Source organism: Pieris napi, chromosome 17, assembly GCF_905475465.1.
Source record: "Pieris napi chromosome 17, ilPieNapi1.2, whole genome shotgun sequence".
Taxonomy (NCBI): Eukaryota; Metazoa; Arthropoda; class Insecta; order Lepidoptera; family Pieridae; genus Pieris; species Pieris napi.
The window spans coordinates 5,877,381-6,454,096 of record NC_062250.1 but is presented as its reverse complement, the minus strand read 5'-3'; the positions used below and the strand labels follow the sequence as shown (position 1 = coordinate 6,454,096).

At 32.5% G+C, this 576,716-nt stretch overlaps 8 protein-coding genes, 2 long non-coding RNA genes, 1 other non-coding gene and 2 pseudogenes across 21 annotated transcripts; 4 read left to right on the top strand and 9 right to left on the bottom strand.

Moving 5' to 3' along the window:
* Window positions 1-10,843: 10,843 nt before the first annotated feature.
* On the bottom strand, window positions 10,844-24,811 carry LOC125057997. Its single transcript, XM_047661988.1, has 15 exons — window positions 24,622-24,811; window positions 24,489-24,543; window positions 23,990-24,131; window positions 23,549-23,789; window positions 23,022-23,186; window positions 22,384-22,526; window positions 21,173-21,387; window positions 20,197-20,276; window positions 19,390-19,613; window positions 16,332-16,551; window positions 14,670-14,793; window positions 13,579-13,723; window positions 11,644-11,780; window positions 11,106-11,271; window positions 10,844-10,992 (listed from the first exon to the last, which is right to left on the bottom strand). Exons 1-14 carry the CDS (start codon window positions 24,748-24,750, stop codon window positions 11,162-11,164), a joined length of 2,130 nt encoding a protein of 709 aa, XP_047517944.1. The 5' UTR covers window positions 24,751-24,811; the 3' UTR covers window positions 10,844-10,992; window positions 11,106-11,161.
* A 4,243-nt stretch (window positions 24,812-29,054) lies between these two features.
* Window positions 29,055-57,336, top strand: LOC125057996 (neuropeptide F-like). Its single transcript, XM_047661986.1, has 5 exons — window positions 29,055-29,264; window positions 42,155-42,308; window positions 52,530-52,649; window positions 53,863-53,911; window positions 57,087-57,336. Exons 2-5 carry the CDS (start codon window positions 42,160-42,162, stop codon window positions 57,129-57,131), a joined length of 363 nt encoding a protein of 120 aa, XP_047517942.1. The 5' UTR covers window positions 29,055-29,264; window positions 42,155-42,159; the 3' UTR covers window positions 57,132-57,336.
* A 2,184-nt stretch (window positions 57,337-59,520) lies between these two features.
* Window positions 59,521-254,486, bottom strand: LOC125057651 (C3 and PZP-like alpha-2-macroglobulin domain-containing protein 8). Its single transcript, XM_047661428.1, has 26 exons — window positions 254,341-254,486; window positions 172,087-172,188; window positions 151,645-151,823; window positions 138,037-138,222; window positions 136,005-136,130; window positions 126,120-126,343; window positions 120,386-120,541; window positions 103,655-103,783; window positions 102,145-102,296; window positions 93,223-93,340; window positions 86,363-86,502; window positions 82,863-83,051; window positions 79,122-79,350; window positions 75,277-75,427; window positions 72,720-72,878; window positions 71,858-72,055; window positions 69,723-69,945; window positions 68,388-68,673; window positions 66,957-67,337; window positions 66,119-66,228; window positions 65,309-65,454; window positions 63,635-63,827; window positions 62,767-62,923; window positions 61,708-61,859; window positions 61,358-61,517; window positions 59,521-61,012 (listed from the first exon to the last, which is right to left on the bottom strand). The coding sequence occupies exons 1-26, from the start codon at window positions 254,349-254,351 to the stop codon at window positions 59,606-59,608; spliced, it is 5,664 nt and encodes a 1,887-aa protein (XP_047517384.1). The 5' UTR covers window positions 254,352-254,486; the 3' UTR covers window positions 59,521-59,605.
* Trnad-guc lies at window positions 76,419-76,490 on the bottom strand. Its single transcript has one exon. It is a non-coding gene; the product is annotated as a tRNA-Asp (tRNA).
* Window positions 149,279-149,397, top strand: LOC125058137 (annotated as a pseudogene).
* Window positions 254,487-261,539: 7,053 nt separating the features above from the next.
* On the bottom strand, window positions 261,540-265,355 carry LOC125058025. The gene is made up of 3 exons (XR_007118305.1): window positions 265,198-265,355; window positions 264,069-264,209; window positions 261,540-261,913 (listed from the first exon to the last, which is right to left on the bottom strand). It is a non-coding gene; the product is annotated as an uncharacterized LOC125058025 (long non-coding RNA).
* A 12,668-nt stretch (window positions 265,356-278,023) lies between these two features.
* LOC125057786 (glutathione S-transferase-like) lies at window positions 278,024-279,881 on the bottom strand. Its single transcript, XM_047661681.1, has 4 exons — window positions 279,706-279,881; window positions 279,278-279,445; window positions 278,427-278,566; window positions 278,024-278,217 (listed from the first exon to the last, which is right to left on the bottom strand). The coding sequence occupies exons 1-4, from the start codon at window positions 279,839-279,841 to the stop codon at window positions 278,050-278,052; spliced, it is 612 nt and encodes a 203-aa protein (XP_047517637.1). The 5' UTR covers window positions 279,842-279,881; the 3' UTR covers window positions 278,024-278,049.
* Window positions 279,882-314,585: 34,704 nt separating this feature from the next.
* LOC125057694 lies at window positions 314,586-346,991 on the top strand. 2 transcript variants are annotated; one of them, XM_047661503.1, is made up of 5 exons: window positions 314,586-314,720; window positions 338,463-338,642; window positions 341,122-341,342; window positions 341,653-345,553; window positions 345,632-346,991. In XM_047661503.1, exons 2-5 carry the CDS (start codon window positions 338,507-338,509, stop codon window positions 346,528-346,530), a joined length of 5,157 nt encoding a protein of 1,718 aa, XP_047517459.1. In that variant the 5' UTR covers window positions 314,586-314,720; window positions 338,463-338,506; the 3' UTR covers window positions 346,531-346,991. The 2 variants fall into 2 exon arrangements, with proteins under 2 accessions (XP_047517459.1, XP_047517458.1); XM_047661502.1 differs by lacking the exon at window positions 314,586-314,720 and adding an exon at window positions 337,751-337,880.
* On the bottom strand, window positions 323,158-324,185 carry LOC125057695. 2 transcript variants are annotated; one of them, XR_007118248.1, is made up of 2 exons: window positions 323,954-324,185; window positions 323,158-323,826 (listed from the first exon to the last, which is right to left on the bottom strand). It is a non-coding gene; the product is annotated as an uncharacterized LOC125057695 (long non-coding RNA). The 2 variants fall into 2 exon arrangements; XR_007118247.1 differs by having other exon boundaries at window positions 323,158-323,766.
* A 1,888-nt stretch (window positions 346,992-348,879) lies between the features above and the next one.
* LOC125058045 (vacuolar protein sorting-associated protein 72 homolog) lies at window positions 348,880-355,809 on the bottom strand. The gene is made up of 9 exons (XM_047662052.1): window positions 355,528-355,809; window positions 355,305-355,428; window positions 354,496-354,619; window positions 353,886-354,062; window positions 353,266-353,341; window positions 352,714-352,811; window positions 350,467-350,593; window positions 349,608-349,760; window positions 348,880-349,083 (listed from the first exon to the last, which is right to left on the bottom strand). The coding sequence occupies exons 1-9, from the start codon at window positions 355,656-355,658 to the stop codon at window positions 348,891-348,893; spliced, it is 1,203 nt and encodes a 400-aa protein (XP_047518008.1). The 5' UTR covers window positions 355,659-355,809; the 3' UTR covers window positions 348,880-348,890.
* A 1,371-nt stretch (window positions 355,810-357,180) lies between these two features.
* On the top strand, window positions 357,181-367,802 carry LOC125057961. Of its 4 annotated transcripts, XM_047661931.1 has the most exons (9): window positions 357,181-357,326; window positions 357,535-357,747; window positions 358,323-358,368; window positions 358,623-358,700; window positions 359,080-359,151; window positions 359,630-359,728; window positions 361,186-361,269; window positions 362,952-363,331; window positions 367,350-367,802. In XM_047661931.1, the coding sequence occupies exons 1-9, from the start codon at window positions 357,315-357,317 to the stop codon at window positions 367,527-367,529; spliced, it is 1,164 nt and encodes a 387-aa protein (XP_047517887.1). In that variant the 5' UTR covers window positions 357,181-357,314; the 3' UTR covers window positions 367,530-367,802. The 4 variants fall into 4 exon arrangements, with proteins under 4 accessions (XP_047517887.1, XP_047517888.1, XP_047517889.1 ...); XM_047661932.1 differs by lacking the exon at window positions 361,186-361,269; XM_047661933.1 differs by lacking the exon at window positions 357,181-357,326 and having other exon boundaries at window positions 357,620-357,747; window positions 358,270-358,368.
* Window positions 367,803-372,330: 4,528 nt separating this feature from the next.
* On the bottom strand, window positions 372,331-574,179 carry LOC125057956 (peripheral plasma membrane protein CASK). Of its 6 annotated transcripts, XM_047661920.1 has the most exons (24): window positions 573,652-574,179; window positions 573,123-573,235; window positions 571,732-571,837; window positions 571,091-571,168; window positions 570,103-570,284; window positions 569,665-569,733; window positions 567,834-568,009; window positions 567,268-567,390; window positions 566,324-566,498; window positions 565,545-565,666; window positions 564,735-564,929; window positions 387,880-388,068; window positions 384,633-384,797; window positions 384,061-384,129; window positions 383,826-383,855; window positions 383,423-383,521; window positions 381,874-382,012; window positions 379,763-379,765; window positions 378,293-378,337; window positions 377,811-377,930; window positions 377,289-377,399; window positions 375,697-375,804; window positions 374,103-374,278; window positions 372,331-372,922 (listed from the first exon to the last, which is right to left on the bottom strand). In XM_047661920.1, the coding sequence occupies exons 1-24, from the start codon at window positions 573,708-573,710 to the stop codon at window positions 372,743-372,745; spliced, it is 2,832 nt and encodes a 943-aa protein (XP_047517876.1). In that variant the 5' UTR covers window positions 573,711-574,179; the 3' UTR covers window positions 372,331-372,742. The 6 variants fall into 6 exon arrangements, with proteins under 6 accessions (XP_047517876.1, XP_047517878.1, XP_047517877.1 ...); XM_047661922.1 differs by lacking the exon at window positions 378,293-378,337; XM_047661921.1 differs by lacking the exon at window positions 383,826-383,855.
* LOC125058136 lies at window positions 394,726-394,845 on the bottom strand (annotated as a pseudogene).
* Window positions 574,180-576,716: the final 2,537 nt, after the last annotated feature.

Here is a 576,716-nt window from a genome sequence, read left to right as displayed (position 1 = left end):
CATACACGAATTCATGTACGACCAGAAGTAGCACCCGTTCACGAGTATGACGTATGGCCAGCAATCGGCCCCTTCGCCATATTTTAGGGAGAGATACAACCCGACGCATGGACGCCGCCACAAGCAATGACACTTAAGCGAGCATGCTGCATGACGATCCTTGGCATGTGAACTAGGCTACATAAGAAGTATACTAATAATACATTACTATAACGTTGTATTTACCCGTTGTCTGTGCCTTCGACTGCAGATCAAGAGTTGTCAGGTTCAAATCCTTTTTTCTAACAAATAGTAATGATTACCTTACTAGGAAGTAGTTTCACATTATCAGAAGCACGCAAAGCTGGCCTGGTCTTGCAGTACATTGGGCCAATTACTTTGATATTGGAAGTTAATATTATTTACTCAAGACCTAAAATTCGACTTCCGAAATACAGGTAAACTTAATAATAAAATCTAAAAACACCCGATTTTATGATTCATAACATTATCAAGAACCATCTTATAAAAACAGCCGTTATGATTGAGTAACAAGAAACTAATTATTGCACGTGGCCCCGTCTGTAAGCAGAAGTTGTAAACACTGACGGTCGGCAGAAAAACTTTCATTATATAACTCCGAAAGGATTTTGCAATAAAGAAATTTACAGGTGAGTTTCTATTTTTCTTTCAATATTTTTCTTCGTATTATATTATTTCCAATTTCCACATGAATGCAGGTAATTTATTAAAGAAAAGAAATTTTCGCCACAATTTCCGAGTGAGTTAAAATGTCTAGAAATTGAATAATATTATTCTTAATAGATTGCTGTTAGAATACAGCCCATAGTGGTGGGTAATATACGAGTATTTATTACAGTTAAATAGATTATTATTAATTAAATAATCGATTTATTTCCAACACACAAATATATAGTGTTTACATTATTCTTAAACTTCATAGTAATAAAAATATTAAAAATTGATAGAGAAAATTAAAACACATTTAAAAGTTAGGTCCCTGTGGCAGTACCTTTAATGCTGGATGCATTTCCTTGCTGTATTGCGATACTTATTCGCGACGAAAGCACCAGCTCAGTATTTATTATTATAATTAAATATAACATTTTTGCAGACCGTATTTCTCGAGTTAAGAATATGAGATATTGTTTATAATAATGTATAATCGGGGAAATTGGATAAGGAGGACGTGGATGTGGGTTAAATCCATTAATCATTCTAATTTTACATTTAATATGAGTGCAAATTTCCACATATGTAGCTTGGTACGTACGTACATGACTTGCAACATATAGTTTTTGGATATACTACTTCTTAGGGGTGAGATTCAGAAACATGACTTTACTGACGAACTATCTATCACTGCCGAATGACAAAATCCAACATATTTGTACGGAAGTTAAAGCGCTAGTCGTTTCTGAATCTCACTTTGAAGATGTCAGTGGATCATGGATCTGACCGTAAAGCACTTGAGTTATGTTAATATCATAATACACCGAACGCAGCCGCAGAGTCAAATCCTAAGAGCAGTGTTGGTCTAGTGGCTTGCGTGCGTGCGGTCGTAGGTTGTGCATCAACTCAAAAAGCCGACGGTGTGTCAGGCACAGGAGGCTGATCGCCTACTTGCCTATTTAATTATGTTTGTTTTACACAGTAAATTCTAGAGATTTTTAACGTTACTCCTGGTTCAATAAATGGAATTAAACAAGCCATAATGGAGTGCAATTATTGTTTAAGATAAAGAACCACGCCAAAATAATTATTGTAGGCGTAATGCTTTGTCTAAGTTATATATTTTGAGCTACTTTACATAATTTCGAATCAGAGTCGATTGAAATTTAAAAAAAATTGAAAGAGTATATAGGTCAAAACAATCTGTATATACCATTCTTATTTTAAAGTCGGTCAGAAATTCACTGAAATGACATTTAATTTTTTAAAAGGCCAGTGAAATTCGGAACAATGAAGTGTTATTAAAATTTCAAAACAGCAAAGGACCAGCTGTGAAAAAAGTAATCTCGCAAAATTCGCTGCAGTGGACAACTATACATCCTTTGAAATTGCAAGACAATCTTAAAAGCGAAATAGAATTGTTATTTTAATATGTTTGACCAACTTTTGATGTAAATAACATATTCCAGTTGCTATATAAAACGGTACATGAATATTTTGTTACGATCCAAACTGGGTAAAGGACATTTAAGTGTGTTCATTAATATTTTTATGGCTAGTAACCGATAAACCTCATGTGCTTACCCTGAAACATCCCAGTATTTCTTTTGTAGCCCAGAATTTTTTCTAAGTGGTGGATGTGGTTAAAGAGGTATTCAAATAAATGAAACATTTATTCGAAGCGAAGTGTCAACTGTTTTGTTTAAAACAAAAGCTTATAACTAACATAAAATTACAGGTTGCGACGCTTTACTTACAAAAAAATTTAATCTTGAGATAGTTATGGGTTTTTAAAACTAAGTTCATTTACTACTTACTCTTAAAGCTGACGTTTTAAAATTTATTGGCTACAAGTGTAATATGATTGGTAAATTTGGTATACGTTCAATTAACTAAAATACATATGTAACTTAACTAACGTTAGGCGAATGCTACACGCTCGATATTTATCGTGATATTTGGATCGTGATCCAGAATCACGATGTGTAGTACAGGCGTATCACGATACGTGATACGGATCGCTGGATTTCTAGAAATCTAAAAATCCACGATCCGTATCAATTATCGTCGATAAATATCGAGCGTCTAGTCTCTGGTCGATATTTATCGCGTCACAATTAATTCTGCCAGCGATGGAAGAGGACGCGCATATTGAGTCGGCGCCCGCCACACTTCAAACAAACGACCAAAAACACTTGAAAGAATTTATACTTGTATTAGAAACACTACCTGAGATATGGGACAGCTCAAATGCAAACATAATTAATAAAGTGAAAAGGGTGAATGCGTATGAGCAGCTGCTTCAAACTTTTAAGAAAATTAAACCAGGCGCGACAGCTAAAGACGTGATTGCCAAGATCAATTCATTAAAATCGAACTATAGAAAAGAATTAAAAAAAATAACAGATTCGAAGCGATCGGGTGCTGCAGCTGAAAATGTATACAATCCAAAGTCTTGGGATTAAAGAAGTATTATGATTGCTTGACTCACAGATTCAGATGACATTATTCCTGCAAATCTCATATTTTTAAAATATCTCCCTGTTGATAGATAATGTAAAGTAAGAGCTAGCTTTTCCCTCACAGTAATAGCCTTTCTCATTAGTGTATTTTTTTTAATCAAATATGGTGTAATCAATTCCAGCAGATGTTCAAAGCGAGCATCGGGCATGCGAAAATAATTTTCATAGTCGTCCATTTCTTGGTATTCCCGAATTTAATTTTATAAATTCAGATGTGTATATTTTTCTCTATCTTGAAACCAATGTTTCGCCTATTTCTTTCGCTTTATACGTTTTTTCAATGCTATCGCTAATATAATAGCAACGCAAGCTTTCTTAATATTGTTACTCATTATTATAATACGAAACGTACTAGACCACAAGCCCATGAACAAAAAGTACCTGTGAAATGACCCAACCTGAATTACGCTTAGAAGGCTGTTACTATATCTGAAAATAGCTCTGAGCACTATGCCGTCATTTCTGAGCGGTACATGTGAGTACGTGAGTGAATGGACTTTCTCATGTACAATGGGGGAATTTCGACTAATTATTAATGTACGGCTTTGTTATAAGTGTATAGATGATTAAAAATAAATGTCGAAAAACCTAGTGCCGTACAAAAGTGATGGTGCCGGAAGTCGGTGCAAATTTTTAATTCGACGACAGTTGCAGAAGCAATATAGGTCATTTATTACTGTACGGCATTTGTCTCATTCCTTTTGGACACATATACAGATACTTTACCCGTAAACGCCGTACATATTCCCAGCGGAGCGGTCGAAAGCCAAGGGTCGGAACTCTACCCCTACACCCATATACCCTAAGGTCATTGTAAAATGTACGGCAATATGTTCAAAATATTATTTAACACGGTCAATAATGTTTTATAATTATGCCGTCCAAATATTATAGTTAATATTTGTGTAATTAAATATTTATCGAAATTTCAGGATTTACCAAGTTCTTACTGCTGTAAGATCAGAGAATAATGTACGGCAACTTTGTTTTTTTACATAATGTTACTAAATATTACCGTTGTACATTATAGCCGTTCATTATAAATGGTAACAAATAAAAATATTATGATAAAAAATATATGAAATTTCCGAAATTTAGATGACTTTTCAAATGCTCCTAGAGTAATATGGGGAGTAATATTTTCAAAGATTATTGTTATTTTATATGTAACAAATATAAATAAACAAAAAAAAACCAGATGCCGTACATTTTACTCCAGATTATTCTTTACAGCTGATAAAAACTTCGACGACGTTTGAGGTGTCCCTTAAGGTCATTAATAACTGTACATATCTGAGTATACTACCATAAGGCTGTAAAGTATATTTACAGCCTTATCGTACCAGCAGAGAGAGGTAAAGGAAAAATATTTTTAACAAAAATATATATAATACAGGGCGTCCCAAAGTTATGAGACATGAAGGGAAAGTACCTTAAATATCGCAGATAGGGTATTTTACTAAAAGAAGACTTTATGTTATTTATAAAAGTTAGAAATTCTGCATTCAAAGATTTTTTAAAAACTACTTGCCTCGTCTGGAAATCGAACCGGCTTAAATTAAAAAAAAACACCCCTACTTTTATGATGCCAATCGAAAGAATGGCCAAAACCTAATAACTTTTCTAAAGTAACAGACTCGTAGGGGATTTTTTTAGGCCGAATACGATAGATAATGTTTTTAATTTGATTAAAAAGATATATTCACGCTGTTCCTTTCTTTTAAAATACTATGTTACTTAAGAAGAGTTATTAGTTTTTGGCCATTCTTTCGATTGGCATCATAAAAGTAGGGGTGTTTTTTTTTACATTTAAGTCAGTTCGATTCCCAGACGAGGCAAGTAATTTTAAAAAAATCTTTGAATGCAGAATTAATAACTTTTAAAAATAACATAAAGTCTTCTTTAAGTAAAATACCCTATCTACGATATTTAAGGTACTTTCCCTTCATTTCCCATAACTTTGGGACGCTCTGTATTGGTAGGCGGTGGTAGCGGACTATCGAAAGTGTACGGCATTTTTCTTTTATTGAAGATTGTCTAAAGTATTAATAACCTGTGTTATTGACGTACAGATAAAAGTCACCGGAAAATGACTCTTTTCTGAGAAAAGTAATTTACCCCATACACCTATGTGTTCCACAAAAAATGTACGGCATGCTGGAAAATGTTATCTATTTGTGAAGTACTCTCAAGATCATTTAATTTTATGTTGATTCATATCATCATCACCTATATGCTAATCAGACATATGTTGCGACCCTTGGCTTTCGACCGCTCCACTGGGAATATGTACGGCGTTTACGGGTAAAGCATCTGTATATGTGTCCAAAAGGAATCACACAAATGCCGTACAGTAATAAATGACCTATATTGCTTCTGCAACTGTCGTCGAATTAAAAATTTGCACCGACTTCCGGCACCATCACTTTTGTACGGCACTAGGTTTTTCGACATTTATTTTTAATCATCTATACACTTATAACAAAGCCGTACATTAATAATTAGTCGAAATTCCCCCATTGTACATGAGAAAGTCCATTCACTCACGTACTCACATGTACCGCTCAGAAATGACGGCATAGTGCTCAGAGCTATTTTCAGATATAGTAACAGCCTTCTAAGCGTAATTCACGTTGGGTCATTTCACAGGTATTTTTTGTTCATGGGCTTGTGGTCTATACGAGTGTACTCAATGAAATTTACCGTCGTACTGACGCGATTCGTATCGAGTGTGTAGTATACTAAAAAAATACAAGATAAATATCACGATAAATATCGAGCGTGTAGCATTCGCCTTAGGCATGTATCAAATCTTAAAAAATCTATTAAAGAGTAACTTCAATATCTACTTGATATACTTCATTGTATATATTGACTAACCTAATTGGATTTACAAAGTAAATGCAATGTGAAACCGTTAAAACAACAAACATCAAGGTTCTCTTTGATGTACGCAGTTCGATAAACTATTGAATCTCTTTGAACTGGCATCGCTGGTTTAGAATTTAGACAGCACACTTTTTGTTTCAATATTCGCTTGAATATTTTCCCAATAATCTTGCCCGTAGGCCTCGCTCCAATAGGGTGCCTTATCCGAATATCTAACACTAAACATTTATTATTTAACTGGCTACCTGCACTATACAACGTATTTTTTTCCACACTAGACATATTCAATTCGCAACTCTTTCAAAAAGATATTCTTTAATCATTATCAAACATTTATTGTCACTAAATCAAGCTGATTTTAACGCAGGCTGTGTTTAACACAGGCTAACAGGATGTGTGCTGTGTAACTGATTACACACCACACACTCCCAAACCCTACACGCATTCTCTTTGTATATATTATTGTTTAGACTTTAGTATGTAAACCTTTTAGTGGGAGATTCGATTTAAAAATTATTTTGTATTACAGTTAAGTAAGGTTATTCCAAATAAATAAATACTAGCGGTAATTTCTACGGATCATAGATTTGTTTGTAACGCTTAGTTTGTAGAAGTTGCTTAGAATTGAATTCAGTATAATATAACACGTATTGAAAACTTCCTCATGCGAGCACTAGATCCGCTCTTGATTGTTAATGCTTCATCTGGCCAATTTAAAGGTTTCCTGCACTGACAGTAGTCACCTAACTAGTTCACGTATAGGTACAATTAGCACGAATATTTGCGGAATATGAACACAATGTTAGAGGTTCTCTAACATTCAGTATGAATGGGATAAAACCTCACATTGCCGGCCCCTATATCCCTATACAAAAGAGGTATACTATAACAGATAATTTTACTTTGTCTTTGATAATAAATAGGTATAAGTAATTTCTGCATTATGATTAATTGTGGATCTTTCTTTGTGAATTTATTGTTCCTGAAGGAAAATGTAAAGGAACCCAGTATTTCTAAGGGTAAGATTCAGAGTCGATACGTACTAAGTATCGACTCTGAATCTTACCAGAAGCATGAATTAATGAATAACGTATGAATGCCGTATGTCAAACCGTATGTTTTGAAATACGAAAGCTGCTCGAAATCTTACGCTTAGACCCAAACGGCACACCGGCGACGCGTTTCGGCTGCAAAAGACTCATCATCACCTGCTTATAACGAAGAAATTAAACGTGCGGAAATCCGAGCCACCAGCCAGCTGCAAGAACCCATAGATTGTAACGCTGTTGTGTATATGGTATAATCGAGTCTTTCAAATATAGCTTTCTTATCAATTTGGTTCAGCAGGTAGTTTTTTTATGCTAAATTTATAATTCAATGTTGTTGCTATTTTAATATTGTAGTCGGCGCTAACTTCTGAATCTGACCCTTCATCTGTCAACAAGACGTGAACAAGTTCAAGGTCGAAACACTCCAGTTAACTCTGCAGCGCAATACAATACAATAGAACCACAATAATTATTGTTGATTCAACATTACCTTGTTGATGGATATCAATATTTTTGTATTTTCTGGCAAATTCATATTTTGAAGAATAAAGCAGCGGAGAGCAATATGTATATTTACGCTATAAGGCAAATCCAAAGGAATTAAAACCTAAGAAACTACTACTAATACTCAAAAGTAATTTAAGCGAACGACCAACCAGGCTCAAGAAGATAAACCACTCCTTATATGGAAATTGTATTCGTTTTTACAACAAACTCCCAAGCGAAATTAGAGAATTATCACTAAATAAATTCAAATCTCTCATTAAACGTAAATTAATCAATAAAGCTTTTTATAAATTTCACGGATATTTAAATGATCCTAATCCTTGGGATTTTTTGTATGACTCAAAACTTAGTGATTAAAAGAGGGGCGGAGAGTTTAAAGAAAAACGCTTTTTACCGGATTAAAGTTATGTATTATTATTATAAATTTACAACTATTTGACATAATTTTAAATTTATCCGACGTTTCGCGTGCTTTACAGCGTGCGTGGTCACGGTGACTGAAGACAAAAGATGTTGAATGTCAAAAGGTATCACAGCTGCAGAGAAAGTTGCCTTATCTGTATTTGTTTCCCCGGAGTTGGTATCGACTAAAAGATGGAGGGTTTTGGCAAAAATGGCTCACGGTGTCCTCTATTTTCACGGATTGTTTTTCTTTTTGAGATTTTAATTTGGATATTATTGGATCCCAGGTGTTTGACAATTTTAGGCCGTCTTCTCTATTGAAATTGGGGTGTTTTTTGATTTCAATGGCTTCGCGTACCAATCTTGGGAAGAATCTTTTCTCTTTCGCAAGTACTTTCGGTTGGTCAAAGCGTATGTAGTGATTACGCCTATCTAGTATGTGTTCACAGACTGCTGATTTTGTGTGTCGTCTATGTCTTATGTCTGCAATGTGTTCTTTGAGTCTGCTGGACATATTGCGTTTAGTTTGCCCTATGTAAGACAGGCCACAGTCGCAATCCAGTTTGTATATACCTGCATCTTGCAATGGGGTGTTACTTTTGATTGGTCTTAGGAATTGCTGAATCTTCTTGTGCGGCTTGAAAATTGTATGAATAGAAGCTCGTTTTAGGATCCGGCTAATTCTATCTGTAACTCCCTTTACATATGGCAAGTAGGCTGGCTGGCGGGGAACTGTTTGTGTCTTGTTTTTGTTTTTGTGACGGAGAGTTTCTTGCCAGTTCTTCTCGCCTTTGACTGGTGAACTGGTAGTAAATGTAAATTTAGAATTAATGTAACTTATTTTCTGACGTTTATAAGTGTACTTGTTTACCTTAATGAATAAAGTTATTTTGACTTTGACTTTAAACTAACTAAAGATTTGAGAGGTAGACGACACTCATATTCTACAAAGTAAGTATGTAAAAGCCTATCAAGTTGGTAAAACTGAAATTAGCCCGAAACTCTTGGTATCAATCAGTCGCTCGTATATTATGCTTTTATAGGCAATGTGTTCTTTTCAGCGATATTAGTTAAATTCCCCGCATTCCCGTGATCGACGTGAACGTAAATATTTGCATATTACGACATTAATTTATAGTCTTAGCCACTTGACTCTAATCATGGAATGAAAATTAGATTGTGTATTTACGCTTTAAAGTTTCCGAACCTTCATTATTTATTTAATATGATATTTACATATTTTATATCAATATAGTTTGTAGTATATTATTATAATCAATATAGTTTTCCTTATCTTCTTCCAATGTTAAACATACTACTTTTTAACTTTAATATGCAGACGATATAGTGGCACTAATTTAGCATTTTGTAAGAAACTATCATAGATAGCGAAATACTGAAGGAATATGTAGTCGAAGATTATTGATAAATAAATTGAAATTTATCGAAATAAAATTACAAAAATCCAAATAAAGCAAATTCTAAATCTGATATTTTGTGCTGATAATAAAAAAAACAGTGTATCGAATTGTCTGGTGCATACCCAGGATAGAAAATGCTACAGTTATTGTAGCAACAAAGATTATTTCATAAATCAATAATGTGTTTAGAGTATTTATAATCAAAACTACGTATTCATGCAGAATTATGAAGATCATTTCATTGATCATCTGTACTATTTTGTATATGTTAGATGAATAAATTCCAATTACTGACGGAATAATTACGCATACATAAATACTCACAAGATTTGATTATGGTTACTCCGCGGAAATGATGTCTTGATAGATAGATGTAGCTAGATAAATTTGCTGGTGAGCTGTAAATTTATCTAGCGACATCTAGCATCAAATACAAGAATATAATAAGAAATGTCAACAACAGTACGTATATATTATATAATAAAAGATAGTGTTAAATCATATTTAAATGGTCGCAACTTTTATATTTATAATTTAATTAAAAGGAAATTTTATCAATTTATTCTATAAGGAACAAATTTTCTAGTTGTATAAGGAATACTTTCCTTGAGGTTGAAAAATGGTATTCGGTTTAAGCGTGTAAGCGACATCTATCGGCCAATGTAGAAATTATATGAGAGTAAAAGTAAATTTAAATTAATAGTTGTAAGGTGGCGGTAATATAAATATTATTTATCTAAAATTTTACTTTATTTAATCATTATCTACTATATAAAAATAAGTCGGGTTTTCCTTCCTGACGCTATAACTCCAGAACGCACGAACCGATTTCCACGGTTTTGCATTCGTTGGAAAGGTCTCGGGCTCCGTGAGGTTTATAGCAAATTCGGGAAAAATTTCAACAGAAAAGCGGGATCACCAAACGAAATGTTATATAAAACGAAGCCATCTGGTGGCGAAACGGAGTTCGCCGAGTTTGCTAGTATCTTATAAAAAAGAGCATACTCCTCCCTCAAAGGCCGACAATGCATCCATCAAAATGGGTGTCCATGGGCTGCGATGACACCCATTTTTAGGCTACCCGAAAATAGGGGGCGTATAAAATAAAATAATAAATAAATTATGTTCGCTTCGTGATTGATCTCAAGATTCTTCTAAAAGAAATATGTGGAACTTGGAGGGAAGCCCATCTTTTAAATATACGTATAGAAAATATATGAATTTTTAAAAATTATATTATCTGTGGGTGATGGTTGTATGAACTGAATATTTGTAAATCGGTGAGGGATTTCGAATGAGTTAGTCTGGAATTTATCTAGGAATATAAAATAATTCAGGTTTTTAATAACATTTATGTTTTAAATATGTACATAATTTTAGGTAAATTTTAACTTATAACTCCTTAACATAGCTTTTTGTACATTGCATTTAACAAAACTTTACATTAGTTGATACAATACTTTATAAAAAATATGTTAATAATGGTTTTGAAACGGCATCCAGCGTAGTAAATATTTTTAGATCAAATTTTAAGGCCGGCAACGCACTCGCGAGCCCTCTGGCATTGAGAGTGTCCATGGGCGGTGGTATCACTTAACATCAGGTGAGCCTCCTGCTCGTTTGCCCCCCGTTCTATAAAAAAAAATGTAGTTTGATAAATACTTATTTTTATACAAACTTATAACAACTAATTTACAAATCACAAAACAATATTTCTATTAACTGTGTTTGATAAAAATGTGTATTTAGTACAATGATATTTTATTTCTCCTAGAGTGGTTGCTTCAACGACCTCTTCACATGGAGGATCTGAAAAAAAATAAAAACATTTTTTTATTGCATCTATATTTTTAATTGTAGGGATTAAAAGTTATTGGAATTTATGAATTATTAGTATCAATCACGAATGTGATCGACGAATGTGATTGTATGAAATTTTACTGGCTGTGAAAAAATCCGCGCCCAGGCTAAATAGATAGATAGAGGAAAGTTTTATAAGTAAAACGCCCGAAAAGAATGTGAGTCAAAGTTCGCTTATTTATTCCTAAACTATTTTGAACGCCAGTTTTTGAATCGCTTTACTATGAATTTTAAAACCTCTTAAAAATTGTTTTTAAGCAAACAACCTATTATTTATGCGCTAATTTGAATATGAATGTATTCTATGTTTCTTTAACTTACCAATATTGTTCCATACCGTTGGAGGGAAGACGGGCAATTGTGAAAACACGTAGACATATCTGCAATCCCTTTTGAGTCCTTGTTTAATAGCGCGTTCGGTTTTGCTCAGCTCTAAACGATACCAGCTCGCAGATTTTCTGAAAGTATTTTATTGAGGTCTTTATCTCTAATATCTTAACATATATAAGTTTCCCTTGAATTTTTTTTTTTTTTGACAATTCACACCAATTGACCTAGTCCCATGCTAAGCTGGTGAAGCTTGAGTTATGGGTACTAGGCAACGGATATACATACATATTATAGATAGACATATAAATACATATTTAAACACCCAAGACCCAAGCACAACACCAAATGCTCATCACATCGATGTTCGTCTCAGCCGGGGATCGAACCCGGGACCCATGGATTCGCAGTCAGGGGTAGTAACCACTAGACCAATGAGTCGTCAAATGAATAGTTTACTAATATTTAATATAACAAAAACTTAGCCACAACAACCCTTGGCCGAGTCTGCTAGTATATATTATATAATATAGTTAGTTATAGAATTGTTCTTTCTTATAGTAGGAAAAACAAACTAAACACTTGTAAAGCTTAGGTAGGTAGGCCGCTTTTCTAGGAAGCGTTGCCATCTAACGGCCGAAATGTAACGTTGGGTGACGTCACCCATACGATGTATATAAATAACATCGGAGTAGGTTTTCTAATTATTTTTTTGCATTATGTTAATAAGTAAAGACGGCCGTTAGTTAACGGCACCGCTTTTCTAGGAAACCTAAGCTTTAGTGCATTCGCAGGAATTTATGAAAAACCTGTGACGTGTGAGAAATTATCTGTCCCTTTTCCTACTAGTGCGTTAGAAAGAGACTATCAGCTTAGAATAAAGCTATATAAAGCTGATTCGTTCGTTATGTATGCATTCAACAGAGACACAAATAGATTCGAACTCTTTCGAAGGGTGTACGGTAGGGTATTCAAAGTTAAGACTTAGCGTTAAGTATGACTTCTGTATGACGTAATATCCAATACGTTTTTAGATCCTACGAGTCAGGTTTCTGAATCTTAGGGTTGGTCTCGCCCTAAAGCCGCGTTTCGATGCAAGTACTTGCATGCATGTATGACGTCACACTTGTGTGCATGCAAGTGATTTGAATAGGAAACACGATTTTGTTCATCTTGCAGCTTGAATATAAATATTATTGTTTTCTCTGTATCCCACTTAGCACTCATTACAAGGTAATCCTGCACACTTCACTCTATAGACGAGCGCATGCGCTTGCGCTTCCAATTTGCGTGCAAATGACCTGACTTGAGTGTTGTGCGTACAAGTTTGAACTTAATTGCATGCAAGTTTGGGTTAAGAATAACTTTATTTCTATCTATTTTCTAATATTTAAAACAAAGATTAAAAATTAGAAATTAGAGCGCACAGATGTAGGTACATATATAAAATAACAAAACAAAACAGCACCAAAAATGTGGGTAGACATAATAAACTTGATTAGTCAACCGAGCAAAACACAGATGTTCGAATTAGATTTTTTACTAGATGTGGTATTGATGGCATTCTCTGATATAGCAAGTTTATATTGATTATTTTATTATTTTTCATAACACTATTTGATTTTTAGTTTATTGTTCAATTTATATATTTTGGGTATATACATGGTTTATAAAACATTTTAAGTATTATTTTTTATTTGTTTTTGTTTAATTTAATTACTAATGTATAACTTAAATTTAAAGGTGTATACTTAATTTTATGTAGATGTACTTAACAAGGGTGTGTTATGTTATTTTTGTCAATATATATATATATAAATACTTATTTTTTATGTAATTATTGTGTGAGTTTTTACAACTTGTTTACATATGGCTGTATTCAAAAATGGTGTATTAAAAAATGAACTTGAATTAATGAACAGTACTTACTTCAAATGGTCTTGCACGATGTTATTAGCTATGGGCACGTTTATTTTAACCACTGGATCATTCATAAGCTGGCCGGCAGATTTCACCGGAGATTTATCTGACACATACAACTCCAATAACCGGGATGCCATGGCCTTTAATTGTGCTAAAATATATATAAGAGTAGTAAGTATAAGAAAGTTTCTTGCCTCCAATGCCTCCTAACCAAATTTTGTCCCATAAAATAATTTTTGATGTTATACTTCTATAGGCGCGTTATGAAAAATTGATGAGAGTGAAATTTTACGATTGCGCGCGCACCGTGACACAAAGTTGTCAGTGTGATTATAGCGTGCGCGAGCGAGATGGGAATAAGACAATCTACAAGTAAAAAGAAATAGAATATGCGTGAAGTTAGCCAATAATTTTGAATTACCATAATGACATTTACCTTTTAAACAAATAAAGGAGTTTTAATTATTTTTTCAAAGAAATTTAGCAATGCTTTTTCACAAAGACCTATTGTTACTTAGTTAAAAGGTTATGAAACATACCAAGTTATTAAATTGAATTAATAATGTAACAAAATAATAAATAATAATAATAATTTTTATTAATATTAATTAATAATTGAATAATATACTAAACATTAAATATTATTAAATTGTTTACGTTAAATATTAATTAATACATACAAAATAATATGGACAAAAAAAACGTCCAATCATTTCGTCATGATCGTATGATCGTAGAATAGCCGGATTTAAAAAAAAAACAAAATCCACTTATCACATTTGGATACTACATTGACTAAATATTACGGCTACATTAAAAAAATTCATGTGTTTTAAATTTCAACTTAATCAGTCGGTAAAGTGACGGATTTGATAGAAACATTTTTCTAGAAAACTGTAATTTAATGTTATTATTTTTATTCAAAACAAACTTTTGTTTACTTGTATGCCAATTTTCATAATATGAATTAAAATAGGTCAAAAACTAACATGATTATATTTTTTTAAAATGGCTGCCCTGCAAAGTTTTTCTATTTGTCAGATCCGTCACTATTCTACGACTATGACGATTTATTGTGAAACAAGAAAACTTCTTACCAAAGTCAGCTCTCAAACAGGATTCAGCTCTAAATAAATGCTCCAAACAAACATGTACTTGAGAGTATCTCATTAAAAGATTTTTCCAGGGACTAATGTCGATTTCATCTGGGATTAAGGGTATCTGAAATTATATACATGCAGGGTAAGATTCATTCTCCAGCCTTGGCACTAAGTATGGCTCTTATACAACGGTGGCATGACTGCTATACAAAAGCGGATTTAAAATTCGAATCACACATTCATAGATAATTTTGAAGTGAAAACTTCTTATGGGAAAAAAATGTTAATCTCGCGTGAGGACAAATTCGTAAGACGGATGTTATTTAAAGGATTATGAACCTTCGTGCTATACAGTTACGGTTTTAATTCATTTGTGTCTTTCCTCAGATACATTGATGCATGTGGAATTGGACCTTAGGTCAATACATCAAGGTTTAATTTTGCGAAACATCTAAAGCTTTATTATCAACGATTTGGTCAGACTGACGCGAATAAAAAATAGTGAATTTTCCTAATTGAATTATTTTGTGTAGGTTTCGTAAGACGGATGGAGAGTAGACAGCTGGCGCAGCGTATTTAATGTAATATAAATTGTCATGTTTGTGTACGATAGCGCAATAAATAAATATTGTATTTTACCACATAAATTATAGTACTTTTATACTGATAATTAAAGCAATTCGTGCAAAATTATTCCCTAACCATTCCAAAATATCAAAAATGCACAACGTTAATATTCAAGTTTTCACTTCTTCCGGAGTGCAAGCCGTCGTTTTTTTTTTTCAATAAGACTGTTTAGTATGTACTAGTGTTGGCCAGTTATGGTTGGCTAGTTAGTGGCTTCAGTGTGAGACTGTCATCCCAAAGGTCGTAGATCCAAAACTCGGCTGTGTACCAATTGACTTTCTGTCTATGTGCGTAACACTCGCTGGTACGATGAAAGAAAACATCTTCAAGAAACTGGCATGTTGACTGAAGATTTGCCGGCGTGTGTTACGCACAAAAGCTGATATCCTACTAGCAATTGTAAAAACAAATGATGACGAAACGGATACAGAACTCTCAGATCAGAACCAAAAGTTTGTAGTGCAACTGGTATTTCTACTATGTATTATTAAAAAATTCTGATACGGGATAACTCTAGAGAGATGAGTCCATCATGAACCTCAAGAATCCTCGCTTCCGTATGTCAAAAACGTATCGGAAGGTAAAGTTTCGACTTTAAATCTTCCTGCGTAATGTGAAATCTATTTGTGTCTCTGTTTAATGCGTACATAACGAAAGAGACAACTTTGTATGCTTCATGCTGCAAAATCCATGCAGGTCGAAGCTGGTGGTCTCTTTTTAATACGTAGAAAGTAAAAGAGACAGAAAATTTTTTAAAGGGATAAATTCGCAATCATTGCTGTGTTTGCTATAGCTAAAGATACATGTGTATATTATGTGCAAAATTATGGTAAATCTAAATTGATTTTTTATTTTTATTTTATTATAAATATACCCTTACTCGATATAATGTAGTTTTTTATAGGTGACACGTGTTTGTAAGGCTCAGTAGTTTCAGGCTGATGATTTAAAAAAAAATCTTTCCTATAACAATTACCTCATGGCCAATGCACAAAAATTGCCCGAGCCAATAAACAAAAGAAGAACAATTACCTCATTAGCATCTTTCTTCTCACTCACAAGACCATGTTTCTTCAACGACGCGAAGTCATCAACCGTTAAATCGTTATTATCTTCAACACAGAAGGATTCTGAATCGAGTCGTATGGAGTTTTCGGTTGTGCCATAATTTTCAAAAGGGTTCATCGTGAAGTCACCTCCCATAGTCATATCTTGTATCGTTTGATTGATCTGTTCTATTGTTTCTTTAGACCTGAAAAAAAATACTATAAAAATATGTGTAAAGTATACACAAAAATTGGAATTCTATCCATATTATTTGGAAAATAGCGAAAACCCACTAAGGGCCGGTTTTTTGATCCGTAGTTAACTCAACTATTCGTTAAAAATCCTTACTATTCGTTAAATATCAGCAAAATGCGTTTTTTGATCCGTGGTAAGAGCATCCAATGGTAAAATATCTAATCATTAGTCAAAAAAGTTAACTACTCAGTATCGGAGGGTTAAAAAGATGGCCGCTGGTAATTTATATAGTAACAGCTGTTTGTCACAGAAATCAAACTATGATAAATACGTTTATTACTATCTAATGATGAATTTAAACATATTGAGATACTTTAATTAATGAGACGATGAAGAAGACGATAATATTATATGAGAATGTGTTAATGAGTGACCAAAAATATTTAGGCAATGTCATCCGCCATTAGAAACCTGGGATGATGTAGATTTTTGTCACTGTTACCCCCTATCGAAGGGAACAGTGCTCTGGATTGTTACTGAAATTGGGAATGATCTTAAACTGCCAATGAACAAGAGTATATAATATAGACAGCAGCTCATACCAACCTATTTTGCTTCATTACTAGCTACAGAACCGCAGCAGTATATAATTAAGTATAATAAGCAGCAGTGTATAATTAAGTTAATATTATAGGCAATAAAACACATAATGAATTAGAGTTAATATTATTTATATATTACTAATAATATTAACTTATAATTATTATAAGTACACACAAGTATGTACTTATACTAAAAACTACAGCTACACATTAGTTAGGGACCTATGATATTCTTTAGGGCTTTTATTACATTTGTGAGTTAGCATCTACCTACTTTATTACAAGAATTTATAAATAAAACATTTGACTTGATTAATAAACTGTTTAATTATAACTTAAATACAAACCATTTTTATTAAAAAAACATTACAAAATTTACATGAAACCCTAAAGTAGCAATTAAATATTTTCTAATTGTTTCTTCTTGCATTTCACCTCAATTTGATGCAACTCTTTTTGCTGCTACATATATTTATTGTGCCTTTCTTCCATCTGCTGCATCACTTTTCGGTGCACCTCCTCTTTATGCAGTATGGATTTTTGGTGGGCCTCTCATTGGTGCAGCAAATGTTTTTGATGCTCTTCCTTAGCGTAATTGAACAAATCATCCTGTCTTATTTGTCTTTGTTTCAAAAACTCAATTTTTTTTATCCGTGTGGATCATAATCCGCTTCCTTGTTTCCAAAGGGTCAAAAGATTTTTTCCTTTTGTTGTAGGACACAGCTATACAAGAATAAATATAAAAATGTGCCTACACCTTCATTAAATTTAACACTTCGGTGTCTAGACCCATCTGAGTTGAAAACGTCACAGAGATTTCCAAGCTATATCTTTTTGTAGATTGCTGCAGTGATCAGTTGTTTGCAGGTTACGACTGTGTAATCCTTGAGAAGCATCACCAGTTTGGCAGTTTCTTTTTTGGCGAAGTTAGCAGTATGGTCCCTTTAACAGAACATAAATGTATTACTTTCTATTACGAAACACAAGATAAACCGGAATAAATAACACGAAAATATGTTTGTACTTACTTATTTGACCGTTGGCTGTTTGCGGACATCGTTATTTATATATTTAAGTATCGTAAAAGGTGTAAACCGTATTAAAACACAGAAAAACAACTTTATTTATATCGTGTTATTTAGATTAATTTGACACTTCAAACTCTTCAAAGCGCAAATAACGAATGAAGATGGCAAAAATGGATTTCATTCACTCAATATGTCTAGTGTTGTCATACAAAATAAATGTTCCCCACAAAAAAGAACCACATTTTTTGGGATGTCATTGCTCATTGCACTGGCAACAAATTGACAAATTGTTAAGTTTAACTATAGTTAAAAAAGGCATTGAAAAACGCATTTACGATTTTACCAATGGTTATTCATTTAACTACAGTTAATGTAACAAATGGTAAAACCATTTTTTACTACGGATCAAAAAACTGGCCCTAAGGGTAACGCGCCAATAAATGTATTTATAAGAATACGCATAAGATATAACATAATTTTGATAAATTGTATATATAGTTATAATAAAGGAATGAAACGTCATTTATCGATTGTCTATAATCTGTACGTAACGAGATCCGGCGTACAAAAATGATATACTTTTATTTTTTAATAATAAGTATCAGGATGATTACTATCCAACTATAATGACGAAGTATTGTCATGTTTCATTTAGATATTTAAAGTAAATTTTATTATTAGATGATCCGGCGAATACCGTGTCACCTACTATATATTTGTGTCAAAACTTAATACAATTTTATAACAGACTAAAGAGTTTAATGTCCGATACATTATACTACATTATACATTATATAGCTATGAATCACAAATTTCTGAAGGGATCTTATATATGACAATTTTCTTAAAAGACGTAAGACATAAAATATTTCCCAGCTAGGAACAGTCTTTATTGGAAAGTTCGATTGTAATTTTTAGTATTTTTCTTAACCTATAATTCACGATTTCCACCGTTTAAACTTTCCCAGAATTTTCACAAATATTTCAAGATCATAATTAGCCAAATTGGTCCAACCATTGTCGAGTTTTAGCGAGACAATCGAACAGCAATTCATTTTTATATATATTGTCTAATAATAATAATAATAATAATTATTATGTTCTAAAAAATCAAAACGTAACATCAAAAGCAATTCAAATACCGCGACAGATGTTAGAAGAACACGGAATTTGTATTTTATAGTCGAATGACGTCATAATTATTGAAATCTTTTTTACCTGGCATCAGTATTCCAGACCCCAGCCAAGAAGAAAGAATGTTCTAGAAGCGACATAATCCTGGTATATTCCCATGTCGTCTTCTCAAAGCCTACTTGGGCCACCAAAGATAACGCTTGAGGGGGACTTGAGCGGAGATTTTTAAGTACTTTTGACGTTTGAGAGTGACCTCTTGATAATTTTAAGACAAGTTTTGATAGTATTGAGGTGTTGTTTACGTCAATCTGAAAGTAATGGTTAAAAAGGTAAAATATATACAATAAAAAATGAGGTATAAAAAGTTGACTCCTTTTTTTATAGAATAGGGAGCTAACGGGCAGAAGGCTCATCTGATGTTAAGTGACACAGCCGCCCATGGGCACTCAACGCCAGAGATCTTATACAGTAAACTCTTTTGCGTAGTAGTAAAAAGTAAAGTAGAAAAATTTAACCAACTCCAAATTACGAATAATTATTTATCTAGTTACATGTACTAGTAATGAGTGGATTGCCATCTCAAAAAACTATTAAAGCGATTTTGATGGAACTTGGACTGTTTCCTAAGTTGGAATTTCTGGTTGGATTGTCAGACTCAGATTCCCAGAAATTTTTGGACATACTTACGAAAATTTGCATACTTGGTTAAAAATCGTCAAAGAAACATAAATACATGTAGTATTATATTGGGTCTTGACTCATAGTGGGTTATAGCTCTATTATATTATTATTACTATTGTAATAAGAGGTACATAAATCATCACTAAAAAGATAGATTAAATAGAAATTTTATTAAAAAAAATATTTTCTGAAAAAAAAAAAAACACTTACAAATGGACGTATTTTTCCCGTTGAAACAAAGGAAAGTGCTTTTAGGAGTAGAGTTATCAGTTCTTCAGCTGTCTCACATTCTGAAAAGAGGAGTTTTAAAAATTACAAATATCTTTTTCCCATTACCACATTAAATTTAAAATAAATACAAAACTTATGTATATAAAGTTGGAAATATGTTTAGATTAAAAACGCGCTAAATTTGTATGTGTTAAGCATGATTATCGTAGATATTACATTAAATTCATAAGATATTGTAAAATACAATATATACAACTTCCCTGCAAAACCTTCAAGGCACACTAGATACTTATATGATATGATATTTCATTTATATTCTAATTTTTGGTTGGGGAATTTAGTTATTGTTGCTCGAACATGGGTTCGAACCCTAGCTGTGTGCCTATGGATTATTTTCGATTTGAGCAAAAACTTTTTCTACACACGTTACAAGTGTGCGTGCCATTACTTACATATTCAAACTCCAACAAAAGCACAAAGTCAATGTTTATTACTCACTACATTAAACCAAAATTTTACCACTTATTTAAATTATTGTATTTTATTAATGCTCTCAAACATGTAATGTTCAGAATGAGGACAATCAAACACTTAATAAAATATGTTATTATATATTAGAATATAAATAAAATGACATGAGAACTTAAGAAAGCGCAATGCTATCCAGATCCATGCCACTTCCTCACAGTCAAGTAGCTATCAATGTCTCAGCATACAACTTTCGAGGGGACTTTTTCTTTTGAAGAAGTCGTAACTTAATAATTAAATTACAATAAAGCTATCAAACGGATATAACCCCGAATTTAAGACATTATTAACATAACTCGCTGTTAAATAGGTATTTAGTTTGTGGTCATATATCCATAGTTATATCCATACAATGTTTTATAATGATAAATTAGTATAGAGATAATGTATTATCATTTATAGTATTGAGCATAAAGCAATAACAAACCTCTTAAAACATCCCACAGTTTATAAGTGAAGTCATTACTAGAACCCTTTTTATTCAAATCGTTCATACATTGTTTGAGGGTAGTTGTATCTTCTGTGACACAAAGACAGCCACCTGCAGGACATTCCGCGGTATATGTATATATTTCTGTTTCTTTCAGTAGATCTGTGAGACGTTTTTCGTTGTTATAGCGTCTCATACCGGGGACGAGGTTTCTGTAAACATTCCAATATTAATATTCGTTACTTAATATTATATTTAAACTTAGCTTACCTTTTTAGTAGCTATGTACTTATTAATGGAACATTTTGCTATGCTACCCCATAGACTGTTCGCTTTTCCGGCATATAAACTGGTTTTAAGTTTTTCTCTTCATAAAAACCTTCCCCAGACTTCTAGGAATAAATAAAAAAACTACTCTAATTGGTCCAGCAGTTTTCAAGTTTTGCGCTTAGCAAAATTTTTGAAGTTATACTTCTTTAGGCGTGTTATGAAAAATTGATGAGAGTGAAATTTTACGACGCGCGCACTGTGACACAAAATTAACAGAATGAAGTTGCCCACGGATAATAATAGAATTACTTAAACCTATTTATGTTACACTTAATGTAAGAGAATAATAATAAATATTTATTTATTTAATTTTTCAAATGTAAACTAAACTTTATTGACTATAATGACTCCTTTTTCAGTCTTTGATTATTTAATTGTAATTAATTATTTGCATGCAATCAAAAACTATTTTAAATAATGCCAAAGAAGTATAACTTCTTACGCGCGTACATAAGTACACGCACCCATTTTTTTTGTATAGATTGTCATATGTTTACGATCTTAGGTTTGGTACATATTGTGGTGTTGAGGCGTCACAGAATTTAAAAAATCAGTTCAGTAAATTTATGCATTACAAGCAAATGAAGTATTTCAAAGTTTATAGTATTGATGATATTCTGCTCTAAATGTTTCTTAAAAAATTAAGGGCTTTTGTTTTGTTTTATGCAAACTGTTTAACAAATGTGTTAAATGTAAAATAATTTAGTGTTTATTTTGCGAAAGCCTTTTCTAACAAATTAAAAAAAGAAAACCTTTTATTGATTTTAATTCAATAACTAAAATTATGTAGTTACTGTATTAAAGTCAGTCTTTGCTACTAACAAATCTCAAAAATAGCATAATTTTTTTCATTCTATGTTCGTAGCAAGGTACTTAACCTTATAACAGCTTTTTCAAGATCGATATTGCCTCCTGATGCTGTCATTTCTACAAGAAGGTCATTTATATGGTATAATGCACAGACAGACTTCCACACTCCATTGCAAGGACTTGCCAAGTGACCAACGGTTATTTCTTGTTCCTGAAAATATTAATAAAATTAAAATATTATGGCAGCCTAAAACAAAAACATAATATACCAAATATTTATCCATAAGATTAGTATATATCTTTATATATAATTTTTCTGTGAGTGTGTATGTCACTGAACTTCTCAAACGACTGGACCGATTTTGATGAAATTTTTTGTGTGTGTTCAAGGGGATCTGGGAATGGTTTAGATTCACAAATTAGCCCGCCAGATGGCGCTGCAGTCGGTACTTTCATACTTTGCTTTACTAATTGCTTGAAATATCCAGCAGGACAACGTCTGTCGGGTCCACTAGTATTAAGTATAAAATTATAAAGTAAGAACTTCTAGAAATTGAAATAATAAGCTTTAGTTTCATTTAAGCCATAAGTGAACCAGACACAGTAATTTTAGAACTGATTCCATGTTGATCATTAAGCAAATTTTACCCACAATTAGCAAAACACTGTATGTACCACATATTGAAAAAATATACAGAATACTTACTAGATTAATTTTACAGCTAATAAATGGTGTAAGTAATGTCTTAGCATTCCATTCACAATGCAATTCTGTTTGACCTCCGTGTGGTGTGTTGAGTTGTTCATCTATATTAAGACCATTATAGGACGTACCAGCCACTGCATACTTGCAGTCCACAAGTACATTCACCTGAAATTGTTACATTTCAGCATGAAATAACCTCTGCTAAGATTTTGTGGTATACAGGTTTTAAAAATTTGCAGTTTTAATATGTATGTATCAGAATATGTGTTTATAATTGAATTTTATCCAAGCCAAAGAACATAAATTATTTGAAGACAATTAAAATTCACAGCAAAGAAAAAAACAAAAATATAAATATTAGTCGAGAGTTTAAAACTCAAAAGATTCTTGCTGGGGCAAAGAACTATGGTCTGAAAAGCTCTCAAGGATTTCTGAAGATCTTATAGTTCCAAAACTGGAAGTATTATAAGGGGTTGAACAAAAATTGAGACAAGGGTACCTTAATGCAGAATATAGAAATAACTTACTAAATCTTCATCAATATGTTCCTGATCAGCAAAACCCTTTATAAGATTATCCACATCTACTTCTTCCAGTGCATAACAGCCTTCATAATTGACTATACCTCTAGCAAATTCATCTTTGTTTGACTGTATAGTTAGTAATAAGGGTTTGCCATCAGAATTTGGATTGCACAGAATCCACTGAGGTACTGATTCTTCTTTGGATAAGGTTGCTTGAGTTTGTGTATAAGAGTTTGCTAAATCTCTGCAAAATTTGAAATTCAAAAATTTATTTTGATAGTTTTTTTTATGCAAATTGATAACACAAGAAGGATTGTAAGATGATTCTTATTGTAATATTTTATCTTTCCTTAGTAGAGTAGTAATTTAAAATATTATGTATTTATTTGTTATATCTATAAAAATAATTTTCAATTTGGATAAAATTTGATTCCTAAAATATACCTTGCACTTTCTAAATCAATTGGTGCATGAAGTAACTCTTCTTTTCTCCACAGTTGTGATTCTTCAGAAAACATTGTGTCATCTAATGTTGTGTGTAAACTCAAATCTAGTTTTAATGGAGAGCCAGTTAGATCCAACTCATCTGAAATAATTTGAGCCCTTATTTTCATGTATGTTTATTTATTTCAGAATTAATTAGGAAGTACTTATAATGACTCAGTATTTTTCAAATTATCCTGATTATCAGGCTTAAATGCTAACAATAGTAGAGAATAGTGACCTTGCTCACAAATAACAAAAATATTACTATATGAAATTATATTTATTTCTATAATATAATTCAAATCAACAATGTATTATATGTGATACCACGGCCTACACATTACTTGTCTCACCATTAATGAAGTGTGTAATTTCTAAGACTTCAGAGAAAATATAAAGTAAAATACGGTTAGCTTAAAGTAATGGCTAAGATATGGTGACGAGTATTTTTACTCACCTTCTTTGTTTTTGTAACTATTTTTGTTAATATCTGAGGACACGTTTTGTTTAGCCTAAAAAAATAAGTTTTGCTTATTATCGGAATCTGAAATATATTCTTAGCTTCAAGAATTAAATAAACAAAACCTTACATTAGCGTATACCATTACAACATCATTGCTACTTTTTGTGTAAATTGATACATAACTAGGGCTTATCTGTGTTTGAATACACATTTTAGAACATTCTTCCGGCTGTTTAGAAATAGAAAAACAATCCATTATGTTAACGAAAGAATTCTGTTTTTAAACTATTAGTTAATACAAATAAATTCTTAATTCAAACTGAATTTTACTGGACAAATTTGAATGTTTAAAATTAAACGATGTAAACATCATCATAATGCTAATGTCATTGTGCCATCTGTCAAAAAATTAGGAGAACTGACTTATTCATTAATAATAAATTCTTCAAAATATTAATAATAATAACGATTACATTATTAATTGTATCTTACATAATATTTATTTTAAGTTCTGCTAATTAAACCGTTAATTTTTTGCAAAGATGAAAGCTGCCATTACACGGCTTCCCATGTGGTGCTAGATGGCGTTTAACACAACACGTATTTTCCGAAATTGGTAAAAGATAAGTTATCCTTTTTTTTACAAAAAAGTGTAATTTTGTATTAACAGATTATTCAATTGTTTTATCATAATGTATAAATGTTACATTTATAAGTATGTAAATGTGCATGGACATTAATATTCTACCCAACAAAATAAATTTAGTCTTCTCCATCTTAATAGGGTGAGTTAAGGTACACAAAATGGAATTATCACGTATAGAAGGGAATTAAATTAATTAAAAAGATCTATGTAATATACCTAATCGGTTCGTATTAAGGTACATAAGTAAGTACCTACAAAATCTCCTAACCAAACTTACTTATCTTTGTAAAATTGCATGGGATTTTAAATTAATTAGCTTGGATTCTGTAACTGTATCGATACATTTGATGATTAAACATTTGCATATTTTAACCTTGCCTTCGTTATCGAGAAACGCTAACATCAGATTCGGTTGAGCATAAAAACCTTAACTGAAGTGATATAGGATTTATTTATTAGTCGTTTTACAGGTATCGCAGACAGTTACCGCAAAAGCAGGGTTGGCATGATGAAAAGTAGATTTATTTAATTATACTAAAATATTTTTATAAAGCAAAAATATGGTCTTATATTTTTCAACAACGTAGCAGGCATGCATTATTTTGCTTAAAGTTTGATAATTTAACAAGTAAAGAATAACTCATAATATCGGGTTAAGTGTTACATTATTGTTAGACTATTTGAATGCAAAGCTTTACCGAAAATAGAAGAAAAAGCTATAAAATTTAAAATTAACTTTAGCCACAGATTAGCACTGGCCTGGATTACAGCGTTTCCCGCCAACGCTACTTTGACAAGGATCGGTAGCTCCCTGATATGATTGTAATAATTATGATATTGATTATCTGCTAATAATAGCATTATTGTAATATTGAATTAATTAATTAATTGTGATTTTTAAATAATATTAAGGATATGAGGATTTATTTAATAATACTTATCTAATGTTTTAGTTCCGGTTTTCACATATTTTATAATCAAAGTTTTGTAACCTATTAAGTACTAAATTTTCAGTACAAACTTTTAATTCTCATTTGAATATGTAAATACATCCCTGTTAGGTATATAATCAGATTAATTAAAACGATTCTTGATCAAGTGGGTGGGATGAGTATCAGAGCGTTACTATCGTCGTTCAAAATAGGATTTCCTAGATAAATATGTGATAACATTAATTCCTTTTAATCTGTGAGTATCCTATGACGTGTGCCAATTCTCAGTATGACGTAACATGTCGACTTATGAAATAACATGACGTAATCATTTTAACGAATGAAGACTACCTAAAATCATTTTGACAAGTTTTGGTCCTAATTTTGTATAATATTATCTAGACTAGAAATAAGTTTATAATTTCCATTAGCGAATATTAATTAAAAACGATTATTTACACATAGGCTATTTATTTTCTCATGAATAATTAAATTTAAACGTATTGTAACGAAATGTGCGTGTGTCAGTACGAAGCGCGACTGTGAGTCTCCTTTCTAAAATTTACCTATCTAAAGCCCAATTAACACTAAGGTATATTATGTTGGGAATGTATCACAATACAACTTGCATCTGCAAGAACGTATGTGAAGAGAAAATCTTATCCATAGGAGTATAAGCGCTGTCTCGTTTCTGAATCTTACATTTAGAGTCTAAATTTTAGACCAACAACAAAGAAACAAATGCGGCACGCCTGCCTATATTATGACATACCATCATATTATGTGTACTCAATTTAGGAAACTTAAATTTAGAGATATAACTTAGCCTGTTACAAATATTATAAAAGCAATATTTGTTTATCAAAACAATTTTGTTTCATACGGAATATTGAAACATCATTTACAAGCGAATGAAATCGCGAGCGTCGAGTATATTGTCAAAATAGCCAATGAGTAATGGGATTTGTCCGTTCGGAAACTCATAATGAGTTTTGTAAAATGCCACATCGAATTTGAAAGTACATGTCACTATTTGCATTTTATGGAAATAACGGATGACAAGTAATTTTTATGACAATTGGAACACAAAGTTTTGAAGTTCGTTGACCCTGCTCATGATGGCTGATTTGACATCCATCAGACAGCACACTTTTGTACTTATTAATGACATATACACAAAGAAGTTGATCTCGTCTGGTTTATGTAATATCACGAAGGGTGGGTCAAATCCAAAATATTTCGTATTTGTGACTTATAATTAGCTGTTTTAATGGAGTGTGATTTCTGGGTAAACTTTATTTTTCTTATTTTATTTCAGATTCTATATGTATTAAAATTTATCATGTATCTATTATTTAGGTTAAATAATAAACAAAATAAATCTTTGGTTATGGGTCTAATGTAAGCCCGGTTTCCTCACGATGTTTTTCTTCACCGTTCGAGCGAATGTTTAATGCGCATATAGAAAGTAAGTTCATAGCTGCAAAGCCGGGGATCAAAGCTACGACCTCAGGGATGAACGTCGCACGCTGAAGCCACTAGGCCAACACTACTCTATACTGCTACTACTCAACATAACATTATTTAGGTTATAAATTATAATACAATCAATTAGCAAATGAGCTAGTATACAGCCAATTGTGCTGCATTAGTGACCAGCCACGATTAATTTAATTAAAAATGAGTTGCATTCCAGTAAGTTATGTTCATCAAAATTATAAGTCAGAAAATAAAATAGCTTATAAAAAAATATAGCGTTTGTTTTAAGTTTAAATTTTACAATAATATTTAGTAAATTATAAAACTAGCCCAACGGTTGATTCAATATTTCAAAAGTGCACTTCAAACTTTAAATTAAAAAAAAATCTTAGTTTTATTTACATAAACATTTAATTGTAAAAACCAGTCAAAATCAAAATATTTTAAGACAAAAAGTAAAAGGTTTATCCAACTTTTATAATTAAGTTTAATACATTTTTCAAAGCTTTATAACCTCCACTAAGAGGTCGCTTTTTAATAATACAGTTAGGGAGACTTACGGGCTACGTCTTTGGGTAACTTTTCCAGAAATTATTTGGCTAATGGGTGAAGGTTAACGATATTTTGACGACTCATTGGTCTAGTGGTTAGTACCCCTGACTGCGAATCCATGGGTCCCGGGTTCGATCCCCGGCTGAGGCGAACATCGATGTGATGAGCATTTGGTGTTGTTCTTAGGTCTTGGGTGTTTAAATATGTATTTATATGTATATCTATCTATAATATGTATGTATATCCGTTGCCTAGTACCCATAACACAAGCTTCACCAGCTTAGCATGGGACTAGGTCAATTGGTGTGAATTGTCTTAAAAAAAAAAAAAAAAAAATAGATATTGTTATTTAGGGGAATTCGGGGAAAAAATATAGATTGTGGTTTCTTAGTAGAACCAATGTCTTCGAACCAGTATTATGAAAAAAAAATATTATTGTTTAATCATGATATTGATGTATGGTCGAGGTGGCTACGCTTCTTTCCTTATTTATCTATTGGGTTATGTGGACTATATAAGAAAGAGGATTAAATACAAAATATACTTGAGGGATGATTTTGCTTGACCAGAATTTGGTCATGTGGTGATGAAATTTGACTTTGAAATTTGTCGAAAAAAGTGTCTCTGTCAACTTTAATATAGATATTTGTGTTATTTAAAAAAAACAGTCCCAATTTGACAATTGATAAACAGGAACATATTGATTGTGATACGCTCTCAGGCGTACGTTGAAGTGAAAATCGTATGAAAATCCGATCTTTGATTATCGACGTAAACACCAGAAGAGGCAGTCTTTGTTTAACATAAATTACACAAAGGGAAGTTACATAATAAGAATAAATAATTCTTATTTCTATTTCCGTTTCCATAATATTATTAAAATTTGAAAGCTGATTGAAACAATGTTTACATTAAATTTTAATCACTTTTGTGTCCATAAAACTTTTGAACGAAAATGACGTGTACCGTGAAACCTCTTTATGGTAACCTTTGTAAAAGTTTTTTTTTAATTTCCGCGTAGGGGGCGCTTGCGCGGCTCCGCCTTTCGCCCGCCCTAATGCTGGATATAAGGGCCGGATACAGCACTTTTACCGCTAGAACTTGTTGCACTTTCGAGCTTTGCCACTTTGCTCTTACGTCGCGTCGGTCGAAAAACTCGAGGTAAGTGGAAGCTTTAGATAATATATCTTAATGTCTCAGTTAATTTATTTTCTACTCGTCAACTTCTTAACTTAAATTTTAAACTACTTGAAATCTATCTAAAAAATTACCTTTCTTTATAAATAATACAAGACCGTTTATATAAATAATAATATATCTTAAAAAATCGGTATGACTTAATGAAAATATATTTTATGAACTTTAAGCTCGGATATTGTTTAGTTAACAAATTCAAATATTTTAGACAATTATAGACAACAACGTAAATTTGTACACAATATTTATGGAATATTACGTAACCGATAAACCGTCTCGTTTGATACAATATTCAACCAGCTTATTCAATCATTCAATCGAATATAAATCCAATTTACGAAATGTTCAGACTCAGGAATCATAAATGGGGAAATATATATCAGATACACATCGTATTATTAACTATTCGAATTAATATACACATATTGTTTAAAAAGTCGAAAAAACTTAGCCTGCCCTTTAAGAAAACGATTTGTAGTTTAAAAATATTGCCACGATTAAAACCTTATTTTACGTCCTAAAATAGTACCGGTAGTACGCTTGGGGCAAAATTTACAAATGTTTGAACACATTTAATTAGACTTCGAAATAATTTGATTTTTCAATCTTATGAGTTTATCTTTCCGTCATGACATATATTTTCAATTCAATTATATTTGTATAATGAGTGTATTGCTTTGTAATATTGTATGTGAAATAATGTATGATGATTTTATTTGAACTACACATAAGTATAAATAATTAGAAAAAAAATCCATTAGTATCTCCATACATAATTAACAAAACAGTGAATACAGAGTAAGAAACTCAGTTTTTTTATAAAGCTGAAACCTACGATAACAGTATAATAATATTAGCTTTTCCTAAAAAAAAATTTTTTTTAGAAGTCGTAATTTTTATGTGCAAAATTGTCGTATTTTCATAATTTCATATCTTTAAAACGATAGGTAAAGAAACAAAATAATAAAGATTTGAATTCTTTAAACCAAAAATCGTTTTCTAAAAGGGCAGGGTAAGTTTTTCAATTTTTTTAACAATATGTGTATAATTCGAAATTCTTTAATGATATGATCTGTCATATCTGTAAATTTATATTTTCTGTTAGTATTTTTTATTATATCCTAAAAACTGTCCACCTGATTTCTAGACTCATTCAATAAAAGCCAAGCCAAATCATTTGAAGTCGTATACAGAAAACATATTCCTCTGCCTTTGGGGCTTTTCAACGACAGTATTTACCTATAATGTATTTCTACCAAACGCGCTTTTAACCTAATATTCATTGTTCGGAGATTTATCATCATGATATCTGCAATGCCGGCCCAACCTGCATTTTAGTTAAACAATACATGCAGCGAGGATTAAGTGGAAAACTGAATATTTTTCATTAATATTTAACCAAATACACGCGGATATGAAGGATCAGCAAAGCACGACAAAGTAAATTGAAGCACGAATTTCTATTATTTTTATGAAAATGAAAACGCGTCGATGTCAAGATAGATTAGTTTTCGAAATGGGAATATTAAATATCAATAGTTGTTTTATCGTTAGTATTCATGATTTTTTTGAGCAGTGGCCTAGTAGCTTCAGCGTGCGACTCTCATACCTGAGGTCGTAGGTTCGACTATGCACCAATGGACTTTCTTTCTATGTATGCATTAACTCTCAGTAATAGGGTGAAGGAAAAATTCGTGAAGAAATCGGCTTGCCTTAGACCCAAAAAGTCGGCGACATGCGACAGACATAGGATTTCTTACTTGCCTATTAGATTGACAAATGATCATTAAACAGTAAAAGTAAGACATTTTTCAAAAATGTCTTCGTTTCTACTTCTCTGTTTTTGTAAGTAAAAAACATACAATTGCTTTTCTTGAAAAATGCTCTTGAATAATTTTGAAAATGTTGTATAAATTTTTAAAAGGAAATCTACACTCGACCATCTACACAGGAAACGGAAATGAACAATTTGATTTCTCGCTTTACTTGTGATACTTCCTTTCACAACGCAATCCTAGATTTCAGGCAATAATGACATTATAAAATACGAAAATGGCTGCAAAGTCACCTCACTGATTTTAGATTTAATTTCGTCTACGACAGGTATAGTTTAAATTATACTTTATAAAATGTTAACTTAGACATTTTTACAACTAGTTTGATTTCTTGAAATTACAGCTTTGTGTCAAGGTGAATATCGCTTGCCCCGGATAACAAAGTCGTAAGAGCAAAAGCTATTTAGAAAAATAAAGCCAGGTAATGCTATTATTACTGGGATACTAAGTGCATTACATATAATTAAATATAACAAATGAAAACTTATTTTTTTTCCTATTCGGAGATTTAAATATTGTTGTTATGTATTTAGTGCGATAGTTAAAAAAATAGATAAATGTATATTACAGTAATTAATCTAATTAGACTAAAGTGCAAAGCATTTTCGATTGTTTCACTGTTTAAACATAATTACGGACGACACAGTAACCGCATATTACGACGGCACATTTTGACGAATGTTTAGAACGTAATAATCTATTACCACTGTTTTCGCGGAAATATTAAGACTTCGGTGAAACAGGGATTTATTATTACCACTCTTTATTCGCTTTTAAACTGTCGCATCAACTTTTATTATTTTTTGGTAGAATTAAAATCTAAAATACAACTATCTTTGTAGGGGAGGTAAAATTGGCTAAACAAACATTGTGCACATAATAATTTTCGTAGAATAAAGACATCCGCGTGTTTTTATAGTAAAATGTTTTGCAAAAGTTCGGAAATTACAGTTAAGCTAAGGAAGTCAAAAATTAGAATTAGATCAGTCGTAATAGTGCTTTTCGACTTTGTTCCCCAGGACAAGCGTTATTATAGTAATCCATAAATATTATTACAATGCTGCACCCGTTGTAATATATGATTACCCCAATCGTTCGACATTTAAAAAACCTTCAATATTTAAATTGACTTTAGACCAGTGCCGATAATTTTTGAAACCTAAAAAAATTACAGTAGGATGAAATCCATTAGAAAAGCAGGGGAATATGATCAAAATGAAAGGAAAAATAAATTACGGTCGATCTGAGGTCGGGAAGGGAAGGGGGGGGAGGTTTAAGGGTAAAAAACGGTTTATCTCGATTTCCGGCAAAACTAAAAGTCCTATCGAAGAAAGTTAAATGGCAAAGTTGTAGGTAATAAAAAGATCTGAAACTTTTGTATTCACACATTTTTCACATAACCTCAAAATTTATGTGAAAAATTCAAAATCCAAGTTTTTGGTTTTTAATTTTTATCTTTTACAAAAATATTTTTTTTTTAACGAAATTTGGTGAAAACTTACCTTTCTATGTCCCATATACGCTGTAATTTATTTGATTAAAAATATTTATTTGTTCACCTTATTTTGAATTAATATCGAAAAAACACCCTAATTTTCAATTGAAAATTCTGACGTCAAAATTTCAGATTTTTTCATAAAGTTGGTGTGCTTTCAGTTTGTTGAAATCTCTACTTTCCTATGGTAAAAAAATATATATATATTACCATAGTAAATCTTCTCAGAAAATGCAAAAAATCGTATGCAGTAACGCCCAGACCCGTCATCCCTTTCCCTACTTCTCCATGAATCTTCTTTAAATTATAATCAGATGCCTATTTATTACTATTTTAAGATAACTTATATATACCTGAGTGAGCTAAAAAAAAAAATTTAGCGTTTAGATGGGCTAAAATTTTCGTATTTCATAGAGAAGTAAGGAAGGGGATGACAGGTCTGGGCGTTACTGCATACGATTTTTTGCGTTTTCTGAGAAGATTTACTATGGCAATATATATATATTTTTTTACCATAGGAAAGTAGAGACTTCAACGAACTGAAAGCACACCAACTTTTTGAAAAAAACTGAAATTTTGACGTCAGAATTTTCGATTGAAAATTAGGGTGTTTTTTCGATATTAATTCAAAATAAGGTGAACAAATAAATATTTTTAATCAAATAAATTACAGTGTATTTGGGACATAGGAAGGTAAGTTTTCACCAAATTTCGTTAAAAAAAAAATATTTTTGTAAAAGATAAAAATTAAAAACCAAAAACTTGGTTTTTTGAATTTTTCACATAAATTTTGAGGTTATGTGAAAAATGTGTGAATACAAAAGTTTTAGATCTTTTTATTACCTCCAACTTTGCGATTTAACTTACTTCGATAGGACTTGTAGTTTTGCCGGAAATCGAGATAAACCGTTTTTTACCCTTAAACCTCCCCCCCCTACCCCTTCCCGACCTCAGATCGACCGTAATTTATTTTTCCTTTCATTTTGATCATATTCCCCTGCTTTTCTAATGGGTTTCATCCTACTGTAATTTTTTTCACTTTTTATTTATTTTAAAGGCTATCTGCACTGGTCTATTCGATATTCAAATAAATTGTAATACCATATTCAAAACTATAAACAATAGGCTTGATATTTTATTCGACGATTTACTTTTAAGCGAAGTTCCTATAGGCAATTTGTCAAAAAGTATTGAACGAAACCGGGACCGAGGTATTAATTCATTCATTTCGTTAACCTAACTAAAATACATTGATTTTAGGCTTATAGTTTAAATAAAACACCTGCGCTTCATAACATTCCACTGCCAAAGTGGTTTTCAAACAAAAATCCGTTGCAGTACTAAATTTTTTTTTCTGTTATTTTGGAGGTTTTATAGGTTTTTAGGTTTATAGGTATTGTACGTCTCTTAATTAAGGTAATTTTGTAAAACATACAAATCCACAGATAAAAGTTTAAGCTCAAAGCTAACAAAGTGATCGCGATAGAGTGCGATAAAAGTTTATCACTGCTATAATTACTAATAGGATTTTAGATAATGTAATACAATAATTAAACTGGTATTAGTCACGTATAAGCAATTAGTTGAAAGTTAACTTTTAGTAACAATACTTACAAAAATTGCTCCATCAATTTTAACTAAAAATAAACGATGGTTTATATAGATTCTATGAAAAACAAATTCGTGTTTTACTCAAGCTCTTCGTATTAACTTGTTTTAGGCATAAATTGTTAAAAGAGTGCAAGTATAGCTTTTTTTAAACCGTGATTGTCAACGTATATTTGGGAAGGAATTTCCTCAACATATGATCTTACTTATGTCGACACCAGAGCCTCACTTTTCATGTATCTAACCTTTTAAATAAATAAGTGTGAAATAATAATTTATGAACATACATGTTGTATGAGATGTATTGACTTATAATGAATAAATACTTAAAGGCACTCAATTCCATTACTGCAAGAATTTAAAAATAAAGTTAAATACTACAATACAACACAATTGGTGTCTTTCTCTTAATTTGTTGCATACACTGAAAAGAGACGGATCATTTATTTTCTAATAACCATGTAATAAGAGATATTATTACAAGAAATAGTTTTTGCTTCATTAGTAATGAATTCTATTCTCATACCAAAAAGGATTGATCAATGCCTCATGGGTAATAAGCGAATTTATATAACCGTCCTGACCCAGTAGCAAATACTTTAAATTCATTTACTTGTATGTAATGGTTCAGGGTTTCAGATTTTCTGCAAAATAGTTTCGGGAAGGTACATAGAGCATGTTATTGGATTCCTATAAGGAAAAGTTATAAATAAAGCACATATAGAAAAGAGATTTTTCCATACATCATTATGGATTTCACTAGTGAAAAGTTAAGGCATATTACATTAGAGAGATATTTTAATTGAACACTTAGTATCAAGCTAAAAATTAACATATCCTGTACATTGATACCTAGATATATATTTGAAATACTAGGCGTAAATGCTCCATATGTAAACGTTTGTCTTATTCTAGATATTTTATACGTAAGATTGTTTATTGAGATATTAATTTTATATGTCAATCGATATTGAGACATTTATTCGCAGCTGGCGTTGTAGGCCCACGTATTTAGGTTTGAGTTCAATACGTCTACAAATCGTTGTTGTTATTAACTTCGAATTATATATATATTGCCCTGAGATTATTGTTTGAAGTCTCTTAACATGGGTGTGAACTAAGTCATTGCAAAACCTTGAAGCAAAATAAGTAGCCAATGCAAAAACCTGCTATCGACGACCAATCTTACTATCTCAAATACTATAATACTATATTTTAGTTACTTGAAGAATAATGAATAGAGTGAATCATTTGTTTACTAATACTAATTCTAATCGCGTGTACTAGTTTAAGATATAAATTCGTATTTGATAAAATAGAACGTTTTGGTAATTACCAAGCTATCTTTTGTTTGATGATGTTACCTTTCTTTTGTTGCGATGAATATATAGCCCGGTCATTTTAGACAATTGAAATAAAGAAAATTCCGACAAAGCCAAATCTTCGTAGAGACCTTAGGTTTACCACAAGGAATAAAGTGTCAAATGTCCCCATCAGTCCCATGTGAGCTTAGGGACCTATTCGGGGTCCAAGGTCAAAATTTTAGGTTTTTTGGATTTTTCTCGAAAACGGTAAGTTTAATCGAAAAGTACCTCAGAGCAAAGAAGCAAAAAAGCAAAGTAGGGTTGAAGTGTTTTCCAGCGTGTACCAATTGCCAAGGTGTCTCTTGCTCAAATGTTCAATTAATTACAAGAGAGGAAGATTCATGTGATTTTGATGAAGAGACAACTGATTCATCTTCATTTGAACAATTTCTAAGCGCTTATCAACAGGAAAGAGAAGAACAAGAACAAGAAGAAATTGAAGAATATCATGATTGTTGAAGTTGAATATGAAGAGTATGAGTCAGATTAAAGTAATAAAAAAAAGTTTGAACGACAGTTAAACTCAGTAACCCATATCAATAATCTTCATACTATTAAATAATTATTGTTCCTGAAAATAACGTCAGAAAGGTTCGTGAAATAGGCCTACCGGGGATACCACGTTAAAAAAAACGCGCCGAGTACACTACCTCACATAGTCTAGTCGACAAGTTGAAAATGGAACAAAATAGAGATACTACTCTTAAAATTATGTGCGATAGCTCATTGGATCCGGAATGACGTCTAGAAAAATGTGCTAAAAGCGTGTATTAGCACATAAAAAATTGCAAAAGTTATAGACAATTAAAGATGAAAAAAAAATGGCATTTAGTTTTTTGCCAATATTTAATAAACTATTAATATTTAAGAAATTTCAAATAAAGATTCTGAAAGAGGAGGAAATTTCCAATAAAAAACTCCTGACTCCCGGAACTCTATCTCCATTATTTATAATGTTAATTTAACGCTGAAAATAGGTCTGCGGGTGACATTTTTAGGATTCGCGCGTGGCGTCAAAAGCGACTACGGCACATTAATTAATTTATTTAAGGTATTGAATATTTTTTTTTTAATTTGAAAAAATTATGGTGTGTTCTGAACACTATAATTAATTTATTCCCGTTGAAAATTTTACTTAAAGTTAATTTTTCAACAAGTTAAATAATTGTTAACTAACGAAATTTTCTCGAACGACCGTCTTAATTGTAAGTGAAAAAAAATGTTTTAATAATGGTCGTAAAAATATTTCGCTTCGTAGAGCCTTTCTTACATACATACTTAACAAGATCGTGCCATAAAAGTTAAAAAAATATTTATACTTTGTTTATAACAATTTTTTTACTTAAACAAAAACTTAAAAATCCATGTAATGTTGTTAAAAAAAATTTTTTTTTTCTAAATCATCATATAATCGTTTTTTTATTAATACAAGATATTTATTGATTTGCAAAAAAAAAAAATCCCGTCATTTGTTGATAATTTTTTTTAAAACAGATTGATTAAATCAATGTTTTTTAAAAAAAAATTAACACAACTTTATTACATTAAAAAATTTATGATTTAAAAAAAAAAAAAAATTCCTTAATAACAATTTTCAATTGTTTATAATCGTTTTTTTTAATTTTCTATTGTTTAAATAATTAGTTAAGAAATTTTTTTTTTCTAAAAATCATAATTGATAGTCCTCTATAAAGTAACAGAAAAAAAAAATTTTTTTAATCAACAATTCTATTGTTTATTAACTTACCAAGTTGTTATAAACAAATATTCAACTTTCTTTTATTTTTTTTCTAAAACTTCTAAAATTAACAAAAACAACCATATAACAACCAATGTATAGAAAAAAATTTTTTGAAATTTTTTTGATTATCATGAATATTACTTTTATTTAAATTTTTTTTTTTTTTTCTATACTTTGTTATATATGGTTGTTTTTGTTAATTTTAGAAGTTTTAGAAAAAAAATAAAAGAAAGTTGAATATTTGTTTATAACAACTTGGTAAGTTAATAAACAATAGAATTGTTGATTAAAAAATTTTTTTTTTTCTGTTACTTTATAGAGGACTATCAATTATGATTTTTAGAAAAAAAAAATTTCTTAACTAATTATTTAAACAATAGAAAATTAAAAAAAACGATTATAAACAATTGAAAATTGTTATTAAGGAATTTTTTTTTTTTAAAAATCATAAATTTTTTAATGTAATAAAGTTGTGTTAATTTTTTTTTAAAAAACATTGATTTAATCAATCTGTTTTAAAAAAAATTATCAACAAATGACGGGATTTTTTTTTTTTGCAAATCAATAAATATCTTGTATTAATAAAAAAACGATTATATGATGATTTAGAAAAAAAAAATTTTTTTTAACAACATTACATGGATTTTTAAGTTTTTGTTTAAGTAAAAAAATTGTTATAAACAAAGTATAAATATTTTTTTAACTTTTATGGCACGATCTTGTTAAGTATGTATGTAAGAAAGGCTCTACGAAGCGAAATATTTTTACGACCATTATTAAAACATTTTTTTTCACTTACAATTAAGACGGTCGTTCGAGAAAATTTCGTTAGTTAACAATTATTTAACTTGTTGAAAAATTAACTTTAAGTAAAATTTTCAACGGGAATAAATTAATTATAGTGTTCAGAACACACCATAATTTTTTCAAATTAAAAAAAAAATATTCAATACCTTAAATAAATTAATTAATGTGCCGTAGTCGCTTTTGACGCCACGCGCGAATCCTAAAAATGTCACCCGCAGACCTATTTTCAGCGTTAAATTAACATTATAAATAATGGAGATAGAGTTCCGGGAGTCAGGAGTTTTTTATTGGAAATTTCCTCCTCTTTCAGAATCTTTATTTGAAATTTCTTAAATATTAATAGTTTATTAAATATTGGCAAAAAACTAAATGCCATTTTTTTTTCATCTTTAATTGTCTATAACTTTTGCAATTTTTTATGTGCTAATACACGCTTTTAGCACATTTTTCTAGACGTCATTCCGGATCCAATGAGCTATCGCACATAATTTTAAGAGTAGTATCTCTATTTTGTTCCATTTTCAACTTGTCGACTAGACTAACAGGTGGTGAGGAAATGTGTGCATATTATGTAGAACATGATTCTTACAAGCGCAATATCTGGGAAATAGTGAGTCTTAGAGAAAAAATCATAGTGACCATTTTATTAGAGAATTTTAAGATCTACAACTGTGCTCGGGGTACTTTTCGATAAAACTTACCGTTTTCGAGAAAAATCCAAAAAACCTACAATTTTGAACTTGGACCCCGAATAAGTCGCTAAGCTCACATGGGACTGATGGGGACTTTTGACTATTCCTTGTGGTAAACCTAAGGTCTCTACGAAAATTTGGCTTTGTCGAAATTTTCTTTATTTGATCACTATTTTTATGTCTAAAATGACCGGGCTAATATATTCTTGCCGCGCCTTATGGTGAGTGATGAGCAACAGCAAGTCGTCCTTAAGATTCTGGGGAACTTTAATTTAATCAGTTTACAATATAATTAAAGTCTTAAAAAATACATTAATGAAGATTAAAAATCGTCTATTGAGAGATCTTGATCAAAATTGCATGACATGATTTGAACAAGAAATTGAACTTTCTGTATACCCTCCATCCAATTATTACTACTTGATCGTTTCATCATTTCGTCTAAAAAAACAAAGGGTATTCAATATCATATATCCGCATCGAGAGTTTGTAGGTTCGTACATATAACATTTTACGTTTTCCATCAGCGAAAATATGGAATATATTTGATTGATAAACTCTCGGGACGTCTCGATTTATTGTTTTTTATTACCCCAAATCCAAAGGGACACGAAGGTATTGACAGTGACCATTTTAAATTTCTCTTATGCTCTCAGTAACATTGGCATTTTTTATTAATTCATACAGGCCTAATCATAAAATTATCATGATATAACTTATCATTATTTCTTGCCTAAAGTAGAGATTTTATTAAATTTACCTTAAATAAGAGTTTAGTCTTGCTGAAATATTTTTACCGAGTTGTTAAAGTTAATATGAGTTTCTTTATAAAACCAAAATTATTAACAATTAAATTTACGGGATTGAAATGCAATTGTTTATTTTGAATTTATATAAACTGTACGTTTCATTGCAAGCTTAATATAAAAAAAAACATTATTTGTTTATTAATACGTTTTAATTACGTTTGCTCGAAACGTATATCGTTTAGTAATCTAATTCTAAATACTAGGCAATTAAAGTCAAATTTATAACGTTTTCCCCTGTTCCGACTATTGCTTACGAATTTGCTACTCTCATTTGACCGTGCTAAGGTCATAACAATAAAACTCTTACGTACCTACTGGATTTGTTTAAATGTTTTCACGTTCATTAACAAGTTAATTTTACGTTAAGTTTATTTAAACATATTTAAAATATGTTGAATTGAAATAAAAAATCTTGGTCCTAATTGAATTATGACAAACTTTTCCTTACTTACATATCAAAATAGGTAAACAAAACAATTCTCAGCACAAAAGAAGTCTGTAGGTTGTGTTATATTTTAATATTATCATCAACAAAATTCAGAGTTCACCATAAATACTTAAATATTATATTGGAAATCTTAATAGTCATGAACCCTTATTAACTGGTTCGGTGATTTTCAATTAAATCCGTCGATAGTCGAAAGAAATGTCTCAATATTACACCCACATCTTTTAAGAGGAAAAAATATTTGAAATTGATATTACTAGTACCTATTGTTTCGACTAGTAAAACCTACGAGAGACGTAACTTAAATGTTATGGAATCTATAAATTAATATTTTCACAACCATAAAAATGTGTTCTGTTTTATATATAGACAATGTTTTATGTCTAATGTCCCGCCCTCCCACATGTCATCGTATTATTTGAAGAGCATATCTAATTTATCTATAGTCACAGATACTGACCAATCACAATGAAACGAAACGCACTATCGTTTTGACTTCTGTTAATATTTCTTGTAATAACATAACAAATCCTTATTGTCTTAAATTAAGTATTATTTATGTAATGTACTTGCATTTTTCTTTTCTTAATTATGACTGATATGAAGCCTATATTTAAAAAAACATTATAATATATTTTAACCATGTAACGTGATGGTCGGTCAGTTAATGAGTGTCTAAAGTAGGCGATCTAATGTCTAAGATTTTTCAAAAATGAACACATTGCGTTGACGAAATAGTTGCACTTATTTTGTATTCCACAAAAGTAGAAAAAAGGTATTCAATTGTGAGGTAAAATAAGTAATAACTTAACTACCGTTGTTAAGTATAATTAATTTTGTTTAGGCTTAAAAGCTTAAAGAAATCTAGTCTTTAACTTACATAATTTATAACTAAGTTTTAAGTTAATGAGAACTTAAAAGAATACTCGAAGCTACAAAAGATTAAAAATTAATAGAAACTTAAGACGAAGAATTTCAGCGTCTATGCGACTATGTTGATTTTTAAGCTTCGTAACTATTCATTCTTGAAAATGTTTAGATTAGACTTTGACACTGATTGACTGACCAGTCCTAACGTTGCTAAAATATATTTAAAAGATCGTATGGGCATCACATCATTAACAAAAGAAGAATGCATGTACAATACAAAAATATTACTTAAATAACGCATTAAGGAATACGTTATATTATATGTATTTTCCAATAAATGGAATGTCAAGGATAAAATATCTTATTAAAAAACAAAACAAATGAAACTGAAGCGTTGTTTTATTGTTTCATAACTTTAGTTATTCTGTAACGAATGGAATGTTTTAATTAAAATCTTCTAATTGGCAAACTTTAAGATTTTAAAAAAGGTTTCATTACTTCAAAAGTTAAAAGGACTCGAAGATTTTATCTATTTTTAAAATGAAGAGTGAAGCTTACAGATTAATTAGCTGCATTTTTTAAATATAGAAGCCCATAGTATAAAGGGTTGTAATTGGATAAGGAAATGTTTTTTTGGAAATATATTACGAATTCATTTAACATAATAAAACCATACTGGAAAACCAATGGTCTTCAAGTAAGACCTTTTGAAACATGTGTGTATGACATGTTTTCACTTTGTTAACAATTAAGTTTGTAACAATTACTTAAACTTTCAAGAAGAAAATGTAACGTTTACAAACAATTTTTGAATATGATTAAATAATACGAGTATTAAGATCGTTTAAAGCCGTTGTTATAATTGTTTTGTCTTTTGTGTATGAATTTCTTTTTATTTTAGTTGTGTTTAATCTTAGCGGTAAAACAATTCAAGGACGCTCCTATAATTATAAGTTGTTTTTGTGATGTTTCTGTCATGTTTCCTTATTGTTAAAAAATATCATAAAGATGTTTACAAGATAAATTGTCGACCCACTCAAGGTTCTGCGATACGATTTTAATCCAGCAAGGAAATCCAACAAAAGATATGATAGCCAAATGAATACTTTAAAAAACGTACCAATAACCCATTAGCTAATAGCACTATGTAATTAATATCATATACACATACATAATTTATTTCAGACACAATGTTGAGCAAGAGGTTCCTATTTGCGTTGGGAGTTTTGGTGGTAGCTGCCTGCATCGAGGCCAGGGAGGAGGGCCCTCATGATATGGCGGATGCACTTCGTATGCTGCAAGAGCTTGACCGGTACTATACACAGGCTTCTAGACCGAGGTGAGATATTAAATATATTAAAATTTCGATATTATTTTTGGAGAATATAGTAAAGCAAGTATTTGTTTGTTTGTTATTTACAAGGCATGGAGGCGGTATTAGAAAATGTTTGACCTGGCCGACTATTACTTTTAAACACAATTGGCCAAATAAACAGGACTATTTAGGAATATATAACTGAGTAGTGAAAGAACCCAACTTCACCCCTGGCCATTTCAACATAATGACTTATGGACTTTTAAGTTATTAAATTATCGCCTATAATGGTATTATAAAAATTATAATTGTTATTGTAAATCATAGGTAAAATCTTGAACATGCGTTGTACGTTGAAGGTATTGGGATATAAATAAATGCCAAGTTCTACAGTTTGTCTACGGATAGTTTAATTACTACGGGTATTTTAATGATAATTTAGGATTAATTGTAGGTGAACATTTGATTGATACCAATTAGACAACAATTACAAGATGACAAATTATCTTTGTTTACGTTCTTATGATAAATATAATTCCATCATCTAATAAATACTCAATATTCAAGAAAAAAACATTAAACCTTCTAAGATTGGAAAAATAAACGTAATTTAAAATAACGGTTGCCCTTCGAAATAATTTATTCAAAGAACACACTGAAACGAAACTGAACTAAAAAAGTATCGAACTTTTTATTTTTTCTTGAATACTAATGAAAACCTTATTTAGAATATCCTATTTTAGCCTCAAAAAAAAATGCGAGATGTTTTTAGTAAAATATTATATAAATATATAAAAAATCCTGTATGATTTGCACCATCACCATCTTATATTCAATACATTTTAAATTACCTAAAATGAGTGAATTTAATACTAAAATATAAATTAAATCGCATATAAAATAAAGAAACAGTGATTCCGTCTTAATAATTCATTCAATTATTTGAGAATTCAAAACAGTTGGCGGTATAAAGACATGGTATAATAACTCGTTTATGGTATGTAACTTGAAAAATTTGCAGAAGGTATGTATTATTTAGATTTCAAATAAAATATAACTATTTTTTTCGCTTTTACTTAAAAAGCTAACCATTTTTTCGATTAGACGACCGTGTGAAATCAAAAGCGGTATATTAAATAGAATTTGACATGATTCCATATAGGTGAAATTAAATCCCTTCAAAACATGTCATCCTCGTTTCTGTTTTTAATATAAACGATATTTTTCCGTTATTTAGACCTACTTTAAAGAATTAAACTGAAATGTTTCAGCATACCATAAATTAATATACAAGAAAAGGGCAAGTTTTATGAAAGATTTTAACACTTGAATATACTTTCTATACAGTCACAGAATTACGACATTACGTTTTTATTAAGCCTCATAAAAATGAATTAATTTCTGCGTTGCTTATTTGAGCAATGAATTATTGTTTACAGAAATTGTAATCCCATTTTTTAGATCTAATCTCATTTATAGAGTTTAGAATTTGGCCAACATTGATGACGTGTTTAAATTAAAACAAAATAAGCGATAATTGTCAAATATTCATAATTGAACTAATAAATTTTCTTCTTTGAACTGAAATTCCAATTGACTGTAATAAATTATAAACTTTTTTATCGGGGTTGGAAAAAAATTTAGTGTAACATTTTTTCGTTACGCGTCACATTTTTCCGTTACGCGCCATCTTTTGAAGTGAAACTTCTTTATCGACGTATGGGAGAAATTTTGTAGCAGGTTACGCGCCATGTTGCTTTTTGAAGTCAAACTTCTTTATCGGCGTTGGAAAAAAAATTACACACATTTGTCACAGTTTTCGGTTACGCGCCATATTTTTTATATCGCTTTACCCTTATAACATATATCTTTATGCTTATAACAGATTATGTTCCATATGAATTTGTAACTAAATATTGTAATTCTATCTTTAAACAATTTTTAATTGTATTTTCATATTAAGATAATTTTAATGAATAAAAGTCAAACAAAGGATCTACACCATACTTAGCAAAAATAAGTAGGTAAAACCTTATAATTTTAAATAAGAGAGAGTGTAATTATTCACTTTCTACCCACACATACAGCTAGGACTATAATGAGAGGCCACAAATGGCTTGACATCTCCCGTTTGCCATTTGATGCGTTCCCGTGGGAGTGAACACAGAATACATAGTAAAATAGCGTTTATTCGAAACGCGCTGTAATTTGGACACGGGCTTTTCTTGTCCATTCGGTCCGGTCACTGAAATGATGACGTAATCACCGCTTTGTCAAGCCTCCACCTGTTGTAGCTTTTAGTTGAAATTACGTTTTGTACAGACAACTCTTGTTCATATACGTAACATAATACGGTATGCTATTAGAGAAAGGTTTTTAAACAAGTAACATGTTAAAGTTTAATATGTATTTAGTCTCGTTTAGATCTTTGTAGCAGACAGAATAAATTTTAAATTGTATTTCATTAATTTAATTATTTCAAAACTGGAATTGCATGTACTACTACTTGCACACATAGAAAAAAAAACGCAATCATCACCTAATCTTAATATATATAAATTACATGTCACGTTGTTTCTCCGCTATAGAGTCCTAAACTACTTTACCGATTTCATTCAAATTTGCAAACCGTGTGCAGTTTGAACTAACTTAAAAGATGCGATAGCTTACATCTTCATTTATACCCGTAATATTATTTTATTGCAAATTATTTGTTTATTATTTGACAGTCACAATTCTAACAGAGCGCTATCTTTATGTTGAAAGTACCAACGTTTCACATAAGCTACAATTTAATGGCATAATCACCAAAAAAGCATGGTCCCCCTGACTGGTGTTCTCCTACCGTTTCCTTTGAATAGTTTACTACTATGTAATATAAAAAAACTTTAGCCACAACAAAGCTTGGCCGAGTCTGCTAGTTTAATTATATTTTTAAACATCAAAAGATGAAGTAGTCTTGAACCAATAAAATAGGAAGTCGAATTAAAACTTTGTTTGGAATTGAAGTTCATTAAAAATACTTGTGAACTCCTGTGAACTCTACTTTAAGGTAATAAAAGGATTCTCGAAGAAATTAGTTAAGACATTTTTAAACACAATCGATAATAAAAAAGCTAAAACTTGCGTTAACAATAACCTTAAGGAGCTTTTTACGTCGTTCCATTTTTAAAATCTTTCCAATAATAGGAATCCATATCAATGGATGTTCTTTTTGTACATTATATTATTTCCGATCTAATTAAAGATTGTACCATATTTTTATTTATTAATATTTATCTTATTAAGAAATATAAAGCTACGTTACAGTTAATGTATGATGTATTTAAAAATGCTGCATTAGTAGAAGTTCATTTGTAAAATAAATTAGATAACTAAAAGCCATTTAAAAATATTAGCAACCTCTTGGTTTCATATCTACGTGTATAGTCTATGCTACCTAAATAAAATTCATACAATATTGAACTTTATGTATTATATGAATCAAATTTTATTATACACTATATATAGTACAGTTTATAAATTCAGTTTACAGTACATATATTTCGCTAGCAGCCGTTTGTAAGAACCATTTAAAGTAACTTTCGTTTCGCGTTACGCGGAACGGTTCTGCGAAAAAAATATTAAATATCTGAAGGATGCAACAAAAATGAAAGAACGGGTCTCGCAAGCAATTGCGCACTGGCTCGCCCATGAATATTGTAAATAATAATAATAATACCGATGTAGCCGTATCTCGCGAGACGCGTAACACGAATAAGTAAATCATTTATGTATCTTTGTAGTAAAAATGTAAGAGATAGAAAAATGTCCCTGGACACAATGGCAGGGGGAGTAGAGAGTCTTATTATTAAAAAGAGTAACGTTTAAAAAGGAGATGATTACTCTTTTATTAAATAAAAAAACGGTACTCTGAATAATATTAATACATATAAAATCGTGCTCCAGACAGGAAAATCTACTAGAAGTTCTAAGAAAAAAGTTTCATAACAATAAAAAAAACGTTTAACATCTCTAAGCTCATGTTAAGTTGTTCGTAGCAAATAAGACCCATAAAAGTTCCACACTATGTGTACAAACTTGTAACGGTTTTTAGTTAAAAGTTTTGTAATAACAAGAAGAAATGTTCCGGACGTGATCCTAACGTAGTTTTAAATCAATATTAAAAAAAAAACTGCTAATGCTTTGAATATTTGAATGATAAAGTAAGAAGTCTCTCGTAGCAAATACAGGTTGTTAGAAATGAATGCGGTTTAGTTTAAAAGGGAGTTTTTAGTAAAATTTAAATTATATCCAGTATTTACGATGCCTCCATTATTTTTTATACTAGGAAACTTAATTTTACAAATTTTTTCTACATTAGTATGTTTTTTATAAATTGTAATACACCCAAGATTTAAATAAATTCCGTTCAGAGAAATGATCTATTTATAGTCCACATTTATATATAAGTCAGTCTGAATGAATAAAATCACGTGAGATTTATTCTACCGTAACCGGAAGTGCCGTAAAAGCTATTGTGTGTGACTGCAACATACTGCGTCATGGATTAAGTTTATAAAGCTCATTTTCAGCACAGCATTTTGAAATTACAATTTTATTGAATGAAATATCCTTGAACAGAAATCGAATTTTGTATTCCTTTTCCTTTTAACTACGTTTGCAGTTCTACGATTAGTAGTTTTTATTGTACCTTGATTTAGACGTCCATACTAAAATGCCTTAAAAATACTAAATGGCTTTCTAGAAAGAATAAAGTGATATTCATATCAATAAATTGTTATTAAGCATATGTTAAAGAAACAGAAACCTAAAATACTAACGTAAACGAAATTACGATATAACTGTTTTACCGTACATATGTACGAAATCTATTTTGTGATAAAATAGTTCCTGTGTAGGTATCTGATTAGCTCCATACAACCCCTTTGATCCTCAAAACAAATTTAATCTTACGTCCAGAATTTAAAATAGTTTAACTGTCCCCACTCAACTATTCTCAACAAGGATTCCTGGTAGCAAGTTGTACAGTCACTTAGTTCTATATTGTGGTTTTCGTAGCTTTCTTCCTAAACAACATTATACGATTATAATCTAAAGAATAAAAGGAAATCTATTAAGATTTAACAGAAGAAATATTAGAATAATGCTTTGTTTCTGTATTGCCATGATAGATTTCTGGTTAAATGATTTTCTAATTCATTACAAACAAGAAATCATTTTGTATTATAGATTACTTGGAACGTATTAATCTGAAATGTATTTAATCATCGAGCAATCATTTTATAATTTTTAAATAAAAATACTATAAATTACCTCATATTATATAAACCATATAAAAATTGTTTACATTATTGTTTCCCAACCCTCTCCATAACGCATTCCCGTTCTATTTCCATTTTGCTCCCGGCCATACAATAAGGTTTCGGGATTAAAGGCACAAAGGCTACGTATAAATGTATGCAAGTAGATACTATTTATAATAATTGTTCTCAGAAATCATTTGTTGTTCTAAATCATAGTAAAGTAACGATAAATCTTTTAAACTGTAGGTGATATTATCAAAAATGTTGTCGCTGTTTCAAAACTTAATATACGAAAGCACTTAGTAATTACGGACATTTGAACAGAATACCGTAATGAAAATTTATTTCGTTTGGTCATTGTCACTGTGAAATTGCTTTTATGAGAAACTCAGTGGCACATTGCAAAAATATTTTCAAGATGTCCTTCTAAAAAATGTTTTATCTTGGAAAAGTGGAAATAAATATTTTCTTCTAAATCATAGTCTTAAACAAATTTGTACTAACTAAATGTTTATTTACTAAATGATTTGAAAATTTTGAGAAAAATCTTTTTTTGCAAAAAAACAATAAACTTAAAAAAAATTGGTGTAACGGGTGGCCTCGTTGCTACTACGATACATCTAGGCAACGCTAATTAATTCAGACCGAATTAATGCGGGAAATACCGTACTAACTCCATATACTCCTCTATTGACTCCATTAGTAATATGGTGAAAGTTATTTTTTTACTCGTAGGAAGGGCTATGTTAATTCAATACAAAATTAGGAAAGTCTGCTTTACCGCAGTCGTATCTATTGTCATATATATCTCTCTGCGAAATCCGGGAACCATTTGATTGATTGGGTAGATGTTTCCTACACTATTGATCTTTGAATCGTACCTTCACAATGACCTGACATACCTGAATTCTAAAACCGCATTCCAAAATACCAGAAGTAATTATAAAGAATATTTTTGTTGTTAATTTATATCAAGTATGTTGTAATAATCTTTTCTACTCTTTGAACGTACATTAAATAATTTCGTTGAATTTTAAAACTCGGCAAAATTATTATTAAATCGTTGTACAGGGAACTTTCTCCACATTACACCTCTTTGTGACTCGTATGTCTAAAGCTTTGAAACTTTGAATGGGTTAAAAAGTTGACGCCTCTCCGCGAAAGTCACTCCGCAATAAAATAGAATTTTCAATTTTCTCGTCACAAAGGCACTTTGTGTTAACGTGTGAATGCCATGCCTGGGTTTGTGTTATTTTAATGGAATAACATTATAAAGGTAATATTTTAATCCATTTTTAATAGTCTTATGTGTGTCTATTGTTGAAGTTAGTTTAGATATTTAATAACTTTTATTTAAAATAAAACCCATTAAGCATTAAGCATTTGTGATTATAGCTGCATGTTTATATATATAAAAAAAATCAGTGGTGCTACAACCTCTTTAGGTTTGGGCCTAATATTTCTGAATCTGTTTCAAGATCATTTTTAAATCGAATAGGCAAGTATCAGTAGTGATCAGCCTCCAGTGCCTGAAATACACCGTTTCATCACGATGCTCTCCTTCATCGTTCGAGCGAATGGTAAGGATGAGGGTCGCACGCTGAAGCCACTAGGCCAACACTGCTCTGTTTATATATTTACCTATTGAAAAAACGAACAATTCGAAAAGATAACGTATATTACTGAAATCCAATATTAATAGAGTAAATGTTAATTAATACATTCGGGTATTAAATAAAAGCATTTTCTATGAAGATACTAAAAAAAACTATTTATATCGGGAAATCTAAGGTCTCTTTTAGGAAACAACTATTTTCGGGATGAATGAGAATTACCCTAATGGACGTTAAAGCCTTATTGGAGGATTACGGTTTTTCGATATTTTTATAAATAACATATGTTTCAGACATTTTGTGAATTTTTTATCAAAGTGAGGGATTATGTTATCATTTCCGATTATAATATATAATCGTATTAGAGTCGACCTTTAGATATAAAAGGAATTGTTAAATCTATTTGATAATGTATGTGCGTAGGCCTCAAGAAAAGGGGACTTTTATTTCTGTGGTTTTAATAGACGCCGCGCAAAAGAAATTAATAAGAAGTTAAACTTGTTTGATAATGAATTAGATAAATATAATATAATACATTAATAGTGTACATTAGCCGGGTTGAAAAGTAAAGTATAGAAATAGGATATACCTTAGGTATCCTATTTCTATACTTTACTTTGCCTAAGCTAACAAGCTAAGCTTTATGCTTAAACGCATAGACAATATTAATTTATTATAGAATCAGATTTTATTTATTTTATATAATCTGTCAATATTCAATCAATACTATATTCGATAGTTAATTTTAGTCGATTGTCATAACAGTTCATAGTTCTGTTTTCGTGCAATCTATTTTAACGGAAATAATCATATTCTTGATAAGTAAAAGGTTTTTAAATTTTAATTGTTATACAAATACAATATAATGGTGAATTTTATAAAATATAACATCATTGTATATTACTGTAAAGAAAAATAAATTAGTTGTATATTTTTTTAATATATTTGTTGTGGAGTTTTCGACAAAAAGTTATAAATGGTACACATACAACTTTTTTAAAGGATATTAACTTTAAATCAACTATGAAACGTCAAGTTATGTAATAACGTACTGTTCATATCCCTATAATGTAATAAAAATATTTTAATATTCTACTTTATCGTTAACGGTATATTTTGATTACTCTATTTCAATAGAAGAAATTGTTAGGTCAAGCGTTGCAAACCTTACAAATAGTAAATACCACTACGTCAATGTCGGGGATCAGTTTGTTAAAGCAAATATTATTGTTTCGTTCTTTGTTTAATATTGTCTTATATCAGGTAGGTTTTTTATATTTCCAGTTCATCATTTTCATATAAATAACCTTGCTTGTATGTAGGTATGTAAATAAAGTATTTTTTAGTGCATGTTTATATTGTAAAGTCCGTATAATTATCAAACAACAAAAGCGGTGTGAAATTGCCGTAACTCACTTGCCAGTGAGTGACTTTTTCAAAGTTAAGTGATGCAGAGCATGTGATATTGTAAACGGAAATATTTCGCATCTAAATTTTTACCGGCTATAAACCAAATTAAATAATATTTCATGAATCACTCGTTTAGTAATGTATCTGTTATATTTAGTTACCCAACTCTAACATCAAAATATTGTTGCCTAAACATTATCATATATACTTAATCTTTGGAATAGTAATGAGAAGTAAACTCAAACAATAAGGTCAAATAAAGGTCAAATAAGATACACTCAGCTATTTTAAATAAATATTATAAGAAGCCCCAAATTACGAATGTTAAAAGTTTCGAATTTTACTCAAAGTTCCTTACTCGAATTGGAAAAATTAAATTTTCGTCCAACTTTTCTGTGGAATATAAACTAAAATATACAAATTCATCAGAATGAAAGGTATATTTTTACTTTTCTTGTTGTACGCTTCTTGAATTTCTTATGTATGCTATTTCTTATGAAGTGTAAGCTGCTACATAAAGTAAGAAAATTAATTTGGTTAAAACAATACACCAATTTATGAACAAAAAGCTCATACATTTTTTGTATTGGCATCAAAATTATATTAAATTTGCTTAAAATTTTACACTTTATTTGTTTCACATATATAGAGAAACAGATCACATTGAGATTAGTGTCTATCATCTCTGATATATAAAATTGAGAGGTGTGTAGATTACTGTCAATATATCAAGTACATGTGATGGCTGTGAGTCAAATTACATTTATTTACGTCTTACAAGGCTATATGAACCTGATCATTTCACGGATTATAGGTTAAATAAGACCAAAGATTTGTATAAATCGTCAGCTTTGGTGTCAAATTATGTATATGTTTATTGAATATAATTTCAATAAATAAAACGTCGTATTAATTTATTTGGTGATAAGTTAATTTAAGTACTAAGCAGTACCTTCCTTATAGTAACCATCCACCTCATAACACTTTTCATAACACCTTATAACAAAGTACTGCCAAATTAAATCAACCGTTATTTTTGAAACTAAGGGAGTTGTTTTCTATGAAGTTTTGATTTGATTTTCGATTCGATTTCTGTTCTTGATTTGAAAGTACTTCCTTTAAAAATCCTGGTCTTTGACCAATCGAATCGTAAACAAATTTTCTATTTAATTAATAAATGTTTCGTATTTCGATTTGAGTTCACTTTTAAACTACGTCATAATCGTAGTATGATAATTTTATTGTTATTGTATTGATATGTGCAATCGTTCCTGTTGATACTTTGATTGTAACTTACAAAGTGGATAGAAATAATTTTCATATAACAAAATAACGATACGCCTAGGTATATTCAGTATCATATTAGGCCCTACTCTAAAAATTTGTAAATAAAAATATATGACAATAAAATCGCCCTATATCTTACGGCCAGTCAGTGTCCTAATGTCCGCCAACACTCACAGAACGAAATTTAACTATTCCAGTATCGTATCGTAACTTGCTTTAATTGAAAGTACATTTTACTGAAAATATAACGTTGCAAATACTTAAGAAATAAATTAAAATGTCTCCTTCCAAATATTATAATAATGCTTAACCACGCACTAGCCAGTCATTCACATAGTACGGACGAATGAATACTTAGACAGTATTTATAAATAACAAAGAAAAGTGTTTAGAACTGTCTGCAAAAAAATTGTGTATGAGCTTTGTATTGAAAGTTTTCCAGTTTCGTTTTCGAGCACTATAAATTACAGAAATTTAAAACATTTTGTATGGACTCCTTACATTATTTGAAACCTAAGTTCCCTGTATGTTCGGTATTTGAATTCTTGCGCTAACTATCCGATTTTTGTTGTGAATTCCCATCGGGTCGTATCTTGGTCGCGGTGTTGTAATCGGTGTCGTCTTGGCAGGATTGACCGCCGCGACGTAGCGGAAATGGATCGGGTCGACCCAGACTTGTTAGATCGTGCTGTGCGGCTCCTACAGCTGCAGAAACTAGACCGCATTTACTCCTACCACACTCGACCAAGGTACGATATCGATGTCGATGTTTCCCATCCCTATTTCTAGTAGTGCGTTCTTTTGTCATCCGCATGTTATTTGTTATACGTATTTTGACTTTCATTTATGTGTGAACAGCTTTCTCTTTCTCGACGTGGAATTTATAAATACTATGGTAAAGAAATTAAAAAAACCTAAATCAAATAAATTATTTTGTCATAATATAAATATACTGTTTCTGGTTTTTATTATTATTGTCAAGTTTGTGTTTGCATTAAGTAATTGCTGCAAATATTAACTATTATTTTACCAATGCACAGTCGTAGTGAAATATTATGATAAATATTTGTGTTAATATATTCACAGCTTCATCTTATTAAGTAAATCAAACATGCTCAATAAGCATACAATTTGTTTTACGCTAATCTAACTTTAACCCGTTTACTTGCATCACTAAATAATTAGCGAAACGTTTGCTAATTAAAATACAGTCTGACGTTCTGAAACCAATATGTTTCGAGGAACGTGTCTCATCTTATATTCCGTGTAAAACAACACCTGAGAGAAGTGTGGAGGCGGCCTTGTGACATTAGAAAATAGTGAGACCCTACTTAATCTATTTACTCTTAATTCACTATACACTAACGCATAAGCACTGAATCAGTCTAAATGAACTCTTTCGTCCCTTTCTGTCAAATTTTGTTTACGTTGTGATAAATAGAGACAAATAACCTACGTTGAAATTATTAGATTTTGTTTTTATTTATAATGGGATTAGTTCCCTGAATAATTATATATTAAATTAATCCGTAGAGAGAAAAACAAACACGTCTAAAAGTTAATCGTTAAAAATGTTGTGTTTTAGATTCTATTACGATATATTATGTTTTTTGTACATGTTTTGTAGTTATTGTATGAACTTGTTTGGTAATATTTAGTAGTTGCTTTAAGTTAACCATATCTTATATTATTCCCAATCAATCCCTTTTACGTTTAGACATAATACAATTTTACTCGTATCTGATTATAACTTGGATAATTTATAAAATATATTACCGTGCACTGTATTTAGTTTTTAATTAATAAATGTTTTCGAGTGCCTATAATTTTGTCTAGAAATGTGACAAAAAGTTATTTAGCAACAAAACTTTTCCATTATGATAACTTCAGTCTAACCAATATTTTAAAGCTAAATACTTTTTAGTAATTTAATTATTCTAAACGTGTTAACATTGTCAACAGGTTTGGAAAACGATCGGAGGCTTATTCGAACTGGGGAAAGGATCTTGAAGTAAGTTACTAAACGTTCATTTATAATTCAGAACCTAGTATATATCTAAGCCAGAGATTCTTGTGCTGAAACCTGCGTGTACAAAATGATTTTTCCCTCAACGAGCAAGTGTTAATTACGCACATTTTTGCATTGGTGCACATAGAAACCAGCATGTCTTAGGGCAATATATAACGCCAAACATTATTAATATTACTCCTGCAGGTCGAAATCCAGTAAAAAAATCAGTCAAAGTTCGCTTAGTCTCGCATTAAAAACTCTGAAGTGATGCCTTAGACACATTGATGACAAGGCTGGTTTCTTGCCTATAAAAGTTATCAATAACGTTTTAATACATTAGAGTTATAATATTTTCTTTTACTTATAATTGAATTCACTTGTAAGATCGAAGTAAGGGCTCCTGAAAAATGTACCCGAAACTGATTTCCACGTTCAATTATAATGGAGTTCTCAATTGTTATTAATTTCAATCCAATCCTGACTAGAATATTCATTAAAGATTATTTTTATTATTATTTTCCGCATATTTCGTCATTAGTTGATGTCGTTTCTTTTGTTTATTATTCCCGTAGAAGAGGTGGAAGAGGCATTTCGGCGGCTATATAATTTTCTATAATCACGAGAATTTATTTGTTTATTTAAATTTCGATGGGCATTACAATAAAAGCTTACATTAAGGAACACCCAAAAATAAGTGATTGTTAATTTTATGTTAGGTTAAATTAACATTAATTAATTCAAGTATATATTTGATGTAACTTCAAAGGAAACTGAGTATAGCTCACGTTTAGTTTGCCGGTACTAATCAAATTTACTTATTTGGTTTTGAACTCCTAAATCTATTACCCTAACTCTGAATTCAATTCATTCAGATACATTTGGTAATATAATAATATTTAGAATAGAATTTCAATGGGTTTTTGTGTGATGAAATGAATCACGACTTTTTCGAATCAGCCCTGCGATTCTGTAACTCACTTTTCGAACTCACACAGCGGTTTTCGGTGAAAAGGTGGGAGCTTGTAGTTTATTGTTTATCAGAATGCCAAATCATAAAATGACTGCTTCACGACTGATTTGAGAGCGACCGCCGATGCGAAAACCGCTGTGTGAGTTCGAAAAGTGAGTTACCAGAACTCGCTCTATGAAAATCTATTTGTAGAAATGATTGGTATTTTTCATATACAACCCAGGCTACTTAAATTACAAAAGCGGCTAATAATACCACGTCATTATTATTTGCGATTTGATCATAGAGTTCTCAGAGCGTTTGTTATTGTTATTCTTGTACCAAGGATCAATCTAAAATTCAATTAAGTCTGAAATTGTTAGATTGCGGTAAAACCAGCTTCGTCTAAGCGTTTGTTTATGTGATCTGATAATATAAACTGTATCACAATGAATTTTTGTGGTACATAATTATTTTCACACATTTATTTTTATTTAGGTACCGGTTGGTACCGTTATAATACATACCGGACATAACATATTAATTTATGTATTATATAATATAAACCAAAAGAAAACTCCTAAGGTATCATAGAGTCAATAATCAAAACGTCGTATCGTATCGCCTACATTATATTATGATAATATATTCTGCATTTTATGGTTTGACGTTAAATGCAATATTGAATCAACTCAATATTAAATTTATGTCAAGTCGATCTTATAGCCAGGGATTTACATGCTATTGACATTAAAGATATTGAATAGATTTTATGTTTTACCTCCTCCGCTCCAAGTATATGTAAGCAATATATATCGAAAGCCACGCTTTTCTAGTTCTTTTGTTTCTGGTATTTACGCAATTGGATTTGCGGTCTTATAAAGCCGCTATACGCATCAATTAGAGTATTTTGATAAATGTATTTGTAAACAGGGTACAGTACACATATACATCTGTTGCACAGTCACTCTAGGGTATATAAACATTATTTATCTAATTAAAAATTAGGATCTGGTCTACTACTAAAATAAGATTGAAAGGAGGAATTTCTTTCTATGTGCGCATTTAACATTCGCTCGAACGGCGAAGGAAAACATCGCGAGGAAACCGGCTCGCCCAAAAAGTCGGCGTGTATCAAGCACAGGGGGCTGATCACTTGCCTATTAGATTGACAAATGGTCATGAAACAGATACAGAAATCTGAGACCTAAACCTAAAAAGGTTGTGGCGCCACGGATTTTTTTTATTAGATACGTAGATTTAATAATGATGAAAGCGTTGCAGCAAAGCATTTTTTGCAAACCCAAGTAGCAAAAAGCTAAAACTTAAAAGTAAAGACGTGTGTAAAGACTGATTACCAAGAAACATCATCTATTTGTTATTATAGATAGTGTGTTTTTAAGCCTGTAACACTAAAATAAATGTAAATAAAAACTTATCGAGACGATAAATCACGATGTTATGAGACTAATTTGAGATGTCTTAAATTCTATAACTAATCGAATTCCGAGTAGTGGTCAAAATTGCATGAACGAAATTCTGCTAAATAGATTACTTGTTAATCACTTTGTAGCCTCAAAGACGTTATTGTCGTAGGGGTATTATTAAACTTGCTAATTTCATTAACAACCGCCTTTGTCCTGAGGCGATAATGCAAAATTGTATCACTGAAATGAATATATTTCCTGAGAATGCCACATTTTCTAATTATTTTATTGAGTCATTAGATATGCTTGGCGTTGAAAATATGTTTTATCAAATTAAGAAGCGTTTTTCAGTTTGATAAATCTACCGTTTGATACCCAAATAAAATAAAATATTAGTATATATTTGATAAATTTCTTTCGGAGCTTCAATAAAATTTGGTGCAAAAATAAAGAGAGTTTTGAGAAAGTAGGAATATTATTATTTTACGCAGATGAGTCACCAAATAATGGCACAAAATTATCCTGATAGTTTGAAAATTGAAATCGCGTGGTCGCAGCCGGCGAAATGAAATTGGTGTTCTATCAGATTAGCTTTGATTCGAATAGCGATTTCGCAATGATTTTCAATATGATGATAATATTCTTAGTTCATATTATTAGTATTTGATTTTAGTGTTAAAACTGACTGACTTATTTAATTAATTTTGACTGTTAAACAAAATGATATTTGTTTTGTTACTTAAAAACTTTAGTTTATGTATGTGTAGCGTGTATTGATTAATGTTTGTTTCCCGTACAGAAGCAAGACATACCAGCCTGGTTGGCATATGCTAGAAGGAGATGAGAGATGCAATCGGTCAACTCAGCTTAATACCATCACGGAACTTTACTACAATGCTGCTCTGCTGATCTTTATTTCCTTAGATCTTTTATTAAAGAATTGATGTTCCTATTTTTGTTCCATTAAGTAGTCTATGTACTATGTATATTGTTATTGATGTACTACATTCAACATAAAGTTATGAAATATAAGCAATTCGAATATTAAATTGTTGTTTCATTTAACATGAATGGACAAGATAAGATCATATTTTTGAACTGAAATGTACGTCATTATTCATCTACAATATAACCCAAAATGCAGTAGCATAAAATAAATATTGAATTTTAAATATTGTTTAAAATTTAAGAAAATTAAATTGATATATTTGATTATACAAGAATTTATACTTAACCCATGAATAAGTAGGTAGGTAGATTAAACAATATAGATTAGCGTGTTATTTAATACTAATAATGCCTTTAATCCACTCACAATTAAATCCAAAATACCGTAGCATTAAATAAATGTTGAATTTTAAATATTGTTTATAACTTAAGAAAATTTAAATGGCGTGTATAAGAATTTATAGTTTACAAATGAACAGTAGGTAGGTTATAAGTAAAACAATATAGATTAGGGTATTATTTAATACTAATAATCTCTTCTCAGTACATCGAGTAATTACAATTAATGTCTAGCTTAATTATAAGCATAAAATTATTTTAAAACTATATTCAGTTGCGATCAAAAGGTAATTTACATTTGAAATTGACGAACTCCGCACAAGCACCTATGACGATACAACCGTACATTTACATTACAAAACAATCCTTACATTACGCTTAAACTTCTAAGAATTACAGTTATTTTGACAAAAGACCGAATGAGATTTAACAAAAATTTTCACTGTTTTTGGTTTAGTAAAAAATTCTGTACGTTCATACTTTCGTTCTTTAACACGTAGATTTAAAGTTAATTAAAATTAACACATTTTTCGATGATTGCCAAATTCAGTTGAAATGAGCAAGGTCATAGAGATGTTAAATTATACTAAAGATACTACTATTAATTCTAGCATTCGAAATATCTAGTACTAATAAATGAACTAAGACGATGAATGATAACCTAGTGAAGATACTATTAGGGTAATGATGAATCTAAATGAAGAAAATAATCATCTAGGAAATCTACGGTAAGACGGCAAAGACAAAGGCGTGTTACAAAGCAAAACAGCTAACAGGGTATATGCAGATAGTGATAAGAATTTTAAGAACAAAAAATAATTTATAAAGCTCTGGATAATGCATGGTACAATCCAAATTTCGTAAAGACAACGAAATTGGGGACTAAATATGAAGCAACAACTGTCATGTTTCAGTTTTGTTTGATTTATAAACAGATTTTGATGCCGTTTTTATCTATTCCAGAAATAATGGTTATATTAATGCCAAACCTTGTCAACACGCCTTTGTATACAAAGCCGGTAACTACGATTTAAGTACAATAGATAGAAGAATAGTATAGACGGATGGAAATTCTGGGGCACTCGCATTACACACTAGAACGCTACGATTCTAAAGGACTACGAAGGGTTACACAATCTAAAGAAAGGGGTTTGGCATCTTTTTGGATGATATTTACAACTTAGGACTAACTTTACAACCATTGGACTATTGTGTCCGAGCCTAAAAGCGAAATAATAAATCCTAAAAAACTTTAAAAGTACTTTAAAAAAAGATTTCTGGTGAAAAATTGACGCAGAGCGTGTTAGTATGATCGTATTGAACCGAGATATTTCACATTATAAGACACACAAATGGGCATAAGATACCAAATTTAATTAACTTTAATTTTATATTTGTATATCTAGCTTTTCTAACTTGAACTACGCCTGAAGCTTGAAGCTTACCTTTTCTACTGCATCGCCACTATTTTTGCCGAATTGGTTAAATAAATTGTAGACTATATGTTTACAAACTCCACTGAACGAGGTAACTTTGAGTGATCAGTCGTAAAAAAAAATTCAATCTTAAAGATTAGTTTAATTACACATCTATCGTACGTCACAGCACATTTATTTAAGTCAATCTTAATGTATATTTACAATATGAGTGCATAGGATCCTAACAAACAAATGTGCTAAGGAATCTTTGAAGTTGTTTTTCAGAAATACTTTGTTTGAATTCTACCGGAGCAAGGTTTTTAGGTCGCCAGTTTTATAGGTTTTTACATGATTGAGTACTTCGCATCATAAAACTCGTATGTAACAATGATTTTGGTTAAATTAAATTATGATTTCCGGACCAGGCTGCCAATGTGAGCTTACGAAACTAATCTAGCTTAGTCTAGCTTTAGTATGAAGTAAAAGTATATTAAATCAAATTTTCAGTTTAGAAGTACCAAAAATGTTATACAAAACTTGTCCTGTATTTTAATTTATCCTCAAACAAGAGTCAAATTAGATTACAAAAATAAGAATTCTTAAATTCTTATGTTTATAATGACCGATTTTCGTTTAAATTTGACACCTTCACGATATTTTTATCGATTTTCATATCATCTGGGTCTTCCTTGAGCAACTCCCAAAGATGATTTTTGTCAAGTATTTCGAAGCCATCTTTATTTTCTGGGACAACTTCTGATTTAAGACTACTCAAAACTTTTGAAGTCTCAGAAATCGGCGTTGACGGTATTTTGTGTATCTCTTTGTTAATTGACTTTAATGGTTTAATTTTATCTACTTTTGTTTTGTTTTCGTCCGTTTTTGTTTTGAGCGTTTGGTTGTTTGTCACGTTTGGCTTTTGTATTTGTGTACGGGCTTTTGGTTTTTTTGTTTTGTAATGTATTGTTTTTATATTGCTTTTTGTGATTGCTGTTATAGTGTGAGCTATTGTAGATGTTTCTAGGCGTGACGTTGGTGAACTGACTGTAGGAGGGGCTGTTACGTTATTTTTTTCAGCGGTTGTTTCAATGTGAATATTTTGAGTGTTATTAATTTGTGTAATATTTGTTAAAAAAGTGGTTGTGATAGGATTATCGGTTGTTTTCACTTTGGAAAAGTATTTGTCTTGTTTATCTCCGTAAGTGGCTTTTAGAGTACCTTTCCTTCTTGGTAAAGGTTTCTTTTTTATATCCAATTTTTTCGGGTAGAGTTTTGATTTGGAAATCTTGTTCACGAGGTCTTTACTAAGTAAATGCGGTTCGAGATTATTGTTTATTTGTTTTTCAGTAGAATTCTTTAATATTGAGATTTTAATATGGTGATCATTTTTCAAAGTAGTAGATTCTTGTTTTCCTGTTACATTAGCATCAGTATTTACATTAACTAAACCAGTGGTAGTTTCAGGATTTTCTAAAGTTAAATTAGTAAAAATATTGTGTGAAGTATCATTATTTGTAGTTTGAGTCGTAGTTACATCATTATTAGCGGTAAAATTAACATTTTCGATTTCCGTTGTTACACTTTCCGTTGTTATACTGTCCGTTGCTGCACTTTCCGTAGTTACACCTTCCGTAGTTACACGTTTTGTTGTAACGCTTTCCGTTGTTGCACTTTCCGTAGTAAATGTTTCAGGTGTCTGAACATTTACTTCAGTTGTAGCATCCGTAATATTGTCGCTTTTAGGTTTCCTAAACTCATAGTCCCTACTACAAATTCGTCCACATTCGCAAATATTATCAATATTAGTACTTGTTTTACCATTTTTGTCAAACCAAGTTATAAAATCATCATCAGTGATGCCTCTAAGGAGTGGACTTCCGGGGTTTGCGTGGAAGAAAGTTTCCACAGCGAGGTCTGGCCTAGATGAGGGATAAATCTTCGCAAATGCAGGTCGAAGGCTTGTTATGATGAATTTTGATCGCGCCTCGTATGTCACACAGATGGGGCATGTTGAGCTGATCTGGAAGTTATTGATTGGAAATTTTAAAAAAATAATCATTATTTATTAAATTGTGTAGTAATTTGTGTGTGTATCAAATAATGTTTTTTTATTTAAATTTATATAATGTAGTTCAAGATTATTTTTAATTGGTGAAAAAATTGGCTTTTTGCCATATCTTACAATATCTTATTATACAAAAGGATAGAATTAAAAAAAAAACTTATCCTTGGTTGTAGCCTAGATTTAATAAAAATTACTTATGCACATAAAAAGAAAAATTCTTTTGTACACAATCGGAAATTGAAGCTACATCACGGTTGACACGTCTGGAATAACTTAAAGAATATTAATAATTCAACTCACATTATTGAAGACAAACCAAACTGCTTCTCCGCGTGAGCCGTAGTGAAGTTCTGCGAAGGTAGCTCCGGCCAGTACTACCGGGTTCACAGATGTTAGTGTGAATCCCGAGAAAAGGGATACTTCTACGCGTAATATTCCAGACGGCTCTTTGGCCTTCCACCTTGAAAATGAATATATTTATATTAGTTGCTATTATATTTAAAAGCAAACGAAACATTTTTATACGATTTCTTAAATAAATTTACCAAAAGTCATTTTAAAACCGTCGTCAATCGGGATTTTTTTTAATGATTTGACATCTGTATGTATGTCTGTATGTGTTATATAAAGTAAATAAGATATATACATACTTGAAACAAGTCTTAATAATCAAAGTTGGCAGATTTCCTTGTAGATCTTCGATGCTGCTCCTCTCTGGGCGAATCTCTTCAATGATCGCCGTTTGAATATTGAGCAAAGCATTTTCTGGTTTCGGTGCGTAAGTCGAATATGAAATTGTGCCCTAGGTGAAAAGAATTCTTCTAAATCAAACTTTTATACACATTTCATAAATAATAAAAAGAAAATTAAAACAAATTTAAAAGTTTGGTCCCTGTGGCAATGTACCTTTAAGGCTGGCAGCATTTCCTTGCTGTATTGCGATACTTATTCGTTGAACGAGGAAACCACCAGCTCTGGGGTCACCGGTACTATCTACTAGGAGTCAACTTAAATTTTTCTTTTATTAGCGCCTGTGCACTTGAACCCTACGGCCCAAGAGTCTTTACTCCTAATGTTTATAAATTATGAATTTAATGTCTAATGTTTTCTAATTCTACATAAAATAGCACTCGTAATCAATCATTTTTACGCAGACCCAACATTAATTTATTAGAGAAGACTCTAATCCCTAAGGTCGTAAGTTCGAGCCCCGGCTTTGCACTATTTTGGACTTTCGCATATAGACAGCGCATTTAACAATCATTCATACGGTGAAGGAAAACATCGTAAGGAATGTCATGCCTTAGACCCAAAAAGTCGACGGCGTGTGTCAGGAACAGAAGACTGTTTAACTACTTTCCTATTAGATAACACAAATTATAACGAATCAGATTCAGAACCTTAAGAGGTTGTAGCGCCATTGTTTTTTTTGCCATTATGAATCGAACCCTAAATGGAATACTACTGGAATACGGTAGAACTCGTACAAGGGGTTCCCCTGAAAAGGGGGGTTCCCATTTCGTAAAAAAACAATCTAAATGCACATTTTCGTGTAAAGCAGTCATCTGTCCCTTTTCATCATAGCATAAACACAATAGGACAGAAAGGGATGAAAGATAGATTGAGTAGAATCCAAATGTTAAAGCTAAGCAAAATATAGCAGTATTAATTTTTCGAAAACCTACTCATGTTTTCTAAATAGAATATACCTGTACAGTAGCACATCCAGCTCCAGTGGCGTAAACAAACACTTTGGTGGGAAGACCTGGAAGTTGAAGAGGTCTTGGTGGAGTCTTAGCTCGCAGTTCCAAGGTGTCAGTCAGTTCCATTCCCGCCGTAGCCAACGAAACGGTTAGAGCCCGATGTCTGTAAAAGTTTTTTTAAATTTACGCTCTCAAATATTACATTTTTAAAATATGACAATCATATGAATATGAAAAGGACATAAGAACTTCAGAAGGAGTATCGCTAACCATGCAACTTCCTCACAATCGAGTTGCCCGCAGGGGGCACACTCTTTGTATTGAAGAAGTCGCATGGGTCCGCCAAGAATCCGCGAATGTACAATAAAAATAATTATGTAGGAATAAAGAAAATAATAACAACCAATAATTCACTAATTAATGACAATGCGAAAGGTCTCTATGGAGTTGCTGAACATGTCACCATCCAAGCGCCTTGATCCCGCGGCATTGTTTAGAGATTTTGGGTCTCTCTGCATCTTCTACCGCATTTACCACGGAGAGTGTTCAGAGAAGTTATTTGGATTAAAATCTGCAGCCGAGCTTCATCATCGGTCGTCGAGACAGAATACGAAATTCCACCCGTATCACCTTGACGTCCGTCGTTCCACAACAGCTCACCACTACTATATGGAACCATCTGCCCACTGAAGTATTTCTGAACCAATTCGACTTAGGAAAAAAAACATACCAATTCTTGAAAGGCCGGCAACGCATTTGCGAGCCCTCTGGCAATGTGAGTGTCTATGGGCGGTATCACTTGAGCCTGCTGCCCGTTTGCCCCCTGTTATATTAAAAAAACTATAAAGAAATGCAAGTTTATTTAAAAAATTACCTGTCATGCGCAAGCGCAGCATATTGCGCAGCGGCCTTAGTGGCGATGTAGGCGAGGCTGGGATGTCGTTGGAGGGTAGAAGCTCTGTAGTAGAGGAACCGGGCAGCCGCTTCTCCTTCAGCTAGTGCGCCGCGTGCGCACGCAGTTAACAACACTCTCACACCAGCTACATATTGCTCCATTGATACAGCTTCTAAAAACATTTTATACTACTTTATAAATTACTAGCTGATCCGGCAAACGCCGTTTTGCCATGTCATTATATCATTTATGGTAATTGTGCCTCACTCAACATAGATAGGTATAGTGTGTCGCGGACTTACTTAGAACATTTTATGGTTCTATCTTTAATAGTTTAGGCAGGGTACGCAAAATAAGTAACTTTTTTGGTTGATTTTTTACACCTTGTGTCCGAAAAACCCTAATATCTTACGGAACCCTATTTTTGTTCAAAATTAAATATAGCCTATATTACTCGTGGATAATGTAGCTTTCGAATGGTGAAAGAATTTTTAAAATCGGTCCAGTAGTTTATGAGCCTATTCATTACAATCAAACAAACAAAGTTTTCCTCTTTATAATATTAGATTATCAAAAAATATTTCAAATTTATTTACTGGCTGATAACCCCTTTGTAGGTACTCTTTACTTCCCAATAGCGATTTCCAGTGGCGTAATAATAGGGTGGCAGGGCTGGCAAAATGCCACGGGCCCCCGACCCAAGAGGGCCCCTGTCCAAGATATATTATGTTCTATGGATAAATGTGAAGTCTCCAATACGCATAGGCTAGGGTGGGGACTACAGACCATTCCCTCTCGCCTAAGAGAGGAGTCCTATGGCTATTAGTGGGACATATACAACGTTTAATTGAGTACGCTGAAAGTCTCGAAGCTTATTAAAATTAAACTGAGTACAACGTGACGATTTTTACTGAATCCCCATCAAAATAATTTGCCACGGGCCCCAGATGCTATAGTTACGCCACTGGCAATTTCAATGCCAATATTGAGTATTTGTACCGCGCGATCAAAATTGATAGACAAACCCCGAGATGTTGCTATTGGAGCTTATAGAGTACCGGTGCTGAACTTAATAACGGACCAAAAACAATATCCAAACTAAGGTTTTACGATGTGTTAAGTTAGCTAATGCTCAACACAGATGGCGCAATTTCTCATTTACACCATAAAGTCTGACGTCATCTCAGTTTATAACGTAAATACAAATGACTTGGGTTCCCCAGTTCTTTTGTATATGGTAATAAATACGTGTATTATGCGAATGGTAGACTATGTGTACGTTTGTGGATGTGTGTATGAATGTGTATTGTAATATAATAAAAACTTAATGTATTGTTTATAAAGGAGTATATTAATAAAGAAATTAGTTTTTTATTACTTGGTTAATTGTTTTTAAGTGACTGGTACCCATTCTTATTTAATAAATAGTTAATTATAGAAAATCAAAATTGCCTACGTCAACTAGCGTAATGAGAAAATGTTGCAAACGTAGAAATTAAAAAAACATTATTTTAAATTTCCTTTCAAAGTTTCAGTTTTATATGAAACGCTGATTATAAAAAATATATCATCTATAAAAATTTCAACGGACAAAATGTAAATTAAAATTTGTAACTTTAAAAGCAGTTAATTGAGAAATCATTAAATATTCACCATATGAAGTAGTCTTGATGTTTCTGGAGGTTTCTTCGAGGAGCCAATCAGCGGCGTCCTTCCGTGGCGGTGGCCATCCGAACTCACCCTCCGCGGTCGTCGAGGCGTTTCTTAGAATTATTAGAGCTTCTGGTACTATCGGGCTCCTGTAAATTAGTACTCGATTATATATTATTTCGAAATTTCTTTTAAATAAAAATGATATTTATTTTTAATTAATAAACGGTAATTAATTAAAACATCCAAATGGTGGATAAATTTCTTCTTTGAATTTATACAAGAATTAAATAATATCATAATAAAAAAAACATCGCCATAGTGCGGAAAATCGTTAGAACTAATTGCGTCATGGCAATAATTTTTTAAGATGTCAGAAAAAACAGTTAAAAAGTTATTTACTATAGTAAAAGTACATCATATTGTATTCATCAAGTAAATCATATTTAATTTATATTTAAATTATTATAATGAGTTCTTTTACTTCAGTACATGGTACCGGGAAGTCACAGACTCCTGAAATACAGTTCTCACTGGCCTAACCTGTTTATGGCAATAAATAATTATTATTATTGTATTTTTTAGCCGGAAAGAGTCTGTTTATTATTACGGATCAACACGACATGAGTGCGTTGCCGGCCTTTAACGAATACTCAATACTGGACGGCTCGTACCAGACTTTTAATAATATATGACAAAGGGCTCGCGAGTGCGATGCCGTTTAAGAATAAAACATCTGTATGACTATACTTAGTGTTGCCATAATCAGGCTTTGGTTAATTATGAACATTTACATTATATAAAATAAGTTACCTGGCCAGAACTAAAGCTAGTACTGTTGCGGCAAGCGCGGCTGGTGACGTCAGTTTGTGCAGATTCTTCTCCAAGTATCGCTGAGCTTTTTGTGCTACATCTGCATCCAACTGAAATTTGTTATTAAAAAAAATTTAATATTAATATCGAATTGTGTCAATAAATTAATTACTCATAATTGGGTTATCGACCTACCGATTGATGTTAATACAACGTAAGTAAAAAATACTAGATTTCAGCAACATTTTAAGAAGACTGTAAGTAAGTAGTAAGTTGAATAAGAAAAGGTTTAAATTTATTATTATTATTGTTACGAAAACGGGTTCAATGAAAAAATTCTCGATTTTTCCACAGATTAGAGACGTTTTCAGCAGCCTGTGGTTTACGACAATTTCAAGAGAGGCTCTATTACATACCAGAAATAATTTACATAAAGTTACCCCAGTTTTTAGGACTGGATATACCTTTTTGATAAAGGCAACCTTCTCCAAGACAGGCTGAACATTCTAGAACGATTTTATGATATTTCATTTAACATATAGCCACTTCATATGTCCATTGGTGATCGTTAAATATGGTCAACCATATCACGAATTAACCAATTCTACGATGTGTCATAATAGCATATACTATAGACACAAAATTCATTCCAATCGAGTGTCAATCAATTCGATGACGTCATATCGTAAGTATATATTAAACTTCTGGACCTTAACCAATCGACCCTTTAAGCCATTAAAAGCTTAGACGGGTTGAGGAACCTTCCTTTAGGTCGGAGAAAAAGCAGCTCCACAAACTATTTTATGGAGGTAAAAAAAAGAATATGTGCACATATTACCTGATTTTCAACACCAATCTCAAGCAACGCCACCAAAGTCTCAGCGGTCACTTCAACTGTTCTCTCAGCATTAATTTCTTCTTCTGTCATATTTCCATCTTTATCGTAATAATATTCGTTCACATCTGTTTCGTTGAATTTGAATTCAACAGGATAATAATCTACTTCTTTGTCAGCTGCTAAAGGAGTGAAGGAGCCATCTGGCCTTTGGCGCTTTTGTACCCAAGTTTTGATAGAAAGTAGCAAATTAGGATCTATCGGGTAGTAGGATTGTATTTTGTTGAGAATTTCTAGGATTTTCACTGTGGATACGTGACTGCTAACTGATGGATGGTCGCTGAAGGAATTGTCGCTTTTGCGGAATGATAGCAAGATTTGGACCTGTAATAAGACCGTCAAATTTGTTATAAAAATTTTGTTCTTGGTCTTGAACGTTCACCTCTCAATCATGAGCGTTCAAATCACGGACTAACTATGTGCGAGTTTAACATTGGTTAATAAGGTGAAGGAAAACATAGTTAGAAAATCTAGTTACATAATTTATTATAATTAGGGCTATTAAAAAGGAACTTATGAAAGTCAAAATTGAAAGTTTAAAAATTAAAAAAAAACCCCCTGCCCCTTCCAAAAGGTAATTTCATGTAGAGAAGAATGGGCAAGAAACTTCATAGTTACTCTTTAAAAAAAAGGCTATGTTGTGGCATAGAAGGCTGATCACTTATTTGTCCATTAAAAAAAATTACCAATCTGACGCCAAGACGTAATAAAGGCCAACTAGTTTTTTTATAAATTTTTACATCGGTGAACACTGAACAGTTTCTACGTGAGGAAGCTTCATGGTGTAATATACATTTAAAATAGATGTTTTAAATCAGTATTATAATACAATTCATAACCTAAATTTATAGATTTCTATTGATAAGGACTATATTATATGGATTTTGGACTATATTATAGAGCTTTGGCAAATTGTGCAGTAAGGTTTTAAATTATCTTTTTCGTTAAAGGTTTCATTCAGCGTTGATATGAATTTAAAAAAAACATCGCCATATTGCGGTAAACTATAGGAATTATTTCTTTATGGCAACAAATAATTTAAGATATCACTAAAGTTTGTTGTTGTCGGCGTCTGTCAAGGTTTGTCGATTAGATTGTGCCTGGAAGTCATGGAGTGAGTTAAATTGCCGTCAATTATAAAAGAGAAAGTACGAAGTATTTGTCGAAAAGTTTGAAGGAATAGACTCTATGAATAAAGTGTCAGATGTCATGCCAATTTTCATGTGTATACTTAGTGTTGCCATAATCAATTAATTTAGCCTCCAGAGCAGGTTTTTCATTTTATTAGTTGGTCTTTATGTGTGCTACACACACGTGTGTGAATAATATTATCACAAATATTTTTAGACTTTTGCGTAACAAAATTCAACTAACCTGTTCAGGTAATTTTTGCAAAATCCTCTCTTTCTCCGCATCTTCTACCAAATGTGGAATATGCTCTAAAGCCAATAATGGCGCTAAACTTGCTGAAGCAGCTGACAATTGAGAATCCTTCCACACCACTGCCCATTGGTCTGAAGAGTCTGTTTGGCTGTATAGAGGAAGATGTAGACCTCCAGAAACAAGAAGAGTGCCAGATGCTGAACCTGGGACTACGCCGTGAGGGAGACCTAGCTCCAATACTTGGGAGAAGCCGGCTTCTTCATTGAAGTTCCATATTCTGAAAATATTACGTTCTAAGTTAAAATTACTGTATTTCCTTATTTTTATTCAAACAATATGGTTGTTAAAACACTTTACACGATTTGGGATTTTAAAATTCGATATTTTATACGTTTTTGGAACTAAATTATGACATCATATTTTTTTAAATAAAGATAATTTATTAAAAAATATTGGTTGTTTGTAAAGTAGGTTTACGATCGAGATGTTTACGTGATAACGTCTTATTGGTGATATAAGTTTTTGGGAAGTAAGGAATTAATGAAGATAACAATTTTTTCAAATTTTAAATTACATCTATCGTTTTATTCACACTTTTGATGATAAATTTCGGGTGTAAAATGACAAGTTTACTTATTCGACTATGATATACATTTTTCTTCATACATTCACGGAATGACTGGCAGCGCTCGAGATGAGACGGGAGATCGGTCCGTCTCTCTCTCGTTATACCTGCGATCGCGGCTCGTGAGGTTTTGGTGTGACACAAGTTTCTGAACATGTCACCCGACTAAAACGATTTTAAAGGCGTTATCACGTCAAAAATCGTAATATAGAATAGATACTATACAGTACTTATAATATTTGACTTTGTTTCTATGTATCTGTCAGCCTTTAATGCTTTACTGAAATAATTATCCATTTTCTGGTAATAGAATCTTGGACAGAACATTTTTCGGATATTTATGGAGTGTTTAGACGATATCTAATATATAAAATTCTCGTGTCACAATGTTCGTCCAATACTCCTCCGAAACGGCCCGACCGATTCTTATGAAATTTTTTATGCATATTCAGTAAGTCTGAGAATCGGCTACTATCTATCTTTCAAACCCTTAAGTGATGAAGAATTTTTAGACAATTTTTTTATATTTTTTTATGATACAGCATACAACCCCTAATTTTCACCCCTCTACGATCAAACCCTATTTTTATTATTGATAGTTATTTTTTTTAACTAAAAAAATGTTTCCTAGAAATAATATACATGGCAAAACAACGTTTGCCGGGTCAGCTAGTAACTTATAAATATATGATTTTCCTCACCTGAAATCAGCCTTATCACCCCACAAAGCGCTGAACCCGACATATTTAATCCGCATATCATTAGGCAAAGGCCACACGAGTAATGGCCTTTCATTTGGCGACGCTCCTTTCCCAACAGAGAGTCTGCCCCCTTCCCACCAAACCCAGAACGCGCACCAAGATGTTCCAGAACATTCGTCGTCTGTTTCTGTCTCTTCAGCTCTTGCTAGATGGACATCGTAACCTGGAAAATTATGGTTTTTCTATAGAACTATGACGGCTAAGTGGACTGTACGAAGGTGGTACTAATTAAATTTATAGAGTACTAGTAGACTCGGCCAAGTGTTGCTGTGGCTAAGTTTTTTATTATATTACATAGTAGTAAACTATTCAAGAGAAACGGCAGGAGAACACCAATCCACCATGCTTTTTTAGTGGTTATGCCATTAAATTGTAGCTTATGTGAAACGTTGGTATTTATTTAGATAAGGATCAATACCTAGGTACGATAAAGAGCCTTTTCTAGCGGTGGTATTTTAATAAAAAATAATAATAAAAGGACGCTTATTGTGACGTAACTATAAAAGATAGAGACATGCTGTCGCGACATTTTTTATAGATAGTGATATGTCCTGAAAAATTGTGATACATCATTTTGTTCTATCATTAATAGTTTTCGCAGCGCACACGATTGAAGGAAGTTTTTTGTTTATTTTTTTATACTTTGGGTTAGATTATTCAAGTTTTAGTAAGAATCCCTACTTTTTTTTTTAAATTAATGCCTATATAACTTGGGAATAGTGTAGCTTGCCAACGGTGAAATAATTTTTGAAATCGGTCCAGTAGTTTCGGAGCCTATTCATTTCAAACAAACAAAAAATCAAACCTTTCCTCTTTATAATATTAGTATAGATGTTTAGCATCCTATTTGTCCTTTCAGAAGAATGCGTTTTGGCCAAAACTCCGATAAACGAGCTAGGTCTGGATATTCATAGTGAAATCGATTTCCCTTAATTTTTATAATTTAATTTTTGGTTAAATTTTTAATGTGTTCGTGTATGTTATGTTAGCCTATAAGTGCTTTTCACATTAAAGAATGAATTTTATTTTTTATTGTTTTATCTTATACCAATGTATGAATGTGCCAAGCTTTTATAAATAAATAAATATGCTGAAACTAGATGAATAAAACTGTATACAAAATTAAACGTTCATAATTCAAATTAGAAACTCGAAAATTATTTATTCATGTAAACAATGTAAAATTACACTTTAACTAGCGACGTAAATTTTAGTATCTAAACCCCAATGCAGTTCTATTGTTGACTACAAAACATACTAACTACAAGTTCGCAAACAATTACTAGTATTGAATGAACAAATATTCACATAAAACCGTTATTTCCTACTCTGTGTTACAACTGTGTGTTAACTTTTATAGACTTTGTATTAACCAAGGCTATGTTTGATTTCATTCCTTTTGAAGTACTTGAAAGAGGCCAGACTTAATTCTTAATTTATCCTGCGCATTTTTCATGATTTAAATCCTGTATTTGCTAGCATTTCAATATAGCTAGTTCTTGCCTGGGAATAAACCTCGCCTTAGCTATCAGGAATTTAAATAAAATACTGCATTTGCGTCATACGTAAATTTAACTTACTTTACAATGTGTGTATGCTAATAAATAAAATGAGGAACAGTTATATTGAGTTTGCTTATTTACCTGAGACGCTTTTTTACTAGAGATAGCTACTTATAAACGTTAAAAATAAATATAGTTAAAAAAACTATAAAACACCCTTTTAAAGCACATCAAACTCAATTATTAAATCATTTTTCACTTTTTTTAAAGCGTGTTTTATAGTTTTTTTTAAACTATATTTATTTTCCACTTTTTAGTCCTAGCAGCAATACGTGTTGTCTCAATATAATCGTATTGCTTTGTGGAATTAAAAAATTTCATTGTTTTTTCGAGATAAACCTATGAAATTATTATATTGACGCTGATTCTTTATAAGTGCACAAAGTTTGAATTAAATCTGTCCGTTTAAAGTGGGTCAAAATCGAGTCCGAAGGAGTCGGTTACATACATACATACATACAGGTGAAGCTAATATAAAGCGTGTAAAAATACGTGAATTTCAAATCATCTTACCATGTTTTCCTTTAGCTATCCAGACTCGACTCCTCTCAAATACGACTCGATACATATCGTCAGATGCTTCCTGTATAGTAGACAATGCCACATGAGCGGAGCCTTGAGCTCTGAGTTCGAGGACTAAGCCCGCCCGATTCCGCGGTGCAGCCACCCATTGCCACTCCCATGAACCGCGAGATGATACCGCCAGATGTTCTAAAGGAATAGAAGATAAAGCGATAAATATTGAAGATAGTTGAAAAATGTGGTGCGAGTGTTTTATTTATTTATTATCAATTATTATTATCTATATTTCAGATTGAAATTATATCGATTAAAGTCAAAAATTAAATTGATATTAAAACAATGAGTTTAATATTATATTTAACGGGATTTTGAAGGCTTAAAACTGTTAATAATATATGAGATAGTATAAATCGGTGTTAGCTTATGTGACTTAAAGCCGTTTTTTGCAAAGTTCAAATTATTAAAATAAAATTTTAATAAATTACTTGCAAATATGTTTTTTTAATTACTGGAAATTAACATATAAATTAACTGACATTAAACTTAGCTGTCACATTAATTTAAGTTTCTGAAATGTAGAAACTAATTTTCGCTTATATTTTATACCATTCAATAAATCGTGAAGTTCATTAATTCGACTTAACTTTTCCATCTCAACCTTCAAGTTTGTTAACTAGCATGTGGATTTTTTTTAAGTAGTTTAAAAAAGTGTGGTGTAAACATAAACTAGACAATTTTTCAAACACAGTCAAGTATACACTTATTTATATAATAAAAGAAATAAATAAATACATTTCATACTTTATTAGTAAAAATTAATGTTTAACATATTCTTAAACTTAATTCCACTTACCATTAGCACAGAAGTATGCACTCTGCGTATCGCTTCTATGCAGACCTTCTGGCAAGACCAGAACACTAGCTGATCGTATGACAGAACCCACAAGTGTTTCATTGTTGAAGGAGGTATAGGAGACTGAACAGTTGTCAGCACTATATCCGGTTACTTCAACTGAAATGGCAATATTGGGTTTTTTATAGAACAGGGGCAGGAGGCCGCCCATGAACAGTCTCAATGCCAGAGGGCTCGCGAGTGCGTTGCCGGCCTTTTAATACGGATTTAAGGAATTCATTATTTCTCGAAACTTCACAAAAAAAAATTAAGAGCTACACTATATTTGTTTACGATGTTTTCCTTCATTGTAAAATCCAATATTAATTGCTTATATAGAATAAAAATCCATTTGAGCGCCGTATTCAAACACACAGCCTCCGAGGTGAAATATCGCGGGATGTACGAACGTAGTGACTACTAGGTTGACACTGCTAACATATTAAAGAAAGCACTAATATACTATATACTATACTATAGTATGATTTGTAAATCAATGTAATATAAAGTAACTAGAAAGAAGTAAATTAATAAAATCTTATTTACAATTATGCCTTTTTTGTATCGGCATAGTAAAAAACTATTCTATTTATATACTCTATTCAATATTTTCCTCAGAATTAATATGAAAGGGAAGGCAACTGTCATTTTATATTTAATCTCCGTCAACCCAAATGGCTACCCTATTAACCGATTGAGTGACCATGAAAAGTCTAATATCATTCGTTTCACGATCTCTTTTATAGTCCACGTGCATTGTCCCATTAAACACTGACACACAATTACCGGGGAAAAACGACGCGTCGATCACGCGAACCATAAATCAGGCTTATTATTCTGGATGGCATAAAAATAGTTATCTACTCCTGTGTTATATTAGTAGCTGAGTTACGACACAGGCTGGCGTTTGTTTATAGAGCTATACAACCTAATGAGGTTAGTAACGGGTACTTTTGGAATTAGGTCTCGTGTTTGTTACGTTGAGAGGTTTGAAGATCAAAGAGGATCCCCCTTAAATTGATGTTCTTGTGGAATGTTCGTGAATAGCTAAATTTTATTTATGGTAACAGTAGAAGGTTTACCTTTCGAAAATAGAAAAAACAGCGTGAAACATTTTAAAGTCAAAATATATTGAACATGGTCAGTAGCGGAGATATAGTGATATTCTGAATAATGAATTTCGTCATTAAACTTGATTGTATCGAGGCGTTCAATTTAAATGTTAATTACTATTCATTGCTGCGGTGAGATTAATGCTTAACTTGCATTCATGATATTATAAGCACAATGGAGGTTTTAGCTAGCATTCGATATCCAATTTATCAGCTGCAGATTTCGTAGATTTTACATTCAATTTTCAATAGTGTTTCCTAACGTAAAGCCGTAAAATTTACTTTAACCCTTACCATGTTAATAGTGGGTGAATATCTAATATATAAAGTTCTCGTGTAACAATGTTCGTTCCCATACTCCTCCGAAACGGCTCGACCGATTCTCATGAAATTTTTTATGAATATTCACTATGAGAGAGTGTTAGAAGCGGCTACTATCTATGTTTCAAACCCCTAAGTAATAAGGGGTGTGCACTATGCACCCCAAAAAATTATTTTTAGACCATTTTTTGTTTTTATTTTTTTATGACATATAACATACAAAAATACATACAACCCCTAATTTTCACCCTTCTACGATCAACACCTATTTTTTATTAATGTAGATAGGTATTTTTATTGAACAAAAAAAATGTTTCCTAGAAATAATATACATATAAAGTTTTACTTCTTTACCTTATAAAAATTTCGTAACATTCATACGAATATACATTATTTAATAGGCTACCTATATATTGTTCTTTCACTATTATAATTGTGGTTTAATTTCTTTAATCGTTTCTAAATATTTCATAATATGCATAAAAGCATTTCTATTGCAAATATTAGTCTAGCATTTGCGAACTTCAAATGCGTCTAAGCTTTTTAAGAAATTGAAACATTTGGATGAATACATCTCTTAAATGATTAAATTCTATCTTCACTGCATACTCAAATATCTGAAAATGCGGCGTCTAAGCTACTCAAGTAAAACAAGCAATTCGAATAAATAGAAATTGTATTTTCTTAAGAAATATTACCCTTACTTAAGGGCCTCGTATGGTTCGATTCCCGGTCGGAGTGCGTATATTGTGTGTTTATTACTTTAAATTTGCTATCTGGTAGGGTCTACAGTACCGGGAGAGTGCCCACCGTACATAGCGGGCACGGTCGAATTTCTTAGACATGCAGAGGGCATCAAAGATTAGAAAGGAGAGTGTGAGTTTTAGAATATATACAGTATTAATACGTCCTAGGCCGAGGATAGCAGTTGCAAGTGTGTGACATTCCTTCATGCCCTTACGAATATAAGCAATAATTGCCATGACATTATTTTAAAGAAGATTTATAGAAGACAAAGAAAAATAATTTCTAAGACGTAGGTCTTAGATAAAGAATTATTATTAATATAATTAAATTACACTCACCTGTAATATTCTTTCTTCCAGGTGTATTAACAGCGACTCTTACGACAAGTTGGGTGCCGCCGCGTGGTCCCAACCGAAGTCTTTCGGTAACGTAAAGAGCCCCAGTACTGGCAAACGCAGCTCCAGCACTTAGTGCTAAAAGCGCGGTAACCTGGAAATAATAATATTATAATTAACAAAGTGTTAAGCCTGCACAAGCCTTGTAAAGGCTAGGCGTTCCTGTAGACGTGCCTAGCGGCCAGGGAGGTACCTATTTCCTAAGAATCCCAGGCATTAAACCGATTCGGTAATTCGGACTGCTCACGATATATTTTTTGATCACGAGCAATTTGCCGGGCAGAGTCTATGTAATAAGAGAACACGATGTCATTTGTTTTATTAGAATGGCAACACCACGTAATATCATAGACATCTTACAGGTTGTAAATTGTCAATGTGTTAATGTCAATTTCTCAGTAGTGCATTGAGTTGCTCTCTGATCGGCGGATCTTGTTTTTAATTTAATTAAATGTCGGACAACGATAATGATGACAACTTGGCAAATAATCGCTTCGAATCTGCGACATACAAATGTTATTAAAATAAAATTAGTTCTGAAACAAAACATTGCTGCTCCTTGCCTTTCAATGAGTCATTTTTCACCCCTAATTCTAAATACATAAACTTGAAGAAGTTTATGTAGCTAGAAAATACAGTTTCACTAAATAGGTCTGAACAAATGCAATCTAATTTAAATCAACAAAAACAAGGTGAAAACGAAACAACGCTAGTTGAAACTCAGATCTCCGGGGATACATTAAAACAAGGACAATAGCATTCGGAAGTTCAGTTGATTACATCTCCTTGCATAATAAAAACTTTCTCTGCATTTTGTAAAGCTTTACAATAAATTTTGAACAATTAGAAGCTTGTACCTGTTATTTGTATTTACAGCTGGTATAACAATACAACTCTATAGAAAATGTTTCTGAATAAATATTCGTTTCACGTTCGTACAATTATTAAGATTTTGTACAATTATATGTAAACATTAGTCTATAAGCAACATTGTAAATTGTGAAAAAAATGTTAATAAGAAGGTATTTAAAATGTAACCTATCATTTGTTTCGGAAAGTGGATAATTAAAAGTAAAAAAAAAGTTCTCTCCGGCGGGGAATCGAACCCCGGTCTCCCGCGTGACAGGCGGGGATACTGACCACTATACTACCGAAGACTTGAGAAAGCTTTCAAATTTATAGACTATGTGGTTAAATAGATAGGTCTGATTGTAGAAACGAGTCTGCTACCCTTCATATCATTGCAGGTTAAAAGGACAAATTCCTATTAATAAATCATTATACAGACTTAATCGGTCCCAACTTCTTTACTAATTGCTAAGTGAGTAGAATAATAAAATTACACAGATGCCTGATGACAGTTAAACTACTAAAAACCTACAGAAAAGGGTTAATTTGAATGAATCCCTTCTAAATATTATATTTCCTCACATAGGCTTACACTAATGCACGTATTTTATTATCAAATATTCTAGCTATCAAACACATAAGCCGTGATAAATCTCCTAATCGTTGTTCGCTAGAGGCCACTAGAGCTGCACGATCCCTAATCGGTATTCGATGAGCGATGTCGATAACAAACAAATCACTCGCTGACGTAACTCCGTTCCAGATTACGTATTTATATAAAAATATCGCATTATGACTTTGAGTAACACTCTAGAAAAGTTAAGATAAACTTTCTATATTTCTAGTATAGAATTGTTTTGGCCTCTTTACTCGAAAATTGAATTCGATAGTTGATTAGTTTACGGAGAGTGTGAGTAGTGAACTTAAAAGGGTATGAAACACTTTTCTTGATCTTACAACATTGTCAACAATTACATTTAAAATATTAGTGCGTAACGCTTTTGAATAAGTTGTTTTCACTTTGCATTCAAGATTAAGTTTTTATCTCGCTTTAAAGTGAAAGCCACGATAAAAGGGTAGTTAAGGAATAAACTAAAAGTTTTAAACAAAGTTATCAGAGTTAGGTGCAAGATGCCTAACTACCGCTTCGAGATGGATCCGGCTAAGTTTGTGCAAGTTTTATCTTCGCATACTCAAAGAGGAACTTTAAATATTTTGTAAATTTATTTACAAAGATTTCTAAAAATGCAAAATTCTTTAGTATTTTAATAATACTTGGTAGTCTGTTGTTGCTTATTATTATTGCCTACCACTTCACGCACATATTGCATAAACCAAGAGACATTGGGTTCAGTTTAATTTTTTGTATAATTGAAACAGATTAAGAAACCTTAAGTAATTATGCACTGCAGCCCTTATGGGTTGTTTAAACTTCGTTTCGCCTTAATATGATGTTTTTACTTAGGCCGCCCTTTAAGTAGCTACATACCAATATATGGAACATTCTTCATTCATTTCCCAAAGGAAACTGTTCGCTTTTCCAGAATGAAAACCTAAGTAATAAATAAAACTAAATTTTAATTAATATTTTTTAAACTTTCTCTCCATAAAAACCTTCCGAAGAGTTTAATTTCATTTTGATTCACATTTATTTATATAGATTTTCAGGATATTAACTAATATATAAAGATTTGAAAATATCCACAGCGATTTACTTTATTATACATTTTAGTGCACTTTTAATTCAGTAATATTTTAAAATATTAAAATGTTACAACAAAAGTGACCTATTTATCTAGCCTTAAGGGTTAAAATATGTGGGTTGCAATAACTCGTATAGATAGCCATAATGTAAATAAGCAGAATATACATGTTTACGCGTGTCCTAAATAAACAGAATTTATTTTGTTACGATGTTTACTTCGTTCTTGTAAATTACGTGTTTGTGTTTTTGCAGTCTGTTTTGTCCATTTCCTACAACATTATAAAAAGTAATGTAAACATACAAATAATAAGGGTGCTGGAGCAATGTAGTCACTAATGTGGTGTTAGTATTGAGTGAGTAAAATAACTATGTTATTATGATTAGACTGAAGGAATCGTTCAAAATTTATAGTTCTCCAGTCTTTCGTGTCTCATAAGAAGTTAGGTCAGTCGTTGAAGTTCGGCCATGTTAAAATTTCAAATTCATTGTTATAATATAAATACTATAAATCCATTACATAAACCTCCATATAGTAGATATAAATCATCTACTTGAATCAACTTGTATATTGATTAAAGCGGTAAAATACCGTAATTCGTAATCGTAATTTTTCAAAAGCTAAATCTCATATCGATTATATCTAGTCACTATTGTATTTAATATATATTAATAATTTTGATACAAATCAGAAATTTTTCCTGTAAAAATTAGCTTTATATAATAGGTATATTTTATTCTTTCACGATCATAATATTATATAGAATGTTCACTGTATTGTATTATCTAGACCTTCCGGGCATCTGTATAATTGGACCGCGTCATATCATGTTCGAATTATAATTTAACTAATGTTCAATACAATTAGTTAGATGTATTAAATTTGTTTACTTAGTCACTATTAGAATAACAATATGATGCAAATGTAAGGTCTGTATGTATATTAGTCTCTAGTATCTATATAATATACAATTTAGACTTTGTCTTGCCATGAAGTTTTTTATGGTGAATAATGTATTCAACCGATACCTGCCTAAAATTATTTTCTGGTACAATTTCGCTTATTTTCACCTATATAAGTGACATAAGTATTTCCACAATGTTCTAAATCATTTCACAATATAAGGCGCTAAGGGCAAGAATGACTAATATATATACTAATATATCCCATATACCAACAACGTATTAGATTTTAATTCTAAATCTAAAAAACACAATTATAAAAAAATATACTCACATCCATACAATTGTTAATATTGTTCGTTATCTTCACATCCACTTCGACAGTTTCTCCGACTTTTAGGGCCGGTGGGAGGGCGAAGTCTAGTTGTATAGGCCTGAAGACGTTGATGGTCTTCGGAGCAGAAAATCGAAGACCTCGGCTCGAAAGAGAAAGTGCCCAGAGTGACCAGCGACCGGCTTCCGATGGAGCCGCGATTGTTACGCCATCAGTCGATAGCTGAGTTCTGAAAAGAATGGTTTAAATAACACATAGAATAAGTATACAGGATATGAAAAAAGTATCTCATGATCAGTTTGGCATTTAATATTATAGTATTTCAAAGCACCTTAAGGCTAGTGTGCCACGTTATTAGGTATACCTAGCTATACCTTATATTTGATCATACATAAAAAAACGTGTAAGTTTTTTTTGTTAAATCGGTAAACACCTGAAAGAGCCGTCGAAGAGCCTGAAATTTATGCGTTCATTACGTAGTTTTAAGGATTATTTAAGTTGTTCTAAAGTGCGTAAGATATGGTAAAGGAAAACATAGGAACAAAAGTGGCATGCAAAAATCTATAGTGTATGTTCAAAGGTTGATATTATGAAAATAAATTCTCGAGATATAAAAACTTGAAAACATAACCAAGAGCTATAGCGCCACTGTTTTAATCCAAAGTAGCTGATGTTATGTCATACGTAAATTGGTTAATAACATATATAATTACTAATATACACAAATTATTTTATTAGATTTTGATACACTGTAATTACTGTAGTATTCTGAAATTGCAATACAAGCAATTAATTTGGAAATAAAGCACGATCATTGTGAGATAATTAAATGTCACAATTGAATCGTTTATCGATATTGCAGGAATAAATGTAATACCATTTTATTAAAATACCTGCTCAATGGACGTATATATAGTATTTTAGTTGTTACGAGAATAATACAAATTTATTTGAAATTCCTATTAAAACAATGGAACCTGCTCCAATATGCACAAATACACTCTATAACGCAAAAAATACACGTTGAATTACATCTCTTCCGTTTTTTTGGAAAGAGCTTGTAATGTTTAATATTAAAGAGAATATTAACATCATCCAGTTATTTAATATTATAATTATTATAAATAAAGTTTATTATTAATATATCTCGGTTTTCCATTGTACACAGTGAGTGGCTCTGATACAAGACCGACGCGAAAAGGCCATTTCTAAACTAAACTATATTTTTGAAGTTATACTTCTTTAGGCGCTTTATGAAAAATTGATGAGAGTGAAATTTTACGATGCGCGCGCACCGTGACACAAAATTAACAGAATAAAGTTGCCCACGGAAGATGCTAGGCATTGGACATAATAATTTAAATACAACATTCGAATAATAATAGAATTTATGTTACACTTAATGTAAGAGAATAATAATAAATATCTATAATCTATATATTTAATTTTTCAAATGTAAACTGAACTTTATTGACTATAATGACTCCTTTTCCAGTCTTTGATTATTCAATTGTAATTAATGATTTGCATGTAATCAAAAAGTATTTTTAATAATGCCAAAGAAGTATAACTTCTTACGCGCGTACATAAGTACACGCACCCTTTTTATTTTTTAAAGGTTGGTGACTAACAAGAAATGTGCATACAAATTTGTTTCACTTATGATTTTTCCTAAACAAATTATCGTATATTGTGTTTGAATACTCGTTTTAAATCGTTTACATTTGTGAAAAATTTTAAACATTAACACGTAAAATTTCACATTTGTGTTTTTGATAGGTTATAAAATAAATGACTGACGTGAAATTTGAAATCGATTTGTGGTCTGTGGCTTTAAAATTACTATTGCGCAGCATACATTTTAAATTTTGTCTACAAATATACTTTGGCTAGACAAACTTGACTAAGGCATCCTTGCTAATTAAAATATTAACTCTCAGACAAACTTTACCAATTAGTGGATCAAGCTGCTCATCATGAAATTATTTACCCTTTACCCATATTACCCATGGCATCCCATACAATAAAAAAGATACAATATATTAAATTTTTGCTAGTTTTATCCTCCCCCAGTCTATGTATAAAAACCTATTTAAGGACAATAACTTAACACTTTATTTAAACATAATGGATGTAGAAAAGAAACATTTTGATTTTTTTAAAGTTTCAATTTAACAATTAGAAACAATATGTACAAATATTTATATTATTTATAGGACAAATCTAATATATAAAATTCTCGTGTCACAGTTTTCGTTGCCATACTCCTTCGAAACGGCTTGACCGATATTGATGAAATTTTTTTGTGCTTATCCGGTATCTATGAGAATCAGCCAACATCTATTTTTCATCCCCCTAAATGTTAGGGGTAGTCCACCCTTAAATTTTTTATTTTTATTTTATAGACAAAATTTTTAATTTCAATTTTTTTATGATACAACATACAATCCTCAATTTTCACCCCTCTACGATCAACCCCTATTTTTTATTGATCATGATATACATGGCAAAACGACGTTTGCCGGATCAGCTAGTATATATATATATTTATAGGACAGAGGGCAAACGGGCAGGAGGCCGCCCATGGACACTCGATGCAAGAGGGCTCGCGAGTGCGCTGCCGGCCTTTTTTTATTACGCTCTTTTCTTGAAGGAAGGAGATGTCCTTATTAATATACAATATTTTAGATACAAAACTCTGGAGGCAAGGCCCAGGTTTTTATCGCCAAATTTCTCTTTAATTTATTAAAATTTTTATCGTATTCAAATAGCAAATGTCCTGTAAAGCGTAAACACAACCAGTACATCCCATTTCCAATATAAAATATAAATTCTATATAAAACCAGTCAGTTCCTGCAGAATCGTATTAAATTTCATTCAATGAAAATATCCAGTTTATCACTCACGCTTCACTTGACAGAACATGTATTTACGCACTTACATCGGATAAAATTAAATATAATCAGGACCATAATTGCAATTGTTTTAAATAATTGCGGAGTACGGAAGCGCAATTAAGTTTTGTTGTTTAAAGGGATTATTTTAATGAAATTCTGTATGTAGGTAATTAATTAGGATTGTTAATTAATGTCCCAATTTGAGTATTTCATCATGAAGCGAATTGTAAAACGTTAGTCACGGCCGACTTTTACAAACCAAGAGAAGAGTTTTTTACGCCATTGTGCATTTTTATGAAATCATATTCCTATATGTATAGCGAAATTTCAGATAGGGATATGTTATTTATGTATTTTATACGTCATCTTTGATATTAACTAAGGACTAAAGCATATTTTTATAGATTACTAGAAGATATTTAAAACAAGTATTGCGACTTGGTTAATTTGAAAAATAATGATTATTTGATATTTTAAATGAGTACCGAGAGTTTTTTCTCTCTACCTTCACCCTCTGTCTTCTTTGCCGATGAGTAGGGATGTCTACCGATACAAATTTAATGACGTGGAATAAGTAGAATATTATATTCCATAATAAACATATTTTATTTTAACAGCAATCCCAGTGCCGGCTGATTTTGAGTGCTATATTTTCCAAATTGTTTAAGCAAGTCGAAATATTTTGAATATTTATTGCGCTAAAATAAGGAGGAATATATATTATTGTAACTATCTATCACCATGAACATCTTTTGTGCCTACAATTAGCGTCTAGGTATCACTCCTTAAAACTTACGATCGTAAATTTTATGTGTGAGATAGTAAGAAATAATGGAAACTCACGTGTAATTAAAGCACTTCCACATCCAGAGTCTATCATGCGTGGCTGGTGGTACTAGATGTGCTGGAGACCGAACTTGGGGTGTTCTCTGTCGGTATAAGACGCCACCACCGCAGGCGCCACCACCCACGAAAAGTGACACGCCAGCTGATACGAACTCCGGTCCTGGTAGATCTTCGTGTTCTGATGAACTGGAATTTATGCTTGTGTTGAGTAGGAGCTTGGTCTCAAGTGAATAAAGGTAACAGCCTTATAAAATAATAAATAAAATAAAAAGCCTTTTTATTTCTTGCAAAAGAACAGAGTAAACTTAACAGCCTTATATGGTAACATATTTCTACACTAGCGACAGCGCGGAACCTAGATTTCCTCTTGAACTAATGTGCATACATAATTGTGTCCCTACATTATTTTTCATTATATTCAGTAACATGTTAAATAAAAATACAAGAAACCTTTATCAAAGTGGATAGCGTATAATTCCTAGGAGCAAGTGTAAATTTAGCACATAAAATGAAAATAATGATATGCATTGATGCACAGCGAACGAACTACCGACCTTACGGTTGAAGAAGCACTGATAAGCCTAAAACCACTCAAAATAAATGCTTGCTACTTACTGCTACTTAATGATTAGCTTAAATTAATAGAGTACTTCAGATTCAGCCAAGTTCAGTTTTTATAACATTTTATAATTTCGTATAATTATAACGTTAAAATTATCTTTATAGCTCCTAATCCCTTGAAATAAATGTTAAATTAAATTTATTAAATTTGTAAATTAACTTAAAAAATTATTTAACAAATAGAGTTGTATAGTACAGCCAACTAATATTTAGTTAAGTACTATTATCACTGTCGTAGTTCAAAGCTCTACGCTGACGTTGATGTAGCACGCGTCAGTGTAGCACTTGTAGCACGTAGCATTTAATATTGCTACAATAATGGCTACAATCTATTTTTACCTCACTTGTAGTCTGAAAGGACAGTTTGTAATGGTAAAAATTGAATATTGGACTTGGAAATTACTTTGGCATATTTTTTATATTAAAGTTTTAATTAAATGATAATGAAATTGAAGTCGAGCTCGATTTTAAGGAATATTTTTTCTGTCTTAATAAGGGTATTTTTATAAGCGTCCGATTTATGCTTGTCAAGCAATCTAATAGGTATTAATTAGGTAATAATTATATTTATAATTGATCACCTACTTGATTTCAAGTAGGTGATACAAATATATTTTCTATACTAATATTATAAAGAGGAGAGGTTTGATTTTTTGTTTGTTTGAAATGAATAGGCTCCGAAACTACTGGACCAATTTCAAAAATTCTTTCACCGTTGGCAAGCTACACTATTCCCGAGTGACATAGGCTACGTTTTAATTTCAAAGGGATGCTTACTAAAACTTGAATAATCTAACCCAAGGTGTAAAACAATAAACAAAAAACTTCCTTCAATCGTGTGCGCTGAGAAAACTATTAATGATAGAACAAAATGATGTATTACAATTTTTCAGGACACATCACTATCTATAAAATACGTCGCAACAGCATGTCTCTATCTTTTATAGTTACGTCACAATAAGCGTCCTTTTATTAATTTTTGATTAATAAAATACCACAGCTAGAAAAGGCTCTTTATTCGTACCTAGGTATTGATCCTTATCAAAATAATTACCAACGTTTCACATAAGCTACAATTTAATGGCATAACCACTAAAAAAGCATGGTGGATTGGTGTTCTCCTGCCGTTTCTCTTGAATAGTTTACTACTATGTAATATAACAAAAATCTTAGCCACGGCAACGCTTGGCCGAGTCTACTAGTAACTAATAAAATAAAAATGTCAATTACGTGAATTTTACCACGAGAGCATTTTGTGTTGCAGGTAGTACCACTAAAACAACAGACTGTTAATACCGATTGATTATGACATGCCTATTGAGGCCTGAGCTGTAGTCCTAAACAGTTTAAGGTAGTATTATGCACGAACTAATCAGATTTGTTCCCGATCCTCTTCCTGATGATAACTGATGTAAATTGGGTGTTTGAAGCGAGTTTAACTGTCTCTATTTCCATATTTGTATGGGTGAAATGTAATTTGATTGAAACGCTAATTGTAGGATAGTATTTGCATAGGATTCTTAACCTCGTTGTTTGATATTGTAGAATATATTGAATGAAACAAATAGTTCTTAGTGATTATATACATACCACAGTATAATAAAATATGAAATAGCTATTGATCGAAGTAAATCAAATTTGTCGTCCCTTACTCATTCCCTAGGTTTAAAATCAACAATATCTTCCAAATTCCTTCTGCCAAAACCAACCTAGGAGTTCAGGCATCTCTCGTTCGAATTCTTCGCGATTTCAACAAATTGAACACAGCGTATCCAGAGCTGGATATATTCGGTAGTGGGCTGATCGGTTTTAGAGAAAGCATTGTGGGGTGCCTTTCTCAAACCTAATTTCGCTGTTTTGATGATGATTTTTCTTTTTTTCTGCTCTAAGTGCCAACAAATTTCTGTAATTTTATTTTATTTTATTGTGTGCTTTTACTATCGTATATGTTTTAATTGTAATTTTTATTTCTATTTAATTTTTTTTTTGTGAAACTTATGCTTACATTAATTGTCACACATTTTAGATGTGAGATTTTTTGTAAAATAATTAGTAATTTTAGTACTGTGTGTGATGTTATAAGCTTAATAACTAAATAAATAAATAAGTACTCGTATGTAATAATTAGACTTAATCTATTACCTTAATGTAACAATATAAATAAAATAGAGCCTGAAGGTCTACACCACACTACGAATTCCTTTAAATTTCTTGCAAACTATACAGTTAAGATAAAAAAATACGTATAATAAATACATGGGTAACTCAATACAGAGAGAGTGTGAAGGATTGTGTAACGCAATTAAAAATAAACACACATTTTTCTCAATTATGATTTTCTCCTTTTTCGTTTCTAATATATTAAAGTCTGGGAGAGATCGCTAGCTAACCTAACGTCGTCCGCTTATAATGCCGCCCATTGCCCTAATTAGTTTAGTTTCCTGATTGTACTGTAATCTAAACTAAAATTATAAATCTATATTAATATTATAAAGAGGAGAGATTTGTATGTAAATATGTTTGTAACGAATTGACTCAAAAAGTACTGGACCGATTTTAAAAATTCTTTCACCATTTGAATGCTACATTATCACGTATTACTATGGGTTTTTATTAATTGCAAGAAAAAAATAAGGAACCCTACTAAAACTACAATAATGTTGATACAAGGTATAAAAAATGCCTATAAATTATCTTTCATCGCATGCGCTGCGAAAACTATTGATGATAGAACAAAAAATGTACCACTATATTAAAGAAAATATCAATATGTACGAAAAATTAAAAAAAAATATATATCCACCCGTGCGAAGCCGGAACGGGCCGCTAGTATGTAATAAAGTATTAAAATGTATGAAAATCATATAGATACTTACGAAGAATGTCCATCGAATCGGGAATCAGTTGGCGTGCGAGCTCCAATCAAGCACATCATGGAGTCGGGGGGTGCCAAGACTCTTAGCTGGAGACTTGCCCGTGGATACCACCATCGTCTTTCCTCAATTGCCACTGCCACCTGTAGGCCATAATATGTGCTATAATTAAATTTTGCTCCAAAAGTCGAAAAGATAATATAATGACACCAAAATCTCCACAAGGATTTAATAATGAATTATTTACCATTGTACATTAGTATTCGAATTTAAAAGATTTTTTTTTAATTACCTATTGTTTTTTTTTTTGAATTGTGTAAATAGTAATGAAAATTAATGAATTAATATATATAACTTGGGGTCGGTTTATGCTTTGCTACTTTATTATTTCTTGAAATTCATCCGAGAAAAATGTTTAAATTATTTTTGCTATCGACACCGGTTTTGTAAGGTTTCATTAAAATTTAATTATAAAATTTTCATTGCATTAATTATTATAGAGCACATAAAAACAGCATTCGATAGTAACCGAGGTGAGTTGCTAATTAAATTTAAAGGAATACATTCTACTCACATTTGTGACACACAATTTAAATGCAAGTGGACTGGCATTGAATGGGTTTTCCGATACATTGACTAAAACCTTAATTGTGGCCTCTAACCGACAACAAATTGACTCTCATTAGGTCTTTCGTTGATTAAATCTACTATGTGGGGTATACATTGTATTCAATTTGTTACAATTGTACAAAATGGGGTATATATATCTTGAATGATTTTTTATTTTGACCAGGCAATTTTATTACTTTTGTGAATGATAACCGAAAGAGTCTTATGGAATGTAATAAAATAATACAAACCTAGAGTGCAAATGCATTTGTATATAAAACTAACTTGAGTGAGTATATAATATAATATACGAGTAGGTACTAGCTGCCCCCGCGAACTTCGTTTCTCCTTAATGTGATTTTACTTAGCCTACCTTTTTGGTACATACCAACATTGGGAACTTTTTGCTACACTACCCCGGAGACTGTTCGGTTTTCCGGAATGAAAACTTTTTAGGTTTTTCTGTGAATTTTTATCTATATAAAGCTCTGAGTTCAAGTGACAAATTATAAATTAAAAAATTAAAAATAAGGGTTGGTCGTGAGGGACAATTAGGGGTGGTATATTATTTGTATGTGGTAAAAAAATAAAAATACAAATTTTGGAGTGGACACCCCTTATCACTAAGGGGTTTGAAATATAGATAGTAGCCGATTCTCAGACTTACTGAATATGCATAAAACATTTCATAAGAATCGGACGAGCCGTTTCGGAGGAGTATGGGAACGAACATTGTGACACGAGAATTTTATATATATAGAGATATATATTTGTGTATACAAACAGTATTACACTTACTCTTAATAATAAATTCATATTGTCATAATCTTCTTAGCAATAGAATGGTATTTATTATATTGAGTTTCATTTAAATATCGAAAAGTCTTATCATGAATCATGCATGTAAATTTAACTAGGTACACAATAGAAAGAGACGGGCTTTTATTTTTATATTTAAATATTACTACAAAAATACAGCTTAGTTTAGTTTATTTTGGTGCATATTCTCACATTAAAATAGAATTCGCAAAACTACAAAAATACGAATGTACTCTGTTCATTATAAAATGCAAATTAACGCGCATTTTTATGCATAACCTTATTTACGTATGAAACACCAAAATTCTACTAACTCTTACCTCTTGTAAAGTTTACAACTATAGGTACCTAAAATATTTTTTTGTGGGGATTGATAAAAGCAGATGGAGGCGTCCATTAATTAGGGGATGATCTGATATATTCTGATGTATAAATCATAACATTACATACTATTGGGAATAAGTGGCCCCATTGCCTCTTAACGCCAGTCGGAATATGCTAACACTTGACAAAGCGTAAGCAATAGCGGTTTACGCTTGTCGCAAATACTTAAGACTACTTTGAATGTAGGTACATGTATAATGCGCAGTCTGAGTGATTGTAATATAATCTGATGCTTACTTAATATCACTGTTATAAAGTATTTTGATAAAGGTACACTTTACATTGAAATGAGTATTTGTGTGAAGACTATATGGTATGTATTGTTTTATTTAGAGTCAATATAATATTCGTATATCTATTGTATGAGTTTTGCAAACCCTGCCCTTCACTTCCAATCAAGTATGGTCCCTGTGTATCTAAAAGTACATGATATTAGATAGATATTACCACTCGGTCGACTACTAGGAATAAGCTGTGTCATAAACATTGAGAGGATGCGGAATTTTAATTTTTATAATATTTTATTACAGATTGAGCGTAGAATATTAGAAAATTGAATTTGTGAATTGTACATAAACATCAACTTCAATGTTATTTATGTTTTTTTCAGACATTGAAATAAAAAAAAATCAGTGGCGTTACATTTAGGTCTGGGTCTAAGATCTATGTTTTGTCTAAAAGCAATTAGGTTATCAGCCTTCCGTGCCTAACATATACCATTGTTTTTTTTGGCCTAAGGCATTCCGGTTTCCTCACGATGTTTTCTTTCTCAGTACAACTGTTGAATGCAGACAACCAGGAAGTCCGATGGAGCAGAAAGGAGGTACGCTAGCTGAAGGTCAAAACTGCCATTTCTTTATTATAAATTAATAGTTAATAGTCTTAGTTGTTTCATCCGTCATAGTTCTTTTAATCAATAGTACCTACTTGAAGTACTATGCGACAAATATTACGAATTTACAACTAATATCGTTTCTAAAAAAATATTACTTCAAATTAATTGTCTAATTAATGTTTCTGGGATGAATTGGTTTGAGGAGCTAAATGTTCAAAAGTATAATTAGTTTATTATATAATACTAATATGAAAATCAATGTGTATGTATTGCTATTACAATTATTATATTTATATAATAAAATATGGCTTGTTGACTATCTGACTAGTATATAGGACTGTAAACCAAATATCAACATACGGTGGAACTATTAAAACCAAAATAGTATACACGAAATTCACAAAAATAAATCCTATTACCACAGTCATTTAAACGAACCACGAAACGGGGAAAATGCAGTTATCGTACAATCATAGCATGAAATCGGGATTGCGTCAAATCTTTATCCTGCCTAGTAAGATAAATTGCTGTCATACGCATCGCTAGCTTATGGCCGAGTACTATGTTCAAAATTTGAACCGAGAATTAATTTTTTTTATGAAAATTAGTGAAATACGCGTTCTACTGAAAATTACTCCCTGATGGGAACCTGGATGGTAGAGAGTGCAGTCGACAATCAGTTCGATTATTCTAGGTTATGTTAGTATTTTCTTGATTGATATTGATGTACATAAATATGTCAGGGAATGCTGGGAATATCTGGAAATGTTGAAGGTTGGATCTTCGGCTGTGCACCAATGTTCTTGCGGTCTATGTGTGCATTTAACACATGCTCATACGGCGAAGGAAAACATCGTGAGGAAACCGACATGCTTTAGACCCAAAAAGACAATGGCGTGTGTCAGTTACAGAAGGCTGATCACCTACTTGTCTATTACAAAAAATCACGAAACGAGTACAGTAATTTGAGGACGAGACCTAGAAGGTATTATTTATATCAATAATTAATAAAAGTTATGGAAAATAAATTTCAATGCAACACACTTGTTATTTGTCTTACCATAATTCTATAAATATGCTCTTGTTGCAGCAATGTTTTAATTACGTATGTAATAAAATTTCATAAAATAAAATAGATTCCAAATTTAAAAATGGTATTATTCTTGTATGCCTTTGTTCAGAACAATACCGCGCAACTGCAAAGGTTTTAAGGCCACATAAGGAACAAACAATTTTCTTACAAATGTAACAATGCAGTTACATCGCACACAAAAGAACAGACATTTCCGATTTTAATAGTCAATAATTAGCTTCATTAATAAATTGTTGGTTATATGGAATAATCATAAAAACGTATGAAAACGTCAAAAATTGAGACAATGCCAATCCTCAAAGTCAACAGTACACTAATTAAGGCTGGTAAACGTTCAATTTCACGCCGGGTGCCTCCCGACGTTATAATTGGTATAAATATTAAAGGGGCCTGTGTAGCTTGTGGTAGCTTGGTGTCATTATTGTTATTCGCTAAGGGAATGTTGTTTTAGAGGTAGTGTTTCACATATTGTTTACTTTGGTCCCTTTTGATGAACTAAATATATACTGAGTTGTTATTGTGTAATGAAGTCATATTACCAGATTAAATTGGACCATAGAATTGGAAAACCTCCTTTTTCGGACCCAAAAAAGACTATTATATGTATATATACGTTTTATCATCATAATAAATGGTTATAAATGACTATAACTTTAGTGTAATTAAAGAAAAAAACATTGGTTTTAACTCTATAATTCGCGTTCCTGTTATTAAGGTCATTTAGCAACATTAACAAGTTAAATTGCAGTTCCCATAATAAAAATTAATGTTCTTAAATCGCAGGTTCATCTGTTAACACCTTTATAAAGCGAACTGCGGAAAAACTTTTATAGTTTTCCATCAGGATAGTGTAAATGGCTTTATTTAAAAGTTCCGTAGCTTTGTCTAGGGATAGTTTTGCCACTTTAATCAAAGGCGGTAAAGGAGTAAAAGTTTATATTTAGTTATTGCAGTTGGTAAAGCTCCGTATTTCACGTATTTGGTTTATTTATATTGGTCTTCGGTCAAGAGGAACAAAATAATCGAATTTAACCAGGCGCTACCTGATTAGGTCTGGGCTCTGCAGCTGTTTCGTGCTCATTTGTTTTTTTCTAATAGAGAAGAAGGATCAGCATTCTGCGCCTGTCACGCGCCATCGAATTTTTGGGTTTAAGGCACGCCGGTTTTCTCATGATGTCCGTCACGGTACGAACGAGAGTTAAACTCGCACAGTGAAATCGAAAGTGCACAGCCAGGGTCGTACGTACGTACGATAAGGGTAGCAGTCTAAAACCACTAGGCCAAAACTGCTCATTATTTTAACACTAATAATACATAAGTTCTTATAAATCATTAACGTTAAGGACCAAAATAAAGAAATCCGAAACTATAGTGCTATGTTGTCCAAACTGTGTAGACTTGCGACATGGTTTCATGTTATTATGACTGGTCGTACTTGAATTCGTGTATGCGGTGATGTTGGTTATTTCGACTATGTGTTTGCGTGTTGTTCCAACGAGAATGTGGGTGCGTGCTCCTATTTCACCATGCCTTCTGCTGATAGAGGACAAATCTTTGTTTTTAATTTATGTTATTATTATTAATTACTTAAAATGTCACATGGGACATGGTGTAATAGTTGCAGCTCCTTACAAACATTTTGTAAAACAAAAAAATGGCGATTAAAAAGAGTGGCGAAGAGTTTATTGCTAGTTCTTCTCTCCCGTTCTACGCCCTTGATTTGAGAAGTGGCAGTAAATGTAAAATTAGAAGCATTAATATGTATTTCTTTACTGACAAGTCATAAGTGTACATTATGTTACCTATGTGATTAAATGATTTTTTTGTATGTCCATTTGATCAATCACAATAAAATGCAACGTTTCGTCTTGCCACTTGCCTCTTTCACTGTAGGTACTCGTACTTGGTAATTTATTCCGAACTTAAACATAAAACAGTAGGCTACATAATACATATTATAATTATCTATCCTTGTAATGTAAGATGATGTAATATTGTGATGAAACTTTTTTTAAATTAATATTTCAACTGGGGTACACTGACGAAGCAATTTTTTCTAAAATATAACATCGCCATCCCATTAATCTCAATATTTCCGATCAATTTCCTCTGATGACATTAAAAGCTTTTCAACTCAAAACGAGCAAAAATAATAAGTCGATAATCCCTCGAAAAAACCATATTTTTCTTGAAAGGTCCAATAATTCTTAGACCTATGTTTTAAATATTTATCTGTGATAAATGATTAACTAACAACCTATTTCCACGTTTAGATACTAGATTCCACGTTTAACTCTCATTAAACACAGGCTACGTTCACAAAGCTTCTACTGGTTTTATTCTCAGAAAATATATGTTTTTGAAGGGAAACTTCTTTTGGCGCATGAGGGTAAAATTTTTAAAAAACGTCACATAGATGTGCAGCGTTTTTGTCGAATAAAAGGGATAGAGCGATTGAGACCGATTGAGAGAGAATGAGAAGGGTGAATTACCTTAAAGAAATTTTATTTTTAAAATTAAAATTTCGTAAGATAATTTATGAAATAAAGTATTTTATATTTGATGCAAAATAGTTTATTGAATTCTCAAATGACGAATTGTAAATTGCCACTTATTTTTACTATCGAAGAAATAAATTAAATTTATAATTTGTATTAATAATAAAATTCCTAACATATCTTCCTTTTTCCCTCCCTCTAAGTCTCGGAAATCTAATTTTAGATTTGTATAAATATGAACGTGACTTAAAAATTAGTTTGCCAAAGAATTCTGACATGTGTACTTTGTACGCACGCACTTTTTTTAATAGTTCGTGAACTAATTGAACGCAAAATTTTGTTATATTCGGAAATAGAAGTAAATTGAAATTCATTACTTCATTTGAGTGAAACTAGTCGAGGAGGGAGAGTTTATGGTATGAATGGTAACATGCCAAGGATGTTTAAAACTGCATTGTAAATTAACTCAAGATGTTAGTACCACCAGGCTTGCATCGTATTTTTAACTAGCTATTCTATTAACAATATGTAATTTTTTTCTCTATTTCAATAAATAATTGTGTCTAATGCTCTTTCACTATTATATTGACAGCTTGAATTTGTGTATAATATAAAAAATCATCACCTCTTTATGAAGAAGCTTCACATGAAAGCTCACCACATCACTGACTGGTTCGCCGTTTTCTGTGACGTAGTAGACGAGTAGAGAGCTAACTGGCGCCATGTCAGCTGTCACAGGGAACCTAAAAAAACAATTGCCAACGTTAATTTTCAACACATGTTTAGTTAAAAAAACACGATTAATATACTATGAAATTGTTGATAACGAGTATTAAAACTAATAAACAGTGTCAGTAAGTTATGTAATTAATTAAAACACAAAATGATCCTGAGCTTCCGATGGATTGTAAAACCTCAACTGAATTTTCGATTTTCAATTTCCCCGAATTCAAAGGTACTGCGTAATTAAATCGAGCAGACTCATCCAGGGCCTATTAATGACCGCTCGTTATGTTTTTAATAACTTCCACGAATAATAAAACCTTTTTCGTAGCTCAATAAAATATTTTGTATAGTCTAACATTTTAAACATTTGAATTTAGAATAATATAAAGTGTTGCTGCCAATTATTTTGCATACAAAAAAGTATTTGAATTGAACAGACCGTTATGTTTTTCCGAAATACAAAATAAATATTTTGCAATACAAAATAAATGTTGTTTTGTCGCAAGTATTTATATCTTCTTAGAAGCAAAATATAAACTGTATAGTGTATACAGGTTCAAATTAAATTATGAAAATTAGGACAGCGAGGTAGTACGTCTAAAAAGATTTTGTTTGAAGTATTTTAATAAAAGTAAGCGTGGGTATGGAGGTTATGAAAGAACAATGTATCTCTATCCAAAATGTAGGGCGCAAGATATGAATAAAACAAGGTTTTGTTAGCTCCACTGTTTTCATAAACGGAAGATGAAATTTTTGGGTTAAACCTTTATATTTCCTTTTTTGTGTATTTTAAAAGTATTTGGAAAGAAAAACAAAGTGTATTTTTATAGTATAATAGATATTGGAATTGGGTTTTATAGAAAATAATTGGATAAAAGTCTAGTGATATCTTATTGAGTATTCAAACCATTAAATTACACAAAATAGAATTCGTCGATATAGGCACTCAATTACACATAAAATATTTCAGCTAACGTTTACAAATGAGAAGTGATTAAATTGTAGCAATATTTAAATAAGGACAAAAAAGAAATGTGTAAGCGAAATATCAAGACTCTCTGATGGCAACTTTCTGTACACATTAAAAATTATTTTTCAATAAAATATATTATCTAAAATTAATCTTTTGGTGTATTTATTCTGTGTAATTACAATAAAGAGTGTGTGTTGATATGCTGATTAATAATAAAATGCTATAAATATTTTAAATCATTTGATAGATATCAGTCATCCATTGAGGTTAGTCCAACTTTGCCCATTACAACGCCAAAATGTTTCCTTAACTTATATTACTTTTAAAGCAATAGTTAAATTGCTTTGTAATTGGACGAAAACTGGTCGATGCATTAAATCCAGGAGAGGATTAAATTAAACTTTAATTTATACAAAATATTTAATTCTATTCATCCAAATTAAGACGATAAATTTATACATCTTAATAGTATAAGATCCCGCTATACAACGACCTTCACCGAGATGCTTATTTAATGAAACGTGTTTTATATTTAATTTAATATGTCAATAAATATAATCCATATGGGTTGTCTAGCAAATTTCAGTCCAGAGTATGTTTAATTAATAATTTAAAAAAAATATTTTTTTAAATATTTCACCGGTATGATTATTAGATAAATTCTATACCAATCGAAAGTATGAAGCCCATAGAATATGCAAACTTTATGCTGCCCATTATTTTCCGGTCACAACTATAGGGTTGGCAGGTATAAACAGGTAAATCTGTACTAGCATTTTGCAACGGTCTGTTTATTGAATGAAATTTAAATGAAATTAAAGATTATTTTATTCTGAACACGGTGGTATAGGGTTGGCTGAGAAAAATCAGTCCAGAATTGCGGTTGTCGAATTTTAAAAAGTAAATTATTGCTCCGAGTGAATGTGTGCGACTGAGAGGTCCCAACCGACCATCCCATGCGATAGAAGAGGACACAGCATAGCAGCTGTTTAAAGTCCGCCCACTTAAAGAAAGAGAGTGCGCATGCTATTTGGGCTTGGAAAAGAAAAGGATAGCGATAGACTCGTATATACTATGTAGTGATGGGTAGGACAAACGAAATTGAAGTGTTTGTATGACCTACCTCATTCTATAAAATGAGTTAATACACTGTACCACTTCATTTGAGGATTCTGTTCTGTACTATTGGAGTAGTTTATTATTTAAATAGAGAAATAGTTATTTAATTATTTTTTTTAATCAATAAATTATTTGTGTATATTTTTTATGTGACACTAAAGTATATATACATCTTTAGTAAAAAAGAAGGTTATAGTGATACATATATATGTAATACTACCCTGATTAAAAATATTGATTGAAAAAAATTAAAAAAATTACTACATGCAAATTATTAATCTATAAATGTAAACAGAGAAATTGAAATCAACTGAAACTATTGGAAAAAATTCAAAACCCATAAAAGTGAAACAAACACTTTTTGCCATTTTTTCCAACAATAAATAGTAGCACGTTTTTTCAATTGTATTTATAGCGACACTACTCCAAAATTATGAGAAACTGATTAAATCGATATTATTGAATGAGTGACAGTGACTGTTCACTGTGACATATATTATTGTAATTGGTTTTTGTTTGCATAAATAATATATTTTTTATTGAAGTTATACTTCTTTAGGCGCGTTATGAAAAATTGATGAGAGTGAAATTTTACGACGCTCGCGCACCGTGACACAAAATTAACAGAATGAAGTTGTCCACGGAAGATGCTACGTAATGTAAGAGAATAATAATAAATATTTATTTATTTAATTTTTCAAATGTAAACTGAACTTTATTGACTATAATGACTCCTTTTCCAGTCTTTGATTATTTAATTGTAATTAATTATTTACATGCAATCAAAAACTATTTTTAATAATGCCAAAGAAGTATAACTTCTTACGCGCGTACATAATTACACGCTCCCTTTTTTTTATGGTCGAAAGACCTGCGCCATGGGGACAATGGGTTCGTACATAAAGGGACTAACAGTACAGAACAGAATCCTCAAATGAAGTGGTACAGTGTATTAACTCATTTTATAGAATGAGGTAGGTCATACAAACACTTCAATTTCGTTTGTCCTACCCATCACTACATAGTATATACGAGTCTATCGCTATCCTTTTCTTTTCCAAGCCCAAATAGCATGCGCACTCTCTTTCTTTAAGTGGGCGGACTTTAAACAGCTGCTATGCTGTGTCCTCTTCTATCGCATGGGATGGTCGGTTGGGACCTCTCAGTCGCACACATTCACTCGGAGCAATATTTTACTTTTTAAAATTCGACAACCGCAATTCTGGACAGATTTTTCTCAGCCAACCCTATACCACCGTGTTCAGAATAAAATAATCTTTAATTTCATTTAAATTTCATTCAATAAACAGACCGTTGCAAAATGCTAGTACAGATTTACCTGTTTATACCTGCCAACCCTATAGTTGTGACCGGAAAATAATGGGCAGCATAAAGTTTGCATATTCTATGGGCTTCATACTTTCGATTGGTATAGAATTTATCTAATAATCATACCGGTGAAATATTTAAAAAAATATTTTTTTTAAATTATTAATTAAACATACTCTGGACTGAAATTTGCTAGACAACCCATATGGATTATATTTATTGACATATTAAATTAAATATAAAACACGTTTCATTAAATAAGCATCTCGGTGAAGGTCGTTGTATAGCGGGATCTTAGACCATAACATGAGACATTAAAAAACAAGTAAAACAATCATCAAAAAGATGGAACACTTTTTTTGGTCAATTGTATGCAAAAGCATCGAACCGCGACCGACACAGTGTATTTGCACCAGGTCTTAGTTTGATCAGAGAAATATATAACTTAAAGAAATACAGAGAAAACTGGTCGGGTCCCAAGAAGTCAAAAAACGTATAGCGTCATTATGTGTTGCGGTATACATATCTCTAGAATGTTGTTATTAAAACTGAACAGTGTGTTACAATTTTAACAAAAACAGAGAACTAACGTGCGTACATTTATTTATTGTTTACGAAACTGATCAAAAACAGAATGCAATCGTAATTACGATAGTTTATTTGATTTATTACCATTACGTTTCGTTTATTACGAGTAACAGGAATGCAAATTAGTATTTAACATAATCATTTTAACATTCAATAAAATTTAATATAAATACACTTGTTTTTGATAATTGACAACTCTCTAAATATAATTGAAAAAGGAATTGTGTCTAAATATAATAAATGTATACAACGCACTACTTATATTACTTAAATTAAAATTGTCACACGATTCGCACGTCTTTTTATTCAAATCAAGATCCTCAACCAATTCTCAAGTATAATTCCTTAACATATGGTCCTTCGAGCCGGATATGAACCAGCAACATATGCATAAAGTCCACAGCTTTTAATCCTTTCTCTTGTCAAGTAGGTGATTGGTGTTTTGTATCACACAACTCAATGATATGATATGATATGTTGGTATCTTCGCGATTTATATCTTCATCGTGCATGTATGAATCATTATTGAAAAAAGTCTATTGATTCGACCTCACGAGTTCAATATTGATAATCGCATGCATAAATGGCTAAACATTTTCATTGATATACATTTTAAATAACCGCGTATTAATATTTTAATATTTGATCGTGTAAAAACTAAATACGAGTTAAATATTTCTCATAAACGCTACGCTATAATCCTTCATTCATTAAACTATGAATAAAAACATGAAACCAATATGGCGGTCGGTACTGAACAATATTATGGCAGGTTTGATGAATAGCCCCCGAGGGTCATAGCTTACTTGATTGCACGAGTCTGTTCATGTTACAAAAATTTATTTCTGCAATATTACGCGCTATAATATAAAACGTTTTTGCATATATGCGTAATGTTTATTTGAGTGTCAAATACGAAAAAATCTACAAAGAAGCTTTGTTTTTGAGAAAATCTTAACTCTTGTCCTTGGTAAGGATAAAATAAGTAAGAAAGTTTTGAAACTTTACTTTTGCTATAATGTCTTTTATGCTCGTTATTATTAATATTTAGTTCTGATAGATAAAGCGACACGTTGCCTATTAACATTATAGATCTTCTTATACCTTTCTTGATCTCATATATCTTTTTATTTAAACTTAAAGTTATAATTATAAACCCCAAGTTTTAAGGTAACCCTAATTCATAAAAAACAATCAATTTAACTCTTTTAAGTAAACGAATTTAACTGCTCTTTCGTCTCTTTCCATTAAATTTTGTACACGTTGCGATGAAAAGAGATTGATTAGTGCTTCAGTTAGACTGATTATATATAATTACACTGATTTATCTTTGAAAGAATTATACTATTTATTTTTTAGGGAAATAGAGATTAAAGTACTTATATATATATCCCTTGTTTTCAATATTAACTGAACATCGTAACATTTATAATGTTATAAATTAAATGTTATCAGTAAAAGATTCGGTAGAGAGTTTGATATCTTTTGATTATATGTTACATTTCGACGTTCTTGTTAAATTGTGCTCTTTACAATAATACAAGTATCCTTATAACAATCGAAACCTTTAAAAATATTTGAACTAATATTTCTGAAAATTGGTTTGAGCACATATTATATAAATAATAATATAAAGCCATTTACTTATTTAATCAAGTTTACCACATCATACATACGAGTAATACTATACATATATCTACGGTATATGTCACAAGCTCTTAACAGCGGATTAGATATGAGAGAGGCACTTAACAATGCTTTCTTTAAAATAGCTATGAATACAACGCAGTCTTAAAAAAACGTTTACATAAACACATAAACGCATTCAGTTCCACAACGGGATAAACAAAGTGCATACAAAAACACTATGCAAAATAGGTTTATTTTCTCTGCAAACGAAAAGAGATGCACAAATAAAACTTTTCAGCAAAGCAATTAATGAAGCAAACTGCAGAAAGCTGAATAATTAGTTTCGTATTTCATACTTTTAAATTTTAGCTAAGGCCAAAATAAAATATCGTTGGTGTTATGAACATTTTTAACATTAAATTTATTTCTAAGCGTAGTTTTTCTTTATAGTATTATCATATTTCTAATGATTTTTATTACCAAAGAGATACTATTTTTTGTTTTCTTCTAAATGAGGTTCAAATTACGGAATTTTGTATTTATTGTAAATAGTTGTATTTGTTTTTCAATTCTGTAAGGTACGTGATACATATATAGTTTAAAGCGTAACTTGTAATACAATTATGAAAGATTATACGTATATATTTTACTAGCGAACCCTACAGACGTTGTCCTGAACACACGTCTTAAAACCAAAAAAAAACACCTTATGGTAAATTTCAATCTCGAATCGACTTGACCACACAAAACTCATCAAAATCAGTCCAGCTGTTGATGAGGAGTTTAATACCAAACAGAAGATTTATATAAATTATATATAAAGATTATATAGTAATCGAATCATTACAGAATCGGATGTCTACCAAGAGTACGCAATAACTAGGTTTGAGACCTGGTAGTAAATGTTAATTTAGACCTTCCATTTTTTTAAATACTGACTTTCATAAGTATACATAGTCACCAATATGAATAATACTATATAAGAATAGTTACATTAAAATTTGTATATGTACCTAAGGATTACCTCACTACTTTGCAAAACAATTGGCGGTTACTATGATCTCTTTTCAATGACAACAATAATAAATATATTTTATTTAAATATCCATACAACTTATGATGTAATATTGAAATCGAAATTCTGATTAAATTTATTTTTAATGTGGTAAGTTTATGACGACTCAACTTCGACGACGAAAATATAATCACTTTATAAATAATTAATATTTTTTTATTATATTTTGACACTTGCATGCTAACTTGGCTGATTGAGAAGATTTTGTAATTCATATATCTTATCTACCTTAAAATGAAGGTTCTATAAATATTTCTTAACACAGATCTTACACGGGTGCTTTTAAGACACTCCGCACATTAACTATCTTTTATTTTGTTCTTTACTATTGTTTGGGCGATGTTTACTGCGTCTATGAAATACTATGATATAAATGTTCGTTTCCGTATGAGTATCTTATTGTATCTTATCATAAAACAGTTATAAAATAGAAAATGTCAATATTTTGAATACATTCTTATGAAACTGTATAACGACGTAGAAAAATATAAGGAAATTGTCTTCAAATAAAATAAGCGAAAAGTTATTTCAAACTTGCTTTTTACTTTGTTTATATAGCCACAAAGGATACGACATTCAGACAAAGAAAGATGCGTCGGAAAATTGGAAAGATTCCAGAGTCCAAGACGTAATTTTTCAAGCAAAATGAACTACGGAGTTTAAACTTCTAATGTCATTCAAAGATAACTGAGACTTGCGAGAAACTCGAAACAAATATAAAACTAAATGGAAAGTACGAAGTATGCCAAGATGTTTTAAACTAGTGAAGACTTTTTTTCAAGATAATGATTATTGTATTTTTAAATGCAAATGAGAAAAGTCTCGATTGAGATAATCACCGTTCTACTTTTTACAGTCTTAATTACAATTTAAAATGTATCTAGTTATTAACCAGTCGTTCTGGTAGAGTAATAATGTGTAATACCTATACAATAATTATTATTTACGAAATAGATATGTAAAAACAATATATTTGTTACCAGTTAACGTCTCCAACTTGTCCTCATGAAATCTTAGAGTAAGACTTAAAAACGACACTTAGCAAGAACTATGATTACTGTGTTATTCCAAATAGCATTGGAGGAACCACACTTAGAGCTAAGTTCCGGTTCTGTGAGTCACCCTTAGTGCAAGTATCCAATCAAACAAGTATTGGGATTGATTTGAATTTTGAGGCGTCGTAAATAATTTTTTAATAAAAAATTAGATCACAAACGTAGAGCTTGGCTAAAGGCGGGTAAAAACATGACAATTCAATATAAAAACATTTATGACAGTTGTTAGAACATATTAACAAAAAGAAATATAAGGTATGGTCGATGGGTGAACATTTTTACTACGAATATACTCGTCAATATGAACAAAATTTCCAAATAACCATTACCATAGAAACGAGAACCTCAATTTTTCACGAAGCGCTTAATTACTCGTTATTTATAGCCGCTTTTTATATCGTATAAAGCTAATTATCGAACGCTATAAAATAAAGCGCTTTATGTCCTTCGTTTTCCGTCCTTTTCCTTGCTTTTAGGGTAATTTATAGTGTAATCAACGTTTGAAATACATTAAAATTCGTGATTACGTTACTGCGTTCTTTTTAAATAAAATGGAGGTATTTTTGTCGTTTTTTTTATTTTAATGAAGTTATATTAAACGCGGTCGTTTTTATTTTAACATAATAATGGGTAAATTAATAATAATAATTTATATTAATTAATTTTTACTCTATGAAATGTCGACGTTTTTTGTTAATCTGGAGATTCATTCGTAATTGGTAACAAGATATGTAAATTTTGCATAATATTGTAATAGTTTATATTCTTCACTTTGATTTTGATTGGGTTATTGCTAATTGATTAGTTGTCATACTTAAGTTTGGTTTATTTTTTTGTGTACGGAGGAGATCGTACATAGCGCATAAGCCATTTCCGTCACATATTATTATTAAAACTTCGTCAATATGTGCGAAAAAGTGTAAATTAAGTATGTATGTGTCACACTTCAAGATGAATAAAGATATCGAGAAGATATTTTCTTGCTCAGACAACAGACCGATACAGTACCTATTAAGTTAAAGCAAATCCCTTTTAATCTCAACTATTACTTACGTATAGTTAAATCGGCAAAGATCGCTATGGTTCCGTGTAGGTGCTGGTACTGCCGCCCAGTGTACAGCGCGACCTCCGCTTGTAACCGCCGCAAGCAGGCGTTGCCGACAACCACAAGACGACCAGACGCTGGCGCTTGCTGCTCCTCCAGCCTATTCATTTTAACAATATTTTTGGTTATTTTACAAGACAATACAAAGTATGACATCAAGGGTAAACTTTTAAAAAAGTGAGCTAAATTAAAAATGAACGTTTTTCTACGTAAACACAAAATGAAAGATAGAGACATAAGTAATTTAGTTAAAACTATGAAATGAAATACGTATATCTGTAAATAATAATTTTTAAACAATATATTCCCGTACATATTATATTGATATATGAATAATTAAATATAAGATTTATAATAAATATAATATATAATAATTTAATATAAGAGACGTTTTACCATACAATTTACGGTCAGTAATGTGTTACAATTTTGTTTTTTTTTTAAAGAAATCGATTTGCGAATAACTATGGGAAAGTCTTAACTTTTACTTATTTTTACGAAAAAACAGCCTAAAATAGTAACAACTACGCCATGATTGCTGCGTAAAACTATTTCGTGTTGATAAAGTCACGATGTATATATTTTAAACAAATTAAATTTATTAATTAGCTTCATCCAGTCTATTGCGTAATACTCAAAGCATTCATCAGCATAATAATTTAGATAGAACATGTTAAATTTAACCAAATGTATCTATGTATGTTCATTACTTAAAATTGCAAATGTTTACATTTGACATTAACACCATACAAAACAAAATTTAGGCAAATGAAACTTAAGAACTAAATAGATATGAGACATTCCTACTATAAATTAAATCTTCAATCTAAGAACTATTACTTAAGTATTGAATTGCATTGGCACTTACGCTCCATTGAAATGTGAATTCGTAACAATTATAATAATATTTTACTAGAACGAAAACTCTTTCTGTTCTATTCATTACAAAACTTATATATATATATCATAATTAGAAGTATTATCCAATACAAAAATTTCAACCAGCTGCACAGAAATAATTATAATAAATACCGATATTCCCGCCTTTTTTCTTTTTGACTCATTGTCAGTTGACATATGACGTAAACGTCAAGTATGTTTAGTTGTAATTTTTACGAGATTACATAAATATGTTTTTGATATAAATAAATATCTTATACAATAAAATAATTATTGAAACATTTTTGTTAAAAGAGTATTTTATATAATTATAGATTATTCCAAAAAGGACGTAGTTTACTAAGCGTACAATAGATGGCGCTAAAATAAAATTTAAAAAATACCCAATATGGGTATTTTTTAAAAGGGCTGAAAATAAATGTCACCAGTGTCCCACCGGTGTTCATGTGAGATCATAAAAGTATCGTATATCTTTCATATGCGTCATACAAAATTCCAAACGGAAATTGTTTAAAAAAAGTTTTAGTAGGCGGCGTAGTTGTCAAACTAATAACTTACTTGTAATGGAGTTGGTAAGTTTTCCACAAGCAGATAACACTTAGACGTTGAATTCCAACGACGAATCCGTTCTCGCGCTAGAACGTAGTGAGATTCTATTTCCTTTCCTTCCACCGCTACTAACTCGGCCTGTCAACAAATACACAATTATTTTTAATACGAACATAGTTTACCGAATCACAACGTATTTTATTATTGTTAAATATAAAACCTATTATTTAAAAAATCTCTTTACAATTCGATTCGTGACTAAGTAATGAACTATGCTATTACAAATAGCCCATGAATACTTCTGTATCTTATTTCTAACGCCGAGGTTCTATTGTGGCAATAACAGACTAAGTTGACGTTAAACTTATTGACGTTATGTTTTACGTTACGTTATATTGACTGGTAATCCAGCAATCTGACAGTGGTTTTAGGATTTATGACAATGAAAATATGAATGTAGCAACAAGAATAAAGTTCTCGAAACGACACATCTATTAAATAACTATTTTAATGTCGACGAAAACCATTTACAGATAGATTTAATAAAAATAACATGTTTATTGAGATATTCGGCGTTTATTCGTACACCCTTTCAGCTTATACCTCATAAATATCGGAGCCCTGAGCCGCCTGCTTCTGACTGATATGTAGTTTTATTACATTCGATTTTATTTTTATCGAATTTTCGTTTTCCGAATTCATTTCAATTTTCCTTTGAGTATCCTTTGAGTACTTTAGTGGTAAGCTTATTAATTGAATTTTTTATGAGTTTATTTATATTTTATTTAGAAGCGGTTAATGGAATATTAAAATATAGAACAGTATTCTGCGATATTATATTGCTGTTGATAGTTATAAATCGAAAATAAATTCCTAATAATTGTGCACAGCTGGTGTGCAGTTGTTGTTCACAGGTAACTACAAATTAGCAAAGATTTAATTAATTTTCATGTAGATCTTTTCGGGAAATTAAAAATGGGTTCATGTTATCTCCTTAGTTTTGTTATCTGTTATTTAAACAAATATACAGTATGTACAATTTTCTCAACCTACATAGCAATAATAATAATATATAAAAATGGTTTGGTCCTGGCTGGCAGCATTTCCTCGCTGTATTGCGATACTTATTCGTTGAGCGAGGTAAGCACCAGCTTTGGAGTCACCAGTACTATCTACCAGGCGCCAACTTAAATATATAATTAGCGCCTGTGCACTTGAAACCCACGGCCCAAGGAAACAAAATCGAAGTTGAACGAAGGACTATATTTGAGCCGTTTATTATCTGTTATTAGGTTTTTTTTTTTCACATTTCACACCAATTGACCTAGTCCCATGCTAAGCTGGTGAAGCTTGTGTTATGGGTACTAGGCAACGAATATACATACATATTATAGATAGATAAACAAATAAATACATATTTAAACACCCAAGACCTAAGGACAACCAAATGCTCATCACATTGATGTTTGTCTCAGCCGGGGATCGAACCCGGAATCCATGGAGTCGCAGTCAGGGGTACTAACCACTAGACCAATGAGCCGTCACGATGTCGTAGCTAAGTTGTACTTATAGAAATAAGAGAATAAAATATATATCGCTATTCCGTGCTCGTAACGTTCTTTGACATAACATATAAATCTCGTTATAAAATACTAGACATTAATGAAACTATATTGAAATATGGCGCACCCATATCTTTAAATACTTCCATTTATATGCGATTTTACCGGCTAAAACTGTGCTACATTTCCTATTATAGTTAAAATTCGTCGTAGAATGTAATTTGTGACATGCAAAAACTTAGCTCGTTAGTGCAGCATACGTTAATTTTTCGTTAGGTATTCGGTATCTAAATTAAATGTTCTATTAAAATACGCTATTTTAACAGAATTATACTAATTTGTGTATGAATTGTTATTATTGGTTGCTAGTATCTGGTAATTATTCGAAAAAACATTTTTTTCATTTTGAAAATAGCACGTCATAGATTTTCGGGCTGTTTCGAGATATAAAGCAATGTGGACTATTAGCCAAAGTCAAGCATTACGATTCCAGTAGATCACTTAGATCATATTCAATCAGTATTGCCTAACTAAGAATAAACTGCTAGTGTTGCTTGTTTAAAATATGTGTTTTGAAAAGACTTTTGACGGATGTCGATAAGGCCTCTGCTTCACCGGGACGCCATGGCCACGTCGCCGGCTACGTATCCAAACAAAAAGTATTCACATGTATGGCACCTCACTCATTTGGCGACCGACTGACAGAGTCGTCCGCTCCTGATGCGGCGACTGGCGACGCTGGCTACCTGGCGACGTTGCCAGTTGTTTGCACGTGTTTTTATGCTCCGTCACTCACTCAGTCGCCAACCAGTTGCCGAATTAGCATACCTTGGCACTTTTTTTGCTTTTTCATAGTCTCTTAACTATGTTTTTTACTTAGTTATCCTGAAAGAAATTGTTAGTAAGGCTCCTGCTCTCTTAATTATTAATATTTTACTCAAAAAATGATTTTAAAATTTGATTTAAAATGATTAAATAAAATAATTATTGTTATTTTATTGATAATTTTATTATTATTTATTTTTGAGTAGAGACAGAACTGAATGCATTGGCGACGCGATTTGGCGACTCAGTCTGGCGACGCAGAGACGCCAAACGTAGCCATGGTAACGTCGCTGGCGACGTGGCCATGGCGCCCCGGTGAGGCAGAGGCCTAAGATTCATGAAACTTTCAACTGACGACTTTGTTATGATCTATTGATCATAACAAAGTCGTTTTGTATTCAACAACAGAATACAACATTTGCCAACAACTATCTTTTAATACTATCGAGATCAAAATGCGGCTTAAACTGGTTTATTATATTGAAGATACAAAGCTCTTCAATGTAGAGCAAGAATTTCTCAATACATTCGAAACATCAAAGTGACGATATCCTTTGTCTTAATCCAGATACGATCGGGATCGTGTCAAATTCACCGGAAGTAACATCAAAAGGAATCTTTGTATAGAAAATTGCTCAGTGGTCAGTCAGAGGATTGTTTTGTTTTGAAATGTTTTTATTCATGTGTGCGATTGGAAAATATTTATACGAATATTTTTGACGTTATACTTCTTTTGACGCGTAAGGGAAAAATGATGAGAGTACATTTTTACGACGCGTGCGCACACCGTCATTAAAAACCGACACAATGAACAAATGTTCAAATGTCGGTAAAACAGTCTGGGCCGCTAGTTGGATCTTGCTCTGTTGTATCGACCAGTTGCATTGCCTGTCATGGCGTAGTGTTTTTCAGAGTCGTGTTTATTTTAACCCAAATAATGATTTTTATACGAGACCCGTTCCAATGTGATAAAAAACATAGTGTATATTGTAAACTATTATGATCAGTACATAGTATATCGTTTCTCTAAGCTGCTCGAAGAAAATTATTACGCCAAAGAAGTATAACTTCTAACGCGTGTACACACACGTTTTTTTTTATAAAAACCCATATAAACGTTAATTATTAAAATATTGACATTTATTTAGCTTTAAAGTTTAGCTACTGATTATACTTAGTATATAAAAACTGTATTTTGTACCGCTTCCGTGACGGTATCGATAACATAGTTTAACCGAGTGCTCCTATTCGATCTTGAAAATAATACTTGCCGCTTAAACCGTATAAGCTGATAATCCAAAGTAATAATCCAGGTGTGTCAGACTCGTGTCGATTTGGGTTTAAGACATGCCGGTTTCCGACGACGTGTACCTTCACCGTAGGAGCAAGCGCATTTAACCCTACAAAGAAATATGCAACGCAATTCGAACCCAAAACCTCAGATTTAAGGGTCTTATGCTTAAACTACTATACCAACACTACTCAAGGCTGATAATCTACTAGTCAATAAAGAAATCAAGTTAGGTACATCAAACCACATAACTTGTATTATATTAATTGAAAGATCGTAATGATAAATCAATTAGGTTGAAGATACAATATTAAGTACATTTAACTTCCAAGCCATTTTCTTCGCACATTAGTGAAACTTTAGCAAAGTTCGGCCCCGAAGCCATTACGAAAATACTTACAGCTCATTGATTTGCCATTGTTTTTCTGCTTTCTTCTATAAAACGCTTATCGTAACGCCTGGTCGTATATATAACGTCTCCATTTGGCAGAGCCAACGAGGGCATAAAATAATAAGAACAACACTTTTCGTAGACAATGTTGCGTAAATATTATGCAAGATACAGAGAAACGATATTTATGATAAGATAGCTAACAGAAAAATATATTATAGTAAGTTTATTTTCTGTGTTCAAGAATAGTCCCTTAGTTTGTAGGCCGATATGGAAATCTGAGTGTTAAATAATTCTTCTAAAACTTCCCAGTAAATTAGTTTGGAACGAACAAAAAAAAGTTCCTACAATTTAATTTATTATACATAAAGAATTGAAAGGTTTTAAATGTTCAGAAATGAAACTCAATGCAATCAATATAGTTTAAAAAAAGCGAGTTTTATAGAAAAGAGCGGGGCTATCAATGAACCTCGCCAAAACCAAGTATATGGTGATTAGCAGAAGAGAAGACTTAAACCCAACAATCTCGGTGGCAGGTACTACTTTAGAGAGAGTTAATAAATACAAGTACCTAGGTACATGGCTGACTGAAGCATGGGAGTCTGAAAATGAAGTGAAGACCCGAATAGAAGTTGCTCGTGCTTTCTTCAACAAAATGAGAAAGGTACTTTGCAACAAGGACATCAGTCTGCACCTCCGAAGTAGGATGCTTCAATGTTACATCTGGCCAGTTGTAATGTATGGTTGCGAGGCTTGGACCTTGAAGGAAGCAACCATTAAGAAACTTGACGCCTTTGAAATGTGGTGTTACCGAAGAATGCTGAGGATAAGCTGGGTCCATAGAGTCACGAACGAAGAAGTTCTACGGCGCGTCAAACGATCCCGAGAACTCACGTTAAGCATTAAAAAGAAGAAGATAAGTTACTTGGGACATGTGTTTCGACACGAACGGTACCGACTTCTTCAAGTAATCATGATGGGCAAGGTCGAGGGGAAAAGACGCACTGGCAGAAGGAGGAAGTCGTGGCTCCGCAATATTAGAGAATGGACGGGAGTGGCCAGCGTAGAACAGCTGATGCGCTTGGCGAAAAATAAAAAGGAGTTTGACGAGCTGACCGCCAACCTCCAGTAGTGGAGAGGCACTTCAAGAAGAAGAAGAAGAAGAAGAGTTTTATAGTTTTTTTAAACTATATTTATTTTTCACTTTTTAGTCCTAGCAGCACTACGTGTTGTCTCAATTTAATCGTATTGCTTTGTGGACTTAAAATTTTTTTCCAATTAAATTATTATATTGTCGCTGATTCTTTATAAGTGTACAAAATTTGAATTAAATCTGTCCGTTTAAAGTGGGTCAAAATCGAGTCCAAAGGAGTCGGTTACATACATACATACATACAGGTGAAGCTAATATAACGCGTGTAAAAATGCATAATTTTTAGGGCATTTTGGAGTCGGGTGTATTATTTAAAAGGAATGACTTAAACTGTCAAAGCATTATAGTTGTATTTGACCTCCGTACTAGTTCTCGAAACTTTAAAAACACCAGAACTAAAGCCATACAAAATTCTACCTAAATTAATAACGAGTTCTAAGTTTTGCCACACGTTCGCTTCATTAGTCAAAGTTTATAAAACTGAGCACTGCTTCCGTGAGCCAACTAAAATTGTTGCGAAGTTTTCATTCAGCTAACAATTCTTGTGGTCTCTATTATGCATAACTGCTGCTGCTAATTTATAATTAACTTCGCAACTGTTGTTTGTTCACGTCTATAACATTTTAACAGGCCAATGTTAAGTAACTGTATTTGTAACAAACAAATCTGTTTCCCATAATAGAAATAAAGCCGGCCCAAACCGGTTTAAGAGAATTCACGTTTGAGTATATAATTACAGATATATAATACACGTTGAGTTATAAAAATCAAAAATCCTAGTTTATATCGAAAATGAAGTGTTATTTAAAAATGTGACCAAGCAAAAACAAGAGACGCGTTTTACGAGAATTACACATTACTGTTACAAACCCGAATTTATTTCATTGTTTACATAAGTTAATGTTTCGAATGGTTTTCAGCAATCGTGGTTGGCGAAAGTATTTCAGAGTACTTTTAAAGACTTTAGAGAGAAAACATAAGCTATGAAAAGAATACTTTAAATAATTAATATGTCAACATAATAAATAATAATGATGTCTTTTATTACCGGAGATGTTATTGCATTTTATAAGTAGCACCGCAGTACTCGCATGATGCTGGCCTTCCATGATCAACAAAATAACTTTGTCAAAAAAACATAAAAAAATCTACTTAGGAACATCCTAATACTACGAAATATACTTAACCTATTTTCAAAATAAAACTACAAAATTCATAAAAATCGTCGAACCGTTTCTTAGGAGTGCAACAAGAAACACACACACGAGATTTATGCATAATATAATAATATATTAAATACTATTAGGTGGCTTTTTATTTCACTTAAATTTATATATAAAGCAGTGTTATTCATCCCGTCCGCCAAAAGCAATTCGAACTATCGTTTGAACTCTAGCGTACGTAAAAGTTGAAAACTTTATATGTGGGCTCGTAATAAAACAAAGTTATTGTAGTTTTACGAGTGAAATCTGCGTTTTATTCTATATCGACGCTCCCGGATGTTTTATTATATTATACTTTTCAATTGCGATGAAAGTCCACACTTCTGGCGACGGAGGTTTGTGTAAATTTATTAAGTTATGATGTTGTTTACTTGTTTATTCAAACTTAAGGCTAATCTATATGTTTTATTTAAAATAGTATCGATAATTAATTGTTGGATATTAAGGTTTTATATAATATATATTTGGTTTGAAATTTTACATGGATATCCGAGATTTGCTTTGCAGGGAAACAAATAAACGATTTTACGGGGAAATAAAGGAATTAACAGTTTTCTTTTTATTCGAAAATGGATCGGGAATAGGTACAAATATCACACATGTTCTAAATACTTGAGACACAAATAAAATTGATACAAACACAATGGATTTATTTTCTATTTAAAAGAAAAAGGTGTACTTTTTTTACAAAATGATGTCAACTAAACACAATGATATTTTAAAACAAATAGAAATTTCTTTTCAACAGAGTATTTCGAACAAGATTGTCTCTATAATGGCGATCGTAATCAAGCAAAGTTTATATAAGGCGAGAAAAGGTAAAAAGTTATTTCAAGATTGCAGCCATTCGGCTGGTTCTGAGCCAAGAAAGGTGGTACTGCGGAACCTGAATTCATTTTCTTTATTAAATTTGTTAACATAACAAAGAAAAAACTCTTTGAAGGATTTTATAGGTTTCAAATTATACTTTAGTTAGAAGAAGAAACATTGTTGGTGTAGATTTTGATTTTCAAATGGTGACGAATATAATAATATGATAACGATAACAGCAGTGTTGGCCTAGTGGATTCAGCGTGCGACTCTCATACCTGAGGTCGTAGGTTTGATCCTCGGCTGTGCACCAATGGACTTTCTTTCTATGTGCGCATTTAACATTCGCTCGAACGGAGAAGGAAAACATCGCGAGGAAACTGGCTTGCCTTTGACCCAAAAAGTCGAGGGCGTGCGTCAGGCAAAGAAGGCTGATCACCTACTTGCCTATTAGATTAACAAATGATCATGAAACAGATACAGAAATCTGAGGCCCAGACCTAAAAAGGTTGTAGCGCCATTGATTTTTTTTGATAACATTCCAATTGATACGCTTTCAACAGGAGAAATGTATTATTTATTTATTAACACATAAACATACATATAAAAACAGTTTTTTAATAATGCATTCAAAATATTGCTCTGAAACAACCTACAGTACCTACCCTTTAAAACTAAACCAATAAATATATATTTATTCTAGCATGAAACCAGTCAGACAGAACCTTTTAGGTTTATTCACAACCAAAAAGCTAGAACAGCATTGCAAATACTTGCATTTAATACATAGTTTTAGCGAAATCCAATTTTGAGGTGAACGTAAATCCAACGATGAGTGAATGGCTTTGTTTCTGATCATTATTCACAGTTTAAAACTTCATATAAACGCAAGTTTGTTTATGGATTCAGTATTTTAGGTCACTCGTTGGTAGGCAAAATGAAAAATTCTTTATTTGATTGCCTTTAGGGTTTACATTGAAATAAAACTTGTTTTAGTTGTCTAAATCCAAACTTATAATTTGTACATTCGGTGTCGAGACCCTTGGTCCGTGGGGTCCTATAAGGTTTTTTAAGGAAATAGCAAAAAGGTTAGTCGACATCACAGGAGACCGAAGAGCTGGCAGCTACCCCAAACAAAAAAATTGTCTAGCTATTCAAACAATATCAAATTTAAATTAAAAAATTACTTTATAAGTCAAACAATAACAAATTATGCATAACTAAAAGTAGGATGTCGTCATTTAGTTCATGTTCGAATATGTAAATTCGAATACACATCCTGTATTCGAATGAGAATTTCTCGTCAAGAACAGGTTTCTTGCATCGGCTGTGGAGCGTCATTGTTTCAATTGGTTGGTTAATTTTATGGTTTATTGGTGGGGGTTTTATATTGTATAGTGTGTCACTGGCCTGAGTGTGTAATAGATTAATTATTTTAATTATTTAAATATTTTCGACGACCTGGTGGACGGAAAAACTGTGTCCAGTTTGTGTTTCCACCACGCCAACTTTTTTCTATTTAGGATGATGTATAGAATAAATAAATAAATAAATAAAAATAAAAGGGGGAACGCTGAGAGTATCTTCGGAACCTTGCCTAAAGGGACTCCTTTTAATAATACATTTTAGTTATTATATTTTAAGGTTATTTATTGTTCTTTTTTAGTTTTAATTATTATAATATTTTAGTTTTATATCACACTAGCTGACCCGGCTATCTTCGTTCCGCCTAACAGTCTGGTAATATCGTGTTAACTGTAGTTAAACTTAATTTAGGATTTCATTTGTACATAATTTGATGTTTCGTAATGAAGAAAGTCGCGTTCTTAAAATAATAAAAATATATAATCTAGATGGGCTACAACCCTATATCGATCTTGGTCTTGGCATGCATCCTTTTTCTTGATAATTTCTATGGTCTACGCCCTTGATTTGAGAACTGGCAGTATATGAAAAATTAGAAGCATTTAAAATGTATTTCTTTATTGACATTCATAAAGAAATACATATTAAATTGTATTTCTTTATGAACGTGTACATTGTGCTACCTAAATGAATAAATGATTTTGAATTTGAATTTATTTATATAGGTAATTGAATTTATTGTCTGATACAAGTCGATATTTTGTTTTGGACATACCAGGTTCCTCACGATGTTTACTTTTACCACAGTGATGATTGTGCAGAAAATACCATTGGTGCAACGCCGTGATTCGAACGCAAGACCTGAGAGTCGCATGCTTAAGTCACTATGCTAACACTGATTTTTCAAGTATAGGTTTGTCTATATAACTATAACTAAAAAGCAATCAGTTGTTAACACATTCAACCAACAACTCTTCAGCTTTAATAAACATATCTTGTCTAATCTCAAATAAGCCTTATTTCCGTATCCTTAAGATAAAAGGTATACATAAATTAGTGAACCTAATCCGTAACATACAGATCAGATAACGTTAAAGTTTAGCTAAGTCAGCTCGGCAGACTAATTTCATTAATCCACTGATTGGATTTACAGAGCCGTGCCAAATCAGACTTTTCACTGCGCTTCACAGACAGACTTGATTACATAAGTGTAGATTAATTAACGTATGGACTTAGTTTAATATATCCAGCGCCATTTTGCATTTAAAGTTTATTGCATGCGAACATCAGTCGAGGTGATTAATATTTGCGCAATAAGCGGCCTTGTGTGCGCCTCTCAATTAGAAGAGCGGTCGAACGTTGGCTGTAAACCAATGTATTGTTCTTTCTATGTGTGTAATGAATTCGAAATGAAGATCTCTTAATCATTCTTTTACGGATCTCTGTAGAAGAATTAATGGCACTGACATAGCAACAAGGGTGTATAAGCTTAGCATTGCCCGAAGATCAGATGGGGCAAAAAAGTCCTAGAATGGATGCCAAGGACCAGTCAGACGGCCTCCTCAAACTCAAAATAATTTTATTCATATAGGAAACCAAGTACATTTATGAACGTCAACAGAAAAGATTTTAAATCGATTCTAGATTTATATTTACTACCAGGTCGCAAGTTAAGGCCCTAGAGCGGGGTAGAATTGGGACAAATGAACTGGTGAGGGTGGAGGGAAGGCGTTGTATACACGGTACCGTACGTACTGGAAATTTAAGAAGAGGCCTATGTCCGTCCGGACGTTAAAAGGCTGAATTGACAATGTGTGTAATGAACACTTACTCTTACTGAAGTGAGTAGGGACCCAAAAATGACTCATGTATGTCAATGATAAACGTAGAAATATGTCTGTCCCCTTGTTGAGAGCGCTTTGTTTTACAAAAAGCATGTACATTTGTTGACAAGGAATTTATATAATATTATACAATGCGAACACCTGCCTGAAAAGTGTTCACAATCGGTTTTAATATTAGGATAATAGCTTTTACCTTATTCCATGTTAACTATTAGTAGCTGGTATAACGTTCTATGTTATTAATACGACCTTTACTATAAATAGGATTCGAATGAGCGATATTAGCAAACCGAGGCTTTGAAACTTATGTTAGGATTGTAACAAGTTTGTAACGTCTTAGGAGTATAAATTATCGGTTCCCTGCGTAGGCGCTCTATCGATTTACTAATATAATATTAGTAAAAGCAAAGTATTTATTGTTTAAATACATAACCCAATTATTTCATAAGACTTAAATTGTTTCTTAAGTTTTTTTCAAAGTTATACTTCTTTAGGCGCGTTATGAAAAATGGATGGGAGTGAAATTTTACAATGCGCGCGCACCGTGACACAAAATTTACAGAATGAAGTTGCCCACGGAAGATGCTACGGCATTGGACATAATTTAAAAACAACATTCGAATAATAATAGAATTTATGTTACACTTAATGTAAGAGAATAATAATAAATATTTATTTATTTAATTTTTCAAATGTAAACTGAACTTTATTGACTATAATGACTCCTTTTCCAGTCTTTGATTATTTAATTGTAATTAATTATTTGCATGCAATCAAAATTTATTTTCAATAATGCCAAAGAAGTATAACTTCTTACGCGCGTACATAAGTACACGCACCCTTTTTTTGATATTTCCATTTCCTTCACCGTAGCAATTATTTGTGCATCGTTCACGTTTTTTTACCAGATAAGTCGCTTATAACATTGAGATTCCATTTTGATTCAAGATATAAATCTTGACTACTCAAACTGAAGGAATTATGAATCTATTATATGAGAACAATTACTATACTATCAAAGTTGGTAATCTGTTTAAATCTAACGTAAAGCTTGTTGAAGATAGTTAGTCCAAATTAGTTGGATAACGATAGAGAGGGCCAATTCAAAATTGAAATAATAGAAATTAAGCATCTATTAAACTATTATTTCTACTCCTACGAGTTTGACAAGATAGTAAACATCATCAGTGTCGCTACAACCTTCTTATATTGCAAGATGATCAACATTCTGTGCCTGACACAAGCCGTCGACTTTTTGAGTCTAAACCATACAGATTTACTCACGATGTTTAATGCGTACATAGACAGAAAGTCCATTGTTACACAGCCGGCGATCGATCCTACGACCTCCGGGATGAGATTCGTACGCTCAAACTACTAGACCAATATAAAACTGCGACAAAATATTTGTATGAAACATGTAACAGTTGAAACACCCTACTAACGCGCAAACCCAAAAGCGCTTTACTCTTGACTCAAGCTATATTTCTTCTGAATATTAACAGCACCCAACAAAATATTGAAACTAATAATACGTGTTGGAATACGAACCCAAAGTGACGACTTTTACTTTTGGCTGGTACCAAAGTTTTGTAGTCAAATAATAACTATATAACTTGGAAAATCTCTAAAATAAATAGCTCCCGCAAAAGCTATCAACGCTGAAAAGCTTTTTAAAAGTTCTCAAGATGAATAATTTAGAGCTTTTATTTTGTTTCGTAACAAAATCTAGAGTAGTCATTGATTAAAGGTATAAAAGAACTAAGAATTGAATTCTTGCTAATGGAGTTTATAAATGTTAACCCACTATAATCAAGCTAGTTACGTAATAATAACTAGCTATGTTTCTTAGGTGTATAGTATCAGATGAACGAGGTATATATGTTAAAAGCTTATAATTAATAAGTTAAGCTTGTTATTCAAAAACCTGTAAATGATTACTTATGAAAATATTTTCTATATTGTTATTTTTACACATTAGCTTGAGGCTATAATTAAGATAACCTCAAATATTGTTTTAACAAAAAATGTTCAGGCTTTTAATGATGCTGAAAAAATTATATTAATTACACAAAGGGTATCATCAAGTTTCCTAATTTTCATTTTATTTTATCGCTTCTTTGTTTACTCTCTATAGCTAAGCAGCGCATTTTATTAAGTAGAAAAATATTAAAATGTGCTTATGTTTGTTAGACTTTAACGCTTAAACCAACTCCCCTGTCTAACAAAAGCAAGACATACAATTTAAAAGAAAGAAAGAATACTCATGTGTCGTGAAAACACTTCGATATAGTTTTATTAATAATGTAATCATTATGGATACATAAATTTTACACGATTTTGTTATGTAATATTGCAAGCTTTAATAATTACTTCACAAAGCTTTCGACACAAAGATTACCTATCTAAACACGCTATTCAACTGCTAATGAACTGTGGGATTATTGGAGTCTATCCCAACGTAATTTATCTAGTCAAGTGAAGCCTTCAAATGCGAAAAAATGACTGATAAAAATACAAAAGTTTTCCCCTGAAAAACCTTCTAAAGGTCGGATGAAAAATGAGAATGACTAACAATACCAAAGTGATGAAAAGTATAATGAAGATCATTTATTATTCGGTATACTGTATAGTCTATATACATATTTTGTATGAATGTGAGTGTAAGATTGTACGTTGACAATTGACAGGTCAAAACTCACGGTGAGCGATGAAGAAATTGAAGTATTAAGTATGTTTTTTTATAAAATCTGCCTTTTTTATCTAACAGGGGGCAAACAGGTAGGAAGAAGCCTGATATGATGTTATGTAATACCGCCTCCCCATAGCCAAAATGCTCGCAAGTACGTTGCCGGCCTTTTAAGAACTGGTGGAATTGGTTCGGAAATACTTCAGTGGGCAGCTGGTTCCACATAGTAGAAAACGCGGCAAAAACGCTCAGATGTGGAATGACGGACGTCTTTGACAAATAAAACTTTATATAACTTTTTCCATACAATTTTTTTTATTTATTATTTAAATCTCAATTGTATTACAGAATCAGAAATCTGTTAACACTTAAATCATAAGAAGAGCAACGGGTTGTCTCGTCGCTTTCAAACGATCTCTTGGCAACCACTATAAGGAACGACAAAATAAAATAAGATAAATTGTTGCCATGCATGTAAGGTTTACGTGAGTAGTATACATTAAACGTGGTGTTACCTGATTATACTATTAAAATATAATTATTGTATTACGATCACTTTATTATAATGAATGAGGATTTAAATGATAATTCAAGTTATGTTCCCCTACAAAAGCACACGAAATATCGTCACATTTCTTTCTCTTTCTAGCTGGTGAAACTTTTATCTACAGACATCGTCCAGTTATTACAAGTACTAAGAAAATTCGAAAAGCCATTTTCCCTGTGGCGTGGTTATGACATAGTCATGCAAATACGCAATTGAGTGAGATTGGCAATCTGGTTCAAGTGCTCTTAGAGTCTAATAACTATCTTATGAATTATTACGAGGTAGGTGCGTGGGGCGTGACGAATGCCACTTTGAGTGTTAATTGGTGAGGTTGATGGCTTAAGTTTGATGGCTATGAGATTAGTCTCTTGAGTTCAGCTAGCGTAGTTATTGGTAGATAGAGCTTTGAAGTAGCAGTAAAAACATTTATATTATTCAAAAGAAAGCGACTTAGAATTTGTTTTAGAGGCTCACTTGTTTTCTTTCTATAGTATTATAACATAGTGATTTAAGACAACTTTAATTTACCGACTCTTTGCTATATTTTGCTTTTTTTCGTTCGTTTTCGTTTTAGTTCACTGTTAACATATGTTTTAATTGCTTTATTTTGTTCCATTCGTTTTGTCTATATGTCTTCTTCTTGCACTTCTAGCACTTGCCTTATCAATTTTTTTTCTCATTGGCTGCCCGGAACAGAGCGCTCGAAAGCCGCCCGTTGCCTTTATTTTCATTTAATTATGTCAACTGTATTATATATCTGCATGCAACGAAGTGGTAATAAATAAATATATTGTGATATATAACAGATATCATGAAATTTTTTAAAAAGTCTGTATATAATATATTTGTATACAGGTAATGTGGAATTATATGGACTATGGTTTAGTATGCGGTTCTCAACACCAAGTACGTGCCTTCGAACTCTCTCACTCTGGGCTGTGCACTAATAGGGTTTTCCTTTTGAAAAACTTCAAGAGGAAACAGCATATCTCACGGCAAATGATGTGTGTCAATAAAACAGCAGCATAGCCAATACTAAATTATAATTACTACATGAATTTAATATTAAGACGTAAATGATCTTCAAGAATATTTTCAATAACTCACAAAGCGTATTCATAACGACTACTCAAGTCCCAAAGCTTTAACTTCGGGACAAATGTCTCTTTCGTTGAAATTAGACTTTAAGCTTCTTAGCGGTGAAATTTTACGAATAACAAACAAAACAATTGTTATTTGTCAACTTTATGAAGGTGACATTTTAATAACCTTTTGAGTGTTTATATATAAAGAAATAATATAAGGTGATATAATAATATATACTTTAAGGTGAATTATTTAATAGCAATATCTCACTCGTTTAAATAATCAAACATTTGAGACCTTTAGAAGAGTAAATACCTTGAGAATTACCAAATTAAGGAAAAGGGGATTAGTCTTGTTGGCAGAGCATAATGGTATATTTATAATTACTCGTTAAAAATTAAGTGAAAGTTAAGTAATTAGAATTTAAATTTAAAATTGTTAGTTGACGTTTATTAATGCACAAAAGTTACCAACATGAATTAATGATATTTAATTTTGAAGAACAGCAGCAAACGCTCCACCTGATGTTAAGTGCCGCCCATGGACACTGTCAATGCCAGAGGGCTCATGAGTTTGCGCCGGCCTTTAAAAATAATGTAAAGGAAGATATCGTGTATAAAAAAGCTCATTGGCTCCTCAATACCAACATTTTTGATAAATCAATTTAAATATTGCAAAGATTAAAACGAAGCACCGACACTTTTAAGGCTGTGTATTATTTAATTTGATTATTGTTATTCGTGTTAATAATAATCACAGAATAACCCTTATATTATTAATGTAAAGGAACATATTTATCTTGTTAATTAAAGTCAGTATTTACTCAGAGACAATTTCCCAACGGAAAACCTCACTAAAACGTTTGCGTATCAACCGATTCGCCCATCAACACCATTGGGGGTTGCAACTAAGACAAAATATAACAATTTATATTCAGGACCTGAGCTACCATTTACGTTCAGGCCATTTTCGGCCTAAACTTTCTCGATCGTAGGCCCAATTAATGCGACGATTAAACTGGATGAGGTTAGAGGCGCGAACAGCCAATTTAGATGAGATGTGATCGGAATTCGGCTTCGACATATTGATTGCAGACATTCAATCATTCTGAATGCCTTTGTAGCTTGATTTGTTTATTTAATGATCGGAGTTTAATTGAAATAGAAACTCTTATTAAAAACGATCACGTTATATTATGATTCTTTATTAATATAAAGAATGATTGAATCATCAGAGTCTCAGTTTTATAGTGCGAAATGCGTATAAATAGGTCTTTGTTATATCGTACCAATTAATAATTAGTGTCTTTTAAACCACGTGGGCATAGATTTTCTCAGTAAAGAAGTGTATCCTGAATGTGATACCTAATTAAGTCGAAAATTAATAGTACATATGATGAGTGTAAACAAAATAGGTTTTGATTTATTAGTGAAAGTTAGATTAACCTAAAACAGCTAATAATTTCAGAAATCGCGAGTAAGTTACAGGCCTTTTAAGAATAGTTTTTTTTACCTCACTCATTTGGAAATACTATAACAGCTGTACTGTTTGATTATCACCAATTATTTGATTATTATAAATATAAAAAAATGAGAGCCATTTCTGCCAAAACCCTCCATCTTTTAGTCGATACCAACTCCGGGGAAATAAATACAGATCATACAACTTTTTCTACAGCAGTAATACTTATTGACATTCAACACCTTTTGTCTTCAGTCACCGTGAGTGACGCACACGCGAAACGTCGGTTAAATTTAAAATTATGTAAAATAATTGTAAATTTATAATAAAACATAACTTCAAATCCGGTAAAAAAAGTGTTTTTCTGTGTCTAAAAGTTATGTCAATAAAAGACAATACTATTATAAATAATCTATTCAATCTTCATTGAGATAACTAGCTTTTGTTGGAATATGTTTCTGACAGCAAAAACTTTCATATATGAAATACGTACCTGTAAATTAACAAACGGTGCATCGGCCATGACAGTGGGCACAATAAATCCACCCTCGCCCGTTGACATGTCGATATCCTGGCTGTATATATCAGTTTCGTCATCGTATAACTTCACTCTGACTCGAACTCGTTTCTCTGTGCTCACTGCTTCTACCTGTTAACAAATTATTTTTAAATTTAATACTAATTCAAATAATTTATTCAAATAATATATTTGACGACTCATTGGTCTCGTGGTTAGTACCCCTGACTCCGAATGGGTCCCGGGTTCGAGCCCCGGCTGAGGCGAACATCGATGTGATGAGCATTTGGTGTTGTTCTTAGGTCTTGGGTGTTTAAATATGTATTTATATGTATATCTATCTATAATATGTATGTATATCCGTTGCCAAGTACCCATAACACAAGCTTCACCAGCTTAGCATGGGACTAGGTCAATTGGTGTAAATTGTCTTAAAAAAAAAAAAAATTATTTAATCATAAGTTTTATTTGGAGAAGTAATAGCTTAGTGACTTTGAAATCTCAGCGTACAAAACACGGCTGTTGAATTTGATTTTTCTATCAAAATAAAAAACCATTTGAAATATTTCCAATCTTAATTTCAATTGGAGTGCAACGAAAATCTTTGAAAACAATATGTTGTGAACAAAGTACAAGCGTGTTAAATACGCTTTCATCTTAATATATAAAATAAAGTCGGGTTTGTTAGAACACTGATAACTCAAAAGCGGCTGGACCAACTTTCATGATTTTTAATTAAATACATTGGAAATTTTACGAAAAAAAGATTAATTGGTTTTGTAATGGCGCGTCTAAACGGGCCATGTTTTGCTGCAATTGATGGCTGCAACACTGTGGCCGGCAACATTGCAAACAATAGCAGCCACACTATGCAATATTGCAGTAATATCCCGGCCATATAGCCAAACATGTTTTGTATAGCCACATATGGCCGATATTGCCCCGATGGGTGGCCGGACGATCGCTAGGCTATCGAATTCAACTGCAATGTTGCACAGCCACTTCTATTGTTGTTTCAGTCACTCTCTTTGTTATGGCACAGTGTATCCTTTTCTACGCGACATGACGTTTGCTATGAGTGAAGTGTGCCTGTTGCTATATTCTGTGTTTTGCGATCAGCTGTATTTGACGTTAGATTACTACGTAAAAATTAGTGCTTTTGACATTCTAGTTCTTGAATAATTTATTATCAAGACTTATTTCTAGACTCAAATTGTCTACAGTTTCACGCCTATTTAAGTAAGGTCGAATTCACAATCTCTTCTTTTTCTGTTTCTTTTTTAAAACAATATAAGCTGCTGGGACAAGTGTGATTTCGTCAGCCATTGTTGCCGGTTTGTGTAGCCCGTTTAGGAGTCTGCATCATGGGCCATACTATTGCAGACATATTGCAACACATTGCCCAGCCATAGATTGTTCGGCCATCAGCTGCATTAAAATATTTTTCTAATGGCCGAACAATTAGTTGCCAACAGTGCAGCCATCAATTGCAGCAAAACATGGCCCGTTTAGACGCGCCATAACTGTCAAGCATATTATGTTCACCCGTGGATACGGTGAAATCTCTCAAATTAAATAATTTATTTTAAATAAAGGTTTCGAATCGCAAAGATATATCCACAATTTTAGGTTAATTGCGTATTGTAGATTAAATAATATAGAAAATTGTCAGCAATGAATAAAGTAGTGAACATTAAATATTAATTATTTTGTATCCATCCTATAACTTTCATAAAATTAAAAATTAGGTTGAGCAAATCTGTAACAAGACATTATGACATTAACTGTTAGGCGGTACGAAGTTCGCCGGGTCATCTAGTAAGACGTAATAGCCATATTTACGGTATAAAAGAGAATTCTATATTTATTATCTCTTCTAATATTCAGACTAATACAATTTGCCGGCAAAGGTAATATGAATTATGAATTGAATTTCTAGCTATAATAAAATCATGTTGAAGTGTACATTAATTTTGTCATTATGTAGGGGAGAACGGACATTGAATATTTTTGGTATCTATTTTGCTTTTCAAACTCAATATAAAATTATAGATTCAAATTTATCACCCACGGTTCTTTTTTTCGTATTAAATTTAATAACTAAATAAATGAAATGAAGTTCCCTACATATTATACAAGATCTAAATAGAAATGGCATATGACACTGAAAGCTTAGATAAGCGCCGTCAACCGTCTTAAAGCCAGTCTAAAATGAAAACGATATTGCGGGTTCATCTTTAATTAACCCATTAAGTGCGGCCCGACCTGGCTTAGTGCCAAAACCTTTAGCGACAGTAGTCTTTACAGGAACAACGCTTACCTTCCCCTATTTTAGGGTTAAAGGTCGTTTAAATTTAGACGGCGAGCGTATAATGAGTTTTGTTATATTTATTTACAATGTCTTTATCAAATTCGTAATATTGATTCATATAGGACCGTTGATATTTATTTCCGAATAAGTATTAATATAACACATTTTTGCACCCACACACTTACTCATTCGCTATCATGCACCCCCACAGTCATGCACTCAGTCGTATTGATAACAATTGAAAAAAAACAAATGTAATGTAATTAAGATATATATTTTTTATGGAATTTACTTTACGTATTATTTTACCTAAAATGGTTCCCAAATCTTACACCTTATAATGAATTGTTGTCAAACACATTTTTATTTTATTTATTATTTTTTTAAGTGAGAGTTGGCGCAACTAATGTTAGTAATGCTTTCATCAGTGGAGAAAAAATGCTATTTAATTTTTGCTGCTTTTAATTTGTTTAAAAATTCGTTATTAATTTCTATAAAATCATCAAAAATTGTATTTTTAAGTAACAAATAAATTGTTCTTCCTAAACATAATTATTAATTCAATAAAATATCTTCTTAAACTAATGAACATTATTGTTATTTTATATTAAGTCAACTTACAGTTAAGTATTTACTGAAGTAGTTAAGATGACGTTAACTTATTGTTATTGTTACCCCTTAACACTAAAGAGGGATGATATAAGTTTGAAGTATCTATGTTTCAGGCATAGCTCCTTGAAGAATAGATTATAGAGCGGTTTTTTGTTAGAAAGCTGACGTGATTGAGGTCCTTCTTAGCTACAATTTATGACTCGTTTGAGATAAGCCGCTGTTTTTGTTAGCTGCCGGAGAAAACTTACACACATAATAAGTATGTACTTCTAATATTTGGAACACTCATAGTACCACTGAGCTATTCTGATGATGTAGTTTGCAAGATATCGTGGTAACTTACAATTTTTAATTTTATATTATTGTTATTGTATAATAGCAATAAAATTTTATTCATGCCAGAAACATCATCATAATACAGTAAAAAAATTAAAAGGACAATTATTTAAATATGCAGTATTACCATTGAAAGCAGTTGCTTTCTTGCAAGCTTAAATAATCTAAAAATAACACTTAATCTAAAATAGTTAGTACAACCTTCTTAGTTGTATTGTTTAGAGTTAGTAAAAGTGCTATGTTTATACATATATTTCATAAGCATTATATCACATATAATGGAGGTAATCAATCATTTCCGTATATTTAGCAATAACTCAAGTTGTATGAAAGAATCATATCACAAAACCTTTATTTTCGCTGTAATTTATTATCCGAAAAGACACAGTGAATACAAATTGGTAAGATGGATGGAGATATTCTGTTAATCATCTTATTCAAACAGTAATTTACAATTTTCTTAATATAAATAACCGTTTCAGCTTGAATAAATAAATTATTATATAAGCTAAAAATAATACGATGGAACTGATTTTTTTGAAGACGGAAAAAAGACCTATAAGTATATTTATTTTGGAATTATTATATTAATTTTCATTTGAAAATTAATTTATTAGTTTTGTACGAGGTATACTCAAAAACCTGAGGCTTTCTTTGTTATATATTTTATATAATACAATAAAATGAGGCATATCAAAAAAGCGTATTATGGACTGCTGGTCTCGATAAATTGAAATGGAAATGGTTCGACGATGTGGTGCGTCTCAAGAACGGTGGGTGAGTTGAACAAAGGAAATGAAATACCTTTTGGCTAAAAAAAAACCAGAGAGGAATACGCATGATGGGACGATTAAAACCAATAGATGGTAACGGCTGGTTTCGGGAAACTAAATCAAGGCAACACTGGTCTTTATTGGGGGACCTTAACCTCAAAAGGTGGTTCTCAAACTAATATAAATGAATATAAAATTATACAAACAAACTTATTGTAATTATTTTGAAGAGAAATACAAGGCTTCTTATAGGTATAACAGTCCTAAAATATTGTATCTATTTATGAAAAAAATATACACAATTTAGTTATGTTCATACAAAAACGACGCAAAGTTAAAGGTACCTGTACTACTTCCTACTTCAACTTTTCTTTAGAGTATCTAGTTAAGATCACTTTGCTTAAAAATGCTTTCAAAGTTCTGAGCAGATTGCAATCGTTCCTACACTGAAACTAAATGCTTAAGTATTTTTATTTCCTCGCTTACTGTACGAGGCTCTTTATTATTATTTTAACTTGATTTTGCTATCCAAAATCAAGTTAAAATTTCAATCGTTTGAATACATAAAAATCTGTATTTTAAATGCAAATGAGGTTAGTAATATCCAAATACGTTAGAGCAGTGTTGGCCTAGTGGCTTCAGCGTGCGACTCTCATCACTGAGGTTATAGGTTCGATCCCCGGCTGTGAACCCATAAACTTTCTTTCTATGTTATCATTCGCTCGAACGGTGAAGAAAAACGTCGTTAGGAAACCGACATTTCTTAGACCCAAAAAGTCGACGGTGTCTGTGTGGCACAGGAGGCTGATCACCTACTTGCCTATTAGATTGAAAAATGATCATGAAACACATTCAGAAATCTGAGGCCCAGACCTAAAAGTGGTTGTAGCACCACAGATTTTTTTTAATAATATCCCAATATACAATAGTAAGTACTTATAAAAAGCCCGAGGTTAATTGTCGTTTATTAGTTGCGAAGAGAAGAATGTAACGTTTTACTTTACGAACCTTTACAGTTACGGATGGAACCGATTCGTAGCTTGGTGGTTTGCCTCTTAAAGTTTTTATTGAAGTGAAAACTTCTTTAGAGGCGTTGTACACTTTTTTGGAATGGGTAAAAAATGTTAAACTCGCGTCAGGACACGTGACCTGATCGAAAATTCGTAAGACGGATGGAGAGTAGACAGCTGGCGCGGCGTATTTAATGTAATATAAATTGTCATGTTTGTGTACGATAGCGCAATAAATAAATATTGTATTCTAACACATAAATGATAGTACTTTTATACTGATCATTAAAGCAATTCGTGCAAAACCATTCCAAAATATCAAAAATGCAAACTAATATTCAAGTTTTCACTTCTGCCGGCACTCCCGGAGTGCAACCCGTCATTTTTTTTATTGTTATATTTATATGTTCTTAGATGTAAACTTTTTTGTTATGCCCGTTGGCAAACGTTTTTAAATAAATAAATTAACACGCATGGTTGATATCTGCCGGTCTTCCCCGCGAAAGTTATTAGTTCGAATTGTTATAGAGAATTAACGTAAAACTTCAATGTGCACGGGACTTTTAAATTATAAAATATTATTACTATATTTTAAACAGGAATTGTTTCGATGTTACGTTAGTAAGATAAGTTATAATTTCTATTTTGCCGTTTAATATTACGCTTACCCTTCCAACAAATGGTAATCCAGGTTTGTATCTCCTGCGCATACTGTCAGCAAACTTAAGTTCTACAGAGTGTTGTTCTGCTGCAGGTGTCGCTGGTGTCGAGGCACCTGGTCCAGACCCAACGGATAGTTCCACATGCGCCGAACCACCACCGCAGATTGCTTCAATTGTCCAAGTACCTGCTTGGGCACCGGCCGCAATGATGGCTGTCAGTTTCCGAACACCTGTGAAATAAATTTAGATAGAAGTTCCGTTTGTGATATTTAATCTCATCAATTCAAATTCAAATTCAAAAATCATTTATTCACGTAGGTAACACAATGTACACTTGTGATTCGTCATTAAAGAAATACATATTAATGCTTCTAATTTTACATTTACTGCCAGTTCTCAAATCATGGGCGTAGAACGGAAGAGAAGAACTGGCAATAAACTCTCCGCCACTCGTTTTAATCGCCATGTTTTTTTTTTACACAACCTTTGTAAGGAGCTGCAACCATTACACCATGTTCCACATGACATCTTAAGTAATTTTTTTTTTCTCATGAAATTTTGTGTGCATATTGGGTATGTCTGAGAATCGGACAACATCTATTTTTCATCCCCCTAAATGTTAAGGGTAGTCCACCCCTAAATATTTTTTTATATTTTTAGATATTTTTTTATGATACAACATTAAAAAATACATACAACCCCTAACTTTCACCCCTCTACGATCAACCCCTATTGTTTTATTATAAATGATATACATGGCAAAACGACGTTTGCCCGGTCAGCTAGTATCAATATAAATGGCTTGTTTATGTTCAAATACATGTTCGTGTACGTAACTATAAGGTAATTGTTTGTGTAACACTCATATTCGAAACACATGTATGACATATAACGTATTAGATTTCACAAACGGTAGTTAGCGCTAAGTGTCATTGAATCTAACTGAATTACAGCTTAATCAATCGCAAAATTGTTTACTGAGTGTGATTAAAAAATCCTATTGTGCCCAGAAACTCATCAAAGTTTAAAAACGAATGTCTCCGAGAAAAAGGTTTAAAAGAACAAGCATGAGAGAAAGAAAATAGTCAAGCGAAGTCTGAACGCCATATTGAAGCGTAACAAAAGCCACATTTTTCTAAGAAGCCGACTTTCATACGATCGAAGATTGCACTACAAAGGCTTTGTAGCAACACCTTTGCCCTTGCTTGTTTTGTAAAAATAATGGTACTTATTAAATAACAACGTCGATGAAGATTTTTGAAGTTATACTTCTTTAGGCGCGTTATGAAAAATTTATGAGAGTGAAATTTTACGATGCGCGCACAAAATTAACACAATGAAGTTGCCCACGGAAGATGCTACGGCCTTGGACATAATTTAAAAACAACATTCGAATAATAATAGAATTTATGTTACACTTAATGTAAGAGAACAATAATAAATATTTATTTATTTAATTTTTCAAATGTAAACTGAACTTTATTGACTATAATGACTCCTTCTCCAGTCTTTGATGATTTAATTGTAATTAATTATTTGCATGCAATCAAAAACTAATTTTAATAATGTCAAAGAAGTATAACTTCTTACGCTTGTACATAAGTAAACGCACCCTTTTTTATTAATTAACTCTAATTATAGCTGAACAGTTTGTTTGGTTTACTTAACGGGAATTATTGATTCAAAATATTGTATTGTGTTGATCCAGCCTCACCACTGAATGGCTTGAAGGCCCCAGTGACTGATGTCTAGAAGTTGTATATATCCTTAGCGATCGGAATAACTTTATTAGCGTATCACACTGATTATAACCGTACATTGTAGTTGTCACTATACAGTTGATTTATAAAATAGCCCTTCCAAAAGTATAGTTCTAAAAGGCCGGTAACGCACTCGCGAACCCTTTGAAAGTGTCTATGGGCGACAGTATCACTTAACATCACGTGCCTCAGCCTGCCCGTTGACTGTTCTATAAAAAATTTATATCCAGATTTTTTTACCACTTTCTACTGTAATAACCTAGAAGTATTAAATTAAACTGGAATAGTTTTAAAAACATCAAGCCTATATGAATTAACAAGTTATTGAATGCCTTTGTCAGTTTTACAATTAAAGTCCCCTCATAAACAGTGGATCCATAATTAAAAATATATATCAAAGGTCCAGCAAACATCAAGTCAAAACCAGCTGTTAACGCCCCGCAAAGTTTTTGCTATGACATGTGACTTTAAGAGGGTCGGCTATTTATCAAAGGACCCGCCGACAGCGAGTGACGTCACGCTGTGATTCTCATTAATTTGTTAAAATGTAAGAGAAAACATTTTGTTTTAATTTTCATGAACAAATGTCGCTGAAGGGTATTTTTTTCAACTTAATTACGTAAACAAGAAATCATTAGCAGTTTAGATTTAGATGAATTAGGTATTATTTTTACTTTGTTATTTGTTACGTAAAAATGTATTGCTTTAGTAGTATATTTGGGTTTTTGTTTTTTTAAATTAATATATATATTTTACACTGTTTTTATTTTAGTTACGTTACTAAGTGTGTTTGCTTAAATTGCCGCACATTCTGGATGTTAGCTATATACTTAATTCAGTGAAAATATATATATTTTTAATAACAAGTTATACGTAAGGCCCTTATAATGTGGTCCATATAAAGGATTTTTGAACAATAGGTACTTATGTTTGGAAATGTACTGCGCGGTTCTCACTTAAAAATATATTTTTTGAGTGTCACAAAATAAGTTCTGTCAAGTTCTTTAATGTTTTTTCGAAATTATTCTTGTATGAGTATAAAGTTAGTAAACCGATGATTACAATATATTTCAGACCTCTGTGAGCACTATATGCTAATTACGTTTTTTGTACTGTTGAATTATATATAAAAATTAAGTTAATATTAAATATTCGTGTCAATATTTTCACTTAAAACAATAGAAATTCTAAAGGCGTATTGTCTCAGATAAATGCCTCGTACTATCATCCACTTATTCAAAACCATATCACATAACCTCAGATATAGTATGAAAAGGGTCTTGTAAACATGGCAAGTGAAATCCGAACGCGTGTCAGGTAAGCTATATGATCCTTTTTAAGAAATTCCCCAGGTTATTCCTTTTGATAAATCTATGCGGGCGCTGAGTTCTTCATTGCCTTTTCCCGCAGAGTAAATTTAGTTTTATGTGCAGAAATGTATGGAAGGTTTTTTGATAAATAGTGTATGAATACCTACGTCACGAATAATGAACTGATAGACTCTAATTTCTTTATAAAGTACATTCTTCTTTTCGCAATGTGAAGCCAAAGCAAATATACCAAATAAATATAATCTATCTTATAAGAATAGAATTAACTATAATAAAGCATGCCCTCTCACAACATTGCTGTGCTTAACCAAGGTCCTAATTGTAATAAATTATAACGTGTCAAGTGTAAAATATGAACATAAGAAATGCAATAAAGATTTGAGTTTGAGTTTGAGATTGTTTATTAAAATTTAAATGGACCTGTTTAAACCGTTTATAATATAATAAATATATATATGTCGGAGAGATAAACTACCACTGGTTTTGAATTTGACGTTGTTAATTTATAAGCTCCGTGGCATATAATGACAATGACAACTGTTGACGTTACGGCAGTGATCTGACATATAAAATATAACCTCCAAACCCAAATAACTAGAGTTTGTGAAAATTATGCTTTATTTGTTACGAATATAAATAATATGACGCATATAATGTGTTAAATTTATTTATTTACTTTTAAAGTGAATTGTAAGATATGATTGTATCGTTAAAATTTAATGAACTTTCTATCAACAACAATGTGTGAATTCTTTTAAAACTTGAAAAAAAAAAGCCAGCTAACTTATGAAATTTTTCAAGTAAACGATTGATTTAATCTTTATCGACTATATATATAATGATTTTTTTAGGCTTCTCGTCGAACATTAATCAAGTGGGTCATATATCAAACTCATAAATTATATTTCACAATGTATTAAATGTTAAATGTAAGTAAAGAAAGGCGAAATAAAAACTAAAAACTAAATTTGTTAAGTCGTATTTAAGCTTGTGGATTACTTTTGCCCTTCTGTCCTACGGAAACGAATGTAAAATAAACTTTGCAATTCGACTGCTTTGTCCCATTGAGATTTCCGTAATAATGAACAGTATTGAATTAATTTGCAAAGGTTTTTTTAGGATTTCTAGAAACCGGGGTTTGTATAAATTATTAGTTAAAGTAGCAGAGTATTAATCTATAGCTAAAATATATATAGAACATAAAATTATTTTTTTTATAAATGGTGAATGTGAAAATGACTTTCATTTATTATTTTTAGGTAAGATTAATAAATACGGAGGAGGTCCGTAAAGACTAGATGAAGTGCTACACAAAGCATTTCTATCATATTCATGAACGAATTTAACAGTTATTTTTTTAGAAAAGTAATTCAAGAATGTTAAGTACAGAACATTTGATAGAGTAATATTGCGAATTAAGAACAGAAAGTGACTGATTTGGTACTTGGTACAGTACCATGTTCTTCACCTATAATGAAAAAAACATAATCTTGATTAAAGTACAATAAATGTTTGAAGAAAGAACGCAATCATTTTCATCGGTTATTTTTTTAAGGTTAAAAAAAAGAAACGTAACAATGATTTTTATTATATTGTTAACCCCCTCAGCAACGTTAGAAATTTCCATACAAGTTTGTAACCCGCTCCCGGCGACGACATCGTATGCTTCATTATCAAAAAAGCTTTACCGAATTTTCCGAACAAGGTGTATTATAAAGTTATTTTGTGAATGGTTCAATGTATAAGTACACAAGATTAATACAGAAGAGATCTTTTGTTACGAGAGTATATGAAAAGCTTCATAATTTTCAAATAGATGAAACAACGCAACAATGTTAAATTGTGCAATAGCTTTCCACATCAGATAGTTCTATTTATATTTAAATTTATACTCAACACGGTATTGTGTTAAATTCAAATTAATGTATGCCAATTAAACTTGGGCAAGTTAGATTTACAAAGAGCTATTCATAGACATTTCATCATACGGTCACTAATTGGCGCTTGTTGTCTAACTTATACAAAGCACCTACATAAATATATGTATGTACTTATATACCTTCAAACCGTCTAATAGTATACGGAACAAATGAATAAGGTTGGATGAGTATAATAATATAAAAATAATATTTCCGAAACCATTTGACTTAGGGTCCTTTAAATATGCCCAATGCCAATGTGCCCATGGGCGGCGGATTAACATCAGGTGAGCCTGTTTGCCTGCTGTTACATAAAAAAATACCTCCTATCCCACAAATTAAATTTATAAGTTTATTCGCATCCATTTGCGATGATTGGTGAATGTTTTATCTGGTATTGGCGTTACATAGCTATTATAATCTTTTTTTTTAAGTTGGTAAGTAGCACGCCATTTGTTAAGCATTTCGATCACGTCAGGTTTCTAACAAAACCACATCTTAATCGGTCTATTACATTAGAAGCTACGATACACAGATACGTCGAACATATAACAACCCTATTTTTGCGTCGGGGGTTAATATGGTATGACAGAGGGGGTTTATATGATAGAAATAAGTTAAGCTAAAGGATTTTTATGAAAATCAACATGGATAAAAAATATTTCTGAGATGTTTTACTTGAAATGGCCTTTTGAACATATTGCATGAAATTAGCTTATTTTCTTATTTTTCAGAGACTTCCCTTAACCACAAAATGCAAAAACTAGTTTAAATTTATCTCAACTTTACGCAGAGTTCGCTCTTAATTAGCACACGGTGTTTCATAAACTTAATTTATATTTTCATGCTTATGCATGGAATAAAGAATATCCTTTACTTACAAAGTGAGACAAAATTAATAACATTTATTAGTAGTTTATTATGGACTTCTTAAGACAATTACAGAATAATAGAGCCTTGCAACTTGTCGTTACGCTACCACATAATGTGTTAAGTTGTATTGTCTTTTATAGACATAACTTTTACACAATCAAAGAAAACACTTTTTTACCGGATTGAAATTATGTATTATTATAAATTTACAATTATTTAACATAATTTTAAATTTTTCAGACGTTTCGCGTGCTTTACAGCGTGCGTGGTCACGGTGACTGAATACAAAAGGTGTTGCATGTTAAAAAGTATCACAGCTGTAGAAAAAGTTGTATATTTACCGATTGGTTTGTTAAAAGATTGGTACGCGAAGCCATTGAAATCAAAAAACACCGCCATTGAAATTAATACATAACTTCAATCCGGTAAAAAAGTATTTTCTTTAAATGTGTTATGTTAATGTATATATTATAACCAGTAACTAAAAATATTCAGTCGGTCCGTTGAAGATATTTTTATGAATAAGGAAGCAAAAAATGATTTGCTTAATTTGATGAATTAATTGTCTGTACGTAAGTTTGTAAAACGATTTCAGAGTAGTATTAGTTATATGCACCTGCACACCAATCAGTTTTCACTTAGAAAACTCATTTATCCGAACGAAACGAAGCTTTTGGTGGAGGCAACTTCAGGAAGCGGCAACAATAACAAAGTTACTTCGCAATTAGAGGGGGTTTGTTCACGATATACCAATATAACTCGATCAGCTATATATTGAAACATAGGGCGTATAGATAGCGTTGTTATAAAGTATCAGATATCTAATTAAACAAAAACATATATAATTTATATCTTAGCGATGTCAATCGACATCAATGTAACCTAATAATATAAATTACTAGCTGATCCGACAAACGTTGTTTTGCCATGTACTTATATTATTTCTAAGAAACATTATTTTAGTTCAATATAAATTAACTAACTGCTACAATAAAAAATAGGGGTTGATCGTAGAGGGGTGAAATTTAGAGTTGTTTGTATTTCTTAATGTCACATATTAACAAAAATAAAAATTGTATCCAAAAAATAAAAATATTTTTTTTCTGACGGACATATCGCTTAGGAGTTTGAAATATAGATAGTAGCCGATTCCCAGACTTACTGAATATGCATAAAACATTTCATAAGAAACAGTCGAGCCGTTTAGGAGGAGTATGGGAATGAACATTGTGACACGAGAATTTTAAATATTAGATAAATAAATTATGTACCACGAACATCTTTTACATTATAATTTCAAATTTGTATCAAATAAAAGGTGTCAAAAACTCTACATTACCCATACAAAATATACAGAACGCTGACAAAAAACTTTATATTTGATATAAAATCTAACATTTTCGAAGAAAAGGCGTATATATTCTACAAAAGGCGTGGGTTTTAAATATAATTTACATTTGAGATCAAGGATAAGTTTTCCCGAAATCTAATGCAAAACTCGACTTAGCCGAGTGAGGAGTTTTCTTCTATAAAAGCCTTTCCATGCCATCTCCAAGTGAACCCGTGTCAAATTTTGATAGATTGGTTTTGCCTTCCACGCCTCGCTGACTTATCACTGATATGTTATATGCTCCATTAGACATAAATTAATATTTTTGAATACGCATACTTTTACAGATTACAGCTTAGATCAATTAGAATGGTAGACAAAGGGAGGGTGGGAAGATAATTAATATAAATAACGTTTATAAGCGTAAGATATTATGAAAAATATAAAAAAAATACTGTTATGATGCTTTAAACTACTAGACACAACGAAATAGCAGATTGAAATACTAATTAATTATCAATTCGACTTTCGTTTTTATTGTTTACTTAATTTATTTACAAGCCTGTAGGTACTATATTGTACTCCTCGCACTACTTCGCAAAAGTGTGTTACAGAGAGATCTGTTACGGCGAAAAGTAAAAATAAAATATCATTGAACAAAAAGCAAAACCATATCTCACCTGAAAAGTACTAAGATTTCTGTAAGACACATTTCTTAATTCGTTTCGTTGATCCAACGGGCAAGTGCTGAAGAGAAGTACTTTAATATTCACCGGGAATCAAAATTAAGACGCAAATAAAGCGCATTGAAACAAACAACGTATCTACATGTGCAGCCAAATAATATCTTCCTTTTTTTATCTCCCTAACCTGGAGGTAGTGAACTGGACTTCCGACGAAACAATTGTTTCAGGTCACACAGAAAGTATCTTTTATTTCTATTGAGGCATTCCGTGACTTTCAAACTGTAGAAAAAGGAATTAGAATTATCTAAGACTATTAGCTGAAGCCGTCTTATAACGATGACCTCAGAAATAGTTTCGGCATCCTTAACCATGACAAGAAGCCCTTTGAAGTAAATTACTCGGAATAGTTGTCCGACTCATTTGCGGTCTCTTTATTCTTGTTAGTTAATGTGACATTACGACCAACATGAATTTTAAGAGATTAAAAGAAGATATGGAACCAATCATCATTACGCAGAATTTTTTAATCTCATACTTTCCTACCACGTAGTTTCGATTATAGCGATAGAGTATACACGTAAACGATTGCGATATAATCCAAAGCCAATCATCGAAATTAGTTCTATAGAATAACGCATCTGGCTATTTCTCGTGATTTCGTTTGTATAGATAAAGACATAAAATATTATACCACCACTATGTGTAACCTGAAGTATTTCCGAACCAATTCGACTTAGGGTCCTTCAAGAAAAGAGCGTACCAATTCTTAAAAGGCCGGCAACGCACTCTCGAGCCTTCTGGCATTGAGAGTGGCCATGGGCAGCGGTATTACTTAACATCAGGTAGACCTCCTGCCCGTTTGCCCCCCATACTATAAAAAAAATATACATATAAGATTTGAATTTTGGTACAAAACATTTGATACAACTATATTCACATATCCCCATATATTATAATACATATTCCCAAGTAAGCGCTTGATTTGAACCCACAGGACAAGCGACAGCCTGGACGTCTCAAGCAAACCTGGCCGTGTACAGTTTCAGACTTGTCAAATTTTTATACACTTCCAAATAGGTAATACACAAACGACAGCACAACCAAGACTACTTTTTCTTATAATATAAAACTTGAAAGGATATTTAACAGCGTATTTAAATTAAATTCTGTCAAATTCATGACATAACTTTTCCACATTTAATTTATGGAACATATTTCTTTTATACAAAAATATAAAAACAATAATCTTAGATACGCTACAGTCTCAAACAACTTCACCCTAAACTATCGTCAAAGATTTGAAAACAATTTGTAATAGGAAATTGAATCTGTCAGATTGTTAAAACGGCCTTGATCTGTTGGAGTGACACGAGAAGGCTTTTAGGGACAAACAATGCCTTTCGTACCTGGTTTGAAATCTTAGATGGATCAATACGTATACGGCTTCAGTTGAACATACACCTAGATTCACGAATTCTATTTTACGTTTGCAAATTATGGGCGTAATAAAGCCAAAAATCATTGATCAATCACAAGCATTTAATTTATATTTCTTTTTTTTTGACGTTCACACACACAATGTACACTACATTGTGTTACCTATACGAATAAATGATTTTTGTTTGTTTGTTTGTTTTCTTGACAGTTATGTGTAAAAAGATAGTGCTTAGACATTTTGTTTTTCTTTGATTATTGTTATTATGTGTGTGTGTTTTTGATAGTAATAAATGATAAGTCTATGTCTATGTCAAAATTCTTTTCAGGCAGTCATTACAAGTTGATAAGTCACATATTAGGTTACTACCAAGTTTTATATTCTTTTGTATAACAGAAATTTCCATATTTCAAGTGTATTTTGGAAGCGTTAGTCTAGTCACTAGTGGTCATCTGTTCGAGTCACGGTCATTGAGAGATGCTCGTGTAACAAAATTTATTTATAATCATCCTTTAACTTCGGTATATAAAACCTTCATATATTTTTAATAAACTCACCCTCATCCAAAGACAACTGCTCCCATATTGCCACTTTGGTGCCGGCCGGGTTCTTCAATGCAACGTACGCAAGTTCATTTCGCACCAAACGCAGGTCGTGGTCCAACGCCAATATCCAGAACGTAACTGTAGTAATAAAACGGTTATAAGGAATATTTTTTTGGAAATATATTTGAGCTTTTACCTATGTGTACGATTATGTGTCAAAATTACTGAATAACATGTCATAAGAGGAAATGGCGCTCGGCGAATAGTTTGATATAATTATAACTAAGAGTCATTTATTCGTTAAACTATATTTTCACAAAAGATACATATACCTATGCAAAAGTTTTTTTAAGGACCTCTTAAAGAGCAAAAACTTCGTCCTACCTAATCTCTCTCTTACTTCAAATTTTTTTCTGCCAATCTTATTTTAGCTCAATTTCCACCGTGCTCGAGGATTGGGTAATAGTACAAAGATGAGATTCAAGTTGTTCTTCCACTTGAGGAAGCCTTCTATCTTTTGGAGATAGTGATTAAATATAATAATAACATAAGGTTAATACAGCCTTAATTAGTACGTGAACAAAGGCTTAAAGAACTTATTTAGCGTATCCGATAAAAGTATCTTAAAATATTAACATTTGAAATATATGCTCAATATAACCAGTGAAACAAATTTTACACGTGTACCTAATATGTATGTAAAGCAGTAAAGCTAGAATAATAGATCAAAACCATAGCTGGTTTATACCGGGGTTCACGATTTAACTTATTGGTCGTTGTAGTAATTAATTACAAACAGCTCGTTCAAACTTGAACAATAAAGGGACTACGCCCAAACAACCTTACAAGGTTTAGGGTGATACAAATCTATCCATAGATCGGTAATTGCGTAAAATCGTAGAAGGAACAGAATAGTTCTTATATTTTTTAGAACAATGGTCACTTTAAAAGCCATACCATTAGTGCTTTATTAAAAAGATTATATCCTGAATCGTATATCGTATACGACCGAATATTATAAAAGTAACTTGAGAAGAGCAGTCCGAATATTAAATAGTAGTCGAATATTGTTTAAAATCAAATTTTAAAAATTACGCAGTGACTGGTTGTAATTGTTTATATTTATAAAATTGTCGCTTATGGATATCATTTAACTCCGACTTCATTTCAAAAGCATAATTAAGGACTACGGATTATTTAGAAATACAAATTGGACTCAGATTAAAAACAATTAATCCATGCTATCAATCACTGTCTGGTGATTGAAATTCATGTCATACCGAATTGAGCAGTGTTGGTAATCTCTGGTTCGAACTCTGCGCAAAAATGGACTTAATATCATGTCCGGACCGCCTACATGCTTATTAGAAAAAAACAAATGATCACTAAACAGGTCCATTCCAAAAAGGTTGTAGCCACTGGTTTATTACACAATGAAGTAATACGCCTACGCTCTTAATAATCCCAAACGAAAGTAACAAAAGAAATCTGCCAATCAGTGTACTAAGCGGGGATCTAATTAATTACGCCCTATACATTAGTACATTATTAATCGATACCCTTATTACGTTTCTATTAGGTACTTGATCCGTCAATAAGATATTTAGGTAAGGTTTTTATACACTAGAAACTGAACTTTAGAACTTTAAGCTTATATCTCGATAAAGGTATATCTTATATCTGTATTAGAAACATGCCATGACATGTATATCATAATATGAAATTGTAGCTGATTTGCTAGTGTCTGAAAACTTATTTTTAAACTTAGTATTGAGCGTTAAACACCTACGCACGCAAGTGAACGCAAAAATAATATTTAACATATTAATAAATGAATCAGACGTTTATATCATGATTTTATGGTATGGTATTAATTTTTTTAGGTTTTTATACTTTCCACATGTACCTACACAAATTTTACGTGTTAAATCAATAGAACCTACAAGTAAAACAGTGGGATATTCCGCTAAAGTTTCTGGTTATCAAAGCTAGTGAAATAGTCACCAATCTTCGCAAACATTTCTTAAATATATATGAAACTTACTGGTCTCCCCAGGTCTATAATGGTGTCGAGCAGGTCTGACGATTACATCACGCACAGGTCCCAGCAGCTTGATCACACTATGGCTTTTGGCAGTACAGTCTTCGATGCCGGCACAGCCTACTGTCGTGTGAAGAGTGCAGTGTGATGCTGGCGATAAAGGAATCTTGAGTGGAATGATGCCGTAACCTGCAAAAGGTATATTAAAATTTAATTAAGTACGGCAGCTGCAGCTGGCGATCCCAGGCCACGCACTTGCGAACCTTCTGGCAGTGTGAGTATCCATGGGCGACGATATCACTTGACATCAGATGAGCCTCATGCCCGTGTTCTGTTAAGAGAATGGTAGTAGCAGCTATGAATAAAAAAATAAAATAAAATATGTTTATTATGGAACATAAGATACATGTATCACTTATTCCACGTCATTAAATTTGAATTTGTAGGCATCCCTACTCATCGGCAAAGAAGACAGAGGGTGTAGGCCGAGAGAAAAAGCCGGCGTAAAAAACTCTCGGTACTCTTTTAAAACAGCAAATCATCAAACAACATGGTGTTTAAGTTTGTTATTAATAATACTATACGATCCTCATACACTTACAAAAAAATTAAATTAATCTCTAACTAAAATACTCAGCCAATCGAACAACAACGTTCAGAAAACATTTAACCTAAAATTCTTGACGTTAATGTCATCGTAAAATCCCACTGAAAGTGTTATTCAAACTCGAATCAAAAACCATTTAAATTCCGAATAGTTGTTCGAGAACCATCGAGAAACGTCGAACCAACAAAAGATCTTGGAGATACTCCAAATGTAAGGGATGTTGAAGAAATTGCGCCAACGAACAACCACTTCACCAGACGTTATTAAGAGGTGAAATTACGTAAACGTCTGGTGAATCGAATCGGTTTTTGCTAATATTTTCTTGGAAAACAATGAGCGTTCTTACGACAACGCCGCGCACATTATATCAATATTTACCTAACTACAAGTACTCTAAGTAAACTGGCCCCATTGGCTTATTGTTTGCGTTTAACTAAGAGGTCTGCATTCAGTTACGGGCAATGCTATAACTGTTCTCTATTGAAGGCTACATAACTCATAAGTCTTCCTTGCTAGATGTGGTGTTATTATTTACTTATTGAGGGTAGTTTAAAAATAAATCAGTGTTAAACCAACTAGCGTGTGTTTCACTACACTAGACTATAAAGAAAACTTAACACTTTTAAAAATCGAGTTACATACACATAAGTTTCAAAGGATAGATCCACATATAAAGAAAACCATTTTCATAGTCTTATAATTTTAGAAGTAATGGAAAGGGCATTTATTCATAACATTCCCTTTTAGCCAAGATCTCAATCACAAAGCCTTGATAGATCTAAGGAAATAACTTCAAGCAATAGAGGTTTACAAAGGCCAAAGTATTTTAATCATAATGAGCGTCGGAAAATATTTATCAAGATTTCTTTGTATGAGTTTTGAACTTTCAAATTCACAAAGGAATATGATTTGAATATCAACATTACACGAATGTGAATTTTTATAGAATTATTTTTCACATTTACTTTGAATGTTCGTGAATTTAACATTTTAATTAGAGAATTTATTTACCTTTGTATCATCACAAAGACTACCAAGCTAAATTGAAGGTTATTTTTCAAAAATTGTAACATAATATGAAAAATATTATATTTAAACTAGCTGCCCCCGCGAACTTTGTTTCTCCTTAATGTAATTTTACTTAGCCCACCATTTTAGTATATACCAACATGGAACATTTTGCTTTGCTACCCCAGAAACTGTTCGGTTATCTGCAATGAAAACTTTTTAGGTTTTTCTGTGAATTTTTCTCTATATAAACCTCAGAGTTCAAGTCATAAGATTTTAATTAACACATAAGAAAAAAAGTGTTGCTCGTAGAGGGGTGACAATTAAGGGTTGTATGTATTTTTGTATGCTGTATCATAAAAAAACAAAAACTTTTTTTTTATCTTAAAATAAAAATAATAATTTAGGGGTGGGACCACCCTTAACATTTATGGGGATGAAAAAATAGATCGTAGCCGATTCTCAGATTTACTGAATATGCATAAAAAATTCATAAGAATCGGTCGAGCCGTTTCAGAGGAGTATGGGACATTGCCACACGAGAGTTTTATATATTAGATATATACTATCCCTCTCTCTCTCTCTAGTAATCTCGTTTAAAGTGAATAAATAAGATATTTTGCATGAATAACGATTAACAGATTATTTCGGAATTAAATAACTTATAATTTTAACTTTTATAAGTTAGCATTAACTTTTAACATTGACGGTGACATTCAGAGAGCCTTTGCGCAATCTATGTCTCCTGTTTGTCAAAATCCAATTAATTTTTGACGTACGAAAGTCAGACTTAGCGCTTAGTATCTCTTCTGAAACTACCGGTGCGTACAGACTATATAACATAACATGTTATAAAACATTGTTATACAACATGTTTCAGATAATGTGGACACTGAATGTTATAAAACATGTTATAATAACATGTTAACCCAGCATCTACGTTTTTTTGTTTTTCTTTTGTTATTTAAAATGGTTATATAACATTGTTATATTGCATTGTTATTCTAATGTGTACAGTATTGTTTTATGTTATAATGTTGAATAACAAGGTTACATAATGTGGACGTGTTATAAAACACAAGTTATATAATATGTTACATAGTCTGTACGCACCCTTAGAGTATTGTGAGATAAATATAAGTGAGTGTTGTTGATAGTCAAATATACTTTAATAACTTTTTGTATTATGGAAAGGGCTGAAACCCCCAACCCTTTAGTTGAATTAATGTGAAACTACCTTTCGTTGAAGTTCTCAAATGAAAATACTCCTTTCGGCTAACGTCAATGAAGCTGATATCTATTTTATCTCGCTTTAAAATATACAGCCTCCTTTAACAGCTAATTAGGCGCTTTTGTACCTTATGAATAGCTGTTCACTTTAGGCTTAATTCAAGCTGCATACAATTCTATAAATTAGCGGTGCTGGCTTCATTAAGCGCCCACAAGCGATTAATGGGGCAGTTTAGTGCTTTAGGTGCTCGGTGAAATATTATAATTAATATTATGTAGTATGTGGTCAGGAGCTCGTCGAGCTAAGCGAATATTTAAAAGGGGAATACTAAAGCATAGATATGAAATTGAATATATACTGGTGATAGTTATATTTTTATTATTCACCATTAGCTGAGCAATGTTGGCCTAGTAGCTTCAGCGCACATCTCTCATCCCTGATGTCGTAGGTTACCGGCTGTACACCTATGGGACTTTCTTTCTATTTGCGCATTTAACATTCGCTCGAACAGTGAAGGAAAACATCGTGAGAAACCCGGCCTTAGACCCAAAAAGTTGAGGGCGTGCGTCAGGCACAGAAGGCTGATCACCAACTTGTCTATTAGATTAACAAATGATCATGAAACAGATAGAGATATCTGAGGCCCAGACCTAAAAAGGTTGTAGCGCCACTGATTTATTATTCACCAATACAACAAAGGTTGTTAGAAAAACATGTGTTGTTTTCTATAAATACAAATTATTATGAGAATCTTCAAAAATCAATAATTTAATAAACGACTCCATTATGTATGCACTCTAGGTAGCAAACTCACTATCGCGTTACACAAATGGAACATGTGGAATATTATGTCACTTCAACTAATATATTCCATTTGATTATGTACCAATAATTTATAAATAAGTCAGCTGAGTTTATTCCTCTGTTTACTGCTTGCTTTGGCTTAGTAGTATTTGTGTTTAACTACTTATAATTAGAAAAGTATCTATCGACGTGGCGTAAAGCAGATTCAATTAAAAGTTTAATTCACTGTGTTGGCATGACTTTTAGGGTAAGACCTCGGTGACGAGAGATGCGCAAAACATTTTAACGTAATTTGTTTTACGTAATGATTTGGTGACGAGAGACGCGCAAAATACTTTAAAGTAATTTGTTTTACATAATGATTTGGTGACGAGAGACGCGCAAAATACTTTAAAGTAATTTGTTTTACGTAATGATTTGGTGACGAGAGACGCGCAAAATACTTTAAAGTATTTTGTTTTACGTAATGATTTGGTGACGAGAGTTATAAACCTATTGAATTATAAGTTTTCAAATATATGGTGGTGGTTATTTGTATCGTGGCTACCCACGTTTTCAATAGAAAATTTATACTTATTGTACTTAAATGTGCTCAATAATAACTGTAGCTGTAAAGACTATTTCATAAATTACGATAATTTTAACATCGAAATATATTTTATTTTGAAAGCTTTTACCAAATAACACTTGGTCTTATTATTGTATGGTCCATGTTTTACAATTTTATCGTGTTTCATATAAATTATATGCTATTCGCTAAAACATATTAAATTAAAAGCAAGATATCTGTATAATAATAATAATAATAATTTATTTTCTCCCATATAATATTTACAACAAACAATAAGATTACAGTTGAGAAGGCATTGGGAGACTGGTTTCCAAACTAGGCAAGAACCTGTGATATGGATAACCAGGCTTCCATTCCACAGCAAAGTCATATTGAGTGGTTACAAAAAGTACATACATAAGGGTAGGCAAACAAATTTGACGTTTTAAATAAAGAAAGAAAAACAAAACAGTCTACTAATTAGAAGTTAGCACAAATAAAGTTGTATGGGCGTATGTGAGGGTGTGTGTATGTGTAGGTGAGTGTGTGTGTTGTGTGATAGTGGGAGAGGGTATGTGTCAGGCACATAATTATTATTATTAATTAATAAGATATTGATTAAAAGGTATCGTTGTGCTAACTAACAATAACTAAAATGTACAGGAAAACCGAAGTATTTTTATTAGCCAAATTGATTCTTATTATTAATTTTTCCCAACAACCGTAAAAACCAAATAAATATTCTCGAGAATGCATTAAGTCACTTTTAATCGCTAACCTTATCGCTGTCGCTCAAGCCGAACTACACCGGGATCAGGCTGTATAGGGATTTAAATAGATTAAACTCAAGGATCCGTTCAGAAAAGCGTGACGTGGAATTAATATAGTTTATGTTTGTTTTGAGTTTCATGTCGATTTATTCATAAAATTATATAGAATTATGTTCACTGAAATGTGGGTTAAAATTATAAATGAGTAAATGGGTTAATGATTGCAATATTTTTCACTTTTTAATATACCTGCAATTTTAAATGGAAAATGGTATTGATGGGCTAATAGTAAAATTCATGCAATATTTTCACCTCATCTCCACACTCTTGTGCATTCAATGTTTTGCGCTCAACATTGCCATGATGAAAATATATCTCGTAGGTAAAATACAGCCAGGATAACGCTTATATTATGAGCTACTATAAATGATTCCCACGTTATTGACAGTCTGTTTTATACTTGCTTTTTTCAATATTGAGATTCATAATCGTAACATGTGTTTTAATAATATTTAAGAACAGGTATTGGTATATTGTCAAAAAAAATCTATAGCCAATCTTAAAAAAGGTTATTCCCTCTCTAACCCCGCAGCCACACGCAAAATTTCCACTAAAAAAGCTAAAACTACTCTGCCCGCCGGCTGACCAGAGATCTGTTTGAAAATTTTTATTTTATAAAAAGGAAAAAATGTGTTAACGAGACCATCGAACCGTAACTATCGAGTTTCAGTTTTCTATCTAGTTAGTTAAAATGATTGCCGATGTAACGTTCCATGATCGTTAGTTATGCTACTGTGCTCTTGTGTTCTAAATTTGAAATATTGAATTCCGAATGTCAAAGTATTTATAATTTTAGAATAAAGCCTTTATTGCTAAAAATTTTCAGTCTATCATATATGTATTATAAATAACTCATTTACTTCCATATTATGTATTAGCGCTATGATAATTCTTTGCAACATAACATCTTATAAACATAGGTAATTGTAGTGGAAATCATTCGAATCTCAAAGTGATAAGTCATTAAAAAAGAGCAAATAAAGATAACGTAACGTAATGTATTTAATATTTATGTATTTCTTTTCTCAGGTTTTTTTTAACAACACTTTGGGCTATACTGGGAAGCATAAGACAATTAAAAATCCTATGAAGACTTTTTTGGAGTATTGAATAAGCTATTAATAAAAATATAATAATAATTATTATTAGTAGAATATACAGCTATATATATGGCAGCTGATAGTTACGCTTATTCGGAATATCACTGTTTTGTAACAGCTCATTTATTAATTTTAATTTTAATTTATATATTAATACTAACGTATTTTATATTAGTAGTACTAAACACCAATTTATTTATATAACTTAAATCTACTGCCTTATTGAAATTATGCTCAGTAAGAGACTAATAAAAGAGAGAAACCTTTTATAAAATCTGTAATAAATTTATATTCCGCTAAATATGTTATTTACATATAATTTTACTCAAAATATTTATATTAACTGCAGTATATGTATCAGTTTCAATTGAACAAATATAAAACAATGGTATTTCCAAATGATTTATGTAAAGGTACGATTCAATATCACTTAATACCAAGTTCTTAACTTTGATTTCGCGTCGAGTAACTTCATAAAGGCATTAATCCATTTCAAATCTCAGAACAAAGTAGCTAAGTTAAAATTAAATTGTCACGCCTTTACCAAAAAGTTATCAAAATTGGCTACTTAATATTCTTCTCTGTATTTCCATACAATAGCAAAAAATGTATTCCTTCATATTGTTCACAAAGTATTTCGCATAGAAATCTGGGTATTGCTCTTTGTTCAGAACAAATGTTATTCGTAATGGGTTTTTTGAATTGTAATGCAAATTTGCTGATGAATTTTATAAATAAAATATAGTATTTATAATGAAATTGTATTATTATTTTTTCTCGTGTTTTTTTCAATGATATTGCCGCCCATGTTCAATCATATTGCCAGAAGGCTGGCAAATGCATTGCCGGCCTTTTAAGAATTGGTACGCTCTTTTCTTGAACGACCCTAAGTCGAATTGGTTCAGAATTACTTCAGTGGGCAGCTGGTTCCACATAGTTGTGTTGCGCGGCAAAAAGTGCCTTAATAAACGCTCAGTTGTGGAACGACGGACGTCGAGGTGATAAGGATGGTATTGTGTATTCTGCCTTGAAGTCCGATGATGAAAAAAACGTGTAGTGCGTTTTTACTCATTATTACATCAAGTTAAAATACATGATCGATTAATTCTACTTGTCGACTTGTCGTACTTGTATTTGTTCGGCTGTTTAAAAGAAAGAAATACATATTTATAATCTTGTAATTGTTATTGAATATTATAATATATATTGAATATTAACCTGGTGTCCAAAAGTACTGTGTAAACAGTCTCCGTTAAGGCAAATATACAGTTTTTAAATAATAATTACAAAAAGTTTGAACTTCAATAATCACTTGGTTGATGTTATTCAACTTACGGTAGATAATAAAATTTTCCGTCACACCAATATCGCTTATAAAATGTCCGAAATGGAATGAGGAAATTCAACTACTAAGTACATCCCGTGTAATATAAAACCCAGGCGTTAATAATGAAAATCAATAGCTAATTGAATATAAAAGAAATCAGATTTGCTCGAGGCGCGACTAACGAACCGTTAAACGTAGCACCTGCGACGCTTGTGATGAAATGGAAAAATTACATCTAAAGAGCGTGCTTATATGTGTTTTGTATGATAATGGAACTTAAAGCTAATTGATTATAATCCAACCCCAATATAGAATAAAATATTATTACAATTGCACCGTTTCAACCAAAGTTTATCTCTTTTCATCACAGTGCAAACACAAATTGACAGTAAGGGACGGAAGAGTACTTTAGTTGAAACAGTGCAAATAGACTGATAGTTTTCATGAGAATAAAAATGCGTAATTAAAACATAATATTTATTAACAAAACAACACGATCCTGTCCTAACAGGCGACCATAAATCAACAAGAACGCATATTATCCAATAAAAAAAATCCCACATAAAACAAAAACAAACATTTATTAGGAAAAACAAGCTCAGCACCTAACAAGTAATAGACTTTTGTCAGTTCACTCAACGGACAAAAAAAAGGTCCGTTAACCTATGTAGTTAGTTGAGTAACATCGAATAATATGTGCCTTTTATGAAGGTTAGTTCAAGCCGTGGGCACATTAAGTAATGGCGGACAATGTCGCCTCCTAATATACCCATCAGGTACATTAAAACTAAGGCAAAGTCTGCCGAATTGCTGTCCTTGTCATGTAACAATTTTATTAAGTACATCGCAAACGCTGCGTACTCTGAGCTCGTTGTAGCCCACAGAAAAAAGAATAAATAAGGTCGGATACATGAGTGGGTAAAAAGGGTACACACCGTACATCCAAAGATAGAGTGTCTCAAAAATTTGTTTTGTACACTTAATCCTTGTTTATACAGAATTATCTAGGGATGTTTATTTACTCTAATATATAAATGTATTTTTTGTAATATCTTTATTTTTCTACGCGATATGTTTGTTTATATTTCCAATTTAAAGTGCCTTTCGAATGGACTATATTTTTGGCGTCAACCGAGCCGTATTTTAGTATTGTCATTAATAGTGATTTTATAACGAAAAATTTTTTGTATTAATCGCCAAAGAAAACTTATAAAAACATGTGAGTCTTATAGAAATCTTCGCAACATACGAGTAGGTACGTTAAAAATGGCAACGTATTAAAATATGAATTGAGTGAACAAACGCGACTGACTAGAGGACCACAAAAAAGGTACTCCCCTTTTAATTTACCAAGAAATTTAGTTCGAACCAAATGAAAACTTTTGTTGTGTAAAGTTGCTAGAGCTATCAGGGTCGGATATCATTTGGAATGGTGATCGAAGAGCTTTATCTTAGAGACTTTATCTACGTCATCAGACCCGGCTCAGGTTTCATTAGATAGCTTTGAGCTATTAACAGTTTAATTTAGATTCACCGATTTGACTTGCTTTAAATAGCAATCTTGAGGAGGGTTCAATTCTTCAAATAGATGCCCTCGGGCTGGCCTATGCCGACCACTAATCAATCCAGAACATTTAAATTCCGTAGACCGATAACAATCAGTAAAACAGACGTAGAAATGTATCTGCCAAGTTTCAGGGTTACGGGAGTTTACTAAATAGTTGATTTTTATACATAACAACAGTAAAGGCAAACGGGTAGAAGGCTCACCTGGTAGTAAGTTGAATTTGAAATCGTTTAAAGAGCTATAACTTCGTAGTTTATTATAAACAATATACAACTCTGAAAGTCGTAAAGACATTCCTTCGCTAAACTTACGCCATTTCACAATTCATAGTCTAGTGATCTTAAAGTTCATGAGTTGGGCTTTCATATCTACTTCTTTTGTTAGATATGAGCCGCAAATGGCTTGTTTGTTGGTAATGGTTTGTTGAAGTGGCGTAAACAATGGTATATAAATAGACGAGTCTAGACGCGGTGCGTTAAACTTCGGCTTATCCCTAGTCACCCATTTGAGTCTTTTAAAAATTATTGTGGTACCTTTAAATCTCGTGAAACATGTGTGAAAACGAACTGAATGCTGCTGGAACTAAGGGTAATTAAGACCGTGGACATAAAACAAAACAGTTCCAAATTTTTTTCTACATCATCACTAGGCAATGGTGTATCTGCAATAAAGTAGTGTCCCATGCTCTTTAACCCCATAAAAATTATTTAAAACATCATGATTGTGAAATGAATGAAAGAAGTAAACAATTTTTGGAATTAGTTAACCTAACCTGAACGCTTAGAATTAAAAAAACCTAATGTAATGCACAATATCGTTTACATCACGTATTATTAGTTTTTTTAAAGGGTCCAAAGCCATGCACCTCCTTAATATTACTCGGGGTACTTACAAGCCGTAAAAAACTTGGAGAGTAGAGAGAGTAAGAGTCGAAAAGATTGGACTTGTGAGGTCGAGCCGTGATCCGACAAACTTACCTATAAATGTCTATACGTTAGCTAGTTTAGGAATGTGACGTGACCATGCGAATTAATTGATGATTGTAGTCACCATTGTTGCCGAGTCTATAACTAAGATCTCGAAAAACAAGAACCACTTCATACACTTATTGAAAAAAAAGCGTTTTACTTTTCTTATTAATGAAAAATATTATCCTGCTACGTTACTTACTCAGTTTATAAAAGTCTGAAAGGAAATAGTTTTAAATATGAATAACACAAGCATTCTGTTCTTATCAAGTGCACAGTGAACTGAATAAAATAGCTGAGGTGGAGATATTGCTACACTGTGACCTGAAAACCACAGTACAATTGCAACAGTTGAAAATATTTAAAACTATTTGAATTATCGTCGTCGACGTACTTACTTTTAATATCTATTATATAAAATTGTCGTGTCACAATGTTCGTTCCCATACTCCTCCGAAACGGCTCGACCGGTTCTTATAAAATTTTATATTCATATTCAGTAAGTCTGAGAATCGGCTACTGTCTTTCAAACCCTTGAGTGTCCACCCCAAAGTTTAATTTTTTATATTTTTTTTTTGTTTTTATTTTTTATATGATACATACAACCCCTAATTTTCAACCCTCTACGATAAACCCCTATTTTTAATTATTGAATATAGATATTTTATGGAACTATAAAAATGTTTCCTAGACATACATGGACTATACATGGCAAAACAAACGTTTGCCGGGTCAGCTAGTCTTATATAAGTTCTTTGTCCTTTGAAAAGTACATATATGATGTAATTATACGTCAACGAATAATGAAATATATTTTATTGGTTTCGATTACACGTTTACTTAACAAAACTTAATAAAAGTAACTAACAGTAGATAGTAGACGGGAGATTGGTAGGCGTTTTGTTTTAATTGATCCTTTTAATCTGTGACCAAGTGACGTTAACATTGCGACACTATCTCGACATAGACAAATGGTCTCACTGGTCTCAGAGCTCTACGCTCTAAGTGCAACTTTAAATTAACCGAAAACTTTTCTTATATTTATGAAAAGTTTATTAAGCAGTTGTTTTTTTTGACTATGCTAGATTTATGTTACAGGAGAACGGGCAGGAGGCTCAACTGATGTTAAGTGCCGCCCATGGGCACTGGCACTGCCAGAAGGCTCGCAAGCGCTTATTGGAACGAAGTTCCTTATCGCGCGTTGTGAAAGGGGGCTAGACGGAAAAAATTCTTACGAAAAGTTGTCACGACACTTTTTTGCTATTTGATATTGTAATACACCGGTTCTCGTCCGATCACCGAAGTTAAGCAACGTCGGGCGAGGTTAGTACTTGGATGGGTGACCGCCTGGGAACACCTCGTGATGTTGGATTTTTTTTTTCGTCGTAAGATTGGTGTCGAGAAAATCTATCATACTGTTATGATACCAATTAACATATAAATTAATCGAAAGGAATTTCGTTCCATCCGGGTGTCCCTTGAGTCTTGACACCTCTAAAGTTTTTATTTTTCATTACGCTAGATAAGTTATTAAATGTATTTTTAACCCATATATAAAAATAAATGAAAAGGCTCTTACGCCTGCTAGAAGTGTGAGTGTATGTACAGCGGTATCGTTTAACACAGTGTTTCCCAACGTGGGGATCACGCCCCACAAGGGAGCAATTTGATTGTTAATGGGTCAATCCAAAATTTATTAAAATTATTAGCAATTTGAATTTCCGCTTTATATATTTTGAAAATTGACTTACTGTTTTTCTTTAACAACTTCCTAGTGATTTCTTTCCAAAACCTATCATTAAAGTTTCTTAAGTGAACAATTCAATTATTTAATAGTAAAAATTGTGTAGGTTACATTGGGGCAAAATAATTTTAGAAAGACTAAGGTGGCCAACATCGTAGATCCCATCTAGATGATATTAGATTATAGATGATATTAAAAATGTGGCAGGAGCGACATGGATGAGGAAAGCAAGAGATAGATCTTTGTGAAGAACACTTGGGGAGACCTATGCTGAAAAGCAAGACGATCAAGAAACCGGTGTCTAATAAGAAATAATATGATAATATTTACATTTACTTTAACTAAATTTAATTAATAACTATATATATACGTAACTATAAGTAGAAATAAGATAAAATGTAACTTACAAGATTGTCATTAAAGGCTATATTTATTTATTTAAGGTGGAGCTTGGCGCAAAAAACGTTGGAAAGCACTGTTTTAGCATAACATGAGCTTCTGGCCCGGTTCTAATCATTTACGAATATGGTCAATAAATTCGTAATATTGGCCAACTACCACTCTGGCAAGTGTCATATAAGTATTATCCGACAAAACTGATATAGTTATATACTTTGACTAACCTATAAATCACTATAAACCCACAAACTCATTTACATATTGAAATGTTACAATATGTACTATGTTATGTGATGCTAATCACAATACAGTGCCATTACGGTGAATAATAATCCAAATTGACTCATTACGTCTAATTATCTTAGTCTAGTTCATAACTACTATTATATTAATTAATGAAGCTCGAAAGTCTTACACGTTTAGCGTATTTGTTAACAGCCTAGTGATTATTATTTTACATCCTAGCTTGGTCCTGGTTTCGATTTCCAGGAGAAACAAAAATTCCTCCATTCCATTTCGTCGATGTTTCCTTCGTCACTCCAAGCCGTAAATAATAGAAAGAAAGCTTTTCAACACGATCTCAGGTTTGACAAAGCTAGGCTAAGCTGGAGAAAAGCTCAATAAAAATGCAATGAAATCTAAAAACTTAGGTATGTTTATATTCGTTTTTGACAAGAAAATGTATTCAGGAAATGTGTCATGCTTCGTAATTCTTTTATTCAATACATTGTTTGTGTATAATGTGAACAAAAGAAAGCTTTTACAAACTCTCGAAAATTAAGTCAATATATTTTGTCTCAAGTGAGAATGCTCAAGGGCCACATAATTCAATGGTAGTAAACTTTTAAAATGGTAGTAAACTTTAATTCCAAACACAAATTTACCTTAAATTTGTCACTCAGACCCAGGAGATTTCCTACAAAATTTATGGCTGCTATCTTAATTATTTTGTACCAATATTTTTAATAATCTCATAACTTTGTGGGCATCCATTTTTTTAGTCAAAAAAGCTTTTGGAACTGTTCCATAGCTCTATGTAAATGTAGATTTTATGGAACAAGTCCGAATACTCTTCAAAAGCATAATGATATGGCAAATATTGTTTTGGAAACTGAATATGGCAAGATCTGAGCCAGGAGGTCATCGATAGATAAATAAAACTTGAAAATAAGTGTTACAGTTTCACATGACTTTTCTATTAGTATAATCATAACCTTTTTTTACACAAACCCAAATCTTTATGATAAACTTCTGGGGCGTAAACTGGTCACTAAGTTCACCAAGCACGTCCTTCATAAGCAATTCTTTATGGCGATAGCGGGCCACGAATGCCAAAAGTATTTTGTCTAAATGTATTGGTGATAATATAAACTGAAAGTCATTTGTGATTAGCCATCAGCATTGAAGCTTAAACGAATCACAAACGCAACGACTTTATTTTCTTACCTCTGTAAACTGGGAAAGCAAAAATCTTACCTGTTATCATTTGACTGGCTGTCATCAGTAATTTAACTTCATTATGAGTGTCTTGAGTTTCCAACTTGACGGTGACATTTAGGGGATCTAACTCGGCGCCCTCTCTGCCGTGTAGTGTGACAAGCACTGCTGTTGTCTTGCCTGGTACAGCTACCTCTGGGGCTACCACTGAGAAGCCACTGTAACAAGAAAGACGGTTACTATGTAGTATCGCCTTGAACTATGCTTATTGAAGTAAAATACGGCAATGAAACTATTCACACTATGAAACAATTCATCACAATTATAATTATATATTTTTAAATTAGACTACTGTTCCTAAGGAAAGAGTATCTTTATCCCGTAACTTACAACTTCGACATGGTTAAATACCAATTATAAAAGATAAAAATCCGTATTATTTGTGTTTCATTAAGTACGATATTTTAGGGGCGAAATAAATATTAAATCAATACGCTAGAAAAACTACGCGAAATAGTTACACAGTACTCGTGAAAATTGTCCATAAAATCAAATCTAGTTTAAGAAAAATTTAAATATAATAAATAAAGTGTTTGCGGAAAAATATCAGGAAACCCGCTGCAGTGCGACAAATCGTATGGACACGTAGAAAATTGTTGTATTCTCAATTTGCGAGGGAAATAGTGGATTTTGTTTGATCTACACTCTCGTATTTGCTCACAATTTAGAAGTTCCGTTCATGTTTTTGCATTTAAAGTATACGATACCTATTTAGGTCAATTATGTTCTTTAAAATATTTCATTCTTATTTTTAAAATGATTATATAATAATAATAACTGGGTGATTTAAAATTCTAATAATTTGTATAAATTATGTTTCTTACACTTTGTGATCTTGCATTGGTGAGCAGATTTCGATTACTTTGATATTATTTATTTAAAACACTAATTTGTTTTTTTATAACCGCGTAAACAAATGAAAATTGAATTATACAGTATGACACTAACGCATGAAGGTTAAAAATTGATTAAAAAGTACGACTTTTTTATGGTTATTGTTGCTTATTCTCCATTTAAAATGAAATACAGCTTCAGTCAGTTTATGATCTTATAAAGTATGAATATCGCATTTAATTTTAAGTGAGTAAGCATCTTGTCGAACCCTAAACGATAAAAAATAATTTGACCAATTTACTTATATTCCTTTTGGTATTAGATACGTGAAGTTTTCTCCCATTCCAAGCCAGGACAAATAATAATGTTATAAACCAAGCATCTTAACCGGAAATAAAATAGAGTCCTCGAAAAGTCCAAAGATCTATGACAAATTGAAAGTTCCTATTTCTTCTAGGGGTGGTTAACGTCACACTTTGACGAGGGTTAAATCCTACTCGTGGCTCTGGGGATTTCATCCTTCAGGGCTTTTTATGTCCAAAACACTTATAAGTAAATGCATTTCATTATCCGACATAAAGCGTACTAGGGACTATTTGATAATTACAATGTTTTAAATAAACGCTTTTTTCTCACCATTTATATAACAGCGTAGCCATAGAAATTATTACGAGGCCCATAAACATATAATCACATTCACAAAGAAAGTATTTATTTAAAGCAGCATCAATGACTCAAAAATGTAAATTTCAATTAAACTTATGTGTACTTTAATTTTATTAAAAACCTACTATGATAGGTCTAGTAGGTCTCTAATAATTTAATAAATTATTAAATTTAAGACAAAATATTATAATTGAATTTTAGGTACTCACGTATTACGAATTTAAATACATTTCTTACAAGCAACAAAGCAATGCTTAGATAAAATCGTTAGTAATGATAATTTTACCACACATACTACTTTAATCAGTTGTTGTTAGTGTTTTTAAAAAAATATACTCGTATTATACTTGCTGATTTTGGCTTCTTATAAAGCTATATAAAGTTTAATAATATCTATTGATGAACTATTCGTATACACATTTATAAAGTGAGTTGTGTTATAAGAGTTTCCTATTTACATCGAGTTCAGAAGCTTCGAATAGCAATTATCCCTATAACTTCTCAATATGAATAGGCTTGAAAAAACATTATACGCCTAAGAAACCATTTTGATTTCTTTTTAACATAGTTTGAACACAAAGAGAGTAATAACTAAATTTTTAATCAAAGTGTTCTAGGTGAAATATCTTTTCTATGTTATAGGAAAAATATTGTTTAAGTAAAATAAAATTCTGTGAAATAGACAATCAACGATAGGACTTTTTCCATTCTAAGGGTAAGTTCTAGGTAAAAACTAGGCCAAGAATTTCGGTATAAATTCCGTATGTCAAAAATGTATTGGATTTGACAAGTGCCGTCAATAGGGCGTTTAGTCTAGACTTTGAGTGTGAGGGTCTACCACCGTCAGCATATTGATTGTCTCTGTAAAAAAATAAATAGTTGATTGTATTAAGAAGGATATAAGATGAAATTATGGTACCTAAACATCTAAATCTTCTCTAAGCAAGAGCGAAGACTATTAGCGTAGGTTCTATGAACACTTTGGCATACATTATGAAAATGCCTTGTATTTTTTAAAATTTAATACAGAAAAAATAACCTCTAGGTCTTGGCCTCAGATTTCTGAATCTATTTTATGATCATTTCTAAAACTAATAGGCAGATCAGACCTGACACACGCCGTCGATTTGGTTCTAAGACAAGTCGGTTTCCTCACGATGCTTTTCTTCACAGTTCAAGTCCATTGGTGCACAGCCGGGGATCGAACTAACGATCTCAGGTATGAGAGTCGCACGCTGAAGCCACTAGGCCAACACTGCTCTAATATACAGTATAATCAATTATAAAACAGAAACTTAAAAAATGATAAACAATTTCCTCGTAGTAACGAAACAAAATCCCTTTTCCATTCCGCAGTTGAGTGGATTAAAATTCAGGAAAACCAAAAATCAATCGCGAACACAAAATTAAATTTGGCTTCACAAGCTGAACAATATTTTTCAACGTTAGCAATTCACAAAATGGACACTTGCCAACTCTCTCCATAATCGATACTGGTCCCTTGAGAAAGATTGCTTTAGTCAAGTGCAGCATTTTTTGTTTGGAAAAGAATTGCCATTGCGAATAAATGTTTTAAACTTTCATTATTTACGTAGACGATGTGAATTGTATGAAATGAATTAGCTTTGAAAAGAATGTTTAAAAATGGCGATGAATAACAATTTTATGTGCGTTTACCAGTGTTTTTCCATTAGAAGTTGTTCATGTGATCATCGGTTTATATCATTTAACGATGGTAAATTTACCCCATTAAAAAAATTGCAATGATAATGGAAAATTGGAATGATAATGGGAAATAATAAAAGTAGACTAAGTCTCCAACTAATACTTTTATTGAACTCTGTGTCTTAGAGAGTATGACATACATAATACTTAACAATTATTTAGATTATATACACATATAAAATAATAGTCTATACACTACACGCTCAGCTGCTGCGAACTATAGGCGCCATATTGGCCTTGGCTGCTATGACGAGCGCCGTTCACTTTATCCCTACTCCGCGGTCGACCGTCACGCGACATGCAACACACAGACGAAATAGTTTGAGACGATGTAATAAAAGTTTCACTTTAATAAAAAAATGCCTATATTCGAGTACTATAATAAGAATTACATTAGGTGTATTATTATATTTCATGTTCGTACACGATCTCCGACAAAGTGTCTTCCTCCAAATCCTTTCATTTGTCTCTCATCCTCGCTACTATTTTCCAATATTTTCCCGCTATCTCTTTTATTTCATCTTCTCATGTATCTGATGGGCGTCTTCTCTTTTTTCTTTCCACGTGACCTTACCAAGTAACGGTCTTTTTAGCCATCTGTCATCAAGAACGCGGCGATGTTACCGGCCCACGTCCACTTTAACTTTTTTGAATGTGTTACAACGTCTTTTATGTTAATAAGGCTTCGTTTACACTGTTTTTACTTCGTCTTTTTTTTCAATCGAAGAATGAAACGCTTCATATCCCTTTGGCAACGTCGTTGCCTCATATATGGTTCGTATATATTACCTGAGCGGGATACATACACAGTACACGTTCCTATTTTCGAATGTCAATAACATTTCAGTTCAGTTCAAGAAGTTTTTGTTATTATTATCTCTATCTAATATATAAAATTCTCGTGTCGCGGTGTTTGTGGTTAAACTCCTCCGAAACGGCTCTACCGATTCTCATGAAATTTTGTGTGCATATTGGGTATGTCTGAGAATCGGACAACATCTATTTTTCATCCCCCTAAATGTTAAGGGTAGTCCACCCCTAATTTTTTTTTTAATTTTTATTGTTTTTATGATACAGCATTAAAAAATACATACAACCCCTAATTTTCATCCCTCTACGATCAGCCCCTATTTTTATTATAGGTAAATGATATATATGGCAAAACGACGTTTGCCGGATCAGCTAGTATATTATATAATATATATAAAATTCTCGTGTCACAATGTTCGTTCCCATACTCCTCCGAAACGGCTCGACCGATTCTTATGAAATGTTTTATGCATATTCAGTAAGTCTGAGAATCGGCTACTATCTATCTTTCAACCCCCCTTTCTTTAATTTATTTTTTAGTCCACCCCTGTTTTTATTTAATTTTTCGACAAAAATTTTTGTTTTTATTTTTTATGATACATCATACAAAATACATACAACCTTAATTTTCACTCCTCTACGATCAACCCCTATTTTTTATTATTGATAGTTATTTTTATTGATCTAAAAAAATGTTTCCTAGAAATAATATACATGGCAAAACAAACGTTTGCCGGGTCAGCTAGTTTTTCTATAATTTTGATCATCAATAGACATTCAAGTATGCACTTGAGATTCAAATTAGTTAACGGACCTACGTGTATTTCTGCCCTGCGATTCTGTAACTCACTTTTCGAACTCACACATCGGTTTTCGCATCGGCGGTCGCTCTCAAATCAGTCGTGAAGCAGTCATTTCATGATTTGGCATTCTGAAAAGGTGGGAGCTTGTAGTTTATTGTTAACGGCTGAGTGAGTTCGAAAAGTGAGTTACAGAATCGCAGGGCTGATGTCTTGTGTGAAAAAAAAATCAACAAATATAATAAATAACCCGGCTCCAACCCATTTGGTAAGATTGTGACTTCACATTGCTCATGCTCTGAAACAACCTATACGCATAAACCAAACAATAAATATAAAATAAATCGGTTAGATAATATCTAATATCAGCGGAGAAAAACGACCCTTTTCCAACTGGCTTACACCGATACTCGAATATATTAGGGTTTTAGTATATCTTGATTGTGTGAGACTCGGGCTAATATTAGAGAAGATAAAACACCGAAAATCATATTATTAATTTTCTCTTTAGACGCTGAAGTGCACACGGCAAATTTAAGCGAGAGTTATCATATAATATCTAATCAATGGTTAAGGATTAACTTAACATAAATAAGCCATCAGTACTATTATATTAAATGCTTATTTTAAATATTTATTGTGTTAATATTTTAAGTGTAAAAAATGTTTAAAGTTAAAATTCCTTAACACACAAATAAAGAGTATTTACAATATTCTTAACCTACTAGTATCAAAGATAATTATTAAAAATGTATGAATAGAAAACTAAAAGTTTGGTCCCTGTGGCAGTATTTCCTCGCTGTATTGCGATACTTATTCGTTTAGCTAGGAAAGCTCCAGATCTGGGGTCACCGGTACAATCTACCCGGCACCAACTTAAATCTTTTATCATCGCCATGCACTTGAACCCCACGGTCCAAGAGGCGCTACTCCAAACGGAACAAAATCAATGGAAAGACGCTTATATTTTAGTCGCTTATGATTTCTCGCCTCCTTTTTGCTCTGCGGCCGCGCCAGCTTTTGTGCTTGTGCGAGGGAGGTGAAACAGGGCAAGCGTGTCTTCAAAAGTAGCATCCCATACCAAAGCCCGCCCCATCCTCCAAGGGATCAAAGACATCCCATCCGGCCTCTTGCCATCGTCGTAGCGATATTGACGGAGGCAAGAGAGCAGCAATGTCGTTGACGAAAAACAAATTTTATATTAGGTGTCTTATTTCTTTGACTAAGCCTTTAAGAAACAACATTAATTCGACTTAGGGTCCTTCAAGAAAAGAGCGTCCCAATTCTTAAAAGGCCGGCAACGCACTCGCGAGCCCACTGGCATTGAGAGTGTCCATTGGCGGCGGTATCACTTTTAATCAGATGAGTCTCCTGCCCGTTTTTTTTTTGTTATATAAAAAAAAAACATAATGTTAAAATGTTTCTTAATTCAGCTAGTCTATATAAATTGTATATTAGTTATAAGCTGTAGTTTTTAACTATCAAAGTCAGTTTACAGCTTCTAACAAAGTTGTTTCATTTATGTAGATCCCTTCGTAGAATTACATTTGGGTTCATCTTTACGATTTTGGAATTCGAAATTTAAAAACTAATGAACCTATTGGTTTTGAATTAGTCGTATTAATGGCATATTAATAACATATTTCGTGGCAAATCTTCTAGGCTTTAATACATAAACCCCGAAGACAATGGGTAAATACTAAATAACTTAACTAAATAAGTAAGAACTGCCAACTCAGTCCGTTTTCTTAAGTGTTTATTTAGGCAACGCTAACTTTACCTGTGTCCATACGGTTACGAATTGGTAATTTATACAATGAGTTTGGTAGACTATTCAGTAATGGTCAGTGAAACAGTAGTAGGGACGTTCTATTCAATATGTAGACACACATTTACATATACAAAATGTATAACAGTGACCTGGAGAGATACAAATGCTATCGTAAAATACTTCTCTGCTATCGTAAAATAATCTGTATGAAAAATCCTATAGGACATTCGTAAACGTAAGCGCAGAAGTAAAGTTTATCATAGGTTACAGAAAATTATTCTAAAAATGATCATGACGTATACTACTAGAGGTAGCAAATTTATTCACACAAAACTTTATAAAAGCAAACCATGTTGTCCACCGACACCGCTATTTTCGATTTAGTTTTATCAATCAGTACGCGGCCTATATTCCATCAAGTTAAGCCATTTCATAATAAGACCGTTTGTATTCGATAGAAAAAATATAATTGTCAAATTGTGTTAGCTACAAATCACAGTTTCTCGACAGTTTCTACAAATGATATTTTACACTGACATATAAATTTATTTATTTATTATTTTCATACACATATATATTTATTTTCCTGTGTTATAACAGAATATTTCTGTTTGTTTTAACTGCGTCTTCTACTCCTACTTTAATGATTTTCTTATCTGTTAGTCAATGAGGACATTTCTCTAAATTGCTTTTGTATTTCTTTTTATATCTCATGTATTTGTGATGTCTGCTATGTTATAAATATATAGTTAAACTTGTTATTGTAAGTACTCTAATGGTAGCCCAAACTAAGAGCAAGGGTAACTTGTCCTAACGCCTGACTGACTCTCTAAGCACAAACATTTCAACCAAAACACGTAATCCTTGATTACTCCTATTCCAACATTATTAGCATTTAAGTTAATTTAATTTATAAGACTACTTATGTAATTAATTCTAAGGAATTATTAAGAGATTAGAGATTAATATACCAACCAGCTAAGACATCGTCCGTCAACTGAAACGTACTCCGCTTCTTATAAAATACTAGTAGACTCGGCCAAGCGTTGCTGTGGCTAAGATTTTTGTTATGTTATTACATAGTAGTAAACTATTCAAGAGAAACGGCAGGAGAACACCAATCCGCCATGCTTTTTTGGTGGTTATGCCATTAAATTGTAGCTTATGTGAAACGTTGGTATTTATTTTGATAAGGATCAATACCTAGGTACGAATAAAGAGCCTTTTCTAGCGGTGGTATACAAAAAAAACTTAATAAAAGGACGCTTATTGTGACGTAGCTATAAAAGATAGAGACATGCTGTCGCGACATTTTTTATAGATAGTAATGTGTCCTGAAAAATTGAAATACATTATTTTGTTCTATCATTAATAGTTTTCGCAGCGCACGCGATTGAAGGAAGTTTTTGGTTTATTTTTTTACACCTTGGATTAGATTATTCAAGTTTTAGTAAGCATCCCTATGCCTATGTCACTCGGGAATAGTGTAGCTTGCCAACGGTGAAAGAATTTTTGAAATCGGTCCAGTAGTTTCGGAGCCTATTCATTTCAAACAAACAAAACATCAAATCTTTCCTCTTTATAATATTAGTATAGAATATGTTATGGTAAAAAACCTACCTTACTTAAGTTAAAACAATGGGATTATTTAGTTTTGAGTTCGTCAGTAAATTTTTAGCAATCAGCAATACAAAACATCTTCCAAGTTATTCCAAAGATTTTCGTGGAGGTCAGTTTAAAATTCACATTCAAACTCATAACAGCGTGTACTGAAGCATAAAAGGCCCAATCAAGCGAAGATTTTGTTGATTCGCCCTACAAAAGTGAACTATCACCCCAAAGACTGAGGCTACTGGGTCGGACGAGATGAATAATTCATTAAGATGTAATGAGCTACCGAGTTTTCAGTACTCAATTTATACTCGTGTTTTTCTAAGGCGTATTATGGATAAGATTATTCGTGGAATGTCTTATTGTAGCTATCACTAATTACAATCCTTACATGTATTATCTTAATATATATAAATTACGTGTCACGTTGTTTGTCCGCTATGGACTCCTAAACTACCGAACCGATATCAATCAAATTTGCACACTGTGTGTAGTTTGATCCAATTTAAAAGATAGGATAGCTTACATCTCAATTTATACCAGAAATATTTTTTATTGCAAAATATTTGTTTATTATTTGATAGTCACAATTGTAACAGATGGCGCTGTGTTGAAAGTACCAACGTTTCACATAAGCTACAATTTAATGGCATAACCACCAAAAAAGCATGGTGGTCTCCATGACTGGTGTTCTCCTACCGTTTGTTTCCCTTGAATAGTTTACTACTATGTAATAAAGCAAAAATCTTAGCCACAGCAACGCTTGGCCGAGTCTGCTAGTATTATATATATTATACTCATATACATCTTGCTAATTATTTTCCTTACTAAGTTCTCGAAAAAAATGCTTGCTTCACTTGTTACTAGTGTGAATAGAATATTCACTTACACCTTTTTCATTTTACTTTATTCAGGGAAAGAGAATTTTGTTTTTATTGGGAACGACTGGGATACCCGAGAAGTGAAGTAGAGAAAAGATATAGTGTGGAACTAATTTTATCTGATGCCACGAAGAAGTGTCTCCTTGACTGAAAACCTATCTCCGTATGCATCATTACAGTCATAATTGTCCAGTAATATGCATCAATATATCTGGCAAGCCCCGAAGACAAAGACAATTTCTAGAGCGCACTAAGCAGCACATTAAAATCTATAAACAGTATATTGTAATAGTCTGATTTTATTTATCACCCATGCTTTCCAAAGCCGGTAATTGTTCAAGAGAACAATACTTGGAAAAACAAGTGGTTGAAGCTCAGAGAACTATTTTTCGAGTTTTTTATCTGAATAATAATTTTATTTGATTGAGAGATCATCAACTACGGGGGTAACTGGTATCAATTGACAAGACCATAGTCTCTGGACGGATCCAAGTCACATTGCCAAACAAGCTCAACTGGAATCCTCAAGGGAAAAGAAAACGTGGCGGCCCAAAACAGACCTGGCAACAACTGGCAAGGATCATTGCAAAGGCGTAAAAAGCTGAAATGACATGGTGACATGATTAAAAAGACTGGTATTCTAAGCTGTTTTCTGCTCCATCTGGGGGACAAAGAATTTTAAGTCAAGAAAATTAAGTCAACTTTAGCTTTGTTTCATTCGATTTTCTTCAATTAGATATAGTATTAAATATCACACTATATATATATATCCTCTCCCCTCCGGACCGCGGAAGCGCTTGGACGTGTCCACTGTGTTGAGTTTTGTGAGAAATTTAAATTTAAAATCTTAAATTAAAATACTAAATTGAACTATTTGGACTTTTGTGGTTTTGAACCCGTGCCTCTTCTTGGATAGGCTGTGAGGTGAGCGCTGTAGTTTGCCATTACACCAAACGGTTGAGTGCCGGCGAGTCGAAATTCTACATCACATTCGGCTAATGACGTAAGTTAGACTACGACGCTTGTGATTTGCTACGGTACTACAAAGCTGTTATACCTGCTACGATCAACTGGTGCGATTGTCTATTGTTGCTTTGCGATATTGAACTCTGGGTTCATTGAAGATATGCCCAATATCCAACACTCACCCCCTCGTAACACTTCTGTGATGTCTTGTTCCCGATCGGAGTCTGATCTTTCGAAGTCTTCGATGACGAGTGCGGGCTGTATTGCCAAGGGTGACTCCAATATAACAACGCGCTCCAAGCGACAACGAATGGAGACCTCTTCCCCGAATGCTCATTCTAGTTCCGAAAGTAGCGACTTAAGAGCGGATGTCCTGAAAATGCTTTCTGAATGGAGAGAGGATCAAGAACGAAACCTACGTGAATGGAAGTCCACTCTAAATGACACCTTAAACAAATTATTTTCTGAATTATCCAATATAAAAACTGAATTCCAGGAAATAAAGAAGTCTAACTCAGAAATAGAAAAAGGAATAGAATTTATTAACAAGTTTCAGGAGGAGACCAATGACAGAGTAAAGGAAATTGAAACTAACCAAAAAAATAATAAAAATGCCATAAAAAACTTAGAATCGCATATCCAGGATATACAGTTTCGTACAAGAGATGCAACTCTGGAGATTCGCAATATCCCGATTTCTGAAAACGAAAAGTTTGACAACTTACTCTCGACCCTTTCTGTCATCGGCAAAGCTGTGGATGTCGATATAAATAGGAGTGTTGTACGTGACTTGTATCGGCTGCCGGGTAGACCAGGAGTATCAAGACCTGTTGTTGTTGAATTTACGAGTGTTAATGCTAAAAATGATTTATTGACTAAGCTGCGAAACTTTAACAAAGGAAGGCCGGTTTCTGAGAAGCTCAATACTCATACTATCGGTTTGCCAGGAATAAAGACTCCACTTTACATTGACGAACATCTAGGTCCATCTCAAAGAAAACTTATGTTTGAAACCCGTCAATTTGCCAAGAAACATAACTACTCGTGCTGGCATTCAAATGGAAGAATACTTTTGCGTAAGGATTCGACTGGTAGACCGATTTTAATCCAATCAGAAAAATGCTTATCTCAGCTGGCAAAGGAATCATGACTCATTGCATGTAACTGCTTTCTCATTAACCTATATTGTCAATTAACTGTATATTGTTATTTATTTCTATTGATTTACTTTAGTCTTGCTAGTAATAAAATTACCTTAGTCAATTTTTTCATGTTAAGTTCTCGCTTAGTCTATAATGTATTTTCGTTTGAATTTGTATTTGCTCTTACACTTATTTTAACCTATATTCACACACTCACTGAAATTATACATCACTTGCACTCAATTTATACAAAGTGTACTCATAGAAAGAATGTAACTGTTAACAACAATCTCAGTCTGTTTTCGTGCCGTGTGTATGTGTATTGTGTTGGTCTCATTTGTGTGTCGTTGTCCCCGGGATTGTGGAATCCTCGTAGGGTTGTGCTGTACCGCGTGCCTTTTTGTCTTACCATAGTTGCGGACTCAATAAATAAAATTCGATAAAACTAATGCAATTATAAATGATATCGATAAACTTGATGTTGCACAATCTTCTCTTTGTGACATAGAGGACTGCCAGAGACTTATGAACTGCCCGAATAAGTGTCTAAAAATTATCCATCAAAACATTCGTAGTATAAATCGTAACTTTTCTGATTTTCAAACCTTATTGTTTAGATCCAGGACTGATTGGGACTTAATTATCTTAACGGAATGTTGGCTGCATAATAATCGTAACTTACCATCTCTTGAGGGATACAACTCTGCTCTAACCGAGAAAAACTTCACACAGAATGAAGGAGTTGTAGTATTTTACAAAAAACATTTGAAATTAGTTATATCCGAGCCTGACCTTTGTGATGCCAACTGTTTACTGATTAACCTTGAGGATAATGTAACACTAATTGCAGTATATAGACCACCTGGTTACAAAGATGTTCAACGGTTTTTGGTATCTCTTGACAAACTTCTTTCTGAGATTAGTAGTCCACATAAAGTTCTGATAGGTGATATCAATATTGATATATTGGATAACAATAAGGATGTTAATTCTTCAACGTACTTGAATATGTTGGCTTCTCACGGTTTATTGCCAGCCCACATATTTCCAACTCATGGCAGGACTTGTCTTGACCATGTAATACTAAAATGTTCTTATCGCGTCTTTTGTTATGTTGCTGAAACCTCAGTCACGGATCACGACACTTTAATTCTGAAACTTGAACGTAGCACTACGACTGACAAATACTCATCTCTGAAAAAGATTGATTACCCGTCTTTGGACGATGCTATGAAGAACTTAAATCTAAGCCTTGTATATAAAATGACTGATCCCAATGAGGCAACAGCATTTCTTCTGACTGCGCTTGACACTGTAATTAAAGCAAATACGAAAACTTTAACCATCCCAAATCGTAACAGGATCAAGAAGCCTTGGATGACTGCAGGTCTACTAAGATGTGTAAAGCATCGTGACAAACTACATCAAAAATCAAGAAAAAATCCTAGTAACGAAATATTAACGTTAACTTACAAGAGGTATAGAAATTTTTGCAACTCACTTTTAAAAAATATTAAAAATACTTATGAGAGCAACCGCCTACTTAAAGCTGCTAAGACTAATACAAAAGTTCTCTGGGACACTATCAAACAACTAACCTACTCTAACAATACAACTAGCACTGCACTTGAATTGGTCTCTCCACTGGACCCGATGGTCTCAGTCAACAACATTAATAAATATTTCGTTTCTATCGGGAAAGATATTGCCGAAAAATCATATTCTAATAGCTCTTATAAAAAACCATCAATCAATCCTACACTGTCCTCATTCGTCATGCTACCTACTGATGAAGTTGAAGTTCAATCTCTTATCTTGCAACTGAAGAAGGACGGTGCTGCGGGCAGAGATAATATTTCTGGAGCCTTTCTCAAACGTTATCATGAAATCTTAGTCCCTCCACTTACATATATATTTAATTTGATTCTTTCTACTGGGATCTTTCCGGACCTATTCAAGCTAGCTGAAGTAATTCCGGTTTTTAAAGGTGGTAATAGAGATTGTGTCGGTAACTACCGACCTATTTCTAAACTATCTACCCTATCCAAAATCATTGAGAAATTGATAAACAAACGCCTCATCGATTATTTAGAAAGTAATAACCTACTCTCCAGCTCACAGTTTGGATTCAGACCGGGTTCATCAACAAGCGACGCAGTTCATCAATTAACTGATCATATTGTTACAAAACTAAATAAGAAAAATAAAATTTTAGCTGTATTTTTGGACATTGCAAAAGCTTTTGACGCGGTCGCTGGTCCTATTCTGCTGGATAAATTGGAGGCTTTGGGTATACGTGGTTTGCAGCTTAAACTATTTGAAAGCTACTTGAGTGATAGACAGCAAAGAGTAAGGGTGGGCAACATTGTTAGTGACGATTTGCCGATACGCTATGGTGTGCCACAGGGTAGTGTTTTAGGTCCGACACTGTTTCTGGCATTTATCAATGATCTTTGTGACCTCCAGTTACAAAATGGTAAAATAATAACATTTGCAGATGATACTGCACTTGTGTTTCATGGTGATAGCTGGAAAGATACTGTCGACATTGCTCAAAGAGGATTCGACGTTGTTAACAAATGGCTCAGAATGAATGCCCTAACTATCAATGTCAATAAAACTAAATGTATACCGTTCTATATAAAAACTCCTGGTTCTAGTACTAACCTTGGTTTAACTGCTCATGTATGTTCTGATACTGATTCTTGTGACTGTCAAAAGATCTTTGTTGCCAACAATACTAAGTATCTAGGTGTCGTTGTTGATAGCACGCTAAATTTTAACTACCACATTGACCTGCTACTATCGCGAACTCGGAAACTTATCTTCACCTTTAAGAATCTCCGTAATATTGCTGAAAAATCGATAATTAAAGTGGTTTATCAATGCCTCTGCCAATCCGTTTTAAGCTATTGTGTTACTGTCTGGGGAGGGGCTTGTAAAACTAATCTTATAAAACTGGAGAGGGCTCAGCGTGCGTTATTGAAAGTAAGTTATTCTAAACCATTTTTTTACCCTACCAAAGATCTATATCTTTTATCTGACGTGTTGAGTGTTCGTCAACTATTTATACTGAACACTGTGCTCAAACAACACTCCATAACTCGCTATGATCCTTCTTTGAATGACAACAAACGATGCAAATATAAAGTCTGCACCTCAGATACCCGTTGGTCCACAGCTTTCTCAAGAAGGTTTTTTGGTTTTATGGGCTGTCACCTATATAACAAGATAAACAGGTTGATCAACATATATCCGCTTACTAAATATGAGTGTAAAAAAGCTACAGTCAAATGGCTTAAAAATCTAGACTACGAGGGGACTGAGAAGTTGTTAGTAGTCCTCAGCTAATACCTAACACTAACACGTTATGTATACGAGTACATAGGTACACTATCACCCATGCTCATATATGCTTCACTAAGACATATATACACTAAGTCATAAATTCACTAACACATACATACATTAACACTTACATACACTAAACCATACATGCACCATCACATACACCCACTTAAATGTGAGTATATTTGTAATATTTGTAATAGTTTCTCGATCAAATTGATGTACCTACTTAAATTCCATTCGGTCCGGATGCGGAGGGACTGGCAATCTGTAATACAGGTATCCTAGTACAGTCGCCAGTCTCTCACACAGATTTTGCCTGTTAATGCTGAAATTTGTATTTTGTGTCTGTATTTTTTTTGTGTGAGAGAAAACAAATAAATATTTTATTTTATTATTATTATTTTATTATATAAGAGATCGGGTCACAAAAAGTAAAATTGTTCCTTATTTCTTGGCAAGAATTGGGAATTGGCTAGAAACAATTTGACTCTCTCAGGAAAGGAAACTCCCAGATGTCGCCAACCAACAACGGACCCGTATTAATAACTTAATAAGCGATTTGCTTTGTAAATGTTATCTTTATATATTTTAACTTCAATATTAAGATGTTGTAAGAATCTAGAATACTCATGATTATGATTGATTATTAAGTAAGGAGTAAGAAGATTGTTAAATATGTAAATGATGTAATAAATTCATATTATTATTAAAAGTGTTAAATATTTAGTTTTCTTAGTGGATATGCCTTTAACTTTTTTAAATTGAGAATTATATCCCTCAAAGGCCGGCAACGCACCCACTAGAAATGGGTGCCTATGGGCTGCGTAGACTGCCCTTTTTGGTCGTCCCGCCAGCTCGTTTGCCCCCCCTATTATATACAAAAAATAATATATATCAAGTTAAGTAACACAAATATCGCATTGGCGTAGTTAGGGTAATTTTGATAAAAATATGTTTTAAGTAATTTTGATAACGTAAGCCGCCGACCTTTAAATATTACAGCATTTAAAGTTTCTTAAAAACTTATTGCAGTCTTTTAATTAAAGTAATCGTTCGTCTCTTTCTGTCGAATTGTGTTTACACTGTGATGAAAAAAGACAGATGAGTACTTTAGTTCTGTGTAATTAGATTTATTATGTTCAATCATCCTGTATACTTGGCGTGGGAGAGATTAAATATCAAAAATTGAATTTTATGAAAATTGCCTTTATAACAATGAAATTGACTTTTTCCTGGAAGTCGGCTTTGAATAGGAAGTGAAAAGACGGTCAATCGAAAATTTTTCTTTGGAACGTTGCGTTAAAAATACATTTAAATGCGCCGGTCACATTTCCTGCATTTGTGATGGCAGATGGGTCAAGAAGACCCTTACTTGGAATGGCCCAGAGGGAAGAAGAAAGAGAGGCCGCCTCGCCTTGGGAAGATGGAATAAAAGGGACAGCAGGGCAGAATTGGAAAATTTTCGCGAGGAATAGAGAGAAGTGGAAGAATTTGGAGGAGGTCTAGTACTAGTTTAAAACTTAAATCACATGGACTAAGTGTAGTGTAGTACTCGAATAAAGGCTAATTTTATTTTATATTTTTATTTGAATTCGATTTTATCTTTATTCGATTTAAATAGATTTTTTATTTATCTACCTATTCAATTGAAAATTGCTAAAATTTTAGCACCTGCATAAATTTCGCTCCATCGTACAAAGATGTTAATTATTTACAGTATTGAATAATTCATTGCAATCCATTTTATATAAATTCACCGAAAGCGCCGTGTTAGAGATAAAAGGACGTTGTTCTACTTGAATTGTGCTTTTATAAATATAAATAAAATATCTATGCCCCGTAATTGGGGAGACACATTTTTGGGTCTGTATCAAAGATAATTTTTTAAAGCATTTTTTAACGCACAATTATTGATTGATAAAAATCGATCCTCGCCATAAGCACTAAGTCAGGCACGAGAAAGTGTGTCAGTAAATAATTAATTAAAAGAACAGCTGTAGAAAAAAATATACCAACCACGTCTTGTTACAGTAGACAATATATTTTAATTGTAATTTTAACTAATTAAAAATTAAATTAACGTGTACCAGAAAATCAATTTTCAACCTAATCAAAATCGTAATTATTGTTTCGAAAATTATTATACAAAGTGTAATAAAAGTAGATATTATTTATACAATGTGTACTTGATGAAAACCTTTATAATAATTAAAACATTTAACTTCCGCGCCCACACCAACTTGCTCTGCGACCGCGGACGCGAGCTTTATATGTAAAAAGTAAGATGGCTTTGTATGTGCATTTTAACTATGAATTAATTCACGAGTGGACGATTCATCGAATAACTCTCATACCTGAAGTCTTGCATTCGAATCACGGCTAACGAAATTTTTCTTGTATTGCCACCGATTAGCATTATTTATCTATTGTGTATTAACAGTTTATTGCATTAATAGGTAATAAAATATACAATCAGGTAACATAAATTAAGAAGTATGCAACGGGCGGCATAATGGCTAACATGCAATCTCTTTAAAACCTTAGTAAGGAAAAATAAATTAAAACCAAGGATAAAGTGACGAATTAACAAAAATAAAATTACAGATAATCATGTAGACTTAGACAATAACAAATCCAACATCTAAAATAAAATTTTAAGAAACAAAAGCAATTCTTAAGTTTTACTATTGTATTTATTATGATAAAATATTTATTTATTTATGTCCTTATGCTCTGTCACATTAGATATAAATACTAATTAATATGTTGTAACCTCACTGAAAACGTGATGTTTTACCTCAACCGTATTAGTTAGGGACTTCCGTTATAAATAAAGCTTGGAAAGACCAAAACTGGTCTCATTTAAAGGGCGCGGCACCCTAAAATTTTATGACGGCTAAGAAACTTTGACTATAATCATTCTTCAAAGGACTTGCAAACAATGGTCGAGGGATTATTTTGTTCTGTAGAGTCATTGGCTTAACGACATCTTAACTATGCTTATGAGAATTGTTTTGGTGTATTTTAAAGTTGTGTAATGTTCAGCTTAATTCCGCTTCTTAAATTTCTGTTGTTCTTGTACTATTTAATGTAAATTAGATCGTTAAAATTATATTCACGAACACAGAGATTAAATAATTTATTTGACGAAAAATATAATAAAAAATAGATTATAACTCTGCATGGAAGCATGGAAGATCTTTTAGGCGCTTAAAGAAGTCATAAAAAATAAGAAAACGAGCTTGGTGAATAAAAGAAAGCTTTTCAATAGTTGTATACTATCTGTACTAGCATATGGATGTCAAACTCGGGCGCCCACTAAAGCGCATCATACAAAGCTACATGTGTGTCAAAGATCGGTGGAACGATGTATCAGAAAATAATAAATAGAAAGAAAGAGATAGGAGTAAATTTGTTTAAATGTGAATAAATCTGAATTAAAAGGCTATTGTTATATTATAAATATTTGTCAACCGTGGCCTAGTAATGCAAATAACAGATTATCCTGAGGTTTTGGTTTGGATTCGCGAATAGTACTGGAAGAATATTTTAGTGAGACTGTAAATTTGAGACAAATTAAATTTGTTTAATACATGTAAAAGTAAATTTATTTCTTAAATGTTTTTAATACCCTACAGTAGTTTTTTTATACATATGATCTCTTATTTCAGGCCCAAGATCAGGTAAGAAGCCGAGAAGCTAGGCAGCAGGGAAGGATCAAATCGCCATCGCGATCAATCGCCATCGGACTTTATTTGCTTAAACTGGGTCTAATGGGCTTGGCGTCTCCCGCCGGGCCCGGGTCGCACAAACATCAGTAGTTTCCACACATACCCCATAGCCTGACAGGGGATTCAAAACCACAATGTTATTGACTAATATTCACTAATATTTGTATCTTAAGCGTTTTATACTAAACAAACACGTAAAATAAAAAAATTAAATGATTAAAGAGGTTTGAGGAGAAAAAAACTACAGCATTTTTATTAAAATATCTAAGCTTCGTCCTTATTTAAAAACCGTTTAATATTAAACGACACAAAGCCTTCTGTTCGTGACTTTATTGGCAATAGTCAGCGTTTTAGATGATTGATGGAAGGTCTTAACGATGCCTCTCAGCCCGAGAGTCAGCTGTCAAATTAATTATGATACCTTTGACATTCCACTTGTTCCCGCAAGACAAGGATTTAATGGGGTATTATTATTCAATTAACAGGGACTTGTTTGTTAGCTGGAAATGAGTCTTGCCGAAAGCCGATGTATACAGAGGCAAAATGTTGCTAATTCAACTGTTATTGGTTGTCAAAACCATGTTGTAAGCAAAGTGTATGTCAAATTGTATATTAGTGTTGTATATTGTACCTATCTTAATTTTAAGGTTTTAATTTTAGAGCAAGCTTTTATTAAAGAAACCACAAAGTGGACGAGTTGTATTGACATTTTTATCGTAATTTTCTTGAATTAGATATTTTTACAATATAATGAAGGAGCAATTTAATTAGTTCGAACTTTATTCGACTTCAAGGCTTAGTTGAAGCTCATAAAGCTTAAACCGGAGTCCTACATTTGATCTCCAGCGACAATTCCTTGACAAGCAACACAGACAGATCACTTACTTGAAATATTGATTTGTTTTATATTGGTTAAGTTATTGATAATGAAATGAAATTTTTAGTGTAATGGAAGCGAATTTATTACATTATCATTACTTGACGTTTCGACTTCCTAACATCAACAGCTTAAATATATAGCTCCCGTAAACCAAAGACTAGAAAATATTATAAAAGCTTCATCTCCTGAGCTAGTTCATTAAAAAGTGTTGATTTAAAAAATTCAGATACATTCACATCTGCCGACGTGTTTACACACGACTCGCACTTGACACGTTTTCACTTTCATGAAATTAAGCCTTTATTTTTCAGTGTCAAGAGTGTGACGTGACATGATATTTGGGGCAAAATTTTTAACCTAGAACGGGTTTCGAGATAAACACTGTTAAAGTGTGTCATCCTTTGAATCATTAACATACTTTCAATGAATAATATTTTTATTCGTAAAATAATTGTCAATAAATATGTGCATCACGTTATAAAGAGAAAGTTTTATGAACTACATATATTTAATCTAATATATAAAATTGTCATGTCGCGGTGTTTGTGGTTAAACTCCTCCGAAATGGCTCGACTGATTCTCATGATATTTTGTGTGCATATTAGGTATGTCTGAGAATCGGACGACATCTATTTTTCATCCTCCTAAATGTTAAGGATAGTCTCCCCACCCCTAAATATGTTTTTTTTATTTTTAGATACTTTTTTCTGTTTTTTTATGATACAGCATTAAAAATACATACAACCCCTAACTTTCACCCCTCTAAGATCAACCCCTATTTTTTTTATTATAAATGATATACATGGCAGAACGACGTTAGACCGGTCAGCTAGTAATTCTATATAATTATATAAAATTACCTGCCAAAATAGGACCCTAGTATAATTATATACAGTCCTTTCTTATTTAACTGTACCTTATAAACACAGAGTAATGATTACTTAACAGTTACGAACGACCAACTTTAAGAAGTGTAGAAATATTTAGGTTTTATGAACAAGAATGAATGAGTTTTACATGTTTTGTTTTAAAGATCTACGTGTTTTAACGCAGAAAAATTATCAGACAAACTCAAAAGCAAAGTAATAGATATTACATAGACTTCTTTTTATTTCAAACTTATTTATTTGCCGCTTCAGCATTTTACGTAGATTGACCTTGAAAATTGGAGAATTGGGTGGTAGAGACATTATCATAAGATTATCTCTTAATAAGTACGAAAACCATATAATCAATAAAACGTTTGTACTCACGTTGTACATTTCGCTGCGGTTGCAGTTGAAAAGCAAAGCGCCAATACTATCAATGCGTCGGCCATTTTGTTTACCCCTGTCAGCACATTTCCGGTTTCAACTATGAAAGAAAAAAAAATTATTATGACTATGTAGTTTCAAACTAACTAAAATTTAATAACCTTAAAATGACTTTAGGATTAACTTTTATTTGTGGATTACCTAGCCAATTTCCTTTTATTTAGAAGAAAGATATTAGAGAGACTCATGGCCGCCATACCGCCATGGCCGTAATACCTTTTCAGAATCCCTATTAAATGCGCCAAAACTTGTAATACAGGGTCACTTTTCGGTAGAGTAATTTTTTTTCACAGTGGGGGCCGAAGTAAACAAAAAGTTATGATTTGAAAAAAAAAAAATTGTATAACTTAATATTATCATCTTAAATACACTCAATAAACAACTCTAAATAGTATGTCTAACGCAAGAACTCATCAGTACCAATCTAGTGGATATTATGAAAAAGTTACAGAATGCAGATTTTTTCGAATTTTTAATAAGAATTAGTAAAATTATAAAACACAAAATAAATTATAACTCTGCAGGGATTGAGCTTAGAGACCTCCCGTAGAACAATTTTTTGCAGATGATGACCTCATCTATCCCCTATTTGCGTTTGATCCACGACTTTTTGGCCACCCTGTATATCTGGATTTTTTATTCGAATAGTCCATTATTAAAGTTATGCTTTATTTCACAAGTTAAACACCGCCAAATTGTTCAGAAACGTGGCATCCAATCTCAGAACAGCAAATTCAAACGACAGCATCAGAATAAAACGATTTTAATTACCAAAATTTTATGATTATTTGAAAAGTATAAAAGCGTTCCACGCACAAATACAACGTATAAATATATTAAATTATAATACATATTACTTTCCGAAAACATAGATGCTTAGGAGATTTTAAAAGCAACATATTTTTACTTTATTTACCGGCGAAGTATCCATAACGCTATTAGCGAGCGCTTTGAACACATTCTAACTTAGCATTAGGCATTACCAACTTCAAAGGGATCTCATGAAACATTTACACCAGAATATGGAGCTAAACCAACCAAGGGAAATATTTTAACGAAAAAAATATATCCTTTTTTCACGTAATGCGAAGGGAAACCAGTGTCGTACAAAGAAGGGCCCTTCAGAACCCTAAGAACCCTTACATAAACCTAACAAAGGTGCTAACAGTTAGGCTCGGGTAGGATATGGGGACCGATACAGGGGCGAATTTAAAAATGGGACCAAAACATTTTTAGTCAAAGAGAAAACTGATTTGCATTTTTTATCCTAAATTGTTACTACTGCCCTTTCTTTATTTAGAGGACTCTTTTAATTGTATAATTGGAGTTGTTTTGTTATAATAATGTTGTTTAGTATAAAATAAATATTTGTACTATTTCAATTAATATAGTTAATTAAATATAAAAATAATTATTTTTAATTTATATAATCAAAAACATAATTAATATAGTGGGCGTTAAATATGCACATTAATTCATTTTCTAATTCAAAGTTTAATTCAGTCTGTCTAACAGAGTAATTAAAAATGTTAGCGTCATCCATAGAACACATTTTTACTGTTTACCTACCTAATATTTCTTACCTAATTCACAAAAAAAATAAAAGGTAGTTTACGGTAACAGTAACGTACAGTTATACAGACATTAAAATAATACACTCTTTTAATTAATTTTTATTATCACTGATCTGTTTTTTTGTCATTGTCAAAAATCAGATTCTATACACCACTTAACCATATCCTTTACATATGTTATCTGAATGTATGCACACCAAATATGTAATGCAAAAAAGTGTTGATAAAGAACCTGACAGAAAAAAAACCATAAGACTAATTATGAATAAAGTAGTCATAAATAAGGGCCTCCCGAAACCATAATACCCTCATGTGATCGCAGATGTATGAGACAGGTAACATAAATTGCAGAACCCTTTTACCACACGTATTACGAAAGTAAATCGCTAATGATGTCAACGGCTAATTTCTAGAACAAAGTAGTATGTGTGTATTACTTGTACTTATATAAGAATATTTGTCGCGTATTTAATTGCATAATTATATTGCAATTATTCCACAGTACACTAAAAGCACAGTTTTAAGATAATATAATATGTATCTTGACTGTAATTTGGTGTTGACTAGAAATGTAGAGTAGAATTTCTATCAAGCATTAGGAACAATTTCAGTCTTGATATAGCACCTTGCGATGCTCCCTCGGTCTAACCACAAAAGTTAGTGAGCGTTACCTTCGACCCCTTTTCCCTCTCGCCCAGTTAGTTGTTGAGGCCTTTATACATAATATTAATTCTTAATAGTTATCTAATTTTTATAAAAATGTGGCAACATTTTCCGTGATTTAGTCGTTCGTTAGAATAAAAAAATATAATATTACAGTTATAGTTCAAAACATAATTTGTCACAAACATAGACGTTAATTAACCATAAATTACCTTGCAACAGCGTTTCCTTATATTTATCAAGAACATACAAATATGATTGAATACATTAGTGTCAACCATTTCTATGCAATGTTCATATGTGAATAGTGTACACCCTAAATAAAACTAATAACCTAAAATCAAAGTCTTGAACTAAAGAACGTTATTTTAATTATTTAATTACAATTTAAGTGAGTTTGTACTCACATACAGATTGCTTTATTCGACTATAGACATTGTTTTACTATGTCTAGATCACCTTCCATTCGTTTATCGTCAAATCTTGATGAACCAATTAAGAAAACCACTTTATTATAATTACATTAGAAACCTGAAACATTTTACTGTCGTACTTTAGCGAATTCTTCGCGAATACTCTAATTTTCACGCTTTATTGTGGCGCAAATACATGAAGAGTGTTATGTGTGAGCATTTAAGCGGGTATAAAATAAACAAACAGAGGAATAACGTTTTTATTTCCCCGTTGGAAGGTTTATTAAGTTACGTAGTGTTTACTTGGATGAGATGAAAGCGTTTGTGAGATGAAATTCTGGTATATTACTTTATTCACAGCTGCGTAATGAATCATATCTATTGCAAATATTATAATATATAATACACATCTAACCTAGTATTTTTTATATAACAGGTTAACGGGCTCATCTGATGTTAAGTGATAAATGCCCATGGACACACATTCTCAGAAGGCTCGTGCGTTGCCGTTTAGGTAAGGAATAGGTACAAAGTGTCATCCATCAAAAAATGTAGACGTGAGTTGTTAATAACATTTATTTATGATAATTGTGAATGTCATGAAAGTGGAGGAAGTGAGAGAGGTATGTCAAGAACAAAGCAAGTGTTCCATTGTCTCTGCCTCCGGGGAAAATGCGTGAGTCGTAAATTAATGTATTTACAGATATTATTTTCCTAGATGCAAATAAAGGCAGTGTAGGTCTAGTGGCTTCAGCGTGCGACTCTCATCCCTGAGGTCGTTGTTTCAATATCTGGCTGTGCACCAATGGACTTTCTTTCTATGTGCGCATTTAACATTCGCTCGAACGGTGAAGGAAAACATCGTGAGGAAACCGATATGTCGTAGACCCAAAAAGTCGACGGCGCGTGTCACGAGTCTGATTACCTATATTTGCCTATTATATGAAAAATAATCTTCTGAAAAGAATCTGAAAAGAAATCTGAGGCCCAGGCCTAAAGAGGTTGTAGCGCCACTGATTTATTTTTTTATACAAATAAAGGCAATAGGTATTCGACATTGGCTTGACTATAGGTATATTTAAATATTTTTAAATAGCAACTGCAAAAATATCAGTAACATGCTTTACAACAAATCAAAAAAAGGGCAAGCAAATTATAAACCTGAAAAGTGTTTGTTCATCATATACATTTCCACTAATAAAGTTCTTTACCCAACCCAATAAAGTCAGCGATATTAATTCAACGATATAAATCAATGATAAAATACGAGGGAAGTATTTACGGTCTGTTATCACGGAAATAGTAAAACTATTATATATTTCCCTATTGCAATTGTTATGCCGAAACTCAGTCTTGTTTCAATATTTCATTAAGTTAATATAGTAATGCTTTGTAGGCAAATACTTGTTTGAGTTTTGTTACGTAGTGCTACTGGAGTTTATCAAAGCTTCAATTTTTGTTTGTTGTTATATACGTCGAATATATGATACTATATTATTTAGAATGATTGCGTGATGAGGTAACAACATTCAATTTAGCTATTTATCGGTCATATAAGCTGTTTTTTAGTTCTAAATAGTAATTCGCATTTGTTTGACTTTTATAAAAGACTAGCGGACCCGACAGATGACTCTCCTATTCTAAAACCATTTTTAAATCTATTTAAAAAAAACACAAATTTCATCAAATCGGTCAAAGATAAAATATAAATAGTATATATTATAAACTAGCTGGCCTGGCGAACATCGTACCGCCTAACATTCGATTCTTTATCTGTTTAAAATACTTATTCTGCTATTCGGGACACCGGTCTAGCTAGTAAGATAAAAAAAAAGAAAATTGATAAGACAACAAATATATTATGTCAAAAAATAAAAATTTACCTTCCCGGAACCCCTCCAACTCGAACTTTATACTATGGTATTAAAGTTCAAATTGACTTTTAAGTATTATTACGAATATTTTGTATGGGAAAATAGAAGTGTTGTTTTTAGACTTTTTCACTCATTTTTTTTTAATTTTTCTCCGTAAGAACCATCTTCGTACTTCAAGGTATATTATAAAAAAAAATCAGACAAATCGGTCAAGCCGTTTTCATGTTATGTCGTGACAACGGAAAACGGGTTTCATTTTTATATATATAGATAAATATTTTTAATACATTTGAAATATTACGATCTATTTTTTAAATTATCTTAAAGAGCTCTATTAATACAATTGACAAAGCTATATACGTATGACGTTTGAGTATAGAAAATGATTATTTAGTATAAATACTCATACTTGACAGACCTTATAACATAGGACATGTAGATAAAGAAAAATATATAAATAAATCTTTATTGGAAAAACAAAACCCTTGGCGTCGTTTAGTAAAAATTAAAACGCCGACTCAGGCTTAAATTTTCGCATCGCGACACAAGATAGCTACAAAAATTTACGAGCTGATAAACGCCTACCATTTAACCTAGACCCTTTTGGACAGCGGTGTTTGGGCTATTTATTCTTTTTCGAAATAAGGAAAAAATAAAGATCGTACAGTGGTCGTTTTATAAACTTGTCTGTTAAATGGATTACTACGATTAAGTTTGAGTGATCACTGACCCATATAGATTGCTGCATGATTAGCTACAAAGCTAATGACCGCTTAAAGCTTTTACGATAGGTCAGCAATATTCTTTAAGTTGCAACTTACCTACTTTTATGTTTTTATTCATTAAATTAACTCAACTAGTTTTAGTTAACGGATTTTTGGAGTTTATTGGAGTTTACTCCTTAAGAAAACCATTTGAGTTATAAGGCCCGGTACGGAAATTTTATGAGGAGCAAAATCAAGTGTAACACGAAAAGTTGAGGCGTTATGTAGAAAGAGACAAATGGATTGAACGTGTAAAAGAATGAGATGGAATACATTACATAGACTTTTCTATTTTTAATTCACGTTTTGACAGCCACGTTACAACATTGTCAGTATTGACAGGTGTAAAAAATAAAAGTAGATTGTCTAGCGTGCCATAGAGTTTTGTCAATAGTAATAGTCAGTGAAATGAAAACTAAAAAGATTGTTCATTCTTATTCTTCTCTTACTATAAAGGTAACTTTGGTCACAGAAAGAAAATCCTATTTGGGCATAGATGATGTAGGTACGTTTTATTACTACTACAAACATATTATAAAAACATATTATATTCTTACCACCTTTAGTATGAAAATATGGTCGACAGCCACAGAACATTATCGCCATTTTATCGTTCGTAAGGAGTAAACTCCAATCGTGCGTCGTAGCTGACACACACACACTTTTTTTTTATGTACAAGACTATTTCTTGACCTTTGTTCTTTATGCGTTTCGATTGACGACGAAACTATTATTCTTTTAGGTGTAAAAGCATGGAACCTACTGGCCTATAAACCAGATTTAGAAATGTGTCAACTAGTTTTGTACCAAATTTGTACAATCGTAGTGTTGCCTAAATGTTAGCATTTGTATTTAGATGTTTTGGATAAAATCAATTTATAAGTCACTTATAGGATTAAAGATTGGAATTGTAAAATTCCTGTCATAGCTTGGTTGACTGTACTATGTTTATATGCATGATACAAACCTAAATAAACAACCATGATCATCATCAATTATAAAAATCCGCACAATCAGCCGTATAAAAATAGGCATTGCATGTTATATTAATTTTCATTAAGATTAAGCTACTTATAATTAATTGTTGTCAAACTTATGGTCCAAATACAGGCCCCCGCTATAAAGGGACCTTGCCTTTAAAAAATTATATACCAAGTATATAAGTCCGCACGATCAGCCATATATAATTACGCATGCAAATGATAATAAAGCCACTTTAATTCCATCGCTTTTGTGGTCTTCCCGCGCTTGTTTTCCTGGGGTCCGACATGTATTACAGCTTAAATATAAAGAAAAATTACTTCGTAATATTTTTGGTAAATCGATAAACTTAATATTGGAAATCGATATGTCTATACATTTTGCTAATGTTCGCAAATGGCACTAGTACCAAGGTAACTTGAACTAAGTGAATTCTCGAGGCAAACCATCTAAGTCCAAGTCAATTTAAAGAACAAACACCATTTGTCTTCCCAGACTGGCTAATGCTCGCTGGAAAGTTTATGTTCATATCTGCAGATATTTGCATTTATATTGGTAAAAATATTAGAAAATTCTAGAATAGTTATGAAGTCATACGTTTATAAACGACAGATAAATGAATACCCATTAAATCAAAATGTCTTTTTCATTTGAATTGTAAATTTTGACTGAATTTGATTGTACTTACAAATATGCTTAACAAAGCCTAAGTTTTTTTATGTAATAGGAGGCAAACGCGGCTGGACACTGACATTGCCAGAAGGCTCGCAAGTGCGTTGTCGGCCTTACTGTTTCCAAATCTCAAACCTGATAACTTGCGTTCAAACCCAGGCTATATCAAGGGATTTTAATAAGACCATAATTGCACTATTACGTAACTTATAATCATATTCTTGTACTAGTATTGTATCCCATAATATGGCGTAGTCTCATAGCAAGAAAATACTGGCAGACTATGGGCAAATATCTGGAAAGGGTCCATATCCACAGTCGACGAACATTTAGCAATATGTAAATACTAACAACATTTGAAATTAAACTTAAGGATATGGAAATAAAAAAGGCTTTATTATTATTCAAATATGGCAAAGATGTATTTCTGCATTAATTAATATTTGCGACACGTTTCGGTCACATCCACCAATTGTTCACCTATAAAACATGCAATTTCCTACGCGTTATCTTTACTAACATTATAAAGAAGAAAGATTTGTATTCTGTTTTTTTTGCTACGAATAGACTCAAAAACTACTGAACCGATATCAAAAATGTTCGTATTTAATCCCATAACATAAACCTGGTGTCCTACAACCTTTTGGGGTCTGGACCTCATATTTCTGTATTTATTACGTGATCATTTGTTTCTTCGGCATACACAAGTAAGTGATTAGCCCTCTGTGCCATCTTTCATCATCCGAGCGTTTCATTATCCCTAAGGCTTATTAGTAACACTTATTTTGTAGCTAGGATCTGGCGGCTGACTTCTTTGTGTTAGTTACGTCTTTATAAATAGTATTTAATGAATATAAACGCAAATCAATACATTATTTACATTACTCGACGTTTCAGCTATAGTGGTCAACGAAAATCATATCAAGTTGAGCAATTAAGGTTTAAATTCTTTCATGTTATGCTATATAACGACTGCGACGAATTAACCCTCATTAAATATAAATAACCTTTATATGGTGATGAAAAAATTATAAGCTTCAATACCCTCTGCCCCTGATGGTAAAAGCTGCCATCCTAGCTATTCACCTGAAATAAAAGCGAGCGATAGGGAAGGGACACTTATTTAATCGATACTTAAAAAATTGTGTTTTTTTTAAGTATCGATGGGATAAACAAATATAATGAAGCTTTCTATAATAAAGGCAAGATCAAGGGTAGGAAATGAAACACTCCATTAATTACATGATTCACTATAGTCCACTTCTTTCAAACAAGGAAAGTTTGTTTGTGTCGTATTTTAAATTATTTTCTTTACTCCGACTCGAACATCTTACTTCGGCCGGATTTGGAAAGAACAACAAAATGAGTCAAAAGAGCAGCATACGCTATATGTTAAGATTCTTAAGAACATGTTTGTATTTCTTTAATTAAATAGAAATTATATAGAGTTTAGTAAAAAAAAATATTTTTTTACTTAAATGTCAATGATAATTTGAATAAAAAAACTAGATTGTATTTAACAATCGATTTTGATAAATTCAATAAAGTGCACATTTAGCAAATAAGGCTTAAACCAAATTATTAAGTCCAACCATAAAACAGGGTTAACTAGAGCAGTAAAACATCGATAAACGGCACATCACTAATTAAAAGGGGAAGCTGAAAGCAAAATAGCAAAGCGCGTCTAATACTATTAGTGATGTATTTGTGTACGCAATGCGCACTGGGTCGATGGGTAAACTCACTGATTTCATTCGAATTATTTACTCTTGATTACTTTTATGTGACAACCTTTATAATTTAGACATTCAGTAAATTTATCAAAAACGCTTTTGAACTATTTGCGTATAATTGGCACAGAAATATAGCTATTTATATTTATCATGCCTTTTTTACGAAGTGACATTTCTCTCTCTCTCTCTTGCTTCATCGACTTTCATGGCATTCACAATGCATGCTCCTCGCTTATGGGTACTTTTAACTTGGCCTTTCTCTAGTCTTCTTCTCTTATATTTTTAACATGGGCGTTACTGATTTAATGTATGACTTTATGAGAACCAGTTGATATTTTAAGTTGGAGTAATGGTTTATTTTCGTACTACACTAAAAAATACTTGACAAAACTAAAACTTGTTTATCACAATTTTATAATTAAATAATTAATTAAAAGTAAGATACTATGACTAAAATTAATATGTACAGCATAGGTTAGGTAGTTCCTTGCTGTATTGCAATGGTTTTACGAAATTCTTAATAAAATTACCTAACTAATTAAGTCATAGTAAAATCGTATTTGTTTTTGGGTACACTTTAAAAAAATACAACTTGGACAAGCACTCGTAACCTTTAATTCGAATTCGGGACAGTTGTACCAATTCAAATAATTCAACACTTTTCAATCACTTAAAAGAAAACTTTAAAGGGCCATTTCATACTAATTCAGCGACAAAGACTGCATCAATCAGTATTATTTTTATTTTTAAATATTTCTTTAATCTTTTGACTACGGTTGATATTATCAAATGAACGATTATATCATTTCGATTTCATTCAGAATCATAAAGGCGAAATTATAATTCGCTGTTGGAACCTTTATTTCGGGGATCGTAGCGCAATCCATTAGCCGAATGGCTTCTCTTATCAACTCATAAATTTTACAGGTACTATGAGACGCAAAGTGCGTTATTAGGGTTGTCGCATAACACTGAATATTATATACAGTTACATATACAATGAGTATGCTAATCTTAGAAGAGAAACGACAAATTTATAATAAATTCGCTATTATAATCTTCTTATAGTGCCATCGCCTTGCGAAGATTGGCGATCATCATGGCTAGTTTAATTTTGGATCCCGCTCTTCTAAACAATGACTTGGAGCTTTGGCCAAACTATGGTTTTTCAACCAAGACGTGCGTCTGCGGCCAGGTCTCCTTCTACCTGCCACTTTGCCTTGTATGATTATTTGAAGGAGCTCGTATTTTTTTGGGTTACTAGCTATTATTATAGTAAGCTATTACGATTACTATAATAATAGTAGAGTAGTAATAATCAACCGTTAAATTAAACGAATCGTAATTTTTCTAGTTTGCCTAATAAGTCTAGTTAATTGAGGTATTATAAAAATAAGTATTTATTTTGAAGCGGGATATACAAGGTAGCCGTGGGTGGTAAGATCGCTTTGCCTAGGCCTTGTCGTACATAGCCTGACCAAATCCAGGAGTTACTAGAGAAGGGACAAGTTAAAAGTACCCATAACCGATGAGCTTGCATGAATGTCATAAAAGTGCATGAAGCGAGAGAGGTATGTCAGGACCGTAGCTAGTCGTAGTCCCAGCCTACCTCTTCGGGAAAAAGGCGTGATGATATTTTTTTTTTATAGAACAGGGGATAAACGGGCAGGAGGCGCATATGATAGTAAGTGATACCGCTGCCCATGGATACTCTCAATGCCAGAGGGCTCGTGAGTGCGTTGCCGGCCGTTGTATAAATAAAAAAATAAAACAATAATTGATTTTGTAAAAATATATACTTAGTAAACACTATTAAATAAATCAATATAACTCCAATTTCATCTGATGGGCTCTTGTTATTGCATTTCTGAATTTGTTACTTACACATTTTTTGTGAAACACGCTTTCAATTTTCTAGACTTAGACGTGGTAGTTTCATTGTGATATTTTCCTTCACCGTTACGCATGAATTCATTCCATACGAGGGCATGAACATTCAACCTTATGTTTGTGAGATGCGCGCCTAGCCACTAAGACAACATTCCAGCAGGTTACCAAGAAGGATTTTATTATTTGCGATCGGTTAATTAAAAGAACCGTTTACTTTACTGCCGGTAGCACGTGCACGGCTCATAAATTGTTGAAATGGACATATTTACACCTTCATTGTTTATGTTCGGACCGGGAAAACGTATTCGGTGAACTATGACCCGGATATTACTGACATTAAAGTTTTCATGGATTTAGATTCTACATAAATTTTCGTGTCACATCTATATAAATTAAAATCTCAGAATATGTTGACGGGTTCAATTACTTTTTCTTGAAATCGAGGAGGGTGTTTATTAAATTATAATGACAGTAGCAGCAGACACTAACGCCATTGCCCTGACATTAATAATAATGACTATGAAATTTTTATTATTATCAAATATTTATAATTATTAATAATATTGGCAAATCGAATAGACCACAAGAATTAACGTACATATATATATACACTATGAAGACATTGACGTTGATAATTTACGAGCTCTGACATAATGACAATGGCAGCTGATACCAGCGCAAAATCTGTACAAGTCTTTTCCATATGTTTGCACATACAGATATAATGCATTTTTCTCAGCGGCAAAGTACAGTGTAACCGCTTTATAACGAATTTCAAGGGACCGAGCATATATTCTTCGTTGTACGGACGAAGAGAATGAAAACAAATTTAACCAATTACAATAATTTCTAATTTTATTACAAAATTGCTTGATCTAAGTCGTCGAGGCCTAAACATATTCCAACATCACTTTTTTTCTCCCTTTTCTACCGCACGTATCAAACAAACTTTTTCGTTAACACATAACGCTTTTCTTTTACTGGCCATCTTGACAGTTTCAAAGTAAGTTTACGACTGATAATACACGATAGGTGATGATGGTGCGTTTAGTAACTGAAACCAAAATTTCCTACAGGCAATGTTATCTAAGAATAATGGCACACGTGTTAATGCAATTAACAATAACAAAGGCGAGACGGCTGTTTATGACCTCCGGTGTCTTTATTAGAAATTTCGGCAACTCAGAAGGTTAGTTTTGTAAGCTGATTATAAAAACAATTACACTTAAGTATGTTGTTGATAATTTCTTCGTAATAGAGAGTGGATGTTACGTTATAAAGAATAAATTAATGTATGTTTTGTGTTAAACCAAACAATATTTAACGCAAGTTTTTTTTATAGAGAATATCGGTAATAACGAATAATGTTATAAAGAGGTTACACTGTTTATGTTTTGTTGTATATTCATCTAACAATACATTTACATGCAACAATTTGAAATACCAGCTCACAAGAGACTTGTATTATGTACAAATCCATTACATATTCAGTAATTACCATTTGTGAGGGCATGGCACAGAATTTCCTCCACGCGCTTTCAAATATTATAATTAATTGCCAGGTTAGGATTTAATTTGTTATCTACATATTATAAGCATTATGTTGTCATTAAATATAATAATATTGTTACTTCAATATTGGTATCTATCATATTTAATATAATTTTAATAGTATAAGTTTAAAAATTAGAAATTGCTACTAAAATTGTGTTGCATACGCCATCGGGATAAGCCAAGCTAATGAGGAAAAGATTGAGTGTCGAAACTTAGCGCAAAATATTAATCCAGTTTGTCAAAAAATATTGTATTTTGACACACATTTGATACACGGATATTTAATTACATACTCCTTTAAACATATGTACAATGTACATATTCCTTTATTGTAATTATCTTTAAATAAACCTACTATAGTATTGCCATTTGTTTGCATGAAAAATACCTTTTATATCCAACTAGCAAACCCGGCGAACTCCGTTTCGCCACCAGATGGCTTCGTTTTATGTAACATTTCGTTTGGTGATTAAAAGATGAAGAAAATTTTTTTTCTGAATTTTCTTTCATTTTTTTCATCGGTTCGTGCGTTCTGGAGTTATAGCGTCAGGAAGGAAAACCCGACTTATTTTTATTTATATCCAATAATTAAATATACTACTATAGTTGAACAATTACAAATATGGTCGCAATACTTATAACATAATTGAAATACTTTAAGAACCTAAACATATCTTTTACACAATCGAATTGAAAAAAAAATTGCAAATTAAAAATGTACCCATCCATCTCACAAATAACAAATATACCTTCGAAAAAAGAGCGTATCAAATCTAAAAGGCCGGCGACGCACTTGCGAGCCTTCTGGCAGTCATCATTTAAAATCAGATAATCCTGCCTCATATGGTTTACAAAAATTCAACCAGTTTTCATCATTATTTCATATAATGTGTGTATTATTGTTTACTATTGAGATGAATCTCAACCATAGTGTTATAGAGATAGTATTTATTGAGGGATGGTCCATATTGTGTAGCTCGTCCGAGCTAATTGGGGTTCGTTAGCCCTGCCTTGTATACTCATGCAATACCGTGGCAACATAAACTTTGAACATGCGCGCGCTATCTTGGCTTTCTACGTAAAATATGACCTTATGTGGTTTTAGCTTTTTGAAGTACATTTTCGCATAGTCGAACTATTTGCACAAAGACTTTTTATTACTAGCCATGATATGGAATCCTCTTTGTATAGTTTAGTCCAGAATATTTTCATCTAATTTTATTAAGCTAAAGAAATAAGCAATTTTACGACAAATTGTATTAGGGCTTTTAGGCGTCTAGTGACAACAAAGAAAATGTATGCATAAAGAGCAAGATGCTATAGTGTGTTTAACATAATTGTTTATACGTATATGTTAGTTTGCGTATTTTATTATATTAAAGCCATTAAATATCCACGTCATACACATAAAATAATCACATTGAATCGTATGTTCGAATCAAGTTTTCAACACAGCTTTTTTGAAAGGTACTAGCAATGTGCTAGAGTAATATCCATTTGCACTAGAGATAGACATCTCTTTAGCCCTCGTATACATAAAAAGATAAGCGAAAAACGTAAAGATAATTTATCTAAATGCCATTAAGTAAATAAAAACAGTGGCGCTACAACGGTGGCGTATCTGTTTCGTGATTTATAGTTCAGTTCTAATAGGCAAGTAGGTGACCCACGCCGTTGACTTTTTGGGTATAAGACATGACGGTTTCCTTACGGTGTTTTCCTTCATCATATGAGCGCTAGTAGAAAGTCAGTGGATGGAACCTACGGACACAGAGATGAGAGTCACACGCTGAAGCCACTACTTAGCCTTTAAGTAAAGAGATAACCCAAAATAGGTTGTTAAAGGTTAAAACTCCATACTGTTACTGCTTCTAATATAATAAGCAAACTTTATCTTCATTTAAGCTTCTTATCAAGTTTGCTGACTTCGTATATCCTCTTGAGAGCGTTGCAATCAGGCTCAAGATGCTTAGAATAAAGTTTCAAGTGTCCTCTAAGATTTATATATCATACCATATTTCTTATAACATAGCAACAGGGTGACATATACATGAATAGTAGACTTTCTCTTATCGTATTTTTGTTTCAAATGGAATTGGCATTATCTGTCGCAAACTGTCAAAATATAGCGATTTTTATAGTCTGTTTAATCTTATATATTAAGATAGTATTTCTACATGAGTATTGAGTACACTATCTTATGAATAATTTAATCAGCCTAAAGTGTGTATAGAAATAGAACTGTCTTGGGATTTCATGTCACAACTGTGCTTAATTGCCTTATTCTTAATATAATATATATAGATTAAATAAATGAAGCGTAGCAAATAAGAATTATACTGTCCAGACGGTAGTTTGCAATAAATACTTTCTTTCTAAATTTAACTAGGAGTTTAAAATAAAAAAATATAATTCGCCTTTAGCGTGCGCCTTTCATCCCTCGTCGGTCGTAAGTTCGAACCCCGGCTGTGCACCATTGGACTAATGGACTGTCTATGTGCGCATTTAAATCTCGCTTGTACAAAAAAGCATTAAAAAAACATTTTGATGAATCCGGCATGCCTGAGACCCAAAAAGCCAACGGCGTATTACGGACCTACTTGCCTATCATAAAAAGCAAATGATTACGAAACAGATATTCAATGCTGGGGCTCTGGCCCAATAGATAGTAACGTCACTGGTTAGGTTAAAATAACATTAAGTACACGGCTGATATATCCACACCACTAGAGCTACAACACGAGTACGAGTACCACGAGTACCAGGCGCAGTCAGCGCGTACATGCTAGAATATCTTGGCAACTACACGAAATAGTAAATATAAATGTAAAAAAAAAATATTTTATCCTTTAAAAATATTTACGTGGACACAAAATAGTCCTTCAAACATCTGCTAAAACCTTGTAGAAAGAGAATCAGCAAACAGGTGCTGTTCACATCTCGACAACATTTTCATATCTCTTTGAAGTTATAGCACGCTATAATTGCCAATAGCTCAAAGCTATGCTATCCAAGTTATTTTATGTAAGTCATAAGCTGAAGTGATGATAAATGATTGCTTGCGTTCTTTAATTCAATGCGTTTTTGTTCTGTAGACTAGGAACTATATAAGTCTTCTCTTATTATAATTTAGTTAATTACTTAGTAAAGAATTACAATTGGTGAGAATAAAGCTTTTTTGTATTAAATTTTAGTTTAAGGATTGTATAATTCTACATTGGTACTTGTATTTTGATTTTCGTTAATTTAGTTACGCTCTTAAACTTGGCCCTTAGTTTTACTTTATTATTTTTCCTTACCCGGATTAGATAGCTTGTTAGCGACTGACCATTGCCTCCCTAATTATTTATAAATATAAGACTTTTCCAATTTATTTGTATAATACTAATTAAGAATTACAATTGGTAAAAATAAAGCTTAGGACTTCTTAAACTTTCATTTTCGTATTTGTTTTTTATTAGGTATTCCATACCAATGTTATCTGGATGAGATAGCTTGCTCGCCCGTTGTCTCTGGAATCTTTTTAAGACTTTTCAAATTATCGTCACTATATCTTAGTTAATATATTCAATTAATTCATATTGTTCTTGAAAGTAGCCGCGTAATATACAAATACGGGACGTCTTAAACGGAATAAGTGTTTGGAAAATAATCTTAGACGGTGCATTAAACAGAGCCTATACAGATTTTGTGACTGTTGATGATTTATGAATCGCTGTAATGTTAATACGGTGGTTAATATATAAAACTGCTTTTTGTGTTTTTCTGTATATTTCATATTCTGTGTACTACAAATAATTTTTTTTAATAAAAGGAACATACACATTTTAAGGATTTCCCTTTTAAAAGTCCCTATGCAAAATTTAAAACAATTATTTTTCATACATATAAAATGGAATATTTAAAATAAAATCCACGTTACTGAATTTGAGCTAACAGGCTTTGTCTACAGATTATAAAGCAACAAAGGACCAACAATTTACAATTTTTATTTACTTTGTATTTAATTATTATTATAAAAATATGTAATAAACAAATATCATTTAGTCCTGTATTTTATAATAATATATAAATAGTTAACATTCGGTATTACAATTTATTTATTTCATTTAGTAACTATGTATAATTTAGTTTTTTCTTCAGTTCTATAATAAGTAGTTTTTCTATTTATAGCTTAAGTAATTTATTGAATAAGCTGTTATGTTTGGGTGTCACCAAAATGTTCGATTTATGACGTACTTCGTGTAAATAAATTAACAAAAGAATTTAGGTCGTAAAAAGTTTCAGCTCAAACTATTGCCTTTATTGTACCGATTTTGTTCCCCTGATAAGAATTATCCTATGATTTTATTTAAGGGTACAAACACAACATTCATAGATATGTATTATGTACTATAAAAAAAGTTTATATTAATGTTATAACGTGTGTTTGTATAGTACCTAAGAGGACATTGTCTTAAAGACAACATCGTCATTTCGTCTAAACGGCGAAATTGGCTTTTAATAAAACAATACCCCAAAATAAATGAACAAAACGATTTAATCTAAGTGGAACTTGAATGAATGAACTGTAATGAAAATGCTTCCAATTCAGATATAGATTGAATAAGACTTGTTAAGAGAATTATTATTTTATATATAGTGTTTAAATAAATAATGGGATCATTCAGAAAAGTCTTTTTCAAACGTATAAATAAGTTAAATAGGAGAATCGTAATTAACCTCAAAACCTCAAACTCAAAATATCTTTATTCATATAGGTAAACAAGTACACTTATGAATCGTCAAAAAGAAGTTAAATTAATTGTAAATTTACATTTATTACAAGTCAAGGGCGGGTAAGAAGAACTGGCAAGAAACTTTCCGCCACTCTTTTTAATCGCCAAGTATTGTCATACAAATTGTTTGAACTGGAGCAATTCAATCCCAAGGATTAGGATCATTTAAGTAGTCCTTAAATTTATAAATAGCTTTATTGATTAATTTTCGTTTAACGAGGGCTTTGTATTTATTTAGTGATAATCCTCGAATTTCGCTTGGGAGTTTGTTGTAAAAACGAATTCAATTTCCATATAAGGAGTGGTTTATCTTTTGGAGCCTGGTTGAACGTACACTCAAATTAGTTCTATTTCGCGTATTATACTGGTAAAAGTCACCATTTGTTTTAAGATCGTTTATATTTTTTTGTACATATAACAAGGCTTCAAGAATATATTGACCAGATAGTGTCATAATATTTAATTCCTTAAACTGATTCCGTACCGACTCGGAGAAACAGCCCGCTTCTGCAGCACAAATATGGATTGAACCTCTGCAGCAGCACCCTACCGTAGAATACCGTACGACATAACGCTGTGAAAGTAGCTATGATACACAGTTTTAACCGTGTCCTTATCAGTAAACTGTCGGATTTTCTTTACTGCATATGCTGCATAAGCTGTCATCATGACCAAAAAAGCCTCGTGGTTATTTTTAATATCATTATGTAATTATTTTACAATTTAATCTCTGTTTATTTAGACTCGTGCAGACTGAAAGCAAATTCGGAACATCCGTGTATCATAAATTATGAAGGTAGGTTAACACTGTCCGGACAAATTTGAATTTAACTGCTTTCTAAGCAATTAGTAACTTTGCGTATGTTTGGCAGACTGCCCGTTACATCTGTACAGCGGACAAATTAATATATTATTTTAAGAACATTAATGATAACTTTAAGTGGGTACGTAATAAAATATATTTAACGAAATATCATAATATCAGATTATGGGTCTTTAATATTAAGATCGCATTTGGTCAAAATTAAATTTGGAGTTAATATAGTAATAAAATAGATATTTTTACTTTTACACTTAAAAACATTTATATTTACTATCTCATTATTTTTAGTCTTTTTGGCCTCAAACTCAAAATATATTTATTCATGTAGGTAAACAAGTACACTTATGAATTATCAGAAAGAAGTTAAATTAATTGTAAATTTACATTTACTACCAGTTGGCAAGTCAAGGGCGTAGAGCGGGTAAGAAGAACTGGCAAGAAACTTTCCGCCACTCTTTTTAATCGCCAAGTATTTTTATACAAATTGTTTGAACTGGAGAAAATCCAAATCCTGCCATTCCCCTCAGAACTGTGCCACTCCACACTGCCACACTGTAGCTTTGTATGCTGCGCTTTAGTGGGCGCCCAAGTTTGAGATCCATATGTTACTATATAACAATATGTATAATGTATGTTTTCATTAGTCGGCTGTACCGGCTGGTACCAGCATCTAGCACTGCGATATATTCGAAAATGGCTACGCTATGGCAATCCAACTATTAAATCACCTTCCAAGAGGTTACAGAACACAACTGTACATTGCTTTCAAGGGGAAGGTGTTTAGATTGTAACTGGCACGATGCTTCTATAATGCGAGGGAGTCTCTTGTTTTTAAGTTTTGCTAAACATGGATTGTTACATAATAAGCAATTTAAATGATTTTAATTATAATTATACATTTGCATGCTAGTTTAGTACCACTTTCAATGCAAATAAACGATTTATTTATTTAGTAATAATAATGGTTTGTCACTCTCCAGGTACTGCTTTATATCTATATGTAAATTTTCAAGTTACTTAGATTTATTTAAAAAACGGGTTATATGTAATAAAACTCCTTTAAATGGTTTTATTATCACAAAATGTATGCAATTTAAAGAAACGATAACAAAGTCAAAGAGCACTATTTGCAGGAGAACGTGAAACATTTTTAAAATATTGCAATACTGAAATATATTGGTGTCATGCCTCAAAGAGCATCCCTTTTCAATACTCTGCAGAATTTATTGACAAATAACGTAAGCCTTTTTAGGTCACAGACTTTAATAAGCTTAATGCAATTCAATACGTTATTTTTATACGGGCGAATCACGTAAAAGCTGTGATGGTTACACTTTTTTTACATAGAAACATTGAGGTGGTTTGTCTTTTAACTTCTGAATAAACCTTTTTTAAGGCAAATAGTGATGCCTTTTTTTTTGATATCCGAGGTGGAAATGCATTTGCGCATCCCCTGAACAGGGGTATGTGGGACTCGACCCACGCCAAAATCTCTGCTATTCAGAGACTGGGTGAGCAATACCCACTAAAACCATCTCGAGTAGTTCCGACAAAGCCGCGTTACAGAGGCTCCGGGGTCGCTGTCGCATTCTACCGGGACCTAAATAGTGATGCCTACCAACTCGTAACAATTATTGTTGCCCAGGGACTCGAACACGGAACCTATAAAATACTTAGCCATCAGCTAGTCAGGTATATAGCAAAGACTATTCATTAATACATTGCTGTTGTGCCTTCTGCCTGGATATAAACAAATGAATTTTCTATTTATTTCAATTAATACTTGCTGGAAAACATCAAGATACCGACACATTTAATAGGTAAATATCGACGGTGCGTACATGATAATTAAGAAAAAACTATAAAAAAACAGATAAAACAGACAATTTCTTTTATGTCATCTATATATATAAAAATGAAACCCGTTTTCCGTTATCACGACATAACATGAAAACGGCTTGACCGATTTGGCCAATTCTTTTTTTATAATATTCCTTGAAGTACGAGGATGGTTCTTACGGAGAGAAAAAATAAAAAAATTGAGTGAAAAAGTCTAAAAACAACACTTTTCTATATTCCCATACATAATATTCGTAATAATAATTAAAAGTCAATTTGAACTTTAATACCATATCATAAAGTTCAAGTGTTAGTGGAGGGGTTCCGGGAAGGTAAATTTTTATTTTTTGACATAATGTATTTGTTGTCTTATCAACTTTCTTTTTTTTCTTAGCTAGACCGGTGTTCCGAATAGCAGAATAAGTATTTAAAAAAAATAAAGAATCGACTGTTAGGCAGTACGATGTTCGCCAGGCCAGCTAGTAAAATTATAGAAGTAATGTTTGGTTGAATGAAATCGTCGATGTCTATAGAGAAATTTCCATACATTGTTAAACTAATTTGGTAAACCACTACCTCCATTACCTACGCCAGTAAATTTACTAACGTGACAATAGTTTCCATCGTTCAAATAGTAACAGAGATTAGGTAAATGTTCCTATAAACGTCTAAACATCAGTTCAGACTTTATCTATGACGATAATGAAAAAATTTAACAAGCTCCTATTTATTTACTGTTATCATTTTCTTTTGTTTGCTTACTATTATTATTTTGTAATATTCCTCTTTTCTTCTGGTGCCACTTTAATGCTAAAGGTTGGCTGTTAGTTGCCGTTTATCTTGCACTAGTCTAAGAAGTTCCTTGGCGGATTTGATACTCCACTCCACTTCCATACGCTACGTTATATTCCTACCTAAATGCTATTTAAGAATTTAGATTGTTCTTTGTATATTCGCGGACGCTTGACGAACCCGATACATAAAGTCCCCTCGGGATTTGTGTGCTGCGATATTGCGGGCTTCTCGATTGCGAGGAAGTTGCATGGATTTGGTTAACGTCTCATTCGTAAGTTCTCATGTCATTTTTACACGTGTATATCTTATTTCTTACATATTGCATAAGTGTTAGATCGTCCTCGTTTTAACATGTTTCAGAGCATACGTAAAATAGAATAAAGTACATGATCAACACTGTGTGACTCTACAATACATATGGTTTTATCTACGCTTTAGGAGCAAAAAGATTTGGCTGAAGCGTTTCCAGGGGCTGAAACGGATGGAAACAACTCTGCCTCTTTGATTTACAGAGCCTAGAGTAGGTCCCGCATATATAATATATAATAACGTAATCGTTTTTTACACGCTTAATATTAGCTTCACCTGTATGTATGTAACCAACTCATTCGGACTCGATTTTGACCCACTTTTAACGGACTGATTTAATTCAAACTTTGCGCACCTGTCAAAGATCGATGACAATGCAATAATCCGACAAAAAAAATTTAAAAAAATTTACTAAAAAATAAAAAAATTAATATAGTTAAAAAAAACTAAAAAACACGCTTTTAAAGCACATTAAACTAAAAAGTGAAAAATAATTCCTAATTTAGGCTGAAAATGGTAATGAACAAAAAATACTGGTATTATTGTGAAAAAGCGTGGGGCGCTCTGTGCCATATTTTTCGTTTATCGAGCAACCCACGCTTTTTCACAATAATACCAGTATTTTTTGTTCATTACCATTTTCAGCCTAAATTAGGAATTATTTGAAATGTCATGTTTCAAAACCAAACAAATCTTTAAAAGCATAGGTGGCATAAATGTGGGATCCTAAATAAATTGGACACGTTCTTATGCATGCAAATATCAATTAAAACATTGTGAAAATTTTGTAATGGATGAGCCATTATTTGTTTAAGAAACCTAAAAATTTTAATAATAGTAAACAATAATAACTATAGTATTTTTATTGTAAAGAACCTAAAAACATAAAAATAAATTCGTGTTTTGTTTAAGTCCTCAAAAAAAGACAGTATTACTAATCATTTTATGACGAACTATTTTCCCTTCAAACATTTGCAGCACACCATCGAGGTTAGTATTCACAGAGAACAGTTTTTATTCTTGAATGACGTTGAAGGGAGGGTAATTGCAGTGCAATTGAGACAACTAACATTTTAGGGTGAGTACGCAGACTGTAATGCAAATGTAAGGAAGCAGCTGAAAATATAGCATTCATGATTTTATATAAATTTTTGTAATATAAAATATTAATTAAGATTTTTACGCCTTTTATATCAGACTGTTACAAACTTATTGTACTACGTTATACCATATTTTTAGTTTGTGACAAATCTATATAATAAAACCGCATAAAAATCCGTGCATTACTATTTAAGTTCATCGCAAACATTGCAGTGATTTAGTTGTGCTGTTTTTGTGCGATTTAGTTGTGAGTTCTGAACACATTTAATATAATTTTTGAAGTAGACAACCCTGATCTCTTACATATACATAATCAAATTATACTTTACAAACTGTTACTAACATAATAATCATTAAATTAACATCCTTAAACTCAATTAATATTTTGATTTTCAAAGATATTTACAGAAGCTAACATATGAAATTGGTTTCATAACATTATTAATTCTGATATACGCCACAGAGGGAGCGACAAGCTTTAATTTGATTTTGGAAGGGGTGAATAGATTATTCCACTCTGAATAAGTGCGAATAATTTTCATAAATTTTCAATTAAACTTTGCATTTCTATGTTCTGCGAAGACGTGAAAATTGAGGTTGTAAACAAGTTTTAAAAATGGAAATACTTTTTCATTCCCCTTTCGGATGAGGGTAGCATTAATCAAAATATATTCAAGGACTATTTACATAGTAAAACAAGTTAAATAGGACTTTATTTAAATAAGTTTTACTCGGAAACTCTGTACTGTTAAAAAGCATAACAAATTTAAATTCAACAAATTTATAATAAGGTTTTCTAATAAAAGTTGTTAGTGAATATTCACAACATTATTATAGGCTTCCAATAGACTTTAATAGCTAGTTTAGTTTGGTTTATAAATTTCTGTAATATATCGTGTGACATAAATGACTTTTGTTTATAGAACAGAGGGCAAACGGGTAGGAGGCACAGCTGATGTTAAGTGATACCGCCCCGCCGCCCATGAACACTCAATGCCAGAAGGTTCGCGAGTGCGTTGCCGGCCTTTTAATATTATAAAGTATAGTAATAACAAGCGCTACAAGCCTTTAAGTAAACAAAATTTAAATAGGTTTTAGACTTATATAGATTCATGTTAGAAGCTTTCCAAAACCGTTCGATTGATGAGCGTTTGAAACGATAAACATCAAGATAATTCAGTATTCCCAATACCTTCTAAAGTCTGTGCGAAAATAAAACCAACGTGGCAGTTATACGAACTAATATTATAGTCATTTCATTTATTCAAAATTTAATTACCGTCGAACTATAATACTTTTGCAACCTCAAATCCCGGCAATTCTAATATTTTATTTCTGAACAAAAATTTAGTTCATTCTGACGTAAGGGGCCAGGTAGGATATGAATTATACATTTCTCTTGAGAAACTTATTAAAAGTGGACATGTTATGTAAGTTATGACAAGAACATGTAAATTTAACTGCGTTGAACTTATTACTTATTATTCATAAGATCCGCAATGGTAATAAGCCAGAGGGACTTTAAAAACGTTACAGAAGAAAGAAATAACGAGTAAAACAACTATAAATTTAATTTAACTAGAATTAAAATAATAATAATTATAATATTTATATTATCAACTGAAATTGTACTGGAGATACTACGCAGGCACAAGATGTTAAAGCTCTGAATATATTCTTTACATTTCACGTATAATAACAGGGTATAGAATTTCAAAAACCTATTCTATAGTTCGAGAATCCATTAGTAACCGAACTAAAAAGAACCTAGAGAATAGCAAATTACACGGTACGGTATATCAGCCAGGAAATTCACGGCAAAATAAATCCAATCACAAACATCGTAAAGCACATACTCGCGCAAACAAATTGCCCCAACTAAAGATTTACGTGGCCCACCGTACTTTGAAATTCGGATATTCTTTTAGCCGAGGCTGAAGCAATATCCGAGCGAATTTAAATTTTTCGGCCGTTGAACAAATCTGTATTGACAAGTTTAAGCCAACATCTATATTGAGTACTAACTAGGAAATGATTATAAAATCGCTTTTCTCTCAGGTCGGTTCTATAGAGAATATTTAGAAGTACAATTTTACTCAGAATGTAGACTTTCCTAGAGGTGGTGAAAAAATCAAATTTTATAGCAATGCTTTGTGATACATATTTCAAAGAATTATTTCTGACTTTTAAATTGTAATTGTACAATTTAAATAGCATGGAAGGAACATTATGATACTTTTAATTTAATGTTAAGCCGTGTTATGTGGTCCCCACTATATTATTAAACTTTCAACTGTTATTTTTTGCCTTGTATAAGTTTAACCATATGTTCATGTAGTGATAAGTTATAGTTAAGTACCTAATGACATTGTTTGTTCCCCTAATGTATCCCTACTCCTACCCAAACCTTTAAGTACCAAATCCCGATCCTTTCAAAGGCACTTCTATTCCATATTCGAACTCCAACGTTAGTTTTTGTAAACATAATTTTAAATAAAGTTTGTTAGTTTTAAAAACAAGTTTTAGTCACTGCCTCATAACAAATTTGGCGCAGTCGGTAGGATCTACTTGTGTAGTAAGACGAAGCAAACGTACAAAGGACTAGCATCGCCTAGTACGGTAGCCTTAGGCTTTTAATAGTTTTCGCCGATACTATGCTCTTGTGGTTCGTGTTACTGTGGTAAGTGGCATTTTACTTGTGGCTCATTCTTTTCCTATATTTCCATATTTTGTGTGTTTTATATATATTATCCTGTATTACTATATCTTATATTTCATTTAATTACATTATTCATATTTAACTACACACGCATTCTACATTTTAATAATCATCATGTCATTAAAGACCGAAAGCATAATGAAGGCATCACCAGTTAATATTCAAACTCTTATAAATCTTATTCCTATATTCGACACAAACAATCACGATGAAATTTACGGTTACATTAGGTCCTGTGATACTGTGTTTAAACTGTCATCTCCGTTTGAACGGGAGACTTTGTTAACTTGCGCTCTAAATAATATTAAAGGCATCGCGGCCTCAGAAGTTCGGTGTAAAACTTACGAGACGTGGGATGAACTAAAGAGATTTCTTATTGAGAGATTCGCGAATACCAAGACGATTCAACATTTGAATTTAGAACTTCAATCGATTTTCCAGAGACATGATGAGTCCTTAACCCAATTTTATCATAGAGTAGATCTTTGTCGTTGCAAAATCTTAGAAAAACTACACTCAGAAATTTGCGATTCAACATTAGACGGACGTGTAGCAACCACCGAGGAAACCGCCTTAAGCATATTCCTCAACGGTCTCTCTACAGACATGGGTATAATGCTCAGAACAAAAGGTTTCGATACCTTGAGAGAAGCAGGTCGTTTTGCAATGCAAGAAGATCAAATTAGGGCTATGAACAAAGCTAGGCAATCTTTATTTAGACCAGTTCCAACTCCTAGGCCAGCAATTAGGAGTAATGCATATCAAAATAATTACCAATCTATTAGAAACCCAAATATTCCATTCAGGCCTCCTAATCCTAGATTTTCTCCAAAGACATGTGCTTATTGTAAAAATATTGGGCATTCAATAAACGAATGTCGCAAGAGAGCATACAACGAGCAAAATAAACAACGCGCTCTCCCTGCACCAATCCGCCATTTAAACTTAGAAGCGACCAACGAAATGAGCGACCCGTTGGAAATCGCTACCAGCTCCTACTCGATGAACCCAGCTCTTTAGACTATTCAATGCTTCCTCAAATTCCAAAATCAAGTCGAGTGTTACAAAGCACTGTGCCTGCATCCTTGCATAATAAACCAGCCTATCGGAGGCAATGCAAAGAAGCTTGCACACAGACAGATTTCGAAGCTAGCTTTATACAGACCTACAAACAGGGTAGCCAGTCCCAAACCTTTGGTCATAATACGGATTCTACTATTTCTTATAAGCACGATGAATCTCCAAAATCCTCTGAATCTAAAAATCGCACTGTATCTTCTAACCCCACTGTATCTCAAAATATCGCTGAATCTTGTAAACCCGCTGTATCTCATACTACTACTAAATCGAATTCAAAATACCATTATAAAAAAAATAAACGTAAGTCGAAATCAAACAACAAGAATATTAAATCTTTTTCAATCTCTGCTTTAAATGATATTCCTCCAGAAAATCTCTTACATGCTACATTTTACATAGATAATAAACCTGTGACTCTTTTAACCTTCAAGCGGGCGCGCGTAGTCGAATCGACCGCCCTTAGTACATTTTCGTTGATATTATTATTATTACCTATGACATTTATTTCTCATTTATAGTAGCCTGTCGCTATATCATTGGGAGTAAAATAAAGAATAAACCGTTGCTCGGGGCTCTCCCCCTACTCCATAGATCGCAATTGTTTTCGTCCCAGTGCAGTCGTCGAAAAGACTACACGCGCCTGTCGTCGAAAAGGTTACGCGCGACGCTCAACGACCCATACCCTCGTTCACGCTCATAGTAGTTTTTTGCCCATCATTCAATAATATCGAATAAAGCTTGGATTTTTTTATATAAAATGATTCAGACGGTTACCACAAAGTGCAATACTCGAGGAATTACTAAGAGAAGACGAAGAAGAAAGTAAATAAGAGCTCAGCGACCAAGGCTTTGAAACTTCCGACCACATCGTTGCAGAGGAACCTCGATCTGCTGAGGAATCAAACCGCTCGGACTCAGAAGAGGCCAATTGATTTGCCAATTACAGAAATAAGTTAAGCTGTTTTACAAGGCGCGATAAAGTAACGAAGTAGCAAAAATTTAACAATAACAGAGTGAGACGTCAAGTTCAAAATATTCTCGCAGAAGATGCGGGCCCTCGAAGGAATGGTGTGGGGGTGACAAAACATACGCAAGCCTGGAGTTTACTCATTTCAGAGAATATTATTGAAAAAGTTGTTGCAAAAAAAGCACCATCGTATAACAGAATACGTGACTACAAACTAACAGATGCGGTGAAAATTCGAGCACTTAGCACCGAATTGTTGTAGTGGGATCCTTGAAGACATCACACGTCAATTTAGAAGATTTTATACTTTGACCTATTTTTCCTACTACTATGTCAGTGCAAAGAATATAATTTCTACTGAAGTCATTGCGGTTTGATGATGCTACTACGCGACAAGCTCGTCGTACTGTCGACAAAGCTGCGCCAATATGAGAAATTTTAGATATGTTTCCACAAAACTGTCTATTGCCATATTCAGTGGCAGAGAACGTTGTAATTTATAAGACGATGGTTGGCTTTCGAGAAAATTACCTTTCCGATAGAACTTGAAATATTTGTTTCTTTTTCATACTTTTAATTACTTTTTTTGACAAATTACAGTTTAAAGACAATGATAATATATCTAAGGACAAATAAATAAATAAATATTGAGTAATTAGTGCTTTCTTTCTCTTATTCATCCCATGGGTCTTTTCGGTTACGCGCGCCCGCTCCCGTTACAAATGACCGCGCGCCCGCTTGAAGGTTAATTGATACCGGTGCTGGTATATCTGTCATACGTAAAGATAAAATAGGTTTAGCTTGCATTAACGAATTAAATATAGTTTCTATTCAAGGTATTTCCAGTTCTCAATCTCAGATGCTGACCTTAGGAACGGCAAATATTTCCCTTGACAATTTACCTAAACATAAATTTCATGTTGCAAACCTTAACATAAAAGCTGACGGTATTTTAGGTAATGACTTTATGACTGAATATGACTGTAAAATTGAAGTACAATCGAAAATCTTAACAATTGGCGTCAAAAGTTATGACTTATTTTATTTACATGAAAAACTACAAGATTTAAATTCACAGAACTATACTGTATCCCTCGAAAAACAAGTAATTAACAAACGATCGGAAACAGTAATTAGATGTACAACAAATTCTATGAATTTTGGCGAAGCAATCGTTGAAAAACATACATTAGATCATGGCATTATTATTCCACGCTCATTAGTGACCGTCGCAAACAACTCTTTTCTTACAACTTGCATTAATTTAGACAAACAAGATAAGATTATTAGCACTCCTTCCATCCCTGTTACTATTTTTGACTTTGACAAACATACTAAGGAACAAACTCAACATGAGATAAATAATTTTAATTGTATTTCCCAAACAGATCGTCAGAGCAAAGTTTGGTCCCTCATTAGAGGCGACCATTTAAACAAAGAAGAATCAAACTCCCTAAATAAAATCGTAATTGAATATTCTGACATATTTTATACAGAAGGTGACAAACTGACATTTACAAACCATACTAAGCATACTATTCCTACCACATCAAATATTCCAATTAATACGAAAACATATAGGTTTCCACATATACATCAACAAGAAGTAAAAACCCAGGTCGATAAAATGCTAAATGAAAATATAATACGTCCGAGTACTTCACCATGGAGTAGTCCTATCTGGGTAGTCCCTAAAAAAGTAGACGCCTCCGGCAAACAAAAATGGCGCGTCGTTATCGATTATCGTAAACTTAATGATATAACCATAGGTGATAGTTATCCTTTACCTAACATTACAGATATACTCGACAAGTTAGGACATTCTGTTTACTTCACTACTTTAGATCTCGCCTCTGGATTCCACCAAATCGAACTCGAATCAAACGATATTCCTAAAACTGCCTTTAATACTCCGTATGGACATTATGAATTTTTAAGAATGCCATTTGGATTAAAGAATGCTCCAGCAACTTTTCAACGTGCTATGGATAGCGTACTCTATGGATTACAAGGTGAACGTTGCTTTGTCTTCTTAGATGACATAGTAGTCTTCGCCTCTAGTTTACAAGAACACGAACAAAAGCTATACGAAGTCTTCAATCGACTTAGGAAAAATGGCTTAAAAGTTCAACCAGATAAGTGTGAATTCCTTAGGAAAGAAGTAGCCTATCTAGGGCATATAATTTCTAGCGAAGGTGTAAAACCTAATCCTGATAAAGTTCACGCAGTCGATAATTTTCCAGTTCCCAAATCATGCAAAGACATCAAGTCTTTCCTTGGCCTAACCGGCTATTATCGCCGTTTCATTTCTAATTTTAGTAGTCTAACAAAACCTTTAACTAGTCTCCTTAAGAAAGATGTTCCTTTTGTTTGGGGTGAAACTCAACAATCAGCCTTTGAAGAATGCAAACATCTCCTTACCAATCCTCCTATTTTACAATATCCTGATTTTACTAAAGAATTTATTTTAACAACAGACGCTTCTCTTCATGCGATTGGCGCTGTTTTATCGCAAGGGCAAATAGGTAAAGATCTACCTATTGCGTATGCATCACGTACTCTCAACAAAGCAGAATCAAATTATTCCACCATTGAACGTGAATTATTAGCCATAGTTTGGGCTGTTAAGCATTTTCGTCCCTATTTATTTGGTAGAAAGTTCAAGATCGTTACCGATCATAAACCATTAACATGGTTTTTCTCTATAAAAGACCCTGGAAGTCGTCTCGTTCGCTGGCGTCTCAAACTCGAAGAATATGAATACGAAGTAATTTATAAAGCTGGTAAAAATAATACTAATGCCGACGCACTCTCTAGGCCTTCAATTCTTAACACAAATACTATTGACTTAACTTGTGACAAAAATACTGATAAGAACGAAATCGATTCTCACGACGACTATTTACAATTAAACTATCAACACTTTACAGAAATTTCAGATTATAGTTTCGACACTCCAAATCTACATATTTCACCAGATAAGCTGTTAGACGAACGACATAAAGACATATTTATTGCTATTTCTTGTGACATTTCCGATAAGAACAATCTTTACAACGAAGCTATTTCAATGTGTTCTCAAGTGGAACCATTTCTAAAAAAGTCTAAAGCACTCTACGAAACTGACTTATTGGTTTCCAACAAAAAACAAAACATTTACTTTAACTATTCTCGACCCTTATATTTCGATCCTTGGGATTCTGAAAGCTATTTTAAGTCACTTCTTAGCTGTTTACAGAATAACGATTTGAAATCACTTTACGTACCTGACTTAAAAGATGACGCAACTTGTAAATTAAAAGGCAATGAACAACTACATATTACATCTTATTTAGCAGACATTTATAATTGTAAGATTACTATCTGTGAAAACAAAGTGAAGACTCCTAATCCTGAAGATATTCCTTCTATTTTAAAATCTTTTCATGATGACCCTTTGTCTGGTCACCGTGGTATAGTTGAAACCACACGAAAAATAAGATCAGAGTATTTTTGGAAAGGTATGACCGACACTATTAAAAATTACATTGACAAATGTCAAATTTGCCAACGGAGTAAGATACAAAGAAAAACTTATAAAGCTCCAATGGTAATAACTTCATCATCCACTGAACCTTTTGAACGTGTCTCTATCGACTTAGTTTCTTATTCGGAAGTAACCCATGACTCTAATAAGTACATCTTAACCTTACAAGATGATTTAACAAGGTTTGTACAAGCTTATCCTATTGTAGATAAACAAGCAATTACCGTAGCAAAGACTCTATTAATCTTCTGTCAACATTACGGCGTTCCCAAACGATTTCACTCAGATCAAGGAACAGAATTTGTAAATAGCATCATAAAACAATTAATGAAATTGTTAGGTTCAAATCATACATTGAGCACAGCTTACCACCCTCAAAGTAATGGTTCTATAGAACGTTTCCATGCTACTCTTAGAGATCATATACGATCGTATCATAAGAAAAATAATTGCAATTGGGATCAAATAATTCCTTTCGCAGTTATATGTCATAACACAGCAGTTAATCAATCATTGGGTTTCACGCCTCATGAATTACTTTTTGGGTATAAACCTCGATCACTCTACTCTCTAAAAGAATTAAACGAATATACAACCTGTGATTATTTACATGATCTTAATGAACGACTCAAAGTTTCTCGTGACGTTGCTTTACGTAACTTACAAGCGATGAAGGAAAAAGCTAAAGAACGTTATGATAAAAATATTAGAAACATCGCTAAGTATAACGTAGGCGATTACGTAATGCTCAAGGTGCCTAACCCTAATAACTTAGATTCGAAATGGGAAGGTCCTTATCTTATTGTCAGAATAGGATTCAATGAAAATTACATTATCAGAAAGAATGGAAGAAACCAAATAGTGCATGCAAATCGTTTAAGACCATCGCACGAATCATAAATTATTTAGAATAATTATCGTTACTAGATTTTTTTTTACAAACCAATTTTAATTCTATTTCAGTTTACCAATTGCTATGGCATTTCCCAATACTATATCCGACGGAGAGGAGAATCCTAATTATATACATTCGTTTTATACACACATGAATAATCCTTATTTTAGTTTTATCATATGTTCTATAATAAAAAAAATTATTTTACATTATACTATACAAAATTTATATAATTATAAAGAAAATAGTTACAAATAGGTTTAATTCTAATTAGAATTCTGAATAGGTCGTAGTCTAATTCTTGAATATTATTATATTTCTTTCAATATTATATTTTACAAAATAGTTATTTCCATATTTCAGGTACTCCACAACCTTTGTTGTCGGGGATACCCACATACAAAATATACCTTCAAACTCAGGACTATATTATGAAGAAGTTGGTGAAGTTCTAGTGTCGGAAAGTTCTTGGAAACTCATTATATATAGAGATATCGAACCATTATTCTTATCGAGGGATTCTCTAAAACGATTAGTAAATAGTTATAATTTTATAATCAAACAAAATTCTAATTTACCTAACGTCGATACTACCAGTTCTTTTATTAAATTAAGTATTATGAATATAGACTCAAGGTTGGATGAATTTCAATATTACACAAGCGACAAGCGTTTCAAGCGCGAACTTATAGACGGTCTAAGCTCAGTTCTAAAATGGCTCATTGGTACACCAGACGCAAAAGATGCCGAATACTATAATGAATGTATAGATCTCTTAGAAAAGCAACAAATTTCTACGAATGATATTTTAAAACAACAACTCCAAATTCTTTCTTCAACCATTACTAACTTTAACAATACCATTTTAAAAATTTCATACGATGAACACATGATCAATGAAAATTTAATGAAAATTAACTCCTATATTAACTCAACGAATACTTTACTTTTTAATCTCAGTGTATCTGAACAGATCTCAACTGTTTCTATACAAATTCTAGAACTCGTCACGTCTCTAGAAAAACAAATTGATGATATCGTTGCGAGCATTTTATTTATTAAATCGGGAGCAGTTCATCCTTCGGTCATATCGTCAGTAAGTCTTTACAAAGAATTATTAGCATCAAGTCATGCTAGAACATCAGGTAACCTAGTGGCAACCGTGAGTCTTCAAAACATTCATAAAATTCTAAACTCTGCCACAATTACATCATATATTTATATGAACAAAATTATATATATATTAAATTTTCCTTTAGTCAAAAATGACATATTTACCTTATACCATTTAATTTCAATTCCTATAAAACATCCTGAGTCCTCCTTATATTCCACAATCCTACCTGAGCACATGTATCTTGCTATCAGCAAAAACAGTCAACGCTACCTGACGACGAACTCCGTGGATAAGTGTCATGAATTCTCTCCAAACCTTCATGTATGCAGTAAGGTCACAATCTTCAACTCAAACGCACAACCAATCTGCGAAGTCTCCATCTTGCTGACGAATTCTAAAGACATACCTCAAAACTGCGAGGTATCCACATTCTCTGCGCATTTCAACACATTTCATCCATTAAAAAATAACAAATGGATTTTCATACTTTCGAAGAAAATTACATATGCTATGGAATGCAACGGAAAAACTACACATGGCGAAATATTTGGACACGGAATAATTCTGCTACAACCTGCATGCAAATTTTATACACCAATGGTTACACTCATCGCTGAAGACTCGAAATCGAAAAACATAAGTCATCCCATTGTTACTGTCGACGTGGAAAATCGCTGCATCGAAGGAACTCCAGATCTTTATAATCCAAGACTCGTACCTATCCAAATTAACGATGTTTCCTTAGACTCTCTCAATACTATTAAAGACGAGATCAAACATCACTCTAAAATACTAAATCAAGACAAATATATCATTCAAGAACATCCATACAATTTCACTCTAATGAGTTTATCACTTGGATCAGTCCTTCTTATTTATACTCTTTACAAGTTTTGCAATTGTTGCAACCTCTTCAAATACTTTTACCCAAGAAGAAACCCTCACGAACAAGGATGCATTCAAATATTTAATAATTGCTTCGACCAATCCCGAAGACGACAACAAATAGAAATCCCGATGTCTACATACAATACGACGACGACGACGACGGCTTGCATCAGCTCGGACGACGAGGAAGAGGACGCCCAACAAACTTCTTCAAAAAGTTCACGCCAACAGGCGCAACCTTTATTTTAAGGGGGGAGGTGTTATGTGGTCCCCACTATATTATTAAACTTTCAACTGTTATTTTTTGCCTTGTATAAGTTTAACCATATGTTCATGTAGTGATAAGTTATAGTTAAGTACCTAATGACATTGTTTGTTCCCCTAATGTATCCCTACTCCTACCCAAACCTTTAAGTACCAAATCCCGATCCTTTCAAAGGCACTTCTATTCCATATTCGAACTCCAACGTTAGTTTTTGTAAACATAATTTTAAATAAAGTTTGTTAGTTTTAAAAACAAGTTTTAGTCACTGCCTCATAACAGCCGTCTATGAAAACAAAACAATATCCTATAATATTACTTCCGTAGCATAATACACAATTTATATGTACTGTACAAAAAATTGTGACGTCCGTGTAATTAAAAACTATGTATTTCATATAAACAATTCTCCAACTATTAAACATAAATCAATACTATTAATATATTACTGAGCTGTTCCCAACAAGGAAATCGTATTATAACTTAACAAACTCTATTATCTATTGACTGGTACAGGCCTATGTCAAACGGGGAATATCCGCTGAATGTGCAAATTAGTTCGGTTGTCAAGCCCCATAACACTGAATCGGGTAACTTCATTAACCCCGGAGGGACATAACCTAAACTTGACACTGGAACGTGATAGGAATTTTCAATACGAATATTTATAGTATCTACGTTGAGACCACAACTTATAATTTCAGTAAGGTTTAGAAGTTATGGCCTTTATATGATTTGTATTTATGTTATGACGATTTGTCAGGGTGGATTATGTTGGCATTGTTTGAAATGAAAATCTGAAGGTTTCTGAATACTTTTTTAATCAGCATTTAAAGTTATTAAGTATTTTGTTACAATTTTAAACATAAAACTTAGGATGATTGATGATCAAACGCGAAAGAGATATAATTAAGGGACTACTAAATCATGTCTCCATCGCGTTTTTATGAGCTAAAATCAGGTTTTAGCCATTACAGCTTGAAACAAATATTGTTTCAAATGAGTCAAATACAGGATTTCAAAGTTATTCCATTTTTATGTCTAACGGAGAAATGGAATGAAACAGATTTTTTTTAAATTGTTAATGAAAAAGAATTGCTTAGAATCATTGCAACAACACCGATTTCCATATCAAAAATATGAATATCATTTGAATGATCGTATCGGTAATCATAAGATAGCTTTTTATCTTAAATCCATTTATGCATTAGTAATACTATAAAAATCTTACATTGAATCAAAACAGTATTAGAATCTTAAAATATATCTAAGACGTGAATGTCATTTTGAATAATTCATCCGTGCAATCTACGTTTTATTGGCAGTTAAAGCGAGATTTCTGAACGGTGTTTTTGTTGAATCTTATCGACATGGAGACATTATTCGAAATTTGAAATCGTTTCTTTAAAGGTGACGTATTACTACGGTGTTTTGATCACTCAATAACTTATACAAAAATAATAGAGTAGTAAGTCTAGCAATACATCTGTCTTATTCCAGCACCATGTAAACTCAATTCGAGAGAAAGTGACGATTGAAAACTTTTGTTACTATGAAATAACTGTGCTAACGGAAAACCGTCCATGACTTAGAAGAGACCGTCATCTCCAATTCCGAAGAAATTTATGTTGATTAAAATCATGGGCTGTTGTTTTGTATGTTTCTAAGGTGGGTTATGATCCAATACCTCAAGGAGCCACTATTACAGGAACTTTGTTCGCAGTTGTTTTGTTTCTGCCATTCAAGAAGCTGACTTCGAATTGACGGAACATCCACCGAACCTACCTCAGAGAGTATTATATTTAAAGGAACATCTCAGGGGCATCCATTGAAGATAATAACGCAAAGGTGGCTGCGGTACATGATTTCTAAGGAATCAAGGTGATTTTTTAAAAAGGGGATTTTATCTTTAGAAAAACTATATTCAACGTTTATAAACTTGAAAATACTTTTCATTAAGTTGTCTATGTTGTTGTGCACTATATGTCTATAAAATAGTGCACAACAAAATACTTAAAACAATCTTATATTTTATTAGTTTAACAAAACTTTTTAAAAACAAGATAATTTTAAAAGATTTTAATCACGAAGTAAGCTGATTATCTTTGAATCTACCAGAACTAATTGATCCTACAACGACCGAGCGTAATAATCGTAAGAGGATCTAGCGAGAATGTCTAGGAGCCATTATAGATTAATAGAATATTGCTTGACCTATGTCAAGTATTGGTTTTAATCGGATTAGGGCCTAAGATGTAAAATACCTATTTATCGATTACTTATTTAAAACTAGCGGCCCGTCCCGGATTCGCACCGGTGGACATTTATTTTTTAATAATTTTTGTAGCTATTGATATGTTCTTTAATATTGTGGAACATTTTTTTGTTCTATCATCAATAGTTTTCGCAGCGCATGCGATGAAAGATATTTTATAGGCATTTTTTTACACCTTGGGTAACACTGTTATAGTGTTAGTAGGAACCTTATTTTTTCTTACAATTAAAATAGCTTATATTCAGTGATAATGTAGCATTCAAATTGTGAAAGAATTTTGATGTGAAACATCTATAGGCTCACTTGTAAACCGAATTGTTGGCGTGGCGATGCTTGCCGTGGCGACGGGTCGCCACGCTATACTAAGGTATACATATTAGGTTGGGGAAAGTCTTTTCGCATTATACTATGTATGATATTGTAATAAAATCTCTTTGGCTATACTATATGTATTTGCCTGTTTTGATGTGAAACGTAGCCGTACGTAAAACCGATTTCTGGCGTGGCGACGCATGCCGTGGCGACGTCACGCTATAATATGATGGTATATATATACAGTCTATATGCAGTAGTGTGTACGGTGTGTGTATGTCGAAGTCACTGATTAAACGAATTAAGTAGTCACGATTTGAAATAAATTCGTAAATTTTTGTATTTAATAAAAATAAATGTTTATTCAATAAATAGTTACACATCTGCCAGGCGTCCCGTGACGGCTCACATTTTGTTTAAAATTGTCCCCGTACTTTTTAAGCCAATTCGTTAGAAACATACTTACATACAAATCTTTCCTCTTTATAATATTAGTATAGACAAGAAATTTAAAAAAATTACTATACATTTTATGAGAGAATAAAGCAGTATTACCCTAGTGGTTAAATATGCGACCCTTCAGCCCTGAGATTCTGTAACTCACTTTTCGAACTCACACAGCAGTTTTCGCATCGGCGGTCGCTCTCAAATCAGTCGTGAAGCAGTCATTTTATGATTTGGCATTCTAAAAAGGTGGGAGCTTGTAGTTTATTGTTTATCAGAATGCCAAATCATAAAATGACTGCTTCACGACTGATTTGAGAGCGACCGCCGATGCGAAAACCGCTGTGAGTTCGAAAAGTGAGTTACAGAATCGCAGGGCAGATTCTACATTCATCATAAGGGTTTTTGGTAAGTTCTAATTTCCTATGCTATAAGAACAAGTGTTAATTGAGCTCATAGAAGGAATCATGCAAGCACAGCCGGTGATCGGACATGGTATACCAAGACTGATAAGCTTAAATATACCAAAATAACGCAAACAGAGTATAGTTTAGAGTGTAGTTTAATTCAAATTGTTACAAAGGGTACATAATACTCCTTTATGACACTCAATATTATTTTATTGGTGTCAAGGAGCGTTTTACGATTTGCCAGCTATTTTCAGACGGGTCTCAAATCCTTTACAAGGGCACATCAGATAGTAAATTCATATTCAAGTTGCTTGATATTGACTCAATAAACGCCGACATAAGTAGCTAGTAAGTTTAATTGTATTTTACTAGCTGATAACGTGGCTTCGCTTGTAAAAGAACACACCTTGCTTTGTTTTGCAAAATACTTATTCTAATAATTTCTGGCGACCTAGTTTGACAGCCATAGATCTCCCATACTTCCTCTACAAAATATCGAAGCAGAGACACGTATCTCATGCCCCATGGGAATCTACACTACATTGAAAAAGTATTGAAATCAACAAACTTGCTTTATCCCTAACAAATGTACTAAAGTGTTACTGTTGAGATGATTCATAGCAAGTCGCAGTCCAAACGGAATATGTAGGTGATAAATAGCAAAGCTTATAAATTATGACAGAGGTATTGTTTGGCACAGTACAAATCCTTGGATTACAAGTGCATTGTATTCGAACGCTGCCTGGTCTAATGGAAATTCAACTTAGAGGTTATAAAACAAGACTACATTACCGAGTTTGTTTTGATTATCTTTTTAACTTAGAAAGTATTGCAATTTGACATGTAAGATTCTTCAAGGATTTTTTGCCCAAAGTTTTCCTCTTTCAGATGCCCTTTCATACTTGACCACTTTCGTAAAAACATAATTGTTACTCTTCATTCAAAACTTTATACTTTTAAAAAACCTAAAGCAGCATCTTCTAATCCTGTCATGCTCAAACCGAAACTATACTGCTTGTACAACAGTATTAAAATATAGGTGTTATGTAGAATGTATTACTCTAGTATATGTCACAAGGAAGAGACAGCTGCCCACGACACAGGGAATCCTAGTGTGGGTGGCACTTTCTCATTTTACTGCACATTTTTTAGTATGTGTAAAAAAGTTTTATTTTTAATAATCAAATAAAGCAGCAACGTTTACCTAGTGCCACGTAATTCAATAGCAATTCAGTTTTGAATATGAATTTAAGACACTATCCAATTCTATCTAATCCAATTTCACTACGCGGTGTTGAAAGAACACAGAACAAAGACGAAGAACTAAAAACTGGGTTTCGATATTAAATAATATTGTTAGGGTTCTTTGGTAATCAGAAAATTATTCACTTATTATTATGTCAATTATTATTGTCGCGTGGAAAACTTGCCGATAATAATGCTTCTGTATGGCCATGTGTACCACGTAATTCAATAGCGATTCCGATTTTAATATGAATGTATGTATGTAAATCCAATTTTACGACGTGGACTAAGAACTAAGAAAGAAGATAAGAACAAAGAATAAGAACGAGAAACAGGGTTTCGGTGTTAAATAATATTTTAGGGTTTGTTAATCAGAAAATTATTCCCTTATTATTAAGTCAATTATTATAGTCGCGTGGAAAACTTGCATGAATAAGAATGATTTTGTATGGTCACATACCAAAGCATTCTTATCGAATCTATGCATCAGAATCAGGTTTTGTTTATCAGTCAAAAAATCCTATAATCAAATAAATGGTTTGTTAAATTTAATTAATACTTTGCAAACGTTTCTGAAAAATCTTAGTGGTACATTACAGGTTATTATTTAAAACTTTATACTTTTGATTAATATATAGTAGTATATACTGGAGACAGTCCTTACATAATTAAGTCAAGCAGAATAATTCAATGTAGCATGCAGAATTTGGGTTACCCTGACAAAAGACTTTTCCGATAGATTTGCTTTTTTCGTCTCACTTGGCAATGATCCAATAGAAAATATAACGATATATCTAGATCTATCCGAAGACACAATAAAATACAAAATCAGGATAATACACGTAAAAACCTATTCAACTAAAGGAGAAGTTTACCTCAGTATTTTTTCTTTAATATGTTGTTTATATATATGTTTTTCCATTGTAAAATACATATTAAATATAAAAAATAAAGTTGTTTTCACAATTCACGAGAATTCAGTGGCAGAGAGAAATAGTGGCTATTCGCATCTCTGTGTTTTAATTAGATTAAAAAAGTATTAAACGAGGAATTGTATGCAATAAAATACGTCCGCGCAAAGCTATATTATTATCGCTGTCAATCATAAAAAGCAAATTATATTTTGTAACTAGATTCTATATAAATTATATTATACATTTTAATACTCATATTGTGCCATAATTTATGTACATAGTAGGTAATTCAAATTCCATGTAATTGCGAGTATCAGAATATAGACTTCTTCTTCACAGTTAATGCACGCTCCATAAGGCTGGATCCACACTATGAGGTCCATCACTGTTCATTCGCGGCCCGATTTCGGTCTGATAAAATAATTATTTATATATAGTCAAGTTCTGGTCGAATGCCAATCCAGACGCGATCAGTCTTAAAGAAATTTTGTATCGATACAACACTGTATGTAATGCTCTCTCAGTGATGCCAACTTGGCCATTTTCCCCCTATTTTAGGGGGAAGCAAGATGTTTTTAATGGACACATTTATTTAGGGGGGAATTTTTTTTTCTTAAAAACGCACGATTTTCTACAATTTATATTAAGCCTCGAACCCAACCAACAAGCTTAACTCCAAGCGTGGTTATAAATTATCAAAAAGCAATAATACTCAAGATCTATTTATTTAGTAAAGTTTACCACATCATAGGGGAAGATCGTTACCCTTCGTACGCGGGGCACATTCATACAGTCAAAATAAAACTTGAACGAAACAAAGTACAGTCTTGTTTTTGTATGTGTGCATGAGTCGAAGTACCAACTATACATCACCGAAATTTCGCGAAATTTGCACCGATGAGAGTGAAGTTACAGGCAAGGACGTGTTTTCGCGCTCGGTAAGTAATTTTTTGATCAATGTTTTTGTCTCTTGTTACCATAGATAAAATAAGTTTTCGAGTAGAGTATTCTATCAGAACTTGCGAAATATACTTAAGATACGTCTCCAATACTTAATTTATGACGTTTTCCTATTAAAATTTAAATAAGTTATATTTTGTTGTTATTCAGTTAGTGGGGTACTTTCGGACAGCACTAGATGGGGCACATTAGAACGAATTGTACTACTAAATTTGTTTGAAAATTTGTCGACACGAACTGTCATTTTCATACAAATTAAGTTTTTGACCTTCTACATACACTACTGTTAAGGCATCTTGACTAAACCCTAGGAAAGATTGTGTTAGTGTGATAATTGATAATTTTTGCATTTACTTTGTCCTGTGTTGCTATTTTCGCTATCGTCGATGTGAATATATATTAATACCTATTTCTTATTATCTTTATTAAGGTTGATTTTGATGCTTGTGAACCAGATCATTTGAATAATTTACTAATCCATCAAATAGTAGTTCCTTCGAAGTCAGTTTTGACACCAGAGGCATTTCGACCCAATCCGCATGTTGTAACAAAGTAATAAAACAAACAAAATGACGGCGACGGCCAGGAAAACCACGAATTTATAGTGCCACACCCGAAAATAAGAAGTGCTAATCCGCACCAAAGATCAAGAAATGTGATTCTAAATTTAAGATACATAACTAATTAAATTTTGTTTTACATCAGAAGAGCTATGTAATTTTGTTCACTATAAGAAAAGTATTTTATTTTTGTTCAATAGAAATTAAATCTTTATTTTTCTGTTTAATTTCATTGCTAATAAATGAATTTTGATTTATGTGTGTCGTTTTAATCGCACGTACGGAAGTAACCCACAGCGTACGAAGGTACCTCCAACACTGTACGAAGGTGCCCCGTTGATGGGGCAGATTCGTACGTTTTCCAGATTTTGTTTAAATCATAATTATGGTTGAACCATCGGATGAAATCATTTGTAATTTTTTTATATGAATCTCAGATAGTTAGACTATAAATTTAAGCTATCAGGTGATTAATTCATGGAAAAAGAAAAAAATAAAAAAATAAAATGTGAAAACCGTACGAAGGGTCCCGACCTTCCCCTACATAGTACTAAAGGTACGACATTATGTTACACACTCTTTTATCTAAAATGTTGACAATTTAAGTAAAGATAAGTATAACAAAAAAAAATTAAAAATACAATTAAAAAATATACAAGATAAAATAAGCATACAATAAGAATACCGGAAATTTTTGTAGAAAAAAAAAATTATACTACTTTATTTTTGAAGCATATTTCAAGTTACCTCTGAAACCGTGTCCGAGTGAAACCGATTTTTAATCGATATTTAGGGGTATTTGAAGTTGGTTCTCGGTGGAACATTCTGTAGGAGTTGGCATCACTGTGCTCCTTTGTTTCCGATTCAGTCAGCTACCCGTTGGTGCGACAATTGCATCTAACGAAATTAATTTCCACTTCAAAGATTTTATTAAATTGAATAATTGACAAAATATTATTTAAGTTATTTTTAAGTACTAGCGTCTAAACAGCGTGGATTTTTACAAATAACATAAGGTTATTATTATTACATATTATGATAGACACATCACAAATACAAGATATGTATAAATATTTATATATACAAGTTATACTTGTATATATAAGGTACAGAAGTGTCCATAAATTGTTATAATAATAATAATTAATTTTCGAGAATATGGTACAAAAATATTATGGTGGTACAATCTAAAGTTCGCAAATTCTGCCACACATAATGGCGGGAAAATTTGTCTTAAAAGGTAGAATAGAAATTACAATTACATTATGGGTCATATCATAGTAGTCAAAAGGTAAGTTATATGTTTCACATATAAGATTTTTTTAAATAAAAGTATAAGTAACAGAACTACAAATAAAAATATAACAATAATAGGCACGATAATATAAACACAGCAATATATAGTACAAACAGAAGTACACAAAAGGCAAAACAATTACGACGAAAGCAGTAGGGGAGCACGAAAAGATATCAACTTACAAAAAGGTAGTTTAATATCAGTCACACATTCTATGTAAGAGGTACGAAACCCGATGTTAGTACTTATGTGTAGATATAATAAAGCTGGTATGATAATAGTATTAAGAGAATTTTATTACTGTTGCGAATTTAATACATTTTAACGGGGAAGGACTGGTTTGAGGATCGTGATTATAGGTACATACAAATTTTTTGTAAAGTAAGATTCGAGAACTGGCAGTAAATGTAGTTTTAAGAGCATTAATTTTATTTATTGACGTTTATAAGTGTACATTAGTTACCTACACAAATTATATGTATTTTTATTGTAAGTCTGGTTGTCTAGTGATTATTAGATTTTAGAGACCGCGAACGAAAATTGTGTTTTCTAATAATAGTAACGCAAATTGGCAAATTTAAAAAGAAAAATGTCACCCTGTCTGTATAATGTATGTTATAGCGTATAGTGCATCGTAGCATCAGGAGTCGAAACTATGGAGTTTTCAAAATTTACAGGATTTTTTATTTGCGTTTTATAGATAAGGTTTAGTAAATTTGGTGACTAGACAACTATGCCCCAAATACAAAAGCTATTGCGGCGGTATCATTCTCATAATTGTTAATTATTTATTACGTCATATAGAATTCGACTCACAGGGACCAGTGACAAACAATGAGACATTATAGATCTAATGATTTCATCATTCTAACTATTTATACAATTTTATAAATAATTTTTTTATCGCTATACACTAAAATAAAATTGGTATACTGAAAACCGTTTGAATTTCAATAAAGCAATGACAATATTTCTAGGAATAACTTTCCCGTTGAGTCAAGTTTACAACGCTTTATGGAGCTGGTGCAAAAGGAGCGGATATTCACCAGTCCAGTTATTACATTTTGCTACAAAATGGTAAAACAATTTTCACAGCATCTGTGTTAATATTTGTTCCTTATATAACTGTATCTGTAATATTGTCGTAATGAGAATCCTTCTATTCTATATAAATAGATATATTTGTATGTCATATGAGACATAAAAATCTACAAATTAGCCATATCCTTGTTTTAGTTAATAAAGCCAACTTTCTGGTTATTCTCCTACTAGAATTGTATTGGCTATGTAATGGGAATCAAGCATTGATGCTATTAATGGCATTTTTGTTGATATGGAGTCGTAACTTGAAAAACATTTATTGTTTTCTGTAAATTCGAACTCGAAATGCAAATTACGTGACAATGTCGAAGTTACTAATTTAAATTCGTACTATTATAATTTATAACCCAGCTAGATAATAAGAATACCCCAAAGATCTGAATTATTTTCTTTCACAAATCTCGACGCTGCCTCATTGGTGACCTGACATGATTTGAACAGTCAACCAACCGACTATAATAACTGGAACATCATATTTCAATTAAAATCATCTTACGAACTATTAACGGAACTAGAGAAACTTTTCCACACACTTTTTCAGCCACTATGTAATGTTTTATTTCACGTAAATATGGTAACCATAGCAACAAACACGCTACTATCTTAAAGCCGCATTTACATTTATCTGACGTGTTGTGTTGTGATGCATCAGAACGGTATCAGTTTCATACATTTAATATGGAAGCGTTCACATTTATTCAATGCGGTGTGTTATGACGGCTTCTGATGTGTCGTGTCACAGGCGATCCCGGTCCGCGTCAGAAAGGGTGAGGTGCGGGGGGCGGTGCCGTGAGACGTCATACCGCATCAGACTAGTGTGCACGCGCCAGTGTTGTGTTATTACGCGTCAGAAATGGACGAAGAGCAACTAATTGAATACGTAAGACAATTTAAAGTGATTTATAATCCAAAATGTAAAGAATATAAAGATCAAGTTATGAGAGCAGCTATTTGGGAAGAGATAGGAGCTATTTACGGGATGTATCCAATATCTTCTTCTTTTTCTTTATTTAGTTAGAAGCGTTGCCAACGCCAATAATTCCAACTCTTCTTCAAAATCTGAATCTGAATCGGATGATTCTTGAAAAAACATTGCAAATGTGTGAACTCTCTGGGAGTCAAGACGGAACTGATACAAAAAACCGTCATAATGCATCATAACACGTCATATCAATGTGAACAGTAGCCATCACGACAGAGAGCATCACAACACAACACGTCATATAAATATAAATGCGGCTTTAGCCTCTAAAACAGTGTTTCCCAACGTGGGGCCCACGCCCCTCAGTGGGAAACACAATGGGGGGAGTTAAATTCTATTGTTAAGGGGCTATTGAAAATTTATTAAAATTATTTGAAACTTATATTTCGCTTTTTCATTGTTTTGAAAATTTAATTACTGTTTTTCGTTCACAATTTCCTAGTAATTAATTCCTAAAACCTTTCCAATTGTTTCTAAAGTGATCAATTCAATTATTTATATAAATATTGGCCATAAGAATTTTAGAAAGGCCAAGGTGGGGGGGGGGCATGGCACTAAAAAGGTTGGGAATCACTGCTACTTTTGCCTGATTTTACCTGAATCTTAATTCTGTCCTGTTTTCACCTTTACAATTTGAAATGATTTGCGACATTTAAAAATCATTACAAATTCAAAAGGAGCCATTCTTTCTACGTAAATAATAAAAGTGAGGAAGAACGCCTAGGGGCATGTTTACGGACACGAGTTGAATACAAATTCGGATAGGTAATTTGAAAGCGTATGAAATGTTAGTGAATAGGGCTGCCATGAGACAATTAATAGTCATGGTACTTTATTGGTATTGGTCCCTTCGGAATAATAAATGTTTCCTTCTTTTCTAAAAAATATACTCAATATTTTTTAGGTAAGAAGTATAATACAAATAAAATAAAGTCTTTAAACTTACATGCTAAATATAAGGTCTAAAGTAATATAATATTTAGTTCCTCTCTGTACTTAATATCTATCGGCAAACGGTTATTTATTTACAGCTTGTCCTTCGACATAGGCTTTTCTAATCTTGGCGTTCTCTAGCGGTTGTGGATTCTATGTGGATTCACACATTGGACCCGCTACCACTTTTATATCGTCCTCCCATCTTCTTAACCGCCTGTCTCTCTTACGTTCCCCACTATGTGAGAACCATTCACTTACGAATTAGTAACAGAAGACAGAAAGTACATTGGGGCACAGCCGATTCAAACCGATTTCAGGGGTTAGAGTTGCACGCTGAATACTCCGTCAGTCATTGTGTATTTTCTAATAATCGTCTTCTTTACGGAGTGATATTCGCCTCAGCATTATACATAATCGTGTATAGATTCAATTTGAACTATTTTCAAACACAACATACAATAGCTGATGCCTTTAACTCATTTATGAGAAACACACATATTTTGTATCACGTTAATCACTTGATATTTTTGCCAACCCTACGTTTGTTGTGGTACAGTAATGGACTAATGTTTTGGGAATTGTAAAATGGATGAAGTTCAGAAGTCATTCAGTTGCTTTTATATTACGGAGTTGTTATGAAAATGGAAATAAGTAGACAACTGCAATATATCATGAAGTTTGCAATTTATAATTTACTGCCGTTTGCTACGGAACATAGTGTTTTGTTACATACAATTGACTATGCATTCTAAGAGGAATATTGCGACTACCTCACCTTATTTATTTTCCATTCGGGTGCTTGGATGCGACAGACGTGTACCAGAACATCTTCTATTGATTTGTTTTATCGATTAAATACGCTTCTGATCGTCAACAATATATAACTTTTGAAGTGTCTCTCCATGACCGACGGTCAAATGGAAGTCGATTAACGAAGTACATCAGACAAATCGTTGCTATGGAAAAGCTGTAAATGATTTAATGATAAAGCTGCAATGATAATTACAAATTTTGAAGGTGGAGGAGGTCACAAGCTGTATCAAAATAAGTAATGTTTACCTGGCGAAAATGATTAAAAAACCGCGAGATATTGTTAAAAAATCATTTTTATTTTTTACGCACTAACATCTAGGCGAGGTTGCCAATCTTTGAATAGCGTCGGATGTACGCGCGGCATCATCGCAAATGTTATACGGCACTTAAAATTTATAAAATAACTTTTATTTTCTTTGGGCCATTTTTTTTTATTATCCTGGCAGTCTAGAATATTTGTTTAAATTTTAAGCCTTACTTATTTTTGATGGACAATATGTAATTTTACCCAATTTTAATATTATGAATAAACTTAACTAAAAATAAATTTAAAATTGCTTTTCATTAAAGTGCCGTCTTCAAACCACAATTATTTGTTTGTAATAATTAATTTATTATTTTTAATAACAATTGATTACCCGACTTAACCGTTAATAAATTAATGGTAGGTAATATTAAAGTAGTGATTTTTGTTACAGTAGTGTGGTATTGGGGTCGAGTACGCCATAAAGAGATCTAATAAAATATTAATGTGTTACTGATTTATGTTCCTACATAATTGTCTTTCTGATTGAGATTTGATGGAACATGGGTGTATATGAGTTTTATTCACTACCATAAAACCTTTCCATTTCTTTTGTTAATGTTAATAATATCAATCCAGACGAAAGCCAATTCATAAAAATATACACAACAAACCCAGTCGAAAAGTGATTTCAGTTCTTAGCAAAAACCTCAAAAGAAACCTTTACAATAAACAATGCAATACTGTCTTAATAAATGTCTACTGGCCCCAGAGTTGGTGCTTTCCTCGCTCAACCAATAAGTATCGCAATACAGCGTGGAAATGTTGCCAGCGTTAAAGGTACACTGCCACAGACACCAAACTTTTTAATTTTCTTTATATTAATTTTTTATTATTTCTATAATTTATTGTTGTAGCGACACCTACAATCTGCTCTTACAATCAACGTGATGACGTCATACACTGAATCAAATTAAGTGTCAAATGTCAATGCTTGGTTCTAACTTCTAACCACGGACGAGGATCATCCATTTTGGTTGAGCAAAAGTACACCCGTCACCATCCTACCTCCACAACATGATATTGATTGATATATGTACTTAAATAAAAATCTTCTCAACAAATTTATGTCAATATTACAATTCTGAGATTTATGGTTGAATCGCATGACAGCAAGCATAATCATTGTATGTGATTTGCATCATTGGACGTCAAGGTAGAATACGAAATTCGACCCCGTATCACCTTGATGTCCGTCATACTACAACTGAGCGTTTTAAGGCTGTTTTTCCACTGAAGTATTTCCGAACCAATTTGACTTAGAGTCCTTTAAGGAAACAGCATACCATTTTAAAAAAAAGCCGGCAACCCACTTGCAAGCCTACTGGCAATGTGAGTGTCCATAGGCTGCGCTTTCACTTAACTTTAGATAAGCCGTATATGCCGAGTATAATAAACGCAGCAAAATTTTATTGTAAATTTTCATTTACTTTTCTTGTTTTTTTTGTATCTGCCTTCTTCAAGTGCCCGTACAAGCGAGTGTTACATGTGCACATAAACAGAAAAGTCTATTCGTTGGGGTTCGAAGCTACAACATAGCTCGAACCACTAGGCCAACTATGTGTTGTTAAATAACTATTAAATACAATGTGATGTTTTGGGCATAAAATTCACAAAACGCCTGAAAACATTCACGAAAAACATCGCAAAAGTCCCAAAGGTCACAATAATAAATTTTCTTTGCTGACTCTGCGATGCTACAATAAAAATTCACACAACGTATGCGTTTGGCACAACTACAAGCTGGTATAGTAAAAGATTGAAATGTAACTCTCACGATTTAGGCTGTATCGAATATATATGTATATTGAATGAAAATATTTTAGTTGAGTTGCTGCAGTTAATGCGTTTTAGATAAATACTTAACTCAAACAAGATTTCGTGAATTGTCTGATGACGGATTACGTGTGTTTTCAGATTAGCAACACAGTACTATATCCGATTTTACGTTGCTTGCGTTTACTAAAGAAAGGGTGCGTGTACTTATGTACGCGCGTAAGAAGTTATATTTCTTTGGCGTTATTAAAAATAGTTTCTGATTGCATGCAAATAATTAATTACAATTAAATAATCAAAGACTGGAAAAGGAGTCATTATAGTCAATAAAGTTTAGTTTACATTTGAAAAATTAAATAAACAAATATTTATTATTATTCTCTTATATTAAGTGTAACATAAATTCTATTATTATATGAATGTTGTTTTTAAATTATGTCCAATGCCGTAGCATCTTCCGTGGGCAACTTCATTCTGTTAATTATGTGTCACGGTGCGCGCGCATCGTAAAATTTCACTCTCATCAATTTTTCATAACGCGCCTAAAGAAGTATAACTTCAAAAAGTTCGGACGCTTCACCACTTCCTTTACTTTGTATTTTTGAAGAAGCCTCAAGGAACATGTAGTAAGGCGATAGAACGGTACATTAAGCAGTTCGTAGACACGTTACTGTTGAATTCTTATACTTTTATGAGCCGGGAACATTCAGAGGGATATTTTAGCTGCACTATTCCGCTCTTGTGGAGTGGAAACTGCTTTTTATTGTTAATATTAGTTTTAATGTTAGTAAGAAAGTCAGTATTTTTTATATAACACTTTTTCATGCATTACTTATAACATTATCTGTTGTTGTAATTTTTATAAATACACTGAAGAAAATGAGAACACAATATAACCGATTGACCTTTAAATATTTTTATTAATAAGTTGAAATCACTAATAAGATTATAACGTAGTAAAGTAATATACTTTACTAATTTGTCTATTTATATATTTTTAATTATTATTACTATTACTTATTACTTTGTATTTTACTTTTTATTTTTTTATAAGAAAGTTACAATATAATTTATTTTAGAGCTAGTTAAAAACAAATATAAAGTATTTAAAATATTCTTAACCTACATAGTAATAACGAATCATTAAAAATTTAAAAATCTAAAATTAAAGAAAATTTAAAAACATTGGTCACTGGCAGTGTACTAAATTGTTTTGTTAATTTTAAAATAGTTTAGAAAAAACTTAGTTAATAAACATTTATAAATGTATTTACAACTGTTATTTAATACGTGAAACTTACTCAATACTAACCATATATAAATATAAATATCTAAGAACAGTCAAGAATCAATACACAATTGACGACTCATTGGTCTAGTGGTTAGTACCCCTGACTGCGAAACCATGGGTCCCGGGTTCGATCCCCGGCTGAGACGAACATCGATGTGATGAGCATTTGGTGTTGTGCTTAGGTCTTGGGTGTTTAAATATGTATTTACATGTCTATCTATCTATAATATGTATGTATATCCGTTGCCAAGTACCCATAACACAAGCTTCACCAGCTTAGCATGGGACTAGGGCAATTGGTGTGAAATACTTATAAAATGTTTTACAAAAAGACACATATGTGTAGGTTGTGTATGAATAAATCATTTCACATTCCACAGACTCCCTAGAGGTGTCCGGGACTTGTATAAAAATAAAATATGCAACAACACATTCATTGAAATTGTTTTTGGAATTGAGTTTGTGTTGTCATTGCGATGATTTAATATGTAAAGGGTTGACATGACCGGTTTATGGCTACCAAATTGTATTGTTACATATGAAACAATTTTATATTAAAGCTGTGTACACAATAAATATTAGCTACTTTATCTAATGGAAATATGAAATCTCCATACTGTGAACAAAGCGAAACATCGATCGTATTTATTATTTCTTCTACACAAATATTACAAAGACGAAAGATTTGATTGTTTCTTTGTTTGATTTGAAAAATTCTTTCACTATTACCTTACGTTATCTCTGATATATATACATATGAACATAAGCTATAGAATATTTTTTTCAAGTTAGGCCTCCGACTGAATTTATAGTAACCCTAGATGTGAACACTAAATCTCGTACGTAGCTGAACTATTGAGCAAACTGATATACTACAAGAAAAATATAAATGAATTCTATTCAAAATACCGAGAAAAGCTTTAGAGTATAGACCATCATGCTACTACTGAATTTATGAAAAAAAAACTGCAGAGCAGTTAGTAAACTATAAATTAGTATATACTGATACAATAATACTATGTATGTATTTATTAAATCGCTTTTAATCCTGTGGTATAACTCTTCGGGCACGACGGGTAACCAAAGTTGAGAGATGCTAAGTAGGACATGTCAACTTCTTATCTTACGGATGTCAGCTACGTAAGGTATCCTAAGGTAAGAACAATACAATTAGTATGGTATTTGTGAGTTACCATTATTGTTATTGAAATATCATTGGAACCATAGTACTAAGTTTTATAAAAATTGGTGTTAATTAATAAAAATATTTAGCCATTTAATAATATTTTCCACAGGTACGTGAGACAAACTCAGGCTTCAGCGTGCGACCCTCATCCCTAAGGTCGTAGGTTCGATCCCCGGCTGTGCACCAATGGACTTTCTTTCAATGTGCGAATTTAACATTCGCTCGAACGGTGAACGAAAACCTCGTGATAAAACCGTCTAGCCTTAGACCCAATATCTCAACGGCGTGGAGATTCACAAATGATTATGAAACAGATACAGAAATCTGAGGCTCAGATCTAATTTAATAAGAATCAAATCAAATCAAAATTCGTTTATTCAATTTAGATGCTTCTTAGAGCATGCTTATGAATGTCAACAACGTTTACAAAATTCACGAAAGAGCAAGACTACGCCATCCGTTCGCAAAACTACCAGGAGGCCTTGTTCTGAAAAGAACGGGCAAGAAACTCAGCAAGTTTTGCCCTCCCTTTACATTACAATTATTCAAAGGAAAATGTCATAAACCACAACGTCATTAAAGTTACATAAGTAAAAAAATAAAAAACCTGTTCTGTGATATACCACATTCACCATTACACACATATTCATAACACTTCAAAGATAACAAATCAAATTATAAGAATATAATTAGAACTATTGCCAAGCGTTTTTATCTTCCAGGTAGTCATTGACTGTGTAACCTTTACCTAGTAACCTTTACACATTAAGGTTTTTTTGATATGTGTTTTGAATCTGTTTAGGCATCATGTTATAGCAGCGTATACTTAGGCCCATAAATGAAGTATTTTATTTAATAAATTCAAAGTTAAAAATATTAAAGAAAACGCTTTCGGGTTATAGAGCTATTTCTTTAAACTGATCCGGTAATATTAAACGTTAATTTCCCCTTTCAATAGGAAATTGTGTACCTGATAGTTCTTAATAAATTAAAGCCTAAATGAAAAGGTGTATTTGGAATGATCCCAAGGGTTTCGTGAATAAATTCGGCCGGTAAGTTTCGTGAATTGATGGAGACCTCTATAAATCTTTAATTTCTTGGGTCAAAGTATGGCGTGCCATGACTTAGAAGCTGCCTTAATAAACATTTGTTCACGTCTAGTCAATGTTTACTACGCGGAAGAAATATAAATGAAGTGATGTTACAAAAACTATAAGTGTATACGTATATTATATACGTAATTTTAGCCTTGCGTTAACTTATTAGGGAACGTTCAAGTATTACGTTACACAATTTTTGGAGATTATTGACACCCCCCCCCCCCTCATGTAACGCGCAGTAACGTTTTTCTGTACTCAATAGTAAAACGTTTTGTGACCAAGTACCATTATGTGGAGTAAAGTACTGGAAAGTCGAAAATAATACTAACAATAACGCGTAATTTAATCCCCGCTCCGCATCGTACAGTTTTACAAAAGGACCCCCCCCCCCCCAAATTCGTTACGTAATACTTAGGTCATCATTTAAAAATATTATTATTTCAAGTCGATTTTCCTCAGGAGTATAAATTATCCAGGTTTAATTTAAGAAGAAACAAAAACGAAATTTGCCTGTCCCATTCTTCATTCAGTGTAACCTCTTTAAGCAAAAAGTTCGATGTCTGTATTTATATAAAGATCGGATCCAAATTATCAGCTTGAACGAAACGAATGAAGGAAGTTTTGTATCGTTCCTTTAGGTATGCTAATAACTGACCGAGATCTGTCGAATGAGAGAATAAATTGCGGTCTTTGGCTCTGACTATGAATAAATTTGATCGATCAACGTGTGTCTAGAAGCGTTCGTGAGTCGTGACTTGGTATAAAAGTATACTAAATCTGGGTTAACGCTATTTTTTATATCGACAGTGGATTTTGTAAGACTTTTAGAGGGTGTAACATAAAACCCGTTTCTTAGACAACTTTACGAAATTTTCTTTGACCATCGAATTATTTTTACCTTTATATAGATACCGATAATGAGCAGTGTTAGCCTTGTGCTTGAGTGCGACTCTCACCCATCAGGTCGTTGATCCGAATGGTGAAGGAAATTATCACAAGGAAACCGCCTTATGTCGAGCAATTATGACATATAACACAACGAACGTAAGACATATTGCATAGTAATTTATATAGATAAGAAATTCAAATATGATAGTATTTATGTAGTATTATAAATATCTATGCTATTAAAACTATTTGACAATTTAAATTTTCTTTTTAAACATATTTATTTCAAATTTCCACACCTCATTGAAACGTGTTTTGTAAAATATTAAACCAGTTTAAACTTTGACATTTTGTGTTAGGGTAATTCACACTTTTGCGTTATAAGTAACTTTAACAAGGTAACTTCTGTCATGATTGATTTATCCGTCGAGTGTATATTATAAAAGTATTTTCAAACTTTTCATCCGCTGATGTTTTCAATACCAATTCGAATTTCAACTTTTCCATTACATTATAGTTTTACCTATTGCCTCAGCATAATGCGTCTCCAGTTAGCACAAACTTTTTTATAGTTTTTTCAAGGATATATATATATAAATATCCAACGTTAGTTTAAATAAACGCACATGGCGCCTTTATTGTTAGTCTTATACGCTATTTGAGTTTCCGTAATATTCACTTATAATACCACAAGAGATAGGTTCCCCGATAGGTTCGTTGCAAACAATTAATATAGTCGTCATGACGACTATGTTTGTTTGCAGGGAACCTTGAGGGAAATGGCCGATAATTTTGAAGCTCGTGTGGTATTCGGGGGATTATTTTTCCGACCCAAATGTCGGCCAATACAATTGCACCATGAGACGAAATGTACAGTTAACAAATAAGAATTTCATAATGAATAAAACAACTACTTAATACTTTTCTTGAAGCAACGACCAGAGAAAATTTTCACAAAAAAATTTCAGTATAATACCATGTAGGTTGTACCACGTGACGTCGAATGGTGCAATTCTATTGGCCGATATTTGGGTCGGAAAAATAATCATAATAAAGTTTACCGATTTCATCAATTAGGTACATTTCTTTCATAGCATTACATGTTTCAGTATATTTTCTTCTCGAATTTGGCGCTCATGTATTTTATTACACGAGAGTATCAGAAAAAATAAAAGGAAAGCCTTTAAATCGCTCAATATTTCAATTTCCTCGGGTGGAGATAAATTCCTTGTGCTTCCGTTCGCATCTCTGTCACTCTTCGATTGATTTATCCGGGATGGATAAATAAAATACAATTACCAAAAAACTCTGCGAGTTTAGACTTCGGTGGCATTCATATTACTTAAAAGCAACTTTTATTGAACGGCCTGCGTTAAATTGTGGTTTGTATTATAAATAATAAAAACTTTATGACAAAAGGGTTTGTGACAGAATTCATATATCGCTAGTCCCCACACCTCACTAGGCCCTGTGTTGTGGGTAACTAGAAAACAATTATTATGTGCCACATGTTTAAATTAGTTAAAAAAAGATGGTAATAAAATAATAATAATAGTTATAAATTTAGTGTTACAAATGAAGTGAATGAGTGAGTGTGTGAATAGGTGTATGCGCATGTATTTGGGAGTGTAGCTGAAAGTTGTTATGATCGTGCACTGTGCCTGTGTTAGTTTATGAAACCTCAAAGTCATTCCAAGATATGTAGTAATGCCACTGTAGATTCGAAATCCAATTTGGCTAGTATAGTTTCTTATGTGACTTGCTAGTTTATATCTGGATAGTTTTACGATCTCAGAATCCGAGAAAGTAAGAGGAGTGTTTACCCCTGCATCGGTATCCGGAAACTACTAATAGCATAGCGATCGTGATCCCGACTTCAATAGAGTTAGTGTACCGCGCAATCCTAAGATACCGTCCAGCGCAACGCATATGGAACTATGAAGTTACCTAGTACCGGCCCAAGGATAACTCGCGAAACTATAATTGTTTTAACTTAATAAAAGTCTGATCTCCTTCCAGCTGTAGAATAAAACAAAAACAAAAACTTACTATGAAACAGCTAATATAAATTCGTTAAAACCAGGTCACCAAAATATAATTCAACGTTAAAATTGTTTGTTAATGATAATGATGAACACCTACTGACTCAAATTTTAATGATAGTAAATTATTTACCTTTTTATCATGCTGTTCAATCAGATATTAAATATTGTTTTATTTATGAGAGCAGTCAATTGAGCTCTGAGGTCATGTGTCAAGTTTAGTGTTGCCCAAATGCAAGACCAAGACGAGACTTAGGCCAGTCTTGGTATTGTCTTGCGTCAATACACCTGGTCTCGGTCTTGGTATTGGTATTGCGCTCTCAGTCTTGGTCTTGGTCTTGATCTTGCTGCAAGAGTCTTGCAAGTCTCGCAAGACTTGCAAATACCTATTAGCCTATTGCTATTTGTGGGGGCTTGCGGGCTATCCTGGAGCATTCACCAATGTACAATGTTCATCAACCAATAATAGCAGGCAGGCTACAGGCATTGTGTTGAGATTAGCAGATTTCATTACAGTGTGCGTAGGTACATTTTTTAGGCAACTTGTCGTACTCGTGACTGGCGCGCTTTGCTACGTAGGTACTGTCGTTAAAGTATGTGTAAGTAAGAAACGATGTAGGTACCTACTACAACAAAATTGTATTCCTTAGAAAAATAATCGTCGTACCTACACGACGATTATTTTTATTTATTTAGTAAATCATCGCTGAAGACAATAGTCGCTACTAGAGTAGGTACGATAGAAGTTGATAAACCGACACTGCAATTCTCAATATGACGTCGCTCATATTTGGAGCTTTTCCACGTTTCAAGTTTGTTAAAATCACCCACTTCCAATTTTGCAGTGCAATGTCCTTTAAAAAGGTATAATAGGTAATCTATATATATAAAAATGAAACCCGTTTTCCGTTGTCACGACATAACATGAAAACGGTTTGACCGATTTGTCTGATTTTTTTTAATAATATACCTTGAAGTACGAAGATGGTTCTTACGGAGAAAAATTAAAATAAAATTGAGTGAATCAGTCTAAAAACAACACTTTTCTATATTCCCATACAAAATATTCGTAATAATACTTAAAAGTGAATTTGAACTTTAATACCATAGCATAAAGTTCAAGTGTTAGTGGAGGGGTTCCGGGAAGGTAAATTTTTAATTTTTTGACATAATGTATTTGTTGTCTTATCAATTTTCTTTTTTTATCTTACTAGCTAGACCGGTGTCCCGAATAGCAGAATAAGTATTTTAAACAAATAAAGAATCGACTGTTAGGCGGTACGATGTTCGCCAGGCCAGCTAGTAATAATATAAACTAGGTATATTTTTATTACTTACTACAATTTTTATAAAATCTACCTATCCTTACGACTACATTCTTCCTTGCGAGGACAACATAATCTATTTGCGTCCGTTCTGAGCACCCGGAAACTTATTTTTTTCTGTAGAACATGGGCAGTGGCGGCGACCTTTGACATGAAAGCGACGGCGGCAACACAAAGTCTAGAAGCGGACTAAATTTTTACCTATTTTGGTGGGGTTGTCAATGTTGGCATTAGCACAGAAAAATAAAATTAAGTAAACACAACGTTTATCCACTTTTTAATAACTAGGTATCCACGATAGAATATTTTTTCTACTAATTTCCTAAGGGTCGATTCGACCTAACTTCAATTTATACACGAGTAACTATACCAAGAATAATCTATTCCATGATTTTAATCTCGAGTAAATCCATAGTCGTTTGTCCACGTAATCAATAGTATAATTGCGCTAGGAATAACAATACGCGAATAGCAAGAAAATGGTGAACGAAAATAAAACTCGGCAAATAAATGTTGTTCTACAACGGGACAGTGTAAGAGCATACATCATGTCAACTCGATTTTGCCGTATTATAGTGTGAAAAAGTAGCTTTTAACAGGTGTCAAACGACGACAAAAAGTTTTTATTTCTTGTTAGTTTGAGGCTTTCGTCTAAAAAGGAACTTCTGTTGAGCCTAGTTGAATTTCATTCTAATATTATAGAAAATAAAAAAATCTAAAAATAATTAATAAATAAATAAATACTAAATTGTTTAAACGTTTCATTATACAATGCCAGACTATTAATTTAGTGCGTTGCGTTGACTTGAAATTAAAACACAGAATACATATTTGTGAAATGACAGAAATCAGCTGATTGGACTGACTGACGCCATTAAATTATTCTAGGAATAGCTGTTATTCCGTGCGAAACGGCGGTATAGTTGCAATTCCCGAATAAGCCCACTATTCTTAGAATTTGTAGTTGGTAAAACGTAAAATTTATTTACTCTCGATTAACTGACGATTTATTCTAAGATTAAGATTTACTCTTGTTTGGTCGAATCGACCCTAAGTACTCAGTCTAAATATCTTTTTCATAATTTTTGTTTTTCAATAATATGTTGTGTGTAATTGAATGGTAAACTCTAAATCTTACTAGAGAGCTTTTTTAAAATGAACTTATTGAAAGCACTGACATGGCATATACACTTTTCAATCTTGCTGCTCACATTTTAGTACCTAGGTATCACTCACTATCTATCATTTACCGATATTAACAATGATTATTTCGAAATCAAAATATTCGCAATTCAATAGATGCAATACCTACTTAGTTATTAATTATCATCTCGCCCGACAGCTTTTAACGCTGTAGTGTTCGAATTCAAGCCAGTGTGAGAATGTATTTAAATAAAAAAAACTCAAAGCATTCAATTTATACCTACCTACTGCTAGGACATCTTCAAGGTCATTTAATTTTATACTCCTATACCAACCCTACCAAAATAGGTAAAAATTTGTGTGCCTCTGTCCGTAATCTTTGTCGGCGAATGCGGCGCTCAGTGTCAAATGCTGTGTTACACTTGTTGCAAACCGCGGCGTCTTTGTCGGTAAATTATCAAATAAGTAGGTATTTAATACACCGACCGACCAACAGTTTATTCGCAGAACGTCACATTTCCCCAATCAACTTTGAACCTTAATTCTTTAGCGATAAACTTGAAAATCTGTTGAAGAAATTTGATAGATTGTAGTAGCTTGATGTGCTGGCGTCTGTACCATAGTATTGGCTGCCGTAGAAACAGTTACTAGACCTACTCGACTCGCTGTTAGTTTTAAATTTTGCTAAATAGAAGAATAATATAAACTTTGAAACATAAGTTTCACACCTACATGATGTTTATATAATTTTAAGCACATACCAACCTACGAGTACTAACGTTAGATCTGCACATTAGACATAAACAAGCATAACATATTATTATAGGTAGATACCTACAAGGTATGAACTTTGCTAGAAAGTTATTAGGGAACAGATTTGTGAGTATTAACACGCTACCTACTTAATAAATTGTTGAAATATAATAAGTACTTACCTACCTAATCAATACAATACGTTTCAGGGTGCTTTCAGACGAGCGGCACGTTGCCAATTACAAATACAACTGCAGCCCTTAGTTTAGTGTTATGATTTGTGATACCTACGGTTTTGATACTGGGGAACGTTTCTCAAAATCGGGATTGAAACCAAATACCTACTTAATAACGCCCAAATCTCAGTTTGTCTTAACTGCAAGACGCAAGAGTCTTGCAGGCTTAAGTATTGTCTTGCTCAAGTCTTGCAGGGTTCAGTCTTGGTATTGGTCTTGCTATAATAAGGCGGTCTTGGTATTGGTCTTGGTCTTGCAAAAACGCAAGAACAAGACCAAGACTGCAAGACCAAGACCGATTTTGGGCAACACTAGTCAAGTTGCTGTAAATCCAATGGATTCTGACTTCTTTGTGCGCGGTTAGTTATAATGAAAAATTAAATGGACTTGACGGCAAAACTTGAGACACGTAACCACCACCCTCATTGTTTTTCCAAATGAAACTCGTATAACAACATGAAATTATATTAAATACGGTTATACACACTTAAATTGTGGCAAACTCTAACGATACAATTGCCGCTTGTAATCAATTATTACCCATATTACATTGGTATTTATTACCAATGTAATATAAATAATAAGATATTATAAGTACAACATTATTGAGCTGTGTTGGCTAAGTAGCTTAGCCGTATCTCTGAAGTCGTGCGTTCGAATCACGGCACTCATGGAATTTTCTTTCTATGTATAACTTGGTCCTACGGTACAGACAAACGTTGTTAGTACAATGCGTGTCTCAAAACCAAACATCATACTTTGTATGTAATAAAAATGATCGAAAAACGGATGCAATCTGAGGCCAAAACCCATTTACTGTACTGCCACTGTATTATGAGTACGCAGCCTATTTTTTGGTCTGAATTACATGAGAGCCCCATTGAGTTACTTGTGGCGTACACAATCATGAGAATAGTATTTTTTGAAGTTATACTTCTGATGAGAGTAAATTTTTACGATGCGTGCGCACACCGTCACGAAAAACCGACACCCTGAAGTTAGTCTAGTCAACATTTTAGTTTTTTTTTAGAAATTATACTTCTTTTGGCACGTTAGGGAAAAATGATGGGAGTAATTTTTTTTTATAGTTAGTGTCGTTTTTTCTGCAAAATTAGATTAAGGCGATAGATATAATTTCTGAAGAGATTTAAATATCTAGTTGCGCCAAAGAAGTACTTATAACTTCTAACGCGTGTACATAAGTAGGTACATACACGTTTTTTTTAAATCTATGTTCTTTGTATTCAGATCCGTTAAAAAGCCAAGAAATATAAAACCTCAGCGCATTTTCCTATTTATAATACTAGTCGGATAGATAAAATATTTCCTTAGGGCCAACAGCGGAAGTAATATACCGGATATAAAGAAGAATTATGAAATATACTTCAGCAAGTTTGCATTCAAAAGGAATTTTATGCGACTTCCATTTATGCTGTTTGGTATTTGCTTTAAAATCAGTTTTCTGAATGAAAGAGCATCGCGACTTAAGCTGTGACTTTGTTTGATATTTTAATAACCTTGTACCTCTACGATAGTTTCAATTTGACAAATTAGTTATAATTTTGGTGTTGATAACTTATATATAAAATATGGACTTCCCATTAAATTTGTATTTACAATACTTCTATTCGGACGATGCATGTTTGTGATTTCGTTTACTTCTGATATATGGTAGAAAAGCGCTTTTGAAAAGAAAGTCTAAAAAAATAAAAAGGTTTATTTGTTTTCGTTTCATTTATTAATTAATAATTGTATTTTCTTGTATTTTTCTTCACTCTTTGGTTTATAAGAATTTTTTACCAACGTTTGAACAGATATTCAGGGTTTCGGTTTTTTGTGACGGTGTGCCCGCGCATCGTAAAAATTTACTCTCATCATTTTTCCGTAACGCGCCAAAAGAAGTATAACTTCAACTTAACAAAAGAGTAACGATACTCTTCTTTTACGATAGCTATTCTATATTACGTAATCTTCGTGATATTTAACACTAAAGACTGCCTTTTACAAGGTCCGGGTTACTTGATTGTCACTGCCGGCTGTTGCCTTTATATTGTGTACAATTGTAAATAAATAAAAATATTTATTTTAAGCATTTACATTTCCTCATATCTATTACTTTGGTAGCTATTCAGCTATCATGATATAGCTTTGATAAGGCCATGCACTATTTTCCGCTTAAAACCTACAATGACTTAGAGTTCAATGAGCTTTGTGGAGAAAAATCGTGTTTATTATTGTGAATAGAAAACGTTCTCTTGAATGCATTTCACGAACAATTATTTTAATCACGGGTTTTCAATTATACTGATGTAGGTCATACGCATAGATTATATAGACTTTGAATGAAGATTTTTTTATTCAAAACTTCTTCAATACACAATTCACATAACGGTATAATTGCATGTATACAACGACGTATACAAATAGCTTATATTAGACCACAAGCCCATGAACAAAAAATACCTGTGAAATGACCCAACGTGAATTACGCTTAGAAGGCTGTTACTATATCTGAAAATAGCTCTGAGCACTATGCCGTCATTTCTGAGCGGTACATGTGAGTACGTGAGTGAATGGACTTTCTCAGGTACAATGGAGGAATTTCGACTAATTATTAATGTACGGCTTTGTTATAAGTGTATAGATGATTAAAAATAAATGTCGAAAAACCTGGTGCCGTACAAAAGTAATGGTGCCGGAAGTCGGTGCAAATTTTTAATTCGACGACAGTTGCAGAAGCAATATAGGTCATTTATTACTGAACGGCATTTGTGTGATTCCTTTTGGACACATATACAGATACTTTACCCGTAAACGCCGTACATATTCCCAGCGGAGCGGTCGAAAGCCAAGGGTCGCAACATATGTCTCATTAGCATATAGGTGATGATGATATGAAACAACATAAAATTAAATGATCTTGAGAGTACTTCACAAATAGATAACATTTTCCAGCATGCCGTACATTTTTTGTGGAACACATAGGTGTATGGGGTAAATTACTTTCCTCAGAAAAGAGTCATTTTCCGGTCACTTTTATCTGTACGGCAATAACACAGGTTATTAATACTTTAGACAATCTTCAATAAAAGATAAATGCCGTACACTTTCGATAGTCCGCTACCACCGCCTACCAATACAGGGCGTCCCAAAGTTATGGGAAATGAAGGGAAAGTACCTTAAATATCGTAGATAGGGTATTTTACTAAAAGAAGACTTTATGTTATTTTTAAAAGTTATTAATTCTGCATTCAAAGATTTTTTTAAAATTACTTGCCTCGTCTGGGAATCGAACCGACTTAAATGTAAAAAAAAACACCCCTACTTTTATGATGCCAATCGAAAGAATGGCCAAAAACTAATAACTCTTCTTAAGTAACATAGTATTTTAAAAGAAAGTAACAGCGTGAATATATCTTTTTAATCAAATTAAAAACATTATCTATCGTATTCGGCCTAAAAAAATCCCCTACGAGTCTGTTACTTTAGAAAAGTTATTAGGTTTTGGCCATTCTTTCGATTGGCATCATAAAAGTAGGGGTGTTTTTTTTTTAATTTAAGCCGGTTCGATTTCCAGACGAGGCAAGTAGTTTTTAAAAAATCTTTGAATGCAGAATTACTAACTTTTAAAAATAACATAAAGTCTTCTTTTAGTAAAATACCCTATCTGCGATATTTAAGGTACTTTCCCTTCATGTCTCATAACTTTGGGACGCCCTGTATTGTTTTTATTTTTGTTAAAAATATTTTTCCTTTACCTCTCTCTGCTGGTACGATAAGGCTGTAAATATACTTTACAGCCTTATGGTAGTATACTCAGATATGTACAGTTATTAATGACCTTAAGGGACACCTCAAACGTCGTCGAAGTTTTTATCAGCTGTAAAGAATAATCTGGAGTAAAATGTACGGCATCTGGTTTTTTTTGTTTATTTATATTTGTTACATATAAAATAACAATAATCTTTGAAAATATTACTCCCCATATTACTCTAGGAGCATTTGAAAAGTCATCTAAATTTCGGAAATTTCATATATTTTTTATCATAATATTTTTATTTGTTACCATTTATAATGAACGGCTATAAGGTACAACGGTAATATTTAGTAACATTATGTAAAAAAACAAGTTGCCGTACATTATTCTCTGATCTTACAGCAGTAAGAACTTGGTAAATCCTGAAATTTCGATAAATATTTAATTACACAAATATTAACTATAATATTTGGACGGCATAATTATAAAACATTATTGTCCGTGTTAAATAATATTTTGAACATGTTGCCGTACATTTTACAATGACCTTAGGGTATATGGGTGTAGGGGTAGGGTTCCGACCCTTGGCTTTCGACCGCTCCGCTGGAAATATGTACGGCGTTTACGGGTAAAGTATCTGTATATGTGTCCAAAAGGAATCACACAAATGCCGTACAGTAATAAATGACCTATATTGCTTCTGCAACTGTCGTCGAATTAAAAATTTGCACCGACTTCCGGCACCATCACTTTTGTACGGCACTAGGTTTTTCGACATTTATTTTTAATCATCTATACACTTATAACAAAGCCGTACATTAATAATTAGTCGAAATTCCCCCATTGTACCTGAGAAAGTCCATTCGCTCACGTACTCACATGTACCGCTCAGAAATGACGGCATAGTGCTCAGAGCTATTTTCAGATATAGTAACAGCCTTCTAAGCGTAATTCAGGTTGGGTCATTTCACAGGTATTTTTTGTTCATGGGCTTGTGGTCTATATGTATATTTTTAGGAAAAAATAAAGTATTATTATTATTATTTTGAATTATCATAATAATGTGGATATATTACGGAATTAGCCTTAGTAACTCGTGACAATAGCGTATGAAAAAATTATATCTTAAATTAAAGAAATTTGGTGCTTAAATTTTTTTTGATTAAAATATGGCTTCGCACGGATGGATATTATTTTGGAAATAAATATAGCAATTGCTACTCACGTGTAGCACATATAGCAATCTGGTGAAATAATTTTTTGCTACTTTTGTTTGCATTGAATAGGCTCCGAAATTACTGGACCGATTAAAAAAAAATTAACTATTAGAACCCTACGTTATCTCTGCTGAACATAGGCAATAGAATATTTTCAATTAAGTTAGTGTTCTATATGGAAACTGGTCCCAAAAAGACCAGTAAAATTCCCTTTATCGCTTACGCTGGGTAACCTATTGACAATAGAGCAAAGTATAATGTACTACAGTTTTATACAATACATCATTATCTACAAAAAAGTCCTCGGTATAATAGTACATTTTAAAGTCTATTTACCGAGAAAAGCTTTAGGCTATAACATCGTACTACAACCGAATTAATTCGGGTGGAAGCGCAAAGCACACCTAGTAAATTATAAATAAGCCAGCCACAAAATATTTATTTATTTATTTTTTATTTATTTATAAAAGCTTGCCAACGCTTGGCACATTAATACATTGACAGAAGAAAAATAAAATACAGTTTTCAATGTGTCAAACACTTACTGGCATACATAGCATAGGTACAAGAAGTAATAAAATTAATTAATCTAAACAATTTAAAAAAAAATTTAAACACACCCTAACGAAAATCGCTCTCAAAGTCTGAGGTGAGCAACTATGGATGTCCAGATCCAGCTCGTTTAATAGAATGCTCAATCTGGACATCGGTGTGGCCGGCCATTTCGGCCAAAACGCGTTCTCCGGAAAGGAGGGATAAATGGAAGGATGGGATATCTGGGATGTCTATTGGATACACGGAATTGAAATTTTGTTAACAAGTTGGGGCTATCTAGCTGATTGTTTAGTATCTTAAAGGCAAACCATACATCATTTAATTTTAATTTTCTGCTACACTATAAAACACAAATTAAAAAAATCTGTCTCAGTTTATTGTCTTATTGACATAGCATATATTTAAATTATCAGACATTGAATCGTGTTTCATAGCATATGATTCCCATTCATCAACAGTAATATAATTATGTATTGAGAAAGACAAGTACATGCGTATCAGAGTCGATTCGAACCCGAATTTGACCTCTCGATTTAATGTTTGCATTCGGCCCTTGAAAATCGATCAACTCGCTCCCAAACCATTTATTTCCGTATAACAGGGACTGATTAAAAATAAATCCTTCGGGGTGTCCAATTTCCATTAGCTTCCTGTGCGTGTAGGAATTAAGCTACTACGTTTTACAACCTTTTAATTTCAGCTCCCCATATTGGCAATTTCATTATTTACGTGGAAGATTGGACGTCTTTTGGAATCGATAAATGTTGGTTAATATGTCTAGATATGAATAGATTTATAATATTATTATTATTAAAGCTTTATTTAATCCATACAACAATTGGTTAGTTTACATTCCTTAATATTAGTATTAGTTAAGTTAGTATGAGTTTTAAACAAAATTTAAGTTAGATTTATTTTTAATTTTTTAGTGGTTTTTGTATGGCCCCTTTTAGGGTAAAATCCTCCTTTATATTTTTCCATTTCTCTTTGTCTTGAGCAACATTTATCCAGTTTTCCCCCGCTAGTTCTACAATGTCATCTGAGATTTATAATATAGCTAATATTAATTAATTAAATAATTTGACGTGAATACGTCTTTATATTTGTTACCGTACCATCATAAAACAAAATCGGGGCATACAGTTTGGCATTGTAGTTTCGAATGGATATGGATCAAAGAATTTATAACTACTACTAGTGGAGGGGAATTGTAAGGTTATTTTGCTAAGTAACAAGATTTGCAAATAGGAACTTTTGAGTAGGAGAGGCTACGATGTTCGTTTAAGTTTTAATCACCAGCAGTCGCCAAAATCTATTGATTATAATAATAATTAAATAATTAATAAATAGTATTTACAACACAAGGCCATATCCAAGACACAGGCCCATAAAAAGAGTGACGGAGAGTTTATTGCCAGTTCTTCTCTTCCGTTCTACCCCCTTGATTTGAGAACTGGCAGTAAATGTAAAATTAGAAGCATTTAATGTATATTTATTTTTTGACGTTCATAAGTAAGTGTACATTGTATTACATATATGAATAAATTATTTTGACTTTTGACTTTTTTGACATATTTTTTAACGGATATAAACGCGAATGTCTCATTTCAATTGTACTAGGAAATAATTAAATGGTAGGGTATACCTATCGGACGGATCTGAGACTGCACTTATTCCTCTACGCAAATAAATGTGTACAATTATATTATCAGGCGTCAAGGCAGAATACGAAATTCCACCCGTATCACCTCGACATCCATCTTTCACTTCGACTTAGGACCCTTCAAGAAAAGAGCTTACCAATTATTTAAAGGCCGGCAACGCACTCGCGTACCCACTAGCATTGAGAGTGTCCATGGGTGGTGGTATCACTTAATATCAGGTAAGCCTCCTGCCCGTTTGCCCCCTATTCTATAAGAACAAAAAATTAACATGAGTCGGCCTGGATAACATTATTGTTATTAATATTACTAGTGATCAGAATTAAAATGAATGAATCAATCTTGTATATATAAACACCAATTAAAACATTTACAGCTATGGATAAATCTCTAATGGTAGGAATATCTATGCGAATCATGACCGATTAGTAAACGACAATTTAAAGAAGGAAAGGGCGGTGAAAACCCTTTTCTAGCTTCCGATTGAATCTGTTCGATTATCGGCCAGATGTGAGGGTAGGGATGCTGTCTGCGAGATTATTTGCCTACCCTCTTCAAATGACGTCACCATTGCTGGGTGAACGTAATTCCAAAAACGACCATACTGCGTCACAATTAAGAAGTGTCTTTGGTAATAGTTTTAAATGTCGTTACATGAATTTTATAATACTGATTATGCAGGAGTCTTGGGGGACCTTCATTGGAACACCTCCAAGTGATTTTTGCTGCCGGAAACGCTAAGTTTTAAAAAAAAGTTTTGAAATTTGTAAACAATCCGCCATTTTCTACTTTTCTATTGGTTAAAAGAGATGTGACCCGATTCTTTGATTGCTCTTCCAATAAAACATTTGGGAAACTTATGTACTAAGGTAATAACGCTATTGAACCACACCATTGACATTTGTAAAACGACTTTACAGCTATTCCGTTCCCTATAGCCATTATTCTAACCAACACACTGGCATTAATCTCACTCCATTTGCGTTATTAAATAACTTTGTTGCTAACAACTTCACCCTTTTATAACAAATTACTTAAGTTGAAACACTTAAGTAGCATGTGACAAGTGAAATATACTTCTTTGTCGTAACTGCTGTGTCATAATTACTTTGGTTTTTCAAATGTATGTTTTCTATACAAAATGATAGACCATTTCATTTCTATACTAACACACGCATATTGACTGGTGATACCGGGTTAAATAAAAATATAATCACGTGGAATAATTATTAAGTTATTGAACTTTTTATTATTTAATAAATTTATAATAGTAGTGAAGTAGTTTTTTAAAATAAATATAATTTGACATTTGTCATTTATAATATATCTTCTTATAGTGCCATCTCCTTGAGAAGGTTGGCGATCATCATGGCTCTTTTAATTTTGAATGCCGCGCTTCTAAACAATGACTTGGTACTTTAACCAAACCATTGTCTTAAGTGTTTCAACCAGGACGTGCGTCTACGGCCACGACACCTTCTACCTGCCACTTTACCTTGTTTGATTAGTTAAAGGAGCTCGTATTTTTTTGAGTTACGTCAGATCATATATGTCAGATTTCAAAACCCGCACTCTAATCATTTAATTAAGAATTTGCTATACTACATTTAATATGACAATGTTATCTGTAAAGAATATCATTTTAAAAAAGTTTTTACACTATGTTCAAAGAAAACATCGAATCTTATGCGTAAACTTTTGTCGACAAAGTCGCGGATATAACAACCGGATATTCTTGCCCTCTTTGTACCTCTGGAATATTTGTAACACCAAACTTTTAAAGTTATTGCTTTAATTAAATACTAAATTGGAATACACGAAAGCAAAGTCGCATCAATTCTTATTAAAATGTTAACAAACGTAAATGCCACGGAAATCAAAATGAGCGGAAGGGTCACGCAAAACCGACCAAAATCTTTTGACCCCTAATAATATTATTCTATTTTACTGCTACTGTTTATAATTTGCACTTGAATATTAGACAGATTTATTTCTACAGATATTAAATATGTGTGTAACAGGCCAATATATATATATATATATATACCTATAGTTTAAGTTTTATTTAAGTTACTTCGAAGTTTAAATTGTAAAACTGTCCTATCGGCGTGCTTAAATTAAATTTATTCCAAGTTCGAGTATTCAGACTAGACTTAGCACAAAGTTTGACTCATATATGTCAAGCAATGCTTGACATATGGGATTCATATTTCCCACTAAGTTTCGAGTATGAATCTTAAGCTCAAATTATTAAAATCTATTTCAATCAGTTAATTTTTTTTGGCATTTAATTACTTTCGTTTATCTCATACTTAGGCGTAATTAAATTAATAATGGCTATACGTCAATATTTACCCCTGCCAAATTATTACGTTGTAAAAATGTCAATTTGCAAGTAGAATTTAATCTTAAGCCCCAGTGTATAATCTGGCCTTAGCTAATTACAGTTCAAAAGAAAATTTGTAAAAATCGCAGAGGTCTTCTTAAACTGGTCGTTCCGCCGAGGGACATTTTCACATAAAGAATCTAATTAGTCGTCGACAGGTTGGGTCGGTGTATTACATAAAAACATTACCAGCGGAAAACATTTCTTCGGACGTAATTAATTTTACTTTAGAAAATGAGCGGGCAAATTATTCATGCTTCCGTTCCGTGATAGCAAATTGTAAAGGTTATTAGAACTCCCAATTAAGCTGAGTGTAGCGTTAGATACGGTGATTATTTCCTTATTTAAATAATAGGTTTTACCATAAGAGATACATGGTTAATTTTTTGAAGTTATACTTCTTTAGGCGTGTTATGAAAAATTGATGATAGTGAAATTTTACGATGCGCGCGCACCTGAGACACAAAGTTGTCAGTGTGATTATAGCGTGCGCGAGCGAGATGGGAATAAGACAATCTACAAGTAAAAAGAAATAGAATTTGCGTGAAGTTAGCAGCTATGCCAAGCATTTTGAATGAACATGACATTTACCTTTTAAACAAATAAAGGAGTTTTAATTGATTTTTCAAAGAAATTTAGCAATGATTTTTCACAAAGACCTATTGCTACTTAGTTAAAAGGTTATGAAACATACGTAGTTATTAAATTGAATGAATAATATAATAAAATAATAAATAATAATTATTATTAATATCAATTAATAATTGAATAATAAAGTAAATATTAAATGTTATTAAATTATTAACGTTAAATATTTGTTATTCATTATTTAATATTTTAAAAAAATAATGAAAGCCAAAGAAGTATAACTTCTTACGCGCGTACATAAGTACACGCACCCTTTTTTTTCTTTTATACATGCGATTTTTATATAACTTATAGTTTAGTTATTGTGCTCTATGGACGTTCTGACTCTTTAAGGCGTAGCCAATAGTCATAAATCCTTGGCGACGGATCCCGAGAAGCCAGTTCGTAATACTTCAGTATTTTATATGAATAAAATACCTTAACGGATTTAATATTTAGATTTTTTACGGATTAATTTCTGAGATATACATATTAATCATGAGTAAGTAAAATAGTTAATAAACTATGTAGACTACATACGTGAGATTCCAAATCAATGATTAACTGAAAATGCAATATTTAAAAGCTTATTTGAAACGAAAGTCTTAACGAACGAACGAAGGAAAACAATGTCTCTTTCAGTGTTATCTATAGGCTATCAAACTATTTAATCACCTTCTAGAACTAGATCACTGTATTGTAATGCTTGCATGGTGATTAAATTATTAAAGGCAAGGTGCCTTTATAGCGTATTTAGACCATAAGTTTTGACAACAATTATAATTAACTGTTCTTATTATTATGACATCATGATAATTATTATTACATTTGCATGCCCTTTTTATATGGCTGATCTTACAATGATCATTTAGTCTAGGTTCATGGTAAGTAAAAAATATTTTTTCATTTGGTACAATAAAGAAAAGCTGCACTGCATGGGCGTCGGTATTAGTTAACATCAGATGAGTTTCCTGCCTGTTCAGGCTCATCATCATTCATGATGCAAACGCACGCCCTGTTATTTTTCTTAAATTTTAATTAATAGCAATTAATTTTTAGCGGTTATCAATTACAAGAATTGTTTAATACGCACTTAGTATTGTCTTTTATTGACATAACCTTTACACATTTAAAGAAAAAACTTTTTAACCGGATTAAAGTTATGTATTATTATAAATTTACAAGACCTCCATCTTTTAGTCGATACCAACTCCGGGGAAATAAATACAGATAATGCAACTTTTTTACAGCTGTGATAGTTTTTGACATCCAACATCTGTAAAGCACGCGAAACGTCGGTTAAATTTAAAATTATCTTAAATAATTGTAAATTTATAATAATACATAACTTTAATCCAGTTAAAAAGGTTTTTCTTTAATACGCACTTAATTAATTACATATAAATTATTTATTATATCAATTAACCCCATAAAAAATAAAGACGAAATATTTATTTTTCAAACTTCTAAGAAAGTACAGTTTCAAGAGCCAATTTAACAAGAAAGTATTAAAATTTACGAGAAAAATCTAGGCTATTGGAGAAGACAACCGTTTAATAGATACTCTTTGAATGAGGCCAATCTTAATAACATTTTATAAACGCACTAAAGCAACAAAGGATTTAAATAAAGTTCTACTTTATTCCAGCTTTATTATTACTGGTTATGATCAGAACAGAAATAAATATATTGTATTACGGAGTGTCTTTTACTACACTTGATTCCCAGAATTTATAGAAATAGAATATAACTTATCAAGTCCCGCCGAGGGTTGCCATAGAAATGGTTGACCTAGTTCTCTTGGCTGTAAACCTCTCGAGAATTAACTTATAACAATATTTACAGTGCAAAAGAAAATTATCCACTACATGCCTATTGCTTGTTAGGAAAATTAAACGTTCATTATTTACTATGCACTCGGGCTTGCTAAGAGTTTCATTAAATGATTAATGTACAATATTTTCGTTCAATATAAAATAAAATTAAAAACTTTAGAGGTGTCAAGGGACACCCGGATGGAACGAAATTCCTTTCGATTAATTTATATGTTAATTGGTATCATAACAGTATGATAGATTTTCTCGACACCAATCTTACGACGAAAAAAAAAGCCAACATCACGAGGTGTTCCCAGGCGGTCACCCATCCAAGTACTGACCTCACCCGACGTTGCTTAACTTCGGTGATTGGACGAGAACCGGTGTATTACAATAGCAAATAGCAAAAAAGTGTCGTGACAACTTTTCGTAAGAATTTTTTCCGTCTAGCCCCCTTTCACAACGCGCGATAAGGAACTTCGTTCCAATAAGTTATACTGTATCTTGAGGAGTTCATTATTTGTTTTACATAGTATAATTTGTATTATTCCTCTCTTATAGTTTAGTTAGTAAGTAATGAGATACATTTAACCTCCTGAATTAATTTAAACTGTCCTGCCATTTCGAGTACAATCGGCGCGTGAACCTGAGTTCAAGTGAACTTGAGTTGAATGCTGTGACTAGTATTTTTCAACTTATTTACAAGTTTATAAGTCTTGTGTTAAACATGTATGTCCTTAAACTTTTATACACTTATTAGACTTTTTAGTTATATATACTCGGGCGACATTTGTCTGGCTTAATAGCGACTGGAAGAAGTTTTTATTTGCAACGAATAAATTTAAATATCCTGGAAGAATTTATTTTTTAGCGTAGAAAACCAAAACTTTCTGTAAAGCCTTCGTTTCAGGAATAAAACAAAAGTCCGGGGAACGAACTATAAGTTCTTAAGTACCAGGGGAGCATAAGTTGTGAGGTGATACGAAGCGTGTCGTTAGCGAGCGTAGGTACTACAATTAGTATGCAAACTTACAGGTTACTGGGACGCTGGGGACAAGACAAACTGAGGTGGTTTCAGTATTTTACTGGTGTGGAAGATCTTTTGAGCATTAAACTTTTCTAATTGCTGACTTTCTGTTACATGTGAGTGGTCAACGCACATTACGTATAAACCTGTTTGTTTTAGGAAGGTCTTACACTGGCCATAGACGGACTGCATGTTGCAGTCAAGACCGACTGCTGCAGAGAGGTCGCGTTCGACCGCAAAATAATACTGATGCGAGTTCATTTACAAGATGGATTTCGATGAAGAAACACTTCTACTTGTACTACTATTACGCAAGCGTAAGCGTAGATGACACCGTAGTATGTGGGTGCGTCTAATACTACAGCTCAAGAGAACAGCATGGAATATTTCATACATTGTTGTTGAGAAGACACTAAAATGTTTTTCAACTACTTTAGAATGTCCGTGGTTTCATTTGATGAATTAGTTAATATTTTATTTCATTTGAGGGAGAGGCGCGCGGTCGGCAGCAACCGCTTGTAGCGGTCCGTGTATGGTGGGTCCGGCAGCTCTAAGCAATCGACCGCACGGCGAAACTCGACCGCAGAGCGACTGCTCCGACCGCTCAGGAACTGCTCGAGCGGTCCGTGTATTGCGGATATGAATTTAGTATGGAAACTGCAGATCGCCGTGCGGCGACCGCTTAGAGCAGTCGGTATGGGCTGCAACATGCTGTCCGTCTATGGCCAGCGTTAGGTGTAAACGATGTTATCATAGTATGGACACATTTCTGTTTAACATAAATGAAGGCTTCTTACAAGACGGAATTCAATAGACGGTACAATCAGATTTAGTGTTTGTAATGCATGAAAAACTTAAAGAGGCCTCGGTAAATCGGACGCTCTTGTCTTTAGGGCCAAGTCGCTTTGGGATTTTAAGTCACGTGACGTGACGTAATATTTATCTTCATAATATGAAATAATAAAACCATCTTGTTAATGGTTAAGATAAGATAAGATAAGAAACCAAAATATAAAATAAGTATTTAGGATGTTAACGTAATAGAAAGTATTAGCACGGGTCTTTTCAATAAAAATAAAGATTATTTCGAAGAATTCGTTTCTATTGCAGACGTTTATTTACAGTAAAAAGACCGACTTAGCAAATACATGAAGAAAAGGCTTAACCGCGAACAATTTAGAATGGTACAAAGTATAAGCGATTAAGAAATATTTATAAGAGTTTAGTGTTTGGCAATTCTCGATAGATAGTCACAATTTGACAAATCTTTCTATAGAATAGATGAGTCGAGCTGAAAATACAGAACAATTAAACGTGTACAGTATATTTCTGTACTCGTTCGAATTAAAGTAGTTTTTGCTTACATACTAATTGGAACAATGATATTTACGTTAAATTACTGAAATATCTGCAAAACCTTTGCTATTATAAGTTTCTAGGGTGATAACCTAGTATTGATAAAGTTTTTTAATATTGACTTTCTGTATATGTAAAAGAAATTTTCGCACATAGAAATAAATTACTACAAATCACAAGAATTTAAAGTCAAAGTGTAATATGATATTAGTCATGGAAAAAGGGTTATTAATTATACAAGAAGCACAATTTTTTTCCTTATACTGTTAAGAGTGTGAATGCACCTATAGTTTTTACTAAAACTCCCAACTTCAAACTGAGGGTATTATGTGAATACATACTGGCACATATATATTTATAGGACAAAAAAGGGTGCGTGTACATATGTACGCGCGTAGGAAGTTATACTTCTTTGGCATTATTAAAAATAGTTTTTGATTGCATTCAAATAATTAATTACAATTAAATAATCAAAGACTGGAAAAGGAGTCATTATAGTCAATAAAGTTCAGTTTACATTTGAAAAATTAAATAAATAAATATTTAATATTATTCTCTTACATTAAGTGTAACATAAATTCTATTATTATTCGAATGTTGTTTTTAAATTATGTCCAATGCCGTAGCATCTTCCGTGGGCAACTTCATTCTGTTAATATTGTGTCACGGTGCGCGCGCATCGTTAAATTTCACTCTCATCAATTTTTCATAAAGCGCCTAAAGAAGTATAACTTCAAAAATATTCTTTAAAATTAAATTTAATCTCATGATGATATGATCTTTTTTTACATTAAAGTAGAAAATCGCTACCTTCTGTAACTTAGTTAAAACCGAAAGCGTGTTTCACGAACAATAGAAGTAGATAGCTAACAATTACTACATTTCCGTATACATTCCCTAATCTCAGTTCATTTGTACTGTATTATCCTGCTCTCAGCCATATCCGTCGAATCTCTCAAGTAAGACATTTCTCTGAATTTATTTTACTATATTACTCACTTCCGACGATTGCTTTCCTTGGCTGTATGAGATCTTTAATCTCAGAAAATTAAAAGTAAGAACAGTTTTGTTATTATTGGTTTATGCTCTTACAGTATAAATTTTGTGGTTCCATTGTAGAGTTGGTCACTCCCTCCTAACATAACAATAATAATATTCCGATTCTGATTCGCTTCTAAGCTGGTAACATCAGGGTGATAAAAAAATTAAAAGTCGGAAGACGTTGCGTGATTGTTTGTGGTCGACGTGGATTAGAGATGTTGAGTAATCACAGTAGAACGGAGCGCATGTCTATCTATTCTTGGAGCGGCATTCGAGTATCACAAGTAAAGCCAATGAAGACGAGGGGGCCGATGGTTGGCCATGCGTCATACTCGTGAACGGGTGCTACTTGTGGTGACTGGTCGTACTTGAATTCGTGTATGCGGTGATGTTAGTTGTTTCGACTGTGTATTTGCGTGTTGTTCCCACGATAATGTAAGTGCGTGCTCCTATTTCACTGATAATGGACAAATCTTTGTTTATAATTTATTTTTTATTATTTATTACTTAAGATGTCATGTGGAACATGGTGTAATTGTTGCAGCTCCTTACAAACGTTGTGTAAAACAAAAAACTTGGCCATTAAAAAGAGTGGCGGAGAGTTTATTGCCAGCTCTTCTCTTCCGTTCTACGCCCTTGATTTGAGAACTAGCAGTAAATGAAAAATTAGAAGCATTTAATGTATTTTTTTTAAAGTTCATAACTGTACATTGTTACCTTTTAAATAAATGATTTTTGACTTTTGACTAGTAGGGTAGGAATCCTTAAGGAATGAGAAAACGTGGCTTTCCCAAACAAACCTGACGTGAGTTGAAGATGAGACAAAGAGTTCCAGAAATACTTGGATCGAGTTACACAAAAAAAATTGCCATTACAAAGCACAGTTAGGGCTTGAACTCGGCACGCCAGCACGAAGACCTGGGGTCTTACCCAAAGTTGGAAATGGGATTTGACGCAAGCTTTACTACTAGGTTAAGACTACTCAAAGTATCAGTATAATAAATAAAAGTAAAAAAAAACAAAAGATTATGTCCCTTTCATACGTCTTTAGTTCCGTTTTCATTTCATAATAGCTACGTTTAGGATAACGTACACCTATTGTTTGCGAGACAAATTCGTCCGAGCTTATCCATAATGAGTTTCTTTTCCTGGGATTAAGTGGCGTTTATCATGTGATATTATCATTAATAATACGTACTTGTCCCGCCCAACTCAATATGTGTAATGTGTATGGAATTATTGTAGATATCAATCGTTAATTTTTTAAAAGAAACAAATGCATTCAAACTTATACATACTCAGAAACAGTCTAGGAAAAAACATCATGTACTTTTATGACATAAATTGATAAAGTCAGATATTAAATGACGAAAATTTATGTAATATGTCTATTGTTACCACTTTATGTATGTATTTATTTATTTATTTTCTCACAAAAACTTAAACTTAGGACATAAGCAAGTGACAGTTATATTCATACTTCTGTTTATGGAAAAAGCAAGTCTGTGTGATACTGATGCCTGCTAAAGGTAAGAGTACCTGTGTTACAAGTTCATCAGGCCTCCACCACTTCGGATATAAAATAAACTAAATCTAAATAAATAAATAAACTTTATGTATTGAATGGAGTTTGAGTTGGACATTTAATTTTAAACAAGTACCTTAAAGTTTTCTGGAATCTTGCACAAGTAGCAGTTAAATTACATTACTGACACTGGTTCAAAAATTTCAATAAAATTTCTAGGTAATTTAGACTGGCACCTTTGTCTGTGTTGAATTATAAAAGAATAAATATAAAGACTTATTGTACTAATTTTCTTTTAAATCATTACATAATTTTGAAGCCTCATTCAAACTTTCGTATATTATTAATATTATTCCTAGTATTCGTACAAAATACTTATAGACCGCACCAGTATCTCATTCAATTAATGTTATTGAAGAGTATGATATCATTATTAATTAAGTAATTTGATCGCAGAAGTTTGTAAGTCATTACAAACTCCAAGTCAGCCAAAACAATCAAAGTAACTTAAAAGTCTTCTATTTTAGTTTCTTTGACTTGTCCGTACACACGGAATAACAAGATATTCTTAAAATAAACGTAAACGAAATGGGTTGAGATACCCATTAAATCACCTAACATTGTAATATATTGCAACACATCTTTATAAAAAATTCGTGCAATTACAATATTTCAAAAGTCTATACCATTTTACGTTATAAATTCTATATAATATCGCTAAATCATAAAGTATGTAAAAATCCCTTACATTTTTATTTCCGAGAGTTCGCAAAAACTAAACGCCCTTACTTTGAATTTTACTGTCGCCGCACACGGGCCACACGCCACAGCCACAAACGCCGCCACGAGAAGCTAGAAGCGGCTACAAAGGTAGCTGAAGCGCGCGACAGCCACTTGTGGCCGGTGGTCGACACTTGCGGTCGGTGGCTGCTACTTTTTTTAACCCTTGCCTGCAGTATCATAATGGACTCTGACGAAGAAGGTTTAATTGCGCTACTTTTGATATAAAGACGTCGTCGTAGAAGGCGAAACCATAGTTATTGGATACACAGAAAGACATTAAATATCTCCTCACCACGACAGGTCGATAATCGACAACCATTGAACTAGACATGATGAAGCATTTGGCCTCAGTGAAAATATGATGAGGCCATATTCTGGAAAATATTTGGACTTAGACAAAAAAGACTCGAAAATACACAAAATACAGGCTGGCCAGTAACACGAGATTTCTTCCTAGGCCTTCACTTTTTTCCTCTATTACTAAAACTATCACTTTTTCAATCCCAAATCGCAGGACGGGATTGTATCTCTGATATAAATAATTCTATATCCATATTTATCTACCTATATGAAACACAGACTACGTGCGTGCGTTACGGTCGACTTCAGGTTAACTGAGGTAAGGGAGAGAGGGGCGCGGAATCGCGCGAGTGGCGTGTGGCGGCTTTTTGTGTCGGCGTTTAGTGGCCGGTGCGAGCCACAAGAAGCAAGCTTCGACGATTTGTAGCGTGTGGCCGCCACTGGCGCCAACCGTGTGCGGCGAGTCCATAAAATGTATGAAAATTACAGGAAATATGCCAGTGGCGGCGTTTTGTGGTTGTGGCCGGTGGCCCATGTGCGGGGACCCTTAGTGCATCTTTTTAAATTTTCATACTAAGACACAACCAACTATTTTCATTTAAGAATGATAACTGAGCGTGCCCAATACGCCATTCTTAAGATATTCTATATATACCTTTTCGCTACGAAAATTGGTCAATGAAACAAAACTTCTATCGGTTACACGACTATACTTAATGGCAATATACCGATGACATACACCAACCCAAAAATACATAAAAGCTACCCAAAACATGCAACGCTTTTTCTCTTTCAGAGAACCTTTTAGGATTCAAGACTACCTATACATTCACTAACAATTTAACGGCAACATATTAACCGGTCCTATGCCGAAAGAGAAAGTATCCTTCTTATAGTTTAAGTACCAAATGATAAGTGTTATGTAGATTTATTACGTAAATTACCTAAAATCGTTAATATGTCAAATGGAAGAGACTGTCTGCCCACGACACGGTGAATCCTAGCATGGGCTAGTGCACTTTCTCTTTTAACTATACATCCTTTTTTAGTATGTGTCATAAAGTTTTTTCTTTCTAAGTAACTACGTAAGGGTATTTCTCTTAGACACTTATTTCATAAATACTTTGTCTTTGTTTTCTTTAATAAAGATTAAACTTGACATAACATTCTTGGCTAATTTATACTAAGGCATCTTTGAATAAACTAGTGTTAACTAGTTTAAAATGTTTAATATTATTCAAAAACACATCTGCAAATTACTTTATTTTAAACTCGCAACAACAACTTAGCCAATCAAAAACATACTAAATAATATATAATAAAAAACATAAAAAAATATCGGATAGATAGACATTTATCATCTGATTTCAATTTACCAATATATTGTTATTTATTAATAATCTTGTGACCGATTACACCAACTCACGTCACCAACTCACAAGGTCTTGTTTGGTCTAACTAACACCGTTGAATCTAAGTTTCAGAACAGACTTAGCGCGAACTATGATTTTCGCCTGTCAAAGTCTAATATGGTTTTAACATATAGGAGTAATGCTTTTGCTGCACTTAGTCTTAGTCTCGAACTTAGTTCCTCAATTTTGCAATAGCCTACGTTAATATCTCTTTTTTTTTAAATCTTAATTTTATAATTTCATTCCTTTTCCGTTTAATGGAGGAAAAGTTTAAAAACATCTCGTTTTTAAACCTTTCCTTGCACAAAATACGAACGCATATACCTCTATTCATGACCTTACTAGACCACTTCAATACTTCCTTGACATAAATCACGAAGATAATTCTTCAGATTGAGGCCATCAAGCATCCCAGCTCCTCTCATTATAATTATACTGAACATATCCCTCAGGATGTTCTTGACATTCAGCCGGAATGTAGTGGTCTAAGCCTTAGCGATTTAGCCCAGCATTCATGCAATTCTAGCCCTAACGACCTCGCACTTTAAAGCGAATTGAGCCTGTTTTCCTGTGAATGAGAAAATCATTTGCGAGCGTTCAAATCGGCTTTTCTTCGATGCTTATGCTTGGTATATTGTCTTTTTCTTTTCCGTTTAAAGAAAATTAATTAAGTGCTATTGCGCTTTTTAATACCGTTTTGTAAACATCTGCCTTGACTTGCCGGATTTTATACTTCATAAAATATGCCGTCCTGAGAATCTTTTACTAGGGAATATATAAGCTTTATTTTGAACAAAGCTGTTGGCGCTAAATCTTTTAGGCCTGGTCTTCTGGTCTGAGTTTAAAATGGCCAGATATATATAAATTAAGTATTGACGCTTTTGACAGATTCAACGCTATGACCGAGCAAAAATCTAACCCGCCATCTACACACATTCCTTCTTACGACACAATCGTGAAAAAAGTGAGCAGAGATTCCAAGTGGTCGGACTGCGCAAATAATGAGAACAATATAAGGATAATTGCGTGCGTCGAAATGCGTGTGATTGCTCTAACTTATTGCTTGCTAAAACTATAGTCTAATTTTCATGGAGCAGTGTGTTTGTGCGTCTATTTAATTTATCTTTGTATCATCTTATTGAACCTACCATTCTGAAATGGGAAATCTTTTATTTTCCTTTTATTTTTTATTTTCGTTTTAACCACTCGCTAATTGGTATTAATCTAATATATAAAATTCTCGTGTCGCGGTATTTGTAGTTAAACTCCTCTGAAACGGGTTGACCGATTCTCATGAAATTTCGTGTGCATATTAGGGTATGTCTGAGAATCGGACAACATCTATTTTTCATCCCCCTAAATGTTAAGGATAGTCAACCCTTAAATTTTTTTTTTAATTTTTAGATATTTTTTATTATATTTTTTTTATGATGCAGCATTAAAAAATACATACAACCCCTAATTTTCACCCCTCTACGATCAACCCCTATTTTTTATTATAAATGATATACATGGCAAAACGTTTGCCAGACCAGCTAGTTAAATATAAAATTGAATATGAACCGTAAATGTATTACAAAAACGGTAACTCAAAACTTTAAAATAAGTTTCAGTTCAATATTGTTTCTTCGAATATACATATAGCTCCCAAATTTCATAGCTCTTTCTTATCATTTATCTTTTGAACTCCATTGAATTTTTAATACGCAGCGGTCAAAGTTCACCAAGCAAGATTGAGGTGTTCATTTAATATTAAACGCCCAAGATGACCCCTCTTTATGTAGACAGCGATGGAGGTACAATTTTGAAGGCGAATATTTTTGGAAAATAAGTTTATGTAAATACGTATTTAGCACTAAAGTACTAAATATTCTATCGCCTTCTTTTGTTTTATCTATTTTGGTAAGTATTTTAATACTCGTTCGTCCGGTGAAGTGACATTGTGAGGAACCTTCCGGATACCTTAAGATACTAGAGATAAAAATCAACGGCATCAGAAGGCTGATCCTCTATTAGGTACCTATAAAAATAGCCTGGCTGATTTTTAACAGTAAAACTATTGTTTAAATAATTAAAGGTTTATGTTCAACCAATAGATGTCGCCTGTGGAATCTTGAATCGCGGTATTGTTTTGATTTAAGAACAGTATAAGTTTTTCGTTGTATTTTTATTAAATATTTTAGCCTTAGAAATGGTTAGAAATGTTTTTATTGTTCATGATTTGAACCTAGACAATTATAATATAAATTTGAGTTATGGACAAATTACTAGGGTTCTCAGCCTTAGAAATGGTGTTTTTCTTGTTCAACTATTAAATGTATTTAGATATATTATTATTACATTATAAAAGATATGTTGATTTTTACATAGATTTCTTTTTCAAGATTCCTTTGCAGAACACTTAAGTTTTCTCACGTACGCGTGGCCCAAGAATCGATAATAACAAGAACATCTTAAATGAAGGAATGTCGGTAACTCAGCAAAAACAATATTTTCCTCGGAAATATGACCTCTTATATTTCCTTTTGTTTTTCTTAACATGACAAGTTTCGTATATTTATTTTTCCTGTTACTATGACAGTAAAAGTGGTCTATCATCGATGGGATAACGTAATATAATACTTTGTGATTATAAGATACCTTTTACCGAAGTAATTAAAATTCTTACATTCTGTTTATGAATGATACGTTCAAAGCTATCGTTAATTTTTTGGGTAAACGATCAATACGCGTAATTATTTATTGTATCCGCTTCCAGTTCCCGAACCGGGAAGCAGACCATTGATAGTAAACCATGTACGTTCTATAAATCTACCGATGTGGTTTTTATGGACCTCCTTGCCTTAAGCGTATTCTTTTGGGTAACCGTAAGAAGTTATTGCAAAAAGTTGTTAATCAAGTCTTGGTGTTCTTGGCGCTACAGACCTTTTTACGTCTGAGCCTCAGATTTCTGTATCTTCTATCTTCTATTTCTGTATCAATATCTAATAGACAAGTAGTTGATCAGCCTCTTGTGCCTAACACGTCGTTGACTTTTTGGGTCTAAGGCAAGCCCGTTTAATCACGATGTTTTTCTTCACCGTTCGAGCGAATATTAAATGCGCACATAGAAAGAAAGTCCATTGGTGCACAGCCGGGGATCGAACCGACGACCTCAAGGATGAGGGTCACACGCTGAAGCCACTAAGCCAACACTGCTCTTATAAGGCGAAATAAAATTTATATACTCGTTTCGCCAATTGATTCTGTAAAATATTTACGGCAACAACCATACTGCATTAATAAAAAGTTTTAACAATGCAACTTTTCATTCATAATAATTACTGTATGGAAAAAAATGCAAAGTGCTTGTCTAATTTAACTTTAAAGAACAAATAACAAAATCTAGAGAAGTGGCCTGGTAATCCTCTGAAGTGCACTGGACTATATTTACAAATATTTTTACTGTTTTAAATAGAATGAAAATTTGTTATCTAATATATAAAATTCTCGTGTCGCGGTGTTTGTGGTTAAACTCCTCCGAAACGGCTCGACCGATTCTCATGAAATTTTGTGTGCATATTGGGTATGTTTGAGAATCAGACAACATCTATTTTTCATTCCACTCCTAATTTTTTTTATTTTTTATTTTTATATAAATTTTTATTGTTTTATTTTTTTATGATACAACATTAAAAAATACATACGACCCCTAATTTTCATCCCTCTACGATTAACCCTTATTTTTATTATAAATTATATACATGGCAAAACGACGTTTGCCGGATCAGCTAGTAACAATATATAATACAATGGTACACACAAATTAGACTTAACAAGACTAAATTTGTGAAATACTGTCAAAGGTACCGGATAGTAAAAATTTAATAATATTAGATTTTATTTAGGTAGCTCATTAAGTAGTACAAGAAAGTTAATACTGTAACATATCGAGGGTTTTAAAAGAAAACAGCCCTTTAAACACTTAATGAGTTTAATTACCATAACTGGAAAGTTATTTTTATATACTTTACTATTTTATATATTATTATAAACATATAAAATATTTACAATTTCGGTCCCTGTGGGCAACCAAAAGAAATTTTTATATACAAAAAGATTTTAATCAAGTCTCGGTATTAATTTTAACCACCAATAACTTTACAAGGCGAGATAAAATTTATTGAAATTACAGCAAATAACCATACTCCAAAAAGATTTAGTAATGGAAGTATGCATAATAATAACTTTAGAATATACGGCAAAAAAGCAAAGTGTCTGTCCAATTTAAGTTTAAAGTGTTTTTTAAGTGTGATACACAAACATTGGGTTTTAGATTTGTTTAGAGTACTTTCCATTGAATCCTGTTTTCTTCCCTTAATACGACGAGAATCTCCTTGCTGTATTGTAATTCTTATACGTTGAGTGAGAAAAGCACCAGCTGCAGTCACCGATACAGTCCCGACGATTTTTTTTTACAGTAAAAATAATTACAGGTTGACAATTTTCTATTTGTACATGCGATTATTAAATAATAAAACTCCATATTTCCTTGGTAAAATGTTTTTTTAGGTATAATACACAACATACTGGTGTTAAATGAGAGTAGGTTTGAGTGCTTTACAATGAATTGTTTTCGCCGTCTAAGAATACGATTATTTACGTAAAAGCTTAATAAAATATGCACGTTAGCAATTCTTTGCAAAAGTTTTTCTCATATGCACTTATTATAGAGCCTTTTTCAACAGAATGTAGAAGTTTTTTGCAAACAAGTTAAAAGTATCGCTTAATTTTTTTTTAAATTATTTCAAAGCTTATTTTTAATTTAGTTTTTACATTAATTGAACGTAGATGTCCAATGTAGAATAAAAAATATTACAATGTAGAATAACAATAATATATTAAAAGTCATTCTACCTTTAAATTTAATTTTAAAAATATTTTTAACTTAACTGTAATTATCACATAATATTTATATTTATAAGATTTATTTGTGAAATATTGTTAATATAATAAAACCATATCTTTTAAATACGAGATAGCTCTTGAGCAATTGATACGTACCGGTTACATAATGAAAATAAGGTTTGTTTATAAAATAAAAACGTAAAACATATGTAGCAAGTTTTAGTTTCTTAGTAGAATTTAGTCATTTAATTATTTATAAAACCCAATAAATACAAAGGCTATTTTCAAATAATTAAACTTGTTCAGCATAGTACATTTAATTTAAATACGTACCTTATCTGCATACAGTCACAAACACAGACACGGAAATATTCGTGTATTTGGTGTTTTTCACAAACGAAACAAATTCGCGTGGAACAGTGCTTATTTGTGTCAAGGTCTACGCGAGTGCTACAGCGTTACGTCCGCTCTGTAGCAAGTCTACGAAACGACAGGCACGTTGCTACGAGCTACGAGGGGAGATGTGAAGCCAATCGAAGAGAGGCTGCGCGTTCTACAGGATGCTTCATACACACAAAAATCTGATTGTAGAACGTGCCAACTTCTTAATAACCTAGGGCACTTGCGAAGAGTATTTAAAATAAATTAGGTTTGAGTTACTCGGTGTAAAATTAACTACTCATTTATAAATTACGAGATTTTATTATGTATATAGACACATAGGTCTAGTTTAGACTTTTGGGCAAATTAAAACAGAATTAATAATTGTCAAAACCAGGATTGGAACGAAGTACAGAACAAATTCCTTCTATAGCAAAATTCTAAAACTGAACTAAACTCCAACGGGTTTTTTTTTTGTTAATAGAAAGAAATCATCATCAACAGAGTCAGTTCTATATATATATATTAATTATATATATATAGAATATATAATTAATTACCATTCGGCCCTAGTACCAGCAACATAAGTCCAATAAAACAATAATATAATAAAACATCTGATTGAAATATAAAGCCATACAGGACTCCCCCTTGTTTGAGGGATGACGAGTGTTAGGGGTCTGTCAATCGCTTGTTATTTGTTAATGTATGGCTGATGTTATCTACATTCTGTTTGGAATATGCCTGTTAATTCAAAGCTAAAATGCAATTGACAAGAGATGATTATTGTGCGTCTGAATTTCGGATTCGTTAAAATAATCTTTATGTAAATATAAGTCTGAAGTGTTGGTATAATGGTATGGTTGAATTAATAAATAACGCAGTTTTGAATCGTGCTTCTAAAACTAAATATTAAAAACTGAATTGCTTTTGCTGAACCAGTAACCTACGTGGTCTTACTGGTTGAAAAGCGGTAAGTGTTAGGATCATACCCAAAGTTATTGAAGCAGTACTATACAAGACGTTTAAGTACAGTATTTGGTAACAATTCTTTATATTTCATTTAATATGATTGTGCCAAGTGATTGGACCACGTGACTAGTCGCACGACTTCGTTTACGATTAACTTACCTTCGAATCATGACTATGCACAAAATTTTATAGCAAGGCAAGTGGTGATCAGATTATTTAAGTAGAACTCATACGAAAAATCAAAAACAGATCTAGGGTCAAGAAAAAGGTTTGCTACTGTTTTGTTCGTTCTTTACCTACTAACAATACAACAACTTTTATTTAGCTGTAAATCAAACCAAAGATTTCAGTCACGAAAGTTTTTATCTTTTAAGAGACTGATAGTAAACACTGATTGATTATGACGCATTTATCTATTCTATTTTTTTCCGATATTTTGTTCGTGAATTTAAGCTTTATTTCTGATCCATCTGAGTTATTATTGTATACCTTTGAAGGCTAAATAAGGAAAAAGGCACAATTTTAGAAAAGAAGAAGATAATTGGCAAAATATCAAAAATGCCGTAATCATACGAAAAATTCACTCAAATCAATCATCCGAATGTTCTCGTTGTAACAAACACGAAGTTTGGCATTCGGTTAAATTATATTTTAAATGCGATCCGCCCTGGCTTTGCACCGTAGCCCAAAAACCTTGAAAAATAATATAGTAATATGAATTGAATTTTCCATGGTTACATTTGTATCCACGGATTTATCGAAGAAACGAAATGGAAGTGCTTCATAATAAAAAAAAGTGCATGCGTACAAAGTATACATGTCAAAAGTGAATTTTTTTGGCAAACTAACCTTTAAGTCTTGTTGATATTTATAAAAATCTAAAAATTTTGATTTCCGATAATTAGAGGGAGGGAAATAGGAAGATATGTTAGAAATTTAATTTAATTATCATTAAAATAGTAAGTGTCGAAAATTAATACAGATTATATATATATTGTTTAAATTTATTTCATCGATAGTAAAAACATGTGGCTTTTTAATTTACATTTAATAAATAATAAATAATAAATAATAAATAATAAATAATAAATAATAAATAATAAATAATAAATAATAAATAATAAATAATAAATAATAAATAATAAATAATAAATAATAAATAATAAATAATAAATAATAAATAATAAATAATAAATAATAAATAATAAATAATAAATAATAAATAATAAATAATAAATAATAAATAATAAATAATAAATAATAAATAATAAATAATAAATAATAAATAATAAATAATAAATAATAAATAATAAATAATAAATAATAAATAATAAATAATAAATAATAAATAATAAATAATAAATAATAAATAATAAATAATAAATAATAAATAATAAATAATAAATAATAAATAATAAATAATAAATAATAAATAATAAATAATAAATAATGTTATCAATTTTTTTTTCTGAAATGGATTACTTGGCTTGCGATAAAATATATCGTGTAAGTTTCAAAATCATGTTCTATATAAATTTTCGTCATAAAATGAAATCATAGTGTCAACAATTGGCCATGTTTGGATTTTTTTTCTATCAAGCGAAGTTATTTAAATCGTGTACCTATCGATCTTTCAAAATGGGTACATAAACAACTAAACTCTACTATATATTTTTTAATTTTCCCTACTTCAAGAAGTGATGACGAAAACTGGAAAAAACAATGTACTTTTTTGGAGTTTGGCGACCAGATCGGTCCTAAAACCGCTTCTTAAAACTTTAACCAGTACGAGTACTAACTGGTTACCCGTAACTAGAACGATAAAAGGTACTTCTGGTAGTAATACATTTATTTTATCTTTTTTATTTATGCTAACTATTGCGTTCAGCTAGAGAGCTAAGCAAATAAAATGTTTGTTTCAAAGAAAATCCTACAAAAAATTATATAAACTGCATGTTTATTTATTTTTATTTTTTAGCAGCATTTTGTTTTTTTTAAGTGTATTTACATCTGGTATTTTATGAAACTCATTACATAACGATATTAACTATTTAAACAAAAATCTTATAAAAGTTAGCATACATTAATAATTCAACGTTCAAGCTGATAAATCGACTTTTCGAGTAATTTCGGTGCGTCGTAGTTTAGCGAAATAGCATAATATCTCATGCTGCGCAAATTTAATTTGTTACATTTCGCACGCATGAACATCTGTGACCGGAAATTAGATTCGCAAACAAAAAATTCACCCCGCGTTTGTATTTCCAAACGTATTTGTCGCAAACCGATAGAATACTGTTTATGATATTTGTGTGTATATGTTGGGGCTAAAATTAATAGCACGTTCACTTCTGTTTGCTGTTTCTAATATTCTAATAATACTTATTTAGTGCTTATCGTATATAAGCACATTAACACCTGTATACGCCGTTGACCTTGGAGTAACAAAAGTGTAACTCACAAAGGCCTCGGAATGATTAAAAAAATATTGTTTTCTTATATTTATCATTGTTATTTTATTATTAGACTTATAGATCCTGGCTAAAGAATTCTAATTCCAATGATGCTCCGTTATGGTGTAGAAAATATATTTTTTACACAGGTTCTTAAAGAAGTTTTGCCTTAAAGCACAACACGTACGTATTTTATGTTTAACTAGCTTCCCCTGTGAACTACCTTTTTAGTACCTACATACCATATAACATACTGCATATATGGTACATTGCCACAGAGACTGATTTCCGGAATTAAAACCTAAGAACTAAATAAAGCTATTGTTCATAAAAATCTTCCTCATAGTTCAAGGAAATCCAAATAAGTCCTCGAATTGTTCCAGCCGTTTTCGAGTTTTGGGCTTAGCAACATATTTCGCGATTCATTTTTATTTATATCAATTATAGTGTGTTCATGTTTTGCCAAAGAAAACTGAATATTTTAAAAACATATTATGGTTGCTAGTAATTTTTATTTAAATTTTTTGTAACATTTACGAATTTTCTCTCGCTGCCAGTGTGGAATTCTAGAAATGAAATGTAACGTATGCCTAATTATTGTTAGAACTTGGCTCGAATTCAAAAATATAAGAAATACTGTAAAATATACTCGTAGTTTGACGGATATAGTGTTCGCGTCAGTGGAGGGACACACAGTCAACGTTTTACCTTTAGTAGTATCTTGGATATATCGTGCACCTGTATGAGAATGTACTAGTAAAGTGAAGAATCTGAAAATATACACTAACTTAACCATATTAAGTTGATAAAATGAGATGACGTCATGACCCTATGACATCCCCGTCTGCCCTTAGTTCTACAGATGTTTTGATCAGTTTAATTTACGTTTCAGAAACTAAAAAAATATCTATAGTCTACCTTAGTTTTATTTTTAAACAAAAGAAACACAAAATAATTTGTCCATTAAGGAGCTACGATGTCACAGGCCGGATAACTCTAAACGTAGATAATTAGTTTTGTTTGAAATAAATAAGCCCACTAAATCTTTCTTGGATTTCCAATTGCATATTTAATATAATAAAGTTCAAGGAACTTCTCGAATATAAGTCGTTCGTGAATTCGTAATTACAAAATCAATAGAATATCATCCCGTGGTATTTGTAACTTGGCCACAAAGATGTAAAGTTCAAAATTAAAATATGAATTCATATAAACTTAAAATTGTGATTTATTTTTTTTCTCTTACTTTCTTCTCTATTCGAAACAAGTTAAAATCGAGGACACCGTGAGCCATTTGTGCCAAAACCCTCCATCTTTTAGTCGATATAAACTCCGGGGAAACAAATACAGATAATGCAACTTTTTCTACTGCTGTGACACTTTTTGACATTGAACACCTTTTGTCTTCAGTCACCGTGACCAAGCACGCTGTAAAGCACGCGAAACGTCGGTTAAATTTAAAATTATGAAAAATAATTGTAAACACATAACTTAAATCCGGTAAAAAATTGTTTTTACCGGATTTAAGTTATGTGTGAAAGTTATGTCAATAAAAGACAATACAAGTTAAAATGTTAAGTACCATACGAAAAGAAGGTCCAAGGGCCTTAAGATACCTCAATCTTCTTCTATTGATCTCCTTGTTTACTTATTTTCTCTTTTTTTAGGTCTTAAACTTGTGATAACATATCAATAAAATTTAGTAAATCGTTTTTCCTTAGGCAAGTGAAACTTTTTTTCATATTATAACTAGCTGACCTGGCTAACTTCGTTCCGCCCTACAACCTTATAAGATCGTTGTTACTTTAATTTAACTTATTTTAGGATTTCATTAATGTTAAGTATTAGATTAATACAACTTTTTTGCAAATACAGAAATGTTTTATTGCTTGCCATTGCGAAAGAAGAATGGCAGTTTTACACATTAGGCATCTTCTCTCTAGCGTCAATATGGCGATACTGAATGTTAGGCACTTTCTGATATCCAACATCTTTTGATCAGGATCAAAGCACGGCTATGCATCTCCTCATTCACCTCAAGATCGGAATTTCTTGAACTGACACGAATTCGACGTAAAGTGATGCGTAGTTTGATTAACAGATGGCACCATATGGTTTTTGCATTCGTAAAATTAATTAATTAATTTATTGTTATTCGACAACTTATCCGATGCTTATTCTGCTATTCGGGACGGAAACAAATCCAACAAATCAAAAACCATGGCAATCGGTCCAGCCGTTCTCGAGTTATAAGTGTTGTAACAAACACGACTTTCTTTTATATATATATAGATTTCTAAGACACGTCCAGTCATAAGAATATCTTTGTCATAAGTTTTGCGGGATTTGAATGCAATTAATATTCACTTCACCGAACTCTAAATGTAATAAAAGTTATCACCAAGAAATATTTCGAATCACCGAGATAATCGATTTAACAAGTTATTACACGCGTTAACAAATAGAGAGTTAAATTTTCTTTGTAATTACTTTTCTCTAATTGTTCTTTTTAGTCACTATTAAAATAGCCTTTTGAGGCTAAGTTTATCACTCCTGTAATCCAATGCGAATTTGCTATACTGAAAGTCACACTTCACAGTCTCGAACTTACACTTAGCTCCGTGGACTAAGTTGAATGATTTTATCTAATATATAAAATTCTCGTATCACAATTCCCTTACTCCTCCGAAGCGGCTCGACCTATTCTTATGAATTTTTTTATACAGATTCAATGAGTCACAGAATCGGCGAAAATCTATCTTTCAACCCCCTAAGTGGAAAGGGGTGTCCACCCCAAATATTTTATTTTATTTTTTAGAATATTTTTGTTTTTATTTTCATATACAACATACAAAGATACAAAAAACCCTTAATATTCACTCCTCTACGATTAACCACTATTTTTATTATTGTAGATAGTTATTTTTATTGAACTAAAAAAATGTTTCCTAGAAATAATATACATGGCAAAACAAACGTTAGCCGGGTGAGCTAGTTTTAATATAAAAGTTTACAAGAACCTATATATATATATATTTTTTTTTATACATATTATATAATTATATAATATCCTAGTGGTGCCCCGCAGTTTTACACGTGTTAATTCACTCGTAGCGCGACCAGGCCAAGGTCCGATGGGCAATACCGATAATGATGATAGCGACAAATGGAACTTCTAACACAAAAATGTTTTATACAATTGGTAGCTCCTGAAGACTTTATGATAAAGGTATAGATATGGTAAACTGATTTTATGATTGGCTTCCTCAACACAGGAATTTGTCTAGTGTAGACGATAACACTTTTTTATCTTACTTCTTAAATCAATGATAACATTTATTTAGAGTTATACTAAATAAATGTTATCGATACCTCTAGAGTCGAGTACAAAATAGCAAAAAAGGAGGTTGACACGCTGTTAAAATTATAGTTAGAAGACTATGTGTCAGAAACATACGATAAAACGCTTAAATATATAAATAAAACCTTATTATCTATAGTAATATTATAAAGAGGAAAGGTTTGATTTTTTGTTTGTTTGAAATGAATAGGCTCCGAAACTACTGGACTGATTTCAAAAATTCTTTCACCGTTGGCAAGCTACACTATTCCCAAGTGACATAGGCTATGTTTCATTTTCAAAAAAATTAGGGATGCTTACTAAAACTTGAATAATCTAACCCAAGGTGTAAAAAAATAAACAAAAAACTTCCTTCAATCGTGTGCGCTGCGAAAACTATTAATGATAGAACAAAATGATATATTACAATTTTTCAGGACACATCACTATATATAAGATATTTAATACTCAGTCGATTCATCCAATCGACGTCCCGTAATACGTAGATCCGGTCCAAAATACTTAGTATACAAATCTTTAAACTGATTATGAACTTGATTAGCGTTTATTGCCGGATTTACATCGGTATTTTTGTATTTATGACCGCAGTAGCATACATGATCCTTGCCACAGAATGATGGCAGACCTTCTTTCATGCATTTTCGTATGCAACTCCTGGCTACTTCCAGATTAGGACAGAAATGCGCGATATGGTGTCGAACTGTTGGGCGTCCGTAATAGAGAGATTCCTTTGTGATTTCTGTAAATAAATATATATACAATAAACTAAACTATGTACTTAAAAAAAAATCATGTGTCCAATTCACACGTGGTAGAAGTGAAACCTTCAAAAACAAAGTTTTTATAATTAAAATATGTAAATTAGACTTTTTCTCTATCTAAATGTAGGATCTTTTCTTAAAAAAAAATATATATTTTAATGTTAAATTTTTATTTATAACTTTAATATCAATCTTTAATTTGGTAAAAACTAAAATAATAAAAGTTTGAAATAAATTCACAAGATCCAACGTGGGAGAAAATGAGATAGGAAGCATTATACAGTGTATAAACTTTTAATTAAGTGTAGTACGAAGTTTTCACTTCAAAAAGTTTCTATAACTAATGATTTGTAAATAAAATTGATAAATAATCTAATTTTATAATTAAACTACTTACTTGACTTACTTATTTAATTTTCATCAAATCTGTTTTTTTATTTCAGAAAATGTTCAAATACACACTAATTTAAAGTTTTTACACTGTATAATGCCTAATATCTCACTCTCTCTCACGCCAAATCCTATTAATTTATGTGTCTGTCTCTTTTTACTGACGCTTTTTCCGTTGCATCCGGTTTGAAATCACAACGATTCTAAAGAAGTTTCACTTCAAAAATTGTTTAGACCAAATCATAACGGAGCCATCGAGTGTATGACGTACACAGAATGCAAAACTGTACAGCAATGGTAAAATATACTCTCTGTCATACATTCTTACAGCTCATTTTGGCTTGCTTTTTTGGATTGTTTGTATATTAACATATGTGTTATTATTTATAAATTATTTGCAATTCACGATTCCGGGTCACGAGGTCTTAAATATATAATAATTTTATCTATATACAATTTGTGAGTTTGTGTGTTCTAGTTATTTCTGAACCAATTTAAAAAAATATTTCACCAGTAGAGAGATATTTTTTCCTATATCCCTGAAAAGGAAGAGATTTTATTACCGCTACATTGTTAACGTACAGTCTTGGAATCAATTCGTATTCACGCAAAGGGGCAGACAAGGAATCTATATTATAACTAACTCCCCCCGCAAACTTCGTTTCGCCTTAATGTAATTACTTTATTTTTTAGCAGCCAACCTATACCAACATATGGAATATTGTGCTACGCTACCCCATACTGTTCGCTTTTCCGGAATAAAAACTAAATAAAACTTAATTTTTCTCTCCATAAAAACCGTCGTCAGCCTTCCGATTCTGTAACTCACTTTTTGAACTCACACAGCGGTTTTCACAGCGGCGGTCGCGCTCAAATCAGTCGTGAAGCAGTCATTTTACGATTTGGTATTCTGATAAACAATAAACTACAAGCTCCCTCCTTAATAGAATGCCAAATCATAATGCCAATGCCAATCACCAGCGCGACCGCCGCTGCAAAAACCGCTGTGCGAGTTCAAAAAGTGAGTTACAGAATCGCAAGGCTGAGGTTAAGAAAGAAAAAAAAACCTCGAAATGGTCAAGCCCTCTTCGAATTTGGTCTTAGCAACATATTTTGTGATTCATTTTTATTTATATACAGATATCCGATTCCAAAAATTGAATTGTGGTTAATGTTTTTATTATTTCTAATGCACCTATAAGGTGGTGTCATTAATACTAAGACAACGAATATCAGTATGCATACTTTACTTCACTTATGCATTTTAAATGCAATAACGCGTGCTCTAACGTATGTAATGGATTATTTAAACTGAATTATTCATACTACAATGAATTAGTAGAAACCGTCTACATTTAATAAACCTTAGCAAAATTTATTGTGCGGTATAAAATAGTAAAAAAATTGATTTCTACATAATTATTATGAAGCTCTTTTTCAGAAATTACGCAGAAATATTGGTTCGATTTTTAAAAAATTAGGCTATTGACCGTGTAATATTTCATAACGATGGTAGAGTTTCTTGTTTATAGACAACATTAGCATCTCAACTGCGTATCGTTTTAAGATCCCTGGGGCGTTTTGTGTGTAAATAATATGTTTTATTATTTTCGTTAAAAAAACTATATTTAGTTTTCTTTAATTAGAAAATAAATATTTATTATTATAACATTTATCGTTTAAGTATTATACACTATCCAATCGTAATCTTTGTACATATTATTTATAATCAGAACTATTTACCATCATTACGACTCTCAGTACAGTAACACTTTCCAGAAATACAAACACTATTCTTATTTCCACAGTGAACTTGGCACATTTTGGAGATACAAGACTCGGAAGACCGCAGAGAACTGAAGTAGTAGTCCACATCGAAATCCACTGAAGCAAGAATTAATAAATTATATATCTTAATAAATAAAGCAGTGTTAGCATGAGGTCATAGTCGACCAAATATTAGTGCGGTCGAAGAGCTGTGCAAATATATCTATTTGCGCAATTAATACTCGCGTAAACATCAGGAGGATACTAATTTTAGACGAAGTCAGATATAAGCCGGCAACCTGGATGTATCAGTATCCATTGCGTTGAATTTCATGCGTAAACTAGATACCCTTACAGTCACTATGGATTCTATTTTTATCTAAAGCTAGACAATGTATAATATTTAAATTAATAAGTTTCTTCAAGATTCCATTTATAAATAAATAACTGACTAGTAAAAAGAATAACCGGAATTGTAATTACACCCGTTGATTTACATAGATTATTCTTTCCATAATGCACTTTTCTTCTTTTTTTTTCGTGGAGAAATGTGTTACGCAAACCCACGGCACGGTTGACCTTGGTGGGGAAGGGTTATGAGGGACTCGCTGTTGTGCATACCCACTAAATCCCCACGGCGCCACCAGCAACCCCCGGGACAAGACACGGTAACAGCGTAGCCTTGTCCGCATCCAGCCACGCGATCACCCGTTAATATCACGGTCCTCTACGGCCACGAATGATGTGGAAAGGACCTTGGCACAGCAAGGGCCTTTCACATCGGCCAATTCACCCTGTTTTATAAAGCTGGGAGAGACCAGGTACAATGCTTGCAGGGATTCGTCAGCATTCTCTCCATAATGCACTCATTCAAGTAACCACATCTTAAAGTGTGTTGATGCAAATAATGGTCCATGATAACATACATAGTCCACGTTTTATGATAAGGCATATGAAGAACTCTCGATTTCCCCAAGATCCTCCTAACAATTAAGCCACAACACGCAAATAATTTTTTTTTTTTTTTCTTTGAAGCAAACATAAAAAGTTACGTTGAATAGAGAACCTTATATTATTAAACTCTTGAGAAAACACAATTACTTACTAGTGTCTTTCAAGGATTGAATTCCAACAATTATAGTTAAAATCACAAAACCTTTCAGAACCATCTTTACTCTCAAACAGCGCCTGATTCGTTAAATTACTGTTTTAATTGATTTTTCACTTAAGTGTTTAACAACGATAGGAAACTTGATTAATTTAGACAATCTAATGGAGTTTATATTTTCTCGTGGCGTCGTGCTGACAATTCAAGAACATGAGTAATTGTTGATTAGATATATACAACTCATATTGTTATAGTAATAATCTAGTCACTATTATTAATGTTATAAAACTAAACATGCTACGAAGGATACCATTTAGAATAAATAAGATATAAGTAACGTACACGGTACTTTATTAATACCACGTTTTATAATAAGGCCGTGTAAATTTCGAACAGAAAAAATCCTAGTTGAAAGTTGTCTTAGAATATTGATAACTGAGAAGAAATATTATGTAAGGCCGTGGTACGTGCAATTACTGCACATTTAAATAAAACTTGTTTAAATAATATAAACGCGATTTAATATATTTACATAAAGGAACCAGACGTTTTTATTGTTTTACAGAAATCATGAACCGAAAGTTTCTAGCGGCACTATAATATTAAAATTTTTAGGGTAAGATTGTCAAATCCAATATATTCTTCGCATACGAGAGAAATATTTAGCTAAGTCTCGACTCTAAGCCACATAATACGTGTTAAATAACTTTTTCAAAAAGAGTAAAGTTTGATGATTTTTAATATATCATAGGTAACTTAAAGCAATTAGTATATTGATTTTTCATTTCTTTTTCTTTGTTTGTTTCGGTGCAGTATTTTTAAAAAGTATTTACTATAATATCAAAGAAACCGATTCAATCTAAGGATAAAAAACACTCAATTAAATGTTTGTAGCATTGCTGAATATTACAATAATCTATTATCTCGAGAATCTAAAACGAAGGACGCCACGTTGACAACATGAATATTACGCTTATTTGTCCAACGACAATTAAACGCCTTGGGTTTTCAATTCATACTCCCCAGCTGTCCAAAACTGAGGTCTGACGTCACACAATGACAAGTTAACTTCAATTACACAGCTCTAAACGAGCCGAACTGGGTAAAACTTCATTTCCTTATAGAAAGTGAAGTATTTCTTCATGTCTGTGATGTAAGTTATAAGCGGGATGCACTAGGCTTTAGTTATTTGAAAAATGTAGATAAAAGACTTGACTCTATAGAAAAGAAAATAAAAAAAACATTTGATTCTCGTTAACTTACAAGAAACGAAAACATTTAATCTTGTTATTATCTATTACCTACGTGAAGTGCTAAGACAAGATTGTTTTTTAAGTACTAACATTATATTTTTGTAGATAAACATAACATTAATATTTACTTATATGGAGTTCGGCGTCCAGGCGTCCATACATCTTTTGTAATCCCTCAAACGTAAAAGTGCCCATATAGTCAAAAATCATTTATTCATAACACAATCTACACTTATGAACATCAAAAAAGAAATAAACATTAAATGCTTCTAATTTTACACTTACTGCTAGTTCTCAAATCAAGGGCGTAGAACGGAAGAGAAGAACTGGCAATCAACTAACCGCCACTCTTTTTAATCGCCAAGTTTTTTGTTTTACATAACGTTTGTAAGGAGCTGCAACCACCATGTTCCACATGACATCTTAAGTAATAAATAATAATAAAGTAAATTAAAAATCAAGATTTTTCCTTTATCATCAGGAGGCATGGTGAAATAGGAGCACGCACTTAGTAGATGGGAACACCATAAGTCTTGACAACCATACATATCTTGGAACTAATTTATGTTATATGTATGTTATTGAACTAAATTTGTTTTATTCGACATTTGAATGAATGTAACATTCATGTTCTTAAATACAAATCTTTAATCATTATTACAAATTCAAGCATTTTTATAAGTTCTTCGGTGTACTAGAAGTTACTAAGAAAAAAGCCTTCAGAATTCAAAAAATATTTTCATAAGTAAACAGTAAACATTATATAGGTACATGACATGATACGTTTGTCTTCCATGCCTCGGATGAGTAATAAACTGTCGGTTTGCGCCTGATGACGCGGTTGGTTTGGTAACCCTAATCCTGATCCTAAGACTATATCGCAACTCAAGTATCTAACTATTAGAATCCTTAATAATATTGAGTCTTTTAAAGCTAGTAGTAAAATTAAGATTAAAACCGCTGAGTATATCACTTACGCCAATGGCGTAACGAACCGATCTTAATGAACTCTCACTGTAAACTGTTTCAAAAGTTTTCCAACTAGTCCGTTGGACGTAGACATTAAGATTCTTTATACGCTTTTTGGAAACCAGATTTTAAATCCAACAAAAAATGTATAGCAATGAAAATACAATTTTCCGCAATCACAAAGTTTTATCCGACACCTTTTAAATTGAATAGAAATAAGATGGAGCTTAACAATTTCTGTAAACTTTTGACGGATCACAAAGCAAATGAGAGAACTTTCTGAAAGCAATTAGGGCTGAACTAATTTTCCAGTTTACACCTCGGGGACACGCCTGAGTTTTCATATGTTTCCCACAATATTTTGATTTATAATTTGCTAATTAACAAAGATTTAATAAGATTGCATTTAATTATTATAACCGAGCGTGCATTGACGGTGGTATAAATTAACATCAGATAAGCCTTCCAACTCCAATATCAATTCATAAAATACAATAGGCTCAAGGATTAGAGCGATTAACCAGCTTTGGTTGTTTAGCAGCTAGCTTTTCCATCATGGTTTACAGTTTCTGACAACAGTACATCTGCCGTAATCGTCTGGTCAGATTTAAGAAATTTATAGTGAACGATCCCGGCACTAGTCCACCAAAGGCTTACAAGTCACTTTTACGGAGTCAATATTCGCTTGGGGAACGTTTTGGCTGGTTTGGCTGGGATTGCCATCCGATGAGCACTTCCGATTATCGTTTAGGATCGACTTTTCATCACATTCGATTTAAAATCCCTTCATTTTTGTGCCTGTTGAGTAATGTTACGCAATAGTGGACGCGCGTTTGTCGATTTGCTACATTAAATTCGCAAGGTACCGACCTTTCAAGCTTTTTCACCTTCCCAATTTGCTTCAAATGGATTAATACAGTGTTATCCTTAACACCGTAGCCTGCAGCTAACTCAGACGTAGTTTGCGATGGATCCGCTTCCACAATAGCCTTCAATTCAAAGTCTCCGGCTGTCCGCGGGGCTTGTTCTGCAGGGCGAAATTTCCAGAACGAAAATTTTGGAACCAAAATCGTACTGTGTTTTCTTTTGCAACACCGCCGCCATACACATCATTCATACTTCGAGCCGGTTCTGCAGCACTGGTGCCATGGTTGAATTCGTACTCGTAAATAACTAGATTTTTCATGTTTTCCATTTTATAAATAAGGTGACGCAAAGAAAAAAATAAAATGGGATATAATAATAATGAATCATTGTTTTTGAATAACAAATGCACTAGTAAAGCCGTAAAAAATTAAGGAATATGGAACCAAAAAGGAGATATTTATTTCTTAACTTTATCCTATCCTGATCAATCGTGACTTGTATAAATCTTATGTTTCCTTTTACATCACTATTCGCTGTTCATGTATTTGTAAGATTAGCTTTTAAGTTTTTAGTCTATTATTAATATTTTTGAAGTTATACTTCTTTAGGCGCGTTATGAAAAATTTATGAGAGTGAAATGTTACGATGCGCGCGCACCTGTGACACAAAATTGGGAGTGTGATTATAGCGTGCGCGAGCGAGATAGGAATAAGACAATCTACAAGTAAAAAGAAATAGAATATGCGTGAAGTTCGTATGCCAAGAATTTTGAATGACCATAATGACATTTGTCATTTACCTTTTAAACAAATAAAGGAGTTTTAATTATTTTTTAAGTTATACTTCTATAGGCGCGTTATGAAAAATTGATGAGAGTGAAATTTTACGATGCGCCCGCACCGTGACACAAAATTAAGTTGCCCACGGAAGATGCAACGGCATTGGACATAATTTAAAAACAACATTCGAATAATAATATAATTTATGTTGAACTTAATGCAAGAGAATAATAATATATATTTATTTATTTAATTTTTCAAATGTAAACTGAACTTTATTGACTATATTGACTCCTTTTCCAGTCTTTGATTATTTAATTGTAATTAATTATTTGCATGCAATCAAAAACTATTTTTAATCACGCCAAAAAAGTATAACTTCTTACGCGCGTACATAAGTACACGCACCCTTTTTTTTGTATTACTTTAGATTAAGGTACTATATATATATTTTTTTTTTATATAACATTTGGTTCTGCACTTCTCGCACGCATCATGTTTCTTTTTTTTTAGTTTTTCTCTTTAACTAGGGTTGACTGGAAGAGATCGCTTCTTAGCGATAAGGCCGCCCGTTGCATCCCTTATATTGTGTTTTGTATTGTGTTTCTTTTTTTTTGCAACGAAGTGTAAATAAATAAATAAAATATTTAAAGTCTAAATTTGCCAGTACGACAAAACATCAATTTCATATTATGTAAGGATTTATGAGACCGTGTCTCAATAGTAGATAGAGCGTTAATTAAAGAAGTTTTTCGTTAATTTGGATTGAATCGATGACAGTACCTTTAATTTCGGACAGGTGGCGCTGATTTATATTTTAAGATATTTTTTGTTGTAATATATACAATAAGTGTAAATTTAACTAAAATATTCTAAATATTAAAATTTCATAAATTTTTACTAGAGAACAGAATATAAAATATATTTTTTTCTAATTTTAAAGGGTCTGTGTCTTTGTCCCTTTAAAGTTTAAGGAATCTCTAATATCACTAATCTGAGTGCGAGAATCAAGCCACAGCTTTCTCAGCTGTGGAGATAAAATGTTGCTTTATCGGAAGCATCAAGAGAATGTTTTACCATAGAAAATCACATCATTAACATAAGATAACTACTTTCAGTTATTGTAGTCTATATACCATTAACCGAATCACCAAAAAACAATTGACGTCAGGTATTATTACAATAGAAAGTTGTTAGAAACAAAAAACAGCTACAACTAAAATATGTAGGCAAAAATTATACCTCTAATATCCTAGAGATAAATTGTCTGCCTCAGCAAACTTTGGAGGTAATTTGATTGGTGTTAGTGAGTTGATGTCTAGTTTTAGTATAATTATTATGAATATTGTGTTTATCCATTGCCTATCATGTTATGTGTTAGAGTTTTAATATAAATTTTACACCTCTTATTTACTCATGAAAATTTCGAATCAAATGATAATGTAACTATAAAAATAGTATTGTGTCAAATGAGCCTGGTGACAGTGTGATATCTGTTATATAAATAAATGTTTTTATCTCTTAAGTGATTATTATTGTATATACGGTTATTATTGTAACATAATGACTAGGTACTATTTTGGTTATATAAGTTTACTAGCTGACTCAGTAACCGTCGTTTTGCCATGTATATTATTTCTAGCAAAATTTTTTTTAGTTCAATAAAGATAACTATAATAAAAAATAGGGGTTGATCGTAGAGGTGACAAGGGTTGTATGTATTTTTTATGCTGTATCATAAAAAAATAAAAACAAAATGTTTTGCCCTAAAACTAAAAATAAAAATGTAGGGGTGGACTACCCTTAACATTTAAGGGGGAGAGAAAAAGGCTTACTGAATATGCATAAAAAATTTCATAAAAATCGATCAAGCCGGAGGAGTACCTACGGGAACGAACATTGTGACACGAGAATTTTATATGTTAGACTAGTGGACCCCACAGACGTTGTCCTGCATGATATTTCAAGCGATTAGGATATTAAACAAAGTATGAAAGTACCGACTGCAGCGCCATCTGCCGGGCTGATTTGTGAAGCTAAACCATTCCCAGATCCCCTTGAACACACACAAAAAATTTCATCAAAATCGGTCCAGTCGTTTGAGAGAAGTTCAGTGACATACACACTCACAGAAGAATTATATATATAAAGATATATAAACAATCCTGATTTAATATTTATGCAATTATTACTTTATCCATTGATATAAAGGTGAACTTATCTGTGAACCTTTGTATAGATAAAAATATCATTATTATTTATTACCTAATATTATGACACTATTTATTAAAAATGTCATAGGGTAAACATATCAGCTTATGACCAATAAGTCCGTCGTACATAAACCAAACTTAGTTAATAAAATGTTACCTATCTAATGAAAAATAAAACTATTTGATATAATAAAAAGATTTACAATATTGCTTTTTATTCCTCCTTTTTACCATTATCAGTGTAGTGTAGTATAAACTAAACATTTCTCTTTCGCAATCTAACCCACACGTTGTTAGCAAAGCTTAAAATAATACTTGTATATTTGATTTTTACTCAACACGTTAGTTGAGAAATGGCTTTCTCTTGTCTTTGCAGATTAGTTGGGCAAATACCCAAAACTATTTTTGTTTTTATAAAATACAACACTTTATAATAATATGTCAATCCTTATTTGCTTATAGAGAAAATAAAAACGGTTTTACTTACACCTATATAAGGTTGAAGTCGCTTATATTTTCGTTAGTATCTTTGATTGCTGTCGGGCAAATGCGTTACGCATTCGTTTTCAAAGCTGTACAAAAGTTGTCCACCAGTCTTTAAAACAAAAGAAAATCACAGATTTTTTTAAGTAGACTAAACCTTTAGTTGTTGTTTTATTTTTATGTAATGTGAATAAATATGATTACATATTTAATTTTCCATCCTTCTGATGCATTCAAGTAAAAATGGGAGCAAGGGTACATAGAAACATTTACATACCTCTATATTAACCTTTACCTAACATAGAACCTTGATAACTTAAAACCTCTATAACATAAAATATTTTGTGTTTCCCTTGGACTTTATCTTATCGAGGTTCTACTGTATAGGTACATGACATGATATTACGTTTGTCTTCCATGCCTCGGATGAGTAATAAACTGTCGGTATGCGCCTGATGACGCGGTTGGTTTGGTAACCCTAATCCTGATCCTAAGACTATATCGCAACTCAAGTATCTAACTATTAGAATCCTTAATAATATTGAGTCTTATAAAACTAGTTGTAAAATTAAGATTAAAACCGCTGAGTATATCACTTACGCCAATGGCGTAACGAACCGATCTTAATGAACTCTCACTGTAAACTGTTTCAAAAGTTTTCCAACTAGTCCGTTGGACGTAGACATTAAGATTCTTTATACGCTTTTTGGAAACCAGATTTTAAATCCAACAAAACGTCAACGCCTAGTAATTCGATGCTAGCTGAGGCTTTAAGGAGAGTGTCTTTGAAGAGTGGAGTAGCGACAAAGGGTCTTTCTTTGCGGAAAACACGCAAACTTGTGTCTTCTTGGGGTTAAATTGGACTAGTAACACTGTTGTAGTAACTAATGTTAGTATCAACATCTCGTAAGTACCAAGAATATTTAAAATAGGGGGATAAAAATGTTTAGCAATGAAAATACAATTTTCCGCAATCACAAAGTTTTATCCGACACCTTTTAAATTGAATAGAAATAAGATGGAGCTTAACAATTTCTGTAAACTTTTGACGGATCACAAAGCAAATGAGAGAACTTTCTGAAAGCAATTAGGGCTGAACTAATTTTCCAGTTTACACCTCGGGGACACGCCTGAGTTTTCACATGTTTCCCACAATATTTTGATTTCTAATTTGCTAATTAACAAAGATTTAATAAAATTGCATTTTATGTTTAAGAATAACTTTATTTCTCATAAGATTTGCATACAAAATTCACTTACTGAGAAACACATATTTAAAACTAAGATTAAAAATGAGAAATTAGAACGCACAGATGTAGGTACATATACAAAATGACAAAACAGAACAGCACCAAAAATGTGGGTAGACATAATAAACTTGATCAGTTAACCAAGCAAAACACGGATGTTCGAATTTGATTTTTTACTAGATGTGGCATTGATGGCATAGTCTGATATAACAAGTTTATATTGATTATTTTAATTTTTTTCATAACACTATTTTATTTTTAGTTTATTCCTATATTTATATATTTAGGGTATGTACAAGGTTTATAAAACATTTTTACAAACTAAAATCACCTATAGGCAGATTGTGGTCAATATCAAATACAATTCTTTAACACCGTGAGTGGTGTTAGTTTAAAGTTCTTTAAACATTAAACATTTACTTATTATAACCGGTCACAATGCTAAAACACCATGCACATACGGGGCTTTTAGCAGTGGACGCTCCATTGGCGGTGGTATAGATCAACATCAGGTAAGCCTTCTAAATCCAATATCAATTCATAAAATACAATAGGCCCAAGGATTAGAGCGATTAACCAGCTTTGGTTGTTTAGCAGCTAGCTTTTCCATCATGGTTTACAGTTTCTGACAATAGTACATCTGCCGTAATCGTGTGGCCAGATTTAAGAAAGTTATAGTGAAAGTGAAGCACTAGTCCACCAACACTCACAAGCAGTGGCGTAGCTACCAAGGGGCTAGGCGGGGCACTGCCCCGGGGCCCTCGAATCCTCACAAGAAATTCCGATCATTCTGAACTTTTGGAAATTTCTCCCATTTTCAAAATAAATATGACTGGTTGCAACCCTACTTTAATCAATACATTAATTTGAGAGAAATTCAATAGTTATAACTAGGAATTCCCCTAAATTCTTTCTGTAGGTTGGCAGTGTTGTCAATTTGACGGATAGTGATATGTGCATTTTATTATTCTTCGATGTGCGTTTTATTGTGAATTCGAGTTAATATTTTTTTTTTGAGAACGGTTAAAAATTCATGCTGTATCAGGAGTAAGTAAGCTAATGTCAATAAACTTTTTTGTACTGGTCAATATAGTGGTTCAATTTTATTTGATTTTACCACTCATATTGATGTCCGTTAAAGTCAATAAATCGTGTAAATCATTTTTAAAGTATTTGTATATTTCATATTTTTATTTGATTAAACCTAATAAACATTGATTAAACATAGCAGTGGGCCCCCATTTTTTAATTTGCCCCAGGGCCCTTGGTCACCTAGCTACGCCACTGCTCACAAGTAACTTTTTCGGAGTCAATTTTCGCTTGGGGAACGATTTGGCTGGTTCGGCTGGGTTCAGCCATTGCGATGAGCACTTCCGATTATCGTTTAGGATCCACTTTTCATTACAGGTAATGATTCGATTTAAAATCCCTTCATTAATGTGCCTGTTGAGTAATGTAACGCAATAGTCGACGCGCGTTTGTCGATTTGCTACATTAAATTCGTGAGGTACCGACCTTTCAAGCTTTTTCACCTTCCCAATTTGCTTCAAATGGATTAATACAGTTTTATCCCTAACACCGTAGCCTGCAGGTAACTCAGACGTAGTTTGCGATGGATCCGCTTCCACAATAGCCTTCAATTCAGTCTCCGGCTGTCCACGGGGCTTGTTTTGCAGGTCGAAATTTCCAGAACGAAAATGTTGGAACCAAAAACGTACTGTGTTTTTAAACGGTTTTATTTAGCTCACCCCGTTTGTTTTATTTATTCTTGGGTCAAATTTAGTAATTCAAATTTCACCCTCTTCCTGCCAACCGATTAATCTGAAATTTTGTATACACTTTGGATTTTGGTGACAATACAATAAACTAAATAAATAAAATAAAAATAAATAAATAAATAAATAATAAATAATAAATATATATTATATATATATATATAAAATTATATTAAAAACTGTATCTATTTTATTAATTAAATATATATTATATTTATATTATAGAATTGATTTATTTATATAAACTAACGGGCAAGGAACCTCGCAATAATGAAGCACTAAATGAATTAAACAGAATGCGAAATAAAAACTAAAAACTAGAAAATAAAAATAGGTAAAAAAACTTTTTAAGTTAAACGGTTTTATGTTAAACATACATTGCAATGTTTAAGATAAATGTACTAAAAACCAAAAAATAATAAAATAGATACAGTCGTGGGAATTATAAACATATGCATAGACTAGACTAAAATAAAACCGTAGGGCACGTCAATTGTCTACAAATTATCGACTTAATGTGCGATAGAAGAATCGTTTAATTCGTCGTTAAAATAAGCAGTTGGCCCGCAGACGGTCAGGAAATTACTTACTATTTTCTTATTGACGTGCCCCACGGTTTTATTTTAGTCTAGTCTATGCATATGTTTATAATTCCCACGACTGTATCTATTTTATTATTTTTTGGTTTTTAGTACATTTATCTTAAACATTGCAATGTATGTTTAACATAAAACCGTTTAACTTAAAAAGTTTTTTTACCTATTTTTATCTTTTGCAACACCGACTATACACATAATTAATCCTTCGAGCCGGTTCTGCAGCACCGGTGCCACGGTGGAACTCGTACTCGTAAATAACGCGATTTTTCAGGTTTTCCATTTTATAAATAGGGTGATGCAAAGAAAAAAAATTAAACGGGAAAATTAAATGAATCATTGTTTTTTAAAAACAAATGCACTAGTAAAGCTGTAATAAATTAAGTAATTTGGAACCAAAAAGGAGATACATATTTAAAGTCAAAGTGGCCAATACGACAAAACATCAATTTCATATTATGTAAGGATTTATGAGCCCGTGTCTCAATAGAAGATAGAGCATTAAAGAAGTTTTTCGTTAATTTAGATTGAATCGATGACAGTACCTTTACTTTCGGACAGGTGGCGCTGATTTATATTTTAAGATATTTTTTGTTGTAATATATACAATAAGTGTAAATTTAACTAAAATATTCTAAATATTAAAATTTCATAAATTTTTACTAGAGAACCGAATATAAAATATATTTTTTTCTAATTTTAAAGGGTCTGTGTCTTTGTCCCTTTAAAGTTTAAGGAATCTCTAATATCACTAACCTGAGTGCGAGAATCAAGCAACTGTGCTTTCTCAGCTGTGGAGATAAAATGTTGCTTTATCGGAAGCATCAAGAGAATGTTTTACCATCGAAAATCACATCATTAACATAAGAAAACTACTTTCAGTTATTAATTAAAAAAACAAAGCACATTGACGTAATGTATCATTAGAAACAAATCGCAGACAACTAAAATATGTAGACAAAAATTATACCTATAATATCCTAGAGATAGAATTATCTACCTCTGCAAACTTTGGAGGTAAATTGATTGGTGTTAGTGAGTTGATGTCTAGTTTTAGTATAATTATTATGAATATTGTGTTTATCTATTGCCTATCATGTTATGTGTTAGAGTTTTAATAGAAATTTTACACCTCTTATTTACTCATGAAAATTTCGAAACAAATGGTAATGTAATACTATAAAAATAGTATTGTGTCAAATGAGCCTGGTAACAGTGTGATATCTGTTATATAAATAAATGTTTTTATCTCTTAAGTGATTATTATTGTAATATACGGTTATTATTGTAACATAATGACTAGGTACTATTTTGGTTATATAAGTTTACTAGCTGACTCGGCAACCGTCGTTTTGCCATGTATATTATTTCTAGCAAACATTTTTTTAGTTCAATAAAGATAACTATCTACTATAATAATAAATAGGGGTTGATCGTAGAGAGGTGACAATTAAGGGTTGTAGGTATTTTTGTATGCTGTATCATAAAAAAAATAAAAACAAAAAGTTTTTCTAAAAACTAAAAAAAAATTTAGGGTTGGGACTACCCTTAACATTTAAGGGGATGAGAAAAAGACTTACTGAATATGCATAAAAAATTTCATAAGAATCGGTCGAGCCGTTGCGGAGGAGTACCTATGGGAACGTACATTGTGACACGAGAATTTTATATATTAGATATATAAACAATCCTGATTTAATCTTTATGCAATTATTACTTTATCTATTGATATAAAGGTGAACTTATCTGTGAACCTTTGTATAGATAAAAATATCATTATTATTTATTACCTAATATGACACTATTTATTAAAAATGTCATAGGGTAAACATATCAGCTTATGACCAATAAGTCCGTCGTACATAAACCAAACTTAGTTAATAAAATGTTACCTATCTAATGAAAAATAAAACTATTTGATATACACGTCGTTCATAATAAAAAGCTCTTTCGCAATCTAACCCACACGTTGTAAGCAAAGATTAAAATAATACTTGTATATTTGATTTTTACTCAACACGTTAGTTGAGAAATGGCTTTCTCTTGTCTTTGCAGATTAGTTGGGCAAATACCCAAAACTATTTTTGTTTTTATAAAATACAACACTTTATAATAATATGTCAATCCTTATTTTCTTATAGAGAAAATAAAAACGGTTTTACTTACACCTATATAAGGTTGAAGTCGCTTATATTTTCGTTAGTATCTTTGATTGCTGTCGAGCAAATGCGTTACGCATTCGTTTTCAAAGCTGTACAAAAGTTGTCCACCAGTCTCGGCAACAAAAAGAACAAAAGTTGAATGTGTTTTCGCCTATAATTTACTATTTATATGGATTTTATGAAACATTTCAATATCACCCTGAATCTTCTAAAAGCGCTCCAATTATTAAAGTTGGATATCCTTCAAATATTAATAAAACTATTGATGGTGTGCGTATATACAAAGTATTGGAAATATTGCCATACAAAATCTTTAATCCTATACGTTAAAAGCATAATGAACTGAACATTCATTATTGTCTCTATATCTTTTGTGGGTAATGTGCTCTATTTCATATATTATAATATATTACAATCTCTTTAAGTACTTAGAACATTGACTAATTCATCATTTGTAACATCAATAAAAAGTAATATTTAAAAAAATAATTTATTCAATAAATTAGACTTGGTATGGTGTTCTCTTTGCGATGTACTCCTTAACTCCAGGCAGAGAGCGTACCTTTGTGAAAAGGGTTTGCACTGTCGGGAACTGTTTCTGGACCTCAATACCAAGGAATAGGTTTGTAGCTTCAACGATACCCACAAACACGAAGTCAGCCCAGCTTAACTGAAAGAATAGAGATATGGTCTTTTAAAATAGTGGCATTTATTTTTTTGTAGTAGGTTCATATTATACAACGCACGCGCGAGCCTTCTGGCTTTGAGAGTGTCCATGGTTGTGTCACTTATCTATTATTGTTTTAAAAAAACCATTAATATGACAATCTAGTCCTGAGTTATAATATTTTTTTTAACTTCTACGTCAATAATTTCTACCTTATTTCCGAAGAATCCATTGTTCTTCTTCAATTCTTTCTCGAATCTGCTGAAGTAGAAGTTGATGAATTCTTCTAAGATTTCCTTCTTGTATGCTGCCTTCTTCACAGGGTCAGTCTCCTTGATGTAGGTAACAACCTCTGTAATAAAAAATGGAAATGTTAGGACAAGTTTGTGCCATAATAATTTGTATCTCTTACTAAAACTCTAAAGACAATTATGTCATCAGCGTCACGATATTTACCATCACAGTACGAGCAAGTGTTAATTGTACACATAGATTGAAACATCCATTGGTGGTATGATTTGAATACGACCTTACGGTTACGTTAATGTGACCAACTTTTTTCGCAAACCGTACCTACTCTTTTTAAATCTTTAACTAGAATAAGTTTACTCTGAAAATACTCATTTATATAATTTAGTTTTGACAGAAATTTCGTTATGTTGTCCAGGCACCAATGCTGCGGTTGTAATGGTATTTTCACTAGGAAATGATTATTGGAGCAGTGAGGAGCAGGCAAGAGCAAGTCGCAACCTTTTGTAAAAACATTACATATATCTCCCGTCTTGACAGTCCAATTTAATATGCAAAATGAAAGTGGTTCGGATGTCGCTACATTATTAGACGAACATCGTCATTTACCAAAAAAATCCACACCGAAGAAAAATATGTTTTTAAAAGAAAATAAACTTTTTATCGCTTTTCTTAATTTTTTTTCACCTATGAAATACTTGCAAAGTGTACTCTTTTTGAACAAAAAATAGTTGGTCACCTTAGTTAAGTAAAGCCCTCGAACCGCTAGTGCAAAACTACTTATTTTATACTGAATTAATTATGTGTTACTTACTTGACCAGTAGTCGTAGATGTTGAGCGCGACTGCGTCGATCTCAGCCTGTTCCCAGGCGTCAGCAGGTAAAAGATGGGCCTGGCTGGCGATGTAACGAGCGATGGCCAAGGACTGGTTCAAGGTTTTACCTCCCTCTTCGTACAACGGCAGTTGACCGTATGGAAGGACTGTTAAAATATACGCCTTTGTTTTTTGTTTGTGGACAAAAAGTCTTAAGATATTCATAGAATTGATGTACCTAAATCATCATAATAATGTGCATTAAGTGCCAACTAGAAGATAGTTCGATTAATAATAGTAGGTAAGTACTGTAGATATTTACTAAACAGCTTTTCTCTTACAAATTTGAAGGGCTAAACTATCGCTAATAGCATGCGCCATTAATTTTGTACATACGTCATACATATAAACAACCATCGATACTCACAGTCCTTAACATGGGGAATTGGCCATTTTTTCACATCGTATTGGACATCTTCGAACTTCTGTCCAGCGTAGTGCAACATGTACCTTATTGGCTCACCGAGTCCATTCACGTTGAAGTAGTGGAGTTTACGAGCCATGTTGCAGTTGCTTGCACTAGTAATACAATACAAATAATTTTCAGCTCTTTATTTTATAGGCGAATTTGTTGTGAGTTAACGCGGTATCAGTTGAGCAAGTTAGGGTTTCGTAAAATTACTAATACTGTTAAAAATTTATGTTTCTTCTTCCTATCCAGTGCACTCTTGACAGAGCGGTCGTGATCACTATGAAGTAGTAGTAATAGAAGGGGCAGATGTGATGCGCTTCACGACGTTTCGCTATCGTTGCCTATAAGAGGTTATCCTGCTGCACTGATTGAGAGAGTCTCCTGCGGCAGACTTGATTTGGTCAGTCCAACGCGTAGGTCTAGTGCCTTCCACCTTCCCCTGGACGACAAGGCGGCAAGGTAAGAATGTATGTTTATTAACACGAATATTACTACCAGCAACCCAATCGCCTAGAAACAAAGTCTATATTAAAGAAAAATGCTAACATTCTGCGACGACGCTATGCAAATGCTAACATTCTATCTATTTACAAAATATATAATGTGTATATTTTGGCAATATCATGCAATTTTAGTTAGTTATCTTGCGAAAATATGTACGGAACACTAATTGTATTATATTGATTTCTGTTTATATATTTTTGTTTCTGTGACCTTCAAGATTAATCAGCTTCTTTAATATTGTCAACAATATTTTATTTAAATAATTCCGATTTGAATATTATGGCTAAAGTTTTTATAGACTTCTTTATTTCCCTTAGAACTTAATTAACTAGTTTAACATCATGGGATGTACATAGTAAAAGGGCGTCACTTCAGACTCATGAATACAGACTCATCAGTTCGATATTCGGCAAGACAAAAATTGTTATCAATACGCATAGAAAGATGATTTGTAATGAGAAAAGCACGGCTCATGTGTTAACAAATCATAAGTATAAGATACCCAGGAACATTTCTACAATTTCGCTCTTTCCACTAACAAAGTGTGAGCTGAGGGCGCAGACGTCGATTATTGGTTGGGGAGCGGCGAACTAGCTATTTTACTCTAGAATATGGAAGTTTGATGACAAGTGAGAGGGGAAGGTCATCGGCAAAATTTGTTGCAGAGTTCTATCTGTAAAACATCAGAAAACCTAGTACCTAGCTGTTTAATGTAAAAATCTTCAAATCTAGTTACATTCATACTATTTTTATTCATAACAGTCAAATGATGTTGGATAAGAAATAGAAGAATAAAATCAGATTTGACGTTTAGTGTTTAAACAATTTTTTTTTTAATTCGGTTCCCAAATTTGCCGCTCCACCTTAGGCTAAATCTGCCACCTTAGACTCCAGCCTGCTCGTAAAGCCGCCACTAATTTCAATAAAATTAGCCTACAGCCAAATGTGACAGCCAGAGTTACGTGTCCGTGTTAAATTTGCATTTGGCAGATATATTATGTCCAAAAGTTAATATTAGATGTAAATTAGTAAATCTATTGATACATTTTATAAAATTGTACAAACAGTTCGATTTCAATATGTACCTACAGGTAAGGTCAAGAGTTAATCAGCGTTATCACTAACAATAATACTTTCTAGAAATGTCACTGATAGTTGACACCTTGAGATGGAAAATTTATTTGTTGCTAAGTGCATTTATCACTGGCTTTACGCGAGAGTGCAAATAAAGTAATTGTACTTGAAAATGATCTTAGACATCTTATACAATGAAAAAATAAACGGTGCGAACTGCGAGGACTGTTAAAACTAGGCCTTTAGGGCTATTTTAATAAAAATAAACTATTTTGAAAAATCTATGGTACATTCGACCGTAGCCTTCGCAAGGGTACTTCAAAGGCATTATTTCAAAAACAAAAAAAAAAAAATGTTTACCTACAGTCTTCGTCAAAAACTCCCGCTTTTGGTGTTGGAGTTAAAATTGTTTATCTGTTTGAGAACTTTAATAATTTTGAGGAGCTAACATCAGCTAAAAGTTATCTATTATATTATCACAAAGGACTAAACATAGCATTCTAGAAAAGCTTGCGTGTGACACAGATAAACGTTACGATAAGTATAGTCTACCTTTATTTATTAGACCTATTATTCACCGATAACAAGAAACAGAATTAGGGCAAATTGATTCCATTCACGGCTGCATTAGAGTCTATAATGTTTCCTTTGTTTCCAGTCTTTTGTGATAAGAAAATTATACTTAAGGAATAGTTCAAATAAAATTGTTCTCCAATAATTAGTCCGGACATTTTGCGTGCGTGTTTGTTTGTTTTTATAATGTTTAAAATTCAACAAATCATAGATTATAGATTTAAAAAAGAAAACCGTAGACAATTATTCGTGTTTACTGTTACTGATTGTTTCTTTGATCCATTCTCAAAAATACAATTTGCCAAGCAAAATGTATAAAATATTTCAAAGCTTAGTTCTGAAGCTATTACAACCCTCCTGATGGATTCAGACGCCCCTAAAGACACTCAGCACGTGATCAAATATGCACCCTTGCGTTTTTTTATCTCTTATATCTACAACAACACAGATATACTATACATTGCCGTGTTTTAAGACGACAAACATTAACGCCCCGTCGACACTGTTCAATGTAATGGAACGTTGCTTTTTCGTCGCATAAAGAAATGCTGTTTATCAAAGATGTTATCGAATACTGTGGGGATGTTCCGCATTACAATGTGGATAGAGCATTGTAGCTTTTATGAAAAGAGTCGGCTTTACTATATTACAGTTTGGACATTGACAAATAATGCGATCGTCTGTATCGCAGGTGGCGAGCAGTTTTCACACGCTGCTGTATGATTATTTTTTAATTCATTCAATTTAGTTTGAAAATGCGCCACATTTCGCAAAGCGAAATCTATTCTAATAAAATTTACAAGTTACTTTTGAATGTTATCAATAGCCTAGATGTAATCGATGAAGGGTTTTCAATGTTTCTTCTGGCTTAAATATATTTTTTATATGTGTAAAAGCAAATAACATCTGATAAACAAATACCTTTTAGCTGACTTGAAATGATTGTTGATAGAAGAGACGCCTCGCGAGTGCGTTGTTGGCCTTTTTAGAATTAGTAATTTTGTTTTCGATATGATGAAAGCTACTTTGGATAAGTCGCAAAATTTAACATTTATTAATAGAATAATGAAACTGTAACAAAAATATGTAAAAAAATAAACTTATTCTATACCTATTGCCAAAATGTTAAGCAAAACAATAAGAGCGTTCCTTTATTATCCTGCTATAATAAAGGTGTGATTTTTATATGCCTTCCTTCCTTAGTAAACATTAGTTCGAATAATGGACTCGAATGGTTACTGTTAAAGTGCAATTTATATTAAATTTGTCAGATATATAAAATACATTGTATATATAATACGTACCATGTAGATAATATTAAAAACAAAGTTTATCAATAAAAGCCTAAACCATACTACGAGGCCTTATCTAAGATCGTGGTTATATTTAAAAATACATCAAAGTAATTGATTTCGAGTAAACCTAAAACCATACGGACTAGGAAATCTTTTTCCTCCCTTTTTAGACCTCGTTCGGAATTGAGAATTGTTTCAAAAGTGAATATAGTGTCAATTTAGAAGACTCATTACTTATAAAGATTACCTACTACTAAAAGAAATATAAAAGCTGCAAATATGTGTCTGACAAGGTGGTCAAAGGTGATAAAAAACAGACAATACATACAATAAAATGTGGATTTGTTGCATCCCTACTGAGGTAAAACCTTAATCCAATGAGCTCAATCGCGACAGCCCTAACTAGATATGCGCGTGTCACGCCAAATTTTAAGCTGAGCTTATCGCATTCTCTCTTACACAAAGGATTTCAAAATCCAACACTATTTTGTGAATAATTACATTGTGCATTTCACGTCAAATTTACCGTATGGGTACGTTGCATCAAACGGTAAAGCTGTATACCTACTAGGTATTATAAATTCCTCAACATTCCTGAAAAAATATTAATCTCTGAGTTGAATTGGAAATATGAGTATTCATTTCATAATATTAAGAGACTTTTGGGCAGCAAAGTTTGTCATAATCGATCTACAAATGAAGGTATGTGGAAGTATGGTGTACTGATCCTCCAACTTAAAGGTAATGTGCTCTACCAGTTCAAAGTCTGACTGGCCGGCCCGAAGGACCCAAAGGCTGAGGGACTCGAAGTTCTATTTATCCTTAGCCGGAATAAGTTCGTTAGCGCCTTCAGGGTATGACGACATCGCAGTGATTTGTAAGCGCAGATTATTGGTGTCGCTACAGGTATCTTTTCTGTACCTAAAAAGAAATAGGGATGTGGTCGTAGGTCAGACCGTAAGGACTGACTTCGCCAGACGCAATTTGCAAGCAGACTTTATATATAATAAATTAAACAGGCTGCTTAACATCTACCCGCTCACCGTCTACAATGCTAAGATACGAGTAAAGGATTGGCTTCTGAGCATACCTTGCGCAGTGTTAGAGATGCTTCTGAAACCTAGTATGTAGTTACTCACTTTTTCATTCACTCACTGACTCACTCGCTTACACATTTGCACCTACATACTCACTCATGCACTCAGGTGTGTTGATAATAGTTGTAAAGTAAATTAAATAAAACATGTAATTAGATTTTATATAAATATATCTTAAGGAATTATATTTAAGTTTGTTAAGGAAGAGCTGGGAACCCTGACACAGGTATATCTTACTTAAAAGGGTTCCCAAATCTTCACACATTGTAGCGCATATCTACTTGAAATGAATAAATACATTTTTATTTTTTTTATTTTATAAAAGTATGTATATTACATAAATTTTGATAGAAATCGTAATAAATCTTTTCCTTATGCGGGCTTAACAAAAGCTTTGGATTCACGTCCATCTCCGATATTAGTTGGTACTAGCTCAAGTAAAATCAATTTTAATCTCGTCAACTTAGTTGGCTCCAAATCGGAAAATTGGCAACGCAATATCGGCACACGCCAAGCCGCATTTGGCTTTGTCGAACTCTATCTTTTCTAGATACTACTGTTTAATTGAGATTAACATTCAAATTTGGCGTGAATATGTCGCAGCTGTTTACTTTAGAATGTGGATTTCGTTACAAATATTTATGCCTGACGCTAATGGTACAAATGTTTTAAATAATAATTGCTAATAAAAAATGACAGGCGCAATATTTTTTCGAATTGTTTTAACTGCATTGCGATATTCATAATATAATATGTTGATAGTGATCGTCAAATAAAATTAGTAAGTTAAAATTAATAGATATTTCAACTCAGTGCACGTAGATACTTATTTCGTTTACAAATAATGCTATATTTTAACGACTAAATAATAATGCTTACTAGAATTACTAATATAAATCTCATAGTTACAATCTTCATCTAATTAAGATAAACTATTTCAATAAAATATTTAATAACTCGTAACTCAGCTTGGTTACTGTAATACTTATGCAAAATTTGTATTTGAGTGGCCCAAAAAAGAATGATAATAACGGAAGGTTATGAGAAAGCCAGAAAGAAAATCGTCGGACTTGCGCAATAAAACCTAGTAGGCATTACATAAATCATTGTCCTTCCTCCGTAATAAATGAAAAAGGAAATTCGGAAAAATATTATTAGGAATGCTTCAAGTTATAAGCAGTTAACTAAATTTTTCCGGAAACTTAGATATGTTTCATTAAAAGTGATTGATTTTGTATTTAATTTACATTTTTAACGACATAGCCTGATTTTCCGCTTAAATCGCTTCCACATGTATAATAATTTTGACCGAGAACCTGTGGTCTCGTTTTAAAAGGATTTTTATATTTAAACCTATTTTAAATAATAATTATCTTTAATATAAATGTTAATTTTCTTCTTGTTTATTTTTTAACGAGTATATATTTTGTCTGCTTTTTGGTATCCCAAAGGTCTGCCCTGCGATTCTGTAACTCACTTTTCGAACTCACACAGCGGTTTCCGCATCGGAGGTCGCCTTCAAATCAGTCGTGAAGCAGTCATTTTATGATTTGGCATTCTAATAAACAATAAACTACAAGCTCCCACCTTTTCAGAATCGCAGAGTTACAGAATCGCAGGGCTGTTTTTGGTTTGTCATTTCTTTCAGTATTTAATGCAGTTACCGTCATGAATTAGTGTATGTGGTAAGTGTAGACATTCATTAACATCGCCTCTACGACACTCATTCTAACCCCATTAGTCAATGTAGCATTATTAATATCCCACGCATATTTAACCGCCCAATACGTAGTCCAATTAGGACATAGAATAAAGATATACACAGTAAATTGTTGCCGTTTATATCCATTTCAAGAAACCTTCAAAACCCCTAAATTACACCAATACTTCAAAACAGGGTCAATGGGCTACGGGCTAGGTAATTTGACATAAATCCGTAGAGGGCTATCGACACGCCTCCCCAAATGTATTGCCATCGGAATTCCTTCGCAAAATTTATTTTATCACGTACAAAATCCTAATGTTCCCTTAATTTTTCATGGACACTTGCCAAATGTAGTAAATAAAATCATTGCTGTCGGAAATGGATGAAACTCTCTTCATCCATTTCCGATCCTTCTTTCTAGCTATCAAATGCGATAATATTTATGGTATTCAAATCATAAGTACCTACACGAGATAATTTGGACGTGCTAATTGCTGGAGCTAGAGCTTTTCAATTCAATTATATATAATATAGTTACTTCAGGTGTTAAAACGTTTTTATTTCTTTGTTTGTCGTTTGTATTTATTGTATTTTTTTTACTCCAGTTTATAAGGAATTTATAATTTGTACTGTGGTGCTCTTCAGACACAAAGGTTAAACCCTTTAGTGATTTTTTGGTGTTTTCTGTAGTTTTTGTTTATATATTAATAATATATAAACTAAGCAATAATAAATAAATTAAAAATATATATATTTTTGTGTTCTTTAGTTCATTAAGGACCTTATCTAATAAACGCGGTTTCTACCCAATCATAGCTGGTAGATAATAAAGGGACTGATTTAGTTTTTATAAATAGGTGGGATTTAAAAAACCAAACCTGTGGCGATGGCTGCAACGTTTTTAGGTCTGGGCTTCAGATTTCTGTATCTATTTCATGTTCATTTGTCAATCTAATAGGTAAGTAGGTGATCAGACTCCTCAAACCCACGCCGGCGTCTTTTTGGGTCGAAAGCAAGCCGGTTTCCTCGCGATGTTTTCCTTCACCGTTCGAGCGAATTTTAAATGCGCAAATAGACAGAAAGTCCATTGGTGGATAGCCGGGGCGTTCGAACCTACGACCTCAGGAATGAGAGTCGCACGCTTAGCCACTAGGCCAACACGGCTCAATAAACAAGATTAGTATATAAAATATGTTAATGTTAGTATAAACAGTTGACTAACGGAGATGTTTTGTAAATGTCGTCGCTTCGAACTAAAAACTAATATAACGGTGAGTTACAGAGTAGGTGAGTTATAGATGCAACCAAATGAAAGTTTTATCCTAATAAGAATCGGCAAAATTTTGTAATGTGTGTAGTAGTTTTATTACTATGAAACATTGCATAGGTTTTGCTGGAAGTCAACATTAATTGTTTGGTAATGACGGAGCAATAGCTGATCTAATATTTTTAGTTTATAAACTTTTATTTGTTTCATACTCTGTGCCTCTGGTTGTTTGTTTGTTTGAAGTAAATTTATAAAAAAGTTAGAGGATATACCAAGAATATTACTATGATTCCATGTGTATTCGAAGCTTACACTTTTTCGACGCATTTTTCTTGTAATGTTATTGTTTTAAATATGAATACGTCGAAACCCAGTCATTATTGGAAACACTCTCGCATTGATATAATTTTACGCTCATATGCTAGTGTCAGAGATTTGTAGAGACTTAGTACTCGTACTTAGTATTCGATCATACTTTCCTGTCGGCTCAAAGGCCCCAAGTGGCTGATATTGAGAAGTTGTTTGTTAATACTGAGACTGTTAAGTCGGAATAACCTTGTTAGCGCTATGATGATGATATTAATTTATCCCTAATGGGAAAGGCAAAGGACTTTAGTCCATACGGCCAGGTCTCGTTCTTGGTAATAATTGGAGAATTTTTGTAGTTTTAAAGGCCGAAGCCACGTCGTACATAGTTAGGAGTCCATTATCCTTGTTAGCGCAATTCAGGAATGACGTATGTAGACGTCACTGATTTCTGATCCCTGATTCCTGACAGTTATTACATTTTAAATAAACAACTAAGAACTGTATTCATGACAGAAATTTGGTTGTGACAAAATTCATCTATCGCTAGTCCCCACACTAGGGAGTCCCTGTGTTGTGGGTAACTAGGTAACAACTATTCCGTGATATATGGTGCATGTTTAAAACAATTTTAAATGATTGGTGCTTTTATTTAAACTATCTATATAATTTAGTTTATTAACCAATATGCATAAGCTACTAGACAAGACTAACATAGACAGACTTTGACATTTAGACTTAGGCAAAACTAAAAAAAAATATTGACAATCTCTGTAAGTAACTGCTCTGTGTATACCTCTGTACGTAAATGGAGAGCATTAGTTAAGTAACTGCATTTTACTGCGCATGAGGCTTGAGAGCTTTTTATTAAAATTAACGTTAGCTTTTACCAACAATTACATCGGAAAAACCCAATTAATTATGAGTGTTACGTAATTTAATTTATTATTCACTTCCAGCCATTTGCTTTTAAATAAAGTTAATATTAACGTTTCTAATAGAATAGACATATTATTTTATTTGTCACTTACTTACTTTTCCTGTTCTCAGACCTTAAGAGAATGCTCGCTGGTGAAATTTTGAGCTGATGACGGGGTAATCGCCCAAATTATGAGGCTACAGACAAATCGTAATCTAAAATGGTATCGAAGAATTGTATGACCGCTATAATCGTTGTATCGCTCTCGAAGCCAACTATGTATATTAAATAATCAAATCAAATTCTATTTAAAAAAGGTTTTTCTATTAGCCTACCTAATATACTAGCTCCTGGCCGCGTCAATATCGTTAAATAAGTTTTTGACATCAATAAAATTAATATTGAGGTATAAAATCGTGTTTATTTTATATTAACTTCAATTGAATTTGCATGTACTCAAAGTGCTTTTAATTTATCCTAATTGCTCTCTGAAAATGAATAAACGCTGATATGTTTATAAGTAAAAGTGAGATTGTGGGAAACATTCAGAGTCGAGACTTGCCAACGATTTCGAGTGTCGTGTTCGAGTTCGAGACTCAAAACTCTGAACTTTACCCTAAGAGTCAGATTCAGTAACGAGACTTGCGGACTGTGATAGCAGTATGTCAAATTTTAATACATTATTGATGTACGGGAGTCATGACTCATACTTACTTTGCGTTAAGTCAAAACTCTGAACTTTACCCTAAGAGTCAGATTCAGTAACGAGACTTGCGGACTGTGATAGCAGTATGTCAAATTTTAATACATTATTGATGTACGGGAGTCATGACTCATACTTACTTTGCGTTAAGTCAAAACTCTGAACTTTACCCTAAGAGTCAGATTCAGTAACGAGACTTGCGGACTGTGATAGCAGTATGTCAAATTTTAATACATTATTGATGTACGGGAGTCATGACTCATACTTACTTTGCGTTAAGTCAAAACTCTGAACTTTACCCTAAGAGTCAGATTCAGTAACGAGACTTGCGGACTGTGATAGCAGTATGTCAAATTTTAATACATTATTGATGTACGGGAGTCATGACTCATACTTACTTTGCGTTAAGTCAAAACTCTGAACTTTACCCTAAGAATCAGATTCAGTAACGAGACTTGCGGACTGTGATAGCAGTATGTCAAATTTTAATACATTATTGATGTACGGGAGTCATGACTCATACTTACTTTGCGTTAAGTCAAAACTCTGAACTTTACCCTAAGAGTCAGATTCAGTAACGAGACTTGCGGACTGTGATACCAGTATGTCAAATTTTAATACATTATTGATGTACGGGAGTCATGACTCATACTTACTTTGCGTTAAGTCAAAACTCTGAACTTTACCCTAAGAATCAGATTCAGTAACGAGACTTGCGGACTGTGATACCAGTATGTCAAATTTTAATACATTATTGATGTACGGGAGTCATGACTCATACTTACTTTGCGTTAAGTCAAAACTCTGAACTTTACCCTAAGAGTCAGATTCAGTAACGAGACTTGCGGACTGTGTCTCCCATATGTCAAATTCCAATACAATATTGATCTACGGGAGTAATGATTCATACTTAGTTTGCGTTAAGTCAAAACTCTAAACTTTACTCTAAGGGTCAAATTCAGTAACGAGACTTGCAGACTGTCTCCCGTATGTCAAATTCCCATACAATATTGATGTACGGGAGTCATGACTCATACTTAGTTTGCGTTAAGTCAAAACTGTAAACTTTATTCTAAGGGTCAAATTCAGTAACCAGACTTGCGGAATGTGTATCCCGTATGTCAAATTTTCATACATTTTATTGACGTACGCGACGCCTTGGCATTGAATCTAGTTTCTGAATTCCTCTTACATCGTAAGTTACTATAACTAATTAAAATGTTTTTTTAATCTTTAAAGAGTTTTTATTCTAAGGTTTGTTAGTCAAACAAACATTTTAGTGACAACAGCAATAATTTATTCTAGTTAGAATACAAGTTTGTGTTTCTAAAAACCTTATCTGTAAGACCCTAAAACGATCCAGGTATTGTGAGGAATTTTATATTTCGATACATATTCAGAGTTTCACTTGATAAAAATACGATAACATTTAAAACAATCGATGCAAAACAGTTAAATGCATCTGTTGAATTTCGAACAAAAAGCAATTATCATGATTTATGTGTCATATTGAGTAATAAATTAAGTGGAATTACACTTAATTTATTGTCTGCCTTATGGATAGTTCAATTTTAACTGTATTTTTTTAATTTAAAGTAGCTACAGTACAAATAATGAGCTGCATAGTGCATAAGTAATAAATAAATAATAAGCCTTACTGACTTGGTACTAAAAAGTACGCAATAACAAAATAGGTTCCCAAAGGTTCTTATTTTTCGTAACTAGAACTAGGCATAGGAGGCTGACGAGGGGCAAACGAGCTTGCGGGACGACCAAAAAGGGCAGTCTTCGCAGCCCATAGACACCCATTTTTAGTGGGTGCGTTGCCGGCCTTTGTGGGAGGAGTACACTCGATTTTTAAACATTTGGAGGTCGTATCTCTGAGGGAAGACCCCCACCGGGAGTCGATTCCACAGTTCGCTAGTTCGCAAAAGAAAAAGGCCTTGTGAAACGGACTGTGGAAGACCTCCAACCATCAAGATGATGTTGGTGAAATTTAGATCTCGTACGGCTCGTACGGTGTTGAAAAAACAGATACAGAAATCTGAGGCCCAGACCTATAAAGGTTGTAGAGCCACTGATTTATTTATTTTCCTAAGCCTGAAATATCTGTAATTTAAATTTGGAACATTTGTTGCATGAGTTGTAACATGGCATGGGGTTGGCAACATTTCTACGTCTCTTGTGTTTAAACCGAAACAGCGCCGGAATTAGGACCAATAAACCAAGTGCAAATGAAGCTACGAATATACAGATTCTGTATATGCAGAATAGTAGGTGTAAATGTAACAAATAGAGATACAGTTGCCCTAATATCATTTGAGTCTTGAACTCAGTTTCTGCATTGAATTCTTGAATTTTTTTATTTTATAGGTAAAAGTTAATCAGCCTTCGATTTCTCACAAGACAGGTTTGCTTACTCGGACTTTGTGCATAAAAAAATCATAGCGTCTAGAATGAATCATGCTGAAGTATACACTTACACCGAGCACTCGTCAATACCCGACCAAGCAGTGGTTACAGGTACACTAACGTTTGGAGGAAGACGTCCTTCCTTGTTACAGGAAATATGTCTGTCACTGCATTATTCGTATAATACAACTTATATTTTGAATGGAATCTCTAAAATGTAATTATCAGCCAAATTGACATTTGTAAAGTCCCTAACTCGACCGTCGAATAAGTACACAAAATGCTCAAAGTCCATTACACACAAGTCATAAAGCTACGAACTAGCGAGCGTTTAATTCCAACAAATATATTTCCCTAGACAGATTCGCGTTGCAGCTAAATCTATAGGCCACGAAAGTAGAGATAGTCAAAAGTCAAAAATCATTTAATCATATAGGTAAACTTCTGAACGTCAAAAAAGAAATGTATATGAAATGCTTCTAACTTTACATTTAGTGCCAGTTCTCAAATCAAGGGTGTAAAACGGAAGAGAAGAACTGCCCTGCGATTCTGTAACTCACTTTTCGAACTCAGTCATTTTATGATTTGGCATTCTGAAAAGGTGGGGGGGTTGTAGTTTATTGTTTATTAGAATGCCAAATCATAAAATGACTGCTTCACGACTGATTTGAGAGCGACCAACGATGCGAAAACCGCTGTCTGAGTTCGAAAAGTGAGTTACAGAATCGCAGGGCTGGCAATAAACTCTCCGCCACTCTTTTTAATCGCCATGTTTTTTTTTTACACAACGTTTGTAAGGAGCTGCAACCATTACACTATGTTCCACGTGACATCTTAAGTAATTATTAAAAATAAAAAATAAACAAAGATTTGTCCTCTATCAGCAAGAGGCATGGTGAAATAGGAACACGCACTTACATTCTCGTGGGAACAACACGTAAACACATAGTCGAAATAACTAACATCACCGCATACCCATACTCTTTATATGGATTTATTTGATATAATTGTTGCGATTTGGACTTTCTCCATTGTTGGTGTTGGATTTTCACATAAGTTGCATTGTTTCTCAACCATTTTTATGTCGCGACCCACGAAAAAGCCAAAAAGTTAATTAAAACAAGTTATTTACACTATAAATAACGTTAATTACTTACAATTATTCATTCCTTTAATAAACTAATATTTTGTACCAATATGTAGTTTTCTATTTATTATTCAACAGACTCCTTTTAAAACCAACTGGACCCGATCTACGGGTCGCAAGCGCCCCGCTTGAGAAGAGATAAGTTAGAGTTTTTTTATCTAAACTGTACCTTGATTTGTAAACCTTCTTTAAAAAATTTAATTTGGTTAAAAAGTTGTTTGATTTATATAAGTGTTATGCAAATAAGTTTATCATATATGATTAGGCTTGAATTTTGAAATAGCTGATTAAAATATTAGCTTTTTTGACTATATGACATTACATGATGTGATCAAACCCGTATAACATGTGTTAGATTCCCAGCGAAACCGATACAGATCGGTTTACTTACTTACTTTAAAAACAAATAAACCCACACAGTCTAAATATATTCTAATAAAATCTCAAAAATTTCAATTGCCACAACTACAAATAAATAATAACAATAATTTAGTACTATTTTGGACTTCCAACAAATGCATTGTGTTAGTGCTTAGTAGTATTACATGCTTTAGGGTTTCGGTTTATAAAACAGGCCTTAATCTCTCTATCTATTACTATTATATTATCTACGTATTGCTACGCGTCTTTACTGACCACACATCGTACGTTCCAGTTTATTTTGTGCAGAGTTGAGAGGAATCACAAATGAGGCGACGCTATTGTACGTGAATATATATTTTTAATTTATTCTTTTCGCATTAAAAAACAGGGAATATATAAATACAATAATTATCTGTTTGTTTTTATATTAAGGTAGCATGGAAATGAGTTTAAATATTATACGAAGTGACACTGCATTTGCCGTAAGCCTTAATGCGACATGGAGCTGACATTCCTGTACCAAGCAGTGTTCTAACGCCCGAACCCAATAACCTATCTCAATCCATATTCCACCTAATGTTGTCACAATTAGTGTGCCAATAACCAATCGACGGATTGTAATAGCCATCTGTCGTTACAAGCTATCCATGGGAGGTCGTATCGGTGTCTGTGGATAGACCTTTGTATGAAAATGACAGTTGACAGCTCGATTTCAACAGTTAATTATTTTAACAGATTTTAACTTACACCAGTTTTTTAAATAATTAAAAAAACGGTTTGTTATGTTTTAAACATAAACATGTATATTTTAATGTTATTTGTATGGTTTTATTTACTTTATTTGGTTTATTTATTATCAAATATGATTAAAAACTCGGTGAAATGGAACGACAAAGATCATTTTATCCGTCGCCAAAAATGGATTGTCTTCGTAGTGTTTGGTTATTGGGATGCAGATAGGAGATCGATCGACTGTCACGGTCTGATCTCAGATTGTTTTCAATCTGAGATTGTGGATTAATTATTGGGTTCGGGCGTAAGTGTACCAAAAATTGCCTACGAATTTGTATAGAGTAGCTACTTTATTTTAAGATTGGATAGATATATGTCAGCAGTCAATTGTTTATCTTTCTACGACATAATTCATTTAGGCAGTGGTTAACTACGACGCCCCGGGAGTCAGAGGGCTTCAGGCTTTATTACCTACAGTCAACTAGTAGTAACTTTTCTATAGACTGTGTAAAATTTGCAATTCGTATTTATTACGAAAAGTATAATGTCTCAAGTTGGTGTAGGTGGCAGCTCTATTGATTTTGAAAAATGATTTCGTTTATTATATTCTATAGTCGCCTACATTGAGCGACTCCCAATTTGCAGTCCAACAACTAACCTAACCACTAGACCACTAGTCGGTTAAAAGTTTAGATTCCTAGGTATATATTATGTTCCTTTAATAAGTAAATCGTTGCTTGAAGGACCGCAGCAGACGACATTACTATTACCAAATACAATTTACTGTTTATATTTTTATCAATGGTGCTACAACCTTTTTAGGTCCGGACCTCAGATTTCTGTATCTGTTTCATGATAATTTGGTAATCTAATAGGCAAGTAGGTGATTAGCCTTTTGTGCCTGACGCACGCCGTTGACTTTTTGGTTCTAATGCAAGCCGGTTTCCTCACGATGCTTTTTTCCGCGCACATAGAAAGAAAGTCCATTGGTGCACAGCCGGGGATCGAACCTACGACCTCAGGGATGAGAGTCGCACGCTGAAGCACTAGGCCAACACTGCTCAATTCACAATTTACTTTAAAGAAAGAAAAATCTTTATTATACCTACACAATACCTATACAGGATATTTAGGTAAAGTAAAGTGCACTATCCCCAACACTAGGATTGCCTGTGTTGTGCGCGGCCAGTCTCTTCTTTTTGACATATAAACTGTATTTTACTTTATGATTTCTACATAATACAAATTTATTTTAAACTATTTTATATGCATAGGAAGGTTGACAAGATAATGTTTGAGATATTTAGTAAATGTATGTAATGTGACTTTGAAATGTTATTGATAATTTTGTTTTACAGATGAAAGGGCCGGAAGGAGAAAAAGCTAAGTTTAGCTTTGCTATTACAGATTTCAAATATCCCGGAAACGGACCCACAAATTTACCTGTCATATTAACAAAAGTCAGAGAAAACGTTAGCTGGAGTAACCCTATCTGGTTAGCATTTGACCCTGTATTAATACTAGGCAGAAAAAATTATTACATACATTCAGTGGAAATCTACATGCAAAATGGAGAACAATGTAGGTTGATTCGCATTGACACTATAATTTATTGCAGTTTTAAGGCTTCTAGCAAACACGTGCTGGAATTGATATAAGCCTTCTAGGAATGGGGACAGTTTATTTAAAATTATAAATCTTATGAATGCTTTATCTAATTTATAAAATTCTCGTGTCACAATGTTCGTTCCCATACTCCTCCGAAACGTCTCGGCCGATTTTTATGAAATTTTTTATGCATATTCAGTATGCCTGAGAATCGGCTACTATCTATCTTTCAAACCCCTAAGTGACAAGGGGTGTCCACCCCAATTTTTTTTTTCTGATACAGCATACAAAAATACATGCATTAATTTCCATCTACCCTCTACGATCAACCCTTATTTTTTATTTGTTAGTTAAAAACTTATATCTTGAACCGGTTTTTATAGAGAAAAATCACAGAAAAACCTAAAATTTTTCATTCCGGAAAACCAAACTGTCTCTTGGGTAGCATAGCAAAATGTTCCATGTTGGTATGTACTAAAAAGGTAGGCTAGGCATTAAGGAGAAACGAAGTTCGCGGGGGCAGCTAGTTATATATAAGAATAGCGAAGAATAGAATCGCACAGAATAGTGAAGGATCGATCAACATGGCGACATTTTGAGGTCTTTATCGAGAGTCGTACAAATTACCCTAAACTAAGTACAGCAATAAATATTTATTATAATAAAGATTTATCTGAATTCAATTTCAATTTATAATAAGATAAGATATTTCATCATGCTGCTGTATCTGAACAGAATTTTAAACATCATCCACGTAATTAAGTTATATGTGAATAAAATATTTATTCTTCTTATATATTAAGGTTCTAGATACTTAAAAGCTTTTGAAGAGATCCGAAGAAGAACTAAAATCACCGACATAGCCAAAAGGGCGTATAAGCTTTAATGGCAATGGGGCACATTGCCAGAGAAACTGATGGCCGATGGGACAAAAAGTCCTGGAATGGAGGCTGAGGACCAGTCAGCGACGCGTTGGATGGCCTCTGGGTGACAGTTGACCTGGTGAGGATGGGGGGAAGGCTATGGATGGAGAGCGTGGGGAACAGGTCATGCTGGATAATAAGGGGAGAGGCTTATATCCAACAGTGTACGTCAACAGAGAAACGAACGAACGAAAATTGGAAAAATAACCTCCAATATTTCACATGAATATAATTGACAGCAAAAAAGACGAAGTACATGTGCCCTATGGGATTGAAGGTAAACATTTTTTACAAGTTATTAGCATGCAAAATAAAGAATACATTATCATAAGATATATGTACTCTAGTAAAGACCAAAATTTGTTTTTCTCAACGAAATATCGGATTTAAGATAAAATCCTTAGCAATACTTTTGTAACATCGTTAAAAGTTATGTAATGAATTTATCTTGTGAAAAAAACGTGAATCTAAATGAAAAATCTGAGTCTTAATTAAATATGTAGTAAATTATTAGGAGATTTATGATTTGTAGATTGCTTGATACAATCCTATTTGCTATATTTATAATAATATAGCAAATAGGATTGTAGCAAATAGGTTTCGTTTAACACGTTAATGTTAGGAACCTAGTTAGAATTTAAAATTATGTTTGAGTTGGATAGTCCTCTTATTATTACCGAGGAATATCAATGTACTTACTGATCGAATCAATACGGGTGAATCCACAGGGCACAGCTGGTTAATATAAATAGTAATTATACTAAATACTCAAAATGAAGGGCAATGTTGGCCTAGTGGTTCAGCGTGCGACTCTCATTCCTGAGGTCGTAGGATCGATCCCTGGCCGTGCTCAAATGGACTTCCTTTATATGTGCGCATTTAACTCAAACGGTGAAAAAAAACATGGTGAGGAAACCAGCTTGCCTTAAATCCAAAAAGTCAACGGCGAGTGTCAGGCACAAGAGGCTGATCACCTACTTGCCTATTAGATGGACAAATAATCATCAAACAGATACATAAATATGAGGCTAAGACCTAAAAAGGTTGTAGCGATACTGATTTATTTTATTTTTAAAGAAACTAAATAGTTTACAATTTGTTGAATATCTCTCAAGATCTTGAAGATCTTAAGTAATATATGTAAACGCCTCTAATTATATAACTTTAACTTTAACGAGTTATCATCTATACTATATCTTCACGAACATGAAGTGTCTGCGTACAAAATTAATTTTAATTCCGAAATTATATGATAAATCTAAATTACTATTCAATTAATATGTTTAATTCCTTTCGCTTATTATGTTCTAAAAAAAATTGTGGAAGTTCAGGAAAAGTTTAAACGGTGGGTAACATAATTAATAAGTAAAGAAAATACTAAAAAACGACGATTGAATTTTCTAACAAAAAGTGTTCCTATCTTGCAAATATTTAATGTCTTTTGTCTTTTTAGAAATAAAACAATGTTACTGGGTTGTCATATATTTATAGATGCCTTCAGAAATATGTGTTTCATACCTGTAGTCCGTATATCTTTGGTCTGTTTAAAAATATATATATATATATGTAAGTGACACGAAGTCCTCATGTCATCTAGTAACCAATAATATTGATTTTCTAAGACTTGTTTCTTATTATGTTATTATAATTAAGATTAATTTTTAAATTAGTCACTAACTATAGGTTTCTAGGATTCACATATAACACAACAGCTTACACAGTACTTTATCACAAAACATTTATCTTATTTGCTCCAGAACTGATTTAAGTTGGTAACTTATAAAAAAACAGACAAAAGTTTTCAAAGTTCAAGATCTTTACATTGTCAGAAGCAAAAAATTTTAATTATGAAAGTTAAATTTGATCAGTTTTTAGCCTAAAAACTGTGAAAAAAAGAGCTTTGATGTTTTAAACACCTAAGTTTTAAATTGTGTTTTTATCTTTTTTATTTTATAATGAGAATGTAATTGTTACGTTTAATTAAAAATGGCCACTAAGGATTTACTTCATCGTTACGTTTTATCCACTAATAAACTTAAAAAAAAAAACTAGTTTTAAAATGCTCTACAAAGAATAGACCTCATTAAATTCAGTGTTTTCTCCTTATGCACAATGAGACATTGACTCGGACAAAGTTATATTATTATAGAATTTATATCTATTATTTAAGATTCATTAACTATCCTATCCTAAAAATCTTTAATTCTTACACACAAATATACAATATTCACAATTTTCTTAACCTACTTAGTGATAACAAAAATAAAAAATTAATAAATAAAAAATTTACGTTTGGTCCGTGTGGCAGTGTACCTTTAACGCTGGCAGCATTTCCTCGCTGTATTGCGATACTTATTCGTTGAGCGAGGAAAGCTCTGGGGTCACCAGTACTATTACTAGGCGCCAACTTAAATCTTTAATTATCGCCTGTGCATTTGAACCCCACGACCCAAGAGTCTCTACTCCTAAAAGAACAAAGTCAATGTAGGAGGAAACACTAATATTTAAGCCGTTTTTTTCTATCACTTTAACATTGTACACCAATAATTATAATAATGTAATGAATGTCGAAGCTTCGATGTACGGAGAAATTGTGACCAATTTATTATTATCCACCGTCAAATATTTTTTTAAAATGAATAATGATTATAACTTAATAAGGAATATCGGTAATAATAATTATAGTCACAAACTTTTTCTTTAAAGTTCTTCTTTGAGAACAACTACGGAATGACACACAATTTATTAATTAGACAGAAATAGAAAGAAGACAACCAAACTTCGGGTGACAAAAATTTATTCTAGGTTCAAAATTTTGAGTAAATTAGCAGTAATTCGTATTCTATAATATTCTAATTCGTATTCCCCATACGGGAGTTCATAGTACATATAACAATATAAACATTACAGATACAATTCTAAAATATTTTGAAACCCTTCAAGCAAAGTAATTGCATTATGCACTAAAGCCTTAAAAGTAAACACGTTAAACGTAAGAATTTTCTCTCCAACTTTTACGATACTGGTTTAAATCTAGTTGGTATTACGTACATTTGATTCCGGTAGTTAAAATAATATTTGCTATTCCGTGTTTATAATTAGAATCTAAACTAAATCGTACATTAAGGAGATACAAAAAGCAAAGTCTTAATCCTAGTGATTGAATGTGTGACGACTCATCTGCGTGCGTCTTTTTAAAAATCATTCACTTTCATCTTTTATTGATTTTTTTTTCCTTTAATTTTATTTATGCTCTCAAACATCACACATATTCAAATGAGGACAATCAAATACTTAGAAAAAGGATGTCCATGTGTGATAATGGCATGAGAGCCTAAAAAGAACTTAGGAGGTTTATTGAACTTATATAACAATGAAATGGGGCTCTGACAACTATAGTAAAACATTCGAAGCAATATAGTATAGGAATAATATTATTTAATCTAATTATATATTCTTAAACCATTCGGGTAACATCAAACGTCTAGACTTAACTGTGTAATTAAAAAAAATATGTTGCTAAAGAATTACCTTTTGTTAAAATTATTAAACTATAATGTGTAAAATCCGAGGTAAACGGTATGTTGGTAGAAGGGAAAAAGCATGGCTCCGTAACGTTAGGGAGTGAACGGGTATTGCGGCTGCGGAAGAGTTGTTGCATCTGGCACAGGACAAGACACGACTGACGGCAACCTCCAGTAATGGAGAGGCACCAAAAGATTTATTAAGATACAAAAAATAGACTAAGCTAATTAATTAATTTTAATTTTATTTTATTTATTATACACCGTTACACACGATTTACTTACACTTCTAACTTTAATATTTTTCTACTTGGTATTATTATTATTTATTTTATTTTATTAGAGGCGCAAACTAGCTGCTGCGGTCTCTGGCAGAATGACCAGCGCTGTGGAACTTTTTGCTCCTCAGCATAATTCTGAGCCAGGGCCAATTACAACCACAGTACACACACATTGCACACTGGAAGCGAACCGGATGGCAAAATAATTTTTTTTAATTTTTATTGTTTGTGATGTCATATTTTATTTTATTTTTTCTTTAAGTATTGTTATTTTGTGTGTTTATGTGTGTGTGTTTTCGTTTGTAATAAATGTTATGTCTATGTCAATACTAGTTTTTCAAGTCTTAACCATAAATCCATTAACTTTCGCGTTTCATCAGTCCAGCATCGATCATTTTAATGTAATTATAATTATTCGTAATGTTCACATGCTAATGTCAATTTATGATGACAAGCGCACGCATAAGTGAATATCACTTGAAGAAATGCTTAATAGCCTATATGCAATTATGCACTTATCAATATGTCATTCACGTTAAGGTCCCTCTGGCTGTTTTAAATGGATCTTAATCCTACAACACTTAAAAATGAACGGTTATCGTTACTGTTTTTCAGAAAGACATGGTGTCTAATATTGTTTCGGCTGAATATTGTAAATGGCCTATATAAAGGACTTAGCCATAGATACCGCCATTTAAAGAGTACGCTAAGCTGTATAAGCTTGGTACTATGAGCTGTAAATGTAAATAAATTAAAATATTGTTGTCATATATTTCACAATATCACCGACGCGACGTCGCAATCGGAGATAACATTTATTCATAAAAAATAAATAAATACTACCTTCTTCTTTAAATAAAATTTTGAGATATTTTTAGTCAATACTTAAACCTGGAACGATGTAAAATAATAGAAACATACATAGCCGATTCGAGGTAAAACAGAACTCTTGTCGTTTCTTTTAGTAACATATATTTGTCATGTAGCCATGGATAAATATATAATACATAGTTTCCGCATTAGATATTATAGAAAATTGAAAAAATATTGGGACAGAGACTTGACCGAGAAATTTAATAATAAATTAGATATTTTATTATTTATTGGTTTAAATGTCCCATTCGCAAACCCACAACTTCAGTGCCTTTCAATGTTGGATTGTTGAGATACTTTCGCTACTTTGTTCTCGTTTTAAATTTAGTACAAAGTAGCTAAATGTGCAAAGCTAAAGACAATTGCTATGAACGCAAATGAGATAATGACTCCAGTTTTTGTTGTAATTAAAAACTACTTTTGCTATTGCCGCTCTATTGCTCGCACGTTTTTCTTATAAAGAATGATATAAAAGCTTTTACAGTTTCTAAAGGTGTCATAGTTTTAACGTAATATTAAAATTATAACACTTTTTTGCAATTTGTGTTTTTTTGTAATATCGTTCTTTCTTTCAGGTTTTCTTTGAACTATCCGAATCGATCATGTTTATGACAATCCTCAGCGTTCTGCAGACTCCGAACATCAGATCCTAATATGATAACAGAACGATATGCAAAGAAATTAGTCCATAATTGTTCTCCTTTCTCTAAGTCTAAAGGTTTGAATGGAGGCATTTCTGGACAATGAAGGTGTTGATGATGTTCGCGGAATATAGAAGATATTATTGTTCATGTCTTTATATAAATAAACTAATCAATATATTAAAGGTGATTTAATATTATCTCAGTTTTAATGACGGTTTTGTAATAGCGCATCGCTCACTACCTACAGGAAAAATACCTATCTACCCTCCTTTTAAGGCAATTTAAAATGATAAGCATATAATTAGTGCATTTTGTTTTGATAAGCACAGCGTCAACTACCCACAGAAAAAGATGTACTTACCATCCTTTTAATAAAATAAGGCTTATTAAAATGAAAAACATCATTATTGAAAATATTTTATTTTAAAGTGTTTTAATGTTTTTGTCTTTTCAATTCAGTTATTTTTCAATACAGATTAAGCTTCACATAGTATAAGCGTGAACTATAAATACCTTGTATGCATTAAATTATATCATTCTTAGCAATAAAGCAATTAAACAATATACATTCTCGATCGCTATCTACGTGATTTCATGATTAATTGTTCTGTTCAGTAATTACCGATTTGCATAATTGCTGATTCTGTGAAAAGTACAAGATCAGTATCGAAAGTTGATCTGATGACTTCAGTATACAGGTTTTGAACACAAAATATTCATTATGAATTAATTTAATATTCTCTTATTAATAATATTTTTCAATATGTTTCAGCTTGTATTGCTTGATAAGCACAGAAGAAGGTTCTAGATTGGATTTCGGCGAATAACTTTGAGTGACATTTTCTTAGTAAGATTCTTGTCTATTGTATGATTGGGTTTATAGCCTCCGTAGAATTAAACCGTGTCAGCTCTCTTTTATAGTAAATTGAAGCAGTGGTTGGTAAATTAACTACTAGAAACCCTGGAACCTCTATTGTCGGCCACAACAGACACATTTTTGTGTTGGATGTCTTTCTGTCCTTTACAACGAATATAACCAAGAGCTATTGATTGACATAGCATAGCATTCCATCAAGGTTTAGACACATTTTAGTAACAACATTTTTCGTCGGTCAAGTTTTTAAAAACGTAAATCGATCCAGCACCAAGAACCAACATGTCTTAGTACGTTTTTGTTAAATACAAATTCTGACAAAATTTTAATTATTTTAGACCAATGGTTGACGAGATTTCCAAGAGAAATGTCAGGAGATAAGCCAAGATTACCAATTAAGTTATTAACAGCACACAACGTGATACTGACACCCAACTCGGGTCTCCTTAGGGACTCCTAATATATTTTATACCATGTATATCTGTATGATGCATTTCATAAATATTCCCAATTAGTTTGGTGGCCAGATTCTTCTTAGCCGCTGGACCAATTATTACAATAAGGTCCAGCACCTTATTGTAATAATTTTTATCCGAATAATCAGCATAACATAAGTGGAATAAGAGTAAGAAGTTTCTTATCGATATATAAAACAAGAGGTGGAGAGTCATGAAATTTGACACCGGCGAAATAATTCTTAATTCAGGTTAGTAGGAACAAAATGCTCATGTCTAACTTCCCTTACTACGAACATAGACGCAAAAATAAATAACAAATAATTTTAAAATATCATCCTTAATCAATATGTACAGTAACTTTAAAATGTTTATGCAAATAAATTAAGCTTAGTATATACATTATTTATAATAAGAGAAAATATGAAAGTGGTTTCATAATCATATTCCATTACAAAATACAAAGTTGAAATGTGGTCATTATTGATGACAATATCACCAATAGAAAGCACAAAATTAAAATGACTAGTCATTACTTAACACATTATTACAAATTTACTGTAATTTATTATACAACTGTAAAAACTTTTTTTTCCCGCATCTCGATACTTCTGTGTGGAAATGTGTTTTTAAACTAGAAAGTACAAGGTTTTGTGGATAAGTCACCCCAATCTATGGTATGGTATGGTAAGAGTGAGGTCAAAACTATTACCACTCTCATCCCTCATGAGAGTTTGACGCATACAACTTGGGCCTCAATTACCTGATCGGCTACATGATTAGACATGACTAGTTCTGCTAGTATGAAAAAACATTTTTATTTGGATTTTTCTGTGAAAGAGATTATGAATAAAATATAAAGGCGTTTATTAACGTAATTCTCAGAATAGCATCTTTATGTCCAGAGTGAAACCGCTTATTTGATGTACACATTGGTTATGAATTAACAAAAAAATCCAGCGTGGATATAGACAGATATTTGAGCTGGAAGTCACTATATCGTTAGATAGTTATTGCTACCGTTAAAATATATAGGGAATAAAGGGATATCTATTGTAGCCCCCCTCACACTTTGAAATCAATTTTCATTATATTCTATGTTATTTTTGCCTATAAGTGCTTGTCACATTAAACATTTTATTTTATTTTTCTTGTACCAATGTGTCAGTGTGCCGAGCGTTGGCAAGCTTTTATAAATAAATAAGTTGATGCCTAAAAGTTATTAAAATTAACCTAAATAATGAACATAAAGGCGTAACAACCTTTCCTATGGTTTATTTTTGAATGCTTTGTCATGTTGATGTGTGATCTAAAGGTGATATCAGACGGTTCATTTTTTGTTCATTTTCACCTTTCATTCGGTACATTTCACTCGAAATGAAATGTCTGAACAAAAAATGAAACACGAGTGCCGAATGAATTCATTAGTGAACCGATCCAACAGTGTTGGATATTGGCATCCGGTATCTTTCATTCCCACTCCGAATGAACGAGAAATGAACGGTCTGAACACTGAGAGAACGTTCATTCGGATTCGGCCATTTTGTTTCGAGTCCTGTAGCCGACGGACATCACGTTGTCGACGAAGTTATAACTTTTTTTTTCTGTGTGTTATTATATTGTTTTCATCCGGCAAAATGATGTTCAAGTGGAACGATCAAAATACATTACTTTTTTTGGAGAACTTTAAAAATTATCAATGCCTTTGGAACTACAAAATTTTTGAATACAAAGACCGAACAATGCGGGCAAACTCTATAAAATCTCTAATCAGTGATTTAAACTTAGAGATTACTGAAGAATATATTAAACATAAAATAAAAACGATAAGGACCCGGTATACAACAGAATTAACCAAAATAAAGCAGTCTACTAAAAGCGGTTGCTCTTCTGACGATGTCTATGTACCGACCCTGTACTGGTTTAAACATGCAACTCTTTTTTCAAGACGTACGACTTCATTCGATGACATATTTAAAAGAAATAACAATGAATGTTCATTTCTGTATCATTTCGTCTAAGCCGTGTGAACATAGAATGAAAAAAAATTAAGCATTCACTCGAGTGAACAATCATTCGAGTGAACCGTCTGATATCACCTTAACACATTTCGATTTCAACGAAAGTGTAAACTTTCAAATTTGGAACAAAAGTATTTTGGTATTATGCAAAGCCGCAAGTCACTTCCGTCATGTTGAGATTTATCGTGACTTGTAAATTTCTTTAGTACAGTAGTAGCGAGACCCCTCCTAGGTTTAAGCTGTTGTTCAAATCTGTAACTTGAGATTTGCATCATAATTTTAACGCACTCAACTGGGTTTCAGTCTTAATCCATCGTTCTGAAGAAGGGCAGTTTCGTCCCTTTTGAAAATTTCGTTTTCTATATTATCGTGAAAGCATTATGAGCTCTCCAACTACATAACTAATTTAACGACATAGTACACAGACAATAATAAACAGTATTATAAGCGCAATGGAGTTTACTTCGAATTCCTTACGTATTTACATTAAATTAGTAAAACACAAAATAAAGAACAACCTTTTTAGGTATTGCCCTCAGATATCTTTATCTGTTTCATGATCATTTGTCAATCTAATAGGCAAGTAGGTTATCAGCCTCCTGTGCCTGACTTTTGTGTCTAAGGCAAGCCGGTTTCCTCACGATGTTTTTCTTCACCGTTTGAGCCAATGGTAAATGCGCACATAGATAGATAGAAAGCGCACACGCGGTGCACAGCCGAGGATTTAACCTACGACCTCAGGGATGACACTGCTCATTTATTAGTAACTCCCTATCAAAAAGCACTAACCATGACATATTTCTTACAAATTTTACGTATCAGTAATAAAAACAATAGAACGTATACATAAATGCAAACAATGTTTCTTTTTAAAATTCAACGAATCAATGAATAAAATCAATAAATGTGACAGGAAACTCATACAAGGCCCGATCACTTAAAAAGGCTTTCCCTTTCCATAAGAACATAGGAAATTATTGCATTTTTACACGCACAGAATTTCCCGAACCGAATTATCGGAAACATAATCGATTATTCACGATCTATTGTATCACGAATGCATCTCGATTTCAACACGATTGCACTAGATCTCGCGTGCTCGCCATCGTGATCTGTCACAGACGATTAACCACGCTTGTTGGTACTAAAACTGGCAATAAAAAGATAAAATCATTAAAATACAGATTAAAAGTATTACATTAACCCTAAATATCTTGCAATTAATGCAGAATATTTGTCTTACGTTGTATACTCGTAGTCCCAACACGGGAATGACCCCGGCATTTTAAATTGGTTTCTTTTTAACGAAATAAACGTACATTTTCCCGAATATCTCGACCACGATTGCAGAAATTCACGCGGAACGTCGTTAATAATGTAATGTTTTCAGTGTTATATCCGTTAAACAAATTTTATACAAAAAAAAATAATAATAATTAGCACACGGTTCAAACGAGGAAAGTACTATAATACTAAAACGCTCTGCATTACTCGGTGCACAGATATTCTTCGTAAAATTTCGTCGTCTACACTAAACAATCATGAATTTATTACGAAACTAGTACACGAAGTAAGATTGTAATTCTCAATAATATTTATACAAGATCGCGCCACCCCCAGCCAGTTCACAGACTCATAGAGATTTAAATACACAACGGTCAAGATTCTAACGAAAACGAAACAACCTTTCGTTTGTTTTATAATATTTTGGACTGATATAAAACTGGTGTATTTACGCGTGAGCAATTATGCGTTGCCATGGGAATGGATCTAAGATATTTCCACCCATTCCTCTTAACCATTCATGTATAACTGTATACAATGTTAAATAAAACTGTTGACTAGAGCATTAAACGCATGATCAAGGCACATTAATAATAATTGATTTATCTGTCTATCAGTTACATCTAGTGAATTGATGTCGTTTCTCATTCACAGACAAATGTAAACTTGGCGAAGTAAAATATAACGCTGAAGTTTCTTAGCGATCTTCTCTCTCTTTCTTCAGTCGCTAGAGTCTGAGCGTCCTTCGTCAGCAAGAACACATCTGGAGCGGATTATCTGTTTCCATCGGTTTCTATCCAGCGCCTCTCTTATAACAATGTACAGTTTTGTGGACGATGAGTCTCTCACTTTTGAGTTAGGTTGGGCTTTTTAGTTGTTTGTCCTGCTACTGTTTTAAATCAATACCCAGGTGATGTTATACTCAATAGTTAGTAAATTATTCTCTTATAACCACAAAAATTCAGTATTGGAATCGCAACTGAAATTATTAAGCGTTCACTTTGCAAAACCGCAATAAACATATGACGATCAAAACGGTTTTTTTTATTACTTCGTTACTTAAACCGCATAAATGAAGGTCACTGTCATATTTATTTTTGCTTTATCTAAGGACTGTGCTCTTAGCACGAAAAAAATTAGAAAAAGCAATTCACTCTAAACAACATGTTTGTGAACGTTATTACTTGCCAAAGTGTGGCAAAGTCCCGTATCGCATGGGAGCAGAGTTTTTGCGGCACACCTTAACTGGAAGTAGAGCGTGCTGCATTAGATTTTTTTACCCAAGCTTCGAACCTAAATCGTTTGTGGTAGATTAAAACTATCGAGGTAGTTATAGGTTTGTAAAGTATTGTCTGCCTTTCTCTTACCTAATTTCTTAATTAAACTTTAATCGATTAACAATGTCTTGTTAAACATTCAAATTTAACACTACAATGGAACTCGCAGAGCAAGAAATAGTTAATAAAGGTTGAGCTGTTAACCTCAAATCAGAGAAACTGAATGACCCACTCAGAGAACAATGCCTTTGAATCGCTTTTGGTGATTTCTCAACAATGCGTTAAGTTACATGTATAATGTATACATATTACATACATTACAAAAACTTTGAATATATAATGTATACATTACAAAAACATTGAATTATTGTAATTCTTATTTGGAGTTCATAGGCAAGGCAGTGTTAGACTGCATGGCGTGCAACTCTTAATTCAGCCATGCGTTCTAATACTAGCCGTGTACTAGTGGATTCCTCTATGTTCGCCTTTAATAGTCGCTCACACGGTGAAGGAAGACATACAGAGAGATCAGCACATCTAATCATAATAAAACAAAGCACATCTATGAATAAGGACTCATGCCCACGAGACACGGCAACTGGTGAGCCTAGCGCCGGCGTCGTGTGATTGGCGTCATGGTGTACAATACTGACGCCCGGACGGAGACTGGACTTTGTCTCGTGGGCATGATCCCTAACGGTGTGTGACAGGCACAGAAGATCACCTATAAGGGATTATGGTCAAATAAACAAATACAAGACAAAACAGGTTGTAGGGCCGAAGGTATTATTATTTATAAGTTAGTTCCTTTCAATAATCAGTAAAATAAGTAATAAAAGCCCCTAGATCCGCATTTGAGCTCTTGCATTGGGAGTCAAACTCCCTGGATCCGGGACGGTGTGTTTATCACAAATCAGTCATGTACAGTGTTGTTATACTTGCCTGTTACATTGTAGTTGAACAGACATTGTATGGAAGGAAAATAAATTCCAGGCCGAGTTTCTCGGCTTGCTCTACTCAGAACTCCTCGTTTCCAAATACGCCTGTGACCTTATTCATACATATTCTTATTTAAGTACAGTCTAAACCGTTTACGACGACATCGTTTAGAACAACATACCGGTTATATTGACTAAAATCAAAGGTCCCGACTGATTATTGTATTAGGTACTTAATAACAACGTCATCGGCTGTTACTACTATCGGGTTTTACGACCAAATATGAGTAGTCCCTTCGATGTCGTTATAACAGATTTTGACTGTACTCACTAGTACTAGGTCTTTGTGTTTATTGTTTGATATCTTCATTATAATTGCATTTTTTGTTGTAATCTTTTAGTTGGTAAAATATACTTTGAATAAATGTGCGAACAGAGATGGCCTAGTGACTTCTGCGTGCGACTTTCATCCTTTAGTCTCGAGCTGTGGACCAATGTACTTTCTATCTATGTACGCATTTAACACTCGCTCGTACGTTGAAGAAAAACATCATAAGGAAACCGGCTTTAGGCACAAAAAGTCGACGGCGTGTGTCAGGCATAGAAGGCTGACCACTTACTCGCCTATAAGAAACGAAACAGATCCAGAAACGTCCAGTAGGCCCCATCCCTAAAGGTCGATTCACACATATCAGTGAACCCACAGTTCCGGCACAGTACCGTTACAGTTCCGTATCCGTGCTACAGTGGTGCGTCAGTGCTTCAATTCACACATATCAGTACAGATCTCTGCGGGTCTTCGTGCACGACGTTCCCTTCAGACTAGCGTTGACGTCGATTGTTTTGATGGCACTCTTCAATAACACAGAATTAGCTATGATATGATATATATGATAGCCATTGCTTTAGACGAAGAAGAAGAAGAGAATCGAGGAAAAAAAAGAAAATGGGTACATGAAGCAAGGAAGTTAAGAGAATCAGAAGGAGAATTCGTGACATTATACAAAGAATTAATTAAAGACGAAAGAAAGTATTTTGAATATTAATATATTTTGTTTTCGATGCAGCGGCGTCAGTGATGCGTGATAAAATATCGTTGTCGCCGATCACGTCCATGATGGCCGGTGCCGGCACTGACACTGACGGTACTGAGACGACACTGACACTGACAAGTGTGAATACATCCATAGAGAATGTTTGAAAGAATAATTATCACTGATGCGGTACTGTGCCGGAACTGTGGGCTCACTGATATGTGTGAATCGACCTTTAGAGTTTTCTTTTAATGAACGATTATTGATCAATTCCTCTGTGTTGATAGTTCGTTCGAATCCCATGTACGAATAGATTTCAAATTATATGTACAAATAAAACTTGCTCGATATTTGCTTAGGACTTTTGCGTTTTATTGAGTATGTCTTTGTTTTGATGGTTGTATTCCTTTCTTGTTTATTAAACCAACAACTGAAAAATAAAACAAATAACAACATAGAATCGTGTTAAACCTGAAGCTGTACAATACAAGTAGGTTAGAAGTTACTTAGAACTCGTTAAAAATTATTTCTTGAAGATTAGGTTCACAGAGCGAGGTCACATTGTATTGTGTTATGTATTAATTTAATGTTTTATATTGTTAGAACAATGGGAAAATTTATCGCATTTTTTACTACTCGAGGATAAGAGTCTTATAAAAACGCGTTATAATTACGAAAACATCTTTGTTTTTGCTCTGTGATTGAAAATTATTTTTTTTTTCCAAGTGAATCAGGGAGCGTTCAAGTATTACGTAGCGAAATTTTTGGAGGTTATTGAAATGAACTCGCCGTAACGTTTTTCAGTACCCAAGTACAGTACTGTACCCAAGTCTAGTAAAACGTTTCGTGACCACCTAGTGACTCTTTAGTTACTATTATGTGGTGTAAGTAGAAAATAAAATTAACAATAACGCGTTATTCAATCCCCGCCCCGCATCGTAACGTTTTACAAAAGGATCCCCCCCCTCCCAAAATTCGTTACGTAATACTTGAACGCTCCCTAAGATCTGAATAAACTTTACCAATATTTTCCATAATTTAACCTTTTATTAATAAAATATATAATTTATTAATAAAAGGTTAAATACGTTACGAATATTAAGCAAATTGTTTGTATGAAAAACGTAAATTTACGTCATATTCGCCACTTCGTTGTATTTAAAAATAGCATTAAGAAACACGAAACGAATATCGTCAAGTCATAATAGAAGCGCAAACGATTTGATAATTATAAAAACAATAACCTCATATTAAAGTTAATTGCGTTGTTTAACAACAACTTACTGTCAACAATAAAGTCTTATTGAATGCTATACAAGTAGGTAATCCGTTTATTTATCAGCTCCGCGAACCACAGAAGTCACAGGAGTATCGTACAAAGAGGCAAGCTATTTCACTAGTCAACTGTTAAATATTTTTGCAGCTGTTCTAGACGCACCAGGTATTTGCTTTTATATTGTTGCGAAAAAGCAAGTGAAGGGACATCTACATGCGGCTACAGCTACCATGTCATATCCTGAAGCGCGCTAGCAAAGTTATTCCAACTGCTTTGGAAATACACAAGTGCTCGACCATAGCGACGAGGGACTTTGGGATCCTCCCTTTAGTTCAGAGGAAGTACAGCACTTTTCTTTCTCAAAGGACACGCAAACGTGTTGACCTGCAGAAGTGCAGAAACTCCGCCACCACTGGTGAAATTAAAAGATATGTTTTTCGAGTGTAATCCATTGCGATTTTGTATTCTATTTTTGAATCACAATCTGTATGTCTGTCAAAAGGCATTTCTTGGCAGAATACGTCAAACGCGAAGGTTCAGCTGCAAAACTATAGTTTTTGTTGTATAATTTTACATAAAGATCGATCTCTAAATTTTTTTTTCTGAAAATTTAGTTAAACACACAGGGAATATAGTTTATATTAACATGGAGTTAATGAACTCGTTTAAGTTTATAACTAATTATTAACTGTAACAATAGCGCCCTCATAAGCCTGCATACCTTATCAATAAACCGTATTTTGAGAAATTGTACAACTGTACAATTTCTACAAATTCTATACAAACAAAAGAATTCTTGTAACTTTAAGAAATATTAAAATATTATTTTTCTTTCCAGGCGAGGTAAGAGTCTACACATATTTAGCACGTTTATTTGAGAGGTACAAGTATTCATCGACGCGATAATCTCCATACATTAGTACAGGACTTTTTTAATGTAACAGGAGGCAAACGGACACGAGGCTCACCTGATGTTAAGTGATACCGCCTCCCATGGACACTCACATTGCCAGAAAGCTCGCAAATGCGTTGCCAGCCTTTTAAGAACTGGTACATTATTTTCATGAATTTTCGGATATACTTAGGTGGGCGGCAAAAACTGCATTAAGCAACGCTCAGTTGTGGAACGACGGACGTCGAGGCAGAATACAAAATATCGGATGGTATTTTGTATTCGGCCTTGACGTCCGATGATAAAACTCAGCTGCTGGTATTAATCCGAACAACTCCTCTCTCTCTGAACACTCTCCATGACGGTAGATTCGGACTCGATTCAATTATATATGTATTATTCAATTCATATAATATATATGTTTCCAAATACGTCAATTGAACGGAAAAGAATATTGCGACTATCACATTAACTATTCGGTTATACCTATTGTTCGTGCGGTTTAGTTTAATACGTGACCAAAGCAATCGATTTCTTCAAATAATCGTCTTTAGAATCACTGCCCATTCGGCACAGACGTGCCATTTCGTTATTCTTATACACAACAGTATTGATGAGTTGGTGGATATTATGTATATCAGTGTCAAATTATTTCATATACCTTCCTAATTACTTTCTTTTGGAGCGCCTAATCTATAATTTCCAATAGCTTTGTAATGGCCAATGGACTTGTATCCAGGGCAGTACTAGATTTAAAAAAAAAACTTTCTTTATCTATAGCCATAGATTTCAATTTTGAATAAGGAACAAATTGGCATAGGGCTAATCTGTGACTGCATCGACAGTGTCGAAAATTGCGAATGTAATAATATTTAGCATTTACATACTTTTCATGTCTTCAATCAAGTAAAATGCATACAAAAATGTTCCAAGAAAAATTAATAAAGTCTTAATCGTTACACGGTCCAGTTTCCGGCTTGTTAGATAAGGCACATTACGAAAGTGGTTCACATTTGGAGTTTATAAAGCTAAGTTATGCAAGTCAAACTGTGTTTATGAATAATCGGTAATTATCGCGAGCACGTGGAACTATTTGAAGCGCGCAACGCAATCTTGTTTAGTCGCGTTCTTCATTGCTGAAGGTCGCAATGTTTTTAACTCCCTGGCATTGTTCGGCAAGTCTTAGCTTGTTCAGCAAGGCTCAGCGCCTTAAAGATTCCTTTTCCCTTATAGTTCTAGGGAAAAGATCGGCTGCTTTTTCCCATGCCTTTTCTTAAGGCCGATTTACATTATCTTAGTGTTTAGGAGAGTGCTTTAGTACAACTTGAAAGGCAAGTTCTTTAGCGTAGCGTTTACTAAAGCAAGTAGCGTTTACATGTTTCAACTAAAGTACTATCCTAAAGCACTCTCCTAAACACTAGGATAATGTAAATCGGCCTTTAGTATGGACCGACTCGTCTTTATCTTTAACAGGGCATTTTCGGTGAGTCTGAGTTCGAATAACCTACAACCTACACGCTTCTAGCCTCTTCCTCTGTCGTTTAAGTATAGCTTTGCGCCGAATATTTTTGAATATTCTTTAACCATAATTTAATATTAAAACAATATTTAATAAATCTAAAATACACTTTATGTGGTCTTTTTAACCAAATTTATTATAGGTAAATTAAGTTAGACTAATTTACATAGTCTTTAGTTAGGCTTCGTGACTTAGGCCTAATGTTTCATGATGTCTCAGTGAAGATATTAGTATTAAAAAAAAATATTCGCAAATTTTAGGTGACAGTTTGTAAAGTGGGTTCTACAAGTAACAAACAAACAAGTTAAAGCTATTTAATTGCTCGTTTTACATTAGAGGCTGCATGTACGACCTCGTTTCAAAAAATTTGAACTTGCACTTTCGATACTTTCTCCAATCGGCGCGTCTCAAGAGTATGGTCTTTATTTGGACTATAAAAGGTGAGCATTTTAACATAGAAAGGGCTTCTATATAAAATAAAAGATACACTTTTGTACCAAAGCGGTTTTAGATAGAGATTTAATTTGAGCAGTGTTGGCCTAGTGGCTTCAGCGTGCGACGCTCATCCCTGAGGTCGTAGATTCGATCCCGGCAGTGCACTAGTGGACTTTCTTTCTATGTGCGCATTGAATATACGATCGAACGTTGAAGGAAAGGAAAGGCTTGCCTTAGACCCAAAAAAAATCGATGGCGTGCGTCAGGCACGGAAGGCTGATTACCTACTTGCTTATTAGATTAACATGATCATGAAACATATACAGAAATCTGAGGTCCAGAGCTAGAAAGGTTGTAGCGCCATTGATTTTTTTTTAATTTGAGATTATATATATATTTTCAAAAGAGCTTAGAATTAAAAAAAATATCCCTTTATCGTATTTCCTTAATTTTTTTAGAGATATTTTATGTAATTAACTTGGAAAGCTTTTAAATTTTTAAAGGATTAATAAATGCAATGTTTCCTATACACACACTCCGCTGACTCAAACCCAAATGTCTTAGCCTGCGAAATAAGAATCTTCTAGCAATCCCTGTCCTATGCCAATTACTGCAGCAGATACTTTTCCATACTGTTTTCAATTAATACGTGTTATTTTTATTGCATTTATTTATGCTTAGAACAATTTGAAATTAACCAATGTAATGTGTAACCAATAAGAAAAACTATTATTTCTTTACTTCGGAGTTTTGTTATCTTAAACGACCAAAAATATTCTAATCTTTACTAAATGTAAAAATTATGACATTGTATAAGTCCTATCAAACCTCCCTGTATACAGCCTTTCTTTTTTTATGACGTCACTCCGATTGTGTTTCTGAACGCAGTTGCATGTTAGCTGTACTACTTAGAAGGCGTATCTTAGCTTGCCGGTTTTGCAAGAACAAAACGCGGTTTTTAGTTATTGAAGTGACGTGTTTAATAGTTTCGTGAGGAACATGGGATATTTCTAAGGTGAGTTTTAAATCTCTAAATTATTGACTGACTTCCAAAACACCTTAAGAAGGATTACATTTTTTATGACGCCGGCAAAACCTTTTAAATAATATAGCAAGCAAGCATTGTTTTCTGCAGACGGAAGTACGTAATTTAATTTTGTAAAGGCGATTAATCTTTTAAACCAAATTCTAATTAAAATTTTTGAGATTACTATGAATGCAATGTATTGCGAACCTGCGTTTATTTCGAGTGTGCTTTTGTTATGCGAAAAATACCTCGAATACTTTTCTGTTTGTGTTTGTTATTTTTTTTTTAATTATTCGGTGAATTCTGTACGAGATAAAAGTACGCTTTGAATAGCTAAATCGAGTCTATAGCATGGTTCTTAATCCACGTAGAGTTCAAATTGGGTTCAAATTTGGGAAAAAAATCAATTTTTAAAATTGTATTGTATGGTAATATATTTTAGATTCGGGACTTACAACAGTATTTTTATAATTGTTTTAATAAGCTTGTATATTTTGTACATACCTTATTTAAATGCCTTTAAATTTATTATAATATATTAATCTTAAAACATCATACTATAAACAAAACAATTTTCAGTTATTTAGTTTATCTAAAATATTTAGATAGGAATTTATATATTAAATACTTGGTTACGCATACATAACGTTTATTTAACAAATTACCGTTCGTTAACAAACATGGCATACTTGAATTTTTAAGTCAAGATTTGGACAATTATACTTCGGGATATGTTACATAAATATTTTTTGTAGGTTTAGTTATATACAAAAAGGTATAGCGTCAAAATCCATACGATTTCTATCAAAACGTCGTGGATTTCCACATGTCCTTGAGTCCACACACAGAGATCAAAACACGAAAGATAGCGACACAGATTAAATACGCTTTATTATTTCATTTAAAGAGTGTAGAAATATATAAAATTCTTAAGCTAACTTACTCAGACTGTTTTATTGAACGACTTATCGTTTAGTTTTATTATATTAATGAACTTTAACCCTTCAGGCACCAAGGTTAAACTCCTTAGTGGTATTTTTTTTGGGTTTTTGTACTTTAAGTTAATTTATGTTGAAGCAATAATGAAAAAAAAAACACAGTAATGTTTTCCCGCGAAAATGCAAAATGACGTCATTCTTGTATCGTCTGCGCCAGGGAACCGTCAAATGACAATGGCTTGTTATCACATTTGTAACAGATTAAAAATTTCTGAAACCTAGTAAAAAAATCAGCCTTAATATTTAAAATCGATTGTTTTTTATTACTAATAAACTTTTACATTACTATGAACTTTTTTCTGTAGTAAGCTCTTAACTATACTCATGGAAAGCATGCAGTCAAGAGAAGACGGGGCGTTCCCCTGTAAAAAATCGACTCTTCGTTCCCAATTATACCAAATAATCCACTAATGGAAGCTTGATTTTTTTTTCAACGTACTACGTAGTAATGAATTCCTCTATAGGCTCAGAGAACATTTAACAAAGTTTAACTCCCTACTGTTTCATTACTTTAATGTAGTGGGTTACTAAACTCTAACAATATTCAAATGCATAAGAAAATGAAACCGTTGCATAATACTTAAACGTAATTAAATATTCATGATACTCTCATTTACATACATTATTGTTCAAGAATGGAAAATCGTGCATATTAAATTAAAATAATGAAATGAGATTTATTTTACACAGATGGAAGGTTGCACATGTTTTGAATGATACCTATAATGATATTTATTTAGCATGTTTGATAATGGGATAATCACGAGCTTGAAACAGCCTTGCGATTCTGTAACTCACTTTTCGAACTCGCACATCGGTTTTCGCAGCGGCGGTCGCGCTCAAATCAGTCTTGAAGCAGTCATTTACGATTTGGCATTCTGATAAACAATAAACTACAAGCTCCCTCCTTATCAGAGTTACAGAATCGCAACGCTGGTTTGTTTGATGTGTTTGATTAATCGCACAACATCCTAAAAACAAGATAATATATGAAATAAATATTAACAGCACCAAATATATAACAAATGCACTTTTTACATCACTTAAAAAATTGCATAATTATTGCGTCTTTCGAATAAAATAGGCTTCGTGTCAAAGGTCTTAAAAATATTAATCGTAATTATCGTTATATCTTACAAACGTAATTAAACTTTTTCACATCCACTTTTATCATAAATCTTTTAAAATATCCCACGAAGTAAATGTACAGCAGGACGTGTGAAATTTTGATTGGCGCCAAAAATGATCGCGCATTCACTAGCCGGGCGCTGCCACAGACAATAATCAAACTTTTTGGTAATGCCATGAAAATGGCGGCAATCTCTTTGGTGACATTAGCTTTTTGAGTTGGCGTTCCGTTGGCCATACACCGTAATTATTAGTTGTAAAACATGGTATTATAAGATTTTTTAATTAAAAATTGTCGATCTGAGTTTGTCTTTCGTTTACCTACATAGAGGAGATACTCGTATTTAGATTCGAATCGAAAAACATGAATGTGAAGGTTTAAAATATCAATGAAGCTATTTGGCGGTCGGCTGTACAAGTCGTATGATAAATGCATCTTTGTGTAGTATACATTTGATTTTTTTCAAAGTATAGCGATACAGTATCATTTTCTAGAATCTTTTTAAATATAGAACATTAATACGATTACCCAGATTATAAATTCCTATATATAGCTTTGCGTAATACGGTATGTACACCGTTCTAATGGACTACGATGAAACGAGGAAATTGCTAGTCAGTTGATAATCCGTTACTTAATCTATGTTATATGTAGCATTGCAAAACAGTTATTTTTAAATCTCAAGCTATTCTAGTACAAAACATTTACTTCAAAATGAAATCATATTTTCTCCAGGTTATATTCAATGCTATCTTAATTTAAGTGTATCTAATGTTTAAGTGTAAGTGTTAATGTTTTTTGTTGGCTAATTTGCCCGTCCTTCTAGTTGCTACACTGCGAGGTCGATCTTAGGGTTCCTGGAGTGACCTCGTGCTGTGAAAGATGTGTCCATTGCTTGGATCTCGCATTCCAGGACAACACGATTGTAGGCTGTCCAAGGCAAATTGAATGCTCTCTGTATCAAAGTCTCACATTTACAATAGTATCTGCAAAAAATATACTCAATGCTTTTATAGAAAGAAATATTATACTTATAATAAATTTCATCAAACTTCGCAAACTAAACAAAAAATCTTAACGCGTCATTGGACCTCGACCCAATTATGAAAGGTAAAATTAAGTATAAAAAAAGCTAATTTACTATTCTTTAGCAAATTTTCGCATTATTAATAATTTAATTATATTCTAAACTGCTTAAATACAGTAGAGAGACAAGTACAGAACATAGCCTTAAAAAAAATTCTTTTCTTTAATTAGTTCGGCCAGATTTATTAAAATCAATTTGTCACATAACCATGGACACAAGTCCTTTCGGAATAATAGAGTATTTGATAAGATAACAGTAATTACATATTTCTTAACAATTAAAGTTCTAAATTACATAATTGCATTCATTTATTTCCTTACGTATATTATTTCTCCAATCTACAATCTTGTGGGGCAAAAATATTTAGCAAAATACTAATTTAATAGACAAGCGATTCAGCCCGCCATTTTAATCAAATAGACAATTAACGCACCACAGAGTGTGCGATTTTTTTCCAACACATCACTTTATATATATATTACATTACTTAGATGTTATAGTTTATATGATATACAGATGGGATTTACTCATATTTCAGTTCCGGCAAATGAGCACTGTACATTGTACACACCAGTTCAATGCCCGCTGATGTAATATTTTTTACAACCTACAAAGTCTCTGTTACAAAAACTTAATAATAACTAGAATAATTTAATTTTTTTTTGTGTTTAACTAATAAACTTAAAAATACTTTTTGTATAGAAGAATTATGGTTTTAATTTATTTACATTTTCACTTATTTTAAACATGATAAACTGTGTAATATTTGAAACAGCAACAGCATTTTAAAACTAAGACTTGTAATTGTATGAACTATGAAGTTTGCAGTATAGAAACAAATCTAAGGAAAGTTGATATTTACTATATAACTAGTGACCTAACATTAGTTAAGTTACATATATATATATATATATATATATATATATTTTAGTTAATAATAAAAACTGTAAATGTAAAACAATCAACGCACACTTGAAGCCAATATAAAGAAATAAATATATAAGCCCTTTAGTTCTTACCACACTCATTAATAGTAATTTAACATTCTCGTTTCCGATAATGTCTAATAACATAAGTGTCACTTAGATATATGAACTCTTCAAAAAGTCAAGTAAGTTTTTGTTAATCAGCATCCGCATTCGCAAGTCCACTACCCCTAATGTTATCTTAGTTATAAGCTCAAGGTTTAAACAATTAAAGCCAGTTGTGACCCAGTTTAATCACCCCTTATATTTGCACATAACTATACAACAACCGCCACCGAAATTAACTCCAGTAAAAACTTATTTTAATCTAACGGAATGTCACCCACACTATTGCAGTTTCTTAATCTCAAAGATGTTTATTTATAAACGAGGCTTTACAATTAATTTGAGATCTCACATGTCAAATTAAAATAAATTAACAAGATCTAAAGTATAATTTAACACGGAATGGATGCGCTCGATTTGATAGTCTATGTTTTTTGTCTGTTATTTATTCGAATATATTTCCTTAATTTAGTTTTCAAATTATAATAATCATTCAGATTCTGAGCACTAGCTCTGTCACTTCCGACAACGAATAATGAGTACAAAATCCGGCTGCAGGATTAGTGCGTTCATCGGTTATTAGTTTTTTGAAGTGAAAACTTCTTTAGCGGCGTTGTACACTAAATTTAACGCAAAAATTTACGTATAAATTTTCTAACGAAATCTTGCGCAGACAAAATATTTTTTTATGATTTTGAAGTTTCCTGTACTAAAGCGCGTATTTAAGAAATAAATATTAATATTTCTTTTAACTATTTGAGGTATATGTGTGAATATAACATACCAACAGACAGTGAACCTTGACGTAAAACGAGAAAAAATCGTTTTCAAACTTTTATTATATCATTAATTTAAATTGAAAGTCATAACATAAACCACACGCAACATTTACTTGCGATTTTACTGTAGAAATCGATGTCTTTAGTAATTTACAACCAATGACCGCGAAACGCGAAAGTTAGAGCTTTTTGTTAAAAACCATTAAGACATTAATTTTTATATTACGTTCTCGTTTAATATTTAATAATGTATAAGCTTTCGAAATGTGAATTCTTTAAAATATAAACCAGATAATGTAACCACGGTCCTGACTTTTTTATTTCTTCGTAGTTAGTAAGGCGCTAGCGTTTAATCATTATTTCAATTTAATGCGAAACAATAATTCATCTTTTTAAGCACAGGAATTTACCGAAGTATATGGAACTCGTATTGAAATACGATGCATTCATTTTTCTTTTAAATGTATTTGTGAGACATAGAAATCTATAAGTAACAGATATATTAATTAATAAAATATTAATTTATTATATTAGTTGTAAATTCAAAGCTTACATGTACACCAGCGAACTAGTTTTTAGGATTTAACTGCAACTGTTAAATGTAATTTAGGTCCCGCATTGTGATAACTAACGGGTTTCAACCATTTTTCATTTGACATACATTATGTTTTTTACCGACATAAAAGATAGCTCGCTGTTATATCAGACCGGCAATGCACTTGAGAGCCGTCTGGCGATGTGAGAGTACATGGGCAGTGGTATCACTTAACATCAGGTGAGCCTCCTCCTCGCCTCTGTTATTTATAAAAAAAATATCATCTTTTTTCAAGTTTCATTCAGAAAATTCTCATTTTCCTTATGTTCTTCACGAAAGGTTCACTAATTCAGCACCTGTTCTTACTGAGACTGGCCATATTCACAGAATATATTAGTCTCTATTTCATAACTATATAACTGCACGGAGGCGCAATTCAAAAAATTCTAAAAAGACAAATCTTAATATGGAATTTTAATTTTTGGCCATTTTGAACTCTCATAATCTGCAGGAAAACATGGAACCAATATATATATATCCTACTAAAGTAGGCCTTCACAAATGCGATATGTTTTCTTAATTAAATAAATAAATTTCAAAGATTTATTTACCTGCAAGTGCCGCCAGTCATATGTAGATAATAATAATTTAAAAATCCTTACACACAACCTTGGCAATGATTGCTTTTGTTCATATTTAATTACCCACGATAATTAAGTGGCAGCAATTTATTAGGTATCATTGTGTGAGACTTAGTGCGTTTAACTACATATATTTCAAATTATTTTTAGACACTACTATTATGAACAGTACTATCCTAGTATCCTAGTGATTTGTATAATCCTCAGCTGTGTACCAAGGGCGTTCTGTCTATGTGCGCATTTAACACTCGTTACTGGAGGAAAACATAAGGACGCCGCCATGCCAAACCCAAAAAGTCGACGGCATGTGTTAGGAACAGAAGGCTAACCCTTCTTGTCTATTAAGAAAAATACACGATCACGAAACAGATATAGAAGTTTGAGGCTAAAACCTAAAATGTTTTAGTGCCACTGGTTTTTAGACACTACAAATTATAATTGTAGCATCCAGCGTCGTAAACATAACAAAGTACACACACTCAAGTTATATATATATTTATATAATAGAGGGAAAACGGGCAGGAGGTACGCCGTCGGTATTACCGACGCCGAAATATATATATACATAGAGGGCTCGCCAGTGCGTTGCCGGCCTTTTAATAAGTCAAAATATGGTATGCCTAAAACTATCTTCAAGAGTACCGACATCGAATAGTTGCTTATTATTCCAATAAACAATCGCAATCAAAAAAATTAACTAGTTTTAACTAAATTATGTAATTTGTTGTTACATAGTTTGTGAATGACTACACTTTTGATTAAGTTTAGATTCAGTAGGTGGTAATTAGTACTTTCTATGCCGCCTACTCCCGCCTACAACCTAACAAGACAATTTGAATTTCGACCCACATTATGCAGATTATAGTTATATATCCGATTTAGACATTTGCGGATAAATTAATTTTTAAATATCTATCTGGCTTGTTATTGTTAGAACACTGTTTAACGCACCCGTGGAGCAACCCATTTTAATTAATAAAATAAAAATAAATCGAAGATCGAGATGTAAGATGTTCAATATATTGACAATGTTAGTCCATTTACTGAGCAAGGCTATACATATCACATCAAGTTACGACCAAATAAACGCGGGTGTAACAAGTTCCATGCGCAATGAAGAAGTGTGGAACATTCGTCACGGCATTTTTGCGCCAAGTGCCTTACAAAATTCAATTACTTTTCTGTTAAAGAATATTACAGATATTACCAGTTATGTAATACAGTAAGAAATATTTACTTCACTTTACAAAATGCAATTTGCATCGATTACAATTTGAACAGTTGAATGACTCTAGACTATAATAGTGTTTAGTTATTTAATTGCCTCTGAAGCTCAATTGAACAATTGAAGGCGTTTTAACTGAAAGCTTTCGGTTTGAATTTCAGCGACACAATAATTGTAATATACGCAGTTTTCTCAATTACACGTAATATAAAAGAAATACAAATTATTTTTTATAGGCAATTATTATTATTATTATTTATATTTAAGTTATTGGTTTCATTATTAAACATTTGTTATAATAGTCACCAAAATATATTGTTATTCGTTATTCCTATATAAGCAATATTAGGACACACAAGAAAAAAAAGTTCTTCTAAGAGATTTTCTACAAAAAAAAATCGTTGTACTTTTAAATAAACATCAAATAAATAAACTATATGTATATTTGTATCATAGTGTGATATATTTTGTATGTCATAGAATTGACGTTACTGTCAGATGCCATTATCATTATACTATGTCACAGGCTTGTTAATTAAAAACTTCAAAGTCAAATCAGTTAAAACCGTTAATACTAGTAGGTTATTTGATTTGCCAATATGATATTAACAACTATTTAATGGTCAATAGTAATAATGATTATGTAATGTTTAGTTTTAAAACTTAACTGAAAATATATATAGAATCTATATGTACGATTCTTGAGTCAACGGGATGCTTTAAATAATAGAGGATTGTTACTATATTTTGACCGCTCACATACAACAATAGAGAAAATGCTTATTGTAATAAAACAAATACTACAGTAATGTAATGTTAATGTTGAAGAGAGGGCCTGGCTATATTATGCTTATCAAACTAAGAAAGCCTGAATAAGCAAAATAAAAGTCTTGGCTCATACACTGTAATAATAATTATAATACATATTATGTACCTAGTCAAGTAGTGTGTCCGCGAAAAAGGGTTTTTAAAAACTTAAAGTTAAAATGAGTACAACCGGTCCGATTTGAGGTCCGTTTAATACTAAATATTACAAGTATTCTATTATATTTATATCCTATTCTTAAAGGCCTACGTGACCGTTGTGCTGACACATTGTTCTCACGCTCTACAAGGAAACGTTACTTAGTAAGAACTAAGAGTGGTTCGTAAATCATGTAACAGCACTTCGGCTATTGAAATATAAAGGATCTTTGTACTACTATGTTGCAATGGTTTTTGTTTATATAAAATATAATTATCCTATGGTGGTGACACACGGGATTATATAACTCCTCCCTCCTTAAGAGCGAAATTATCAGGGGATTGCACATGCAAATTCTGATTATTTCGCCACTGCAACATATTAATAATCTTATTTTTATAAAAAACACAACAATTAGCAAAATACAATAAAAGAGTGCCTAAACTAATGCTTTTCACTTTCACTGAATTGCCCATTTCACTATCACTATCTCTGTTAAGTTGTTACAGCATGTAAGACATGTGTTGCAAGTCACTGAGCTCCATTCCTTGTAAGTTTATTCTGGATTCTGATTTTCCTTAGAGTTCACTGTTGACTGTAACTCCAGCAGCTTAATGGATGGGATACGTTCTGATGACATATTTTCTGTTTATGAACGCTGATGATGTAATTGGATGTTATTGATGTTGAGATCGCAGGGTTAATCTATAGTAATGATATATGTATTATGTTCCCTTTATTTGGCTTATCTCATTTTTGCAATTATTTTGAATAATGATTTGATTACGGCTGTATAATATTCATCTATTAGTTGATATTTTTGTACCTTTACCTCTTCTATAATTACTGTATTCTGGTCACAGTTGGATGGGTTTTCCTTGAAGGTCATCAGCTCCTCAATGCATGTCGTTTCAGAAAACGGTGCCCCTGTTTTCTTGTGTGCAGAGATAATTTTCCTCAGAGACTTGTTTGCAAGGCTGTATAAGCGGTAAGTATGTTACACCTTTCACCAGGATATAGGGATATTTAGGATTGATAATTAAGGTTAGGTTTTTGGGTCATGAAAGATAGGTAAGGGATACATTCTATTATAACTATAAGTTGAATTGGCTATTAAAGCTACCTCTAATACAAAAGTTATTTTCCTGTCTATCATGTATGATTTAATATTAATCGTATCTTTCTAATTCGCTTATTTTTATATAAAGCGTTCTAAAATTACTTACAAAAAGATTATATAAACTTAAAACATATGTAGAGTATACTGCATTATTTTCTTTAGTACTTATGTCTTTTAACATTTTTTTTTACACGTTTTAGTCTTTCGTCCATATTTTTTTTTTGAGTTATTGTGTAATATTTCTGATGAATTAATGAGTCCATCTAACATTTTGAAAACAACTGTTAAACGCTTGTTTGTGGAAATTTTGTTGATTACCTAATTGATTTATTAACTGTTCATATCGTTGAGCATCTTCCTGATCTAAGTTTCCAGTTATCATTTTAATAATAGAGCCTAGAGGGTTCAATATTCCTCTTCGTACTCGGTGTGAAGGGATTATTTGCCTAATCTTTTCAGTAGTTATTCTTTGCAAATACTCTACTTGTTCCCTAATTCCTAAAAATTCTTTAAACTAAGGCTTATCATCACTTACTAAAATTACTATATTTCCTATTGTTATATCCTAATTCCATCAGTAGGCCATTTAAATCTAATACCTTAAAAATAAGCCAGTTATCCTGTTGGATGAAGGCTGTTCCCTGTCTTACGGATCCCTGGATTGTTTTCAACCTTTGGAAGTTGAAGGCCCAAGCTGGGGCTCGTGAGTGTCATCATGATCACTAAGCACCACCTTTGACGGTCGTTTTATGTTTTTAATTTTTACCTTTTTGTGTTTACCTCTAATTGTAATAGGGATGGTGTTTCTTTCAGGTTTTCCTGTAACTATGGCCTTTTCAAAACAAGGTTTGTCCTTACTTCTGCGAGTGTTTATTAATTTTGTGTAAATTGTTTTCCCTTCTGGCAACGGGACGTCGGATTCGCCACCGCGTTTTTCTCTAGAGTTTTCCTTAAACGTTAACATTTTATCAGATATGTATTTGTATAAAACTTTTATTCTTTTGGCGTGATCTTTAATTAATTTTTGCAAGTATCGTTTCTCGAAGTCTATATTGAATGCGTTTTCAGAATCTACATGGCCAAACACTACTTCAAACGGTGTTAAAGTTGTTACAGTATGAATCGCATTATTATATGCCATGATGAGTGATATAATAGATGCGGCGTCGGTACATTGTTGTTCGTATTTTGTCAGTCTGTTAATTTCAATTAAGGTGGAATGAAAACGTTCAGCTATTCCCATTGAATTAGGGTTCCTAGGCGTGCCGATATGTATTTGGATTTTATAGAGTGACATCATTTCTCTCAATAGATCGTTGTTGAATTCAGTACCAGGGTCGCAGCTTATTTTCTTAGGTATGCCGTAAAATGAAAAGTATTTTATTAGTGCGCGGATAACGTCAGGTGTGCCGTTACTAGGAATTTCAATTGCCTGTCTTAGTTTGCTAAAAGCGTCAACTAAGGTGAGGTATGTTTTTCCTTCGATACTAAATATATCTATAAATAATTCCTGGAATGGGGCATCTTGCGTTTGAGTTAACTGTAAATATGGTTTCAAAGGCTTTCGGTCATATTTCATTTGTTTACAGGCTTCACAAGAATTAATTACTGCTGATATAGTTTCTTTCATGTTATTCCACAAGAAGTGTCGCCTGATGCGTGTAAAAGTTTCTTGAATATCTCTGTGACAGGTTTTTCCGCGATGAAATTTCAGAATAACGGCATTCTGTTCATTTTCATCGTCAATAAAAACGATTCTTTCCGTAGACTCATAAAATTGAATTGATCTACCTTTAAAAAGCCTAATTACCATGTTGCTGAATTGTTTGCGATGTTCCGTATATCCGAAATATATAAAATATTTCTTTTTGGGTTTTATGTATTCTTTCAGGAATTGTTTGATTAAATAATTACACAATTACTCAATAATTATAGCTCACAGAATTTGATGTGAATCTAACTTATAATTAGGTACACTTACTTTAGGGGTTGCAGAATTTCATGCACTAACCTACTTACTTCTATGTTTCTTTAATTTACTTATTACAATTTACGTTTATACGAATTTAACTCTAACAAAGTCTTAAAACTATCGTTAAGATGAGAGATGTCGATCTCAAAATAACAAAAGAAAAGTGGAGAGGGCTGGATTTGAAAGGTGAAAAGGTGACTTACCAGTACATCGCTGCCTCAACACTCGCACAAAACACCCTTAACGCTTTTGGATTTGCGTTCTTGACAAATTTATTTGTTCTTTTGAATAGCCGTTTTTAGCAATCGCGACGTAGTTTCCCCTTTTTAGGTAAGCAGAATTTGATGCTCGAACCGATAATTGAGAAGTACGTGCAGCTAGAGCGACTATCCTGTCCTCAGCGCCAGTCAAGTAGTGTGTCCGCGAAAAAGGGTTTTTAAAAACTTAAAGTTAAAATGAGTACAACCGGTCCGATTTGAGGTCCGTTTAATACTAAATATTACAAGTATTCTATTATATTTATATCCTATTCTTAAAGGCCTACGTGACCGTTGTGCTGACACATTGTTCTCACGCTCTACAAGGAAACGTTACTTAGTAAGAACTAAGAGTGGTTCGTAAATCATGTAACAGCACTTCGGCTATTGAAATATAAAGGATCTTTGTACTACTATGTTGCAATGGTTTTTGTTTATATAAAATATAATTATCCTATGGTGGTGACACACGGGATTATATAACTACCTACTGCAAAATCTTCGCAAGTCAAATCGCTTTACGAACCAACCGACCTTGTTTATTATTAGCAAAAATGCACATATAAAAAGTAGGTACGTAGTTTTATTATCAATTATATTTGATATTCGAGGTGGATATCAATTTTTTTTTTTATTTCGATTAAGAAAGTGTCTATGTCACCGTAAAATTGTAAATACCGTTAGATTGTAATCTATCTCGCGAGCTTGTAAACTGTCGAAAGATTGTGAACCTAAACGAACTGCTAACAATTTAACGTATTATTATTCGGTAGATTGTAATCTATCGAAGTGTAACCGTCAAATTGTGAAACGGATCGCACCTCGCACGCTGATTGGTTGAACAGAATATGCCCAGCGCCACCATATTTGTTTGTTAATTGTTATGATGAATGTAAATTGATGTCGTGTTGAAAGTAACTCACAGCTTTAGAATTAGTTATATGAAATTACTGGGACAGTTGACAATTTTAAGATTGTAATTTGACGGTTTCACTTCGATAGATTACAATCTACCGAATAGTAATACGTTAAATTGTAAGCAGTGCGCTGAGGTTCACAATCTTTCGACAGTTTATAATCTCGCGAGATAGATTACAATCTAACGGTATTTACAATTTTACGTTAACATCTACACTCACATTAGAATTGAAAACAGTTCACGTCTCAGAAGTTAAAAAAAAATCGTGATTAAATTATTTCAAAAGTTTATTGGGTTTAATAAAGTGCTAGTGTAAATAAAAACAATGGAACATTTTTGTTTAATATTCATAATGGCCGTTACCATAACACGTGCAGGAATTGCTTGTTTTTAAAAGTACATGCGAATTGTTTAACGCAAAATGTGGCCAAGTTACGCGCCGATATTCTTTAACAACTGATGTTTTGCTGACTGTACATTAATTGACTTAACATTCTAACTGTTCTCATTACCGTTATTTGAAAGGAAAATAAGGTAATTAGGTACTGGAAATATCACATTTCTGATGTAAACAAAAGTTGATCGTGTATTCGTATACTTTCTTTGTTACTTGATACTTTGGGAGCTCACCTACTTAAAGCTCAGTCTAAAACAGAAGAGGTAGCGTTAACTTTCCAATGGTATACATTAAATTACTTTCATCAAAGTCCTTTAAAGAACGACGATAATATACTCGTATAGAACAGGTTTGCGATGTTTTTCTATAGCAAATAAAAGAATGACCTAGTACAGCCAAGGTTTAACGATCACACAATCACAAGCACAATCTAAGCGATATGAATAGCATTTTATACCGCTCAACTGCTTCAATTATTCATGCTTCCTTCCTTTTCTACTTTGTCTCGACGTGAGGTCTCTCGACTGGAGAAATGGACGGGCCTGGCTGGCATAAAGGACAGGCTCTACACACGAAATAGACAACAACTATACCATACAATACTTAAATGTATTAGAAGCAAATGCCTAGTTCTTATTAATATTCTTAACAATACTAAAGTAGTTAAGACGGAGAATTAGAAGAAGAAACAGGAAGCTTAAGTTAAGCAGATGTTAAAAGAAAGGGGATGAGTCGTAAGTTTTATTCATGTATTTGCTAAAAGCTTTACAATAGAAAAATATGAGTGAAACACAAAAACCTATCGCTTACACCAAGACAGCGAAGAGCCGTTTGTTTTAATGTTCGAGAGAATGTTTTTCTCTATCGAGTATCGTATGACTGCGAACAATACAGACGTTACAGTTTTTATTTACTTTTTATTGCTGGCAAAAACCTCGGAATGAAAATACTATTTGAGCGGGGAAAGAAATTGTTTTTTCTTATTTACTTACAGTCAATTATGTCTTGTTATGTGTTGACTCGTTCTGCTTGTTTCATGAATGTTTAAAAGAGGATCAATCTTTGCCTAACCCGAAACGGTTTCCGGAAATTAACCCAGGACTGGCATACCATGTGTGTACCTAATAAGCCACAAAAGCACTCGCAAATTACTTTTTTTATCGGACAATTTACACCAATTGACCTAGTCCCATGCTAAGCTGGTGAAGCTTGTGTTATGGGTACTAGGCAACGGATATACACATTTTACAAAGATAGACCTAACACATATAAATACATATTTAAACACCCAAGACCTAAGCACAGCACCAAATGCTCATAACATCGATGTTTGTCTCCGCCGAGGATCGAACCCGGGACCCATGCATTCGCAGTCAGGGGTACTAACCACTAGACCAATGAGCCATCAATCTCAACTTACTTTAAAAGAATAAAGTATAGTCCGTTAAATTATTTTCCGACTTTTCCGGGCGATAAAAAATCCTATACGCTTTGGCATTTCATCAAATGTAACTATTTGACAGCGTAATCACAAATAAACACGCAAGGTTCTACGATAATGACACATTATACCGGCACTGCCCGGGAGTAATCACGCAAGTTAAACGAAAGTGTTTGGATGAGGTGATAATAGGTGTTCGACTACCATATTAAGTAATGAAGATTTTTAAGTCATGTACTGTCATTAGTTTGTAATTGTTCGTAGTTGATTGAACTGTGTAATTAGCTTTACAAGGCGGAGTCTGACGACTAGAGGCAGATAAGATATTAGGCAATATAGATACGATTTTCATTTTTATCGCAAGAGCTTTTGTTTGTTTGTATTTAATAATATTAAGTTAATAATAATAAAGCCCGTTTATTTCTAATCTTAACAAATATTAACAATATACAGTTTAAATTTGTTACATATTTTTTTTATTGTTTCTCGTTAACCTAACATCCTTCAGTAGGTATCATTCACGGGTTCCGATCAATGGTACTGAACCTCCTCCAGCTTTTTTCCAAAGTTCTCTATCCATGGCTTTCTCTCTCAATTCTCTTGCTGCTATCGCTTCTATATCTTCGATCCACCTTTTTCTAGGGCGTATATCCTTTCCATATACCTTTTAAGTCAATCATTTATCTGGGGCATATTGCAGCCCCGCCCATTGCCACTTCTGTTTCAGGGCATAATGTAAATAAACAACCTTTTGTTTTAGTAGTCTCCTTATTTTTAGTTATTAATATTATTAAGTTTCAATTACCATCGATATTACACAGGCATACTCTCGGCTCTTTCAGACCGTATTTATATTGAAATTTGTGGATGTTTATAATATATTGATATACACTATAACAACGATAGGTGTGACATCTTCCAGTTAGTAATAAAACAATTGAACTGAACTAAACAAGTGAACTTAGCGAACTTCACCGTGAAACTCAACTGAAGTCTAGCCGTCATGTGTCTGGCTAAGAGGGCTGATCACCTCGTCTATAAAAATTATCATAAATATATCTATATAAGCCCAAGATATATAGCATTATGGCGCTATTATTATGTAAAACTATTGTGTTGTTATAGATGAACTCAATCAATAACCGATAATATTTTTTTTAAATAAACTAACAGAACAAATAAACAACATAACAAAAAAAGTAATTGATAATTGTCTAACTGTATCTCCTATCATTTACCTATCCTATTTTTTTTTATAAGAGTCTTTCCTGAATTTTGTTCCCTTTGGAGTAGAGACTCTTGGGCCGTGGCCGGGTTCAAGTGCACATGCGCTTATACAAGATTTAAGTTGGTGCCTGCTAGATAGTACCGGTGACCCCAGAGCTGGTGCTTTCCTGGCTAAACGAATTAGTATCGCAATACAGCGAGGAAATGCTGCCAGCATTAAAGGTACACTGCCGAACGAAACTTTTTAAATTTGTTTTAATATTTTATTTTTTATTTTTTTTATCATTACTTTGTGGGTAAAGAAAATTGAAAATAAAAATTATACGTACGTAGGATGTTTAAATGATTCAAGTCCTATCCCTTAAATTAGCATAATAATACATAATTGGGGAGAGAAAATGTATTAGGATAAGAATTACTTGTATTAAGTTTACGGTTTTGTATTAAGATAGCGATCGCTAAGCACAGACTAATTTCAACTTGCTTGTGTCACGCATAACTAATTATTCCTACCATCTTTGTCCGTATCTTCTACGGGTCTTCAGTTTTTTTCTTTATAGTAGAATGAAGTAATATTGATGTTTTTTGGAGTAAGGATGGTGTATTTTTCCTCCAACCTAAAGCGAGGATATTGTCGCTAATGCTCTCTTCAAAGACACTCTCCTTAAAGCCACACCCAGCATCGGAATACTGGGTGTTGCCATATCTAATGTCGTTCAGTTTCGCGGTCATTTAGAAGTAAAGACTAAATGAATCTCTGGAATGATGTCATCATAGTGATTTGCATGAAAGGCTATATTTAACTTTTCCTCTTAAGATCGAAAATCATACACACGTATCGACTACATCTACACTTTAACATCTAGACTAATATAAATTATAACAACACAAAAAAAGAAGAATAAAAGCAATAACTAACCTTAAAATATAATAACTAAAATATATTATTAAAAGGAGTCCCTTTAGGCAAGGTTCCGAAGATATTAGCAGCGTTCCCCCTTTGAATAGCTTGACTAATTCTTTGTCCGAGGTACCTGCCAGCTCTTCAGTCTCCTGTGATGTCGACTAACCTTTTTGCTAATATGTATTATAAAGAGAAATACTTGATGTTTTAAAATAATAAAAATCTTTCCCCAATATGACTGCATTGTCAGTGATAATATTGGCTTTTAGCAACGCTTTACGATCAATAAGATTGAAGCATCAATGTAAATTTCCTCAATTTGTCTAGTTAAACATATCATAAATTCGATCTTAACTACGGGTTGGAATTGAAAAAATTTTTTGGACTGGAATGTTCATTGTAAAAAGCATTATAAAAGCAGGTGAAAGCTATGTATCGGCGAGTAATTCCACCAAACCAAAATCTGTTTCGCCTGTAATTGACTGATTCGGGGTGTGTTAACCAAGTAGGCAACAAAGTACAATTTATTAATCATTGTTAAGTATTTGTTTTTATTGTCTGGTGTTATTTTATCATATCGAGTAATGTAAAGAATGTATTGATAACGATACAGGCACTTAATGATTTCATTGTTTCGTTTGAATGTCATTTGTTAAAGTAAATGGGTTACGAAAAAGAACTTATGATAATTTAATTAATGTCTCTGTGTTCGCTATTTTTTTAAATCAGCGGTTTTCTAATGTAAAATATTTTTATTATATTATACTATTTTGTAAAATAAAGAAATAAAAAAATTTACATTACTTACAAACTTTTTCGAATAGATCACTGTGAATAAATTGTAGAAATAATAATAGACCACTATGTGTCTTATACTTACCCAATTTCGGGATAAATGTATAGCATCTCCTATTGAAAAAATGAAAGTTATATTTTTTAGACCAAATAAATTAAGTACTAATTGACTTAGACTTGGTCAATCTTAGATTTCTGCAACTTTTCTTTTTATTTTTTCAAAAAACCTATCATTTCACGTTACTTCAATGCGGCAACTATTTACATTTATATCACATACATAACAATACACACACATAGAAAAAAACAACACAACGTTAAACAGTAATACTTCTATAACTTCTTCTTACAGTAGGTATAGGAACTGGCATAAAGTAGACCAACGAGCAATTAAAAAGTCTGAAAATCTATGTTGATTAATTATTTCCATACATTGTGGTAGGTCTGCCCTTTTTGAGGTTAGTTTTGGCTTCGTACCCTATGAAAAGTAACAGCGGTCCATGTCGCCTCTTAACGTAACCATCAGGCACTGTGAAGCTTAGACACTGGAGCACTGCCGGATTGTTTTTCCTTTCCACGTAACCACTTAATCAGATACTTGGTTAGCGCAAATTCTCGGCGCACTCTGAGTTCGTTCTTCAGCCCTGCGATTCTGTAACTCACTTTTCGAACTCACACAGCGGTTTTCGCATAGGCGGTGGCTCTCAAATCAGTCGTGAAGCAGTCATTTTATGATTTGACATTCTGATAAACAATAAGCTACAAGCTCCCACCTTTTTAGAATGCCAAATCATAAAATGACTGCTTCACGACTGATTTGAGAGCGACCTCCGATGCGAAAACCGCTGTGTGAGTTCGAAAAGTGAGTTACAGAATCGCAGGGCAGAACTTATAATGAATGACGTTTTTTTCTTAATAAGCAAGAATGTGATCAGCCTTATTTGCCCTTTTTTTTAATTTAGGGCATTTGCTTTCACAGTAAAAGAAAAATCTGTTAATCGTGATTCGAATTTCTTCGAAATCATTTCTCTTAATATAACCTGAATGTTATCGCATTATATGGATTTAAATGGTCTGTAACGGAATGTAACATTCATACCATAGCAATATTTACAAAAATTATCTACAGTAGTAAACACGCCTAGAAATGACGAATACTCTTACTGGCTTTCAATGTACGCAGAATGTTTTACGTAAGGTTCTTGTCACGTTTTTACTTCGCTACGCGATTAAAATAAATACAGATAAATGATACCTTGTAAAAACCTAGCTAAGTGTTAAAAAAACCTTAGTGGAAATGCATTTTCATGTACGGATTAAAATAGGATTAATAAAGGGGAAGCTCTGAGATGTGGTCTGACACATATTATAAAAAAGATACAGAAGAACGTGGTATTGGACTTCAAAAGACTTCTTCTTTTGGTGCCTTTTCATTACTGGTTGGCCGACAGTCTCGTGAAACGTCTCGTCTTCTTCTCACTCAACTCTTCCGCAGTCGCAACACCCGTCCACTTACGTTACGAAGCCATGATTTTTTCCTTCAACCAACAGGCAGTACCCCGGATTTTACTCATTATAAATAATTGAAGGAGGTGGTAGCGGTCATGGCGCAACATGTGGCTCAGGTACGGAACGTTGTTTGATGTTCTGCATACGTTTTTCGAAAGACTTATCCCCTTATGAAACTAAATAAATCTCGTTGCAATCTTTAAACTAAAGTTAGTCCTTCGTCTCTTTCTGTCAAATTGTGTATACCCTGTGATAAAAAGAGACGGATGTTTTCTTTAGTTAAAACGGTTCAAGGATACTGATTTATGAATACATCTCAGTTTATTAATGTTACGTGCTACTTCAAAATCGTCGAACATAATTATCAAGTTCTATATTACGTTGTCATTTTAAAAAATAAACACATTTATTATTTTAATATAAATTGTATATGAGATTATTATTCTTATTTGAAGTTCCATTTGTGTCCAATACTTAACAAACCACGGAAGAAATTTTGATTAAATTTGTAATTGACAAATAATATCTAGATTAGAATCAGTAGGGAGAAATATTTTGTTGAATTTCGACCATCTGAGACCTCGCAGATGAAGTCGCGTGTATCAGCATTACCTGGAATACTTTGATAAAACCTCAAGTACTTCGTAGTTTAACGAGTTATATAAAACAATGATAAGAAACCTGAAAATACTTATCAGTCTTCATTTTGCTGGAAAGTGAGGTGTTGTGTTAAAACCTTTTTCATATATTTTAATCTGTGGTCTGAGTGGCTAACTGGTTTGAGTTTATGTTGATGGATATATATTATTTATTTACAATATCCAAAGATAAGAGCTATTTATACTTGTTGAAGTTTTCATTTTCTAAGTAAAATTATTATTAGAATACATTTGAAAAACAAAAGACTCCTATTTTTCTTAACATTTGTTATTGACAATTCAAACATCGAACGTGGACCAAAATTACCTAAAATCAATGATTAACTCTCCCCAAATCTACATAACGTGACCTAGAATCTAAAATCTTCATTAGCTCATAGATAAGTAATACAAACAACTTCATTTGTGAAGGTAACATCTCAAATTATTTATTACTTTTTAAACAATAGAACTTGTATACAATAGTTTGAACATTCCACTTTCTTAACTCTGCTCTTGGGAGTTCCAATGGCTCAAAGTAAATACAATATAAATGCAATTCACCACCTTAACACTGGCTACAATGCACTAAGTTTAGTTACAAATATTGAAAGTAATCAACAAAATCCTCACAAAAATAATAACAAGATCTGTGTTTCAGTGAGATGTGGTTATAGTATAGGGTTCAAGAGCTTGAGAGGACCATCACTTGGCCAGGCGTAACCGACTAACGCCAAACGTTGGTTTGGAAATTGTCACGTGACAAAGCCTGTCATTCTAGAACTGCAAAAATGATTTAATTACAAGCCCCTGTACCCAAAGCATTTAGATATGATTGTCAATTATCGTAAAGTAAAGAAGCTGTATATATATGTACATACGAATATATATGAATGGTGACGCGTTTATGAAGCACATAGAATCTCTATACATAGTATTATAAAAAGTTTTGTGAAGGTACGGCTTCCCATAACTTAAAAAACGTCAATAACATGTCATTCAGCAAGTGTAGTTTTTCTTAAATATGACAGTATTACAGGAGTAATTGATTGATACTAATCAGTGCTGTCGGTGCTGAGTATGAAGCTAAAAATTTTCTCCGTTTATCTGTCTTCTTACTTCACAGTTGTAAATTTTGGCTTAGGCCGTGAATGTACGGAATTACAATCCTTTGATTTAATAATCAATACAACGTATTTTATTTATTAAACAATACAAATACGTTTGTCCATATGTCATGCAAATAATATAAGATTTAAACCAACTAAAAAAATTCAATTCAATTAAAAATTCTATTCGAAAGTAAAATCCATGTTTAGTCAATAAAAGTTTGACGAGAATTGACTTCGGTTATTTTATACACAATATTGAAAGCGATAAATTTTGGATAAATCAAATCAAATCCATAACAAATATTTAGTAATTCATCATCATACGACACTATCTTGAGTAGAATGTATGTTAGATAACAATTTTTCGCAAATGATTAAACATAAACCCTGTAAGTCTGACAATTTTTGTTTGTTTTTTTACGTATAGTGTAAACGTAAAAATAAAAATCTATATCGCACTATTATAAACGCGCTAAAGATAAATATTTTATTTGCCCCGCTCCGATTTAATGGGACGTTAAAAGAAAAAGAAACAGACACGAGAACAAGTGAGTCTGAGATTCATCATCGGACGTCGAGGCAGAATACGATATTCCACCTGTATCACCTCGGCGTCCGCCGTTCCACAACTGAGCGTTTTTCAAGGCAGTTTTTGTCGCGCACCATCACTAGGTATGAGGAACCGGCTGCCCACTGAAGTATTTCCGAACCAATTCGACTTAGGGTCCTTCAAGAACAGAGCGTACCAATTCTTAAAAGGCCGGCAACGCACTCGCGAGCCCTCTGGCATTGAGAGTGTCCATGGGCGGTGGTATCACTTAACATCAGGTGAGCCTCCAGCCAGTTTGCCACCCGTTCTATAAAAAAATCATACGTTTAAAGTTACACTTAACAATGATATTTTTAGCCACACAATAGGAATCATCTTATTTTTAAGATACTCTTAAGTCTTATCGAACGGATAACATTGACAGCAGGTGATAAAGTAGTCTGATAAGTGATTTCATCATAGTGTGACGATTGTTGTTAACTTTCATATTATTTCAGCGAAAGATGTCAAATTTACAGAATCACCCTAGACGGCTAGACATATATTTTCCTATGGCATATATTTGCTGTTTCCCTAATGAAATGCGTCTAAAAGAGTAAATCGTATTATGAAATTAAAAACAAATGAAGTTAAGGGCTGTCCAAAATCATTTCTCTCTGCTATGCTAAATGAGGCTTAAGTCACTGTTACGTTTGAGTGGGCCTTGATTAGTCATTCTAAATAAAACGGATTTGTGAAAAAAACAGCCCTTTTCGCATGGGAATAAAGACTATTTTAATTTTCATCTTATGTAGTATAAAGATAAGATTATTCTGTTTACCGAATGGCTAATGAAATTGGACAGTCGGCGATTTCAGTTGGACTTAAGCTGGTGAATGTTTCAAAGATAAAAATTATAGGATTTTTCTTTTTTTGTAAGTAGACTTTTATTTTAATAGACGGAGTGAAATGTTTATTGAGAGGTTTTTGCAAATAATACGGCAAATAATATCGTATAATTAACCTTAAACAAAAACAATAATTCCGGTATTTATACAATATTTAATCTGTTTGTCTCATATTAAATGTACATATTTACTACGTAGTAAATGTTATTACACATAATCGTAACTTTTAGTATAATATGTAAAATAACAAATATAATATTATTTTCTCTTTAACTTTGATTTCGTGAATTTTTGTACCGAATGAACCGTGTATGATCTAAAAAATATTGGTTGTTTGTAAAGTAGGTTTACGATCGAGATGTTTACGTGATAATGTCTTATTGGTGATATAAGTTTTTGGGAAGTAAGGAATTAATGAAGATAACAATTTTTTCAAATTTTAAATTACATCTATCGTTTTATTCACACTTTTGATGATAAATTTCGGGTGTAAAATGACAAGTTTACTTATTCGACTATGATATACATTTTTCTTCATACATACATTCATACAAACATACTTTATACATTTATACAAACATATATGCCAGCCTCCGCTCGTGAGGATTCCGCGTGACAAGTTTCACGGAATGACTGGCAGCGCTCGAGATGAGTCGGGAGATCGGTCCGTCTCTCTCTCGTTATAACTGCGATCGCGCTCGTGAGGTTTTGGTGTGACACAAGTTTCTGAACATGTCACCCGACTAAAACGATTTTAAAGACCTTATCACGTCAAAAAATCCAGACCACAGATTTAAAATATTCATAACTTTACCATAGTTACCGCTTATTTCTAATACAAAATAACTGTTTAAGACGCGTTTTGATTTTAATCATAAGATTTATCTTATGATGTCTTAAACGGGGTTTAATGTATTTTAGAGATGGCTTTACCCAAACGAAAGTAAAAAACGAAACGATGTCCGATATTATCGACGTACTTGCGAAAGAATATGACAAAAATGTTTTGTCAGAAGAGTCAAGAAGTGTCGGTTAGTATTTCATTGACTCTGATCGTAAATAAGAACGTTTATTTTTTATCCTAGGATCGAAAACTATTTATACAAAATATGCTTCAAACATTTTCCTGATCACTTGTGTGAATAATGAATCTAACATGTGAATCAATATCGAACTTTTAATTCGAATGTTTAGAGCGAGTCTTTTATTTAATGTGGTGTTTACCGTACACTAAAAGGCTTTAAAAATATTCCCTTTTTATTCAGCATTTTCGGTGTCTCTGAGCTATGGTATTACTTACCATCTGGGAAACCCCAGGAGGCCAAACTTTTGTTGTATAAAAGAAATTCTACAAATTATGACATTCAAATTATCTGTAGGTAGTTCATTCTTAATACAATCGCATAAAACTTCTCGATGTTAAATAAAATTTAGGTCAAACACGTCTCCCAAGTTATATTATATACAATCTCAAGCACTGTCAAAACATGTTTTAGAATATAGGACGAATATTTAATAGTTTTCAATCAGCAGACAAACAAAAGATAGAAAGGGCTAGAAGTAAAATAATATCCTAATTCTTTTTTCGATTAATTCAAAAATTCTCATTCCAGGGCTATTCACAATCCCAGAGTACCCGGAGCTGGAGGCGCGAGGCATGTGGTCCACTGTCCTAGACACGCTCCTGACGACTTTGCGGTTCCTCGCCCCGGCCACACTACTCACCATCTTTTGGACTCATCATACCTTCTTCTTTGATATCTTGAAGTACATTGATTCGGCGTTCCGAACAGGTAAGACCAACCCAATACAAGCCTTAGTATTGTCTCTAAAATATGGCGAGTAGGCCGATGGCTGGCCATGCGTCATACTCGTGAACGGGTGCTACTTGTGGTGACTGGTCGGACTTGAATTCGTGAATGCGGTGATGTTAGTTATTTTGTCTGTGATTTGCGTGTTGTTCCGACGAGAATGTAAGTGCGTGCTCCTATTTCACCATGCCTCCTGCTGATAGAGGATCTTTGTATTTTATTTATTTTATTATTATTAATTAACTATTAATTACTTAAGAAGTCATGTGGGACTTGATGTAATGGTTGCAGCAAAAACTTAAAAAGAGAGGCGGAGAGTTTATTGCCAGTTATTTTCTTCCGTTTTACGTCCTTAATTTGAGAACTGGTAGTAAATGTAAAATTAGATGCATTTAATATATATTTCTTTTTTGACGTTCATGAGTGTAGGTACATAATTTACTAATAATGCTGATTTATGGTTAAGCTATACCTTATACTTGGTTAAGACAAATAAGTAATGAAAAATACAAAAGTAGACAACTCAGTTAACTCTTGTTAAATTATAAAATGAACAAGAATATTAAATTCAATCCCAATGTTACAATTATTATAACGTTACCGACCGCATTTAAAATATAATTTTAATATGATGAACATTATTAATCTTCATGTAACATTTATTTTCACGGGTGCGTCATAAACACGTAGTTAATGCGATAAATCCTTTTAATCCTGAGTTAAATAGATTACGCTCCATAATGACCTAGACTGCATTATGTGGGTGAGCTGTATATATACAAATATATTGTCAATGATGACGCGTTTATTAAATAAATAGAATCTCTATAAACTCAATAATATATAGATTCATATCATTCATTCATTCCAGTTCACTTTAAAAAATCAGTGGCGCTACAACCTCTTTAGGTCTGGGCCTCAGATTACTGAATCTGTTTCAAGATTATTTTTAATCTAAAAGGCAAGGAGGTGATCAGCCTCTAGTGCCTTACACACGCAGTCGAGTTTTTGGGTTTAAGACGGTTTCCTCACGATGTTTTCCTTCACCGTTCTTGCGAAGTTAAATGCGTAAAGAAAGTTCATTGGGGCACAGCCGGGGATCGAACCTACGACCTCAGGGATGAGAGTCGCACGCAGATGCCACTAGGCCAACACTGCTCAATTCACTTAAAAGGGTTCCCAAATCTTACACATTGTATTTTTATTTCATTATTTATTCTACTGTCCGTGGTTTATAAAAACATCAGAGATACATGAGCACCTCAAAATCAGGACTGTCAAAGAGGAGATCAAGACCTGGAGTATGAAATACAGAAAAAGGCTAGAAATGCATCCTAATAAGCTTGCCACGCAACTAACCATACCGGACTTAATAAATAGACTTAAAAGGCGACAAATCCTAAGTCTTGATAGACACGGTTGAAAGAGAGGAGCAGTCTCGATGGAGATTTTGCTTTGAACAGGCGTGTGTTTAAAGCTGTTAGGCAACAGCTCTCAACACATCTGCTCATAGTCTAGCTGACTGATTGCAAGATGAGAGATCTATATAAAAAAAATATTTGTTCTACTAGCTGTATGTCACTCGGGGAAGCAATCCCGATCTTGCGAGATCCCGATCCCGCTAGATCTCGTGCCATTTTTCGAGATCAATCCCTAACATGACGAGATCTCGTAGAATTAATGAGATTGTTAGTAGTAGTGGCAGTAGTAGTATCAGGAAAGTTAATCTCATGGACAAGTTTTTACAGTTTGCTATACTGATAGCTATATTGATAGCTTACTTACGCTGGGGCCAGAGTTCTGTCAGTCACACAGAGCATTTTCAGCTGCTAGGTACATAGATATAGCATGCCGCTTATACTTATATATAACACCTGCTAAAGCTTGTATTAAAATAAGTAATGAATATGGTTCGTGCCTCGTTATAAATAATTGGAAGTTCTAATATATATGTGTCACAATAAATATTTTTCTTTAAGATACTTATTTCTTAAATATCTTAATGAACCTCATAAACAATGATTTTTGTAATCAAAACAAATTCGTATAGAAAGAAACGTATTCAATTCGTAATTACTTTATACTTCATAGATTTTGAATATTTAAAACGATTAAAGAATAATATTTAAATTTCGAAGTTTTTCTAATCCTGCGTGATGACAGTTCATAAAAGGCGGCTTTTTTTAAATCCACGACGCAATTACAACTGGTAATTTGCATAAACTTTAAGTCCTTAATTGAATTAATAAATGTCTAGTTGGAAAATAACGTTAGCAACGTTCAGCACTGAGATAATAATATTACGTCATTATCTCGACTGTTAGTTTAGACCCAAAGTATCGATTCCTGATATTACAATTATTAAGACTAAATATTAAAAAAACATCTGTTGGTTCGATACATCAGTCTACTTAATGCCTTTTATATCATGAGCTTTAAAGAATAAACTTAACTATTTCAGTTATATTTTCGAATGAGGACAAAAAGAAAGAGGTTATACAATGGCTGTCAGAGGTCGGACCAATTCGTATAGAGGAACTGGACACAGTTTGGCATCACGGGTGGATAGTGTGTGGGGCATTGGATGCTGCTCTCCCTGGCGCCTGCGCAGGTCATCCACCTACACGTCTTTCGTTGAAGCATGCGCAGTCAATAGCTGACCATTATCTTGGTGTTGAACCGGTCAGTTTACCTAATTCCTATGTGTTAGTTAGAAAACAAAATTGATAATTCTTTGAGTTTATTAAATACCCAGGTACCAGGCTAGGCTAAAATATGTTTCGGCTTGATTTTATTAATAACTTTTTCTTGTAAGAGTAAAATTAAAACGACAACATGATTGTCTCATTTGTGTCTCACTTTACGGTATTTCGCGTATGCCACGCAAAAAGCGTTGCAAGGCCAGTAAATTGGTTTATTTGGAATTTAATGGAATCACGCTCTTAAAATATATACATCGGTATGTTATGATACCATTATTTATATTTTTCAGATGTTCACTCGACAAGAACTTGATGCGAACGACTCATTGAGTAAACACGAAGAATGGAAACTTGTCGCGTTCTTAGACAAAGTTCGCCTTGGCATAGCAAAATTATCGCCACCGCCACCTACGAATAAAACCAAACCAGTAACTCCAGTCTCTAAGCCTACACAGTTTAGCCTCGACTACATCGCAAGGGGTTCAGGACTTACAGCAGCTCAAGTCAATAACAAAATGTTCTTCAAAATATATCCAACTGCCCAGCAGTCTCTCGACCCAGGGGAAATTACGATTCAAATAAGAGGTCCTAAGAAAGTTTACGGTCTGACTACATTGCCTCCGATTTTAGGTAAAGCCCAGATGATTCGCCAAACATTACTCGGTGCCCAAGCTAAGCCTAGTAATTACACCGAAAACGCCCTCCCCGTCACACATGGAACAGCCTACTTACGAAACTATGGAAATAACGACATGAAAAAAACCTATTACATACCAAAAACAAATTACGATATAAATATTACCGTGGAAAATAATCGAGACTTCACGAAAATTGGATATACGGTACCAACAGAAGGGAAATATGAAATAACTATAACGAGCCGAGATGAAAATATAGTGAGTTCTCCATTTATTGTTACTGCTTCAAAGAATATTGTTGATAACTTGGAGAAAGATAGTTTTAACTTAGAGGACGGTGAAGAAATAGATATTGTTGACGTTAAAACTGATAGAAAAGTAGTCCTTCGCATTGTAGATTTTGTAAGCGAAAAGATGTTATTAAAAGAAAATGGAGCTTTGGAAAAAATATCTGATGATGAAGCAAGGAATTTAATGGAGCTTAATAACATCGAAACTACGCCAAATGATTCGTTAAATGAGGAGACAAAAATTAATGATAATGAAGACAATATTTTACCAACAACAAAATCTGAAAAATTTTACTCCGTCGCAAATAAAGTTTTGAAAATGAACCGAGTTTGTTATGCGTTACAGGAAAAAAATAAAAACAAACAGCACCTAAAACCTACTATATCAGAAACAAAAGCTCATGGTGCTGTACCTGATGTCGTAAATTCTACGTTTGAGAAAAACATTCCGCCAAATTTGTATGAAAGAGAAAAGATAATAATACCTGAAAGTATATCCGTCTCCCTAATGATGGATAAGCCTCACCTGACTGATTCTGATAAACTAATATCAAGCTCGAAAAATAGAAATATGGAAAACGAGACCAACAAATTGTACAACCAAAATCTTCAAAGTTGCAAAATACTTCAAGATCTATTTGAAGATGACTCACAATCTATAGATACAGTTCAGTCGACAAACAACCCCTTTTTGAGTGATATGTACGATACAACGTTCACTGAGAAAGAATTTGGATCATTTATAACAAGTGAATACGAAGCTAATAATTCACAAAATGAAGAGTGTCATTCATTCTCTAATCCTTTTATAAATTTTGATCACACCGATAAAGAAGCCGAACAACATCTGGGCCCATTTAGTTCAAACTTCGAAGAAGGAAGTATTCAGACGGATCTTGTATCAATATGTACAGATGATATTCTCGACCGCATTGAAATAATTGATAATGAGTATACAAATCCTTTTATAACAACTGAACAAGCTGAGAAAACACTTGAAAATACACCTGTAACTGATTTTATAATAGGAGCACCTGTATCTTTACCATCAATTGTCGGTAATTCCATTAAAGAAACAAATGACAATGAGATCAATTTCCACGAGAGTTTTAACTTTAGAAAAGACAATGAAAATGTGTCGTTTTTGTCTTCACATGAAAGTTTGGAACAAAAAGAGGATCCTCCAGTAATATCTCCTTTTCATAGTTTAGGATCCGATACATACAATTTCCTTAGTCAGGGCAATTTACAGCGAAGTAGAAATATCTCACCAAAAGATCTTTGGGATTCTGCATATGTTAGTATCGACGATAGCGCAAGCTCCACGGATAATAACTACAATCATAATGATCGCTGTGTCTCAGAAACATTTGTAAAAAGTAATTATCTTAATAACGATTTGGTTGACATTGCTGGCGTGAAAAGCGGAGACACATGGAGTAGTTGTGAACAACCAGAGGAAAACTTAGGTCATGATGATTTGAGGGGTCTAAAATGGGAATTTAAACGTCAGGTTTTTACGCCAATCATAGAGGAAAACGAGAAAAGCATTACTTGCGGAACAAAGGATAACATATTTGAAACTGATACAGTATCACGAGCATTTGCTGAACTGAATGAAATTTATGATGATATTTTCCCTAAGCCAGATGAGTCTTCAGTGAATGAAGGCAGTGTAGTACAAAACCTTGAAGATGACTATATTATAGAAAATAATGATATCCGCGTCGATTCAGCGTCTGAAAATTTATCAGATGTGAAAAGACTTGCGGCGGAAATAGAAGGATCGATTTCTGAGGTTCAGGCAAATGATACTGAATCAGGTTCAGCAAGTCGTAGCCTTGATGGTGAGACGAAAGAAAGCTTTAAAAAGGATAAAACAGAGTTTGGTGACGCAGTTTACTCTAATATTGTTTTAGAGAAGAAAATGTATTGGGACGAAAAGATTCGACTTATAGAAGCGAAAAACATGGAGGAATTTAAACTTCAACAGAAAAGAAAACGTTTGTCGGCTAAGCATTTCCGTCATAATGATTCTTTAAGCAAACGAAAAGGCAAACAAATTATTAGAAACTTTTTAAATTCACCTAGCTCTTCCCCACAGTCAAGAGCTCCAAGAGAAGATGAAAATCAACTAGACGAAAAATCATCGGATTTAAATATGTCTACAAACAATTCGGCATGCTCATCAAATACGATTAAATTGGTAAAAAAATGGAAGTCATTTTGGGACGAAAAACTTGAAGATGAATATGAAGAAAAGCCTCAAGATATTAGCCGAAAATCTTTGAAAAGTGCAAATAATTCAGTTGAAATAGTCCAAGAGATAAAAAGCCCAACTACATTCGCTACGATTGAAACAGAGATGAAGAAAGATAGTGAAACTGAACCTGAAAACCCACTAACTCCCACGAAACATGAACTACCAGAAGAAGTATTTAAAGCATTTGAAACATGCCCAAAAAGATTTTTTGGTACTTCAAGAAAACACATATTAAATAAAATCGACAGCTTTTTAGGAAAACCCTCTATCGAACATACTCCTAAGCCTGAATGTAGCAACTTTAATCACGAAACTGGCTTAGTTTCTAGTCGAATTTCAATGTTTCATAATATTTCTCATACGGAAGACATACCTCGGAAAAGGAAAGGACCCACACCGAAATTATGTAATATAATAAAATCCGTAAAATTAAACGATACAAAAGATAATAGTGAAAGTATTCTAGAAACAAGTAACCAACGGCCATGCTATAGTGATGAACCTAGCAGCGTATTCAATGATGGGGAAAATGAAACATCATTCACGATAGAACTTTCTTTGAAAGATATAGACAACAAAATCGTAACTGCGGAAGTTGAAACTAGTAAAGAAATGGAAAATAAATGTCAGTCAGATATAACGAAAACTGTCACAGCAGGCAAAGAAGGTAACGACATTAACAAGGAAAGACTTTCATCAATACCTGATGATATTCAAAACAAAGATATTGTTGAAACAAATGAGCGCAGTCATATGAAATGCCGAAAGTTAAAAACATTCAGTAAGTCTGAAATGGATTTATTCAGCAAAACTTGTAGCAGTGATGGAAGCGATGATTTTGACAGACATAAATCCGTTGAAGACTTACCGAAAATTAATGTCAAAAACTTTATATCTTTATATGAAGACGTGACAAAATCAACACAATCGACTTTAACAAAAAATGATGCAAAACCATTTACAAGTCGTACACCTTTGTACAACTCGAGTTCGAGTCCAGGTAAGATACTATTTATTTTAATTCAATTATAAAATAAATCTTAGATTATGTAACTAACTTTGTTATTGCCCTTTACAGGAACTCCATGTAAATCTTACCAAAATCCTTCAGCTTCAAAGCATATCATTAAAAGCTACTCAGAATTAAAACCAGAAGATTCTTTAGAGACCGACAAGATTGTGGAAACACGATGCAGTTCTGTCCTAAGTGAAACAGAGTCAGCGCCAGAAACCGATAAAAAATACCTGAGCTTATCAGACATCGAGTTGGAGATTGTTGATAAAAATCCAGATATAGAACCACGTAAAGACAAAAAGCCTGATGAAATCTCTCAAGTTGACTATAAAAGTCGTTTTAAAATGGCCAAACAGTATTTTCAGTCATTAGAGGAATTAAGGGATGTAAAAAAAGATAGAAAATTAAGTGAATGTAAGATAGTATTAAACAATCATTCAATTGAATCTCTAGATGAAAAACCGAAAAGAAAAAGTCGAAAAACTAAATCTAACTCCTTGCCTTCATCTGAAATTGCTAAAATATGGAATGAAATGCAAGCAAAAGGAGATGATAAAGAAGATAAGAAATTGATTAAAATATCAGAAAAATTTAATGTAGAAGATTTATTCGAAGATGTCATGGAAGGAAGACTGAGCCGGCAGGGCAGTTTACGTGGTATCCCTCATAAAAAGGCTGTTTTAGAGGCTTTTAAATCTATGGAGAATTTATCAGACAGTAAACTTAACTCGTACGACATGGCTGTATCACCATGGAATTTCTCTCAGCAAAACCAGGCTAAGAATGCGCAGACGTACCTAAGCGAATATCCTTATTTACCCACAACCGATCCATCTAATTTTCAGCCCAGATTTGACGCAAGTGCATCTGGCCTAATATCTTATAATGAACTTAAGTCTCGACCCAGACGAAATAGTGTGCCAGACATAAGACTCAATCCTTCATTCACTGAGGATCTATAATTAATATTGTGTCATAAATGTATCCCAAAACTGTAGATGCCAGTTGCGTAGAGCCTTGATTTTAAATATTTCTCAAAATAACTATCGAATATTAGTGATGCTGAACATTTTACATAACAGTATTTATTTGTACCTTATTCTAATTTAACGTCGCCAGTTCCTATATCTTAATTAGATTGATTCATTTCATAACGAGTCGTTGTCTTGAACGAATTTGTATTGAGTAATAGACAATAGGGTTGATTCGGACTTGTGTTAATTTTTTTTTTATGTAGGAAATTGGCGTGAACTTAGCTAAGTTTTATTTTTGTGTTGCAATATTATTTTCAATTTTGTTATTTTTATACATTTAAGACATTTGTACAATTTGTACAGCCTTTGAATCTTATTATTATTGGTAAGAACGCATGTAGTTATTTATTCATAAATTTGTAATTAAATAAAAGATTTTATTGATTAAAGCTGTTTATTTTTATTTCACTAGAACACAACCTTTCTAAAGTCAAAACAACAAATTTTAATTTATTTTAAGTTGGTTTCTTTTCTATCAAATAAGTGTGTAATTGCAGTTAAATAAGGTTTAAAAACATAAATGTTCTTGAATTTTTTTTCAGTATAATGCCATTCCTGTACATAGTACTCTGTATGGTCATACACATTTCACAATAAAATAACTAAAACCTAGGAAATATACTTCAATGCAATAATTATTTTTAGCACTTAAAATATAGTTAACGCCACATAAAAATACTTTCAATAAATAAAACTGAATGTAATTTATATACAACATGATAAATTTCGATAAACAAGTTATGAACTCAACCTCCACAGAATAAATAAATAAGGTTGAAAGTAATTTTCTGTTTATTAAAAAAAATATGAAGTATAACTGTTTAATCGCGCTGCAAATTTAATCTATGCTTGCTTAGTCTACCTTTTCATCTTACATTTATTTATTCTGTAGTTGTCATATGGGTTATAATTAAAATTTATAATTTTTAGTGATAAGTCACATAGGTTAGTTTATCGCTGATGAAAAACAATTTCTCCACAAATTATTCTAACTTGCCAGAAACTAGTCAATAAATCCAAGAAAAGTGCTTGAATAGTGATTCATAGCAATTATTTTAACAATCGCGTTTAAGAAGGACACGCGTGAACCATAGACAAATACTAGTTATTTATATATCACATTCATTAGCTACTTAAATGTCAACTGATGATTGTCAACTGTCAAAGTAGAATGGTCAATTTCAAAAGTGAGGTTTTCCCAACGCGGTTAAATCCGCAAATAAAATTGAAATGTAAAAAAAACTAAGGGACATTAATTGTACTAAATATTATTATATTTCTTTTTGAGTTTAATATATACCAATATACAAACATTACTCAGCACGCTAAAATGTACATGTACAAACAATAAATGTTTTTTTTACATTTAAATAATCACAAGTATTAGTCATTTAGTCTAAAATTTTGTTAAAAATTAAAAAAAAAAACTTTTTTAACTTTCCACCCAGAATTATGCTGTTCGGCAGGGGCTTTAAGATTACCGGTACAGATATTGAATAGCAGCTGATATCCGTATCCTTACTATGTTACTCTCAATAAAGAAAACATTAATGAAGTTAATAATTAGCCAACGCTGACCTTGGATTTGTACAATAATTGGAAACAAACGACGCAAATAGGTGTCAACTCAAAAAAAAATTAGTGTTATGTTAAAATAAGGTGTCATTGGCATAAAGTTCAAACTATTGTAACAAAAAAAAGGTATCATCAAAACAAAAGCAGTCGTCAAATAGGTTTCATGTCAAAAAAAAATATAAGCGCCATTAAACAAAAGGTGTCATTAAAAAACAATAGTTTTCTTGTCAGAAAAATTGGTGTCAATAGCTAATTATATACATAGACGGATTTTTTTTTTTAATGAGGAATTAAAAATAATTAAGAGTCCCTTGAATTTAAAGCATATTTTAGTACAAAATTCATGTTACTTCGGAAGTAACGCGTTCGGGCATGACTGTTTTTAATAAATCAATTGTGAGAAAATTCCTAAAAAATTCGTTTATAGATATTGGCCAAGTAGGTTAAGCGTGTTATTCGAAGTAGGACTTGTATGTCTTTAACTCTTTACCTAAAACAACGTCCAAATATAACGTAAAATCCCAAAATCCCCTGAATTTTTTTTTATGCAAATAACGCCATCTATGTTTATCATTACAAAACTTCATACACGTCGTCCAATTATTGTAAAAACCCCAGGTTGGGGTTATTGGTTTTCGGCATTGAGTTCACAAAGTTCACTGGTATACGTTTAAATGTTCATAATCTCGCAAAAAATGCTAAAACAACTAAAATTATTTAATATTAATTTGCACATATGTTGATGCTGTATCCGCCCGTCTCCACTGAAGCCAGTCAGCCATTAATGGATGAGATCGATCGCCTCTCGCTTCCAGCTGTTGGTAATACGCTTCCCGGATTATGCGGAACGCGTCCACGCTTCTGTATGGCAGCTTTGTTATGGGATCTATGTATCGAGCTGGACGTCTGAAAATTTAAGTAAATTTAAATTAAATAATAACTATTTTAACTTTTTTTATGGAACAGTGGGCGAAACTGCGGGCGGCTCGTCTGATGTAAAGTGATATCAGTCCATAGATACTGACTGAGAACACTGCCAGAAGGCTCGCAAGAGTGTTGCCGGCCTTTTACCGGACTTGAAGTGTTGGGTGTTTTCTATATAGTCTATCTATTAGAATCAAATTTGTAGTACAGATACCGGCAAACTTCTTGAGCATTAAACAAGGGAGTGGGGTCAACTGATCGACACGTCACTCTCCCGCCGCCGACCCAAGGCAAGGACATTTGTTCAAGATGTTTGCCGGTATCTGTACTTGCGTACACCAAAAATAATATTTAAAAAATTTGAAAATTTATTGAACACTAATTGTTCAAGTTACCTAAATAGTTAATTGTATTAAAACTATTCATAGATTGTGTCTGTATTAAAAGTCAAAAAGGCGAAAATTAATCATAAATAAAATTCCCTAAAAGCTATCTATATTACATACTTGGTGACAGCACAGAGCATCTCTCTCTTCCGCCGTGGTTTGCTCTGCGGGAAACATTTGTTGAACGCCACATTCTTTATATCATTTTCGAATGAAAGCAGAGTTCGCTCGTAGTAGGTCACGTTGCTTTTTGGCTTCGGTTTGTTTTCCGTTCTGCAATACATTTATCCCAGTTATATTTGAATTACGACGTTAAACCATTCTAAAATTAAATACGCTTCGTAATATTTGAATTTCGAATTTAAAACCATTCCGCAATTTAATACGTTGCGTAATATTTGAATTTCGAACTTAAAAACCATTATGCAATTTAATACGTTGCGTAATATTTGAATTTCGAACGTAAAACCATTCTGCAATTTAATACGTTGCGTAATATTTGAATTTCGAACGTAAAACCATTCTGCAATTTAATACGTTGCGTAATATTTGAATTTCGAACTTAAAACCATTCCGCAATTTAATACGTTGCGTAATATTTGAATTTCGAACTTAAAACCATTCCGCAATTTAATACGTTGCGTAATATTTGAATTTCGAACGTAAAACAGTTTTGAAATTGAATACGCATTAGGAAAAAATATATTATTATGATTCAGGTCAGATTAATTTGATTGATTCTATTAATACTAAGTTTCTAACAATTAGTCCGCTAGTCTAACAGTTAGGATTTTACTGCTATTTATATATTTTATTACATTAGATTCAACACAAACGCATGACATTAAATAGTATATAACTAGGTACTAATATAAGGTATTCGCGAGATCAAAAAAATGGATTTAAGCATTTTGTGATGTTCTAGGCTTTTATGATAGTAACTGTGTCTTATAAATAATGCTTTTGATTTATTACATACTTCTTTTCATCATTTAAAGTGATCTCTTCATCCGGCCCAACGACTTCAATTGTCTCTTTGGGTTGTTCTTTTGTTTCACTTTCTTCGCTTTCAATCTTCGTCTCCATATCAACATCTTGAGGTAGCTCTGAAATTTAATATAAATAGAAACACGAAAAAACACAATAATTTATTTAACTTAGAAAACAGTAAAAAAGGGTACGTGTACTTATGTACGCGCGTAAGAAGTTATACTTTATTTGGAATTATTAATAATAATACATACGGATAGTTAACCTCAATTGTATTAAAGCACTTAGGAAGGTTGATGAGCACAGTTTTTTCACAAATATTTTTTAATATTAATTCAGACGCACATATAAAATTCGCACTTGTATATTGTAGAAACTCAAAGCATGTGGATAAATATTATAAATATAAATACACAGTGATTCACATTCTGTTAATTTTGTGTCACGGTGCGCGCGCATCGTAAAACTTCACTCATCAATTTTAAAACGCCCCTAAAGAAGTATAACTTCAAAAATCTGATATAAAATTTGTTATCACTTTTTGAACATCTTGTCAAAGCCATCAAAATTTCAAAGGAAGATTTATGACCTAACTCATCCTAGGAATGGTAGACCTAGGACATGACATAATACGCAGTAAGTTTAATTTTTAACCAACTTCAAAAAAAAGGAGAGTTTGAGCAGTTTGTACGTGAGTGTTATTAAGGCAAACACGTCTAACTGTCTTGATAGTTGCGTTACTTTTATTTAAGAAGCTCATTTTATCTCTTCCCTGTATTTATGAAATAAAAAAATAAAATAAAATATGTTTATTAAGGAACATAAGATACATGTATCACTTATTCCACTTCATTAAATTTGAATTTGTAGGCATCTCTACTCATCGGCAAAGAAGACAGAGGGTGTAGGCCGAGAGAAAAAGCCGGCGTAAAAAACTCTCTGTACTCTTTTAAAATAGCAAATCATCAAACAACACTTATTTTAAAACAAATATCGCAAATTAATTAAAGGTAGCCTGTCTAGCACTAGTCCCAGGCCCTTTTATCAACTAGATAATCGTTGACTTTATAGTAAGCCTTTTTACACAGCTTTTCTTTAATACATTTCTTAAATTTATTGAAAGGCAGAGATAAAAGAGCCTCTGGGATTTTATTACAGAAGAGTATCCCTTTTCCCAAAAAAGAATTACTAATTTTAGATAGTCTAGTACGGGGAAATTACAGCCTGCGTGTATTAACATTGTGCGTATGTTCTATTCTAGTAAACTTATCACTATTTTTGTATACATACATAATATTTTCATAAATATATTGCGAGGGAAAGGTAAGTATATTAATTTCCTTGAATTTATCTCTAAGAGATTCCCTACATTTTAAATTATAGATTGCACGAATAGCCCTCTTCTGCATGATGAAAATAGTTTCGACATCAGCAGCATGACCCCATAATAATAAGCCATAAGTCATTAAGCTATGAAAGTAACTAAAATAAACAAGTCTAGCTGTATCGACATCAGTTAGTGAGCGAATTTTTTTAACCGCGTAGGCTGCAGAACTAAGTCTCTTCGCCAATCCGTTAATATGAGGGGACCACTGAAGTTTTGAATCCATGGTGATTCCGAGAAATATATTATGTATTAGAAATGTCCTTATTCGTGCACAGAAACATACATATTTTTAAGGCAAATGTAGAATTCCAAGTAAGAAGTAGACATGGGGAGAAATTGGCTGTGCCGAAAATCAATCTGGAACTGTTTCGGAAAAACAGCTTTTGTATGGCCATTAAGGTTTACAATAATTTACCAAAAGAATTAAAAGATCTTCCGACTAGTCTTTAAAAATCGACTTGGTATATTACTTTTGGAAAAAACAATATTATACAATAAATGATTATTTGCGTGAGACACTGTAATTTAATAACGTACGATATGTACGATACAAATTATATAAGAACTGACCAATTCATATGACCTAATTATGTAAAATTCCTTTAAAGAGAAATTACGATTGTACCTTACACATTTTTGTATCATAATCTTGCGATAAATTATTATTATTATTATTATTATTAAATTTGTTCAGTATATATACGTGTTTTCTGTCTATAATTTTCTCTAAAACTTAGCAATATCTGACCCATCAATTTCTGAAATTGGCAAATATTCACAAACACACAATAGTCCTTTCAAAAAAGCAACATTCTGCTACAAAGTAACCAATATCTTTTATATACATACCCTCTTCATTCTTAATAATGTCACTATCATTTAACTCCGTAGGGGCTTCTTTGTCTTTTCCATCTTCTTTTGGCAATGGTACAGCAAATGAGTGATATCTGAAAAATGTTTTATTGGCTGATGTATTCATACAATATTATTATTATGCAGAAAAATAATTTTAAAAAAATATATCGCTAACGAAGCGTTCAAGTATTACGTAACGAATTTTGGGAGGGGGGGGGTCTATTTGTAAAACGTTACGATGCGGGGCGGGGATTAAATTACGCGTTATTGTTAATATTTTTTTCGACTTACACCACATAATAGTAACTAAAGAGTCACTAAGTGGTCACGAAACGTTTTATTATACTTGGGTACAGTACTGTACTTGGGTACTGAAAAGCGTTACGGCGTGTTACATGGGGGGGTCAATAATCTTTAAAAATTGCGTTTAGTAATACTTGAACGCCTAAGGAATTGGTTGGTGCCTGCGCTACAACGGGTCTTAGTTTGGTCATCTTTTTTATAAGGTAAAAGCCATCTGTTCGTACATCACAGGCTTACACTTACTTGATAACTGGACCAGATATACTTTTCTTCACGGGCCTAACTTTTTTTCTTTCCAATTCACTTTGTTCATACCGTTCTGGAATATTAAAAGTATTATAGCTGTTTATTATCTTAATAATTGATGTGGCTTTAACAATGTATTACTCGTATATCTTCTTCTTAATATATATAAATTACGTGTCACGTTGTATGTCCGCTATGGACTCCCTAAACTACCAAACCAATATCAATCAAATTTGCACACCGTGTGTAGTTTGATCCAACTTAAAAGATAGGATAGCTTTCATCTCTATTTATACCCGCAATATTATTTTATTGCAAAATATTTGTTTATTATTTGATAGTCACAATTGTAACAGATGGCGCTGTGTTGAAAGTACCAACATTTCACATAAGCTACAATTTAATGGCATTACCACCAAAAAAGCATGGTGGTCCCCATGACTGGTGTTCTCCTACCGTTTCCCTTGAATAGGTTACTACTATGCAATATAACTAAAACCTTAGCCACAGCAACGCTTGGCCGGTCTGCTAGTTATAGTATATTTATTGCTTTAAAATTACAAAATACATGATTTTGATTCATATAATGTTGCCCATGTTAAAAACTAGTCCCTTACCTAAACTCTTAAGATTCTCCGCCTCTGTAATAAGTGCTTCTTCCAACAACTCTTCTTGTGTCAAAACTCTCTCTTCTGTCTTTCTTGGTTTCTTTTTCTTTAACTCTGATCTTATTTTAATTCTTTGTTGTGTCTCTAGAGATTTCACTGCTGTACTTTGTCTAATAGATTTTCTTTCTGAAATTGGTACAAAAACATGTCCAAGGTTCAAGATGGGGGACCAGATCTAAGTTAACACAAATTTTGATTTGGTACTGTCCAGTAGCTTTGGGAGCGTTCAAGTATTACGTTCCGCATCGTAACGTTTTACAAAAGGACCCCCCCCCCCCCCAAATTCGTTACTTAATACTTGAACACTCTCTTTACAAATTCTATTTAAAAATTATAATTTTAACCAACACACATAGCTTACAAAGTGAAAACTACTTGTGAAGTGTTGAAAGAATAAGTATATGCAATACAATGCTAACAGAATGTTACTAAGGTGAATATTTTTTTTTTTTTATTTATTTATTTATTTATTCCATATCATTTAACAAAACAACACTCCTATAATATAACTATGATAAAAATTACTTTATTATTCACACAATTAATTACGAATATTTACCTAAAGATGTGTTTAGGCTCTGGTCAAGTTCATTCGCGTCCTTAGACTTCGGTTCTCTTGGCTCTTTGGGCTTTTTAGGCAAAAGTTTCTTCTTTTCTATAGCTTTTTTTATTTTATTAGGATCCTGAAATATGTGATTACAAGATATTAATATATATAAATGATTGTTTACTTCAATAACCTATTATACACTACATTATGTTACTCTTTACATTGTGTCAGATATTAAGAACACCCATTGCCCTTCCAAACATAAGTTGCATTATTGTTTTGTATTCTTATATAAAATCATACTTAGTACTGGAACAATATCATGTCGTCTTTTAAATATGTATAGATGTAATGAGATTCACAATTTAAATGGGCTAAGGATTTATATGCTACACCATTCAAAAAAGATTTAATATTTATTTTCAACCATCCTCTTTTGTTTATAGTACTAGTGGACATTGGAAATATAAATAGCCCATGGTACTCAGCATTCACCTATTTATTCACATAGTTAACCAATAAGTGTAAGATTTCATAAATTTGTCCATTGCTTTTGGGTCAATTTATATATTATAGAAGTATAGATAGCTAAATTATATATGGAACCTTGTTATATTTCCTCAATATCTTCTGAATGGATGTTTTATAATAATGACATATTTGCATATACAATATATTGAAAAGATAAATAAGCATTTGTCAGACTATAAAATAGTTTATTATTTTAGCATTTAATACTAAAAATGAAAAAGATATTAGTATGATGACCATGAAATGGAAAATTATATAGTTAGTTCATTGATGTTGTGGTTACTCACTTTATAAACCTTTCCACTACTTTTTTTCTTCTCTTTTGCTTCCGTTTCTTGATCTGAAGTAACTTCATCATTCTCATCAATATCAAAATCTGAATCAACAACATCATCTACTTCTCTTTCTTCCCTGAATGAGAATATTATAATGTTAATAAGTATAGTTACTGCAGTTAATCCTAAATATGTTCAATGACATATACATAAAGCATATTAAGCAGATACATACACATAGTCTCGGTCTTCAGCTGCTTCTTCAAAACCCCCATAAGTTGTCTTGTAGAAATCATCTTCTTCTTCTTCATCTAATAGTTTTGACATACGGTTCCCAGCATTTGATCGACGCTCTCTTTGAGCCATAGTTACTAAATCTATGAAGTATTATTTATATCCTACCAATTACATAGACTCCTTATGTAATGCAATGGTGATACTTGTAACCAGTTACTAGACCTATATTTTATTTTATAAGTGCTAAGACCATTTTAAATAAAAATGTTTTCAATAAAGTACCAACTACCAGACCGTGCAAACTGCAAACTGTAAACATTAAACAAAGAGTATAGCACTGACTAGTGACTACTGAGCACAGATTTAGTTTTTTTTTTCTTTTTGGAGTTTATGGCCTGGTATCTAAACCTTTGGGCCAAGTCTTGAGTATTCTTATTCGGTTTATTATAATTTCCCCACCGTATTTTTGATGAATTTATATAGAGGCACGTAATAGGATCTATTTTTTAACATATCACTCGGGCGGCGGCAGGGATCTTGCACTGTCACTTGATTTTGCACTACCTATGTCACTAATTTCAGTCACAAGAATCAATCTCTCAAACGAAAAGCAGTCACATAAAATATATAAAATTTTCGATATCACCAACAGAATTATTGCAGAAGGTGCAGTAGCTGCTCTCCACTATGCCCAACCGAGCCAGGTCGGCCGGTACGGTGGAGTGACCACAACGCAGTCTGTTTATAATATTACATATATAGTCGTAATAAAGTCCCGACTGGCCATATTCAGACAGATTTAGTTGAGGAACTTATACGACAGACAGAGATAGGGCCAATATAATTTTTAAAATATTAATTATTGACACCTCATAAAAATTCAGTAAGGCAGAATTTGTAACGGCAATATATTAAATTACTTATTTTTCGAAGTTGAAACTGCATAGTAGTTTAACTCTTAATTCTGATTACATTTATTCTATTGTAATTATTGTTTTAAAGATAATTTGACGGTTTACTCTCACCATTCTAAACAATTTCTGTTCTGACTTACTGAGGAGACTTAACGAGGTTCGAATTATAGAGATTCCACGGTAAAATTTACTCCATGGTTAAGATACAAGTCACAGATTTTTATTGAAGTTGTTAAGTACACACGCAGTGTCTGTAGCCGGCTTTGTTTTTTATAGATCAGGGGGCAGGAGGTTCATGATGTTATTCTCGCGAGTGAGTTGCCGGCGTTTTAAGAATTAGTACCCTCTTTTCTTGAAGGACTCTAAATCGAATTGGTTCGGAAATACGCCAATGGGCAGCTGGTTCCACACAGTGATGATGCGCGGCAAAAACTGCTTTAGAAAACGGAGGGTCGAAGGAGACTTGTTTGTTCTTCCAGATGTGAGGTCAACAAAAGGTCCAACAAAGATGATTTGTGAATTGTGACCATCAACATCTGGTATTCGCGTAATTGCAGGAACCATTTGTGTCAGGGCAAAGTCTTGATCGGCTTTACTCACTCAGCTGTCATGTAAATAAATAAATTTAAAAAATCTAGTCTGTGACTGTATTATTTGTGATTTTGTGCGCGTGTTTGCTACTACGTCGGACGTAAATAAACAAATTAATTAATAAATTAATGACTACTAGGACGTCAGTTGATCACCAAATTGTGAGAATATTAAAAACAATGATCGTTTTAAATAAGACAAGACTGATTCTTTTGCAGGTTTTATATTTCTAAAGGCGTGAATATGTCGTTCAGTGATCGTTGTTGTTACCCTGGTTGTCATGAGAGTGGAAGTAAGTAAATAAAACTAAGTCTTTTCGTCATTTGAAATTTTAATACTCTGGGAGAGTATGGATCTAAACTAATATATATATAGTATTACATGCTGTTTTGTATGTACTTAGTGGTACAAAATTTCTAAGCACTTACTGAAATTCCAATTAAATATAATAGTTCACATGTGAGACAGAAATAAAAATTACCATACAATTCATTTTTCAGATTCACATAAAATCCTACATGGCTTTCCAAGCCCCACTTGTGATCTACAGAGATTTAGATCTTGGGTCTATGCAATTGGTGGTGATATTCTTTACTTGGATAATTTCTACATTCACAAATATTGCAGAGTCTGTCATTATCACTTTGAAGAGAAATATTTTTGCCCTTATAATGGAATTAATAATATGGCTATACCAACACTCGAGATCTCTGGTAAGTAGTAGAATTTTTAATAATATATTATTAAATTTAGTTAATATTAATAAAAATTACAGCTATAGCTTAGCTTTCAAGTTAATGTTTAAATAGTGTTTATTAGGCAGGTTTTTATTTTTTATTTTCTTTTACTTTTGGTGCTTCTCAAATTCAAGTAAGAACATAAACATACTTTAAAAGCCAATATTAAGGTATAGTAATTTATACATATATATTTGTTGTACAGGGCTTCCTGTTAATTAATATCAAGCCAAAGTCGCATTATGGAAGTGAAAATATCATTTTTGTGTTTGTACTTCCAAAAAACATTGTGTTAGGGTTAGAACAGTTATATTAGATATAAGAAGTTGTATTATTTTAGGGTTAGAACTAAATTAATCATCTTTTTATGTCACTTACCAACATTGCATAGTGTTTTTTTTAAATATTGTCACATAGATGGATGTAAGAACGTTACATGTCCATAAAATTCACTAAATTTTTTGAGCTTAAATCAATTAAATTACTTTGAAATTCCAGATCCCGTGAGTTTTGAAAGTGTTTCTGAAGGTATTTCTTGTGTCTCTTCTCAGGTGGAAATCCCACAAGAAAAGAAGCAAAATTTATTACATCATTCAGGTATATAATATGGAATTGAGTTTTTTTTAGAGGTTCAAATCTATGACTTCAGCATGTGCAATGCTCACTCAACATGTGCTTTAAATATAACTAATTCTAGCGTAGTTATACCGGCTTTTCATGATAGTTATGTTTTATGCTTTTCTACTGTAATTACTTAAACTTTGTTTTGTTTTTTAACATTGTGTTACTTTTCAATAGACAAGCAGTTTTTAGCTGTTTACCATTAAAATGATATTCAGATATTTTTACAGAAAATGATGAAAATGTGGATCACAACTATTGTCAATTGCAAGATGATAATTATTGCCCTGAAACGGTTGCTGTTGAATGTAAGACTTTTTAAATATATTAAATGATTAAAAAATTTATGTTTGTGGATATTTAACATTATTTAATATAAAGTTATTTCTAGTTATTTAAACAACTCTTAACTCAACTGTTCTTAACCTCTAAACCTCTGTTTAAAAATATTTTTAGTAATGAAATTGTCTTGTGGGCCTCTATTCACTAACTTTGTTTTACATTATCTAAATATAATAAGTCTCCGACATTAGATATTTTGAATCATGTTGTTCAGTACAACAATAGTTCCAGAGATTTTTAATTTTGAAATTTTGTTTAAACTGCTAATAACAAACAAAATATTTTGTTGAATTATTTTTAAGTAGTAATAATAATAATGATATAATTCCCGCTTAATTATTTCAGATGAAATAATCAGTGATAATATGCAGATTTCGGAATTATCAAATGAGGCTATTGAAGAAGTAAGTGAATCTGGTAGGTGAAATTATAAAAAAAAATAGTTTTTGTTCTCTTGCTCATTATTTTAATTTATGAGCTCTAAGAACAGACTCTGGGGCTATCTGTATATTTAATCGCTTTTTAATAAATCGATTATATTACTTACTCTGTTTTTTAAAGTTAAACAGATAAAATATGCGGTTTTAGATGAAACCAATGTAAAAAATGTGGGCCAACAGCGCCATCTGTGCGATAAATGTAAACAAGGAATGTTATTTGTTGTCGAAAAATTAAATTTACCGTTTTAAAAAAATGCAACTTTTCGAACGGTTATAAAAAATCCATTAATTTTCCCGTCACATCCCTACAAGAAGTATTAAAACTGTCGAACTGTAATAGCTTGACAGTGACAGACAATGACATTACACAAAATGTAGTAGCTACGACACGAAATTCTGCGACTGTTTCTCCACAGACTACTTAGTCAATGTTACAATATGTCATTTTGTTTTAGGTATTTCATTTATTTCGAATCATTTCAATAACCGGCTCACGAAACGCCAACCACAATGTTTAAGTTCACAAATCGTAACTGGTTCAGAAGTGGACTCGGGTAAGATTTTTATTTATTTAGAAAATTCAAACATAAAAATACCGACTCAATATGACGTGTTCTGATAGAATTTGATGCTGTAGTACATATATACAATCATATAACATACATTATTTATTTATTTCATAATCCCACAGCTAACAAAAAATATATAAAAACAATTACACTAAAAATGTAGCCGAAGTTGAAATAACCAAAATAGTTCTAACTTTAATACATTTAATCAATTACATAGTAAAGACTAATTTGGCTGTGATGTGTGATGATGTAAAATTAAGAATATGTAGGTACGTAATTTTATTTCAGATGATATCATGTAGTAGCTATAACTCGTATTGTTTTCGTTGAGATTCTAAGGTATCAATTTCAAAAAGTTCTCACGCGACTTTTTAGGCATTAAACTTATTAAGGGGGGAACGTGTGGTCTGATCGCTAAATAGCGATCTCTTTCCTAGTAAGGAAAAAGAAATACAAAAATAAGATTACAGATAACAATTCAAAAAAATTCAAAATTCAAAAATCATTTATTCACAAAGGTAACACAATGTACACTTGTGATTCGTCATTAATGAAATAAATATTAATGCTTCTAATTTTACATTTACTGCCAGTTCTCAAATCAAGGGCGTAGAACGGAAGAGAAGAACTGGCAATAAAGTCTCCGCCACTCTTTTTAATCGCCATGTTTTTTTTTTTTTTTACACATCGTTTGTAAGGAGCTGCAACCATTACACCATGTTCCACATGACATTTTAAGTAATTAATAATAATAACATAAATTAAAAACAAAGACTTGTCCCCTATCAGCAGGAGGCATGGTGAAATAGGAGCACGCACTTACATTCTCGTGGGAACAACACGCAAACACATAGTCGAAATAATTAACATCACCGCATACACGAATTCAAGTACGACCAGTCACCACAAGTAGCACCCGTTCACGAGTATGACGCATGGCCAGCCATCGGCCCCCTCGCCATATTTTAGGGAGAGAGACAGCCCGACGCATGGACGCCGCCACAAGCAATGACATTTAAGCGAGCATGACGATCCTTGAAATGTGGACTTGGCTACATAAGAAAATAATAAACTTCTACAATTACCAAAATTTATTTAAAAACTAAAAGCTAATCCAAAAATTAAGAGTCATGAATCCCAATTAAAGCTAGGATCTAAAATATAATAAAAATAATATACAGTCAACATCTGTTACAACGACATCGAAGGGACTACTATTTGGCCGTAAAACCGATAGTCGTAACATCCGATGACGTTGTTATTAAGTACCTAATACAATAGAATTCAGCCGGGACCTTTGATTTTGGTCAATATAACCGGTATGCTGTTCTAAACGATGTCGTCGCATATGGTTTTTACTTAAATTACAATAAGGACAGGGTAAAGATGTGTTTATGTAGATTTTTTTACCTTTTAATAAGAAATCGTAAATTTTTCAGGTATTAAAAATATTTCACATATGTCTAAAAATGCGAGGATCATAAATATTCAATCTCGAACCGAGTGTAACAGGATTAATAATGGTGAGTATTCAAAATTAAAACACATCTGTGAATTGTTTTTTGAAGTGAAACTTCTTTATCGGGGTTGGAAAAAAATGTAGTGTAACATTTTTTCGTTACGCGTCACATTTTTCGGTTACGCGCCATGTTGCTTTTTGAAGTCAAACTTCTTTATCGGCGTTGGAATGAAAGTTCTTTATCGACGTATGGGAGAAAATTTGTAGCAAATCGTCACGTTTTTCGGTTACGCGCCATGTTGCTTTTTGAAGTCAAACTTCTTTATCGGCGTTAGAATGAATTTTTTATCGACGTATGGGAGAAATTTTGTAGCAAATCGTCACGTTTTTCGGTTACGCGCCATCTTTTTCTTGTCCCTACCACGGTTGATCCTAAGAGATTCGAAGCCATTAATAACATAAATATATAATAACGATAACAATGATAGTAATAATTCTATTACAATTAATGAAATTCTGTAATAATCTTAGTAGTAATAAGGTAAAATGAAATAATTGTATTTGTATTCATGTCTATGATAATAAAAGCCTTTTGTTAAACTTTATTTAACCAATTTCGTTAAATTGCCTATAGTAGATCATTTTTCGAAAAATAAGGCCATAAAGAAGTTTCACTTCTTACGTGTGTACACCTAGTACACGCACACATTTTTTTTTAGTTATATTATGTTCGTATACTAGCGACACAATATTTGCCTACGAATCGCTACGATGACGTCATACAATGAAACGCGCCATTAAAGTTATTCCGACTAAGCATATTATGTACATCTTCTCTACCTTAGCCACTGGAACCTTCGGGCCAGTCAGTGGTTAGACAAGTCGAGTATCCTCCCTTTAGGTTAAAGGAACAGTAGACCTTCCTTCGCAATATGTTTTTTTATTATTTTTTGAAGTTATACTACTTTAGGCGCGTTATGAAAAATTGATGAGAGTGAAATTTTACGATGCGCGCGCACCGTTACACAAAATTAACAGAATGAAGTTAGTTCTAGGTGGCATGAAAATCGATAATAACTATGTTCAAGTCGTATATTCTAGTATTTTTATATTTAGAACACGTGTTTCGTAACAGTACAATTAAACAGTGTGAATAAATAAATATTATTTTGGTGTTTTTATTAAATCAATTTCATATACGACGGTGATAGTATTTACTAATAATAATTTTATTGATTATTTTTAATATTTATCGTTAATGCATGCTGCTGCATGCTGCATTTTAGTTATTTTTTTCCATACGCCAAAGAAGTATAACTTCTAACGCGTGTACATATGTACACACACTCTTTTTAGTGTTTTTAATTGTAGAATTATCCAGGTGTAAGTATTGTGTAGTTCTACTGCAGTAATTTAATCATATACAATATACATACAGACTTAATTAATCGCTTTTCATTAATTTAATTAATTAATTAATCTTGATTAATGAACGCGATATTCAGGTGAAAATCAGTTATTTGGTTTAAATATGTTTAATGGCCAGTCATCACGTAATTAACGGTTTAACAGATTTTATTTATACATAAAAATATACATTCACTTTTAAATTTAATGTAAAATTTTAAAAATAAATTCGTCTTAGAAATAGGTAACTGTGACGAATAAATTGTATTTAATTAATTTAGCGAGAAATTTTGGGGCAGCTTATAGTTTTAAAGCGTAAAATATTAAATATTTTTTCAGACTCGAAGGATGAACAAATTAAGTCACTGAGAAAACAATGCCGCCTTTTAAAAGCAAAGCTTAAGAAACAACAGCAAAGAATATCGTGTTATAAGGAAGAAATTAAAAAATCTAAATATTTAACAAAAGAAAAGTTTGATGCCCTAACAGAGAGGGTACCAGAACTGGGCAAACGACTCATGTGGATGCAATTACACCAGCCAAAGAAAAAGAACGGTCATCGCTTTGATACAAAAGAGAAGTTAATGTGTCTCGCGATTAAGAAGTATAAACCCGAATGTTTTAAGTTTTTGAAAAAGACATTTCTTATGCCCGGGAATAAGACGTTGAAGAACTTTATAGCAAAATTGCAATTGCCTGATTCAAAGCCGGAGGAAGATGTAAGTTCTGATGATTTATTGATATATCTGTTAACGTAAAATTGTAAACACCGTTAGATTGATATCTATCTCGCGAGATTGTAAACTGTCGAAAGATTGTGAACCTCAGGGTACTGCTTACAATTTAACGTATTATTATTCGGTAGATTGTACTACACTAACTTAGTTATCATTCAAACTTCTTTGGTCAATTACAGATTAATTTTACTTCCCAACAATTTCATATAACTACCGAATAATAATACGTTAATTTGTAAGCAGTTCGTTGAGGTTCACAATCTTTCGACAGTTTATAATCTCGCGAGATAGATAACAATCTAACGGTTTTTACAATTTTACGGTGACATATCCACGGTCCGTTTCACAAGGCATTTTATTTTGCGAACTAGCGAACTGTAGAATCGACTCCCGGTGGGGGTCTTCCCTCAGAGATACGACCTCCAAACGTTTAAAAATCGAGTATACTCCTCCCTAAAAGGCCGGCAACGCACCCACTAAAAATGGGTGTCTATGGGCTGCGAAGACTGACCTTTTTGGTCGTCCCGTCAGCTCCTCTATTATTATTATATATATAAAAAAAATTCATTGTTAAAATTTCAATTTCATTTCTGAAAAAATCACAGTTGTTTTTCGACAACTGACGTTAAAGTTATTAACGAAAGTTTAAATTAACAACATTATTTATTTATTGACAGCTTATGTATGGCCAAATTTCAACTAAAAAATTTAATACAATTTAGTGATTTTTATAAGATATTCCAGAAAATATTATACTTGCCTTATACCCATCACATTGGTCATCTGAACTAGCCCGACTACGAATGGAGTGTGTTAAGGCGCGTCGCCGTTACACGCGTTTTAGAAGAAGGCATCTCAGTTATCGTGATCCGGACGAAGAGGCAAGTTTATATACTTCTTATCAAGAAGCAAAAAGGGCTCTTCGGTTGGAAATAGCTGAAGCAAAGGATAGGGCATGGAAGGAGCTCCTGAACTCTTTGGATCGTGATCCTTGGGGGCGACCGTACAATATTGTCATGAGTAAACTCCGTCCCTGGAGGCCGCCGCTAACATCCACAATGGAGCCGACGTTTCTGGGGATGGTTGTTACATCGTTGTTTCCTTGTGATTCTACTCCTTTTATTAATGTTGACTTCGATCATTCAGAAGATATTCCTGAGGTGTCAGAGGGTGAGTTAGGGGCTGGTGTTTTTAAAATTCAAAACAAAAAAACCGCTCCTGGTCCAGATGGATTGCATGGAACGGTTTGGGCGCAATCTCTTAATAATGGCTTATTTAACAGATTTCGAGATCTCCTTTCTGATCTTTTGAGGAAAGGCATATTCCCTAATAGCTGGAAAGTTGGACAATTGCTTCTTCTTAGGAAGTTAGGGAAACCGGTAGATTCACCTTCGGCCTATCGACCTATTGTTTTACTTCCTGAGGTGGGCAAACTGTTTGAGCGAATAATTGTCTCGCGCCTCGAGAAGCATCTTCAGATTATTGGTCCAAATCTGTCTGATACTCAATTCGGTTTTCGGCGTGCTCGCTCTACAATTGACGCTTTAGCTAAGTTAAGGGACTTGTGCGAAGAAACTGTCTCTGGGGGTGGGGTTGTGTTGGCGGTTTCGCTAGATATTGCGAATGCGTTCAATACTATTCCCTGGAGAGCGATTATGGATGGTCTCCTTTATCATGGTGTGCCTGTGTACTTACGTCATGTAGTAGGAACTTATCTCTCTGATCGATCGATCATTTATCCAAGTCGGGAAGGTTGGAGATGCTATCAGGTTCGATGTGAAGTTCCACAGGGTTCTGTTCTTGGGCCCCTTTTGTGGAACATTGGATTTGATGCAGTCCTTCGAGGTAGACTGATGCCAGGAGTAGGTTTAATATGTTATGCGGATGATACACTTGTGACGGCCAAGGGATGTAATTATCAGGAGGCGAGTTTGTTAGTTACTGCTGGAGTGGAAGAAGTAGTGACTCGTATAAGACAACTTGGTCTTCGAGTCGCTCTACAAAAATCAGATGTCATATGTTTCGCTAGGAGGTCACCACCTAGAGGCGCTGAGATAATAGTGGATGGTGTTCATATGGCATTAAAGTCGACGTTGAAATACCTCGGGTTGGTTCTTGACGCCCGATGGACTTTCAAGGCTCATTTTGCTGCCCTGGAACCCAAGCTTGATTCAACTGTAATGGCATAGGCTCCTTTATGCTGGAGTGGTGCGTGCAAAGGCGCTTTATGGGTGTCCGATATGGGCAGATAAGTTGTCTTTTTACAACAAGGCTTTACTGAGACGGTCACAGCGTAAAGTTGCCATAAGAATTGCTAGGGCATACCGTACCGTATCCTGTGACGCGGCATGTGTCATAGCCGCCACTCCGCCTTGGCATTTGGAAGCTTTGGCTTTGGGTGAAATTTTTTGGAGACGAGCTGAAGCCAGGAGTGGTGGTTTTGACCCACCTCTGGAGGTAGTCAAGGTCTGGAAGGAGGAGTATCGCCGCCTAATTTTGCTAGAATGGAGGGATGATTTAAGTGAATGTCGGTTTGGTTTACAAACCGTTGATCTTATTCGTCCCTTCTTGAAACACTGGGTGGACCGACGGTGGGGATCGCTTTCCTATCGGCTCGTTCAGGTTCTCTCTGGGCATGGATGCTTTGGGAGTTACCTGCATCGAATCGTTGGGAGAGAGGCGACACCTGCTTGTCATCATTGTGACTGTAGAGAGGATACGGTGAGGCACACTGTTGAGGAGTGTCCGGCTTGGGACGGCTTTCGCTCGGTCCTTGCTGATAGCATTGTTGGCAATCTGTCGCTTCCACTAATTATCCAAAGAATGGTGGAAGCTGACAATGACGGCCCCTGGAATGCCTTCAAGGCTTTTTGTGAGGCCGTCATGACTGAGAAAGAGAATGCGGAGCGCCAGCGCGAAAACAATTCTGATGCTCCGCCGGTAAGAAAACGACGACTGGGGCAGCGACGCCGTGCTTTCGCACGTCTACCCTAAGTTAAGATGCTGATGATTTGTTCGTGGGAGGAGTCACGTTGATATTGTGGCATTCGCGTTTGGCGGGGGTAAGGATAGGGCACAGCTGTTACCTGCCTCCGCCCTTTGGCGAGCCGAAGGCATCCGTCAGGTTTTAGTGGGTAGGTGTGTAAATATTATGTCTGAGTCCCACATAATCCCTGCTGGAGTAAAATTCAGCAGGGATATGCGTAAAAGCATTTCCTGACGTTAAAAAAAAAAAATAAAAAAAATACCCATCACATTCATACCACATCTTAAAGTACTGAACTGATTTTGTTGGGCTCACATGCTTAAAAAGCTAATATTTGGAAATACTTAAATATAACGTAATTAGACAAAATTCTTCTACCTAACGTTATTATATTATGTAATCAAAATTTTCCTATTCTTTCATAAATGTTTGAAGATTTTCTATATATTATGTATTCCGTCTGTGGCTAGATGTATAGTATAATTGATTTTTGTTGTATATAATCTATGTTAGCGGTAGGATTACAAAATAAATTAAAGCCTTAAAAAGGTTTCAATCAACAAACTTTTAAACAGACGTAATTTTTATACAAGCATTCATCCCCCATTACAACCCCTTACAGCCTTTTTCCCATTAAAATTAGTGTCCTTTCTCAGTCTTGCGATTCTGTAACTCACTTTTCGAACTCTCACAGCGGTTTTCGCAGCGGTGGTCGCGCTCAAATCAGTCGTGAAGCATTCATTTTACGATTTGCTATTCTGATAAGGAGGGAGCTTGTAGTTTATTGTTTACCAGAATGCCAAATCGTAAAATGACTGATTTGAGCGCGACCGCCGCTGTGTAAACTGCTGTGTGAGTTACAGAATCGCAAGGCTGTGCCAAATTTCATTTAAATCAGTTCAGTTTAGATGTGATTGCGTAGCAGACAGTTTCGAATTTATAATTTTAAAATGGATTCCATTCCAAAATTAACGAATACACGTCAAAGAGTTTTAAGGTACACATTTATTGCAGGAACCTAATATCGATGACATTGAAAACGAAGAAGTCGTTTCCGACACTTTGCTCGATGGAGTGGATTCGGAAACTCAAATTTCATATGAGACGCACAAAAATGTGCTCGGAGAATTCATACAATTCAATAATAGCACCAATTTGGCTGATTTTACTGACTTTCAGCATGGTTTATGTTAGCGCACCACCGGGCTCGCCGTTCGTAATCTCCAGGGTTAAATTCTAGTGAAAAATATATTTTATTTCCTTATTGTAATATGACGGGACTCCTAAGAGATATTTTCGTATAAAAAAGTATACAATAAAAATATTGTTATATTCTTGGGTAGCTGGCCTTTCTCAGGAATCGAACACTTTAATGTGACAGCGAAGTGAAATTGGGCGTCTGTCGGCGTTCCTATAATTGTGACTTGTATTGTGATATAAGAACTTAATAAAGAATAGAAAAGTAAAGTACTCTGTAATTTTTATAGTCTGTAGCAAATTGGAGTTTAGCTATAGCTGCCTCGTTATATATTATTAATAAATAAATGAAACATATTATAAACATATTTAATAAATGAAACTGAAAATCGAATTATATGTTTTTTTGTTTTGAGGGAGTTTAAGACTTATGACGCATGTCCGTATCCAATACGCTTTTGACAGATGTCAAAATTGAATGTGTGTGTTTCTACGCATTTAACACTCGCTTGTACGGTAACGAAAACATTGTGAGGAAACCATGCCTTAGACCCAAGTCAATGGCGTGTGACAGAAGGTTGATCAACTATTTTCCTAATAAGAAATAGGTCTATGGAACTAAATGATAAGCTACTATGGCGAGTTATTCAAAATTTGATAATTAAGGTACAGGTGCTATAAACATATAGTTGTTTGACCATCATAATTTTGGTTTCTTAATTAATTTTATTAGTAGGTGTTAAAAAAATTGTATCTAAATAATGCTTTATTAATTTATTTTGTAACGTTTGTATCTTAGAAATCTTGTTTTTGCATGCATCCCATAAAGAAAAAAGGCATGCGTATTCGTTAATTTTTCTCACTAACTTACTGTTTATAAGTCTTTTCTTGCAAGATTCTATAATACAATATGCTTTATCGACAATATTGACATTACATGGCATTTTCAAGTATTTTTGGTAGTTTAAGGGTCTGTTTCACAATGTATAGATAAAGTACCAAATAGCTATGAAACACATAAGTTATTTGGAAGATAAATTGTGCTATTTGACACTTCATCGACTCATAACTTATAATGGACTTTATGTGACGAATAGCGCTATCTGACAGTCGTGAAACGCAACAATAGTTTTTATCCTACCAATAAGTAATAAATAGCTAATTTGGAACTTATCGGTACATTGTGAAACAGACCCTAAGTATCGCTCTTTTTAATATTTCTTACGCCCTGCATTTTATGCCATAAATTAACCATACCACAATCCAAACAAACTTTCTAATGATGAGTCCCTTAGGGATGAAGAACAATAAAGTTGAATAAAACAAATAATATTTTGTGCGATTTATTAAATTTTAACAGTTATAATAAGATTTTACTTCAGTCGTCATTAGTTGTAATTGAAACAAAAATCTATTTTAATTGTCTTACAATTTTCGTTCATTGCACGATGAACCAGAATGAACCAGATCAAAGATAAAATGACTTAAGCGCCAAGTTAAGTTCAAACTGGCTTTACAATTAACTATCAATTAAAATTAATAGGTAACTATTTAATTTATTGCAACATTAGTTTCTCTCTGATTAAACGTTCAATTTTAATTTTCAATAATAATTTCTTTGGGTAGAATAATTTAAGGATAAAGATAAATATTAACAAATGACAAAAAATAATTTAAAAATAACTATAATTTAAAATAACTCCTATTCTATCTATAACAAAGACGATGGAATGTATTTGGTGGGTGAATGGATGACACACGATTCATTTTTCTCGACGCCATATTGAAAAATTCTGGTACTAAATTTTATTTCTACGCAGTTATGTTGCATGAATTTTATTAAAACGGAAGTCAAGAGAAATGAATCATAATAAAAGCACAATTAAAATTATATGAACTAAAAGTCAAGAGATACCAATTAATAAGGGCGCTTTGTTACTAACGTAAGTTAGTACAGCCCTTTGACTTTTGTGTATGGACATATCACATAAACCTATTCACAGTTTTAAAAAAACCTAATTGTAGTCTGTGACTCAACTCTTTACTCTACTTAACTCTGTAATAAAAATCATGCTTTGCAAGAAATGATTTATCTAAATAAGTAAAATATTTTAATGTACTATATAAACAATGGCAACATTGATTTAATAACTTTATTATTGACTATGGCCAATTTATCAATGAGTACGTGTACTTAATCCCACTCGTTCGTGATATTTTATATAAGTACACCTAAATATTGATAAAGAAGCTACAATAAAAATTTCAATAGAAGTAAAATCTATGTAAAACAACCGATGAATAACATTAAAATATCATACATTTATAATAGAAATAAACTTTGCATTGGTAGGTATGTGCTTACACTACATGAAGACATAAAATAATTTCAAATATAGCAACACTAAAATATGAAACAAATTATTCAATGACTTTCATTCATCGCATCTCACTAATATTATCTTAATTACTCAATATCATTTATGATTAATTTAACTACATACATTCTCTATAGATTCACCTTAACCTACAAATATTTAAGACAAATAAACCTAATGAAAACATGGTTAATTTTCTAAGTAACAAGACCCCGTGAACTTATGCATAAACATGTTAATTTTATATTATTATGTTAGTTCAAGTATTTTAAATTTGCTTTACCGCATTCCACGTGGCGATCAAGAGGTCATTCACCCCAAGATCGTGACGTCACAACTTGACCTATCAGCGATTTCAAAATTGATTCAGTTTTCGTTATAGTTATTCCATATTCAAAACATAAATAATTGTTATGAATTGTGTATTTTACAGAAAGCTTTTTTGATTATTCATTTCTTTTTAAAAACGCCTCGTAGCAATTATATTGTTTTGATGTATAGGAAATTTAAAAAGTTCCTAATACATACATATTATATCCATTAATGAAGGTATTTATTTAATATGATTACTACTTATGATTATATATGTAAATAGTTCACCGAGCTTGGTTACAAAATGTATTATATATATGTATATATAGTAAATAATACTATAACTTATCTACGTTTTAGATTCAAAATGTATACAATATAACATGAACATAACTATATCAAAATTTTATCGTCGAAATTCATATGAATTATTGAGCAAATTATATTTCATACACCTGCTCGATAATGTTGAAATATCAACAGTAAAACGGTTATTTTTTTATATACTCTACCTATACATTATACTTAAATATAAAATAGTGAAATAGTGAGAGTCTGTAGAGTAAAATTCACTACAAGTTAATAATATGTACAGGAATGCAGTGCAAGAGTGAAAAAAAAAACAATTAGGGTCTGTTTCACAATGTACTAAGTTCTACATAAGTTCCAAATTAGCTATTTATTACTTATTGGTACGATAAACACTATTGTTGAGTTTCACGACTGTCAGATAGCGCTCTTCGTCACATAAAGTCCATCATAAGCTATGAGTCCGATGAATGTCAAATAGCACAATTTATCTTCCAAATAATTTATATGTTGCATAGCTATTTGGGACTTTATCCATACATTGTGAAACAGACCCTAAGTGTAGAATAATAACTCCCAATAGGTGTTAAGTTGATTTGAAATAAACAGCTACGATCGAGAAACCTCTTTGCATTGAAATTAAAAGGAATAAATACTTATATTCATTTTCTTGCAACCCTGTGTATTCTACAATTTGTGATATTTTGAATTGATGACTTTCAACTCGCCAAACATTTTTAAATTAAGAACCTAAAAAATCAAATCAATTTTCAAATAGAATTGTTTTTTCAATAAACTATAAATTGTGGGATATTTATTTGAAAGATTTAGGTTATCTTTAGTGTATTTGACAGTTGAAATACATCATTTAATACATTATCTATAATAGGATATACTTATATTATTTTCGAAGTAAACATCCGCTACTCTCTAAAGATTTTGTATTTTATCTAATTAACCTACTAAATTATGTACATTGTTCTAAAAGTCATTTAATTTTCACGTTTTTTTCGATTAAAATGATAAACTCGTGCTCGAATACGCCGATACTTTTGGCACATTTTGGTGAGAAGGTGATAAGCGATTACTATATTACGAAGACTGCATGTAATATTTAGTAGTCAATAGCTCAACTGAGGTCGAAAAGAAGTTGCAAGGGTCTTTTGCGAAAAGGCTTTTATTAAATTAACGTGTAATAGGGTATTTTAATTGCTCAATTAATACCCGTTCTAGCCGTAATAGTTCCCGTTTTCAAAATCAGTTGTTCCAAAAATATTGTTGATTTTTTTGGAACTGATTCAAATTGCAGTAGCGCCTGTCAATACGAATGAGACATAAATGCTTTGAAAAGAAATTGCAATAGGAATTCAAGCGGCGACAGTGGTTCTAGTAAATTCGATCAAAAGGCCTTCCTGCGCCGGCGTTTCCAATACATTGAAATTTTAGAAGTTACGGAGTACCGATGTATTACATGTATGATATGAATGTGTGACTGAGATAACATTCTTCAAAACCTTGGTTGTCTCTTTCTAACGATGTGCAATACGGCCTAGCAATGTTTTTATGTACTATTAAGTACATATGTAATCTATAATAAATATTACTATAGGATTAAGTATCTAAGATGTCTTTTTAATACCACAATATTTTGTCAAATACATGTTACGTCTAAAAATTCGTGATATAATTCATAACAGATTAATAATTCAACAAAAAAATTCGCTGTTATCTGTGCCAATAAATTTTTTGAGCAATTTTTTTCTGAAACGTTCAGAAATTTAAGTTCTCCAAAAAAAATACTTTTTAACAAGCAATCTAACTTTGCTCAAGATATTTATGTTATAAATGTGAAAGTATCGAAAAAAATTCATATGATTTAACACTTTGAAATATTCAAGTATCCATTACTTTAAACAACCTTTTTTTAACTGTCTCTTCAACATTTAATCAATCCACATTATAACGGAACGTTTTAAAACGCAATAAACATACAAATAAATAAATGATTATCACAAAGAACCTATAAAAATAAATTAAAAAATCTAAACTATCTGAAGATAAAAAATCCAACACAAACGTCAAAAACACGTTCCGTTATACGTCGCAAGCGCAAGTTCACTGTCATTTCGACGGTCCATTCGGTGATGGGCCGTCAACATATCGGTGAACTTAAAATCGGAATTCGTCCATTCACAAATAGCAGTCGGTTGGTCAATACACCCAGCAGACGGGGACCCATTGGGGAGTGGATCGCAAACGACCCAACGCGGCTTCCAGCTGGGCCAAAGTGTCGTCAATGTCATTATTCACTATGGACAGGTCGAAATAGTGCCCGTACGTCCGACGTAACTGCTCGGACTCGCGTACTAGTACTTCTAGCGAGCCGTCGTACTGAAAACAAAAACGGGTATTTAGTGGTTGCAATTTTATTCGTTTAGTAATTTTTAAATATAGAACCTTTTTTATTCACAAAACAGTTCTATAATAAAGTACTTAAGGCACAGAATATTAAAAAAACATTAATTTTAAATAAAGAACCATTTTAATCCACAAAACAGTTCTATAATAAAGTACTTAAGGCACAGAATATTAAAAAAACATTAATTTTAAATAAAGAACCATTTTATCCACAAAACAGTTCTATAATAAAGTACTTAAGGCACAGAATATTAAAAAAACATTAATTTTAAATAAAGAACCATTTTAATCCACAAAACAGTTCTATAATAAAGTACTTAAGGCACAGAATATTAAAAAAACATTAATTTTAAATAAAGAACCATTTTAATCCACAAAACAGTTCTATAATAAAGTACTTAAGGCACAGAATATTAAAAAAACATTAATTTTAAATAAAGAACCATTTTAATCCACAAAACAGTTCTATAATAAAGTACTTAAGGCACAGAATATTAAAAAAACATTAATTTTAAATAAAGAACCATTTTATCCACAAAACAGTTCTATAATAAAGTACTTAAGGCACAGAATATTAAAAAAACATTAATTTTAAATAAAGAACCATTTTAATCCACAAAACAGTTCTATAATAAAGTACTTAAGCACAGAACATTATAAAAACATTAATTTTAAATAAAGAACCATTTTAATCCACAAAACAGTTCTATAATAAAGTACTTAAGGCACAGAATATTAAAAAAACATTAATTTTAAATAAAGAACCATTTTAATCCACAAAACAGTTCTATAATAAAATACTTAAGGCACAGAATATTAAAAAAACATTAATTTTAAATAAAGAACCATTTTAATCCACAAAACAGTTCTATAATAAAGTACTTAAGGCACAGAATATTAAAAAAACATTAATTTTAAATAAAGAACCATTTTAATCCACAAAACAGTTCTATAATAAAGTACTTAAGGCACAGAATATTAAAAAAACATTAATTTTTAAATAAAGAACCATTTTAATCCACAAAACAGTTCTATAATAAAGTACTTAAGGCACAGAATATTTAAAAAAAAAACATTATTTTTAAATAAAGAACCATAGTAATCTTTTAATTTTTTTTTTAATTTCATATAAATGAACAAATTGAATACTCACATCCGCAACGTTATTGAGAGGCGGTGCAGCAATGAACACGACGTAAGGAGCGAACTCCGCGGTGCGTAAGATCTTAAGCGCTTGAGGCTCAACGTCCAAAATAGCTATACGTCGCTCAGAGTGGATTCGACGTATTGTTTCCAGTTTCGTGCCGTACATTGCGTCTTCGTGTGTGCCTGTGTTTAGTTAAAAATTTAGAATACATAAATGAAAAAGTGGTGAGGCAGTGTTGGCCTAGTGGCTTCAACGTGCGAGTCTGATCACTGAGATCGTAGGTTCGATCCCCGGCTGTGCACAAATGGAATTTCTGTGTATGTGTGCATTTAACATCCCCTCGAAGGTCGTGAGGAAACCGGCTTGCCTTAGATCCAAAAAGTCGACGGTTTGTGTCAGGCACAGGAGGCTGATCACCCATTTGACAAATGATCATGGAACGGACACAGAAATCTGAGGCCCAGACCTAAAAAGCTTGAAGTGCCGCTGGTTTTTTTTAATGCATAAGTACAAGCCGTCGGAAATATCTGCGAACCTCGCTGGAATGCGCATTTTAGTGTTTATTGTTTCTCTGTTTGGTGAAATATTACATAAACTACCTATTTAGTGCTGTATGTAAGATGGGTAGGACTTCAAGTAGGTACGAGTATCAATAAAAATAAGTACCAATCAATGTATTTTATTCAACCCTGACTATAATAGCTAATAAGAGGTTAGGCGAGATCCTAGAAAAGTTGTTTGCTAGCGCTTATATCAAGCATTGGTTTGAATTGAAAATTGATTTATAAATTTATATAGTGTGGAAACGCGACCTGAATAACAAGAAAGTTTTTTTCTTGACAAACATAAAAAGAGTTAAGTAAAAAAGACCTAGATTTATTCCCGAAACAATTCTTAAAAGACCGGCAACGCACTCGCGAGCCCTCTGCTATTAGAGTGTCCAAGGGTGGTATCGCTTAACATCCGGTGATGTTAAGTGACCGTTTGCCCCATATTATAAAAATGTGCATCTCGGAATTGATAACTTAATTATGTTGAACTATAATATTACATTCTGGAAAGTTCCGAGGATCATCTTCATTCATAATTTTTTTAAATCACTTTCCTAAACGGTGATTGTTATAATATGCTCACTGTCATCAGTAAATCTCTAAGGGCCGATTTACATTATCTTAGTGTTTAGCAGAGTGCTTTAGGATAGTACTTTAGTTGAAACATGTAAACGCTACGCTAAAGAACTTGCCTTTCAAGTTGTACTAAAGCACTCTCCTAAACACTAAGATAATGTAAATCGGCCTTAACGCACACTAAACACTGAGTAGAGAGAGATTTCGTCTGTACGAAATATGGATAGCGCTGCGAGTAAGAGTGAGGCAGGAGTCTGTGTCTCTGTCTGAGTGGCGCCGTAACGCGTTACGTAACGAAGCGGTTTATCCCATAAGAAGTTATCACTTTAAAAATTCACGTCGCAATGTGCCGTTGAAAGTATTTTTTATGGTATTTGATTAAAATTTATACGTGCTATTTTTAGTAGCAGTTAAATAATTTACGGTCACATTGTCAATAACACATTAGAAATCAATATAAAACTTATTCATACCGTATTCTAAATATTCATTAGCCGCGATGTCCGCCATCATTTCGTCGTGGGACACGAAGTAATAATGTCTTCCGTTCTCTTCGTCGGCTCTCGGGGGGCGTGTTGTATCTGGTATAATTGAAAATATACAACTATTTAAACGGCATATTAAACATATTCTATTGTTTCTACGATATATGTAACCATATATATAATTATGGACGCACAGCAGTGTTGACCTAGACTTCAGCTTGCGACTCTGATACCTGAGGTCGTAGGTTCAATCCCCGGCTGTGCACCAATAGTTTCATTCTATGTGTGAATTTAACATTCGCTCGATTGGTGAAGGAAAACATCGTAACGAAACCGGCTTGCCTTAGCTTAGGTTTTCTAGAAAAGAGGTGCCGTTATCTAACGGTCGTAATTTAACGTTGGGTGACGTTCACCCAATCGTTGTCTATAAATAACATCGGAGTAGGTTTTCTAGAGAACGTTAAGTGTCACCGTAATGTCAAATAGTGTCATTTGCATGACGGCCGTCATAGCGGTAATCAACATTAGTTCAACGTTTTTCGCGTGTAGCGGTGCCCATATTTAATAAATTCAGTGAGTGGAAACGTGACTTGAACGAGCGAAAATGATAGGGTTTTTGGCAATATGTTAAAAATTAAAGCCTGTTATTAACAACCGTAAAATGATTGTTCTATATTTATTAATTATTTTCGTGAGATCTTTGCGCTTCATGCTTGCTGCACAGAGATTTATTATTAGGTTTCAATTTGGTTAGCTTCAGTTGCAGTGTGCCCTTCCCCCCCCAAAAATCAAATAGCCCCCTTGTTGGGCGTGGGCCCCACGCTTTGAAACACTGAACTAATCATTCCTTTTCGTATTATTGTCATTACGTCCTCTTTTTCCCCGAGCTCATGTATTTCACAATTGCTTGCATTTTTTAAATAAATATGTATTGTTAATTAAAACTGTAATATTTGTCAACAAATTCGTATTTTCTTGTATTCATGTCTTGCATGGAATGTTGCAACATAAACTGTTTCAACCATTGATATTCTTTCAATGGAACTTTGAGTTTTTTTAAATTTCAGTTGAATTTCAATATTAAAAATTTCAAAAAGCTTTAAATAAAGTACTTGAATTTGCGAGTGGGTTTTTGAATTGTATATCTATGACATATAACGTTGATAGTATTGAATAACGTATAAGAGAACAATTTTATTGAATAAAAACAAATTACATTTCGTCGGATTTTTTTGAGCCGTTTGAACGCCACGTAATTTATTGTCATTTGTGTAGATAGGAATTCTCGACTGATTCAACTGAGACAGGGAATTGGCCAAAGCCGAAAATCTTTATTGAGACTGGCCATCTACAGAGGAGATAATAAACACAAGACGGTGCGTTACAGGTGGGTTCTAGAATGTCAATCTAACTTAAGACGGGATTGCGACTTGAGATACATTGGAATAAGAACTTTAGATAGATATATCTTCTCTTCTCTATGGTCCTGTACCTCATAGGTACATCACAATTACACAATATCAATTTTTTTTTTAATTAATATATTTTTTCAGTTTTGATTGGGAGTTTTCAATACTTACGTGGTATTGGGTAGGCGTACAAGTCCGGGTGACGAGAAATAAGCGTGTTCTTTATGTGACGGCGTCCCACTCCGTGCGCGCCAAGGAGTACTATAGTTTTGCGTTGGAACGCTAAAAATTGTTTAAAATGTTTTTATTAAAATTTCAATTTAAACAAAGAATTTTATGAAGGATTAAAATTAGGAATAGTTTTTACTATAAACTGTTGATTAACCTTCTGTACCCATTAAACAACAATATATTAAAAATTTCGCTTATTGTAATAAACAAAATATGGATAAAAAAGAAAAAAAATACGTTTGACAAATACGCTCTTAAAACTTGTTTTGGTTTCTGGCTGGTTACGAAATCTAAATAAAAAAAAGAAACATCGGCTTTAGGCACATTCATATTTATTGTACTTTTAAAAATCGAATCGTGTTGCTGGCATATGATTGGTCTAGAAACGTTGACCAATCACAATCAAGCATTCGCAATTTTCAATAGTGTATTCTAGCCCTTTACTATAATTTAAAAACTTACTTGGTAATTTAACGACTTCTTCATATGTCACCACATCGAGTTGGTCGAAGACAGCATTGTGTTTTGCTAAGTATTTGTCTTTAGCTTGTTTCTTCTTCCGACCAAATATTGAACAGTTCACTGAAACAAATTAACTAATTATGTGGCGGAGCCTATTAAGAAAATTGTTTTTATATTAAATTTCTTTAAATAATTATGTATAATCTGTGACAACACCAATGCGCCGTGTACTTTGCGCGCGCAAAAAGCTGTCAGATTTGCATCGGCCGCTGTGCGACTGTTTCTAAGAAGACATCTCAAACGGTTTGCACCAATTACAATCAATCTTTCCATTATCCATTAAAATAATAAATATTAGTGGTAATTTCCAGGTATTATTTTCAATAGAAAATCAACGCAGCAACTACTATTGGTAATATAAAAAGCTTGTTACAAAATACAGTCGTAAATCTTAGTTTCGGTATAATAATACAATGAATTACCTGTATTCTCACATCCGTCGGTGTGAGAGACGCATCCGTCAGCTCCTAGCGGCATAACATTACAACACAGTCATGCAAACAACTTGGCATGGATTCGACAACGGCATATATGGCAACTACAATAATCTTGGGAAATGTTTTTATTCGATATGCATTTCTTTTTTTAAATATGAGATAGCCAGGAATATAATTTTAAAAATAGAATAGTTTTGTATTTTAAAAGTTTTTTTTTAATCTGTCTAAAAATACTGGCCAGGTTTAAAAAGTAAATCGGAATAACACGAAAGGACACACATCAAGATAATTTAGTTTTTATGTCATTTAGACTAATTAAAGACGAAATTACCGCGATAAAATTAATATTCATTAACTTAGCCTTATACTTGTTATCGTATTATGCTGCGATTATAAATAGAAAAACATTTCCCAAGAGAAAATCGGTTGGGTATTTCAAGACTATTCAACCATGTTTTAGCCTCCTAATTACTCTATATTTAAGGCCATTTCCTGGTCTATGCTATTGATAACCCATATCTTCGGGTTTACTAGTAAATCTTGAATTATAACATGAATTTAATAAAATTATATATAATTTATAGCAAATATACCAAATGATAATAATTTAATCACGGAAAGCGTCGCCTAAAATTGGTCAACATTTAGACAAATCGAGCAATCCTCGGATTTTTTCAAAAGTGCATATAATACTGTCTCTTTTTATCATAGCATTAAAACAATTTGACAGAAAAACACGCAGGCTATTGTTTGGTAAAGTAACAAGATTTACTGATCTTTTAAATGACAGTTATTGAATCGTTTAGAGTCTGGCTAATGAAAGAAGATAATTGAATTATTAACTTTCGGATGGCAACACAGAATGTCATTGAATTTCTTAGGTTAGTATGATTTATTGTCTTGATACTTCTTGCAATTACTAATTTTTATTTCTATTATATATTTTTTCCGAATAGTTAACAGGTATAATAGCCTAAACTTTGTTTTTTGTTTTGGATTCTGATTTTGATTATTCCGAATAAAGTTGTGTTTTATGATAAATAGTAAAAGACTAAATACGTATGGTATTTAATTTCATAGAAATATACCTAGTTACTATCATTGAAAAAAATAATAGAATAAAATCAAGTATGAAGTAAGTTTAATCCACAAAATATATCAAACTTTTAGGGATACCATACTATTTTTTTTGAATTTGCCGCGCTTTTTCGTTATCTGCTTTCATTAGCCAGACTCTACAGTGATATTACTATTTTTTTCAGCTGGCAAATTAGTTATTGAACCAGGAAAGGGCCTAAGAATGTTATCAATATGTTTACATATATGTACTTGGAAGTTATTAGCCACACTGGTATAGATACCATGCAAGGGCTTCGACACTTTTACTTTAATAGGATTTCAAAGGACTTTTTTACTGTCATAGGATTTTACATACAATAATGAAATGTTACATACCAACTGTAGATTCCAAAGATGGTTGAAAGAAAGAAAATATATTAACGCCCGGGTGCTTTATCTAAATACCAGTCGTTACGTGTCATAGATTTTATTGCGTATAATAAATTATATTCAAAATGTAAATATCAATTTAAAAAAAAAACGATTTTTGAATACAGAATATATCATTTTTGAATTTAGAATATTATTTTCAATTTTTAAAATATTATATCGGAGGAAATTTTTAAAATTTAAATTTAGAATACTAATAAAGTTAGTAAGATTTTATTATAACTATATATTCAAGTTTTTGGTTATGAAAACTAAACAATGAAAACGACATATCTACGTCAAGTAGCAAGTACGCAGCTGGTATGTTAGATATAGAACCTGAGTATAATCTCGATTTATATTTATCCAATCTGGCAATGTAAACTAATGCACATAAATACTTAATATATGTTACTTACATAAGACATTATTCATAGAGGTACTATTAATGACATCATTCGAACACATGTCTTCAGGGTTTAGAATTGCAACCACTAGACTCTGACATGAATGATGACACCAAAACCTTCATATGTACGTTTATGAATAAGTTGCTCTCATTTATTAATGTTCATTTTTAAATACAGCTAATGTTCTTACATGTAAAAATGCTTACGCATTCTAACAATTAAGGCTAACGAACGAAGCTTACATTTAAATATTTAACGAACATCCCCAAACAGTCTAGACACACATACAATGCTCTATTAAAACGCGCATATATGTTATATATAACCCATTCCTATACTAAGTATATTTATTACAGTTCAGTATAAAAAGCAACAAAAGAACGTATAAATAAGCATATCCCAATAGAAGCATTGTTACTACACAAATGTCTTGGCAAGACCTTAGATTTCCCTTTCACTCAGATTTAGGTCGCCATTAAACAGGTCGAAAGAAAATCAGGCCTCCCATTCAGTGAACAGCTGATCAGCCAACATTTTTTAAAATTGGAATATTTTTATCAAGCCCGTTATTGATAATTCAAAGATATCACTTTGAAATTAGAACATCACAGACGAAGACGAACAAAGTTTGAATTAGGAATTTAATCAGTGGAGAACGGTTTTAAATTGTATTATTTTTTTAATGTCAAATATTTAATGTCTATTCATAGAAATTTTTGAATTTAGAATATTCCTTGGTAAGTTAACATTTATTTTGAATTAAGAATTTTTTTCTTTTTTTAGAGTATTGAACAGCAGACAAAGTAATTTAAATTAAATATTGAGTATAGATAAAGCCAAATACAATCCAATTAACAACATGTGGTTAAAATTACCACTATATAACAACTCAGATCGAACATTATACGGCCATCAAAATATAACAAAACACATTTTATTAAACCTATTACGACCGCAATTCGAAGGACCACATGACATGCAATTATGCGGTTGTATATCAAGAACCATTGATGTAATCTGTATCTAAATTTAATTGGAACAATATTTTTAAAAGTTCGATAGCTATAACTTGATTCTTAAGTGAGGCGAAGGGCGAAAAGATTCGTTGATCTTAAGGAATTTGGTATAATATATAGCGGATTTTTGCATACAGCCGGCGACAATAAGAAAGCAACCAAGAGGTGAGCCACAGCAGGATTGTTAATATGTGTTAAAGACGTCACTAGCTACTTATTTTTTTATTTTCGAACACATTTGGAATATTGCTTCTTCATGCAAATATTGTAGGATTTTCAAAACGGATAAAATTAACTTGGGTTTTTACTTTTTTTTGGTAGGCGCACGAGATGTGGCTTTTCGACAATCTAATTTCGTCTATTTTTCTTATTCGGCTTATTGTTCAGTTGCTATACGCTGATATCTAATTTTTTTAACAATTTATCTAAGACATGAAGTAAATTATAATAAACTGTTTTTGGTTAAAATAACTAAAACTTAAATTTTACAATAAAAATTATAACAAAATTGAGAAACAAAAACGGATTTACATAAAAAAACAAAATTATCCAACCGGCTCAACACTGCTTTAAACTAAATATATAAAGCGTTAAACCCTTATCTAAAACTTCACACAAACTACCGTACTAACATATCGTTTCAGTAACTAACCTTGGTCAGTATTAGATTTCTCTGCAGCGGCGCAAGCAGCTCTCCATTCTTGAAGTTCAGGACTTGGTATGAGTCCAGCCGAACCACCCGAGGCATCCTTTCGAGCTTGCCACCAGTGTGAATCATCCTTGCTAATAATCTGTAGAAAGTCATGTATATACAGTTAACAATGAAAGGGAAATTCTATAGATTTAAAATAATAAACATAAAAGTAGACACAAGATGTAATTTGCCGTTTTACCTGTTATGAACACAGCGCTTAACCCTGTAACGTCCAATAGCGACCCATTTGTACCGCGAAATCCTTGGGATCAGCTCTACGGATATTGAGAGAACTACATATTGAGAGTTTCATCATCGGACGTCAAGTCAAAATACAAAATACCATCCGTACCACCTCAACGTCCGTCGTTCCACAAATGAGCGTTTCGGAAGGCCCACTGAAGTATTTTCGAACCAACTCGACTTAGGGTCCTTCAAGAAAAGAGCGTACCTATTTTTAAAAGGACGGCAACGCACTTGCGGGCCTCCTGGCAATGTGAGTGTCCATGGGGGGCGGTATCACATAACATCAGATAAGCCTCCTGTTACATTAAATACATCGAAGTTATACAAACACATCGGAATCGGCTTTTGGAAGTTGAGGCAGTTTTATTTTGTTAATATATTTACTAACTCAAGGCTGACAAAGATGGAATTAACTCAAAATCGGATGAAATCAAAAACTTTCAAACTTCACATCACTCTACGTAATTGGTTCGAAAGTTTAAATTAAACCACTTTGGATTAATTCTGTTGAAATTCCGTATAAATCAATGTACCAGAAAATTGAATACAGCTTAAAGATCGACAAATGTTGATAGCATTATCTCAATTAATTTCGAAAACAATTTTCTTGCAAATTACAAAAAATATGGCAATACCATTAATTGGACGTGTATGGCAATTAAAATGTATGGTTTTTATAACATTCGTATTTATATTATATTAATTTATTAAGGTTTGTATTATTTAGTATTTTACCACGTGTAGTAGATAAGATTTAAAACTTTAAAAAAACATATGTTCAAAATTTTAACACCCAATACGTGAATTAAGTTATCTTTCAATCCAAAACTATTATTGAAATTGATCTTAGGTTTACGCTTAGCGTTAGCAGGTTGTAGCGAAAGAAAATCTATATATGTACATTGAAATTAATCGCAAAATTTGTTGCTAAACTCGAAGAAGGCAATTGGAGCAGATTTTTCTTCTTCTCCATAGGGGTTATATGAAGAGAAAAATTGGAAAGAAATATTTAGAAAGATTGTATTATTTAGTACTAAGGTTTTTATTCCGAAAAAGGGAACAGTCTCTATGGAGTAGCATAGCAAAATGTTCCATATGTTATTATGTAGCTATTAAAAAGGCAGGCTAAGTAAAACGTTTATTAAGACGAAACGAAGTTCGCGGAATCTAGACCTAGTATTGATGTCTGAAATATTTTTGATCCAGTACGATATCAAAAGCAATTTCTTAATTTAAGTCAGTGAATTCTATAAAGACTTACTTGTAGAATATCTCCTGTAGTGAAAGCTATCCCCGCTTGAGCGCAAGGTATCAATTCATCTTCCAATGGATCATAGTCGAATTGCGCTCTGACGAAAATCTGCAAGAAAACACTTTCTATATCTACTAGTGAACACATAGACATTTACGATATACATTGTAGCATTTATACCGTAGATTCTGATGATATAACTAATGGTGATGAGAATAATGACGATGTGAACGTGGACTACAATGTGCTTGTAATATTTGAGACAACTAAACAATTACAATCTAAAATGAGAATAATGAAAGTGATGGCAAGAACAACAAGCGCACAGAAACGAAACGGGGACGCGTAGCCATGCCCGAATGTAATAACACATAGTCCAACATGAATAACATAAATTAGCGATACTACTTACTAGAACGGGCGAAGGCTTAATCCGGAATAGCTAGTAAGGAATAAAACAGAAAGTTTTTAGTAAAAGTTTAGGAAGCTCTATTGGATTTATGTGCGCTTGTCGACTTTCAACTACAAGTCAAAGCGCCACACATCTATTTAATCACACATTACTACTTATTAGTTTTTGTTATTAGTCAAACAGCATTCCTAGTACAGCCCAGGGATCCAAACAAACTAATTATTAGTCATATTACCTCGCATGGTGGAGGCGCGGAACGGTATGAGGGAACTATCTTGAATGTCACGGAACCTCTCGCTTCGCGCTGAAAATTTAAAGTTCTTATATGATGGCTGGCATGACAATAATTCAAATTGGACACTTCAAATTAAATCAGTCAATTGTAATGTAAGACACGTTTTCGGTATATTATTTATTTAATACCAAAATCTAAAATGTGTCAAACTTTTAATAATAATAAGTTATTTGGTAAGAATATGGTACAAATATGTTATTGTGGTACAATTTCGCATATTCTGCCACACATAATGGCGTGTACATTGGTCTTAAAAGGTAGAATAAAGTTACAATTACGTTACATATACATAGATTATTATTTAACCTCTATACCTCTAGACTATAGTGTGTGAACTTTATTTTAAAAATTATAACCTATTAAAATAAATAATAAATCGATTAATAAATGTATTAATTTAGATTCATTCTCAAGTGCTTCAGGCCCTCTTCTATGTCAACAATGACACAGAGTGTTGTTTATACCATCTACAGTATTAAGGAGAGTTGATATCAAAAGACGTCAAAGTTTACCAGCATTCTTTGAAGCTGTGCGACCGATTGGTTAGCGACGGGTGTTCCATTGATCTCCTTGATCTCATCTCCGACGTGCAGAGTTGCCTGCCGATGGATCATTCCTCCATGCATAATCCGGGCCACAATGCATCGACCTTCGTCTGCCAACTTCAGTGTTATACCCTGCAATCAAAATAATATGTGTCGTATTAGTTCATACAACGACCACTATTAGTCTTGACTTGATTGAGCTATCGCGGAATATGTTTCAAAGGAGTATTAAGAATATTCATAGCGCTAAATCACCTGCATCATGAGCATACCCTACATACACACCTTCATGTAAATACCCTCACTTTCACACAACACAGCAGAATTAGGTATTACTTTTTGGAAATTGCATCTCACAGCTCATCCTTCTTACGCAATACGTTTAGGATCTCCACCATAGGCCAATAAGCTGCCCACCTCCTATATGTTATCCTCCATTTTATAAAAAAAAGGGTGCGTGTACTTATGTACGCGCGTAAGAAGTTATACTTCTTTGGCATTATTAAAAATAGTTTTTGATTGCATGCAAATAATTAATTACAATTAAATTATCAAAGACTGGAAAAGGAGTAATTATAGTCAATAAAGTTCAGTTTACATTTGAAAAATTAAATAAATAAATATTTATTATTATTCTCTTACATTAAGTGTAACATAAATTCTATTATTATTCGAATGTTTGTTTTTAAATTATGTCCAATGCCGTAGCATCTTCCTTGGGCAACTTCATTCTGTTAATTTTGTGTCACGGTGCGCGCGCATCGTAAAATTTCACTCTCATCAATTTTTCATAACTTAAAAAATATATTCTTGTATTATTTTAGATTAAGGTTGGTTATTATAAGATTTGGTTATGCGCTTCTTGCAATTTACCCCTCATATTTCTTTTTTTTAGATTTTTCCTTACTAGGGTTGCCTGGAAAAGATCGATTGTTAGCGATAAGGCCATCTGATGCATCCCTTATAATTTCTATGGTTATTTGTTTTTCTATAAATGTAACGTATGTAATGAACTGTAAATATATAACTTTATAGAACTATTTCTAATAAATAGTCCCGTTTTAAATAATAGGTACATTCACATTTAATGAAATCAAAAATTTAAACTGCAAGCTCTATAACGCGGATATTTTTAGTTTTACTGCAAGTATATTACGCAGTACTTGACCTTTTTTGCAAATACACGTTTATTTTTTGACAGAAAATTCGTTAATTACAAAGAAAGCTTAATGTAGTCTAATGACTCATTTGAATAATTCTATTTCATATGAAAGCAAGTACGTGAGTTAAATTAAAAATTCGGATTGTTAGTCTCTGATTTGTTAATTTAAAACAACGGCCTTCTAGGAGGGTCTTCTGTTTTTCAACGTGTTATAATTATTGTGAAGCATTTATTTATTTAACAGAATAATATAATTTAAATTATGATATATTTCATTTGAACTATGGTTTGTATTAATGTAATAATAGCAGTATAGTAAAAAGCGCAATAAACGCATATAAAAATATTTCTTCAACTTTTAGGCGTAGCCAATTAAATTACGATATCAATTGGTGACGTATTAAATGAAACAAAATTTGTTTCATACTTTTGAAAACCCATATATGTGGCATTAATTCAATGGGGTTATAATCATATAATTAATCAGGTTTAATAAATACGTTATTGGAGTACTACCTAGAATGTTTGTAGATGGTATTAATACCATCAGTCAGTAAGATCATACGGGTAAACTGCCGGGCTACCAAGTGATCACGAAGGACCAAAATCAATATATCAGGCAAAGAACCATCTATTCTTTAAAAACTCCTTTTCCTTCGTAGTCTTCATTGCTGAAGTTCGTGCTGTTTTGAAAAGACCTAAGCGATCCGTCGATTTGCTGCCTTCTCACCACTCTATCTTCAGCTTCTCTCAGTGCATTAGGGATGTTATGACTCATTATTGTCTTTACCTGGTCAGACCATTGGGTAGGCGATCGATCCCGACTTCTCCTGCCATCACTTCTCCCTACTATTACCACATTGTCGAGACTCGGTTCTCTCCTGCCAATATGGCCAAAGAAGCAGTAGTTGAGAATGTAATTGGTTCTTTTTGCAGTCCATTAGACCCATTGTCCCCCAACACCACATCTCAAATGCTTATATGTTTTTTTCGGTCCACTGCACGAATTGACCAGGACTTCTTACCAAAAATCTGACGGGCCTGCTCTTGGTAGTATGCAACACGTTTCTGTTTTTCCATATTCTGGCTCATTGCTGCTGTAGCCATAATTTAAAAACTTAATTACAGAAAATGAAGTCGACCTAAGTTAACTCTAAAATAGCTGATTTCCAAGTTAAGATAAAGGTGAGAATTCAGCGCATAATTTCCATATTTGGCAAAGGATCGCTTATGCAACTCCGCTTTGAAGTTCAGTGAGCTTCGTGGCACACGTCGGGAACTTTAAGATGCATAATCGGTCGTTAATTAAGGGAATATATACCTTTATGATGCGATTTATTGCACAGGTCCTGTATTGATTTAATATATAGTTAAGAAGTTTGCCGTTCTCGATAAATAATAATTAATTGGTGTTTATGTAATACATTGGCAGTGCAGTGCAGAGCAGTGTTGGCCTAGTGGCTTCAGCGTGCGACTCTCATTCCTTTGACCGTAGGTTCGAATGGACTTTCTATTGCTCTCGTACGGTGAAGGCAAACATCGTGAGGAAGCCGGCATCCCTTAGATTTAAATATCGGCGTGTTAGAAAAAACAAATGCTTTTAGAGAGTGTAGCGCCGATGATTTTTTTAATTACAATTAAAAGCTATAATTAGTATCCATGTACCTTAAAAAATATTAATATTTTTTTTTATTGATTAAACACAACTAAAAGTACAAAAAACACGAATAAACCACTAAGGGGTTTAACCTTGGTGGCTGAAGGGCTACACTACAGTACAATTTTCTTTTAATTCCTTATTAACTAAAGAGTTAAAAAAAATACAACTAATATAAAAAACGTAACTAGAACATTATGTAGGTAGTGAAAAAAAAAAGTATTTAAAGTCAAATAAATAAATTTATGTTTATGGAGGCAAGCAATATTAGAACATAGCCTATTACTCAGGGAACATGTACCATTCTTATGAAGAAAAAAATTGATATCGGTTCAATAGATTTTTAGTTTATACGTTACAAACATCTATTTATAATACTAGCCTAAAACACCTACCATCGGTTCATCAGTGTTCTTCTGGAATTGAACGAGTCGTACTCTGGTCACGTTCTCGAATTCGGGCTCTGTGTCCTCCTCATCTTCTGTAGCCTGTGGTGCGCGTCCGTTGACAGGCGGTGGAGACGCGCGGAGTGACTCCTCCCCGTACACTTCGCGTGCGACCACATCGTGAGCTTGTAGTAGAGCCTGAAAGAAGTAAATAAGATTATTATATATGAAAAATCCTTTAAATTACACCTATGAATTCCTAACCATTTAATTCTCCTTTTAGGACATAAGCAAATCGAATGGAATTTTACACATTCCCCACACCCCAACCAATAAATTATAAGTAAATTGTCTTGGTTATTACATAATGTTCTTTGTTTATATGCTGTAACCCGTTATGGCTATATTTAAATTCAAAAATTATTATAAATATTATATAAAAAAATAGCTTTGGATTATATTTGGATTATAAACTGTTAAATAAAATATTTTTTAAATTCTATACGTATGAGAAGTGATAGGTCTATAATCATAAATATCATTATTGAAAAGATAATTTTGAAGAGATCCAAAGTGCAGATATGATTGATATCTATTTTCTTTTTAAATAAAATAATAGCTATTTCAGAACAACTATAAAAACGTAGGGCTACGTTGCGTCCCAAACATAATAATAGGGTTATCTTGTGCTACCATCACCAAAGCGATTCCCAAATTTAATACAGGTAAATAAATATATATCTGATATACATTTTGACCAATTCCAATTATGCAGTAAATAGTTTAGTTTACATTCTACATACGATTACTTGTAAACACCGAAAACCCGAAAAGGCAATAATGTTTTCTAAAATCTAAAACCTTTAAATTCTCATTCAAAGCGCTAAAGAGCGGATTTCTAAAAATACCCCATTACGAACAAAGGGCAAAAATCGAATGCAAGAAAATCCAAAATTTCATTTGATTCCTGCGTCGATAAGTCGAAAAGAATTTTCCATGTATCTGTAACAATTTTTCTTCTTTTCAATTTTCGATTTAGCGTTTTGGCATGCGTCTCGTTGCAGATTAAATCTGGGTATTGGATTTGTGGATTATCCACAAAATTCGGACACAATTGTACTGTACGGTACAGATTATTAATATTTGATAAAATATCTGTAAGCGCCAACAAGCAACATATCGTAGAAGCTTATTGATAGATAAGTTTAGAACGTATATTTTTTCCCGCGAAATCCTATTGTTTTTTTTCCATAGACTATATTCGAAATATAAACTTTTTGATATTCTTTTCTTCAACAGTTTATTACCGAATAAAATGGTGACTCAACGAAAATAAAAAATCTTTGAATTGGAAGCCAAATTAGTTCTTTGAATTAAAAAAGCCGAAACTAGCACAATTTAAGTGTTCTATTTAGGATTGGCATTGATTTTGACTTAATTGCTCTCGTAAATCGAATCTAAAGGAATTCCAACTAAGCCCGTTGAACGTATCGTTTCAACAAGGTTTTTATAAAAGGTTTTAATTTAGATGAATATGAGAACAATGAAATTGTATAGTTTGGGTCAATTATGTAATATAAAGGCGTTTGTACATAAATGATTTATATCCCCACTCACTAGTTATTACATTTCATATTTTGGCCAATTAAGTCATTAAATGAAAGTTAAATAAAATGTCAAAAAAGTTATATTGCGTAATTGGTTTATTTATGAAAAGGGAATTATTCATTGCGATACTCAAATCGTTTAATTTTCGTAATAATTTAGAGCGTGCGACTGTCGTGCCTCCCGTCCATAGCGAACAGATGGGGCTGTTGGGTTTTAGTTTTTAGGGGTCCATTGCACCATACGGACTGACCCCCAAACCCCCCGCGTCACTTTTAATCGTTGCGCCGGCGTGGGGGTCAGTAAATTGATATCCCAACAATAAAAAAAAAAACACAAAAAGAGGGTCGTGGTATCTATGTGGACACTTAACACCTACCCATACAGTGAAGGCAAAATAAAAATCATAGAAGAAACGCATGCAGTCTAAGGTCCACATAGCATTGTGGCGCCTGGAGAAATATTATTTATATTGTATATATGCGTTTATACGATACGACTTAAAGGCCTTCTAGAAAAGTGCGTACCACATCCACGCATCTTCATGATTGGGACTTGGGCCTGTTTCTTTGTTACATAAACAAATTCGTGAGAAAAATACACGTTCCTCAGTTTGGGCAAAAATATGTTTAAGGCATTTTACATTTATACTGACACCAATTTAGAATATAGATGCAGACATAGTGGCATGAAACAGCACAGTTTTTCCCAAAGTATATCGAAACATTCATACGCAGCGCAGTTCGACAAATTAAATTCGAGCGAGAAATACTGGAAAAATCGTTTGAATTCATGCATGCTGGCAACATCGATTGGTTAGTTCAAGATTTAAGCTATTGAAACATACGTTTCAGATTATATTTGAATAAAACATATTTTTAAAATACACGCTCAATTAGAACTTTGGCATCCATTTTGAAATAAAAATAAATTGAATTCTAACGTGACGTGGTACGTGACGTATTAACCGGAAGTTCTGAGTTTGGTTACCGGCGAAACAGATTGCTTCAGTTTTATAGACTGATCTTTTATTAAAAATATAGATATAAAAATGTGTATACCCCAATCCCTTTTGAAGATTACATCAGTTCAACCACGATGAGTGACAAAATATTTCCGGATGACAGCCGTTATTATCTATACATGTCAGAGATAATGTAATAAGAGAACACGATGTCATTTGTTATCATAGACATCTTACAGGTTATAAATTGTCAATGTGTTAAAGTCAATTTGTCAATAGTGTATCGATCGTTGCGTTCAGTTGTTCTCTGATCGGCGCCTGCGCAAAATCCAAATATCGGATGACGATAATAATAACTGAATCTGCGACTTGTAAATGCAATTTTAGATTTAAAAGCGAATTCCAAAATTCAAACATAAAACTTTACAATCTGCGTTTTAAAATAATAGTGCAAATGTTTTAATACCATTACAAATGGATGTATGCAAATTGTATAATTGTGCATTTCTTTGTTTCCACATTCACAGTGACTATTGTTAATTGTATGTATAAAGATTAACATTAAGTATGACAATTGACAAAGCGTGCTTAAATTAAAATATATACAGTATAATCATATATAAATGTTAATAATTCGATAAAATATAGAGAGAAAAGAAACATTAAACAAATAATGATTCACTATAGTATAGTAGTTATTAATGTGCAAAATAAATAATAAGATATGATATTGTACTGTCGTACTAACTAATCTAACTGAAATTATCGTGATTCATGTGTCCTTTTCTTTGTCTACATATGTATTAATTACCTTGGTTTGTTCTTTTTTCTAACCATCTGCAACCATCTTCTTGGCTTTTATCAGGTTTTATGATATATTATATTTTATTTATTATTTATTATATTATATATTATTTTAATTTTACTGCATTGGAACGAAGTAATAAATAAATATATCTATATAATTTATTATATGTATATGTTTTACTAGTATTTTTGATTACATACACAAATCCTTTCAAATGCCTGAAGTTGTTGAAGTATTACCCATTAGCGATATACGGTAACTAGAGTAATTTCGCTGTTTTTTGTGTGTGACATAATACATAGGCGATGAATGCTGGCATAAATTTTTTCTTGGCGCTACTCTCCAAGCACCCTTGATGTACAATATTGCCACTTATGTTTGTAAAGCTGGTGTATGACCTACATTGTCTAGTTTTAGGAGATTTGGTGCGAAAAAAGTAACGTACCAGGCTATATTAAACGAAAGGGAAAGAAAGGGGGGGGGGGGGGAAGGGAAGGAACTTTTTGTACCGTTTGCCCTTAAACTGACCTGAGACCGATATGTCAATTGCTTCACTTATCCCATCATATTCACCTGTCGTGTTCTTAGTCAGTAGTTATATTACAATTTGAGGGCCAAACTGAACATTTGTTAGAGGACGTAATTTTATTTATGGGACTTGTAGGGGGGGGGGGGGCAATACAAGCGTAAACTCAAGTTTGTGGGGTTGGCGTGCTTGTCCCCCGGCCGCCATCTTGGAAAAAGAGGTGCAAAAACACGTTTTTGGCTATATCTCCTAAACTATCCATCGAACATAAAATCTGTTAAGACACTTTTGTAGCAAATCGCTGTACCTATAATTATGTATATTTAACTTTTTATCAAAAATCTACAATTCAAAAGTTATAAGTAAAAACAAATGCTAACTAATCTGTCTTTTAGTTCAATCACAAACAAATAAAAATCGTTTCATACTTTGTTTCATAAAATTACGGACACCAGAGGGCCTGGTTTTAATCACAAGCCAGACGAATCTTCTATAGACATAATTACGTTCGGTCCTATACTAGGTATGTATACCTAAACGAAATTTTAATCTTAATTTACTAAGATCTGTTATCGTCAGTTCAAATGTAGAATTCTGAGCAATAAAATGTTCAAGTGAACTTAATTCATACATAACGCGGCAATTGAGAATTGTTGGTTTAGTGGCTTCAGCGTGCGACTTTCATCTCTTAGGTCGCAGGTTCGATCCTTGGCTGTGCACCAAACTTTATTTCTATGTGCGCATTTAACATTCGATCGAACGGTAAAGCAAAACATCGTGAGGAAACCGACATGTATTAGACCCAAAAAGTCGACGGTGTGTGGCAGGCCAAGGAGGCTCATCACCTTCTTGTCTATTATGTTGAACAAATGATCATGAAACAGATACAGAAATCTGAGGCCCAGACGCAAAAAGGTCAAGTAGCGGCACTGATTTTTTTTAACGCGGCAATTGAAACATTAATTTTGATGAATTCTACACATCGCGAAGATGAGATACTTTATATGCTAAGACCTAGTAAGGTTCTTTTTACTTCATAGTTCTATACGATTTTGATTGAGATGGACGTAAAAATCATGTCGGTTACAGAGCCTATAAATGCCTTCTCAAATGTTTTTTAGAGATTTATTATTCAGTCCCGTTATCGTACACATCTCACATATAATATTTAACTTCGTGATCGGAATGTATGGATTTAAGTGTGGATTTCTGTGAATATCTAAATATGACAGTAGATTACTATTATTTTTCTTAAACTTGCATGCTTAAAAAATACAAGAAAATATTTATTTATTTCGTAATCCTACAGCTAGCACAAATGATATATACATATATAACAAACAATTACACCAAAAATATAGCAAAATACTAATATAATATTTACAAAGAGGTTTAAACATTTACAAAATGATTACAAATTTTACACATAATATGTACATCAGTTATGTTATAATAATAATAAACCCCGTTTATTTCCAATCTTTACAAATGTTAACAATATACAGTTTAGATTTGTTATATATATTTCGTTCAAAATTTTACGAGCTCTATTTCAAGTTCTTTATTTTTATTTTCGAATGATATAATTGTTTACCTAGGTATATATGTGACTTTCATATTCAAGAGGCTTTCCCTTAAGGTATTACATATTTACAAATAATTATTTGTACAAATAATATTAAATTGAAAAATATTGACAAAATAGTTACAAAGTTAATCCCTACGTTTTAAAAAGTTTAAGGAATAAATAATTAGTACGTTTAATAAGCCAGAACTCACATACGACTTTTTTTTTAGTTCCCAATTTTTTTTTGCATAATTCAAACACTATTAATGTCAAGCTACGAGGGTTTTTCAAGCGGCTATTATAATGTTCAAATCCCGATAACTTTTTTCCATGATACCAGATTCAAAAATCATGTTGCTCCAAATAAAGCTGCTGCAAAAAAGTTTCCGTTGAGTGTTTGGACTTCAACATGTTCACACAAACAAAAAATGTAATACAAAAAGTCGCCTAAATTCAACAAATTTATATATGCATTGATTGAAATAAACAATTTTATACCGTTATATTGCAAAACCTTATGTAGCCTTACAGTACTTTGGAAATGGGAAAAAGTTATTGAATACTTTCAAACGAAAACGTGATCAAGTTTCCAAGCATCGCATCTTCGATAACTGGGTTGAAATGAATTATTATTAAGTGAAAGTATCTTCCATCTTAATTTACTTTATAAGGTTCAGTATTTTAATATTATGTCAACGAATTATGGGATTTCCAAACACAGAAGCCTTATTGCTTACATATAAAATTCTCATGTCACAATGTTCGTTCCCATCCTCCTCCGAAACGGCTTGACCGATTCTTATGAAATTTTTTATGCATATTCAATAAGTCTGAGAATTGGCAACTATCTATCTTTCAAACCCTTAAATGTTAAGGGTAGTACAAAAAACACCACCCACCTCTAAATTTATATTTTTTAGAATTTTTTTTTATGAGTTCAAAGATTGGGAATCACTTATGAGATCTGGGAAGCTGTGGTATTATGTAATTTCACTAAAGTAAACAATCAATATTAAACTAACAGACAGCCTTTAGATAACATCTCTTCCAGACAACTTGAAATTCTATAGCGGCGAAAAGCATATAGTTTTATAAAATTTGTTATAAAGTTTCGATATTTTAATACGTATATAAACAAAGTCGAGTTTGTTCGAACACTTATAACTAACTAGAATGGATAGTACGAGTATATGGTTTTTTATTTGTCGTATTCCGTTCCGAAAACATTTTAAAAAAAAACTTTAGAGGTGTCAAGGGACACCCGGATGGAACGAAATTCCTTTCGATTAATTTATATGTTAATTGGTTGATACCAATTCTATCATACTGTTATGATTAACAGTATGATAGATTTTCTCGACACCAATCGTACGACGAAAAAAAAAAGCCAACTTCACGAGGTGTTCCCAGGCGGTCACCCATCCAAGTACTGACCTCGCCCGACGTTGCTTAACTTCGGTGATCGGACGAGAACCGGTGTATTACAATAGCAAATAGCAAAAAACTGTCGTGACAACTTTTCGTAAGAATTTTTTCCGTCTAGCCCGCTTTCACAACGCGCGATAAGGAACTTCGTTCCAAAAGAGAAAAAAAAATCCGTTACAAAATATTCAATGTCAAATAGGTTTCGTAACTGTCATGCAGTACAAAGTTCGTCGGGTCAGCTTGTATGTAATAAAAAAACAAGAATAATAAGAACTAAACGTATATGAAAATTTCAATGATAATAAAGACTTTATTCTACATAAAGCATACAAAGATTTTCAAATTAAAGTTGATGTTAAATAAAAGACTCGCTAATGCGTCTTTTAATAATGGCTTATTTCATCATAATCATAATATTATTCACGTAAAAGCAAATCAATACTAAACTGTTAATAACAGCATTTCAGACATTCAACGAATTTCGAATGGGAATAATTGATTCCAAACTCAAAGCCCCGCCAGCTTTTGCTGCAAAATCGACGTGGCGAATTATTCTAACACTACTGAACTCCACTTACAATTGTAACTGTATATTCAATACAACTCAAAGCGAAACCAATAAACCGTCATAAGTTTATCTATAAGACGAAGTTTCTTAACTCATAAAACGGAATCATGTTCGACGTTATCCGTAGCTGCAATCATTCTTTAAAATCTTTTTTATTTATTTGAAACGGAATACTACATATATTCCTGAGACAAGAGTCAGGACTACTAAAGGATATAGTATCTAAACCCATTATAGGTAGAGCAAAACCTAACAGACTCCTCTGGACTGGCCACATAGAGAAAGAAGAGAGGGGGAGGAGATACACGCGAACTTGAAGCTGACTGGCGTAGCGTTCAAGATCATCGTAGGTTCTCTTGTCTCAGAGACTCACTTTGGGTCGATGGGAGATACATAAGTACATATATTTCTACTTTTTATCCACGAAGGACCATTATTCCTTGATAAAACCGATATCAGTGGGTGTAAAAAGCTGAGAGAATATCAAGCAAATGATAATGGTAGCTCTATTAATTTTAGTATTGTATTTAGTTGATTATGTACAATTTTAAGAAGGCGAGTTGTACATTGTATATATATATAGTAAAAAAATAATAAGAGGTATTTATAGTTTAAATGTTTTACTATTTTCTACTTTATTAACTAGTAAGCGTGGTTCTATATATAATATAATCGTCTAAATTCTCGGTGATATTTAACTAGGTATTATTAGTTTGAAATTTAAGAAGGATTTTTCTTAATATATTTCTTTGTCCAAACTAAACGTTGAACTTTAATTTGTCGTCTGTAACGGGAATGCAATATTCGTATACCACTAACCGAGACAGTCGTAAATTTACTGGCTACGTGCCTTTCTGCTTAGATTGCAATCGAAAACTAACTGCTTTTGACAATGCACTTCTGAAATAGTACACTTTACGTTATCCTTTTTTTTAATGTATTATCTCTGTACAAAGACATCATTTAACATTACGAACTGGCCTAACTTAAGACTAGTCATTTAAAACTAACAGAATTTACTAGAAAGGATATTTAGCATAAAAAAGTGACAAATAAACCTTGTGTACTATTTTTTTTCACTTACCACTCTTTAGCACTTACGACTTACGTGCATTCACACGAATTCACTAATTCGTTATTCTTAGTACAACTTTTTCGATAGGTCCATGCGATCCTTAAAAGAAAATATCGTTTTCATTGAAGAATTTGCGTGCATACTCCATAGTCCATACCTTTAGTAAATAAATACTACTCGAACAACTGTTAAAAACTTGGAGGTAATTATTTGTAGATATAATATTAAATAGGAAATATAATAATAAAATAATATACATTTTTCCTATTTAATAAGTAATTTTCAATGTAACCTGTATTATAAGCTTTCAATTTTAAAGTATATTTTTCTGTAAATAAATATTTAATATATATATATTTAATATAATATAACATTATAAATGTTAAACGTTACAACACCTAGAGCCTGTAGAAAATTTTATTCGAACGATATTTTGTTATTAAAAACGTACCAGCCGCATATAGCAATAGAAGAAAACTTGTAATGTGTAATGTAATCCTAAAATGGGTAGGAATTGTTGTCATCAAGAGCAAATTGCCGAAATAGGAAAATCAAAATTCACGGGAAATGTTAGTGAATAAATGAATTGGCTATTCATGTAGAGGTCAGAGCATGTATATCTGAGTGAATGCAGCGCCATCTGCCGGTGACGTTCATCAACTCACGTCACTTCATAGCTTACCTACTGAATGTTGCTTGGAAATTTTTAAGTTCCTGCAAATTTTGTGTTATCTCACAGAATATCAAACATTTAGTCGAGCCATTTTGTGGTTATGATATTCCGTTTGCGTTAGTATTATTCTGTATTAAATAGACTGAAGAATATTATTTAAAAATTTAAAATAAAACTATAACGATACGTTGATACACACAAGTATCAGTCATCTGTATAAACAGTAGACCGGAAATTGTTTGTCAGGGATACGAACTCAGCACCCCAAACAACCTACTGGTTATACTACAATATACCACTAGCTACAGAGGCTGTATGTGAAATAAGCATGTCTTAGAAATATTTCGATAAAGCGTACTTACAAACAATAAATACATAAATAACTTTATGTAGAATATAAAAAAAAACAATAAATCAAAAAAGAAGAAATCAAATAAACCAATAATATAAAATAAAATGTAAATTTTATTTCTTTAATCAATCTTTGATTATCATTAAAATAAATACAAGGTATTTAGTTGAGTGATAAATTGTTTGGCGTATCAATAAGATTTCAGTCTGAGATAACGAAAACTTCATCAATCTCGAAACACGTACATACAAAGCTTAATCCTCGAAAGCCTGTCAGACAGACCTAGATCTATTTAACAGCCTTCGTTTCCCTTGGACAGTTGCGTAAACTGATTCACTCGCTAGAACTGGGATTACGTTTATTCCTTGGATACTATGAAAATTCCGCTAGAGCCTGGCGCCTCCGACCTTAATTCTCAAGGACGCAATGTTTATATTTTGTTCAAATCCAAAGCGTAAACAAGTCTCTTCTGGGCGAAAAATATTATTTGAAACATAAATAAGGTTGTTTAGATGTATGTAAAGCTTGCTATGAAGTACGATATACGGATGAAGCTTTTTATTCGTTTGTTAGTGTTTAAAAGTTGAGCAGTGTTGGCCTAGTGGCTTCAGCGTGCGGCTCTCATACCTGAGGTCGTAGGTTCGATCCCTGGCTATGCACCAATGGACTTTCTATCTATGTGAGCATTTAACATTTTCTCGAACGGTGAAGGAAAACATCGTGAGGAAACCGACATGTCTTAGACCCAAATGGTCCACGGCGTGAGTCAGGCACTGGAGGCTGAATACCTATTTGCCTATTAGATTTTAAAAAATGAACATGAAACAGATTCAGAAATCTGAGGCCAAGACCTAAACAGGTTGTAGCACCAATGATTTTTTTTATTGTTTTAAAACATTGGGAAGTTGCTTCGTTTGCCGATTACTAACATGATTGTACCGCAGACTTATAAACAAAATAACACGTAAGGCAAGTATAATAAGGAGAATAATAATTATTTGATTTGACAAGTAATGTGTAGTGCTTAATTTCAAATTGAGCTACCGGAGACGTACAAAACAACTATCTAAAACAATTATATAAACAAATAAAAAACTCAAAATACGATAAATTCAATTATTTTTATTCTGGATACTTCATAATATATGGAGGAAAGATTATAATAGAACATTACACTACCGAATTAATGCGGATAAAATATATAATTTGTATGAAAAAATCTCTCTACCGAATTGAAATATTATTTTGTACAACTTGCACTAGCCAAATCAAATTTAATTAGTAAATTTACAAATTTGATAACAAAAAAAATTGAAAATAGTAAAATTTGTTTCCAGGTTTACACTGTTAGCAATTGATTCATGTAGTATAATGTCGGAAACGAACAACAACTAACTATAAGAAAGTCTTTGTAAGAACACAGGGAAGGTATTAGACAAAAGCGTATTAACCAAGTTATTACAAGTCTTAACGTTAGACCAAGAAGCTAAATGTCGATTCATTTTCTTAACCATCTGGCAATAGTGAAGTAGTTGTATAATATGATTCTTGCTATGTGTACATACCGTACCGTAATTTACGTGTTCGTTACCGTGTCGAAAGCATGAGAGAAAAACAAAAGACGAAACGTATTTCGCTTGATTTTCATTGGGTCAACGGAAAACAGATCGCGTCCTGCGTCACGCTTTTATAAAAACGTCATTGAAACTTCGACTTTTATTCTAATAATTTATTTGTGATAGCGCTGAATCCCAAGATTTCGCCTATATTTCCATGCTATCAAGAGAAATAATAAATAATTTCTCATTTCAATTGGAACACTAGTTTCAACCAAAATCTTTTAATAGTAAGCTATGAAAAGGTTTAGTTATTTAATTAAACAATGTTGACTTAATTATACTATACAAATTGTAAGCCGAAATAAGAGCAAATACTAGGGAATTTGTTCTAAAAGTTAATTATTTAATTAGTTCATTATTATTAAATACTTTTCTAATAATTAAATACAATAGCCTTTATATTCCGAATAATATTTTCATCACAGTAAATCTCGGAATAGTGCACGTCAGTATTAAGTTCTAGACAGTGGGTGAAAAAAATGGAACACAAGAACAGAGTGTCTTTCCTTCAATAGAGACTGTACGTAGTGTTATTGGACACTTTCTTATGTAAAAATCCTTATTAGGTTAGGCTTAAATTCCTTATTAGTCTTAAGTTAGGCTAGATTGTAATGTTAAATGATGTCTTAGTAAAGACACATGTATATAAAAAAAATTAAATCTCGGAGTTTGGTGTGCCTCTTGGCAAAGACCTTCTCTAACCCTTTCCACTGTTCTCTCTCCTTTGCGATTCCTTTCTTCTCCAGTTGTAGCCTGCTGTTAGTTTGAGTTCGTCTCTAAGGTACCATTCCGTCAATATTTAGCTACATTTTTCAATGGAGCGCCGTAGCATATGACCCGTCCATCTCCATTTCATTTGGTCTATCTAAGTGAGAATGTCTGTCACACCTGTTCTAGCTCTTATGTATTTGTTTCATTGCTTGTCTAATTTACTTATTCTCAGCATGCTTCTTTCCATGGCTCTTTGGCTTTGTGCTAGCATGTCCCTGTGCTGGTAAGAGTGTGCCATTTAATACTTTTACTGTCAATTAATTTCCACGAAAAACATAAGCAAAATACATTTCTGCTCTCTGATCCGTTAATTTCACCACAGATTATCCTAAAACCTATACTAGGCAGAGTAGTGTATGAATTCACCGATGTTAATTGCGGTATAATCTGGCCATAAATTTAGGATTCATGTTTCGCAGTCCTATGTGGTGTACACAAATAGCTGAGTAATGAATTGGTAAAGTTTGAGGAAATTTATTGCACACGCTTTCAACTTGTGAATGTAGACATGTGAAACAATACTTATCTGTTAAAAGAGTAATTTAATTGCTATTTAATTACAGCTTTTGATATATATTAAGCGTACGTGTTTTTGGGGTTCAAAGACCGTTTAGTGGTAATAAAACTACACGAAGACGATATATTGTAATGATTTGTTATTATTTATTTCACAATGTCTTTTTTTATGTAACAAGAGGCAAACGGACAGGAGGCTCATCTGATGATAAATGATACCGCCGCCCATGGACAATCACATTGCCAGAAGGCTCGCAAGTGCGTTGCCGGCCTTTTAAGAATTGGTACGCTCATTTCTTGTCTGATATGAATTAAGTGAAAATAAATAAATTTAAACAGGCGGTCTTCTTAGTAATATAACTTTATTAACGTTAATAGCGAAGTAAAATTTGACAAAAATGGTAATGCGCTAACAAAAACGCGCAGGTTTATTGTAGAACTTTAGAATTTCTAATCCCAGAGAGCACATTCAGCTTTTGACTTGTTTAAATAACATGTGCTTTAAATGGGAAACTCTAAGAAGAGGCCCATTAAAACAAATAATTAAATAGCCAAATAAGCACATACATTGAATGCGTTTTTTGAATATTTAGCTAAATGGACAACATGTTTAGAACCGCTTCAAGCCCTTTGAAATGTTATGTAATCTGTTCGTAAATAAGGTTATGTTTTAATATATAATTCTCGTCGCAGTTACCAAAATGAATTAAGAAACGAAAGTAATATTCGTAGCGTATATAAAAGATACCTTTTACCGCCTTACTCACTACGTAAGAGTTGTAGGTTAGTTAAGCTAATTAGTATAATACCAAATAAATTATTTTATACCAACGGCTTCATAGTACTAATCTTTTCTATCCTTTGCAGTACCCAGCGTTGTTTGTTTTGGGGTTGGTTGGATACAACAAGCTAGAACCTCGACTTAAGCTACAGCTTGCCTAATACGTTCTTAAACACAAAATTAGCCAATTCGGGTTTTATCTAACTATGATGTTGATAATTTTGACCTAAGAGAATGTGAGGAAATATTTTAAGAGGTGGGAAGACTTTGGCTTTGTTTAGCAGTAACAATTTAGTTTTTTCTTTGAAATATTAAGTGTTAATTGTAGTTTGTTTAATGTTGAATTTCAGTTTTCTTTTATGCTTTCTTTTTGTCTATTAATGTGCTTACTTATGTTTTCTGTTTCATATATATATTGTTTATCTATGTAATCTGTTTTAGCTTTGTATATTGTCTAAGTTTTTTGTTCATAATATATATCTTAGCTGTAAGATTACTAATAAATAAATTAAGATTTTCGGGGATTATAAGTAATCCTAGTGTTTTGCAAGAACTCAGTTGATTTGTACCAAACGGCTATTTGAGGCGTTTTGCAGTATACTATAGTATATTTGCAGTACCTAGGAACAGAACGAATGTATGGCACCAGGCCCCTATACAAAGGCGTTGCATACATACGCAATAATGTCTCGATACGATCAATATTTTTATATGTTCTCAGAGCGAAATGCATCTTAAGGGCGTGTGGATGGTTGAGATGTTTTTAGCTACCCCTCTAAATAGCAGACGGTGTAGTGTGTAGACCCAGCTCCACAGACGCCGCGTTAAGCTGGCCTGGCGTCCATGGCGCGGGCCTGCGTAAGCGCATTTTCACCTCATTATAAAAAACTTGGATAGTTATAAATCTATTAATAAATAAAAGTTTACCATATTATGCATCCTAAAATCTGACGAGTACTCGGGCATTAGTTACATAATTTGGGCTTCTCATGATCACATAATTATCATTATTATTCTGTCACAAGATTATATTTAGTGGTGACTGTGTAAAAATGTCTGTGGTTAATTCATTATTAAGGTCTATGCGGATATAAACAAAATTATAATCGTTTGAAAAAACAAATGAGGTTTCATATTTATAAAACCAAAATATGTATTTGAGCAGTTATAATAACATATATCGATCTGCAACCGCTTATTTGCCGAAACGATTATACCGAATTATGTTTGGAGTAAAATTTAACTATTTTTGCATACGGAACTTTAGCACCTGTATTTATGGATAATATGTACATATTATAACACACTCTTTTACTACAATTAAATGTTAAAAAATTAAGGCAAACACGACATCTATATGCATATATATATGTTCATACATTTTACATTAAAACAAAAGAAAAATGATCCAGTTCCACGAAGCTGCGGGAAGTAGCTTATGCAATCTATGTTAGATAAGTCTGTGCCCAAAGCGCCTCAAGTAGGGTTGCCATTTTTCCGCTATAACTTGCCAAGTGCTATTGTGTATGTACTAGATAGCAAGTGGCATTTAGCATCATATTTCACGTACTGTTCGCTTTTTTCGTAAGGGTTTATACTGAAAATCATATTGATGTTCATTCAAATATTTTAAGCGGTATTAATAACGGTTTATGTAACATTAAGAACATGTTTTCATTTGAAACTTCTTGTAAGAGTAGGAAAACATTCCAGAAAAAGATTCCGGAAAGTGATTCCACAACGCACGTTATATCATGATGTATTTGCGTATATGATGGCCTAGAGAACCTGTTGACCAATCAGAATTGAACGGAACGTCATTCTTTTGTTTTACGGTTCGTAAGCTGCGGCCTACAATAATATTTTCATAGAAGATCTTTGCGCTTTCCAAAATTAAATAGTCATTTTGTTATCCAAACAAAACCTACTATTGGCAATCGTTTGGTACAATTTAAGTAATAACGACAAATAGAGAATCGATGATGTAACTTTCGGCTAATGTTGTTTTTATCGGACTCGGGCTAAGAAAAACGTTTCAGTTTACGATTCTTTCCATCAGAGCTAAAGGCCATTATTTAAATAAGAAATCGATTATCAATCTGGGAAACTAAGATTAATGATTTGACTAAAATTAATGTTGATTAAAGTTACTTAATTCTTAACTGAATGGTTCGTAACTTTTACGATTATTTATAATGCGTCTTATAATTTGTACTATTATTATAAATCTGAAGAGTGTGGTTTATCGCAGTATTATCAAGAATGAATGGTTGAGATTTAAAAAAATGTTTTTGTGTTTTATAGTCCATTATCGTACAAAGGATTACTTTATACGAAATACCGTCACGCTACGCCCAAATAAACACGCAAGAAGCAATAGCAATGTATCAGGTTACCTTCGAATTACCTTTTTAGGTCTGGGCCTCAGATTTCTGTTTCATTTGTCAATCTAATAGTCAAGCAGGTGATCAGGTTCCTGTGCCTGACATACGCCGACGACTTTTGGTATATGACAAGCCGGTTTCCTCACGACGTTTTCCTTCACCGTTTGAGCGTATGTTAATTGCGCACATATGTAGAAATAAAGGCCATTGGTGCACAGCCTGGACCAAAAGCCACTAGGCCAACACTGCACTTACCTGCGCCTTACCCAGAAGATATGGCCTTTTGGCGATTTGGTCCTTCTTGAATTTAGATCCTATGTTATTTTGTTAACAATAAAAAAATCCTGATAAAGGTTTTGAATTAATGCGATAAGTGTTGCCAATGAAAACATCTACATAATGACGCCACTCAATACGTAGACAAACATACATTGGAAGTCTAATAATATTTGAATATTGATATAACTATTGTATTTACGTGGTAAGCTAGCAGGATGTTGAAATTATTTCGTACAAGTAATAATAAATATAAGTAACCATGCAAAACCATACACCGTATATCCATAATATGTCAGAAAGATAAATCGCCCATGTGTTTAGATTTAATTAAAACTGTATTAATTTTACATTAAATTATGTTAATGGCGACTAAAGTTTCGACTTCGCTCGACAGTTTTAATTGATGATGTTTATTACAGTAAAGATCTAAAATGGTCTAATATTTTTAATCAAAGAATTTTAACGTCTCCCGGAATGGATAAAAAAACAATTTAGTGACTATAACCTATATAAGTCATGGTCTTAAATATGAATTCTTTAATTACTCTCATATAGACAAGTATAAGACTGTGCCTGACATACATCAATTTTTGGGTCTAAGACTACTACTACTAGAATACTAATTGCATATACCAAGAACAATCAATAAGTGCAGTAGGATTGAGTGCCCCAGTATTAAACAAATAGGCCAATATTTAGATTAACACTAGACACTAGCTCTACAAGAACCCAAAGTAATATTGATTAAAGCTCCAACTTTCATCACTTGGGAAATTCTAAGTTTTCTTTCCTGACTGACTAAAATTACCTACAAAACCAGTTGTATGAACACATATGTACTGAATATATTTTAAAAAGACTTGCTAGATCGATACAAATTTAAAAAAAATGAAAGTTTGTTTTTAGTAAAAACAAAAGACTTACGATATTTTTATAACAAGAATAACTTATTTTTTCTTAATAAAATCACCTATCTTTACAACACAATCAAAACTTTGGTCTATTATTACAATCGAGAAACTAAAATGCTTACAAGAGATTTTATCTACTCCGTTTTCTTGGCACTCTTTCTGAGGTTTGACAAACAAAGACCTTGAAGTGTACGAGAGTCTCGACATACAACACAATTAAAATACAAACAATAAACAAAAGATAGACAAAGCTCTAACAATAGATCTGCACAGTTGCTGTCAGGTGGAATAAAATTACTGCGTCTATGAAAATATGTGTTTATGTAGTACGCAATTTTGCTTTCTTCTGTACTCTATGTAAATACACACTATTATTTACGTATACAAAGGCCGGTATTCGAAAACGGAAGTAGTCTGTACATGTCAAACGAAATTTTTTGAAGACTGACATATCTGGTAGCACAGGGAAAATTAAGACAGCTCACATATATTCATACAACAATGGCTGGTGTTCCAAATCGGAAATTATACTCTGTAGATGTTACGACGTTCTTTAAAGTTTGACATATCTGACAATACAGGCATTATTTACATAGTTCACTTACTTTTTGCAATAATACCTCTGTATACATACACAAATATGTATACAACAATGGCCGGCATTTAAAAACGGAAAATATAGTCAAATATAGTCAATATAATATTATGTCAAACTGTATTTTGTCAACTTTAATACAATGTTTTGAAGTACGAGTATATCTCATAGCATAGGCAACTTCAGATACTTTTTTAAATAGTACCTATATATAAAAAAATAAGTTGATTTACTATATGCTATAATATAAGTTTTAAATGTTTTATGAGATATTGGAATGTATTAATCCTGAAAATTTAAATCGACTTTAACATGGCGCCGAAATTAATATTAATTTCATTTAGATTTCTCGGTTATTGTGTATTGTATGTAATAGTAGCCCTCAAGCTATCCAGACCTTTCCATCATTTCACAGGAATATAACATTGAACTATACGGAACATACTAAACATGTTTATGTCATATAATATGAACAGGAAATGAACAATTCGAGAAAATTCTGTTTCTATAGAGCAAAGCATTTTTTGTAAAAAAAATTGGCATAGTGCCAAAGCTAAGTAACAAGTTAGAATCGCGTTACTAATTGGTACTAAACACAAAAAATAATGCAGTTTTTTAGATGGGCTAAATATTGTCTTCTATCTATCCTTATTTTATCTAACTTTCAGTGTTAAAAAAGTTTTTATTCTAGTAGGTTGCGACTATTCTTAGTGTTTGTGATGCAAATCACTCTTTGCGGAAATAGAACAATGAAAATTCAGAGATGTAAAATTAAATTCACATCTACCTTCTTTTGTAGTAATTTAAACTCAAAATTATATAAAATTTAATGTGTAATCTTAGTATTTAATATTTTTTAGCAATATGTTTTTTATATAGGATTGCATTTTCAACACCTGAAGAGGAAATATCTTAAATATTGGAGTTTTCTCTAACTTTTAATTTTTTATTCTATTAGTTTATTGTATTAAAACAAGTGTTATAATTGTTAAAATCCATGACTGAATTGGTTCGGATTCAACGGTTTTATTACCAGACAGTAAAAATAAAATAAATCGCTACAAACTTTTAAGCCTCATGTATCTGTTTCTTGATCATTTGTCAATCTATTAGACAAGTAGATGATCAGCCTCTTCCAACTCACGCCATCAAATTGTTGGGTCTAAGGTAATCCGGTTTCCTCACGATGTTTTCCTTCACAGTTCGAGCGAATGTTAAATACGCACATGGAAAGAATGTCCATTGGTGCACAGCCGGGGATCGAACCTAAGACCGCACGCTAAAGCAACTAGAACAATACTGGTCTTTAGCTGCTCAGACATTTATCTAAAAAAAGCGTTTTTTTAAATATGCAGTAAAAATTGCGCTTTATACATACTTCAATTTACTGTATTCTAGTTTTTAAAACTAAGTATAACTGTTTTATGCACAAAAATATTTATTAAAAATTCAAATAAAATATGTGTAACGCAAGCGAATATGTATGCCAAGTGAAAATGAAAAGCCTTCTGCATTTGACTTAAAATGGCGCAATAAATTTTCTAACCACACTTAAATAAGATTAATCCAGTTACACCCACGTTGAAATTTTAAATTGCATACGCGGGTAGCATTGCGCTCACTCTGTTCACATTATAGACAAATATTAACTACAATAAAATATATATCTATTGTATGAAAGATAATGTAGCATTCTAGTAAAATAATGACAAACTCACAACCTCTTTCTCCTTATTTAGTTTAAATAGATAGAAAATGAATATTGTGGGTATATTACGAACAAAATTAACGTTACGAGAAAAGTAATAGACAATATCAGCTCTTGTCAAAGGAATTTGAAGTCTGTAGTTTAGATATATACAAGTGGTAAATTCGTATGTAACTTTACTCTTAGTTTTAGATGGGACCAAGGGCATAGGATAAACTTAAAATTCCTAGACACCCTTCCCTTCCCAGACATTGCAAGGTATTAACTATTCAAAATGACACAGTATGCATAAATATAAATACTTATCAAAAATGGATTTTTGATGATGATACATAATGTTTCTTAAAGACTTGTATCATTGTAAAATCACAAATTAAGTTTCAGCTGAAAAAATTGCACGGTTTATGGAGGGTATTTTAAAAATAACAAAAAAATACACTTATTGTGTACTTATAAAATATTGTATTTTTTGGTATGAAACATTTTATCACTGATATTAAAATATCATCAAACTCAGTCACGAACGACGTTTCATTCTGGTTTCGCAAAATGGGAGAACGCAGGAAAAACGGCTGTCTACATCGCAGAACATTACCTACTGTGACACTAAATAACCCCGATAACATCGTTTCTCTATCTCTTATTGAGATCTTTTATATGGTTGTTAGAAGATACGAAAACAGGTCAAGGCTATACATGCAATAAAAAACTTATTTATTTTAATTAAACTTATTATGGATTTTATTGGCGAGGGAATTTGATAGGTAGACAATCTACCTATTAAATTCATACCTCCTATACCTATCAAAACGTTAGAAATTATATTGATAGGTATATGTTCTGTAAAAACTAACAAATTATATATAAATTTCTGTCGTTAATTTCTCTAAGAATCCCTCCACCGTATACCACAAGATACTCAAAATTGTTTCATGTGCGTCGTACGAACTCGAATTACCTGCATAATTCGCCAATGTTTCGGGTTTTATCTAACTAAGACACTAATAATGAGGATGTTGATATTTTCCACCTAACCAAAGAGGTGAGGAAATATTTGAAGAGGCGGGAAGACTTTCACTTTGTTTAGCAGTAACAAATAAGTTTTTTCTTTGATACTAAGTATTAATTGTCGTTGGTTAATTTTTTTTTCTATTTGTCTATTAATGTATCACTTATGTTTTATGTTTCATATATATTGTTTATCTATGTTATCTGTCTTGGCTTTGTATATCGCCTAAGTGTTTTGATTTATAATATATAGGTTAGCTGTAAGATAAGAATATGTTTAAATTTGTAAGAAAGTATATTTTTTATTCAGTTTTTTAAATTCTTAATTATTTTACAAATGTGTAATGACATATAGCACTATTTTTTTGACTATGTTACGTTCTATGTCTATATCTTAGTTACCTACATCGGCCGTGTGGGCGGTAAATATATGTTATTAAAAGTAACTTTATTATTTTTACATAATAATATTATGTAATAAACAGTGTAAATAAATATTTGTAAGTAATGAAACCCTATTACATAGACAAAGTCACGTGCTAGAATTTATAATCAATCAGTAAAAGAGTCAAAACAATTCCACTATCTCCCAAGAGTGCTGCCTTCAATTGGGAAAGGAAAATAAACTCTCACGCAATTCCCTTCACAATTCAATTGGTTCACGTCAATAAGTTCGTAATAAATTCCCATTCAACGATTTCCGAGGTTTCTAGTAATGTTTCGGTCTACGCAATGGCCGGATCTTTTAATATTGTCTTATTTAAACTGTCTCAATACGTTACAGTGGCTGTCCACGACTTTTCAAAGTAATTTATTTCACGTTTATTTATTTAAATACCCTTTTTAGTAAAGTTTTTAAGTTACGTATGGATAGATAGAAATTAGAATGACGTATGTTAAATCGTATCTTGTATGTGCAGAGACAATTTAGAAAAATATGGAAGACATTTTTTTGTGTTCTATCGGTATAGTAATAGTGAGCTAATATAAAGTGATAGTCTCTATATATTACATACGCTTTGTAACAAAGATTAACAATCCTTATTTGCAGCTATAGAATGTCTTCCGGTTTGTAAAATTCGTACAGAAAAATACAACCCAGGGCGAAATATCAAAACTTTATTAAAATACGGTTATATTCTCTTAATAAAAAAATATGATAAACCAGAATGGTCAGAAAGTTCTAATTGTGATGTAATATAATTAAATGACAACATTCATTATATTTAGATTTTCTTTCCCGAAAGGGATAACTGTAAAATAACGATATAAAACCACAACTAAAAGCTTGATTTAACGAGCAAAACTATCATTTAAATAGAGATGCCCGTTTGTCACGTTCTATAAAAAAAAACAATATAAAAGAATCAGAAAAAAACAAAACAACGCTATCTTTATAACTCCAAGACAGGACCATCTCAATTCATATTGGACGTCACTAACAGATATTTTGGAAAACAATTTTTTTACATTTTCACGGGTGGCTGAGCAGCTTTCTCGAGGGCGAAATTAAAGTTATCCAAGCAGCGTTGATGGATCTAAAATATTTTTCTAATTACATATTAACATTAATTTTTACCGAATGTACACATAACTCGTCGTTTATGTTTTTTTAGTACATGTCGCGTTTAATGGTTGGCCGTGTTGGCCTAGTGGCTCGAATTTGCACCAATGGATTTTTCTTTCTGAAGACAATAAACATATGATGATACGGTGAAGGTCTTAATATCCTTACGACATGTATCAGCCTGATCACCTATTTGTCTAAACCAAAACAATCAAAGTAGCGCTGAAGTTTTTATTATTTACGTGTTCTATTTAAAATCAGAACGTTCAAGTTCTTGTTCTTAGATCATATACGACAACCATTACCGTCCAACACTACTTTGAGTGCACTGTAAAATATAGTTTAAGACAAGGGAATAAAGACGCTAATGAAATACATAAGAATATCAACTAAGCAGCTGTAATGAAAACTCTGGTAGGCATACTCTACGATCGAATTTATTTACTAATACATATATTCATCTTATTTAATATCTTAGCCGCCGTCTCTTCATGTATTTCTTTTATCGTATCCATACCGTTAAGAGCATCTTAATCTCCAAGGAGTAAGCGATGCTTGAAAGAAAATTACATTTAGAGACGATCGCTTAAGCAATAAACCGCACTTGAATTAATGCATTTACTTCTCACATGTAATTATGTACATGTTTACCTGATAGGTAATGTCAGATTTAAGAACTTTCAATTTATAAGCAGTATTAGGGAGCGTTCAAGTATTACGTAACGAGTTTTGGGAGAAGGGGGGGGGGGGTACTTTTGTAAAACGTTACGATGCGGGGCGGGGATTGAAGTACGCGTTATTGTTAATATTATTTTCGACTTACACCACATAATAGTAACTAAAGAGACACAAGGTGGTCACGAAACGTTTTACTATACTTGAGTACAGTTCTGTACTAGGGTACTGAAAGGGGGGGGGGGGGGTTGTCAATAATCTCCAAAAATTGCGTTACGTAATACTTGAACGCTCCCTTAGTTCTTAATCAGCACACAACTATTGTAATAAAAGTATGTTCTAATATAGAACATCTGTAAAATTGATGGTGTTAATATCATGTTAAAACATCAGGCCCGAGACAAGATACGAGACGAGAACGACAATTTAACCGAGTTCCGGGAGTGATTCGTACGCCTCAGGTACTCAACCTTGAGGCGTTCGAATTACCGCCGAGCACCAATGTTGTCGCTCGGGCAGTAAAGTAAAAACATCGTGACGAAACCGGCATACCTAAGACCCAAAACAACGTTGTATCTCAGGCACAGACCCACTATTTCAAAAAAATTTTGTGTATTGTATTTAGTTTTTTTATTATATTTTTTTCAAATTCGCAAATCTTTCTGGCCCACCCTGTATTTTCCTAATAAACTGAATTGATTAGCAGGTTATTTGTATTAAACTAACAACATCCTAACTCCCTGTTTTTGTCCTTGTATTGAGGTAATCTCATGTCATATAAAACAGAATATTGTTTCACTAACTCAATTAATTGTTCGTCGTTCATTTCGCCAAATAAATCCAAAAATATCTAAGTATATAAATTGACATTCGTGTCAAAAACTCGAAAGCATTGACGCATGACGTCATCATCACAACATCCACAACACGCCGATCCAAATCGATTGGATGTTACCGCGTGTGGTCACATGGCGTGTTGTCTATGTGCATCTGACCATATTAAATATATGGGATTGATAAGTACTGACATGCGTCGGATGGCGTGGTGTGGCGTCGCGTTTTGGTAGTATGTTTCCGCCTTTAATCATTAAACATATTATATTTTATGAAAATATTATCTAAGCTATATACATAATACTTGGAGTTGTTTGAGTTTTTTTTTATGTGCAAATCTCAGAAACAGTTTGTAATTTGTGTAGCTATAATATGTACTTTATGATGACGAAGCTTTATTTGGTTATACCTAGAATGAGTTATTTCTAATATAATAGTTCAATTTCAATTCCCGGAACGACAAGTGGTTAACTAATGGTATCTGTAATCCATCTCATGCATAATATCATATTGAGTATCGAATCTAGATGCAACAGAGGTCTATTACAGATTACAGTTAATTAACTGAAGACACAGTATAATCAATTTTGTTATGAATAAGGCGAGAAAACTGTAAAACATGCATATATTTCTATATCTTTAATTGATTAACGTTTTTATTACCTATACAAAAGTATGAAGTCATGAAAATATTAAAAATTCTACAGGAAATTTAAAACATAATCAAATGTTTGATTACTATAGGCGCATCAGTTATATCATACACATTTTAATTTTTTATGCAGATCATGGAGATCCTACATTCATATAAATTTTTTATCAAAAATCGCAACAAAATTTCAGTTTTAAACTAAGTTCTAACACAAACACTACTTAAACAGTATGAATATCGTCGGCGATAAATTAAATGTTGTGACAGTTTGTACTTTCCTTCCTTATTTTGCATTTTCACAAATTTTCACAAAAGATGTTTAAAATTCAAAAATAAAAAAAAAATCAAATAAAAAAGTTCGACTTTAAATTGTTAGTTATAATGATGATAATAAGGTTTAGACAAAATATTTGAGAAAATTTTAAACTTTATTCCCTATTGAATCCTAAATCAAATGCTTACACATTTTATTACAGCCGTTGCTGAGATAACATTAAAATAAGCCTCTACGGCGTAGCGAGCGTCGCTCACGTAGAGTTTTTACTACTTTTTGATAAAAAAAAGGTTAGGCTTCGTGTATTAGGCTTCGCTTTAGGGTTTATTTAAAAAGTTGAGAGAAAAAGAGTCACTTTCATCGGATCTTCGCAGATCAATAAACGACTCGAGATAAACAAAGCAATTAACTCCGTAATGTCGTTCATTTTCATTGTTCTTGTTAATCGGTAATTATATTTTTTATCCTAGCTGATGTAATATTATACAATTTTGTTATAAATTGTCTTCGACCTGAGACATCATTTAACTTACTTGCCCGCTATACGACCTTGACTTCCGAACTGGTAGTAAATGTAAATTTAGAATTACTTAACTTCTTTTCTGAGGTTCATAAGTGTACTCGTTTACATATATGAATAAAGTTATTAAAAAAAACATTACTAGCCTTACTTAACTACATTTATTTAAGTCTAACCTTATTTACTAAAAAGGATTTTTAACATAAGAAAGTATCCCATAGCACTTCTTCAGTCTAGTCTCTATTAAAGCGTCGACACTGTGTTCTTGTGTACAAACGTGCACTCACACACACTTATTCGAGTGGTTGTGTCATTTTCAATCTTTACACTAGGCAAGTGATGTCAAAAAGTTGAATAGCCACGACACTCACGTGTGGAGCCCTTTGTTCGTGGGCTCCAATAATCTTTTTAATTCTGGCGAAGTTCTCTACATAACAGTCCCAATGGAGGTCTTCATTGCATGTACCAGGGAGCACTTTGTTTTGGAATCGTTAGATTATTTGGATGTAGCTCTTACTGGTACAGCCCTACAGCTGGCAACCATAAGTCCATACATTAAGTTGTAATAATGCTTTGCTTGGTAATGCTTTTTCATTACCCATACTTAACTTCTACACAAAAAATTTACAGTGAAACAAAACTCATGAATATTAAACAATTATTCCAATATAACACCAGCTTACTAATATACAAAATTCTAAACGACCACATACATACTAACATTACCTTTACTAAAATAAGCCAAATTCAGAAGCGCACTTCACGACGCCCTCACAATCTTGTTATACCGAAGTTTAGAACTAATAACGGTAGAAAAACATTGAGCGTTGGGGGAGTGTTGCGTTACAATAGACTACCACAAATTATGCATAAGTGCAGACAGCCTGGCGATATTTAAACTTAAACTAAAAGACCATCTTCTGAGTGATCCTAATTACCTACGCAAATGACAGTCCACCCAAATTATACTTCGATGATTGATCCTTGACGCTTAAACACGACGTGATAAATTGTATTTTTAGTCTATAAGTCTCATGTAAGTGACCATTTTCTGTAATGAGAAAATAAATGTCTTTAAACCTAATAATTTTATCTTAATTATGTTTCTCATTTCGGAGGCCAAGGCATGTATGTATGTGAGTATCTAATGTTAAAATCGTTGTTGTGTGTTTGCTTCGACACTCAGCCTGATCGATCGAATAGTTTTGACAAAATGATAGATGTGATGTTATACATATGATACATATTTATTCTAACCCATTTATAGTGTTAGTATAATGCTGTGAGATGGATTACTATCAACGGTAAAAACCCAGCAAAAGACCTTATATAAATATATGTTTTACTTTGCATAATAAACGAGTTCTTTTTCCTAGTAAACTATATAGTATACTAGCTGTTCCCGCTAACTTCGTTTCTCCATAATGTGATTTTACTTAGCCTACCTTTTTAGTACATACCAACATGGAACATTTTGCTATGCTACCCATGAGACTGTTCGGTTTTCCGGAAAGAAAACTTTTTAGGTTTTTTTGTGATTTTTCTCTATATAAACCTCAGAGTACAAGTTATAAGTTCTTAACTAACAAATAATAAATAAGAGTTGATTATAAAGGGTAGATGAAAATTAAGGGTTGTATGTATTGCTGTATCATAAAAAAAAACAAAAAACTTTTTTTGTGGTGGACACCCCTTATTACTTAGGGGTTTGAAAGATAGTAGCCGATTCTCAGACTTACTAAATATGCATTAAAAATTTCATAAGAATCGGTCGAGCCGTTTCGGAGGAGTATGGGAACGAACATTGTGACACTAGAATTTTATATATTTGATAATATATCATATTTGGTATCGAATGTGGTTATGAATTGTGGAGCTCTAGTTACCGTTAGTTTTTTAACCAAGAGAACATATTTATGCCACACTCCTTGTAAGTGAAACTTTTCTCTACTTCTATTTACTACACAGAAGGTACTTTGCAATTTTCCTCTCGTCAGTCACCTACCCTTACGTTACTTAACACTAAACACAGCTAGAACGAAAGTTAGGTAATTATTCTGATGTTTCGGAAAAATGTTTTATAGAATCACATGAAAATTAATCTATATATATATAATGAAAATGGTCTTCGTTTGAGGCTCAATCACGCCTAAACCACTGATCGTATCGACATGAAACTACCACCATTCGATGCGATGTATATTCGATGCGATATTTTTCCTAGATGGTTTATGGCTATTTATTTATTAAATTCCAACGTTCCTTCATTTTTTTATAGCTGTTTTACTTTTATGAAAATTTATCCATACGGACTTCACCGCGGAAACATTCGGGGAGGCTTCCTAGAACCTCTAAACGTCAACATCTGTTAAAAACTCGATTTTCGAAATATTTCAATTTTCTTAGCGGGAAGTTAAAAAGAAGAATAATAAAAATATGAAAAAAAATAAAATAATGAAACATAAAATTTATTTTAATTCGTCCAGCAAAGCGGGCGCGAAACGGCTAGTAATATAATATGTAACCTTCGCTCATGTATTCACAATGCCAATAGGCGTTATCAAGGCGCTTAAAAATTTTGGTAGGATCCATAAATAGATGTTAACATATACCAGCACCTGTACAGAGTATATATTATACAAACTAAAATTTTTATACTAAAACATAATAAGGTAATTTACTTAAAGAGATATCAATGTCACCCAATTCCCAATGTTAATATAGACGATTACCAGCCGACAATTTCCGTCATGTAAGCAATAATTCAGCACCTCCCCATTTATTAATATCTGTAGACATTATGACAACACCAAAAGGCTTTTTACGCGATGAGGTAATTTGCAAGGACAAAAATATTGTTCGCTTTTAGATATAAATCACGGGATGTTTCGTCATTTTATAACTCTGTTGGTGAAATGGATTTGCGACTTTTTCATCGTCGGAAAACATGACATCCTGTGCCTAGGCTGAAAAAATATCGTTTCAATTACATCGTTCCTGTATGGATTTTAAAAAAAAAGTTTTTATAGACTCACAACATTAAAAATTTGAATTTGGAATGTGGTTATTGTTAGTAAATTTTGCAAATCTCCACAGTGATCCCGAAAATCTTTTGGGTATCAACTCATACTCCCAGGTCTGTTATTGACGTGCCTTCTTTCTGTATCACCCCTGACTCGTAGTTATACTTGACAAGGTAATTAGGCGCGACTAAATCACCATGGCACACATGTCTATATTTCATTTTTGCTTATTTTTTGCCAACTTACCACCGACACTACTTTAAACTGGAGTGACGTGTCTCCCGCTTCTTTTCTGAATTAAAAAAAAAAAAAACTGTAGAAGTTAGTTCCAGTAGCGTTACAAGCTTGTTTACATTTTTTTTACATTTTTTCCCTGTAGACACAGTCATCCTTCTAGACCTGACGTACGGTACGAGCACGTGCTATTTTTACTCATAGGATCTTGATTAGGGCACACGGCTAGATAACACGACCTAAAATATTATAATTGGGTACTAAGCCATGCCATCACTGTTTAAACTAAGTTTAAACCACTTTTCTTGAACCGATGCAAGTGTTAAGCTCCTAAAACGTATTAATAAGTATTCGTTTATTTTAATTATGTCAATGGAGGAAAACTTTTTTATTTTTTTTCTCTATAACTTCGTCGTACTTAAATTTATCGCATTTTAACTACCTGTATATTAGCTGAAGTGCTGTTATCTTCCATTTCACTGAACTTTAAGCATATTAGGACATAATTAGCTTCGTATTAAAACTTTGCCTGTACAATATGCTTGTTAAGCAAAAATAGACTGTTGTTGTTACAAAGTGGTTATTAACATAAATACTCCGATGGTAACTACAAAGCAATGACATTTCTCAGTGTTTTAGTTTTAAAGCGTTAATTTATATGAAAAAATTCACCCACAAAAAAAACGTTTTACAGTGCCTCGTCTTGATGCATGGTTATTATATTTATAAAATACTAGCTGGCCTGGCGAACATCGTACCGCCTAACAGTCGATTCTTTTTTTTAAATATTTATCCTGCTATTCGGGACACCGGTCTAGCTAGTAAGATAAAAAAAAGAAAGTTGATAATACAACAAATACATTATGTCAAAAAATAAAAATTTACCTTCCCGGAACCCCTCCACTAACACTTGAACTTTATGATATGGTAATCAAGTTCAAATTGCCTTTAAATATTATTACGAATATTTTGTATAGAAAAGTGTTGTTTTTAGACTTTTTCACTCAATTTTTTTTAATTTTTCTCCCTGTAAGAACCATCCTCGTACTTCAAGGAATATTATAAAAAAAAAGAATCAGACAAATCGGTCAAGCCGTTTTCATGTTATGTCGTGACAACGGAAAACGGGTTTCATTTTTATATATATAGATTTACAAACACGGCGCATGCGATAATTATCATGATTACAATAGTATGCATTGCATATTTATTTGATTGTATTAGCGTGTTTAAATACTTTAACTTGTTAATATTATGCATTTTAATAAAAATTTGGAATTTTATGCGTCTACCAAGTCTATACACACCCTTATTTTATACTTTATTGCAAAATATTTGGCTACAATAAATTGTATGCCCATATCAGACACAAAAATTTCATCATTGTTCAATATTTTTCTCTTACAAAATAGTTCTTGTACGAGTAATAAGGAAACTCAACTTATGAGTACAATGTATCGCCCTTGCGTTTCGCTTAGCTCGTTTTGTCAGTAAAGTATAAGTATCTATACTAATATTATAAAGAGGAAAGATTTGATTTTAAGTTAGTTTGAAATGAATAGGCTCCAAAACTACTGGAGCGATTTTAAAAATTCTTTCACCGTTAGGGATGCTTACTAAAATTTGAATAATCTAACCCAAGGTGTAAAAAAATAAACAAAAAACTTCCTTTAATCGCGTGCGCTGCGAAAACTATTAATGATAGAACTAAATGATGTATTACAATTTTTCAGGACACATCACTATCTATAAAAAAATTCGCGACAGCATGTCTCTATCTTTTATAGTTACGTCACAATAAGCGTCCTTTTATTAAGTTTTTTATTAAAATACCACCGCTAGAAAATGCTCTTTATTCGTACCTAGGTATTGATCCTTATCAAAATAAATACCAACGTTTCACATAAGCTACAATTTAATGGCATAACCACCAAAAAGCATAGTGGATTGGTGTTCTCCTGACGTTTCTCTTGAATAGTTTACTACGATGTAATATAACAAAAATCTTAGCCACAGCAACGCTTGGCCGAGTCTACTAGTATTCAATATTCTTCTTACGTAATATACTAAATTATTATCACATTAAAACATACAGCATCGTTAAAAGTTAGTAGTAACATTTAAACTCATTTGCTGATAGCGTGTTTAAAACTATTCCCAAGACACTCCGGTTACATACTTCATGTTGGTGAATATATTAAAAATTACAAACACTTAAAAGTTTTAACTAGTGTTCAGTGCAGATTTTTCTACTAGAGACATTTTAAAGTTAAACAACGAAGTTATTTGAACTCTTATCTTTGCAAGTTGTTTTGCTGGAAACAAAATTTAAGATACATTTGGTTTACATTTTAAATTTGTGCACATTTTTATATATTACATTAAAACAATATGTAGATATAAGAACTGAACTTTTTCTGAATAAAAACCATCAGGCATAGTCATAATACTGTATTTTACACGTATTCTATCTAACCCGGTAAAAATTAGATCCGTCAAAATTAAATATACTACAAAACAAAAGTTGCTATTAAAAATTATAAAAATACTAGCTGACCGGGCAAACGTCGTTTTGCCATGTATATAATTTATAATAAAAAAATAGGGGTTGATTGTAGAAGGGTGAAAGTTATGGGGTTGTATGTATTTTTTAATGATGTATCATAAAAACAGAAAAAAAATTCTAAAAATAAAAAAAAATATTTAAGGGTGGATACCCTTAACATTTGGGGGATGAAAAGATGTTGTCCGATTCTCAGACATACCCAATATGCACACAAAATTTCATGAGAATCGGTCGAGCCGTTTTGGAGGAGTTTAACCACAAACACCGCGACACGAGAATTTTATATATTAGATTATTTAAATAAATACACGACTCTGGAGAAGTATCACATGAACAGAACTAAAATAGGGGCTCACCACTGCCTCACTCATGTCTTAAAAGTTTATAAAGTAAATCCGTCATATTTCCGGGGTGTTAAGTCTTAAATCGTTGGTGTTTTTGCACGCAGCATATTAACTTCATTTGCAAAGCTTCATTTAATTAAATGGGAATTATCTAAAGTTCGAGATTAAGATTCCAGAGCAATTAGTGTCAAAGTTATCCGCAGTTGGCAAGGACTTTTAATCAATTGAAGAACATTTAACCTAGAGGGATTTCAAGGAAGGATTAGTTGGACAGACAGTTGGTATGAACGTTCCACAGAGGTAAGTGGGAAAATTACAAAGCGTACCTGAATCAAAATTAGTTTTTTTCATTCTGACTTTAAAAAAAAACAACATAAGCCTGTCTTGGCCTTAGGTTTCTGTATCAACATCATAATAGGCAATTAGATGATCCGTCATCTAAGGAATCCTGCTTTCTTCATGATGTTTTATTTCGCGAGCGAGTTTTAAATGCACACATAGACAGAAGTCAGCTGGGGTTCGACGCTACGACCTCAGGGATGAGTCGCATGCTTAAGCCACTAGGCCATCCCTTGGCGGTTCTTAAATGATACTAATAACGGTATAATGTAACATTTTCTCATATCAAATATGTGAAGAGCGTGATCCGCTACAACCTTATGAGGTTTCGCTTCAGATCTCTGCAAATGCTTTTTCTCTCGCTGCTGAACTAAACAATATGTGAATACCGTGAAACAGTGCAAGAAATGCGAAACTTCTTGTTAATAAAAAGATTTGAAAACGAAACATCAACATTTTTTATACCATATTATTTAGTATAATAAATTTGAACATTTGCTTCTAACAGTAATTTCTATAAATATAAACCAAAATCAAACGTTTCTGTGAGCAGTGTTGGCTCAGTGGTGCGTGCTACTCTCATCCGTGGGGTACGGTTCGATCTCCGACTGTACACCAATGGACTTTCTGTTCGCATTTAACACTCGAAGGCGAAGGAAAACATTGTGAGGTAACATGCATGTCTTAGACCAAAAATTGTCGACGTTGTGTGTTAGATACAGAAGGTTGATGATCTACTTGCCTATTAGAAATGATCACGGAACAGATACAAAATTCTGAGGCCCAGACCTAAAAGGTTGTATCGCCATTGATATATGTATACGTTTCTGACCTATTAAATCGATACAAATGAAATAAAGTCAGTTCAGATTTTTCCAAAAGGATTTTTATACATTGCACACATCCATTAATTAAATTATTATACGCTATATTGCTTTGACATTTTTAACAAAGTTTGCTGTAAACTGTGATGGACGAGCGCTACTAACTTTTGTGATTAATACAATTTTTGAATTGATTTATTATATTGCAAACAAAAGGCATCATTATAATACAATTATAGTCAAGTAAACATTAAAAGTACTAAGCAAGCTATTATTAATGCAGATTCGAACCCGAATGAATTCTTTCTATGTGGTATGTATGACAACATTGCAAGAAAATCAACATCCCCTAAGATCTAGGTCCCGACGTGACGGGAAAAGAGCCTCTAAAAGATAATGGTCAAACAGATGCAGAAATATAGGGTTAAAATCCATTAGTATTGTAGCCATTGCTTTAGTATTAAAGTGTGTAGTGTGTGTACAAATCTTGTAGACAAAATGTGGGTCCTAAGATCCATATATAATATGTTAAATGAAAGGCTCTATAATTTTTTACATTCGTATATTTTCGCCCACGCACAGATATACTTTTTTTGATTGTTAGAACACGGATTTTTAAGTGATTCTTTTGTTCTAACTTTACGTGCCTTTTATTTATTTTGTTTCTTACAAAGGTCTTAACTTTGTTAGTCATTACCTATACGAGTTTATATCATTCCTCCACTGAAACAGAAAGAATCTTTGTATCATTATCTCGAACTTGATATAAACGTGTAGGAATTTTCCAAGACCAAAGCAAAAAACATTATTCAGGTTACAATATTTGAAATGGAATATTTGGTAATATTAATCTCAGTAATAAGGACACTTTTTGTGAATTACTATTTGGAGATCGTCAAGGTGTTTCAAAACTAATGCGACTTTCCTACTGCAAACGATCTTTGTGTCGTATTCGCAATGTACTCAAAAATAAAACGCAATATTTTGTAATTTTCAATAATAAATAATTCTTCATAAATATTCAAAATTCAAAAATCATTTATTCACGTAGGTAACACAATGTACACTTGTGATTCGTCATTAAAGAAATAAATATTAATGCATCTATAAATCAATAAAAACAACATTCAACATTATTATTTTGTTTTTAAGAAGACACATTCAGACATATAATATTGACACAAATTTCATAAAAGATCGGCACCGCACTTGCGATCGCTCTGGAATCATCACTTCATACCAAACATCCAGCCCATTTGGGCTATATACTATAAAAATCTAGATCTAGACCTGAGTATTTGTGATAAGGAAGGTGCTTATTAAGATATAACGAAATAGAATTACATTCCTATTGTATCAACTACTGTCTACTTAGCTATAGTTTTATTTACTTTACATATATAAAAAATTACACAATTTTGTCCTCAACGCGTATACTAAATATGACAAAAATCCGAGAGGGTCCTTTATTGTGGGAAAAATTTACTGACATAAAATGTCCGCAGGTGGTTTTAGACAGCTAAATTAACCTGACGACCCGACAGCTTTCATAAAGCAGGTAAAGTATACTACATTTTTAAGTTGATGTGAAACTTAGAGCTTTTTATCACTGTCCGAAAATGTTTAATACGTGCGTATAATATATCAATCGATGTGTAAGGTTTTGCTTGGTACACTTAAAGATGTTACAAGATAATTGCGTTTTATACTTTTCACACCGAAGGTATCGAAAAGTGTTTGATATTGTGAATATGTAATATCTTCAGTGTGAATATGAATTGAATAAGCCAGCAGGCAAATGTACCATATGATTAAAAGTTTCCCATAGGCATCAGGAATGGTATAAATATTGTGCGACATTAAACAGAACTATTTAATTTCTCTATAAAATATTTATTTGAATTTAAAATTACAAAACTTTCAAACATGGGATTAAAATACAAAATTCACAAAGCTCACAGCTTGTTAACTTAAAACTAAAATTTATCAGAATTGTATTGTTACAACAAAACAAATGCGAACAAAATCTTTTTTAGGAAATATTTCACTTTAACTGCGTATGTAGACGGCTATAAATTACAATGAATGCAAATTGTAACTATTGCAGTATCAATCGCAACAGATGCAGATTGATGAGGCTTTACAAAAGCCGGGCTGTAATCACGCATGTTTTTTTCGTATAACATACTTGTTATATTAAAAAATATTGCTAAACTAGTAAGTTAAGTGGTGTTTGGCAGGGGCTACAGTTTAGGGGTGTCAGGGGCTACCAAGTTTAAAAAGTGTCTGGCAATGGATAAGGTGATTTAGGATTAAAGTTTTACTAAAGAAAATATACAAACATTGAACTTTAAACCTTACGTAACTTAAGATATTATTTTACACATCTTTACTAACTAATGCCCATGTTACTACAATTGTGGTACAATCCCTGTTCTTACCTGTGTTGGACACATATATGCATAAAAACTTTCAGCTTTTATAAAATAACAAAGGTGTCGCTGTCGTGGGCTCATGGCTCCTTTTTACTTCTCATATCGCTCTCTATATAACTTGGCTATAAATAAAGCTAAAAATACCTTAAAAAGATTTTAAGGCAAAATATATAAAAAGATCCTCTGGTGTTCGTATTAGTGTTTAATAATAACAACTACCTACTGCTAATCAAATATACACGTACAAAGTAAAATAAATCGTATCATGTAGGTATGTCGTATTTTGGTTTTCTTGATGTCGTATTTTTGAACTTGCCAGGCGTGAAACTAACCTATAATTACATAACAATGTATTAATAGTTCGTAGAGATATTAAATATGACAAAAAGTTAAAACAAAACACGATACTTAAATTCCCAGAATGAATATGGTCATGTAATATGGCGGCCATATAAGGTTACTATGCCGTTACCAGGGTTACTAGATAAATCTACGTTTCATATTAAAGTCCATAGACATTAATATTCAACTCATAACGCCTTTAAATCTTAGACTTTAATAAGAAAATTTTGTTATAAATCGCAAGGAAAAGTTAAGTATTAATTTTTCAATATAAATGAGAATTCAATCATTCAATTTCAAAGCTCGATATGAACTCATCAAATTAGGTTAAGCAGTATTAAGATCTATCTTTAGCGGCTCGACTGCAAATTTACATATTGGCGTTGGTTTTCATACTAACGCGTTTTTAAAATATAATAATCAGGGCGATTCGGCTAATCCCTATAGAGCCTAAACATGTACACAGTAGGTATTACACAAGTCATATAGTAGTCGTGTATTCTTTATTCAAAAACTCTGCTATAAGCTGATTTCTGCGTTTGGGAACTGGTTCCCTTCGCAGTATCAGTATTAATTGTTACATTAAAACGGGGACATCCAACGTCAGATCTGTGCTGGTCAAGGTGTGAAACGTGGAAGGTCACTAACGACATCTCGCACCGGTTTCAAGTCTTCGTCAACCGCAACGAGCGAGCAACTAGCCAGCAGATCAATCGACGCATTGGAAATGGATAGGCCATATACTTCGAAGAGATTCCTATTATATCCTCAAGCATTGATTGAAACCAGCAAGGAAAGCGGAAGCCTCCCAAGCAAAAATAGCACCGTAAAGTTGCAGATGAGGCTAAGAGAGCCGAAATACGAGGCGAAATACGAGGCTCAAGACCGACTGCGATGGAGACTCACTGTAACTCATTGGTCACTCTCCTCTATATCCTATACACGCGTCCTATTGACCACGAGCCTTGTACGGTTACAGATATTAAAACTTCACCAATAATGACAACTGAATTGAAAGAATTTCGGGAAAGTTTGCGGAGAATGAAAAGTTGTTTCAGTGAGAATGAAAGATCTGTTTACTAATGCCAATTACTCCCTTAATTCTTTAAAAATAAATGGATTATTAAACCAACTATGGAAATGTGGATATTACGATAAAGGAAAGCGCTGTCGTAAACTAGTCGACGTATATTGTTAAATAGGTGACAATGTGGTGTAGTGCGGCGTGCAATTCGCAAGCCGGAAAAGTTTAATGACCACAATTGTGCCTTAAATATAATTTTGTCCAGGCTTTAGAGAATTTTAATGGAACAGTATTGTACAGAAACACACAATTCGTATTCCTGGCTTCTGTTACGAGACAAAAATGTTTTAATGATTTATCCCTTGTAATCTTTATATATATAATTCTTCTGTGAGTGTGTATGTCACTGAACTTCTCTCAAACGACTGGACCGATTTTGATGAAATTTTTTGTGTGTGTTCAAGGGGATCTGGGAATGGTTTAGATTCACAAATCAGCCCGCCAGATGGCGCTGCAGTCGGTACTTTCATACTTTGCTTTACTAATCGCTTGAAATATCATGCAGGACAACGTCTATCGGGTCCACTAGTTTAAGTGTAAACCCCTACACATTGATAAAGCAAGTCTGTAGTCTGGTCACAATAAACTCAACGGACGTATTATTTTGCGGTTTTCACTAATAGAGTGATGAAAGTTTAGACATAATTTGACAAGGTCAAAATCGATTGCTAGTAAATTGAAATAAAATAAATGTCTATTTCTGATGATGTTTTTCCTTAAATAAATAGTTACAAATCCGCATTTTTACTTTCGATAAAAAAAAAATATACGTGAAAAACTTAATCTGTTTTACCTTTATTCATAATGAAATCATAAGTATGTGTGCTACTGCAGACATAATAATACACATGACGAATCACACAATAACAAGTTAAGGCTTATAGGAGAGTGTGTTACACTTAAGTGCGGGATCTGGCTATTAAAGATAACGATAATCCGACGCTATATGCTTACTATAAACGATAATTTATTATTTGTTGTTTGATAATAAGTTGTGGTTGTATTGTATTATTAATACATGTGTTTCCTAGTTTTACTAGTAGCAGTGGTTCAATGTGTCAAATTGTGCTTACTCAATATGTAATTAATTTAATTAAAAGAGTTTAATGAACTAGATTTTTAGACCTCCGGCGGCATCTGAAATAATTACCGATTAGGCTGCGGTAAAGGGGTCTAATATTTTGAAATTAATTTAAATACTTATGATTTTTAGCGGCATTGAAAATTGCCTCCTAACTTATATTAACTTTTGTCTCTTATCGTTAGAATTGAGGTATGTTTTAGGTATATATATATATATATATAAGTACTTATATTTTTATTTATAGTTCAACTTAGAATGTAGTTTATATATTATTTATAATTCAACTCAGCAGGTGCATTAAAATTTATTAATAAAACTTTTATTTAATCTCGAAATAAAAACTTTACTATAATATTTAAATAACAAGATAAAAAAAATATTTTATTTAACTGTACTTAAACATAAACGTTTATTTTTGCAGTAAAAGAAAAACTATGTAGAATAAAGTTGAAAGGAAGCCTATTATAAAATTTAAATATTAGCAGATAAAAACGGTTCGTTATTTTACTAAAAATGTCGTCACTATTCCTCTACCACATAAATCACTATTTACTTACATAGCAAAGCATGTCTATCGTTTATGTTCAGGCTCGACTGATTCAGGTTCCATTTCAAACAATTTACTACCGAACTTTACACAAACCACTTAGTTAATAACAAACAGTACTCTTAACGACATGAGGATAAAACTTATTTTCGTGATTTTGAGCGGAAGGGCAACGCGTCCTCTCCACGCGGCTGCCTGTTTTAGACTGAAAGTTTTGCAGTGCACAGTAGTCTCAACTTTTTACTGCGCGTTTGTTTGAATATAATTTAAATACTAAGCGTTCTTTTGTTTTTGGATTCCACATTTATATACTCTACTGTAAGGACATTAACATCACAAACGGAGGCTCATGTTGGTAAAAAAGGCTGATTATTTTGAAATTAGCGGAATTTATTTGGTTTTTATGCAAATATGTGCTGTATTTCACTCAAGTTAATATCTCTTGTACAAATATTAATAATATCGGAAGAGTTGATTTACAATAAGTCATCCATGAAATTAACTGTAATGTTATATGTAAGGAAGCGATGCAATTCGTATATGACAAATGCTCGATTATTTGACGACAGGTGACAGAATAGGAGTTCGAGTCAAATAGAATTAAATGCGTTGCCGGCCTTAGTAGTACGCTCTTTTCTTTAAGCCCCGGTATTCGTACTGGTTTTATACCTGAAGTATCAACTGGTGGTGCACGTTAAAAAGCCAAACGCCCAGTTGAGGAAGGTCGCGGTGATACAGATGAAATTTAGCATTCTGATTTAAAGAAATAAGCTGCCATAGCGGCTATACCGAATGTTCTTAATAAACATCGGTGGCATCTGGTAGTGAGCGGTACAAAGTGCTTTAAAAAACGCATACTTGAGGAACGACAGACGTGAAGGTGGTACGGATAAAATTCTGAATTCTGATTTAAAGAAGTAAGCTGCCATAACCTTGCCAGTAAACTTTATAAACAACTTCTATACTCACATTTATTTTATTATAATACTTATATAAAAGCAAAAGATTGGCTGCAATAAAAGTTGTATTGACTTTTATTTCTATTTAAGTTCACGATACAACTAGAGAATAAAGCTGGTAATCGAAAAATCTTATCATCTGTTACAATATCGCGTCCCTTGAGTCCGATGATACCAGTTTACGACAGCTATGCCAGTAAGCCCAGTGTTAACATGCTCTTGACATACGAAGCTCCCCGATTACGAATCTGGTAACACAGATAAGCTTAAAAGCTTTTAAGGGGACGTAAAAATAATCTGTGACCTGCATATATTTTAGATACACATTTCATTAATATTTTGTTTATTAAACTTTTATATGTTAGTCGTAGTATTATTACTAATAATAAAATAAAATTTATAGAGTACCTACCGACATGTGTCATCAAAAAACAATTTACTATTTAATTTCAGGACCGCAGACATCTTTGTGATGTAATAGTGTTAAAACTTCTTTTATATATATAAAGTTTCGTCGTAAACTGACATTTGCGTATACGTAAAAAAAAGTGGCGCTACAACCTCATTTGGTCTGGGACTGACTTTTTGGGTCTAAGACATGTCGGTTTCCTCACGATGTTTTCCTTCACCGTTCGAGCTAATGTTAAATACGCATTACGTATACGCATACATAGAAAAAAATTCCATTTGCGCACAGCCGGGGATCGAACCTACGACCTCAGGGATGAGAGCCGCACGCTGAAGCCACTAGGCCAACACTGCTGCTTGTGTATACATAATCTTAAGAAAAAATATTATAACACACCTGTTTACAAAGTCAGTAAAAGATATCTCAGATACTAAAAGTATTGATAATTTGAATATTGGTCTCATGATAGGTGCAATCCAATATTCGTAGTCGATATGTTCACAATCGTGCACGATACGTTGTGCTGGTCAGTTAGAAAAATCCAATTTGCATGCAAAACAATGGCAATTTTATTTATTGTTGATATTGTCGAGAGGATAGTACGTCGAGGGAACAGAACAGCAAAAAATGGCTATGAACAACAATGAAGTTGGAATTTTATTATTTTTTTAGGACAATGGATGTTTAGCGTTTCTACTTCCTGCATCGAAACGGGTGCGTAAGAGCATTTTCCTCAATAAAAGGACTACGCAACATGTCTTTATATGGTAGTTCATTACCATATAACATATCTCCGTGTACTTTCAACGTCTTAACATAAATAAATAATATATATATATATATATGAATAGCTGTTCATTTGTCTCGCTAAAACTCGAGAATGGCTGAACGGTTTGGCTTATGATCTCGAAATATTTGTGGAAGTATAAGGTTTAAACGGTAGGAAACATATATCACAAGTAAATTCAATTCAATTTCAAAATTCGAAGTCAAACGACAATTGAATTTTCCAATTAAAACTGTTCCTAGCGAGGAGCTAAGTTTCGACACAAATATGTATTACATATTTGTGATATTCACAGGGTCAATATTTTTACGTATTCTATGTTTTTGATACTAGTAAAATCGATAAATTCAGCAAATCATTTCGGTCATTTTGATTAAATTGAAGGTCAAATTGCAGAAAGCAAAAAAATATGTTTTCCTTATCTTATTTATGACTTTCATTCATTAAGACCAGTCACATATTCTACGATCGTAAAACTAAGCAATTTCTTATTTCATCCGAATAATGGCACTTGATTAAAGTTGGTAATGAGTGCTCGAAAAACTTAAATGTTCACAAGAAATGTACTGAAGAAAAAGTTTACCAACAAAGTGCAATACAAGTTACATCTACTAATCCAGTGTTATTGCAGTTCTAGTCTCGTATCTCTTGCTGAATCATTTATGTTCTGAGTCAGTCTTTTGGTGTCTTTTTCATGCCAAAAGCACCCATTACCTAAGGTTAAAAGCACCTAAGGTAAAAAGCACTCAGGTGGCTAACTCAAGCCAGAGAGCTTTTTGAGGTTTGTGTTTTCTGCCTACCCCTTTGGGAAATAGTGTAATATGTAAATACTTGTTATTGTTAACTTTCCGAGTATTATCATAAATCTCCTTTAAAACAAGCCACGTGCCATTAATACAAGGTTACATTAACAATTCAATAATTTAAGAAGAATAAATTAATAATGAAATATTTGTATAATACAGGACAATCCGTTCTGTACTCTGGAACAGAACAGAACCAGAAGTTAAGCTTACCAGAAGTTTTGTAACTAGAAGAGATTAAAACAATTAGATAAATAAACTATTGTTTTACGATAATAAACTTTCACACCTGTCACTTTCGGTGTTGTAATACGATTTAGTAATGTAAATACGTCTGTATAATTTGGTTACAATTCTCTGTCCAAGCTGTCCACGGAAATTTGCGTGATTTATAATATCACGCAAATTTAATATCACACGTGCGTGTATTGAACCACACTTAAAATTGTTGTTTGTGATTATGGCCTTGAAGAAAACTGTTAGCCTTGTATATTGCAGCCCTCTGAGGATGTGCGCTCATAGTCCGGTAGTGCACCAATGTTTGCAATTAACATTAATAGCTTATGGTGGCAAAACTTTTTGTGGAAGGGCTAATCACCGACCGGTCTTAAGAATCATGTATATGATGAAAAAAACGGCTACAAATAACAAATAGAGTCAAGTTAAGGCCGCTATGCTTTTAACTAAACAATATCGTATTAAAAATATATATATGTATATCATTTCTAACGATAGTAAAGTATTTTGCTACACTCAATAACAAATAAAAGTTTATCGTACTCTGGAATGTTTATTGTGGCGTGTCTAGAAAAGAAAAAGTATTCCGACGAAACATAAAGGAGAGGGATGATTAATCTATCATACTATCGTGTATAATACAAACATGCCGACGATTTGTAGTAAAATTACTAAAATATAGTACATATCGCGTGATTAATTAATATGATTTAAGAACATCTTGCAATTCTTAAGAATTATATAACATATTTGAAAATAAATTTGAGTGATTTTGTTAGTAACGATAATACTTAAAAGAAGACTTAAGAAAATGCATATCCTATTTAAGTAACACACACTAATATATTGATTAAAAAAAAACTATATGTTAAAGTACTTGTTACACAGATATTTTATTATCATAGCAACTTTTATTTAGTTAGAAAAATCCAAAACCATAAAAGATTTCGTTAGAATTCTAAATAAATAACAAAATAATTAATAATGCAACGTTAGTGTAAAAAATGTATATATAACAATTAAAAAATATAGTATTGTCTTTTATTAACATAACTTTTAACTTTACACATTTAAAGGAAACACCGTGAACACGCACGCTGTAAAGCACGCGAAACGTTCGAAAAAAAATTTAATTATGTAAAATAATTATAAGTTTATAATAATACATAACTTTAATCCGGTAGAGTGCTATCCCTGTGTATTTTTACTCTCATGGAAAGAAACAGAAATTAAAAGCTAAGACTTATTATTAACGTAGCACTACAGCCAGATATTGAGCGATGCTACAAACCACTGTAGGCTCGCGTAGCACTTCTCGCGATGAATGGAACAATATTGCATTCCTACGACTAGTTATACGCCGGGCCCGCAATAACGTTTAGTTATGTGACGTATTGTTCGTATGAGAATACATTCATTTCCCAGGAGTTATATGAAATACAATTTTCATAAGTTTCTTACCAAACTATAGTTACATGGCGAAAGTACACAAGTCATAAAGTTAGTTTGAACAAGTGTTATAAAAACATTGGTCTTTTTAGTTTAGTCTGATATATTGTGTAAGTTTTGGTTAATCGAGTATTTAGTCCATGAATGCAAGTTTCCGTGATAAGGTTTTGTGTCTGACCTATTTCAAAATTTATCGAATCCGGGACCTCTGGCTAATGCAAATTTGTATCTCGTAAACAAGATCCGACTAAAAAATAAGATCAGAATTATGTGCCTGACACACGCCGTCGACTTTTCCGCATATTTCCTTATGAAGTTCTTCTTTCTTTTTTCTTCAATTATAAATAACTTAACTTATTGTATGACTTTATGTAAGTTAATATGACTTTTGCATGCCATTTTTGATATAGCTGATTGTGCGGTCGATCTAATTGTACCACTTTCTTTGCAAATAAACGATTTATTTTTTTATCCACGGTACGAGCAAGTGTGCGCATATATAAAGTGTACTGGCAGGGTTACAACCGACGACCTCAGGAATGAGAGTCGCAGCTGATACCACAAGCCCAAATCTCCTCTTACAAGATAAGATAATATTAGAAATAATATATTTCATATAAATCAAGGATGGCAATATTAAAATGGCTAATTACATTGCCTATATAATTTATTAAGCTATAAAAGATAAAAAGCAAACCAAATCCTTTGTCAACTTTCTTCTTTATCAAACGGGACAGGGCTTTAATTTAATTATAAATGTCGGACCTTTATTATCTGCTCTTTGAATAAATTAATAAAAGAAAACGATAAAGTATAGCTTTAATGTGGTTTAAAAGTTGTGTTTACCTTTTGATATGTGTTTATTTAATTTATTGACACGTTTAGAAGGCTATTAAAACTTTTCTAAGTAGGAAAATTCGGTATAGATTGAGCAGTGTTCGCCTAGTTGGTTTACCATGCACCTTACAGCCCTGATGTAAAGATAATCGTGCCTTAGACTCAAAAAACTACTCCGTGTCAGGCACAGAAGCCTCATCTCATGCCTAGAAAAAGAAAAATAAAAAATCGAGGAGCAGATATAGAATTAGATTAATTCCAAGGAAAGAGATTTTTATCGGGATATCTACGTAAGTGTAAAATTTGTATAATATATTAAATATGTCAACACGTTTCTTAGCCGCCTATAATTATCAATTCTGCAATAATGTGTGTGGGTAGTTTCAAGAGTCCGCAAACACACTTCTGCTTCTATTACAATCTCTTTAAAACAAGTCGGTCTTGTCAAGCCTAAACAACGACTGGTTCTATGGGGAAATAAGTTACCTTGAATATACACCACTAAGCTCCATTTTGAAGCTAGAAGTGATATAAACAGGTTACATTCTTATCGAAAATAATACCTTTATTTTAATTCTAGTTTTTATTAGCTGGGTACTTTAGTTTGTTTATACATATGCTGTCATCATTTGATGTATATGGAATGTCCGGGGAAATAAGGCTTTTATCAGTACGTGCTCAAGCTCCCGCTACGTCTACAAAATAAGCTCAGATCAAGATGAAAGCAAAGAGGATAAGTGGCGTGTTTAAGATTCTAAAAGAGCAAGTGTCGATGGTACTGTAAAGCACTCGACTATTTTAATCTCGAACGACCTTCGTGCCTTCGTGAATGGAATTCTAATTTAGCGACGTAATCTATAAATGAAATGCTAATCATTGACCTGTTTCATGATCCAATATATTTTGTTGTAAAGGCGAATGTAATCATTGTAATAAATGTTTTTTTAGCTTATATTTTCTATATATCACCCGTTTTGATGGTGAAATCGTTCATTGTTTGAATGACAATTGTATTGTAGAATCTGGGCAAAAAATACGTGTATTCAGGTACTTACAAATTTTTCTAATTAATTCATAAAATGAATGAAAATACCTATAAATTATAAACAGATACATATAAATACCCTGACATATTACGCCACCGATATTAAAATAAAGAATGTCTGTATTTGTCTTTGTTCCTTTCGTAATGTAAAAAAAATATTCTCGAAATGAAGTGTATTTTAATCAACCAAACCCACGGCTTTGCTGCAAAATTACGAACACACAATGAATGCAATGAACTCGCTTACAGTTACACTACGTTAGTTTGTTTAGCAAATGTTAAAATAATTGATGTGAGTTTAACAATGTAATATATCTTAATATATTTAACAAAGTCCGGTTTCGAACACTTATAATTCCCCCGGCTAGACCGATTTTAATGGTTTTTTATTTGTTGTTATATTTGAATGTGAGAAACGGTCCCGAATAGCAGTAAAAATTTGGGAAATTGACGATAATAAAAATCCTATACAATATTTTCATAGGTTTCGTAACTGATAAACATTTAATGTACATACCGTCGATACGGTAAACACTCACCACAAATTAAAGAACGTATCAAATAAAGGTTTCAAATCGACAATATATATTCAAAATATTCGGGTAATGGCGTATTTGGGATTTTAAAAATGTGAGGTAAAAAATTGTCTATTTCCATATTATTGTGAAGCAATACTCGTGGTCTATGTATGTCTTAGAAGTAGCACTTATTTTTTTTACAGCGTTTTCTAATAAGAGGATCTCGTAAATTTACGGTAGGTTAATAATTATGTATGGTTAAACATAATTATTAACCAACCTTTAAGATTTATAAATTTTACAGCTATTACTTAAATGATTTTATGACCATTTTAAATACATTTCCTTACATCTAGACAACAAACCCTGTCCTGAAAGATCTTTGATACTGACATCCTTCATTATATAAGACTTAAGTCCTCTACCTTGTAATAAGAAAGCTTCTTATGAAATGGAAGTATAAATATTCAATATTTGATAAAGAGCACGCTCTACAAGAAACATCTTAATGTTGAAATGGAAAACAAAAACACTTTAAAAAGGATACATAAATACATACAAGAATTGCTCATATATGCTGATAATAGCAAGGTATTCCTTCATAACAAAGATATAAATTCGCCATAAAAGCATTTTATTACGTACGTCACATCCTACTTTTCACTTGATAAAATTTTGTTACGCTTAAATCTGCATGTTGACACAAAACCTCAAAATTTTCGTGCGTAAATATATGTGAAGGATGTTTTACTCATAAATATATAAGTAGGCTGTACCTGCTAATGATAGAACATATAAGGCTGGAGAGTTTCTTTATTTTTAGTTGCGATAATCTTGGGAGCTACTGGTTCGAATTGAAAAATTATATTTCTGGATATATAATTATGACTCGTGCTACGATGGAATTAAAGCGGAAAAAAAACGGAAAACACATCTATTACATTGTCTTGCGTTGGTGCCTTCAGGCTGCCAATATAACTTATTAGGTGCGGCTGTTTTTCGTAAAACCATCTTAGATTTTAATACTGATTGCAATCCAAAAACAGTTCATATTAACTCGAATTCCGTCAAGAGCACCTCAATTACCTAATTTCAAGAACTGAATTTGAAAACCATTTATTAATATTTTATTAATTATAAAGTGCTCAAGGCAACATTTAGCAATGACACAGAGGCTTGAGTCATACTCGTAGGCAAAACCAATTAAAAATTCAACTTAAAAGAAATATTTAATTAAATAAGATTCTCTCTCATGACTTCGCTCGCTATATATAGTGTATATATAGGCATATGCAACGCAGATATTTTTGTTGCTATAGGTATATAAGACAAGAGCACACCTACCATATATTATAATATGCAAAGAGGTTTAGGCGGAGTTTTTAAGGAAAGCACTGACATATATCAGTCCTAGATGTTGCTTGACCAGTTTTTTTTATGATACTTGAACAAACATAGCTTTTAAATTCAACATTTTTGGCACACTACCGCTTGAACCCTATTAGATAGAATACAAAAGTTTTCTATAAATTGCGAACATGAGAGATGACATAGACAAATAAACATATAAATCAGAACAGCATTAACATAGTATCTGGTGCCAGCAGCGAAATCGACCCCATTACTGTGACATACGATCTATTCAAGTTACCCTTTTTACCTTTTGTGTATTATAATTTGGTATACTATTTTTCATAATTTTTTTGTTAGAACGTAGTTTTAATGTTTCATATTTATAATATTAAAAATTTCATATAAATTCAAGAAAATAGTATAGCTGAATCTGAAAATCTAAGTACATAGATATTTCGACACTCAAGTTTGCATTTTTGATGTAATGTAGTTGAAAAAAATAGGTTAAAGGTGTATTTGGCACTCGAAAACGGTACTCAGACAAAAAAATTCAATACATAGTTTTGTAGACCACAAATTTTTCATAAAAAATAGTTCAACTACGTCATCAAAGTTCTCGCGTCATTCGCGTCGGTATAGCGGGCTGTAAGTCACCCGGAGGAGTATGGCATGACACTGCCGCCTCAGATTGTTCACTGTTTTTTTACAGACTTTCGGAAAATACTAGAATTTTTGTGGAACGACGGCCGCCGGTACCATGACCATCATTTTTTTTTTCATTTCGTAATAAGACCCCTGAAGAACCGCCATACTGGTACAAATGACCCATTTTTTGTCACTATCTCCCGGTCTTTTACCATTTTCAACACTCTCTCAGAGCATCTCTTTTCAAGATTCTATATTTTACTAGCTGACCCGGCAAACGTTGTTTTGCCATGTATATTATTTTCTAGGAAACATTTTTTTAGTTCAATAAAAATAACTTTCTACTATAATAAAAATAGGGGTTGATCGCAGAGGGGTGACAATTAGGGGTTGTATATATTTCTGTTGTATGTATGCTGTATCACAAAAACATAAAAACAAAGAAATTGTCTAAAAAAATTTTTTTTTTCGGTGACACCCCTTATCACTTAGGGGTTTACACGATAGATAGTAGCCGATTCTCAGGCTTACTGAATGTGTAATAAAAATTTCATAAGAATCGATAGAGCCGTTTCGTAGGAGTGTGGGAACGAACATTTTTTAACACGAGAATTTTACATATTAGATTATTCTTATCTCTGCATTTGGCATGTTTTAGAGTTCACATCTTCTTCTCTAGTTGTACAAACAAAATCGAACATAATGTCCCCATTATATGTGCTTAAATCGTTATGAGTGACGATACGTAAATAATAATGAAATTCTGTTTAACATTTGGTAAAGTTGTTTTAACTTTACTATTCTTTAGTAGCGAAATACATAGAATAATGCAGACATAATACGAATTGTAAACATAAGTAAGGGAGGTGTATTTCGATTAAAAATGAATAGTGCTTCCATCTTTGGGAAACATCGCAACGAAGGTATGGCGTAAAGTGTTAGAGGTTACGGAGAAAAGCTCTAGGTGGCGCTTACCACAAAAATCATGGCAAGTTATTCAATCGTTTGGTAACGTTATCTGGCTTCGATTAGATGTTGGTAGATGGCGTTCCACCGTGTACGTTTCCGTAAACTATTTATAGATGGCGTATACTTAAAAAATTATATTCGATGTATATGTTAACGTAAAATTGTAAACACCGTTAGATTGTAATCTATCTCGCGAGATTATAAACTGTCGAAAGATTGTGAACCTCAGCGTACTGCTTACAATTTAACGTATTATTATTCGGTAGATTGTACTACACTAACTTAGTTATCATTCAAACTTCTTTGGTCAATTACAGATTGATTTTACTTCCCAACAATTTCATATAACTACCGAATAATAATACGTTAATTTGTAAGCAGTTCGTTGAGGTTCACAATATTTCGACAGTTTACAATCTCGCGAGATAGATTACAATCTAACGGTTTTTACAATTTTACGGTGACATATACAAAAGTATACACGACACTTGGTCTCACCCAATATCACAGAAGAACAACGGGTTCGTTACCTGAAAGGAAAAAGATAATATTAGATACGATATAAACTGTCATCAATATAAGAACTTTTTAAATTAAAAATTCTCAGTTTTACGACGTTAATTAAGAATTTAACAACTTATTTTACTACATTTTAGTGCTGTCGTGAATTTTGAACAGTGATAAAACGTTATTGAAGGAATGTGTTTGTCTAAATATACAGGGTGGCCAAAAAGTCGCGGATCAAACGCAATTAGGGATTAGATGGGGTCAACTCTTTGTTTTTTCGTCCTAGGAAGAAGTTAGAGCCACTCATGGCCATGTGTAATACCTTTTCAGAATCCCTATTAAATGCACCAAAATTTGTAATACAGGGTCACTTTTCGTAGAGTATTTTTTTCACAGTGGGGTCCGAAGTGCTATTTGTGCGTTTGAAATCGACTTAATATTTCAATATTCGAATGATTATCAAGCAGAGTATAATAAATAAAGCACACAAATAACCAACATTGATAAAGATAAGATTAATATATAACTCCGGAAACGGACGCAGCACTTGGGAATATTAAAAAAGCTACCCACATTCAAATTTAGCTTTTATTCTCTGCTGGCGGAGTACGTAATAAATTTTAAAAGGTTCATACTGCAGTAACAGAACAAATATGTCATTGTATAACAATGTTTTTTTATTTAAGTAAATACTTTTTTGACAGATTAAAATTGGTTTAATTACTTTATTGGCATGCAAACATCAATCTTATCATTCATAAAAACTAAATTTTAACTTTTAATGGCACTGTTGTATCTAAATTACTCATCTGTCTCTTTTCATCACAGCTTGAGCGAAAGAGGCGAGAGGGTCTTTAGTTTTAAAGTACACCTATTTATAGTTAAAGAATATTTTGTGAAGTTTGCAAAGTGACAAGAAAGTGATAAGTTTAAAAGTTCATTTACATTTTTTTTAAATAATAAAAGTGGTGTTGGCCTAGTGGCTTCAGCGTGCTACTTTCATCCTTGAGGTCGTAGGTTCGAGCCCCGGCTGTGCACTTTCTTTCTATGTGCGCATTTAACATTCGCTCGAAAGGTGAAGGTAAACATCGTGAGAAAACGGATTGCCTTAGACCCAAAAAGTCGAAGGCGTGTGTCAGACACAGGGGGCTGATCACCTACTTGTCTATTAGATTAAATTATTTGAAGAAGTCTATTAAGTAGATATGAGGGTGTGCAATTATTATTTAATCAATTACCGTCTAAAATTCGTAATGTTAGCGCTTTTCATCAATTCAAAAGAGCATTATGACACAATGTCAGAATGAGTAGACTAATGTTGGGACGGCTGATGGCGACGTGTATCTCTTTCGTATATATTAAGTTTCTCATGAAAACATTTTTTGTAATGAGAAAGCGATGTTTTTGAAGTCAAATGATGTCATAATTAACTGTTGTGGTATTAAAACAAAATACTATAGCTTTGCTCATAGATAGATGTTTGTCTAATCTGGAGAAAACTTGACGATGTCGCCTATACTTTATGACGTCTTCAGTGTCGCAACGAATTAATATACTTGAGTGCTTTCAATGTGTTGTTTTCCCAGATTATTTCAAGAATTTCTGCAATTTAAATAAGATTATTGAAGAAAGATTTCTTTTGTTTAGATATCACATGACTAATGCCACTAAATTATTTTTTATAGAAAAAGCAGGAGGCTCATCTGATGTTAAGTATACCCTCAATGAACAGCCTCAATGCCAGAGGGCTCGCGAGTGCGTTTCCGGGCTTTTCATTATCGGTTCGCTGCTTTTTAAAGGACCCCAAGACGGATTAGAAAAACCTCGATCGACTGGTTCTACAAAGCGGTGGTGCGCGGCAAATACTACATTAAAAGCGCTTGAGGAACGACGGATATCAAGGCGAAATAGCTGATATAATTAAGTTTATTTACTAAAACAACAACATATCAGAAATAAAGTAAACATTTACAGAAACTTTAGTGTGTATTTAACATTTCTAAATTAAATATTGAGGCACAAAATGTATTAATTGACCGTAGGAATGAAATGTTCTACTGTAAGTATTATCTTTTATTTTCTGATTTATACGATTCTAAATTCTATTTCACAGCCAGTAAATAAGAGTAAGACCATTTCAGTCAGTTAAAGTTTTAATTGCTACGCTATTACTAGAGCTATTCGCTTTGCCTACATTGTTATTCCCTAGTGATACACTATTCAGACCACCTTTCCATCTAGATGCAATAAATTTGATGTGGATAACCAATAATGTCTTTTAGGATATTTTTTAAAAGAAAACGAGTTTGCTCGTAGCTTTAAAAAGATTTACGGCCTTTTAAAAGTAACGACACTACCGTATTTCTTATTACAGAGTCCCATTTAAGAAAATGGTAACCATGGTATCCAACATGGTCTTTTTTTATAGAACAGGGGGTAAACGGGCTGGAGGCCCACCTGATGTTAAGTGATACCGCCGCCCATGGACTCTCTCAATGCCAGAGTGCTCGTGAGTGCGTTGCCGGCCTTTTAAAAATTGGTACGCTCTATTCTTAAAGAACTCTAAGGCGAATTGGTTCGGAAATACTTAAGTGGGCAGCTGGTTCCACATGTTGGTGTGCGGCAAAAACTGCCTTGAAAAAGGCTCAGTTGTGGAACGGCGGACGTCGGTCTATATTTAGTCCATCCTTAAGAACCAAAAGTAAAACAATAAAGTCTGTCGATCTGTATTTGAGCGCCTTTTTATTTGTTGGACTTTTTAGACATACCCTTTGTTACCATGGTTACCTTGACTTTACATGATCTATCTTCTCTTAAAAGGAATATCAATAGATTTAGTGAAAGTAACGATAGCGGACCCCTTTCAAGCCTCTACGACGCCAAAAAGTAATATTTTTCTTTGCTAACATCTGCAAATAGAAATGTTATTAAGGCGAACGTGGTCCGGAAAGCAAATATCGTATACATTCCTGACTCTCCATCAAACTGTTACAAAGAAATCTATAAAGTGTTTTCTGCGACTTTGTACGTTCAAAGATTACGTTCAGGTGCTATCTATATATCTAACATAAGGTAATATAATAGTGTAACAAATCTATATAGATACATATGTATATATCATATAATATCTTATATATATGTTAGAGATTGTGTAATAAAAGCACACAATGTCATTTGTTTTATTAGAATGGCAACACCACGCAATATCATTAGATATCTCACAGGTTGAGTGCCCTGTAAACGATCAAATTTGCTTGACAAATTTTTTTGTCAAACTTCACGTTATCATCAAACAATAGCTTAAACGATCAAACCAAATACAAACAAATTTGTAATCTTTCTAGTAGATTTAGGTTTCTTCTTCCGTGACGTGACGTCGCCGTGCCGAGAGATTACGCATTTTTGGCATTGACTCTAGCACTGTGTACAAAAAAAAGAAGACGATTGAGTCGAGAATGATTGAAATTAAGAGATAAATATACCCACGAGGATTTGATATAGACAGATATTTTAGATATTTTTTATAGAGACAGTAAGACGTCAATGTGTCAGTAGGTAGAGCGCCTGACGTGCGTGTGTTTAATTATTAAGTAATAATGTCGGACTGCGACATATATATAAAAATATCGATATCATACCCCTTTGTAAGCTTAACGGAAAAAATATAACTAGCGCACACACATTTACACCACAGTATCTTATATAAATTACAGTTTTATAATTGATTTCAATGTTGAAGTTACGAACTAGGTGAATTTGGTCTAACTTTTACAATCGTGAATCATCACTGTTCAAGTGTTGGAATTTCGCAAGTTGGAGAGGACAAAGGGATTAATTATGGTGCTTTAAATCGAGGACTTAGTCTTAGTCTAACCGCATATCCTCATTGTTTGAGTTTCGCTATTATCAACAACTATACATATTGCGCTTGCGGTCGCAGTTAAAACTTAAACTGCTAATAAGAGATTTTATAATTAAAAGCACTTACACAACAGAGTTTATATTTTATTTGAAACGAAATTATAAATTATATGCGAACTTATTATTGCAAACTGTCGTAGCTTCACACTTAAATAATTACTTCACAAGTAATGAAATATTGTATATCTGACCACAAATAACACAGCAAGATTCTGGTTTAGAAGTTATGTCAATACCACTTAAAGAATCAGGTGGGGATATTCAAAGCTTACATTTTATAAGAACTGCATTCTTAATTTTGAATAATATTGCGGTGGTAGTTCCCTCGATAAAATTAAACTTAATTGTATTTCTGACCCTACCACCGTAATGTAGAGCATACATCAAATAAATGTTGTTTAAACTACGCTTTATCGTTTTACTAAGAGTTACATAAGAAAGTTATTAATTTTATTTTATGGGCCCGAGGCTCGTGAAACATTGTTACACCCGTCTTGAGAGGCCAAGGTCAATAAAAACAAGGGTTTAAAAGGTCTAATCTTAAACGTCTCAACGATGTTGCAAAACATAATTCTTTATCACACATATACCATAAATTAGTTTTCACACGATAACTGAAAAACTTTTTATTTATTTACTAAAGTACACCACACCATATATATATATATATATATATATATAATGAATTTTCTACAGCATATGTTACAGTCTATCTATTCTAAGATACATGACAATTACGTTAAACATAAACATTCGGTTCACAATGCGATTGAGTACCCAATAGGTGCTAAACAGAGATTTTTTATAATTGATCATCCCACTACGGAATATATAAAGCTCTGAATAAGTAGCGTTTATTCTGTAGTCTGTATTCGCGAAGAACTCGAATAAGAATTGCCTGAACTCCTAGGTTGGTTTTAACACACGGAATTTGGGAGAATTTGCTGATAAAAAATATTAGTAAACGCTTTTTCTAATAGCTTTTATAATAGTTCTTCTAATAGTTTACTACACATTTTATCCCAATGATATACGATCGTTTCCTTTTAAATCCGCCAATTGATTGTTAAGATTTTCATACAAAAATGTTGATTTTTCTTTAACTTATTCGATTTTACCTTATTGGTACCTAACCTAATTATTAATATTAATAATTACCTAACCTTCATACAATTTTTTTTTGTATTTTGTAGTATATCCTTTTATCTAGAATGCAGATAAAGGCACCTGTAACATGTATTAATGTTAGTAATTAAGATGTTTTGCAAGATTGAACGAACTTTGCCAGTTCTCAAGTCTCATTAATAAATGCCAGGGAATTAATACGTTTGACGCGGTTGTTAGTAATTAGAACAACCTTTAATTTGTAACTCGAAGATGTCTTCGAACTTGTATTATTAGCTAAATCTCTCTCATTTTTCTACGCGTTAAATCCTTAACGACACAATTCGTGGTAGCATTTTTGTATCAGCGTAATTCAATTTAGATTTCGAACTGGAGTACAAGAACGACTACCAATATTAAAAAGTCAATCAGATAGGGAAAGGGTATGTGGTCCTTGTAATAAATATTTAAAACAATCAATCAATGTGTTAGTAAGTAAATAACACTCAATCACAAATACAGGAGGTACTAGAGAAGGGACAGGTCTTTTTTTCATATAACAGGGGGCAAACGGGCAGGATGCTCATCTGATGCCGCTGCTTTTAAGAATTGGTACGCTCTTTTTTTGAAGGACTCGAAGTCGAATTGGTTCGGAAATACTTAAATAACGCTCAGTTGTGATCGACGGACGGTAATTTCGTATTCTGCCTTGTCGTCCGATGATGAAAAACCTGCAATTGACGTATGAAAATATACAACAGCCCTGCGATTCTGTAACTCACTTTTTGAACTCACACAGCGGTTTTCGCATTGGCGGTCGCGCTCAAATCAGTCGTGAAGCAGTCATTTTATGATTTGACATTCTGATAAGAAGGGAGCTTGTAGTTTATTGCGTTTATAGTACTGCGTGTGAAAGGCCCTTTGACTAGGATTTATTAAAAGTTTTTTCACTTAAGCCACATGAAATACGGGCCACTAATTTGTGATGGGTAAATATTATTTAACAAAATGTTCTCTATAATTTATAGGCCCTTTCCTGTGCTCGTGCCAAAATGACATCCGCTTTGGGACCGTGCCAACATCATATGCAGGTTTTGTATTAAGAAATATAAGTTTCTTATCTTATGGTAATTTTACGATCGTAAATTTATATTAATTTATTTACACAATATGACGTTTGCGTCCTACCATATTTATAATAAGAAAAAGATTTATGATAAAAGCTTAGTTTAGCAACAAATAAATGAGCAAGTACGAAATGGGAATTCAATATGTGCTAAGCAGAAATTAACGCGAGTGAACGATAAAAAATTGTCATAAGAAAAACGTTAAGATTAACGCACAACTAAAGCTTCAAAGACCCTTATGCGATATTTGAAAAAACAGTTACAAAAACAATGGTTAAAAGTAAAATCAATTAGGGAACACTGAGTGCAAAGAGGGATTTAAACTTTTAATTAACTTGTACACGATAAATATCAAAGTTAAATAGCGGTATAATTACCACAAAACTGTGATGTATTTTAGATCCCACGAGCATAATTAAGGAGATTTGTTTGTTGGCAGACACTTAGGACTGTTAAATTTTTCTCTTTTGCAGAATTCCTCTAAAATTTACTGGCCTGGAGAATACCAAGTGCGCATCGCCAAATAAAGCTTTAGTTTCTTAAAGCAGATTTTACAAATTACTTGCTATAGTAATTGCTTATAGTTTCAAATTTTGTTTTATATCATCACGCAAGGGTAGGCAGCGACCACAGATCTCCACTTTCTACGGTCCTGACATGAGGTATGTCTCGCCTAATCAAATTTCATAACAATTTTTATGCAAGCGGTTAAGGGTAGTTTTAACTTGCCTTAATGCAAAAGTCACCACGTTTACTTAATAAAAACGTAGAATTTGAATATCACCCAATATAACCAAACCGATAGAATCAGTAAGTAGAAAATATTCTTACTCAAAACGTAGGTTTTTGTATGCAAGGTTATTTAGTAAGTTGCTTATATACTATTGATCAAGAGGTTCCCACCGCTAACAATAATAGGTAATAAAATATAAATAGGTAACATCTAACATTTATCGTATTGTTCAAACCGGTCACTTGAGTTTATAAGACTATTTTCTTAAACTCATACTTTTATTCGAGTGAGTCAATCCAAAATCAACGGGTACAGATCATGTAAGTAAACCACCAGGCGATGGAATTACACATAAAAGCTTACATTGGTTGATAACAGTGTGGTCTTTGTTTGTATGTTTATCGGTACCCATCGAACTAATTAAAAAGCTATGTCAGGTCTGTTAGCTTTGAAAGCAAAGGCATTGTGAAATGTTCCTCTCATGACTTTACGCTGGACTGGAGTTTGGTAGATTACATAGCATACAAAGCCTTTGTTCTTACACTTATATACATTGCCAGATGACATTTTATTGTAAAATGAAAATAAATAATCCGCTTCAAAAAGTGGAAACAACTAACAATACTGGAAGCAATCTAGAATTATTTAATGAATCGTTTTCATTATTCAAAAGCACGTAAATTCTTATTTAAGTAACAATGATTTGATATTTGTACCAGGTATGATTACATTTTGATGGCGTATATGTGTTTGTCGTCTCGAAATATCATCGTACAAATCTATATAAATAAAAATGAAACGCAAAATATCTGGTTAAGCACAACATTTGAAGACGGTTGGACCAATTCGAGTAATTTTTATTTCTTACGGAAAACTCTAAAAACCTGTTTTTCGAACGAACTGTCTCCATGGGGTAGGATAGCAAAATGTATTCCATATGTTGGAAGTGTAGCTACGGCAGCTAGTAATATTATAAGTCATAACAAAAATTATTTCATTTTTAAAAAGTTTGTTTAAAATGTTTTTTAATAACTTAACAATGAGTTCGACTTTCCATTTTCATTCATAAAAAATAGAAACAGTTAAACTAAAGTACTCCTTTGTCCTTTTCTGTTCAATTGTTTTTAAATAGTGACAGGGAGAGATAAATAAGATGTTGAAAAGATGTGATTGAAATTTAATGAAGTTGGGATTTGTTGAAAGTTTTCACTGTATTACTACTGTGTATACATGTGAAATGTTTACGTTGAGCTGGGTTGCATCATTACCTCGTAATATATTTTCATATTGTTATAAGAAATTTATGTGACGGTGGAACACAAATTTGTCACAATTTCTCCGTCCGCCGAAGCGTCGACATTTATTACAAAACTATTATATTTAAAAATAAAAATAATTACTAAAATTTAATAAAAATTAAAACAAAGATCATATTTGGTTTACTTATAACATATATATATACCCACTTATAAAAAACCAGCCTTATTGTACCGTTTTAGCTAAACAATTTCACAATACTTTAGTTAAACGAGTGTCGGACTAAGTTTAATATAAAGTCGTTTAAAGCATGAGTTTTCTTTATGAAAGTATCTTTTAATATCAGCGTACATTGTGATTTAATATAAATAGCGCGCCTTTATAAGGGAAAACCTTCTTCATTTCAATGAGTGACAGAGGGTGTAACTGATATTATTCGGCTATATTTACGAACTATTATTGGCCGACTCCCAATTTTTGTTACAAATTCTTCTTTATCTCAAGATGTCAATTGTCGTATTACGAATAATGTTATTAAATCATATTGTCTAACAATAAGTTGAATATTTGTTTGTCCCTTAAACACTTAAGCTCCATTTATTGCCAGTTCTTCTCTTCCCTTACGCCCTTGATTTGAGAACTGGCAGTATATGTAAAATTAGAAGCATTTCATATATATTTATTTTTTGACGTTAATAAGTGTACATTTTGTTACCTATATGAATAAATGATTTTTGAATTTGAATTCGTAAAATTTGAATTAGTTCTAAAGAACTAAACTTTGTCTCATTATATCAAATTGAGACGAAAAGAGACATAAGTAATATAATGAAAATGTTGTTATTAATTTATGGTTTTTATGAATAAAGGGGTAATGTAATGTCGCCAAATATGATGTAAATAATTTTTAAATAATAAAGCTCATAATAATATACAATAAGACATTTCATGTGACTTAATGATATCTAGTGTATATTTGTAGAAACTAAATAATTATTATGGAGGAAAATATGTTCCATGACAAAATGTTCACACTTAATTAAACAATTTACATAATAATTTACGTAATACAAAAGACAAACCATGGCTCGCAGTAAATATTCACAAACAAACGGAATATTACTGTCCCAAAACCCACAGAATTATAAAACAAATACAAAGGATAATGACTATCTAAAAAGGGTTTTAGGTTCGTGCTAGCAAGTATGAAAATTGTTTTTATTTGCTTTACTTTGTTTTGAACGAGGAGTGACATGAGCGGATCCTTGTTTACTAGTTGTTTCCCGCACTTTCACCAGCTTTGTTTAATATATAGCCTATTTATTTAAAGCCTTTTTTTCACGCTTTATATTAGCTTCACCTGTATGTATGTAACCGACTCCTTCGGACACGATTTTGACCCACTTTTAACGGACAGATTAAATTCCAACTTTGCGCACCTGTCAAAGATCGATGACAATGCGAAAAAAAAATAATCCGAAAAAAAAAAAATTAACTAAAAATAAAATAAATATAGTTTAAAAAAACTAAATAACACACTTTTAAAGCACATCAAACTAAAAGTGAAAAATAATTCCTAATTTAGGCTGAAAATGGTAATGAACAACAAAAACTGGTATTATTGTGAAAAAGCGTGGGTTCCTCGATAGACGAAAAATATGGCACAGAGCTTTTATTTCTGTTTATGCTATTATTTCTGTGACCATACAATAATTATAAATAACAACACAATACATAATATTTGGTCTACAGTGTGTAATTTTGTGCCAGGCAACTTTAGTTCACACAGCCCCCGCCGTAGTTTTCAGATCATCCCTCCATCTGACCGGTCTACCTTTTTTTACTTTCCCGGGGCTCAATAGTAAATCTTGTCCATTTTTCACGACTTGTTCATTTTGTCTAATTTTCTATAAAACAGCCTCGAACCCTTAGCCTTTATTTAGAGTCTCTTATTAAATATATTACGTAATATTACGTACTAATTTGTTTGCTCCTGTTTCTTAAGTGCAGTCGTAGCTTTGACCTACCTTCACACATATACAAAATCTATAAAGTAAGATTATTTAATCAAGCGATATTCTTTATACTTGACGGCATGATTTCATAAAGTAATTTTGATCATTTTGTACTCGTGCGTAATAGTAATAACACTTTATTTACATTACAGTAATACAAAACAAAAAAATAAATAAAATAAAAGCTGAAAATGAACATGCTACTCTGTTAGTAATCTGGTTAAAATTTGCGTTGATTTTGAGAGAGAGAGAGAGAGAGAGAAGGAGAAAGAGAGATATTTTTGTTACTTTATCTGAATAGCTAATGACCTACTGTTCTCCTTTTTATTTGTTTAACCTTTGTCCTCGTAATATAACTAGAGAAACCCTGCATGTATTTTTATATTGTTAGCTTTCGGATTTCATAAAAAATTCTAAAGAATAAATTGGAGTTTTAAATATATAATGGGTGGCGATATTAAGAAAATCTTCAGAAGAAAACTTCATTGGTTTAATATTCCATAAAGACCGCTTGTGTGGGAGTTTGGATAAACTTTTGATATTTCCGAGAAAATTACTCGAGAAAAACTTTAATTAGATTGTTTATACAAAGGACAATATAGGGAAATCTTGGCAATTTTTTGACGAGGATTAAATTTTGAATTTTTGATGGAGACTTTAATTGGAACTGTTTCAACAAAAGGGGTGTACTTGGGAAGTAGGTAATTTGGCCCACTTGAATTGCTTGCCTTCTAAATGTCTATATATAGGTATTATTTATGTGTTTAGTAAATGTTTCGAGTTGTTAATTAATGTTTTTATCAAATATAAATATCATAAAATAAAAGACACAATAATATGAAATTTCTGTGGTATATAATATGACTATACTTAAAAAAAAATAGAATCTTGCAAGTTTACTAAATTACAGGTTACGTCAAAATGCCGTCGATTTTAGGTCATGAACACGAGACATGCTGTTTTTTTACGACTTGTCAATATTTTCATAAATGTAAATTAAGTGCGCCTTTCCTCGTCCGACGAACGTCAACGTGAGCATGGCCAAAAAGCTTGTTGTTTCATCCAGCGCAATGTCAGCAAGTGAGAACGCGATAACATTGAAAGAAAAATAGTGTGCGGAAATTTCATAAAACTTGCTCCAAGAAATACGTGGTTTTTCGTAAGCCTTACAAGATTATGAAAAAAAAGTTTTACATTTAGAAACTCCATTACATTTGCAAGGTTTCTATGCAAATATTTCTTTCCGGTTACAATTAATGAATACATTATAAACGCCCAAACTTCATATAAAAATTTGTGCAAAAAGGCTGACTTTTGGAGGTTTGTACTGAATTTTTTTCTTAAAATTTTGATTTAGCGTTTTAATAGAAACCTAGATATAGTGGGCAAGATGCCTATTAGTTTAAAAGTTTCAAAGAAATATCTGTAACAACGCCATAATCACGTACGAGCGTTTGTATGAAAAGATAGACATAAAGTCCTGAGAATCATCCGCTCAACATCTAGACTAGAATAACAAATCAATTAATAACGGTAAGTACAAATATATAATAAGAAGCAAAATATAGTGAAACCTCAAACTTTCTTCATATTATCTATGATTGATTACGTCATTTATTGTCTATTGAGCACCCTCTTCATCGAAACGGCCACTTTTTATAGGCAAGAACCTCAAACAATCAATTGTGATTGATTCTTTATGTAACAGTTTAGAGTTAACCTTTAATATATTTGGGTAGATTTTATTGCATGGGAATCTCGTTTTAAGTATTTTAGTTTAAATAAATTTAAATTAGGATATTTCTTTGAAGTAACATAGAAATTAAAAGTCGAAGTATTTTTTCCTTGTAAATAAAAAGTCAACACTTAATAAATCTTATTAAATATATTTTTATACATAGTATATAGAAAAGGATTGCGGTGGAATCTACACATGGTTCTTTCATCCACCAGTGCATCTAACAAATTTATAACTAATTCATTATTACCAATAATATATTGTTAAATTGTGGATACACAAAGCTACATTATAATATAGTAATTTCAAAACATTTATTTAAAAAAGTAGCGATGTAATAGACAAGAACAGGACTCTTCTGTTTAGATAATCCATTAATAATTATATCTTATGGTTTTAGTACATTTTTGAGACGGTTAGGGTTTGGCCGGTCAGAAGTCTGATTCTGAATCTGTTTAATTTGTCAATCTAATTAGTCTATCTATTAGGCTAGTAGGCGATCAGCCTTCGGTGCCGGATACACGCGCGCCGTCGACTTATGGGTCTAAGACAAGCCGGTTTCCTCATGTTGTTTTCCTTCACTTCCTCATTCGAACGAATGTTAAATGCGCACAAAGAAAGAAAGTACATTGGTGCACAGCCAGCGATCGAACCTACGACCTCAAGAATGAGAGTCGCACGCTGTAGCCACTAGGCCAACTCAACTTTAATACCTATAAAATACTACTATTTAAACATACTTTTTAAATGATTTATACTTAAAATTATTTAAAATAATTGTTCATAATATTATCTTGGCGTTGCAAAGAAATCTATTTTACATTGAAGACTTGATAAAAATCTAAAGATTGTCTACATAACGGCATATTAAACTATTCTCAAAATTTAAGGTCTTTTACAGGATATAATAAATTGAAGGTCCGTTATTAGGGTCATGAAATAAATCGGGGATCGATAGACCCAATGATTCATGGACATCGCGATGTTATATCACGGTATTGTATGCGGACGGTTCAAAGGCTCGTATTTAGGATTTATGAATAGAGATAAAACAAACACTTAATCTTGTATATGTATAAAGTCTAACCTCTAATTGGATGAGGTACTAAATTCCAGTGTTTGTGTCATTGATATTTTCAATACACTTCTGTGGTTGGCAAACGTAATAGGGTTTCGTTTTGAAGACATGCCTTTGCCTTAGCCGATGTTTTTCATTCGCGTACAAGCATGAGTTAGTTACGTTGCTAGAAAAAAAGCGGAATTGGTGAGTACTGAACGCACCTTAAGGTTGTGCATCTGCCATTTAATCATTAGGCTAACAGCCCAAAAACTAATTTTAACACTTAACAAAAGGTAAACCAAAAATAATTGTTTCTTTTTTCAAAGTTCACGTATCATAATCTATCTACACTTGTAAATGTCATAATCAAATATGTCATAAATAAAATCTTAAATTATTTTACATTTACATTACAAGTTCTCAAACTCAAGAACAGACGAGGAAAAATGGCAGAAAACTCTCCACCACTCTTTAATCACCAAGTTTTCCATTTTACAAGATAGTTGTAAGTTGAGCTGCGCATTTAAAGATATCATTAGTCAAACACCTTTTTACAATAATTTTTTTGTAGAAAATGTTTTAAGAACATGGATTTTCAAATACATATTAAAATGAACTGATGCAATAACCCGAGAAAAGACCTCAACGACAAGCTAGTGAAATAGAAATCGGTTTAAATATAGAATTCAGTCCGAATTTATCGTTCAAACTGTTTGGATTCTCGGGTTTATCTTAATAAGATCTCAGAACAAACAGTTACTGAATCTCAAGAGGTAATACTTACTGAAAATATTCACTGAACTTAATAGCATTCTGTAATTTATTTAGGTGGTTATGTAACTAACATTGTCACGTAAAATAAATAAAATTTAATAGAGATTATTCTGTCTACAGTCTACACCAAACATTATCCAAACTTTCGGAATTTAATAAAAAATGGTTTTGTAATAATACATTATTTTAAAACGCGATTAGTACGCGGTTTGCATGCTTTACAATGTTTTGTTATTTTGTAATTGATTAAAGTATTTAATTTGTGTATAGTTGAAAAAACCTATAATTTCCTTAAATATATATATAGAGTCGAACCAGTAAAAAAAAATATATATATATTAGATCTCTTATGGCATAGCCAATAGGGTACTCTTGCTACCCTTATCAATTAGACCAGGACACAAATCGATAATATCTACATATATAAAATGAATTGCTGTTCGTTTGTCTCGCTAAAACTCGAGAATGGCTGGACCGATTTGGCTAATTATGATCATGAAATATTTGTGGCAGTTCAGGGAAGGTTTAAAAGGTGGGACACATAAATATACTAAAAACGTCAATTGAACTTTCCAATAAAAAGAGTTTCTAGCTTGAAAATATTTGATATCTTTTGTATTTTGAGAAATAAAAAATTGTCACTTGGTCCGATCTCTTTGGACTGTTTTGAAAGTTTTCTATAAAGTATTGACAGAAATATATGTAGGTGATACGAAGTTTACCGGGTTATCTAGTAATTTATAAAAATATACATGAAAAATAATTATCAGTACTGAAATACATTAAATACATAAATGTAACAGACTTTTGCTCTTATCTTTGCCATTAACGAAATGGGGAGAGCGGCTCGTGTACGATATTTTGCGGTACTTGGTGAATTTAAATCTTCCGCGTGTGGCACTGGTATATTGAAAGCCTTAAATCTGCTATTAAGTACTAATTTGTACTGTATGTTTGGCTCTGCGGTTTGCGTTTGTGGGTTTCGTTACTTTGGATGGCATTTTGTATATTTTATACGATATCTCAACTGGATTTGCAACATTAAAATGTTTTTATATAAGCTTAATGCAACTTATATGATCCCCATGCCTCACCCGTGCGTACGTTATGTCATATTTATATCCGCCCGTAGTCGCTGAAATTCCTTTATTAATCACGATCTTCATTATTGAAGTTCGAGTTGATGTTGCATATGTTCCTTCATTCCCCTCTGCCTTTGGCAAGCATTGGCGCCTGTGTAAGGCCTTTAAGGGACTTAAGTTGGTCGGTCCAGGGAGTCATTGGTCATTGGGTTTGGGATCTCGTGCCTTCCCCTCTACCGGTCACCACAAGCTTCTCCAAGTTATCGGGATATTCAAAAAATCTCAGGATTCTTTGGTAACACACTGAAGAACGACGAGTTGTTAGAAGTTGTCGAAGAATTATTATACTATCGCTTGTCAAAGTAATAGCCAGCAATTTCTTATACCTATTGACCGTTCACGAGAACTATTATTAAAACTTCTTCAACGCATAGAAGACGAATTTATTACATTTATATAACTTGACGTTTGGAGTGCTTTTGAACAAACATGGTCGGATATTGTTAAGTTTATTAGCAGTCTTTTGTTTTCAAGTGGTTTAAATATGTATTGGGGCTAATATATTGTTTATGAGAGGAGACGAGACGTCATCGATCGACCTTAGCACTGACATTTACATAAGGACAGGTCAATGACTAAAGTTACCTGCCCTATATTTTTACACTTGGTGCTTAACGGCTGATATCAGTAAAAATATTAATGTTTATTAATAAATCAATTGAATTATAAGTCCAGGGATTATTTCTAAAATAACCTTCGACCTACAACGATTTAAATTACATAAGCTATTCAAATTTTTATCTATTCATAATTTTTATTACAAATATTATAATAACATTTGAAGAGGTTTCGCTTAAAAATACGCTATTTTAGTCTATGTTAACATAATTAAAACTAATATATATTTTTAAATATAAACCTTTTTTAAACAAAATACCTTTAACCTATGTTAAATACAACTGTAGTCTACAAAGCGTCATTAATATATAAAGAGTAATGATGATGAAATAAATACTCATCAAATTTGAAACGTAGATTATATCCCAAATTTTTTGCTTATCGAAACATGTTCATAGCCTAATTAAAATCTTGTAAAACTTTGATTGATCTTTATTTATTTATTTTTATTTATTTATTTGCTTAATGGTATTCCTACAGCTACTTACAAGTACTAAACAATATTCAAAAAATTACACTATACACAAGAGCCAAAAATGGAATACACATTTAAACATACACAAAACACAGTTACACAAATACAAAAAATACGTATTTTAATAATTTCATTATTTCATATGTTCTTCAATTATATTGGTCTGTATAACCCTATTATGTATATGTTATATAACCTTCCTAACTGAGAATAGCAACTTTTGTATAGTTAAAACTCTCGATGGTACAATAAATTGCAACGTATTCGAAAGTGGGAAATGTTCGATTAAATTGCGAGAACAATTGCAACTTTGCGTTCGACTTGAGATGGAAAATGGTTTACGTAAGTGAATTATTTATTTTGAACATTTTTATTACTTTTTATGAAAGTGAGCTTTTGGACCCCTTATAGTCCAATGGTGGCCTCGTCGCTTGAGCATGGGACTCTAAAGCCTGACGTTCGAAACACGGCATTGCATCAATGAACTTTTATTTCTAGGTTCGCATTAATCACTCGCTCGTAATCAGTAACGGAAAACATGGCGAGGAAATACTTGGCTTGTGATCAGATACGTGTTTTTTTTTTTTTTTTAAAAGACAATTCACACCAATTGACCTAGTCCCATGCTAAGCTGGTGAAGCTTGTGTTATGGGTACTAGGCAACGGATATACATACATATTATAGATAGATATACATATAAATACATATTTAAACACCCAAGACCTAAGAACAACACCAAATGCTCATCACATCGATGTTCGCCTCAGCCGGGGATCGAACCCGGGACCCATGGATTCGCAGTCAGGGGTACTAACCACTAGACCAATGAGTCGTACGTGTTTATTAAGGAAAACAAATCAAGACACAGATACAGGAATCTGAGGCCCAAAATGCCTTCATTACGGGTTTGGCCAGGCTTATTATTTAATCTTAAATAGCAACCAAATATTTAGATAGCGTTAAATGTCTTGTGTTTTTCCTGTCGACTTTTTAATAAGTTGCCATGCCATATTTTGTAAAATATCTATAATAATTACACGCTCTTTGCTTTAAGTTCTCGCGACAGAGAATATATCAATTTGAAGTAGATTTATTGAAGTTCGGAAAATAATTTGTTATGAAATCGATTCGACGTTTTCTTTCGACTTGGGAAAACACATGACATCTGACTTTCATAAACAAAATTCATTTCGAGTCACGAGTTACGCCACCGCATAGTTTTTATAGCTTTATATTTTTAGTACTAGTACCAAAGTATACTTACATAGGAGATAAAAAGTAATTTGCCTAAATACGGAGCATGACAATATTTAACACTTACATATAATTATGTGTATATTAACAAAGGTATCTTACTAAAAAAATATTTGCTTTCTTTCGCAAAAAGGGAAACAAATTGTATTGATTTTGATATGAAGTTACAAAGCTTTTTAGGTGTCTTATTTTATTTTCTTTCAAATGTTATTTGTTCATAGAAGGAAAAGTCCTGCACACTTTATGAACATTTCAAAAAGTCTAGGGGTAAAAACACGTCACAAGGGTTGTGTCCCTTAACCCAACCAACCTGCACATATATTACGAACATTAAATACTTAATTAACATATTTGTAATAAGAAATTAAAAATTTAATATATTCGAAAATGTTCGTTATCCAATATGTTTCGTTATTGAAATTAATAACAGACGGTGCGAAGTTAAAACGTTAACTTTATAATAGAATTTGCGATCCATTAAAACTTTTTACGGCCGGATGCCAGAGTTAGCACTATTAAGCTTCGCCGTAAAACTAAAAGTTTCGTGACTTGATTACATGTTCGCGAGGTATACAATGACATGCGAGCAATAGAATGAAATTATTACTTCCGCCGTTTCGCCTTAGAAAGCGTGGATGGGATATGCGGGATATGTTAGGGTGGTTAATAATAATAATCTTTTCATGGCAAAGTGGTACATTCAGATTGATTAATTATAAAAAAAAAAAACGCACAATCTCAAATCAAAACAATGTTTTTTTTTTTGTAGAACAGGGGGCAAACGGGCAGGAGGTTCACCTGCTGTTAAGTGTTACCGCCGCCCATGGACACTCTCAATGCCAGAGGGCTCGCGAGTGCCGGCCTTTCAAGAATTGGTACGCTCTTTTCTTGAAGGACCCTAAGTCGATGGGTATGCAAATATAATAATCTTTGTTGTTAAAAAACTCTTACACACCTTGGCTTTAAAATATTACCTAAACATTACAAGAATAATTATCTATCGGCACAAAGAAGGCTACAATTTTTCTATGCCTCATACGACGTGAATGTCAAAGCCACTAACCAAAGCGTATAATCTAGATTAACAGTTATAATCTAGATTAACGGTTTGTGATAAACAAACCTTGTACGTCTAACCAAAGACTAAAAACCCTTTTCACAGACACGATATGATATTGTAATATATTTGTCTTCCCTCAAACGCCGTTACAATTTTACACCGCATACTGTTTATGAGATATAACCTATCCGCCGTGGAAGCCTGGTAACCGGCTACTACACTGGTTTTGTACTCCCATATTAAACTCCAGCCTCTCACTAACAATATCAATAGTTCACTTAATTATATAGTAAAGGGGCAAATACAATTTTATTACAAATCAAATAACTAACGTCATATGCATGGGAAAGTTAAGCGCGTGGGCGTACTTGGAACTAAACGGAACACGAACACAAATAGTTCGAATTATATTTGTTATTCCTACTATTTTTAAATATATAAATATGTGTACCTCGTCAGCCAGTGTCGCAAGTTCTAAAAAGCCGTTTAAAACAAAGATAAAGTTTAGTAAAAAACTGGCCTTAATATTTATACAAATATTTTATATCAATCTTATTAATGTCTCATTACAACGTCAATGCAAGACGCATAAAGGTGATATCAGACGGTTCACTCGAATGATTGTTCACTCGAGTGAATGCTTCATTTTTTTTTCATTCTATGTTCACACGGCTTAGACGAAATGATACAGAAATGAACATTCATTGTTCTTTCTTTTAAATATGTCATCGAATGAAGTCGTACGTCTTGGAATTTGTTTAATTTGTGATCATTTAATCAAAGAGTTGACAAAAAAGAAGCAAAGAAAACGTCGACGGTGGTGGATGCGACCATGGATTGAAAGAATAAATTTATTAAAAAAAAAAAAAATGTATTTTGATCGTTCCACTTGAACACCATTTTGCCGCATGAAAACAATATAATAACACACAGAAAAAAAAAGTTATAACTTCGTCGACAACGTGATGTCCGTCGGCTACAGGACTCGAAACAAAATGGCCGAATCCGAATGAACGTTCTCTCAGTGTTCAGACCGTTCATTTCTCGTTCATTCGGAGTGAGAATGAAAGATACCGGATGCCAATATCCAACACTGTTGGATCGGTTCATTAATGAATTCATTCGGCACTCGTGTTTCATTTTTTGTTCAGACATTTCATTTCGAGTGAAATGTACCGAATGAACAAAAAATGAACCGTCTGATATCACCTTAAACTAAAAATTAAATCCTTTCTTTCTCGGAATAAAAGTATTTATAAACAAACGAATGTGAAATATTGAAAATTAGAAATGAGATTGTTACCGGTAAAAATTAATAAAGCTTGAATTACACCTCGCAAACTCGCCGATAAATATGTTATTGCGAGATCCAAGAAATGTTTTCCGGTTGATTCAGTGCAGCTAATCGTAAGCGAACGGTAATAAAAATCTCTGAAACGAAAGTAATATGAACGGAAATGGCGTTTTTCTTAGTGTTCAGTAGTAATTATCGCAGCACTAAAGTTATTTGGTTTTCAGCTCTAAATTATTTGTGATTATAAATAAGTATGAAATAAGCGATATAAAACTAGAAAATAATATCAAATATAAACGGGCGACTGACAAGGTTTTATTGTAGTAAATGTAAATTTACAATTAATTTAACTTCTTTCTGAGAATTCATAAGTGTACTTGTTTACCTACATGAATAAAGATATTTTGAGTTAAAGTTAATAAATAAAACTAATATAAGCCGAAATCTACGACTTAACTTTTACCTCACTGAGTCAATCATCGCAAAGTTTCGTGGTAACATAAGAAGTGTAGTACAGCCCGCCTCGTATGAGTATAAAAGTACGGTATTTCTTGTTTCTATGTAATTAAATCTTCCAACGCCTTATTCACTAGAATTTCGCGCGCAGCTTCCGCAAATACTTTTCTGTCTTTGGTTACAATTTTATTTTTTTTCGGGAAGGTCTGTTTACCGATAGTGTGCCATGTGCTCTGAACACGCAGCTTAAAATCTAATAATACTTTTTTACATTGAAGTTTCAATAAAGGATAATAGGCAATCAATAAATAACTATGAAAAAATGAAAAAAACACAGTGGCGCTACAACCTTTTTAGGGCTGGCTCAGATCTGTATCTGTTTCATGATCATTTTTTATTCTAATAGGCAAGTAGGTGATCAGCATCTTGACGCACGCGGTCGACTTTTTGGGTCTAAGGTATGCCGGTTTCCTCACGATGTTTTCCTTCACCGTTTGAGTGAATGTTAATATCGCACATGGAAAGAAAGTCCATTCGTGCACAGCAGGGGATCGAACCTACGGCCTCAGAGATAAAACTCATGACAAAATGAAAATCGAATATTATTAAAACTTCAAGTTATGTCGGAACCAATCGATATAATTAAACTTTGTTGACAAGGGTGAGGGTTAATCGAATTTGGCAAATTGAGGGTAGCTAGAAGATTTATGTTATCAATACTACGAAATATAATTTATGTATGCGTATTATGTGATTTATGTAAGTATAGATTTTAGTATCTATTGAATCTCATTAATATGTTTAAATGTCAAACAGTAGCTCTTCTGCAAACTTTCCTTATTTTTTTTTAAAATGTAGTTAGGCAGTCTGGTTTCCTTCAAGGGATGGGGATAGCGGGGGGATGGGTCTATCATAGCTTTGTTGTTGAGTAAGCCCACAACGAAAGACAAAATAAATCATTGACCGAAAATTTTCTCGCCTTAGTTTCATTTTCACGTGTAACAAGAGTTTTAGATTTGCCGCCAATTCACAAAAACAAATGACAAATGAAAACAATATACTACATTAGGTTACCAAATAGTTCTAAAATTGAAATTCAAAAAAAAGTTTTCATTAGCAATGTTTCTAACTGGCCAGTTCTAAACATTTTCAGTGTTACCCACGTACATTCCTGTTGTAAGTCACATACAAGTACAATGTACACATACTAATTATCCTTACGTAGAAGTACCACTTAGCTAAAAAGGCAAAATTGGTAGATATTTAAAATGTCTAATTAACGTTCACGGGTCACTAACTTTCTCTAAGGACCCGTCCTTACCGTACATAAGAGTTCGAGCGTGAGAAATGAATTGTAATAAATTTCCCGGAAACCAATTAAAAACGTAATAAATGTAAGGTTGTTTGCGTCAAGAGCGTCTTAACAATTTAAAGAGGGCTCTTAGGAAATGACTACTACAAAACGTACAGTATTTAGCTTCAGCATTAAAAATCTTTCTTTCGGTAAATGAGTACACCAAGTGGCGCAACCACTTTCTGGGTCTTGGCTCATATGGTTATTCTCACTCACTCCGCTAGCTCGGAGAAAATGTTTCTTATTCTACTTTATTGATGATATTGGTTAGCAAATTGTTAACCTTAATTAAGAAGTTAGGATAAGCTTGGCATCTTCGTGTCATTTGTACTACGTTTTTGACATATGGGAGCCATTGTATTTAAGTGAGAGAGTGAGATATGTTTTAATTGCTTTGTTTTGTTCTATTCTTATTTTATGACCTTCAATCACATCTGTAAGATGTGTATGATATTGCGTGGTATTGTCATTCTAATAAAACAAATGACGTGTTCTCTTCTTATCTTATCTGTGAAATATATTATATATTCTAATGTTTATTTATTTTTTAAACTTAAGTCTTTAAAAAAAATTAATTGCAAAATCAAAAAAATGGAATTAGGTAACTATTATATATTAAGTTCGTTGTGAATGTGCTGGGATATTTGTTATGGGAGCTGATATAGGTACTTTTCACTTATATTATACATTATAATGCATTTATAATAAATGAATACATTTTTATTTTATTTTCTTTATATGTTAAATTAAACACAAAATAATAATTAAAATTAGTGCTTACATGTACGCATTCATATAAAGCTTTGGCTGATTCAGGCATATGTGGGATATATTTTGGGTAGCTATATTGATTCTAAACCTATATGTATATTAAAAAATTGAATAACCTAAAATAAACGAAATAAGTGTCAAGCCTACGTCACAACTGTCAATAGTTTCGAAAACCTTCGCGTGCGATATTCCGCGAAAATATTTGTTTATTATTTTTTATCTATTTACACTAAGTTACGAGAACATTAGTTTACTAAGAACGAGGAAGGCTACTAGGACGATTCAAGTATTAAACAGCGGCGCAATTGCGACGTTTGATATTTTTGATTCTTAATACGATACGCAAGTTCGTCCGTTTTTTATTTGTAATTCAATTGTAACATACCTAATGTTTTATATCAGAGTGTAAGATGCTTCCTATAGCTATTGTAACTTAAATTATGCGGTATTGAATCAAATTATAGTTCACCATTTTTTTTTATATAATAGGGGGCAAACGAGCTTGCGGGACGACCAAAAAGGGCAGTCCACGCAGCCCATAGACACCCATTTTTAGTGGGTGCGTTGCCGGCTTTGAGGGAGGAGTAGACTCGCTTTTTGAACATTTGGAGGTCGTATCTCCATATCTTTATACATTTTAATATAGAGAGACTATATTCTAACTTTTTTTTAATTTATTTGTTTACAGAATAATACACTTTATATTGCTTAGTTATTCCACATCCAAAACATTTACTTTCCGGCACTAAATATTTTAAACCTTTTTCTGTTTATTGCAGTGGCAACTCTGTTGGCGATGCGAAGACTACAGAACTTGAGGATTACAACTACACAACTGAACGAAAAATCCCAGAGTGCAATAAAAGTTGCGGTTATTTTGCTTGGGGATTTAATAAAGAAGTCGGAAGTAATAAGACAGCAAGAATGGAGCACTTTGCCGAACGTGAGGTAGCGTTCGGCTAGGGATTGAAAAGCTGTGGTAGATTTAAAATATTGTTTTGTTTTTAATAAGTAATTATTTTATTTTATACCCCGTACTCTCGTAAGTGATTTATTGATAGAAGCACTCAACTTTATTTATTTAAACTTCGTTACATCACAAATTATTAGGGATGCAACGGGCAGCGAAAAAATGTGTAGTACTTGCATATACATATTTAAATTTAAATTACATAACGCGTATATTATGTTAAGCTTACGTAGGTAAAATTTAATATTACAAGAACATAAGAATAGTTCCGAATTAACAGTTTGAAAAGCTTGTTTGTTTTGTTAATCTTGTTTAATCGGTAAAATTAGGTAAGTACAGATTTAATTAAGACCCTTCACTCGAGAAGAGTCCATCCTCCATCTTCATTTTTCCCTGTCTTGGCATAAATCTATGCATCCATTTCCTAATATAGGTGATATTAACTTGACTTTCGCTTTTGTGTCCCGCTTAATCGCTACGTCAATAGTATTTTATATCAAATATAACTTTATTGAGCTGCATATCCATTAACAGAGCTGCATATCGGAGCTGATCCGGAGATTTTATTGCCAGTTTTTCTCTTCCGTTCTACGCTTGATTTGAGAACTGGCAGTAAATGTAAAATTAGAGACATATTATATATTTCATTTTTGGCGTTCATAAGTGTACATTGTGTTACCTATATAAATAAATTAATGTTTACTTTTACTTTACTTTATCCAGTAACAGAGCTGCCTATCCATGAATAGAGCAGTGTTGGCCTAGTGGCTTCAGCGTGCGACTCTCATACCTGAGGACGTAGGTTCGATCCCTGGCTGTACACCAATGGACCTTCTGTCTATGTGCGCATTTAACATTTGCTCGAACGATGAAGGAAAACAGGAAAAGGTGCTTAACACTGTGCGTTCGAATCACGATTGCCCAAATGCAAATCTTACTCATACGGTTAAGCATGAACACGTTTTTGGACCAAAAATAGACTAGGAACTGCAGAGGTTTGCACAGAAGACTGATCAACTACTTGTCTTAACAAAAATATCTAAGAAACGGATGAAATCAGAGACCTATAGAGGGTTGTAATGCCATTTGATTATTCTAATTACTAATTATTAAGGACAGGAAAGTTCAATATATAAAAATTACGTAAGTTTCACTGATATGCGTATTTTTGAGTTGAAAAAAGCCTTATTTAAATACATGACACAATGTTCAGAGTGCTTTTCAAGTTCGAGTTTCTTTTCTTTCTTTTGAAATGTTTTTTCTATGTTATTTATTTCTATATTGTATTGTTCATTTTAAGTAATGTTCTTAATTAAAAAAGCTATAGAGCAAGATACACAGTAAAAAAGATAAATCGACTATAATATTAACCAGATAGCAGGTAATATATCCGAAATCCCAGAGGTAAGAAGTTAGGCTTAAATCCCGTCCCGTTTTGCACAATTGATGTATCGTCGGGGCAAAGAATATTGAATTGACCAATCTATATTAAAGTGAGCGTTCAAATATTCTAGTAGTCTGTTTACCGACCCAGGTTTTAGGTTTTTCAGTAAATACAAAATCAAACTGACATTAATGTGTAGTCTATTCGTAAACAAACTTTGATTTTCTTATTTGGTGATTACGTCAACAGTAATTATTTACTTTTTTACACATATTACCCACACATTGTCAAAACGTTATGCATTTTTGAGGAATCCTACAAAAAATTAATACGTTTATATACTACTAGCTGTCCTGGCGAACATTGTACCGCCTAACAGTCGATTCTTAATTTTTTAAAATACTTATTCTGCTATTCGGGACACCGGTCTAGCTAGTAAGATAAAAAAAAGAAAGTTGATAATACAACAAATACATTGTCAAAAAATAAAAATTTACCTTCCCGGAACCCCTCCACTAACACTTGAACTTTATGATATGGTATTAAAGTTCAAATTGCCTTTAAATATAATTACGAATATTTTGTATGGGAATATAGAAATGTGTTGTTTTTAGACTTTTTCACTCATTTTTTTTTTAATTTTTCTCTCCGTAAGAACCATCCTCTTACTTCAAGGAATATTATAAAAAAAGAATCAGACAAATCGGTCAAGCCGTTTTCAGGTTATGTCGTGACAACGGAAAACGGGTTTCATTTTTATATATATAGATTAATTTTGAGAGATTTCTTACTTTTGCTGACAAGAGGAAGGGCAAATAAATTGCAGTAAATCTGCTTACGTAATGAAGGACCCCTATAACAATCCTTGAGCTTTAATGAGAAATGGAAAAGTTAAAACGAATCGTGTTCGGCATTGTAAAGCAATATTTTAATTTATTTATTAATAAATCTTACAGCTACATATATAAATATTATAAAGAAAACACTATATACAAGCCCAAAACATAGCCAAAGATATTTTGTTTAACATTGTTACACAAAACATAAATCAATTAAGTACATTAATAAATAAGATAAAAAACTCAACTTAATCACACTTTTATAAATAGGGTTTTATTTATAGCCTTATATCAGAAATACAAAATATATACATTATAACTATTGTTTTTCTTAATCCACGATAACTGATTCTGATATAAATAAATAAATTATAAATAGGGTTACAAGTGAAAAAATCAGTCCAAATAACAATTCTTAACCCATGTCAAAAGCATCGGAAAGTGTAATTTTTCTCATGCATCGCTTTTCAATATGGTGCCTTCATTCATCTCAGTTTTCTATCGCTCTCTTGAAAAGTGCTCCATGTTATTGATTCTTAAGCCTTTTTAGAGCAAATTTATGTAAGTTCTATTTTACGAAAGCTGAAACGGCACTTTGCGTCTTGAGAAGGTCAAATCAAGGTTAAATTTGCAATACTTTGAGCGTTGCTCCGAATTTAAATAGGTTAATCTTAGATTATAAATTTAAACCACTTCCGGGACCTTAACCATTATGCAGCAATGCTATTTAATAAGCAGGATAACATAATTATTTAAAGAAAAAACTTAAAAACATAATTATTTCTCACAATGAACAGGTTTAGACCATAAGAAGTATTTTTACAAAGATACTTCTTATTCTAGGTATTTAAAAAAAATATTTTACTAATTAAACAGGCCATGTACACAATTATTGTTATATAGATAACACTATAATGAATCATTAAATAAAACACGGTCTCAGATATACGAGTATAGAAAACCTCACAAATAAAAAAATGTCTTAGCATTTCTAGAACCATTTCGTGATCATGATCTATTTTTAGAACAAAGTAATATCAAACAAAGCCGACACAAACTACAATATCAAGACTATATTGTAATGACAATTACTTCCATATACAAACAAAAATTTCATCAGTATTAATCATCACCACAAATTCATAGTAATTTTAAACAAATGATAACTGATTCTGAAATTATTAAAGTCACACAAGTTATATATAGAACAAATGGAACTGTTTTAATTTTCCCATTCACTGCTCTCATTACTAGCGTTAAGGTCTGCCATTACTGGTCAGTAAGTCCACATTGTGTATAAAGCAATCGGATGTTATCAACATGCATTGTGATGTATGTCACACGAGTATTGTGCCAGGGATTACATTATAGGATTAGTAATATCTGATTAGAAAGTTAAATTAGTGATCGAGATCGAGAGTGATAGAGAAAAAAATTAGTGATCTCTCGATTGCCTTGCCGGATAATTTCCCAAGAACCCTGAAACCAGTGGTGACGAAAAAATTGCATAAAGTTGGCTTTGGGAGCAGCAAACTTGCATTGTATGCACGCAAGAGATATGTAGTATGTCTATAATAAATTTAACATTTAGAATACCGTTAAAACAAGTCCTACATTGCTAGTCAGATCTAATATATAAAATACTCGTGTCACAATGTTCGTTCCCATACTCCGAAACGGCTCAACCAATTCTTATGAAATTTTTTATACATATTCAGTGAGTCTGAGAATCGGCTACTATTTATCTTTCAAACCCCTAAGGAAAATAATATAATATACCCCAAAATTTTATTTAAATTTTTTGGATAACATTTTTTTAAATATTATATGGCATTAAAAAAAGACATACAACCCTTAATTTTCATACCTCTACGATCAACCTCAATTTTTTTCATAATAGTAGATAGTTACATGACCGCGCCCATGTACACTTACACTCTCCGAAGTGAGTTGCCGGTATTTTAAGAATCCTAGCCTATCCCATCATATTTGATATTTTTAAAAGAAAATAATGTCTCTCCATAGACTACTCCATACTCTGCTTGATATATAGATATAAAATACTCGCAGTTGTGGTTTTCTCGTATACATAAAGCCTTAGGCTTTTCGCTAGTTTCCCGCAGTGCGTCAGCAGCGATTCGCTTTTGTAGAATGATGCCAAAATTTAAACCACCATGCTTCGTGTAATTTGTGGAGGTGTACACTTGGAGTATGTGAGTTATTTGCTGAGAGTGAGTCGACATTACTAATAATAGAATTTCAGCGATAATTCAGTAAAGTATTGATGTTGTTTTATATGTTGCTATATCGACTCTTATATTAGTTAATACATTCTTTTAGCCTTCTTTATAACATTAATAATAATATTGTTAGTTACGTCATGTTTCGTAAAACAAAAATAAAATAATATTAAATAGAAAGCACTAACATTTTGTAAATTAAGTTTTTCTTTGTAAAGGCGTATCTTATAATTAAAGTGATCAATTAAGAACCTTCATTCATCAAAACAAGGTTCAATGTGAAGGTTTAACTTTAATAATCGTATTATAATAGTTTAAGCCGACTCTATGAATTTAACTTACAATTTACTTAACAACCTGAATTACGCAGTAATATAAATAACTTTTCTCCCATATCGAAATTAACATTTTGATATAGTATAACTTCATTATTCGAGCAATGGCTTTATGAATTCTTGAATATTTTATATACAGGCGAATTCGTATACGTAAAACATACAAAAACATTGAACGTAGAATCTGTTATTTTTACGATTCGATTAAAAAACACAAGTAATAAATACATATGTACATACAAATGAGTTATAAATATACATTCGTAGAAACATCTGAAAATCTTTCCCATTTTAAACGGTCGGGGTGAGTGACGCGTATCATTCAACGTCGTTACAATTCGTTGGCCCGAACAATAAAGGAGCCCATTCACTGAGAGCATTCACGTGTAATATTCAGAATGGCATAGTGTATAATCTGTAATGTTATAATTTCAAGTATAGATATTTTGGTAACTAGCACGCTAAACGATAAACTTTTGCTTTAAGATACACATCTTATATAATTTGAAAAAAATATGTATATCTATATATATATAAAAGAAAGTCGTGTTTGTTACAACACTTATAACTCGAGAACGGCTGGACCGATTGCCATGGTTTTTGATTTGTTGGATTTGTTTCCGTCCCGAATAGCAGAATAAGCAATAAAATATCGGATAAGTTATCGAATAACAATAAATAAATTAATGAATTTTACGAATGCAAAAACAATATGGTGCCATCTGTTGACAAAACTACGCACCATTTTACGTCGAATTCGTGTCAGTTAAAGAAATTCCGATCTTGAGGTGAATGAGGAGATGCATAACCATGCTTTGATCCTGATCAAAAGATGTTGAATATCAGAAAGTGCTTAACATGCAGTATCGCCATATTGACGCTAGAGAGAAGATGCCTAATGTGTAAAACTACCATTCTTCTTTCGCAATGGGCAAGCAATAAAACATTTCTGTATTTGCAAAAAAGTTGTATTAATGTAATACTTAACATTAATGAAATCCTAAAATAAGTTAAATTAAAGTAACAACGATATTATAAGGTTGTAGGGCGGAACGAAGTTAGCCAGGTCAGCTAGTTTCTAAATAAAGAAAATTATAAAAAAATAATGCGACAGTACTGAGATTGAGATATTTTGTTGAGCTGTCGATATACCTGCAGCTTAGTATCACCTCGACGTTAGTCGTTCCACAACTCAGCGTTTAGGGCAGTATTTGCAGCGCGCCACCACTATGTGGAAACAGCTACCCACTGAAGAATTTCCGAACCAATTCAACTTACGGTCCTTCAAGAAAAGAGCGTACCGATCCTTAAAGGCCGACAACGCACTTGCGAGCCTGGCAATGTGAGAGTCTATGTGCAGCGATATTATTTAACATCAGTTGAGTCCCTGACTAAAAAACAAATACGGAATTTCTGCATGTCCTGCGCACGTATTGTAGAGCGACGTAAACCTGTTGTGCATTAATAATAAGTAATACAATACGTAAATTAAGATTTTATACCACATAAACGCTTACGATAAAAATATTTACTAAAAAAAAAAATATTTTTCGGATTAAAAAGTCATTAATTTCTAATCAAGAAGGGAAAAGGTGCATGCTACACTTACATTGAATTATTGTGGAAATTTGATAACCATATAATTTTTTTAACAAGTAAGAAACGAAGAGTATCTACCTTATATCAGTAATTGACCGTAACGCCCGATGAATAAAGCCTTTATACAAAATGTTTCATTAAAATGAGTCGGACAGATGTCAGTGTCTCGAAACGTAAGTTCACTTCTAATTTTACATCAATCATATTTAAATCGAGAATAATTACGTTGAGTAATGTTCTATAGACTAATTTGAGAGTTAAACCAATTTGTTTTCTGATGAATATGAAGCTACTTAAGACCTAAATAAGTAGTAAAACTAAATTGAAAGCGCTTGTGCGCTAATATGGTCAGCTTATATACAGGGTGGTCAAAAGTCGTGGATCAAACGCAAATAGGGGATAAGATGAGGTCATCAGCTGCAAAAAAATGTTCTACGGCAGGTCTCTAAGCTCAACCCCTGCAGAGTTATAATTTATTTTGCGTTTTTATAAAAAATCTACTTTTTTTACTAATTCTTATTAAAATTCGTAAATATCTACACCTGTATCTTTTTCATAATATCCACTAGATTGGTACTGATGAGTTCTTGCCTTAGACATTTATATTTGGTTATTGAGTCTAATCGATGATAATATTAAGTTATACGATATAATTTTTTTTTCAAATCATAACTTTTTGTCTACTTCGGACCCCACTGTGAATATGCAATGATTTTTAATAATTTTTAAATAGTAGAAATAATTAATATATTTTAAATTTTGTACTCTTGTACAATGAGTATCGGTAAAGTAAAAATACGTTGTAACCTGTTTCGTAAATAATATGACCTTAGTTTGATGCTGTTGCTTTTGCGAGAACTCTTGTACGAAAAATTGTTTGCTTTATTTTTTTCTACTATATTCCTAGTAGATTTCTGACATTCCACTTCAAGTAAATGATCCTAAAATGTTTGAATTATCAAAACCTGATACGAATCATTACGAGAATCAAACCTAGGTTCTCTAAGTTATAAAGAGTACCATGTATGTGCACATGTTGGCGACGGCTCTCCGGTATTAACGGACTTTGATAGTCGCACCGCTTATAAAGCTATAAAGAATTTAGCTAAGTAAGAAGTGAGTCGTAGAATATTGAGGGTTTGAATTACTCATTCCTGAGAGTTAATAGGAGGTGCCCACAGCACAATATATACCTAGTTTCAAGGAATTATCCGCTAGCTTGCAACGCTGTAAGGAGTAATGTTGGCCTAGTGCTTTCAGCGTGCGACTCTCATCCCTAAGGTTAGGCTTAGGCTCGAATCTCGACTGTGCACTAATGGAGATTCTGCCTATGTGAGCATTTAACACTCACTCGAACGCTGTAGGAAAACATCGTGAGGCCAAACATGCCGAATTCCTTTGATTGAAAAAGATGACAGCGTGTGTCGGCTACTAGTGGGCTGGCCTATTAGAAAACACAAATGATCACTATCATGTACCGAAATCTGAGAGCTATAAAGGTTTTTAATTGCAATGCTTTGTTTATTGCATACAGTTGATTACGTCACATGCTGAAAAGACAGCTATCGAGTATAATTTCCCAAAAAAACTCCAAAAGCGACTAAATCACATTTTTGCTTTTAAGCTACAAGACTTACAGCCGTCTAAAACTGATGTTTGTGGCAAACAGCCAAACAGTTACCCCTTTGGCTGCGTCGTGCAGTGGATTGCTCCAAGGAATTTCATTATTGCGACTACTTGGGCGCCCAGTTTGGTTAACGTCTTGTTTTTATTTGGTCAAAGGAAAACATTGCTAAGAATTTGGAACAACTACTAGTATCCCACGAAATAGGTTACAAATAGTTGTTTTACTTCAAAACCTCATTATATTAATAATTCCAGGCTTTATTGGGTTCTGTTATTTTCATCCAGTACAGCCTCAATTATTTGAGGCTTATAATACCTTTAAGAATAAGGCCGTAATTAGACTTATTAGTAGGTGGTTAATTATAGCTCCGAGGATTCAATTTACTAGCGTAATAGTTGTGTTGTGTTTTATACGTACCTTTACTTTTATAACCTTATATACATTTTTATACATCTATATTTTAACCGGGAAATGTATTAAGAAATTTTGAGCAGTAGTTTGTAATATTAAATTCCGATTATCATGCCCGAATTTCGAATTATGATAACTAGACGTATGAAAAGCTATGAGAATATATGTATAATAGCTTTACATATTTTGTGTGTGTATCGTAGGAACTCGTATTCGAAAAATGAACGAATTTTCAGTTTATCCATGGCGCCAAAAACTAACAATTTCACAAAAACACATGACTGAATTCGAAATTAAATTAACACGGATTTCGTATAAAGTAATTTGAATTACGCGCCAATCCAAAGATAATAATTAAATCTGTAAATACTGGTTATAGAATTTCCAATTACATATACCTATTATGACACTCATATTGTACACATACATAGATTCCTTGAACCAAATGATAAGACAAACTTTCCCCTGTCTTATTGGCGAACACTGAACAACGGTTTCCAAACTTGTTGATGTCTAAAAGAATTTCAGTAAGTTCCAAATTGCGTTCCGAAATCTGAGTAAAACAAATTACAGAACAAAGGTCTCGATTTAGAGGGCGTAGCGTCGAACTTTCAGATTATGTATTGGAAAACGATCGCCTTATTGACTATATTTGAATGTTAAGTCAAAGTTGTTGACAAAATTCAGGTCACACTCATAAACGTGTTACTTTATTGGCCCGGCAATCGTTTGGCGATAAAAGAATTAATTTTATGGCTCAAATTTATATTTGAGTAAGTCATAAAAATATAAGTGCAAAGCGTGAAAATTGTGTTAATAGTCTACATAGTACGTATTTAAAGTCGTTTATATAGAGTTAATGGTTATGTAAGCATTTACTAAAGTTTACCACAGATTTCGAAATATAGATAGATATCTATCTATCTTTATATTATTATATGATAGCAGTAAGCAATGTCACAGAGGGACTAAAAGCGATGTAGTGCATAACAAATATTTTAATACAATATTTAAAGAGTTGAAATCTATAAAATTACAAACACTATCTTAATTTTTGAAAACCAGAAAATGTTTCTCTTTTTTTTGCCAAATGACTGTACTATATCACTTGGCAGACTCCATCTATAATAAATTAAATAGGCTGCTTAATATCCACCCACTCACCGTCCACAAACGAAAACGGTTGAAGGACTGGTTAATGAACACACCTTACGAAGAGTTGGAGATGCTCCTGAAGACATGTAGTGTATACATTACACTCACTCACTCACATGCTCCTATACACTCACTCATTTACTCACATGCACCCATACACTCACTCATTTTCTCACATGCACCGACACACTCACTCATTCACTCACATGCACAAATACACTAGCTCATTTACGCACATGCACCCACACACTCAATCCAGTCACTCGTATTGTAACAGTCAAAAATTGTAATTAAAAAAAAAGGTTATGGAAGAACCCCTGACTACCCTGAATATCCTGTTGACACAGGTTGTTTTTTTACTTAAAAGGGTTCCCAAATCTTGCACATTATAATGAATAAACACTTTTTTACCTTTTTATATGCATAACTGAATCTAATATTCAGGCGTTTTTAAATTTGGTGTCCTATATAAAAAGTATTTCAGAGACGAGAATCTAATTTAAGTCTGAATCAATAAGAAAATCTAATGTGCTTATTGTAAAACAATGTGAATCCATCTTAATATAAATAAGTTTCCGATGGGCAAGTCATTCGTGTCGACAATTTTTCCATTTAGATTTATAAAGCTCAATTGGAGTCAGTCAATGGAAAATAAATGATTCCAGATTCATTTTTGTTGGTATAATTATACGTTGGAATTGTACTAATGTCTACATTGAAGTGATTGATGGGGTGATTGGCAATTTTGTTTGATGAACATTTCACGTAACAAATCATTGATCATTTACATTGAGATTTGAGTGAAAAAATCAGTTTTAAGTTGTTTGATTATAAGAATATTAGCTTTTTCTTAGGAACTCATATTTGTATTTAAATACTTCACTCGAGCTATTAATTTATGAAAGTCCTGTTAGTGGTTTCGTACAACTACCTCCACTCTCCCCTGTCCACGGCAAGCCCCTACGACTGGGTAAGACCTATAAGGGCCTTTACTTGATCAGTCCAGGTAGTAGGGGATCGACTTCGAGGTCTAGTGCCCTCCACTCTGCCAGTCGGATTTTCTAAATTTTCTGGATCGGTTCCGTTTACATGTCCAAATAAATCCAGGACTTTGTGTTAAGTATCGAAAGACGAGTTTTTACCTGTAACCGTCATAGTATGGACACGTTTGTTTTCTTAGCTGTCCAGGGAATCATAAGCATCCGCCTCCAAGATATTCCAATCTATTTTCCTTTTTTCAGATCTTCGTATTGACCAGGATCCGATCCGATTTCCGATTTTGCTTGGTGGCGCTAACCACCAAGGAAAATCGGAAATACCAGTCCCAACCAATGTCTTTTTTCTTTTTAAGGAAATGCCGAGATTTTATCATTGCGTCTTTGGTCATTCAAATAATGTAATATATAGGTACATTAACTGCTGTTGTTATTTAATATAGATATAATATCATTATTCAAATAATAAAAAATAATAAAATAAAAGGGCGCCTGTTCAAATTAATCAAGCCCTTAAACACAAAAAGTATTTTTATTTGTTAAATATTACCGTATGAAACAGTGTGTAAATATAACTGTATGTATACGCTTTATATTAGGTACTTTATCGTAGAAGTATTTAGTACTTAGTTTAAAAAATAATATTACATTTGACCGAAAGTATACGTCTTCTGATTGCATAAGAAGACATTTTGCGAATAAATGTAGAAACTAATTTGTTTTCAAATAATTCTATTAAAACACCTAACATGTTACATTAAATGAAAATATAAAATCGATAGATGTTTAACGTGGAATGTATGGTCATAATTTTGGAAAATTTGGAACAAAAATCGGTCAAAAGTACAAAGATTTTTTATTCTATTTATCACGGGTATCAGCTATTTATAAAATATAATCCACAATCTTTCTTTCTACTTTCGATGAATACTGATTCAGGCGTGAAATTTTATACGAGAATTGGCTTCATTCTGATTTATGTTGAATAAAGAATGATAATGTAATGATAAATCGCTTGTCCTTCTAAACTTTATTTTAACTGTCAGCGAAATAAATCACTATTTTCAGAACTAATATTTAGCAAGCTGTCTCTTAAAAAATTCAAATCGCTTGAAATGCAAGATTTTTTATTAATACTATCTGTGAATAAAAATATCCAATCTTAATAGGTCCATCTGTTTTTTTAAATATATATATATAACAAAACGCATTGTTCATTGTTATTATACTAGTGACATATAACATAAATAACCTAAATATTGGTTTATTAGTTCATCCTTTAAAGGCATAAAATAATCTATAAAAAAATAGTTTTAAAAGTAACCATAGTACATACATTGTTTAGTGTTTTATTTTAGCGATGTTTTAAATATGTTTATGGATAAATCGGATAAAATATTTGCAATCATTTTTTTTTTAATTTAAAAATTATAAAACTCATTCACTCACTCATTATTTGTAATGTAAGTGACCATCAATCGCTAATAAACTAAAAACTTGTGGCAGTAATCAGTTACATATTTACCTTTATTTATTTGCAAAATATAACAAATGTTTATATAACATCATGTTTTTAAATAACCTCTATTTCAGTTTTAAACGTTAACAGAGGTTTACATAGTACGTAGATGTCGGCGTAATGTTGACATATTTACATGTTCCACATTCCCTCAGAAAGCCATTAAAGGGTCAGCTTCTACTTTCATCCGAGTTGCTTGTTACAACCTGGGTCACAAGATATGCGTATTTAATACTAGTTGACTCATGGGTATAGGTTAGTTTTTAAAAAGGTTGCGATATTTTCTTACAATAGACGTTTACGCCTTACCGGTAAACTTGTATCGTTAGTTAAAGGTAAATTAACACATATTTTTCTAGTTTATACGTGATTTCTAAACAGCATAGCTTTGTATGTCCCTATTATGAAGTAACTATTATGATCGGTTCACCGATTAAATATTGTATTAAATAAAACATAAACTTTTGTTTTATACTTGGTTTAAAAGCCAATAAAAATAATTTTATTTGAGAATCGTCCAGCTTTGGATAAAAACTTTTAAACTTTAAAACTTTCAATTGCATTCGACAATAGATAGTAGAAATATATTTCCGGAAATAGCTCATAGAATAAAAAAACATCGAGAATGTTTTAGAGTTCCATTTATATATATAGACACAACATTTATGACTAACAAAAACACACATAATAACAATAATCAATGAAAAAAAAAACATATAATGAGAGATATTAAAAAAAAATCCCTTTTTTTCGGTTTGTTTCAAGTGCTGCGTGTATACTGTGGTTGTAATTGGCCCTGGCCCAACATTATGCTGAGGAGCAGACTGTTCCACAGCGCTCGTCATTCTGCCAGTCGCAAAAAAAGAATGTAATAATACTATATATACATAGTATAACGTTTCTCAATACGACACGACGTTGCCATTAACTTGAAAAAATGTCGAACGTAAACCACGAACGGAGCTAATAAATAATTTCACGAGCGAAAGAGCTATGTAAAATGTAACGGGGCGTATACATAAATAAAAACGTATTAAATAAATCACACGTGCGTACTGTGAATCTTCAAACAAGCGAACCAAATATTAATGTGAGGTTCTATCCAAATAACTCGGCTTTCAGTCTATCAACTTATACTACGGAGAGTTATTCAAAGACTATTCAACACTATATACATTTTGTGTCCAAGTTCATAGGACGAAACTTATTTCTTTAATAATTATTTAGGAATTGTTTCTTTTATTAAACTCGAATCTCGGAAACACCAACATAGTGTCAATACATTATAGAATACTAACACTGAATGAACATTGTCTTAGTTTAAGCTATTCACTAGTATTGTATAAGATTAAGTCAACATAATATTAGTTATTTGCCATAATTATTGTCTAGGCTAGATTGTAATTCATGTAAAGTCGCACTCTCTTTAGTGAACTTTATAGCAGGAATAAAAAAAGATTAACTTCTATCTATAAAAATTAATCTCTATTTCTCTTGCTCATAACATCACGTGTAAAAACATTTTGCATTTTTTGTTGTTGTATATTATTGTCAGGAGAAGTACTTTAAGTATTTATTTTGAAGTACGAATAAAAAAAGTAAGTTAGTTGAGCCGAACAGTAACTTAAAAAAAAAACTTAGTAGAATTATTAATTTCACATAACATTACAATAACTACTATATCTTTGAATAATATTTCAATATTTGAATAATGGTAAATGGCTAAGATATATATCAACAATATTCTTATTAGTTACTTTAATTATAAGTTACATATTAATTACGAATAGGAAAGAAAAATAAAGCTATATCACTTCGCTGTTGTTACCATACCTACATCACATAGTGCTAACAATACATAATGAATGATAAACATAATTATAAAACGACGTCAACATTTGTGGCAAAATTTATAATCTGATTCTATCATTAACAATGCGTAAATGTACAATTACAGATTTACTAGTTGGAAATCAGATGCAAAGAGGTACATAAAATATATACGTTGTGCCGGTGAAAACTTTTCAGCCAGGTAAAATGAAGGAATGAACTGTGTCCCCGTTTTCATTATTTATTGTAGATCGACAAAAAGGTCCTGGCGGCATGTTGCGAATAAAACTTAACACGGGTTTTGTTGAAAATACAAAATGCTTCAGTCACATTCCTTTGTTATCGCCCTCATTATATTTTTGCTGAAATCCGAAGTTCATCTATTGTTTTAAGACGAATGATGCTCGAAAATTTCAATATTAATATCTCTCTAATAAGGAGATAGGAAAGATTTTTCACAATGTATTCTACTTTTAATGATGTGTAATGTGAAGCATTTTATCTGACACATTCTTCGTTGAAAAAGGCTGTACTTCACGACTTAATTTCAAACAATATTTATTACATACAAATTATCCTAAGCGTTCGTTATAAATACCGCTATGTTCAGTACAATGATCCATAGCTTTAAGCTTTCGCAAGTTTAATAATAATAATAATTTCAGATTTCATCCGCACCATCTTGATGGATGAAAGTCTACCACGGTCCGTTTTACTACGCATTTTCTTTTGCAAACTTTTGAACTGTGGAATCGTCACCCGGTATTCCCTGGGAGATACCATCGCTAATTACTGAAAAAGAGAACTTATTCCTCCTTCAAACGCCGGCGACGCAAGCAATAATGTACGTTTTACGCTGCGGAGACTTTTATGGTATATAAAAAAGTAAACAGAGAGACCGATATGCTAATTAGATGTGCTAAGCGGAATAGGTAAAATGAAACAAAATTTAAAGCTTGTTTTTAGCTATATTGTAATTTTAATATATAAGTTAATAAACTTGTATAATAACGAAGCGAAAAATATTATCGTAAGGGTTAAGCATTTATTCGTGCCTTAAAGTGTAATTTATTTGCTTTAATAACGTTAATAAAGCCATCTTGGAAGATTTACTTACTTCAATTTCTCAGCGAATGATGGAGAATATTATATAAACCGGGACATATCAATTGGGTTTAAAATCCCAACCCCAAAAGAGCATGGAACACATACATTATGTATCATTGCAGCCTTGTGTCTTAGATCTGGAAACAATTGCTTTTTCCTTTCCCTTCAAAAACAAATTTTGCTTCTTTAATTGTTATTTATATTCAACATAAACCTACAGAGTGGCTAGAACGAAAGGAAGATTATTTAGACCCGAGCGACAATGGGTCGAGGACCTTTTTTTATATATTACTCCCATTTCCAGAAGACTCGCAAGTGCGAAGCCGGCCTTTTAAGAATATACCTCAAAATTCAAAATTCAAGAATCATTTAATCATATAGGTAACACATTGTACACTTATGACTTGTCAGTAAAGAAATACACATTAATGCTTCTAATTTTACATTATGTGCCAGTTCTCAAATCAAGGGCGTAGAACGGAAGAGAAGGCAATAAACTCTCCGCTACTATTTTTAATCGCCATGTTTTTTTTGCTGCAACCATTACACTATGTTCTACATGAAATCTTAAGTAATTAATAATAATAACATGAATTTAAAAAACAAAGACTTGTCCTCTATCAGCAGGAGGCATGGTGAAATAGGAGCACGGACTTACATTCTCGTGGGAACAACACGCAAACACATAGTCGAAATAATTAACATCACCGCATACACGAATTCAAGTACGACCAGTCTACCTGGATAGATAGACTGGAAAAATATTTCGAAGGGAATATGGAAAGCTGAAGGAATCCATTACCCAAGCAACCCAAATAGCGTACAAATATTAACCTACTTCAACTAAATTAAAAGTTTTACTATGCTGTATAAAGTAATGTCCCTTTACGACAGCATAAACACAATTCGACAAAAAAGATGACGTGCACTTCAGTTGAGCAGTGGTGTACTTAAAAGTTTATATAAAAGCTCTCTAACTAAAATCACGGTTAGTTAACAGTCACAGTGTAAGTTACTGGGCTTAAAAATAGAAGCCAACAACGGTATTATAAAGTTAGCGTCAAAAGAGTAGAATGTACACGATTCCTTAAAAACTACTTTGTAAATAAAGTTTCGCTACATAATACCTTTTAAGACCTACTACGCGATGGAAAACTGAATTTTGAAATATCAAGGCATCGGGAATAAATTAGCATTTTAGTAAGCACATAAAGTACTTGATAATGGTATGAATTGATATAAAAGTTTGTTGTAATGTTAATTTTAAGACATAACTATCACTAAGGGAGCGTTCAAGTATTACGTAACGCAATTTTTGGAGATTATTGACCCCCCTCCCCCCATGTAACTCGCCGTAACGTTTTTCAGTACCCAAATGAATTCAGTACTGTAGTGTACTGTATCCAAGTCTAGTAAAACGTTTCGAGACCACCTAGTGACTCTACTATTAAGTAAGTAGAAAATAATATTAACAATAACGCGTAAAGCAATCCCCGTCCCGCATCGTAACGTTTTACAAAAGGAAAAATATTACAGTATCGCTCTACTCTGCTACGTGCTACGTGTTAAATAAATAACAACAATTTCTGAAACTTTACCTACAAAAATGGTCTGTATTTGACACGAATATAATACGACTTAGTGCAAATCTATTAAAAATAACTAAAATGCAACGCGAAATCAACTTTTCCCGGTTAACGAAAGTTGAAATATTGTAAGGACAGTATACGGAAATCGTTAACTCGCTTCATTAACCTCTAGAACTCTTCGCATCTTTTTAGTATTAAAAAAATATCAATGGCGCTACAACCTTTTTAGATCCACTGATCAGCCTTCTGTGTCGGACACACGCCGTTGACTTCTTGGATCTAAGGCAAGCCGTTTTCCTTACGATGTTTTACTTCACCGTTCGAGCGAATGTTAAATGCGCACATAGAAAGAAAGTCCATTGGCCAAGAGTCTCACGATGAAGCGACATGGCCAACACTGCTCATTCGTTAGTATTACTACACGTATAACATTGCCGCACTTTATTTAGCTCAACCGAAACTTTAGGTAAAGCAATCAGTGTCTGACCTCAAAGAGTATGCAGGGCACATCCACCCAAAGCATTAAGCTCGACAGCAGATTATTTATTCAGACCGGCACTATTAGCCGGCAGATCTGACCCGAGCAAACATTTTGTCTCACCGCTATTTATGGCGCAAACCCTTAATACACAATCAAGTGAATTATTTGGATTAAATGTCATGAATAATTTAACTCATGTTTCAACAAATGTAAAAGACAATTGTGTACTGCATTTCTTTGGCATTTTTGTATGTATGAATCTTTTTCTTATTCATTCGGTTTTGACGTGACAACGTCTTATAATTCGATGGAGCCGGCTGCACGCACGAAAAAACATGACTCATGCGGCGTTACCTCGCTCTGAGGCGTTCCATTTAAGGCTTGAAGTGCAAGCGGGAGCGCGAAGCGACAGAGAGGCACAATACGGACTCCGCGCTCTTCAGCGTTCGACATCTGTCTCTCTCCTACTTGAGTGAGCGATTCGTGACGTTGTCACGTTCAACTATCGTCAGTAAACCGACTTTACAGACAACCGATTTTTTTTTGTTGCAGAAAAGAGTACTTATGGATTCGGAATAAGGTGGTATAATTGAAAAATAATTTATATTATTAACACAAATGAATTTCGGTGAAAACAAAAGAAAGTTTAAATTGAAAGATATACTCTCACAATATAGAAGCTTTATTTATTCTTAAGTAAAATAGAAGAGTCCAAAATATTAATATGTACTAGCAAATAGTTTAATGAATCTTGGTATATAGAATAGCGAAAAGCATATATTATATAGATATGTGATATTATTATTGCTCTTAAGTGCAGTTTACTTTGACTAACAAAACAAACTTACCTCCTCTAAAAATTATACACTACAACGGTCAATAAACCTTCTTTTGTTTTAACGTGCGAATTTTCATTTAGAATACCTGTAAAATAAAGCGGGTACCACTACAGAATAAAGCTTTTATTCGCACGCTATTCTTCGGTGCGATTTTATTAAGCTGTACAAAAAGTATGAGCAAAAACTAAAAGTACTCCATTTAATGGATGGACCATGTTTATATCTATTTAGGGATATTTGGATCAGTTCTAGCGTCCAATTTAAGGCGACCTAATTATCGTACATTTTCACAAATGGAAATTAGAAGTTTTTTAGTAATTATTTATCCTGACATACTTGATAGATGTTTTATTTTCAATAAATGATTATTAAATTATTTAACAAAGACTTTGACTTGCAGTTACACCGCGCACATTATAAAACCGTGCTAGTTATTTCATTACTGTTTTTTGCTGATTTTAAAATTATATCTCCTAAAATCTTAAAATTAAATGAAGGCAAGTTTATAAAAACACCGTCAGGAATAATAATATACTTTAGGACAACTTTGATTTTTATAATAAAGTTTTCAAGTCAATATCATTTTGCACCCACAAAGGGATGTTAGAACTACAAAATATTCTAGCATCTATTTATTTATTTTTATAAAACAGGGGGCAAACGGGCAGGAGGCTCACCTGATGTTAAGTGATACCGCCGCCCATGGACACTCTCAATGCCAGAGGGCTCGCGAGTGCGTTGCCGGCCTTTCAGGAATCGGTACGCTCTTTTCTTGAAGGACCATAAGTCGAATTGGTATAATCTATTAACAAGCTTCAATGCCAATCATTTTGTGTTCATAACTTACCAATACAAATCAAACTCAAACACACAAATCAATACATTATACCTAAAAATAGTATACAATATATTATTATGAGAGCACTTCAGCAAGAAAACCCCGTCTAAAATTTCAACGAGAAAAGGAAGTAGAGGAACAGTGCGGGAATGAAAGTGTCTAAAACTTGTCCTGGGTAGTGAATAGTAGTTTCCATGAATAAATAGTCTGGTTGTAAGTAATTTTGGATGTCAATTACAAAGGCGTATTTTATATAGGTAACGTGTCATATCATTTATAATTTTCTTTTACTTCGTCAAAATTAAGCCCTATATAAATAGGCAAAAGTCACAAAATTGTAATGACATAAATATGGTATTACGGGTAACCTGAATAAAAGCTTCACGTTCTATAATACGAAAATAAAATTTAAATGAGGGTAGTTGTTTTTATTTTAGACTAAAACGTGGAATAAATTGTATATATATTTTTAAAAGGTAAACAAGCAGGCTAACAGAGCAGGTTTGCAAGTGGGTTGCCGACCTTTAAGGTAGTACGCTCTTCTCTTGAAGGCCTCTAAGTCGTAACGATTCGGAAATACCTGGCGGTGTTGTGCGGAAAAAAGTGTCTTACAAAGTGCTCTGTCGTGGCAAGAACGAACAAGAATGTGGAACGGGTGAAATTGCATTCTTTCTTAACGAATATATTATAAATAATAGATAAAAAAGAGTATTTATTCCTTAATTTAAAAAAATATGATGATGTGACTAATATTAAATAACTAACTTTTATAAAATAAAAGAATATAAGCCTAGTCAATTCCTCTTCACGAGTAAAGGCTTCTCCAGACCAGTCCATTTTTCCCTATCCTTCACCAAGTCTAACCAAAATTATCTACTTCCATTTTTTATAATATAGTAATTTTACAATATTATGATGCTCTTATATTATAATAGCACTTATTTTTAATTATATAGATGGTTGAATGCACCTTATGCCTACCTTTTTAACAGTAAGAAAGTATTGCGATAATAATTTAATAAAACAATTCCGTTTATCTATGAAATTGCTTCAAATTATATAACAGTAAAATTTGTCGGTGCAAAGTTTCCGCGGCATATGTTGTGACCAGTGGGATATTGAAATTTTACTTCGCGTTTCGAACTTTGGTTACCACATTTATTATGCTTAAGTTGAGTCTACTAAACATCGGTTTTTATTCCTTTAAATTACCTTGATTTGTTTGTCTTTATTGACTTCACAATGTTAAGTTTTAATGTATTACCAAATAATTATATGTACCAACAATTAGTTAATATTCTGGCATAATTATAAAGAAACGTAACTCCGTAAAATATAATAAAACGTAATACAAGAGGGTATAAAATTATAAATTACTTTTGTACTAATAGCAAAGTTTTTGCTATACAACTGTTTTCTAGTACGTTTGTTCTTTAAATCATCGAAGTACTGAATTTGCAATCTAAATTTTATGTATGAAAACTGAATTTGAATTTATTTTGTTACCTATTGAGCTTGTTGACGGTCACACATCCTCACACAGTCAACGTACGTGAAACCTAGTTAAGGCTAGTTCCGATTGGCGAATTCTTCGACGTTCTGTGTAAACTTAAGCTAAGCTTAATCCGACGCTAGTTAAGTGACAACTTCAAATGATACATCACGCGTAAGAACTCAGTGAATTGGAAGGAATCTTAAAGATCAAAGGTTCAATAATGTTTATTCGATTAAACTTGTAACACTTCATTGATTTATTCGAAGATAGCCGGAAGCTGCTATGCAAATTCCCTAAATACCTATATATATATATATGTTCAAATAAAAAACATCGCTCCTAATAACAGACAAACAACATTAATTCGTTGAACTAGCTAAAATCTAGTAGATTTAGCCTTATTTTTAGTTTAATATTAATCATAACAATCAAATATACAGTATTTACAATTCTTAACCTACATAGTAATAATTAAAATAATTAAAAATTAATAAAAAGAAAATTAAAACAAATTTAAAAAGTGTGGTCCCCGTGGCTTTGAAGTAAGTAGCCTTGGACTCCATGGTCTTCATTGCCAAGAGAGTTTTTTTATAGTTATATACATATGTATCATATTATAGAATGATACAATAAACAACAGTAAGATAAAAGCACAAGAGGTATTTCTAAATAACAATCATTGTTTCTAAACCTTTGAAAAGTAAATATAGTAAAGTAAAGTAAATATAGCAGTATAAAGTGTTTTGAACGCAGTTTTTGATAATAGACCTGAAAATTCGATTTTTCGTTGCCTAACAAAATCCCTTTTTGCATGATTGAACTACGAACAAAAACTGGTTCGATCTAGTTTACGTAAAACCGATTTGTGGTTAAAAGGATTATTTTTTACTCTGGAAAGCAAAATCAATAGCTTTTTTAAATACGGAAGATAATTGTAATCATTCGACCAGTATTTGAAATTTCATGAAAACTAGAACCTCTTTCCAGATCTTACTAATATGGTTGTACTTACGGTTAACAATGGTAGATGCAGTACTGTTTGTATTACCTGGAACAATTAAATCATAAATTAATATTCAAAAATATAATGCACACATTTGTATTATTACCGACGAATACTATTTACTATACTACATAAAACCGACTATCACAATTTTACAATTATTATAAAATAAAAAACAAACGTTTCAAAAATGCGCTTCTTACGTTTTAAAATTTAAAATCAGAATTTAAAATTTTTTTGATAATCGGTAAATTGAACGAAGGAAAACCCCATTAATGCATGGGTTTCAAACGCCACACCTAATGGTACAAAATGCTTAGACTACCTCATGTGTTTTGTTTATTATTTAAAACAAAACAATACTGATAAAAAATAAATGAACTGTAAAAACACATTTAGTTCAATCAAATAAAAAGGTTTAAATTCATTTGCAACGCGTTTAGGACTATTGAAGCAATAGACATAGAAATATACGAGCAATAAACACGGCGTGTACACCTGCCGCCTAATTTTATGTTGCGACATTCGAAATAGGCCCTTAATGTTCTTGGTTTACGATGGTTATTGCCCTGACAATATTGAATAGCGCAAATGGTTACGGTTGAATGATTCACGTAACAAAAAGCTACAATATACATACATCCAAAAGTTAACAAATCGGCCTGTGTCGCTTTTAACGCAGGGAGGGAATTTTAAAGGTCGTTATTTTAATAGTATTTCTGTTTCATCATGATACAGGAGCTATGCTATCCAGTGACAAGGTTATATTACAACTACGATACAACATTAAAACAAGTGACTTGTGATTTATAAAAAAAAAGTAAGAAGCGCGTAAGAAGTTATACTTCTTTGGCAATATTAAAATAGTTTTTGATTACATGCAAATAATTAATTACAATTAAATAATCAAAGACTGGAAAAGGAGTCATTATAGTCAATTAAGTTCAGTTTACATTTGAAAAATTAAATAAATAAATATTTATTATTATTCTCTTACATTAAGACGTGTAAAATAAATTCTATTACTATGCGAATATTGTTTTTAAATTATGTCCAATGCCGTAGCATCTTCCGTGGGCAACTTCATTCTGTTAATTTCGAGTCACGGTGCGCGCGCATCGTAAAATTTCCTTCTCATCTATTTTTCATAACGCGCCTAAAGAAGTATAACTTCAAAAAATATACAAAACAGTTCATGCTGCAGAAGGTAACAGGAAAATACGTTAAACGTTATTCGAAACTTTATTGCCAACGGATCTTTAGTTTTTTTGGTCTGGACGTAGACGTTCAAAAAATTTAAGAAAAACTTATTGTAACAGAGTGGAAATCACCTCGAGGTCGATCCCCTAGTAAGAACGATCAAGTAAAGTCCTTTACAGATTTGCTGAAGAGTGGAGTGGAGGAAATTGTGCAGTGCATTCAGAAATGAAGAGCGCAACTGAAGAAAATATGAAGAAAATGCAGATACAATGAACATAACTTTTAGTGGAATGTAATAACCAAATTCACTCACAACCTATGTGCGGAATGTACTTATAACGTAGTTCGGATAACTAAGATGTGATATTGCTATGTTATGAACTATGAAAACATGCCTACATGGACATTTACTTCAATGGGGTAGGAACTTGCTAATATAACTACTTGTTTTGATAAAAATACCTTTTGTAAAATAACTTAATTCAGTTAAGAGAATGTATGTTCCTACACCAGTACACGAAGTAAGTCATTTATGTGTATATATATAGCAGCTAAATTTGTAGATATCGTTTTTAGATTTTTTTTGTAATAAACGGCGTAGCATGATACCTCTTGTAAAATAACTTAATTCAGTTAAGAGAATGGATGTTCCTACACCAGTACACGAAGTATGTCCTGTGTATATAGCAGCTAAATTTGTAGTTATAGCTGGAAAATTTTAGTAATAAATGTGCTACGGCGTAGCACTTTATTTAAGCGACTTAACGACAAAAAAGAAATATGTAAATATGAATGTGATATATTATATATTCATGACCCAGTAGGTGTAAATCAGGTATATCGCACGTCATGTAACAATACAAGGTTTATCAAAATCACTTCAGATGTTTTTGAAATATTCGTATATATACGCATTACGCAGTTCTGGAGAAGACATGTTAATAAGAGTATCTAATTTAATAATAGTATTGTCTTTGATTAACATAACCTTTACACATTTAAAGAAAAAAGCTTTTACCGGATTAAAGTTATGTATTATTATAAATTTACAATTATTTGACATAATTTTTTTCTTTAATTTAATAATGTTGATAGGTGTTTGAAGTCAGTTTAATTTTTCTAAGGTTTACTGTGGTTATTTAATAGAATAAATTTTATTTATTTGTTTTGCTCTTTTAAATTATCGTGTTAACAATTAATACTAAGCGCATATTATTAAAAATGGCATTCATATGATTTGTTATTCAACATTAAACATGATTATTTAATCCTACCTTGAATACAAAACTATTTGTACTAGGAACCATTAGTTAAGTAACTGTAGCTGACGTGTGACGAAGCGTTTTAGGTTGATTTATTTTGTAGGAATGACTGAGTAATGTATATTAAAACGGTTGTTTAATTTATTTTACATTTCAAATCTCGCAAGCTTACAAAATTTACGAAAAGCTATAAAATGTTGCTGAAACTTACAGAGAAAAATTTGATTTTTTTTTCAGATATCTTTAGCGCGAAAAAAATCATAACTAGCTAAATTAAAACATTGTCTGGTGTATCCAAGGGTTTACGACTCCACCCTGGGCCTGGACAGCATCGTCTTATGAGCTTGTGGTTGGTAAAACTATTTTTTTGAAGTGAAACTTCTTTATCGGGGTTGGAAAAAAATTTAGTGTAACATTTTTTCGTTACGCGTCACATTTTTCCGTTACGCGCCATCTTTTGAAGTGGAACTTCTTTATCGACTTATGGGAGAAATTTTGTAGCAGGTTACGCGCCATGTTGCTTTTTGAAGTCAAACTTCTTTATCGGCGTTGGAAAAAAATTTACACACATTTGTCACATTTTTCGGTTACGCGCCATCTTTTTCTTGTCCCTACCACGGTTGATCCGAAGAGATTCGAAGCCATTAGTAACAAAAATATATAATAACGATAACAATGATAGTAATACTAATAATTCTATTACAATTACAATTAATGAAATGAGTAGTACAGTAATAAGTTAAAATGAAATAATTGTATTTGTATTCATGTCTATGATAATAAAAGCCTTTTGTTAAACTTTATCTTATTTAACTTTATTTAACCAATTTCTGTAAAGTTGCATATAGTAGATCATTTTTTCAAAATTAAGGTCATAAAGAAGTTTCACTTCTTACGTGTGTACACCTAGTACACGCACACATTTTTATTTCGATGTTTGATGCAGATATAAAGGAAAGCTATTGATTAATACTATTTCTCAACCAAATAATAGCAGTAGGTATGCATGTATGCTTGATATATATCTTCGGTTCCGTTAAGAGTTGCCACACAAAATTACAGTAGTCAACTTCGAGGATACAGACTAACAATACATTTTTAAAAAGCATCTCCAATGAACCGATGAAAAAAAGCATCTCGAAACAAAGAATTCAAAACAATAGCATCGAGTGGAAACAGATTATAGGCGAGAGCAATTATATTGCAATCAACTGACAACTAGCACTCGCAAATCCTAACATTGCTCGTTTTAATTTAAATGTAAAATGCAATTTCGTTGTTATTGTTCGACATCCTCCTTTGTGAGTTTGATGGCACTCGACTCGAATTGAAGAGTAGTTTCTAATCGTTACATTCTGTATTTTACTCAATAATGTTATTTCGTGCTTTTGTGTTATTTCGCTACAAACCCATGGAGCTCGGGATTAGATAGCACTATACTTTTGATAGTTTTAATATTAGACAAGTAGTGATCAATATTCTAGGACTGACAAATTTATAATTTGAAATTAAGTAAAATAATTGTAAATTTATAATAATACATAACTTTAATCCGGTTAAAAAGTGTTTTCTTTAAATGTGTAAAGGTTATGTCAATAAGAGACAATACGAGTACTAAGTCGTTACAAGTGCATATTGCCAGTATGCAGACAATGTCTGCACGCCTGTGGCTAATTGCGAGTCAGTTTGGCATTATCCATATATTATAATATCGGAATGCAATAAGCCAGAACAAATAACCGCATAATATTATCTATACGGGGATTAGTTGGAATTTCGGTCGTAGTGGTCAGTATATAATACTTAATGTTTAATAGATGATGTTACCGGCACGTCAGCAGGTTTTGCCGCGCACCACCACTATCTGGACCCAGATGCCCACTGAAGTATTTCCGAATCAATTTGACTTAAGGTCCTTTAAGAAAACAGAGCTTTCTAGCAACCGTGGTCTACGTGGAGAGACTAACACACAATTGATAGATAACTTTGATATTTTGATTAAAATGTCATATTGACTTTGTATATTGCCGTGAAGTTGGTATTTGTTGGTTGTACATTCCGCTGATTTTTTACTGACTGACTGTGTCAACGTGTTTTTCACATGTCTTATGATATCTATGGCGTTTTAATTTATTTTAACGGCCAATTGTAGTAGCTGGAGTTTCATACCATATGAAGTTTGGGCGTATTTTAATTTTAATAACTTCGCGGAGTAGGAATTACAATATGACATTATTACAATTTTTATAAGTAATGGTGATCATTATTTTCATTTAAAGTAATAATTCAACAGCAATGCTATTTCATTTCTTTAGTCAGATATAAAAACTCTGATATTTTGCTGCTAATATAGTGTTTAGTAAACATTGAGGAGCAGTAGAAAGCATATATCAAAGTATCTTCGTCTTAAATACCATAAAAGTGTTATTAAACACTCATATTACTAAAAAAAGTAAAATTAAAGTTAGATTCGTTCTTTCAGTTAATTGAAAATGGATTCGGAAAAACTCTGCTGTTTTTTTAAAGCAGCCGAAAGGTAGCATGATGTATAATTTATTTATTTACACTTCGTTGCATTACAATATAAACATTTAACATAATTAAATGTAAAGGAGGGCAACTGGCGGCCTTATCGCTTTCGAATGATTTCTTCCAGGCAACCCCTGAGAGAAAAGAAAAACAAATGTATTTAATTAGATAAGGTAGGCAAGAAGTGCAAAAATACATATTATATATAGTTATTAAGAAAAAAAAGAAACTTAACTAATCTATATATATAAAAGAAAGTCGTGTTTGTTACAACACTTATAACTCGAGAACGGCTGGACCGATTGCCATGGTTTTTGATTTGTTGGATTTGTTTCTGTCCCGAATAGCAGAATAAGCAATAAATAATCGGATAAGTTATCGAATAACAATAAATAAATTAATTAATTTTACGAATGCAAAAACCATATGGTGCCATCTGTTGACAAAACTACGCATCATTTTACGTCGAATTCGTGTCAGTTCAAGAAATTCCGATCTTGACGTGAATGAGGAGATGCATAACCATGCTTTGATCCTGATCAAAAGATGTTGGATATCAGAAAGTGCTTAACATGCAGTATCGCCATATTGTCGCTAGAGAGAAGATGCCTAATGTGTAAAACTGCCATTCTTCTTTCGCAATGGCAAGCAATAAAACATTTCTGTATTTGCAAAAAAGTTGTATTAATGTAATACTTAACATCAATGAAATCCTAAAATAAGTTAAATTAAAGTAACAACGATATTATAAGGTTGTAGGGCGGAACGAAGTTAGCCAGGTCAGCTAGTAAAGGATACATGAAAAATAAAAAGTAAAAAGTGCACATGAATCATAATAATTTAATATATAAAAACTCATTCAAGTGTCTAATAAAAAATCGCAATAATATTAATATACTGTAAGTATACAACAGAATGGCGCATAAACTGCTAGACGTAAAACATTTGATAACATTTAGTGTTGAAGGCAATCTTTGCAAGGAAATTACTGTGCGAGTAGGCAAGGAGATGTTTCGATGTCTATTTCCCGTGAACACAAGCTCGTAAAACAGCGTGAAATTTATCAAGTACTAGGAAATTTAGTGATATAAAATTGAGAGTCGTGTTGTCGTTTCTACTTGAAACTCGGTTATTGGGTAACCTCAATGTGTCACAGATCAGTTATATGTATTGATATTTTTGCTTCATAAAAATAGGGTAATATTATTTTTTTAATAACAGACCTACGGATGTTAAGTGCCCATGGACACTCATTGCAAGGAAGCTCGCAAGTGCGTTTGCGGCCTTTAATGAATTGTTGTTGGTTCTTTACTTGAACTTGCTACCGTGTCGATCAAAAATAATAGTGTTATTTTGTATTAATAACAAGGCGATGGAACTATGCAACACGATATAATTTGGATCCAATTAAATTAAGAGTCTATCATATTTCTATATTATAGTGTATGCATTGCTGCAACCAAATCGTGATTAAATTATGCAGCAAACCGAACTACACAAACATTGCTTGGATGTTCAAGGAAATCGCGATGGATTAGTTCAGTTCTAAAGTGGTGCTACGAATAATATATGCACATATTGAATTTGTTCCCAAGCACGGATATGATATAGTTTGAATTTGGAACGTTGAGAAAACATTTGAAATTAATTACTAAAAATTAAATGAAATGAACATACACAAATATACTGTACATTATGTTTTATTTTCATTTAGTATAGATATCGGTTTGTTGTAATGTATGTGACATTGGAAAATATTGAATTATGATAAACTGGCTTTCAAGAACGTATGCTAAATTTCAAAAGTGTATATTATCCTCGAAATTTCTCGAAGACAATCCTTCTTTATTTAAATCCGATTTTCCAAATTACCGAACGTTCTGTTTCATCAAAAGCCTTGAGTAGTTTTTGAATAACATCGACAGAGATTGAAGTTGGTTTAATTTTTCTAAATTACTTTTATTCCTTTGAAAACTTTTTGACCTTTCGACTACACTTATTATGATTTTACGAATCAGTTTTTGCTCGAATACTTTCGTTTGTTTAACAAAACAATTTTAATTAAAGTTAATTTCGTACAAATTGCTCTCAAGCATTTCCCCGGTCACTGGTTACTCTGTGACGAAAACATCTTTTGTTGGTAATTTCATTAAAGCTGCGGACAAGGGACAAAGCTAAATTATAAGCTCTATTTTATTTACTCAAAAGCTGCCGAGTTACAAAGCTTAAAAGTGGGCTTTGCGCAATCTCCTTAAACTCTAATAAGGCACTTTTAATAGTCGAGGGCAGTTGTTTATTAAATAAGAAAAATATATAAAATAAACAAATTATACATAAGTCCTAAAAATAAATGTGTATATCACCATTATATGTTAGGATACTATTGAGGTCAATATTAAGATTAAAAAAAAATAGACGTACACACAAACGAAGGAAAGTCTGTGCCCATACAATGTGTCTATATAGGATCGTTTATATGTAATAAGTAAGTTTACCAAGTGCGCTATAACCCAAAATGGATCTTGGCCTCAGATCCTCAGGCCTCTTGCCGTCCGTTTCTTCCATCATTGTTATTTTATGGACAAGTGTGTGGCACATGTCATCGATTTTTGAGTTTTAAGACATGCCTCCGGTATCCGGTTTTCCCTTCACCGTAAAAGCTAGTATTAATTACATAGAAAGAAAATTCCATTAATACTGTCGTGATACGAACGCACGACCTCAGGGATGAGGGTCGCACGCTTAAGCCATAAGGTCGACATCGCTGTTACTGTTTATTTTTAATAAAAGTTTCTTTTTTCAAATTCAAATATTAAATCATCTGCTTTATGCTACATAAACTGAATATGAATCCTTAATTTAAAATTCCATAATAGAAGCGTCGGCTGTCTGAATGTAATTTTTAATTTAACGAGCGATTTTGATAATCGTAGCAAAACTGAAGCACATAATTTTTATTATATGTTAGACAAAAGTCAATATTGCAGTGTGATATGTATTCGAGGTTAAAATATAATTTATTGATATGAGAACCATTTTGAAACAAAAGAGCCGTGAAAAGTTGATTATAGCGAAACAAGGCTGTATACGACCTAACGAGGCTTCCGACAAAGGCTTTTGATTTGCAGACAAAGAGCGTGGGCTAAAGATAAATATTAAAAATCAAGGTTTTCATTTAGAAAAAGCTTTGTATTTCGAGCTTTAAGAAAATACCAACGATTTATAGGCTTGTTGACTTGTATAACATGCAAAATTTTGACCTAATTGTCATACAACTGTGGTACAAAGCTTCAGTTGTTACAAAAACATCCACAATAAAATATTAAATATATAATTTCGGCAAGTCCGCCTGCGTGTTATTAAAACATATTTCAAAATGATACATATTTATTATTTTTAGGAAGGTGTACAATGTACATCTCAAACGGTAAAGAGTAGTGTGGGCCTAGTGGCTTCAGCGTGCGACTCTCATACCTGACGTCGTAGGTTCGTGCCCCGGCTGTGCACCAATGGACTTTCTCTCTATGTGCGCATTTAACATTTGCTGGAACGGTGAAGGAAACCATAGTGAAGGTGAAGGTGAAGTCGACGGCGTGTGTCTGGCTAATCACCTACTTGCCTATTAGATTTAAAACTTATCATGAAACAGATTCAGACATCTGAGGCCAAGACCTGAAGAGGTTGTAGCGCCACTGATTTATTTTTATTTATTAGTACATATCAAACTCAAGCAATTGTTCATCTTTACTCCTTTAAAGTAAACTAATATTTCCACTTTAAGACTTGTAAGACAGTTGGAGGACACGAATTCATTAAACTGAAGGCGAAAAGCGCGGGGTAGAAGTTTGACTTAGAAAATGGCTCTGCTGTTAGAGCTTAAGACTCAGCTATGAAATAATTTGTCAAAACACCTTGACCCAGTTCTCGCCGCGTGTAAATAAGAAAAATACTGGCACTTACTTTGCATTTGAGAGATTTTAAATTAAAATTACGCTTTTATTTATTCCAGCAGTCTTGTACATAAAGTAAGGGTATTGACGTATTTACACAAACGCTCTCTCAAGAAAATTGATAATTGTTTTTCTCGAAGACTTTGCTAAATATTCTAAAATTACTGGTTCGGTTCACTTTCAATATCATTCAAGCAAATCTCTAACATGTGTCATGATGTCTAAAATTTCAGTTCAGGGCAGAGATTTAGAAAGATATACTACTGTCTAAGATGTTTGAAGGTAACCTACGGATTAAAGATACTTCATTGAAAGTTCGAGTTGCGTTTGGTGGTTTTTTACTTAGTGCTGATTAGTACAGATATAATATATAGATATTATATATATATATATATATATAGAAAGCAGGCTTTGTCCTATTTCAATTCAAAAAATATAATTCTATACAAAAGTTGTAGAGCTTGATAAAGCCTACGCAAAAGTCAGCGACAGCATATATTTTAACTTTTTAAAAACCAGTCCCCCGCCATTTCTGTTCGCGATAAACTCAAAAAAATATTACACAGGAATTTATTGCGGTATTCATCAATTTCGGTTTAGGAATATAATTTTCAAGGTTGCCAGTGCGAAACCGGGGTAGGGCGTGGTTGCCAGTAAATTAATAACACGAGTATTTTGTAAGTACTTACTTAATACTTTTTCTTTATAACACGAAATAGTAAAGGAAATATTATTAATTACATTAAGGTATTACATCCCTTTTTGTACGAGCACAGACTTCTAAGTCGCATTGAATCAGTAATAGTAAAAAGTTCCGATAGTTTGAAATGGATTTCAAATTAGGAATCTTTAGAAGTTGTCGGGTACGGTGCAGTATGTACAAGTTAACTTCTGTAACTAGTGAACCTTTTAACTACTAGAGAACTTTAAAGTAGGTATCAAGTAGTACTTTTGACGGATAATATGTTTTTTTATAGTAAAATCTTGAAACAAATGAAAAGTTTGAAGAAAATTAATATTTAGATCCCTTGAGCAGAGCACCAGACACGAGATATTTTATATGAAACTTCTTCTATAGATTAATATTAATAGAAAAATAATAAATAAATGTTTCAATGATACAATATATTATCAAATATATATTATGTTCCTCTACTGCTTCATTTAAGAATAAGTTAAAACTCTTATGTCTTAAGCTTTGTGTCTTCCTTGTTTTTTTTTTATAGCTGCTAGTTTAGTGTTAAATTTTGCTGTCATGTTTTGTCTTATCTTACTTTGCATTGTATTTTTTATTAGTGAAACTTTTTTTGTGGATATGTCCAATGTGTCTATTTATTTTATGTTTTACATTTATTTTATTTTTCTGTATATTGATGTATCTGTTTAGTTTCCAAAATAAATAAATAAATAAATACATAACCGGATAACGTAAAATTTAAGATTATAATTTAAACAGTACAGCAATTTTCTATATTAACAGTGTGAAACGAAAAACACATCTGATGAACCAGAAAAATTACAAGCTCACAACCCTTTTACAAAAATTATCCAATACATATCGAAATTTACGGCGAATACTACCCCTCACAATTCATTCTGCCCGGGGCGTGCCCTTGTAATTCTGAAACTGGAAAATCATAAACAGCGAAGTTATCGGATGCGAATGGGTGAAATAAAATATGGATAACATACTTACATGGAATTCCACTCCTTGTTTAGGTCGGGGACGTATAAACAATTTATTCCGCCTAAAATGGTAATATTTTTTGTATTTACAAAATGGATTATTTAGTACTTATAATCGTGTTTATAAAAGTATTTACTAGTTATTTATATTAAAAAGCAGTAGAGCTACAATTTTTAAGGTCTGGGCATATACAGTCAAAACCGTTTACGACGACATCGTTAAGAAACAACATGTACCGGTTATATTGACCAAAATCAAAAGGTAGCGGCTGAATTCTATTGTATTAGGTACTTCATAACATCGTCATCGGCTGTTACGACTATCGGTTTTTACGACCGAATATGAGTATTCCCTTCGATGTCGTTATAACAGATTTTGACTGTATTTCTGTTTCGTGATCATTTGGTTTTCTACTAGGCAAGTATCAGTCTTCTGTGAGTGACACTAGCCGTCGAGTTTTTGAGACTAAGCCTTGCCGGTTTCCTTACGATTCTTTCGTTAAACAAGGACCTACTGTAAAATGTGCACATAGACAAAGTCTATCGATGGACAGCCGACCGCTACGACCACAGGAATGAAAGACGCAAGCACAAACCAATAGGCGAACATTGCCACCCTAACACGCTTTATTATACATTAAAATAAAATAATAGTTATACTTTTGCACTCTGTGCTACGGTGTTACGACTTTAATTGTAATTAAATTCATTGATGTTATCCTTTATGATCTGGAATAATTTTGTAACTATTATATACATTTTTATTGATTCTAAGCTAAGGATGAAGGCACTTATCAAATGAAATACCTACCCACAATACTTATAATTGGTACGTCCGTTTCTTTGTTAGATTAATTTATTTAATTGGCTTTATTTATTTATTTAGTTGAAACAATTTATTTCAATAAAGATTTACTTTGTGTATATTTTATCATTAACGACTATTATTATTTTGTTCTAAAACCATTTTTCTTATCAGTATTTAAATAAAAATATATGAATTTTACAAAGTAATAAACTAAAGAACGCACAAAACATGACGAATTTTTTAATCAAAAATGAGCCGTACCTTATTACAAAACTTGTAACCCCTAATACACGTAACTCCACAAAATGAAGCAGATAATACAGGAAGGAAATAGAGGGGCAAATATTCTGACAGTGTCGGGAACTGGGCCATTAATCAAGGCTCAAATTTGTCTTGGAGTGCTGGCGATTGTACAAAGTAATAGCGGGTGTAACTTCTCCCAACTTAAATAAGAGCGCGATACAATTTTACTGAACACTTTCTTCAATGAAATCCTGTTGTTTAAAAAAGTTTCAAAGCGTTCAGCATGTACTCAATTTAAAAACAATTCGATAGGGAATCTAGTTAAATAAAAGATCAGCTTTCTGATTTCTTGACGACGATTTCTTTTAAAGCTTTTACAATAAATAATGCACGCCTTGATTCGAACGCACGACCTCATGGTAGAATGTTCCAAGCTCTACTAGGGCAACCCTCTTCCACATATACAAAAAAGGGTGCGTGTACTTATGTACGCGCGTACGAAGTTATACTTCTTTGGCATTACAATACAATTAAATAATCAAAGACTGGAAAAGGAGTCATTATAGTCAATAAAGTTCATTTGAAAAATTAAATAAATATTTATTATTATTCTCTTACATTAAGTGTAACATAAATTCTATTATTATTCGAATTTTGTTTTTAAATTATGTCCAATGCCCTAGCATCTTCCGTGGGCAACTTCATTCTGTTAATTTTGTGTCACGGTGCGCGCGCGCATCCTAAAATTTCACTCTTATAAATTTTTCATAACGCGCCTAAAGAAGTATAACTTCAAAAAATAGTCAGTGAGTTTTGGTCTCAAAAACTTGTTTAACCAATGCCTATCTATACATAAACAAAAATCAGTGGCGCTGCAGCCTTTTAGGTTTTTCTGTGTCTGTTCCGTGACCATTTCTAATAGGCAAGGAGGTGATCAACCTTCTGTTCCTGACATACAGCGTCGACTTTTTCGTACAAGTGAGTGTTAAATGCGCAGATAGACCATTAGTGCACAGTCGGGGTTCGAGCCTTAGCCTAACCTCAGGGATGAAAGAATCAAGCTGAGAAGTAGGCCAATACTGTTCAGTATCTTAATGTGACAGGAATAATAAAATATAAAAAATTAAATTATATATTGAGATAAAAAATATTGAATTTAACAGTCCGCGAATTGTTTTAAATATTTAGTTTTAGTTTTTATACTGTCTTTAATCAATCCTCATAGCGCAACCGGTAGAGAATGTTAACTTTTTAGGGTCCTAACATAAGTCATACACACGTACGTAGTTCAGTACTTAGAGGCTTATTCAATGTGTTCAACATCTCCTTTGTTCACCTAAGAGGCGTATAACAATTCCTTATCTTAGAAGGCAATGTGAACAATGGTTACATAGAGCGATTTCGTGCCCTCAAATGGGTAAAGATTAGTTTCGCCCATTGAGATTTGGGCGGAAAGTGAATGGCAGCAGAATCATTATTCTTATACGTGCGTGATACTCAGAGGTGTCAATAGTGATTTCGTTTTCTATAGATTTGGACTACGTAAATGATGCAATTGACACATTGAAATATCAAGGCTGCAATTGAAATAACACCGAAGTTTAACACCGAAGAATTTGTCAGTATTAGTAATAATTATTAAAAGCATTTTGTTAGAGGGTAATTCCGGTCATAATAATTATTAACTCACCATTAAATCTCGTGACATTTTATTTATTTAAAACGTAGTTAAAGCAGTACAAATATAACAATTAATAAGGATGGGAACGGCGATGAAGCAACCTTTATAGGAAAATAAAATATATTAATAACTTAAACATAAAGAAAATAACAAAGCATATGTAAAGGACGTTGAATACTTGATAAATTGAAACATATGAATCATTAACATAATTTAGTTTTTTTTAAACGATGTGGAGAAGGGATGTTTCTGCATTAGAGATTTAACGGAAGATTGAGAAGAAGCTAAGCGGATAGAGACAGGAAGTGAATTGCCCTGCTTCGGGGTCCCTGTAGGATTAGCCAAGAAACAAAGAGTTATGGGATGGGATTTCAAGAATCTATATTTTAAAAGAGCGTAGGGTATCACCTATAAATTTAAAATCGTTTTAATTTAATTACAACTTTATTACAATTAGGTCAATAGTATACGCGCATAAAATGTTTGTTATGAGAAATTAAGTAAGAAAAATGAATTAATTTAATCAAATGCAAGAGATAAAAAAGCGGGCATTAGCAGCTACGTTACGTAATACAGATTTAATAAGTGAACGCTAATCCTTTCTTAAGATACACAATTTCTTACGATAGATATAATCCACCCACGGTGGGATATATTCACACCTGGCAATATTTCGTGGGAAACAACGAGGTTATCTCCTGCCATTAAGCTCCAAAGCTTTGTTTTCTTATAATTAACATTATCAAGACTATTAAGATTAATTTGCCACGGTATTATAAGTTTTCTTTGTGAATAATAATAATATGCTTAATTTAGATAAGGTGGAACCTAGTAAGTCACACCAAATTCTACACTAAAAGAGTTTTTAAGAAAATAACAAGTTTAATCAACGCGTTGCTTAGCTTGCTTTAAAGTCTAAACCGTTAGTTATAAATATTAATAAACGTAATTAGGGCATATAATGATATAAAATACTTTTAAATTACTCGCATACAAAATATAGTATAATAGAGCTAGTTTATCATAGATTTATTTTTAATTACGCATCAGAAAACATAATTAATTTTATTTATAATTTATATACGTACACTAACTATATACATACAGAGGAAATATTACATTAACTAACACAGAGCATGTATGTACATCAATAATAAGTAGGTACGCACCCCTATACTATACTAAACAGAGACAAATTAAGAATCTTAAGAAGTTGACGGGTACGGTACACTATATATATACTACTATACTATACTGAAACTAACTTGGAGTACAGAACTATACTCGTACTACAAGTTAGCTTCAGTAACCATTGAAGTATTTTAAGTATTATATTACTTGAATGAACTACTCTTAACAGATTTAGATAATTAATTTATTAGTTAGTAATCTTGAAACAAAGGAAAAGTTTGAATAAAATCAATATTTGAACTGCACATTACTAAATCAGAAAAACAAAACAGACCACCAAAAGAGCTGGTAAACAAAATGTTGCATTTTATCTCTATATAATTGAACAAAAGATAATGTGTTTATAACTTTCTTTTACAAGATAGACAAATAGCTTCCGGGTAGAATAAAATCAGTTAGGAGTTCTGCTCCAGCATAATAATGAAGTTGCGAAAACAAAAGGGTCAGAGAAAACAACATATGATATTTTATTTGTTCCGCAGTCGCAACCCAACGTACTCGCAACATTTGAATTCGTAAAGCGTAACATTCAGCGTGATATGGAAGTATAAAGGGATCTCTGACGTTGGTTTTATTAATATGGTATTATATTAAAAGTTTAAAATAGTATTATAACATGGAATAAAGCAATTTGGCTGTAACCTATTTATGCTTTATATATATCCACGAATTATTTAAACTAGTGAATTTTTATTATTTTAAGAAAACCGTCTATCCCTTTTAATAGAACATAAAAGCATTTTATTATTATCGTGGCAATTACATAACATTTAAATAAAGACATTTAAGACATGAAAACGCCACTAACGCGATCCTGCAAGTCCAGACGAAATACTAAATAAACTTAGATGGCTAAAGTTCGAGCTAAGGTAGCAATAATTCTATTATGAAACTATATCGTACTTCTTACTTCTACTAATCGAATAGACCATTTTCGTCTTAATTATTATATTAGATTGAACAACTTGCCAGCCAGTGGAATGCGAGACGTGTATTTAAATATTTATGTGATAAATTTCAGGAATATTTGTATATTATATGTACTGTATTAGCAAGATGCACTAGATAACTGAATTTATGACAGTTTGATAAGAAAGATAAAGAGCAAGAAACCGTTAAACCGAGGCTGCGTTGGTTGGGTGAAATTGTCAAGGCATTTTTTTTGCCAACTAGCGAACTGTGGAATCGACTCCCGGTGGGGGTTTTCCCTGAGAAATACGACCTCCAACTATTCAAAATTCGAGTGTACTCCCCACTCAAAGGCCGGCAAAGCACCCACTTAAAATGGGTGTCTATGGGCTGCGATGACTGCCCTTTTTGGGCGCCCCGCAGGCTCGTTTGCCCCCCTATTATATAAAAAAAACAATAGATAGCGAAAATATACTGGAGGAGGTTAAGGCCCACAAGGGGTGTATAGCCATCGATGATGATGATGAGAACTAGAGCTGTACTGAATATATAAATAAGTAGGGGGATGTCTGCACCATGAGACACCTAAGGTAACAGACGGAATGGTTAGATTAGATAACTGAGGTTTAAGGTGGTGGGATTTTCTCGCTATCGGGCAGGCTCTACGATAATCAAGGGCTTGAAGAATTATTCTCCACTTTGAAATAAAGCGATTAATGAATACTGTCAATTGCCACGACACAAAATGTACATTTTATTTTCGCATTTCGCGGTTAGTAAAAAGCATTAGAAACATGAACCCGTACTTAACCAACTAAAATAAAAATTTCCGAGTTCCCTCAGACCCGACAAAACAACATCATTAAGTGTGACAAGTATGTCTCGTCTTTGTTCTTGTTAAATTACGTTTGTTTAGAGGAGTTCCTCTCTAACAAATCTTATGAAGCCAAACAGTCTTTCTTCGACTCAACGTGTTGTAATGCTATTATATAGTATTTCAACCAAGTGTTGGCACAATATATAGTTAGATGCAGCCGTTTTATTAAAATAATGAACGAATACTATATACATTAATTATTCATTATCACGGCGATCACTAAACAAACATTGAAATAATTTAGATAATAAATTCTAGTACGTTTATTACAAATAGATATTAAACGTTGATAACAACTTAACCTTTAAAATATATGTTCGTAAATGATAGTAAGTTGGTATGTTTTTGTTGTTATAATAATGAAAACTAAAATAAAAGAGGTTTTTATAGAAGAGGGTACAAACTGGCAGGAGGCTCACTTAAGGTTAAGAGATACCACCGCCGATTGACACTTAAGGGCTCGCGAGTGTGTTGGTGGCCGTTTCAAGAATTGGCCTTTAAGACCAGTTTATTCAATGACTTCATTGAATGAACTAGCATTTGACCACTGAAGACAATTACCTAAATCGAATAGGTAATGTTTTAAAGTTTCTTTTTCATATAAATTATTTCTGATAAAACTACAGTACATTTCCATAGCGGAAAACTTTGGAAATAGCAGTGGGATTTCCAGAACGTGATCGAAGCGAACACGAGGTGATTCGTAAAATGGAACATAAAGTTTTGTAAACAGCGGTCCATTTTTAATAATTTTTATCTTTAATCCATTAATTTTTATAACTGTACTAGCTGGCCTGGCGAACATCGTACCGCCTAACAGTCTATTCTTTATTTCTTTAAAATACTTATTCTTCTATTCGGGACACCGGTCTAGCTAGTAAGATAAAAAAAGAAAGTTGATAAAACAACAAATACATTATGTCAAAAATAAAAATTTACCTTCCCGGAACCCCTCCACTAACACTTGAACTCTATGATATGGTATTAAAGTTCAAATTGACTTTTAAGTATTATTACGAATATTTTGTATGGGAATATAGAAAAGTTGTTTTTAGACGTTTTCACTAAAAAAAATTTAATTTTTCTCTCCGTAAGAACCATCCTCGTACTTCAAGGAATATTATAAAAAAAAAGTCAGACAAATCGGTCAAGCCGTTTTCATGTTATGTCGTGACAACGGAAAACGGGTTTCATTTTTATATTTATAGATTTAAAATATAATTTTAACTGATATAATAGAGGCTTTATAATTTCCATGTAATTAAATTGTTCCAATAGCAATATAGTTTATCCGATAATGAAAATTGCAATTTTAATTAAATTTGATTAATTTTTTTGCTAGTGAAAATATTTATACCTTACATTGATGAATAATTAAAACAATTTGGCTCTTAAATTAAAATTAAATGCGATGCATTGGACGTTACAATTATAATAACTTTAATAGTTTAACAATCCGAACAAAACCATAGATTTTGTTATATATTTAATAACTTATCGTAATTTGGATAAAGCATTTTTTTTTTGTTTATGATATTGATATGAGTGAGAGTGACTTTATCGTGTTACTGATGAAAAATTATCAAAATACGGTGTCTTGAATGTATTTAAAGGTATACTGCCATAGAGATCAAACTTCTTAAATTTGTTTTAATTTTCTATTAATAAATATTTATTTCCAGTAATTATACATTTTTCATTATTATTATACTATGTAAGAATATTGTAATACAGTGTATTTGTGTGTTGGAAATAAATCTGTGTATAATCATTAAAAATTATGAGATTATCTTTCAGTTTATTTAAGTGAAATATGTAGTTGCTTAAACTTTGTCAAGCTGATACGGGTTTGATAGTTTGTCGATTCTAGTTTGTTGTCGCTTAAATAATTTTAACCGTTATATAAGACTGATTGAGTATAAAGCACGAACGTAGATGATTATATTTGAACGTATTTGATTATTGTTATTTTGTGTGTGTTTTTGTTATTAATAAATGTTACGTCTATTATACTACAGTACTGCTACAGTAGTCGTTTATATGTACCATAGCTATAATACAAATATATTTTTCAAAAAAGTTTACGTACAACACAGTTTTCATTGTTGCATAAAATTAATATCATATTTGAAACAAAACGTGCTTGTTTCTAATAGTCCTTCAATTTTTTATCATAAATGTTTCCAGTTATATGAAACAAAATTTTATTTACTATTCTAAGACATTTGGATGAATGTTTAATTACTAAAATAAACAAATACTTAAAACAGAATGCAGAATACGTAAAATAAACGCAAATTTTGAATTCTCCACCCATACACTGTTTGTTCGATACATTATTTATATCTATAGTCAAAGTCAAGTCTAGTCAAAAATCATTTATTCATGTAGGTAACACAATGTACACTTATGAACGACAAAAAAAAAATACATTAAATGCTTCTAATTTTACATTTGCTGTAGATCGGAAGAGAAGAACTGGCAATAAACTCTTCGCCACTCTTTTTAATCGCCAAGTTCTTTGTTTTACACAGCGTTTGTTAGGAGCTGCATCCATTACACCATGTTCCACATGACATCTTAAGTAATAAATAATAATAAAATAAATTAAAAACAAAGATATGTCCTCTATCAGCAGAAGGCATGGTGAAATAGGAGCACGCACTTACATTCACGTGGGAACAACACGCAAATACATAGTCGATAAACTGCTTAATTAAGAAGAACAAAATCCAAGGATAGAGGGAACGAAACAAGGGAAATATAGTGCTTCATAGCTCGAGAAAACATAATAAGGCGTTCAGTGATTAATGACTAGCCGAGGCATATTGTTATCAACAAGCCGCAAACAAAGCAGGAATAATGAATGTTGTAAATGACTACAGCCGTAATTACTATGCGAGTTACGCATTAATTGGTCGTTCGGTTATTGTATTTGATGATTGTAATGCCAAATATATTGATATTAATGCTGTATACTGTTACTATTAATTATAAACTGCTCATGATGTATGTAATGTAATTTGAATATAGCAACAGTATTCTAGTACAAATCAGGAACACTTTGTAAATTATAAAGTTATGTACAGACTTAGATCGAGGTTTATATAAATAAATGAAATAGGTATTACTGATTTTTTAGAATCTACGGAATGCATTTGCAGATTAATTTTAGATAGAAAAGTATACTCCGTTTAAAATTAAACACAAGAGCGGTGCCAACAAATATAATTCTTAAGTAAATATATATAATGTGTGTTTGAAACCCTGTAATACACCAAATAGGAAATTGTGCAGATATGACTGAATTTGTTTTATTATTTAAGGCAAGCAGTTTTTAGCCTTCTATACGAAACGGCGCTCCAAACTTATAGGAAACCAGGTGACTAGTCTTCCGTGCCTGACACACGCCGTCGACGTTTTGGGTCTAAGGCCTCACGATATTTTACTTCACCGTATACCAATATTAAACGAGTACATAGACAGAAAGTCCATTAGTGCAAGTCAGGGTTCCTTTATAACTAACTAATGGGATTAGGCTATGGGACTAGGCCAACACAAGGTCTGCTATTAGCCTTTAGCTCACGGAGACTGTCATACAGTACTTACATAAAGTCTATTTGCTATCAATATAAATGGAAAAGTTTAGTTTTTCCGCTACAAACCTCTTAGGTAAACTGTACCGTAAGCAATAAACTCAAACTCAACCTTTGAGAACTAAACTTGCAGTAAAAGCAATTTACCTCAGGCGTCAGCCAAATAAGGGTAAGAATCTCATTAGAAAAGCTATTCGAGGTTTGATCGGGAAGTTTTCCTTTGATAACGATAATGCTAGCACTATGGACAGAACTAGCGACATCACACAGGACAGATTGCATCTAAGAAGTTACTGGGATTAAAATTGTGTTGTTCAAAATTTACTCAATTATTTTTAAACCACTGAGGAGTAGCGTAAAACGTACAAACACATAAACAAACTTACCGCCTAATAATATACAAAATCAGTCGAATTGCGATCTTTAATAATTAGTTTTTACGCTGCGACATAAAGAGACACATAATATAAGCACTTTAATTAAAACGATACACACCACCAACCATACAAAAATTATGAATAAGATCCTTAATCATATTTTTATGAAAGTAATCTTTCAATTTTCTTTTCTGTCCATTGGCCAGTCAAATTTTAAACTATATTAATAACTCGTGTAAATTAACACTGCAGGCGTAAACCTCGACACAGATTTATCCTATCAAACATTTATTAGAAACCAGCTACGTAGTTATGTCAACGTTAGGTCATCAATGCCTACATTTAAATTACGTACTAACTGATGCAGATGGGTGCGTAGATAACAAGTAGGTTATATCCGAGTTCACACACAAAATACATAGCATTAAAGTACCAAGGGTCTCATTTGCAATGCCGATGACACCCAGCGAGTTCAAATGTGTGTTGTTAATTCAAGGATGGCCGAGAAAGCTCCCAGCGGAATACTATCTTGTTTAGCTAAGCTTTTAGAACGTTAGTGAAAATGAACTTGGTTTTTGGCCTACATACGGCTGCTACGGGTGTAATTTTATTATATACTGGTAAAAGCCTCTTTGTCTGTGTAATATTAATGTAATATGTAAATTGTATCAAGGTGATGCAAAGGACGCGAGATGAAACGTGGATTGTGATTGAACAAAGGGATCTAATATAATAATACTAATTTTATTAATTGCCAAAAATAGGTTACATAAAAATGATTTTCTCCCAGATTCCTGATGCAGTGAGCACTTTATTTCAGGAACCTGTGACTTCCCAGATACCTGTATTGTGTGGCAATATCGAGAAGAATTACAATAATTTACATAAATAAAAAATTAATTATGAACCAAATTATATTGAAGTAACATGTCTTGTGTAGGACTAGAGATGCTGTTGACTCATTACAATGACGAACACACATGCATGTTGTTGCACAAAAAAATTAACTTAATAATACAGGCACTAACAAATAATATAACTTTTGTCAGTTCACTTAACGGACAATAAAAAAGGTTATACTATGTAATTCGTAAACTAAAGTAATAAAATACTTAATCGCCACCAACACAAATTTATCACCAATTAAAAGCCATTTTTATTAATACCTCTGAAAATGGAAGCGTAGCAAATGCGTTATCAATTGTGCTACGTTGGTATAAGTGTGACACCGTAGAAATAATCTCTTTGTTTCTTTACCCACACATGTACAGTTTTCTAGGTAGCATATATAGGCTACTAACTGATAAGGAAGAATACGATAATTTCCGATAAATTAAATAAAAATAAAATTATTTTATAATCCGTTGAACTGTTTCTAATTGAAGATTAACACGTGTTTTGGTTTCTATAAAATTTTGTTGCGTTCAAATTATCTTTTGATTTTAGGATAGTAAATAGTACTTACAGCTAACAACTGGAATATGTTTATTTTAATTTTAAGTATGCGACAACTCTTAAACAACTAGGTAGGGCTGTTAGTGTAGCGGTAAATAACACATAAATTATGTTTTTAACAGTAGTGAAATTTTATGTACAGTTTGCGTCATAAATTTCAGGTCGTAACAGGACAAATTGTACTGCATTTCCCATTGTTTCCGACCTGATTTTTTAGCTATAGAAACATTACAAGTTTTTACGCAGAGAGCTTTCAAGGAATTTCTAGGTAAGCGTTATTTCTCTAGGGAAAGTACACAATTTTCGTTAATACGTTCGACGCCAGTGTGGATTTTTTGTTTCTTGAATTATCTAGGCTTTGGAAAACAAACTCTCTACACGTTAATATCGCCCATCATTGCATATAATAAGAAACTGATGTCACATTTACGTCAGTTAATAAGAGCTACTAACTGAAAACTATTATACCCCCAAAATGAAAATGTAGGACAGTCCTAGTGGAGACAAAGATACCTAGAGTTCTGCGCATACCTCTTCATGTTATGTATACAAGAATTAAATAAGCGAAGTGAGAAACAAGACAGTGCAAAACGATAAGTATCTCTCGGGATCAAGCAGTGCAACGGGCGATGTAAATTGTCTTGTCTCGGAAAATATAAGCGTTCCCTGCCAACTGTCTGCATATTTTAGTTTCTTTTTATGTTAAGAGGCAACGCGAAAAACTGCTACGACTTTTACGTTCCTCATTTGGTTATTAATTTATGAATTACAAGTACTTCATAAAGTCAGCTTTGTCACGGGCAGATTGCTATTACACAACTTTTGGTATCTACTGCAAGGGAATTGTAAAATGTTTAATTAAAAATACAAACTCAGGTGTTAATCTTATATGCTACTCGTAATGAACAGCTACAACTATGAGATATTAGATTAGTATAAAAATACTAGCTGACTCAGCAAACGTATATAATTTTTTTTCAAAAAATTTTAGTTCAATAAAAATAACTATCTACAATAATAAACAATCCCTATTGTTTGATCCCGTTGATCGTAGAGGGGTGAAAATTGGAGGTTGTAAGTATTTTTGTATGCTGTATCATTAAAAATTAAAAATCTGAAAAAGAAAAAAAAATTGGGGTGAACACCCCTTATCACTTAGGGGTTTGAAAGATAAATAGTAGCCGATTCTCAGACTTACTAAATATGCATAAAAATCGGTCGTGCCGTTTCGGAGGAGTATGGGAACGAACATTGTGACACGAGAATTTTGTATATTAGATTTGAAATTATTCATTTGGAAGTAACAGTCAATTCTGTAGAATTTCATGATTTTCTCCGAAATGTCAAACTCAAACTCAAAATATCTTTATTCATTTAGGTAAACAAGCACACTTATGAATTGTCAGAAAGAAGTTAAATTAATTGTAAATTTACATTTACTACCAGTTCGCAAGTCAAGGGCGGGCGGACTTTTTTTGTCTACAAACAATAATTGATTCTTTAAGAATCGAACGCAGGGCGACTACTAATAACTCAATCGCAGAACATTACTTGGCCAGTAAATTTGCATTACAATTTTTTTTATGTAAATGTATTTTTGTATGTATCTCCAACTTTCAAATGAAAATGACTGATTATTTTTTTATTTATACGTGAAATAATCCAGACAGACTATGTACATTATATATTATACGAACAACTAATAGCTTCCTGAATTAACAGTTTTTTTTTTTTAAAGACAATTCACACCAATTGACCTAGTCCCATGCTAAGCTGGTGAAGCTTGTGTTATGGGTACTAGGCAACGGATATATATACATATTATAGATAGATATACATAATTAAACACCCAAGACCTAAGAACAACACCAAATGTTCATCACATCGATGTTCGCCTCAGCCGGGGATCGAACCCGGGACCCATGGATTCGCAGTCAGGGGTACTAACCACTAGACCAATGAGTCGTCAGACAGTGAAATATAAGTTAAAATTGCAAACATAAGAAACGCAATTGCAAAGATGCAAGGAATATTATACCTTAGTGGTCTTTATGAGAAAGTATAAAAAGATAAAGAAACCGCAATAAATGTCCTGTCTTCGTAATAAACTACGTTGTTGAAAGAATATGAATCTTATTATAAACCATATTCATAGTACGGGACTAGTAGAAAAATGTTATAAGGAGTTTTTGAAATAGAATACACAGGATCAAAAGAAAATAAATATACAATGAAAAAGATGCTGTGTCTGAAGTAGATTTGTAGTGATAACTTAAAAAAAATAAGGTATAGGTATGTTAAAATTACGAAGATCAATCAAATCATATAATATATACCTGAAGGAATAACACTAAAACTTTGAACGTGTCTGTCAAACGATATTTTAATTACGAATTATGTGCTTAAAAAACAGTATTTTAATCGAGTAAAGTTCTTATACCAATATCTAAATATTCATGCAGAGACGGACGTATTTCTGAAAGGTTTAGACAAATGTCCAATCATCTTTTTCATTGAAGCGTTATTTTAAAAAACAATTGATTGAAATCCGTTTACGTTGAAAAGGTGTTGGGGTAATTTAATTCAAATTGGACAGAATTCGCTTTCATGGCACGTTGTATTCAAGTAAACAATTTTGCGAGTTAGCTGTGTACAGATAAGTAGATAAGCAGAACTGTTTATGTGTAAAGTTTAAATTTAATTAGTACTAGCTGATACCCACAATGAGTAAAACAAACGACTGTTAAAAGGTTAAGGAACTTTCCATTAACATGTTAGGAATAGTGTGTATTGCGAAAACATTTACGTCTATTACACTAGTTTGTATATATATACTACTCTATAACGACAGAATATATATATATATATTCTGGCGTTATAGAGTAGTTAAAACAAAAAAAAAACAGTGGCGCTACAACCTCTTTAGGTCTCTTTAGCTTGGCCTCAGATTTCTGAATCTGTTTCATGATCATTTTTAAATCAAGGCAAGGCAATATAGGCAAGTAGGTGATCAGCCTCCAGTGCCTGACACACGCCGTAGATTTTTTTTTTGGGTCTAAGACATGTCGGTTTCCTCACGTTGTTTTCGTTCACCGTTCAAGCAAATGTTAAATGCGCACAGCCGGGGATCAAACCTACGACCTTGGGTATGGGAGTCGCACGCTGAAGCCATAAGACAAACCAACGCCAAAAATTACGATGTTTGACGCTAAACTGAGTTTAAACTATATTTAAATACCTACTGACTTGTTCTTATTTATCATTAAATATATCCCACATAGATGAAAATATAGCATTGTAATATTTGAATATTTCGGCAAAAGCCCGCATGTCGCACTCGAGTGAACCGCACGAGTTCACTAGCGAAATTTGACTTGATCAAATAAAAACATTTTATTCAAATAAGATGTAAGCATTTATCGGTTCACGTGTTGAATTTACATTGTATAATTGAAGCTATCTTGTTCGGTGCAGCAGATAATTAACAAATATGTAAGGCAATCAATATTATATGTATTTCACAAACAGAGCTAAAGCTAAATAGTATCGGCTCCACATTTTGGCTGGATTTTGTATTTGGTTTATATGGTTATAGTAAATGTTTACTTATTTAATAAACTTTTTGAAGGATTAACTACTTTATTCAAATCATTATACGATTTGAGCATTATTGGTAGTTCGCGAAAAACGATTACTTAGACTACTAGAAACATTTAAAGCAAAAACCTCAGCGATTAAATACAGTGGCGGAGAGAACTTAGTAAATGTAAATTTAAAATAAGTTCATTTTTTACTGACATTTTTTGCAATAATGTAATTATAATAAAATATGCATATTTTATGGTAAATGTTGTTCAAGTAGTTGTGTGGAATCACCATCAATATTTTTTTAATATTTCGAGAATAATTCATTAAATATTATTTTCGACTTATATATTTTGTATTCATCAAAACTCAAAGAAAATTTAGTTTCATCGCAATTTAGGTAAATTAAATGTCATGGTAGTAAATGAGTTCACCTCACACTTTAAAGCCGAAAATCTATGTCACCCTTCACGCATCATAGTTAAACAGGTCATCTACAGGATTTCAGTAAAAGGGTTGTAAAATATGAACATGACCATAGTTTGTACCATATAGGCTAGTTTTTTATTAACCGTTTCAGAGTGCTCCAACAGGCATTGGATATTTTTTGTTCCTTGAGTAGAGAGTAGGTTAAGTCCGTTCTAAACACGGCTTTTTAGGCCGGCCTTTGAGTAGTTTCAATTAAAGTTTTAAAGTAATCAATATATTATAAGGTAAGGTCAGCAAACCGCCAATAATTTTACAAAATTGTAGTATGTTTTTCTAATGAATTATAAGACAGAGACAATATAAAATCAGCATGGGTATAAAATAGTTTTACTTGAACTTTCTCATTTCAAAGGCCTAGACACAAATTTTAATTTTAAAGTTAAATGAAATAGAAAATTTTATATCGTTCTTTTATCAAATGTTTTCAGCTTATAGTTTTGAATACAAACTAGAAGCCGATAGCATTTTCTATCTAATGGAGATCATATAATATTAATTAATGTTTAAACTGGTATAACAATGAATACAATAGTTTTAATATCGTATCATTTTAATTATTAATACAATTTAGTCGTTAACAAAGGCTACTCTTGTATATATGTATAGTAAAATTATAGTAAAATTATTTTAAAATTACACTAAATAGCAATTTTTCTATAAAAGGTCTAAGTAGAGTAATTTGTCTTTTGTGTCTTAATTGCTTAATATTATTTATTAGATATAAGAAAATTTACTAAGTATTAATTGTTTTATAATATTTAAATTTAAGACTAAAATTTCAAGCAGAGTTCATTGCCCCTAAAGGTCGTAGCCGCGTCTTTGGTCAAGCCGCAACACTCAGCGAGTTAGCGTGACATGATCCTTGCGACATTGTCTATGCATTTAGCCATTTTGATTCTCTGGTATACAATATTTTTCTATCGTGAAAATTAGCTGTATACGTAACAAATTTAAATTAACTTCCCCTAATGTTATCCATGATAGTAATATAAACAAGTTGACAATAATATATATTTGCACATAGTATTGTTTTTGATTTACATAACCTTTACACATTTAAAGAAAAAACTTTTTAACCGGATTGAAGTTATGTATTATTATAAATTTACAACTATTTAACATAATTTTAAATTTATCCGACGTTTCGCGTGCTTTACAGCGTGCGTGGTCACGGTGATATATATCTTAATATATATATTTCTTGTGTGCGTGTGTATGTGACTGAAGTCCTCCTAAACGACTGGACCAATTTTGATGAAATTTTTTGTGTGTCTTCAAGGGGATCTGGGAATGGTTTAGATTCACAAATCAGCCCGCCAGATGTTAAGGGTAGTCCACCCCTAAATTTTTATTTTTATTTTTTAGACAAAATTTTTAATTTCTATTTTTTTATGATACAGCATTAAAAAATACTTACAACCCCTAACTTTCACCCCTCTACGATCAACCCCTATTTTTTTATTATAAATGATATACATGGCGAAACGACGTTTGCCGGATCAGCTAGTATATATATATATATATATATCACTACACATAGTGTAAACACAATCGTTAGTTATAGAAAAATCTGTTAAAATCAAATTAATGAATCAATAGCCCAAATAAATCGATGGAGATTTATTTATCTATTCCCATGATATATTTGGGACAAAATGAGGAACATTTTGGATTTTCTTAGAACTTACCAATTCTTATATTTGACACACATAGTATAAGTGAGTTATATAAAATAACAAACGGGCAGAAACCTCACCTGATGTTAAATGATACGCCGCCCATGGACTTACATTGCCAGAAGGCTCGCAAGTCTTTTTAAGATTCGATACGCTCTTTTCTTGAATGACCCTAAGTCGAATTGGTTCGGAAATACTTTAGTGGGCAGCTGGTTCCATATAGTGATGGTGTCTTAAAAACGCTCAGTTGTGGAACGACTGACATAGGAGGTGCTACGGGTGGAAGTTCGTCTTCTGCCTTCTGCCTCGAAGACCGATAATGAAAGTCAGCTCTGCAGCTTAATCCGAACAACTCTTCCAAATAACTCTCCTAAGAGCAGCACTATAAAGGATAAGGAGTCATACAATTTAAGCTATAGCCTGTGTAATGACCGTATCTACGACGTAGATTATTAAAGTGAGTGCACAACAGCGACCGAATGGCTTGACACGAATTTCCTTCCATACTCCGCAATATTGACGTGCAAATACTATGTTAATTATGACCTCTATTTATTTAATTGCGACCTCTTGCTTTGAGAAGGCAATAGTACAGTTTGCAATTGCAGTTGCTTTATGCATGAGAAATCATATAGCTATATTTATTCAGGTGCTAGAATTCGAATCTTAATGCAGTGACTTTGTTTGGCATATTCCGCTTAGCAGAATTAATGAATACTATACGGTCAATTTTAATAATTTTGACTTGACTAAAAATGAGTGGAGTTGATTCTTTAAAAAAATTATCATAATAGTAAGGGGGCGTCCATAAATTACGTGAGGTGTTTAAGGGGGGGAGGGGTCGAGCCAAATCTCATTTAATCTTACGTTGGAGAGAGGGGGGATCTCGGCAAATATCACGCATTTTTTTCTGATTGAAATTTTTTTTTAGGAAAACGGTTGACCCTAAAGGCCATCTCTGCAACTTCCCACTAACTCCATACCTAAACGCTCAACATTTCACTAATTTTGTTTTAGTCGAAAATAAAAGCACAAAGCAATTTTTTTTTCTTTTTACAATAACAATCCAACGCGTTTACTTAAGAAACCCACATTTTGAGAAATCTCACGTGAGATTGGGGGTTGGGGGAGGGGGGTGAATAAAATCTCACGACATCTCACCAGGGGGGGAGGGAGCTACAGAAAATTTAAAAAAACACCTCACGTAATTTATGGACGCCCCCTAATGTTGTATTAAATAAAACAAGTGTCGCTGCAACCCTTATTAACCCTAATATTTCTGTAGGTATTGGTTTTCCTAATAGGCACGAATAAGTTAAACTGGAAATGGGCCAGTCACAATGCCCGGGTTTGTGATGACAGATGGGTCAAATATACTCTTACTAGGGCCTAATGGGGAAAAGAGAGGACGTCCCCCTTTCAAGTGAGAAGATGAATAAAAGCCTTCAGATGGAGAAGGCCTTCACTGTTGGAGGTCTTACTAATATTAAATACACTAATGACATACTCATAATGTTATCCTTGTACTCACATAGAGTCTATTTTTATTATTATTTTATAATAAGCACGAACGGCCTTCTGTGTCTGGCACACGCCGTCGTGTCTAAAGGTGCGTACAGACTATATAACATAACATGTTATACAACATGTTTCAGATAATGTGGACACTGAATGTTATAAAACATGTTATAATAACATGTTATTGATATGTATGCTAGGACGAACCCAGCATCTACGATTTTTTGTTTTTCTTTTGTTATTTAAAATGGTTATATAACATTGTTATATTGCATTGTTATTCTAATGTGTACAGTATTTTTTTATGTTATAATGTTGAATAACAAGGTTACATAATGTGGACGTGTTATAAAACACAAGTTATATAATATGTTACATAGTCTGTACGCACCCTAAGGCTGGAATCCTCACAATGCTTTCCTTCACCGTACGAAACAGTGTTAAATGCGTACATATGAGGCACAGCCAGGGTTCAAAGTCAGTATTCGTATTTTTGTTATTATCCCATTAGTAAAAAAAATTACTAAAACATTTAATGTTGGTTTCAAATGACTCAAGATCTAGTTATTATATTTATAACTAGCTGGCCTGGCGAACATCGTACCGCCTAACAGTCGATTCTTTATTTGTTTAAATACTTATTCTGCTATTCGGGACACCGATCTAGCTAGTAAGATAAAAAAAGAAAATTGATAAGACAACAAATACATTATGTCAAAAAATAAAAATTTACCTTCCCGGAACCCCTCCACTAACACTTGAACTTTATGCTATGGTATTAAAGTTCAAATTGACTTTTAAGTATTATTACGAATATTTTGTATGGGAATATAGAAAAGTGTTGTTTTTAGACTTTTTCACTCAATTTTTTTTAATTTTTCTCCGTAAGAACCATCATCGTACTTCAAGGTATATTATATAAAAAAAATCAGACAAATCGGTCAAGCCGTTTTCATGTTATGTCGTGACAACGGAAAACGGGTTTCATTTTTATATATATAGATAAGTTATAGATTGTTTTATAGTTGACTTTCTGTAAGACATGCGTTCCTTGCAATGTTTTCCTTTAACCCGATGAGGTGTTAATTGCGCAAATCGACCAATTCATACGAAAAAAACTTACAAACTGTTAAATTACTTCTATGTTACAGTCTGAATGTCATCTATGATTATAAAGAAATGAAAGTCTTATCAACGGTCCGGGGTTCAAAGAAAAATACCTTTTACAAAGTAATAGTAAAGATTTTACCTTACAGCTCAGATGACCTCGTTCACATTACTTAGACTTAGCAGAGTAATCCCAATTCGTGTTGAAGACGCATGTATGAAAGGGTATTTTGTTACACGATATCTATGGTTCTACACGTTGCTCAACTTCAATAGAGCTTAAATTAAATTAGCTTAGTTCACTAAAGCTGTATTAGAAACTTTTCATTAATTGCGCGACATTTTAGTAGGTATAGATTTTTTTTAGTATCAAATGTGTTAGTTTTATTATACAGATTTGTAGATTCATGGTCATAGGTCAGTAGTCCGTGATAAGACAGAAGTTTGCTATTCAAAACGTTATTATTCAATTTTTGTATTATTATTATTGGTACAAAATCAATCAAAATATAATTTATTCGTGAAGGAATTCTCAATGTACAATTATGAAAGTCCGTTAAACAAAATAAGGCTTCTAAAATTACATTTACGCCCACATCAAGGGCGTGGAACTGATGAAAGCAAGCAAACATTACTGTGGGCAACACGCAAACATGTACGTATAGTATCAAAGTGAATCAAGGCAGAAAATAATTCATACATAACCGTATATACACCGATCCAAGTCCGACCAGTCACCACTAGTAGCACCCGTTCACGAGTCCATACTAAGTGAATGACAAAATTTATGATTGTGGTTTTAGTATGATTTAAATATGATCAATGTGTTACTCAGGTACGTTTTCATGTCTGGCAGTCTATTCCTATAGAAAATCGTTTAAGCTACGACTCGTAAGGTTTATGTTGTCGCTGTACTGAAATAACTTTTGAAGTTATACTTATTTTGGCGCGTTAAGGAAAAATGATCAAAGGAAATTTTTACGATGCGCGCGCACACCGTCACAACAAAACATCACCCTGAAGTTAGCTATAATCAGCATTATAGTTTTTTTTGTATAGGATAGGAAACGAGCCGAAGTCGTCCAAAAATGGCAGTAATCACAGCCGATTGACACTCATTTTAGTTTAATTGTAGATATATAAATATAGATAGAAAAATACACTAATTCTAAGCTTCCAAGTTGTCTACAGTGATTTTGAATATAAATCATCAAGTTCTAGTTAAACTACACCACTTGAATAACTTGCCACAATTTTGTAATTTCCTAGACCAGTTAATTTATAAACATTGCAGTTAAAACCTAAAGTCCTCTAAAATGTATCCCCATACCAAAACGAGTCTTCCATAGACCATTTGTAATAGCTAGAGCTCCTATTACAGGTAATGTAAGCCGATTTTGCATAATAACATGCTCGTTCTATCCCGACCCTGAATTAATTATCTAGATTAGCCAACGCTAGTTTGGAACACCTGTGAGTTGGTCTGTTATTTCTTGATATTTTAAAATTTAAAACATCTTTTTATATCGAACAACAATATTGTATTGGACTGCCGTACATTCCAAAATTGATATTTTTATTAGCTTTTAGTTAGACTCTTAATAATTTTAGATTTGTTAAGGATGGAACGCATGGCTATATGCGAATTAAAGAACCTAGTCTTAAACGCTTTTTCTCTTAAAAGCCTGATCTGATTCAAAACAAAATACCTTGGACTAATATCCTTAAACAAAATCCTTTCAACTTTCTGTCCTATGCTGAAACGGAAAGTATTATTATCGTGCGTGCGTGAGTTTTAGTATAAAATAGTAAGTATTATATAGAAATTATTATGTCGAGTGCCCTTTATATGTGAAATGGAAGAGACTAGCTCCCACGACACAGGGAATCCTCGTGTGGGGGCTAGTGCACTCTGCTACTAAGTAATTTCCGTAGAGTAGAGAACGTAGTTACGAATTTACAATGCGATGTAATGAAAATATACGAATAACCTGTCATAGAAGAATTTGATTTTTAGTCATATTAATTAACATTATTTTATTAAAACGTCGACCTTTAATACAGCCTTTTATTCACAAATCCTGTTTGAACGAAATCACTGCTGACACAACATAAATTCGTAATTAGCATATTATGTGTAACACAAATGTTTAGACAATGCAAATTTTGGAAATGTGCTTTCCGTGAACGCTTGATGCGAAAATTTATGTATTCCTGCATTCAACTAATGTTCAACGTTCAAATCGTGTTTATATATGTGACAGCGCGTTATACGTATATACAGGTAATTTAATTGGTTTTAAAATACAGTCAAAATCTGTTATAACGACATCGAAGGGACAACTCATATTTGGTCGTTAAAACCGATAGTCGTAACAGCCGATGACGTTGTTATTAAGAACCTAATATAATAGAATTCAACCGGGACCTTTGATTTTGGTCAATATAACCTTGTCTTGATTATCTTACGTGATTATCTTTGTTAATATATTTGTTACACAGAATCGTCTGTTGATAGTATACATTTTAATAGTCGATTCTAGTCGGTGGTTAGACATGTAAAGGTCTAAGAAGAGCAGAAGAGCTTACCTTTCAAAAGTCTCTTTAATCAGTACGATGACGTCATACTTTGAAACGCGCTATCGAAGTATTTCCCGTGGGGCATAAATACCTCTTGACATTCGGGCCAGTTAGACACAAGGCATCCTGCCTTCAGATCGGAGGAGCAGAACCTTCCTGCCTTAACAGTCCACATGTTGCTACAATCATTGAAGATGCTTCGGATCTTTTACAGTGCGTAACATAGTGAGTCAAACATTCAAACTAAAGGTTTACATTTCGACTTTTAGCAACTGACTTTCTTAAACATTCAGGTGCTTTTTTCAAATTTGTAATAGTTATAATGTCTGTAAATATGATTTAACACAATTAAAAGTTTCAAACCCTTGGAAAGAATAACATTTTATACCTCATTATACTTGCAACGTAAAGAATGAGAAAAACTTCTTCAATAGCCCTAATTAACAGTACTAGTTGTTTAATGAAGGGGAATTTTCTACTTTTCTTAATAAAATGCTCGTATCTTGTTGCGTTTATATACTTCACTTTTATCTAATTGAACACAGAGAGGGCACTCAAGGTAATTGTTAAATTAGTCGGCTACTAATAACAGTTTTTAGAATACAAATATTACCGTGTAACATATTTTAAGACTATTAAAACGATATAAAAAACGATTAATTAATTTTCTAAAGAAATAATTCTTTAATACTACGTTGTGTAATAGTATTATGCAATAGTACACTTAGTATAATATTAAAGTTATTAATTTACAACAATATTCCTACTTCGTTTTGTGCATTACGCTCTTAATGAGGTTTAAGTTTTGTATTTAGTTTTTAACTATTGTTTTTGTTTAAAAAATTTTGGTTTAATAAAACTGATGTGTATCTGTGTGTAAAAATTGTGACGTCATATTTTATTGTATCTTTTAAGCATACATTTTATTATTCTATTTATTTACTTTTTAAATCAATCCTGTCCTAACGGTGACTCTAAATTGACAAGAATGCACAGCAATGAATAAAATTTACACACGAAACAAAAAACAAACATTAATTCGGAAAAACAAAATTACATAATAAAAATTAACTAACTACTATAGGCACTAACAAATAATAGAACTTTTGTCAGTTCACTCAACGGACAATAAAAAAGTTCCGTAAACCAATGTAATTCGTTAACTAAAATTATACACCGAATCATATGTGCCCTTTTCACACATTAACGTTAGTTTAGTCCTAGCTGTGGGCACATGAAGTAACAGCGGACAATGTCGCCGTCTGACGTACCTATCAAGCACATTAAAGCTAAGGTACTGAAGTACTGTTACATGTTGTAGGAGTTATAAATAAATAAATATAGTAAGGAAGTACATTTTTAGCTAACAAAATCATAACGATTGCTTTCCATGACATTTTAACAAGGGTACGTTAGCATAAGTTAATTTGGAGTCAATTTGCGTGAAACGAACGGCTATTAGAGTAGAAACTAAAGATCATACATACAGTATAACTCGTATCTTCATTATTCATTATTCATACATTATGTTTATGCTTATCTTTATATAATACTAGCAGACCGACCAAGCTATGGCTAAGGTTTTTGTGATATTAGTAGAAAACTATACAAGGGAAACGGTAGGAGAACACCAGTCATGGGGACCACCATGCTTTTTTGGTGGTTATGCCATTAAATTGTAGCTTATGTGAAGCGTTGGTAAGTACTTTTAAAACAGCGCCATCTGTTAGAATTGTGACTATCAAATAATTAACAAATATTTTGCAATAAAATAATATTACGGATATAAATTGAGATTTAAGCTATTCTATCTTTTAAGTTAGATGAATCCGCACACGGTGTGCAAATTTGACTGAAATCGGTTCAGTAGTTTAGGATTCCATAGCGGACAAACAACGTGACACGTAATTTATATATATTAAGATAATATATAAATCTTCTATGCTTGTGTTTGTATGAAACTTCTCCTAAACGGCTGGTCCGTTTGTTCCTTCGTTTCAGCTGGACAGCCACTGCTGGACATAGGCCTCTCCCCTAAAGTTTCATTACCACCACGCGCTCTGCATCCAAATCCTTCCACCCTCACCAGGATATCTATTCACTTAGTTGAGAATGGTTTAAATGAACAATGAAATTATTTTTTCTTTATTAGTTCGCTATCGATTAGTCGTATTTAAGTTATTTTAAAAAGTCATCAAAACGGTTTAGATTTACAGCTTTAAAAACGTTTGAAATGTTTATATTTAAGACCGAGTAATTCAACGTCTGTAAGGTCCGCTAGTAGATAAAATACCACCCAAAACCTTGTATGCAATACTTATATAAAGTTTCATTATAAGTATTTAATAATGAATTCACATTTACAAACATTGTTTTAATCTTAATGGTTTTTATCTTTGAGTTATAACGTCGCAGCACAATTTCTACAAATAATGATCATTTTTTTAAAGACCCATTCGAATAATTCATCAAAACGAACGTTCGTATCGACGGGATTTCCAGTATTCGACTGATTTATGACATTTTATAAACGATAAAATTACTCGTATCACTGCCGCCACAGCAATAATGTTAATACCACAATCATTTGGGTATAAAAATGTTTATTCAATTGAAACATTTAAAACGTAAAGTTCTTTAAAATCGTTTCGATATAGCCTTTAATATAAGCACAAGTATAGCGTAATAATTGTGGTGGCTTTTCATATAATTAAACTAAAAAAATAAAAATATCCTATATTTCAATACAAATAAGGATTAAATTAAGTTTATGTTCATAACATTGATATAAGTATCTACCGTGGTGTGAAGGCCTCCAAAATCTTCCATTTGTCTCTCATTTTCGCTCCTATTTTCCAATCTTTCCTATTTCTATTACTTTTAATTCTGTTCTGGGGGGCATCATCACTTTTTTCACAAATTAATCGTAATTTCATACTAAATTTGTACATTTTAAAACGATATATTGAACGGTTATAATTTAAATAATATCGGAAGATAGGTCTGATTTAAAAAACGTTGTGTGACACGTTCGCAACGTACGGGGTCTTTTTTGTGAACAAGTAAAGCTAGGAGGAGACAAGGGTCGGATGGTTAAAGAAGGATCACTCATAGAATTATGTAGTATATACTGGAATGAAGCTTCATTGTTACATTTTGAAGATAAAGCTAATAATCTTTATGTGTTGTTAGAAGAAAATCTAAAACTCTTATTTGTTGATTAAAACCTAATTATCTCCTCCTAGATATTTGAACAGAAATAACCGGATAAAACTATGAAAAAATATTTGTTTTATCAGCCTCCTTTTAAAGAACTGCAAATTTGCAGGTAACTCAGATAAGCAGGGGTTAAGTGGACACTCTGAACCAGAGGACTCGCGAGTGCGTTATCGGCCTTTTAAGTATTGGTACGCTATTTCGTGAATGACAAATGTCTACATAGAATCCAAAACATTTAAACACTAACGTGCCCAAAGCACTCATAACGTTTCCCACGCAAATTCAATTTTCGTTCAACATTTTAAAGCTACAACGTCGTTTGAATACTTTCGTGCTCGTAAATGATTGTACCGACCGCTTCGTGGCCACACGTTAATGAGACTGAAAGTGGGTCAGGTCCTTGGGCGGATTCATTAGCAACTAGCTGATGCCTGCAACTTCGTCCGTGCAATTAGGATAAAAATCGTGTGTGACACTCGTAGTCACAGTTTCATATTAGTATTCATACTTGAAAATTTATCACAGGGGTTAGAGTCTGGCTAGTGAAAGATAATTGAATTATTTGAAAACTTTCGGATGGTAACACAGAATGTCATTGAATTTCTTAGGTTAGTATGATTTGTCTTGATATTTCATGCAATAAGTCATTTTTATTTCTATTATATATTTTTTTCCGAATAGTTAACAGGTAAAGCCTAAACTTTATTTTAATTGATAGAATATTTCGTTTCTTTCGCAGGATTTGATTATTCCGAATAAAGTTGTGTTTTATAATAAATATAGTTTTAGTATTCCATGAAATACTAGTCATTTTAAGTATCAATAGTAAAATACTAAATACGTATAGTATTTAATTTCATAGAAATACAGTTACTATCAATGTAAAAAATAATAAAATAAAATCAAGTATCAAGTAAGTTTAATCCACAAAATATATCAAACTTTTAGGGATACCATACTAAAAATTGTTGAATTTGCCGCGCTTTTTATCACCCATTTTAGTGGGTCCGTTGCCGCGCTTTGAGGGAGGAATATGCTCTCTTGAAAAAATTGGTATAGTATCTCCTTGGTACGTACTTTCGCAAAAGAAAATGCCTAGCGAAGCGGACCGTGGAAAACTTCCAGTCATCAAGGTGATGGGAATGAACATTATATAAATTACTTATTATACAACACACTAATTTGGCATTAATCATTGCATAAGGTATTTTCAATAAAATACTAGACTAAAAAGCCTTATCTAATTTAAGTTTTGATGACGTTGGAAACCAAAGCATTTAGCATCAAATACGTCATGTGACCAGCTAGGTAAGCGGCCCATGACATGGCTGTCACATTAAAACATAAGACAATTCAAGAAATAGGTATGCGTAATACAATTTAATTTAAATAATATATGAATACTTTCAGTATAAACAGTACAGCGTAACAAAATAAACCCCGTTCCTTTTTTCTTTTAATAAAACCAATCGTTTTTCCTGCGGCATAGCCAAGCGCAAAATATTTTCTCTGGTATTTTGGCGTAAAAATAAGGAATTTAGTATTCGCGAGCGCGGTAACGGTTTAAAAGGGAATAAGAAAATGTGATTTTCGAGGCGTGAACAAATCAACCAAATGGAGTGTGAGGCCTTGCCTTGTGTTGCCTTTAATTAATTTCGAGGAACCTGGAGCCACGCACGAATCTAACACTTGATTGCGTTCATTAATATTTTGGCACGTCTGTTACGTTGATAGACGAGTTTCGTTCATTACAATCCTTTAATTATGTTTGCAGTTTAAATATAGCTTTACATTCTTATTTTTGTACCAACATTTTTGAAGTTATACTTCTTTAGGCGCGTTATGAAAAATTGATGAGAGTGAAATTTTACGATGCGCGCGCACCGTGACACAAAATTAACAGATTGAAGTTGCCTACGGAAGATGCTACGGCATTGGACATAATTTAAAAACAACATTCGAATAATAATAGAATTTATGTTACACTTAATGTAAGAGGATAATAATAAATATTTATTTAATTTTTCAAATGTAAAATGAACTTAATTGACTATAGTGACTCCTTTTCCAGTCTTTGATTATTTAATTGTAATTAATTATTTGCATGCAATCAAAAACTATTTTTAATAATGCCAAAGAAGTATAACTTCTTACGCGCGTACATAAGTACACGCACCCTTTTTATATGTTATAGGAGGCAGACGGGCAGGAGGCTCACCTGATGTTAAGTGATACCGCCGCCCATGAACACTCGCACTGCCAGAAGGCTCGCAAGCGCGCTGCCGGCCTTTTAAGAATTGGCACGCTCTTTTCTTGAAGAACCTTAACTCGGATTGGTTCGGAAATTTTTAGTGAGCAGCTGGTTCCACATATTGGTTTTGCGCGGCAGAAATTGCCATAAGAATCGCTCAGTTGTGGAACGACGGACGTCAAGGTGATACGGATGGTATTTTGTATTCTGCCTTGACGTCTGATGATGAAACTCAGCTGCATTAGTCCGAACAACTTCTCCGAACACTCTCCATGGTAAATGCGGTAGAAGATGCAGAGAGATCAGACATTGATTTTGTTCCGTATAATTTAAAAACAGACATGAAACCAGATATTTAAGTAACAATAACTCTTGAAAGAAGTATGCATGCTACGGTCGGGGTGCGGCCTCGCTGTTAACGCCCCGTCCGGAAGCGAGAAGATGTGGGGTTTTAGTGGGTAGGGTACAGTGACGATATCCCGCATAAGAGCCGCGAAGGGTGTAAAGGCGTTACAGACATAAAAAAGGGTATAGAGGGTAAGAGGTTGTATTTCTGTGGGTTAGTGGTTAACGCACATGGTGTATTGTACAAATTGATGAGGCGTTGAAGTTATGACTAAAATACATTTTAAGAAACGTGTAACACAGAAGTATGTTTAGAACTTTTGTGAATATTTTTTAATTACGATTTATTGGAAAACCACTCATACTGATATGTTAATTTACTAAGGCCTCTGATTTTTATTTTACATGATGCGAATTTTGTTCACTAAATCACGATAGTGGGCCGATTACACACTAATAACAAACAAATTGTTATAAGTAATCCGAAAAGATTCTATTTATATTATTATTCCATATAAGTACGTTAGTAAAAAACCCATAAACTTTAACCGTTTCCCGTATAAAAATTAAATTGTCTACAGTACCTACTCAGGACTTAGTATAAGTACTAAAACCAAGTCATAAAAACAAGTCGGCACTCTACTGCAGTCTCACTCTCAACCCGTTTATTTAAAGCGTTAAATAATTACATACACAACCGTAGAACATTTTGATCCTTCGAGCCGGATATATGCCAGTGATCAATAGATATGTGAGACAACTGTAAACCACAATATATAGTAAGCCCGAGTGATAACTCATTCGAAATGATAGCCTAGAATTTCATTAGGATCTAAACTACAACCAGAACTTCGCTTTAAGCGCTTAAAATACGTTATATGTTACACAACACAAAAGACAAACGAAGAGCAGTGCAGTATTTGCAGAGCATAAGACACGTCACAAAGGACAGTTTAATCAGATCGCTAATCCTGAGAATGCAGCAGCTGTATCCCCAGATATTCTAAAAATAATTATATATATGCACGTTAGTAGTGGTAAAGTAATTGCAGTAATGCGCAATTAAAATACGGTATTGTTTCTTCTTTGAGTAAATTTAGAAGCATTATTTTTATTTACTGACCTTCATACGTGTACATTGAATTACCTACATGAATAAATTATATTAAAATAATAAAAAAGTCAAATCATTTATTGCAATTAGACCACCTCAAATGGCACTTTTGAACGTCAAAAAAAATATAAAGATTCTAGTTGCCCCTCCCAAAAGGTAGTTTCGTGTGGAGAAGAATGGGCAAGAAACTCTACACTTACTCTTTTCAAATAGATTTTAAAATATTTTGTATGTGATTTGATTTTTAGATTCATTTTTAAATCTACGTAGCAGTTCCATGTATCCTGTGAATTTTCACGACTATTGACTTATTAAAAGAAAAACAAATTTATAAAAATTCAATACTTTACTTTTTTATATTAATTATTAACATATAAGGCGTTTTAAAAAATGTTGATCAAATCCGTCTAGCCTTTTCACAGTGTATGTAACATGAGGCTTGCGATGTAAATCTGTTCTCATTACCTCCGCAGCCAGAATACATCATCGGCATACACTTTCTTCTCACAACGTCAAAGAACCACACATAAAACATGCCCTCGCAGGGCCCTTTCGATGGCACTTGATAGCAATAGTATGGCATGTTCTTTAAACTAGACGGAAAGGGACCATTGTCAGCTCCTAAAATTTAAATAATTCTTTAAGACAATTTAGGGAGATTTATTGTTTGAAGTTTAGAGTTCTGTAAACAACAAAGTATAAAGCAAAGGGAGGCTCAGCTGAATGTATGTCAAATATATTTATTCTTGATATTTGGTGTGTTCCACACAATAATTACTTTTTAAAATTGGTACTGGATTCGAATGAAAACTTATCTTAATTGATGCTATTTTATATGATTTCATTATTGAGTGTGCACTGTGCATACAGATATAGCAGACGTTTTATACATTTATCTATTAAACACATCCGCAGAACTTCCATTGATATTTAAAAAATGTACGTCTATGTTTAAACAATAAATACATGTATCAAGTATAAGAAAATCCGTTTCATAGACATTCTAAATAATTAAATTTATTGACTGAAGCTAATTTAGACTTTTTACAATTTCCAAGATTTCCTTATAAAATCCACTCGTTTTATGAATGCGATTTCATGAGACGCTCTGATTTTTCATTCTTATTAAAATAACTTTTTAACAATGGTGAATAATGAAAAATGTTATTCCTTTCCCTCGAGGAGATTGTCCGCAACAGCCGTTTTTTGGTAAATTATCTTCCTTTATCATTCATATTTAGTTTTCTGTTTACCAACATTTAAATTAATTTGCATTGTACTTCCTATTTTACAATAAAAAACATTCACGAAAGGTCCGCAATTGTTTTCATCTATTTATTTATTTTGTAATCCTACAGCTAACATAAATTATATATAACCAAAAACAATCATACTAACGATATAACCAAATATGGAATACATAATATATACAAAAAGTGAATCTTTTACGTTACGAAAAAAAAACATTTAAAGAAGTAAAACCTAATTGTGTTGTATGTTGGTGTGAAAGTGGGGGTATGTACCTACTTATTTCCATTAAACAAATTACATAAATATACCAGGTTCCTGATTTAGATTATGTCAAATAAAAAATATTTTAAGATAAGCCTATATAATATATTGTACTAAATACACATACGTAACACATATACGCAGTTGTATAGCTAATAATAAGGCGTAGCTGCGGTTTGTATATTACATATTAGTTTCGATTACATCTTTATACGATTACGTCGAAATTAATTTGGATATAAACGTGATCTAAGAACAAACCATCAACCATCTACCATTTCTATTAAGAACACAATTTGTTCATATTATTTGTTTTTTCACGACGATACTATTAACTCGCTTATACAATGTATTAAGGTCTTGGGTCAAATATATTACAATATTTAGGCAAAACTATACAAAACCTCAATGTAGTTTTTCCCATAAATTACTCGTTAGTTGGCAAATAAAAATGATTTAGGGAGTTGCTACAGAAACTCAAAAGTATGCATTATGCTTATGGACATAATAATTTGTATTACTATTTAGATTTTTAAACTAACGAAATATAAGGTAATACAACAAAGCGATAAACTTACTGCCATACTTCACATAATTATACTGACATTGAGATAAAACGACACAAAGGAATAATATCAAAGCCGTATAGATCGCCATATTGAAAGCAATATCTCCGCGCATCTCATATAATTGTACGGACCGCAATCAAACAGCGTTGCAGAAACAATCAATGTGATATTGGTGTGGCGTTTTATTACTTGGGTCTTTATGAATTTCTGATTAATTCCGCGGGAAAAAGCGTTTAAATTATTTTCTTTAATGGAAAACTCAATTGCGAACGGTGGCTGTAATGTTTTAAACGTTATCGCTCTTCAAAATGTACAGGTATTATGATGAATTTTGTTGAAAACTTCGAAAATCTTTTTTCTAATAAAAAATGTTATAAATATATTTAAATATCTTAACCGATCTGTGGGACATAGTGGAAGTTTTGGGACTCATGATAGGTTCAATCTGAACTAATACATACCAATAGGTTACCTAATTACCAAATGATTCCAAATGAGCGTGTATGAATTATCAATTTTCAAAACTCCATAAAGTTCATTTGAGTTGATGTCGGCTCATTAGGGAACTTTTCTCAAGAGACGTTATGAACATTGACATAATTATCGTCGTCTAAACTTTTTGATTTCATGTGATATCTAGTAATTATATAACTAGAACTACTGGTATAAAAATTAAATTGAAGTACAAAGAGTGGCGGAGAGTTTATTGCCAGTACTTCTCTTCCGTTCTACACCCTTGATTTGAGACTGGCAGTCAATGTAAAATTAGAAGCATTCAATATATATTTCTTTTTTTAAGGTTCATAAGTGTACAATGTGTTACCTACATGAATAAATGATTTTTGACTTTGACTATGTTTTTGTTTTAATACGCTACTCAAAATACTTCAATGTTTGCAAGTTAACGAAACGAAACTTACTAACTTATATTATCTTGGTACTTAATACTTCCCGAAATGTTTGCCTTAAAGTCTTAAACTAAGTTTTTTTTAATCTCATTGAAATGCATATATTTTTACTAAATTTAATTTAATTTTAAATTATCTATTACTCCAAAAACGCTTAAGCTTTGTAAAGAATAAAGTAAAATTATGTAGCGTTGTTAATTACTTTTAAGTGGCGCCATTAAAGAGAATATTAAATTTTAATTAATTGAACCAATTATTAAGCTGGTACGAATAAAACTGTAGCAAAGTATAATTGCGGACACCGGTTGAAGGTTTTTATAAAGAATATTTCAGACATTTTCGGTGTTATAAGCCCGAGTTAAAATATTTACTATGAAATGATTTATGCATATTCAGTAAGTCTGAGAATCAGCTACTATCAATATTTCAAACCCCTATTTTTTATTTGTTAATTAAAAACTTATGACATGAACTCAGAGGTTTATATAGAGAAATATTCACAGAACAACCTAAAAAGTTTTAATTCCGGAAAACCGAACAGTCTCTGGGGTAGCATAGCAAAATGTTCCATGGTGGTAAGTACTAAAAAGGTAGGCTAAGTAAAGTCACAATAAGGAGAAACGAAGTTCGCGGGTCAGCTAGTGCATATATATATTTTTAACTAAAATATTAAAAAAAAAACACAAATTCCCTTATCCTTTGATTCGAATTCCTTTAAAAGCAATTTGGATGGAATCGGCTTTGTCGTATTCATAGGTTGGGATTATTGAAAATGTTCTGAATTAATTCAGTAAGCTAGTTCTCGTGACTTTCCTTTGAAGTATGTTTTCAACATTGTCGTAACACATCCTTTGAGATCCGATATATGAAGTCAGCTTGGACTTGGAGATTTATTATTATTAAAACTTTCCAGCACAGTTAACAGGCTTAATTAAAACACATCGTAGATTTGAATTGTATATGATGGTTGGATAAAAACAATGAATATGCATTGATTATTCACTATAATTTTAATGGTTGACTGTAATTAAAAAACTGAATAGAATAAAATTTGTCGATAAAAAATACACAGTCACCTCAATTTTGTTTTATCAAACTATAGCGAGTTTTAAGCCAAAAAATTAAACGATTTACATATCCTTAGTAACTGGCGAAATTAATAAATATTGTGTAATTTACATGTTGTTTAATTTTAAAATCTTTTGGCGCTTACTTCGTTTTCGTTCGCAAAACTTATTGTTTTTGAGATCCGAACGGAGAATAGATATCTTTTTGATGATTGCAGAAAATCCTTCTTTTAGGGTATTAACCTTCTTTCTAATTCATATATAATTTGGCCTCTTCCCCCTACACCGCCATCCCGCCTGCCGCCAACTCACCGCGCGACAGCTAATTTTCTTATATTCATTGAAATGGCATAATATGAAGCGGCCATATTTTTAAATATTTAACATTTCAATCAATGGCTACATCATTATTATTGAACTTTAGGAGTTGTATTAGTTGTGGTTTTGAATCTAAATGGAAGGGATTTAGAAAACAACAAGGAAACTTTTACACGTGACGAGGACGTAGAAGGAATTCTTAAGAAAAATGGAAAAATAAATCTAATTCAATATTCGAACATCAGCCCCTCACATTACGTATACATTATGAAGTAGATATCATCAATCAAGCGCAGCTGCGGCGTGTGACGATGTTGTCACCATATTATTGGAACTTGCTAATATTTCTTGGCAGTGTCATGAAAAATTGCTGTTTTTATAGTAACCGCCGATAATTTGTTCATTTATCATGATTGCAATTAATATTTTAGTAAGGTAACTATAGTAAGCCTTTAATCTGAATGATGTTTTTATCATAGCATAAAAACATTTACATTCTTCTTCTCACTTTCTCACTAGCTTCTTTAAAGTATTGTCTAATAAACCTAATTTATTAGTGAAAGTCTTTTCTAATCATATGCACGCAATTTTCGTTTATTCTCACTCCCTGGATGTATGTCCGCTGTTTGTTTATAAGAATCATATAAATTAATTTTATAATGATATCATTAAATAACGTTACGTTAATTTGCAAGTCAAAAAATTATTTACTGTCAGAAAGATTTGTAATTCTTTTAGTTATATATAGGTATATTTTTGTCAACTCGCAACACGAGAGAGCCCACTAAACGCTATCACAAAAATCGTTATTTATTTATTACATATTTTGAACTTTCGCCCTATAAAAAGCTATTATATACCTTGATGACGAAGTTCATAAGACATCTTAATTCCAACCGCTATAAAGCGGAAACGACTTATTCAAATACAAATGAGCGTTCAATTTATTTTGTCCTTCTTCAGACGAATGTGCTTGATGCTGCTCATTATAAAGTTTATAGCGCTGTTTCTTAATGCTTCAAGTAATATTAAGTATGTTTAAATGTTCTTACAATAATAAAACATAATAGAATGCATTACATCTAAAATCTTGCCAAAAACCGGATACCTAAGGAAATTTAAGTACGATTTTAACAAGAGGTCACACTCCTTATTAGGTTTTTTCATTTATAACACTATGTAACTAAAAAAAGTGAAAAGAGTTTTTTGTTTTTTCCAACCACTTCTTATTTTTGGCCGTGTATATCGGGTTTAAGCTACATTTAATAACAAAATTGCCAGAATTCACTTCACGCGTATTAATTTACACGATTATAAGTAAACAGATATCAGACAATTAAATTTTATTTAATTATCTGTAATTAATTTTAGAACGTAAATTTCCATAGAGTGCAAAAGAGTTTATGTTTTCCCAAGCATAAAATTTATGCTCAACTAGCATGTGGCAGGTCAAACTAAAAATGTATGCACATCTTTTACATAAGTTATTATATAATATAATAGACTAGATAATATAAGAACTGACTTTGAATAATAATGTGAAATTCTTTAAGACAAATTTGCGCGCCATCGTGTGTGGCAGAATATGCGAACCATTTACGATTGTATCACTTTAACATTTTGTACCATATTCTTGCAAAAAATAAATTATTATTATTATTATTATTATAAAAGTATAGGTACTACGTATAATGACCAGCCGTGGTAAGTCGTTATAACACCATCATTTTGTGGAATTTAAATTGAGTTGAAATGTATTAATAGATTTGCGGATTTGCGGCATTCATTCCACGAATTTCAGCCTTGGTGCTGTAACCGCGGTTAACAGTGAGTCCGTGAAGCGTAAAGTAGATACGAATGGTAATGATCAATCATTAATTGAAACTGTTAGATTAATTTAACGTTAACTTTGTGGGTGTTAATTGTATAGGAATATGTTTGATATTTCAAATAATGTTAAAAGATTATTTCTCTGTGATTATTTTAGACGGTGATTGATTAAATAATTGAGCACCCTCAAATAATTTGTACACGGCTTCGACAAGATAAGCAAACTCGCTCGACGAGTATTGTATTGTGAAATAAATAGAATTTTAAATCATCAGTTCTATATTTCATATATTTGTAGTAAAAGTCTATCTTATGTACTAAATTCATAGTGTTTGCGTCGATATACTTATTTATTGATTAAAAATGAAGCATAAATTTCTTAATATAACAAACCTGAGCATGCGCTGCACAGTATTCGGGTGTAGGCTGTCTGAACGGGCTGTGCACGGGACAGGAGACTGGTTGCGCATGCTGCATATGGTGTCCATGGGGGTGATGGGAGTGCACATGATGCGTGTGGCCCGCATGTGGATGCGCGAGGTGGCGATGCGGCATGCGCGGCGCGTGCCGGGCGCATAGGTGCGTCGCGCTGCCATGGTGCTCGGCCAGCGACAGCGTCGAGCAGGACGGCCGCCAGAAACCCCCCTCCTCCATTTCAGGCCCGGGGGGGCATCGCGCTGCGCCACAGCACGCGCAGCGCCGCGCACACGTCAGCGCATGCCGCCGCGCCTCGTGCGGGCACCAATCCTCTCGCTCGCGCCCCGACACCCTTTCCGCTGAAGGTCACCGGTGCTTAGCGTCTCCGACGCGATCTCCACCAAACGCGCATCGTATCGATCCTTCACTCAATATTTCGGTCTTTCACTTTTCACTACACTTTATAAAACTTTGTCACAAAATTCACATGACTTAATACCTACAACGTCGATCGATCTCTTCGAATTAAGTTTCCGTCTCGGAAATCTGAATACACCCCAGTTAATTAACCCGTTGGAAATCTCAATGATAATTAAATAAGACGCATTATCTCAACGATGTTCCAAGTAGGTTACACAAAACAAGCCACGGCCTTGTCCCGATAAAAGTGGGTCACATATTTAAGGCCACCATTTTACATTAAAAGTAGATAACAACTAAAGTTGAAAGAAATAGCTGTCGCCCGTAAGATCAAAAGAAATGTAGTAAGAATTAATAAATATAGAAAAAATATCAACGTGAGATTCGTAGAAAAATATACTCTCAACTTTGTGAATATTCTAACGGTTTCTTTATGGTAAAGAAAACCAAATCTCCGAGGTGTCACAATTCTCGAATTGTAAAACGTTAAAAATTCATACCTAAGTGAAGGTATCACGTACGCCAGTTACGGACAAAGCGTAACTCGTACTTCAGGTAAAAAAGGGATCTCATGTGTTTGAAAAGCAGTACAGTGGAATAATTGGGTAGTTGCAGAATTACAGCCGCAGTACGAGCCTAGACAGCGGTAAGCCACATTCAGTTTCGACAGCAAATGTTTGGCTGATGAATTCAATTTCGCATCTCTTGTTACGCCAGTAGAGCAAACGAAACGGGAAAGATAAACACGATCGAAATTTCTGTTCAATTGTGCTAATGTTGCTTGAATATCAATGAGAACGATGTCTTGTGCATGTCGAAGATGCAAAATTTATTGGAAACCGCTGGAGAAATTTCAACAAACTCGGAGGAATATTAAAGTCAAACAAAGACCCGAAGCGCTTTTGTTTTGATCATGTTAATGTGCAGATTGAAATGCTTTTAAGTATCTATTATACTGTCTCATTTGCAGTTTTTAGTATTGTATAATATTTATTAACAAAGTATTAGTATAAGGTATTTAAATAAATTATTAACTTATTCTTGAACAACTACTAAATTTTGATTAAATTTATGGCTGGTGAGTAAACATCAAGACGCCAAACTTTAAGCTTAGAAAGTTTACCGCATAAAAACAAGCAAACAAGATTAAATACAGACGGATGTTTTAAATTTCCCAGCGCCTTAAGCCGAAGAAGAATGGGTTATTGCGCCCTACATTAATTTCCCGAGAGGTTGCAAACATAAAATATTCAAGTCGTGCACTAGGGCACTCGTTAAAGCACGTTTTAATTGGCGAACGGAAAAATTTAAGCCATGTCCTGAGCCGGCTTATCGACCGAGTTCGGCTATTATCCATTAACAAAGGTGAAGCTTAAACCCGTACAAGAGTTTTCATAATTAAATTCAATATTCGTTTAATGCCTTATAAAAAGCTTCGTGAACGTTATACTTATTCAGTTTGATAACAGAAGCCATGATTTTATCACATGAACTTTTTAATATAAATGCAAAATAGGCTTGTGGTCTGATTTTCAGCTGCGATTTAAGTCAAAAAAAAACAGAGCCACAATCGCTAACCGATACTTTGTGTGCTTATAATTGAAATTCCGGTGAAATTCAAACCGTGGTTATCGGTGATTTAAAACATATATAAAATATTATATTATATATTATTATTGTATCTGACCAATGTCTGCTTGACATAATATAGTTATCCTTTACACTAATAGCCATAAAAACAAACTAAACAATGTCTAGGTCAAAAACACTAGCTAGCAGGTCAACAATACTAACAGTCGTAGCTGTGCCTTGCTACGACTGCTACGCTCGCTACATTTTCGTAGCACATCAAAGTAGTATAGCAATAAAAATAATAAGAATTAAAATCAACGACGAGTTAATAGTCGAGAAAGTTAAAAATGTAAATTGGGGAGATCAGTGATACTGTTCTAAATTATGTAAATTAATTTCCAGACTGCCAACTCGGAGCAATTTCAATTAAAAAAAAACCCTCGAAATTTAGAAACCGCGATCATGAATATGAAAGAGCTGATTTGGAATCAGTGCCAGAACGTGAAACAAATAAGGTATACAGTACTGCTGCAGTCCAGAAATAGGTCAGTGGGTCATCAGTTCGGAATCCGACGTAGAATGAGATACTGCAGAGCTAAATGGATTTACATCAGCTGTTGTCGAACTCTTTTCGGATCTAACCTTCAGCAACTACCATATGTGCTTTGTCAGTTGTTGTGAAATTTAAGGCGACTTTTACTTCTCCTAACAAGAATCCAAAAGCGTTGCAGTTGCTTTTGGATTCTTGTAGGGAAATTTATTTACTTGTATTACAAAGAAAAATAATCAATGTATAGTTTAGAAATTAAATAAACTAACTTATTTATAAATATTACATTAGAGGCTCTACGTCTGAGGCCTGATTTAATAGGTAATATAATGCGTTACGGAAATGCGATAAGAAGGTAGGGCAATTATTTGTTACAAAATGGAAAGCAAATAAAACTGATAACCTGGCTGAACGGGCGCAGCCTACGCAATACTCCATCGGATTCCTACGGGACTACAAACATGGCACATTTGTAAGAATATATTGCAAATTAATGACTAATAAATTAACCTAGCGTTCCTGTTGCTTAAATATTTTCTTGTAAACGTAAAATTTTAAGTAATCTAAATACTGAATTTTTTTAAGAACATTCCTTACGACTTACTATTGTAATAATAATATTGGTTCAATATTACTTATATGTATATTTTTGAAGTGTGTATGTATATAAATATGTATACATATTAAAAAGACATTTAAAAAAATATAACGTTACAATAGGCACATATACTTAGCTGCTTAACAACAAGCATGAATAAGAATGAATCAGTTTCTACTAACCCCAATATCGTAAAATGTCGTGTGCGTGACGACATTCAGTCCGCACTCATCGTTCTTATGAGGGTAAGTCAACAAGCCTTAATGGAGGCAAAATATCATGACGGTCTCAAGTTAGCACCGAAGTTAATGATCAGCGTGACAAAGCAGACATGGACAGCGTTGCTATGGAAACCAGATTTTATTATTCAAGTCGATAAATGTTAAAAATATTGTCACAATACTTGTTTTGGAGCTGTAAAATTATTTTGGATTTGGACTTCCACATTTAAGTGCAGGAAGAAAGCTTTTTTATTTTATCAACAGTTATTTATTTATTTTATATATATATATTACTCTAACTTCAATGTTATAAATATATATTTTTATACCGATGATAAGTATCAGTACATTATTTATTATATAAAATATTATACAAAACAAATTGAATAAAAATAATCTTTTGATTAGTCCCAAGATATATACGCCAATGCGGCATATGTACTTCGAATATGAACTAGCCAACCAAATTCAAAATCAATTTCCAACTAATGAACTAATTGATTTGGGTGAGGCCAATCCTTCAGGCCGTCTACCAAAAGTTATAAACTTTATAACCCTTTCAGTGAATCGAAGCTTTTCGAGTCGCAATTACAGGTTTTTATAATAAACTATATGATTTAAATAAAAAACTGTTTTGACCGGATTGAAGTTATGTATTATTATAAATTTACAACTGTTTAACATAATTTTAAATTTATTCGACGTTTCGCGTGCTTTACAGCGTGCGTGGTCACGGTGACTGAAGACAAAAGATGTTGAATGTCAAAAAGTATCACAGCTGCAGAGAAAGTTGCATTATCTGTATTTATTTCCCCGGAGTTGGTATCGACTAAAAGATGGAGGGTTTTGGCAAAAATGGCTCACGGTGTCCTCTATTTACGCGGATTGTTTTTCTTTTTGAGATTTTAATTTGGATATGATTGGATCCCAGGTGTTTGACAATTAAATATTAAATAATTACTATATGATTTAACTTAAGCCTACCTTTTTAGTAGCTACATACAAACATATGGAACATTTTGCTGTTCTATTCCATTCTGTTCGATTATCCGTAATAAAACGAAGTACTAAATTAAACAATTTTTTTATAAATTTCTCCATAACATCCTTCCTCAGAGTTCAAGGAATAGCTAATAAAACTGTTACTGAAGGAATTAGTTCAGCCGTTCGAGTTTTGCGCTTAGTAACATATTTGCGATTCATTTTTATTTATTAGATAGATTAAGAAAGTATACTTATTTAAATATTTCGTTTAACTCAAATAATAGTATACATCCACGGGGGTGAGAAATAAAAGCAAACGCGTTTTGAGTGATTGGTCAAAATCGTTTTTGGACACGGACACGCGACAGTATCCGTTTTTTCATTTGATCATCCCGTTTTTTTTTTTTCATAATAAATACCGAGCCTCCTTTAAATTTAGCTTTAAAGAATAAAAAATGCCTTAAACCAGAAACTTGAGATACGTTTATAAACATAAGAATTTGATTAAAGAATAATTAATGTAAATAAACGTAATTTGAGTGGTCAGAAAATGTGCCTACTTTTACGATAATACGTTTATTCTGAAAGTTGTATAAACGTATAAACACATTAAATTCTAGCAAATTTAATGTATAGAATATTACTTAGTTTAAGACAAACATCCAACAGTGTTGTTAAGCCTTTTTCAGATCAACTAACTTATTCTGTTAATACTTTATTCTGATAAGTAATAATGATCGTAAATAGTCTCGAGCACGTCTTTAATACACAGTATTCATTACATTCCCGAGCCAATGGCTTGAAATGGGTCATGACCACGGTGAGTAAACGTCCGCATTTTCCATTCTAACATCTAACTGGAGAACCTTTATTTTATTTTGTATGGGAAGTACCTACAAGTGCGCTTCGTTTACGAATTTTTAATTTTTGTATATCGTATTGTTAGACGGTGGTCAACGTAGTTATTTCTAACATTTGCATAAAAATGGGCCGTAATTTGAAGGGGTAAGCACAAAACTAGGGCATCTCTGGAAATCGGATAGAAATCTCTTAAGAGACAGCATTTTCAGTTGGAGGACAATTGTAACCTGCTTACTCATGATAAATAATCCCTGCAAATAACGTTCTATTTAACAGGGAGTATCCGGCAGCTAATAAGATTATAAACGAAAGCGTTTTTGGAGAAACTCTATTAAGGATATGAAAAATTTTCGGGCTTCAAAATTGTCCGCAATACAGGCTTTATACTGTGAACTAAGCCAATTTAATCCGACAAACCGGCCTTGCGCAAAGTAAATCCTTTTCAATTTCTCGTACACTTATCGCTGGGACTTAGTACTTTGTTGCGGCGAATGAGAGGAGCATTCCGTAGTTGAGCGCACTAGCCGCCTGCCTCGGCTCCGAACAGCTCCATGATTTATCGACTATCGAAACAGTAAGTGTGGAGATTAAATATTTCGTATCTTTATTAGTTTGCGCGTGTATACACATTCAAAGTTGTCGTAAAATGCTCTCGGTGATTAATCAATATCTTAACCCGACTTAAATTTGACGCCTCCAGATTGTTAAAGGCGCAAAGAAATTTCTTTATTAGGTTGGAACGGTAAAACAATACCATCATTTCCATCGGGAAAATTGAAATTCAAACGAGAAAGGTCCATTAGATTATCCTACTGAAATGTATCAACGAAACCTCCCATGAAGAGGGTAAGGTAATGAGGTTATATTGCGAAGTGAATTTAAATTTGTAGATTGACTCACGAAGATTAATTTGGGACATTATGATTTTGCGAACAAAGGCTGAATAATCTAGGCGGAACGTTGTAACGGTATTTATAAAATTAATATTTCTAGGCCTAAAATTCGTAATAAACAAAATGTATTGATCGCTTTAGCAATTCAGATAACGTCATAGGATTACAGCAGTTAATAGGGACTTAGACTATTCGATGTACGGACCAACAAAGACCGTATCAAATTGTCAAGTGCTTGCCAACTGGCAGAATTATCGCATATAAGCAGAAACTTTGGCTGGAATTAAATTGACAACAACGATACTAAGCTCGTATTGTTCATAATGAATTGGTGGATTTAGACAATGAACAAATAAAGCACTTATCAGTAACGATATAAAATACACTTATCTATTATCTAACTAGACATTTGATTGGCGCATCAATCAGCCCGTATCAACTACCTACGACCTCCAGACAAGTCAGGTGAATTGTGCTATAAAATTTTACAATTCAGTTCGCATGGGATAATTATATCTGATCACAGTTTATTTAGAGGATGGTTTGTTCGAAGAGATCGATTCTTACTTACTACTGGGGTAAAGTCACGTTATTGTCACAATTTGGTTGATAAGTTAAGGGGCGAGGTACGTGGTTCAACTCGCTGCTCGCGGCGGTAACTGGCGGTCGCGGGACGATCGGGCCAACGGAGGCTGCGCAAATCTCCACCCCCGCTCATTCACGTACCCAAAGGCCTAGCTTGGAACAGCCGGACTTTAATGCGGCATGTGCGTTATCTTATATGATAATTGTTAAGACGGTGAAGCTCTTAAAAGCTTATACTAGATCTCTTATGAGCTTTGACTTGTGACGTTTGTCATAATTTTTAAGTTTAGATGCATAAAGAATAAACGATAGAAGAACATTAAATACGTTGTTAAAAGTCTAACAAGTTACGAGCTTAATTTAACAGTAATTTAATAGTTAAAACTTAACTTAAACTTAGCACAACAACTTTAACGAACTGTTGCTTAAGCTTACATAACCTCTTATTTAGGGGTTAAGTCTAACTTGTCATTAATTAGTAACCTTAAAAATAAAAATAAATCAGTGGCGCTACAACCTCTTTAGGTCTTGGCCTCAGATTTTTGAATCTGTTTCATGATTATTTTTAAATCTACCTAATAGGCAAGTAGGTGATCAGCCTCCTGTGTCTGACACACGCCGTCGACTTTTTGGGTCTAAGATCTGTCGGTTTCCTCTCGATATTTTCCTTCACCGTTCGAGCAAATGTTAAATGCGCACATAGAAAGAAAGGGATCGAACCGACGACCTCAGGTATGAGAGTCGCACGCTGAAGCCACTAGGCCAACACTGCTCTAATTAGTAACCTTAAGGTAAATAAAACTACAATACTACATTACTTGTTATTTAAGTGGGTGATTCGAGTAGGTACATTACAGAAAGCGTGGTCACGAGAGAGCGTCGGAACCAATTCCAATAAATAGTTATTGAATCCATTGAAGAAGTTACTGCTTAACTTCGCGCAATGGTACTTAGGAATTGGAATCTGATCGCATTTCTAGCGATTCTCACTTGTGAATACTTTATTTGATACGCGGATGTGGTATTTTGTGTTCAGTTTATTACTGTATGTACATACCCATTATTCAGCGAGACGCTTACCTGAAACAAAAAATTATAACTCATTATAATGAAAACTCCGAAATATATGTTGTAGTCTTGCGTATTTAAAAAAATACCGTTATTATTTTATAACATTGAAAAACATTTTGATATCTTCAAAGGAAAGTATAAATATTGTTATAGTATTATGTAAACAAAACTAAGTAAAAACCTGTATTTTCTGATATAGTTTACATAAGATTATTATATTCCCTAATGTCTGCTTACGCGGATTGCGTATAATTTGGTAGACATAAGGGACCGAAAACTTATTATAATAAAAGGTAAAATGCTAACGATATAAGGCAAAGAAAATCTCTCTTTTGAATGTAAGAAAAACTTATGTCTCTGATTGTGTCTCTGTGTGTGTGTTTTTTTTCTTTTTGAAGTGAAAACTTCTTTAGCGGCATTGTACACTATTTTTGGAATGGGTAAAAAATGTTAAACTCGCGTCAGGACACGTGACCAAATCGAAAATTCGTAAGACGGATGGAGAGTAGACAGCTGGCGCGGCGTATTTAATGTAATATAAATTGTCATGTTTGTGTACGATTGTGCAATAAATAAATATTGTATTCTACCACATGAATGATAGTACTTTTATACTGATAATTAAAGAAATTATGATAATTAAGAAAAAAAAACCCGTCGTTTTTTTTAAGAAAAGGGGCAAACGGACAAGAACCTCATCTGCTTTTGAGAGATACCACCGCCCTTGGTCAGTCTCAATACCAGAGGACTCACGAGTGCGTTGCCGGCCTTTTAAGAATTGGTACGCACACTTCAGTGGGCAGCTGGTTTTACAAAGTAATGGTGCGCGGCAGGAATTACCTTAAAAAACGCTCACGTGGAATTTCGTATTCTGTCCGGACTTCTCTATTCTCTATATCTATGTTTATTATTGGATTGCTTTAACATTTATTGTAAGGTTACATAACATGATAATAGCAGAAACTTCAAAACTCGGCTATAATTCAATGTAGATATATCTTAATATATATAAATTTCGTGTCACGTTGTTTGACTCCTAAACTACTGAACCGATTTCAATTAAATTTGCACACCGTGTGCGGTTTCATCTAACTTAAAAGATAGGATAGCTCACATCTCAATTTATACCCGCAATATTATTTTATTGCAAATTATTGGTTAATTATTTGATAGTCACAATTCTAACAGCTGTGCGCTGTGTAGAAAGTACCAACGTTTCACATAAGCTACAATTTAATGGCATTACCACCAAAAAAGCATGATGGTCCCCATGACTGGTGTTCTCCTGCCGTTTCCCTTGAATAGTTTACTACTATGTAATATAACAAAAACCTTAGCCACAGCAACGCTTGGCCAGTCTGCTATTTCAATTATATAAACCAGTGGCCTACAGCCCTATATGGGACCTTTCTCTATGAAGTAAGTCTTGACCGGCCTCTGTCTGAAACACGTCATCTATTGTTGGTTTTGAGACATGCCGGGAACGAACCTACGATATCAGGCAAAAGATTGGCATGCTGGCCAGCACTGCTTTAAAAAATTTCATACAATTAAAAACCATTTAAATGAAAGGATATGGTAAGAAAAATGTGTTTTAAAATAAAATTTATACAAAGTATGAAGTGCAAAAGTACATAAGATATATAATAATGTAAACATAAAAAATGGAACAAAACAAAACAATTCAACACATGAATCACGATAATTTCAGTTATTTCAGTTAGTAAGAAAGTTATAGAAGACGCGAAGTGTATAGTTGAGATTTAAAGGATCTACCATTCGTAAAATATAACGATGTGTATTCCTTTGTACTAAGGTATATTTTGATATAAAATTTAAGCTATAATAACATGTTCTCATCTTGATGAAAAATGTGTTCAATATATGTATCACGTAAAGTAAAATCTTTTTGCGGTCAACGAAAGACTGCAAAACTCCGATTTTGTACTGTTGTGCACGAAACTGTAATGTAATAACGCTGGACTATGAAATTTTATAATTGAATACATTTTAAAGCTTCCAAAGCTTCCTTTGTGAAATTCTTTGTTGGTTTATGTGTACAGAGATAGCTATAAATTTATTAATAGTATGTACCGCAAACACACTTCTAATGTAATGTATTTTTATTCGAAGCTTTCGACACACAATAATCAGCCAAGTTAGCAGTCCTACCTTACTACTACTACTAACTAACTAAACATGGTAAGATATTGCTTACCATGCAATCTTTATGTGGCCAAATATAGTTTAGAATCAAATACATACCATATACATAATTAAATTTTAATGGAGGACACATAGTGGCGTTTAAAGTGCTTGGGGAATATTAAAATTAATCTGTAACGTGGTACGAAATTTGAAAATAAAAATTATAGGACTATAGACTTATATTAATGATAATAAAGCAAGTTTTATGAAAGGCGTCCAAGAAACCTTATTAACCTAATGTTATTAAGGATTTACGGCTGATTGTAAGATATGACGGGAATGGATTCCACAATGGCGGCCTTTGATATTAGCTTGGTACAGTAGAAACAGAAAAAATAAAGAGCTATTTTACTAGCTATACAGCTCGAGTGTCATTATAAATAAAATCAATATATAATTTATTAATGTAGCTTAATGTACTTATGTTACATTAACATAAGTTAGAACGTCATCTAAAGCGAACAAGCACAAGTGTGTTAAATGCGCACATACAAAGGCCATTGCTGAACAGCCGAAGACCTCAGGTATGAGGGAGGCACGCTGATGCTATCAGCCCGACACCGATCTACATATAAATACCTATTCATAGGTTTAAAGACTTTATTTTCTCAAAAAAAAAAAATTTGGTTGTTTGTAAAGTAGGTTTACGATCGAGATCTTTACGTGATAACGTCTTATTGGTGATATAAGTTTTTGGGAAGTAAGGAATTAATGAAGATAACAATTTTTTCAAATTTTAAATTACATCTATCGTTTTATTCACACTTTTGATGTTAAATTTCGGGTGTAAAATGACAAGTTTACTTATTCGACTATGATATACATTTTTCTTCATACATTCACGGAATGACTGGCAGCGCTCGAGATGAGACGGGAGATCGGTCCGTCTCTCTCTCGTTATACCTGCGATCGCGCTCGTGAGGTTTTGGTGTGACACAAGTTTCTGAACATGTCACCCGACTAAAACGATTTTAAAGACGTTATCACGTCAACAGACAAAAAATGTCACTAATAATAATGTAATACTCTAGATTAACATAACATTGTAATCGTTCCTAAAATAATCACAATAAAATATAGCCGTACATGCAATAAACTTAAAAATAAAAGTAACCAAAGAAATATGAATTAAAAGTAATTATAAGAAATGAATTTAAAAGTAATTTTGTCTAAGTAATATTTTTTATATCTGGGGGTAGTTTATTATACAGCTGATTATTCATTGATGAGCTTATTCATTAATGATAAGTCGCAATTATAGTACGATGGGAGTAATTTTCTTACTATTGTCAAGTGAGTCAAAAGCTGGAAGCTAACTTTAAAATTCAATGTAGTCTAGACGTTACAAGCTCGTGGGCGCTTTGAACTTTAATTAACAAGCTTGGAGCAAAATCTTAGCGACACTAAATGCAATTTGGCGAACACGTTGTATACGACCTCTACTAATGCAGTGAGATACAACGGGCGCTTGCTAATGCGAAAACTTGAAACTTTAATAGATTATATCAAGGCAACACGAGATGTTATTCAAATTATATAATGCAGCGTGGAGCAATTACTCCGCTGTGTTCTAGGAATAAAATTAAAAACAAAGAAGTATTAGACCAGCTCGCTGCATTAAATATGATACGGAAACTTTTCGTTTCATAATTTCTGAATTATATTTGATTTTAATAAAAAACGTGTGCGTACTTATGTAGTTTGAAGTTAGAGAGAAGAAGAAGAAGTTAAAGAACTCTATAAAAATATTATTTTACGTTTGCAAAAAAACGACACTAACAAAAGAAAAAACTAAAATGTTGAATATAGCTAACTTTAGGATGTCGGTTTTTTGTGACGGTGTGTGCTCGTATTGTACAAATTTACTCTCATCATTTTCCCTAACGCGCCAAAAGAAGTACATAACTTAAATAGTAGAAATTATTAAATAATTTCGTCGTACGAGATAGATACCTCAAAACAAAACATTAAAAAATAGATGATACATATTTAATTATGAAAAAAACATCCACTTTGTACCTGTCATTAACAACATGAACTTATACAAAATCGAATTAAACCTAAGCAGTCCATACTTACAAAATCACTGAACCTTAAAAAGGGCAGTTTATGCTAATTTAACGCAAGCGACAAGCGGGGTCTATAATAGGCAGCCTTATGTTTAAATTAGGCATTCAAAATAAAATTAAAGCCCTATTTTGGTAAGCAGAATTTTGCCAGTACAGAATAGAAACCGGACTTATAACTAAATAACAATTAATGGTAGCCAAAGAAAGGCTAAAATTTGAAGCCACGTATGAATAACTCGTAATAATAACAAAAAAAAATCACATAATTATTTGATTGTTATAAATATAGTCAAATAGACAAACTACGTCTAGAATAATAGTCGACAAGGTTATTATCAAAGCAGTGTTATCTTCAGCGTGCGGATCGATCTCAGGGTCGTGAATTCAAATTTGTATGTGCGTACTTATTCTTACGTGAAAGCAAACATCGTTAGGAAACGGAAATGTGTCAGACACAAACATCGACCACGTGTTTTAGGCACAGAAAGCTGATCAGTCTCATGCCAAGACCCTTATAGCGTTGTAGAAAAATTATTGATATTATTATGTGGCTCCATTGATTGTGGGTTAGCTCTACAATAAATCCACTTAACATGTCTTATTGTATATAGATCAGTTAAGATCAGTAGATGTTTTGTAAGAAGTAACAAAATCACTTTCACATTTCTGTAAAGCTTTCAGTAGTGGTAGTTATGCAACGCATTTCCGTACAATGTGTCCCAGGTCCCTGATCTGACCTACTTAATTCAAGCTACATTATAAATCACCATACAAAAGCAGAAGAGATCTGAATGCATTAGGAACGGTGAACAAGAAAAGTGCTACGGAATTTTCTTTATACGCTCATTTCAGCGAATAATGAAGAATGCCGAGGGAACTAATTACTCATGAAAATTTATGTAAAGTAGGTAATAATGTCCGACATAATGCTAGTACTAATTTTTGTTTCGAGGCTTTTTATTTACGGTGACATATTTTTATAATTATATTACGCAGTATTAGTAGTAGGCAGAATACGAAATACCATCCGTATCACCTCGACGTTCTTCGTTTCACAACTGAGCGTTTTTAAGACAGTTTTTGCCGCCCACCACCTACGTACCAGCTGCCCACTGAAGTATTTCCGAAGCAATTCGACGAAGGGTCCTTGACAAGAGCGTACCTAAAAGCCAGCAACGCACTTGCGAGCCTTTTGGCAATGTGAGTGTCCAAGGGTGGCGGCATCACTTAACATCAGGTCAGCCTCCTAGAGGTTGTATAAAAAACGTAGGAATAAGCTTTTTGAAAACACGTGTAATCACCGTCATTTCAACAGTTAAAAGAAAGTCTATTGCTGCATCCGGGGACCTCAGGAATGAGAGAGGCTCGCTGAAGCTATCATACCGGAACTGATCTACATATAAATACCTATTCATTAATGATAAGTTCCAATTATAGTACGGTGCTAAGTTGAGTGTAATTTTCGTACTATTGTCAAGTGACTCAAAAGCTGTGAAAAAATTCAAATTCCTGTATAATTTTGTATTCAACAAAAATCTCATACAATAAACATAAAATAGATTGTGTACTAGATTTACGGCAACTGTCCCTTATGAAGTGAAAAAGTCCACGAATTGTTAATTATTGGAGGAGTAGAATTTACGAAGGATAGCGAGGGTTGGTTTAAACAAAAAAATCATAATTTTCTTAAGAATTAGACCGAGTTGTGCATTAAGCATGAAAAAGATCCCGTAAAATGCATACAATAGCTCCAAACGCAGTACGCTAAAAGGAAGGTAGGGACTGAAGTTCTCTTGCGACTCTCATAAGCATCGCTTATTGCGCGACGAGCAATAAAAGCCTTCGTGTAATGCTGTATGTAAATGTAGTTTTTGGTGTGATAAACGTATAAAACGATTTACATACTGAATTCTTTTAGTCCTTACTTTAACAAAGTCCTTAGTTTAACAAAGTGTAATTTAATATATTTTAGTCCGAGTTCAGATACGATAGTTCTTTGAAAATTCTGCGAGTATGTTTTTTAATTCGTCGATAGAATAACAACTTACGTTTCACACCTTTATAAGGCACTAGTAGACTCGGCCAAGCGTTGCTGTGGCTAAGATTTTTGTTATATTACATAGTAGTAAACTATTCAAGAGAAAAGGCAGGAGAACAACAATCCACCATGCTTCTTTGGTGGTTATGCCATTAAATTGTAAGTTGTAGCTTATGTAAAACGTTGGTAATTATTTTGATAAGGAATTACCTACGTACGAATAAAGAGCCTTTTCTAGCGGTGGTATTTTAATAAAAAAAAAATTAATAAAAGGACGCTTATTGTGACGTAACTATAAGAGATAGAGACATGCTGTCGCGACATTTTTTATAGATAGTGATGTGTCCTGAAAAATTGTAATACATTATTTTGTTCTATCATGAATAGTTTTCGCAGCGCACACGATTGAAGTTTTAGTTTTTTGTTTATTTTTTTACACCTTGGGTTAGATTATTCAAGTTTTAGTAAGCATCCCTTTTTTTTTTTGAAAATGAAACATAGCCTATGTCACTCGGGAATAGTGTAGCTTGCCAACGGTGAAAGAATTTTTGAAATCGGTCCAGTAGTTTCGGAGCCTATTCATTTCAAACAAACAAAAAATCAAACCTTTCCTCTTTATAATATTAAGTATAGATAAGTACCTAAATGCATGTCCAAAAGTATGTATATATATATACAGTCAAACCGGTTATAACGACATTGAAGGGACCGTATAGTTGACGACGTTATATCCGATAGTCGTTATAAGCAATGTCATACACAAGTACAGTACATATTATCATAGTTATCGATCTAGAATAGGTAGGTATGGGTTATAATATGGTATGTTAATATTATAATATGTAAACGAGTCAAAAAAGAAACAAAAATATTGATTACGAAATAACTAGGTACAAAAGCAATCAGTCATTTTGGTCTGTTTTTTTTAGCCCAGTCTCAAATATTTTTTGCATTTTACGTTTCATACTCCTCAAGGTATGAGTATCACTAGTATCAAACTGTTCGTTAAAGGCAATCAATTTTTTACAAGCCTCGGAAATCGTTCCTCTGAAACTGTTCGTTGGGAGAAAGTGCGTAGGTAATAATATGCCTAAATATTCATTCAATGCTTATAAATAACATTTAAAATCGTTTGTATTGTTTTGTTTTGCTGAGTCATGAAGCGGTTGGTCGTTATAACCGATGAATATCGATAAAATTTCGTCGTTGTAAGCGATATGTCGCTGTATCCGATGTTGTTATAAGCGGTTTGTTTACTGAATAGTTTAAAAGGGATTCGGACGGGACCATACAATCTGGTTGTAATAACCGATAGGTCGTTGTAAACGATGTCGTTATAAACGGTTTTGACTGTAATAACAAAATATGAGTATGTTATTTTATAATAATAAATACATTAATACATTGTATTGTGATACATGGACGAAAATCACCTCTCAAAATCTGACCTATTTTTTCAGCTTAAGACACATCTAACAAAGGCCTAATAAAAATTACCCAATTTTTAATAGAAACATGCCTCAAGATTAAATGAGAAATAGAAGAGGCCACTTTAAGATGGAGTGGACGGAGCATAAAATAGAATACAATAAACGCTTGGACTTTGACAGCATGAAGAGTTGTGTATGCTAGTTAATAATAGACGTTAAGAAATATAACTTTAATTAAATTCTCTTGCAAAATACTATTAAAGGCGCATTAAAGCCACTCCCGGAAACGCAAACATATTATGTTTGCCCTAGTTGCTAAATTTATTTATTACATTATTAAGAAGACAACGGGCAGCCTTATGCCTAACAAGCGATCTCTTCCAGGCAACCCTAGTGAGTCAAAAGAAATACTGAGAGTAAAACGCAAAAAGTTAAATTATAAGAACCATGAATTACATAATAACTATTATTATTATTTTCATTCTTTTGCGATCTAGCTATTTGTGGAATCGTCTCCCGGTGGGGGTTGTCCCTGAGAGATACGACCTCCAACTATTCAAAGATAGTGTACTCCTCCCTCAAAGGCCGGCAACGCATCCACTCAAAAACAAAAAACATTATCTTCCAAAAACGACCTATATATCCACAACATCTGAATAAGTCTCTTCCAATCGCACTCTTATAAAAAAAGTGTTAGTAGTAAAGTAGTTTAGTCTTTTTCTGTCAAATTGTGTTTACGCTGTGATGAAAAGAGATAGACTTTTAACACTTTCAGTTATGGTCTTTATAAATAAAACAGTTTTATAATGTACACTAATTCTATCGTTTCCTTTGCTTTAAATCGACCATCTGTGAATGTGCCGGATAAATCAACAAAACGATTGTCAAAAACGTATGACAAACAAAATCTTTATTCAAAATAAATTCTTATAAATAACGAGCACCTATTCCAGCATCTCTTTTTACCCAACAGTTCAATGTGGAATATCTATTTATTAACAGCCTTATTTAGAAAAAATTATAATTTTGTTTGCGCTCTTACAGATTCTAAATGCAGTCTAAACTAAGGTCCATTCTGTCTTTACTTTCGCTCCGCTAAGGAAACGAAGCAGCTGATAATATACTTGGTTTTTTAATACCTACAATTCATTTTAATACCATTAATTGAGAGCACTAGGTTGCACTTTATTCATTTTACCAAACTCCATGCTACTTTATGTCAAAATCTTCTGCTTATGTAAAACGAAGTTTAACTATGGTTAAGTTACATTAAGCAAAAAGTTACGATGGCAAGTTCCAGAAAATATTTAGTTTTACAGTTTCTATAATCTTAATATATATAAATTACGTGTCACGTTGTTTGTCCGCTATGGACTCCTAAACTACCAAACCGATATCAATCAGATTTGCAGTTTGATCTAAATTAAAAGATAGGATAGCTTACATCTAAATTTATACCCGCAATATTATTTTATTGCAAAATATTTGTTTATTATTTGATAGTCACAATTCTAACAGATGGCGCTGTGTTGAAAGTACCAACGTTTCACACAAGCTACAATTTAATGGCATAACCACCAAAAAAGCATGGTGGTCCCCATGACTGGTGTTCTCCTACCGTTTCCCTTGAATAGTTTTACCACTATGTGATGGAACAAAAACCTTAGCCACAGCAACGCTTGGCCAGTCTGCTAGTATTTAATATAAAAATTATTTATTGTGAGGTATGAAATGATTCTGTCGTCTAAAATTGCTTACATCAAAATATAGTTAAAATAAAAACAAGACGATTTTAAAATAACATGGACTTTTATCATTTTTCAACTTCATGCATATTTTATCCAAGCTATAAATTTACGAAAATGCAGACATGACACTGCTACTTTTACTTTGCAAAGCACACTTTACATAAAAGTTATTATATTTGGAAACCAGTGCTTAGTTAAAAGGTCAAACGCCTCAAGGTGTCTCATAGGACAGTAAACCTAGGTTGTTTGTCAACGTCACTTCAAAATGATACAAGAACTAACAAAACAGACTAGAAGTCTTAACGGGTAAATTAAATTTAAAAAATAAAGCTATTGAATATTCAGTAAGTCAAGTAGTAAGTCTAGGGGGATCTGCGGCACCTGGCACTTTATTTGTAAAAAAAATCACTGGCGGTGCAACCTTTTTTAGCTTTGGGCCTCATATTTATATATCTGTTTCATGATCATTTGTTAATCTAATAAGCACCGTTCGAGCGTTAAATGCGCACATACCTAGACAAAAATAGCTGATATACTTAAATGGAGAATATAATGAAGACGAATACCAACAAAAATCATGATTTAATTAATTAATAATAATATAATCCTACGTATTAAGGGAGCGTTCAAGTATTACGTAACGCAATTTTTGGAGATTATTGACACCCCCCCCCCCATGAACTCGTCGTAACGTTTTTCAGTACCCAAGTCTAGTAAAACGTTTCGTGACCACCTAGTGTACTATTATGTGGTGTAAGTAGAAAATAATATTAACAATAACGCGTAATTCAATCCCCGCCCCGCATCGTAACGTTTTACAAAGGACCCCCCCCCTTCCCAAAATTCGTTACGTAATACTTGAACGCTCCCTAATTTACAATTGGTACACATACGAGACAAAATTACGAGACATTACTAAGAATTCATTTCGAGTACTGTCTGAGTTCTGCCTTAGATGTAATTTTTATATTCTCTTGCAATTCACTTAATACACTACAGTAAATTGTATTTTATGTACAAGAAATGTATAGTAAAAGTCATTACGTCAAGTATGTTGCTATAAACTAGTTTTTGTATGTATAAAGTATTGAATACATACAAAGTTAATGAGTTTTAATGGGTAACGCTTTTTCTGTTCGTAACTTCGTAAGAACAATGCTCATATAGGATTTTTTATATTAACAAGCTGCCATCCCGAACTTCGTTTCTCCTTAATGTGATTTTACTAAGCCTACCTTTTTAGTACATACCTATGTATACATAGAACATTTTGCTATGCTACCCCAGAGACTGTTCGGTTTTCCAGAATAAAAACTTTTTAGGTTTTTCTGTGATTTTTCTCTATATAAACCTCAGAGTTCAAGTTATAAGTTCTTAACTAACAAATAAAAAATAGGGGTTGATCGTAGAGGGTAGATGAAAATTAAGGGTTGTAGGTATGTATTTTTGTATCATAAAAAATCAAAACAATTTTTTTTGTCTAAAATTTAATTAAAAAAATTGGGGTGGACACTCCTTATCACTTAGGTGTTCGAAAGATAGATAGTAGCCGATTCTCAGACTTACAGAATATGCATAAAAAATATCATAAGAATCGGTCGAGCCGTTTGACTATGGGAACGAACATTGTGACACGAGAATTTTATATATTAGACAACATATCATCTTTAAAAAGAATATCATTGCTCAACAAAAGAAAAAATAAATCGGTTGTCAAAACATGAGAAACTATTAATACAACAAATACACCTCAGTGAATCTTCAATTTATATTCATACAGGTATCGGCTACTCATTTCTTAGCGCTATGCCTTTGACCCAACCGAACCTTTGCTAGACGGGGTATTATGAAATCAATATCGAAATCTCATATTTGCTTCATGTGACCATAATCCTCAAAGGATCGTTGTATCCAGTATAAGCTAATCATGTTATAAGGCAGGAACCAATTTCGTCGTGGCATTTTGCGGATATGAGTTGAGTGGTGACATGAAAAGTCACTTGAAGCCGTCAACTGGTTATAGGTGACGGTAATGAACGAGTAATTTATGTTAGGGATTTTAAAATGTATATTTATTTGGAAATTTAGGTGCGCGTGTGTTTCGGCGAGAACCAAATGATGACACTGCACAGCATACATTGGAGGATTGTCCGCAGTGGTCTCAGCTACGTCATAATCTTTGTTCTGTGGTGGCTAATAACCTTGCTTTGTCTTGTGTTGTACAAAAAATGGTCGGTAGTGACGAGGTATGGAATGCAGTGGTATCCTTGTGAACAAGTAATGCTACAGAAGGAAACAGCAGAACGAGAGAGGGAGCACTTTAGGACTAATCCTAATGATGACGGGTAGTAAATTGGAGAAGATATGCCCATATTTTACCTCCTATGTAGTGTATACTGCACTAGAGGTTTTTGAGTGTAACATGTAGTTGAGGTCCCGGTAGAATGCGACAGCGACCCCGGAGTCTCTGTAACGCGGCTTTGTAGGAACTACTCGAGGTGGTTTTAGTGGGTTTTGCTCACCCAATCTCTGAATAGCAGAGATTTTGGTGTAGGTCGAGTCCCACATACCCCTACAACTTTTAGTGGTCAACCAGGCTGAGCTTGGAGGGAGTCCAGTCCCAAATCCCCTTTGGAAAAAACTCAACTAAAAATATCAAGATTATACCGTTATAATTTGCTATATAAGTGTTGTCGAAAATACAACTCGGATTTTGACGACGCTACACTAATAATAAGAAAAACCCGAGTAAGCAGAAATGTATAGCCTTGGCTCGTACACTGCTAAATAAGATACCTACGTTGTCTGCGTAAAATTAGGTCAAAAACTTTCCTATATTTGTATGGTTAATGAAAACTGGCTATAATTACGACATCATTGTAATTCATTTATGTGTAAAAAATAGTATTTCTTACTTAACTATTCTCATTTATATAAAATAAAAGAAAATCAAAAGGTGTCGCTAAATAACAAAACAAATGCCAAAGTAAACAACATAACTGAATTATAATCAAAATCTTTTCTCTAAATCTTTTTTTTAAATCCAACTTTTATAAATTCATGCTTAATTCGAATCACCATTGTTTTATATATATACATATATACTTAAGTGGCGCTACAAGCTTTTTATGTCTGATCCTAAGATTTCTGTATCTGCTTTTGCAATTTAATGGGCAAGTAGGTGATCAGCCTCCTGTGCCTGACACACGCCGTCGACTGTTTGGGTCTAAGGCAGGCCGGTTTCACGCGCGCACCCACTATAAATTTATAGGCCAACATTGCTTTTTATCATAAATATATTTGTCATTGTTAATCAATATAATCAAAACGATGTAACGACTCAATTATTTCTAGTTGCTACTAATTAATATACAAGTATATTATAACGTAATTATTAATTTACGTTGATATTAATATATGTCCTATCAACCTGAACAATACTGGTAGAGCATTGATTTATATGGAGCTTTTGTCATTTAAGAGACATCTAGAATCCAAGCTACAAGATCGATAAGCAAGATAAAGCACCCAAGTGCCGCAGGCTGTTCGGGTTTTACGTTCACTTTAATGCAAAAGTCAGTTTTGTTCACTTTTCGACTTTTAAAAATGTTTTTCAATGCCTACAGAGATTTCTAGGGGTTTTTATTTATAAACATAAACTTAATAATGTCAAAGTTTGTTAGAGAAAGTAGAAATTTATTGTATTTTTTTAAATACGTTATTATCGCTGATATTGTTACAAATCGGCTTCTCAGTTACTTATTTAAAAAATATTAAAGCCAAAATAATCTATGATAGCTATTTTCTGGGTAACGGAAATGTTGCAATAATGGAAAAATAATATGATAATAATATTCACTGTATTCACTCATACGAGTATAACAAAAGAATGAAAGCCATAAAGTTAATTAATAGGATGCTGAAGGGATAATATTAAAGTATTATTCCTAGTTAAGATGTTCGAGAGAGTTTGAACTACAAAGATTTCGACAGTCGAAGTTCTGTTAATTTTTTTTAGTTTTGCTTTGCTCACAGGAAACCTTCAAATAAATACAAGTTAAAGTTTCTGTACTGCTATGCAAGTAAATAGTCGTTAAATGTCTTACATTCGTAGTCCGAATAGTTCATTAGAGTAATAATTTAGATAATATTTAAATAATTGTATTGTTTTTATCGACACGTATATATATTTTCAATTGATAATTGTTAATTAAAAATGTGTAATAAATTTTGATTAATTTCTGAATTGTATAACGTGAATTATGTTAATAGTTTTAAAGGAGAGAATTACTTACTTTACTTTTTTGCTACCTTGTCACGTTTTATGGTAAGCGAATGTTCACACGATAAGAATTCGTTTACAGCAAGTTTCTAGTATCTACCGTGTATAATACATAGAAGTCTATTGAATTATCTATCGTAACATCAGAAGGGCAAATACGACGCTCGCGTGAGCACTATGATGAAACCTTTCGTCTCAGCATTGTCCACGTCTGGTGCCCTGCAAGACACATCTCCACACCAAGGCCCATTGACATCGAACTGGAAGGTCACCAAACCAGAGACATCTCGCACCGACTCCAAGTCTTCGTCACACACGGTTAACTTTATTCTGGGCATCTATTGGCCCGAGAACGAGGCACGAGCAAATTGGGACCGCTGTCGAGAAACCCCGATTAGCAAGCAGATCAAGCGACGCAAATGGAAATGGATTGGCCTTACACTCCGAAGGGATCCCAATCATATCCCCAAGCACTTGATTGGACCCCGCAACCTGGCAACCTGGCTAGTACAGTTGCAGATGAGGCAAAGAGAGACGGAAATACTTGGAGCGAGGTGAAATACGGGGCTCAAGACCAAACGCGATAGAGACTCACTGTAGACTCCCTGTGCCCTATCTAGGGTTTATTCAATTGGTTTCGTAATACTGTCTATTATATACATGCGTATCATGATGAGATTACAATTGGCCTTTCATCGAGTTTTGTTCTTAATGATCACGTGCGAGGAGACAGGTCTCGACTATAACAATTTTACTGGACTGTATACAACTAAAAAGATTATGCTTGTTCAATGTAGTTAAGGGCGTGTAGAAGTCATTGATCGAAAAGATTAAAATGCGCATCAGACAGTCACGTAGGGGCGTGATCTAAATTTCTGACGATTCAAACAAATTCAACAATTGAAATACTTCGTCTACAGCCGTTTACAGTCGAACCATAAAATTGACTCTTGAAAATTAAAGAAATAAAATCTTAGTTTTGAATTGCTTAGTTCTGTTTGCCTTATACTTATAAAATTAATATATTACTATAACTTATTCTTCTTAGTATTTATTAGTACAGAGTAATTTTAGAGTTAATTTAATGTAACACTGTAAAAAAAAAAATTGTGCTCTGTATATCCAGAAAGAATTTGAGTCCAACAAAACCTTGTAGGTACTAAAAATATTGCGAAAAACAACACACATTTTTTTGGTTCTACGTAACACCGCTCGACACCTAACGTGAGAGATATTCTACATTCCAGACATGACTTTGTCATTGTAACTCTAAATTCAAAATATGCATTTTTAAAACTGTAATATTTAAGTAAACTCTATTAAAATAAACTTGTATTTTCCAATTCGATACAGGAAGAAATAAAAATTTTATGATTATGTACGCCATTGTAAGTTGCAATATCGACATTTTCTATAAATATGGATAAAATTACTAAAGGGTATGAGAGTGTTGCGTAACTGATTCTGGCAGAAGGCCATGGACAGTTTCATGGTGCTTTCAGGGAATACGCAGACACTATATTTTAAAGGAAGGTGACATTTGCCAATACCGATTGTATTGTCTAACTAAGGCAAAAAAGGGCTTCTTGGATAAGTTTTTTTAAAAGTCGTAGGTAATTAGGGCTCCAATAAACTAAATGTTAAAAAAAAATTAGGATAATTTAAAATTTTCGGTGAGTTTACCTTTTCTAATATTTCCTTTTCTAATCATGTTATAGAACCAATAATGGAGAAAGCAATTTAAAGCAGCGCGATATCAAGATAACAACGCAAATAGCAAATATTCAGAATCATACAATAATTATATTTTCAGTATTTTTTCAACCATTCTAAATTTGAAATAATTTACGTAGTATAATTGATATATTTATGTAAGGTGACCCTTATGCGATCTGAGCGAAATATCTAGACTTGTAAAATACGGGGGCGGCTAAAACCCGTGGCGCAGAGGCGTTCATTTTAATAAATTGGTGTCGTACACAGACGGAGGTACCACAGATAACCGACCGTATTTATGTTTCACTATGTTTTCATGCTTAAAAGCCTATTTAATCTACATACCGTTACCAATCTATGCCAGACAGGGTTTGTTTAAGTTTTCCTTATTCTGCAGTATAGGTTAAAAAATTGCGGTTTTATAATAAAATATATTTACTTTGTCTAATACTATAGCAGTACCCTAGTGACTTCAGTGTGCGACTTTCATCTGTGATATCGTAGGTTCTACCTCCGGCAGTGCACCAATGTACCTACTTATGTGCGCTCGCACGGTGAAGGAAAACATCGTGATTCGTGACGAAACAATTATGTCTTACTTACATCCAAAAATCGACTTCACTTGTCAGACAGAAGGCTGATCATCAACATGTCTAGGAAATAAAAATGACCAAAGAAACGGATGAAATCTGAAGACCCATAAAGGGTTATATGGATACAAAACAAAACAAAAACAAAAATTTCTTTATTAAGTAAATAGTCTTAAATCTATATTTTAGTACATCCCTTTTAAGTTCGAGAACCTGTGTTAGGGATTAATAAACCATTTAATTTGTTTTTCTATTAACATTAATTATTATTATAAAACTTATGGCGAGGAACGATTATTCTACATTGATCTAATACTGTCTGCATTGGATGATGCTTGCGATCGTTTTTTATCTTCGTTTGGATACATTTTACGTTACTAACCAAGACGCCTTAAAGTTATCAGTATCGATCCAGTTGGCTGGAGTTCACTTCATTGAGTATACCACAACAAATCGTTGTAACGTTGAATTACGACTTGCAGCGTTTACATCAAAGATTTCCATTCCATTTTCGAGTTTCAACCTCAGTAACTTACTTGTTAACTGAAGGCGTCGAACATTCAACTATCAAGTTAGAGTATAACGTTTACTTGATTTAAAAATATCTTTATATATCTGTTTTATTATGTCTCGAATAGGTAACTGAATGATTCTATGTAATACATAATTTTGTACACATGAACGCAATATCAAAGTAAAAATAAATAAATGGGTGATAATGCTTCGATGCCAAAAGTTGTAGTTTTTTTTCGTCTAAGCCGTTTTCTTCTTTTCTCCGTTCGAGAAAGTGCTAATTGCGCACATAGATAGAAAACCCTATTGATCCACAGCCAGATTGAAGAGCACGCTTAACCAACAGGTGGTGGTAACCTGCTTACTTACATAATGGTATAAAATAAATCAGTGGCTCTACAACCGTTTTAGGTTTGGCTTCAGATTTCAGCCTCTTGTGCCTGACACATGCCGTCGACTTTTTTGGGTTGGACAAGGAGGTTTCCTCACGATGTTTTCCTTTACCATTCGAGCAAATATTCAATAATTCATAATGGTATTCCACTTATTGACACCATTCACATGGGTACTTTTAACTGGTCCCTTCTCCTTTCTGGACTTGATCCAGGTATGTCCAAAAAGGCCTACCCAACCAGATTTCACTATCTCCAGCTGCCTTGTACAAAAGAATATAAATTTTAATATATGTGTGCGTAAATAAAAAATAAACATATAGGTATTTCTATCGTCGTCTCCAAACATTAACATAAAAAAGTAAGAAAACGAATATATTTAGAAAAGGCTCAATGTTGTTTCAGTGAGTCGTAAATCTTGAAATCCCGGTAAGAACGGTGGACACATAAAAATGACTGTATTTACAGACATAATCCAGGACCAGCTACGAGCTTGGAGAACTAAGTGAAACAAATGCGACGCCGCCGAAATATGTTACGATTTAGAACTGGTCACCATTCGAAATCTTTAAGAACTGCAGCAATTTCTTGATACGTCAATAAAGTATACAAAAGCAACATTCGCATTTCTAATAAGTGACATGTTGACACTGGACGATACCTACATTGTATTATACAATATTAATTACTTTCTTCAGGCCTTATTATAAAACTAAAGATAATACCGCGTTATTACTTTTATATATGGAAGAAGTTCCTAATAGATCGTGTTTTGTTCGATTAATTTTTATTAATTATTTCTATCGAATGACTGAAGTACCTGTTACGAAACATATACCAATAAATATATACCGCATCTTTATTAAACCAAATATTGGATCGACACTCGACGACACGACAAACTCGTTTTACAATCTATGGTATGTAACAAAGGAATATATATTTGTAGGAACAATCCAGGACGAGTTCTAGTTATAACACGGTCATTACAGCTTTTAGTATTCACGTTAAAATTTAATTTAAAAATATACATTCCAGTTAAAACGCGACCTAGCGAAAATTCTAATTAGCTTTTAAAATTCTGGGACATGAAAAATGTACGTAAATACTGCCCTATAAAATCTTAATTAATGTTAAACAATAAATGTTCGGTTTTTTGTTCCAACAGAGCAATCGAGTCAGTGTTGTGGGAGGTGTTTGATTAGGGATCTTTGTAGTCCCACGCGTTTGCTACTTGAAAATACAAAATCCATAAACAAATGTTAATATTTATAAGGGGCCTCATAGCCTAGCGGTCTTATTAAGTGGCAGTTAGGTGAGGGGTACCGGGTTCGATTCCCGGTTCGAGGGCAAGTTTTAATTTAATTTAAAATTTGTTCTCGGCCTTTGGGATGGTTGTGCGGTACCGGGCGAGTGCCTAAACCGTACATGGAGGACACGGTCGAATTTCTAAAAGACAAGCACGAATTATAAAAATCCTATACATGACGCTGGCTAATGCACAAATCGTGCCAGAGCCATGAAAAAAAAATATATATTTACATATTTAGGTATGGAAGTATTAGCGTCGTAGCTTATCGTGTGCTTCTCAACCATGTGTTCAAACGGCTGTGGCGTGGATTTTTCTAGAAGGTTGAAGGTTAGACGCAGAAAGTGGGTCACCTTCTTGCTAATAAAAAAAATAATGAAGACTAGCGTCACTTCGATATATTATGTAGACTAGATTTATTGGAACCAATATTTCGGTGAACATTACTAGTTTACTCGCATTTCAATACAGAACTAATTCTTAGAATCATACCGTTCGCATCTAGAAGTTTGAAAGTGCCACGAAACTTAATGAATAACTAACCTTATATTGGAAGCGACAATACAAAACAATACGAGCATTTTAGATGAATAATAATTACCGGCTATAATGTAAATTAAATTAAATAATAAATAATATAATAATTGGTAGAATGAAAAATTCGCTGACAAATATCATCGAATCAGTTGTGATTGTGCTGGCTGTAAAGCCCAGAATCGACAATTTTAATTTAAAATAAATAGGTACTTAATTAAATTTTCATATAATAATTGAAAATAAAACGAGTGTTATTTCGGTCAAGTGTTATCTTAGAAGTTCACTTACAATACCTATAACGGTCATCTAAGCAATTTATATAAATGTATGTAAAAAATAAATAAAGCTAAGTCTTTACTGGCTTAAGCTACCTTCAGTACCTACTTACTAAGGTATAATTTCTTTATTAATTTAGTCTTGTTATTATCTAATATATAAAATTCTCGTGTCGCGGTGTTTGTGGTTAAACTCCTCCGAAACGGCTTGACCGATTGTCATGAAATTTTGTGTGCATATTGGGTATAACTGAAAATCGGACAACATCTATTTTTCATCCCATATATAAGGGTCCATCCCATAAGGGTAGTTCACCCCTAATTTTTTTTTTAATTTTTAGTTTTTTTTTTATGATACAGCATTAAAAAATACATACAACCCCTAATTTTCACCCCTCTACGATCAACCCCTATTTTTTATTGTAAATGATATACATGGCAAAACGACGTTTGTCGGATGAGCTAGTAATAATATATAATTTAATAGACGACTTAGTACTTGAACCATTTAAATATTGTCTTACAATACTCATATAATTTTCTCTAAGTGTTCCTTTCTATAGTATTAAGTTTCGTTACATCAATTTCACTTTACACTTCCGATATTACCGGAGTCCCTTCCAAGATAGACCAAATTAGGTGTCAATAAAGGAATATCGTACAATATCCTCAATATTGGTTGAAAACGGGACTGATTCAATTGATAGACCAATCTAGGTTAAATTTCAGTGGCCCGGAATATTGTGATAAACATGAACAGAATATCTTCAGGTTCTGGTGTTTTAATTGAGACTTTGTTTAAAACATTTTAAGTGACGCTATTTAATATAGATTACTAGCTGACCTGGCAAACGTCGTTTTACCATGTATATCATTTATAATAAAAAATAGGGGTTGATCGTAGAGGGGTGAACATGGTTAACATCTAAAAATTAAAAAACAAATTTAGGGGTGGACTACCCTTAACATTTAGGGGATGAAAAATAGATGTTGTCCGATTCTCAGACATACCCAATATGCACACAAAATTTCATGAGAATCGGTCAAGCCATTTCGGAGGAGTTTAACTACAAACACCGCGACACGAGAATTTTATATTTTGGATAGATATAAGAGACAAGACTTGTAATATAGTATGGGCCTAAAATTGATAAGAAGTAATATATAATGGACCAAAGAAGTTATGGAATGGTGTCCTAGACATAAAACGAGTAAAGGTAGACAACATCGTAGGTGGGAAGATGATATTGAAAAGGTGGCAGGAGCGACATGGATAAGGAAAGCAAGAGATAGATCTTTGTGGAGTACACTTGGGCCTATGCTGAAAAGTAAGACGATCAAGAAACCGGTGTCTAATAGGAAATAATATGATGATATTTACATTTACTTTAACTAAATTTCATTAATAACTAAGTAGAAATAAGACAAAATGTAACTTACAAGGCTATATTTATTTATTTATGGGCCTAAAAACGTTAAAAAAACATTTATTTATTTGCTTATCTATTATTCCTATATATTCCTACAGCTGCTAATTATAAAATTTCTCAACAATTATATTATACACACAAGTCAAAATGGTATACACTTACGTAGTTTTAAAATTAAACATGTAACTTTTAAATTATGCATATAAATCAACAAAATCACTAATAAGTTAACGCCTTGATTTCAATTAAAAATTGTTAGGATATATAGAATTGAATAACAAGATAAAAATAATATTTTATAATAGAGCCGTCAATATTACGACAATAAGTGATAAGTACTACCAACAAAATTTTATTTACGTACATACACTAAGCTAGCTAACCGCATGCTAAGTTTAAAATTGAATCAACTGAGACATGGCCCATATTGTTCGGTTAGTGAGCCCTAATTGCATTTACCCTGCCTCCTGTTATACCAGAATTTAATTTATATTAGTATCTCGAAATAAATGTTCGTATTGAAATATTAAGTAGACTATACTGAATGTAGTATGAGAGTCATTTGTGTCTCAAGCTTCAATGTCCATAGCTATTTTGAAATCGATAATTACATATAAACTCTCAAATACATACGCACACACAGCCATTCTCATACTCATTCACGCATACTTAAGATCTTATACTACTTGTGTTTGGTTAGATGTAACAATAAGACTACTTTTTCTTTAAAAAATTGTTGTAAGCATTCACCGTGTACCAGGAAATGGTTGTAATCTAGTTACCCACAACACAAGGGCTCCCTGGAGACTAGCGATACATCAATTTTGTCACAACCACGTTTTTCTTCATTTATTAAAACAAAATAGACTTAATTAATATCCGACTATAAATTATGAAAAATATTTTTTTTGTTGCTATGAATAAAAAGAAAATAAATAGTCTGTATACATTGAATACGTATGTGCTAGCATGACTTTTCGGTTGCGTACCTACAAATAGACAAATTTCGAAATAATTCTCCGCCTTCAAATATATTCTAGATATTGAGGATTATATTTAAGATAAATGCTTGGAAACACTTGATCCTGCTCCATAGGACAATCAAACTATACAAAATCAACTGGAACTTTTATTTGTTTTTTTTTTTTTTTAAAGAAATCAACTTTGACGTAACTCACACACTGTTTGACTGTATGTTAATTTTTTAATTTTGTATAAAGAATAATGTAAAATCTATATTTGTAAATATGTGAGCACCATGTATGTACAATGTACATAATAATTTAGTTATCGGCTGCATTGTTTTTTATAACATTTTATTTTAGTATAGTAGTGTTTTTTTACATGGTCTTCAGTCTTCACATATAATTATCAAATCAATGTGTACAAAATATTTTAAAAACTATTTAAAAAGAGTAAGGAGGAAGTTTCTTGCCTATTCTTCTCCATATGAAACCACCATTTGGAAGGGGCAACTAAAGTGTATTGTTTTTAAATATTTTTAATATGTACTTTTGACGTTTAAAAAGGCATAATTGAAATAAATGATTTGACTTTGATAGATATATAGCGTCTTATGTAAACTATTACAACCAAATCTACTCCAATACAGTTTGTCCTTTCGAACATTCGTTTTAGAACTTATTTTAGTATTGTGAGTACATGGTGATCATTATAAAATTCCATTTTCACTTTTACTGCATTCGCGGTACTGAAAACATGGAAATCGTCAAATATAAAGAGCGTTTGTGATTTTCTATTTTTCGAGAGCTTTTCGTTTCGGGTCGCAGATGTTCATCATTTGTTTCACCTGAAGCGACTGAAACATGAAATTTTCGTATTCCACCAAAGAGTATTACAACGATTTATTGTAGCATTATTTTTATGTATATCCAAGGTTATATTGAACAGAGTTCCAAAGTACCGTGAGTTACTAATAAATATTAATGATACTTAATACGTACTGCGTAATAGTTATAAACGTTTTTTAAAAACCTTTCTTAAAATTGTAAATTAATTTAATTATGACCTAATATTAAGTTTTATCTAAATATGAAACTTAATTAAAATTATTAAAATAAAATATAAAGTCTAAACAAACAGTGAATTACATAATGGGTCCGTTCATCTGAAATTCATATATGAACTCCCGTAATAGGGCATGAAACCTAACCTATCAAATGAATTTTTAAATCTAAGACATGGCGGTTTCCTCTAAATTATTTCTCTGTATACGTAAGTGTTAATTACACCCATAGAAACTAAAATATATTGTGGACAATTTTAAAACTCGTCTAACAATGTTCTACCTATTAAAACATTGCGTGCACAAGTCGATAACATCATTGCCTTATATTCTGGCAAAACCCTATTATATACAATTCAAACTAACGACCACGGAAAACGATCCAATTAAATTAGATTTGCGAGTCGATTCCATTCAAAAGCATCTATTATCCATTTTGACAAACACTAGACTGAAATTGAAAACTGAATGAAAACTGCGGAAATTGAACGTTCAAATAATCTTTTATAATTTTAGCAGCATTTGCATGGTTAAGGTTAGAAGGACATGTATTGATAGTGCGTAAAATACATTTATACAAGTTTAGATTTATTAAGAATTTTGGATTCAGAGTTAACTAAGAGTACGATTCAAAGCGCAATAATTAATAACAAAACACGATTTGACAAAAATCTAAATTTATTTATTATTATTATTTATTTTATTTTACACTTTGTTGCTTTATGATATAAAAATTTAACAAAATTACAAGTAAAGGAAAGGCAACTGGCGGCCTTATCGCTTTCAAGCGATCTCTTCCAGGCAACCACTGTTAGAAAAGAAAAAAAATATTTATCACAAAAGGCTCATCTTAGTAGGTTTTATATACAAGAAAATCGTAGGCAATTCATACAAGTAGCCACCATCATGTATATGAAAGTATAGAAGAAACTGCGTGCGCGAATATCAAGGTTAAAGATTTCCCTTCAAAGCCAAAGAAAAGTTACGCAACTCAATCCGTATTTTATATTTGACTAAAAGTCGCCAGTTATCACACGTTAAAACCACGTTAGGTCAAGTCATTAGTCTGATTAACGAGTGGACGTTCAGGATTATGCGCTAATTCTGCAAAAAATCCCTATCAGAGGTCGGTGCCCAACGAATTTTAAGCGAGTTTTAAATTAATCAGCGTTGGTTTCAACGCAAGAGGCAATTAAAAATTTGCAATGCTAATATGGTGTATGGTTTTTGAAGGCCTAATAATAGCCTTACGGAGGTTTGTAGTCTGAATAGGGTATATATAGGTGAGGTTTATAAATAGATAAATGCAATCTGCTTTTCAATGTTTTGAATAAGTTTATGGTCCTTCGGAGAGAATAATACAAAAAAAATTGAAATCGATGGCATTTCTTAGGTTTAAAGACATTTATTCTCATAACAGACAATAGTCACATGAGAACTTATATACTAAAGATACAATTTTTATCACGTCGTGGGTCATTGAAGAGCTTCAAGGATGAATTATCGAAGTAGAACTTGGGTGGACTTTCATTTACGTAGAGAACTGGGATCACTCAAGAGAGTCTTAATTTAAATATTGCCAGACTGTCTCCACTTTTATATTTATTTTTTAGCTTCATATTTTAGCTTTATAAACGTTGAGACAATCGGAGTCACTAAGTTTGGATAGCCGCTGGCTGTCTTGATCATTTAAATCCGTATTATGGAGCATCAATCATATACAAATCTAGTTTGAAGAGTTATTCCATTCTTTCTACATAAAGTTTAACATAGTTGTGAGTGTGAAGACAAGACTGCAACTTGAGACACAGTGTGCGCATTCGAAGTGCGGGACTTTTACATCACAAATAGTATACACTCACTGAATAATATATGATTAAGGGTGATTTCAATTGCATCTTAACTAGCGTTATATCAAAACAACAAAAAATAAACTCATATGTGACATCGGCCGTGTCAAATAATTATAGGACACAACAAATAAAATATTTTTTAAAATTAACATTTAGTACTTTTTAGATCATTTAAGGTAACATGCATACTTCCATGTCTATCACATGAATGGCAAAATGAGAATGCTACATTATCCGTGAATGGTGGAAAAAAGGTAATAATAAAGGACAAGGCGGGGAAAAATTGGAAAATTGTAGCGAAGATAAGAGGCAAATGGAAGAATTTGGAGGAGGCCTTCCATCCCTCTGAAATGTGTACTAATATTAAATAGATTATTACATATACTTAATATCCTGATTATAGAACAAAAATAAAGGCTATTTATTAATTTTTATATAATTAACCCCACCCCCTATGAGGCAGAAGTTAGTCACAAAAATCCAAGTAAACGATAAATAATAACTATCGGTACTGTTAAGCCTCGGTGTATATCCAAATACACATCGAATTTTACTTAAAACAGCTGCTAAATTTTCGATGCAAACCCTTGTAGCAATAACTACTAGTAATATAAAGGAATACTGTATTTGTGAAAGTTGTCGCTGGCAGTGTATCTCATATCAATAGTATCACTTCGACGTCCGTCGTTCCAAAACTGAGCGTTTTTTAAGGCAGTTTCTGACGTACACCACCACTATGTGGAACCAGCCGCCTACTGAATCCAATCAAATTCGACTCAGGGTCAATTCGATTCAAGTATAGAGGGTAGCAACTCTTAAAAGGCCAGTAATGCACTTCCTAGCCGTCGTGTCCATGGGCGGCGTTATCACATAACATCAAATGAGCTGCCTGCCCATTTGACTCCTGTTACATAAAAAAGAAGCATAAAAGTGTCTAAATATAGATATATATTAATAATAATAATAATAAAGCCCGTTTGACAAAAAAAACAAATTATTATACACAGCTTAGATTATTATTTAACATTTTTATACATTTTTTCTTTCTTTTGCTTGTTATTCTATATTCTAGCTTCCTTCAGTACCGTCGATCGGAACCCTTCACGGGTAAAGGCCTCCTCCAGCTTTTTCCAACTGACTCTGTCTATGGCTCTCTTTCTCCATTCGTTTCCTGCTACCGCTTCTATTTCTTCTATCCACCTTTTTTTTGTGTATGTATTATACCAATATATTATTATCCATTATATTACTCGCATAAACCAAAGTCAATATTATCGTTAAAGTATATGAAACAGTTCATACCGCACCTTCTATAATAACGAAAATTCCATCAATACGTACATTACTGTATTTGTATGAAGTATGAAAACGTAATTACGATTCTAGTGCATAAAACAAAGTTATACCGAACGTATTAATTTTTCACGAACACTCAACGAGTCCACTGTATGTGACAGTTACTGAAGTTTTTGCGCCATCTCTTGAATATTCCACAGTGTGACAGACTCTGTGCTGAATTAAGTTTTTCTTTTACGAGAAAACGAGAGAATAAATATTTTACAACGAGATTAACATCGTCCACATATTTTTATCTTGTGTTGTACCTGAATATATATTACAATGAATTGCTAAAACTCGGGAATAGATGGACCGATTTGGGTAATTCTGATCTTGAAATATTTGTGGAAGTTGAGGGAAGGTTTAAACGGTGAGAAACATGATATATAATTAAAAAAGAACAATTACATAAGCATAAATAATGTAATTTTCTAATAAAAAAAATTGAGGTCTTTTGTTTATTAGTAATAAAAAATTGTCACTTGGTTGTGAAGTATTTAAGGTTCGTTCAGAAATTTATCTGTTTGCTATTGTATGAGGTCGGGTCCCTTTAACCTGTTTTCAAAGCTGGTTCTTTTCAAAACCGATCTGTTTTAGAAAAAAAAGTATAATAGTGGTGGTAAGGTATGACCACACTTCATCAGTTGAGGTCATCTAGTTGAGATCACATATTATATTTTTTTAATTGTTCGCGAGTCCTAGCCAAGTTTATCTTGGGTGTTTCGCTAACTATTATTTCCGATAAAGTTAGGTAATTAAAGAAATACAGATTTGAAGAATTTTGTGTAACTTTAAGTTTTTTAGTTATATTTTATAAGGTAATGAAGATATTCGATCATTTTGAATGAATCTTAAACCGACCGAAGTTATTGAGTCTCCACTGATAGATATTGTTTTTTTTATAAAACATGAAGCACACGGACAGCAGACTCACTCATGTTTAGTAATACTCCGCCGCCTATGCAATGCCAGAAAGCGTGAGAACACGTTGCCGGTTTTCAAGAATTGGTACGCTCTTTACTTGTGTTTTTAGCAGTGTGTTATAAAAGAGAACGTACAGTCTAAGATACGAAAGGGTTTGGCCATTTAGAATGGATAAATGAGAAGCGCCTTACAAGTAGGATATACAAGGCAACCGTGCATGGTGAAAGTCGGGAACGTATTGTCTGACCAAATCCAGGACGTACTAGAGACAGAACAGGTCAAAATTACCCATAACCGACGAACATGCGTCATAAATGTCATGAAAGCGAACGTAGCAAGTGGAGATCCGTGGTCTCTGTCTACTCGAGACAAAGTCGTGAATGTATAAATAAATAAATTTACACTTACCAGCCTTTATTTACAAAGATTCAAGCCTTATACGTGAGCCGAATCACAAAGATTCGGTAGTGTTATGACAGTAAGTTTAATTTAATTTGTCGACCCTTGCAACATTGTGATAAATGTTAAGCCAAGTTATGAAGCAATAAATCTGTATAAGCTACATAATGAACGAATATAAGACTGACAATTTCAACTGCTATTTCAAAGACAAGGTGCCTTTATAGCGTGGGAGAGTATTTTAGACAAGTGTTTCTCAACGTGGGGCCCGACAGGGGGGCAATTTGATTGTTAAGGGGGTCTATTCAAGTTTTTTAAGTTTTTCATTCTATGTTTTATTTACTGTTTATGGTTAATTCCTAGTAATTTCTTCCTAAAAAGAAAAAATGTGATAGGTATCTTTTATGTTTGTTTAATTAAACGATTATATTTTTTAATTAAAAGTTATGTATGTTGAATGGGGTAAGGCTAATAAAAAAGGTCGGGAAACACAACAATTATAATTATGAAATTTTATACTTACATCAATGTCAATTAATATCAAAAACCATCATGACAATTAATATGATATTTGAATGCCTATTTTTATACGGCTGATTCTGCGGGTTTTTTTTATACTTAATCAATCTGAATGAACCACTGTGTTTGCGAATAAACGATAAATATTTATTTTATTATAATAGTGAGTGAGGTTTGTTTGAAAAGTTTGAAGAATATTATACACAGGTTTGCGTGCTTGCAAATTTACTTCGTTCACATACACATCACACTTCGTTCCTTTAGGCATGGAGTATCCAAAAATCCTTCTTTAGTGCTATGGTTTAAGCAAAAAACAGAAGAAAAGACTCAAACGTTAAATTTCAAGTCTTATAACGTTTCATATCTTCACACTTTAAATGAGGAAAAATCCACTTGGAATAAGCCCGCGAAACCTTTACGCACAATGGACGATTGTTGTCATTGTTGTATAACCAACGCTATATGTGATTGATAAGTTACGATACATAACATAATAATAATTTAATATATGTTTAGATTTACATATATCCAGGCAGCCCGATATGGTTTTCAATTTATATCCCCTAAACTGTAGGCCCTACAAATTCTAACAAAGAGAATTTAAATATACGAATAATACCACCCACGGTTCGATGGGTTGACAATAAATTAAGTTAACTATAAATAGTAGGCACTGAGTACATACCTCGATATATCCTTGACTTGAACATAACGAAATAATGGCATACACATTTTACAAGAATAACGAAACACAGTTATACTGACTGTAGCAAATACTTTAAGTAAAATCACAAATAGTTCAACATACGCACAACAATCATGAAGGAAGTAATTAAATTAGGCAAAAATCTAATCCTATTTCGTGCAAGTGAAGCTGTAGCTAGGATTTCGTGAAGACGATCTATTTAATTGTTGTTTTTTGACTTTGTGTTTTCATTATTGATACGACCAGTTGTGAGGATTTGTATGACTTTCATTAATTCCATCGATGTGATGAGCATTTGGTGTTGTGCTTAGGTCTTGGGTGTTTAAATATGTATTTATATGTCTATCTATCTATAATATGTATGTATATCCGTTACCCATAACACAAGCTTCACCAGCTTAGCATGGGACTAGGTCAATTGGTGTGAATTGTCTTTAAAAAAAAAACAGAAGCTAAGAATACGAGAGAATTTATGAAAATGCTGACACAACTAATTTTTATAGAGATTTGTTCCCCCTTTGTTCATAAAAACCACACTCTTAGTAAATCCTCATTTATCTGACTTTGATTTTCTTTAAGCTGTAACGAAAACGGGCAGATGAGAGTAATAAAACCATTTACCGAGCCAAATATTAGGTCCATAATTCATAATAGCTTATAATTTTGAATTACGAGCGTAGATTCAATACAGGAATAATATCACCAATTACAATGGAATTTTGTTTAGGGCGAATCCACTAACCCTTAAATTAAAGAGGGTTGACACTTTACGAACTTAACAGGGATAAATTATGACGTAACAACTGGAACTCATTAATAATAAGTCGCCGTTCTTGCAATTCTAATCCTGAGACGTTTTAAATTGAGATACGTTAAACGCCTTGGGCAATTAAAATGTTAATTCCTACTATATACAATTGAAAGTTTACTTTTTTATCTTCTTAACGTAGCTTTGATCCTTTGAAGTAAAAATTACGACGAAATATTTGAATAAACAATTTTAGTTCTACGAATAACCAATAAAAGAAAACTCGTAAAAAGACATGATTATGGATTAAAATAAGACTTCAGCTTTAAAGAAAACACTTCTTTACCGGATAGAAGTTATGTATTATTATAAATTTACAATTATTTTACATAATTTTAAATTAAACCGTCGTTTCGCGTTTACGGTGTCCTCTATTTTTGCCATTTCTGTCAAAACCCTCCATCTTTTAGTCGATACCAACTCCGGGGAAATAAATACAGATAATACAACTTTTTCTACAGCTGTGATACTTTTTTGACATTTAACACCTTTTGTCTTCAGTCACCGTGACCACGCACACTGTAAAGCACGCGAAACGTCGGTTGAATTTAAAATTATGTTAAAAATAAAAAATCATAACTTCAATCCGGTAAAAAAGTGTTTTCTTTAAATGTGTAAAGGTTATGTCAATAATAGACAATACTACTTCAGCTTTAGCTGACAAAAGGGGAAAATGTAAAATCAAAGCCGTGACGGGACCAATAAAATATATACGATAGAGTGATAATTTAGTTTTTCTTTGTTTACACTTAGCGCCATCTAGTTAGTACATGTATAACTACCTGAAAATCAATTTTAAATAACGTAAGGTAATACAGTGATATAAATGTAATATTAATATAATAGACTTATATATATATTGCTCTTGGACTCGCACAAACTTGACTACCATTATTTTGACGTATAAAACAAGTAATCTGAATGACTTGTAATTTGTTTGAAAATTTTTACAGCGTCTCTGGTGTTAAGAAACTAAGATTTTTTATACAAAATATTTAAGGAAGACGTTTAATATTTGTAAAAGGTTATTATTTTTAAATATGTATCAAAATAATGATTCTGTTCTACTAGCGACATCTAGTTGTATGTAAAGAAAGGAGTGCTTTGTCTATGTATGTTCGAATAATTCTAGTCTGCCAACGTCAATCATTGTTTCATTATTATAATCATAAGGATAAAATATGTACTGTGTCTGCCTATTAATTTTAACGGCACTAGTGGACTATAACAGCAACCCGAAAAAGGAAGCCTGGTCAAATTAAAGCTTATCTTTTGATAATACAGTAAAATACATTTTTTTCCGTCTGTTTACTTTTACAATACCTTGACATATGGAGAAGCCAGCACCCGTCGCAACTCGTGTATAGCGGCTGCAGTAGCGGGTGCAGCGCCGGCGGGAGCGGTAGCGGCGCGTGGGCGGGAAGCGGCGTCCAACGCGGCGCGTGCGCGTGCACGGCCGTCGGCTGCGGGCGCTCGACCGCTCGTCACCACTACCGTACACGCTATGCGGTCATAGACCTGTTTTTAATAAGAAATATTTTTTAGTTTTAGTATAAGTAAGAGTACCTTAAAATATAATTTAAACGGAGTAAAGTTAATCTTTTGAATTACTAGTAATTTCTAGGCTTGGTGCGCCCTCTTCAATAGCTGTCAAAAGCTAATTGCAGTGCACACAGGTCTATAAATTAAAGTCAAAAATAATTTATTCATATAGGTAACACAGTGTACACTTATGAACTCCAAAAAAGAAATATACATTAAATGCTTCTAATTTTACATTTACTGCCAATTCTCAAATCAAGGGCGTAGAACGGAAGAGAAGAACTGGCAATAAACTCTCCGTCACTCTTTTTAATTGTTTTTTGTTTTACACAAGGTTTGTAAGGAGCTGCAACCATTACACCATGTTCCACATGACATCTAAGTAATAAATAATAATAAATAAATTAAACACAAAGATTCGTCCTCTATCAGCAGAAGGCATGGTGAAATAGGAGCACGCACTTACATTCTCATGGGAACAACACACAAATACATAGTTGAAATAACTAACATCAGCATACACCAATTCAAGTACGACCGGTCACAAGCCAAATGCATAAAAAATCCTTTAATCTAGAGCAAGTTTAATACCTCTAACAAAGCGCGTAACTGCAGATCATCGAGGACGCTGTGAAAGAGATCAGGGTCCATGACCACCGGGCCATCCTGCAGGACAGCCACATCATCCAGGGATTCAACTAACAGATTGACCGCTGAAACAAATACATTTAACTGCTTTTTTTTTTCTTTTTTTTTATGTGTGTAACTATGTATAAACTTTTTTTTTTATGGTCGTTTGGTGCAGGAAAACATCGTAAGGAAACAGACATGGTATCAGGTGTTAGATCAAAAGTCAACAAAAACAGGAACACCGAATATTCGATAAATTAAATCTGAGGCCAAAAGGGTTGTAGCGACATTTTTTTCACACGCTTTATATTAGCTTCACCTGTATGTATGTATGTTTGTATGTAACCGACTCCTTCGGACTCGATTTTGACCCACTTTTAACGGACACATTTAATTCAAACTTTGCGCACCTGTCAAAGATCGATGACAATGCAATAATCCGAAAAAAAAAATGAAAAAATGAAAAAAATTTAACTAAAAAATAAATAATAGTTAAAAAAAACTAAAAAACACGCTTTTAAAGCATATCAAACTAAAAAGTGAAAAATAATTCGGGTTGCTCGATAGACGAAAAATATGGCACAGAGCGCCCCACGCTTTTTCACAATAATACCAGTATTTTTTGTTCATTACCATTTTCAGCCTAAATTAGGAATTATTTTTCACTTTTTAGTTTGATGTGCTTTAAAAGCGTGTTTTTTAGTTTTTTTAAACTATTATTTATTGTTTTCGAAATATACCTGCTGCATTGGCCTCTTCCAGTAGCACCTGTCTTCTCGACGGCTGTTCTTCCTCCTCTTCATCTTCCACTGATGCAGCAGCGAGAGTCGCAGCCCTCAATCGTCGACGACTGTTGAATTTCTTCAGCTCTTCAACTGTGGCTGCAAGGTGGATGCGGTTTTGCTTGTCGCGGTCCTATAACAATAAGTTACAGAAAATTACAAACTTGCACAGAATATAGGTAGGTACGTAGATAGGCGCGCATTTCAACCTTGAGGTCGTGCGTTCGATTTTATTATACTTGTGCAATGTGCATAATTATTTCCCAGACAAAGGAAACATTGCAAGGAATCTAGCTTGTTTAATACTTAAACAAATACCCTAAAATATTTGTTTTAGGTAACTAAAGGTTTACATCAAAGTTAAGATAATATACTATTATTTTTTTCGAAGATATGACGGCATAATACATTTTCAAATCAGATGACGTATTAAGCTATTGCATAGATTTTATCGCGGGCTTTCAGCGCGGTGACCGAATCAAGAAATTCCGTAACGAAAAAACCTAACACACGATGACGTAATATAGGTGCGGCCAATTCGCGTTAGAGCGGGACAGAACGCGTACTGCGTCTCACATCGGTTTATCGTGATCGCATAGGCGTGTTAGTCTGAGTCTGGTAGAGTGGTAGATTGAATTAATATCAAAGAAAAAAAAATACTGCAATAATTAATTATATTGCATAAGTTTATAAAATGCTATGCAAAAGCTTTACCGCGGCAGTCCCCGAGTGCCACACGTATTTTTTTTTATTATTATTATAAGATACGATTGGCTTTCACTAACAAAAGTAAAACAAGACATAAATATGGATTAAAAAAACTGTCATTCAAAAGATAAAACAATATTTCAATAAATTCCGTTTATGAGTAAAGCCATTAGCATATTATATATAGTAGTTACCCTTATCCACCGATGGTTAAGAACTTCCTGTATATTGATCCTCTGAGTGTGGTCAACAGTTAACATACGTTGAACAAGATCTTTGGCTGCGTCACTTATGTCCTCCCATAGGGGTGCATCAAACTGTAAAATATAATTCAGTAACGTCAACAAATTAAAGAAAATTAAATTATTATCACGACGTGTAAAAACCTTATGTTGAAGTTGTAGTAGTACCAGCGCCCACACATAGATAGCGCTTTAAACAACTGTTACTGTTGAATTAGTACCAGAGATAAAACATAGATGGCGTTTAAATTAATTGTTCATATTGGCATTTCATTCTTAGGTGGCGCTAGCTTACCATAGCGAATATATACCAATTTAGTATTGGCTTGGTAGTAATTACATTACACTTTAATGTATCAATGTCAATATAAAAACCTGTAACACCGATGTTTAATACTTTGATGATAAATTTGATAAAAAATGTAGGTTAAAAGTAACAAATATATTATTTATATACAGATCTATATCTATATAGATAAATAAATCTCCGTTATATGTCAAAAACTCATAATACTCACTCTCAACCTCCCACGGCATATAGCTTCAAACAACCGTTCCCTTGTTCCAGTGAAGGGCAGATATCCGACCAGTAAGACATGGAGAAGTATACCAGCAGCCCATACATCCACGGGTTTGCCATACAACTGGCTTGACACCACCTCTGGCGCCATGTAGTGAGGAGTACCAATGCGACCTAGGAATTATATATTTGTCAAATATTAAATATAAACTAGTATCGCCCGGTTCTGTGATTTTTGGCAATTCTTCGACTGCAACTTGGTATTTTGGTTATTAGGACCGGACGCAATCCTCACTATTAAAATATGTATTCATAATTTAATTTTATATAAACTGTATTAATTTAGTGATTAATAGGGTAGGGTGCACGTGTGATAGTTGTGTAATATTTAGTAGTGTTTAAAATAAAATTTATTTAGTTTTTTATGTGCAATTTTGTCTTACGTAAACTTAACTTCATTGATTTTTGTGAAAAAATATGTTCAATAATATAAAACAGCAAATAAAATGAAGAACAAAATACATTCTGGTTAAAAAGCATATGAAATTTATTTTTGACACTGTAAAACCAGATATTAACAAGGATTTATCGCTAGTAAGAAATTCTTCATAATTATTTTTTAATTGAAAATATCATTACGTAAAAACAATATTAAAGGAATAGCATTCTACATATGAAATTGGCTCACAATGTCGTTATCATGGAGTAAATACAATAACCATACGTTTACCTACCATAGCCTACAGATTATCAGAAATTGCGTTATCTACACAACTGTTAAAAGCGTTAATCTTCAACTGGATCAACCAAAACGAAAGCGTGTTCTCATGCTTATATAAGCATCTTTCTAGCTATAGATTTGTGTAATTGTGCGATTATATTGCACTGTATAAAAGAAATTAAAATTTACCAATTCGAAAAGTAAACGAACCTTATCGATAAAAATGATGTCAAAATGAAATCAGATGATTTAAAAAAAAAACAAGTTAAAAAAAAAATATGTGCGAAGTGACATTAAAGTCTGCTTTATAAAGACATATGAAATGAGCGGACGTCCGAGACACATATATAACCACCCAAGACATTTAAAATATACTATTGCTGTATTGTAATCAATGTATATACTATCATCACATGAAGTATGTTTAATTACACAAAAATAATACAAAAAATATGGGATGGTTTTTTTTTTGGTACTAAAAATAAAAACCGGATGCAACGAAGGCACTAAATTTTAAACCTGAAACTAATAACCGGATAACGTTATATCCGTTATGGTTACGGATAATGTTAAACCCTTTTGGTTATTAGCACTTTTAGTTTGGTTATGATGTTAAGGCAATAATAAAAAATGGTGCGTGTACTTATGTACGCGCGTAAGAAGTTATACTTCTTTGGCATTATTAAAAATAGTTTTTGATTGCATGCAAATAATTAATTAAAATTAAATAATCAAAGACTGGAAAAGGAGTCAATAAAGTTCAGTTTACATTTGAAAAATTAAATAAATAAATATTTATTATTATTCTCTTACATTAAGTGTAACATAAATTCTATTATTATTCGAATGTTGTTTTTAAATTATGTCAAATGCCGTAGCATCTTCCGTGGGCAACTTCATTCTGTTAATTTTGTGTCACGGTGCGCGCGCATCGTAAAATTTCACTCTCATCAATTTTTCATAACGCGCCTAAAGAAGTATAACTTCAAAAATAAAACATGTATACATTATGTACTTGGGCGATTACTAAGTCCGAAAAGTGTTATGTGCCAATGAAATTTGCACACAATGTCCATGCAGTTAGGGCACAAAACAGTTCCACTCTTACCATACTCGTCTGATTTGAGATAGGCTTGGCCCATTGGACCCACTAGGGGCCGATTGTCCATCACCAGTTCTGCATAATACAGAATCCAGTCAGACCGCGTTTTTTTTAAAATTTTCTAGTACAAATCTTGGCACTTAAAAACCAAAGGGCATTAAATTCTGTTTATAAATTTAAACATATTATGTTTTTGATACCAAGTACACATTAATAAGGTTTTGCTTTCTATACAATTAGCTACTCGATTTGATAACTTATGTACTGTACAGCAGAGTAACTCAGAAAATTGTTTCTATTGGCTAATATGGCTCAAAAACAAAATCTTTGAAGTTGTAAGCTTAGAATTGCAAGGTACGAAAACTCAATATTTAAATCTCTTCTTTTTTGGTTTAAGGTATGGCTATATTAGACTAGTAGTAGTATTTACACTAGTATTCTCACCTGGTGGAGCTCGATGGGCAGTCGGCGTGGGCAGTTGAGCAGCGACGCCGAACCCACCAAGTTTGACTGGAGCGCAGTTGTCTCTTCCAGCGAGTAGCACGCAGTGCGGCCTTACATCACGATGGACTATGTCATTTTCATGACAGTATCGTAACGCTTCAAGGATCTGACGCATGTAATGGCTGGAAATAATTAAAAATCTTTATTAAATCCCACTAAATTTGTTACTTGATGGTTGTGAATGTTACTTTAGTTTTAAAAATCATAGTTTACTATTCAAAAAACAAATTGAAAACTCCTTAACGTCTTGCCAACAAAAAGAGTGGCTATGGGTGTATTTATTAAAATTTTGAAAATGTCCAATATCTTGAAAACCGAGACTTTTACTAAACATAAAACATAATATGTCTCTTTACACATTGTTTAAGCCACACCCTGTACATAAACGTATTAGTAATGATATGAATTTATATTACAAATTTAAATTGGACGCCTTTATGGCGACATAAGCCTCAACCATTTTCTTCCACTTTTCCTTATCTTAACTATAAAATTATGCGAAAAAAAAAATTGAATAGATGTTGGCTGTTTATATACACTGTGTAGCAACCCCATGCACTAATTGAATTTCCATTTTTAAGCCCATTTATTTATTTTATAACACGGTTTAGGTAAATATCGTGCAAATGTTATACAAAAATCAGCTGCTTGTCTATGACATTAAATGGTCAGTTACAAAGATAAAGACAATTACACAGGTGTCACGCTACTAGATTATTATTAATGTTTATTTGTATGTATTGAAACCAGTTGCATAAACTAGAACTAATGGGTGCGTGCATAAATAATTAGAATGAATTATAGTGAAATTTTATCAGCATATAGCAGTTCTTAAATCCAAGACCTCTAGAAATAATGAATGCAAAACTAGAGTCAGGTAGATGTGTGTTATATGAGGGCCAACAATGTAAGAGTTCAAGGAATTTACCATGCAACGGCCTCACTGTAGACAAATCCAGCAGTTGCTCTTCGGACCACCTCGAAACACAGATCAGATCCATCCATACTGAAAACGTACAATTACACACTTTCTTTTAACACTTATGTAAAAAATTCAAAGTACACATATGCAACAGAGCTTTTTAAGCATTTGGTACACATTATATTATAAAAGATCTTGAGAAAATATGTGAATGAAATTCATTAAGGAACAAAATACTAAAAATGTTTTAAAATACAATGAATATTTTGTAATGTTTACTATGCAATTCCGAAAATAATACAGTGAAAATAATACACTCTTTATAACGAATTTCAAAGGACCAAGCATTTTTATTTGGTATAGAGATGTTTTGTTATAGAAAGGGAAGGGAATGTATGGGGTATTGGGTTACACCAAATAAATTTAACAATTTTTACGTTATTGAGAGTTTTTCGATATAACGAAAGACGTTATAAAGAGATTACTCTGTATAAATGTTAATCTTAATATTATTATTTGGGAAATAGGTTGGTGGACTCAGTTTCCACACTCTTACTAGGTCCATTGTGCATATATTATGATTTGGGAATTATCATAAATGTAAATTGAAGAATTATTATTATCATTATTATAGGTATGGCACTTACTATTCAAAGACCATGTAGAGCATTCCTTCTGAGCTGTAGGTTTCTAGGAGTTCCACAATGTGTGGGTGCTTCAACATGTGGCATATTGTTGCCTCTCGCTTTAAATCTGCAAAAATATTGTAAATATTGTAAATTATCATCATAAATATCTTTGATTGACAGAAATGTCTTGCTGTAGTGTTAGGTATCTTTTAAAAACAGGTCTTAGAGGAGATACTAGAAAAACTAAGATTTTTTGGAGTTATGCAATAAACATTCATAATATAATTAAATTTTAGCTTAGGTAAAAATTGATTAACCGTCATTATTAGAAATCTCCCAAAAACCTAGGTACTTTTCTAGAGTTCTGCTTTAATTATAAAATCCTACAAATGCAAGTTATGTGTAAAGAATCCTTTACATAGTATACATAATCTTAAAATAAACTGAGTCTAATTTTAATTGAGTTTCATAACAACAAAGTCTTGTTAAATGTGATTATAGGATACATTCAATATAATCCTATTAGTGAGCACTTGAAGTTTATTCAATCAAGGATATAAGACTAAATCTGTACTGCAAACTCACATCTTTTAAAAACAGACTAGCTGACCCGGCAAACGTTTGTTTTGCCATGTATAGTCCATGTTTGTCTAGGAAACATTTTTTTAGTTCCATAAAATATCAATCAATAATTAAAAATAGGGGTTTATCGTAGCGGGGTGAAATGTAAAAAATTCTAAAAAATCAAATTTTGGGGCGGACACCTCTTATCACTTAAGGGGTTGAAAGATAGATAGTAGCCAATTCTCAGACTTACTGAATATGAATATAAAATTTCATAAGAACCGGTCGAGCCGTTTGGAGGAGTATGGGAACGAACACTGTGACATGACAATTTTATATATTAGATAAAGCTCAATGTATCTCATTAATTGCTATATGTGTTAATTTAACAGATGTGTCTATAATAATAACAATGTAAGCATTCAGTAATTCCAGTTTTCAAACTAGGCAGAGCCTAGATTGATGTCTATTTTGTGTACATCACAAGAGGACCATAAGAAAAATGCCTTTATTCTAAAAGTTTTTTAATTCGGTACCCCAAAACTAAATTTCATTCTCTAATATATTATGCCATATACAATTACATTTCTAATACTAAACATATACAGTGTTGCAACAACTATTCCATTTCTAATATAGGTCAAGTGACAGTTTATTGTATTATAAGTGATTTGGTCAAATTAGGTAAAGATTATGGAATAGAGTATCAACTAATATTTATTATTCTACATAAATAACATTATGAACCATACATGTAGACCTTTTTCACATTCTAATAATAAAAATAATCTTAGTTGAATACAGGTAAAGGTAACATAACTAATTTTATAAACATTAATAGTAACCTGCAGTGCTCAATCCAGGGCTTGCTGTAAAGCGGGCAACATCAACAATCTTCACTGCAAATTGCTGAGCTGTTTGTCTGTGCACACAGCGTCTAACAAGACTAAATGGACCCCTGTGATTTAAATGATAAAAAATGAGGGTTAATTATAATAGTTTATTACTGGTCTCATTCATTATTATATTAATTCATTATATATATATATATACTTAATGGTAAAACATTAAAAGTAATATGAAACAAAAATTTAGACTGATAGGCAAATAAGGTTTTTGAAAGTTGAACATTAAGTTACACTAACAGAAATATGTTAAAGTATTGAAGTATATTTGTTGAACGTTATATTTCTGACCTTAATTTTTTTTATTAAAAGAGTACAAAATTACTTAAACTAAGTGTATGTAAAATATTCATATTTAATATTTTCTTTACAAAAATATAATTCGAAAAAAGAACCCCTCAATATTATTGCTACAACTTTAAATTACGAAAACAAAATATTATGTATTCCATTTTCAAATTATACTTACTTGCCAATGATTTCGCAAAGTTCATACACATCGTCGAAAAGCACTTCGTCTTCTGCCATTATTTATAATTTTTTTAATTACTACTTTTTAAAAGTATAAGAAAAATAACATTTTCACTTAGCACAGCCTTCAACCCCGATACGAGGTTACGCCCAGGGACATTTTCCAAGGATTTAAACTTACAAGGACACTATATAGGTACCACTTTAACACAACAATTTTATATGATAAATTGTATAATTTTAAGAAGAAGTAAATATTCGAAAATGAGGAAGGTATTTAGTATTTTATTGGAAAAAGATACGAATAGATTGGTACATTTATATTTAAAATTGAACACTTTTACAAATATGGATCTGGTGCGAAAAATTACCACTATTTGGTTTCAAACAATATTGTAGATAGGTATTATTTAAAAAGTTGCGTATTTAGAAGACACATTTAAAAGATTTTTATTCGGTACCTCGTACCAATTTTCTATTTACTGATTTGGAATTTTGACATTTACGATTGGAAGGAAACCTTTGATCTTTAGTGTTGTGAATAAGTGTAGTGTTGTTCTTCTTTACAGTTTTTAATATTCTGTGGTTGTATAGCACTGTGACAATTTTATTAAGGGTAATGTGAACAACGTGATTTTTAAATATTTTTTGTAACTAAGAAAACTTAGAATAGAATGTTAATGTGTGTAATATTCATTAAATTGTCTTTTTCTGTACATTTTATATTTTGCCACTGTTGTTATTGTTTTTTTGTTTAACTTTACATTACTTACTTATGTGAAATTAAATTTAAATTATAATATAATGTAGTATGAACTTAGAAAGTATTTGTACAATATTAGAAATATAAGATAACAGATGAATAGCATATGAGTAATTACTTTACGTCGTTAAAGTATGAGTAAATGAAAAAGAAACTGAAACTTCTAACAAAATTCAAAACTTTTACTTAACTCTATCGATCGAATTGTCAACTTTAGTTAATACGAGTATACACGGCAGTTATTAGTAAGTTGTGGTGGACGGGACAACTGTCTCAACGGTCGGAACTAGGAGGATCAACAAATAACTAAGAGTAATGTAAGCCGCCCTCAACATGTTCTAAAGCCGAATAGATATATCGATAGTGATTTTATACGATATTTTTAATAACCATCGCTCTTTCATAGAAAGGCGCTCCCCACTTAATTGTTTCAGGTAGCCACTGCAAAATGTTTTCACATAATTGCCAATATGCTTTTCTTTGTAGAAATCCCGCGAATTTTAACAATTATCAAGATACAAATCTACTATACACGGCAAGGATATTCGTTTTAGTGAAACCGAGTTTCGACGATAGATAGATTACCTAACGTTAATATTATGTGACAAATCCTTTAACAATGGCTTCTTTTTAACGTTATGGAAAAATTCTAACATAGTCCCCGTTCCAGAAGGAGGTGTTGCTGAGAATATTCAAAATTCTATGTTTGTACCTATGTTTTGATGGATTGATGGATTGTATTTATATGGATTTCAACAAGGCGTTCGACAGTGTGGAGCATTTACTGAGTGTTAACAAGATGGATTAATAGGATTAAGAGTACATATTATGGTAAAGTGTTAAACTGGTTTTTAATTTTTACGGGGTTTAACGGCCAATGGGCAACAATCGCGGTCTGGTTTTACTTTGTCTGGTGTACCTCAGGGCTCACAATTATGTCCTCTAATATTTCTTCTAGTCATAAAATATGATTTTGCAAAATGTATTGTACTCTAAGTACTCTAAGTTTTCATTATTCGGTTATAAATTATAAAGCGATGAATGATACAATGACGTTAGCCCCGTGCAGGAAGATCTTCATCGCAATTTTTTATGGAGCATTTCTAATCAACTACCATTAAGTGCTAATAAATGCAAGTTCACAAAGCTATCAAGAAAGCGTTTACTAAAATTTAATTCTTCATATGCGTAAATGTAAATGATCAATCAGCATTTGAAAGAGTTAACACAGATGCGGGATTTGGGAGTCATTATTGAGAACAGGTTGACTTTTGCTTAGCATTCACAAAATTTATGTTACTTATTACGTGCTATCGCTAGGGAATTTCTTATAACTCTTATTATTAATATATACATCTTAGGTTAGGAAATATTGGTTATTTAATATTACTACAAAACTTGTTATATGCCCAATTCATAATATCACGATAATTAGGTATGTAAATACTTAATTTTATAATCAATTATTAAACAATTTTTTACTTAAAAGGCAGTGAAAGTAGCACGCCATTCACGAAACATTTGAACGTCTTCCTACAATTGTTTTTGTAGCTAATAAATATTTATCGTCTGAATACAAAAAAGTTAGATTTTTTAAATGAAGAATTCGTAAGTTTTAGCTTCTTTCTAATTCTAGGAATACCAAGTTACCATTAGGTTCCTATGATTCTAATAGGTTTATTTGTTACGCCAAGGCATTATGGACGTGTGGAGGGCTAATTTACTTCGTACGCTATCTCTTTGACTAGCAGTAGCCAGATGAAAGGGAGGTGTAGTCTCCACATCACGTCCAACAATTGTGATTGCGTGAGCACACTTTCAGCTCTTACATAAATTATTGTACAAGATGAGATTGATTGTATTTGACTGATATATACCGGTCGTACTGGAACTTTGGTGAGGCTTATGTCCATCAGTGGACGTCAACAGGCTGAAACGAACGAACGAACGAACGAACTATTGATATGTAGCAGTCAACGTAAAATTGTAAAAACCGTTAGATTGTAATCTATCTCGCGAGATTGTAACTGTCGAAAAATTGTGAACTCAACGTACTGCTTACAATTTAACGTATTATTATTCGGTAGATTATAATCTATCGAAGTGAAATCGTCAAATTGTGAAACGGAAGAATTTACCATAGAGTTACAAAACTATTACAGCGGGCATAATGAAAATAGTAAAAAATTTAATTGCAAAAAAATAAAAAGAAAGCTAATGTTCTTTGTAACTCCAGGTGGGGCATTAGGAGTTACAACTCGTTGACGTGCAACAATAATTGAACATTTTTATTGGTGCAA

Excerpts from the sequence above, each read along its gene's own strand:
- LOC125057956 (XM_047661920.1), bottom strand. The coding sequence starts at position 573,710 with ATGGCAGAAGACGAAGTGCTTTTCGACGATGTGTATGAACTTTGCGAA. Across the intron at positions 569,734-570,102 it reads TGCCCATCGAGCTCCACCAG|AACTGGTGATGGACAATCGG; the intron begins GTGAGAATACTA and ends TGTATTATGCAG. Across the intron at positions 374,279-375,696 it reads TAATGAATATTTAGAATACG|GCACACACGAAGACGCAATG; the intron begins GTATGAATAAGT and ends AACTAAACACAG.
- LOC125057997 (XM_047661988.1), bottom strand. The coding sequence starts at position 24,750 with ATGGATTGTTTTTCTATTTCTAAACAGCCGGAAGAATGTTCTAAAATG. Across the intron at positions 24,132-24,488 it reads TAGTTACAAAAACAAAGAAG|ATGAGTTGGATCTAACTGGC; the intron begins GTGAGTAAAAAT and ends AAATTATTTCAG. Across the intron at positions 20,277-21,172 it reads ACTGTGGGATGTTTTAAGAG|AATGTGAGACAGCTGAAGAA; the intron begins GTTTGTTATTGC and ends TCCTCTTTTCAG.
- LOC125057786 (XM_047661681.1), bottom strand. The coding sequence starts at position 279,841 with ATGGCTCGTAAACTCCACTACTTCAACGTGAATGGACTCGGTGAGCCA. Across the intron at positions 278,567-279,277 it reads CATCTACGACTACTGGTCAA|AGGTTGTTACCTACATCAAG; the intron begins GTAAGTAACACA and ends TTTTTATTACAG. Across the intron at positions 278,218-278,426 it reads ATGGATTCTTCGGAAATAAG|TTAAGCTGGGCTGACTTCGT; the intron begins GTAGAAATTATT and ends CTATTCTTTCAG.
- LOC125057996 (XM_047661986.1), top strand. The coding sequence starts at position 42,160 with ATGTTGAGCAAGAGGTTCCTATTTGCGTTGGGAGTTTTGGTGGTAGCT. Across the intron at positions 42,309-52,529 it reads ACACAGGCTTCTAGACCGAG|GATTGACCGCCGCGACGTAG; the intron begins GTGAGATATTAA and ends TCGTCTTGGCAG. Across the intron at positions 53,912-57,086 it reads ACTGGGGAAAGGATCTTGAA|AAGCAAGACATACCAGCCTG; the intron begins GTAAGTTACTAA and ends TTTCCCGTACAG.
- LOC125057651 (XM_047661428.1), bottom strand. Across the intron at positions 72,056-72,719 it reads TGCATACTTCTGTGCTAATG|AACATCTGGCGGTATCATCT; the intron begins GTAAGTGGAATT and ends CTATTCCTTTAG. Across the intron at positions 67,338-68,387 it reads TGCAAAAATTACCTGAACAG|GTCCAAATCTTGCTATCATT; the intron begins GTTAGTTGAATT and ends GTCTTATTACAG.
- LOC125058045 (XM_047662052.1), bottom strand. The coding sequence starts at position 355,658 with ATGGCTCAAAGAGAGCGTCGATCAAATGCTGGGAACCGTATGTCAAAA. Across the intron at positions 355,429-355,527 it reads GCTGAAGACCGAGACTATGT|GGAAGAAAGAGAAGTAGATG; the intron begins GTATGTATCTGC and ends ATTCTCATTCAG. Across the intron at positions 350,594-352,713 it reads CATTATTAAGAATGAAGAGG|AGCTACCTCAAGATGTTGAT; the intron begins GTATGTATATAA and ends ATTAAATTTCAG.
- LOC125057961 (XM_047661931.1), top strand. Across the intron at positions 357,748-358,322 it reads ACCAACACTCGAGATCTCTG|GTGGAAATCCCACAAGAAAA; the intron begins GTAAGTAGTAGA and ends GTCTCTTCTCAG. Across the intron at positions 361,270-362,951 it reads GTGTAACAGGATTAATAATG|ACTCGAAGGATGAACAAATT; the intron begins GTGAGTATTCAA and ends ATATTTTTTCAG.
- LOC125057694 (XM_047661502.1), top strand. The coding sequence starts at position 337,760 with ATGTATTTTAGAGATGGCTTTACCCAAACGAAAGTAAAAAACGAAACG. Across the intron at positions 337,881-338,462 it reads AGAAGAGTCAAGAAGTGTCG|GGCTATTCACAATCCCAGAG; the intron begins GTTAGTATTTCA and ends TTCTCATTCCAG. Across the intron at positions 345,554-345,631 it reads CAACTCGAGTTCGAGTCCAG|GAACTCCATGTAAATCTTAC; the intron begins GTAAGATACTAT and ends TGCCCTTTACAG.